This window comes from Plectropomus leopardus, chromosome 13, assembly GCF_008729295.1.
Source record: "Plectropomus leopardus isolate mb chromosome 13, YSFRI_Pleo_2.0, whole genome shotgun sequence".
NCBI classification, from domain to species: domain Eukaryota; kingdom Metazoa; phylum Chordata; class Actinopteri; order Perciformes; family Serranidae; genus Plectropomus; species Plectropomus leopardus.
Genome location: NC_056475.1, coordinates 20,696,664 through 21,267,831, shown reverse-complemented (window position 1 = coordinate 21,267,831; position 571,168 = coordinate 20,696,664). Strand labels below are relative to the sequence as shown.

The following is a 571,168-nucleotide window of genomic DNA, read 5'->3' as shown; positions in this document are numbered from 1 at the left end:
TTTGGTTGATACCCATATGCATATATGTGTAGGCTATATGGTACTAGTTGTATGGTTTGTCCTACGTGGTTTCATCTTTGTTTTGTCTTTTTTTTCTAATGTTTTATTTGCAGTTTCCTATTTCCTATTTGTAACATAACTGAATTTGTAAATGTACTTGAGCCATGGATGGAATAACTGGAAAAAATGAATAAAAAAAAACAACAGCTTGGGCCTATATCACAATTTGACATTGAATTTACCCAGCTAAGGAAGTTTTGGAACGACATATGCTAAACATATACATGTGCTTTTTGTAATTCAGATAGAGAGACAATATTTCATTTGTTCTTTCATTGTAATTATTCAAACTTATTTTGAAAAGAAATGCAAACCGTTATTAATAGTAAAATGGACACTAATGTACAGAATAATGTATTTGATGTGATGTTATGTTTTGTTTTCTATGGTATGGATCGCCTTATGGCATATTTTATTCAGCTTTTGATCATTCTTGGTAAATTCCATATCCACAAAGCGAAATGGTCTGACCGCAAACCATGTTTTCATCGATTTATTGTTGATCTCATGCAGAATGGCATCTTAAAAAATGTGGCATGTTGTTGTTTCTTTTGATATAATTGCTGTATACCTCTTTGTTATTAATAAAGTTTTGTAAAAAAAAAAAAAAAAAAAAAAAAAGAAGAAAGAAAAAAAGGCCTCGGTCATTCAGATTTAATGTTTTTTTGAATAACCCAGCAGATTATTATGAATATGATCTCCATCACTCTATGTCACAACTTTTCTGAAATATCTCATCACCATAAATGTAATTTTTTTGTAGTACATTATAATACAACGCTATGTAGATCATAGTCAGACCAGTGCAGTTCTTTTACAACAGTCCAATAATAAAACTTATCTTTGTGAGGTTCATAATGTTCAGATTTTATAGACTTATCTACTTGGCGTAAGATATTGATTTGTTACCAAAACCTTCAACATGGCTTGTTTGTAGGCCAGTCAGTGTTGTTGTTGTTTAGCATTACTGTATATCGAGAAGTGTCTCCAATATTTTATCAGTCTAATATTTGCAGGCCGACATAAGGTATATAATTACCACATCTCATCTTAACACAATGAGCCTTTATGTCATGCTACATGCAACATTTTATTTAGCTATATAAAATTATGTGGAATTGAAATACAGAATCAAAATCTGGTGATATAACCTGGTTAAAGGTTAAATGAAATATATACCTGATAATAAATGCACAATCTGTCCTGTTGGACTGAGCAACCAATTGACATTGACAGAACAAGGAGGGCATGTCACTAAATACTGATGCACATTGCCATTTACCACAGGGCTTGTGTTTTTCTCATATTAATGCTTCATTTTGTGTCTCTATTTTTTCAATTACACAAAACTGTCATTATGGAAGAAAGGTTTAAAGTAATCAGTGACCAGCAGATGTCACTACAGACCTGCATTTGAAATACTTACAAGCACCAGTGCTTTGAGATCTCTGTCACCTATTTTGTTTTTGTCTGTGGTGATTTATTAAAGGCAGCGAGAAGCCCACATCTCCACTACCACTATATATTTTCATTCGTCAAACATTTTTTGACGGACCTGGTTTCAAAAACAACTTAAGTTTTACATGTCTATGAGCAGGCATACTAGAGCATTGGGCAACAATCACATTCTCATGTTATTAGCACAAAGGAGACCTCTGAGAATTTCCCAAAAAAGATCAATTAGACCTTATTACAATTACTGAGCTTTGGAGAAAACTGTAGCCAAATGAAAAGCCAATTGAATCAAATTAGTAATTTTTTGACAAAAGGTTCAAATCTGCTGCCATAACCAAGCAGCTTCTTTCACAGTTAAAGCCTTCACTCAAGCTTGTCTTCACACAGTATATTTGATAACCACTTTACCTGGCACACACGTGCAGTATGGTCAAACATGCTACAATCCTCATTTGGTATTGCACTGTTTTATGTGAATCTGTAAAGTGTTTTTTTATTGGTAGGAGTGCAGAGATAGACCTTGAACCTCATGACTTTTTAGTCCCTGTCCTTTTGTCTCATTAAGAGTAAATGTATAACACGATTTTAACAAGCCTTGATTACATTGCTGAGTCAGGAGTTAAAGGTCAAACTAAATGTGGAAACTAGGAGGTGAGGAAACAAAAGTTATTTTATTGCAAAGATATTAACAAGAAACAGGCAGTGCTGTAGCCAATCACTCTATGAAAAGTAAAAAGTTCAAGGATGATCTCAAGATCATAATGCAAACTTCATAGATTGTCCTGCCATAATCAACAGTTAATACAATGATACATTTTGTAAAATTTTATTTTGGGAAAAACGCTTAGAGTATTTACTTTACTGCTGAGCGTTAGATGAGAAGACACTCGTGTCTGTATGGTAAACATAAAGCTACTGCCAGCAGCCAGTTAGCTTAGCACAAAGGATAGAAAAATCGGAAATAGCTTCCCTGGATTTGTCCAAAGATAACAAAATCTACCTACTAGTACCTCTAAAAAACACTGTTTAAGATATTTTATCTTGTTTGTTTAATCTGTGCAAAAACCTGCACGCTGAGCCACTTGGTGTTAATATGTGTCTTGGGTCTAAATACAAGTGTAAATTACCATCAAGAAGCATTGTGATCTGATCACTTAAACCACTTGTTACGGTGGTCTGGGAAGCATCGTTGTGTGGCCTTTCCATTGTTTTGCCCAGCTTCTGAACTCGTAAAATACCGCTGCTTTGTCAGTGCCTGTGGCGTATGATTCAGATGCCAAAAGGCACCTTTTGCATCTGCATGATACGCACCTGGCCAGCATCAGTGTAGAATGCGGCAAGACTGAACCAGTCGTGCTATTATTGCAAGTTGATGCACCTGCTGCGTCAGCCCGGTAGAGTCACGTGTGGCTGCCCCTGAGAAGGCGGGTTGCATGTATGTGATACACCACAGTGTGGCATCAGGTTGAGAAGCTGTCTGTCACGACACAATATAAGGAATGCAATGGTGCTTATAGAGCAGGCGGGAGGAGTGTGAATCAGGTCCAACAAACTGTGCCAACATGAGCCTAATCCTAACCATCCGTGACAGCATCTGCATTTGCTGACGTTCTAGAGTTGGTTGCCATGTGCTTGTGTTGTGTAAATATAACCATGTACATTACATCACAGTAGCGGCATCCTGGAATGTAAAGAGCAGACGCAGAGGGATACCTACAACGCAATATGTAGATGTGGATGTCCACTGCAAAGCAGCAATATCTGACGACTTGGGATGAGAAAGAGTTGTTTTGCCTGGAATCTACTGACAGCGATATCCAAAGTACAGACACAACGTGACTGGTGAGCAGCTAGCAAGAGTGCAGATTTAATAACTATGCTTATAACCCTGTGACTTTCTAATGCAAGTGACGTAGGTAGCAGCAAAATTCAATACACAAGTGATCAGTTGGAAACACAACTCTCAGGTGTCCACTTGTGTTTGGATCCCCAAAACACATGATAATAAACAGGCTCATTGTGTTATACAGGAGGTGTCATGCTTTAAGATAGTGCTAGGCTAGCACTAAAAGTTTTCCTTTAATTCCAGTCTTTGTCCTAAACTAAGCTAAGCTAACTAGCTTCTGGCTTTACTGTGGCTTCATACTTAACAGACAGACAGACAGACTATTGGTATGGGTCTTAAGGTATTTAAGCTATCTAAACTCTTTCCCAAAATGTCAACATTTCTTAAATAATGCCAAATATGATAAAATTGGTGAATCGATAATCACAGTCTTGTGCACACAAAACGAGTTCTTCAGGCGTCTTCCTGACTTCTCTCTTTGTTTAAGTAGACCCATTTTTTGGGCACAACCTACTTGCAGCACTGTGAAAAGACAAACTAAGTATTAGGAGGTTCAGACCGTAGCGAGTCAGGGTCAGTGTTTGTGCTGTATGTACTTGTGTTTTTTTGTATTACCTTCTTGATTTTGTCCCAACGTGAAATGACTGCCAGAAACGTTGTGAGGACAACCACAACCAACCCTGCTATCATAGGCATCAATGGGAACTTCATAGTCCTTTCTGCAGACGAAGGGGAAGAAGATAATCAACACACTTTTACCTGCTTCTTCTTATCATTTACTGATTCATCATTTAAATGTGGTAATTACACAATAAAAAATGAAATATATGATAATGAGCTGTGGCTTGAGCAAAATCGAGGAGTACTGATGGTGTGAACTGACCTGTTACTGTGACGTGGAACTGCTTGTGTTCTCCATGGCCTTGATACTCTGCTGTGCACTGATACGTGCCTTCATGCAAGCTTTTGTCCACTTTTTTGGCGATGAGCTGGCTTGTATAGCCGTCATTGGTCACAGTAAAGCCACCTGCTTGTAGATCTATTGCGCTTCCATTTCGTGTCCAAGACATGGATGAGACTGGTGGATTGGCCCTGATATCACACTGCAGGGTCAGCACTGCTTCTTGTTCAACTGTCACTTCCTCTGACCCAGAGATCTGAGGGGGATCTGAAGAAGAAGAAAAAGTTTCAATCCATGTTTAACTGGTAGCCAACAGTTTTACTGTTTCCATAGATGGTTTGTTGGTCCACCGCTTTGGTCCAGAATGAAATTCTCAATAACTCTTTGATGGATAGCCATGAAATTTTGTACAGAAATAAATCCCCAGGGGATGCACTCTGATAACTTTTCCTCTCAGCTGACATGGAAAACTGTATACCTGCTAAACATCAGCATGTTGGCTGATGTAATTTAGACTCTTAATCCTATTTTTTTTTGTTACTGAAGCTGTTGAGTCTGCAGCCACATGAGCGTCTCCGTGAGGCTGTTCCATGGATGTATGAATAGACCTGGATACAGCACTGAAGGCAGAGCCCCTTTCATACCTATGAAAGCTGTTCAGTGGCTCATGAAGCCATAAAAGCTCCACTGTGGAATAAAATGACCCCAATCCTCCAAATCATTGGGCGCATAGAGAAACCACATAAGACTTAGAGCTGCTGAGTGGTTAACTTTAGCGAGCTAAGTCAGCTAAGCTCTGTGGTTGCAGGTGTGGTTAACCGTCTGACCAAACGGTTCCTCCGCCATAAAGTTTTTAATACTTGACACTTAATTTCCTGCATTCTGGGAATTTTTTCTGCATCAATTTTTGCAATTTATGGTGTAAATGTCTTTAATTTTGTCAAATTAAAATCCTCAGCTCCTGTCATGTTTTCATCGTCCCATTGCAATCTCTGCATCCCCCAAAATGTACACCTATGCTAGTATTATTACTGACATATTTCCAACATTTATTTGGAGGGACTTACATAGGACATTCAGGGTGACTGAGGCCTTAACTGAGTCATTTTTTCTGAGGTGGCAGGTAAAAGTGGCACCATTGTCTTCAAGGACGACGGGTGTAACACACACGCTGCTGCGACCTTTCTTATTTTCTTCCATCAGACTGACGACAGCGTCATTCCTCAGCCACACCAACTCTTCGTCAGCCTGAGTTTCATGGCCGCCGTCAGGCTGACAAAGCAGAGACACACTCTTGTCCAGCTCTGTGAGAATAACACCCTCGCTGTCAAATCCTGGGACAGACTGGATCTTAACGCCTTGGAAAAAGAAAATGCATGCAAGTAGTGAGAAAAAAAATCTTTTATTGGAATGATTTCACTGAAAAGAGGCAAGTCAGTTTAAGTCTTGGTAACCAGGTTCACAAACCTGGCACACTTACCTAATGTTTGGGTTGCACAGTACAGGAGCAAATGGAAAAGAAGGGATCTGAACATCTTCATTTTACTCTTCTTTGGATAAACCTGAAGGAGAGGGAGAGATTGAAGATTGAACTGTCCTTTTGTTGAAAGCTGCTATATGAATAAACTTGCCTTGCCGGGTATTCAGTTGTTTTCCTCAAATTCAATAGACACAAACACATAATCATTTGTGTTTTTTATGCTCAGTATAAATTTCCAATTTCCTTTCTCTCATTCATACAATCAAAGTTTCTTCGCAAGCAAGAGTTTTCTCCAGTGTTCCAATAGACATGAAACCATTATTTCACAGGCTTTAAGAATAGCCTACTTGATCAAAGAATTAAAATTTTTGTGCACGGGTGATTTATCAAGATGATAATCGATTGTTCCTTAGGAGTACAAAGTCTGCAAATTGTTATGTGCGTGTGAGACAGTGTTTGTAAAAGATAAAAAGAAGAAAAATCGTATAGATTTTTCTCATGAGATAATCTGCATGCTTTAAATATAACACTCAAGCAGTTGGATACAGTTCTACTCATTACGTGTCAGAGCCCAGAATATCTGCAATTTATCATAACATGAGATCTTTATGCATTAAAGAAAGTGTAACTACTGTGTCCAGGGAAGGAGACTGATGTTGCTACATTATGTTCTCTTTAGAGTTTGCTTTACAAGACTAAATATAGAAAAACCTGCCTGTTAGATCTGATGTAGAAATCATCACTTTAAATAAAAGCCTTAAATTAATTTACTCCATTTTTCTTAAAAGGGACACTCTGTACTTGCTGGTACTTATTAACTGATATCAAAGTCATGTGTAATTTCAGTTTGCATAAAAGAATAAGAATTTCTTTCTTGGGATCAATGCAACACCAACGCAAGAAATGTGAATAACATTACACACAGCAAGCAGCTTAGTATTAATACATAAAATATGTACTTACCTAACAAAGATTATTTATTCTTATTCCTTGGCTGTTTTGTTTGTGGTGTTCCCTGTGTGTGAATATGAGGATGTGTAGAACTAGTCAGACCTTCAGTGACTCTTATATGCCTGATATGAGGACACTTTTATAACTTCCCTCACTGTTTCTGAATGCCTTTCTCATCATTCTACTTTCCTGTTCCTGCCGACACGGTCAATCCTCCCAACCCTGATTTTTGTCCTTGTTTCTGTTTTATTGTTGTGTGCTTAAAATGTGCAAACTCAAGGGCGCTTTTTATTGGCTGTAGTCATTACAATGACACTAAAACGTCTTGGGTGTGGATTTAAGGATTCAAACACATATTTTATGGGTTCTTTTTTTAAATTAGTTTTTAGTTGTTGTGAGTGTTGTGTTCTCAACGCCCATGACTCACTGATAATGCAATTTACAATTGGTCTTTGTCAGCAAGTGTTAAAGAAAACAAAAAACATTTAAGTGAAACTAAGATGTTTTTTGTTTGTTCAATTTTATTCTATCTTTATTTAACTGTATTTCCTTGCAAATTATCTGTGTTTCCTACTGTCGTCATATGAGAAGAGTGTTCAAGCTATTTCCTTGTCCCCTAATAAGATGACATGAATGTGACAGTGAAGTTTTGGGGTTATTTCCTTGTGCACTCCTCCCTCTCTTCAAGGTCATGATGATTGACCATAAGCAGAGACTAATGTACTGTGTGCATTAATATGAATAAAAAGGCACAAACAGCATCTTTTTCATGAACTGATAAAAAAAGCTGCTAAATATCTGGCATACAAGTACTTTTACATTTACACTTTAAACAGCAGTGAGCATTTCTGTCTCTTTTTCTTTATTGCGCTGAATGTGATGCATGTTGCCAGTGGTGGAAGGTGAGAATGGTACTTAAGGTAGGAGGTATCATACCTCAATCTTATGCTTGGCTACGTTACACATTTTTGTTCATTACATTTCATGGGAATATAGTATGACCTACTACATCTCTTAACATAGTAAAAAGTGGAATAGATCATGTTGTCAGATAAGAAATATCTATCAGAATGGCCTACTCCCCTGATATAATAGCTCATTCTGTCAGGTAGGAAATGTCTTCAGAATGACCTAGTAAATATAAAAATGTAGTTTAAAGAAGAGGAGGCAATTCCTTCAGGTAGGGAATATCTGCAAGAATGACCTACTACTTCTATAAATGTAGTTAAAAGTAGAGCAGCTTATCCAAATAAAGTCATTAAAAGCCCCAAAAGTAAATCTGCTGTTTAAAAAAAAAACATGGGACAGAGGTGGCTGGTGTTGAAAAGTTATGTGGAAAGGCCATTTTCCCCACTTGTGAGTGATAAGTTGGGCACTTTCACTTAAAACATATTAGTCTATTAATCTTAATTTATGTTTACTTTACATCTAATTCTAAGTTTACTTAAAATGTAGATATATCTACTTAATTTTGTGAAGATGCTGCAACTTAACAATGACAAGTTTTATTAAATTATTAAATCAATCTTTTTGGTTTACTGAAGTTTTAGCAACTTCAGTAAACCAAGTTTAGTGAGCTTTATATCTTAACCATGTCAAGAAAACAGAACTTGCAGATCTCCCAACTTAATCATCAGCAAATCCTCTTTTGTCATGATCAAGTTAAGTCAGACTAACTTGGTTTAGTGAAGTTGCTAACACTTAAAACACGTTTAAGTTGCAACAACTTCCAAAAAATTAAGTAAATACATCTCAATTTCAAGTAAACTTAACACCTGGATATAAAGTAAGTCTAAATTAAGATTTATAGTTTATTTAATTTTCCTTTTTTAAGGTCATCAGTTTCCAAGATTATTTTAGGTATGATCAACTTGTCAGATTTGACAGTGCTCTGCCTATGACCTCTTCTGGCCACAATAATACATAGCAATGTTCACTCCCTGAAACTGAGTTAAAGAGCTCTGACAGGACGATGAGTGTAAGTTTGTGTGAATGTGTGACTGTGTTTGTTTATGCGACAAGTAGGTCAACCTCTGGGGTAAAGTCAGTGGTCAAAGTACATTCAGTGGCAGATAAGATCAGCAATGCATCTGCGCACACACAAACATATACAGCATGGCTGCCTTGTAAACAATTAATTAAAGACTGCAGAGTTTATGTAGTCGGAGCTCTTTGTGTACAACGTGCAAACAGGCATTCTTCATCAGATTACTACAGAGCCCGGTAAGACCTCACACACACACACACACACACCGAAACATGTAAATGAAACACGACAAATACTTAGACACCGTACCTCCACAGCAAGAAGCATTCATCAGCCTTGCTTTGACCCTTGTATCCACACATAAAGACTTTTGTTCTTTTCCACTCCCTCTGTCACTCCCCCTGTTTTGTTTTCCTTTATTCAGTATCTCATCTGCCTCCTCCTCCAAACCCACATTAATCAATTATTTTTGAAGAAGTGCATGTGTTGTATTTCTAAACCTACAAAGACTGACTGCCCTTCTTACCTTTGCTCCCTCTTTCCCCACTCCCTCCCTCCCTCCCTTGTCCCTTAGCTTTTCTCCCTTCTCTCGTCTTTTTCTGTGTTTGAATGGAGAAGCTGGATACCCTGGATCCTGCACACCCTGTGCCGACTGCAGGGCCCGTTACTGGGGTTTCTGTTGCCAAGACGGCAGGGGCTGAGGGAGACGAGGCGGCGGTGGCAGCGGTCAGCTCCAAACTGTTTCGGTGTGCGTGTGTGAGACGTTGGGTACCACTGGTCTACAGAGAGGAACTTTACCAAGTCTTACGCCTCACAGGCCCATTGGTGAGTAGGGGAAAGTTGAAGTGTTAGTGGGGGGGCATTGGTATGTTATTCATAAAGTGCCACAACTGTTATACATTCAGGTTCTGTATGCAATTGTTGCAGAGTTACTGTTTCATGTGCCCTGTAATACAGTACAATCTAACTGTGCAATCAAGTACCATTCTGAAATATATATGAAGAACGCAAATGAAATAAAAAGGTACCTACGGTGTAACGTGGTGCAAACCTGTCTGTGATTGGTGATTTCGCAACACTGCTCTCTAACTTCAACTGCTTTACTGAGTACGGATCAGATGTCTGTAACAAATTTAAGGGATACTACTCCGATTTTCAGCCAGCTTTGTATCACAACAATGTGGGTAGTATGTGTAGATGAACTGTGGTAAACCTGCAGTGCCTAAATCTCTGCCAGATGACACAAAACCTCCCATTTGGCAGAGTTTTACTGGCTCTCAGGCTGTGGATGGATGTATTAAGAGACCTGGATACAGCATTGGCAGCGGGGCCCCACTGATTTCTATGAAAGTTGCTCAGTGGCGCATGAAGTTAAAAAAGCTCTGTTTTCACGGTATTAATGAGATGATCGGCCCCACTTCTGCATCATTCTGCCTGTTAAGCAAGTGAACTTGAATGAGGATAAAATGGTTTAATTTTGCAGCTCTTTTAGACTTTCAGCTGAATGGGTCAAATCTTGATAGTCAAACAAGTCATTTTGTGAGAGGTTTTTGACACCCAAGAATATGTATCCAATGCATTACAGATATCTCTTTAACAATGTAATACAATGCGAAAAAGTCTTTTTGGGTCCTTATAGACCTGAACAGTGTAATTCCACTTTTGGCCTCTGTGTAAAATTGGCTTCAAAGCCCAGCACTGTTCCTGGGAGCTTGGCTATTGAAACTACAGGCTGTACTTCTGTATTTTTGTATATGCCTATTTCTCACCTCAAATGTTTTTAAAAACATGTTTTAGCTTACCTTTTGTTCCATTGTTGGTTTGTTTGTTACATCACCAACTTTATTGCTGTTATTGGTCCAGTGCAGTACAGTGCATTCTGGTAGTTGTAGTTTTTCTTTCTCTTGAGCAAAAATGAAAGCCAGTCTTTTTTCTCTGTTTTCTCTAGACATGTAGCACCAATTTCAAAAGTGTTTATGTCTTTCTCTTGCATAGATAGCCCAGTTTAATGAAAAAACCATCTGTCCAACAATGAAATACTTATTTAAAAGCAATCACTTGCTGCACTGTTTTTATCTTATCTATGATGGGTCAAATCTCTCTGTTTCTACAGCTGGTGTCTCGGATTCTGAACTTCCTCATGCCATTTGTTGTCACCATATTCTGTGGTCACATCGGCAATGCAGAACTGGCTGGATATGCACTGGCCTCAGCGGTAGGCTTAGTATTTTCACTTTGTAGACTGTTGATTTAACCTGCTGCAACTAAAGTAGCGCACCTATTTGCTCTACTGACTGTACTATTTCTACTGCTGCTCCTACTAACTTTCCCTCACAATTAGAGTATCATAAGTTTTTGTGTGTGATGTCGTTCATGGTACCTTTAAACCCCAATCTGGCCAAGGGACTTAGCAATATTCTGTTATTATACTGATTGGGCTATTTTCTGATATTTCAATTTTAGAGGTCACAAAAAAACAAAAAAAAAACCCCAACAGTTTAGAATAATTACGGATTATGGATTTCATATAATGTGCAATATAATGTAGTTTTCATAGGCATATCAAATAGCAGAAATTATTGCTGAAATATGGATCTTTGGTGGTGCTTTTTGGGCACTCCAAGCACCCGTACTTAAACAGATCAGCACCAAGGGACCATTATAAAATTTGTTTAAAAACGGCACTATAGGTATCAAGGGGCAAAGGGGCATGTGCTAGAACACCCTCATCCTCCTCTCTGCACGTGTGCTGCAAAAATGGCAAAGAGCTGTTGTGCAATAAACTGCACAAACAGAAAGAACTGAGACTCAAGTCTGTACATACAGCTGAACACCACAAAAAGGAGAGGCAATGTTTAGGCAGGTGTTTAGTTGATTGAGATCTGGTTAGTCTTAAAGGGGACCTTTGATTTTCCTCATTTCCTGTCATACAGTTACAATGTCGGATGTTCATATTAATCGTGGCTTTTGAAACAAGATGACATCAGCTTGTGGTTGTCTGCTCCAAGCACGGTACTGCAAGTGTTTGCATGATGTAGCCTACACTGGTACATGCAGCTACATGCCAAGAAAACATATACTCTTTGTTGCTAATGCTGTAAATTTCTCCCCAATTTCGGATCATATTCCTGCTGGCACATGTCCCGTTGGGTTTCAAAGCTTTTATTTGGTAATTTTCCATGATAGCAAAAGCCACTTTACTCTGTTTCAGTAATTCCCTGGTTGCGATGAAGCTGCAAGATGGTGCCTCTTCTTCTGCTCGCCTGGCTCATACACCAAAAAATGTTACTAGCTTTTGGGTTTACTTTTGTGGTATGCAGCCCAACGAATATGTGGAACAGTTTTTCTCTGACTGGCCCTTCCCAAAAGTTCCCACTCTGTCAGACTTTACATTGTGATGACATCACAGATTTTTAAATTGCTACGTTTTGGCTTGAGGAAAGTTTAACAAATATGAGCCCTTGATGGATCAAACATTCATAAGAGACAGAGTCATAATTGACCATATTTACAGATCGAGGTGCCCTGTCAACAAATTTACAATGTTGGTCTATAAGGAAAATGCTTTTTGGCTGCATGGGTTTTTTTCCCTGCAGTCCTGCAAAAACTGGAAGCACGGTTGAGCTGGAAACGCTAACTATTCAGAGCAGACTTGGCTTTTTTCGGGAGGGTGGCTTAAAGACACGGAACCTATCGTTTTGAATACAGGTGCTCAACATAGACACTATGAGGTAAATAAAGTGTTTCTTGAATGTTAAAGCATGTGACGATGTTCAAGTAGAAACCCAAAATAAAATAACTGAAAAATGAGCATGATAGGTCAACTGTTGGGGAATGATTCACAGAATGTTCACAGTAGTAAACAATTAAGCAACAACTCGCGCCTCATGCCTGGGATTATTGCCATCCTAGAAGAGAGCTTTCAACCACCATCTGCATGGTAAATCATTGTCTCCTCACTGACGCAAACTCCATTTGTTTGTATTTTTCCCAACATCAAAAAAAAGTAAAAGCAGCCACCTGTGGGTTAACTTGGCCACACAGTAGAGCATGGAGGTGATATCACATGGCATCAATAAATGAGCTAGGTTTTAACTAACCTGTTTGCAAATGAACACATCCTGCAAACAAAGCAACACAGAGATCCGTTGCATAGCAGCAGAAACACATGGATCAAATAGACAGGTAATTTAGGCACACATAATTGACGCACATAGACATCATCAGTTTGGTCAGCCATTTTGGTCTTCCCAAATATCAGACTCCCTTTGGCTTGCTAAATGTTGAACTCTTTTCACCACACACTCGTCTACTTTGGCTGTCTGCCATTTGGCATGGGGAAAATAGGATAAAGTAATTTTTTGTGAGAGCATTGTATGTTTGGAGGATTCACACAGTTCATCAGAATCGTGACAACAGTTGGCACTGAACTATACGGACCTGAAAACAAAAGCTGTAATTGGCTGATGTTCCCAACAAGCTGCAGACTGGGGTGATGACTCTCGGTGGGACCGGGTGTATCTACTCGGACAAATTGGTCTGCGTGGAAAAACTTTCAGGATTCAGCCATGAAATCCTAAAAATGGCAGAAATCTTTTTACAATTAAACTTAATCTCAGGGGTGAAAGTGTTCTGTATGTTCAACCCCAACAAACAAACATTTTTATGCCTCTGCAGCGGTGATAGCCGTGGCCAAAGGCATTATGGTTGAAAGCGATATCTCAGGGACACTTTCAGGGAATTTCTTCAAATTTGACACAAATGTCCACTTGGACTGAAGAATAAACTGATTAGTGTTTGGTGAACAAAGGTCAAAGGTCAAGGTTGATGTAACCTCACAAAACCTGTTTTTGTCCTTAATTTAAAAATTCTGATGCCAAAACTTTTACACAAGTGTCTACAAGGATATTATGATGAAGCGCTGACATTTTATATCCAAAAGGTCAAGGGCCAACTTCACTGTGACATCATAATCTTCTGCAAAAAATACTTTTCTGGCTATTACTTAACATCATATCTTAGGAAAAGAAAGGGAGATATTTGGTCAGATACTGAATTGGTGACACAAATCTTGGGTGTCCACGTTGAAACTGGGCTAACTTTATAAAGCTCATGTGCTGCAGGGGGGAGGATGTGTGTGAAGTATCTACGTTTTCACATACATGCATGTAAACCATAGGAGAAACTTGACTGCCATGTGGAGGAATACAACTGCGGGCGGTAATTCTACTTTCTACCACCACAGCCTATGAATCTGCATTCGTGTCAGTTGCTGGAACAGCTGAGATTTGGGAGAGCTGGGTGTCATATTTATGTACATGTTACTCAGAGTACATAACCAAAAAAGGCAATGCATTTGAGACATTTGAACGGTAACACATAAACAAAGTCTAACTAAGTTTTTTGTTCTGTTTTTTTTTGTGTGTGTTTTTTATTCTCCACCTCTCAGACTTTTAATGTGACCACATGTTCAATAGGCCATGGCCTCGCCTTGGCTTGTGACACACTAATTTCTCAGGTGAGCAAACTACATTATCATAATACTATTGTTACTTAAACTTAATGTTATTGTGTTATCTCCAGAAATGTTTAAAATTTGAAACAATGTAACTACTATGTAAAACGATGTAATTTTGCAGACATTCGGTGGTAAGAACATGAAACGTGTGGGGGTTATTCTCCAAAGGAGCACTCTGATCCTGCTGCTGTTTTGTCTGCCCTGTTGGGGCATTCTCATCAACTCTTACCATTTGCTGATGCTCATGCATCAAGAAGATGAGGTGGCGAGGTAAATTCAGTTTAATTAATACCTTAAATGTATGTGTGTGCGTGTGTGTGTTCTGTCTATGTTTATGTGTACAAAATGCACAAAGAGTTTAGCTCCATGGTTGTTATTGTTATCAGTGGTGTAACTTTGACTGCATTTTTCCAGGTTAGAGAGTATCAGGGTATTTTACATAACTCGTGCATTATAAACCAAGTCACATTTATTGAGCTGCATGCTCAGTGTTTTCTCAAACACATGCATTTTTTCTTAAGCTGTTCTATTTAAAACACTTAATTTTTTGTATCTCTTTAAAGCTCCCATATTGTAAAAAGTCACATTTTCATGTCTATTTTTATTATACAGCAGGTATAGGTGCTATATAAACACTGTGAAAGCATCAAAACACTATCACCAGGGAAATGCATAGTCTGTATTTAGAAACTGTGCCTTAAAAAGAGCTATTAGGACTTCCATGAAGGACTATATAATCGAAAGGTAGAAACTGCTGTTACAGTGTGGTTACAGTTAATTTCCAGCTGTAGTAACAGTGTAGAGATGCCGAGAAAACGATGTGGAAGACCCACAAACACTGACCAATCAGAGCAGGCTTGACTTTTTGGGAGGGGGGCTACAGGCACTAAAATGGAGCATTTTAGACAGAGGCTAAATCCTGGTATATTTAGGCACATAATATGAGGAAAATAATGTGTTTTTTGAACTTTAAAGCGTACACATGGTAGTAGAAACAAAAAATACAAATATGAACTTGAAAATGAATACAATATGGGACCTTTAAGTTCAGTTTTATATGTACATTCATGCAGGTATTTGTTTTATGTGAATGTCATGTATGCAGCTTTAAATGCCTGGATATTTGATTTCACCTGTTTCTGGAATGTTGTACTTACCATACAGATTCTTAATTTCATTTTAAAAAACTAAAAGACATAAAGCAGAAATCTGATGCAATATAATGCTTTTTATACTGCTATGCAAAAAGGGGGACATGTCAAATCAGAAAGTGCATCACTGTCTGTGTTTGCTCTTCTAAGCTAATATCACTCTGTTTGCCTCCCTCTCAGAATTGCCCAGCTGTATGCTACAGTATTTTTACCTGCTGTTCCAGTAAGTGCACTGAACTGAAACACAGTCTGAAAAGGAGATTTTCTTCTGCCTAATTCAATACATGTTGTAATATGCCATATTCTGAGGATTTAGCTCATATAGCATGAAAATCAAGAAACTCAACTCAAGTTAGTTAGCAAAGGATGAGAAAACAAGTGATGATGATGTCTTTGCCTGCAAGCAAGAATATCACAACTCTGGTCAGCACCTGATTGAGCTTATCAAAAGATTGGATTTGTTTTCTGGTGTTGGTCAGGTAAATACCAGTTAGTTATTTACACACCATAACCTGATCACAGTAAGTGATCTGATAAACTTTTGTTTGAGTGTTTAAAGTCACCCAAATTCAAAGATAACTTGAATTTGAATGACTGTTTGATGCTTGATAGATGTGAGATAGCAAACAAGACATATCTTAAAAACCACAAAATAAATACTGAAACTTCTTTCTGTATGTTAGAAAACAATAAATGCCTACAGTAAAGACATTTTTCATGCTTGCTAACTTTAGTTTATACATGGTACAATGATTCAAATGCAAGACAAGTCATCTCTGTCCTTTGTTTTGTGCATTTAGCCTTCCTCATTAACCCATTGAAACCTGAGCACTTCTTTCAAAAACTTAGGAAAAAGTTCAAAGTAATGAGTTACAGGACATTACCTGAAATTAACACAGAAGAGGGAAAGAAAACAAGGGTTAAAAAAGGTATTATATTATTACTGTTGTACTTGTATTATATATATATATATATATATATATATATATATATATATATATATATATATATTTTTATTTTATTATAAACTCAGTCATTTTCTTGTCACCTTTTCTTAATTTCTTAACATTTACGGGACATTTCTTGTCATGTTTTTGAAAAAAAACAACAACAACAACAACAACAACAACAAAAAAACCAAACCAATTTCCTCAGGTTTCAGAGGTTTAAATGTATGTGAAAGGCGTCTGAACGTCATTCCAGGTTTAGAGTGTTTCTGTCAGTTGCAGTAACTGGAATATAGCATAGGGTCAACAAAAAGAGTAGTATTTACTGCTAAATTACATGATTTTTCAAAGATGTGTTGATTGTTTGATAATTGTGGCTGGTATTCAAAAAGTCTGACAGTTTTAGTCCCCTTTATCTCTCCCTGCTACAGGCCATGTTCCTGCACCAGCTGCAAGTTGCCTACCTTCAAAACCAAGTAAGTTTATCATAGGAAACATGTGCACTTTTGCTTCACTGAATTTGATCCGGTACTCTGTCTTAAAAATGAACTTCCGTGTATTTGTTTTTACAAAACAAATTCAGGAAAATAGTGGCACTTCAGTGATAAAAAAAAGTAGAGTCACCTTGCGTCTTTTTCATTCTTTATATTTTAGAGCGCGAATGCTTGAGTGATGACAAAAAACGTGTTTTATGAGGTTACAGACCTTTGACCACCAAATTCGAATCACTTCATCCTGGTTTGCATTAAATTTTCAGAAATTCTTCAAGGTGTTGTTGAGATATTACATTCACAAGAATGCAACAGATGAGGTCACTGTGACCGAGACCTGTAACTGCCAAATTCAAATAAGTTCATCCTTGACTCAGTGTGGACGTTTGTGCCAATTAAAAAAAAATCCCTCAAGCTGTTCTTGAGATGTTGTGTTCACGAGATTGAGGTGGACAAAGGACAGCCTGAAAACATAATATCTCCAGCCACGGCTACTGTTGGTGCAGAGGCACAAAAATTAAAAACTCTGATAACAGTATAATAAAGTTGTTGACCATAATAACACCAGTGGGGCAGATAGAAAAAGGTTCCTCTTCTGGGTCAAGCCAAGATAGCAAATATATGGAAAATGGCTATTAGTCTCATTAATGGAGTGCTGTATTTTCCTGAATTTGTTGTTTGTCTTTGTTCCTGCAGTTTGCATATTAACCCTTAATAATAACAAGAAAGTAAAACAAAACAAAACAAAAACCAAAAACAAGAAAATAACCAGGAAAAAGCACCTAAAAATGTATAACAATTCTGAAAGAAAATTTTCAATAACCTATGTAATTGTGATAATTGTAAATATGGCTTTTTCCTAGCTTTTTTCCCCCTTTTTCCCTAGACATTTTTTCCCATTTTGTTAAAAATCATTTTCTAATTCTATTGATTTTGTGCAATTTGTGGAACATTTCTTACCAAGTTGCTCATCTTTTTTCGCCTTTTTTTTTTTTTTTAAAGAAATCGCACCAATTTGCTCAGGCTATAAAGATTAAATACTTATGAAAGCAGCACAGGAAAAGTGATGCTGATTGTCTTTTTTTTTGTCTGTCAGGGGATCATTCTGCCACAGATGTACACAGCTGCAGCAGCAAACCTTTTGAACCTGGGGGCCAACTACGTCTTAATCGTCAGCCTCGAGTTAGGAGTCGTGTAAGTGTATGATGCTGCTACGCCTTGCCTTTTTATTTTTGATGGACTTTGTGTCGATAGATATGATATCAGGCCTCAAGTGTCATGACCAATAAACTGTTTATTAAAAGCAGAGAAACTCTCCCATAATGCCTTCACTGTTGTTCAAATAGGAGAGGGCCTGCAAACTCCATAGCCAGGAGTTTGGACAGAAGAGAACAGGGGGTCAGAGAGCTCATTACGCATTTTATTCTATGTCAGAAAAATGATGTTTTTTGTTTAAATAGAGCGGGTGGTACACTAATGTTTATTATTTTTGTACTTTTTTTAGAGAGTGAGGAAGGCAGTGCAGGGAAAGATGAGAGAGCTTTGACAGGAGTTGATTCTGGACCAGCTGGACAAACATTTGGTTCAACAGGCAGTCCACTTAACCAATTAGGTCCCTGTGGTCAGGTCAGGCCGGTCCCTCCCCTCTCATATCAACCACAAACTCCAGATTTTCAAGGCTTATTCTCAGACATCAAGTGTACTCAGTCTAACTTTAACTGTCTCGTCGCCGACCTTCTTTGACCCACTCAGTGTGCAGTCCTTCCCCGTTTTTGTCTAGAATGATAGGAATGGAGTCACAATTATCGTAGACATTTCTCCAAATAAAAAAGATGTTCTATCATATGTGTTTGCAGTGGATCGGCAATTGCTAGCAGCCTCTCTCAGATCAACATCTGCCTCCTGTTGTTCGGCTACATCCGATGGAAGAAGCTCCATCAGCAGACATGGGGAGGTGAGTTAATTACTTAGAAACTACAGGAATGGGGCTATGAGGCATTTAGGGTTGAAAAAAGGATAGTTATACGCACATCACATAGGTGCAAAGCTTTCAGAAAACTTGCATGAAGAAAGAAGGTAACGCTTGCACACTTACTCCATGCCACACAAGTTTAATCAAGACAACGTTTCGATCCCACTTGGATTTTCGTCATCCCAAGTGGGATCGAAATGTTGTCTTGAATAAACTTGTGTGGCATGGAGTACGTGTGCAAGCGTTACCTTCTTTCTTCATGCTATGAGGCATTTAAACACGCTAGGACATAGTCATGCTGCATATCATTTGATTCGGGCTGATCTTGACAAGCTTTCTGGCTGAACCACTTCCACCTAAACCAAACATTATTCACATCATTACAAACTTCGTAAAAGTTAGTACAAAGAAAGGCTATGTTTTGGGTTCTTCCGTGGTCTATGTCTCCATCTGCTGGTTGAATTGGTCAATTGCACCCAAAGATATGTGTCAGCTTATTGTGGCCTACTGACCCCAATTAAAGGCTCATTCAGTGCATTTATTTTGGTTTTCTATGAGGGGAAACATGTAAAGAGTTTTGATGGAAATAAAGCTAAAGCCTGATGTTTTTACATGGGTTTAATACTTCTATTGAAATCTACGTGACATCATATAATTTTTTACTGTTATCTGAGAGCCAAACATGGTGCACAAATGTACCTAAAAAATCCAATTTCAAGAGCTTGCCTAAGAATTTATTTATTTAATACTCTTTAATTTTTAATTTAATATTGTGTCCTCCTTTATTTTACAAGCATCTGTCTCTGAACAGGTGACAGTCAGATGTGGTCCCATTGTTTCCTTTAGATTTTGGTCAAATTTATCATTATTTCAAAGGCATGTTTTCTCTAACATTGGAATGTTTTGGGGTTTTTTCAGGCAAGGACAAAAATTTCCATTTATTTTGTCTTGTTCTTTCATTTAATCTGGTCCAGGACAATCTATACTGATGCTTCCAACTCTCAAGTTCATCAACCATTTGTTTAGTTTAGTTTAAGACCCAGTTTATTCATATGGGCTTTTTGGTTGCTGAGATATATATACTCTATATTTATATAAAAACAATTTTTGTATAATAGGTTAGGTGTTTTTAAATCAGTCTTCAGAAAACGTTCCCCCTCTGCAGGCCTTATTGTGTATAACTCTCCTGTGTGAAATGCTCTGCAGGCTGGTCCACTGATTGTCTGCAGGAGTGGGGCTCTTATATGAAGCTGGGTGTTCCCAGTGCATTCATGACCTGTTTTGAATGGTGGATCTGGGAGGTTGGAGGTTTCCTTGCTGGTCAGTGTTGCTTTACTTTGTTATTTTTTAAAATCCCCGTTGAGTGTAGCTTGAAAGATTGTAAGATATAGCGACAAAATTGCAAATGTGTAGCTTTTGTTCAGTATTACCAAATCAATGAACAAATTCTCGCCACAACAACATAGTGTATTAGATTATATTCACAATACTTATAATTCAACATTTAAACTTACGGTACAGAAAAAAAATCAGCACTTTAAGGTAATTTTCTCGTTTTTGCTATTATTAACATTTCCTCCTTTTTGTGGCTTGTCTTTAGGTAATTTTCTTGTAATGTTTTACAAATTTCTTGCTAATTTTTGAGCCATTTCTTGTTAAGTTGCTCATCACCTTCTTCCTGTATTTTTGGAAGAAATCAAGCCAATGTGCTCTGGTTTAAAAGGGTTAAGGGTTAAACTGGCTAACGCAACACAAGTCTCCAGGTTTAATAAATCTAAACTGATTAAAGGTACACAAGACACAAAAATTGTTTACTTTTTTAGTTCAAACATATAATGCTGCAACACTGTGTTCTGCCCATCTGCAGTCACTGTGTCACCATAAATTCACCTTATCTGACCTTTATAATGCTCATGTATTTAACATCTGTCAAAGTACTAAGCCAGCAGCAGGCTGTGTGCAGTTTACTGACTGACATAAGTTTTTTGGTGTAGTGTTTAGGCATAATGTCTTTGTAAATGTCTGAATGTGATTTGTATCATATCAGGTGCACTCGGGGAGGTGGATCTCGCTGCCCAGCATGTGTTGTTGGAAATAGGAGCCATAATATACATGGTATGTAATATCCAATGTGTTCACTGAATCACATATCTATTCACATATTATTTAACATTAATTCAGTTTTTTGGGGAATGTACTTATTCACTTGAGATGAGAAGACACCATCATCAGGTCTGTATGTTAAGGACCTTGATCCAGGAGGGCGATTAGCTTAGCTTAGCATTAAAGGCCACGGAGGTATCTATTGGCAGAAATGGAATATAGCCATATATTTCTAACCACTTTTTCATTAGTGCAGTGGCATACGTTAGCAACAACTACAAACTGTAGGCCATTATGATGGGCCCTTTGGCTCATTAGTTACGAAGCACACACACAAACACATACGCACACACTTAAATATGCACACACAGCTGGGCGTATATACTAAGTACCAACCATGTGTTGGATTTTACATTTGAAATGTGGGCTATTGTATTTGCAGAGTCCAGAGGTCAAAGAGAAAGTTATTAGAACCATGTAAAGTGCTGTGACAGCCGAACTTCTGAAACATGACAAGCACCTGAGAGCAGAGGAGATGCCACTGTGATCCTGAAAAATTACTTTTCAGGCATTTTTAGTACAACAACCTCACAACTACTGCACTCCTTGACACAAAGGCAAGAGATTAATAAATAAGAAAGAGGAGAGATGCAATACTTACGAACAAACAACACAATGTCCCGAAAACTGACCGTCTACAGCGGCACACACACAGTTTACCCTCAAAAGTACACACACAATGGCACAGGTGGCCCTCTGAAATAATCACAACAACCTTTTAAACAGGGGTGCGGCAGCCAATCAGATACCCCAAACCCCCTTGAAAAGACACTTGTACTCACCTACTTGAATGGTTCTGACTCTGGCTCTGACTGGTGATGCCTGCAACCAAAACAAAAATGTAAATACAAAGGTTATCTAATGCTAGGAACAGCCAGCATTTACTTTGCTTTAGTTAGCTTACCATAATAATTCATAGGTGGGCTATCCACCTTGTAGAGACATATGTCCTAGTGGCCCACAACTTAGTTTACATACATCTAACACAATAACTAAACATTATGATTATTTAGATCAGCGTTATCTAACTTGCTCCTAAGATTAGCCTACCTGCTGCATGTTTGTTGACACACCTCTGAGGACAGCGGCAAGGCGCTTGTCTGTGGGCTGGTGCCTGTTGGTAAAAAATCCAAAAGAATAAAATTTAGGGAGCTTCGCAAACTTCTCCTTTTCTTTTCTCTCCTGTCTTTTCTTGCAACTTCCTTTGTTTTTGAATGGCATGACTGCTCATTAGACCTTGGTGTGCTCAGATTGTCAGTCTTGACAGATTTTGCGCTTCACCTAGCCGGAGTCTTATTGTCTTGTCACATGACTGAATAGAGGCGATTGGACAACAACATACCCCACATTATCCAGCAACCGTTATTGCATCTGTACTTGACATAGTTTATTTACAGTTGTCATTATATATGTAGAATGAGCCTATAATTATATTATGGTTTGTGTAATACTGACTTTTTTCACACCATGGCAGAGATGGGTTTGTATATTTGAGGCTCTATATAGCAAGTGGTATCAAATAAGTGAATACTTTCACTAATGTCTTTACTTTTAATACACTGGTAACACAATTTTGCTAAGGGCCCATTCTCAGTGCAGCTGCACTGCCTACAATATCTTAACCACTGCAAACTAAGAGTCTTTTTTGTTGTTTTTGTTACCTTAGAATGAGCCATATCTACATTCAGAACGGTACTCATTTGCAAAGTCCGCCATGTTGTTTCTAAAGGTGGCCCAGAATAGACAAACCAAAAACATGGCTCTATATCGAGACATACGTGTTTTTGCAATCTTGGTTTGGTTTAATTTATTGCAATGCTGCAGCCAAACCACTAGATGTCACTAAACCTACATATTAGACCTCAACCTACATATCAGACCCTCAAATCACAAATTGATGTTATTACATTTTAGTTTGTATATTAGCAAATGAGACATTACTGAGTTGTGGAAATACTGGCGAGTTTATTTTTTAACTTTGAAGAGACACAGGCTAACCATTTACCCCTGTTCCTGTGCTTTATGCTAAACTAAGCTAACTGAGTCCTGACACCAGCACCATGGCGGGGAGCATTGATCTTTTCAAACTCATGAAAAGAAAGTGAATAAGCATATTTCTCAAAGCTGAAGGTAACTGACAGCAGAAAGTAACATGTGGTCCTTGCAGTTCTATCTAGGTGTCCATGCAGCTGCTTGTGTGCGTGTTGGGAATGCTCTGGGGGCTGGAAACACTTCCAGGGCCATAGTCACCTCCAAAGTGGCCCTGGTTCTTACAGGTATGAAAACACGTAATCTTGTAAACACGCACATACATAATTAATCTAATCTGAACTGTGCTGCTGAGAATCCTTGATTTTGATTAGTTGGCAGGTGTTTTTGTTTTAACTAAAAAATAAAAGGCTATAACTGGAAATATGTTTGCATGTATTTGATTTTGCATGAACAAGTCACGCATCACAATCTTAATATCTTGTTGGGTGTTATCCCTTACGTAATGTCTTTCGCTATAGCAATACTTGCTGTGCTGCAGGGTATCGTCCTCGCTGGCTGTAAGCACATCCTTGGCTACATATTTACCTCTGATGAGTGAGTTTCACACCAGCACATGTTCATTCCTGCACCATGTGAAGGCAGCTCTGTTTTTGATGATCTTCTGCTTCTGTCTGCAGAGCCATTGTGGAGACCGTCTCAAAGAATATCAGCGTCTACACATTTGTACAGTTCTTTGATGCACTTTTGGTACGGTATTATATTGTCTTGTTTTGCATTGAGCTCTTGTGTTGAAGAGTACACAGAGGTGTTTGCTTGTTTTGTTAACCTTTTGAAACCTGGGGAAAGTGGCTTGATTTATCTCAAAAACATGGGAAAAATGCAATAAGCAACAAAAGAAAAAATGAAAAAAACAATAGCAAGAAATGAGTAAATAACAGTACAAGAAAATTACCTGAAAATTTGTAAAAAAGAAAGAAAAAGAAAAAAAGAAGGAAATGACCCCCCCCCAAAGAATTCTGAATAAATATAGTTATTCCCTCCTAGCTGTTTTCTTTTTCCTTCCTTGAGACATTTTTTCTTTGCTTATTTCTTGCAATTTGTGGAATGTGTCTGACCAATTTGCTTGTTGCCTTTTTACCCATGTTTTTGAAAGAAATCAAGCCAATTTGCAAATACTTGTGAAAGGCGTCTGAAAGCAGCACAGGAAAAGTGATGTTGTTCCAGGTTTCAAAGGGTTAAATCAATGCATCTTGTTTTTCTTTCTTTGTTTCAAATGGTGTGTGTGTTTTCAGTGCGTCTGCTCAGGGATTCTTGTGGGATGTGGGATGCAGAAAATTGCCGCCTTGTCCAACCTGGTGTGCTACTACTTTATCGGCCTGCCAGTGGGAGTCGCTCTGATGTTTGCTGCCGAGCTCAGAGTATTCGGTAAAGTCTTCATCCCATTTTATCTCTATGTTTATACAAACAAGCAATGAATGAAAATGAAAACAAATACAACAAGCTGGTTATTCCTGTGATCTTACACCAAGCTTTTCCAAGTCAGAACCACAGTTTTAGGTCTGAAAATGTTCATTAACCCAAATGTTTTAAATATTTACTATTAGATTAAATAGACGGGACTTCAATGAATCCTTATGAAAGAACTTTATAGTTGACCACCACTTCTATACTACTTCTAAAGCTTAATATGTACAATAATTTGAAGTGTCAGCAGGTGCCTCAATTTTCCATTGTGTGACGCCACAGACTGAAACTTCTACTTAAATTACAAATATTTCTTATATTGTTCAATAAGCAGCACATCTTAAACAACAGACGACAGTCAGCGTATCCAGAGTTTGGAGAAGCAGACAGCAGTACCGCCACAGAAGCTAAGCAATGTACTGCTGTGGCTGTACTTCTGCCTGCTTCTACAAACTGGGGTTCTGTCGACCGTTATCTACTGTCAGTAATACACTGGCTATGGATAGGAACCTCATACAGCCTTCCCACATCCAAAGATCAAAATCCCTTTAAGTGTGCCAGCAGAACTTGGAATTGAAGTAATGTGTCTATATTTAAACCCAGGTTCATTAGTTAAACCCACAAACCCAGGAGGTCCTGCTGCAGCAGACCTTCCTTAATTTCTCTCCCTGCAGCCTGCCATTTACCCCCTGCCAGAGTGCTGCGCTTTGCTGTCCACTCAAAGTGTGCATGTATTGATAAATGAAACACAAATGCACACTCACACACAGACATAATTACAAGACAATGGGCCCCTGGGCGCAGATATGCAAAGTCCCCACCACCACTCCAATTTAGCAGCAAGACAGAAATACATTCTACTAGTTTCGCATCCCTTTGTGGTCATTTTGTGTCTCCTTGTGATTGTTTTGTGTCTTTCTGCAGGCCTTTGTGTCTCTGTTCCCTTTGGTAGTTAGGGATAGGGACTGTTCATTATTGTTGATAGGGGAAGTGATGGTGCAACATGGGTCAGGCATTTAAAAAAAAAAAAAAGCACTGAGGAGGGACTTGTGTTTTTAATTTTGGCTCAGGTAAGGGACATACAACTTGAAAAGATAGTATTTTATGTTAATTTTAAATAAAGAGTCACACTCCAGTCATCCCCCACCTCTGATAAATAAAGTGCAGTCACACAATGCCAGCACAGAGCTAGGTGATGTACTGCTTTGGATGGGAACGCAGCAAAACATATTTTAGCCACCTTGAAAAAATAAATAAATCAAAATCAGTGTAAATGTACACTATATTTAAATATTTGCCCTGTTGTACTTTATACAACAGCTGATGGGGGCAGCGGTAAACCAGTAACTCTGTGGTTCGGTGGAGTGAAATGACTGTTCTTCTCTATGGAGTCTGGTGTTTTTGATATCACGGTTTTAAATCCCCAGCAGTATGGGCTGTCTTACGGCAAGGCAAAGCGGTGAAAATATTGCAAATATAGCGTATACTTAAACTGAAAATGATTTTTTTAGGCAGCTTAAAACTAAAGACAGAGTTTGCACAGCGCTGTTTGATTATATATATGTGAGACGGTGGTCTTCTACCCTGAAGTTATTCTAAATAAACAGTTATGATTGTGATTTGGTTTATAGCATAGACAGGGTAAATAATATAGGTTTATAGCATCTAGCTGAAAGGGGGCATGTCTCCACCTACTGTGGCGGAGTCGAACATATTTCCACCAATAAATCGATTCTCCCCCATTGCTTGTATACTGGGACAAGGACAGTAGTCCAATAAGATGGTCTAATCGCGCTGTAACGGTAGCTGGACTTATCTGTGCATGTAAACGTACTGACTGTAGCTCTTTGGAAATAAGTTTGGCTTCACTCTTTTTTAGAGTGGATTTTATTAATTCAGTGTCTTCCAAGGTAGCTCAGAGGGTAATGAGGGTGGTTCTTACTAAACAGATGCATATATGCATATGTGTTGGGAGTGTAGCTTACCTGAGTAGGTAATGCCTTTAGCATCCTCTCCGCTCTTTGTAGTCATGCACATCATGTCTCTGGGGCTGGTGTTAATGACCACTGATGTGTGGTTTGCAATAAAATGGACAACTATTAGTGGACTGCCTTCAAATGTGGCAAACATAACTTGATCCTCTGACTTTCTATCTAGCACCATCATCAGGTCAAAACTTGAATTTGTCCAACAGCCACTGGCATGTCTTTATGAAAGTCTTTTTTTCATAAATACTATCATTTGTTTTTCTTGTTAACTTTTTTTTCTAGTAAGTACATATGAAGTGAATAAATTGCAGATCATTTTCTAATGTGTGTGTATTTGTGTCCCTCTGGTTAGGCTTGTGGGTGGGTCTCTTAATTTGTGTTGTCATCGAGGCGGGTTTCTTCCTCTTAATAATCTTCAGACTCAACTGGAAGAAAGTCACACACAAGGTAGGATGCTCTTATCTTTCTTTAAACCATGCATGGTATTTAAACCTTTCCAAAAAGGATTGAGGGCAGGAACGCAATTGGGATTATCAAATTAAACTTCCTATTGGGGAAATTATTTTTGTTGTATTGGAGCTTCATCTGCAGGCAGTTTCATAAAAAAAAAAATCATCCATACCAACTGAATTTTGGCAGCAATTTAAATCTTTGCCTCATTCCATTTCTTTGAACGCTTTCCTTATTATCCTTATCTCTCTAAACTCATTTACAAAAAAATGGAGATATTAGAACATTGCCCAAACACTCAAACCTGCAGAGAAATTTGAGGTTAGGTTTAATATATTTGTTTTTGAATTGTGGTTAAATTTGTGGGTGAAAATTCACTGTAATATTTATAAAGAAATAATGACTATATTGGGAAAACTACTTCATTTAAGTTGAATGTGCTTCCCCCCGTTTAGCCTTACTTTCAAAACCTACAAAATACTAATTTGGAATACTGAGTTTCTACGTAAAATAAAAATTTTTAAAAAGCGGGAAAAAAAAGGTTTCATTCTGTATAGGTACTTAACTAAAGCTGACTGTATGACTCTTGCTGTTAAGTGAAAACAAATAAAATGGAGAAAAAAAACACTGTTATATGTTTTTAGGCTCAACTACGTGCTGGGGGGAAAGTGGCAGCCATCCCAAAGACTCCTGCTCGGACAGTGCTGAATGAAGCCATGGTGTCTGAAATTGCGGACAGCCTTAACACAGTAAGTGCATATGTGCAGTATGTGGTGTGCATACATGCGGTTCTCACTTTTTTGTCCATACTTGAGCTACTCACATATTGATTAACAGCAGCATCTTTGCACCCTGAAGGCCCAGTTGGATGGCGAAGACACCCCAGACGGCTACAGTCCAGTCACCACCCAGGATCAGGAGATGAAAGCAGGTTATGAGGCTGTGAACAAGAACACAAATGCAGGAGGAGCTGAGGGGGATGCTGAGCAGAGTAAAAAGACTTCAAACACCAAAACTCAAGCACCGCTTTCTGTCACTCAGCTGATCTTGCGGCGGGGACTAACCTTATCGATTTTAGTTCTCATTTTGGGCATAGGTGTGGCTTTCCACATTGCCTACCCTGTGCCTGCGCCCTCCGCCCAGAGCAAGGCCAACTTTACCCTAAATGGGGCTAATGACTCCACTCCTACACCACTGGCTCCACTGTACCCAACCCAAAACTTCTGAGCTATCTTTGACCTCTGAATGTAGACATCTGGTGGCTCAACACAGCTCTTACAAACTGGCATTTAGATCTCCAAGGCAGAAAACATTGAATTCATAGTTTATTCATCAACCTGGGTTGTTATTTTGTAAAACTACCGCCTGGGTAACACTTTATTTTAAGGTACACCTATTCACCATTAATTAATTAATTAATTAATAAGGTGGTAGTACCCCAAGAATAGTTATTCTCCCTTAATACCACTTAATGAATATGGTCTGTTCTTACATAACAAAACACAAAACTACAAATATTAATAGTGTCAAAATAACTCTAAATTAAGTCTTTGTTACTTAGAATATGTTCCCCATACTAAAGTGACATCTTGATCATTACTAATTCACTAATAGTTGAACACTTATTAACCAACACATGTTCCCTAATCTAAAGTTGCCTCCTTTTCACAATTAGTTAATATGTTATAGCACATAACTACTGCAATAAACAAGTGATGGGTTACACCTTTGAAAAATGGATCAATCTATAGGTTCCCTCTCATTCAGTGGTAGAATAACAAAGACAGCACAAGTACAAATACCGTATTTATTAAACCACTGGTTCAGGTTTTCCCAAGGCTGACAATAAATACTGCTCGAACAGGTAATGGGGTATTCCTGAAATTTCAAACGCTGACAACTGTATCAGTGTATGTAAATATGTCATACAATATGGTATCAAATGTATAAGCAGGTCATACTGTATGATAATACAGGTACTCTACTGTTGAAAAACACTGCACAATATAAAGTGCAAAAATACAAAAAATTGAAATATAAAAAATATAAAACCTGCACAGCTCAACATGACTTGTCAAAGGTTAGAACAAATGTACTGAACTGTACAAACATTGCACTTCCACAGCCTAAACTTTAAAGCTCTATAATTACTGCATCAGTGATTTATTTCCCTGTGCACAAATACTGTATTTCACTTTTCTAATACAACAGAATTTTAACTGAACAAAGAAGGTTTTCAAGACTTTTTTATATCTGCTGATAACCTCAGCTGGCCCTTTCACTGAAAAATACATAAAACAAAAACAAAGATCACGAGAAATGAGCACAAACCACGGCTTAAGGTCAGCTGAAATTGCTCAAACTGGTCACTTCTCTTTTGATAAAAGTATGAAGCATATTCTAGGAACTGAAGAATCTGCTCATCTCCTGATATGATTTCACGCACAATATGTGGTTCATAATCCAATACAAAAATGATACTCTGTAAGATCTGTTTAGTTGGTAAGTCTTATGGTTCTGAATTATGTTTAATTCTGAGAGACAAATCTTTCTAGCAATACATTTGATGTTGGATAATAATTAGTGTGAATGCTGCAAAATAAAACGGAGCTTTATTCTGGATGAAAGCCATATTTTTGACTTTAGACATTTAATTTTTATTTATCATCAGATTCCTAGTATATTCAGAAACTAGAACTGAAGATCTGTATTTTTGCCTCATAATTACTTCAGGACATATTTATAACAGCTCTTCCAACACTTTTATTAATACTTATTTTTCATGACCACTTGGTGCTCACAGGGCAGGTGGTTCAAGTTATGCCATTCTTACCTCTTACATGAGCTTTTCCAGGCACAGCCACAGTTGCAGATGCAGGTGGCTGTGTCCGACGTTTCTTCCTTCTTTGGATGACAACATCACTGTCCGAGGACTCACTGATGTCTGGAGAAGATTGGGGAATGACGTCATCTTCATCCATGTTGCCATCATCATCCTCGTTGTCGTCCTCCAAAGTAAATACTTTAGGTTGAGCTTTGATCAAATAGAGGATAGATGAGACAAAGATCAGATTGTTATGAAAATATATCACACCGTTCATTACAATTACATTATATTTTGCAGATACAAGTTGCCCCCAAATCACTCACACGATCTCTTCTTTCCCATGATTTGCTCACGCAAGAAATTGCGCTCTTGCTCAAGATCCTTTATTATTTTTTCTTGCCATTGGATCCTGGCTTCTAGGAACTCCACTTTGGAAATTGATCCTTAAAAACAAGAGAGCAGGATACAAAAAAGATTATGATTTGACCGTATTAAATGAGTGAGACAGAGAGAGAATGACATGCATGCAACAAAGGTAGTGGACCAGATATGGTGTTTTCCTTAATTTGATTTGTAAGCACACACATGTATACTGACAAAATCTGCCAACAACTTTAATCTCAGGCGGAAAAATCACGCAAGAAATGAAACTCAGTTTAGACAACAAAGATACACTGCTAGAAAATGAGAAATCATTACCTGATCCAATGCTGCTTATGCTGCTGCAACTTGGAGCAGAGCCTTTATCTCCTTTATCTTCAGGACCTACAGAATGGCATAGGTACAACAAAATGTATACATATAACATTTGAATAGATGACTTTAAATGTTTAAACACATTTGGACAAGATAATTATTTAAGTATTACAGTTCCTTGAAAGTTAACACAGAAAAATTTACCATCCAGATCATTTTTGGTCTCCTCTGTCATCGAGTCATCTTTAAGGACTTTTAGGGACATTTTCTTCTTTGCCTTAGGCTGTAAAAATATAAATAAATTAATGTCACTATAACCGGCAAAATGTAACTTAATAATAATCTACACAAGATTCAAAAGCTCGGTACTGAGACTGGCAAGGGGAACAAAGGTCTGGTTACAAAGATCGTGTTTTAACCTGCTCCGCCTGGATGCTCAACTGGGACTACATGACACATTATAAACCGCTCACTGAGAAACCACATGGTTTCCAGAGAGAGCTTTTGATTTTTCCATTTATTCTTGTCTTGATTTACATTCTGCATTTTGACATATATATATTCTTTACTTACCTCAAATCATTCTCTCATGTTTAAACTGTAAGTGTAAGATTGACTGTAAATATGTGATGTAAAATTTACATTTTGACATGTTAATATGTAATACACGTTATATAGATATATGAGCAGGCTATGCCAACACAGTCTCACAGAAATATGTGAAATAGACAAAACCTCTTAACTATACATTATGTGGTGGTTGGCGAAAAATGTGTTAAAATAACAAGCTGACAACATGAAAACAATGACAATTCAAAGTCTATTAAGAGCAGTTGCAGTTTTGCTGTGAAATTATCACAGTTTGGTTCAGTTAGGGAAAGAAAAAGCACTTGGTTAGGCTTAAAGAACAAAAACATACCATAGTTAGATTGTTCTTTCTGTTAAAATAACTATGTATGTGACATATGTCTCATAAACGTAGGCATTTTGCGTAGTTGCATAATGTATGTTCATAAAGTAGTGTACATTGTTTGTAAAGAACCTACATCAAGTATTTTGTGTAGATATGTAAAGGTCATAAAGTATTATAAATACATTGAAATTTTTTTACACAGGACACAAACAGTAGTCTCCTGGTTTAAAGTCCAAGTTTGTTTGACCAGTTCACCACCCCTCCTGCCCTACATGGACTTTCCCCCTTCTAATGCTTATTTTGTGTGTCCACCACAACAAAAGATCCTCATTGACTTTGCATTGGCATTGTTTTCCTGTTGCTAGATTGTGTTTTTAACCCATTTCGTTGCCACCACCATGTAATGTATAGTTAAGACTTTGTGTCCATTTCACATGTTCTTACAAGACTGGGCTGGCTATATGTTACTGCATTGTCTTCTTGTATTACTGTCACTCAGCCCTGGTATTCTTCAGGACAGAAGTGATTGATAAATAATATGCTAGTAGTTGTTTTTTTTACTGTACATCTATGGCCAACATATAATATACTTTCACATGATACAGGACCCAAATCAATTGAAATGGCTTTGAAAGTGTATAACAATGAAACCAACCACAGAGAAACCAAAATGTAATATTTCCCTGAGAAATTTGTCAAAGTCTGTAATCTGAATTGCAGATTCTTCTCCTAGGCCCTTTTAAATGTGCAGTCGAAGGGAAGAAAATAAAACCATGCTGCCAAGGATTAAAAAATTAAACCACCAGTTTTTGCATCTGTTCTCATGCATTGTTCGTACCTACAAAAAGTAATGCACCAGAATTCATTTATAGCACACCTACTCAAGAGCCAGTAACTCTTGTAAAGTACATTATTATTATCTATTAACCAGCCTTGTTTAATAACATACATGATCAAACAATAATTTAGCTACTGATGCTTTGGGAAATTCATGGATTCTGCTCTTCAAAATGGTACTTGATGTTAAAATGCCAACGTGGGCAAAGTGCTTAAGACTGATTTTTTTTCACCCACGAGAAGAAGCACTGATTCGTGTCACATAACACTTTCTATCCAAGAGTAGTAGTAGATAAAACTCTAAGAAATCTAGAAGCAAGTAGTTCTGGACTGTTTAACTAAAATAATACGCACTGTAACTGCAGCCAAAATTTAACTGACCTCCAAGTATGTTATTGTGTTGTATGGTGACACAACCAAGAAGTTAATATGAGATTCGCTAAGCCGCCGCAACTCAAGTTCTAGCTTTACGATACTGACAGCAAATCTTTACACAGTCACTTGTTAATGATGCCACAGCATGTTACTGATTGCAGTCTCTGGGGGTGAGCGGGCCAAGATTACAGGCTCTGTGAGGAGCCTGTGACAATGTCTGCACTGATGAGCAAGACTGAAGCTCAGACGACGACGTAACCATGTATGAATCAAGTCTGATTTACATGTTAAATAACGATAAATTAATATGCAAGTTTTTTTATGCGACCGTTGCAAACATCAATATGTTACAAGTCCATGCTGATGTCAGTTTGGTGAGTGCAGTGGCTTTTGTGTGTGCTGGCTTTGCATGGGCCACAGTGAAGACTTTATGGGTACCTATAAGTTACCTACAGCTACTGAAATGAATCTGCCAAAGTTTGCAGTGGTTAGCCTGTGCCAAAAAAAAACCTAACAAAAAAACAACGTGTTGCCTAAATACTACGGAGGCTTCCCAAGGGTTTTTTTGCATTCATTTGCAGTATCACAACATGTTCTCACTCAAAATTTGTCCAATATGGCAGCTGGGACAGTGGCCCTTGGATATGATGCTCTAGGTAATCCTCTAGCATCAGTTTTGGACACTCAGGGACAGGGTGTCAGTTTCTGCTTGTTACACGCTTGTTGTCTCAAAATAAACTTCTTTTCACAGTAAAAAGTAGGCCATTTAAACAAAACTACTTGGTTAGGTTTAGAGAAAAGATCTTGCTTTCGTCACAGTAATAATAATCATATAATAAATTGACAGCAGAAGAACAAGAACAGGCAAGCAACAAAGGCAAATGAAGAAGAAAACCAGGAATACAGAAACACAGGGAACAAACCTGGTCAGGCAGTCCTTCTTGGCACTAGAATGACAAACTGAGAAAGGAAAAAGGGAAAGATGGGCATATATACACACAGAGAAAACTAATCACAAGAACATGACACAGCTTGGGTAGGTGGGCACAGGCAAAGGGGAGGTAAACACAGGGATTGGCGGACAAAGGGTGTGGTAGGGAACACTAGGTTGGAGCAAATGACTTATCTAAGACGGATGTGCAGGGAAGACTCTTGGAAAAGGGAAGCACTTAAAAGACTGATAAAAGGCAGGTGTGTCAGAAAACAGGCAGGAAATACAGACAAAGGGAGGAAATAACACATGGGGAGACTGACTTTCAGAATAAAATAGAAAACAAACTACAACAAAAGCTGAGATCATGACAGATTTGGTTTAAAATAAGTAATATTTTTTTGGTACATAGCTAAAGTAAGTTAACTACATCACACGTAGGACAAAAACAGCAGTGTCCTGGAGGGAAAATCCTGTGTTTGCTTTACCCATCTGACACCCCTATCTGCCTCTAAGACTTTGTCACTCTTTCTACTAAATTATTGCTGTGGATGGGTTTACAGTGGGTTAGTTAACCCTTTTAAACCTGGACCGACACTGTTTTTCATTGCTTTTGATGGATCTGTAGAGAAACACCATACATACCAAACGTATTTCTGAAAAACCCAACGTGCGTAGTTGTTTGCTGTTACCAGGGTGAATTTTTCATTTGTGAGCAGGCTATAACTGTGAAGCCTGAGCTAGCTAGTTATCTGCTCCTGCAGAGTGCACAGGTGGTTGATTTGCTCAGTTTGACATGTCTTCATCCAGCCAGCACGTTGCAGCGTGAGCTTACAGACCTTTCATTATCATCAAATTTGGCAACACAGATCAAAGGAAAGAAAAATAAACCAAAGAAAAAGAGCAGCTTCTCTGTCTTTGATGATGAAAGCACACATCTACAGATGCGCTGTAGCCTAAATATAGCATTTAATCATGCTCCTTCTAATTGTGGCATCCATTCAGACTATATACTTCATAATGAGAACATATATTTCGTCAGTGTCTTGATTGGAGCCAATCTTACACAGCATGTTTCTATATAAAGGAGACATACGTATACAATATTTTTTCAGTTCAGCTCCTCGTTGGCTGCTTCATTTCAGTCGTGTTTATTATTAGACTTTCCAAAACATGACTAATGTTAGAACTACAAAAGTAGAAAGATTCAAGCAAGAAAGAGCTGGAAAAGTCAATCAAACATTACTGCTGTAAATGCTATTGTAAAATCTATGTAACTTTTAAGACTATCACTTTGTTATAAAGTAATAAAGAAAATAAAGTCATAACTTTTTAAACTTTATAAATGTTCACAATGGTGTATTAAGAGAATGTTTTTACTTGTGTAACATATCATTGCAATGCAGCTATTTTTCCCATCATTATTGCAAATGGTCGGCATATTTGTATAACTGAGTATAGCATGGAAATTGTCATTATGGAAGCTGCCTAGACTGTGATTTTCTGTGCTTTACTGCAAAACACGAGGATGCATCTGTACTCTCAAAGGCAGACTCACTGAGCTTGGTTTCAAGCTGCACACACGAGGTCTAATAATGGTCACTCATCTAATTCGAGCAGTCTGATGAGCAGCTCGCTGATGAAGACTCCAGCAGTGAGGATGATGAACATGAGCAGCACAGCGAGGCCACGTCTCACCACCAGCTGCCTGACTGACAGAGCCACGTCATCTGAAGTCTGCTGACCTGCTCCGAGCGCCTCCAGCTTCCCCTCCGCCGGACTCAAAGAACTGGATCGACTGGTTCTTATGGGAGCCTGTTTCTCACTGGTGTCCAGGGCTGAAAGAGAGAATTTAAATACATGGTTAGTTATACAACAGTTCCCAGAAAGCAGATGTTCTATTTAGCTATAAGTATGAATAACAATAGCTTTTGCTTACCTTTTTTTTCTATCCCAAAGATCTTGTGCCTCTCCATAACATGGACTCCGGCTCTCACCAGCGCCTATTCAGAGATATTTAAAACAACTTAATCATATTTTTTTTCACATTTACAATCTTAGCAGAGGTGTGACCTAATCCTTTATTTTTCAAGTCTTAAGTTCCTGTTTTGTTGACCACTGCACAGTTTTGGGATGAGAACGAAATTATCTCATGAAAATTTTAGATTTTTTCCCCAATAGGCACACAGTAACATAATGTAAATTCTTCACGGCTCTGTCCTGCAACCTGATTGAATACTATTGTACTGATTCAAACACAATGGATCTGGGGAATTAAGTGCCGACCTGCAGGGATTGAATAGTGTTAATGATAATTAACTATAAAAAGGAAATGAGGGGAAATTAACAGATTTTTGGCACACTTTTAAAATGACATATGTCTTAATCTTTGGTCTTGGGGGAAGGTATCAAATATCTTCAAGTCAAAAGACTCAAGTCCAAGTGAAGTCACGAGTCACTGGTGTTCCAGTCAAAGTCATGCTGTCTTTTTTGATTTTGTTGAGTCAAAAAGTCATCAAATTTGTGATTTGAGTCTGACTCGAGTCTGCACCTCAGATTATTAGCATCACATGATGTCAGCAGTGGACTTACTCACCTCTTTAGTGGCTTTCTTCCAGGTAAGTTTACACAGGAAAACTAAAAAAAATGTGGACTGAATGAAAACGCAAATTAAAAACCCCATCCACAGCCCTGCAACAGAGACACAAAGAGGGATGGTTTATTAATTTTAGTAGATTGATGTGACAAGACTGTCATTTACAGTAAAAATATTTAATCTGTCCTCACCTACAATGCCCATCTTGACAGGAAACATCAAAGACACTCCAATGGGGAGCCCAATAAAGTAGTAACCCACCAAGTTGAAAACAGCCCCAATTATTTGCTTCCCTGCCCCCCTGACAATACCTCCGGTCACACTCTGTGGAAGTTAAACACAGAGGAATCTACGGCAAAAAGTCGGGTTTGTTTTGCTCAGCAGAGAGATCAAATGACTTGTGTGGTGAAGGTTCTCACTGCAAAGGCTTCAGTGATATGGATGAAAGCAAACATCTTCATGACATCGGCCACCCTCCGAATACGCATAAAGATATGACAATGAGATTCTACCAAAGACATTTAAGTGCAAAGGTATTTGAACTAAGTTTTGTTTGTGAGTTTAAATTACATAACTGCATTGACCATGTCTCAGGTAGTGACAGTGCAAAAGGTCCAAGCTTACTTTGCGTGTCCTCTGAAGTTAATACATGATGATTTACATGTTGATATTGTATGAGTTTGCTGTTTGCCTGTTAGTTATTGTTTCGGATGTAAGAAAACACACACCTATGAATATCGCGTGTCAAAATCTGTACTTACTTCTCTGTGGTGAAAATGTAGCCAACAACATCCCTAGACACACCAAGACAAGCTCCGATGATACATGCGAGTGTAGCTGGATTGGACATAAGAAACACAGCACATTGTAGGACAAGAGTGGGAAATATCTAAAAGCATTAATGTGGTTCTTTAAATGGCACATGATTTTAAAAAATGTTTGTAGATCCGAGAAGCTCTCTATAACATAAGCAGCCGTTGTCTCCCACATTGGCACACTGCAGTGGAGATTTGTCAGGGTACATATTTGATTCATACCTGCACAGATGAGGGAGACCTTGCTGGACATCTTGGCTTGCTCTGTGTTCCCAGCACCAAGAGCATTTCCAACCCGAACACTGGCAGCCACACAGAAACCCACTGTAGTGGTCAGGATAAATGCAAATATGGAAACAATCATTTCTTTACTATATACACCAAGATTGTTGTTATTTATAGTAAGAGAGAAACTCTTACTATAATGTAAAGCAGTTACCATGAAAGTTACCATGAAAGCGATAGCAGCCAGTTGATAAACTATAGAATGAGCTCCCAGCTCGACCTCGCTGATGACGCCTGCCAGTAACCCTGCGATTTCATACAGCCAACACTCCAGACAATGCATCAGCATGCTGGGGATGGCCAGGTGGAGGAAGGGACCCCACTACTGCATGCAGTCTCATGACCAGCCTAGGAGATAATAGGAGGGAAATGTACTTATACCCATTAAAACAGCCATGTTAAGGCCCTGACACACCAAACTGACATCAGAGAACTGGCGGTAATGAAAGGCGGTGTCGGGACAGCGTTATCAGCGGAAACCAGTGCAGAGCAACAGCCATTCATTTTCCAGTGTGATAAACAAAGGCAGACTCAAATGCACTAACATGCCCATTTGGCCAGACAGCCACCAAACAGAGAAGCTCAGATTATAACCCCCCTTCCCCTGTGTAGGGAGCATGACTTCATTCTCAGCTCAGGACGCCATTACTCCACTATATCTTAAGTCTACAAAGCAAATAGTTCCTGCTATATTAATGCTGCTATTATAATGTCATATTTGAGGTGACAGTGAATCAAAAGGACAGAAACAGTGCCAAATTTAAATGATGCCAAAACTGTAACCCTTCCAGGACTGAAGCCTAATTCTTAAGAGTTTTCCATTAAGTTGCCTTGAAAGAACAGTGTAATTATAGATAAAATAGAGACAGCGTCCAAGTTCTTAACATTGAGTCAATGAATTCCATTAACTGTAGGCCTAAAGCTAGTGTAGTCTTTATTTATGTCCACAGCAGGTCAGCATCTACAGATGTGAAATTTATCCACAGGCAAGTGAGCAACTCAACACACTAAAAGAGTCAAATTTATAATAATAAATACATTATTAATCTATATTTAGTTTTATGGAGCATCTTTTATATAAATGGAGCTTTTACTGCAAGAAATTCCTCTGACTAAGCTAACAAAAATGATTAATAGTCTTTGTAAAATCTTTGTTTCTATTTTTGTAATAATAATTTCCAGAATTAAAAAAAAAAAAAAAAAATCATAGGAGGGTAATGGTCAAATGAAAAGTTATCCCTTTCAATCCACTCAACGTACCATCCTATGTAGCTTTGTGCAGTCCCTGAAGCAGATGTAAACAAACAAGAAGACAGCCAAGGAATACTGTGTGATGGCGTTAGCAGCTGCAGATCCACTTCAGAGGCATCAACACAATTAGACAAAAAAAGGTAGAAAACAACGCATATAGTCATCGCTAGTCACTCATACAGAAGCCTGCAATAGACTATCAAGCATGCTGTATCCTTACTTTGACTGATATTATTCATTATATTATGAGTTATGTGGATTCTACTTACGCAACCCCCAGATCCAGACGGCTGAGGATGATGTAGTTGATTATTACATTTAAAACATTCCCCATTGCTCCAGATATCACCTGGGGCCACATGATGCCCTGTGAGCGTAAGCACGCTGTTTAAAAAAGCATGCCGCTTCAACACATCGGTGCACCTGCAGTTTATTACCACCTTACAGTGCACGCTTCTTTCTAACACACCATCTCATTACCGACAAACTTTCAGTCATTATTTTGTTTCACACCAGTGGTCTTCCAGTCATTGAACCCACCTGATTCTGAAGATAACTCCCCTGCAGCTGGTACATGAAGGCAGCCTGCAGCATGGAGGCGATGAATTGGGTTAATTGGATCAATAATGCAACACAACAGCCATTCAGTGCAGCGTATAGAGATGGAGATACAAAAAACATAATAAAAAACTGGCGCTGAATTCACTGGCAGAGCAGGCATAAAGATCTTCACATACAGCTGGGAGAGTCTTGGAGAAAATGGTAAACAAATGCAATGAATCATGCTGAATAACTTGAGTTATGGGTTTAGGTGTATAAGTAGCTTTTAATGTTGGTTTGTGTTATGTATTGCTATGATGCATTATTTCTAAGGTGAAGAGGGTTCACCTGGCGACCTCTGTGCTCTGCCTGACAGCAAGCAGAATGGGCTGAGTGTTAATGAGGATGGCCCAGCAGGGGAAACAGGCTAAGAGCAGAATCAGAACTCCCCTTTGGACTATCACTCCAACACGCTTTAGGTTACCACTCCCGTAAGTCTGCAAGAAAGGGGTCAGAATAATGAGAAAACACTGCAAGGCAAAGGGCCCAACGAACACAGGAAAACTATTCTGAAAGAGCACACTATGAGCACAGCAGCGACTGACCTGGTTTTGTAAATAAGATGAATTCAATACCTGAGATATGAGAGTATCACATGCTGAAGCCAAACCACAGCCAATGGAGATACCGGTGACATTTATTACCTATATTGAAATTAGTCCAGAAAGAGAAGAAAAACATATTCATGCTTGGATAGATAAACGTTAAATGAAATAAATTCAAAAGCTGTGAAAGAGAATGAGTTGTGAGACCCGAGAGCAGAATGCCAATAAAAACAGAAGCAAAACTCTCTCACCGCTATCGCTAACGCCACCCCCGCCAGCTCCGTTTTCCCCAGGTGACCGCAGAACACCATGCTGACGAAGCCGATCAGGAAACTCATCATCTGTGAAATCACCTGAGAAACAAAATTATGTTCCTTCGTTTTCATAACCATAAAAACATTCAATGAACTGCCCCTAACATGAACTCCACATGCAGCACATACAGTAGCTGATGGAGTTATTATTCCATACAAAAAACTTGTTTCAAAAGGCCTCGAGGTGAGAAAAAGTTCTTATTTTCTCTGGCAGCTGACATGTGTTATACTTTGGTTTTGCTGCAGCTCCTTTGTATTTCTAAACGTCTTTACTACTTCTCTTTTCTTCTTTAGAAAATAGTTCTAGTGATTGCTGGTGTAGGTTTTTGACAGCCTTTGGCATCAAAAGGTTTACACAAAAGGAAACTAAATGTCCTCATCTATCAAGTTCTGGCTTTGTGCGATGAATGGGAGTCAGTGAAAAGTGGATACGTGTTGAATTGCCAACTATTTTTCTTTCCACAAAGTTATAATTTTCTGCTCAGGAGACACTTGCAAATGCACTTTTTTTCTTATGGAATATTGAAAATACTGTTTTAAAAAATATCTCTAATATAGTCTGTCAAGTGAGTCCATGAAGTTTCAAGAGGCAGGGCCGTAATAACCTATGTAACGCGGGGCAATCCACAAATGCTGTGACCCAAGCCCCCAGGTGGATCTGGGGATATCCCCCCCCCCACAGTATCGTAGATAAGGAGTTCTCAGAGTTTTGATAACTTAGTGCTATTTTAGGGAGCCAGCAGGATTTTTTAAAACGAGTTTTTCTATGACATACTTTACTATGACTTTTTATGCTACTGCTCCAGTAACAGCTGTCAGGTTGTCCGTCTGTCCGTCCAACTCACATGAACGCCCTAAGGGAATTTCTTTAGTTTTGACACAAACGCCCACTGGGAATCAAGACTGAACTGATTGGATTTTGGTTTGAAGGTCACTGTGACCTTACAAAACAATTTTTGGACATAACTCCAGAATTCATATGCTAATTATGATAGAAACTCACACAAGTTTCTAATAGGATGAAATGATGGCATTGTATATATAAAAGAGCAAAGGTCAGCTTCACTGTGAAATCATTTTTTTGCAAAAACCCTTTTCTGGCCATTGCTCAGCATCATAACTCAGGAGCAGAAGGAGAGACATTCGGTCAGACACTAAATTGGCACCATTAATCTTGGGTGCCCACCTTGAAACTGCTGATTGTGTAAATCATCTGTACTGTCAAGTTGAAGATGTGTGTGAAGCATCCATGTTTTAGAACGTATAGTTTCTCTGCAGCAACATTCACAGACTTTTTGAAACATTTTCCACTGTCATGGATACATATGAGTGTGGACAGTCAAGGATGGAAACTGTAATGCAACTTGACTGATTTGCAGAGGTATACAACGTGATGCCGTTTTTAATGACATTTTATGACATACTAACACTTTACAAAAACTATCACAATCAACAGTGATATAGCCAATGTATCACTCATGTAGCATTTTAGTTTTCCGTTTTTTTTACACATTTGAAAGTAATGAAATGGAGACAGTATGTTGTTTGACATTGATTGTACTTACATACAGCAATCGAGCGATGGCCTCTGCTAGGGTATGGCAACACCACTGCTAAAACTGCAATACACTATAATACTGAAGCAGAAACTATTACTAACCAGGGTAATTTCTTATGTTTATTTATGATTGTTTCAGATGGTGGTATGCAGTTGCCTATTATAGAACAGCAATTTTTTCATAAATATATATTTTTGTCAGTACATTAGGGGGACATTCAAAGCATTTTTGAATAATATATGCTGTATTGTAATTAAGGCATAGGATTAAGAGGTTATTTTCTATTTAGACTGAATATAATTAGCTCAGATACAGTTTAGATAAATGTCTACAACTTCTTTTTTATCATTTGCAGGCGCTAATTGAGTACGAACAAAATATCATACTGTATCTGTCTCGTACTTGAGCTAGTGACGCCTCTACGGCATTTACTTAGGTCAGTGAGAGGGTGTAATCCATTTAAGTTAAAATGTTGCCACACTTTTATCACTAACAGGCAATTCTTTTTCTAATTAGTCCTAATGGTTTGGAGTTATTAACCTGTTAATTACTGTTATAATAAAGCAGGTGGCAAATTGAAAATACTTACTGGAACACAACAATCCTCATGTCAACAGTAAAGCAATTTTAGCCTTTTCAAATTAAAAGCAACTCAGACATATTAATGTTTATCATGGCTAGAAGTGACCTACACCGCCAACTACTGAAAATAATTGCTGGTTTTCAAAATATGCAATCCCAACAGCCTAAGTATGACATATGTTCCTGTATTGTTGTAGACTTGGTACCCTTAGCTCTGAAAATGTTTAGTCTAGAGGAGTAAAATTTGACTCGTGTGCCATCTAAACACAATATTACCACGGGTCCCGCCAGTTTTAAAAGCTGAACTGTTTCATTCTTGTAGTTCACAGGTACCCAGCGCTGGATGCTTTTCAGGCAGGATCCGCAGTGTGAGTCAACACTGTGAACAGCAGGAGGAGGGGATTCGTCTGTTCTGGACTGTCTATTTACTTCTCTACATGCACTTTTTGTCGCTAAATCTTCCATACTGAAATGAGATTTGGCAGAAAACAAAACTCAATCCCAAAGTGAATGATCGTACAGTACAGTTCCCCTAAGAAACAGACAAGAAGGCTGGGGTTAATCAATAACCAATTACCAGGATAACAATCAATAACCAAGGCAATGTCCGCCCACCTTGCTCGCTGTCTGTGAGAGTGGGCATAAACAGTATGCTGGGGCATTGCTACAATTCATATCTCTCTACCTCCGACCCACCAAGATGTGCACTCCCCTTAAAACGGTGCCAAAATGACGCTGGTTGTTTTTCTCTCAGCTGCTCTTCAGTGTCACAGAGTTTCACTCTTTCACTAAAGTTCAAAGGAACTAAATGTTTTTGGTCAAACTCAATTCATAGGCCGTGACAGACCAAACCGACATCAGCAGCAGAAAAAGTCCCCTGCGGCCTCGCCCTCACCCTGCCATGTCTCAGCCAAAAGGTGGCACAGGAACACACTAAAACGACAGCCAACACGCACGAATGTTCATGAGAGGAGATACCCTCCATACCAGCACACTGTGGTCATCAGCATTTATTATTCAAAACCGGAAACTGGAAGACCACCATGACAATAAATGAACAGTTAGCACGATAACAACACAATCTAATGTTCAAAGAACAAAGCATATTTACTGAACAACAACACAAACCATCAGGAAGCTTTTTTTTTTTTTATAAGAGCTCAATGGGTAAATAAAAACAATTTTACCTCATATAACAAGTTTGTTTCGACCACACTCACTTCTAACTTTAGCTGTTTGTTAACGTTCCTCACTTCCATTTCTCTTCTCTTGTGTTGAGCTGAACATCATAATGTGTCAGAGAAACAGCTGTTTTTTGCATATTCATGGTTTTAGATTTTAAAGGCTGTATTTGAAAATATTCATCACCAGTAAAAACTGTGCATTTCTGCTTGGAAAAAAAAAGATTTCTGATTAAAAAGCAACAAACTCTTCTGCTGCTGGCTGTCAAACAGTTTCACGACTGCAAAGATTCAGAGAGAAGTGACGATGTGTTTCTGACTCAGAGGTTTATTTTCCCCTCACTGAGGTAAATCACAGTCTGTCACTGTAAAACAACACACATGCTTGTATCCTGTCACCTCCATCATGTTATATTCTTCCTCCCATAGTAACACCTCTCAGTGAGGCATTCCTCTCCCTGGTTGTGGCCATGTGAACCTCCCATCGGGTGGTGCTGTTTACTCTTGTTGAAATTCAAACGCTCAAAAATTTCTGGCACATCAGGCTGCTTCACTGAACTTTAAACGGATTTCTAATCATTTCCTCAAATAATACAAACATTCTTTCTCTCCTTTAGCTGATTCAAGTCTTTCAACACAGTCAAGCAGCCCTGCAACATACCATTGAATACATTGTCAAACACTTAATTTTTGCAGTTTCAACTATTTTCTTTGCCTCTGGATCCATAGCGAGAGGAGTCGAGAAAGAGAAAGGGAAATTAGCGGAGGCCGATGGGAGAGGAAGGGGGTGACACCTAGTGTAGGCTCTCATTCATTTTCCTGGTTCAGTGATGCAGCAAGGCCCACCGGGTCCACCCACCCACCAAATTGTATTCCTCCGGCTCCCCCATCCCAACCACACGCACAGAATCACACACACGTAAATATGTTCCACCAACCAGCGGGGCCGGCGTCCGCCGTGACGTCACACTGCAGTTCTTCTCGGGCTCCACTGGATGACAGTGGCAAGTCACCGCTTACACACGATGAGCCGTCATTCTTAATGGCGACCGGTCAGAGTGTGTGTACGTGAGTGCATTTGTATATCTGTGTGCATGTGCGTTTGGGTGGGGTTCGCGCCTGATGGGTAGCGATGGGGTATTGAGGAGGTGGAGAGGGCTTATTGGAGGGGGTAGGTGGTTTTGATGGAGGTGTAGGAGGCGGGGGTGGGCAGTAAAATCGCAAATGAGAGGAAATTGTTTTGAGTCACAGCAGATTTGGTGGAGTGAGATAAGGGCTGATGACGGTGGTGGTGGTGTGAACGGGGGTGGGTAAGTGTGTGCGTGGAAGAAGGTTTTGGGAGGGGTGGGACTATGTACACACAGTGTCACTGTGTGTGTGTTGGGGTGTGCGTTTATCAGTGTGTGTAGGTTGTGAATTTTTTCTATGAGAGAGGGGAATTGAGGGAAAGATGAGGAGATGGGTGGTTTAGATAATGGCGGCCAGAGAGAGCAGACGAGGGCAGAGCGTGTCACACAGAAAGATAGAGTGCGATGGAATAAGAAACAGTGCGTGAGACAAAAGAAGTGAACATTTGATAAAGAGGTAAAAAAAAAAAGGGAGACAGAGGAGCAGAGGAGGGGTGCGCAGGCCGTGGATGAGAGGATGGACGAGGGGAGGGACGTTGAAAGAGTGCCAGAGTAATTTTTCGACGTGTTCTCTTCCCTCCTTTGTTGGTTACGCTATGGGTAGCTTTGGCGGCGAGAGCTTTAGGGGGTTTTGGGGGGAACAATGATGCAGAGGGACCCGTCGCGTCTGCTCCAGCTGATAATGATGATGCCTGTAAACGATAACAATAATAAGTAGCTTCTAGTGGAACCCTAAAACCGCTGGCACGTGACGCGTACGTCACACATTATCACACATGACACACTGCACTGGACACACAGACATGGCTATCTCACGTTGGCAGTGTGTGTGAGGGTGGTCGGAGAGAGAGAGAGAGAGAGAGCGAGACACAAAGACACAGACGTGGAAATAAAGAGAAAAAGGGGAGCAGGGAGGAAAAAACGGATTATGCTCGGATTCTGTCACCTGCATACACTTGACATCCGCATACAGGACGAGTGTGGGATATGTGTGCTGAAAGTCAAAAACAAAATGAACGCATTTATAGCTGCCCCTATTGTATGTGGGCAATCTTGTGTAATTTTGCTTTTATCAGTACAGACAGGAAAAAAAAATCAAAGGGAGCCACTCAGAGAAAGCTGAACCCTACTGAGAAGCATTATTTGGAAATGTGGTAAAAAACTGAATGAGATGCTGGGAGGGTGGGGTGTGTGTGCTAGTGTGTTGGGGAGTAGGCGGGCGGGGGGGTTATTTCACATATTTTAGACCACAATTTCAGTTTAAATCTACACAATGTCAAGCGCCTCATTTGAATTTCAGACCTTGTCACAAGGAACAAATAATTGAAGCGCGGACTCATCTCACCGCAAAGAAATGACAATATAGATGAGAAGTAATTCAGCCATGACTAAAGCAGAAGAGAATTTGCTGTCTGCTCTTTTGATGATGTATGAGCTTTTGAATTTCTTTGGTGAGTCATATAGAAATAACTTGAAATAGTCAAAGCGATGCAGCACTCACATTGTGTACTTGGTGCTATAAATATGGCTCCATGTTTTGAAGATTTTAACTTTTCGTGAGGAGCAGAGGGGAGCTATTCTCAAATAACAAATTACAATCCTAACATGTAACTGTCGAGTCTCTCAGGTAATTAGGTTAGATTATGCCTTAATGAATTCCTTGTCCGACCTGCTAAAACAGGCGTCATGGGAACATGTTATAATCCCTCTGTTGATTTAAACAGTGCCGTCCTAATGCAATGGACGAGCCCTCTAAAATGCCACCAACCCCAATTTGTCTTCTGTGACTCATCCAGCCTCTAAAACAATGCGGCACCGTGCTGCTCGGCCCCTCATGACACACTGTCCTTTCCATAGCACCCTTGATGAAGCTGCTGGTTTGTCCGCAGGGGTAAACACAAACAGACAGCACCAATGGGTTTCTCAGGGACCGCTCACATGGGCAAGGGTGGGAAAAAAGTGTAGAAGATCAGACGTAAAAAGCTTTTTGAGGACATCTTGTATGACTCAGTCAAAAGCCTCCTACAGTATAAAGCTCACGAGGGTTATTATCTGTGACTGCGGGTTTTTGTTGAGAACGTGATGGGGTCGGTGGGCTGTATTATATATGACAAACGAATGCTTGGAAGTGATTCTGTGCTTTGTTGACTCATAGACTGAAGAGGCTCATTGACTGTGGCAGCTGGCTGACCTTGGAGAGAAAGCAACCTGTTTCTCTCACTTTCAGTTTCACCCCTCGGGAGCTTTTTTTCCCCCTCCTCATCTGAGGAAGTGAAGCGGGAGATGTACGATCTGACGTGAAAGTCGCAGGGAGGAGAGCGGCACCTGGACTCACCTACTTAAAACATGCCAGCAGCTTGTGACGCTTTCAAAGTCTCTAAACTCTTTAAATCGATCCTCACACGCTTTGACAACTGGCTGAAAATAACTTTGCGGTATCTTGTTTTGGAAATAGATTGAAAACAAAGGAGTTATCTGCGCTGTCTAAACGCTTAGCACACACACTCGCGTCTTGACTACACACTAGAGTGAGCTCTGATTCACCCTAGTAGCCTAATCGCAGGACGTGCACTACCTTTTACCTTTCGCAATCTGACTGGAAACTTGTACACTTACAACTTACGCTTGCGTCAACACCAACAGAAAATGTTAGGAATGTTTTGCACTTGGAATTGCTCAGTATGAAAGCAAAGCTTAATGCACAGCCAACAGTCACAGCTCTCCCCTTTATGATTCATATATTGCGTCAAAGTAAGTAATATTTGATCGGTTCAGCTGTTGAGTCAAACGCATAATAAATGAAATTTAAAAAAAAAGAAAAGAAAACATGGAAAGTGAAACATGACGTCAGCAAAGTGGCATTTCCACAGCAGATTAACGTATTAGACAAGACGAGGGAGAGGAGGCAGAGGACAACAGAAACTGGCTGATCAATTGTGCCAAACAATTTGTTTTGTATGGGTTTAGTTTTTCTTAAACCGGAATTTAAACAGACTAATGGACAAAAATTGTATCAAAAAACTGAAACAAAAATGAACAAAAATAAAACCTCGGTGAAGCTTTGCAGTTCTTCCTGCCTGTAGTTTCCGCAGCTTCTTAAGATGCTCTAGACTTCTTCTGTTATCTGCAATCACATCTAAAATGGATTTTGGGATTTCATTAATTCTTAAAATATTCTTAAGAAACAGAGTCAAGACTTTTCTGGTGATCATATGACTAGTGTGTAAAACACGTTACTCATCTGAGAAGTGCAGATGCACAGACTACAGGCGTTTGCAAGTCCTTTGCGGATGCGTCCGGCAGGTTACGCCACATTTTCTCCACTGCTTCTTGGTCAAACAACTAAAGGCTTTTGATGGATGTGAAAAAATGCAGAAAATTAAACCCATTCCAAAATCCTAAATGAAAGGCAACGGTTTTAAGTGAGGTTGTGTCAATAAATGTGTTACAATTTTGCACAAATAATGAGTTGGTGTACAAAGACCTTAAAGCTGCAGATACGACTGCCTAGGGTATCCTGCATCCTGCATCTGGAGCGTCGGTTGTGAACATCCTTGGAAATTCGTGCTACGTGTCCTCAAGATGCAATATGCTATAGGGACTAGGAGAGCAGTGTAGGGGCAGTGTGTGGAAGTGACAAGGTCAGGTGTCAGAGAGCACTCCGGCAGCGACAACAATGGTAGAAAGTTTTGAAGACAAGTTAATATACCAAGTCCACAATTACCAGTATGATCTGTACGGTGTCTCATTGCTGCTGCAAAATGACAAATATACTTGTCAAATCATATCAGTACCAATACAGAAGTCGACAAGGCAACCTGCAGAAATAAATGGAAACAAGTTTAAGACCGCAAATGTGAATTGGGAAGTTTCATATGGTCTGAGTTCTCTGGTGATCCCTGAGTAGTAAATAGGCAAGTGTGTGAACAATACCGAACAGCTGTTTCTGATACATTTTTGCAGATTACATAAAATGTAAAATCTCTGTGATAAGCCAAGATGTAATCGGATCTATTAGAAAACAATCTGATTCTCTAAGAAGCCACGTAACAATAACAATCCACAATGTTTTAAACCAGTTTTTGTTGCTAAATGTCTCCTTCAGACACGACTCATTTGGACTAAATGTGAGAGTGTTGAATCTTTTTCAGCATTTAAATAATGGCGTTTGGACCGTGGCAGGATGTTTGTGGATGTTTGTTCATGTGTTACACATTGTGTTTGAACAGAGTTTGACCAAATATGTGGTCAGACTCTACAGTTAAAGGTCGCAACCACAGAGTGTGAAAAAGGTTGTGACCAGGTCATAATGTTGACGACTAACAGAGAAACCGTTTCCACTCGTCTCTCATGGCTTTCTCAACAATGCAAAGTTTCCAACTCAGTAGATGATAACGAAATATTAATGATCAATATGCCTCTTGTTGCCATGGCAACACCGTGAAAAAGCTGATAGCTACTGTGTGGTCTTTCACACCTGAATGTTTGCAGTCTCCTGAAAGTTGCATAAACCACTTAAATACAAATGTTCCCAAAATGAAATGCTCTAAAAGATGCACATGCCCATAAATAAAAGATTGCCTCGGAATCACTTGCACAAACATGTGCACAGCTGCAGACAGACTCACACAGGAGGGACTGAAGGCACGAGAGCGGGAACACACCAGTGAGGTTTCACAGTGTGAGGACATGGCCGACAAGGAGCAGCTCTCACTCAACACAGAAAATACTGTTTTGTTTTTTTTTGGTGGGGGTGGGGGGGGTTGCTGTCAGGGAACCTAAAGCAGCACAACCAGCTACTGCTAATTCAAATGGACTAAATTAATCTCATTCTTGTCCAGGGACATGAAAATGGGGAGGGGAGTGAGGTGGTGGGGCGGAGCAGGGGGAGTGTTGTGTGTTGGTGATGAGGCTTGAAAAGAGATGAAGCTGGCTGGGGGGGAGGGACGGGGGAGGACTGGAGAGTGTGAGTTAAATGCAGAGAGAATTAGAATGAATGATGACAAGACTTGCTCCTTATTTCCTTTTTTTGTGTCCCCGGGAAACAGAAACCTAATGCTTGCCTCTATGTGGGCCACACAGCCATCAGATGCACTTTGCTGCAGAGATCAATAGTCAGATTATTCATATCCAAAAATAACATGATGTGACCACCCAGTGACAGACTGACAATTTGGAAAATAGCTTATGTTCCTGATGAAAGCTCATCTGATTTTCTGCAGTATAAAGGCCTTGTTTTTGTTTTACAGTAACCTTGCGCTATCTGACAGCCTGTGACTAATGAGTCGGTTTAACATCGAGTTTTGCGAAAAAGTCCTTTGCCACTGATAGAAAGAAATATCAGAAACTGAAGCAGAAGTTTGGCAAAGATGTTTGAAATTGAATTAAATTGCACCAGCAACAATGAAATTATTTTGGTTCCTCACATAACATGTTTCTGATTGATCAAAACTAAATCTTGCCAAAATACAAAAACAAATATTTTGTGTATAATAGTTTAGTGTTGCAAGTAATTATAAATAATAGATCTTTTCAATTTTCAAAGCAATTCCACCCTGCAGAACAATATGATTGAATTGGATTTTTTTTGTATTTATTATTTTGTCTTCACAAACATCAAACGGCCATTTTAGTGTTTTTTTTATTGTACCCCCCAATAAAAATGTAACCTACATGCTTGGTTTTAGTGATTCTAATGTGATTTACAATCAGTATGATTTTCTATTTCATTGCTGCCTTTTTCTGTTTTATTCTCTCATGCTGTGAATTTATGTTGTCACAATATTGGATTTTCTTGCTTGGAATCCAACCTAGAAAAATCTATAAACATTGAGGGTATAAAATTAACTTTTTAAAAATTAAATGCTAAATATAACAAGGCCATCACCTAACAAAAAAAAAGACTTTTCTTTTTGGTTAGTAGCAGAGTACAGTAAGATGATTGTAGCAAACATCAAAAATAAGAGCAAGTAAGCAAAGCTGGTACTGATGTATCGATACTGTGAAAAGTGGGTATTAAAACTGATCGCTGTAATTTCATTTTTTTCTGTTGTCCACTGCGTTTCCATTTACTTTTGGTTTTTTGAATTGAGTTGGTGTTTGATAGCGGGAATAAAACCCTCACATCGGCTGACTTGGGATATCTTGGTTAGCAAAGAAACAAGGATGAAGTGTTTTTGTTCAAAAATGTAAAAGCTGCAACGATCGGCTTACTGAAAATGAAATATTAATTGAAAAATTTAATAGTTCCAAGTGTTCTTGGCATTGCATTATATTTGGCGGCTTTGGAAAGCTGGCTGAACAAAACAAGAGGTTCTATAATGTCACATTTTTACAGCACGAACGGTTAATTGAGAAAATGATCAACAGCTTAATGAATGAATGAAAATGATCTTAAATTGCAGCCTTGATACTTTTCTCTAGTGTCTGTATAATGTTGAATGACTAAGTCACGTCAATGACAGCATATTTGACGCAGCCTTCTCAAGCCCGACCCAACAGAGGAGCAGCAGAGGGGTATAGCAGAATGAAATAACTACACAGGATACAGACGGTTGATTTAATCCACAGATTTCATTTTAACTGATCACATGAACATCACGCTGGCTGCAAACCATCTAATGATTAATTTATGTCTTTCATTAACATTTTGTTCAACAGTTTATGTTAATCATCGCGTTTATGTCTCAAATTCGCCGGCAAGGCTTTGAAAGGTCGGATCATTCTGTGATTTCTTTTTGAGTTTTAAATTCCATCACTTTTTATTTTCACTCACACATTCAGGAGAAGATTGTGCTTCAGATATGACAATGCGACACATTTGGTGAATGCAGTTTATCAGACATTATGGCATTGTAACAACGCAGCTGTGGGCTGTGATTGCAAAGCCTGTCTCTTTAGAGTTTGTGCGTATGTGTGTGTGTGTGTGTGTGTGTGTTGCCTACAGGTGACTCATCGCACTGCAGATGACCACAATGTTTTTCTGCTGCTTGAGTGTCCATGGCTCTCTTTTTACCTTTCCCTCTCCCATGATTCTCATCTTCTCACTCCCTTTCTTTGTGTCTATTTTCCTATTTACATCCTCCCGCTATCTCTTCCCATCAGTGCTTTCTTTAGGCATTACAAGCCTATATCCCCAGATTACATAATGCCCTGCCTCGTATGATTCCGTCTGGATGCCACGGAAATGACACGCAGCAAATAAAGAGACAAAGAAACAGAACAGTTACATTTTGAGGCTCGTTTCATGCAAGTCTTTGTGTTTCTACATTGTACCTGAGAACGACCATCATCAGACCGTTCATCCAGCCCAGGTATAATGAGCCATAATGTCATGTTACGATCTGATTGGCATGGCGCGAATCACAGAGAGGGGCGGGAAAAGGGGCTGGTGACAGAAAGAAAAAAGGGGGGGGGGGTAATGATGATGATGATGAGGGGCCATGAGCCGAAACAAAGGCAGAATGACAAAAAAAAAGGTGAGGATCAATTTGTGACTGCCACCTCATTTTCTGCTTCCCCTCTCCCCCTTCCCTCTCTCTCTGTCTCTCTCTCCGAGCATCCAACTCGCATCAATCATACATCCATTTACCCCATCCTTCTCTCCCTCTCAATTAGTCTCTCCTCCATTTCTTGTCCTCTGCTTTACCGTCATCTGCATTCAGTGATTTTGAACGTTTAAATATAATTTCACATGTGAGCAGGCGCTGTTAAAATGTCCTGTTTACTTGATGACAAATCTGTTTCCTGAACAAAGAGGGAGCAGATCCTTATTTTCTACAGTAAAAAGCCCATAAGAGGAAAAAAAGAAAGCAAACACATGCACACACTGGTATGTGTACAAACTAACATGTAAGCAAGCTTTGCAATATTTTTTTTTAAATCTCCAGCCCCCCCCCAAAAAAATACCACAGAAGAATGAATTAGAAGTGTTTTGTTTTAACCTGAATTTTATTCAAAACGGTTTAGATGTGGACATAAAAAAAAAAAAAAAACAATTCTTGTTTGATTTGCTTTGATTTTTTGTTCATTCAAAATGAGCTAAATACAATATATTGCATTTTTATTCAATTATTATTTTAAATGTTTCCAGAAAATACATTTGAGAGCTTTATGTTAGAAAAAAAAGACTAGAAGTGTATAGACTTGCCCATAAAACAGGGTTACATCTGTTAATATGCAGCTAATTATTCATGTGTTTTTGGGAAAACTGCTAATAATTGGATACTCAGTGATTTTTACATCCATCATAATCACAACGTGCTTGATTATAGATTGTAGATTGGCCTAATCTTGGACAAACACAAGCAGGAACACACTCACACCCTCACCCTCACACACACACAAACGCAGCATTTACATTGTAATTACCCCTGAGCCCCTCTCCAGGTCCCTGTGGGGCCTCAGGCTGAAGATGGTCTCAGAAGAGTCCCAGTTGTCCCATTGAGGAGATCATTAGCCTGGTTAGAGTAATCCACAACAATCCGCGTGTGTTTGTGCACACACGTTCATGTGTATGTGGGGGTGTGTGTCACTTGTGTGCTCATGCGTTAAGCAGCTGTTAAATGGACTCCATGGCCTTTAGTGTCCCTGGACATTAGCTTTATTGGTGTGATCTGAAAAGTTATTTAGTGACAGCTGGGATTTCCCTCCCCAAGGACGGAGCCGCTGACAACTCATGATAGCGGGCATGAATGAAAGGGGAAATAGGCGTTAAATTGAAAGACCTGGAAAACTGCCGGAAAAATACACAGCTGAATTTATTAAAAAAAAACGATGATAATGAAAAAAACACATAAGAGAATTTCCTTAAATGACTAATAATTGCTTCATTATTTTATAAATCTACTAATATAATGAATGAAGTCTTGTTTTATTAACTTTTAATCCGAAATTAGATTATTTTATTTTGAAGGTTACTGAAATTACACTATAATAAACGAATCATTTGAACATCTTATTTTAGTAACAACAAAAAAAGCCAAATTAAAGCATTTATGAACAAGTCAGACCACATTAGCTGAGACGTGGAGACACTTTTAAGATCAGACATGAATGAAATTTAGCTTTAGTATTTGTCTGAGAAATGCAACCGCATTTTTGAGTGTGTGAATGTATGAAAAATGCAAAAGCTGTGATCTCCATCAGCCCTTTTTGTTGCAGGATCATGTCACAGGCAGCGTGGCTGTGTTTTGGGGTATTGTAGGCTTTAGAGGCTGTGTATCAGACAGGGTTTTGGAGCAGCTGTTTATTTGCCTGTCTTGGCATTAGACAGCAAACAACTGCATGCAGTGTTGCATTGTCAGATGTGCCTCTAGACTCTCTGAACTGACATGACCTAGGCCAATCAGCAGCCCCTCTCTCTTCCTTTATCTCTCTCTGATTCTCCTGTCTCCTCCCTCTGCCATTTTACTCTAACACTGTTGTTTGGAAAAATTATCCTCCCTTTGCACTCTCTGCTGGAAAAGAGAGTGGAGTAAAGGGGGCACAGAGGGGGGAGAGAGGGCAACTGATTGCTCCTATTGTTTAAGAGTGAGGCTTGCAGTCTCTTAGGGGGATAATTGGCACACAAGGAGGGTAATGTGTTTGGACAGGAAAGGGAAGTCAAAGAAAGAGAAATTAAAATAAGGTGGTGAAAGGGCTTTATGAGAGGATGCTGTGTATCGGTTAAACCTAAACATTTGAATTTGAATGTGAATGGATAAACTAGCATGCTCTGAATTAACACATTTGTATACATTGACATAATTTCATTTATTTGATATACACACAGTGTTCTTAGTATGTCCTGTACTCTCCTCTTTTATTTTTATGTTATCTTTTTACGTCAGTTCTTTGAACCCATTATGTTTCTACTCAGTAAATAAAAGCCTGAAAATTAAAGCTGATAGCGGGAGTAATATTATGCAGGATATTGAAACAAAAACAAAAACAAGATCAAAAAAATATTTTTAGACATGTGTAGGGGGATATCTGTTACTAAATTATGGCAAAAAAGCCCACAAAATAATTACTTTTACCGAATAAAACAACCTTTTCCGCAGGAAATCCAGTAAATGCATGTAGGAAAAATGCGAGTTAAATGAACAATATATTTTCTTCACACAAAATGTACAAAAATACACACATGCCAGCACCTTAAAATCCAGTAATCACACTTTCTTTTATGCCTGTTTTCAAGAGCAGGCTCTGCCACCATTTCCTGCTATTCATGATGTTGTTATTCTATTTTTTCTCTCATTTCTATCTGCATGTGTCCTTTGTTTCCCATCAAGCACTTGGGAAAATTGCAGGTGTTAAAGTGCTTTTTCAAAAAAAAACTCGACTTGACTGAAGGAGAAGTAATTCTGAAAACAGCAGAGAAACAGCAAGTTGAATGTAAAGAATATGATACCATGAGGGTAATTTTGGAACAATTTCTACAGTCTAATCACTCAGATGCGGTATTTCAAAAATCACAAGCCTTGCATGTCTTCTTCAAAACCATTCAACCATAAATGATCTACAAAACACATGGCAGGTGATGCAGAAATCCTGCTCAAACAGGGATGACCTTTAACCAGCAGGATGACTCGAACATCACGGAGTGCATATTGTGAAAACTATCAAGCGTGCAGTACTATCTTAGAGAAGAGTTTGCTTTACTGCGTCATCAAAGCGAGTCCTGCATGTCCCTCTGTATGTCTGTGTCTCTATTTCATATTCCAGTCACAAGCCATGTGGTGCAACTGCTCAAAGGGTACGATTTGGTATTTTGGAATTTTTTTGGGGTGTGTGTGTGTGTGTGTGTGGGGGCGAGGGGGTTGATAAGTTTCGTGCCTCGAGGTCTGTCTGGGATGGGATGGCTGCACGCGGAGAACGTGCATGCTCAACGCACTCGTGACCGCAATCGTTTTAGCTTGATACCCGTGATGAGGAAAAAAAAAAGAAGGAATGTAGAGAAAAGAATCATTTACATTCAGTTTGCAAGTGTGCTGAAGACGCTGCGAACATCTTTGAGTGCTCGCAGCGTGCGCCTACGTCCGTGCTTGTCTACATACTTGTGTGCATGTGTGTTACAAATTAGTGTACTTGTAAGACTATTATTTGTGATATTATTTTGTGCAAGTGTGTGTGTAGGTGCGTGTGTGTGTACAGTGTGTCTAAATTGGAAGGCTGTAATTAAATGCGTAGACCTCTCCACTATCTCCTCCTCCAGCCAGCGCCAGTGACGCACAAACCGCAGCACAGCCATGAGTCATCAGGCCCCCAGGATCACCACCCCTCCTTCTATCTCTCTATCCCTGCCTCCATCCACCTCTACACAGCTCTCTATAACCCTCTCTGCCTCTCACTACACATTCCTATGTCCCACTCTTTCTAAATTACCCAGCATCACACGCACGACGCAAGCTGCCGCCTTTTTTCCCTATACACTCCTTGAGATTCGTGCTCAATTTCCACCTCAATCCAACACGCTCCCATTTATCTCTCCACATCTGACCATCGCTCCCTCTACTACACCCCCGCCACCTTCCCTCTTCACTCGATCTGTCTTTACCCTCTTTATCTCCCCTGTTAACCTCTCCACGCCCACCCGTGAACCAGTGGGTTATTAAGTTTGCCACAGTTGCACGCAGATGGGGGAACATCGCGAAGAGGACGGAAAAGAGGGAGTTATGGGGAGACATAAGAGACGGGGCTGAGTGGGAACGGGAGGAGACAACGGCAAGTGAATGAACAGCAGTGACAGCGTGTGCAGAGCGAGGAGTAGAAAAGGCTGCAAACAAGTGAGGGGAAACAAGAGAGGGAGAAAGAGAGTGAGGGAGAGAGCATGATTTGAGGCATTTGCCACCTGGCGTCCTGAATCATTATCTGACTCATGCTAATCTCCTATCTTCTCAGCCAAACACACAAGCACACACTGCACACACACTACTAGCATTTTTTTTTTTAAAGCTAGCACAAGGGGAGTCAAAGCAGAGTGTCAGAGCGGGTAAGAGAAGAGGAGTCAGGGGAGCACCGGAGAGTAAGGATGAGAAACACTCGAAGGACATAGAGGAGAGAATCTCTCTCGACTCTCTGACGAAGTCTCCGACGTGGTTTAAAGAGGAAAAAAAAAGGGGATGTTGCATTTCCATCTCTCAGAGTGTTTATGATATGAGTAGGAAGGGAGAGCATATTAAATGTATGACTCATAAATGTGTGTGCCTCTGTGCCCCACCAACGCCCTGCAGAGAGGGTTGCATCCACTGCTGCAGGAGGGATAAAAAAAATAAATAAATAAAAAAAGAGGCAATTTCGTGCTTTACTTGGTGTGGTTATCCAATTAGTTACACAAAACATGTGGCTAAGCGGATGTATGCCAATATGCCTCTGTTCCTGATAGATGTTTTATCCCCGGGAGAGCCTTCACGAATATGTAGCAAAGCTGTCTGATGAAATATTACATTTTGAGTGCAATAGTTTTTGTATTTGGCATTAGTTGTTTCAGTTTGACGATGGGTTGGGGAGGGGGGATCATGCACTATTATCCTCTGAGCTGACAGTGATAATTCAAGGTATTCTGCTCACAGATGCTATAAGCTGTGTGTTGTTCGTTTACAAAGCCACGCGGCTCGATTGTGCGAGGGTTTCCCAAAAGTGCAAGTATTATTTATTATCTTGTTCCAACATACGCACATTCATCGTGTGTACATCCTGGACGTTCCTGATAAAGCCACAGTCCCTTTTCTACATGTGAATGGACCCAAAAATTACATGTGTAAATCTTTATTTGGAATGGCCGCTATCTGCGGAAAATACAAATGCAAAAAAGCCTCTGCTCTGACACGAATAATGTAGAAATGTGGCTCTGCAGTTTACTTCAAGAAAAGGTACAAAAGAAGTTCTGTGCCACCTCTTCGAACTTTTTCACATCAATTTCCAAGTTTGTGATTAACAGCAGGGACACCGGTTGCATACATATGCAGGAAACACAGAACACAACCCTCACTTGAGTACTGATAATTCAAAATTTGAGCCTTGCAGTGGGCGAATGACTCAATGTTATGGCACTAGATACTACTCCACTGGAGTACCCCTCATTTATTTCAAACATTTATGGCTCGATTTTGGACGTTGCCTAAAGCAGACTTTGAAGAATAACAACTTTTAATAGCCCACAAGAGTTGAGCTTACAAAAAAAAAACATTATGCCGAGCAAACATTGTCGGATGGTGATATTATCAGTGTGTGTGGGATTTAAATGATTGCCTCTAGCCTACATAGCCTAATTTCTGAATATATCTCTCTGCCTGAGTCTGCCAGAGTGGCTGCACAAACAAAGTGATATACTTCGAGTATGTGTGTGGAGAAAAAAAAAACTATTAATATTTGCAGATATGAAATGTCTCATGAGCAGATTTGAATTCCATAATAATAAGATTATCTGAAAATTTAGCCTTTCATTCCTTTCGTTGAGGATTCTGCTTGTTCTGTGGCTTTGTTAAATATCCTGGAGGATCTGAGTCATCTCAACTTTAATCTCTCACTCTCCTTCTTGGTATAACATTATGTCTATATTTGAAATGCGCTCTGTCTCCTACCGCGAAATTAAACAAAAAGATAAAGAAGTAAACTTTTAACTTCTGTGTATGGTCATACACTACTTTGCTGTATGTAATTGGATCACGATGTGGACATATGAATTGTCCGGCAGCCTATAAATGTTGCCTTTGTGTCACGATCAAGTGGAACAGGGGGAATTTGAGACATATATAAAATAAACCCAGCAATGCCTGCAGTTTGATTCCAGCTGGGAAATTTGGCTGCATGCTGTTCCCATTCCCCACAGGAAACTGCAGAAAGAAATGCTGGATTAATTCCTGCTCTTTTGTTTCATGCACACATTAACCCTTTGAAACCTGAGCAAAGTGGCATGATTTCTTACAAGAAAGAGAGCAATGGGCATTACAAGAAATGACTCAAAAAATTTGTAAGTCATTGAAAAATTTACAAGGAAATTTTATGAAAATAGCAAAAAAATAAATAAAATAAGAAAGACCAAAGCAATTACCTGACAAAAGTGCTACATATTACATGACATACTTTTCATTTTTGCTTATTCTCTTTCTAGCTTTTTTTCCCGGGTCATTTATCTTGTCACCTTTTAATAATTTCTTGCTTTTTGTGGTACAGTTCTTGCCATGTTGCTCCTTGCCCTTTTAAAAAACAAAATTAGTCCCACTTGCTTAAGGGTTTAATTTAATATGAAAGGTGTCTGAGCACAGCACGAGAAAAGTGATGTCTGTCCCGGTTTAAAAGGGTTAAGGAAGACGTACCAAAACTGCAACAAAACATCCTCAATATTACTAAAATCCAACCTATATTTACACAGCATATCCTCAAACAACAGTTCATTCGATATCATACAAAAATGCAAACACAACGGTTCATATGATATCTAACAAATTAGTGCCCCGCAAATGACCTTCCGTACTTAATGCAAGGTAATATACAGTTGGAAAAGAAACACAATGACCACCAAATTACTTAAAGTTCACTTGGTTTCACAGTTTCGATCAGCGATCTCCTGGAGAAAGTCCTGTGCTTTATGACACATCCACCACTACAAAACACCCTCTTATGGGACCACTTCCCTCTTTACCTCCATTAACACATGGGTCACGTGATTGCAGCTGCCCCAAATTCAAGGGTTATACATGAATTACTAGCTCCTGATTACTTGGTATACATATACGCGTTTGAAAATAACAGTCTTCATCATACGTATGTGAACAATGCATGAGAACAGCCTGATCTACAATACAAGATGTGCAAACCAAGACAACTTGAGATTACCAAACAGCTTGGTTCCCTCACTCTTAAAAAAACTGTTTCCTGGATTCTTAACCAAAACAATAATACTGGGCCACATAAGGTCCTTATGTCCATCCTATCCTCCCACTGGCTCCCAATTCAGGCCAGATGTGACAGTACATTGCAAAGGATTGCACCATGCTGTTTAATAGATCTCACTCCATGTATTTGACTTATCAAGTCAAAATGAAAAAAAAAAAAAATGCAGGCTGCATGACGAGTTCTTGTTGTCTTTGTGTTTGTGTGTCTACGCTGGGATTAATGAAAAAAATACTCTCCAAATGTTTTGAAATTCGGGCTCTCTGATCAGCATCAGAGAAACAGCAGATGGCAACCAGGATATAATTTTAGTGGACAAGAGCAAGATGGTAAAATTAAGTGAGGCCAGCAGTGAATACTGGCAACGCTTATAGTAGGCAGCACTGCCATTCAAAACAAAGATATTTTAACTTTTAGCCTTTACAAAGACTAAAACTGAATATTACATAGCTCCTTTACACAAGGTGAAAACACACGTGTTCTGGAAAACTACTGGACATTGCTAGAAAAATTATAAAAATAAATGAAAATCAAAATAATTGTATTTAATATATATACTTTTTCCATTCTTGGAATAATTTGTTTTTCGAATGACTCCATGTTTTGTTCACCATCCTGCCATTCTGTGGGACTGTCTGTTTTCCTCATGCTGTCCAGTGTTTTCTGACTGCTGCCTGATTCCATGTGATCACAGCATTAAAATCTGACCAGATCAGATTCCTGCTGATGGAAATGTAGCCTGTTTAACCTGGCCGTAGTGCACCTGTTCTTCACGCTGGTGCTTGTTTTAAAGTTTGTCCACTGTAATAATGCCTGTCCTACCTCTTTTCATTCCAGATCATGACTGGCCAGTGATCTGTGCCCTTTGTGGTCCTTGACTCTTCCTGCCTCCTCGCCTCTGGTGGTAGCTGCTGTTCATGGTGACTGCTGATGTTCCTGCAGGCTTTACAATCCTCTGTTGACCTTCGTGACAACAAATGACAATGTAAAGTCAGACAATGGGCCTCATACGGTAACATTCTCTTTAATGTATCTCATAATTTCTCTTAATTTTCTGGTGAATGAAAATATAAGAAAAGTCAACTCCAAATGCACCAAAAGTTCTTAAACATCCAAATCTGCTCTTACTCAGGTGTGCTCAACTATAATTTCCACTTGATCAAAGTCACCTGTTAGCATAGGTAAGTCTCCCTAAACACTACATAAGGGCAGGTTTTGTGCCAGGGACAGCACCAGGATATTTTCTCTACTGGTGCTAAGGAGGGGCCAGACCAATACGACAGGGTGCTAAGGAAATAGTTTCAGGAGGAGCAGTTAGCAACCGGCTCTAGGTCTTTGTGGTCTTGCATGCTCACGATGTTCACACTGACAGCGTTGTTGCTGCAATGCTGCTGCAGAGCTGGCTGCTGCCGCAAGTACTGTATTTCTACAATAATAGGCAAATATTCTAGTCATGCAATTGCACTATCAACAGCATGGTCCAGCAAATATTTTGTACGTTCACCCACAAAAATAATTTGTATAAATTGCACTTAACCGTGAGCTAGTAATTTGAGTGTAATGCATGTATTTGGGGACGCTACGTGGCCAATGCACCAACAGGAGTAAAGAGGGAAGCTTGTCTGTGTATGGAGGAAAGTTGAGGTAGTGGGTGGGTCGTGAAACAGAGGGCTTTTCACAGGAGACCAGTGTCCAGATCCGTGTGAATTTTGATACATTTCACAGCAGTCCATCACCACATTACTTTATTCAACCTAACCTAACATACGTAACTTTACTTGCTTAAACCTAAAGATGTCCAACCATTTGCATTTTTGTAAGAAATAACACAAACCATTGTATGAGGATACATTGCATTAAACCATATGACGAAGATGTAACGAGATATGAGACAGTCAGACATCAAAAGTTGGAGAACTATGTGAAAAATGGCATTTATGTTTGTTTTCACTCATTAATTTGAGGCTCCTTATTGTGCTGCTGTTTTTCTTCTCGTCAGTGGGGCAGAAGCCTCAGTATATCTCTAAGTCACTTGCTTCATGTGCATCCTCAGTAAGTGGCAGATTACACTAATTTACACTTTCATGATATTTTTTTATTTAACATGTTCAACACTTTTGTTTGTTGTTGTTTGATTGTTCAACAGGTTTTGCAATTTTTCCAAGTAGGTTTATGCCACTTTCATATTTATGCTCTGAGAATGGTGGTGTTTGGATTTTTTTCATTTTGTTTTCAATATTTTGTGTACTCTACAGCCTCTTCAAACTGTAACCTGTAAATAAAAGGAAATAAAAAAAGAAGCTAAATCTTGTTGCTTGCTGCAGTTCCAACAACAAATAACTAAATTGCCGCTACTTCTTATATTTTGTTTGATTATGGCCCATTCTAAACCTCTTCAACAGTATGATTATTCACACAAAAAGGTTTTAACGCTTCCACGGTGAAGAACTGCTGCTATGTGCAGGAGGCTGAGTGTTTCCAGCTTCGTGTTACAGAGTATCTGTGCATTTCCACAGTCATCAAGAGAAATTTACCAGTAAATCAGTGTGTTGTCAACAGCTGTTGTCACCAGTTGTATAAAAACACTGAAGTCCCATCTAAGGACCAACAGCAATGCACTCTGTGCAAACTCTGAAGGCAGTCCTGAGACATGCAATCAGCCTTAATCATGTTAAGATTCTGTTTTAATGTCTTTTTTTTACTGAATAAGGGGAAAATAAAATGCTGTATCCTACATCTGATTCAGACAATATGCCAAGATCACAGATTCGGTTTTTTCATGTCATGTTACAAGAGGAAAAGGACATGTATAAATAATCAAAATAATGATGGCTAAATTCCAGCTATAGTACATGCTGGGCTTCTGTCATGGCTTATTTGGGGCACAAATGTATTTTATTTATTTAGAGCATTTTTGAGGTCATTTTCTTGGTTGTTTTTATTTTGTACTTTTTTGACACTTATTGTCAGGTAACTCTCTTGTTACTTTTGACAATTTTTATGCCATTTCTTGTGAAGTCAATCTTTCTAGCCATCTTCCCAACCTTTTAAAAGAAATCAAGCCAATTTGCTCAGGTTTCAACGGGTTAACTGTGTCTGTAAGAAAATGTGGTTAGCAAGAAGTGTGCTATTTTTAGGTAACTTATATGACACAAGAACCTGGAAGGCCCCATGTCTTTGTGATCAACAAATCAGCTAAACAACCACTGATACAACCTAATATCTAAAATGATAACTGCATTTGCTGTCGTGACATTAAGCAAGCGCAACAACTTGGTGACAGTTTTCACACATAATGAAGCTGTATAAATAGCAGCAGATTTTTTTAAAAAAAGGCTTACCATTGTTGACATAAGTGGTGCTTGATTCCTCCAAAAATCTCCCAGTGCTTCTCCTGCGTCAGTTTTCCTTCACAAAACAAGCACAAACAGAAACTTACTCCCTGCAGTTTCATCCATATAACAGAAAAAAGACAGCCCCACTACTTCTGATTGGCATCTGTACGTCATAGGCCTCGATTTCAAATTGACTTCAAGTAATTCTGGGCTTGTCATTACCACGCAGCCTGATCTGGGATCAATTTGATTCATCGTCACAGTGTCTCTGAATAGCTCATCTTTGACATGTATCAGAGGACAAAAAAGCTAAAAGAGAGGTTCAGGAAATTGTGTTTACAGTGGGAGAGATCATTGCAAAATTACGACTCTGAGCACTTATTGCAATGACGAAAGCACTGACTCAATATTTTGTTATTGCTCAACTGTCTTGGTGGCTTCCTCCAGTTAAAAAATCCATCCTTTATAAATGCTTTACAAGATTTTTGGTCATGTAATCTAGTGATGCAAATGGGTACGCAAGTCACTATCCGCACAGGTCACAAAACTTTTTTTAACCAAAAAATAACACAATATGCCAAAATAAGCATATCCCAATTCCTTTCTTATACAAAGATCTTCATTCACAGAAAGTCTCACTGTCCAAAATATCTTGTGTTAAGAAGCTGGGACCGCAGTAACTAAGCAGCATCTTGCCTTTCAATATTTCTACCCTTTTTTGTAGTGACAAAAAATATAAAACATGATTGAGCTACAAACCCACTAAGACTATGCTAGACACTACGGACTTGCAAATGTTGCAACAAAACTTGGAAAAGTGTTTAAAACAGGCCACAACGCTGACAGTTAACAAGCAAGTTAACATAATGTTATCTAACGATATCACAGCTGTGGTTTTTGTTGCAGATGTATTTGCATTAACTGTTTGGTAACTTAATGTATAACAAAAACATCATATTTTATAAACTCTTGTTGTGTTTTTTTATGTAAAGATTCTTGAGTGTTCAGTTAAATGTACTGCAGTAAAAGTACAATATTTTCCTCTGAAATGTATTGGGGCAAAAGTATAAAGTGACATGAAAATAAAAAAATCAATAAAATACTCAAGCAAAGTACAAGTATTCCTTGAATTCATCCTTAAGTACAGTACTGGAGTAAATGTTCTCAGTTACACTGGGTGGATATCAAGTTTGATTGCAGTGTCATAGCTCACCTTTGGTCAAATTCAAACAAACCACAGTTCTTTTTTTCAGCGTTTCATGTCAACTTTAAGACACTCATAGTTGTGCGTTCCTGTACCAGAACACAAACAAAACAAAAACACAATTTATGCTGCAGTTTTCATGGAATACCATGGTATAGACATGAGGTCAAATTTTGAATTGTAACTGTTTTGCGTTTACATCTTAATATTACAGTTTCAGAAAGCTACCAGTGTGGCTTTACAGGCGCATCAGATTAATGATTTAATGGATCTGTCCTTCAGGGTCAATGAAAAAATCTTAAGTGTACCAGTTTTTCAGCAAGACATCTGTCCAGGTCAAGACAGGCACAAGATAAAATGTTTCAATTACAGCACAATCCGATTCCATCTCCGTATGAACAGAACACTAAATACATCACTGAGGTGCTTGAACGCGAGGATGTTACCAAGACAGCTGACCAAAGGCCTTTTTACGCCGAGTCCCACACAAATTTACAGTCCGTTAACACCCATCAACCTTTCACACCAGCATGTCTTTTTTTCTTTTGCAAAAGGATACGTGGCAGAAAAAAAGTTCTAACTATAACTTTTGAGTCATTATACTACGTCCTACGTCTTTATCATGTTGTGTCCAGGAATTCCACACTCCTCATGCATTTCTTTTCTTTTTTTTCTTTCCTGTCTGCCCAATTTTTGTATTATGTAACTCTATTTCGCCACAGTCTATTAAAAAAAACAAAGACTGGGAAATATATGTGTGCACAATGAATTTTGGAACAATGGTTTTGTCCCTGATTACAACAATGGAGTCTTCCTATTATGTTAGGCTTTGGCCGGTGGCCCTTTCCATAGTAACAAGCTCTTTGGTTTATTTATAACAGATGGAGATTCCCATTTTTTTTTGGGCTGAGCAACACACCGAGACTACAATTAAAAGTAAACTATCAAATGTGAAATAACAGTGTGAGAAAATACTGCTGGAACCAGCGGCTACATATATTATAAATGATATAAATAAAGTCTCATACGTTAGTGCTCAGGCTGTCCTCCTTTTCTTGTTTGCTTTTCGTCTTCTGTCAGTGCAGTCTCTTGTTCTTTCTCCAGCAGACACATGGAGATAAGCACGCTCATGCCTGGAAATAGAACATATAGAGGAGAGACAGAGAAGAGAGAGGAAAAAAGAAAATTACAAAAAATGCATGCAGCCATAATAAAGGAGGTGATGAGTTGAGATGATAGAGGAGACAAGAGAAGTGTTTATGACATTCAGTTACATATAGAAAACACAGCTTTGTTTCAGGCAGATCAGTGTCTGGATTAGCAGTGACAGATAAAGAAATGGGAAATTTCATTGTACGCTGCAATCTGGAAAATGGATTTCGTGAATACTGCGCTGCCTGGATATAAGCTGTTATTCAGTCTTTTACTGCCTGAATCCTTTTACATTTACCAGCTCAGGTTGTACCCACTGGCTACACTGAGGACTTTTTTTCTGTGTCACCACAGAAAAAAAATATTACAGGAGCCACAGGTTAAGCAGAACAGAAAACATTAACAAACTTCTTGTGCACTCCTTCACCTCGCTGAGCCTCATGCATGGACATCTTTGTATCTTCTAATCTTACAGTTTTTTTTCTTTCTCTGAGATTTATTAGTCTGAGTGCTTTAAGTTGGATTGAAGATCACTTGTTCATGAAAAAATATGGGTTTGTAAAATTTCAGCATTTGCATTGTAATTTCAAGTCAATTAGTTTATTTTTCCACAGTGGAAAGAGAAAGACTATCTGTATGTGACTCATACCACAGGTCTGGACCGCTCGTAAATTTTGGTCTTGCCTTGGAGAAAATTTAAACTATGAGAAAATGGGTAAAAGCCACAAATTCTCCCAAATCTGTCCCCTGAGCTACTTAAAGGAACAAAATTATGCTTTGCATATCAGTTTTTCACCCCATGTTATGCTGAATTCCTGAAGATTAATTTATTTTTCTTGCATGCCTCTGGTGAATGAGGAAGCATGAAAACAGGGAAAACAGCAATGAGAACAAAAAAGAAATGAGACAAAACTTCATATAAAGTACAAGAAAATTAGTAATAATAACAATAATAATAATTTTTTTTAAGAAAAAGAAACAGAATGACCTGGAAAAGGTGCTTAAAAATATAATAATAACATAACATAATTTTAAATATGTAATCATGATATAAATACAGTTTTTCCACAGCTTTTTTCTTGTTTTTTTTCACTGGAAAGTTTCACCTGGCTTTTTAAAAAATAATTTCTAAGTCTACGAATACCTTGCAGTTTGTGGAACATTTCTTCCCAAGCTGTTCATTGCCTTTTTCCCCATGTTTCTGAAAGAAATCAAACCAATTTTCTTTGGTCTCTGAAATTATAATGCTTGTGAAAGGAGTCTGAATGCAGCACAAGAAAAGTGATGTCGATCCAGGTGTTAAAGGGTTATTCATCAAAGCACTTGACATTTTTGGAAGTACACTATATGCTTTTTAGAGTTAGATGATAGAAAGACGATGACAGAAAGTCAGTACGCTGTAAAGCTATCGCCAGCAGCCAGTTCACTTAGCTTAGCACTTCAGACTGGGAACGGGGGTGGGGGGCAACTAGGCTGGTTCTGTCCAAATGTAACATCAAAACATTCTGGAAATGAAATATTAACACTTCACATCAGCCTTATTTAATCCATACAAAAAGTCAAGTGGAATCCACATGGTAAATTAAGTTATGTACCAGACTATTTTCTTGGCCAGAAGCAAAGTTTTTATGCAGTGCTAAGCTACGCAAACCTACTCCTGGCTCTAGCTTCATATTTAATGGACACATAACTCAGACACATAAGCAGGGATTTAGACTGAAAAGAGCCTGGCGACATATCAAGATCACGTTCCTGGCATGTTCCTCTGTAAAACCTTGTTAAAGGTATCCAACTCTGAGGAATTCATTAATATTACTGATTTAATCTGTGATTTAAAAACAACCTGAAGTGTGGGATGTGAGAATTAAGCTGCACACTTCAATGTGATTAATGTGTCAAGGAAGACATGAAATTGTTTTAAAAAAACAATTTACACAACCTCATTTTTGTGACTTTTCATGCCGAAATTGGGATTTCATGAGCTTGCTAGGTTCCATCTGGTTTTGTTTATTTAGACCTGACTCCAATATATTCATAACCTGTAAATATATGCTCATTGTAAGAAACTTGTCAGACAGAGATGTTCAACGGTTTTGCAGACATTTAATCAAATGTGTGAAAACTAAAAAGCCCTTGAAACAGCTCTTTTAGAGGCTATAATCTAATGTGACCTCAAAAGACAGAAGTTGCTCAGTTTAAAGCATATCATGCACTAGCCTACATACGTTACCTTCTCAAAACTGCTTGAGTTTGCTTTGAGTCGCTGAGTGCATTGCTCGCCACATTAAAAGAAAACTCCTATGTGTAACTCCACTGAAGGTTATTTAATAAATGTTCAGGGGAGCATTTTCCAGTGTGTGGACTTTATTTATTTTCTGGGATCTGTTTTCACCTTGCCCAGCACCTAGTCTCTACATTTCTTGGATTTTAGGACATTTCTTCAATTTCAGGACATTTCTAGGATCTTAGGACATTTCTAGAGTTTAGGATGTTTCTAGAATTTTAGGCCATTTCTCAGATTTTAGGGCATCTCGGACTTCAGGACGTATGCCGTTTTATGCATTGTGGCACAGTTCAAAAACAATTCCCAGTGTCAATTAATTAGAAAATGGTTGGGGTGTCACCCCCCCCCCCGTAAATTGAGTATCACTGCCATAGTGCATAAAAAGCGCAAAATTGAGCTCACAATACTAACTAAATACAACATTACAGTAAGGTGATTAACAAAATTAAGAAGTGTCATAAGAGGTTATAAATACAGATTTAGTCATAACATTATGTTAACAAAAATGCCAGTAACCCTCAATTACCTTACTACTTTGCGGTTTAGCTTGATGCCATCTTACCGTCTTGTACATGTAGCTTGTTGTAGGAGCTAATGTCGCTAGCCCCCACAAAAACAGGAGGACCTCGGTTTTCAGTGGCTCTAAATGTTTCTTTTTGACATTGTCTGATGGCGAGAGAGCCGCTGGTCAACCGACATTAAGAGTCGTCAACCGACGTCCAGAGTTTGAGGTTGCGTGAACGATGCGGCTAGGCTAAACTAGCTGTTAGCTATTAGCTACTAGCTAGTGAGCTTGTTGGTACTCGGAGTTGTTGAAGACATTTTTCACAGAGCAAAATAATGATGACAGGTGATTACCGTTGTTAGTTACGTAGCCTACCTGTATTAAGTTTTGATATGAGTAATGGGTAAAAAATAATTATTTACCTTCCCCACACTTTGTTTTCTTACACTGAAATGTCCCGCCCCCCTGAACGCAGAGTCGCCAATCATAGCGCAGCATCGACCTGCACCAGCAAGGGTCCGACAACTTTTTATTTCAATTTTTATTTTATTTTTTTTTAAACTTTTATTTTGTTGATTTATTTTATAATAAACAGTTTGGGGGACAGTACATCCAGTGGTCAATACAGAAAAAATAAAGATTAAAATAATGGCATCAGTAGGAACAAACCAGAAAGACAAAAATAATGTAAAATAGTTGAAGCATGAAAACACACAGGGGTTTACCAAATTAGGTATAAGATAAAGCTGTAAGATTTGCATAAATTAATAATTTTGCTTGTATCTTTTACCAAACATTTTTAAATTAGATATTGCTTAAAGATATATATCTTAATCTGATTTTTTGAAAGTGGTATATAAGGGCGATTTCTTTAGAAATTAAAATTTAGCTAAAATAATAAGCAAATAATTAGCCTATAAAGGCTACTGTTCATTCTTGGAGACGTTTGGATTTTTTTTTAGAAATACTAGTAACAAATCAGGTTCTTTAACTGCAATGTTCTTGACAAAATGTGATCCAAATGAAAATCAGTCCAAAAGATTGTCACATTTACACGCTTAAAAAACAAGTGTTTTAACTTTTTTTTTTTGTTTGTTTATTGTTACAGAAGGTGCATTTGTCATTCATATATCAGGAATGTATGTATAAATAACAGAATTTACTGGATAAGGGTCCAACATCTTCATGGCTGTGATCAATAGACACACAATATGTTTCAGTTTTTTTTCATTTTCAGGCTGGTTATGTGGATTTGTTCCACATCATGCCTGGGGCACATGCAGTAAAGATAGTCCTGAAGAGGTCTTCAAAACCCTGAAAAGTGTAGGGTTAGGTAGCTAGCTAGGTGCGGCCTACTGAATGAATAGGCTATCTGCTTCTGTCTGAATACTGTTTTTCGTTTTCAAAAAACTTGATAGTATTCCTTCTGGGAGTGCAGTTAGTTTAAGTGTGGGCTCTGCTTATTGGACTATCACAAAGGGGTGGGGCTCCACGAAGGTTCAATTGATGGTCAAATTCCATGTCGATTAAAATCGACAAAGTTAATTAAGCCACATTTCTATTTTTTTTTCATACTTTGAGTTATAGGCCCTTGTATAGCCAGGAAGACACTGTGACGGATAAACCTGATCTTAATCCTAACTCAAATCTCTACTCCAATTGGTTTTTGTCTGACATTTTGGGGAGGCAACAATCTGGCTGTTTGAGAATCGGACAATTTCTGACATGTCCGAAATTTTGGTCTGCTTCTTGGTCTGCTTTCTGACACTTCAAAAAGATCTTTATTATAATAATTATTGGAGTAGTTTTTACAAGTCACGGCTGTGCTGTGATTTAAACAATGTTTACTGCAGAACAGACAGACCATTGTTTTGAAGATATGGTTATATTGTTCGAATTAACTTTATTAATAATTATTTTTAATATCAATGTACAGTTTATGATTAGTTGCTAACTCCAGTGCTTCTTCTTTTCTTTTGCCCTGTGAATTTACAGTTTATCATCTGATGGATTGTTTTTAAAATGGATCCATGATGGAAAGTCTTGTTTAAGGTCTTTCCCAACACAAGGAAGCATGACATCTTATATTTATATATCTTGAGCCAAAATTAATCAGGGAGAGATAATGATTAAGAAGTAAAAGACTGATTACACTCCTGCCTAATCGTAACCCTGCATTAATCATGATAATTTCCCTCACCCTGACACCTCAAGTGAGTGTGCCCTATTTCGCTGCGATACCATCAGGTTGTCGTCAGAATAGTATTAACTGGACCCCAGCTTCCTGTCTGATATCAAAATGAAGGCAGTTTGTTTCGTATCTCGGCCTTCTGACATCCTTTTAAACCTGTTTTTCCATTTTATGTAACATCAATACATCTGCACAGGACATCTATCAATAGAAACATCTGTTGACTGGCTGAACAATAAAAAAGGATGTGTTCAGACACTGTAGCTCACGCGGATGTAATCACTTCAAAATGTTTTAATTATACTAATTAACAGTTTGTAAATGAAACTTGGCGCAGGAAAGAAAAAAAAAATCCCAGTGAAGCAGGAAATATTCAAATCCATGATCCATAATTACATGATTGAAGCTACATATCCTCCTATAGCTTTCTATATTTAAACCTCAAAGCCAGCTTGTTGGTCTATAACACACACACATACACACACACCGAGTTGTGCTACCCTATTCTTCCTTTAGAGGATCCGAGGTTTTGTCGCTGTAGGTGTCGGCGATGAGTCACACCGGCAAATTACCGTGTTTCAAACGGCTTTCAAATTACTTCCCTTCCAGTCGGGTGATGCGCTGATAACCGATAACAGTTTTCATTTCAACAAGGAGCTTTGGAGGACTCATCTTTCCTTCTGTTTGTCTGCCTTGGGGTATAACCTATATGTGTGCTCAGCCTGTGCCTGTTTGCATTAGGCCTACAGTGCAGTAGATGCAGCGAGAAGGCCTGCAACACACTCAGGCAAACTTAGAGGCAATAGAAAGAGCTACAGAACAGGCCGGCAAGAATTTCACAAACAACACAAGTGCTCTCTTAATTTTACTTTATATTTCAAACTTGTTGAACCTGGGGCTGCTGAAACCAAAGCGACACATGATTCCTCTACTAAAGAGACAAGCTGGAAAACATTTTAGGAGAAGCCTATCAAAGCTTTGTTCATAAAAAGGCTCATTTAAGCTGACAGATGATTACTGAAGACATAAAGGGCATCCTAATCACCTACCTTTTTCCATCATGCTAACATGACAGAAGCCTGATATGGTGAGTTAAGGAAGACCTGGAAAACACATGTAAACAGACAAAACACAAACAAATGAAGAAAACACCTTCACTTCTTAGACAACGTATACATTTCTGAAAAAGCAACATTTGTTAAAGACAAGCGCATAGGTGCTGATTTTACAACTCACTAAGATAAGAACATAAACAAAAAACACAAGCTTCAAACTTCATACCAGCAACTACAAAATGAGACAATAACCTGGTTGACCCTATTGTACTCTGCCTGCTGAGTCATTCTTGATTATTTTTCTTTCTTTCTTTCTTTATTTATTTACTAGTCAGTAAAAAAGTTCATTTAGGATAACTTACTCCTATCCACTCATGAAAAATACTACCTTATGTTGTAAAATGATACAGCAGCCCACTATATGCATGTTAGGTGTTGTTTTTGGTTCCAAAAAGCAACCAGTTTTACAGTGTACTACTGTATTTTGGAAATATGGTGCATTGCTTTTAGAATTTTCTAGTGTTTAATTAAGATATTTTCTGTATTTTTGAGGCTGTTTTTGCAGAGTCTCTTTTATAGTAGGTTGTCCTGCCATCTCTGTCCTGCGGTGTTGCTGGACACAATGTTCTCAATTATCCCAACAATGGAAATCTGCCATGATAGACTTTCAGTGAGTGTTTTTTAGTGCTGTCTGTGATTAAAAAAAAAAAAAAGCATATCCTTAGAACTTTCCTTTCCCAAATGGTATTCAAATCAGCTGTTTAAAAGAAAACATACAGAAAAGGCTGGATAGCTGAAGGCAACTTTTTATGTGTCATCACAACCATTGCATTGTCTTACTACTAATCCCATTTATGTCACTTTTTTTAGAAAATGAAGCAAGAACTGAGAAAATTAAAGAGAACTAAGAAATACAAACTCCACATTTACATCCACAATGCACAGGTTATAAAAATAAAAACATCAACTCCAAAAATGGCTTGTGGAATTTACATACATATTAAAAACACTTAAAGTCCAGATTAAAGGCCTGTGCTGCTGCTTCAGAGTCCAAAATAAAAGCTGCTATTGCAACAGCATTACGCCAGTACGATCAAACACAGTGTTTTGATGAGATAATGCGCATGGTGCACATCACATCAATTCAGAGGGATGTATTGGTTTGGAAATTTGGCTCATGTTATAGCCAAGGTCTTCAAAAGCGCTGTTTCCCTGCCATTACATCTTTAGTCCATGGCTTTGCCATCTGTGCTCTCTGGTGCAGTGATTGCAAATGATTTGGATGCAAGCTATTACTTTAATGAAGTGTAGGCCTTACTGTAGTACATTAAAGGCAGCTGGCTGCAGGCCGAGTGTCTTGTCTTGAGGCCTCCAATGTGTAGCATCGCCTCTGAAACCTTTTGTATGTGTGTGTGTTTGTTGGTGTTGGGTTCAATTCACTTTCAACAGTGCATTTGCTGATGCATGTGCCAGATGTCTACAGGGGAGAGGGGAAGAGATTGATGGTGAGCGCTGATGTCGCACGCTCTGATATGAGTCGCCTCATCAACCTCAAATTCATTGGCTGCTTCTGGCCTCCAGCACCATCCGTCACTGACGCCACCAGTTTCTCAAAGGTTGCAATGCGCATTTTACAGCTAATATTCAAGGAGGGTAAATAATTTCTGAGTGGCAGACAATGAGAGAGTGTAGGACAACAATCACCACAATGCGCACACATTATTCACACAGAATCCACTTTTCCCGAGGGGTTCATCGACTCCCACCATAACTCTTCCCACAGGCCTAATTTATGCCGTAGACGTTTGGCATTTGGCTGCTTATTCTCTCACATCATCTATATTGGATCATAGATTCAAATATTACTTTTAACACCATATTCATCAATGTGGGGGACTTAACACATTTCTTATGAGGGGATGGTGTTCATTCACAGTGCTGCACAATGGGAACAGGAAGCTTTTTGCAGTGCTGTGAGGGATTTGAGGGATCTGAGAGGACGGAGGCAGCGCGGAAAATTGGGAACATTTCAGTCTGTATGACTTTAAAGACTTTTCCTTTTCCTGTAAGCCACAAACATCTTTAAATTTTGTTGATTTATTCTGTTTTTTGTTCAATTTTTCTTCTATCTTTACATCACAGGACAGTGTTTACATGCAGCTCCCTAAAACAAAGTCAGCTTTCTGTTTACATAATAGTAATAATAATAATAATAATAATAATAATAATAATAATAATAATAATGGTTATAATAATAATAATAATATTATACATGGGATACATAGAAGGCGATACAACAGAAAGCTAAACAGTCCTACTGAACACAAGCGAGATGAAGCCATGGTAACAAGAGGACAAATATTGCAAGATTTAGGATGTAAAATGTGAATATAAAACATTACAAACAAATTGACAAAAACAAAACAAAAGCAAAAAAGAAATAAAATACATGAAACAAAATAGGTAAAATAAATAAAAAAAGAATAACCAAACAGATGACATCACATAAAAGCAAGTCTATTAAAAATTCTCTCAGCCTTATCTCCTCAGGCAAGTCATTTCAAAGCCAAGGGACCCTGATGGCAATTAGGGTCCAGTATACACAGTATATATATGGTTCAGTTTTACCTATCAAACTGTAAATAGACCAAAAGACCAAACGTTTCATATCGGCTGAAGTGTCCTCGTTGGAGAGGCTAATTCTGCATAGTCAAAACATCCGTAATCAAGACACTGACATATTGTTGGTGTCAAAGCTCCTTGTAGTTATTACAGTCCACATCACATATTCTGTTTTCCCACTTTAATATTCATTTATTTGTAATGCCACCTTGATTTATTACCATATTAAAGACAAGCATTTCAATATCATTGTTTTTTTCAATCAATGACAAAACAGGGATAGGTGTAATTTAAAGCTCCTTTTAGGTATTGAATATAATATCATGTCTATATTAAGTATGTTACTAATATCAATGAAATAAAGAAAATTAGGCATTTTTGGGATACTAATAAGACGTTAATTTTATAGACATCTCACTGCTGTCACCTTGTTTTACCACATCACTTTCCAGATGTAAACACAGCTGCTTAACGATAAAAACCCCACAATAACAGTGCAGCAAACAAGTCTCCCCGAGTAGAGCAGATGTTGTCGTGTAACAATGTGTTGCACCTTCTGACACGAACAAACATGACTCACAGAGAGCGACCTGAGAGTGAGTAAGAGAGAAACCGACCAAGCTCTGGTGCTCAGAGTGATGCATTTATTGTGTTAGGGTATCTTTTTAAGATATGACAAAGATATCCTAATCTTGTCAGCAAGATTAGGATATCATGTCCAGTACCAGTCCCAGTACCTTAAAGTGATACCAATACCAACAGAGTGTACTTCATTTGATACTCTTTTTCGACCTCCCTCAAAAACCATTTTATGAATGGAAGCTTAAAGATTGCTTAAAATGCTACCAGACACCATACACATACGAAATTTATACTTTCAAACTCCATCCAATACAATGTGCTTGACTTAAGCACACCACAGACTGTGTGAATTGTAGCTGTGTTAGTGGGCCAATGGTATGTCACATTAAATTGAAGAATGCTTGTAGTGATTGGCTGCATGCAAAATAATAAAAAATGTCATTTCAGCTTCCTAATAAGCACAGATGCCACAGGACATGACCAACTCGCTATATTTGGTTACGAACTGTTTTTGTTAGATGAACATGGGTTCTTCAGGGGTGGACTGACTTCAGGATGTTAGGAGAGCTACTGTGTGATACTGAACGGATTTGTCAGATTGTATCATTCAAATAAAATCAAAATAACCCAAAATAAAACAGGCCGTTTCAAAAACAAAGTTTAAATCAATGGGAAAGACTGTACCCTCTTCAATGTCTTCCCTATTGACTTTTTTCACACAGCTGCTTTTAAATAGAGGAGCCTGTGATGTCAGGTCAGGTGATGCATTTAAGTGATTCTCAAAAAAATGGGGTTGCTAGAAACTGCTCTAACAATAGTGATGTTTGTATAGATCTGGGAACAAAAAGGATCAAATGCAAGTGTAATTTGACTGGAGAAGTGTCGATACTCAGGTTGTTCTCATGCACTGTTTATACGTGGACCCCTGTGAAAACTGTTGAACCAGGTGTTAAAAGGTAAACTAAAGGAACTTTGAGTTATGTTATGGTATGTTGTCACCATGTTTCTTTTTCTAAACCTAACCAGAGTAACTTTATGTTAAGTAGGCCTTAATGTTGACTACATAATGTAATTCATGGAGTGCTTATTCATTACATATACAAACTGTTGTAAGTGCATTTTTCAAAGATATCAAGTTGTATGAGGATACGTTGGATACTAATTACTTACTGGTTTATTTTGTGGATCCCCAAAAAGACGTGCTGATATCCAGCCCCTCCGACACAAACATGCATATCAGAAATTTGTGTAAAGAACACAGCTTGCAGCAAATTCTAACTATTAAAAAGCACGTATGAAAAGAAAAACCCTAGATGAAACTGTAGATTATGTGGGCGCCAGGGTCCTGCACACATCATCAAGTCCCAGCTATGTATTGTGTTGTAGGAACCTTACGGTGCAATTACTTGTCCTTCCCTCCCCTGACAAAGTGGCGTGGGCGGAAAAGCTTCTGTTAATCATGAGCTCTATTTTATCACTTCCAGGTAGGGACCCTTTGCTTTGCGAGGGAGCTGCATTAGCACACTTCCCGCAAGATCCCCCAGCCTGCATTACCATAATTGTGGCCATAATGTCATAAAAAAAATCATCATTCCCTATCTCCCCTTGTTTTAAACATGTCGATTTTCAACTCCGCCTGATGACCCTGCAGCCCTCTTCAGCCCAGTACAAAAAGAGAAAGCTGACAGAACAAAAAGTCGTCCACATATGGTCATCGCCTTTTGTCTTAGCAGTTTGTAAGGGAAGCCATCAGTGACAGCCTGCCCCAGCCTCCTCCAAAGGTTCATTTGTCTGTAATGTACAGTACAGTAAGAGAGTGTGTTTGTCTCTGTGCGTGTGTGTGTGAGAGAGAGAAAGAGAGATGGAGAGCATGAGGGAGAGAGAAATGGAACTATTACTGCAAGGTATGTGTGTGTTCTCCAGTGTGTGTATTCCATTAAATGCAAGCACGGTGTACTGGTGTTAATCTATGTGAGTGGCCAAGCAGGCGGCAGAGTGTGAGTCAGTGCGGGGGTGCGGACATGGTGTGAGGGTAAGGGGCCAACTAATGCTGAGTGGCAGTTGATAATGCCAGACCGTTATATCAGCATCTGCCCTCCGGCTCCATGCTTACCTCTCGGAGCCTGCTGCTGCCATCAAGCATTTCAACAAAGACACAAACACACACACACACACACGCACACACACACACACACACACACACACACACACACACAATAACACGACTGCCTTGCAAACACTCCGCATTCTGCAGCAAACAGTCGCTTGCACAAAATCTAATCAAACAGAGGTTATGTGGCGCCTCGAGCCATCGTAACAAATTACAACTTCATTTGATGTGTGCATATCTCGCCTGCTAACACAAAACAAATATTTGCACACACAGACCAAGTTGAAACTGAACCTCAAAACAGAAACAAAGCACCATTTTAGTTTGAGAGCGAGAGTGTGTCTTTGCCTTCCACTTTGGGATTTTGCATGAGCTTTTGTATGTTCATTTTTGATCAGCTTAAACCCTTTAAAATAAGACATCAAAGGTGATATTTCTGTTCATCCACGCATTATACACATCTCTCTGATCAGATAAGAAGTATCAAGAATCTAACATTCACATCAGTGGAGCGTGACATTTGGAATCAGGCCACACAATAATGGCTTTAATAAAGTTGGCCCCAGTGAGACTCTGACGTCTGCAGCTAATATCCAATTAACCTTAGAACATCGCTGATAATATAGAATCCCTGTCTGCGGTTAACTGCACGTACAGTGCAAGTATTAACACAGCACACACAGACAAAGAAAAGCATAGACACATGCACACACCTGGAAATAAAAGCCTTGGTGCAGTAAGAAACGAAGCCGTATGAGGACTGACAGCTGAATTTAGTGGCACACAAGGCCAGAGCGGAGGCTTGGCACTGACAAATGAAGAGTATGGAAATGAGCTGGGCTTAAACACTGTGAATCAACTTGTTTCTACATTATCCAGCACACGAATGCTGGTAATGTCTTCCTTTAATGTCAGCACTACAAGAAAGCAGACTAAAAGACATAGCTGTGTACATATTTGCCCTTGAACCATAATGTACAAAATGCTCCATCACAGCAGACCTTGGGAATGACTGGTTGACAGTGGAAGTGTGCTTTTTATTATAAAATAAAAAGAGCAGGAAAAAGTTGAAGGAAAAAAAAGAACAGAGGTGAATTCACATGAGTGGGTCATGTAATCAAAGCATCCCTCTACAACCCAGAGTTGTTTACTTGAGCGAGCCTTTGATTCTTATCCTGTTGCAGGCAGGACTAGTGAGATTTAAAGCCTTAAGGCAGACTTATGTCAATTCTGCATCGCTACTTTTCAGCAAAGCTGCTGAATTTTCCTCCTTGCCTCACTATTGATAATGATCAGAATTAGAGTCAGAGAGCATACAAGCAATCATTAAGAAAAGCTTCTTTGCAATAGCAGCACATGCACTGATTTGTGGGTAACACTTTATGATAAGGGTACAAATCAGGTTGTTACTGTGCAACTAATGCATGAGTCATGATGATATAATGAATCATAAATGATTGCAGGATGCATCATGAATTCCTGTTTGACACTTTTGAGTCACAGCCCAGGCGTCAGAACAAAATGTTTGCATCATACATTTCTGCAAACCCAAAATACGTTACATTTGCATGTTACATACATAGCATATCAATATTTCAAAGTGAGGTGATATATAAGCTGACTTTTATCAGGAGATGGAGGGGATTGTGGATGCCGCGTCACTGAGGTGCCTGCCAAGCTACCTGCCAAATCACAGACCACTGTTTGAAACCAACAACATGACTTGTTTTTTGGCAGCCCTTCGTGCATTTCCACCAGTTTTCAATTGAACTTTGAAACCTGACTCAACATCAGCCTTGAATATACAGTGTATGTATATAAATATATATATATATGTTAGCTTTTGTTCTCGGGTGATTTTGGGGGCATGTCTTGTTAAGTTGCTTGTTGCTTTCTCTACATGTTAGCTATTTGCTTAAGTTTTAAAAGGTCAAACATTATAACATTTTCCAGTGGCATCTAAGCCACAGGGCCTGGGTATTTTACACCAACATATCACAGTATTTCCCAGCAGCTTTGTGCCACGTAGGCACCTGCCAAGTTGCAGACCACTGTTCAAAATCAACTGTTGTTTTTATTTTTATTTTTATGTTTATCCTTTGCAGCGTTTCCACCTGTGTTTGTGGTACCAAATCAAGGTGGTTTTCACCGCACCTGGGTGGCTTTCCCCAATCCATTGCAGCATTCTCCAGTGGCTTTTATCAAGCCTATATGCCTGCCAAGCTGCAGAACACTGTTTTCACTGATGTTTGTGGAACCGAACCTGGGTGTTTTTTTGCCGAACCTAGGTGTCTTTAGCTGCACATCCCAGCTTTTTCCAACAGTGTTTGAACCACCGAACCTGGATGTTTTTCACAAACACATTGGGCCGTTTCCCAGTGGCTTTCCTAACCACAACCATGTGACTTTTGTAACTAAACATAACCACACCTATGTACACCACAGGGCTGTTGAGAAAGTTTAAAAATTTCCATTACAAAATAATGTAGTCTACAAATGTAGTTTACCTGTAGTTTGCAAAAATGTAGAACATGTATATTTTTTTTCTGCCCATCATTAGTTGCTATTAGTTTATGTGCTTACATAACGCTTAATTTATCATTCATCAATGAATTCCAACTCAGTTCATATATGCCGCCAGATTAGTGACATATAATAGGGCATTTCAGACCCATGCATGCGATCATGCAACAGCACCAATTCTCACAGAAAAATGAATCTGTTTAATCACACTTTTAATAATCATATTACTTACATTATATACATGCGCCTACAACATAAACTGTTGACTTATATGCAAACAAACCTACCTGCCACCCCCTGCTGTGGTGTTTTCATCTGACTAACAGCATAGCATATTTTTATGAGAGCAGGTAGTGATCAGCTTTTACAGATGCTGACTGAATGCATGGGTCTGAAATGCCCTCATCTGAATCCTGGCTAGTTTTGAGGCGTATAAATGTTTGCAACTAAGCACATAAACTCACTGGGACTTCATGTCGAGCAACAAGAATTCATGATACAGCCTGCTTTGCCTTAAATCATTGTGCATCACTCAAGCATCCACACTTTATTGTAAAGTCTTACCGATTTGGACACAAATGGTTACTCACTTGTGTCTCTATGGTGTGAAAAAGAATGGTGATATGTTAAGAGCGCAATGTGCTGCCAACAGATGGAGAGCAGCCAGAAATGATGTGAGACAGCGGGTGGAAAATTGTGCAATCCCTGGAAATTGAGCAGAAATTGAGCAGCGAAGCACGACTGCTCTCGTGGCCCCGTGAGCCATGTAGCCATAGCGGATCAGGGCCACCTCAGACAAAAGCCTAACAACCGGGCTGCAAGAGAAATCGTCCCCTGGAGTGCACACCACTTTTCTGTCTGAAGCTGCAGATGCAAGTCATTGATTCTTTGGAGCACGTCACCAAATGACCCTAATTGATAGCCTGTGAACGAGGTCACTCAATTTTTTTTTCTCCCCTTCACCCCAAGCTCCTGAATCTGAAGCAGAGGAAGGAAGGAACAAGGGAGGAAGAAGCAACACACTAACCTTTAATATGTGAGAAGGAAAATGGCTGCGTACCAGCTCTATCTCTACAATTTTCTCTCTTCATTGAGGAAAAGTACTATTTCATTCATGCCATTTCCGTTCATTCATCAGCTGGGGCCAGCCTAGACTCACAGTGCCATCTCCACACCAACATTCTTATCAATGGAAGTGACGTCAGCACTGCCTGCAGCTGGGGGGTGGTGGTGGGGGCGGTCACGTGGTCCAGTGAGGGGTATATACAATAAAGTTGCGCTGACAGTGGAGCTGAAAACATTCACTCAATTGTACATTAGCACCAGGGCTGCTGCCATACAAACACACCACACTTCTAAATAAAGATCCGCCAGTTTGTTTGTTTTCTTTTTTCTTGATGTTTGTCACAGGCACAGGCTGAAGAGAGAGGCGGGAAAAAAACAAACAGAAATTCTCTCAGGTGATCCACTATTCATGAAATAATCTTGGCTTTACCCGCGCTGTGAGTTTCACCACTTCCCCACCCCCCAGTGGGACTCCAGGTAAGTGGAACGAAATCTCATTTCGTATCATTCATAAGCCATAACTAGAGAGGTCAGGACATTTTATTATGTATTTAATTGTTATTGGATCCAGATTTTTATCTTTTTTTTTTTTTAAAAAAAAGAGTGAAGCATGTTTTAGGCTTGAGGGTAGAATTTCTTTAACAATGTCAAGTTTATGAGAAGAATTCATCTGTTTGCTGCAACATGGGTGACATGTTGATTGTCTAATTGTAAAGTCGATATGCACTGCGTCTATTTCTAGGACTTTTTTTTGTAACTTCGGCCACTGAGAAATATTTTTTATAATAATCATTTTCCTGTTTTTTTTATTTAATGTTTTCATTTAAGTGATAGAATGACAAATTGATTAACAATTAATGTTTTTTATGAATGCAATCACATGTATTATGATAATAATAATAATTAATAATTATAAATGCGAAAAACAATCGAATTTGTTTTGTATTTATTTGAGGGGTGAAATTAAAGAATTAAGCCTTTATTATAAGCCTTTATTATAAAAGACAAATATATAAGGAATATTTCCACGTGCAGCTGTTGCTCAAAAGCCCATAAAAAAAAAATCGGTCGATATTTTTTAAACGTGAGTTTTAAAAAAAGTTCCATTTTGAGGCGATTTAAAAACCACAGCCAATTTTCTTTTGGTAAATTCTAATTAAATTAGAGTCTGAATCGCGTATTCCGCAGGCCAGTTTCATTAGTTTGGATCATTTAGTGGATTTATTTCGTTTTCCAACTTGCTGATCCCGTTAATAAAAATGGAAATAGTTTTTTTTTTTAAAAAAGGGCTGCACGCTGAGCTGTGCTGCCCAAATTTGTGCTCCTCTGCATTCCACCACTGCCACTGAGGAGAAACATGCCCACACCACAAAGGACAAAGCCGCGTTACTTACTGACTGCTCCCCCACCGTTCTTTGTGCACCCCCAAAAAGGCTTTATCGAATTGAACATGCGGATCGTTTACATTTTGGATGGACTACTCAGGGACCGTAGGGTTAAATAACTCATCCGTAGCCACCAGCTTTACGCATGACATCCCCGCGCGTGCCGTCTCTATACCGGTGTCCGGCTCATGATCGCTTTGACGCATGGAATACCAAAATCAAAGCTAATACAAAGGCAGAGCTCGGATCGATTACTCTTTTCCGTATTTTTTCTTATGAAATAAACATTTTTGCGCTTAAAATGGCAAGCGCGTGCGCTCCGGTTGGGTTGGCTTGGAGAAAGAGGTGAGACATTTTTCTTAAATGCCAGAAATTTAGACTGAAAATTCAGTACGCGTATACATGCCTTTATTGTACCAGTTTATTGGGTTAAAAATCACTGAGAGACAAAAAATATATGTGAGAGGATGCATCAATTCACCCACGCGGTGGAGAGATAATGACTGGGTTAACGCACGAGCACAGACAAAAAATGGCTCACGTGTAGGTTGGAGGCGCAATTCATGTATGCAAATTATTACCCTCCTCATGAAAGACATGGGCAATTAGATATCGAAAGAATCACGACTGGCTTGTTTGGTCAGATTAAACCTTTATCTCTTTGTTTCCAGATACATTAATGGGGAAAACGGACATAATAAAAAAAGAATTAAAGAACTGAATTTGATTGTGAATTTAAAAATCCATAATTAAAAAAAAAAAGACAGAAGCATGCAACTTTCTGTGTTGGATGTGGTTCATTAGACTGTATTTGGCTGTGTGCTTTCTTCTCAAAGGGTTGTTCCCATGTAAACTGCTTTTGTATGGTGGCTTCGTGGTGGATATATGAATTGTAGTGTAAATTTAAGCCTGGTAATTTATATGATATTTAACATTTCTGTCAGTCTAAGTGTCTTATCCTTAAAGTTTAAAAGGGAAGTAATTTTTACTCTGTATATTTATGGACGGCCTTTTGAAAAAAAAAACAAAAACAGCTGTATATTATTTAACTGATCCAGATATACTCATATTGCCATTAAAATTTCATGTTCAATGTCCAGGTTAATCCCCCCCCCCCAAAAAAAAATAAAACATGTGAATCATTTCTCATGTGTCTTTTGTCCTTCTCCCTCTGCCTTCTCCCTTTCTTCTTCAGGTGCTTAACCTCCCTCCTGCCAGTTCTGCATGGTCATGACCTGTCATCACGCTCCTTCCACAGCCCACCTCATCCTATTGGTCCTGCTCATTGTCACTCCACAGCTGGCTGGCACCGCCCCTGCGTGGGGTGAGGGAAGGGAGGGAGGGGTGGAGGGGCGCACCCGGACAGACCTTAAAAAGGACAACCTCGCCCCCTTTCTCTCGCCCCCACCCCAGAGTCTCTCCAGCACTGACAACTCGTCGCTAGACTGGGGTCAAGAATCAGATAAAGCGACAGACTCTGCGCAGGTTCTCGCTGTTCTTTTGGAGGCCCTGGACCACCCGGGGGAGAGTGAGATCCAGGCAAGCAGGGACAGAGACTGGGGAGAGTACCACGGGCTGCCCTCCATTGAAGGCGTGGAGGGTGGTGAGATAAAGAGATCGGGGGAGACAGAGGGGGTGGAGGAGGAGAAGGAGGGGCGAGGGGCTGATAAGGCTATTGAACAGCTAATTGTAGGCCATTTGACAGCTGCTCAGGGTGATGATTTAAAGGAAAGGGATGAGGAGGATAAAAACACAAGGTCAGAGGAGGATCACGGGTGGTCTGTGGAGGATGTGGGAGCTGATAGTGTAAATGAGGAGAAAGGGAAAGAAGAAGATGAGGGGCAGGAGGAGGGAAACGATTTAGAAAGTTTCTTACACAAGGCCAGACCAAGTTCCACCTCACAGGGAGATGATCCCTCTCTGCAGCGCAAAATAAGAGGCTACTTCCAAAACATTGACTTGGGTCTCCAAGATAACGAGATCCTGCCTCCTCTGAAGGGCTACAAGGCATACAACACTCAGCTGGCACGAGCTGGGAAGAAGCTGCACTGGGAGGAGAACCAGTCCCGCAACCAGCCTGTTAAGGGGGGCAACTTCATGGACGACTTTGAGGATGAAGGAGAGGAGCTGGAGGAGGAGGTAGAAGAGGAAGAGGAAAGCCTCTCCCACATGGAGGAGGAGGCTAGAGCGCGTGCAGAGAAGCAGGAGGTGCTCCGGCAGCAGGAGGAGGCGGAGCGAGCCAGGGAGGAGGAGCAGAGGCTGGCAGACATCGCCTCCGACATGCTGCTGCAGTACATGGGGAGAAAGCAGCAGTCGTACATGAAGCCCCGGCAGAAAAGCAGCATGGGGGCGGCGAGCAACACGGCCGAGGACAAGCGCTCGGAGGAGGTCATCCCAGACGAAGATGACCTGGACCAGCAAATGATCGACAGGCTGATTGAGATCAGCAGCAAGCTGCACCTGCCCGCTGATGATGTGATTGAGATTATTAGCGATGTGGAGGAGAAGAAGAAGAAAAGGAAAGAGCTGCAGCAGCTGCCAACCAACAGCAACCCTGTCGCACCGCGCTTCAGGCCTCTGGTACCTCCACCTCTGGCTGCTCCGCCTATCTACCACTACACAGCCTCAAAAAACCCCAAGAAAGCCCCTTATCGGTACAACAAGTCCAACAAAAAATGGCACAAGGACAAAGTCAAGTCTTATAAGCAGGACTATTGGTATAAGCCTCAGAAGCAGCTTGACTACTGGTACAAACCCCAGAAACAGTTTTTAGCCTTCCCTTCCTACCCATACTACCAGAAGCCATATCGAGCATACTACCCTGTTTATTTCCCGTATCCTAAACCACAATATTATGGCAAGCCCTCCCCCTCCAGAGACCAGCCGTTTGGCCCCCAGGAACTTGACCTCCAGGCCCCAAGGCGCAGGCACAGGGCCGGGGGTAAGAACCGTGGACAGGGCTGGAGGCAGCAGCCACCTCCACGCCTGCCTCTCACCCCTTATATCTCTAACTATATCCTCCCTCACCCACGGACCTACCAACCCCTACCTCCACCCAAACCAATAACCACGCCCAGGAGAGGCAGGCGACCCCCGTACTACTATCAACAAGTCACAGCAGGAGATGACTATGAGGAAGACGGGCTGGTGCCTCAGCTGGACAGTGAGGAGGAGCTGGAGAACTTTATTGAGAGGATCTACATGAAGCGCAGAATGTATTGAGAGACTTTTTGGACATTTTGGTCAGATCAGAGGGACTGACAAGATAGATATAGCCAGAGAAAAGAGGGGTTGAAAAAAGACTCAGAGGAGATATGTGTTTTGAGCCTGATGGGAATTTAAGAAGTAAAAAGTTAGATTTCTGTTTTAATCACTGTATCTTTTGTTGATTTTCTCTGTCAGGGAGAGGATGAAGGGGTCCCAGATGAAGCTCCCTGTAACCATGTTCAGCCTCTTGCTCAGTTTACATTTTGAAACAGAACATACCATGGTGTATGTTTGCCTCCATTCAGGTCAATCTCTGATGCTCTTGCATTATTCAGAGTTTTCTAGAGGGCACACACACAAACACACACACACACACACACACACACACACACAAACACACACAGGCATGCACATACATCAACACAACTATATACACACATTCACATGCAGATGTGCCCATTGTAAGAGAACCATGTTTACAACATCACTTTGTATCTTTTGTTTTGTAATCTGTATGTCATAAAACTAAAGTAGTTCAATGACTTCTTAGCTTCACAATTATAAAAAACTGCTATTGTCAAATGCTCAATGACGGTATATTTTTGTTGTATTTGATGTGTGTACTTGCCTTTCTTATTCCCGATTGGATCGACGTTAAACAAGTTGCAATTTGCAAAGGTGCCAAATACACACATTTCAGTTTTTTTTTTCTTAAACTCAAGATTCAGATTTTTGCCTTACAAGCATCATGGTTCTATAAGGGAAATATCATAATGCATAATATTATCATCACAGCAGGTCCCAATGTAGAAACCCTGTGGACTCCAAAAGCACAAACTTAAACACTAAACACTTCCAACCTGGTGGACGAAGGGTTTTCAATCATTTTGGGATCCAGAAGTTATTGTGTCTACATATTTATGGCCACCATAATCACCATCGCTGCCACCATACCTAAAGTACTTCTTCACCTTGTAGAGGACCTTCATGTTCTTTCTCATTGTTCATCTCATATTCTCATCTTTGCTCACCTATTTTTTCACGCGTTCTTTTGCCATTTTTCTGGGTTCATCAATTATTTTTCTTTTCTTTAAAAAAAAATTACTTGAAATCATGCTATCGGTTCAGCAGCCTTTTTAAACACAATTTCCACCAAGAGGCTACAAACATTTTGTTCATTTTCAGAAGAAATCCATTGAAAAGTTTCAGGCCGGGGAGTCAGGGATTGTGCTTAAACCGTTAAATGCACGTCTTTCTACTTGCATCTTAAAAAATGAACAAAAAAAAAAGAACAAAAAAATGAGAAAAAATAAAACAGTATGGGGAATTCAAGATGGTTGTTTTCTCTGAATAAACTGTGAACATAAAAAAAGATATCTCAAAAGGAGGAGGGCCACTGTGTCCGCAGTGAAGCCATCTGTCTTGTAAAAGGAGAGTGTTGTTGTTGATGTCACCTTTAGCATTGTAAGATGTACAGTGTGAAATAAATATGCCCGTGCAATGTGTAAATAACAGCATGATGATTACTAGTTTTGCTATATGATAAAAAATAAAAGCAATTATTTTATTAAAGTTCAGTTTTTTAATGGCTTTTTGGCGAGTGCTATGTTTTGCTCTTATATCAGCAAATATAGCAAGAATACTTGAAATTCAAACACACAAAAGACGAAGACAATCAGATGGAGCTCAGCGACGGCGCGACTCAAATATGTCACAGTTGCACCTATATGGAGGCAAAATGAGGAAAAACATATGGAGGGAGTTTATTATATTTACATACTATCACAACGAACATAAGAAAAACAACAGCAACAATGACAAAGGGGAGGAATAACTGAAGAACGAAAAAATTCAGAAGGAGGGAGGGAAATGGTAACTGCAGTGATTGATGAGTCACATGATTGGTGGATGAGTCATCCATCTGTACACTTTACTGCGCAGGACCACACACTCACACACACACACACACACACACACACACACACACACACACACACACACACACACACACACACGCATACACACACACACACACACTCTCACATGCACATTCTCTTTGAGCTGTATAGTAATTTAGCTGCTGGCATTCAAGATAAAGATTGAGTCATGTTCACTCCTGCCTCGAGCCAGCCAATCGGCCGCTGGAAAGGTGTTTGGCAGATAGGTTTTTTGCCATATCTTGTTTCCACACCTCCTCCTCACTCTAAATTCACACGGGCAGTATGCCCTTCTGCTATAATTCCTTGAAGTGCCTCTGGCTGCTGCTTGTTTGGCATCAAAACAAACCTGATGTATGCTGCCAGTGGTACAAACACTGACAGTGATTAGCTGCTGTCAATATGGTCTAATCGCATGTTATCTCGCCAGCTTGCTCACCAGTTGATTAGAATGGTACCTTTCATGGTTTTATCTTGGCTTGTTGAGTGAATCTTGGACAGCATGTTATGAATGCAGATTTTTGATGACTGCTTGTACTCTCTGGGGATATTCTCGCTGGATATTCAGTGACGGACTATAAGAAAGGGAAGGTTTATTTGTTGTGACCACAGTGATGTCATTGTTAAGACTGAGCTCTTGAAAACAGCAATACTGGCCCGAGGGTACTAGGATGAAGAAAGACATTCAACCAGTGTCAACAGGATGCAGAAAGCCACTGACACATAAGTAAGTGACCTGGTCTGTGACATTTATATGTACAGCAATACAACATGACATGTTCTGTCGTTGTAGGAGAATGCAAATGACATTTTTAGACATTTGTAGATCACAATAAGATCATAACAAGTCCTCAAACTTGTATGATCACATTGATTATTTTTAATAGAAGTCTTTTAAAACAAAAGCCCCTACCATGAGATAAACACAAAAACGGCATACATGACTGTTAACAGACACTGTTTTATACAGATGGTCAACATTTTGAAAAGGTCACAATTAGGTTAGGTTAACAAAACTGCTCTGTTAGGTTGAGGAGAAGATCATGGTTTGATTGAAGTTAGGCTAAAATTGCGATTAATTGCAGAATTTCTATAGTTAATTGCAATTAATCGCATTTTTTAATGGTAGGTTTTCAATGGCATGTTTTCAATTTAATCATTTTGCATTGCAAAACAGTTCTGAAGTCTAGATTGACAAGATAAGCCAATTCTTACCAGTTTGTCTTGATTAGGAATCAAATGAAAGCAATAAACATCACAAGTTAGCTCATGAGACTCATGAGTTCCAACAAAACCTATTTTTATTCAGATTCAGATTCTTGAGGTCAGAGGTCAAGGGACTTCTGTGACATGACCATGCTGTTTTCTATTGCCAAAATTTAACCTAACTTTGGAGTGTTACTTAGCCCCCTTCCTGAAAAGCTAACATGACATGGCAATAAACTGATGAAAAAAAAAAAAAAAAAAAACGCGCTACGGATCTTAATCACATCATAATTAACATGTTAACGCTGACAGCCCTTGTTAAAATAAGTAGCCTATGTTTGTTACCTAACTTAACATTATGTAGCCAACGTGACATTTATCAAGTACGTTACATAAGTTACAACAACTTAACACTGACCTCTGGTTTCACACAGGACACAGACAGCAGTCTCCTGGGTCAAAGTCCTTGGTTTGTTTGACTCAATCACCACCTCATACCCAGACTTTGTGGCTCTTTATTCTATGTCACTTGACTTCCTCCTTTAGTCCTGTCATTAGTGCTACAGCCACTAATGGTCACCACCCAACAATAAAGGTAAATATGTGTTACAATGAATTTATACCAAGCCCCCAGGAAGTGTGCCATGCTGTGAAGACAATTTTTGTAGTGACCGAACAATTGAATTAAAACTTCTGGGTCCGTCATGTGATGGCATTGGGCCTAAAAAAGACTTTTTCAGTGGATACATTTTTTTGAGTGTCACAATCCCAGCAAAATGACTCATTTCATGATTCATCCATTTATACATATAACATTTTGAAAATCTAGAAAAGCTGTACGTTTAAATTATTTAATCCCCATCCAAGTTAGCCGAGGGCAAAACTCAAAGTTAGGCTTGCTCTGTGGGTCCAACAATACAGAAGATCTGTGTAATTGTATACCCTCAAATTCTAATCTAAAGCTAAATTCCTACTAGTTCTCTTTATACATCCATGGCTTGTACAATCGACATGTTATTTTGGGAAAGTGTAGACTTAAAGATCAGTACCCCTCTCATGTCTAGCTAATAATCTCAGTTTAAGCATCATAAATAAACAGTGACTTATAATGAATTCTTTAACACTCTTAACATTATTTCTTTTAAAGTTTGTTTGCAGGTGTTGGGGAGAAAATCTGCATTTGTGGAAAAAAAAAAGTTATATGAAGCCTTTTGTTGCTCCAGAGGGAGCTGTGCAAAGTCTGTTAAACTTCCTCATGCAATGCCACTTGACTCAGTGTCAATTTGGGCTGCAGACTAAATGTTTGAAAGGAGGAAATATCTGGCTCTTTAGCTGCTTAATGCCCACTATAGTCACTAACTTTGTCTGCAGATAGTGTGCGATTGATTGAAAACAGCTGCCTGCTGTTTCCAAAATCATCCAATTTAAAAGACCACATATATGGAGACAGGATGTGTACTATGAGGTTAATCATCAAACTTCTCAATAAAATCTAACTCAGTGTAATTTGATAAAGGCTGTAATCTTCTCAGTGATTGTTCCATATGTTTACACTAATGTCTCAAAATTGATGGGTTGATGGTTGATGTGGGACCTTTAATGACATCTGTTAGCCTGCTGTATGGCTAATACATACTACAGAAACACCTGTTAAGTGCAATACAACATATAATGTAGGAGTTAGATCCATGGTGTTGTTCTCGCTCACCACTGAAGATGTGGCTGAGCAGGTCTGCTCTCATAATACATGAAGTCCGCACAGAGGATGCTCACACACTGCTGCTTATGAAAAGGAGCCTTTCATAAAGTCCTCCGTCACACCTTGTTGCCAAGCCGTTGACAAAAACAGCATTGTTGAGAAGCTGCTATTTACATTCTCACAATCATATTTCTCCGATATACTACACAATTGGGATTTAAAATGTTTTCCCTACACAATGGGATAATTGTGTGTCAAGCTTTAGATCACATTACGCCCTTATAGTAATCATTTATATTTTGCCTGGTGGGTGCACTATAATTAAAATGCAATTTGAATTTTTCAAAAGGCTCCAACTCTCACAGGCACAAGATTTGGTATACATCCAGCTCCTGGCACAAAAGAGTCTGACAGCAAAGCAATTCATCAGTAATGGCCCCAAGAAGCCCATGCATTTACAGAAGCAGAAACATGAGGGAAAACAACAGCCATAGTGTGAATATTGAATTAATACAGCTATAAGACCTTCAAAATCTGATTAAATAATGATCATGGATTTCTACAGCAGTGGTACTTTGGCTCAACCTTTAACTTTAAATGTCAGCATGATATTAGCCAAACAGAATCTTCTATGCATATCTATGCATAAAAACTATGGAGTTACACTAGTTCACAGAGTGGTCCCACATTTGCTACACACTATATGATGACACTGGTAAAAGTTATGGTAGTGTTGGTGCGTGAGAAGTGCAATGGACCTGTTTCATCCTTTAATACCAGGATTGACATCAGTCTTCTTGTGCTGTGTTCAGATGCCTTTCACAAGCATCGAAACCTGTGAAAAATTGTTAGATTTTGTTTTTTTTTAAATAAATGGGTAAAAATGCAGTAAACAAACAAACAAACAAATAAATAAATAAAGCAACTTGGCAAGAAAAGTCCTACAAATTGCAAACAAAAAACAAAACAAAACAAAACAGCCATAAAAAAGGCTAGGATGGGTGGGTGGGTTCATTTTCTTGTGTGTTTTTGTTTTTTAGTTTTCTTTTTTTTGGTTTATTTTATGGTTACTTTGTTGTACTTTTTTTCTTGCTATCTTCTTTTGCCATTTCTTTTTAAGTTGCTCATTGCATTCTTCCAGTGCTTTTGAGAAAACTGAAGCCAATTTGCACAGGTTTCAAAGGGTTAAACATGGCTCGAAAAGAAAAATAACATAAAATAGGACAAAATCACCATTACTGATACAAAAATGGGTCATATTATGTTGCATGGCAACAACCAGTATCTTGTTTTTGTTTTGTTGTTTTCGTTTTTGTACATCAGATACTGTATTTTTTTTTTACCCTATTTTGATGTTTTTCCTCTTTGCCTGTTCCTTTTGTTTGTGTTGGCTTTGTATTGGCTTTTGTGGCATAAATATGCTGCTATTTTGAACAGGACTTTCTCAAAAGAAAGCGATTTTGTGATGACTCTGGTCAACCTGAGATTAAATTTAGAGCAAAAAAAAAAAACAGTTGATGCTGTGCATGCTGTGTAAGGCCATCGTGCCTTTCTTGGTTATTTCTAAGGTTCCATTTTTTCCCCGTCCAATTCTGCTGTGACTGCCATATGTTGCTGATTCTGCAATGTTTCTGACTGTCACACCTGTTTGAAAAAAAAAAAGATGTTCATGTTGCTTTGAAACACTCACATTTAAATGCTGATTTCCGCACGTCTTTTGGAACAGAGAAATGCTGCTAATTGGCATTTAACCTGTAACATGACCCAACTTTGCTGCAGTGTTTGTAAGTGTGATTAATGGCCACCAAGGCATGCAGGATCCCTTTTCTGACCCAGTGAACTCTAGTCCAATATATTTCTGGCAAATCATTAGTCATCAGTGATGTTCAAGAATTTTTCAGCCTCAAAAAAAAAAAAAAAAAAAAAAAAAGGAAAACAAAGTGTGTATTAAACTTTGATACAAACTTAAAGTGTACGAATAAACTTTCAAACTGATAAATACAACATCTATTGAAGGAATATGTCACACTTTGTATATCAATAACTCACTGTTAGTTACCTTGAATTCATGAAGAATTTTTTTTTTTCCCATGCCCCCACGGTGAACAGAGAATCCAAAAACTGAGATAATGCTTCATGAATTGTAGTGATTGTTGACTGTATTAGGAAACAAAAAACTGTATCAGAATATCTGTTGATCACCTCTCAAACAACTTGTGAAGTTTAGCAGTCATCCAAGTCTTATGTATCCTGTCATTTGCCGAGTTCTTCCCAAACACATGCATTTTCACTAAAATATTACAATATTAAACACTTACACTTTACAACACTTATAAGAATCTTTTTTGCGAAAATGTATGTGTTCAGGAGACACTGAGCATTCAGCTGGATAAATGAGACTTGGATCATATTGCACAAGTTGTGAGTGAGTTGGTAGATGGATATTTTGACATAGTTTTGCTGTTGTTATTGAACGTGGTCCCCAATGACTTTGGGGCGCGTTTCACTTTTTTTCCCATTAAAAAATGTCTCAATTTTTGGAGTATCCATTCAATGTGGAGGCATGCAAGAGAAAGTTTTCTTCATGAATTCAAGGCAACAAGTGTTGAGTAATTGATAAATAAATGGTAATTTTGCAGGTTAAGTATTCCTTTAACCCCTTGAAACCTGAGCAAATTGGCTTAATCTTTTTCAAAAACATGAGACGAAGGCAATAAGCAACTTCACAAGAAATTTCCCAAAATTAGAAAGTAAAAATGGTAAAAAAAAAAAAAAAAGAGAGAAGGAAATGGCTTGAAAAAAGTGCTTAAAATGTAAATATTTGTAACTTAAAGTAAATAAATATAATTATAAAACTATTTTCAAATAATCATTTTCTATTTTTTTTCTTTTTGTCTCACTTTTTTCTGTCTTATTGTCTTTTCTTTTTTTAAATAACTAACTTTCAGTTTATTTCTTGCCAAATTGCTCATTGTCTTTTTAGCCATGTTTAAATCAAACCTATTTGTTCAGGCTGCAAAGGCTTAAATGCTTGTGATAGGCCTTCAAACGTTACACAAGAATCTGATGTTGTTCCAGGTTTCAAGGGGTTAAAGGATGTTGAATTCATGGATTTGTATCTTTTGATTTGCTTAAGCAAAGTACAGAAATATTCTAACACTCTTTGTATAGAGGTTCAGTCGCTGTTGTTTATCATTTTGAAATTTTGGACTGCTTTCCTGCACCTGCTGATAGAAAAACTACTGTTAGAGACCTAAAATTTGCTTTAAAAGTTCAGTGCTATTATCATGAAATTACTTAAGACACTAGAAACACCCCAGAGAGCCTTGCTTTGAAACATGCGCAGCAAATCTTATGTCGTGCACTGTGACATCATGTTGTTTAACAAGAAAATACTGAAACATAAATGACTATATATATTATTTTGTTAAGGAAGCTGCTCAGTCAAGATGCTTTGACTTACCTATATGATGCGGCTCCTGACCTCATACAGCTTTTCAGATTGAATCTGAACCTTCTCATTGCTGCTCTCTTTTCCTTGTGTTTGTTAAATCTGTTGTCTGTTAAACTGCCATTGTTGAACATGATCTTTGCCACATGATATGCCTCATCAACCATGCTTTCACCAGCCATTAGGACAGAGGCAGAGCTGTGAAGGCCTCTCCCTTGAAATTGCATCCTTTGTTTATGATCCCTGTAACCCTTGTCTTTTTGCTCACTCCTTTCATCTCATCTGTCCCATCCTTTATCCTGCTCCCTACACTCATTCCCATCTTCTCCCCTTTTTCCTTCAATTATCTATGCCCCGCAACCCCCCACCCCAGTCCTCCTTAATGCTCCCGAATACCCAATCTTCCTCTCCTTTTCTTCTTTACCCTCTCTCCATTTCTTGTTTTGTATGCAAGCCCCAAGGGAGAGAAATGGGTGAAAAGCACTCTCTCTGCACCGCTGTCACAAAAGACTGGTGAGTCATCACCACTTATGTTCCTGTCTCCCTCCTCCCACAAAAAACACACATATACAGGAAAAACACTCAAATTACTCCTTACCTGCCGTGCACTTACAGGAAGACACATACAGACACACACAAGCCAATATGCTCGCACACAAACACACACACACACACACACACACACACACACATATACAGACACACACACACACACACACACATATACAGACACACACACACACACACACACATACAGACACACACACACACACATTCCATAACTCTTCAAAACAACCCTAAAATGAAAACCAAGGTCACAAAATTTAGTTGATAATTGTGGTTGAAAATGTCATTCATTGATGTCTGCTGCCTGTCATATCTTACAGGATTATGAGTTTGTATGATAGACACTCATATTGATGAAGAGGTTAACCTGCGGGAATAGGCAAGCTAAATAAGAGCTCCTCATGCAAAACATGTTTTCTGGACTACAGGAGACAAAATGAAATAAGCAATGGACAACATGGACAAAAGAGAGAAAGACAGACCTTCCCTGGGTTAGTATTGTGGCTTTGGTCTTGTTTGTCCGCTGACTCTTTATTAGCCGCAAAGAAAATGCTCTACTTCCACCTGCTGGAGGAATGACTCACTTACAACGCTGTCATGTTGCTGTGTGCACAAGATGGCAGTTCTGGATGAACATAATATACAGAATGACACTCAGTGAGCTGCAGCTGAACTTCTTGATTTTGCAATTGTTTTTCTTCTATTTTTTTTCAAGGTGTATACAAATGAATACATCAATAAATAAATAAATATGAGCAGAAAATAGCCTAAATACATATGACTAAAAATACAACCATAAATAAATAGGCTTAACAAATAAATGGGGAAAAAAATGGGGGTAAATAAATAAATAGGAATCAAATATATTACATTAACATCTTTATCTATTATTTCTTTTTTTTTTTAATTAATTTCTTTATTTTTTGTCTTTTTTTTGCCCTATTTAATATTGACTAAAATGGCATTCCATAGGCTACAGGCAAAGGCTAGCTAGCTAGCTAGCTAATTAAGCTAGCTTGCAAGCTATGTTTGTGTATCTGGATCCTTTAGCCTACTTAATAGGCTACATTGTAAAAATACTTAGTCACAAGTAGCCTAAAAGTCAAAATCCTACTGAAGAAAAAGTACAAAAGTATTTGGAAAATGTGCTCATAGTATTAGGCATCAAAATGGCATCTTTCAAGTGTCAGAAGACATTTTAATGTTGTAGCCAATTAGCTGTTGAAAGTGGCGTTTTTGTGTGTGTGTGTTTTGTTTTGGTTTTTTTTTTTAAACTTAGATTACATTTAGGCTATGAGATGTTTTATGTATTAGGCTAAATCTTACTCTGTAAAGTAAAGTAGTTATCGGTAAAGTAAGTTAGGTAACTAGCTACTACCTTGCGAGCTAGCTAATTTGGCTAGCTCTCTAGCATTTACACCAGTGAATTTAGGTTTAGATAAATATATTTTTTAATTGATTTTTAACTAATCAGTCTTGGGCTGCAACTGAGGATATTTTTGTATCATAATCTTAACTAAAAATAAAGCCCAAGGTGACATGATATTTCAAAAATCATGTGAGTAATAGAAAAGCAGAGAATTCTTACAATAAACAAGCTGGTAATGTTAGTGGGAAACACAGACATTTTTCTTAGAATATTAAATACACAATTGTTAATTCGATTGACTTATTAATGAATAAACTAATTGTTTCAGCTCTAAAGCAGTCAATGATGAGAAAAAAATACAACACACGACACAGAAATTGAAAAGAATAAAGATCATTGATTGACTCATCTTAAATTTGAAGTTACATTTTAAATAACGTCATAAATATAGCTATTTTATTGTAATGTTATAAACAAGTCTGTACCAATAGCTGTGTATTCTGGGTGCTGTCGGAGCACTGTATGGTATTATCATACACATTTCTTGGGTTTTGAATTTGCAGAATTTGTATTCAGTGTTGGTTTTTGCAGGCTTGCTTATGTCAAAACACATTCCACGGCAGAGACACCAGAGCCCTCACCTGATTACTCTTTACAGAAACCTGCTTGTGAGCCATTCAGACACATCAAATATTGAAAACCTGGAGTTTCCGTTTCACACGCAGAGAGGGCGGGGAGACGGCAGAGAGGCAGACAGACACGAGGACACACAGGGCTAGAGGAAGAAAGGAAAACTTCTAAGAAAGGTGGGATTAAGAGGAAATGACACATCAAGCACCCTGGGAGGGAGACTCTTGAGGAGGGATGGAGGGAGAGAGGGAGGAACAGGGAGAAAGCACCCAGAGGTAAGGCAAGGAGAGTGTGAATGTTTATGCCAAATCAGGTGCTCGCCTTGAGTGTAACAGTAGAGTCTGCACTGGTGTAATCAGCTCGAGATTGATTGGCTGATAACCTTCTAGTCAGGCAGTTAGGAGGGCATGTTTTTTACTTCTGATGCCTCGCTCGTAAACTACAGTGGGACGACGTCTACCCAGACTGACACAGTGACTCAGAGCTGCAGGGAGGAGAACGAAGAGGCCCTAAACTTGCAGAAACCAGAGGACAGCGATGACAAGCCTGACTGTGTTGGAGAGGTCGAGCCAAGCCAGGTTAGAGTTGATGAGAAAAATAAAAACTACACCAGCATTCACGATATGTACTGTAATATTCATCCAGCATCAATTTAACTCAAAGAAAATTAAAATTAGGTTAAATTAACTCTTGTTTGAGATTTTGGTGTGTCCCTTGGTTGGTGTGATTGATGAAGGTCGGGGAGGATCTATGTATCAGTGAAGCAGAGACCTCACCACAGGAGACTCTGACAGCCACAAACACACAGGACGATGCTGACTGCCTCCCATTGTCCCACCTGCCAATGGAAGAAGAGTTGAGCCCCCCTTCAGTGTCATCTCATCCCTCCAATTTACAGAGTACGTCACACACACACTCACACACAAAAACAGACTTATATGACTGAGATGGGATCTGTGAGGCCCTAATTAGTGTCTTTGACTGGCACATGCTCGTGTGAGGCTATTTACTTAAAGGGACAGTTCACCACCAATTCAAAAATACATATTTTCCTCTTACCCGTAGTGCTGTTTATTAACCTAGATAGTTTTGGCGCGGGGTGTGAGCTGTAGTCTCTTTCCAGAAATCATGACCTGGTTACTCAATATAATCCACAATCATTTATGTAGGAACTATTCTCTTTCTGCCAAACTACACACGTCAACACTGGACAGAGGAAAATGTGCATTAACTGTTTGTTCACCTTGCACCTATGAGCTGCAGAGAATGATGTTAATTTTTACATTTTGCACTGTCACAAACACAAGCCTCTCATCCATGAGTAGATGCACGCTTCCTTCTGCACAGTGATATGGTTAGTGGGTGTAGGTTTATTGTAAAGAAAATAGTTCCCACGTGAAACTGCTCACAACAAGGTCTGTGGAATATCTTGAGTAAGCGGGTCATGATTTCTACAAAGAGACATTGCTGTTGAGTTTTTCAAATGTATTTTTTTGGCACCAGAAGTCGAGTAGTTCCACTGTATTTTGGAGAAGGCAGTCATCTCTTCGGCTGATATCTCCAACAGTCTGCAAGTCACACCAAAACAATCTAGACTGATAATAACACTATAGGTAAGAGGAAAAATATGTATTTTTGATTTGGTGATGAACTGTCCCTTTAAGGAGAGCCGCGTTACCATTAATCTTTTGTTTGTGCCCTTACAGATCGCCCGTCTGAACCCTGCTGGTATTGTCTGAGGTCTCTTGACTCAGAGTATCGTCCGGAAACCCCTCAACAGGTTTCAACATTTTCTGACGAAACACCTTAAAAACTGAGATAATAGGGTTGTCACTTCTTAGTTATGTAGGATGGGTATTACCTGGAGTTAAAATGCTTTAAAGGGATGATAAGATCAAGTAAAGTTTAGTGAGAAGAAGAGAAAGAAACTGAGCATAAAATGTACAAAGTGTACGGCACAAAGTTTATATGAAATAAATTATTCGTATTTTATGAATACATTATACATTTACATGTTATATTATATGTGGCTTAAATATATTATGTGCAAGTTCATAATTTATTAATTTAAGGTCATTTTTCCATTACGAGAGCCAAAGGGACGCAAGTGCCATGTTGGTGGTGAATATGAGTAGGAAAGCTCTCAGTGAGACCTTTTCAGTGCCAAAAGGAAACAACTGAAATGATGACCCATAGGTTGCTATTAAAAAATGAAGGGCTTGACATCAACAGTGTTTTTTTTCTGTGCCATAAGAGTGTAAGCTCACAACAGCAAAGGAGTTTTTAATAGGTTTGAGGGAAAATGAAACAGATGTTCTTGATATCAACTTAGAAACAGAAGGTAAAGAGGAAAATTTAATACTGAGAACTTGTAAAAACAAAGCAAACAAAGTATGTTGACACTTAAAGGTAAAGCAGAGGAACTATGCCTCTTGAACAAATGCACAGTGTTAGTCCCTTTTCCATCAGAAAAGAGATACAGGATCATAAGAACATTACACTGACAAGACAGGGGAACAGTTCAAAAACAAAAAAAGATCAAATATTGTATTCAGTATATGCCAACAGCAGCTGATTCAAGTTTGTTAAAATTAGTTTAGGCTCTCCTGTAAAATCTGATAAAACACACTTAAGCCACTTTATCTCCAAGCCCTTGATTAGAACGTGATGTTAAATTTGATAAGAATACTTGGGTTAATTAGCCTGCTTTGCTTAACCAGCCTCTGTGACTGTTAACCCTTTGAAACCAGAGCAAATGATGACCTGATTCCTTTCAAGAGTGCAAGAAGGCAATATGTAACTTTTCAAGAAATTACCCAAAATATTGTCAAGAAATTAGTTAAAATTATAAGATTACCTGAAAATTACACCCCCCCAAAAAATGACCTTAAAAGAGATGCAAAAAACCCTTTTTTCTACAACATAATTTTAAATACATAATTCTAATAAATGAAAAAACTTTTTAAAATTAATTTTCTAATAATTTTGTCTCTCTCTCTCTCTCTCACACTTCTTTTTGAAGTCATTTTTCTTTTCACCTTTTACTAATTTCTTGCAATTTGTGTGACATTTCTCACCAAGTTCGTATTGCTTTTTTCCCCATGTTTTCTAAGCGATGCAAACCAGTTTGCTCAGGTTTAAGGTTTGTATGATCGTGAGAGAACACAACAGAAGAAAAGTGATGTCGATCCACATTTCAAAGGGTTAAGCTATTTAATACATTTAAGAAGACAAAATTACAAGAGTAGAAATCTGACTCTTAAAGCTGTGATGCCGAGTATCAGGAGTCAAATCCATGATGACACTGAGTGACACTTTTTGGAGGTGGTCCACTATACTGAGTTATATATTATGCAGTGGCCTATATTATAGCAACGAGTCTGTGGGTTTATATAACTGCTTTATATATCAAACCTAGTTTTCTCATGCTGTCTAGAGTTCAGTATATCTGAGTAATATTAAAATTTTTCATTCAAACAGTGTCTGGAGCAGATATGCTCTGACAATGTTAGATAGGCCGTAAACTCGGAATAAAGTGAAACACTGCACACATAAGCGGGCAGAAATCTTTTCTATCCATTTGGATTGATGATTCTTGCACTATGCCAAGACTAAACTGGGAGTAGTGGTGGTCATCCTGCACAATCTCCCTGCACTGAAAATGAAAGATTCTCTGGCTGGAGTCATTTTTTGATGTCGAACCCAAACCAGTGCGTGTCTCCAAGGTCATCAGAAATATGCTGCACATTCCTGTTTCATGCTGTTTTGCAGGAAGACACTGATCCTTTGTCACCGCCGCCCTCTGGTGGTAACAAAGTGAGCTACCAGACGGACCCTCGACCTCATTTTGGTGTAGCTTGGTCCTCCCACTCCACGTGTCGCCCCCTGTGGGGCAGTGAGGGCCCCTGCTGGGGGCAAAGGAACCAGGAGGTGCCCGATCAGACACACACCTGCCCTCACTGTCATCTGGGGCTGCCCCCTGACACACTGCGCTGGCATGAGGTTGGCACAGACACACACAGACATAAATAGAAACACATAAGCTCAGTCTCCAGCAAACATACCACAGTCCTATGCCACTGTTTACCAGAGAGCCTCTGAATGTTTTCTTCCTCTCTGCACAGGCTAAGTGTCTTCTGTTTGAAGGGCTGAGGAACTCAAAGAAATAAATGGACTCATCAGACAAAAATGCTGCTTGTACTTAAAATGATGCTGTCTACCCTCTGTGCTAATGCTCTCAGGAAATTCTTTGCACCTACAGGTTATGTGCAACATACTGTTTCTGCTCGTAAACAACCATCTGTTTACACTTAATCTTAGCCATGTCCATTTCTTATTTCATTTTGTCTTTTTGTTTAATTTCTGTTACATTTTTAATGTTGTGTCAATACAAATAAGTTGCACATGCACAAAACTAGTCTGTCTTTTTTTAAAATATTAAATTAAAAAATCTTTATAACCATTGTAAGTGAAGAATGAAAGCCTCTCCTTGCAGAAACAAATACTAAATTGAGGAACACACATAGGAGGACAATACTGGCAAAACACAAGTCCTCAAAAACCCATTTAGGCCTACAGTTATAAATGATTCCACACATTTAAGCTAATGCCCTCAGAAATGTGTTTTGATAATACACCCACTCTATAAAAGCCACTTAAATGTGGTAACTAATAGCTTTATTGATAGTCAATGAGTTATTTTTAAATGTTTTATAGGTTAATGATGAGTCATTATAAAGAACACAATGGGTTGCTGGACTGTTCGGCTCTTCCAACAATGAAGAGGAGATGGCAGAGGATGTCAATAATGCAAGTCATGGGTTTAGCTTAGAGAAGCCGAGTGGCTGGGGGTCATTTCCTGATATGCGTTTGTGGCACATGTTTGGGATTCCTTCCTGAATGTGATCGCAGAAATGCAGGTCTGGACTGTCACTACCACGGCTAGATCATGTGACAATGTGATATGCAAAATGCCCAAAGTACCTCCTGAGAACAGTACAAGGCAACCAATGCTTTACAGTAACATTTCAGCTGCAAGTTTTCTTTTAGTTCCTAGAATGTTCTTTATAAATTTAGGTTAACATTCTGTATAAACATCAAAAAATGTTTTTTTATGGTTATGGTACATTTTGTGTATATATATATATATTAAATGGTCTGTAATCTCAGTCCTCAATAACATGTTCCGAATGTTGCTTTGATAATGTTCTTTCTTTGCTCTCATGTAACATCGTGGGAATGTTTTTATAACATTCTATGATCTGTCACCTCTCAACATGACCAAAACATCCTTGGAAAGTTGCAGTTATGACGTTACATCATAGTCAGTATTTAACCTTACAGGGACATTATTTGAAATGATAAATATCCTTAAAATGTTTTTGAAAACTAGATTAAAATGTTTTTTTAAAACATTATTGCAACTTGTAGTTAACATTAGCCAATGTTGTGGGAACTTTCCCTGTTAGCTGGGAATCTGCATGAATCAGGTGAACACTTGACCAAAGATAATGTTTCACCAGATATGTAATTAAAGATCTCATCAGCTGAGGACACTTTAAAAAAATGATCTGTTTGTGATTCCTGATCCTTTAACTTCTCTGAAGCTGCCACCCACCCTGGCACAATCTCAGAAGCCCCTCTACCCCCATTGCTACATCTTGTAGGCTTCTCATATACCTTGTTAGGCCTCACTGACCTGAGCCTGAGTTACTTTGCCAGGTGCTGACAAAATTCTAGCACAGACCGAGAGGATGAAGAGATGTCAGCCCCTTGTAAACATTTTCACTGCCCTGCACTTTGAATGAGCCTTGTGAACAGGTAAGCAAGAAACAAATAACACTACATAAATTGGTGTTATTTGCAGAATTCCCAAGTGGAACTCAGCCATTGGTCCACTGGACTATCCCCACTGAAAACTGCTTAACTGCTTACGTAGCTGGCTGAAGCGTGATGGCACTGACGGCTACCACTGAAAAGTCATAGACGTCAGCTCTGGAGAGCTGAGTGTTAGGACAAGTGAGGTGTTCCTCTTGGCAAAATTACAGTGTGGGTGCTATGAGATCGGTGTAAAAGTCCTGGTTGTGAGCACATGTTGAAAGAGCAAAAAGTGAAGAAAAAAAAAAATTCTACTGGTAAAAATGAAATCCCCTCATGTTTCTGTTGTTCATTTCTGCTTCATCTTTTCAATTAAGGTGGTGCATATTGATTCACTGGCAACTTTGGCATCAAGCTGCCCAGACCTAAAAGTCAAGCTTACAGCTGACCAAGTCATTAACACTGACCGGTTCGCAAGGATTACTGCGGCCTGACAGAATACACCATGACAGCTTTCTACTCTGCTGCCAAAATCCTGAGCGTCAAGCCAGTGTTCTATCACATGCTGCCACTGTGCAGACGCAGTTTTCAGGTACCATCATAACAGAGTGCATAGTGTGTTAAACTGAGCAACATATATGAGCTCGGGCTATTTTGATGTGATTTGCTGATGTTTAAGGTTAAAGGTAGTTATCCCTAAATTTCATGCAGGTGTGAGCACGAGTCAACAGAGGATAGAACCAAACACAGACAATCAAGGCAGACAGGGACAATTGAATGCTGCAGGGCTGATGAGGTAAAGTGAAAACAGGTGTGCAGGTGGGTGGGAGGGTCATGTGACTTGTGACTGGTGCAAAGTCTGAGAGCATCTGGTGGACAGGTAGAGAATGGCAGAGAATGGGTTTGGGGAAAGTGGTAAATGTGGGATGTGAATGTTTGTCTGTTTTAGTATCTGACTCTAATTGTAGCCAATCAGTGGACGAGGAGCAGCTGGAGCTGGTTAAGGTGTGTGAGCATCTGGAGCAGCTGAAAGCTTTTTTGGAAATCAGCTCTGTGCAGAGGCAGCTGCACGTCAGACTTATACAGGCAGCTTGATCAACACGATCAGAGTGATTAAAACAACACTGACTGAATCTGCACATAAGACGTAGTGTAAACACACACATTAATGCTCTTGTTGACCATTATGTCTTCCATGTGAGGATCTACTTGCTAAATAAAGACACTGAGGAGCAGGAAGACCAGCTGGATAAAATATTTTCCTCTACCTACCCCATCTCCCTCCTGAACTGGATTTGTTGGCTAAAGTGTATGATCACGCTTGCACAGGTGCTTGTAGAGAAATTGTTGCCCAAAAAAGAAACATAAAATGAAGCATAAGATCCATGTTTTTTCAAATTAATTAACCAAAAGAAGAATTCTAGGTAACTGTAGTTTGGAGTTTTTAAACTGACTGTCTTTCCCACAGTAAGTCTGTCTATGTTTTTCTCAGAGGGGTGGGGGTAGTGAGAAACACTGACCTAGTTTCATTGTGAAGGGTGATTGGGGTAGGCAGTGTGTGTGCATGTGTGTGTGTCTGTGTGTGTGTCTGCTCTGGCTTGTCAAGAGCACTATTTAAGGGAACAAGGATTAGGAGACGGCAACAATGTACCAAACTCAAATTAAACTACTAAATTGTGTTGGCCATGACACACACTATTGTACAGTTTTAGTCTTGTTCATTTGATTTCTTCTAATTATTATTATTACAATATCAAATGGCCCTCAGAGCACAAGTGTATTGTAAATCTCTGTATAAAGATACACCAGTATCTTTCTATCATTAAATACGTGTGCAGACATGATACATACCTCTGCATAGATTTAATTCCATTCTAATGGCAGTATATCCTTGACTTATTGGGCATTACAATAAGCATATACTGAGTATAAATAGTTCTAGATTTAGTGGTCTCTTTACTTAGATTTTTAAGAATTATATTATTGTGATATTTCTGTCTTTTTTACATTTTGTTTCTGACCTGCATCCTCGAACAGCCTTTTTTTTTTTTCTTCTAACACATCTTTGTCGCTGTTGCCATTGTATGAAATACCTTTAAGTCAATATTAAATATATACAAATATATATAGATTGACTGATTGATATTCAATTTTCTTGTTCTTATGTATTTATTCAATATTGACTAAAATGGCATTTCATACCATGGCAACAGCCAGTCTTGATATGTGTAACAATGTAAAATGTCCCTTAACAGACTGATATAAATCATTAGGTAACACGTCATTTAAAAAAAATATTTGATGAGAAAATGTGTAATTGCAATATATTTTTAGATCAAAATTACACGCTATTGGTTATGGTTTGTGTTAAATGTAGATTATCACAGTATTTGACAGTGAGGGTTAGACTGGATGTTAGCCACAGCACATCAACGTAACAGCATCCTGCACGTTATTGGTAGCTAAAAGTCATGCACAGTCACGTGACTGAGTAATGTCATTACACAGCACGGTGAGCCAATGGCCTCAGCCATCACCTGACCGCTATTTGAATATTGATGCTCCCTCAGCCGCCACCTCCCACTGTTGTTGTTGTCTGACATTGTCCGAGCGGGGCCATCGCCACAGTGGTGAATTTTCCACAATCGACCGAAATGTCCTCGCTGGTGAAGCCGTTTTCGGTGTGTGAAGGGCCGTGCGAGAGCTGCGGTGTGAGGAGAGGATGCCCGAGCTCAGCGCCTCATCGGCAGCCTCCATCGCAGCGTCTGGCCGCCGCTGCTGCCGCGGCGGGGCTGGGCTCTCTGCCGACCCACCAGCGGTCGTACGCGGCGAGGAGAAATCTGGCTGCTGCTGCAATCGGAGGGAGGAAAATCACGCATCCGGGAAAGGCCATCCTTGCAGGTTGATTTTGCAACTATTCATTCAGCCCCGCAGATCCCCCCACTCATAGTCGCCTTTCTGCACAGCGCAGCCTAATCTCAATCTGTCGCCCATAAAGGCTATCCATGCTGAACTGGGTCACTCAGTCAGCAGTGATGCTCCAGCAATGGCATCATGTAGTTGCATGCATTTTCTGTAATTACTGCACTCACATTTATTCACTAGAATTAATCTTCAAAAAAAAAAAAACAACAACAACGATGCTTAAAGATGTGTGCTGTATTGATTAAAAGCAGGTATACATCCAGTAGCCGTTTTATCCAACTCAGTGCAGTCTCTGCTGAGTAATCACACATTAGCATTTCATTAAAACACACAGAAACACCAGGAATGATCCAGTATTAGCACCACTCTGCAGTTTGTCCATCTCATGTTTTCAGAGTGAAATAGAAATGCATAACATTCAAGAACAATTCTGCACGGTGAGTTGACAAATCTTCACAGCAATATTTCTCTCTTTTCCCCAACTCAGGTGGCATAGCAGGAGGAATAGAGATCTGTATCACCTTCCCCACAGAGTATGTTAAGACCCAGCTGCAGCTAGATGAGACAGCCAACCCGCCGCGGTACAGAGGGATTGGTAGGTCACTGGGACATGCATGACTGCTGCCTGACTGCAGGTTTGTGTGCCAGTCTTCTGCTGGGTTACTCACTCCTGGATGCTCTGTGTGTATGTGCAGGTGACTGTGTGAAGTTGACTGTGCAGGATCACGGGCTCAGAGGGTTGTATCGAGGTCTCAGCTCCCTGCTTTATGGATCGATACCCAAGTCTGCAGTGAGGTGAAGATGCACACATGATATACAGTAGCTTTTACTTCACAGATTGTATGCACTGCTAAATAGAATAGAGCTGCAGTTTCCCTCATGCATCCTTCTGGTTTATAGCTTCACTGATCCGCAGGGTTACAACCTTGAAATTAATTTGACAGTTGGCTGATGTTAAAGCAGTGACACAGCATATCTGGTACTGAAGATAGAGACAGCAAAAAATGTGGAGGACTGCAGCTACTGATTATTTTCATTATTGATTAATCTGCAGATTATTTTCTCAAATGAATGACTAATTGTTTGGGCTGGCCATCACAATTCAGATGAATCAGACAACGTCTTTTTTTGTCCGATCACCTGTACATTACCTAATAGCTGTTTAATGAACTATAGTGTTAGGACAAGAGAAAGCAGCTAATTCTCACATTTGAGAACATGGAAACATCAAATGTTTCACTTATACTTGAAAATTTTAACCAAAAATCAACCAACTAACAAATAAATCAACTATACTACTGCTATTTATGAATTTACCAGAGTTGGTTTGCTGATGCTACCATTTTGTCAGTTGTTTGGAGCAGGAAATTCTGATTGTAGGATTTCCCACTCAACCTTAAAAAGTCTTAAAAGGCTTTGGATCCATTAATCTAAAAAAAAAAAAAAAAATAGGACTATATGAATTGTTATTTTCTGACATAAACTCTTAAAATAATTACTAACATATACTTTTTAAAAATAATTTACCAAATGCCTCTCCCATTAATGTTCTGTAGATCAGAATAGTGAAACTACTCATATTTACTTTGTGGTCATTATGCTCAGAGCAGAGGATCCACTGTCTGATAGTTAGCTATCACTGTACTGGGGACAAAATGGAGAAGTGCTAATTTAACGAAAATGGTAATTTAGTCAAGATATCGCAACATGATTGAAAGCAGTACAAAGCATTACATTCAAGCAAGACGTTTTTGAAACTCACAGTTGGAATTCAAAGTAACAAATTATTATTATTATTATTATTGTAGAGTTTCATTCCAATTGGCAGTCAAAAAAATCCTAAATCTAACTTGTCTGTAGCTGTAGGAACCTATCATTTGATAAGTGAACAAACTTATTACAGTGGAATCCATCACACAACTGTTCCTCTATTGTTGTGTATTTTGACCCGTGTTTTTTCTTGATATCACCTTCCCACCTTTCACAGGTTCGGCACGTTTGAGATGCTCAGCAACCCAATGCGAGACGCCACAGGTCGGCTAGACAACACGCGGAGCCTCTTGTGCGGTCTAGGAGCAGGTATAGCGGAGGCCATCGTGGTCGTCTGCCCGATGGAGACGCTTAAGGTCAGTGGAGCTGGATGCTGTTATGCATTTCTTCCATTGTTTAAGAAAGCTTTTTTTCAGCAATGAACCGAATGAACTGATGAGGTGGTTCTTCCATCGTCTTCCAGGTGAAGATGATCCATGACCAGTGTTCCCTCAGACCTCGATACAGAGGCTTCTTTCATGGAGTCAGTGAGATTATCAGAGAACAGGGTAAGAGAGCAGTGTGGAACAGTTTGGAGTATTTGTTACACCTTTTGCTCAGTCTGTCTAGTCAAGTGTGGTTTGTGGTCCATAAAGAATCAATCTGTTTGACTAATTTAGGTGTGAGGGGGATATATCAAGGTCTGACAGCGACTGTGCTGAAACAAGGAACCAATCAGGCCATCCGATTCTATGTGATGAATACGCTGCGCAATTGGTACAAAGGTGAGAAAGCCTACTGACCGCCAAACAAAATCTGATGTCCCTGTTTTTGTGCAGTTCTCCTTTTTTTGTGCCCAATGCATTGATGCATTTACCATGTACCCAACTTTTGGATATGGCCCCTAAGGTGACGACCCCAGACGAGACATGCACCCGATTGTCACAGCCATGTTTGGAGCGACGGCGGGAGCAGCAAGTGTTTTTGGAAATACACCTCTAGATGTGGTGAAGACTAGGATGCAGGTAAAAAAAACACACCATTTGATGATTTTATCTGTTAGCAAATTTGCCATTTTTTAACACACTCTGTTTTCTGCAGGGTTTGGAGGCCCATCGCTACAAAAACACAGTGGACTGTGCCTTCCAGATCTTGAAACATGAAGGACCACAGGCGTGAGTAAACCTTGAATCTGCTCATGATAGATGCTGCGCGCTTTTTAGCCTTGACTACTGTAGACAAACCATCTAACCTCGTATCATCTTGTCTCCAGGTTCTACAAAGGAACAGTTCCGCGGCTTGGTCGCGTCTGCTTGGACGTGGCCATAGTCTTCGTGATCTACGAGGAGGTGGTCAAACTACTCAACAACGTGTGGCACACTCAGTAGACCGGCCACACGATGACATAAGTCTGAAGGGAAGCACAGACCAGTGCCTCATGCTACGCACAACTGAACACCTCTATTCATGTTCGTATGAGCTCTCAGCATTTACCCTGAGCAGATGACATTTCATCATCAAGAGTTTCTAATCTGTTACATAGAAAAAATACAGTAAGTATACGAAAAAATGTGATAAAAAAATGTGTGAAAGAGAGTCTTTCTCTCTAGTGGTCAGAGTAAAGAATCAAGAGGGATTTTATTTTGAAGAACAGGAAAAGGCAAAATGAAGTACTGAAATGACCAAATGTGTAGACTCGCTTTTTTGAGTCTTAATAGCAGAAACATTTAAGAAGAAACACATTATTATTATTAACCAAAGGTTCACTTTAGAGGAGGGAGGGGAAAGAAGAAAAGTAGATGAAAAAAGGGATATTACTGTTTTAGCTTTCCATGATTGTTTTTATGGTACATGTTGTAGAGTGATCACTTTGTACTGAAACCATAAACGTGTCTTTTGATTCACTGGATACTTACTGTACTGAGCGAGTAACAGAGACGCTACTGGCCGCAAACAACCTCTCTGCGGTACTTTAAAATGTCTGTGCAGTACTTCAACACATCTCTGTGTTGTAATTGCTTACCTGACTGTGCTTGTGGTGTCATAGCACTAGAACATTTGCAGTATTTCCTTGCTGTGTCTTGGTGATGAACTTTGGATAATGTTCTTTGTGCATTTCACGGCTGACAGCTGCTGAGTATGGCTGCTTGAATCTCGATGTGGCATCTGTCCTTTTAACACACTGACAGTGACTCGCAGACTTGTCGAGGCTGCGCAAACTGGTCTGGAGTCAATTCCTCGCTTGCAGATTCCATAAGAGTGTTACAACCTGATAAAAGTAGTCAATACGCACATGTCGTAGGAAGCAAATCCATATGTAGCACAATCTTCACATGCAGTCTTAAGAGTAGGAGATGTGAGAAGTAATTGAGCTCATTGTTACATTTTCAGCATCAGACAGGTTACTGAGGTGTTCAGCGGGTGGCTGAGTTCTCTACAGCTGCATATGAGGGCTTTATTTGGGAATATTTGACCAGTAATGTGCTTGTTCATACCCTCAGTCAGGGTGCATTTTCCAAGCAGGCACTTATGGAAGCCTATTTCTGCCTGTGATTAAATTTTTTTTTAAAAAAAGATCCTGTCTTTAAGTTATTATTATGAGAAACTTTCTCAGAATAACGACTAAGTGTTGTTTGTCATTACTGAGATACAAAGCCATTATTTTGAAAAAGTTTCTCAATACTTTTAGATACTAAGTCATTATTTTAAGATAACATTATTCTCAGAGTTTCGCATGATCTTGAGATACTAATTAGTTTGAGAGAGTTCCTCGTTATCTTGAGACACTCTCATTATTTTGAGATACTAAATCATTTTGAGAAAGTTTCTCAGAGTTTTAGATGCAAAGTCATTTTAAAAGCTTATTTTTAAATACTGAGTTATTTTGATAACGTTTCTCATTATTTTGAGATACTAACTCATTTGGGGAAAAAAAATTACAATAAAAGATTACATTGAGAGACTAACTCATTACTTTTTTAAAAGATTTCTTTTATCAGTTTGTAATAAGTCATTATTTTGAGGAAAAATCTCATAATAAGTTACAGGACCTATTTTCAATCACACTGGCAGAAATGGGCTCCCATAGATGCTGGTGTGCAGCCTAAAATATAAAAGTGAATTCACTTCTACTTAACACGAAACAACATGTCCTAACTATATAAGCCATGTGACTTCAGTGCGCTTGAGCCTTTAGTGGTTTTTTGTGCTTATTGATTCAGTCATCCAACAGACTATCCTCTCTTCTGATATTGACACTTTATTATCCTTCGTTTACCTCAAGCTAACCTGCTTCACAAGCCTTTTGTACGCTAATGAAATAGTTAATTATCCATCTTTGAATGCACTCATTCTCATCTAATATAGTGTTTACATCTGCTGAACGACAAGGGGACAGTAGATATGTCAGAGGCTCGATAACATAAGGGACTGGTATTTAAGCAAGGCTTGGTTTTGATCGTTGCACCACGCAGCCTTGCACAGAAAGCCTTTTACTTTGCCAAACTACTTCAGTAGAACCTCCAATGTAAAAACCCTGATAGGAGCAAATATTTATTACAATTTAAACCAAGAGCGACAGAATACTGTTCAATCTTCATGTCTATTGTTTTGTTTTCACATTTTTAGTGTAGTATCTTTGTGTTTATGCTTTGCTGTTTTTCAGAAAACAGCCGACAGCATGTGTATCTCATGGCACAGCATATCAGATGTGATCAGTCACAATTCAAAAGAATATGAGATATGAAATATGTTGGAATGACATCATAAACATATTGTTAAACAACATCAGTGCTCCAAGTCTGATTTAAATGATCTGATGTGGAAACCTCTTAAGAAACATAGTTAGACATAACATGGTTTCACTGGTTTCAATAAACGTGATTTACCGGAACTGTGTGACTCTGGAAATATGTGTTTGGATTTAGAGTGGAGGGGATTTAGGATACCTTTATGTATCTGTATTGGATGCAAATAAAGATACAACTGTTACTGTGGTCAATAAAACATTTATTCAGTGATATATGACAAATTATTTTAGAGCTTGTACATAGATCTGTACAGTAAACACAGCATTGCTTTTATTTATTTTAGCATTTATTTTCTTATAGATTTAATAGAAATCTGTTATAAAAGTAATTGGAAGTAGACTACATGTCGTACAGTAATGCTTTAGAGCTCTAAAAAACGTCTGGTTGAGATAATAAGTTTTTGCTTTTTGGTTTCTTCCACCTTTCTTTTAGACCACCAGCTCAAGCATTATCAACCAGCTCTGAATTTAAAGGGCAAGTTCAATATTTAAACCTAATTTGCCAATGTTTTGTGTCCGAGTGATGGAAACATTTAAAAAAAAAAAAGAAAAAGATTCAGTTCTGAGCGTCAGCACCGTAGCCAGCAGACTAAAACAGTAACCACTAAAGGCATGTTCCCCCTTTTGTCCACTAAAAATACTTTTTTTTTTTTGGCCACTAACTTTTGAATAAAGTGTGTTTTCAGATAATAAAATTAGTTTATTTAAATTGAGTCTGGTAGGTTTGGCGGTGGCTATTTTGGGGCTATTTGTGGCTAAACAAAAAGGAACTTACTCTTTAACAAAAAGGTCTTTCTCTGCCGGAAACCTTTCCAAAATGTTGTCAGACACTTATAATATCAATCTGAGCCAAAGCAATGGAGGCAAAGTAGGAGGGATCAGCGTTCTCTAGGCAGGTGAAGCAAAGCAATATGAAGGTGCTCTTTGGTTAAACAAATGTGGAAATGGGTAAAAAAGGGGCTAAACCAACGCACCCTTTATAATGAAAAGCTTTATTATCAAGGCTAGTCAATGGTAAAATTAAGCCAACATGTCGACCACACACGGCCTTCATTACTAATGAACGTCCGCTGGTGGAGGAGCAGGCGCCAGCTGATGTTCATCTGACTAATTACAGCATAGGTTTGATAGTAATGTCGCACCTCTCTCTTTGTCATGCCCTGATGAAGGCTGTGGGGCCAAAACATGTTGGCTTCATTTTATCTGTGTCAATCTGAGCCTGTCAGTGCCAAAAATACTTTCAGTGAACATAAATCAATGGTGCAAACATGCCCCTTGTGGTTGCACTGCAGCCTGTTTCACCGCAGTCTTGCTCAACATTGAAAAATACTAAACTTACCCTTTAAAGCTGCTTCTATAGACAGTGTAGACATGTAATGTCAGATAATGTAAGTACAATTTCCCTGGTTTTGCCTCACTAAGTAAAAGCTGTTATGTAAATATTTGTTCATATCAAATATTCACAAAGCAGGTAAAATACAGAAAAAAAAACTGGTTACTCTGACTGGAAGGATGAACCTGGTTTTTCCTCAATGGGATGGAGGATCAGGGAGGTCACACCTGGTGACACTTGGCTTCACCGTAGAGCCAGAAAGAAATCAGCGGGCTGAGGCTTTGCTGAGCACAGGACAGAGGAGATTAAAGGCTGAAGGTGCAGGGTGAGTGCGGCTGGTGTTGACATCACAGAGGAAGGTATTAAACACTCCCACCTGTTGCCTCGCTGGTCCACCTGTCACCTGCAGTATATAGCTCATCTTGTAGGTTAAATCCTTTGTTTGATCTCTCAATGTGTGCCTCACGTTTCACAGGGATATATTCTGTATTCAGAAATTGAAGTTGTGTGTATGTTTTTAAATACATAATGTCTGTGGTTTCTGCATGTGTGTGGGGCACTGTAATAAGGCTTTAAACTCAGTTCTTTACATGTTGGGGCCCCCGATGTATACATTGTTGCTTCCACTTTCAATGATCTCAATGAATGTAAATTCTGATGATTATAAATTCTCCCATTTCACATTCCCACTCTGCTTAACACCTTTACAGTGTTACATCATTAATATTCCCACATGGGTTTCAAACCCGGAGAGGGCATTTGCATCATGACTACTTTACGCTCTATGAAACAATGCCGTTGTTGACAGACAGTGTAATGGAGCCAAATGGGGGATTAAGTACAGCCGAGGCACCTTTGCTCCAGCTGTCAGGCCTCTTGATAGTAGAAGATGTGAAATCCTCTGCCAAAGTTAGGAGGGGAAACAGAGGCGTGGCTATCTCCTCCATCTGGAAATACAACACAAAGCCAAAAGGGTTACACAGAGGAAACACCAGTAATAAACTTTAAAGGACAACCTCTGTATTTTTTATCCTGGACCCTAACCCATTTTTGTGTCCAAGTGACAAAGTGAAAATGGTCCAGTAATGAGTGAGAGAGCTGCAGCCAGCAGCTGCAAAACTGGCTGTAATGGGGCATGTTAGCATCGCCAATTTGTATCCTTAAAAATAGCGTATTTTTATCACTGACAGGCTCATATTATTGGTATTATTATAAGTTATATTATTATAAGTGACTGTCAGTATTATGGAAAAGATCCCCATGGAGATAGACCTTGCAGAATAAGATTCTTTTTGTTTAACCAGAAAAAAACCCTTGATTCTACATAGTTGTAGAAAAAGGCTGGCTCTGCACATGTTAAAATGTATGCTTCTTTAAATGGAGTCATTTGGCATTGGTGATTTTTGGGCCGTTTCTGGTCAGACATAAACAACAATCTGAGCCTGTCAGTGGCAAAAACAAGCACATTTAGTAGACGTATGTTGCACAAGCAGCCGGCTTCACATCTGCTGGCTACAGCACTCTCACTCAATACTGGGCCAACGTTGTAAATGTTTGTCCCTATTAGGTGCTTTGACACAAAATCAAAGTAAATAGGATCCAGGTTGAAAAATACCAGCTACCCTGTAACTAACATGGCTTCTCTGCATCTCACTCACATTCTGAGACATTTGTCTTTCCCACCACTGGCCACTCTCTGTCCATCAGGACTCCAGTCCACTGCATAAACCTACACACACAGGACACAAGGTAATTAGACAAAGAAAAATACAATCGCTACACAACGACCAGAAAGCAGCACTTTCCCTTCCTCACCTCATCAGCGTGGCCTGGCAGGTCCATATTCAGCTTCCCAGTCTTTATATCCCAGACTTTAAGTGTACTGTCACTGCTTCCACTGACCAGCAGCCTGCTGTCCGCCGACCATGCCACTTGATACACAGATCCCACATGACCACGCAGGGACATAAGGTACCTTTGGGAATGCCGTCGAGCAGGCAGACACATAATTACACAGTGACACACACACTATAATCCCACTGCCATTGTCTGTAATGCAGTAACAAACTACTGGTCCTAAATTCAGTAATCAGATTACAGTTCCTAATCAAAAATGTTATAATTTGCATTACATAATTTCTAATTATCTACATAATGGGCATTTTGAGGGACATAATATTTGTACTAGGAGGTTGCTGGGAAGGTCAACCTCTTCTAAATTGTATGATATATTCGTATAGTTTTACCTAGAGGCAGTTGTAGCGTCATCTTTATTTTTTCCTGAGCCTTGTTTAGTGCTGACATGTATGAACGTCATATTGTGAACTTGCAACTAATGTCATGACAATGCATTTCAGGCAATGTTGTGGAGTAATGCTAATGAGCCCAACACTGGTGAGACACACACACACACACACACACACACACAAATGTTATGCATACAGCACCATCACCTGGTAAATAGCAGTACAACATTTACTGGGGGTGAGCGATTTCTTACTTTCCAGTGCGTCCGTCCCAGATTTTTATGGATTTGTCAAATGAGGCAGAGGCGAGCAGCCTGGTGTCTGGGGAGAAGAGCACTTCATTGACCAGAGCGCTGTGGCCAGTCATCCTGGCTAAAGGCTTTTTGTCTTCTGCGGGGTTCCACAGGAATAAGGTGAAATCATCAGAGCCGGACACCAAACGCTCTGGAGCCGAGCCCTGCGGCATGGCAAGAGGACAACAAGAGTAAAAGCACTGATAGAAGGGACATACAGACTTGACAGACAACAAACAGTACTTACCCTAACTTTATTATATCTCTGCAAGGCTTTCTCCTTCAGCTCTTCCACTGGGAGGAAGAAAAATGCTTGTCAAAGGAAAACATCTTCACCAGAAAGCCTCCTCTTCAAAGAATAGCAAATGTTTTCACTTGCATTGTATCCAAAAATAAGTTACATTATTCTTACATGATCCAGTGAGGTCCTGGGGGTTGATTGTGGCAGTTGCAGGTTCAAAAGCTCCAGTGCGCAGGACGTAGTCTGTGCTGAGAGCCAGGGTGTTCACCCAGTGGGCGTGGCCCTGCAGAGTCCTGCACTGGACACCCTAAACCCAGAATACAAGTAGAACCACATTAAGTCCGTCTTTCTAACTCCCTCTGTCCGTGTCAATCAACACTTAAAGAAGTGTCTCACACACACACACACACACACACACACACACACACTTACATCTTTTGCTCTCCACACTTTGACCGTTCTATCCTGGGAGGAAGTGTAAAGAAGTCCATCTCCTCCCCACTTCACACAGGTGACAGACTGTGTGTGTCCAGTCAAGATCTTCTCGCAGCGTCCCAACACAGTGTCCCAGACTCGTATGGAGCCGTCTTTAGAGCTACTGGCCAAGTACCGACACTCTGGGTTACTGAAGGGGAGAGGAAGAGGCAGATCAGACCAGGCACAGCACGGAGGCTTGGGGCTGCTATAGACACGTCACAAATCTGTGTCCAGTTAAGCCAGCTCAAAAATTTTAGAGTTTTATTCTGAATTTGATCCACAGCTGTGTATTTGTCCATTTCACTTTGGCTCCCTGTATAACAGTGTTTTAGTGTAATATTTTGGTAGTTATTGTACTAGTAACTCAGTAACTACCACTTTGGACACTGAGAAGAAATAACTGAAGATCTGCACTGACTTGAGTGTGCGCAGATGCTGCTAATAACATTAACGATGACTCTTTTCCATTCAAGTGTCACGCCCGGGACCCTAAAACGAAAGCAGCCAAATTCAAGCCACTTTACTGAAAACGGCCTGCAATTATTTTATACATTCACAAATACATTTCAGTGCAGTGGCTGCATCTGAAGGGGATTTTAGGTCAGCAGTAAAATAAGCAGTAATTTACAAAAAAGACAAAGTGATTATTTGAGTGCTCACAGATGTAGAGGTTCCCAGCTGAGCCAGGTGATCCACTTGGTGTGTCCCGTCAAAGTCTTCCCCATCTGTAAACCTGTCACTGGATCCCACAGACAGATCTACAGAAACAAAAAAAATACACCATGAACAAGGGGTACATGTAAAAAATAAAAATCACACATACTGTATGTGCGCTGGAAGTTCACCTGACTGTTCTTGCACCCTGAAGCCAGTTTCTTGCCATCAGGTGACCAGGCGATGCTCAGTACCCAATGTGTGTGTCCTTAAATAAAGAGGAATACATATCAGTGGTGTCTTTAAGTAATATTAATCGTTTGTATGTGGATGTATAGCACTCTGCCTTGTGGAAGGGATTTTATACCTCTGGCAGTATGGTGGGGCGTCTCAGTCATCAAGTCCCAAAAGCGCACTGTGGTATCACCTGAACCACTCGCCAGATATCTGAAACAAACAAGGACAACTGAATTAACAGCATGTTTTGTCTTTGCGCCAATGTGTCTTTATACTGCATTTATAATTTCATCCCTCCCTTATTGCTGTTATATCATAAGCACTCTTATATGTATCAGAGTCCAAAAAGCATGATGAGCAGGAAGTTGTTTCCTCTGCATCAGAGTCACTCACTTGCCAGTGGGGCTGAAAGCAGTTGAGATGACAGCCTCTGTGTGTCCCTGCAGTGTGCTGGTACAGCGGGCCACGGCTCGAACCCTGAACACAGCCTGAGGCTGGTACACCACTGGCAGAACTTGCTCTGTTTCGACTCCAAGAGCCTGCACACACGAGCCCAGACTGGACACCACTTCGGCCTCTCCACGCACAAAAAAAGCCAGGGGCACTGGCTCCTCCTACAGGGGATATCAGCAAACAAACAAACAAAAAAAAAAAACAACAACAAAGACCAGACATTCACTGGATTTTAATTGTCAGCTCTTTAAGTCTAAGAATGCTCAAAATAGAAATTAATGTACAGCTTTTAAGGTCATTGAGAGATGATCTGTGTGTTTACAGATTTATGAAGAATGAAATATGCATTTTGCTACTTGAATACTTTATTTACATTTGGGAGTCACCATGTTATATATAGCATGGTAACAGTGACGTGTTAAATAATATGGTGAAAGATATTGCCAAATTAGTGTTATTTTTACACTGTACACAAAGTCTGGCGTAACATAGAGTAGTAAAATGCCTTCATGTGCAGACAACTACAGGCCAGTCACAATTGAAATAGTTAGCTGGTTACCTTCTGTAGCAGGGCATTGCAGACCAGCTGTAGCTTGTCTGGGGTGATATCTAGAGGCACATCAAAAGGTGAGCCCAGAACCTCCCCTTCTTCATCCTGGAACTGGATCAGCAGCCGCTCCACGTCCTCACTGGTCATCTTCAGATTTGGACCTAAACCTAAAAACGAGGTTTAGGAATGAGTAGTAAGTTCTATTTACGTTACTGGAGGTACTACATACATGCTACATACTGTAAAAAAATAGTGCCTACAGGGAACTGTTAATGATGTTCAGTGGTCCTTTCTTTAGAGTGAATACAGTTCACTTTGAGGTGTTGTCAACTTGCAATTTTGTCATGAAAGAAACATAATAGCTAACGTTAGCTTAACTACCTTCTGGATGCCCATTAAGATAACGCACTGATAAGAAAACAGGACGGTGAGTAACACACTGTAGGACCATGTTTAATATCGTTATTATACAGATGTATACCCACTCTTACCACCTGAAGTTAACTGTTTAGCAGTGCATTCTTAGCTAGTTTATGTCAACGAGTAAAGCTAACTCAGCTAGCCTGCTGTTAGCTAACATTTTGGAGTATTAATTCCTTTTAGCAGCGATCGCAGGACGGTGACATAACTGTTATTTCTCTACACAACTGTGTCTATATTTAAATGACATCGAATCGGCACGTACACTTGCTAAAACTTTACCTTTAGCGAGGTAGCGATGTGTTCAAACTCCCCACGTGTTTATCACCAAAGAGCCTTTAAAGGAAAGATACTCCATGAAGGCGGTGTTGTCATATCATTGAGTAGACTCGCGAAATGAATTGTGGGAGATCATGACTGTCGTCAGTTGTTTCCTTATTAGTTTGCGGCACTACTTTACCCATCTTCACTTTTATAATGTTTCTGTAAGTCCTCTGCTTGACGTCAACTTTTAAACAGAAGTTTCCACTATTTCTTCTTCTACCACAAAACGCAAAAGTGTTGCTAGTGTTTAATTATAACAGTTAATCAAGAATAATAATGATAATGGCCAAATACTACTACTTCTACTACTACTACTAATAATAATGATAATAGTATCTATATAAATGAAATAAGGATTATAATAAAGATAAAGACAATTTTACATTAAGCTGCCTTTGATGATGATGTTTCTCTGCAGGCCACTCAGAAGCTTAGCTCGCCCTGGTGCCCTTGTCAAAAAAAAACCTATGGGATTTTTCCATAGGAATTTTCTATCATTAAGCTCAGTGAAAAACGAACATTTATGACACTTACACATTTTGTTCAGCGAGATATTCTCCACAAATGAATACAGCTATCATGGTTTATTGCCCAAATGCAACTGCCAGAACGAAAAAGCTAATGCTACACTATAAACGAACTACACTATGGTCGGTCGCTACCGCTACAAGGTTGTAAAGCCGTTTTCGGCAATATGACTTTCTGTGGTCTCATATAGCCACTTGTTAGGGGTTAGGAACCGAAATAAAGTTATTTCCAGATTTTAGGACTCATTCCTGGGGTTCTCAAACACAGACACATGCACACCATTGCAGCCATTAAAGTGGGATCATCACACCTGCCTATCACTTTCCATATGAAACTGTCATATTTCTGGTTCCCTGTTAACAGTATTAGCTTTGCCAAGTGTGGTGGCAGAGATGGTAAGATGAAGTGGGTATTGACTTGCAAGGGGATGGTTGTGTTGTGTTGTTAGAACTAGCAGTATAGGTCCTAATTGACCCTTATGTCTGTCTTAGAAACTTCTGAATATATGTAATGCTGTGGCATGCTTCTTGCTAAAAAGAACTGACTGTGTGGTATTACTAAAAAATGAAATATAAAGTGATAGGTTACGGGCCTATAAATCAACATTACTTGGGAGTCATTATCTTGCTGATTAGTCATTAACCTTGGATGTGAAAACATATTATTTTCTTGAATACAATCACAAATGAATTGCTTCTTATGTAATACAATCTGACAACGAACTCTTGCAGTCAGCTGCTAATTTTCAGCTTTAATTAGACCTCAGACATTTTGGTGAGTTTAACATGTTTTCATCATGAAGATAAAAGAAGTCCTGCTTGCTTTTTTTTAAAAAGGAGGTACCTTGATCACAGATCAACTTGAAAGGCTTTTTTAAACCAACAACCTGTACGTCATTATCCCAATGAAACACATAATCCTCATACACACCATACAAGCTGATTGTTCTCTCTTGCTGTGATGTTGTTCACTCTATCAATCAATCAGTCAACGGAATAGAAACAATTTCATTATAACACACACGGAGAATTTCTGACATTTTGGAAGCAATCATCTTTTTTTGCATTGAAACAGAAAAGGCATCCTGCATTGCACTGATGTGAGAAACTACAGATAAGGAGGTGTGGAGCGAGACAGATAAATAATTCATTCAAAATATAATTTTATCATGATTCTGGTTTCTTCTTTAGAGTCTGTCGTAATACACATTAGACTTATATAATCTCATATACATCAAACATATTTGTTTTAAAGCAATATATGTCTCAAAACACCTCGGTGTAGAAGTCCAAATCAACATCTAACATTACATGTCCTTAGAGGAACTCAAGTGTACATTAATCTTTCTCCCATCTTTATCATTTCACCCTAGAACACCTGGGTCCAATACTCCATATCAAGAATTTAAAACTCAATTACCAGATGCATCCTTGTGCAGCAAAGATAAAGGTACAGCCTGCAGCAACACAGAATTTACTACAGAGCAACAGTTCCTATGATTGGCACATTTTTCTGAAACGTCCTCTACAGCCCTCTGCACTTTGTAATAATGCAGCCCAGAACATTTAAATACAATTTGACCAAAGACACTGCATTGACTTGCAGTGTATAACCACTACTTTTACAAACCAAACTTAACTCAGTCTTAATTTTTTGCTTTAACAGGGAAAAAAGGACCCATGGAAGGCTACTCATTATAGTGATAACCCTTTTGTGTAGAGAAATGGTTCCAGTGAGAGTGAATCTGTTTCCAAAGTTAAAACAATTTGAAGTTTCCAGTTCATGTGATAGCACAGTGTTGGGGCCTTTATTTAATGACTGAATCAGCTCGTCCAGCAGATGATAGAGTCGCTCTCTTAGGGCAATTAAAAGACTGAATCAATTCTATGTAGATTTTCAGAGGAGAGGAATAAGACGTGGCACTGCGGTGAATTTATTCTTATTAGTTGAGTCCATTCATATTTTCAGGAACGAGACCTTCCATGACAGCACGCTTTGACTCCAGGATCTGCAAGACCAAAACAAAGATGAGATCCTTAAACTGTAGTTGGTAACTTTCATATATCATATAACAAACCTTTTCATAATATTTGCTCAAACAGTCACTATATCCAGATAGTAGTACACGAGACAGACAATATGTAAGAAAAACAATTATGTTCCTTTGTCTCCTGGTATTTCTTTTAATAGCATTTGCTAGAATTTACAGTAGTTAAAAAAAACTTAATCACAGCTGCTGGTCATCATGTCAATAAAGATTGTTACTGCATTGCTTATTTCTCACCCCTTATGTTTTCAGAAACACTTTTTACCATACTGTCTATCTGTAAAATAGGAACGTTTGTAACCCAGCAGGTATGTTAAATACAGTTCAGCCAAACGTTCAAATTTTCCAAATAAACAAATATGTTTCTGAAAACATTCGAGGGGGTAAAGGCAATGCAGTAACAGATTCATATTTGATCTGACTGTTTGGCAGTGACTGATAATGATATATAATAACAGTTTGAGCAAATATGACAAAAAGTAGTTTTTTACTTGTGGACATGAATGACACAATTCTCTTCTGAGTAACAAATGATAGTAAGATACTGACATAATAATAACGTATAACTCCAGATGTGATCGTGTTACACTCACCTGGAAGCTAGCACTGAGTCCAATGATGCTTTGCATGTTTGTGCTGTAGTAACCCAAAACATATTGTCCACCCAGCAGAGGGATCTCATCCTTATCCACAGATACCTGCAACCCAAACACACACACACACACACACACACACACACACACACACACACACACACACACACACACACACACACACACACACACACATTAATAAAGCAGACAGTCATATAGTATTCATCCAAATATGAAACGTCTCTCTTGCACTTTACCTGTATGACCTCATTTGTCTCTGGTAATTCGTCCTCTCTGACCCAAACAAAGGTTTCATAATCGGACGCACTCTTGAATCCCACCTGCAGGAGAACAGCCCCAAGAGTTCAAATCTGTCTTGTATAACATTGTTTGTTTTCCCCCTTTGTCTGTCTCAGTACCTTGTACAGGCCAATCCAGTCCCATGTGGAGGACATGAAGTCCTCTTGGATGGTGTAGTTCAGAAGTGCATCATGGTCTGCGCTCCATACACCCAAAGGAGACACATGCACCAACGGCATGTCAAAGCACTTCCTCAGCTGCAGAAAAGACAGGAGGAAAAAGAAGGAGCTTTAATAATGCAGAAAAACTCTGGATTTGGTGGATGTCTCAGAAGGAAAGAAGCAGCTCTGTATTTATTGACTGATAGTCCAGAAGTGAGCCTGTTCTCACCTCCAGGCTGAAGGTTGCAATGACAGGCTTGTGGTCACTGACTCCATAGCTCATGTCACTGGTGTACTTGTCCTGAGTGACCAGGAGTGGATACTCATCGGGCCCATCATCAGTAGAAGTCGATGCCTTCTCATCAGCATCATCCTCATCCTCTGGTGGCGGCGTTTTGGGTTTGATGCGCCAGAGGATCCGATCAGTCCAGGCTGGTTTCCTCTTCTTTCCACTGAACAAAGCAAAGGCAAGTGTCAATCACACAGTTCCCAATTCGAGAATACGTTGAATTTTCTGTTTCTAATGTCTACCAGATATGTCACATTTCAATTTGTCTGTATTTGTAGTCCCTTTCACACATGCACAGCAAACCTGACATTATCTAAACGTTACTCGGAGGAGCAGTATGTGAGAATGCTAATGTCGGACATTGGTTGTACTTGACCCTGCCAGATTCTCAATGCAAACTCCATGTTATGATTGAGCCCATGTGTAGATTGAGCTGGTAATTGTCTTGAGAATTCAAAGTGAATTAGTAGGTGCATTGATGATGTTTCTATCAAGTGGCATGTGTAAAGCCAGAAGAAAAGGGGTCATTTACATAAAGACAGCTGCAAAAATTGGAAAACTGTAGAGATGACAACATTCAGAAACTTCTGTTGGTAAAAGCCAAAGCTGAAATCATCAGAAAAGTCAAGGAAGGGCAAATAGACTCTGTTGTTTATGACCAAATCACAAACAGACTATGTGACCATGGTGCAATTCGCGTCATGTCCTGCTTCCTACACGCTCGACCCAGACGCCACCTTTCACCTCATCCACATGACATGTTTCAGTAGGTGAGAACACATCTGACAAAAATGATCTCCTGTTGTGTGCCACGTGCGAAAGGGAAACTTCGGACAATTTCATATGAGAAAACCACTGATGTCAACCCTAACTAACAAAAGTTATACAAAAATTCGTAAAACAATATTGTAAAGAACACAAAACCACACACATACACATGCAATGCAGAGCTATATCTACAGTGTAGCATGCTGCGAAGAAATAATGGATGACAGGAGTAGACAAAACCCTTTGACGTGTTGTTACAGCTTGTGTATATTTATACACATTCATGTATGAGTATGATGCTAGGTGCAGGGGGAGGTTCTGTCAGGTATAATGAATTTGCAGAGCATGTCTAAAATTCATCAAGGTTATGCTTACTAAACCCCTTTTGTGTTTGTCTCCAGTAATTTTGGGATGGTATTAAAGGGTGTAACTATGGAGACACCCACCTTGGTGGGTCTAACTCCCTGTGCCAGGCCCCCAACCACACAGAGAGCAGCCCCCAGGTGAGGGAGGTGAGGAGGAAGAAGAGGGTGGTGCTGCAGCGCTGCAGGGGCCTGGGTCTGTACATGGTTAACGGCAGCGCCACAGTGCTCTTTCTGAGAGAGACACATACATGGTGCTAGGGTCAGGGATCGGGGTGAGACTCATAGGAAGAGCTACTCCCAGTATTATCTATACATCTGGGCTTACTGCTTTAAGTTCCTGTTTAGTGTCTCAGGGGTCACATGTTGTTTTAGGATGTGGTGGAAAAGCTTTGGAAAACCAGGCAGATGGTGCTGTGGCTAAGAAATAAAGGAATGTGGGCGTGCAACACAAAATAATGTAAAGTGCGTCTTACGTAAAACCGAACCATGTCTTCGGAGTGCTGTGCAAAATTCAGACATGAACACAAGTTATGTTTGAGAAATGTGTCATTTGTGCGTAATATATGTGTTTGCGGCACACATTACCTGGTATCATAGGTTTCAGAGTTACGGTCAAACTTGTAGGTGGGTTTGAAATTTAACGGCCCTTCCTCAAATTCCTGCAGGAAAGGTTCCTTCTTCTTCATCATGGTGAGCTGCAAGAAACATGAAATAAATTAGCAAGTGTGTGACATTGTGTGCGTGCATGTGTGTGTGTGCACTTTCTGGCACAGCACCTGGTCCTTGTTCCATAGCAAATTAAGGCGTCCGCTGTTGATGGACGAGCGGAGGAAGTGCAAGCCGTGGTCTGCAATACGGAAGTTCAGGTCGCCAAAGCAGAAGACCACCCTGTGTGAGAAGGATGGGTCCTCATTTAACAACCCTCTGTGCATTTTGTTTGTTGTGGTGAGTGTGAAGGTATACTGACTTGTGGTCCCGGACTTGTGGGGTGTCAGTGATGTCAAAGTCTTGTGTCTCCAGGATGTACTCAAACTCATCGACGCGCTGCAGGGCGTAGTTCATGTGAGCTGCTAGGTGGCAGTTGAGGAAGCACACCATGTGGCCGTAAAAGGAAAAACGCACAGACACTCCACCTTTATTACCCTGATGCAGATAAACATAGAGAGAGGAATATAACGTGATGTCAAAGACTCATTCAATAGGTTTAAAGAGACGGTTCACCCCCAAATTAAACATACATATTTTTTTCTATTACCTGCAATGTTATTCATCAATGTTGTTTGTTTTGGTGTGAGTTGCAAAGAGTACCCAACTACACCTGCCGACCATATCACTGAAGGAAGCCTGCATCTACTGCTAGCTCACCTAACACCACTGAGCTATCCAACGTTACACTTCAGCTGAGGAGGACGCCATCAAGTTTTACATCTCACACTGGCACAAGCACGAGCCTCTCGCCCATGAGTAGATGCATGCTTCCTTCTGCGCAGTGATATGGTTGGTTGGTGTAGTTTGGTAGAAAGAAAGTAGTTCCCACTTGAAACTGCTCACAACAAGGTCTGTGGATTATCTTGAGTAACTGGGTCAAGATTTTTGGAAAGGGACATTGTTTTGGAGTTTTTCAAATGTTTTTTTTTTTTTTGGATGCTTTGAGGACAACAAGCTGAGTACCATCTAGCTGAGAGGAGGCAGACATCTCTGCAGCCAACATCTCCATCACTCTACATCTCACACCAAAACAATCTAGACTGATTGTTATGTAGCACTATAGGTAAGAGGAAAAAATGGATTTTTGATTTGATGTGAACTGTCCTTTTTGAAGTCATATTTTTTTTATATTTTAAGAAAAATGAATGCAGATGAAACATTAGCAAAACAAATACACTAATTTTACTGCAGTATGTACAAGGAAATGAATTATACTGTAGCTTAACAAACACTTCTAAATCCCCTTTTACTATGTCTTTACTATTAAAAAAAAAAAAAAAAAATTGACCTTTTTTCAATCAGATGGTGTTTTTCCTTGAACTCGGATTAGACAGTTTGTCTTGCAAGTGTTTGCCCTGGTGTACTGCACCAGCTTTGGTGTTCTCTGTTAGTCAAAACCGTTTACATACCAGTAAACAAACACAATGGGCCTTTCATAATGTGTTTAAACTCTACAGCGTCTGATGCCAGCGGGATTCCTGGTGTGCAGAGTTTAATAGTGTTGTTGTCTACAAGGTCCAGAGCTGACCAATGCTCCCATTGTGATAACCTACCCAGTAACCAAAGATTCCAGTACGAGTGTAGGTGGTCTGGATATTTCTGATGAAGGGGAGATGAGTTTGTTTGGTAAAAACCAGCAGCAGCAAACCCTGCATCCTGACTGATGCAACCTAGACAGAGATAAAGATAGATTGTATTAATCTTTCTATATTATTTATTTTTTTCAGTCTTTTTTAGAATTTATTTTTTATTTTTGCCATATTGCCACTGTAATATATGTGAATTTGTAAACATACAGCTTCAAGAAGAAGATATTCCATTAAAGATAAAATCAAATGAAACAAAATACAAAGAGTCTTAAACTGTAAGTACACATGTGAAAAAGAAAAAGGTTTTGAGGATTTTTAAGCAGTCTCATGGTTTTATAACTTTCCAGAGACACACAGTAATCTTCAGGACACTATGATTCATATCAGCTGTTTAGATATACATGCCAACATACACACATGAATACCCAGCACCCAAATGTGTAACTCCCCTCTGTCCTCTGTCACCTTTACAAAGCCTCTGGGTGCCAGTGTGTCCATGAAGACATGACTCCAGGAGTCCTCCGCTAACAGGTCAGAGATGAACCTCACAGGCGTGGCATTCACCTCCTGCAGGCTGACACACACCAACACAAACAGATGAAAAAAACACAACATGCTGATGTGATCTTTTCCTTCTTTTCTCACCAAAGCATTAAAAGAGACACTTTTATCTTCAGTCCTATTAAGTTTTAAAGAGCCAGTGTGTAGGTTTTAGGGGGATATATTCTGGCAGTAATTTAAAATAAGTATTATTTCTTTAGTGCATAATCACCTGAAAATAAGAATCATTGTGTTTTTATGACCTTTGAATGAGCTGTTTATATCTACAAAGGGAGAAGGTCCTTGTTTATGCAAAGTTGCACAGCCATGTTTCTACAGAATAGACAAACCAAACACTTGTATTCTTTTTTTTCTTTCTTTTTCCCCTATTTGCTTTTATTTTATGATTTACTTTTTGGTCGTCTGGTTGCTTGTGGCTGTCTTCATATTTTGACTCTTTTGGAAAAAAAGAAAAAGGGCCATTGGCGCTTACATGCCGACCATTGTAGTTAGCAGCCCCTTCATAATGTACAGCATCAGAAAAGCACTGATATTTAAATGTGAAACTGAATTATTTAGTGATTTTACCAGTTTAAAACCCAAGTTTGTTTGTTCTGAACAGAAGGAACATCTGCAGTTTATTCACCTCCTAGTAAAAACCTCCTGAACAATGAACACTGACTGAATCCTAACGACAGTTTCTGCTGGTTGCAGTCTGCAGTCCTCACTGCTACATGCCACTAAATCCTACACAATGTTTTTTAAAATTCCTCTTTCCATATTGTTATTTCTCACCCAATCACATAGAGGTCTGTGGGAGGCTGAACATCTAGCTGCAGCAAAGAGGTGACGTCCTCAGGGGGCTCCGCCGTGGCCACGTTCCAGGTCACCATGTGCAGCCTGTCAGAGTGATTGATTAAGAACTGACCAAAATGATACTGGAAAAAAAATACTGACACATATCAGCAGCATTACTACATTGTTCTTGATGTAAATCCTAGCCAATATTATGAAGTTCAATTTATTTTTAATTTTATTTCTTTGTCTACTTTCATTTCACACATCACAACAGCATATACAGCATTCAACAGTTTGCCAGTGCCCTCAGACACTGGAAAAATTAAGTAAAAATACAGAAGAATATTAATAACATTTTCAGCATCTACATTTTCTTCAATCTTACAACTACAAACTGCTAATATGTTTCAAACTGTTAAGTAATCCAGACAAACTGAAACTTTTCCTTCCTGTGTATCTGTGTAAACGTGTGTGAATAAGCACATGCACATGTCGACCTGAAGGCGTCTGTGGGAACGTAGTGCCCGCAGAGCTGAAATGCTTCGTCTAGTGAGCGGGACACTTCCTCACTGGCTTCATCGTCAGAGCTCATGTCCTCTATGCAGGTCATCAGCTGAGACAAACGCTGGCGGAGCAGCACCTTGGACCTGGAACCCTGAGACGCCGAGCTGCTCATGCTGTCTGAGCGCACACGAGGACCGTCTACCAAAGGGTCCATGTTTGGACTCTGATGTTAACTTTGTTACCTGTATGTCCTAAACGGCCAGGAAGGTTATTTAAGTTGAGAAACGGAAAATTAAGGTGCTGTCCTTCTGCGGCAAACAAGCAAAATCCAGTGGAAAAAATTCCTTTGGCTTGTTTTCTCTCAGACTTCTTTGGTTGCAGCCATTTGATGCTGTTCAGGCCACTGGAAGTAACATGAAATAATTCCTAGTAAGTCAAATACTCTTCAGGCAGCTTCTGATTTATGTCCTCCAAACTGGCCAGGATGAAAAACTCGAAAGCCCAGGGTGAAGTCTGTCTACTGGTGCAGTCCTCTCTGTGCCAGACTCCCGTGTGATCACGCAGCAATGGAGCAACGACTGACAAAGCAGTGGGGTCGACTCAGGAATGTGGGCAAGAGTGAGTCCGATTTGCACGTTAATCGCAGGCAGGAGACGGGCATGTGAATATGTGTGTTTGTCTTTGAGTGTGTGTAGTCAAAGAGAGCAGCAGAGGAGGACTGGCAGCTGATCCTCCATCACAGTGAGTGGTGTTGCAAGCCTTAAGCAACCCCTCAGATCCCTAAGAGGTTTACCACCAGTGTTCTCGCTATCAGCTGAGTCCTCTCAACAATGCATATAACGCCGCAATTACAGTCATGCATTTATGAGAGGACAACAGCGCACAATAGCATTAGCTTCTTTTGGCCTCAATCCAGCCTCTCCTCATATAGGTGAAAGGTTATCTTTGTAAACCCAGAGAGAGGTGGAGGGTTAAATGCCGTTTCGCAAGCTCTGACACGGCCGTTTTTTTTTTTTATTAGAACAAAAGCTCAAATAATTCTAATTAACAAGTGTTGCAGCACAGTTAACAGTGGACAAATTGTATAACAGATTTGCGAGCACACACTTCATGAAGCAATCAGCAACTCCGAAGCATTTTGGGTAATCCGTAAATGGTTTAAAGATTTCAAAACCATGAATGCAGTGAAATATTTCAACAGTGGATAGAAAGTTTAGTTTTGGAATTAAGTAGCCAGTATTAGAAAATGTGTAAAAAAAAAAAAAAAAAAAAGAAAAAGAAAAAGAAAGAGGATTAGAAACAGTCAGATACTGTTTTACAGTTGTACATAATGGCCACAATGATTTGGAGAACTGAACTCTATATAGGCTATGACTGTTCCCTTTTGGCAGCCTTTTTTAATATATATATTCTCCTGTTCCCTTTTTTTTTTTTTTTTTTCAGAAAACCAACACATTCTCAGCTTAGGTTATTAAACACTGATGATTTTTTGTGTCTTTGGCATATCCTACTTATGCACCCTTTGAAATCTCCATCAGATGCTCAGCTATCTTATGGATAAACTGCTTGGTTTGATTCAGAAAAAAACAATGTTTTTAGTTAAAATACGCACATAATGTGATGTAAACACATCACAGGAGTGAAATCAGTATGTGATAAGTTACGTAACATTACGCTAAAACAGCACTGACTTTTGGTTTCACATGGGACACAAACAGCAAACTTCTGGATGAAATTCCCGTTATTGTTTGACTTATCCACTACCACTCCTGCCCTGCCCGTCCTGCACGGACTCTGTCACTCTTTATACTACATCAGTTAATTTCTCAAATATTGCAGCACATGGGTTTAAATTTGAATGAGTCCAAAGCCAGAGAAGGCCTTCTGCGTCTGTATTGCACACCAAGGGACATGACCATGTGTTGGTAACTGATGACCTTTGGATGGGAACTGGCTTGGCAATGGACAGATACTACAGAGACTAATTTTAGGTATATTCACCAAAATGGTTTTGTGTTCATTGTTGTCATTGAAAACAAAAAGCACTGGAAGTAAATTATTATGCATTATTTCAAGGGATTACATAACTGAATCCAATTTTGAAAGGATCTGTTTCCAAACTCCTTATGCCTACAAATACCTTTATATGAGTAAATAACAACTTTATGATTGATATCTACTTATACAAAATAATTTGTGATTGAGTCACCAGTCTGGTGGCAGAGCTCAAACAATAAATCATGGCAGATAATCAACAGATTTTTTTAAGGCCAATATGAAAGAAACAACCAGAAGAGATTGCCCCTTACAAAAAAACAAAACAAAAACATGCTAATCTTGGGTGCCCTGTTCACCCTGCCACTTCATGTTACAGTGTCACATGCAGAGACTTAGGGCAAATTCTTTAGCAAACAGAAGTGTTAAGTGGATAACCTAGAGGGGTCACCAGTCCAGTGAGAAATGATGAATGGGAGGCTATTTAAGTTTTATCACAGAGCTCTGCAAAGAACCTGCAGCCCCAAAGCTACTTATGACGGTTGGGCAATCCAGACACTGTACAGCAGGTTATATACCTTCTTTTTCTGGACTCTTTTGGTCTCTACAGCCACCCTTTTGTGCTTGAAGTCTGTGCTTTTGCTCACAATGACTTTCAAAACCATATTTTCTCTCTCCTCTTCCTACTCTTTACTCATGCAAAAAGACCATAAAGGAAAAAGATTTTGATCTTACCTGCACTTGTCTTTCGCACCACTTCGAAATCTTCCAGTACTCATTTCCTCCCCTGAGAAACACACAAACACATGTACGCTTTATCAAAGCTTCAACAAAGAGGGAACACACATGCCAATATAAACACTTGCCGCTAAGACCGCCAGTTTAGCAGGAGCACAGATCAGGGCCCACTTAAACAGACCTGACAGGGATGCCTGAAAGTCATTTCTGAAATGGCTTTGTAATCATGTCAAATCACGGTTAGCTTCACCCATGTTAACGTGGCAGGGCCCTGAAGGTCACATGCAAAAACAGAAATGCTTTACCTGGGAGCTTTTTGTAAAACTTGATCAAAGGATAACATTTATGTTTAATGTTTAGGTGAATATATGTTGACAAGATCCTTTAATGGAGTTAAGATTCGTATTGACAGTGAGCTAATAATACTACAGGAATATTTAAGAGTTCAACATAAGCATGTACTCCAGATGTGCACACAGGGAGCTTGTGGTTGACCAGTCAAGCATTGAAATCCAAAGCAAAAAAGCAGTATTCTGACATCTTTGAACTGTATATTTGTTCTTGCCATTTGTGTGTACAGTGAATTGACTTAAAGGTGAATTAGTGGTAATAAAATTTTGTCTACTTGGGGGCAGCACAATATTTCAGTGTTGAAAATGTACTGAATGATGTTCATTTGTAAGCCAACCAGGAAATTAGCATCGCCTGGTTACCTCCACAAAAAGCTGATGTGATTTTTCCATGGGATTTTGGATTATGACATAAAATAAGGTCTTTAGTAAACAAATGTTTATGATACTTACATGTTTTGTTCAGCAAGACAATATTCACAAGTGAATGCTACTTTCAGGATGTTTGAAGCATAAATGCAATTGGCAGAAGTACAAAGCTAACGCTCGGTCAAAATGAACTAAGCAATGAGTGTAATGACATTGCCATGTCATAGAAACAAAACGCAAAGTCTCTTCAGCTTGTGTTTACTACAGAACTTATTTCAGGTATGTAGACCATTAAAGAAACCCACTGACACTGGGACAAGGTAACCGGAAGTGCTACAATGATAACTCATTTTAGATTTTTGAAACTCCTTTTGGCACCTGTCTATGACTAACATGTTAGGTACATAGCTGGCTAATTGCACATGCAGCAGAGCTATGTTAGCAATTATTTAGATTTTCTGTTCACCTGAAAAATGTTTAATAGTCACTCAACTTTTAGCTTGTTATTGCTTTCCACCAACTCCAAAGGGAAATATCTTTAAATCCTAATTGCTCTGATTTGATTACCAGTTAGCTAATTTTGTTTCTCCGTTGTTTGGTGTTGAGCAGGTAGTGTAGGGTAGGGCTTCGAAGCTTGTTTGATGGAAACAGCTGCCTGCTGAGGCTAAAAATGGGGGTTGATAGAGCAGGAATAGAGAACTAAAACAGTAAAGATACAACCCTTAAAACCAGTATAACTGAAACTTGCTGAAACACTCAGAAGAACTGAGGGCGACTTCAGAGTAAAGTGATGTGATAGTTCTTAATTACAACTCATAGGCTCCGCTTGCATAGGCCTTCTGTATGTATTTGATGCATTTTAAAATATTAATGGTCAATCTGTGTGAACCTGTTTGAACAGGTCTTTGGTTTTAACAATATTATCAAAACATAGAGCTACACACATACACACTAATTAAAGCACTGGCTTTACTGTGGTAATACCACACATGCATCTGAGATTAGAAAGATCTTTACCAAAAGCCAAAGTGTTGTGAGATTTTCACAATAATGCAAGGGGCAAGCCTTTATAAACATATTGACCCTATCAAAGTACCACATCGCACTATAACAGCCAACAATACTACACTACTTGTGTCTACAACTTTCGACAACCTCAGTCCTCTACTCCAGTGTCTGTTAACTTCAGTAAAATTAACAATATCATGACTGCTCCTTGAAGGATTGTTTCTTCTGTTTTAAGTACCCCCTGAAAACAAAAATCACCATCACCCATTAAGTGCAATACCTTTCTCTGCTTGTCTTTCTTGTGCTGTCCGGAAAAAGCTGCAGACCCCGTGCGCGCAGATGACAAAGTCCTCCAAAGGGGAGTCCAGAGACTGGATCTGCTTTCTTACAGTGAGTCCCGTTATTTGACTGTTTGTTCTCTTTTTGGTTCCCTCGTTTGTTCTCAGCCGTTCCCCTTTTGGGTGCAAGCTGCCTCACAAAACCTGCTCTGGACTTAAAGCGTAACATCGGATCAAGCTATTATCCCAGGTTGGTTAACAACCCAGTGAGAAAGTATTATCTTAATTATGAATGGACATGTCTGTTTATTGAGTGTCACCATGACGCATGGTATTTGTTGCACTAAAGCCTTCTTTGTATGTTCATAAATAATCCTTTACTTTCATAACAGTGTGGAATGTGTAGGGTGCTCTCTGCTTTACGGTGAGCTATTTTAAAGAAAATTCAGTGAAACCTGAAATGTCTCCTTAAGTGCAATGACCAATGTTGGAAGCATTGGATTTCTTGGGTCAGGATTTAAAATAATTCAAACATAAAGAATTTTGACAGATATTTTTCAAAACTCAAAAAAACTGTCAAGAGCACATTGTAAGTTACTGATAGTGTGCTCGATGTTTTATAGGCCAGTTGAACCGTCATCCGTTTGTTTTTATAGTCGTTATGCTAAGATAAGCTAAATGGCTGCTAACTCTATTCAGCGTACATACATGAGTGTGGTCTCAATCTTGTCATCTAAATTCCTGCAAGAAAGCAGTTAAACATACTTTATAATTTATACACATAATGTTAAGTAATTACTTCAGGAAAAAATGACATGACAGATTAAAACCAGGACCAACTCTGTTTTTGAGTCCTGTAAGATTAGAGAGAGAGAAAGAACATTTGAATTTGAAAGATTTTTTTTTTCTTTTCTGTAAGCCAAATTATGTACATAAAGGTTTGTGATTCAAAACATGTCCTCTCAGACACCCACACACTGTGTAGAGTCTCATCAGCATCTCACAAAATGTGTAGTGGCTCTCTGTCCTCGCCCCTCCTCTGCCTCATAATCAGGATTTAAAGTAATCTTTGCCATCCAAACCTGATTAATTTTACCCTGCCGACAGTGTTTGTGCATGTGTCGCTGCTTTTTGCTGCTGGTTTTTTTTTCATTCATACATTGGGGAGGCCCAAGACAATTATTTAAATTCTACACTTTGATTTACTTTCATTCATTTCAGTTATTTACTGTTTCTTAGTTACTTTTAAATACCTCATCCAAGGAGGTTATGTTTTCTGCTTGATTTGTTGGTTTGTTTTTCTGTCTGTCAGCAAAATTACAGATAAACTACTAGCCCATTTTCATGAAAGTTGGTTTATGGGTGTAGAACTGGCCAAGGAAGAATCCATTAATCACTGGGTGGAGAAAACACGCAAAATTTTCACTTTCATTAATATTACAAGATAAGTCTTGGTGGCATCTGCACTCTCTGGGTGCCCTTCTGGTTTCAAACTTTTAATCAATGGACTGATTTATGAATTAAATGTACATGTTTTTTGTTACTTTCTAACCAATCACTCCAATCAACCTCCAATCTGTCGTCTATGGATCAATGAAGAAAACCTTTTTAAATCTTCCTCTCTAACATCCACTGAATTATTGCTTTCCAAGCACCTTTCTAGTCTTTCAAACACTCAGAGTGCAACACGTTTAATGTCTATGGAAGCGTCCTACTGTCACGCAAGAAAACCCCCCAAAACTGACCAGTATCAAGTAATAACATGAAAACTTTTTGGTTCCAACAAGATGTTTTCCATGTTTTATCAAGATATTTTCATATTATAACAAGAAACCCTCCACTTTATTACCTGATACTGGTCAGTTTCTTTCTTGCATGGCAGCAGGACACTGCTGTTATTGTTCAGTAAAAACTCGTACATTATTTTGATCCACTTAGTTGCTAAATCTCGGTTGTTTTGTATCTCAATAACTAAATCGATGAACTAAAACTACCTTTCAGGTAATATTGCCAAAGATATGAAACTGCATACTTACTCCTAAATCCACCAGTAAATTGCTTTATTATTTATCTGTTATGAACAAACTTACAGTGGGGGCTATCAATGTGGATGCGTTAATCGTGATGCGATTAAGGTCTGTACAGAATGCGTAATTTTTTTAAAATCGCGTCAATCAGCTGACCACAATTCTATCTTTCAGAAGCTGGTCTGGCTGAGTTTTAAAGCTCGAGTGATGATACCAGTATCATATTAAACTAGAAGAGCTCAGGAATTCAGTGGTAATGCTCAAAAGTTAGGTTCAATTTCGGTGATGGAAAAATGGTATGATCATTTCACAGAAGTCGGTTGACCTCTGACCTCAAGATATCGAAATAAAAATGGGATATATGGGTACCCACGATTGTCCTCTTTACAGACGGTACTCAGGTACTCAGTGTCCCCCCCCACCCTCTGTGTGTGTGTGCGTGTGTGTGTGTGTGTGTGTGTTTGTGTTTGTGTGTGTGTGTTTTGTGTGTCTGTCTCTACTGCAATCAAGCACCTGGTGAAACTTCTCACCTGCAACTCATCTCCTCATCAGCCTCCCTAAGCTTCCCAAGCTTCACCTCCACTCTTTACCACATTATTATGTCTCCTCCAAAACTGCTCAGCCTGCTCAGTCTGCCAGCCCTCTGCCATTTGTCTCTGCCTACCTGTCTAGTCTCAATCCACTCTGCCCTCTACCAGTAACCAGCCCAACAATAAAATTATTGAAGTTTTATTCTCCCTATGAATATGCTAGTCCCATGCTGTCTTTTTGGCTGTTATTTGCTTCCTAATCAAGAAAACCTGGTAATAATTGCTTTAGCCTACCTTGTCAATATGGACTTCATAACAGTTTTGTAATGCAAAATAATGGAATTGAAAATGTGATTGAAAAATGTGATTAATAGAGGTTAACAATTGAAAACCAGGTTTCCTGTGTCTGTAGGAAATTACTGCATGGGTTTTCTTACTCAAGGATCCTGTACATGTATAATTTCTGTTCTTACCCACCACATTATATTACATTACATGAAATGACAACACGAAATTTGTCAAGAAGGAAAAGCACTAGGGTATTGACGACTGCATTCCACTTAGGGGAGGCCTTGGTATTGTGCACGCTGTCTCACTGTAACAGCTTACTGCGACACTCAATGAAATGGAGTCATTGTAAATGTTACCACCACACCTGTGCTTCTCCTGCTTAATAAGTCAAAATGTCTGCTGTGAAAAAGGTCAGTGGTAATTAAGTGAGAAGATCACTGATTGCATTACAGTACATACAGAACAAAGAAAACAAAACATTTACATCCAACATACATACAGTTGCTTTGCTTCTTTTTATTCATTTCTTTACGTCTCCAATGTACAGTAGTGTTATTGGAAGATAAGATGACAAAAAGGCACAAATTCACAATAAAAGAAAGAAAAACAGGAGACAATTTAACAGGAGTGAGAGAGAGAGAGAGAGAGAGTAAGAGAGAGAAAGAGAGATTTAAAAACAGTTTGGGGATTGTGAAATCATTTGGTTTTCATATTCTGATTATAAATCGAGGAATCTAACAACAGATATCTATGAGATTGTCTCTGTTAAACCATGTTCTCTCACAAGTATGTATGATGTCTTCAGGCTCAGTTTCAAACAACCACATCTAATAGTCTTTTTTTTCTGTGAAGCTATAACTCCAACCCTGCAGCACCCAGTGCTCCTAAATTCAGAATAATTCCCCCTCGATTCTCATCACAAACCATAAAGAGGGATATCTAAATTGCACTGAGGCTCCACTTACTGTAGGGCTGACACCATCAGCTAATTATGTGGATCAATGAACTGACCCAAGCTGCCGAAATATGTTCCTTTTCCGTGAGAGAATTGAGTGTAGTTCAGAGACTGACAACAGAGGTACAACAACACTCAGAACAAAAATATATATCTATACACTGTCCTGCCAATGAGACGTGGTCCCTGTGAGGGAAGACCGTGAGAAGGAGAGAAAATTGTGAACAGGGTTTTTGCTTTTAATTTTTTTTTTTCCCCTCCAACTACAAATCACACAGCAACTCTTCACTGCTTTGCTGGAGCTTTCTAAAATCATCTAGAACAATATATGAGATTTTTCAATGTCTACAGTTAACATTATTCATCAAAAAATCTTATCAGCACTAAAGTTCAGTAACTATAACTCTACATTTCCTCACAATAATACCTCTGTCTGTGGGATGCTGAATATTTAGTGATGGATTAAGAGGATCGAGTGTCAAGGAGGGTGTGCTGTAGGTCTGGCAGGACAGTCTGATCTATATATATGTGTTCATCTACATTAATTTATTTACTATTTACAAGGTCAATACATACAGTACATCCACAAATCTCCATGATTCAGTTGGTAGCCCCACCACAGTGAGTGAGATGCTCGATGGACACAGAGACAGGTGGAAGGGTTGGACATCCAGGGCCAGGGTTGTCTTTAAAGAGGAGGCAACAGAAAATGTCTCGCAGTGACGACTTATAAGCTTAATCTGACAAACAGATATACAGTGACATGACAAAAAGTGTCACCAGATGAAGCAAGTCTAAACTTTTATGCTTAAAGAGTTGCCAATAATCCCCTGAGCAGGTTTTAAGGGCCCTTTTTATGCCTTTAGTTTCCTTATGGCCAATAAAAGAAATCTGGATTTATTGGCTTATGTGCTTGGGCTTAAGACAGATCGTATAAATCTATAAGCTCGAACAATAATTGTACAATGACACTACTCCAATATTATCCCATAAAATGATACATGAAGTTATTTAAGTCACAATACAATATTATTGAGATTGTAAACGTTTACTATATATCCTATTGCATATTGCGATACCACATATTGCAATATACTAGAGTTTATTAACTTTATTCAAAAGGCAAACTTTGTCAACAACTTTTTTATCTACTAAGATAGTTTTCAGTTTGTTCATCTCACTTCACTCATTTTTATTGCAGCAAAATGTATCTACTTAAAAGTAATTGATTATGTTATTCTAGTTGGCTACCAAAAGTTAAATTTGGCATCCGTGTATCAATACAATGTTGCTGTGCAAAATATTACAATACTACACCATACTGAATATTACTTCCATCCCTAATTACATGACAGGATGGGCAGCGGCTAGCTGCTTAGCATGCTCATTTCAGTGTATCTCTGCAACACATTACATAGACGTCTAACATAATGTCTGTTACCTCTTCATATTCTGTTCATAACATTAGTTCATCTTTAAACAAAAATTCTGACCATATCTTAAGTCTAACTGTCCTTTATGCTTAAGACTAGTCAGATCGATAAAATGATAAAACATAACTAAATAAAACTCAAAAAATAAATTTTAAAAAAGTTATTAAAAGCTGGAGTTAATAATAGTGCAAAATGCTACTTTTAACATCTTCTGTGCCAAAAATGTACTTATGGATCTGAAATTAATCATTTTCTTGCACTTTAGGTGCTTTAACAGAAGGGAAAATTATAATTATCTACTTGCTCTGAAGGCAGTTTTTTTGGTCGTGACTCTTCTATCCAAATGTTGCCTATTGCTGCAATTGATCACTATAAATCATTATAATGGTTTTGGACTTCAGCATTATCTGTTGCTTGCTCTTTAAATGTCCACACTGTTTAAATACGTGGAGGAAAAACAAATAGAAGATGGACAAGAGGATAATCAAAGTAACTAAGGACAAAGGAGGACAAAGGAGGCCAAACAGACGTCAACAGGAGGAACAAGGTACACGTGCCTGCTGTTATCACTCCTCTAGCTCCATGACTTCCTCCCCTCTTTACCCAGCCAGCATCAGATCTCTTCAAAGACACGCTACTGTACATCACTCATGTACACTCATGCAATTACCGAGAAAATCACACTATTACACGTAACAGGCTTCAGATCCAGCAGGAGAGAGATCCGCCTCATCTGAAGACAAACACAACAAAACCAGCATTTAATAAATAATTAATCAACAATGCAACAATCCTTAACTTTCAGCTTGGGCTCTGCGTTACTGAAACTGTTTTTCAGGATATCGGAACAAACAGAATAGATTTGCAATGATAAAAGGAGAGACCAACGAGTCATGGTAGTTATTGCTATCGCTGGATAAGACCATTTATCCACTGGAGGTGACAGAATGGGTGACAGGGCAAGAACTGATGCGGATCACGTGAAGTTTTACCTTCAAATACCCATTTATCTATCTACAGCGAACAGGAGCAGTTGTGTATCCATGAAGGCTGCAAAAGTTAAAAACACTGCCATGATAACAAGTTTTGCAGCTAAAAAGATGTGAAGTCCATAGAAAGGCAGACTCATTCATGGCTGATATCGTGTGCCTTTCCCTTTGCAGAATGATGCATTTTACTTCTGTCCTTATCTGTGTCTGTATGTGTGTATGACTGTTTGTTTAAATTACTGCACTTTCAAGCGGCTTGTTTGAACAGCCTGATGAAACTGAGGAGCTAGAAATGATCTGGAGAGAGAGAAAAGTGAAAAACATCTTGAGACCTTACAATGCTACAGAAACACACACACACATACACACACAAACTCGCAAAGCAGCAGAAAAGCCAATGAACGCATCAACATATTAAGGGAGGTTCTGGGAAGAAATCCAATCTTGTAGGTATAGTGGAGTATAGCAGAAACAACATAACACTCTTAGCACAATCCCAACCTTGCAGCTGCGGTTTCATAAACTCGCAAATTGATTTTTGAACAACAAAAGGAAACACTGCATAAAGCATGACACGAATAGAGAAAAGGAGATATTATGACAAATCAAAAAAAAAAAGAATAATAATCACAGGATCAAAACTCAACACTGAGCAGATACAGCTTGGTCTGGAAAAAAATAAACATCCACAGACAAACTTACGGACAAAATCCTTTTAAAAACCCTGTTTATATATATTTATATATATTTATATTTATATATATATATATTTCAATACAATTATTCAGCTCCCCGATACATGGTATACTGTATATATACACCATTGGGATATCTTAAATAGAAATAAATCCTAAATTGCAGAGATAAATGACACTATTCTCTGTAGTTTAGAACGGTTTAGAGACTGAGAGAGAGAGGACTGACTGACAAGATCTATAGTGTTGCTACTGGAGGCCTCAGAGCAGTTAATGAGATGGGGACACTGGATGGTAAACAAATAAGAGATGGATGGGACTTGAAGGAGGTGGGGTGTGGTGGAGGAGATCAGCTTAAAACTGGGAGTTTACTGGGTCCAGGTCCCTGAAAACCAGATTGTACCAGGGGAGGAGGGGGAGGGAGGGTGTTTGGACCGGCCGGTCAGATGTTGCGTCAGTTGGAATAGGAGGAGGATGTGAATCCGCTGGTGTCTGGGTAGTCTGGTCTGAAAGAGAAAAATGAAAGAGATAAGAGTATAAACAAGAGGTGCTTTCTCCTGTCTGATGTGATATTTACACTCGCGTGTACATATTTGTGGGTTTCCTCGCAAAGTCCAAATATGACGTTTACATCAACGGGTCTACTAAGCTATTCTGCTAAAGTTTGGAGTGTTTGAAGTGCTTTATACATCATAAAAAAATTAGAATAATATGTAAATTAAATCTTAAAATAATAAAACAGCATTGACTCACACGTGACTCAATCTCCAGTGTGAAAGTCCTGTGCTTGACGCACTCACCCGTCATGTCGTATTCCCTCCATTAACTGCGTCACCTGACTCTCCAATAACACATTTTTGATTTTTTTTCTTGTAAATCTCACACTTTAATCTCAGAGAAAACCGAGATTAGCTAGCACTAATCATGACCTCTTTTCCTTAATCCTGAACGCTTCCGACCTTGACGCATCAATGTGACAAGTACAAGCCATAACAGCACCCAGAGCGATCCACAATTATGCGTCATGGGGATGAGTGTAAATAGCCGAATAGCTGCAGTGTGACTATTCTCACCAAACAGGCAAGTGCAAATAGAAACTCTTTTTTCCCTCTTTTTTACACAATTTAAACAATTGGGATGTAAGAAGCACAACATAAAGATTTATTTCATGAAAATGTTATTTACTTATGCTTTATAACACGTCCCTTGTAGTGTACTTTTTTCCCCACAAAAAGTGTATTACAGTACATGTGTGTGTACAAGACAAATAATAATAAATGTCTGACTCTTCCTCAATAGTTTTCAACAAAACCTGAAATGATATGCCGGGTACCAAGAGGACTATTTAAAGGTATGTTTCTACACAGACAGACCTTCAAAAAATACATAAAGGTACAATGAAATGTCACTCCTCCGATTCTTCTCACCTGATGAGCAGCAGCATTCACGGTCCAACACAGCCTCAGTCCTCTAGAGCCACCATCCCTTTCACTGGGTCCTTCACTCTCATCTGAAGCACACAAGAAAAACAAATAATGTGCAGAAATGTTTTGGCTGAATGATAATTCACATTCTTATTCAGACATTAGAGTGTGCAGGTCAGAGCCTGTCCCCTTTCAGGAGTCTGAGACAACAGCAAAACGCTTGCTTACCTCATCTAGCTCCTTGCGTGTCTCCTCCTCCATGCGACGAATGTCCTCCATGTTCAATTCAATCCACTTGTCTATCCAGCAGAACAGCTGACGGTGGAAATTAGTGAACAAACGCTTCTCTTGCTGTAAAACGACATATGGAGGATAAAGAGAAAGTTATTGTATTCTGAAGAAAGGAAGCTGATTTTTTTACACCCAAAATGCTAAAATCAAGCTGTTTTATAATCAGAGATGTTTAATTCCATCCTGCTTTACCCTGTTTATCCACTAGAGGCTGGTGCAGCCTGTATATATGGCATCATAGTGGGTAGTATTTTTCCACTATTAGCTCACATGGCATGTCCTGTTTGCATGCACAGGGGATGAGATACTATGGCCCAGCAGTCCTTAACATATTAAACCAAGGACAAACATTTCAAGATCATGTTAAACAGTTCGTCAACAATCCCTCGTCAGCGTCTGACGTTGACCTTTGGGCTATTTGGATGTCACATTGATTATAAAGTGACAAACTGACATGTCCATTCCAAACTGTAAACAAACCTTTTGAATGAAGTTCTCCACTTTGTTTTGCAGGCCCCACCACTTGAATTTGACAGTGACCAGTTTGTAGGCACACATGTGTGGGCAGTCTGTCTTCTTAGGAAGTTCCTTCTGCAAGTGCACAAATGGGATTTTTGAATTGTTACCAAAGAATTTTTGGATTATTAAATATGCATAGGCTCAACATTTTCTCTTTATATTTAGTTTTTAATCTGTTAAAGGTTTTGAATCAATTGGCTTTTTCATATTTTCAAAATTAGTGTGCAGTTTTTTATCAAATTTAATTTCCGTAGATGATGGCTTAAAGTTCACCCAACAATTATCTTTTGTTGTTGTGAGCAGTTTCATGTATTATATTTTATTTTTATATACACATAATGGATAAGGACAATATTTTTTTCTCTACTGCCCCACCGCCAACTGTATCACCACAAAAAAGGAAGCCTGCATTTACTCATGGATGTAATTAGGTAGAAAACAAATAGCTCCTGAATAAAACTGTTCACAAGGGCTGTGGATTATCTTAAATTACCGCGCCATGATTTCTGGAAAGAAACATTGCTGTGGAGTTTTTTAAAAGTATTTTTAGTGCTTTGAGCACCACAAACCGAGTGGCATCTTATTCCATTATACTGGAGAGAAGGCAGACAACTCTACAGTCATCTCCAACACCAGCTCACACCAAAACAATCTGGATTGAGCACTACAAATAAGTAGTAAAATACAGTATGCATATTTTATTTTAGGGTGAACTGTCCCTTTAAATTGTCCTTCAAAGCATTATTCAAACTACTAACAATTACATTGCTCAGTAAACTCTAAAAACCTTCATTTATTATTATTATTATCTACTTACCTTATTGTTTGTAGGCCTAAAATAGTAAAATTTAAATAGTTTTTAAAAAATTCAAATAAAGAAAAAAGGAAAAAAAACAGAACACTAGGACAAATTCCTGAATTGCTACCAGGTTGTTAGTGTAGTTTCATTTTAGGATGTGTTAGGATGTTGCCAAACCCCACAAATTCCCAGAAAAACACGACCTCAGTGGGCTCAAAAGTCCATTTTCATCAAATGTTCGCTCTGTACCAAGTGTTTTAGCACTGACTAAACATCATAGTTGCTAAGCAACAAGTGTTGATGCGAGTGATTTTGCACATTGATAATTAACAGTAATGGTGTTGGAGTTCTGTTAATTCCTTAGCTTGAAATGTGTCTCAACTAACTGAAAAATTAAAAACAGCACGCTGTACCTTCCAGTCTGGTCCTAGAGGGCCTCGTCCTGTCTTCACTGACTTGTACCTGCAAGGGTCCTCCTCTGGCTTGTAGTCCTGAAGAGGGGCAAGAAGAACCAGAATGAAGGACATCCGTGAGGTAACACAAAAAAAGTAAGAGATGTGGTCACTGTAACCATCTCAATGTGAATTTTAAGCTAAAAGTTTTCACCTTTGGCTCCACTTGGCTTCTGTCCGCGATGTCAATATAGACTACATCCACCTTCTTCCAGGTTTCTGGATCCAAACCGTGTACCTGAAACAGAAGCACAGAGCACAGCTGGATACAGGAACAAGTCTCTGCAGACAGAGACAAAGGCACATGGCTCAGGGTAAACTGTTTTTTTTGGAAGCCCTTATGATGCAAGTCAAAAATGTACATAGGTGACACATTTCTTTGGTAATTAGCAGAGCCCTTTTTATCAGTTTTGCATGCTTACATTTTTTAAAATTTTTTTAGATCATATTCATTTACATATAGAAACACTATCCCACAGAAATGATAGGGGTTGTTCTTATGCTACGCAAGAATTCATAGAGCAATTTTAATTAGAGGACAAGTAGCAATGGGAAATGGAACTAAACAGCTAGCAGTAGGAAATGCATAATAAACAAAAAACACTCATGCAATGTGTGAAATACAGTATGATTTAAAATCATTAGTGGTGTAAAGTTAGCACTTTTTTGCCATATGCAATGCTTAAAAACATCCAAAATGCAACATTAAAACATCCTCATGCTGCTTTAACCCTTTAAAACCTGAGCAAATGTGCTTGATTTCTTCCAAACACATAGGAGGAAGGCAATGGGCAACTTAAAAAGAAATGATGCAAAGAATTAGCAAGAAAAGGAAAGTAAAAAAAACTAAAACAAATCAGGAAATTACCTGAAAAAAGTACTAATTTTTTAAAAAAAATTATATACTCTGTAACATATTTTGAATATATAATTATAATAATCAAAAATATAGTTTCTAGACATTTTATTTGGTTCATTTTCTAATATTCTTTCTCTTGCTCTCTCTATTTTTAACATTATTTTCCAGGTTGTTTTCTTGTCACCTTTTTACCAATTTCTTGCAATTTGCTTATTATCTTTTCCCCCTTGTTTCTAAAGAGAATTAAACCTTTTTAATCGGCTTTCAAAGGTAAAATATTAGTAAAAGGCATCTGAATGCAGCAAAAGAAAAAGTGATGTTGATCTAGGTTTCAAAAGGTCAACACATGCATGCACCTCCTCAGCCTATTACAGTCTTTACTAATTACATTTTCCTGGTGTCCCATGTCAGGTTTGTGCCATGTCTCGATCTTGATCAGGAAGTTTTCTTTCATATACTCATTCTGCAAAGAAGAGAGAATTAATTCTGAGTGAAGAGGGAAATCTACAAAATAAAATGTAAGTGAGTGAAAAAACTATTATATAAAATTGACAGTCTCCCACTCTCACACACATACTAACACAAACACACGGTAACGGTGTCTGACTGTTGCTGCTGCTGCTGTGTTGCTGAAATAGATCAAATTTCTTTCTCAACTTTCAGGTTAATTTGCTCCCTCTATGGGCATCAAAGTTTCTTTTGTGTCAACGTACAGGAAGTCTGCAAGTGTAAAAGAAACAAAAATACTTACAGTGATGACTGCAGAGCCACATGAGAAAAAGCGCAGGAGCAAACAGGGAGAAAGAAAAACAAATAATGCAACTGAGGAACATATTAGAAATGTAATTGCATTTACAGTATTGGAAAATGTACAGAGGTCAAGGGAAATTAGCCTGCTATATTTGTAAAAAGGTATCATTTCAGGTTGTGCCTTTGACTGACTCCTGTGTTTGTATGAAAGATGGCTGTGTGGCAGCTGCTAGTGTGTATGTGATCTTGGCCTGAAAGGCTTGAGTGATTGCATGGCTCTTCTCACTGGACATGCAGTTAATAATTTAACTACTCCTTCAAGGTGACAGAGACACACACACAGAGAGAGAGAGAGAGAGAGAGAGAGAGAGAGAGAAGTACTTGGAGAACGACAATCTCTTTGACAGATCAGCATCGGTGTGACCTCTAAGTCATTTGAATCAGTTGTATTCACACATAAAAGTGCATTCAAGTTTATGTGTATTGCGGGAGAGATCTCAGACACCAAATATATCAAAATGTGAGTTTTCAGGTATTTTGGGTGTGCTGCAGCCTTCAGATTTATTTTGAGCCACTGGAAAATAGCTAATGCCCCAAATCTGAAAGATTGGGTAAATTCAAGGGCAGATATTGCCTCCTATGAGATGATGCCCAATAGCTTAAAAGCTGTAGTTTGAAAGATAGGACATCCTCCTGAGACCTCTATCTGACCTATATATAGATCAATGATGTCCCTGTTTAGATTTGGAGCGTATCCAAATACTCCAAATCTATGGCCTGTTTTTGACACCTTTTTTTTATTATTTTATTTTACTGTGGACTGAATCTCTCACTTCTGTTTTTTAATTATTATTCTTAGCAGGCCCTTATTGTCTACAATAAACAATGACCCTTAAAGGCAGACAATGTTGAAAACAATTATTTCTTTTGGTATACAACCAAAGCCATAGCAAGAAACTGCATGCAGCCTTAAATTCAGAATCATGAGAGTTTTTAAAGACGATGCTGCATACATTTCTGTGTGCCAGCAAAGGTTTATGTGTGTGTGTGTCTGCTTGTGTGTCTGCATGCGTGCTACCTGTGCGACAGTATGGGTATGCGTTCCAGGCTTTCTCATGGATGTTGAGAGCTGAAGCTGGAGCCAACATTCTGACGAATGACGGCACTTTACTGCAGGAGAGAGGAGTGAACAGAGAGGAGACTAAGCTCAGTCTAATGTGATATTATCATTATTAATTATAAACTTTTAAATCTCTCAGACAACCGCTTACCTCTGCAAATGGTAAATTTTGTGTGTGTACTGTCCCTTCTCTCCATCTTTCTCGTAGGGCTCATTTTTTAGCACCTCCACACCTTCTCCTCCACCCGTCTCATTCTTACTGGCCTCAGCCACAGAGTACAGCTGGCCCACCTGGTACTGAAAAAAAAATAAAAATAAAACAGGTTGGACTGAGGAAGAAAATGTGTTTAAAGGGAGAATTATTGTATTTTCCTGTAGATGGCTGAGCTCTAAGTCACATGCAGATATCTTCTTTTCATGTTTATTTCCTCAGCTCATGTATTTCAGTCTTACATAGTGGATTAACTTTTTCTGATCCTTTTCCTGATCTTGACCTTCTCCTTTACTTGTCCCTGAATCCTCATAATCTCTTCCATTCACTCTTGTTTGTCTTCTTGGCCCCTCAACTTTTGTCTGTTGCACCAGGCTTGTTTCCTCTCTCACAAGCTGTACACTTCCTCCTCCTTTCATCCCTCTTTCCTCTTACTCCCCATCTTCCTGGTCCCAAGTGTGCATGCAGGTTTAAAAAAAATACACAACAATGGCTCCTTTCATTTCTTAATCACCTCTAATCCACCATATAACCTCTGTACAAAGCTGGACCAGAGCGCAGCACACTTACAACATCACAGAGATGGAACAAGTTGTAGTCAGAATTATTTCACAGTTTCACAGGAGAGAGATTACAGTTATTTTTTCTATTCTATCTAAATAAACAATCTAAAATCAAGCCATGAGAAAATTAAAGGTAACCTTTTTATACATATATAACCAAGCAACAACATAGCCAGTGAACACATGATCTTGGAACCAAAGAGGATTTGAGACTGAAAACTTTGTACTATTTAAAAGTTCACTAGTCACCCCCTCAAAATATGGAAACAGTAAGTGAGTGATGATTAATATATAAATGGTTAATATATAAAAATGAGCACAGCACTACAGAACTTACAAGACACACTAAAAAGACTTAAACAAAGATCAGACAAACAAACATGGACTTTCAACCACGAGACTGCTGTTTGTGTCCTGGGTGAAACCAAAATGATAAGTAGTTGCATGACTTCACAAACTTTTGGTATGTAAGTTGCATGTTTGTTGTATGTATGTTCTTTATGTTTGTTGGCCTACTTTGCATCATTATGTCATACATACATAAAGTATATATGTAAAGTACTTTGCGTCACTTGTATCCCATATGTAATTATCCTAACTAAAGCCATCTTTTCTTAAACTACTCCCTTAAGCATTTCCTGTGCCACAAAACCTTACCAAGTGACTTTCTTTCTCTATGCCTAACCAAACTGTCACTGTTTCACACACACAAAAAAAACCCAACTACGCTCATAATGGAATTTGCATTGTCATTGTTTTCATATTTGCATGTAATTTTTACACACTTCTTGCCTACCACCATGTAATGTGAAGGCTTAGTTAAGAGGTCATGTCTTAAAGACATTTCTGTGAGACTGTGGAGTACCTTAGGACTTTTGAATGTTAGGAATGCGACCAAAGCATCAATGGACAGAAAAGTCACTATTCAGAACCTGCTCCTTGTAACTGTTATCTTTTGACCTTTTATGTGTATTTAAAGATCACTTCCTCACAGCAACAGCCATGAAAGACACAAAGACAAAGACCAAGAGGTGCAGAACTGGTTTACATGACCTTCACATACTGTGAACAAGATTTTTTGGCTAGAAGTAATGATTGCGACCATGATTGCGACCATGATTGAATTACTAGACAAACCTGAAAAGCAACAGAGAGAATGTTCTGCTGCAGACACTGCAAACACCAACTAAATAAATGGGATGCAGGGCCAGCAAAGCCTCCTGGGTAACAGTTTTGGACAAATATAATTCAACCTTGCCCTTGTGGGGTGAGTCCATGTTCACTTGTACCAGAACTTTCTTCTTTCACAAAAAGAAAACACTGACAAAGCTTTGGGTTCAAATCAGCTCCAGGGGAGGAAGTTAACAGACAGGAAATTCGATTCAGTAAACTCTCCAGGGGTTTCAACAGCTGGAACCGCCTCATTCAACATGTTCTTCCCCAAAATAAAACCTTTGTTCAAAGAGATGAATCCATATCATCCTGAGGGAGGATACAAGTGTTGTGCTTTTTTACAGAATTAAATTTAACCAGTGAAAGAATTGAAAGAACGAAAATCAAATCAAATCGATGATGGATTGAACCACAACACCCGAAGTATGATTTGGTGGCAAATAACGGAAGGCTGCTGCTTCACAGAGTCGGGATGTGGATGGGGAGACAGAGAAGAGAGAAGATGAAGCTCTGGAGGGACGTGAGTCAAGAGCAGAGGGGGGACACGTGGTTCAAGAGACAGGGGATGTTACTCAACTGTATTCAGGCTTTGTTGCTCACATTTTAGGCTCATTCCCATTTCTCATTTTCATCCTTTTCCCTCATTTTTGAGTGCTCCTTTGACCCTTAGAACAGACCAGTTTTGAGGGGCCAGACATCAAGAGTAAGGCCTACAAGGGGTGTTGGTTGAAATCCTCCCCAAAGAAATGGGACAACCCTTCAAGACCCTGATATGTTATCAGTAGTCTGGTAGACGCGATGAGTGTTGTTTGACATTGCGAATATCCCATCTTCTGCTGTGGTGATTGCTCTTTCTTGGGCTTTACGCATTCTTTAGCCGCTTTGATGACACTTGTGATTTGTTCACAATCAGGCAGACCACCACCGGTGCCCTGTGAGCTAACATTTGCAACTCATGCTCCTTATCCATGCCAATCTGCAACAAGATTAGATGAGCAGTAACAAGTGCAGCAACTTCTCTGCCAGAGTTGAGTTGAATTTCAGATGTCATGTGCCACCAAATAGGGGATGAATGAGACATGAAAATATGCCAAAATGCGGGACTGTCATGCATAAATCAGCAATAACAATGTAACGTTAGCTACCGAGACATCGGCATACAATCAATTTCTTTTGTCATGTTTTTAATAAAGCATGAGGATAATAATACATTGAAACATATTTAAACTAGGCTACAACGTAGGGCTGCTCTTTCAAAGTTGAAGATTCTAATCAACAATCAGAGACCCTCAGTACAGTGACATTGCTGCAGATCAAGCTTTTTTTTTTTTTTCTAGTTTCGCTAGTCAGCGTGCTGTGCAGTGTACTTCTAAAGACATTGTGGTCCCCAGATTTTGCTGCGGAGTGAGTACTTTCATGTTACTCTTAGGAACAGAGAGCTGCAGATATGCAGGCAGCAGTACAGAGGAGAGAGGAGAGACCTTCTGCTTAGATGTGGTGAATTTGCAGCTCACAACAACTAAAAATGAGACAGTCTCTTGCTTTTGTTTGATATCTAAAGTTTTGTTGCACATTTATGACCTTTAGCCTGTTTACTTTATTACACAAATGCCGCTGTCACACTGAACGTTCCCCGGAGCCCCTTCAAACTTAAAAACTTTATATGAAAAACAAAATGAATCATCAAATATTTGTATTGCATAGCCAAATCCCATTCGACCGGCATCATTCTGAGTTTGGTACAACCCTAATACGACATTTATCGTAATTTTAAAATCCCAATTAACAAAGACAATACATTTGTGTGTTTCTTTTGTTGATTGTCCAGCCAACTTGACGATCATTTGTCATAACACTTGATGTGCCTCTAAAAAACCTCCCTTTGGAGGGCCACGTAGCCCTAATACCTCATCCTACCACTTATTCCAGCACAAATTGGGAAACCTTACCTCTATACATGAACATGCAAAATGGAGTGGTAAGCGCTATGTGGTAGGGGCAAATTGTGATGTAGCAAGCAGACCATCACACAATTTCTGGGCCTTCTGCTCTAGAGGAAACCTGCTTTATTATGTAGAGATACAATTAAGATAAGGGCTACAAAGACAGACAGTTAATGAGAGGCAACATGTATAGATCTAAAGCTCCTATGACCCAAAGGAAATGCAAGGGGAAGAAATCAGGGACATGTGGTTTTAAGTTGGAATGAAAAATAAAATACACAAATATACAAGAGCAGATCTGAGCAGTCACAAGAAATTTCTCAGATCTGGCATCTTGAACTCCTGTGGCTGATGTGGCATTGACGTGGCACAATGCATCAAAGGCAGTTACTGTCTCGGTTATTGTGTCTCTGAGCGCTGTGCTTTGCACTAACACTTGCAGCTGTTGTGTGTAAGTGCAGATTAAGTGCTTGTTGGCTGCAGCAGTCAATATTTATTTGTAAGTAATAAACAGCACAAGTCAAACGTCAAAAAGTATATTACGCTCATGTAAGTGAGTGCATAAATATGAGGCAGACCGTGAGGTTGCAGGGGGCGTTCAGAGGAAGTCATGGAAGTAGTTTCAGGTGACTCATTTACGATGCAGGTCTGAATAGAAGAGCAAACTGCAATGGAAATGAGGATAGGAGGGGACAGGGGGATACGCAGAGAAAAGAGGACGAGGACAGACTGTGCTGACTGTGTCGGTTCAAAGCTCTATCTGATTTGAAGCCTCTTAACAACATGATGACGAGTTCTGCTCACAAGGTGATCCCTGATGCATTTTTTTCTGTGCATAGAGTGGACATGTGATATATCACTGTTAAGAATATGAAAGGTTTTGTGTGTGCACAAGGACATAAATGTAAACACATATTAAAGTCCAAAGCCACTCCAAAAGAGCAGCTTTAGTGAAGGCAGGCACTTAACTTTGAACCAAAAAATCAGATAACAAAAGCTGAGCCTTGAGCCATTTTAGCTAACACACACACGCACGCACACACGCACGCACGCACGCACGCACACACACACACACACACTATAAAATATAATGAAATGAAACTTACCTCTTCCACAGAGATAGGAAGAATCACTCGACTGTAAGAGAAGGGAGAAGGAGTTAAGTTATTAAAAAAATTCATACAGTAGCGGAGTGATCCATAGGCAGTTTTATTTCAGTAGAAAACAAAGAGTTCCTACATGAATATGCTCACAACACTGTCTTTGGATTATCTTGAGTAACAGGATCATTACTTATGTACAGAGACATTGCTGTTGAGTTTTTCAGATGTTTTTTTTTTTTCCACTTTGAGCACCACAAGCGGATTGCCATTTAGTTCCATTATATTGGAGGGAAGGCAGACATCTCTATGGCCGATATCTCCAACACTTTGCAACTCAAACCAAAACACTCTAGACTGATAAAAAGCACAACAGGTAAGAGGACAAAGATGTATTTTTAATTTGGGGGTGAACTGTCCCTTTAAGTCTCTAGTACTGTCTGTCTATACTGACTATTCATTCAATCCATTACACCTAAGCTATTCAAAATCCCCAAATGCTGAATGAAGGGTTCCTTTCTGTACTGCCCTGCTTGAGCAAAAAGCCCAAAAAACTGTGCTACTGAGTCACGACATTCATCATGCTTTTATTTGGTAATAATGAACTTTCTCTGTGAACTGGATTAGCCTAGAGAAATCCCGTGAGTGACATGCTGACAACATGAATTGACATCTTTAGCTCAATACAGATCTGGACGCCAGTTATCTGACAAACATGCATTTTCTTTTCCATGATGAGCTGAGCTAAAGTAAACCTGCAGGGATTTGTAATAAGGAGTTCATTAGCTATATGGACATTACATGACAATGACACAGTTATGGTCATGACAAGTTACCTCTTTTGAGATGCATTTTACCTGTTAAAGAGCAAAGAGTAGACTGCCTTTGAGGTTTTCGCAAAGTAAATGACAAGGCCACTTTTGTATTCTTTAGCATGATACATCCTTTAGAAGCAATAATTAAAGGATAATAAAATCTAACATGGATTCCAAACTGAACAAAAAACAGGCCATCAAGAATGAAGTTCACGTATTTCACTTTGACGCTGTGACACTGAGTCATCAGGAGAGAATAAATGATCTATTTCTTTGTTATTCTGAGGAGAAGATGAGACTATGCTTCACTGAAGCAGGAAAACAGAGAGACAGAATGCAAAAACTGAGCTGTGAAGCCTGGTTTTCAGGCTGAGCAGTTCTGCTAAAAAGGCCCCCACTAGAGTTTATATTTTATATGAGGAGACAACAATGATTTTTAATAGGCTATCATTATTGTTATCTTCATTTCATAGAATCAAGACAGAGTGTGGGTAAGGTGCAAGATTATCATTTTTTCTTGCATCTTTTGGGAGGGGGGGGATCATGTAACCTTTTGTTACCATTAAGGAAACTTTGTAGGTTAATAAACATTACCATTATCTAAGACTACAATAGCTGCACTGCTAAGAGCAAAGGGATAAGCTTTTTGCTCTGTAAGTGCTCTTCTCTTCATGATTCTGGTTTCGTTCATGTGCAGCATGTTGGTATTTCTGCTGAAACCCAGCTTTGCGTTGATTATGCTCTCTACATTTTATGGCATTTTTCAGATTTTATAGTTTTTAATTTAATTGTTTAAAGTTTTTACAGTTGCAACAAATGATGGACTGTTTATGTTTCTGCGGGTCGGCACCTCCTAGTGGATAGAATCTGACCACTCATGTGGCTGACAGTATTTGTACTGGACATAAATAGTGTAAAGTAAAGGTATTTTCACACCTAGTCTATAGGTCATTTGCTCTGTTACATATCAGGGACCAATTTGTGACAATATTGAGTGGTGGCGCAGTGGCACACAAAGTCAAAAGTGGTTTAAGTGGCATGTGTAAAATTTTCAGATGATTGGCACTGCAGTAGAGACTTCGCCATTGGCTACTTACAGTTTAGTGCTGCGCTAACTTGAATGGGGATACAATTATTTAATCTTGTGGTTCTTATACACTTTCAAACTGTTATTGGACCAAATGGATCAAATTCTGATGGTGAAAGAAGTCATATTGCGGAGGCTGTGATGCTCAAAAGGAAGTATCCACTGATTGACAGGCATTTCTTTCATGAATTAGATCTAAAGGAAAAAGTCTTTCTGGGCCTTGTGGCATCACATGATGCACTTGGTAGTTGTAATTCCACTGTTTTGCCACTACAAAAACTGGCTTCAAAGCATGGTGCAATTCCTGGGGGCTTGTCACAAGGCAGAACTTACAAACCAAAATCTGCAATGTACGAGGAAACTGCTCAGAATCTCCAGGCGTGAAAAATCCCCGATGTAAACGAAGATTAATGAGCCACTTTCAGTTTCCCAATGGAGGGACAACTGTGTGGATTGATCTCGGCTCTAGTCGTCTTTTTTTTTTTTTTTTTTTTTTTATATTGTTGATTTATGACTTTAGGCAAACTATACAATTTGTAAATGAGGTGTGGCTCTGGCTGGAAAATAATGTCTTGATGTAGTGGAGTCACTGCTGCCATATCACAACATTTCAAGAGGGCATGCATTAATCCCTGTGAACTGTGACATGCTCATCAGTCGTAAATACTTCTGAAGATCAATCAGATATACCTGTAGTCTTCAACATAGCCAGCACCTTTTTAGCACCAATATTTGCTCTTTTATAGCCAAAGTAGCTTACACACACAATTCAGCTGGCTCTAGGTGCTGGTTTAGAAAAGAAAAGGGGGGGGGGGGGGGTGCTTCCTCCAGTTGTGCTGTATCAAGATAGGAACATACTGTTTCCACAGAGGAACCATACTGAACCAGAGGTCAATACAAGTTGCTTTGCTCCATACCCAAGCGCAGTTACTGCAGTCACACCTAGATGCTCCAGGGTTCGATTCAACCAAAATAAACAAGGCAGATGTGAAAATGCCCTAAGTCACTGCAACAGTCTGTGTGACCCCATCTGTGTTATTACAAAATCTTGCAGGGCCGCAGTTCAGTGCTCAGACCATACACCGTATATAAGTATGGACAACATGACAATTCTGTAACTTTTCAATCTTCATTGCCCCCTGGTGTCTGACTGCAATATAGGTCATTAAGCCCGCCCCTCCATGTTTGTGGATGGGACACAACCCAAACTAAAAATTCAAAGTACACGCCAAATAAATTTTTCCCAGAGATGGTTTCTGACACTGAGGGTAGTTCTTATCACCCTTATGTTTGCGCAAGTGTTTGTTTTTTTGGATAAGTTTGGTTTTAATAAGTTATGAAATTATACAAAAAAGAGATTTTCCACCATGACTGACAGCTGTGTGTGCCAATCCATGCGCTCGCATTCAATGGGGTCGCTCATGATTGGTCAGGTGGGTGTTTTAGCAGGAACTCCCCGACGCTCGTATCCCAATTGCGAAATATCGCTGTGTGCATACAAATAGCATCATGTAGTTTGTGTGCCCTGCTTTGCTGTCCTTTGCCATATTTTGTTTTGTGTCAAACATTTTTCCACTTCACCACTATATTTACAAAAGAGTGTTGGGAAAAGGAGCTGGCTAACAATTGGCCACAGAAGTCCCACACCACCAACAAAATGACATCCCTGCCAGTAGTCGTTCAGAGTGAGCCAAGAGCAAATTTGTCTTTGTGCACAGTTTGACTGGGTGGCAGCGGGCCCAGTGACACTACAGTGAAAGATATTGGTAAGAGACATACACCTAAGAGTGCTTATCTTGCATGTTGCACTACAGACAAAATGCAAATAGTAAAGTAAAAAGTAATAAAGGACTCAGTATTCAATTATAAATGCAGTGAAAACTATAATGCAAAATAAAACAAAACCCTCCTGTTATTAAATTCTCCTTAATTTACATGTATAATGTCAGAGAGCACAAGCAGTTTAGTCGCCTGTATTTTGCTACAAACTCTCAAATCTGATCTGATCAGTGTTTCATTTTTTAAAACAAGTTAACTCAAAAAAGTAGGTTAATGTGTTGATTTATGTGTAATTCCTATGTGTAATGTAATGTGTAACCTAATGTAAAGTCATGAACCTCTTCCTGCAGCTTGTTGGTATAAATTACAGGAGAATTAAAATAAATAAATATTAAAATTATTCAGCCTACTTCAGCCTGGTACAAAGGATAATGAAAAATAGCATCACAAAAACAAACATTACTGGTAAAAAGTTACTGATGGTGACAGAGAGCCCAAAATTAAAATGTTGCACATTTATGGAAATTAAGGAAATCTTTGGTTCTGTGGCCCCATTACACTTTACACATGAAAAACATAAGCATGTGTGGAAAGAATCATTTTTGTACACATGTGCACAAACACTATTTTTGGGCTATTTTGCATGCAGCATCTTAAATACACTGCACTCCGGCCCTTGTGCACGTTGTTGTACATAATGCACATGTACAGTATGCATCTTTGTTGATTGTTTTGTAACTGTGTGATGTATGCCCAAATTCAGATAATCCCGCATCCCACTCGCAGCTGAATGTAATCTGGGTCTGAGTCGCAGCCAGACATTGGATGGAAGGCCAGATGCCGCAAGGAAGGCAGAGGGAGTGGAAAACTGTCTGGAATGTCAAATGACAAATATGATTGAACTTAAGTACAGATCTCCCAAAATAACTATTTTGTGTATGTTAACCCTTTAGAATCTGGATTGACATCAGTTTTGTTGTACCATGGTCAGATGCCTTTCACAAGCATATAAACCACTGGGACCTGAGAAAATTGTTTTTATCTTTTTTTTTAAATGTAGAAAAAAGGTGACGAGCAACTTAGCAAGAATTGTCTGATGTCAAAATTGTAAGAGGTGACAAGAAAAGTACTTGAAAATTAGCTGAGGGGAGACTATAAAAAAATATTCTTTTTAATTTAATTTTTATTTTCATGCTTTTTTTCAAGTATTTTCTTTTTTTTAAATTAATTTCTTGCTATTTTTTTTGGCTGTTTTTTTTGGCCATTTCTTGTTAAGTTGCTCATTGCCTTCTTTGCATGTCTTTGAAAGAAATCAAGCCAATTTGCTTAGGTTTCAGAGGTTTAATATAAGGTTAAAGCTAAAAAAAGAAATAAATGTAAGTACTTTGTAGAATTTAAGCTTAAGTAAAACAAGGAATAAAGTCACCTCAGTTCTTTCTCTTTGTCTCTCTCTCACTCTACAAATCTCCTTGGTCTAAAGGTCTTAACAGGAAGATCAGGTGTCTGCTGCTTCAGAAAACAAACACCCCTCTTCTCTCCTGCATTGTTCCTATTCTCTGTCCTCACATCATGTCCCTTTTCCAGTCAGTCTTTACTCTTTCACTGCCTTTTCCCCGTTCTCTTCAACATGTCATGCTGTATATTTTACAGTGGCTCTTGTACCGCTGCTCACCAGCCAAAGCACGTGGAAATGGAGAAAAAGTGGACCAGGAGTGATTTAGGTCAGTGGCTCAGGTGAGCAGTTAAAAAAAAAAATCCAAACTGTCTGTACAACAGTAGTACATGGATCAGTTCACTGTCTCTTGACCCCTGGAATGGCATCTTGGTGTGTGTGCCTGTGTGTTGACAGCGTGTATAAATGCATTCAGCATTTAATCGTGACCAATTTAATTAATTTCCAGGCAGACTGCTGAGACCCAGACTCTCCCTAATCACTTCAGATCTTTAGCCATGCCATCACTCTCATTCTGGGCGTTTGGGCCATTAATTGATTGAAAACATGGGAAATCAAGACAATAATGAGTGATTAATGTATGCCCATTTAAGCCAGACTTTGATCAATATAGATTTATTTCAAGATCAGTGTTATTTTAGGCTGCTGAAAATGTGTGCCAGTTCACAGTACCAGCTCTGACCTTGTCATAGAATTGTAATGAAATGATGAAACTACAATCATCTTGAAAATACTTGCATATGTTTTACATATTTCAAAGAGAAGAGGGCAAAATCATCCTTAAACACACAAAACGTGGGAAAAAAATCAGACTTTTTTTTTTTTTTTACAGGTGGCTCCCTCGATCCTTTAGGCAAAATGAGTCTAGTGTACAGGCTGACACCAGTAAGAGCATGAAAAATGAATGAAACACCATGCTGAATGAAGCCGAGAAGAATGATTATATCAGATTATTTATTTGAAGGCCAATATCACCCCAATTCAACTGCATCCATCGGCCTATAACCACCAGCTGATTCTGAGTAGGCCTCAGTTATCCTCACAGCACACGAAGGCCTGTGTTGAAGTAACGTGTTTAAAAAATCCCCCAGATCTTTCTGTTTGCACGCACGGTCCCACTTGATGTGCCATCCCGTCCCTTCGGCCCAGCTGTCAAATTCTCACAAATGTCTGACTGGTGCGCCAAAATCTCGCCATTTTTTGCCAAAGCTTTACAATCACCTCCCCGGCACATGCACCTGCCCACTCCCACCCCACCCGGGGTCCACCTACACCTCGCCATCTCCATTCCTCCGGAGGTAAATGCCGGAATGCTCCATCAGTCGTTTCACCTTCACCGCGCGATCAATAACATGGCCACAGCGGCTTTACAGGGATGGACGCTGGCACGGCACCGCACGCCACGGCGCGGCTTACACCAGCCATTTCTCCTTCAGCACCACAACTCCTCTACAGCATCCGTCTTTTCTTTTATTATTTCTTTGCACCAGAGCAAAGGACATTTATCAACCCGCTACAGTGAAAGCCTATCATATCACTTGTGGGCTCGTGATGCAAAATGTGAAGGGCACAGCCATGCCTGCGCCGGCTGCTGATGCAACTACAGCCGCCAGCCTTATTATCTGTCGGGTTTATTCGGTGGATACTTTGGGGCTGATGGAGTCTCATATGCATGAAAAATGATGACGGACACACAGTCAAGCAGATACGGGATGTCGACATCACCCTGGCCGCACTCTTGTAATTCCACTCTGGACACAATGTCAGCGCTGCGAAACCAGACGGATAACCGCTCACACATCACCCGCTCTCTCTCTCTTTCTCTCTCTCTCTCTCTCTCTCTCTCTCTCTCTCACACACACACACACACACACACACTCACGCACACACATAGCTACTTACAATTCCTTTATGAGCATTTTTTGGCGGTGCAGTATGTCCAAGAGGGGAGCAGCTCAATAGAGGTCCAGAAACAGGGTCGATCCCTCCCTCCGTTCGTCTCTTCTTTCTCCGCTTGCTTCTCTCCCACCTCTCCCCCTCTATGTCATTCTACCTCCACAGTCGCTTATTTTCTTCAAATTCACTTCCTGATCGGGGCCGCGGCGCGGCGTTGCTGTTGCGCGCAGAGCATCGAGGCCTGTGCAGAGCAGACTACACACACAAGAAGGATGGTTCACCAGACGGTGGTTTGTGGTTGCTGTGGTGGGTCCGCATACCCTACGCATCCCTACGCTTATGATTGACGGGGACTGATTTAGACATCCAATTTTACAGAAGTTACATTGTGAAATATACTGAATGTTGCATCGATGGGGACAGTCAAACTGTAAAATCTGACAAGTTGATATAAAAATATCTAGGAAACCGGTTGCCCTGAAAATATAAGTAAATATAACTTAGTCCTGTTTTTTTAAACTTTATTATCGGTTAGCCCCTTGAGATTAACCACCTCGTGGTCCAACATAAAACACACAGTACAATACAAAATAACAGTCACAATCATAAACACATACATACAGTGAAGGCTCTAATTTACCCACCTACCTATACATTATTCCCATAAGCCCACTACAACCACATAGAGCAAGGGGAGAGATACTACAGGGCATAGTAATGATGATAATTATAACAACAATAATAGTATCTGTAATGTTCTGATTGTACTATACACACATATCTAAACAATAGCCTACTATTAACAATAATAACATAAAAATAGCAAAAGTAATAATAATATTGTCTATTGCATACTAATTATAACCTACCTGTAGGCCTACAGTTCACTCATATATGTAAATATATATACATATTTGTCCAGCTTGAGTCTTGAATTATAAAATGATTATCATTAAAAGAATAAAAAAATACTAGGTCACTTCTATTACTACTACTACTACTACTACTAATAATAATAATAATAATAATAATAACGATAATAATAGAGAAAACTGGTAGGCAAAGGCCATATAATATATTTTAGTTGTAGTTTATATCTACTTGTTAAGTTTACCTAAAATTTAGTTATATTTACATAATTTTGTGAAGTTATTGCAACCTTAAAACGACAAGATTAATTAAATTAATCTTTTCGTGGTAAAGTTTTAATGACTGTAGTAAACCAAGTTTATTGTGCCTTATATCTGTATTCTGCTGGTTTCAAACTAGTTAGTCATATATTTTTTTTCTTAAGTATGTTAACGCATGGTACTTGCAGATCTATCTGCATCATTGGCAAAATCCCATTTGTGATGGTTCATTTATTTATTCATTCATTTAATTTTGAAATTCAAACCAAAACCAGTAATTTGCATGTGGAGTATATGTGGACGTCAGCAAAAGCAAAAAGGCAAAAGTCCTATGAGGCTCAGTGTTAAAACAAAAACAAAACAAGAAAAGGATTAAATGAACATATTATTAGTTAGGTATATAGTTATAAATACAACAGTGATGATAATAATAATAATAATAATAATAATAATAATAATAATAATAATAATAATAATAATAATAATCATAACAATCATAATAATATAATGTAACAACAACAACAATAATAATAATAATAATAATAATGTTAAATATAATAATATTTTGTGTCAGATTTTTTAAAAAAATATGGCTCACTAGATAGACTAAGAGAAGGTTAATTAAGAATCACAAAACACACAAAAAATAAGAAAAAATAAAAATAAAAAAGCAAGACAACATCAGAAAAAAAAAAAACAAATAAATAAGTAAATGTACAAATGAAATAAAATAACAAGTCCTCTCTGAGCTCCTCTGAACCATTTTTCTTCAGAGTGTGCGACTCTGCGTCATCACAGTCACGGTGACGTAGAAGCGTGGTTATTCACCATCAGAGGATATATGGGCATGACACGGGGACCACCACCGCTGGCACAGACGCACGGTGCGTCAGCTCTCTAAGCCCTTTAAACAAAGTCCCCGCATCTAATGTGATTATCTGCCTCCAGAAACTCCAAACCTGCTCCTGTCCACCAGATATCTGCCACTGATGACATTATTTATTTTACATTACAATGACTTTCAAATGCATCTCTGGATGTATTAGCGTTAGAGGATGAAACCGTGGAGGTAAACGTGTACAGTCATCCTCATAAATCCACCCAGGTTGACCTGTTATTCTCCCAAGGACCCCTGGAGGTCCCCTAACCGCATTTTGATCCACCACCCACGGCTCTATAAGATTGTGTTGGCGCGTGATGCGATGACAAGGCATCACAGGTCCTTAATCCAGGCCCACAGTCCGGAGATCGCGGGATGTGAGTGCGTGTGTGAGTCTAAAATTATGTAACAGCGAACTGCTGCTGTATTTATAGCGCATCTGTATCTGTCTGCCAACATCCGCTTATCATTCCTCTGTCTTCTCATCTGTAGGACCCCGTCTACCTCCTGTGATGTGATGTACACTGTAATACAATGAAATCTATCTATCTATCCACCTATCTATCTATCTATCTATCTATCTATCTATCTATCTATCTATCTATCTATCAAGGGCGAAGGTCTTCTTTCAACATTGGGGGGGGGGCACACATATGGAATGGGGGTTGGGTTCCTCTGTCAGAGAATTTTGAGCATTGAACACTGAATCTCCTGCATTCAAAAAAAAAATATAAAAGCTCTGTTAGTTTCATATTTTTGTTGGGTGGTTATGGTGGTGATGGGGGACATGCTCTAAATATTTAGGAGGATTTCTCGCAAAAACAAAACAAACAAACAAACAAAATGAAAGGGCAAAATCCAAATGGGCACATGTTCTAAATTTAGATTTTTTTTGTTTGTTTGCTCTTGGGCACTACAGCACAATGCATCCTGGCTGTGTACAAAGAAAAAAAGAAGACAAACTTTGCACATACTAAATTGTTTGTGAATTATGTTGACTAATTGTCAACTAAATTGTTTGCACTGATTTCCCAAAAGCTCCTTCAATACAATTAATATTAAAGACAACAACAACAACAATTATAATAATGAGAAGAAGAAGAAGCAGAAAAAGAAGACGAATGGTTTCTAGGTCCAGGACTGAATGTCTGGTCATTCTGTTCAACAACTCGATGTGACTGGCCCAGTACTCGCTCTACAGTGACTTTATCAGCCAGTGGTCTCATGTTGCCTCTTTGAAGTGTGTACCCGAACAGACCACAGGGGTCGGCCAGCCAACAAACACTTGTCTCCTCACCAGCAGCAGCAGCAGCAGCAGCAGCAGGCCAGCAGAGCTCCAGGAGCCAGTGTGCCTGATGTGAGTGACGTTCTCAGATCTATTCTCAGGTGACGCAGGAGGCCGGGGTGTCAAGTGATAACCATCTGCCTGAGCGTAGTATCAGATGGCAGAGCGGAGTGCTGACAGACCTGGTATAACACCAAACATGTAGTGAGAGTGTGCAGCAACATCTGGTGGAAAAACGGTTCAGAATGACTCCTAATCTCACCAACAAGCTTCCTGAGGGACATGGAATCACGAGGAGACACCTGGCTCTTACACACCGGAGAGAAAGCAGATTAGCATTTCATATGTGGGTACTTTATAGATAAATATGACATATTTTATACATGAAAAATGTGGAGTTATGTAGAACAATGTATGTTGAAAACTGAAATCAGTCCGAGTGTTTACATGTTTGGGAAATTAGTTTCTCTTTCTTTGTCAGTTTATTTGAAATCCTGGTGTTTGTGAATTTAAAAAAAAAATCAGTAAACTGTACACTGACAATAATTCTATGGCGATTTGGCCTAAAAATTGGAACAAAAATGTGCTCTTTACTCTGCGTCCAGTGTGATGGCCCTCACAAACACACTATCAATACTGACCTCTGCTGGTTGGTTGTACAACAACCGAAAAACTCTATTGGATGTAGATTTTTTCAATGTTTAATGCATACCTTTTCTGAATCAACACAAACTTCAAATACAGGAACAAATTGTAAAACTTCACAACTGAAAAAAATCTGTAAAGGTGTTCTTCAGATTCCTGCATGGACATGTGTAGCTCTGGCTGTGACCTCAGTGTTTTCCCTTTTTGTTCCCCCCCCCCTTCTGTGTGTGTTTAGTGTGTGTGTCTCTACTGCAATCAAGCACCTGCTGAAACTTCACACCTGCAACTCATCTCCCTCTCATCAGCCTCAGCATAAAAACCCAAGCTTCTCTTCTCCTCTTTGCCACATAATTCTGTCGGCTTCAGTGGTAGCTTTTGTTGGTTGTTCTGAGCTATTTCTTTTTTGAGTGTTTTATATTTTATCTTTCAATGTCAACTCCTTCTGTTTGCACTCGCCAACAAAGAAACTGCTCAGCCTGCTCAGTCTGTCAGCCCTCTGCCATTTGCCTCAGTCTGCCTGTGAACAGTCTCAATCTACTCCGCCTTGACCATTCTGTCTTCTGCCACTAACCAGCCCAACAAAAAGTCATTGAGCTTTTTTCTGCCTTTGGGTCTGCTTTTGGGTTCTAAATTTACTACAAACTGTGATGCGAATCATGCATTCATAATAATGGTCCTGCATAAGCTACTCCTGTATTAGATAACTGCGTTAACATTTTTTTTTTTTAAAGCCACAGGTCAGAATTACACAGATACATTTACACAGAGACATATAATCTACCCTGGTGAGCAGTGAAAATAAATAAATAACTGAACATTTACAGAGATCAACTCTATTTATTCCACAAATTCTTCCATATTTAAACAGAAAACACCTGCACAAAACTCATCTACATTATCTTCAACAGTAGAAGAAGGCGCTACATGCCAACAACACAGTATGTGGTCAGACATTTGAGTCGCTGCCAGCACAGCACAATTTAAATACATGGTGAAAAGTGTTATGGAAAAGTGAGAGGAAAATGAAATAAATACACACATGAAGGTAGGAGATCAAAATGAAAATGGGACTCTTTAGAGAGGCATCAGGAGAGAAGTGCTGAAATGATGTGTGTTGTATTAAAGGGGTTTTAATAGGGTATAAAGTGCTGAACAGTATGTACATTGACTGAAACACGGAATTTAAAATAAGGCAGCTGAATGGTAATGATTTTATGGATTACACTTCATGGAGAACGTGATGTTTAGATGGTGTTACCATTTAATGCACAGACCCTTTTCACTGACACGTGTAAAATGTTCAGCAGAACATGCTTAATGAAAAAATCTTATCTTTTACTCAAAAATATATTTAAAGGCACCCCTGAAAAATTTATGGTATAAAAAAAGCAGACAATAAAATAAATACTCCAAACGTACATGAACCTTTTGTTTTTAGCAAATGTACTGCCGTTTTTTTGACGTCTTTCTTGAAATACAGCCCCCCAAAAACATTGAGATTCATCCAGTATATTCTAAGCTACAGCAATTTTATACTAATACGATATTAGCCAGAAAAAAAAATTCAGCCCCATAATTAATCATAATGAGTGTCTTTTCTACTCGCCAGAGAAACTTCAGCAGTAAGGTTCTTCTCTCCATCTTGTCGCTCATTAATGCCATTTATTCAGACCTTACACTATTTTTTTTTTAAATCCTGCTGATGAATAGCACCATGTTATGGGATTTACAACCAGGAGGATTTAAAGTCAACATATTAAAAAAAAACGTCTCAAAATAATAATGGAATCACTCACTAACAACAGTGAGGTTGTTGGTGAGGGTAGTGTTTTGCACTTTTGCCGGTTTCCCAGTTGGAAATCAGTGAAACAAACTCTCCTGTTCATTTCTGTCTGCTCACATGCGGAATATTAAAGCAGTCTTTTATGGAGTGGAGCTGCACTGATGTGCTGCTCAGAGAGGAGGGAATAAAAAGTCAGAGGATTTGGGGGAATACAGAGGGCTCCTGCCGCTCTTTCCTTTCACAGTCTTTCCTCTTATTTCATTCTTTTTCCCTCCACACTTTACTTTCCTCTTCAGCGCCTTTCTGTGACAGCCGCAGTTTACCTTGGTGGGATTTTGGAAAATTGATGTTTGCATGTGTACTCAAAGGAGAACAATTTTACAGTAGGTTGAAATGTGATATTCTAAGTAAAAATGCATGCTTTCTTCATCCTCTCTGTTTCCTTTTCTCTACACGTAGGCCTCAGGGATGTCGGAGCCGTTGATTTTGATGTAAATCTTAGCGTCGTCCTCTTTCTGCTGTTGCTGTCTGTAGAGCGTCCGTCTGTAGCAGACCAGGTAGAGAGGCAGCAAGAAGCCCAGCATACTTAGAGCCAAGAGTCCAATATTGACCTGGAGGGAAACACAGGTGTTAGCCATGCCCGAAGGTTTCATTTGTGAGAGTTTTTCAGTGAATGTGAGTGTTTGTGTTGTCATACCCAGAATGGGTCTCCCTTCAGGGGCCCCATCATAGCCAGAAAGAGGGGTTGCTGCAGCAGAGCAAACACTGCACTGACCAGAGACTGCATGCCTGTTAGACTACCAAACTGGGAGGAGGGATACCTGCAGAGATACGACGGTAAATTCAGAGTTTAGTTCGAAGTTTGACACTGCGAACACACAGAAGACGAAAGTGATGATGATGATGATGATGATGATGATGATGTGAAAGCAGCATCATATTGAGACTTACACTGCAGCATAGAGGCCGCCAACAGCAGAGTGAATGAAACCTCTTACGACAGTGTGCAAGACGAATGACACGATCTGAGGGTGGATAAAGGAGAAGAAATCAGTACAGCCATCCATTAAGTCACTTTATGAGGGTCTTAAAGGAATAGTTTGGGTCTTTCTTGATTAGATGAGGAGATAACTCCACCCAACAGCTCCTCTAAAGCGTACTTATTTATAAATTAAATCTTGTTTGTTTAATCTGTATCAATTCTATATGCTGAGCTAAATTAGCTTTCTCATGGCTGGTAATGGCAAACAGAGCCAGGCTAGCTGTTTACCAGTTTCCTTGTTCCATTAAAGGATAGCTATGTTTTTGTTACCTGGGACTTATTTTCTCATGTTTTTGTGTCAAATGTCCAGCTGCAGCGGTCTTGCTCAGTATCAATTGCAAAAGTTGTTTCCATTAATGACTTAGGTACAAAAACATGTGAAAATAGGGTCCAGGTTTAAAAAAAAAAAAAAACAGTTAACCTTTAAAAGTATGTGGGATTCATTGTAAAAATAAATAAATAAAAAGTTAACTGCGTAAAACACTATGCATGCACAAATAAGTTCATCAAATGATATGCCAGACAGTCATGTTTCCCTATGAAGCATTTAAAGGCCTGTTTGATCCACTCACCTGCAGGGGGAGATTGGGCACTAGGCAGGTGATCCCAAATCCCACCAAAAGGAGGTTTGTAAGAACAAATGCTCTCAAGGCATTGGTCACTTTCTGGGTCTTTCTGTCTCTGCGTTTTTTCTTTATTTCCCCCCTGGTGGTCAAAATCAGGAAGAATAATCACATAATTATGCACTATTATCACAACTCTATTTCACAATAAAAGCGCATTTCTTTGTTCTATTTGTCACAATGGCAAACCGACTTTGCAGTAATGTCTGGACCTATAAATGGAAAGGAGTTAGGGCGCTCTAAGGAATAAGTTGACTCACTTGCTGCAGGGCTCCTTTTCCTCCTCATCATCATCACAGTCCTTCAGCTTCCAGTCCATGATCTGACCAATCACAGGAGTGGTCATCAGGCAAAGCAGCTGCAGCATTCCGAAGATGGAGGAGTACAGACTCACTGAGAGACAGGACAGAATGAGAACAATTTTTAAGAAAATGCAATGCATAACACAGAAAAAAAAAACAAAAAAAAAGAGGGGGGGGGGGGGGGTTAAGGGTCCAGGAACTTTTTCTACCTGGTTAATGACTATAATGGTACAGTTAATCATTAGTTCTAGGTTGTGCCGACATATTGAATGAAACAACAGTGGATACGGAGAAAAAAGCTGTTCAAAAGTCGATTTGATGCCATTAAGTGAGTCATGTGAAACTGCTCATGTCATATGATGTATTTGCTGGTGCTGAGGGGCAAAGTTAGTTAATGAGTATAACAATTGGGTTCAGAATAAAGCTGAATGACAGCTGAAGGACTGGGTTATTGACGTGGACAACAGGCAAGGTCAAATGCAATAACAACACTAGCCATATGACAAAAGCCAGTCAGTAGTGGTGGTGCAAATAGTGCAGTATTGTGGTGACAGACCTGTGATGGAAAGTTAACAGCCTAATGCTTCAATAATCTACTGATACAACGATAAACTTTTAGTCTTACCAACTTCCATTCTCTCCACTGAAAATCAAATTAAAACCAAGTGAGTCCAGCTGCTTTTAAGTCATGAATCAAAGTCACAGTGACAACGATTTCAACAACTTTAACAAAATTCAGAGCCACAGACCTGTGTTGAGGTCTCCATCAGTGAGCGACTCCAACACACTGTTCATGGCCCCCATGTAGAACAACAGACGGAGTTGAGTGATGGACATGGTCACCAGACTGAGCATGAAGATAGGGGTGGTGATGGTTTTTAAGAATGATGGGGCTGTAGGAGAGGAACAGGAACAAAACAGAGGTAAACATCATGCAAATGGAGTGCAAAGCTTAAAAAACAAGGGTCTACGTGGGGACTGAATTCTTACAGTCATCTTGTGGCTTGCACTTCATTTCAAGGTCCATGGTGGACAGACAGAGCTTGTGTCCATCCTTAGTGGCCAGCTCCTTCTGCTTCAGGCTGTTGCCCACGCTGAGGCGACGGCCCACTGTAGTCACTTGGCGGTAAAACTGCTTCCCTGTGATTTTATGGTCAAAGCCAAGCCAGCTGAACTTGATCTTCACACTGAGTAGCAGAGGAGGAGAGAGGGATGAAAAAGAGGTAAAATAATGGGAGCAAAGGACAATGTGCAAGGAAAGACAGAAGAAAAAGGCCATGGAGGAATTGAAAAGTGCATGTCCAAGGCCTTCTTGAGATATTGACATTCATGAGAATGACATGAACACAAGTTCACAGTGACCTTGACCTTTGACTACCAAAATCAAATCAGTTCATCTTTCGGTCCAAGTGGATATTTTTGCCAATTTTCAAGCAATTTTATAAAGGTGTTCTTGAGATACTGAATTCGCGAGAATGCAACAGATGAGGTCACAGTGACCTTGACCTTTCACCTTTGACCAGAGATATTGTGTTCACAAAAATGAGATGGATGACCACCAAAATCAAATCAGTTCATCCTTGTTTCAGGGTGGACATTTGTGCCAAAAAATTCCTTCTAGGTGTTCATATGACATAAAGTTTACCATATTGAGACAGACAAGGTCACAGTGACCTTGACCTTGGACCTATGACCACCAAGATTTACTAACTTAATCCTTAAGTCCAACTGGACATTTGTGCCAAATATATAGAAATTCCCTCAAGACATTCTGGAAATGGACAGATGGACAGCCAGAAAACATGATCCCTCTGGTCACGGCTATCCCTGGCATGGAGGCATAAATATGTTACATACAGGAAACACGCATGTCTTGCAAGTTCTGCACAAATCAGCCGTCTGTAAAAGTTTCCTGCTGAACAAGCAGGTCATTTTAATTAGCAAGGATTTGCCACAGGGATGAGTACAGTTGAGAGCGTGATCATGAGAAGATGGACTTTAACCTGGGAGCATTACGCTGCACATTCTTGCACATATTGCATAATTATGTGTCAGACAGTGTCAGTGATGTTGATTGCTCCATATACTTTGGAACATACAAGACACTGCTGACTTTAAGCAGATTTTTGTACATACTGTAACATCGAGAATAACATCATAGTCTGCACCTCAATACAGGTATGATTATAGATAAATTGTTCTATGTCCTCTGTGCGTGACTGTGTGTGTCTGTGGTACTAACGTGTAGTCCATGTCCTCTGGTCCTGGGAAAGGCTCCAGCGGCCAGTTGAGGAAGCAGTTCAGGAAGACCAGTCCAGCGCAGGCGGCCCACACAACCAGGATAGTGATGAAAGATATGCCGACGTCATAGATCACCTGAACACCACCAATACAATTTTTTTTCAAAAACAGAGTTAGTTAACCCCTTTAAAACCCCTTTAAAACTGAGTCAGCATCACTTTTCTCATGCTGCATTCAGACGTACTTAAACCTTTGAAACCTGTGTAAATTGGTTTGGTTGGATATCAAGCCAATTTGCTCAGGTTTCAAAGGATTTAGGGTGGAAAATAAATGTGCTTGCAGAGTGCATTCAAGAGTTATGGCGGTTTGTGTTAAATATAAGGAAAAGTAGTACAGAATGACAAAAGAAAATATTTCTCTTAGTGTGGATGTGTGCAGGGTGATTCAGTGTTTGCTACCTTGACTCCTGGGAAGGTGACAGCGGAGGAGGCATAGGATCCAATCATCAGGGCGATGAAGGTAGAACGGAGGTCCCCAAACATGTTAGGGAGCTAAAGGAAGAGAAACATCGTCACAACGTGTCCTTATATTACTCTAGAATTGTACAAACTTGCACGCAAAGTGAGATATAATCCATTGTAAGTATGAACCATCTACTGCCAAGATCATGGTGAGCTCAGCTGCAGCGAAGCCGCACTAAGCTTGAGGCCGGGGACAGATTGGGGACACAGTGAGGATGGTGCCTACTGACACCGGGGTCGGAGTGGACAGTGGGGAACCAATTAGCAAGCAGACATCAGAGAAAATAAAACAGCGAAGTGACACGGAACACCAGTAAAAGACACAAACGCGACGCTGCCGAGAGGGGGTGACTGAGGTGAGGAGACGTTTTCTCTGTCTTTTTCATGCTTTCCTCCCGTTTGAGGACAAGAGAACAGAGAGCTGGGAGGGAAAACAGGAGACAGTGGGTGGCAAAACATCCAAATACAAAGGCATTCACAAGCTGTTCTGTTTTCAAGAGACTGAACAACAACAAGCACATCAAATTACATAAGACTGGGGAAGCTGAGGAAGAGGTATGTGTTTGTGTGTAATAAATGGAGACTGTATGCATGTTGAATCACCCAGTATTCCTGTCACTGTCACTGGGGATACTTAGTGGTTCCCAACTGGTGGCTCACGGTCCAAAAGTTGGTTGCGGGTCCATTCTAAATGGACCGGAAGGGACTAAGAACATGTCATTTGTAAAAAAAAAACACATTATTTTGAAGTACAGCGAATTTCCCGCATGCAGAGTGTCTTTTAACCTGCTGTGCCTTTGCAATGTCACTGGTCTTGAAGCAATGATATGCATTTTTTTAAACTTTAAACTGTTTTGTTCTGAATTTGGGTCCCCGTCCAACCTTACCAGTGACAGCTGTAGTGCTTTTATTTACCATGTTTTAAGTAAATGTACTTTATTCTTGCGATGCATTTTATTTAATCAAGTTTTATATGTACATTGTACAGAGTGCATTTTGTGAAATAAAATTGAAAATGTGGCAATTTATCTTATGTGTGGACGTTGAACCACTTAATAAGGAGAAATCTGCATCCAGTTGCTGGACCAATTGGGAACCACTGAATTAGAAAACTATTCCAATAGATTTTTAAACATTACAAATGTATTAGCAGCTGCTGGATACCTGAAGGGGAAAGGTGACCTGACATTGGCGGGGGCCCAGTGGTGTATTACCCAACAGCCCTCAGCCAGCTTAGAATGAATGCCTGTAGGTGCAGCCATCATCAAGGAGTCAATGAGCAGTGTAGAGTGTAATGATTAACCCTGCTGCGAGGCTTCCAAGTATCTCAGGTTGTGAAGGAGATGGGTGGTATATCGGGGTTTTATGTACAGACACTTGGGGCCTCCAAAAGAAAAACAAAGCCCTAAATTATGCTTTTACTGCATCGCTGACATTCAGGCCAGTGGCAGCAACTAATGAGAGTTCTAGGCAGATGCAGCAGATAACACATTCGGAGATGTACATCACAGTAACAGCCTGTGGATGTATAGAAAAGGGGCATTTATTGGGAGATTTAGTGGAATAGAGCCCCTCTCTAGTGAACAGCATCACCATGGTACAGCCCAGGACTCCTGTGTGAGTCCTGCGTGAGGCTAAACTGATGACAAGGAGGGAACAGGAAGAAGAATTCAAAGAAATGGAAAGGGGTAGACCCAGAAAATCCGAAAGAGCTTTGTTTTTCTGTCTCTGTGCATCTCTGGTTCTGTGGCTCAAATGTAAAATGTAACAACACAGATTATATACATTTAAGTCTGTTTACAGATCTTTTGAAGTACTATGTATGAGTATGTAAAAAGAAAAAGTTGCATAAAGCCTTTTGTGACTCGAAAGGAAGCTGCACAAAATCTGGGAAATCACCATTAACAGTTGGAACTAAAGACTACAAGTGTAAAAATGAAAAGAAGAAAAAACTATGACTGAGGAATAAGAAAGAAGTAAGCCTACTATACCTCTGCTGTATCTCTGCTTTAGGCTACATTAACTGCTACTGGTACAACACATCAAGATACACGATTCAACTATTGAGGGTCAAGTTTGCATTGTGGGTAATGTAGGCAGCAGGTTTTAAATAAGGAATAAAAATTAATTTTCCTGTGATTCCCTGTAAATACACATTATCCCTAGGGCAAAAAAGCCACTCTCCCCCTCTCAAAATAAAATAAAATGAAATAAACACTGATTGATGGCAGACTGATGTTTTAGATTTCTTTTTCTTATCACTTACTACACAACTTGAAAGTGCAAGTTAGAGCTGTAACTGTACTCTGCAGCTTTACTATTCTCTTAAGACAGTAATGCTGCATTGCTGGTTGTGTTTGAATACATTAGTTTGCAAATATTTGTTTAGTGTCTGTTTGTGCACACACATTACAGTGAGTACATGTTTGTGTACAGAGACAAAGACGGGGAGATGAGCAGCTCAAACACCAAACAGTCGCTGTGATGTTCTTGCTGAGACACAATTATCGATGTAGTGGAAAAGTGATAATGAACCACCAAGTGATTTGCTATCTCCCTAATAAACCCCCTACCTAGGAACACAGAGTTCAGTGTAAGAAGCCAAAAAAAAAAAATGCCATGAAGGAGGGAGAGCAGGCAGGCGAGGAGCCAGGCAGGCGAGGAGCCAGTAAAAAATTATAACAGAGCAATAAAAGAAAGACAAAGACTTATAGATAATATACATGCGGACAAGCGTTGTGGCGTTTGGTGAGAAGGCTCTGCAGCAGGAGGATTAGAGAGCAAACCCAACTGTGGTGTGCACACACTTACTGTGAGAGAGGTGAAGGTCAAGCACATGCCCCCGAAGCCATTGAAAGTCAGGGCGATGAAGATAAGGACAGAGAGTTCTGCAAATGACATGATGTCATGAGTGACAGGGTCAACAACCAAACTACTGTACATTGTTTCAAATACAGTGGAACAAGGTACACATGAGTACTCTTCAGGCAGACTTACCATTTGGATTGTAGGCTCCATAGGCAATGAGTAGACAGGATAGTCCAAAACACGTGCTGAAAATAAATTGTGACAATTTAAGTTGCAAGCTATCTCTGCCATTTTATTCTTTCTTCTTAACCATTTGAAACATGAGCAAATGGGCTTTTTTTCTTATAAAAACGTAGAAAGAACTCAATAAGCAACAAAAGATGAAATTAGGCTGATTAGTCAAAAGTACAAGAAAATTACGTGAAAATTAGTAATTAATATATATTAATGACTTGGTGAAATGTATTTAAAAACATTATATTATTCTGTGACATAATTTTAAATATCTAAATATGATAATGATAAATGTAGTTTTCCCCTAACTTTTTTCCCTACATATTTTCCCTAGCTTTTAAAAATAAATATTTTTCTAAACCCCTTTTCTTTAAAAAAGAAATCATACCAATTTAAAAACTTTTTAAAACTCGTGAAAGGCGTCTGAAAGCAGCACAGGAAGTGGTGTCGCTCCAGCTTTCAAATTAATTAAAGGACCACAATTTTGTTCACAGATTTGAAGACATAACATCATGGTTATTCCCAATAATTTCTTCTCCTCTTTGCTTACCTGCCCAGTAGACGTAGCTTGCGAGGCCCGTATTTATCCATGACGATCCCCAGTGGCAGGGTGATGGCGGACAGCAGGAAGGAGCCCACTGTGAATGCTAGGTTCAGCATCTCATCCTGTTCTTTACAAATCAGCCAGCCGTTCATCCTCAGGGGCCCATCCACAGGGACCAGAGGCCTCATCTCCACTCCATCTCCCAGACCAACCACACCGCCCACACTGTCGTAGTAGTCGGCATAGTCGTCAGGCGTTGGAGTTGTCAGGGGTTTGGACAGATTGTAGTTGGTACTGTTGACTGGAAAAAGAGAAAGTAGGTAGAAGACGAGGTGTTAGATATATTTTGGAGTTGGACAAAAAGAAGCTGAGACAGGGCATTCATGAAAATTGAAAAAAAAATCGCATGACTGTGTAAGGTTGAGTTTGGATGGCTTAACGTATAGGGAGCTGCGGCTTCTTGGCACAAAGATGGAATTTGAAGCTGGCAGTTCTGCTTATTCACAGCATCCTGATACATCTACACATAGTGGCCACATGTGCACTGAGCACGTGCAGAAAACCTGTGAGTGATGTCATATCAGGTAAAGAAGCAAAAAGGACTTGAGACAAACCAGTACACTTCAGACACACAGAGATAAAATTGTGACAAAGATCCAATTTAAATTTTATTAGCAAATTGAAATGCAAAGAGTAAAAAGTGATAAGCTGGCACTGGCAATCAGCTTTATATTATCAGCAATACCTCCACTGAAAGATAAAGGTATTAAAGTCTAAAATAAGTCCATGTGAAGCTGAAACGAAAGCTGTCTGGGAACATCTTAGGAACTTATCCCTCTATGGTACCAGTTGACGTCTTTGTAGTCACGTGGAGCCAATATGTATGTGGCATCCTTGTGTGAACCACCGTGACGCTCTTTGTAACAAAGTGCCAAAGTCTACTTCAAGAAACCAGATTGTACAAGTACATCTGCACGTGCACATAGTGTTTGGCATTATTGTGACATGTGTTGCAAGAAGATCTGATGCTGCAAAATAACAGCTTGCGCAGGCCTTGGCTTCCCTTCCATGGTGACCCATGATTGCTGACCCACCCACATAAAATAAAGCTTTAGCAATTTTGCAAATATCTTTGCTGCATGTGCATAAAAGCCTAATCTATGCTGCATCATCATTATCTTTTTTCACCCATCATCTAATTCTTTCTTCAAACCAGTCTGTGTACTTTTTGGTCTTTGAATTTTCCTTCAAGAAAAAGAAATTAAAAAGGAATTTAAAAAACATATACAACACACACACACACACACACACACAAACACACATATACGTATATATATATATATATATACATGTATATACATACACACACACACACACACACACACACATAGATATATATATATATATGCACATATTTGTTTTCCTATTTCTGTCTCTGAAAGGAAAATTCAAAGATCAAAAAGTACACTGACCCAAACTCCACCCACCAGCAGTTTGATTTCTACTGTTCATCACTTTTCTATCTTCTCCTCCCTCCCTGTCCTTTATCAGTGGACTTTAAACTTCCATATTACCAGTCATAAAATCTGTCCCTCTATCACATGTCATACGCCTGAAAAGAGCTGAGCTGGTTCTGCTGTCCTCTCCCTCTTACATTATAAGAACAAGATAAGACAACAGGAAGTCCTTAAAGTCGTGGATGCTTGATTATTGCTTCAGTGGTTAGTCTGCTCCTGCGCTGCCACATCACAGCTGAAACATTTATTCTGTGCTATAAATGTGACTGGAGTTGAGAAATTCAAGGTTTATGGCTGTGATACTAGTGATGCTGAATAAGCCTAAAGATCGAAACAAGGCAAAGTTGTGTCACAGGCAAATGAAGATTGATAGGAAACATTTCCAACATGAGTTGGAAAAACATCCTGCTACAAATCACCAGTCAGTTAATTCAATTCCCTACAACTCCCTAAAAGACAGGGAGGCTACCAGTGACAGAGACAGATTGAATCCAGTGAATAGTTTAGTGTCTGTGGGATTAGCAGTGCTCACCACAGGGGCACAACTCAGTGTCACCCAAGGTCCAAAGGATAAGTGCTGCCTGAAATTCCCTTTTGCTTACTCTCTACTGTAAGACCTGACTGGGGCCACTGTGTGCATCAGTTCCATCTTTGTACTTAAAAACACAAAGCAACCGGCCTGACTTTGCTAAAAGCGAGAGATGAGGGGGGGTTGATTCATCCGTTGTCTGATTTGTTTTTCACTTTCCTCTCAATCAATTACTTCTCTTGTGCTGCATTTGGACACCTTTCACAAGTATTTAAACCTTTGCACCCTGAGCAAATAGGTTTTATTTCCTTCAACAAAAACAACTTGGTAAGAAATGTTCCAGAAATTGCAAGAAATTAGGAGATTTAGAAAAGTAATTTGAAAAAGCTAGGGGGAAAAAATAGGGAAACTATATTTATAACATAGCATAATTAAATATCCAGAATTATGTTACAGGATTATTATAATTCTAAGAATTTCTTGCAAATTGTTTCTGTTTTATTGGTTTTTAAACTTTTCATATATTTTTCTGGTACTTTTTCTTACTAATGTTTTTGTCATTTCGTCCTTTGTTGCTCAGTGCCCTCTTCCCATGTTTTGGGGCCAATTTGTATAGGTTTCAAAGAGTTAAAGCTGTCTAAGTGGCAAGGGGAATGAGACAGATAGTCTGTCAAATGTTTATAAGACACTGGAGCCTTTTAACTTTGGACCACTTTGCCAACCTGCAGCCCTGCTCTCTGTTTAATGTAACTGATCAGGTTAAAGCCCCTGAGTCCCTAAAAAACAGCCTATGCCCCCTCAGAGAAAACACATACTCCTCCTAAAGAATGGAAGAGACAAAAAGGCAGCAGTGTTAAGTTACATGTCCTGATTAAACCCTCATTTGCCTTAACTCAAGATGACATTGACTGACTATAAAGGGCACCCTGAATCACCAGTTTGAGGAAAAAAGACTGTAATACACAGTTCTGCACCATGACCTCATGAAAGCAGATGCTCAAGGCTTTTTGCTCTTCCTAATGAGCATGAAGGCAAAGTTTGGGAAGTATGATGGGATAAATGACACATAAGTAATGTGACAGCGTTTTAACAGTTGTGACTCACCCTCCTCGTTGCAAAGGTAAGAGTAGAAGCCCTCTGACTTGAGCATAATGAGCAGTGATCCCCATCCCAGCAGCACGGCAGAAAACAGCAGATTCTCAATGATGGCAGTCACTGCCATCCACCAGCGCCTGGCGAACGCTGTGGCCAGGGTCGGAGCCATGGTTGAGGGAATTTACAAGCAGAAAAGGGCAAAGAACCAGAGGACAGAATTGAAGATAGTGTAGAGAGAGAAAGTGCAGAGAGGCTCCCTGACCGACGCTCAGGGTGAAGGATCTGTGAAGAGAAAGATACAAGGGGAAAGGGGAGGTTTTATAGTTGGCCTATCACTGTGGTAACTGAAGGTCAGGAAGGTTTTTATTAGATCACAAGATAAAAACACTTAACTTTGAACCTAGCTGATGACAGCTAGATGTAATACATGAAATAAAGTTAAAATGAACCTTTATACATGTGCTCTGTTTCACTGAAAGTCTCTCCTTTTTAGATACACTTTATGGGTAAAGGCATTTGCTCTGAAGAACTAACATATACTAACCACCCTAATGGCGAATTATTAACTCTCTTGCCAGTACAAAGATCATTACATCCCTTTGCTACAGGGACAAGGATTTTACATCACATCATAGGCACTAATAATGATGATAATAAGAAGATGCATCCATTGTGGCTTCACAGACTTTCTCCTGTTTGGTGGAAAAAAGGAAAACTGGTCCAAACTGGACTCAGAGAGAGAAAAATGGGGCTCTCAAACTCTGTGGCCCCTCTCTCTCCCTCTCTCTTTCTCTCTCACTACACAACCCCTAAAATGTCCTCTGAGGCTCATCCAACCGCAACTTTCCTCTGCAATTACTGTGGTGCATCCAAAACATAAAGGAGCTTCCAGACAAACAATAAACAAATCAGCTCACACAGCCAACCTCTCTCCCTCCGTTACACACACACACACACACACACACACACAACTGCACATGCAGCCACACACTATCTTCTGCACCAGTAAGAGGGTTGCAGAGCTGGCTCTCTGTTTCATGGAAAATAAATGTATATGGCAACACATCAGAATCAGCCTGTTTATTTTTGGTCTCATTTAACTTAATAACGTTTTTTTTACAATGTAAAGTCATTTTAAAGGTATAAAACAAGTCTGAGCAAATAAAACTTCCTTACCTCTTCAGGCTGGAAGCAGCAGCATCTGGCAGAATCAAGCAACCTTATGAGCTGAGGTTGGCTTTGAATGAGCAGTTCTCTGTGAAAAGCCACTTTATATACTCAGGAGGTCCCCACGTGGCGCCCCCTATTGACCACTGTCTGACTGATGTCTGCACCAATCAGCACCCAACAACACTGTATATAGACTTTAATATTTCCACAATAAAGGGATTTTGCACGGGAGTTCGTTTGTAAACCCACAAGCACATTTATATATATATATATTCTGATATATAAAACAAAGTTTATTTATAAGAGTGACACTCTTGTTTGATTTTATTACAATCATTGTGCAACAGGAGGTGCGAAACTCCTTTAGGTTACTGAGTGGAAGGGATTAATCATGCCCAATCAAAGTCAGGCAGAAAAACATGATGGACTTGTGCAGATAAGGATGCGTCGTGGCTATCAACAGTTGCCCGGATCAATAAAGGGTATTGATAGAGAGCAGGAGACAGCTGGAGTAACTCCCCTACTTTAGTTGATGCGTTAAGTTTTTACTCGTGTTTACTGTGTAAAGTGTGGTGTATACAGGGATTCAAGTCGCACAAACTGAAGGAGGCTGATGGCTGATCTACCACACTGCGCCCACAAATGATTGCATTAGGAAATATCTGTTATTATTTCAATGTGCTGCTCTTTCAACATCTTCCATGGTCCTTAATGCTGCAGTGAGCAGGCAACTTAAGTAGGAATTTGAGGTACTTGAGTCTATTCTTTTCATAGCACCAAATGCTTTTTTTCAGAGGAAAATGTTCTTTTAACTTCACTACATTTATCTGAAAGCTACTAGTTGCTTTACAAAATAGGATTTTTTACATTACAAAAACTCATAAGAAGAGATTATGAAATATGATGCTTGAGTTGAAATTAAACTAGCCAAGTTATCACTGAAATGATTAGTCATTTATTCCATTTGCCAATTGATTAAGAATTAAAAGGCAACTACTTTTGATCACATGCACTAATTTGGAGGGAAAGGGGGTAAAGGATCTAAAAACTTCTCCCACTGGGGTGAACACATAAAACTAGGAGATTTGGGGATCCTCTGCCACACATTTCTTCAATCTGAATTCTTTTTAATACACCAGTTTGTGCATTTTCTCCATTAGTTCATGTTGTAATTATTTTTTAATGTTGTTGAAATGCATGTTCGAAATGTTGAGGAGGACGTGTCCCCTGTATGCACCCTGAAATCTACACTTATGTTTGCAGTGCACTATCCTGAAACTCCAATCAACATGCAAATCAGTCCCTGAGTGACCAACAGTGACCTTATCTAAATAAACACTGATATGGTAATTTGTGCTGTTACAGTGATCAATATCTCAGGTTTGAAATTCAAAATCTCTTAATCTGCCAGACATTTGTGTTGATGGGGCATCAGCCTCATCTACAGCCATTATCCGATCAATAGCTCTCACACTGTTAGCGATGCCACAAGTGGATGTGTCTCCCCTGATTTAGCATTTACAACACACTCATTACAAAACACACACATCAACTAATCACTGTTGCTTTGTTTATTTCCTGCTCCTTATCAAAGGCATGTATTAATCTGATCAAGAGCTTTACATCATAAAGGAACGACACTGATTTTTAATACAGGACACAAATGCCTGAGATGTAAATGAAATATAACAACATGTCACTGTAAAAAACTAAACTTTTAAATTCCTTATTAGTCTCTGTTGTGACACTTAAAATGAAGGGTTAACTGTCATAAAAGCTACAAAAATGTTAAACAGTGATACACAAAGCAGCAAATGAGTTATTAACATGTCATTATGGTCACTATTTGTAGGTTGCCTCTGTTTTTAAATTCCACATAAAATAAGAAAAGAAAAGGAGTGATCATTGATCTGTTCCCTGGGCAAAAGGTTTGTGAAAAAATAAAAAAAAATAAAAAATAAAAAAAATTAATGCCACCTTGTGGTTGTAGGTGATGCTTGCACCCAAAAGAAAAAAATCACTAATACGCAAATGTCATAACACAGTGGAATAAATGTCTTTATTGCACATTCATCACAGAAATCAAATTTTTGGTACAGCAATGCTTTGCAAAACTAACAGCATTAAACACAGTGCAACATGCCAGAAAATGGCAACATAGAAACAATACATCAGTATAAAAGGCTTATTTAGTACTAAAAATAAAATAACCCTCAAATTTATACATAAGTGTACATCCCTTGATATAGTTTGCCTGCTATGATCAGTATTTGATATTTACATACATAAGCCCCACCAAACACACAAAGCAACAGTGATTTTGTCCCTGGATATTTTAAGTGCATTACTGACCACAGTTGTGTTTATACACAGTGTTAGAGTCCCTTCATCAGTTCAGTCCACCTACAACCACGAGACCAAGTGCAAGCAAGACCAGCAGCGTCTTTATGGAACCTTCAGTTCTTGGCGCTGCAGCAGGAAAGACAAGGAATTGAGAGAGTGGGACAGGAAATAAGAGGCATGAGGGACATGATAAGTACATGATAAAATGATGTCCAATTTGGTTACATTGAGTTTTACTACAAAATCTGCAAAATGCACAGCCTGAGTCAAAACATAACCTGTGTGTCTTTATTATTATTATTTTTTAATTAACATGCACTGCCTTTAGACACTAGCACGATCACAAAGAACGTATCAGCTGCGCTACATCTTACAACAGCGTCACAGCTCTAAAGGAATGCCTGAAGCAGACAATGTTTTTTTATTCTTCTTCCAATACTCAATAGTAACTAAACAAACATAGATAACATTTGGCATAACATTCCACATCCATTACATCACAGCAGAGTCGAGGAAAGTCCAAACCCTACTTCCCTTTGGCCTGTGCTGAACTAGACAAGAAAAAAATGAAAGGTATGCCAGAATAGATCAAAATATCAATCGTCTAAAAGGACCATTACAGTGTTTATGCATGTTTTAGCCAGAGCAAATAATTCTATGTCTAGTCATGCTGCCATACTAAAAATTTAGATGTACTTTATTTTGTCTGCTTTTATTCATTTCTATGTGAAATGTATTATCACACTCTTAAACAATGCTTGAGTTACTTTGAATCTGTTATGTGTTTGCATGATATTTGTTTCATACAGTTACTGCTGTTGTCATTTTAACAATTAAAGCCACTTTGTGTAGAATTCTAAGCATCTTTCTAAATTTTCCTGGTGATTTAAGCTTTCGATTAGGTTGGGTTAAAAGTATGCTGAATTGAATTGGCTTTGTAATGGATCTACATTTAATATTGTGTAATCACAATGGAGTACTGATGGTGATACTTTTAATGTGCCTGCTGACTGCTATCTGGTTTTGTGGATGAGGGCGACATGTGATAATGAAGTTAATTTTTTGTTTTTGTTTTTATTTTTTTAAATTGTGCCCCATCTTTGACAATCTCAACTCATCATTGCCTTCTTTAGATCTGGAAGTGAGTTTACATTGTGTACGTTTGTTGTGGTTATCACACCTGTCAAAAGCTGGTTACCAGGTTGCCCATTTGAAGTTAACTATCCTGAAACTGCAATCAGTATTAGCAAATCAATGATTGAGTGATCAACAGTGACCCTAAATACTATGGAAATAAACACTGATATGGTAATGTGTGCTGATACAGTGATTTTAGATTAAAGGTTTGAAATTCAAATTCACTTTTAATCTGTCAGCCTGTAAAACCTTTCATTGGATCTATCAACAGCCATTAACTCAGCAATTGATCACACTTTGCCAGAAATACCCCAATGGGGTGTGTCCTGATTTCATTTTTAACCCTGTGCACTGTGAAGTCTTCCAATAACTCGTGCATCATTTGGTCAAGAAAACAGATGCATATCCTTACCATGTGAGGGTTTTTCTGGAACTGAAAAAGACAAAAAACAAGAACTTAGGCAAACACTCTCAAACAGAACAACAATAGTTAACTTCACTAAAAACTACAACATGGTATGCCTGGAATAAAAATGAAACAAGACTTTAGAAAAAAAAACCTAATTGAAACGATATTGTGTGCTTTCAAAACTGACTATAATGAAAGAAAAACATACAGGAAATGTTTTTGTCTTTGTCAATTTGGTCAAATGTATCAACACAAAAGCATGAGGAGGCATTGGTGTATGTTTATTGAGAAAGGGATGTCGACATGACTGTTAGACAACTGCTTTGGTAAGGTGAAGTGTTTATATCGAAACACCTACACATACTCCTTGAATCTTACCCGTGACATATACCCCTGTATTATGATGAAAAAAAAAAGAGACTAAAATTGATACCGAGGTTAATAAAAACTAAAGTAAAACTAAAGATGTTTGAACAAACAAAAAAAAAAAACGAAAGCGAAACATGCAAATCCACTCTGAAACTTAAACAAAAGTAAACTGAATAGAAAAAAAATGAAAAATACAAAACTATAGTGACTCTGGTGCATACACACCTTCAATGGTGAAAGTGGTCTCCATGCCAGCATGGATGTGGTCAGTCACGTGGCAGTGGAGCAACCAAGTCCCTGGGTTCCCGGCAACCATCTCTACAGTCTGGAAAGTCCCAGGGAAGAGATCAAAGACATCTGCACGGTGCACACGGTCGGTCTACACACACACACAGCACAAACATCACAGCAAAGAGGAACATAAAAAAGGAAATGAACACTGAGTGAAGAAACTTTTCCTCTGTACATGTAGTGGTGCTCATGACAATGAAGACAACGCCTCATTTCACAAATTCAATCTCTGACTTAATGCAAACAGACCAGGTCTCGCTGTGTCAGTATGAAAGGATGGGACATTTGTTTGTATATAAATAATTTGCCTGGTAATTATGTATAATAATAGGCTCTTGTTGTGGTGGTTAGGGTTACCTTGTAGGTAAAAGTCTCAGCATGGAAGTGAACGGTGTGCATGTCCACTTCGTTGCCCATGCCCAGTAGATACCAGTCAACCTTTTGGCCCCGGAACATCACCAAACCATGGAGGTTACCGTACAGCTTACCATTGATCCCTTCAACAGACACATTCACACCATCACACCATGGAATCAGACAAAGGCATGCAGACAGAAGTGTGACAGGAAAACCATAATTCAGACTTCCTCTTAGAACATAAAACCATAAAAAAGGAGCATGCTCTGCTGATTTGACTTCATGGTATTTTGTGTTCTGAGCAAAATGCAGCCTCTTAATTTGGGGATGAACTGTCCCTTTAAATTATACAAGTAATTGTCAGTTCTACTCTACCTATGTTTGCATCTTCGTTTTGTTTTTTTTGTCCAATTCCATGCAGCTCTTCCTGCTGGGATGACCCCAGTTTTCTCATCATTATAAATCTCAGCTTCATGAAAAGGACAGTTTGACTATTAGTGCCTCCCTCTCTTCTAATCTCTTACCGTGCATCATGTTACTCTCCGCAAACTCTTCGTCAGGCACGAAGGTATTGGGATTGACACCGAGGTATTTTCTGATGTTGTCTTTCAAGTACCAGGACTGGTTTTCGTCATGCACCATAAAGAGTAGCGCAAACTCCTTCTCTACATCGCCCCTCTGTCTGTCGGGCCCCTCGCCGTGCTGCAGAGTCCCAGGCCTGCATATCACCAGAGGCCCAAGAAGACCACTGTACAGATCCTGAAAACAAACAAATAAAGTAACACTGTCACAAACATCTACAATTCAACTTCTACCCATTTAAAACACTTTCTCTTGCTCTCATTACTCCCCTGGCAAGACATTTGATCCTTCTAAATTTGAAGCAGTGTACTCCTCCGTCCTTTTTTCACTGAATAAAGGATGTTATGTATTTCTTAAAGCTAGAAAAAATCAAATATTAAAAAATATGTTTATTTATTTATTCTCTTCCTTTGTTCAAAAGACAATTTTCCCCTCTCTTTCTACTTTTTTTTAGAGTAATTAATACAATTATTTAATGATGTTATGTTTTCCCACCTTCACCCGAATGTATTTTGTAACCTATAATTCTGTGGGTGGGTGGGCAGGGTGGTAGGGAGGGAATGGTTGGGGGATGAATGGATGAAATGAAGACAAATATACATGTCTCAGACCCTTTTTTGTGGAATAAAGACTCTGAAAATCAATACAACATATTTACAAAGCAAAAACAACAACAAAAAAAACCACTTTCTTTTTACAGCAACACTGTGATTCGCATGCTTGTTAAAGAAGAATTTTGTACCTTAATGAAATCAACATTGGAGTAGTAGGCATAAGAGATACAGTTAGGATCTGAGACCCCTGGACCAGACCTTTCAGGAACATCCCACGTCAGCTCGATTATGTGACCTGACAGAAAGAGAAAAAACACATATAAACCCTACTGCCTCTGAGGCTAGGTTTTCTAGGATTTTTAGTGTGCACCTTTTAATAGAAAGCAACAGCATATATTTTGTCTTTTCAAATTTGATTCTCACCAGGTTTGACAGGAATGTGAGCCCCGCTGGCCTTCACTCCATGGGCGCTAATTGAGTATGGCCGACTGGCTTTGTTCTTGAATGTGATCACAATCTGCTCTCCTACCTCTGCTTTGATTACTGGACCTACAGAGAAAAAGTAAAAGTCTTCTTCTGCCTTTTCTTGGTTTAAAAAATCAAAAACAGCATAAAGAGCAGCTGAGCTTACCCATAATTCCCAAATGTTCTTGGTTGGGCTGCCTTTTCTTCTGAACTTTGAAGGTCTCGTCGGTGTATTCTCTGTACACCACCTTCTTATAGCGCGGGCCGATTCTGTTTTTCCCTTTCCCCACAAATATAGTCCCTGGACTGGGAGACGTACCAATTTGCTTCCATTAACAAACAGTAATAAGTTACGCCACTAATCACAGGCTCTAACACTGAAAAACATCATCCTACTATTATCTTACTCACACACCTGTCCTCGAATGTGGCATGGTGTTTCTCCAGCTCCCATTGTCTCGAAGGTGAATAGTCCCACTCTATTTCTTCAGCACTGATAAAATACTGCACAATCTTGGTTGGCCCTCCTGTGTGTGTGAGCTTCAGTTTGTGTTGCGGGCAGAGATTCACTTTGTACTGCTGCCTCATGCCAGCTGAGAAGTGGTCTGTTACTCTGCAGCTCACCTCATACACACCTGACAGAGGGATGAAAAGAGGTTAAGGGTTAGGACACATGATGACTCTGGATATGTTTGTGGCTTGACCACAGATGCTGACATTTACAGCTGAAACATACGAATACCAAAGCATTTGTACTGCAGCTCTATGAGTACACTTTAGTGGATTATCTGGGATGGTTGTACTTTCAGTTTCTCACAACATCAAACTCTTCGTTCCTGGTATCTTTTAATGCACATTTTGTATGGGCAAAAGCAAAATTAAATCTAATGTAATTTCTTGTGATGATGCTTCGACTAGCAAAAGTGTCATTGACTCGAACTTGAAACAAACAAACAACGAAAAAATTGTGTTTTTTCTTTTTTTCTTTTTCTTGCAAAGCTTGGCTTTTTTTTGGCTAGAAAATAACACACTTTTTTTCTCCCTGTGTGCTGACTTGTGGTTTTCAGTTCGTTGCAAATATTTGCATGTTTGGTAAGATTGAAACGTCCTCCTGCACATACAAAAAAAGTGTTTTGCTTTTTGTTACTTCATGTGGATGATGGAGCTTCATTGTACAGAGTGGCCTAAGTCCAGAGATTAAAATTTCACATCTGCATATTTATGGATTCTGGACTCTTTAAGCGTGGATGGAATTTTAAATCAATAAAAAGTTTATTGAACCTTTTTGTGGGAAAAACAGACACAAATTATTATTTATAGCAGATTATTCTTCTATGTCTTAAAACATGTCTGGAGATGATTATAAACCGTTACTTTAAAGGAACAGTTCACCCCCGAATCAAAAATACATAACCACAGTCAGATTTATACACTATTCCCTGTCCCCTCTTGTATTAAACTGTATTCACAATATTTTATCCTGATGTTGAAAACTACTGCTTCTTGTATTTGAAGTACATGATTTTGTGGAACAGTATTTTCTTTTCTATACCTAAAAACTAAAAAAAAAAAAACAAACAAAAACAGGTTGTAATGCCATGTCGTGGTCTAGATTTGCAGATTTTTGTGGAATTTTCCTCTATCTAAGCTGGGAAATGAAGCCCTTCAACAGATCTCAGGATACTGTAAATAATACAAATACTGCATGTAGTTTTGACATTTCCTGTTTGTACTGTAGTTACTGATGTTTCCTGTTGGTAATGGTGTACACGTCACCGGAAAACATTCACACAAGGCTATCTAAATATGTTTATAAAGAACAAAACTGTCTGTCAAACAAAACCTGAATAGCGGATGAACGCTGACAATGTGTGCAAGGAAAGGGATGTGGTTTCAGCCCAATGAGTGTTTGTGACTGTGTGAGATTAACCTGGAGCGTTTGGCTGCATGTCGGCAGTAGCAGTGGTGTGAGGGAACAGGCTGATAGTGTCACGTGTTGTGCTCTGCTTCTTGAAGGTGTTCCCCTCGAAATAAACACCATGGATGTCCACCTCTGTACCCAGCCCAAAGGTGTACCACCGAACCCTGTCCCCGGCACACATCTCCAGTCCGCGAAGGTTCCCATACATTAGTCCGTTTACAGCTGTAATACAATGGAACATTTAAATGGAAAACAAGAAATGGAACTAAAAAAGCTGGTAATAATGGTATGTGAGCTAAAGTATCCATTTAAATAATATTTAATATAAAATACACAGTGAGGTAAAACACTCTTTGCTTACCATGCATCAAATTGCTCTCCTCAAAGTCCTCGTCTTCTTTGTTTGTCTCATTGGTGCCAAAAGAATCAATATTTTCCTTCAAATACCAGCTCATGTTTTCATCCATGACAGAAAACATTAGGAAGAACTCCTTATCCAGACCCTCCTGTGGGCACACACAGTAACAACAAGATATGTAGGGGTCGCAAATTACACTTAACAGTATAAAAACTCAAAATGTATTACACTGCTTTAAATGCCAATGCCTGACTGTTAAAGATCTAAATTGTTTTGTTGCTACATTTAATTGTTATATTTACTGTTTAAAGCCTTTTAAATGTAATTATTTCCTGCATTTCTGAAAGTGTGTGTGAGTGGATAATAAAGCAGCACCTGGGTTCCGTTATCCCTAAGCGTTCCCTTCTTGCACACAAGCAGAGGTCCCACCAATCCAGCGTTGGTGTCCTTGGCGGGATCAGTGGCAGAGTAGTACAGGTAGGGGATACAGGGAGAATCAGATGAAGAAGGACCCTCTAGTACCTGCCAGGTGTAGGTAAAGTTCTCCCCTGGACTGACGTGAGAGCCTGGCTTGTCAACACCTGCAGTGTTGCACACAAAGTAACTGTTTAGAAATAGGCTCTTGAAGTCGAAACTCAATGCCTATATATGGAGCTGTTTTTCTTTTTTAATTTGAGGCATTCTGAAATTCAAACACATTCTACACAGTCCGTGCGTGACTTATTTTTTAGTTGATTTGATCAATTAAGTCATGCTTTTTGGAGTTGTAAAGATATGTTCATCCCTTCCTGCTAAATCTTTCAGGAAGAATTCATACAGATAAGGAAAAGGCACAGACAGGAATATTTTCTTTAGTCTGTAAGCAATAGACATGCAAATGTATGCCTCTGTCAATCTGAGTTGTTAACAATCCGCTGTTAGGGGTGCAGCTCTGAAACTGGCTACTTCCTCACCGTCCTCATAGCTGCTTCCCTGAAATTGTTTCTCATAGTGCAGGCCATGAGGCTGGATACTGTAGTTTCTGTCAGCTTTATTTAGGAATGTCACTCTGAGTGTGTCTCCTTCCTCTGCCCTCAGGACTGGACCTGGATAAATACAGAAGAACATTAAACATTGTGACAAGACAAGAGGTGTTGAGAGAAAATTAGTGGACACCAGTTTCCAGTAAAAATAAAGATACAAAACAGGGAGATGTTTTGCCAAATCTAAAAATTAGAGGCCTTACCCAACATCCCTAAGTGTGTAGATTCAGGTGTTTGCGGCTTTAGGGTGGTGAAGGTACTGTCCATGTACTCTTTGTACACTACTTTCATGTAATTTCCTCCGAGCCTTCCACCATCAGTCCCAAAAAACGTCTCTGATGCACTATGAGAGCAGAGGAAGGGATGTGGGTGTGGTAGGAAGGAACTGAAGCATTTGTCACTATAAGCTGATGGCGGCAGAGAAGGAGTTACATGGATTGCAATGAATGTACAGCCTGGATAAAGAGGTGGTGTGTAATTTCTTACTGAAGAAAAGTGAACAGAGCAAACAGCTATGCCTGACAGAGGACTTTCAGTGTGTGAGGTTAGGGAACAATAACAAAGACACAATAACAACTGAGTCACTGCATCACTATCCACACCGTTTACTCTAAACACCACAAAACTGCCTCACCACAGGAGCATGTATAATCGTGAGTGTGTATAATCAGCCATGTCCAGAGGCCACAGACAGGCAACTCTCTTCAGAGGTCTTTCAAACCTTAGGAATAGTCCACCTCTTAATCAAATAATGATCATCTACAGAGTCTGTAGGCTCCCATTATTATTTCTCCAAAACTACTCTGGTTGTACTTTATCAGTGCAAATACTACACAGGGAATATCCCATGTTATGTGTCTGGAGACATTTGATGGATATTTTAACTTCTTCTTACAAAGATTTGGGCTTGGGTGGTATGATGGTAATAAAAAAAAAATACCACAAAGCAAAGAGAGATTTGGTCTAGTTGTAATTACCTTGTTCTAACAAAAAATTAAGACATAGTTTCAGTTAGTTAAAAAATGTCAATTTTAGGATCCTTGGAATTATTAAAAGATGACTTCAGGATGACCGTCCTTACGTTTTACAAAAGCTGTCAACCTTTCAACAGCTCTGACCATATTAGGCACAGACATAAGCTAAATGGAGCTGACCCCAGATAACTTAAATAGCTAAAAAGCTGATATGCAACTACACGGGCCTCCTGTTACCACTGATTAGGTTGGAAGTAGCAGTATGTCACACTGAATTTGAGTAAGTGCCTGCCCACCTGCCGGCTTTAATGAGGGGCACATCATTGATCAGATCCTTTCCTGATGGACCATAATTCCACAAAACTTTCACTGCTGCCAGGTAGTAGTTCCTCACAACACCACCCATCAACGTGGAGCCGGCCTCACTGTCACATGCGTGCACTTCATAGAAAGCCTGCATCCCAGCTGGAAAAGATCAAAAAAGAGACATGCACAAACATTACACAGACCATAATTCACATGTACAAAAACCTTTAGAGCATCAGAAAAATCAACAATTCAAAAGGGCCAGATTTAATGGTCTATAAAATAATTAATATTCCGGGGTTCAGTTAACACTTTCAACTTCCTTATCTGTTGCTTTAGTATGCCAAACCCTGTAAGGTCACAGAACATGTAAAACTACCAAAGGTGTGATTTTGTAAATATGCTGTATTTGTATATGTTTCTTTAAAGCCACAGAGATACAAAAAGGCTATTATGGAAAGCTGTGGTATGATACAAAGGTAAGGTACTTCACAAGTGTAAGTAAAATTAATAATATGCTAAACAAGTCTCATGCAGTTCTACAGTAAGTTCAGTGGACTTTGGACAGCCTTAAATTACAAGTCCTGGCATGTTTAGAAGTACAAGCTCTGCTGCAGGAAGACAGATAACATCATGCTTTGACAAAATAACAGAGGTGTACTTCATAATAAAATGCATTCCTCAGTCTCAGAGCATCGAGGTCAAAGGTCACACAGAGGTTAAAGTTCAGGTGCCCTACCCTGTAGGTGGTCATTAACCTGGCAGGTCAGCAACCACTTTCCTGTTGCTTTCGGGACCATCTCAGCTGTGGCAAACGTGGCCGGGAACAGGCTGAGGACGTCGGTGCGGTGGCCACGGTCCAGCAGTGTATTCCCATGGAAGAAGGCAGAATGGATGTCCACCTCGTTTCCCATGCCAAACAAATGCCAGGCTACTGCACGGTGCTGGCATAACTTGATTCCGGGCAGGTTACCAAACATGAAGCCATTAATAGCTGTCACACAGAGAGAAGTCCAGACAGAGGTTAGAGGAAAGGACAAAGAGAACAAACTTCACTGAGCCTCATGCTTGTGACAGTTCACCCCAAAATCAAAAAATACATATTTTTCATCTTAGTTATAGTGCTATTTCTCAGTCTGGATTGTTTTTTGTGTGAGTTGCTAAGTGTTGGAGCTATTGGCCGTAAAAATGTCTCTTAAATATTGTGAAATTTGATGGCCCTCGGCTTAAAGTGTTCAAGAGGGCAAAAAAAACATAAATAAATAAATACAATTAAAAACTCAGTAGGAATGTGTGTTTCCAGATATCATGACCTAGTAACTCGAGATTTTCCACAGACCTCGTTTCATGTAGGAACTAATTTCTCTCCGCTAAACTGCATCCGTCAACCTTGTCACCACGCAAAAGGAAGTGTGCATCTACTACTAGTTCACCTAACACCATTCCACTAGCTAACATTACAGCTAAGCTGAGGAGGACACCATTGATGTTTACATCACAAGCATGAGGCTCTCATCCATGAGTAGATAGATGCATGCTCTCTTCTTCGTGGTGACACAGTTGACGGATGCAGTTAAGTAGAAAGAAAATAGTTCCTACATGTAACTGCTCACAACAAGGTCTGTTGATTATCTTGGGTAACTGGGGCATGATTTCTGAAAAGAGACGTTGCTGTTCATTTTTTAAAATCTATTTTCTGACACTTTGAGCACCACAAGCCAAGTGCCATCTAGTTTTATTTAATTGGAGAGAAGGCAGACATCTCTAGGGCCAATATCTTCAGTACTCGGCAACTCACACAACAACAACCTAGACTGATAAACCGCACTACAGGTAAAAGGAAAAAATAAAATATTTGATTTTAGGGTGAACAGGCCTTTTAAATCTTGTTTGATACACTTAAGTGATGAGTAACTCACATAGAAAAATGAAACAATGTAAGGGCTACGGGATGCAGGGGAGGTGATAGAAAATGAGATTAACATTTAGAAATTTTGTGAAAAACCTCATTTAACAATAAATAATATTCTTGTTGTCAATCAGTTTACAATCTCTCTCTCACCATGCATCAGATTTGACTCCTCAAAGTCTGGGTCTTCTTCATCAACTCCAGCTGGATCAGAGCAGATCTTAATGTTGTCCTCAAGGTACCAGCTCAGGTTTTCATCCACCACACTGAACATTAGGAAGACATCCTGGTCCACATCATTTCGGGCTGACTCTATGACCGACCCGGGCTTTCTCTGACCCTGGACTAGATCGTTAGTCTCCTTCAAGATTCCTGCGCTCACAGAGAAAGATGACACATAGAAAAACATGCAGGACGGAGGTTAAAAATGTAACACATCCATGTACTTAAGCAAAGATAAAGGAGAATTTAATCTTTGTTTTTCCACCATGTCAGCATTTCTTCATTTCAGCATGTCAGTCGTTCTCACACATTCCCAGCATATTTGTTTTTCTCATGCAGCGTTTTGTCATTGACAGTTTTCATTGCAGTCATTAAGGGCTTAGGCTAGGGAGTGTTGCTGTATTTCATTTTTTTAAGCATCGGAGTGAGGAAGCCCTTGGCAGTTGTGATTATTACCGAACAAGGTAAAAAATTCATTCAAAGAAACATGTTCCTAGAATGTAATCAAATGTCTACAGACCTTTTTTGCATGTGAGCAGAGCCCCGATGAGGCCTGAGGCGATGTCCTTGGGGGCATCCACATGGGAGTGGTAGACCCAGGTCAGACAGTTGGCATCGTCACCCGTGGGGGCAAATTCTGGCCTGACCTCCCAGCGGTAGGTGTAGCTGCCTCCTGGAGGAACAGAGTCGTCCTCCTTCAGCTTGTTTGATGTCCCATCTGGATAGAGCGCCCCTGGTAGACAAATACAAGTTGTTTATGCTGAGATTTTTCTGATTCCTCTGAAGTTTAAAGAGAACTTGAGCCCTGGCGCTTTCACTTTTGGTCAGCAGAAAATAACACCATGATCTCACAATTCTTGGCCTTAACTGATTCATTAAATAAGTATAATAAGCACATTCTTCAATGGAGGTTTCAATACAGTTCAATAGTTTAGTGTCATTGTTATAAGAAAACAACAGTAACATTAGAGCAATCCCAGATATGTCATTGATTCTTCAAAAAAACACAGCATCCCAAATCGAGGTCATATCCATTTCCTCCATGGGTCTTATCTCTGTTAAGCTTTCAGCCTCCACGTGTGTAAGTGATCTATAACCTCATAAATGATCTCAGTCTTAGTAATAGATGTAACGGGTACACTGACCTCTGTACCAATATGTGCTCATCACATGATGTGTTTTCACACAGAATTGGCAGATTTGACCAAATTTATGTCTCCATGTGTTGACACCCTTCCCCTCCCTCTTCCATTTTTGACATTTTTGAGGTTTAATCTGACTCATAGATCAGTGCAAATCCCCTGTTAAAGAAGGGGATCAGCAGGCATAATCTGTTTACAGAGGAAAAAATAAATTTTAGTTTCAGTTTCAGTATGCCTCTGGAAATTCCAGAGGTAGGATGCCTCTCCCCCAGATGAGGGGGCCCCCTCCCCCCTCATGTATAAGAAAGACCAGCAAAGTTCATAATACTCAGGAACCAAAACCTCCATAAAAGTGAAAATGTGCTGTGTGTCATTTTTTGTACTCACACAGTCCAAACTGGACTATTTTAGTCAGTGTCACATTTGCTAGTCCTTTTGTCATTTTAGCCTGTTAGTTTCTGGTTGTACTTATCCACAGAAAGTATATTACACACAGTAGATGTCAGTCTGCCCCCAGTTTGAAAGAGCAGGCTGTGGAGTCCTACGTGGATACTACGCAATGTACCGCTGTGGAGGGGGCAGCAAGAAAACATATTTAGAGTTATCAGAATCAGCATGCGCTATATTTAGAATATTTCCACGGCTTTCCCTTAACGCCAGACAGTGACTTCCAGTGATGATTTAACATTGCTTTAAATAGGATCTACTGATTCATTACTGCCTCTCTCATTTAGCTTGCTTGTGTTTTTGCATGACTTTGGCATTTAAAGGATTAGTTCGGGATCATAAAAAGTCACACAATAACACTAACTAACTAACTGACTGAAAGAGCAGTAGACCAGCAGCTCCTGTGTTCAGCAAGCTAAAATGATTGTTTTTCTCAATGGAATTAGGTGACTTTGATGAAAGCATAGATAGACAACTGAAGCTGTTAACAGCTCTCCCATCTTAACAGGCAATCTGACCAAACGGTAAAGCGGTAAAAATACTCTCAATATATATAGCATATATATATATATATATATAACATACACTTAAATGGATATTAAATTTTTAATTGGCTAAAATACTTTTTGCTGCTGGCCCCCATCCACATCAGTGCATTGCTTAGTTTCTGAGGATGCGCTGACTGATATCTACTGACTATGAATAAGTACCCTACACAAATCCATTTAAAAAAAAATCCAAACTATCCCTTTAAAAGTTGTTTTAGCAGAATAGTGTCACTTGTTGAATAAAGCAGAGCCTTTGTGAACAATCAGACTCACTCTTCGGGTATCTGTATCCACATTACTGTCATTCCTGTAACTTAATATATTGTTTTTGTAACTTCTATCAGTGCACCACCTGCCAATCTATTCAGTCAGGGCTGTGGAAAGAGAGAGTTGAGAGTCCTTAATCTCTTTCTGTATCACTGCATTCAGTATATCATTCAGCATTTATTATTTATAAATTATTTGCAGTCCACTTATTATTACAGCAACTACTAGGTATCATTTTGTATGAGCAGGTGTCCCATTCTGTCTGAGGGGTGTCATAATGGATTTTTCATGTTGTTCTGTGTGTGAACACAGTGCGTGTGTCTCTACGTGCACATGTATGTATTATGTAGCACTATACCCTCTGCGTTCTTCTCATAAAAAACTCCATGAGGATGCATAGAGTAGTTCCTGGACGCAAAGTTCTTCAGGTGGACCACAATGATGTCATCAACCTCAGCTCGCAGTATGGGCCCCAGGAAGCCTAGCCAGGTGGGTCGGGGTGCCAGGTGGCTGAACGTAGCATCTGTGTACTGTCGGAACATAGCCTTCTTATAAACACTGCCGATACGGTGGGGACCTCTTTCCAGGAACACAGACGCGTGCCTGAGATAGAAGTGGAGACAGAGAAGAGTGACAGCAATGACAGCAGTGGCAGCTGGCTAATTATTGTCAAGATACAGACCTAAGCTTACTATACTATTGTATTTAATAAATTAAAACAAACAAACAGAGGTATTACAATAAGAGGTAGCAATGGAAATAAATGGGATGCATGCTCAGTAAGATTTCCCAAGCTCTCCGATTGATCTTAGATATTATTTAACTTTTCACTGGCAGACTGTACTAAATATCTGTATAAGACATGAACTATGAGATGAATCCTTTAGCTTCAAATGTAGTGCCGCAGAACAAATTGCACGTGGTCGCAGCTCTCTAACAATTAGACTTGTCATTACTGTGATTACACGTTTCTCTGGGCTAATAACGTGTTACCAGAGCTGTGGTGAATGCAGTTTTGCTTCTGTATATTCAGCCCATAACCAAAGCAACAGGGAGGATGAAAACCATTACGCTTACTTGATTCACAGATGGGTTGTATTGACAACCTTGCTGACAGTCTGATGAATGGGGTTTTCACCGAGCACATGCGCCTATTTTCTAGGTGTGCTTATTTCTGCTTAAACATTAAATAGCAAAATACAAAGAATGAATAGATAATGTAACATTTGGAAAAAAATATAGGTTGTTGCTTTGACTACAGCCAATGTTGCATGAATAAAACTGTATGTGCTTGTGAGTATTTGGTATCATCAGTTACTGACTGTTGGGTAAGTTTCCTGGCTGATAGAGCAGGTCAGGATTTTCCAACATTGTGCAATAGTGCAACAACTGTGGTATGCTTCAGAGTTGTTAAGATATCATTAATGAGGAGATCAAATAAAGTACCTGTCAGGTATTTGGCTAACTTAGAAGAAGAGATAAAGTCAGGTGTCATATATTTGTAGCAGGGCCGTAATGACCAATTTTACATTGGAAGGACCATTTTCAATATATGCGACTCCCTTGGGGTAGCAGTGTCCAGACTCTTTTGAATGGGGGCCAGATTAAATAATGTGAAAATTCCTGGGGGCCAGCTGCTTCTCGCAACATATGAGTTATTAAAAAAAAACACATAAGAATTACACGAACGCAACTGTTTTATCATTAATTGAAAAAATATTCAACTTTCCACCACTACTGAAAGCAACAGCCCTCGTCAATTTTTGCTTCTTTGCCATGGTCATGTCTGCTACCCAACAGGAAATATCTGACAATAGATAACAATGACTTTGCTTACTTACCATCTGTTTATGGAAACAAATTAGTTTTGCCTACGCAGTTTCTCCTTGGTGCATATCCAAATGTATGATTGTCTGACCATGTGAGGTGACAGAAAATAAATGCAAAGTGATCTTGCTGGATTAACCAATATTATGGTTTTCATAAAGTATATTTTAAAAGACAAGCTGAGGGCCGGTTAAATTTGGTCTGAGGGCCATGTATGTATATATATATATGTGTGTATATATATATATATATATATTACGACACAGCAACTTTGACATCAATGTAATATCACAATATTGTTAGTGTGGTGCAGATTATGCTCTGGCATCTGCGTTTTCTGACTTTATTTCCGCCACTGTAACACATAGCAAAGGCAGCCTCCAATCTCATGACATAAAACAGTCATTCATTGTTAGTGACTCAAGTACTATCATTTTACCTGTGCATCTGCCAGACAGACTGCCAGCAAAGCACACATCACTACCTTCAGAGGTCTAGACACCATCTGTCACACCCTGCCAAGATGACGGACTGTGCAACTTTTTGTTTCGTTATATCTGTATTTAGATTGAGGAACTTGAGTTTTTGTTCCACACTGTTTCTTATAAAAAGTTTACATGTTAGTAATCTCAGCACCCCATGTGTGAACTTCACTGATATGTAATCACATTAATATGATTGCCATCACCATCTGTATACTTGACTATCACAACTCACTCGTCATTTGCGACGTCTTGACCGTTAAGCAGGTTTTTTCCACTTGGTGCGTAATCCCACGAATCCTCAATGATCCCCACATAGTAAACTCTCTCCCTGCCGCGCTTCGCTTCCGCACCGGAGGAGAGAAAGAACAACAAACAACTCGCAAACAGCCTCAAAGTCCGTGCCATGTTCTGCTGATCGCTCCGTGAGATGCCGGGCTGCGTATTTAGCGGGTTTTGGTTCAAGAGGAACAAGTGGAAACCTCCGTAGATCCTCCCATGCGAGTGCGTATCAACAGTCTGCAGTTGGGGCTGCGGCACTTATGAAACTCTGCAAAGGAAAACAGTTGACTTATTCAGCCAGAGAGAGAGACCGCAGTGTTACCGCCTCCTGCGGAGGTATCAGAGTACACGGATAATAACCACTCGGTGTTCTCGCGTTAATTATTGTAAAATGTTATTGAAATCGCCTTCTGGGAAATTAAGATAATTGATCCACTTATGGTAAAATGCACACTCACGCACCATGGGACGTCTGAATTGGCTGTGACCTTAGCATAGAGTGATGAATGAACAGGACAGCCAGCTGGTGTCTGTGACTTTTAAAACTCAGGTTGCTTTGTTTTAATTCACAAATCAACGTTGTGGCACCACTTTTCGATAAGACACCCTAAATAAATTTCTGTGGCTTTATTGGTGGGTAATAAGGAACTGTTCTGTCTTTATCAGACCAAGAGGGTGGGGTGTGACTTTGATTTTGTCTTTTTGTTTGTCATGTCATGTCCCCGGAGATACAAATATTTTTCCTTGAGCCTCTCTGAATGAAGGGGGCAAAATGCATGCCCTCCTTCCTCCACAAATAACCACATTTCACAGTTTCTTGTTATGAATAATTATGTGATTTTAGAGTTTTTTTTTTCAAACAACATGCCTTCCAAACCCACTTGCAGGGTTTAGGGTTCTGATGTTATGTAAAATAAATACAAAATACAACCATTTAAATTTGAATATAGATATTAAAAAAATTAAGTATCTCTCCCGCTTGCACCACTCCATCTCCTCTCATAAGTGATTAACAGTCCCTAAATTATTTTCAAATGGATTTTTGATCAGTTATAGGCCATTTATGAGAACAATTTTGTGAAAAAATCCCTCTGTCCTGTCTTCTCTATTTGGAGTCAATGAATTAATAATAGTTTATTATCCATGAATCAGGAATAACTTGTAGGTTTCATGACAACAAGTTAAGTTGATACATTTATTTTGGTCCACATTCTTTAGTTTTTGGCAGAGTTCAAGTGTCCTACTGGAGGATAAAGTAGCTGCCAGAGTTCTTATGACTTATACCTGATCTATTAGCATTATGAAATGATTTATCAACCATTAATAAAGTTACTAGTAGTTAACACACCTTTTATGAGTGGTATTCTTCTTTGACTGTAATACCTGAGTCAGTTTATCCTGATAATGAGTAGTTAGCAGCTACATCCCTGCATATTTCAATCCAAAATCTTTGTGTCACTTTACATTAAAGAAAGGAGGCTGACACCTGCTGACCAATACTGAGTAGTACAGCTGTACCACAGATCAGGGTGGGCCTGTCTGATGGCAGCCTCTGCAGAGTAAATACAGGAAATACTGATAATATACAAACATATTCTAGTCACTCTGCTTTTCTTTCTGGTCACTCCCCTCATTCAGTTAGTTAAGTATGATCCCTGAGCCTTCTATTTCTGACAATCCCTACGAATCTCTGAGTACGATTTGCACCGCAAACACAGCAGTGATGTAGTGTAAAAACGTCAGAAAAAGTGTCCTGTGGTCTTTCATTTTTATTTTCTGTTATATGCTCATAGGTCACCAGGGTCAAGTCTTTCTCAGGAGTCAGTTATGTTTACTTTTTTCTTTTATTGTTGTCTTGCAGCAAAATTTGACCCCACTGCCCCTTACAATCGAGTCCATCAAAAGAGCACATTGTTCCACAAAATCACCAGTAATTTACTCTCAGTCAGGCCCCAGCACAGCCCTTTTCTGTGGGATGGAAACCTCTGGAAATTCAATTTGATGCCTGCTGGCTAATTTCTATATTCTAGAAATTTAATTAGAGTAATGATTAGCACCCCAGCTGAATCTAAACATTTAGATCCCCATGCCATTTTCAAGATTGTTTGTGGCTCTGTAATGTTTATCGCTTTTATTTTATATTGCAGTCAAACAAAAGAGACAAAAGACACTACGCTACACTCTACACACAGCAATAAATGAGAAAACCATCCTAATGTCACAAGCCTCCACTTGAGTACCAACAGCGTCACTTTTTTTGTACAGCAATGGTTAACATCTTGTGTCAGATTAAGGGTGGCCTAATCTGATTCCAGATTTAGGCATTTAGTTGAAGATTTAGGCAGATTTACATAGCCTGTTTAGCTAAAGCTCTATTCACAGTGAGCAGGTGGGGAATTGAACCTGTGATGTCTGTAGCATTGCGGTAAAGAACCTCTAACATCTTTTCGCACATTTGTATGTGGGGCCCATGTGGGTAGTAAATGGGCCCTCTATGGGACTGTACATGGGTTTCATAATGCCCCCCTTTACCAATGGCCGACATTGATGGGTTTACCCAGGTGGGTCCCAGATAACATGCCCATTTTGGGCCGATAGGCAATTGGTACCTAGTTAGCCCAAGAACAACCCACGTGTAGCTCATGTAGTAAACTAGTACTGAAAAGCACTTTTAAGGCTGAATCTTGTTTCCAGATCAATGTTTTTGAATTAATTTAAGTAATGATTAGTGATCATTTAATTCATGGTTACACTAAGCTGTAAGGCCATTCTACATTCATTCATGAATTTGTTGCCATGAATTTAAATTATAAATTTACCAGTTGTCCTTTTCATTTGTCCCCATTTTAGGATATATGATAGGCTACTGATGATTAGGTCAGTAACAAATGAATATCTTACCCTTTAAAACCTGCATCAATATCAGTTTTCTTGTGCTGTGTTCAGTTGACTTTCACAAATTTTTGAAACGTTAGTAAACTGGTTTCTTTCCAAAACATGGGAAAAAGGCAATCAGCAACTTGACATTAAATGTCTGACAAATTAAAAAAAAATAGCAAAAGGTGACAAGAGAGAAAATCATTAGAAAAGTATCAAATAACTTGAGAAAAAAAAAAGACAAGGTCATTTGTGCAAAAAACCCCAATATAATTATAACTCTATTACAATTAGGTTACTTTTAAAAAATATTTATATTTATCATATTTATTATAATTCAGCTTTTTTTACACGTCATTTTTTGTCATTTCAGTTAATTTTCTTGTATTTTTATTTCGAATCAATGTCCTGTTTCAGTTTCATGTTTCTGAAAGAAATCAAACCAGTTTGCTCAGGTTCTAAAGGGCTAAATCAGTATTTATTCACAGAGAACCAATAAAGAAAATATTTGTATTTTACGAGGGGCTCACTGTTAAGCAGTGGATACGGATTATAACTCGATGATCTTCAATAAACCATTGACTCATGATATATAATATTTGAGTTCCAGTGCCGACAGCGCTGTGCACGTTCACATCTCTTTTGCGTGGCCTCGCTCCCCTCACAGTGAACGCGCACGTCAGCGCGTACCCGCTGCTGGCTGTCAGTGCACAGACCGTACACTGTATGGTTCAGATATGGCGGCTTTCAGTAAAATACCGCACAGCTGCTACGAAATCGGTCATACGTGGGACCCTTCGTGTGTGCAGTCTGCTGTGGATGTAGCCAGGGGGGCTCTGGAGGTCTCCTTTAAAATATACGCCCCTCTGTACCTGGTGAGTTGTACTGTTTGACCTACAATGTGTGGACTTGTAGACTCTGAAGCTAAAGTTAGCTAGCTAACCAAGTAAGGCTAACTAGTTCTGAGATAAAGTCTTTAAGATTAACTTGACACGTCGCTAGCTTACTTTCGGTGACTAAGTCCAGGTTCTTGCACGTCTATTAACTCTAAATAAAGGCTAAAATCAATGCAGGCGCTACATTGCCCCTTAAAATCACATCATGATTCTCTCACGATTATCTCTGCTAATCATCATAAATGTTAGTCAAGTGAAAATTACCTCATAGGATAGGCTAATGCTGTCCGACAAATTCCAGAATCAACTCGTTTGGCCAGTTTTTGGTGCCTTGTACGCATACTTTGCTTATCAGACCATTATCCGTTCAAACGTGGAAGTTTTATTCAAGTGCACAATTGTTAAGTTTACTAAACTGTCATGGCACGCTTAGGCAACCATACATGAACATCTACACTTATGACTGCCACTGAACTGTATGTTTCGCAGATAGCAGCAGTTCTAAGGAGAAGGAAGAAGGATTACTATCTAAAAAGACTTCTCCCAGAGATCCTGTGGTCTACCTCTTTCCTCACTGCCAATGGAGGTCTCTACATTGTTTTCTTTTGCATTCTCAGGTTAGTGGGCTCAATCAATGTCACACATATACAAGTGCTGTCAATTACAAAGCTCAGTTGAAATAAAGATGCAAGAGATGCAATGGTATCAAATGCTACACTGATGCATTTAGGGGTCAATGTAATGTTAGTTCTTGTTAGTGTGTGCTGTGTATGCTAAGTCTGTTGTTTCCCCAGTTTTCAGAGTTGCTTAAATGTGCCCTTTTGAGTTGTCTTGTAATAATGAGATAAGATAAGCCTTTATTGATCAACAGATGGAGGGAACTCAGGTTTTGCTGTTGCACAAAACAAGCAAAAGTGATCATATTTATCAGCTGCGACAATGTCGCAAGGGCTTGTGTTGTGTTCACCTTGTGAGTCTGTGCGTGTGAGTCATATTCGAGTTGGACCTGAATATTCAGCTATTTGATTAATCATTATTTGGGTAGGTTTAAGGTTTTCAAAATGGGAATGTGCATATTAGGTTTCTTTGCCTTAAGGTTTTTGCAGAGGACTTATGTTATATTATTATTTTGTTGTTAGTGACTAAAGCACAAACATCTTAAATCTTAGATTAGTTGGAGTTAGTAAAGTCTGCTTCTGATTCGTAGGGCTTTGTCAGGTTATTATGAGTAGTTTGTAGGTCTATAAAACATGTCCATGATAATACAAATTGTTACAAGTTGTGTAATGTCACAAAAAGTGCATAGAAAGGTCACAACTCACCCTGAGTTGAGTCCTTTCCTTCAGCACAAAGCAGCCAAATTTTAGTAGTGAGGACACTTATGATTGCAAATGCACAAGCAAATTTAACAGACCATAACAGATCACTGGATACAGATAATTGTATCGAGTTACTGTTGGAACTTTTTAACTTTGCAAACTATAGAGTAGTCACAATCGCTGTCAAGCTGTCAGAGGCATACCGGGCTCTCCCTCTTCTGACGGTGTTCTGGGGTTGATTATTCGCTGTTAATTAATGCAGAAGCTCTGGAGCCCAGAAAATGGTATTTGGGATAGCCTTTGTCATCATGGCATATTGTAGTCTTAGAGAATCCTGTGGGAGCTGAAACCATGGCATAGGCAGCTTTGAGAACTTTTTCAGGTGTTTATATGTCTGTCTATCTGTCTTTGGAGAGTTTTTTTCAATGCTATAGCATCACAACTGTGCAAGTTTCAGTCGCAACACTTTACCTTGTGCATATTCCTGAACTCCACAGGTTACATTTAAGCTCAAAGTGCTGCACATATTGTTAAATTATTACATTTTAACCAAAGTCATACAAGAAATTGACAAAATGCCATTTAGATCACATTTTCCTTTTTGGATTAAAAACAAAAAGGACAAGAAAGATCCAACCAAAACATAGCTTCCTTCAGGAAAAATAGTCGGTGTGATTGACTCATATTCCAGTTGAAACAAAGAAAAAAGACAGAGAAAAATCTCTGTATATTTCTAACTTTAGGAAACTGCTTGGAGGGTTCTACTCCTGGTCTGCCGGGTTCGGCTCGGCACTGCCTGCGTCCTATATGGCCATCCTGCTGGAGCGCAAGAGCAGGTGAGTTTCCTGTGTGTTTTTGTCAAGATTTTTCTAAGTTTTTTGTCTCTCTGAAAGTCTTTTCCTGTTTTGAATTAATTGGACACCACTGCACAAAAATTACACTTAGTTTTTGGGACTTAAGTTGTCGGAGACATCTCAATAATCAGACTTGGCCTTGTGAATATTGATTCTGTGTTTATTGAGCATCTATGTGTCTCCCTTTCTACCCCCCATCAGGAGAGGGCTGCTGACAATATACATGACAAATCTTGTAAGAGCTCCCCTGTCCATTCAAACTTTATCTGTTATACATTGAGATTAATGTCTGCTTTTGCCTCACAATGTAAATGTGACATGTATTCTTGTTGTCAGGCCACTGAGACTTTGTTCCGCATGGCAGTGACACGAGGCATCATCAAACCCATCAAACACGGTGAGGTAAGATGAAAAGGAGGTTTGGATGAGCTGACAGTAAAGGAAGCTAAAGAATGGGGCCTCCAGGGCTCAATAAATATAACATACATTCACGTGCTTCTTGGATAGTCCCATTCCCTGAGTTGTGAAATTGTTTTTCCAACTACGGTGTGTTCATGGGCTTTTAAGTCATAATGTAAACATGGAAGCTACAAAGAAGATGTGTTGTATCACTTAAACAACAAGATGACAACTGTTTCAAGTATTTGTGTGACGATGAAGAACAAGCAAAATTCTAGTTTTACCTGATTTGTTATCAGGGTTAATGCTAGAGATGTCCCCATCACGTTATTTTGCCCCTGATTTGAGTCATTTAATGCTGAGTATCTGGCAATACAGAGTCTCGATCTGATATTTGTATTCTTAGATAATACAGCTGCACAGTGCACACTTTAAGTTGGTTTCTTTTAGGTTACTTTTTAAAAATACCTGCATCCAAGCTGTTCGTTGGTGTTTTTTTTTAATCTACTAACCTATCATAGTTATTTATTTATTTTACCAAAAAAAAGTATAAAATGACAAACCCTTCCTTTAATCTTGTTGGCCTCCTGGCTGTCCTGAGGGAATGTCTTTTTGTCCCTTTAAGATTCCAGTTTTTGTAGTAACTATTCAGTTACATGAATGATCTCTACTCTGTTGAGTGTTTATTTTCATCATCTGCACATCTATTGGGCAGATTACAATTCCTCGATAAATAAACCATGTTGGCTTTTTGCTCGCGGGGCTTTTGTTTCACTTTGGAGTGGCGAGTGTGGCTGTAGTGACCTGTGCATTGGTCTCCTCTGCTCTCTATGAGCAGGGTGGAAAATGACTATGTGTTACAGGCGAAAGCAAAACACTAGACTCTCACACTGAGTTGAAATTAAACAAGTGCTCATAACTTAGGTCAATAACATGAATAAACAGTTTCATTCTGTGTTTTTATTTATGGCGCATGGTGTTTCCTGCTAGGCGGGTTCCCGCTAGTTCAGCAGAGAGAAGAGACAGAGAGCTTTGTGGAGCAGAAGTTATGAAGGCTGCGCTCAGAGTTGCTCTGCATTAAGTAAAAGTGCAACAGCTGAAATAAAACAAAGGACCGGATGCTCTTTAAATATTCCTGATCCCAATCAGTCAAAAATGGCTTGATGAGCTCCTGATCTGATGTTTGTGATCTGATCGGGATATCCCTAGTTCCCTCAGAGTGAGTTGTCAGATGTTTATTTAAATTGATTGATTTAAATAAATTGATTTTATTGATTTAAAAAACAACATAGTGCTCTCCGCATTCTCAAAGACATCTCTAATTTAAATAATACAATAAAATAATAATAGACTATAATAAAAATAGGGAAAATAAAGGGGAAAACAAACAAACAAAAAATGCACCATCCATATCAAAAAAGGCAGATACGTGATGAAAAGTGATCGACTTGTGCTGTTAGTCTTTCTATGGGTAAGACAGTACAAGTTTTGCAACGCCACTGCTTGCTAGTCACATAGTTGAAGCCAGATTTTCTCAGGGACAGTGTTTTAGATGGCAAGCTCAGTATGAAGAGGCCTGGATCTGGGGTTATTTTCAGTTATTTATTTTTTTTTGCTCAATTCCTGTGCAATATTGCACTAGAATTTCGAGGTCTTTAGGCATGCCAGATGTTTATTAATAAACTTGATAGAAGTTGTGTCAATTGATGATTAAATGTATATCATCATATCTGTAGGCGTTTTAAACCAATAGCAAATGTTGAACATAGCTCCAGTGTCTGGAGTCCCATGGCCAGATACTTATGTGTCATCTGTTGTCCTGATGCCCTCTTTCTGTGTCTGCTTCCCAATAGGTGCTCTTGTTCTGCACAACTGCATCACTCTTCATGTTCTTCTTCAGGTCAGCTTCTTACAGCAGAATTTGAAACATTGATCACTTGATTGAGACTGAATGTTTAGAGTTTGAGTTTAACTTTGTGTTTAATGCTGCAGGAGTAAAGATGGTCTCAAAGGCTTTGCATTCTCCGCATTAAAGTAAGTTGTCCCTGTTCCCTGTGATGCCTTTATTTAGATTGACTGATGGTGTTTCCGTAAAGCTCACAGATGTGGTGTGTGTGTCCTGTCACAGGTTCATCATCGGGAAAGAAGAGATTCCTACACACTCTGTTTTGGCAGAGCAGGTCTACATAAGGCCTCCTGAGAGGACAGCTGCTATAGAGACGGAGGACTCACAGGCGTCAGCAGAAAGGCCGAGCTCCAGGGGCAAAACTCTGATAGCCTACACCAGGGAACTGATAGAATCCTTGTGAGGGAGTACACACATTTACACTGACACAAAGAATTGTACAGAATGCCCTGTATTTATTTTTTTATTTATTTTTTTAATTAATCCAGATGCAAAAAGGGGCCAAGGCACAGATGTTGTAAACATTACGAAGACAACTGCATTTCCTACTGTGTGAAAGTAAGACATTCCTGTTATGATTCTGGAATTATAATACTCAAGTTCTGTATAATTATCTACTAATAACGCAATATTAAATGTTGTTTTTTTTTCATTTTCTTTCATTGTCCAGGGTTTTGTCAGGATGTTCAGTGTTGGCTACCTGATACAGTGTTGTCTTAAAGTGCCTTCAGCGTTTAGGCACATGTTTACTAAACCATCACGACTCGCCTCCCTCTTCTACAACAAGGAGAACTTCCAGCTTGGGGCCTTTCTAGGATCTTTCGTCAGTATCTACAAGGTACTTTTCATCCTTGCTGTTTTTTTCCCTTGTGACATCTCTATTGTTTTTCTTCTTTCTTCTGGTGGTTTTAGATAGGCAAAAATATTCACAAACAATTGTGTCAAAGTGTTGTATACCAGCTGTGCAGCAACATTTCTGTCTCCCGACAGACACATTGATTTGTCATCTCTGATTTCTTGAATTTTCCTCACATAATTGGTTTTATGTTCACTAACATTTCCCATCTTTGTCCTATCTTAGACCCTCTCATGTTGTCATGTGAGTGTATTTAAATTTTTGAAATGTGTTTCTCTTTCACTCAGGGAACAAGCTGCTTGCTGCGCTGGCTGCGTAACATTGATGATGAACTCCATGCACTGATAGCTGGTGAGACAGATTTATGTAAACTGTCAAACAAAATCCTCGTAGAGCAATCCTCCTCCTGTCTCAGCTGATGTCATGTCATGTCTCAGCTGATTGCATCTGTTCAACAATTGTCTCTTTGTCTTCCTCCTCGTCTTTCAAGGCTTCTTGGCTGGCATGTCGATGTTCTTCTACAAAAGCACAACGATATCCATGTATCTCTTCTCTAAGCTGGTGGAGGTAAAAGAAAATCTCTGAAACAAGTGATGGTAATCGGTTGAAAGAAAATTACATTGTAAAGAAAATACACACACCCACATTGATCTGTCATCTCAGGCATTGACAGTGTTTACTGTACATCATAAAAACAGAATCCACTTTTCAAATTAAAAATAAACAAACACTAATATGTAAAACATGTCAATGTAAGGGTTTGCTGATAAATACCACATTTTTGCCATAATCAAAACACATCTCCAGGCATGTACAAGTATGTTTCATGCATCCAAGAGATCAGGTTACTGGGGAATTCCGAAAATCCTTTAACATGCTCTGTAACCTGGTCACTGTAAATCTGGTTTTGCATGCTGCAGGTCATAATCAGTATTATTCAACTGGTGATGTGACTACTTTTATTCACACTAGAGCCTTGCAGAAATGTTATGGACATGGCAGAAGTTCCTAAATTAGCATATTGCCGGAAAATACAGATAATAGATTTAGATTGGGCTGGTGTTTAAATTATCAAAGTGGTTTGATATTAGGACATACACTTGAACAGGCTGGGATACCAAATTGTACCTCTAGGTGTCACGTTTGACTTAGAAGCTGTCTCTGAATGGATAATTAGTGAGAGAGATCTTAAATTAGAGTGCAGCATCTCCCATGACTCTTCCTGCAGTGTTTACATTGCCTCATCTATGTTTTTTGGCTCACCTCTTTTGTCAGCCTCAAATCCAAAATGTTGCCATATCTGCGTACTATTAAAGACTTGAAATTGGCTTCAAATGTAAATAAATGTATCAGGTCAGAGTTACTCTCATTTGATGCAGCTGAGAGGCGAGCCAGCACGGAGCCCCCTACAGGAAGCTGCATACATTAAAAAAAGAGCTGTTGATCTGTTGAGATGAACGTTAAAAAAATGCACCTGATGCACTTGCAGTTTAGACACAGGGTCTGCCATGTCTCGTCTTTTTACCCTTAAAAGAGATACAAACTCTTTATCAAAGAAACACAATGTGCACATTTCTTAGCCTCTCCTACCTTTACTGAAATGTGATGGTCTGCATGTTACCGGCCTTGGCTTGGCAGTAAATTGCACACAGCTTGTCAAGCACTAGTGGCTCTGTCACTCTGTATATAAACATAATATTATGTTAATCACATTGACATTGCTTATTACTAATGCAATACATGTTAGATTTAGTGCTGTGACTCAGTCAGAACAGATTAATGATGTACCTTCTCTCAAATCACACCAGTTTTAAGCTCTTACAGAGAACCAGCAAAACTAGAAATCAACTTAACTCAAAGGACTTGCACTTTAGTGACATGTTACTGTACGTCTTCTTGTATTGGACAGTTTATCGTTAACGGCACATGTAATAATCTCTGTCCTTAGACCATGTACTTCAAAGGCATTGAGGCCGGACGGTTCCCTTACTTTCCTCATGCAGACACGGTCATATATGCCATCTCCACTGCTATCTGCTTCCAAGCTGTAAGTCATAAAATACACAAACATGCATGTCTACCCACATGAATATTCTTCACACTTTATTTGTTTTTGCTGAGTAAGGATATAATGTGTGACTCATTACTGTTACACAGGCTGTGATGGAAGTGCAGAACCTCAGGCCTTCATACTGGAAGTTCCTGCTGCGTCTAACAAAGGGCAGGTATGTACATGTGGTGTTTATGCTGTCAGCTTGTCAAACAGTGTTTCAACAATTTAATATAATTCTGTGTTTTTAGATTGTCAATAATTGCACTGTTTCTGTCCATGTTAGTTAAAATTGTAATTTTCATAATACAGAGATTATTTTCTGTCTCCCGTCCTAGGTTTGCTCTGATGAACCGACAGTTGCTAGATGTGTTTGGGACTCAGGCCTCCAGGGACTTTAAAGGCTTTGTGCCCAAACTGGACCCTCGTTTCATGACAGTGCTTCCACCCGGAGCAGACATCCAACTGGGTTGACTTGGGATCAGGCTCTGAGAGGGGCTTTCAGGGTTACCTCATCATGAAATGGACAGTTCGGCTGCTCTTTCTGAGTAATTCAAGGATTTTTTTTTTAAAGGTGTTATAACACCTCACAAGTGGTGGTGATGTGTTATAAGAGTGGATAAGCTTTGGGGGATGTAAAAGCCTGAGATCTGTCCAAAGCAGGGCGCCATGAGAGTCAAGTGTCGTGCTGCACAAGCATATTCACTTGCTGGGATTGCATTAATACAGGTAACTGGTAAAATTAATGAAATGTACTAATACAACTATTTTGAAGTCCTAATGAAATCCTTAACAATACTAGATTAATACTACTAATAAGAACACCATCTAAATGATTTATTTATATTTTGTCAAGTTGTGGATTTGCATTTTACAAGGTGACACTTACTTGTTCAACAAGATATGGATGGTGGTAGTACAGTAGATAACCTTTGAATAAACTCTAAAATTAAATTATTGGGGGAAAAAAAGATTTCACTTTGGCTGCGACAACATTGTTTTTATCCTTCAGTCGTGACGTTTCTTCATTTTGCAAGTTACCTGTAGATTTGTTCTGGCTGAACTTGGTTTGGTTATTTCACAACAGAGGGTAAAAACTCGCTAATCTTATTGAAACAGGCACAGTGATACCTGATTTTCTAAATGAAGAGGAGAAAGAACTTGTGAACATGACTCCCTGGTCATTTCTGAATGTGTACTCTACCAGTGGGATCTGATGACATATTTGATAATGTAGCCTTATTAATGAGAGATGTATTCAGATTGTTGTCTGTGATGTAAAAGAAAGATGTTGAAAGCCACCATTTTAACCAGTTAATTAAATTTGATTTTTTTTCATGTCATTGAGTTTTTTACATGCATTTGAGGTTTTTTTTTCCCACTCCAAATCTCATAAAAGAATGCTTAAAATTTGACAGTAATGACTGCCAGGGAGTTAATAACCTTTATAGTTATTGTGGTAAAGGAAGAAGCAAGGATGAGGGCGTAGGTTTTGATTTGTTATTGGAGTGAGACACATAAAGCAAGGGTCCTCCCCCAGGGAAATCTGAACTTTGAACACTTTAATTATCTGCATTCTGGTGAATTATTAGGCACCAATTTGTGCCTTTTCTGTATTAGTTTCTGGTGGAAATGTCTATTGTTAACAAAAAATTGAGGCACCATGTGGCAGTTCCCAATATAAGTGAGTATAATGCAGTAAGTCTGTCAGGCACTTTGTCAGGCTTTCAAATATTTATTTTCCTGTAGATCAACTTTTCTTATTTATAGCAGGATTTACTCTTTCCTCCACTTTAATGTCTTTAGTATGAGGAAGTAACTCCATAAATGTACATGTGTTACATACATCAATAATACATCACTTGATTTGAATTGATTCATAAACCTAATTTACAGCAAGATTTCTGCTCATGTTCAAAACATATCTGTGGTCTCTGAGATTTCTAGATTAAAGTTGTAATATTTTCAGAAAAAAAAGTCATTATTATAACAATAATTTCATAATTCCCCAGTCCTCAAGGTCTGGCACATGTCTGCAATCAGATCATTGGTGTCTCTTCAATCTCTAGTTTACAGTAAATGTGCACTCTGTTTAATACAAAGACTGTTCAAATGTCATAAGAAAGAGTTGGGTCAGAGAACAGTCCTCTGTGTTTAAATACAGCCTTTAATTTACAAATGGAGACCCAAGTATTTGTAATGTGATTATTTGCAATGCAAGGGAGCCTTAATTTGCAGATCCATACAATGTAATTCATCGTCTAATTTTAATAACCACTGGAGATTAGTCAAAGTTCTGAACCACAAGATGAATTGTCCACACAAATTTCAAGAAGTTATTGTGACTTTAAAGGTGATGCATTATTTTATTCCAATCTTTGGAAGTGTTTGGGTTACAAATGATATAAGAATGAATTTTTAATGTTCACTAATACAGGCCAAACCCGGTTCAAAGTAAATATTTGGTTGCTTCCCATGAGCTCATAAAATATAAAAAATATTGGCTGCTTGCATTTTAATTAATATTCACTGTCAAGGTGAATTCCATTGCTTAAAATCCACATTGATTGAAACATAGTTTACTGAGGACTTTGGTGTTGCATCACAGTGTTTGCCTGAAGGCCAGAAGTCTGTGAATAAAAAGCACAAAGCTCCATCTGCTTTTCTTTTTGTTTGTTGCTGAGAGATGAGGATATCTGCCAAAACTGTGTTTTTCATTTTTAAATACTTTATGTTTTCTGAAAAGTATGCAATACATGTTTCACTGTGTGATAAATAGTCCCAGTGGTTGTGCAGTTAATGAAATAATGGGAACAGTTCATACATCTGTGATTCATGAAGGATTTCTGTGCTCATGGCAAAATACACTATTGCATTGCACACCATTCGTTATGATCAACTTCATTCCAGATGTGAAAGACTTGCATATAATTGTGCTGTAAAATTGACATCTTTTTGTGCACATCTAATATTTTTGGTAGTTATTTAAACTGCCAGTTCGTTTACTTCGGATTTTGCATTCAGTTCTCCAACCCAACCCAGCTTTAGACACTGCTGACCTCCATAACAGAAGCCATGATTATACAAAATAGTGCACAGTTCATGTTTGGACCAAAGTAGAGATGTTATGTGAACTAAATATATTGTGCAGAATTATAATACAACTCTCTGCAAGTGTTTTTTCATGTAGGCAAAAACATATACATTAAAATATTTTTTAATACCAAGTCCATGGTCTGTTTGTTTTTCTGTGCACAGTCATTTCTTACCTGATAACATTTTTCAACATGAAGAATGCATGGCTGCATATCTCAAAGGCTTTGAAATTAGATATAGCTGCAGCAATAGATACAGATGATTCTCAGCAGTAAGAAATGATCAGATATTACTCATGTATGTTGCCACTGTTTCTGCTCCTTCAGAGTTACAGGTAAATATACTGTGTCCATGTCTTGTCTTCTCCTCAGCCATGCCTCCTAACAGTGCAAAATTATTTGGGGAAAGATATTTTCAGTGTCATGCTGCATGGTAAGAGTAAAAAACAGAAATGATATAACTAAAATTGACAACATGTATCACTGGATTTCAACTTTTTATCTCTAAATCCACCAGCATGGCAGGCCTACAGATGCTGGGACATGTTGGAGGTTGAGTAGTGTGATGCTCTATTGAGGTAATACGTTCTTGTTATTCACAGGGCTGCAGTATCTGCACTATATTCATGGAGGGCAGCGATGAGCTCACAATTCTTTTGGTTTATTCCAACTGAAGAAGAAGAAGAACTCCATGCCGGAAGTAAGTATATCTGTGTCATAATACATCCATGATCTGTGTTAAGTTGACTTTTATACGCACTTTGTGGCTTCATATTCAAAGTAAAAAAAAACCAAAACATCAGAATACCCACGGAAGCTATTGTATGTATTTATTGTGAAATAATAGTAAAGAACAGATAACCAATATGGCATTATGGTGCATATCTTCTCTTGGCTAAGGTCTGTACAAACAGGCATGGTTGATTCATTAATGGGATAGCCCCTTCAATTATCTTGGAAAACCTGGGTTCTAAGAAAGTCTCAAATATCAAAACATTTGACTCAGAGGTATTTTATTTTACAGTGCAATTCAAAATCCCACTAAGCCAACACTAGGGGTCACCATCAGTTTCCTCTTGGCTGTTTCAGACATTTCCCTGCCTGAATCATTGTGTTTCAAATCACTTGTTTATGGAAGACCATGACAGTCATGGAAATAATTTAGAAATATTTTAAGCTCTATTTTGGAATAGATTTTTAAAATTTCATTATTATTTATTAATTGATTTATGTATTATATGTATTTAAATGATGTACTTAATCATAGCTTTATGTTCTTTAGTAAATCACTTTTTAAATGAATCTATCATTAATGAATTCATATTTTTATTTGTATATTTGTATAATTCCTCTTTTTATTGCCCATTAAAATGTCATACAATAAACTATGTTGTATTTTATATTAATTTACATAGATTAATACAGTAATTTACAAATGTATTCATGCCCATTTTAGAGTCTATGATTTTAATAATGCAATTAGTTATTAATTAAATGCCTTGTTGCAATTTCCGTGACACTTGTGGTCCTCCATATACAGAGCTGGTTTCCATTTGTTAAGTGCTATGACCATGGATGGATTCATTGACTTGGAGGGAAAGAGGATGGCGCCTTATTTTGAAAGGTGTAGACCGGAAGTCAGCAGTTACGTCACACGAGTGTGCTCAGTGGCTTCCGCGTTGTGCTATCAAACACTATCGAGGCTAGCAGCCACCAACTTTTCATAGAAAACGGATACTTTTAAGGTTAATGTGTAACCATGGGGGGTAAGAACAAACAGCGAACTAAAGGAAATGTTCGGGTAAGTACCATTTTCTGTTACTAGCAAAGTTGCTAGCCGGTGTTAGCTACAAACACGAGTACAAGCTAATGTAAACTTCAACAGCTAACAGTGTCGTGTGGCTGTGCTGTCCCAGCTGTTTCGTAACCACGACCTTTTCATTTGAAGAATATTTCTACTTTTGTGGGATTTGTCTTGCATAAAGAAACCTTTATTTTCTGATATCAGCCGTCTAGTAGCGGCCGGGCTGCTGAGGTATTGGCCCGGGAGGGAGGTGTCATCCCGGGGTTTGTGGGCTTCGACACGACGGTCACTTCGGAGCTGAGTTATGTCCCCGCTGTCCACGGTGCAGAGGAGATAGACAATCTGGTAGATGCAGATTTCCGCCTGGTGCTTAGGAAACTATCGAAGAGGGATGTTGTAACCAGATTGAAAGTGAGTTTAAACTTTTAACCACCTTTTGTACATAGGCAACCTAATGTAAGACACAGCCTGCCATTTTAAATAACACTCACTGCAGTGTACATGAAACATGTGAAGCAGTCTCTTGTTTGGGATGGAGAAGTCACTCCAGATGTTGTGTCCTGATGCTGTGTCCTCTTTACAGGCTGTGCAGGACTTTGGGTCCATGTGTCAGGAGCGGGATGCTGAAGAGGTGAAAGGGGTCCTGCCATACTGGCCAAGGATTTACTGCAAAATATCAGTGGTGAGCTGGCCACACATTCATGATTATGAAATGCTTTTTTTGTATCAGTGTCACTTAAAAGTTTTGGACACAGTGCATTTTAAACATATACAACTATTACTATGCATTTCTGTCTGTCCCATCAGAATTTAATTGTAAAATTGAGAGAATTAATTTAAAATAATAATTACAAGAATTACAGCCAGACTAAATAAATGTTTTCAGCTGTCGTTAAGTGATGTTCAATGAGCGGACTTCTCTTATAGTTTTTGGCAGTGTACTCCATAATTTTGGAGCATAGCTAAAGAATAGCTAAGAGCAAAAACTACACTGCCTATCTTCTTGTGCGTATAATTGTGTGCATTTAAAAACCCGGCAGCAGAAGATCTGAGAGCTCAGGAAGGATTATAGAATGACAGTGAATCTGCAAGATCCTCAGAGTCTTCTGAAAGATACTTGGAGCCAGTGGAGTGTAGCTAAACATGGGGTAATATGCTCTCTCTTATTTGTTTTGGTTAGAAATCTAGCAAAGAAGAGGATGGGGAATATATCTGAACAAAAGCTCGGCTGGGACTACACTTAAATTAAGGATGACATTTAAATGGGACTTTAATGTGTTTAAGTGTTTGAGATTTGTCTGCATTAGGAGAATTATATTCTTCGTCATTATGCCTATTAGGACCATGACCGCCGGATCAGGGAGGCCACCCAGCAGGCCTTCGAGCAGCTGGTGCTTAAAGTGCGTCGCAGCTTGGCTCCCTTTCTGAAGAGCTTGATGGGCCACTGGATTCTGTCCCAGTGTGACACTTACACACCTGCAGCCTCTGCTGCGTGCCAGGCCTTCCAGGCTGCTTTCTCACCCACCAAACAGCCTGAGGCTCTCAGCTTCTGCAAGGATGAGATCCTTAATGTGAGTAGTAGCGGCTTTAGTGCGGACAAGGGAATTTGCTCCGTAATTTAATGAGCTATATTCAACATTAAATTGTTGTTATTCTTACATTACAGGTACTTCAAGATATTTTGTTAAAGGAAACAGCAGACACACTGAGCGATCCACAGTAAGTTTAGCTCATTGTATTTTCTGTGTCCATCCCTCTGGCTGTGTGGGCACAACAATAATGCATTCTGTCAGATACTTTGCTGAGTCACTGGTTCCCCCTGCTCTCTAGAAGTGTAACAGAGGAGGAGAGAGAAGGCAAGTACGTGCGCATGCTGACCAGTTCTCTGTTGGGGGTAAAGAGACTGCTCTCCCTGCTGCTCCAGAGTGACAGGGCGGCGTTGGAGGAAAGACTAGCCCATCTTCTTAACTCTGGGAAGTTCTGGAAGTACAGCAAACACAAGACACCACAGGTACTGGCAATAAGTAGGACTAATGAACTCACTCACCTGATGTATGCACATTATGTAATGTTACTCAACTTAAATAAGGTCTGTTTGTGTGTTTTTCATTTTAATACAAGTTTGTAGTTTACAAATATTGTACTGGATAATTGTGATATTCCAATATCCATGCATACGGCATTATCCCACTGTTTTAAAAAACAAACAAACAAACGATTGGGTTTTCTTTAATTTCAAATTCTCTGAGTAATTTTTTTGACTGAAGTTTGATCATCAGAATAATTTTTTGGTTTTATTTTAGATGCTTGTGTAACTGTATTACATTATTTACAAGTAAAAGCAAAATATTAAGGCCAAAATGTCCCTCTAGGTTACACACAGATTATAGAAAGGTTTTACCCTACAGAGTGGACTAAGTTTCTGCAGTTTATATTCTGTTAACCTTCTGTTAATATACATGCAATTATCTGTTTTTTTTAAGAAGATATTTCCTCATTTAGCACTATGTGTTGTTCCACAGGTGCGAGGGGCATTTTTTGAGATGGTGTGTGCTCTGTGTGAGTTCACTCCAGCATTGGTCCAGGCTGAAGCAGCACGACTCTGCCCTGCTGTTCTCCTCAGCGTTGACGACACAGATCCTGTAGTGCTGCCTCCAGTGTGGGAGGCTGTTCTTCATGTCGTGTCGACAATCCCTGTAAGCTTTTGTTTTAAGGACTTTGCATGTATAGCAATGCTAATGCCATTATTTTGTCAGGTGTTCTGTAAAGTTACCCTTCCTCTATGTTATTAGAGGGGATTGACAGGTAGTGCATGGAGTTATATTGAAGGTGCAATGTGTGATGTGTGTCCAAATGCTCCTAACTTATGGGGGGCAGCATTTCACCTCTAAGCAAACTAGTACAAGCTCTCTTAGCTTTTTTTTAATTCAAATGAATAAACAAAGTGAATTCACAAAATGTCAAGAAAACACATATTCTTAGACCCTTTTCTTAAACAAATCTTAAAAATACAACTGTACACATTCTCAATCGAGGTTTCTCTATTTCACCAAAGACTTTGTTTTGCCAATTTATTGTTACGTTGCATCTAATCTTAGGTTTTCCTGCCTCTGTTTCAGGATTGCTGGGCTCATGTGAATGCGAAGAAGGGCTTCTTACCTAAACTGTGGGCTCTACTAAAAGAGGGTGGCAAAGGCATGGCTAAAGCACTCCACCCTAATCTAATGCCACTCCTCAGCAAACTGCCCCAACAGGTCACTGAGCCAAGCTTGGACTTCTACACCACCTTCTTCTCTTCAGTCATACAAGGGTAATTATTATTATTTTTTTTTAACATGTGCTGGTATTTATGCTTGGGCTAATTCAGTATTATTTTTATTATTGAATTTCAAAAAAAAATCTCTCGGTCAAATCAATGATTTTGTGCAGATTTAGATTATTATCTCATAAAATCACTTGAATTGAATTCTCTACATTTGAGTACTTTTTCGATGTATTGCATTACAGTTGAGCACAGGTTATTGCACTGATTAGTGATATTATTATTTGGTATGTGATTTTGCAAAAAATGCTATTATTCTCATATATATGATTTAAAAACAACACTTTCAATGTCATTGTTATAAGTTATGAATCAGTCCTGTGTCAGACTATAACCTTTACTATCTGTATGTTGGTCTCAGGCTGTCCAGTGAGCGTGCAGCCACAAGCCCATCGGAAAGTGCAGTAATAGTGACTTCTGTTGTTGAGTGCTTGAGGTACTGCGTACTCCACAATACAGAGGGGGAGGACGAACAGAGAAAAATTCGAATCATGCTTATTTCACAGCAGGTGGGATCACACAGTTGCAAATACTTTTCCTACAATGTCAGATCTTCTCAAGTCCCTACCTTTCTTACAAAGTTTTATTTGTCTCTTTGTAGCTTCTGCCACTACTAGAAAAGGCTCTTGGTAGTCCCTCCCTTCAAAATGGCCCTCTTTTCCTTTTGGTCACTGAAATGCTTGTTTCCTGGGAGAAAAAGGCAAGCCTACATAGCGAGGATGGAGCAGGTGACAGCAGTGATGTCTTTCAACGGCTTTTGGCAGACTTCTGGGAGGGACTCTGTCTTTTGTTTGTGCGTTACACCGACAATGAGGATGCAGATGCACAGGCTTTGGAAGGGGTAGCCATTTTGCTGCAGGTGAGTTTGGTTTTGGGGAATCTCTAGCTCAGACAAATAAGGATACAGCAGATCAATATGGCTGTCAGAGCCATTTATGTCTTTAAAAGTGGCTGAGGTAAAACAGCAAACACAATGCCTAAATAAATCTATTCTCACTTTCCTCTCATGTCTTCAGGTAATGCGCTACCCTGAGAGAGTAAAAAGAAAGCACGTCCAGAAGAAGAAATCTGTCAAGATCTGTTTCTCTAAGCCAGAGGACAATGAGAAAACTGGAGTCGAGGGGGATGCTGTCGAGAAGCCTGTTCAGACGGTGTCAGAGCTGGTGAATGAGAAGGCATCTGGGTCCCTACAGACGCAGCATTTTGAGGACGTAGTGTGCCAACTGGCACAGCTGTGCCTGGTGCATGTGAATGAGAAAAACTCAGAGAAACACCTTGTTTTCCTCTCCCTTCTCCTGCAGTCTTTCCACACACCAAGGGTCTTCAGTGTAAGTCATGTTTGACCATTACAGTCAACAGTGTATTTCAGTGTCAGTCCTTTTTACACAGAGATCCCGCTTTACTGATGAAACCATTAACTTTCATTACACCCGCTTTGCTTTTTCAAATACTGTCATAATGCTACTTAAGTGTGTGAATTTAGATAGCATGCTGGTGTTCCAGAAGCAAAAGAGCCATGACGGCATGACGTGTAAAACAACAGCATCAGCCTCTAATGTGACATTTACAGTACATGTTGGGCAGTGCTTTCTAAACAATAACAATGGCATAAACATGGCAGAAACAGTCATCCGCCGCCTCTACTCTGACTTTTTAGTTATATTCTTATGGCATTTCATACTACTGTGAAGCTTATATTTTGGTAAGGGGTCTAAATGGGACAGGCTTTTATTTCCTTTCAAACAAACTGTTGCTCAACAAAGATGGAAAATACAATTCATTCATTCATTCACTGTCAGAAACCGCTTCTCCTCGTAAGGGTCGTGGGGAGGTCGAGAGGCGGGGTACACCCTGAACAGGTCGCCACACTGTCGCAGGGGGAAATACAATCAGATGTTTAATTTAGCCTAGTTTTTGCATCTCTCTTGTTTATTGTGCCGGTATTACCGTCTTCTCGGAGCTCATTAGTTAGTAAAATTAACTAAATGACTAAATTGTAGAGGATCTTACCACACTGACCATGCGTGTAGCATGTACATATTGACAAAAGTTAAAACATTTATATTCGCATGTGTGATTTAAGCAGCTAACTAACATTAGCTCCAGCAGGTAGCCAACAACCCAGTGTTACACGTCCAAAGAACACCTATAAAACTGAACTTTATGTCAACCAGACCGGGCCTCTAATTGAAAAAGGCGTTTATTTATCAAAATATGTAGCCACACTGGGCTTGTAACAGGGATTTGGCGTTAAATTGGGACTAGGCTTATATGTGTGTTTTCTATAGGACTTTTTAAAATTTTTTAAATTTTTATACTATGATGTTTTATGACTTTTTTTATAGAATACCATACTACAACATTTTTGCTATTTTTTATAACATACTATTCTGTGGCTTTTTTATGCTCTTTTATGGAATACTATACTGTGAGTTTTTTATTAGTTTTCTAGGAATACTGCACAATGACATTTGTATGTCTACGTGATAGCCAAAGTCGGTGGGGTGCACACTAACACGTGAAAACATCACACGAGTTCTGTTGGCTCACACTTTTTTCAAAGACGTTGATTTAGTTCTGTTACTATCTCCGCCGCGGGCTTAAAGTGGGAACAGCTTTGTCCCCTTATTCAGTGTCTGTACTTCATTATACTGAATGAAAAAGGGTAGTAACGGTGCAACACAGCCTTAAATGGGCAGTGTTTACAGGGCTGATGTCAGTTTGAGCTATCACTTTGTCTTTGTAATGTCGAAAGGGATCAGAGAAAAAACTTGTCACACACTTAACAATTGTTGGCAGTAGTTTTGAGTATTTGCAATTTTTAATTAATGTGCGTAAACACTGGTATGGATTCGTATTTTTAACAGCTCTTAAAACTCTATGATGTAAATGATCCTTTCCCTAAACTGTGCTTGTCTTAGACATTGGTTGAACTGGATGACAAAATAACGGACGGTGAGCAGAGTGCCGAGGTGACAATGAAGAATCCAGCAATGCAGTTCCTACTGGAGCGGGTGGTGGTGTGGCTGGCTGAGAAAAGCCGCAAAGACACAGAGCACGTGGTGGAGATGGTCTTCAGCTCACTCTACTGCTGCAGCCAGCAGGAGACCACCCGCATCCTCAATCACATCACCACGGTAACAGAAGATGCAGATGTTTTAACATGACCTGATGTGTTGCTGTTGTGTCGTTGCTGACATCAGTGCTCTTCTCTCTGGTTTCTAGATGGATTTACAGTGGAGAATTATCCTGCAAATTATACAGAGGGTATGTGTGTCTTCTTTTTACACAGATCAAAGTGTGTTATCTAACAGTACATCAGATTTACACGGTTATAAAAATCTGTGGTACTATCTGCCCTGTCAGGCATGTACAGATCCTGAGGCTCTTAAGAGCTGCCATGACTGGCTGAAAGGTTCAGTTCTGGGTGAGCAACTCATGGGATTGACTGAGGAGCTGTGCAAGGTGGGAAGCAGCTCTCCCAGTTCTACTTCTTCTACCAGCAACCACAGTTGGACCCTTATTAGCCTGGTCCTCTCTCAGCACCACAACAATGGTAAACACAGACACACACCTGCAAATTGTTTCTTGTCAGTGGAAAAGTACTTTATATAATTATGCTTTTGATCTGTTTTACTTGAACAGAGCCTCTGATAGGGGAGGTGTACCTGGAGAAGATCTTAGAGAGGCTCCATGCCACTCTGTCTGAGACCAAGAGTCTGTCAGACGCAGGCAACATGGAGCCACTCATCTGCTTCATCTGTGATGTGGCCTCCACATTCTTCTCTTCTGTACAAGACTGTCTGCTACTTCTCTCTGCTGAGGAACTCCTGCTCACCGTCTTCCAGCTCACAGCCCAAGATCAAAGACACACTCACCTGTCTGGTAGGTACTTACACAAAGCACACAAAAATAGACTTCTCAGTCGAGCAAAAAAAAAAAACTTACATTTGTTGATTTTGTTTTCAAAGACTCACTTTTAGATAAGCTGAGGAAAGTGTGTGTTGCTGGGGTCCAGTCGTTGGTCCAACACTCTGAATGTGAGGTCAAGAAAGGTGGTTTCCTGTACAGTGCAGCCCTTTGGGTGACAAACCAGCTACTCACCAATTCTCTGGATATTAAAAGGTAACAAATACACCTTCTGTAGTTTTTTTTTTTTTAAAAAAAAAACAACCCCACAATGTCCTTAAATTTTTGCATGTTGAGTGTCTGAATTGATACAAGCTTATCTGAAGAATCTGTCCCAAGGCTTTGTTGTGGTTCTAGCTAACCCATCTTGGTGTTATGTTATAGTTTGCAGATTTTAATTCTGGCCGTACAGAACCTGGTGGAGACAATCATCTCTGTTTGTGATCAAGATTCCCCCATCCTCGCCCAGTTCTTTACAACACTTACGCCCAGCCAGACAGAATGGACAAGGATCAGACAAGCCTTACCTCCTCAGGTTAGCCACCCATCCATCATCCTTACTAGAGTAAAACAACTAATTCAAGCACTATCTTCCATAAGCTTTAATTAGATTATTCACACAAAGCACTCTTTTTTTTCGTCCCCTCCAGTGGATAAAAAAACCCTTACTGTCCAGCCGTCACCGAGGAGTTTGTGAAAAACCCTCCATGGACATCTGGAAGTTGAGAGTGTCAACGAGGCCACCAGCTCACCTTTGTACCTGTGCCCTGTTGGGGAGGGTGGCTTGGACTGTTGCATCCATAACTCATGACAAAAAGGAGGAAGAATGTCCTTCGCACTTTCCAAACTTCAAGTACACAGGTACACACACACACAGAAAATTTAATCTTTTTTTTTTGACGTTTTTCCATATCAATCTATGATGCTGTTTTCTGCATTGTATATAAGGGTTTTGTATTGGCAGGGATCTGGCAATACAATATGTCATGATCATGATACAGGGGTTACAATTAAATATATTGTGATAATCTATGCAAGGTAATATATCATGATTTTTTTTAAAATTTTTCTAATTTTAGGAAAACTTATAGTATTAAGAACTCACCAGTAAATTTCAATCTCGTTTCTTATTTCATCTGTCTTCTTCTAATATGTTTTTGCCTCATATCTCTTGTTTAATTCTACCTTCAATTTTGTCTGGCCTTAGTTCGGCATTATTGTTTGGCTCTTATAGTTATGTTGCCTCTGCAAGAAACCTTTCTTGCCTTGTTTGTCAAAGCACTTTGTGAACTGTGCTTCTATATGTGCTATATAAATAAAGTTATTATAATTATTATTTAAAAATAATTTCATGCAATCACAGCAATTAGATCTGTATTTGAATTTATCACAGTACCTGTAACATCCAACATGTGCAATCTGAATACAATACATTTGTCATATTAGTGATAAGAAAACATGATAATAAAAAGTGCTTGCAGGATTGTTAAAATAACATAATAAGAAAATGGAAAATGGTAATAAACTAATAATTGATACAGTGTCAACAAACATAATGTCCTGATACTCGTTTATTTCTCTCTCTCTCTCTCTCTCACTCTCTATATATATATAAAATATTCTATACATATTTGTTTTTTCTTTGGCAGTTTCAGAGCTGCTGTATGCACTGCAGTGGTGTAAGGAGGTAGACTACATCCCTGCATATCACAGCCTGCTAACTGACGGAGGTCTGTTGGAGAGACTCCAGAACCACGTTACTATGAAAGATCTGCTGCAGACACTCTACTCAAGGTGAGCTACACACAAGACCCACTGCATGTAATAACTTAATACATAAAAAAGAGCTTCCATAGAGCCTTATCAAAAGATATTTTTCATGCAGTCAATGAAAAAGCTGTTTACGAAATCTAACTTGAAAGAAATGAAAACAGATTTTTAAGAACATTTGTTTTCGCAGGCAATTATTTGAAACAATATTCACAGCATGTATGTGTATGGTATTGTTGTACTGTAGGTCAGTGGAGGATGGAGGTCTATGGTCTCTGACTCTAGAAAACTACATCCACACCAACAACTTGCCATCCACTCACAGTACAACATTGAGGAAGCTTCATGGCAGTGCAGACAGGTAAATAGTTTGTTTATTAATGGTATTTGAAATGCTTTTCATTTCACACTGAAGCCTGGTATATGACCATTTCCACCACTGTTTTTATTGAAAATTGTCTCTGTTTGGTCAGTTTATTCCCGGTGTCTCAAAGCAAATTGAGCACGCTCCAGGTGCTCTGCCCCACCATGACCAAAGAAGACAGAGAGACTCTTGTTGCTCTAGCAACGGCTGGAATAATCAACTGGCAAGAGAATGATGGTGGGAATAAACACATAAACACATACAAAATGGCAAGCATGGACAATATTCTGGACTTGACCCAAGCAAATAACAATTTTGGGATATGTGTCACAGATGTGTATGGATGTTTGGCGGTGCTGCTGTGCTGTCTCAACGCCAACACACAAACAGAGGAGGAGGTTGTGCAGGCTATCCTGGCCACCCTGATGGAGTGGAGGAACAGTAAGGAAGACTGGTTCCTCTTTAGCAGGTAACGGAATCACAAAAACCATGCAACAATTTGTATGTTGTGATTTTTATATTGTATCTCTTTAAACACTATACTGTGATTTTTTTTTCTTCAGTGTTATTGACATCCTATACTATGACTTTTCCGTCATCTTATACAATGACTATGCTATGATTTTTTTTTTTGACATACTATGACTTTTTGACAAACTATGTCATGCTGTTGACATGACTTTTTAAACTTACTACACAGAGAAATGTTTTGGTTTTTTGTTTAGACATGCCATACTATAACCTTTTTTATATATAACTATATTGTTACACAACATAACTGTACTTTTCTTTTTTTTCTATATATTAAACCATGACTTTTTCAACATACTATACTATGACAATTTTCTGACATACTAACATACTATACTATGATTTTTTTTTCTTCTTTTTACCATGACCATTTAAAAGAAAATCTTGACTATGCTTTTTTATGTTTATATCTATCTTTTTTATACTATCAGCTTTTCAGCATGCTATACTCTGACTTTTTCCAACATGCTGTACAAGTTTATACAGTTTCCAATGATATATCTACATTTGTCACATCTTGATATTTCAGTGACCTGTCTAAAGCTACCGCAGAACAGTTGAACCTTGCTGTGGAGATGATGCGTTTCCTGTCCTGGCTGGTGACTCACTGTCCCACAGTTCTTGGGAGCAGCCAGTGGGACTTCTTGCTCTGCTCTATGTTAGCCTGGTTGGAGGTGAGACATAGATCACACATATATTGTGCTGCTTTGTGTTTTTTGAGGTAGTGAGTAGTGCTACAGGGTCATGGGTCGTGGGCTTCCTGTCATGGGTTGAACTCTTGACCTCAAGTGTTTGAAATGTTACAGTACTCTCTGCTGCCCCTAAATATATGATATTTTTTGTGTGTATCTGCTGTCCCACACTTAAACCTTCTAATTGTTTGCTTCCAATTTCAGACCGCAAGTGAGAATGTGAGCAGTCTGTGGAACCCATGGGTGCAGCTGTTTGTGTGTGAGGACACTGCTTTGATAGTGAAGCTGAACCAGTTCTTCACATCATCTTCACCGGATGTACTGGAGAAGCTGCCGTCTGAATTGACTGGTGAATGGAGAGACTTCTTCGTGGAAGGAATCTACAACCTGCTGTTTCCTCTGCCAGTCCATATCACAGGTGCGTGTGTGGATTTTAATTTCAGATTTTTACAGTCTCTGGGAACACAAGCCCACTATACAAAAGTATATACTCAGTGTATATATATATATATATATATATATATATATATATATATATATATATATATATATACACACACACACACACATACAAAAGTATATACAATATACATTAATTGAATATATTCACTGGAGTTTAAAGAAATGTTGTCCCTTATAAATTAAGCAGTACCACTTAAATGTGAGGGAAATTACTTTATTCTTACTGGAAAAAAAATGTGACAATGATTAAATATCAGTCAGGACAACTCAGACTTTATAAAGACTAAAAATACATAAATTTTACTCTATAAATTGGAGGATTGCCAAAATTTGTGCACCTTGAAAATGTCACATTTCTTAATACTTAAAGTGCTGTAAAACAACATTGACAACAGGACATATTTGAGTTCAGGACATCTCTGACCACATACAGACTCAAAAGCAAGCATTTTTTCAGAAACACTTTTCTCATATGTACCTTGAAGTGGCTACATTTCTTAAAACAGCTATGTTCCCAGCTAACACCAGCAAATTCCAGGCTTTTTGTAAGCAAGTGTGAATTTTTTTTTAGCTGGCAGGACACACGTGACAAAAAAAGTAATTGTTTGACTTTGTGATAGTTGCTTTTCATCAAGCATATTGATAAGTAATGTGGTTATAGTTGTTAAATAGAGAATGTATATGATTGGTAGTGCAATATACAAACAGTTGAAGCAAACTTCTGTTTGTCTGATGTCTGGGTGCAGATGCCTTCACTGAACCGGATGACCCTGTGTTCCCAATGGCGGTACTGCAGTCAGTCGGCGTGGCTCTGACATATGTGCCCGTGCAGCAGCTACAACAGAACTCCCTGCCACCACGGTTCATAGCAGACCAGATGACAAACCTGCCAGAGCCCATCCAGACGCTCCTCAACACTTTCTGCCCTCTGTTGCTGTTTAAGGCCAGACCTCTGCAGATCACCATCTACCACCTGTTAGAAAAGTAAGGGTTTTGTTTGAGAGTTTGTATCAGTGCACTAACATGGCTACATTTTCCTCAAAGTAACAGGAAAAAAATCTTTGCAGGAGGTTGGGAATGATACCTCATGCTTACCACAAGATATTAAAGACAAATGAACATACTTGCTTATTGTTGATACAGGGTCATGCCTGGGCTGCCCGAGTGTGATGGAGAAGGAGACAACAACAAGTCTGATGATGACAGAGATGAGCCGAGTCTGTAAGTAATTGGAAGAAATTATATTACTGTAAGTTCCACATAAATTTGAAAGTAACTGGATTATTGGTATTATCATGTGCATTCTTAAGGTGTGTTCCGACCAAATAAAAAGCACATTTTTGCCTTGGATTACCTGTGTGAATGTGGCCGAATTGCTAGCTGTGCTTGCGATTGTGCTAACTTGGTTTGTAGTGAAGTTTGACCAATAGCTGGAATCAAGTAACAAATTTTCAGAAACTGCCATGTAGTCCTGAGGCTTCACTCACTATGGCCCTCCTCCTTTTTGTTCTGTCTCTGTACAGCACTGATGTTGAGTTGTAGAGCGCTGGTACCCACAGACAGTGACAATAAGTTTGTCCTGCATTTCTGATTCAGGAAATCTCAACACCGATAACACAGTGTTACATAATTTTGAACCATTTCAGCTACCAGGGATGCATATTTGACTCTTTGCTTTGATTTTTTTTAACAATAGTGCATGAAAAAAATTGCTTTGCTCTTAGTCTGTACAAACCTTTACTGTACCAGACGAAAATATGTTTGGACTTGATAGAATTTTAAAAAAAATGTATTCGTAGAGTTCTTTTTTTTGTGTTCAGTTCTCCTCCAGCATCTCTGATGTCCATCCTGTCGACCTGTGAGGAACTGTGTGATAGTATCCTGGCAGGTGTTCAAGTCGGAGAGTTTGCAGTGGTCCAGCCTCTGAGTGTGGAGTACTCCTGCATCCTGGGGTACTTGCTGGCCTGGAAGCTGCTCCTCACTTTTTTTAAATCTTCACCCTCCCATGTGAGTCATGATAAACACTCCCTGTTTTTGGCATGTGAGTTGAGTGTATACATGCAAAAAGATTTCAATGTTTCACAAAGAAAGTATGCTTTAACCTTTTCAACCCTGAGCAAATTGGTTTGTTTTCTTTCAAAAACATGGGAAGAAGGCAGTAAGCAACTAATCAACACAGGGGCCAAAAATAGCAAGAAATTAGTGAAAAGTTGGAGGAAAATTTGAAAATAAGCAAATAAATAGGTAAATAAATACATTGTTTAAAAATGAAAAAAAAAACCAACAACAAACAAAACAAAAAACCAAACAGGAAAATTACCCCCCCAAAAGTATAGAAAATTACTAAATATATGTTTTCTTTCCCCATGTAACATAAAATTAATGATATGATTCTAATAATTATAAATATAGTTTTTTTTTTCATTTTTGGATAGCTTCTGGATTTTTAAAAATTAATTTTCGGGTCATTTCCTTCGTCACCTCTGACTACTTTCGTGCAAATTTTGAACATTTATTTGAAAGAAATCAAACCAATTTGCAGAGGTTTCAAAGGGTTAAAGAGCTTGTGAAAGGCATTCGAAGGCGGCACAAGAAAACTGATGTCCAACCAGGTTTTAAAGGGTTAAAGTTTCCTCACAGTGCTGACCGATCCTCTGATTTATCTCTAGCTGCGAGCCCATTATGCCCAGTATTTGAAGAGAAGCTGCTCCCTTAACAAGCTCCTCCTCCACCTCTTCAAACTGATGCCTGAGAACCCCACCTACCCAGGCCAGGGGACAGAGACAAAGGAGACCAGAACCTTTTTTACGGAGAGCCAGTCTCTGGCTGTTGACAGTAAGCAGCACACATGTATGCAACATGTGTAAATGGCTTTGAAATGTAAACAAACTTAGATTTCCTTACCTTTATTTTGTTTGCCCTTTAGACAGTGAGAATGTCGAGTGGGAGCTCCCCCATCTGGCGTGCAGTGTGTACTACAGCACAGTGCAGGACCTGCCTGCCATGGTGCGACTGTGGTGGAACGGCCAGGAGAAGAGAGTGAGCGCAGCTGTGGAGAAATTCACAATTAAATATGTCAGTCCTGTTCTCTCAGCCCAGGAGATCTCATCTGTCCACTCCAGCACTCAAATGTTTGACAGCATGACTGTAAGTTAGCAAACACATTGCTCTGTGTGTATCTGCAACAGCAACTGTTACTAGTTTTGGGTTATTTACTCTGATATAGATATAGATATAGATATAGACCCCTGATGGCAAAGGCAAACAGTGTATATATTTCATTGCTCCAGGTGAAGGCCCGCTCAGCAGCACGGGAGGTGATTGCTACCTATTCAGTGGATGACATCTTCATCGAGTTGGTGATTCAGCTACCACAGAACTACCCTCTTGGCTCTATCACTGTAGAGAGTGGAAAGCGTGTGGGAGTTGCCGTACAGCAGTGGAGGAACTGGATGCTGCAGCTGAGCACCTACCTCACACATCAGGTAGAAGCATAACACACAATGGACATAAATGCAAGACGCTGCTGTATTAAGCAGTGTCTCCTGCAGTATGATTATTTCCCTGCCACAGAAGTATTCTCGAACAATTCTGGCCAAGGGGGCTGTGAAGATGTATTTATTTTAGGGTTGAACAAAGAAAGAAAAGGATGAAAAAAAACAATGTAAAAATGTGTTTGTCTTACCAGAATGGCAGTATAATGGAGGGCCTGGCTCTGTGGAAGAACAACGTGGATAAGCGTTTCGAGGGAATAGAGGATTGTATGATTTGCTTCTCTGTTATCCACGGCTCCAACTACTCCCTGCCCAAGAAAGGTTGCCGCACCTGCAAAAAGAAATTCCACTCAGCGTGTTTGGTGAGATATTTGTCAAGTTATATTACATACGCATATTACATTCAATGGTGGTCTGTCAAGATCTTCCGTGCCTTCACTGAAGATGTTAAAAAGAACAATCTACACTGATTAATTTTGAGCTTATTATTTAATATATGATCAGTCAAGTGCTGTGCCCAACTCAGAATTATACCAGTCGAATTTGATTTAGCTGTTCAATGCAAATATCTGACAAATTGTTGAGTGTAACAGCGGCATTCGTGATAGTAAACAAGTTAATAGTGCTAACGGCCGGTCGTACATGTGCAACACCATTTTTTGCAGACACTAGATATCAAACAAAAGCCAGAGACTGTATTCTGTTAAGATGCTGTGAGCTGTTAATAACTTCTAAGCAGAAGCTCTCTGTTCTCTCCTCCTCTGTGCTGCTGCCTGCATTTCCGTAGGAACTTGCTCCAAAGAATAGCATAAAAGTCAAGAGCACTCACTCCGTAGCAGAATCCCTTCTGGTCGCCAGAAGTACACTGCCCAGCACACTGACTAAAAAAAACAAAAGAAAAACACTTCTTGACTTCTTGACTTGAAATAATCTTAGTCCACTGAGGACTAAGGAGATAACAGAGAGAGAACAATAGCACAGGCAACAAACTGTAGTTATTCTGTGTATACATAATTCTGTACAAACATAGGGTTGGGTGTTTGTTTTTTTTTCCATTATCTGTTTAGGAGCTGTTGAGAATGTTACTACAGTGAGATTAAGTGATCCTCCCTGAGTGAGTGTGGTCTGGTTGTGGCATGATGCCACCAATGTTTGGTTCTGCATAAAACTGCATAGGTGGTACAAAGAAGAACCTTCGTAGTGCCCCTTTTGCGTGATCTCTTTGTAAAGAAGGCTTCTCTGTCTGTCTCTATCTATCTCTCTTACTCACTCTATCGATTCCACTTGCGTGCTGGCCCCCGCTATCTTTCGCTCGCTAGCCATCTCACTGAAACAAGGCACAGAAATCAGTCGTACGGGATAGTTTTTTGTACCCAACCCTATACAGTGACTCTACATGTCTTCTTTTACTCATAAATCACAAAACCACAGCCCACTACTGGCTGTGTCACTAAATACCACATACAAGATAAAGCATGACAAAATCTAATATAGAGTGAACGTACTTAACCCTTAACCCTTTTTTGTTGTCTTTTACACTGATAGATTTTTTTTGTCCTTCTTTTACAGTACAAATGGTTCACATCCAGCAACAAGTCCACCTGTCCACTGTGCAGAGAAACCTTCTTCTAACACAGTCTTTTGACAAGGAGGTTATGGTTGATAACTCTCCAGTCACATGGGACTGGATCAATTATGATTCCATAAAGACATTCATTAAGGTCCAATTTATTAGATCAGATAATGGGCTGAAAGGCTCTCTCTTACTGAAATGGCTGGCATTATTTAGTTCTGAAAATCTTGTTTCATTTGCTCAGTGAAAGTCCGAACTGAGGTACAGTAAAATCGGGTGATAGTTATGTTTTTCAAATTTTTTGTCCACATTCAGTAAAGCAGAGTGTTTAGATGTCAACAGTTAATACCAGTGCATTATTGTGCAGTGTATGTGCTGAATCAGAAGCTGATGTTTTTCTGTTAGAGTTTTTTCAAATCTTTTTTTGCGGATTAAATTTTCTACCTTTTGAAATGTATAGGAGTGTTAGAAGAAGCTAAATGACAATGTTGGGAAAACCAAAGCTAGCCAGGGGCTTTAATCATGTAAAGCACCTATCGAATATGTAATTTTAAGTAATTTAAACTTTGCAATGCCCAAGACAGTTTTTGCAAATATTTCCTAATATTTAGGAGTGTAAAGAGCTAATGTCTGATTTCTGACATGCCTTATGATGTGGTGAGATCACCCATGTAAAGCAGGAAAAGGCAACTTCTTTAGTGAGGTTTTTATTTCTAAATACCAGTGCTCACAAATATCAAAACCTAATGTCTTCCCCTGTGCCTGCATAAAGCTGTAAATGATGCTGGAAAGTAAATAAAATACAATCGGATAATAACACTATTAAGAGATCCAATTTGTCTTTGACTGTACACACAGAACCGGGGTCAAACAAAGCATGCACCCTGTGACACAGAAAAAGAGTAAGCCAAAGTCCAAAAAGAAACTGATAAAAAAAAAAATAAATAAATAGAATGACAGCAACTCTGTTGTATGGCTCCACATACCAGTCAAGTCCAAGTTTCCAATCCAAGTTTGTGAAAACATGGACACAGAAAATCTATATAATAAGCACATGGTAGACACCCAAGGGAGGGTAGTGTCCCCATCCTGACGTATGACATTAAGTAATGGCCAAAGAAGTGTTTTTGCATAACATTATGATGCCAGAGTTGACCCGTGACCTCTTGGATATAAAATGTCAGTACTTCATCATTATATCAAGTTAGACATTTGAGTTAAATTTAAGTGTATGGATTTTCCATTTATGGCCAAAAAATGTTTTATGAGGTCACCATGACCCTTACCCACCAAACTCTAATCAGGTAATCGTTGAGTTAAAGTTAATGTTATTGCCAAATTTGAAGAAATTCCCTCACAATGTACTTGACATATAACTTTAACAAGAATGAGATGATGCAAGGTCACTGTGACTTTTGACCACCAAACTCTAATCTGTTCATCCTTAAGTCGACTCAAACATTTGTGTCAAATTCGAAAAAATTCCCTTAAGGTGTTCTTGACAAATTGTGCCATGTTAAACTACATAAAATGGCCTTCCAAGACACGCCATAGCATAGACAATTGCGAAAATGGCCAAAAACACCATCATTTGGCATGTGGAAAAAATGACAGAAAATGCAAGGCAATAGTATGGCAAAAAAAAGCCTCAAGATATTATAAAACAGCATATTTGGACATGCCGTAGCATTTAAATTTGCAAAAACAGCCAAAAACACCATAATATAGAATGTTGAAAAAATGACAGAAAAGGCAAGGCTATAGTATGGAAAAAAATGTCAAAATTGACATGTCCCAAAAACAGCCAAAAACACCTCAAAACAGCATAAAACAGCGCATTGAAACACGCCATAGCATTTAAAGTTGCAAAAATGGCCAAAACACCATGATATTGAATGTTGAAAAAATGACCGAAAAGGCAAGGCTATAGAATGGAAAAAATGTCAAAATTGACATGTCCCAAAAACAACTGAAAACACCTCAAAACAGCATAAAACAGCGTACTGAAACACACTATAGCATTTAAAGTTGCAAAAATGGCCAAAACACCATGATATTGAATGTTGAAAAAATGACCGAAAAGGCAAGGCTATAGTATGGAAAAAATGTCAAAATTGACATGTCCCAAAAACAGCTGAAAACACCTCAAAACAGCATAAAACAGCTTACTGAAACACACTATAGCATTTAAAGTTGCAAAAATGGCCAAAAAACCATGATATTGAATGTTGAAAAAATGACTGAAAAGGCAAGGCTATAGTATGGAAAAAATGTCAAAATTGACATGTCCCAAAAACAGCTGAAAACACCTCTAATCAGCATAAAACAGCGTATTGAAACACGCCATAGCATTTAAAGTTGCAAAAACGGCCCAAAACACCATGATATTGAATGTTGAAAAAATGACCGAAAAGGCAAGGCTATAGTATGGAAAAAATGTCAAAATTGACATGTCCCAAAAACAGCTGAAAACACCTCTAATCAGCATAAAACAGTGTATTGAAACACGCCATAGCATTTAAAGTTGCAAAAACGGCCCAAAACACCATGATATTGAATGTTGAAAAAATGACCGAAAAGGCAAGGCTATAGTATGGAAAAAATGTCAAAATTGACATGTCCCAAAAACAGCTGAAAACACCTCTAATCAGCATAAAACAGTGTATTGAAACACGCCATAGCATTTAAAGTTGCAAAAACGGCCCAAAACACCATGATATTGAATGTTGAAAAAATGACCGAAAAGGCAAGGCTATAGTATGGAAAAAATGTCAAAATTGACATGTCCCAAAAACAGCTGAAAACACCTCTAATCAGCATAAAACAGTGTATTGAAACACGCCATAGCATTTAAAGTTGCAAAAACGGCCCAAAACACCATGATATTGAATGTTGAAAAAATGACCGAAAAGGCAAGGCTATAGTATGGAAAAAATGTCAAAATTGACATGTCCCAAAAACAGCTGAAAACACCTCTAATCAGCATAAAACAGCGTATTGAAACACGCCATAGCATTTAAAGTTGCAAAAACGGCCCAAAACACCATGATATTGAATGTTGAAAAAATGACCGAAAAGGCAAGGCTATAGTATGGAAAAAATGTCAAAATTGACATGTCAAAAAAACAGCTGAAAACACCTCTAATCAGCATAAAACAGCGTATTGAAACACGCCATAGCATTTAAAGTTGCAAAAACGGCCCAAAACACCATGATATTGAATGTTGAAAAAATGACCGAAAAGGCAAGGCTATAGTATGGAAAAAATGTCAAAATTGACATGTCAAAAAAACAGCTGAAAACACCTCTAATCAGCATAAAACAGCGTATTGAAACACGCCATAGCATTTAAAGTTGCAAAAACGGCCAAAAACACCATGATATTGAATGTTGAAAAAATGACCGAAAAGGCAAGGCTATAGTATGGAAAAAATGTCAAAATTGACATGTCCCAAAAACAGCTGAAAACACCTCTAATCAGCATAAAACAGTGTATTGAAACACGCCATAGCATTTAAAGTTGCAAAAACGGCCCAAAACACCATGATATTGAATGTTGAAAAAATGACCGAAAAGGCAAGGCTATAGTATGGAAAAAATGTCAAAATTGACATGTCAAAAAAACAGCTGAAAACACCTCTAATCAGCATAAAATAGCGTACTGAAACATGCCATAGCATTTAAAGTTGCAAAAACGGCCCAAAACACCATGATATTGAATGTTGAAAAAATGACCGAAAAGGCAAGGCTATAGTTTGGAAAAAATGTCAAAATTGACATGTACCAAAAACAGCTGAAAACACCTCAGAACAGCATAAAACAGCGTACTGAAACATGCCATAGCATTTGAAGTTGCAAAAACAGCCAAAAACACCATGATATTGAATGCTGAAAAAATGACCGAAAAGGCAAGGCTATAGTATGGAAAAAAATTCAAAATTGACATTTTAAAAAAACAGCATAAAACACCTCTAAACAGCATAAAAAAGCGTACTGAAACACGCCATAGCATTTAAAGTTGCAAAAACGGCCCAAAACACCATGATATTGAATGTTGAAAAAATGACCAAAAAGGCAAGGCTATAGTATGGAAAAAATGTCAAAATTGACATGTGCCAAAAACAGCTGAAAACACCTCTAAACAGCATAAAATAGCGTGTCGAAACACGCCATAGCATGGAAAGTGTTTAAAATGGCCCAAAAAATCAAAATACAGAACGATCAAAAAATGGCCGAAAAGGCAAGGCTATAGTATGGAAAAAAGTTAAAATTGACATGTCCCAAAACCAGACGAAAACATCTCTAAACAGCATTAAACAGCGTGCTGCAACACACCATACAATTTAAAGTTGCAAAAACAGCCAAAAATACCATGATATTGAATGTTGAAAAAATGGCCGAAACGGCAAGTCTATAGTTTGGAAAACATGTCAAAATTGACATGTCAAAAAAACAGCTGAAAACACCTCTAATCAGCATAAAACAGCGTATTGAAACACGCCGTGGCATTTAAAGTTGCAAAAACGGTCAAAAACACGATGGTATTGACCCAAAACAGCTAAAAACTCAATTAAAGTACTGAAAATAGCCTTCCAAGACACAGCATATAATAGAAAGTTGCAAAATGGGCCCAAAACAACATAATTTGGCATGTCGAAAAAATGACAGAAAATGCAAGGCTATAGTATGGCAAAAATGTCAAAAAATTAAATGTCCCCAAAACAGCTCAAAACCACATTCAACTACATAAACTGGCCTTCCAAGACACGAAAATGTTGAAAAAAGACACGAAAATGACACGAAAATGTTGAAAAAAGGGATAGATGTTGAAAAAAGGGCCAAAAACACCATAATTTGGCATGTGGAAAAAATGACAATGAAAGGCTATAGTATGTTAAAAATGTCAAATTTTTGGCATCATAGTACTGTATTTTCTCTAAAAATCATGATAAATGTAATGGTATTGTATGTTGTCCAAAGATTTTGAAAAAAAGTCATGCTAGAGCTTCTGGTATCAAAGATTAAAAGTTTAGTTTAAAAATAATATAAAAATTGACATAGTATAGTAGGTCATTCAAAAACTTCCGTATGTCATAGTATATTATGTCATCAAAAAAGTCATGAAAGGAGCCAAAATAGCATTTAAAAATCATACAGTATGGTATGTCATCCAAAAATCCTGAAAAACATCTTAGTATATTGTGTTGTCCAAAGATCATGACAAACATCATAGTATAGTATGTCAAGAACAAACCATAAAAAACCCTCATTGTATAGAATGTCGTGTAAAAATCATGAAAAACGTCCCAATATAGTAGTAAATGATATAGCGTAGTATTTGGTCCAAACATAATGAAAAACCTCATAGTATAGCATGTCATCCAAAAATCATGAGAGTCAATATATCATCAAAGATGACATAATATAGTATTTAGCCCAAAAATCATTAAAAAAAAACATCATAGTAAAGTATGTCTTCAAAAAATCCAAAAGTCATGAATAACGTCATAATATCATATGACAACTTAAAATCATGAAAAATGTCATTGTATAGTATGTCTACTAAAAATCATGAAAAATGGCATATTACGTCATATGCCGTCCAAAAATCCTGAAAATCGTCATAGTATAGTTTGTCGTCAAAAATCATAAAAAACATAATTCAAATTTCATTTAAAAAGCCAAAATATCATTGAAACTGACATAGTATCATATGTCGTCCAAAAACTTGAAAAAAGCAAAAATGTCATAAAAAATTAGTACAGTCTGTTGTTCAAAAATCATGAAAAACATCATAGTGCGGTATGTCATCCGAAACACATGAAAAGAGACAAAATATCATTTAAAATGACATAGCATAGTATGTCATCCAAAAAATCATGAAAAATATCAAAGTATAGTATGTCATCAAAAAATAACTAAAAAAGACGAAATATCATAAAAAATACATATTATAGGTCATCGTCCAGAAATCACGAAAAAACGTCATAGCATAGTATGTACTCCAAAATCTAATATAATGAAAAAAGCCAAAAATCATAAAAAACAATAAAGAACAGTATATTATCTAAAATTCATGAGTAACCTCATGGCATCCAAACATCATGAAACACGTCATAGTATAGTATGGTGTCCAAAAATCATAAAAGAAGCTAAAATAATACAGAACAATACATATGATCTATAACTCTGGCACAAAGACCTCTCATGCATATTTTTACTTGGTGCATACAAAGACTTTTGCTCTTGAGTCCACAATGTTTTATACATCTGATGAGTGTTGTCATGCTCATGATCAATTGAATACCTTCGCCAAAGTAAGTCTCTGATAAGTTAATGATGTTAATGATCATTATCTAGGATACTGCAGTTTCTGTGGCTTAATTCTGTAAGTATAAAGATTTAATGATCATAAAAGAAACTAATGAACGAATGCACAGCTTAAAAGAATATACCTATCGAGACTGAGCGCATGGTTAGATTTTATTCTCTGCCGCTCTGCTACAAATGAAATGGCTATATAAAAGGATATAGGTCAACAGATGTGACATTTATGATATGCTTTCACTTCATCTTCCATAACTTTATTCAAAGTCAACCATAATGGAGCCCAAGTGCCTCCATGAACTGTTATGTTAACCTGAGCCTCCAATTACAGTTCTATGGTATTTCCATACAACCATTACTGTAAGTTAACCTGTGCTAGTTTCCAAGAAAAGACTGTAATTAGCCTCAGCCTGTGACTGCTGGCACCAGTCTGCCATGCTCATTTATCTTTGGTCCACCTCCTCCTCATGTTGAATAAATTATCTGTTTAATGGAGGCTTGCTCTCATCACAGTTGTTCCTATGGAATTAATTATGACAGATTAAGCATGATCAATGAATTAATCCCCATCATTTGCTCTGCCATCTATGTGTGTGTGTGCATTTGTAATTCATTATTGCGGTCAAAATATATCAATACATACAGCCAGCATCCATCATCATCTGCCCTTGACCTTTTTAATGGCCATTGATCTGTTTGCCAGGCATAAATATTTATATCGAAATCCCCTTCCCTCACAAGTTCTGAAACACACACACACACACACACACACACACACACACACACACACACAGACAGCCTCAAGTCGTATTGCTCATTATCTGCTTGATTAAGCAGTGGTGCAAATGTTATGAACTACAATACATTCCTGTGTGCAGCCTATACTTTATTTTATAATTTAGATCAACCCTCACCAGAAGATGGCAGCATGAGCACAAGACACAGCTATGAGGAATAAAACCACTATATAAGGAGATGTGTACATATTAACCTGAGGGGAAAAAAAGGGATTATTTTTCTGGACTATCTAGGGAGATTAAATTACCTTCAAAGATTACATTTTTATTGTTACATTTTTCCGTCTCATTGCTTTTCAGACAAATAATTTTTGCAGTTCATCCAAATAATTAATGGGAAATTATAAAAGAGAATTAATAAGTGGCCCCACAGGGATTATTAATGTGCCATCTTTAATTACTCAAATGAACTTGATGAATAAATTCAGTCACAATGCTGGAGCCTATCCGCTCTGACAGTTGGAGACCCAGGTTAAATGTTGCTAACATACTCGACTATGAAGATATAAATAGTATTCTAAGGGTGGGGGCTAGTCAACATGGAAATCAGTGCCTTTAACCTTTCTGAAAATAGCTGAAAACAAATTAACACTGAAATGTCACTGTCTCTTAACAGAGACTCAACTAACTAGCTTGCTATCATAAAAACCCAAATTTGTTGAATCATTTCTGATAAATAATTATCAAAAATCAAGGTGTGATTGATGCATTTTGCAGCACTGGTGTTGAGCAGGTAATGCAAATTAAATTTCTTGCGGTGAAAGAGACAAAGAGTGCAGATCAGATACTACACGTCTCCTTCCTTAATACTATAAGTGCTTAAGATGCCATCCATCCATTAGCTTTCTCCCTACACTGACCCACTTGCATGAAACTGTTACACCAGTACAAGCTAATAAGCAGTGAACCTGTATACAACCAGTCAGTTCAATGGCCTTTTTGGCCTTCTAACCTGATTGGTGGAGCCTTGCTTACTTCATAATTAGCCGGGCCTGGTTAGCTCTCATTTAGCTCTCCCTGACCCATTTGTGAGCCTATTAGCATTCTGAGCCGTTTGTAGGAGGCTGGTCCCATCCCAGTCACGCCACTCCTCAACACTGCAGGCAACTGCTCAGCTCTGGAAATGGCTTTGAATTAGTCTGCATGTGTGTGTGTGTGTGTGTGTGTGTGTGTGTGTGTGGGTGTGGGTGGGTGGGGGTGTGTGTGTGTGTGTGTGTGTGTGTGTGTGTGTGTGTGTGTGTGTGTACGTGTGTGCATGTGTGTGTGTTTTGTGCATGTACACGTGCATGTGCCTATCAGTATGACTCTGCAGATATTAGTTCTATTGAAATGAATCCCCACACAGTCATTTTATTTGCCTCTGTGTAGCCAGTCTCCCTCACCTCCAGTACCTCCCTCTCTCTCTCTCTCTCTCTCTCGGAGCCTCACTCCCATGTTCCCCATCATATAGCACGCTATGAAATTGCACTCAGCATACGATCAATATCTGAATTTGTTGAATGTAATCCTGGGAATTTATCAGGGTTCATTTGTCCTAAACCAAAGCAGGGAACTTTACAGTTCTATTGGGGCTATTCTCTAAACTGCACTCAGAAGCTAAATGATCAGTTTTATTAACATTTGCCATTTTCACATAATGAAGGTAATAAACAATGATTATTGACCTCAATCTATTGGCTCCAAGACATGCATTTGTATTAGTCATTAAAGTCGGAAAAGGCCGCCTGGTCTGCCACAGTTTAAATCTACTGTTATTACTCTGTCATCACATACAGGCCTTTTATGGTTTTCTATTACCACTGCCATGTTATAGCAGCAGTGGAGGACACCAAGACCAGGTGGCTGAGTGTGCTGTTTTCAAAAGACTCTGGCTGTGATTCAGAAACACAGTGAGTAGATTTAAAGAGAAGATTCTATATTTTAAGACTAGAAATGAAAAAGAGCAAGTCAGTAAAGATAAGGATTTTAATGCAATACCATTTTGTTAAAGAGAATGTAGTAGCTGCAAAAATAAGAATTATAGCGCCTTGTATAATTTTATTTAGGCATGTTTGCATATGCTGTTGGTATGGCAGTTTGAACAGAACTGCAGAATAACTGCAAAGAGGCTAATCCACCCAATATCTTAGAATCACAGTTTTAAAAAGTGCATCTTAAGCTCAATCGAACTAACTCTCCCATGATGAAACCTATCAGCCAAAGGGGCAATGCATGGCAAAGGGCTATTTAAGTATTCTGCAGGGCTGCCTAAGTTCACAGTCAGGCACCAGCAGCACAAGTCTGCCTACAAATAACACTGGCGGTGTACTTTTTGTCCTACCAGAAAACCCTCTGCATGTAGCTCCAGTCAAGCGACCCCAAAGTGGGGCCCTAGTCTACATGGAAATAACAGCACATAAGAAGTGTAAAAGGAATCTGAGCATGACCAAATCCTTTTAGATGCAGCTAGGACAAACAGACATGAGTGCTACCTTCTGAATATTTTAAGTTGTGTGTGTGTGTGTGTGTGTGTTAAACTCCTGCATGTGAGCTAAATAGGGAATAGGAGCAGTAAGGTTTCACACTTCTGGCAACAGCTAACTGAGTTCATTCTGCAGTGTCATATAAAGCAGCAGATCTAATGTGCACTCTTTATGACTGGCAGTGCAGAGGTAGCAATTAGGTACCAAGAGTTCACATACAGACCTCCATCACACCCTATTCCCTGAATTTAGAGAAACCCACAGGCATGCCCATATATTGTACTACTGCTCTATATATTGTGATGGAGGCTAAGAAAATAGACTTCTATTCCCTGCAGCAAAATTTGATTTACTGTTCTATTTAAATGGCCACACTGTTTCAGAGAGGTGGGTGTTTCCATAGCTGAGCCTAAGGGTGTTTAGATACATCATGCTGTAAAGTAAGAGGACATTTAAAGCACACTGAGTAGAGGCAAACAATGCAATTAGCTCAACAAAATCATACTCTGCATTTCAAGCCAACATCTTGGTCCTGATTTGATCTCTTTTTTTTCTCTATAAGGAAGATACGTCACACACCATTTTACCCAAATGTATGCAACAGTTGTTTATAAGTGAGCAAACTGCAAACTTATAGCTATATTTTTAGCCAGACCAGCAGCATAGCTCTACAGAATAGCAAAGTTGGTCAGTTGGTCAGCCTAACACTTTGGTCTAGATACAGACTGATTGCTAAGTAGCAAATGTTAGCATACTCACATGCTTAACTATGTCAGTGAACCAAGTAACCTAACCACTATCTCCTAAGTATCAGCTTTTTAAAATTGGCATTGTAAGCATGTTAGTATACTGACATTAGCATTCTGCTCATAGCACCATGGCTGCAGCCAACGCAAAAGTGCCAAAAACATTTCCTTGAATGGCCGCTAGAGGCTGGCTCCAAAGGTAAGTTACTTCCCCACAGACCCCAATCTTAAAATGTCCAACTTTTCAACAAAAATAAAAATGTTTACATCCTGGTACAAAAAACGTTTTGGTCTCTATAACTAATTTCAACATTTCTGACAACTGCACGGGCTTGGATTTTTATATAACTCAACCACTTACATTTTATCAAGGCTTAGAGACGCATTTTTAGGGGCAGGGCCACTTGAGACACAGGTTGTCTACCAGACGTCACTACTGTCTGTGTCACTCCTCCACAGCTCTGCCCCCTTGTCCAAATTTGGTCACTTCTGGCTCCAAAGAACTAACATGATGACGGCTGAATTGCTGAACTCAAGGCTTTATTATTTATCTTTCACTCAAAGCTACATTGTAAAAATACTTTGTTACACGTAATGGCTCTGCATTAAAATTCTTACTAAGTAAAAGTACAAAAGATTATCATCAACATATTTAAAGTTCAAAAGGTAAAAGTATTTTTGATGCAAAATGTCCCTATAATGTCCATATATTATAATTCTTGATGCACTGATGTGCACTGATAAATCACTTTAATGTTGCAGCTGGTAAAGGTGGGCTAATTTTGATAACTTTATATATTGTTTGGAAGTTTGATTTATAAAATAAAGTTCATTCATCAATGGTTGATTTATATCTTATAGATCTAAATTTGGAAAGTAACTAAAGTTGTCAGATAAATATAGTGGGGTAAAAAGTACAATAGTTGTCCCCAAAATGTGGTGGAGAAGAAGTAGTCAGTCAGTCATTTTCTGTAACCTCATAAGGGTTGTGGGGGGGGGGGGGGGGGCTGAGAAGCCAACCCCAGCTGTCTGAGGAAGCTGAGGAAGCCAGAGACCCCAGAGAGAACCCACACAGATGCAGGGAGAACATGCTCCGCCTGGACTGAACCCAGTTCCAACTGGGATTTGAACCAGGGACCCTCTCGCTGTGAGGCAACAGTGCTAACCACAAAGCCATAACATAACATAACACTGTAACAGTTGTAGACTTGTTTCTTTTTTTTTTAGTATCACTCTTAAAAAAAGATGTAACGCTCAAACAAAACATGTCATTTTCTCACCTTGACATCGAGGTTGTCCTATCTTTGCAGATATCATTCAGAGAGATAGAAACACTGTTTTTTTTTTTTACTTGCTGGACTACCTGTCCCTCTCTGCTTCAGCTGTAGTATTTACTGTGGTGAGTATATCAAAATGTGATCCGGGCTGGTTCTGCCTGTCCGCATCAATCATCAGAATGGCTCAGCTGATAAACAAGTATAAAGCGTGATATGGCCTTGGTGCAGTGCCACAAAATAAGTGAGAAAGCATCAGATCCTTGAAGTTTTTACACAATTAGCTAAATCCTAATTGCCAATTACTTTGATTTGTAATCCTAAAGGTATTTAATGAGCTCATTTAATGGTGCCATGGAGCATGATAGAGTATGGTAATTGGTTTTTATAAGAAGTGTAAAAATCAAGGTGTGCTTGTGAGGTGGGTGGTGCCACTTATGCGCCGAGCCATTATGACGCATTATGGGAAAAGTTTTCCACAAAGGAAGTTTGTAGAAAGAATCTTGAAACCTCAGCTGTGGTCCTTGGGATAAAAATAGACACGAATGGAGTTTTCAAGTGAGATGTTTTGGTGCTGGCAGCTCTCTTCTTAATGATCATCCCCTGATGATGATGTGTTTATGTACATCCATCTTCAAGGGTAAAACTAAAAGGTAAAAAAAAGAGGCATGCAACCGCCCTTGCAGCTTTTTTGCAGGTGCAAAAGTGGATGTCTCACTCTCCGGTTCTAACAAGGTCGGAGCTGTCAGGAAAGAGTGAGGCCGGGGAGCTAATATACTCAGGCCAGGAGGAAGAGTCATCCCTCATACACACAGCAGACGGAGGACTTGGGGAGAGAGAGGAGAGCAGGAACAGTGTGAGACCGAGAAAAGAATGGAGATGAGTGAGCAGAAGGGGGAGAAGGGGAGATTAGGACAAGTCAGATGGGGAAGACGAAGAGAGGAGGCAATGAGATAAAGGAGAAGTGGAGCAGGGAGTAGGGGGTGAAGAACGAAGAGGAAAAGAGAGAAGCTGGCTGCCCTACCCTAAAGCGGTGTTGATATGACAGTTGTCTGAGGCCAAATCTGAGGCCAACTCATTCCGCTGATAAATGCCTCTGGCTTTACCAACCTTCACACTGAAGGATGCATGCACACTGCTTTCTCTCTTTTTCTCTATCCGAGAGAGAAAATGTCTTTCACAACACTTCCGTTTTTAGATAAGTTATATCGAATCTATCATTATAAATTCCCCCACAAAAGGAGGCCATTATTGGCTGATCTGAAACATAATTCATTCCCATGCTGTGTTCTTACACAGCCTTTATCTTTGTGACATTAGCGCAACTCAGCCGTGCTGGCACCAGTTAGCGGCAGCACTCATGTACACTCAAATGCCCTGCTTATCATTTTTGTGTCGGACTGGATGTATTCAGCTAATGGCCAATAAATAAAACTAATTAAGCTTATGATAATGGAATGATAATTCGACATCAATTACTCACTCACTGCACAACTAGGACACTTTGGTATTTCACTGAGTCAAGAGCCGAGAGTGAGGAGGAGAGAGATACCTGAAACCAATGCTGCCAGTGGGCTAATACTCACATTATGTCTACATTATCTCACTGTGCAATGGAGCCATATCAAGGCTAGCAAAATAACAAGGTAATCAATTAAGTTAACCATGCAATTAAGTTAATTAATTGCTTGTATGCCCAGGAGTTTCCTGGGGCTTGTGCCGTGGACCGCATTACTACACTGGCCAGTGATTAGATTACAGAGTTAGTAATACCATTTGAGGCTCAAGTGTATGAGCTGCAAAGTGGAGTCCCAGTGGTTGCCTCTATATCAGCAGGAACAGCATTATGTATCTGACTGTATCAGCAACATAAATGTGAAAGTTGTTTGTAGGGACACAAGTTCCAATGGATTGAGACACTCTTCAAGCCAATGAAGTACAGACCTGAAACTCTTGATAGAATCTTCATAAAAACAAAGATTATATTACAGCAGTGTGCTTTTGTTTACTGAGGAGAAAGTAAAGAAAAGCTGCCTCAGCATGTAACAGTTGAACAAATTAGATACTTTGCTTATTGTGCATGGATAAACAGCTGATGGAAACCACACAGCAGGACTTGGAAATCCTAGACACCCAAGAAGACACATTGATGTTGAAATGGAGTTTTTGTCAGATACAGTTCCCTTTTGTGAGTTTTTATGTGAATTCTTAGCCAGACTTAAAAGACAATATTCACTCTGTGATAACATGGGGAACTCCCTTACATACACTGATCAGCCAAAACATTATCATAATAATTCATTCATTCATAATTATGCAATGTTCTGTAAGGATACCTTGGGTCCTGGCATTTATGTGGATGCCACTTGATGCACTCCATCTAAACACCATACCAGAACACCCTCATGGCAACGGAATTCAACAACCCAACAGTAGGACAATGCATCATGTCAGATTGCAAAAACTCTTCAGAAATGGCCCGAGGAATGTGACAAAATGTCAACCTCGCCTTAATATTCTCCAGATTCCAATCTGATCAAGCATCTGTCGGACATTATGGTATCCCCTCTCACTAACCACAGGACTCAAAGGATCCTCTGCCCAGGTGCCAGACACCACAGGACAGCCCTAAGAGGTCCTATGTCCATGCCTTGACAGGTCAGAGCCAAGTCCAACCCAGGGAAGCCCCACTGTGTATTGGGGGTATCCTCTACAAATACCTGATCAGATTGTGATCTGGGATCTGCCGGGACCAAAGGTTTCCCAGCAGAACATTGCATTGTAACAAGATTATCAGTGTTATTCACTACTCCAGGCCAGTGCTTTTAATGTTTTGGTTGATCAGTGTGTATTGCCAGCATTCTGATACTCAGGGGTAAGAAAATATTCTTTAAAATAGCCAAAAATCTGCACTCAAAAAGTGTACAGCAATAACAACAAAGGAAGAAAACACCACTTAGGGCTCAGTTTCACATCAGACACAGCATGCAATTACACGTTCTTGCAGCCTGATCCTGTGAAATAGCCATGGTCAGCCAAACTGCATCTTTAATTGTTTTTCGTTTTGGCTTTGTCACATATTCCATTTATATTTCATGTTTTTAGCAAGGTTGGAAACACAACTACCAAGTACTGAACAAAACAGTTTGATGCCACATATACATGGGCTTTTAGGAACAAGAGAAACATGGCAAATTTGGATGAAGAGCATATTGTTTACATAATTTGCACTGACATCACATATTCCACATTTTACAATTAGCATGTATTTCATGGTTTATACTGGTTATTGTTTGTCGTGTTTGCTCTTTTGTTCAATCACATAGACACTCTGTAAGCATTCATCTTAATGATATTGCTAAATATGCAAATCAGAACTTAATTGGTGTTACATGATTGCTAAAACCCAAGTAAACAATCATTCCAAATCCCTCATCTCTTTGTCAAATCATCTCACTGCCATTTTAATTGATCACAGTTAAGTTGAGGAAAGGTGTAGAAAGCAGCACTTTAGAATGGAACAAACATAACATAACACATATATAAACATAACAACATAAAAAGACAGATTCACTGAAACACTGATGATACGTTTTTGCATCACACTTTTACATAGCAGCAACCTCTGTTGCTAAAAAATGAAACCAACATGGAAGTGCAGTTCCTCTAATGGCCACTTGAGACTGGCTCCAAAAGTGAGTCACTCGCAATAGACCCCCATGTTAATGTGCCCAACTTTAGAAATTAAAATGGTCACAGCCTGGTCCAAAAATCAGTTTTGGTCTCTACACCGAATTTTTAACGTTGATGACAACTTTATTGAGGCTAAAGTTGTGCATATTTAAGGGCAGGGCTGCTTGAGTGACAGGCTGTCTACCAGGCATTGCTACTGTCTGTGTCACTCCTCCACAGCTCTGCCACCTTGTCCAAATTTGGTCACTTATAGCTCTAAGACACCAAGATGGTGATGGCTGTAATGCTGTACTCAAGGCTTTAATTCAGGTCCATAAAACAACTCACGATATCACAGTAATTATGTTTATTATTTTATGCAATCTATGAGTTTTACAAAAAAAATAGGTTGTGCAAATTATGTTTGGCTTAACTTGCTAAACACAAAAGAAACCTTCAAAGAACATCTTTTTGTTTGCACATTATCCAGAGTGGATGTTTTCTGTAAAGTGTTTTTTTTTAAACTTCAGACACACACACACACACAAACACTCACAAAATAAATTGATTCATAGTCATTCTGACTTGTCCCGCTCTGTTTGTCTGCCAGAAATCTTGTGCTGTTTCTCTATGTTATATTGAAGATAAGAGGCCCTGTCATTACTGTAATGTGCTGTGGTTGAGCACCGTGCTACTACACCAGACATCTTGGTTGGATTTTACCATAACAGAATGTGTCCCTGTCCCTCTGTCCCATTTTCCCCTTGTATTATAATGAACATGCTGACAGTCGAATTAGCACGGTGTCACTGTGTTCGCATGCTTCAGCGACACGGCAGCACAGCTGTCCCACTGTGATAGCACAGCACACACACTGTTAAAGGATCATAGAACAGCCAATGAAACACGTAGGAGGATGTGTAGTTGCATACATTGAATGTACCTTATTTTGATTCCACAATTGTTCTTTTTTAGTAATTTTATGATTTTTTGAGAGCCTTTTTAAAAAAAAATAAAAGTATGACAATGCCTATTTTCAGACACTTCTTTGACAGGAATATGAACACACAGATTGCGCCTGGTGCAGACAATGTACAGGGATATCTACAGTGATGACGACTACAGTTAAATTGTCCCAAAGAGATACGATGTAAAGCTACATGGTGGGTGGATTTCTCACAATCAATAACACATTTTATACCCAGGAATGTAAGCTGTTTGAGAGAACCATGTTCAATCCCTTTCTGGATATCTGCACACACATATTTGCGCGCGCGCGCGCGCACACACACACACACACACACACACACACACACACACACACACACACACACACACAGAGCATGCTTGTGGCCTGCACCTGAGTCCATCTACCGCAGGTGAGGGAAGTACAAAAAAATGAAAAAAATGAAAAAAAATTAATTGAGTCCCCCTGAGTAAGCTGGGGAAGTTGACCCATCACGCTAACACACTAACACTGCTATTTTTAAACTCACACACATACACATACACAAACATACACATACACACACACACACACACACACACACACACACACACACACACTAGAGAGACCTTGTCTTTAATAGGCTCCCTTGGGTTATATTGTTATTGTTGATTTCCATGCCGAAGACACAAAGATGTACATAATCAAATTCACGTGTAAGGACAAACTGACACTTTCTGCACACATGCATGAATGCATGAACACTGGCAGAAGCAAAATCAGATACTCCTCGCTCATGCCTTTGTCTCTCTTTCACTCGTGCGCACACACACACACTACCGTATCCAGACTTCCAACAGCATTCTGTCAAATTATTTCCATAAACCTGAATATGAGCCAAAGTCTGGTACAATGTGAATTTTATTGCACTAAGTAAGAGTCTGTTCAGGGAAAGCTCATAGGGAGAGTATTTAAACGGAGACTGTATAAATCTCTTCTTTCTGTTTTGTCAGAGTTAAATCAGTTAATAGAGCGCTTTAATGCAAGCAGTCCCAAATTTTCTCCTTTTTAGGCACTTTATCTTGTCCAGTCAGCACGCACTTAGTGAGGCACTAAAAAGCAAGTTTGTTGTTAGTGTCGTCTTCCTCCCCATCTGATTTATAACAAGAGATATTTTTATGGAGGAAAAGCGCATCTGTGTGGGTAAAAGTTGAATAAGGACACCCACACAGCATTGTTTTATGAGCTTAAAAAGAGACACTTATATTGTTGATTGCATATTAAACCTTTAACATTTTTTAGTGATATTGTCCACCTTCTGTATACAGCATAACAGCTATTTTTCTTTGCAATGTCATTTAAGCCAAGTGTCATGGTAACCTTGTCTGTGACCTAATGTCAATCACATTAAGTCCCAAAGAATGATTGAGAGTGTTTCTGACACAAACCCTGGCACAGTGTGCACTGCGCATTCCTTGCCTACATATGTATTTCATATTAAGTCAGGAAGATTGACTTTGAGCTTTTTTGACACCAAACCTGCTGCAAAAGATCTAAAAAATGGACCAGTGGGAAACTAAAATATTGTGCGATCTTAAAGGAATTTGAAATATATGATTTTAACAACTCAAAAAAATAAATGAAATGCAATCCAATCACCAGAATAATCTTGGCATTTTACATTCCTGCAAACCACAGATACATTAAATATGCAAATTATTATGCAACAGAAACATTTACATTTTACATTTCAAAAATGCTGTGGTTAATGAGTGGTTAAGTTTAGGCAGAAAAACCACTTGGTTATGGTTAGTAAATAATCATGTTTTGGCTTAAAACTCCCAGTTTGGGGACACACTCCTCACTGGAAAAATAGCTACAGGTTAAAAGAAAAACACTGGAAAAACACCAACAGGTTGCTTAAAAACACCCACACTTCGTGCCAAAAAAGTCACTGGAAACACAACAATCACACACATAAAACAACAAGTTTCGTTGGATGTTAGTCTCAAACAGTGGTCTGCAGCTTGGCAGGCATCTCTTGACGACAAAGTCAGCTAAAATACCACATCAAAAATGGCTCTACTAACCTTCTAAGATTGAAAGGTGGCTAACTGCTAGGGAGAATAGAAAAGTGGTTTATTTTAAAGAACTGCACTTGGATTATTTTTATCTGCGCTACTCTACAAAAGTCACTTTAAAGGTTAGTACACAGAAAGAAAATGTGGGTTAGAGTTTTAGTGTCAATTGGTGTTACTTTTGTCTTTGAGTGTAACTTTTTTCAGTTTTAAATTAAGTACACAAAGATATAACTCTCCTCTTGCTCCCTGATATTTTGTGCCAAAAGAGAAAGTCCAAATGCATGGTTTTCAAAATACATTAGTGTTTCTTTTATTATCGTTTAACCTGTTTATTTCCATTGTGTCCTCTTGTAAAAGGAGAGGTACTCCATTGACCACGTTTTTCTCTAAGTTTACAATCAAACAAGTTAAGGGCATGTTGTCTATTTCCAGCTGTGTTCCCTGCACTAGGAAGTATGTCTGTTTATATGCTCGTGTTCAGTGCCCTTGATGGTTTACAGTGCACAATACGGTACATTTCTTCGCACTATTAGGACTAAGTTTTGGGAAATGTTCTCTCTATGAGTAAAACTAGGTTGCTAATATAACGTGTTCATGTGACTAGCAGCTTTTTAGTGTGAGTAACCGAACAGCACAATTATAGACATCAGCAATAGAAAATAGCAAATATAAACCACCAGTCTTTGTGTCTCTCTCTAAGGTTCTGTAATGTCAAACCCAGTATCTCACGCTATCTTTATATCAATTTTAAATCCAGCCACTGGTATAATTGGTACACCATCATTTCCCCAATGACTGCAGATTTTACTCATAATGCTTAAAGCTCTGTGTCGTGTGAAGTGAAACCATGTGCAAAGTGTGTAGGAAAACTACAGTGGAGACAATGGAAACAGATAGGGCCCTCTAAAGCCAGTGTTTGGTTTGTCCGCTCTGGGCTACTATAGAAATATGGCAGACTCCATAAAAGAGGACCCCCTCCACATGTAAATATCAACTGCTTATTTTAAGGTACAAAAACACAATGGTATTTAATTTCAGTTAATTATAAACTAAAGAAAACATAGTTATGAGTATTAGTAACTACTTCTGCTAGTAGATGCCCCGAAATCCTACGCGCTGGACCTTTAACATCAATTTTAGAGCCCACAGTTTGCCCTTTATGTACAGACTTAAAGATGAATAATGTCTATGTTGGCTGTGATCCTTCACCAAACTTCAGGCTGTACTCAAACAATTAGCTTCAGGTGTTTTTATAGAGACGAGGAGGTCACAGTTTCTTTCACCTCATTATCGTACAATATTTTTGACCCCCTCCCATGACCCTCCGTTGACCCACTCTAATTTGCATGTCCCTCAGACAGATGGATAGATGAGGTAATCATTTTTCTCCTCAACTTCTTTTACAGGCGTCGGGAGGGCTATAAAATACATCCCAGACTTGCCTGCAGTCTTGTCATTAGTATTCATCTAACTGAAAGATTGAAAGAAGTTTGGACTAGACAATTAAATTACTTTTCAGACATTTATTTTTCATTTTTTTAACAGACAGTGCCTTGTAGGCAGGGGTTAGCAACACCTGCTCTGGAGCGTGATCCACTGGGGGTAGTCATGAACAGGTGAGCTCCTCTAAGAGCAGCACTTCAATGTGATTTCAGATTAAACAGATTTTGTGAGAAAAGAAGCAGTACATTTTAATATCAACATGTCTAAGACCAAGGAAATGAATTATTACATTAACGACTGCCTTTTCAAGTGGAGCAAACTCAGGCAAGTATGATTTGCTTTTTGCAAAAGTACATCATAAACAAATTAATTTGATCTATTAATTACAATAATTAATGTGACCATGTTAAAGATGCTTGGCAATGTTCCAATAGGAGTGGTATTATTATCATTACCAGTATTTCTTAAATTTGCCATGGACTTAAATGTCTGAAGTGATTTTTCACTTGTTCTACTATCTGCCACTTTAGGAAACTCTGCTTCATTTTGTGAAAATAATTTCCTTTGGCATAGTCAGTCATGCCCTAAAGAAGTTTGTGGCTATCAAATTGGAGTTCAGGTTTGGTTGTACCGCTTTCTACAGTGTAAGTTTAAAAATGTAATGAAAGGTCAGTGTTTTTCCAGAGGGGAAACTTGTAGCTCACAGACATAACAGACCTTTGACATCCTCACATTTTGTATTCAGTTGCTTTATGTCCTCTCTAGAGATGATTCCACCAATAGTGTAATATAGAGGCAACCTACATGTTGCACTGTGTACTAAGTGTACTTGAAAGTTAAAACATTTGTTGTGAAGTTGTAGCTTTTTTGTGTGCTGATTTAGGAGAACTTGTTGGTAAGATATACATTTTTAATTTAAAGTTGCTGCACTGGCCACATTTCCTCTCTGCTTAAAAGGTAAGTTTGCTATTTTCGACCTGGGCGCTAGTTTCCCATGATCTTGTATCTAAGTGACTAATGGTGACAACATTTTTTGGAAAATTGGTTCAGTATTCCAGTGTAACTACACAGGGCATGTTTGTTCCAGCAATTTACATCCACCTAAAGTGCTTGTTTTGGGGTACACCTGGTGGCTCAGTTGGTAGAGCCCGTGCCCTATAATCAGAGGCCGTGTGTCCTTGTTGCAGCCGCACCGGGTTCGAGTCTTACTGGCAGCCCTTTGCTGCATGTCATCCCTGACTCTCTCTCATCCCCATTTCCTGTCATCTCTCGAGCTATTCTATCAAATAAAGGCCATAAAAACCGAAAAAAAATAATAAAAAATCCCCCAAAAACTTAAAAGTAGAAGTGCTTGTTTTGCCACTAACAGACTTGCATTGTTATTGTAAGTGTCGGAAAACTGAAAATAAAAAGGATCCCTGCAGAAAAAATACCTTTTTGTAAAGAATGAGGTCTTTTACCCTTGAAATATTTAGCGGAAATCCGCAAAATCCATTTCAATAAACAGTAATTTTAGCATGTATAGAGCCATTATATTTTCACATGTAACTGGGTTAAATAAGGGTTTATTTCCACCAGCAGTTTTTGTGAGTGTGTTATTTTTTTCCTGTTAACTTTCAATGAAGTGTGTTTCACGGTGATAAAACTACAGATTATCTGAATGGAGTTAGGTGGGTTTGGCTATAGTGATTTCAGGGCTGTTACTTGTTGAATGAAAATAATCCTAGTCTTTCACAAAATTTCAAATCACTGTACGGTTCGTTCCATAAGTTTTCAGACACTTGAAATAAAAATCAGAGTCAGTGGCAAAAACAAGCACTTAAGTGGATATAAACTGGTGGTGCAAACATGCCACAAGTGGTTACGCTGCAGCCTGTCTCACTCAATGCTGAGCCAGTTCCAAAGTGTTGAACCTGTGGGTCACTGAGACACAGAAAATTGGGGAAAAGGGTCCAGGCTGAAAAAAAAGTTACCCCTAAATGCCAATATTTTTTTTCATGGTAACTGTGAGATTTATTGAGGAAACTTGTTGTTCATACACACAGTGCCCATTCCACTCTTTTAATAGTGTAAATCATGTTTGCAACACTAATTAAAACCTATTCACGTATTTAATACAATATGATGATGTCTATCCCAAAAACTGACAGAATGAGAGTTGCCAATGTGTTGATTAGGTAATTACTAGATTGCTCAGAAAATCAAGCTCACTTTGATACATTTCACTCATTTGTTGATACAATGCCAGCTTTCCAGAAGAACACAGAGCCAAACTCTATGCTAATTTAACCATATGGCAGTTCAGAACTCATGCATCCCAATCACACAGCTAAACAAGCTCAAGTTGTAGAGAATATAGGGCATGTTGCAGGTCTTTATATGTATATTTTGTACTCGCTTAGTCAAACTGAAATGTGTCTGATGCTTTGCTCTTGTGATCTCTATTGATTTTGAGTAATGCTCCATGCTTTCTGATGTACATTCAATTTAAAACGAGTTGTACTGACACATGTGCATTTCGATACCTCTCCTGCACTGTGCAGAGGAGATATCAAAATATGTGTTATGTGTGTTGATGAGTGGATTATACAAAAATCATGTGCCTGCTACTTCGACACCCCATTTGCACTTTGAACTTTTATTTAAAAAGTAGAAACCCTCATGTCAGTGTGACTGCAGCTGCTGTAAATTTATTTTTTTTATACTTCACCTCATGTTCCCTCAGTGTGGACATGAAAGTATATTTTACTAAAATAAATATCATTTTTAAAATAGTCTATGTGAGCTAAGCAAAGCGGAAAATTGCAGCTAATAAGCACATCCTGGGTGTACACATACACAAAAGCATAGACAAAGGTGCGAAGGCACAGCAACATATATACACACACACACACACACACACGTGCACACTCTTACGCTTTGGTGGCTGAGCTAAACTGGGCCAGGCAAGGCCTTGGAGGGAGAGCGAAGCAGGACAGAAAGTACAGCAGCCAAATGGAGAGGTGGAGGGGCCAGAGGGCTGGTGTGACTGGGGAAAAGGGAAGAAATAGGAATAAGGTGAGTTATAGGAAAGAGACGTGAGAGGGGAGAGAAGGAGGACAAAGTTTATGTGGTCTTTTCTGCCTTAAAAAGACAGACATTAAAAGTTTCGTTCTCGTGTCACTCATTTCAAATGAATGAATTCATAGTATTCTCCAGCAAAATAGCCAGCTACACTCTCTGACATTGTGACAGTTTTGTCTAAATGTTAAGGTGATAGTTAGTCAAACATTTCACCTCTGCATTAAATTACAATGGTCTAATTAGGGATGAGTGATAAGGGCAAAAGTTAAATATCAGTATCAGTATTTTTTTTACCAAATACCTGGACTTTAATATTGTAGGGTTGGCTTTTGATGTTTTCACACACTATTTACACAATCAGATTTTTGATAAATAATCATCAGTTATGTGGATAAAATGACAAGGTGGGTAAAGGCAAATAACAGAACAGCTTGGACAGTCTAGTAAATTCAGAAAATTACACTATTTTCCTGTAATCCAGCCTTTAAAACCAGAAAAAGACAACACAATATTACACTATCAAAAATCTATGATGATAACTAGTGTCATATCATAATATTGATATAATACCGAAATATTGCCCAGCTCCAAGTTTATTTCCTGTTAGAACTGTTATGTGCCTGTTATGTGTCCCAACACTGTCTGGCCTATAGGGTTACTCAAATTTAATCTCAAAATTTGGAACAAGGCATTATTTCAAGATATATATCCCGTTCGCATTTCCAAAGTCAGTTTTTGATGTTCATACATTAGCACCTCTGTTCCCAAACTATTACAAGAGACGCACATCACTGTAAACCCTCTGTAAGTCCACATAATTGCACTGAATGTCACCTTGAATATGAATAAAACCCCTCAACCATGGCTTTCTTTCCAGTGAACTGTAAACTGCAGCTGTAATTTGTTCCCTTCATGTCCTTAATCACCAATTTACCCTACTCATGTCATGTAAACAGCTTATCTCAGTATTCAACCAGGGAAGCAAAGTGTGTCTAAACTTTTTGTTTTTCTTTTCTTACCTCTAAATCTTACATTGTTTTGTCTTCTCACATGGCTTTGAGTTTGAATTGCTAAATCAAAGTCCTGACTAGACTTATGGATGCAAAGGGGCACAAATGTCTTGGCGCCTTATGATGCTGGAGCATGTCTGCTCTCTTACAGCATTTGCAGTTCAGCTTCTAAACCAGAAGTGTATTACAGAAGTCAAACAAAAGGTGTTTGCTTGCGGCCTAGCACTGGGCCCTTTTTGGCCCATCTTAATAGCACATCTTTAATAAATATTTATAGGGGGCACAGGGGGATATTAAAAAACATGACATGCTAAGATGGCTTTATTCCCATAGAGATAGAGATCTATGTTCGGTTAGAGAAAGGAGAGAGGTGAGAGAATGAAGGCAGTCGTTTGTTTGGTGATGGCAGGACAACAGATGACTTTGGCAAGGACATGTTTGATAGTTGTCTGTTACACAGTCTATGTAAGCAATGATGCAACGACCTTAAGGGCAATACAAGGGCTGTTTCTTATGGAGGAACACCGTTCAAGAACACATCCAAGGGTGTTTACCTCTAATAAAGACTTCTTTATATGTACTTAAGTGCATGCATTAATGATATTCAACTAATGGATTAAGTAAAAGGGCCAAGAGCAAGCTTGAATAAAGTTTATGGTATGAAATACTTGAAACATAAAAACATAAATAACCTTTTCTAATAACCTTTTGAAGGGAAACAATAATACTGAGCCCCTGAAGTCCAAAAAGGTGATTTCTTTATTTTTTTTAATTTTGTGCGCACACGTACAAGATAAAAACTTCTACATCATTATCTTGCACGCACAAGTTGTTCTTTTGTTTGCAGAAATGATCTTTTTTGCACAATATAGGCCTAACTATCTTGTGCAAAAAAGATAATAACTTGTTCTCACAAGATAACAGGCTGATTTGAGCCAATAACAGACAACAAAAAATTATATTGCATCCCTCGACTCAACATCTTACATTAAATTTTATATTAAAAAGACATTGATTACTGCCATCATTTAATTGCAACAAAACTAAAAAGATAAATAAATAAAAGAGAAAAAAGTGCTTTACATTTTAAATTATGTTTTTGCTTGATAAGATATCCCATCAGTAAAACAACAGTTATGCAGAGAAATGTTTTCATTAGGTCTTAAAATCAGAACCCAATTTCCATTTTAAATTATTTACATATAAAGTCTTTTAAAAGATCACACAGACAGCTAAACATATTAAGAGTTCAGTTACATACTTGTGCTCTTCTTTTCCTTTATTCTCTTATACACAAAATCAATCAGACAAAGAGAATGGAGAGATAAATTCTGCAGTTGCACATTTTATTCTATACATATTGTTGGAAAAGGAATAGCATTATAGTCAGTCCTATTGTGATAATGCGTGTGTCTTTCCTTTGTGAGGTTCTGGGGGCAAAACTTAGTTCAGTTACCTTACTACAACTCAACTCATATTTGGTCCCCACAAGGTAAACTCTGAAATTGTTTCAGGTAACAGTTACAGCATGTTACGGTTAAGTCTCCAGGGAATCTATGTAAGGCAATGCAATGTCCTCCTAAGTGACAAAAACTGATCCCTGTATGTGTGTGTGTACCTGTGTGTGACTAAACTACTTCTACAGAATGAGGTGAGGTAAAAACAGGGAACTGTAACTCTTAAAAAAATGTTCAGTTTTCAGGAATAGTTTGGGCTTTTTTATTTGAAAGCATCCATCGGACACTGTGTCTGCTGACGGTGGTATGGACTTCAGTGCCAGGCTTCTACAAACAAACAAAAACTTTGTTGACGCTGCAGCTTTCCTATGTACACGATCACAACTGCAGTAACACACCAAACCCGATGTCAAACCACACCTTTAATGAGACACTAAATGTGCAGAGCTTGGCAGAGTGTAACTTTAATGATGTGCATGATTCAGAGTTTTCCCTGTGTGCCTGTCTTCCATCAGCAGCCTCGACTCAGGACACTGTGCTCTTTTTAGGGGAAAAAAGATTGTACTGCACTCTTTATGTTGTACTCTTTGCACAAATGTGGCCTCTGTACTAGCTAGGAATAGACTGGCATTCAGCTGTGTTATTAATCTTTTTTTTTAAGACTTGAAATTCATATAATGTAGGCTAAAACACGAGTTGCACATTGTCACAAGAGGAGAATGTAAGGAGAATTTTTTTTCTATTGTAGAAACATGAAGTGATTCTAGGGTTTGAGAAAAAGAAGCACAGCACTTTTCTTGGATATATTCCTGTATATTTATGGATTCAAGAAAGAGTCAATTTAATCATCTAGGTATAGTCATGATATAAGGGCAGTGATACTTAACTTATAGCCCCTCCATCCATTTTCTAATGGACAATAAAAATAACATGATTAACAAGGCGCCCAGTAGCTCAGTTGGGAGAGTAGGTGGCCTGTGTTCAGAGACTGTGTCCTCACTTCAGCGACCGCAGGTTCAATTCCAGCCTTGGCCCTTTGCTGCATGTAATCCCCTCTCTCTCTCTCTCCCTTTCATGCTTGTGCTGCCCTATCCATTAAAGGCTAAAATCCCAGAACAATAACCTTTAAAAAAGTGGTTCACACTTGGAATTGTTTTTGTACTTTTATTATAGGCTACATAAGATGCCACAGTACGTAAAAAAGCATCAGAATAGCACCCAGCACCCCTCAACTATGCCCCCAATGTCCTAAAACCCTAAACATCCTTAAATCCTTGAAACGTCCGAAAATCCTTAAAATGTCTTAAAATGTTAGGATCATGTGTAGGGCTGCTGTGCCTGGCCCCTGGCCCTAGTCATTTTGCAAAAATGGCCCCCAAGCATCCCTGTATTAAGGGTGGGGAACAAGGACTTAGGACTTTTGGGGTCAGGGGGACTGTGATTTCAGCCAGCTGAAAGGTTAAAATAAAACGTCTTTTCTCCCGCAGTATAACAATCCAGACACGGTGCTCATTTGTTTCATGCGCTCCATATTGTCACATTATCTAAACCAGCTATTGCCTTGGTTTTCTATGCTTTGCTGTGCCGTGTGGTATTTAATGGCACTCATTATGACCCTGCAGGATTCATTAAAATTAAGATTCAGCTCTGATTATGTTTAACACCTGCTTCATAATATAAGATGCGCTCACAGGTCATAAACCCCTTGGGATATTCTCTCCCGAGATGCTTAGAAGACATTTGACCATTAGTGATTGATTAATTAAGTCTTAGCTTCACAACACCCCGGCTTAAAAAAACCCTAATTTTCATAATTGAGGATTTTAATATCCTGTCTACAGTTTTGTGCTGACAGGTGATGCATGCTTGTTCAGGTTTAGAGTCTCAAGGCTCTCCCCCCAGAGTTGTCCTATATCTCCGCTATTATTTCCCTTATCTCTAGAGCCCATTACCAAAGCAGTTGGTAGGAGTCTGTGGGCCACCAGCCAATCACCATTTAGGATACTTCCTATTTTGCCCCTTTTTGCTGATGGCGTCTCAATTTTATGGAAGCCCTCAGAGGCAAGTGAGAAAGAAAGAAAAAAGTTGTGGTGTTCCATTTTTGAAGTCTGGTCTAAATGTTTTTCTCTCCTGTGTTAATGACTTAAGAACAAGTGAAATAAAAGGCGTTGCCTCTTTCCAAATTTCTTAAAAAAAAAACATTCTTCATTCGTAAAACAAGCGGGGTTGAAAAAAACAAAACAAAACAAAACAAACATTTTTCTAAGTTAGTTTTTTTCATCTCTGAAAACAGGTTGAAAAAAACTAATTTTTCAGTGTTGTTGTGATACTCATTTTGGCCACAGGAGGCTGAACCACATTTTCTAGGTAAAATTAAGAGCATTTATGTTTTCTTCAGGTGATGTAAAATTTCTCCATGCTTTTTTAAACAAGACATATATTGTATGTTATGTCTACTTTTGGCTATAAATTTATTTTAATCTATATTGCTCTGGCTTTTTTTAAAAAACCTAATTTGTATAAGGTGAAGTGTTCCCAGTAACATGATACATGTTAAGAGTAAACTAATGTTAGCTATGCAGTGGACATTTCCTAGGTTCCTATGATTTTCTGTTAGCGGCTAGAAAGGTAACAGCCAACAGCAGTATAGCTGCAAATAATTGCTGATTGAAATTCATTTCTAGCCAAAACACAGACAGGAAAGTAATGTTACACAATTTGCAAATACACAATATGAGTAAGGTGTGATTAGAGTGCATGGAAAAATTAAAACTCACCTAAAACGTCTATTTAGTACATGGAGTAGTGTCATATTTCAGCCTCTTCAGACACAATGATCCTGACAGTAGCGCCATCAAAATGATAATAATTTGCCAAAACATTTTTTTTTAACCACCTGTTTTCAGAGGTGGAAAAAAAACTTAAAAAAAGATTCTTGCAAAACTTTTTTTTCATCTATTTTACAGATGGAATCATTTTTTATAAGGAATTTAGAAACATTATCCTCGCAAAACATTTGTAATTCAGTTCTCAAGTCATAAACAAGGGAGAAACGTATTTAAAACTAACCAGATTTTTTTTTCTCACTACCCTCTAGGGCTTCATTTTCATCCCTGAAAACATATTGTGTAATTTCCACTAAGGGATATACTGTGTATAGCGTAATCGTTGGATTGCACATAAATCTACTCAGTATTCTTTGACGTGTATAAGGGGGCTGACTGACAGAACCAGCCATTTAGTATTTTATCGGAGATCTTCTGAGGAGAATTTCTCTCCCCAACAGATTCCCTTCTTGTAGTGGACGTCTCAGCTTGGTCATTAATCAAGTCATATCAGTGAAATGTCTCAAAAGTTTGCTGAAGCTAAATGCAACTCATCCATCACATTACTGAAAGGCTTCATATGTAAGCGATGTAGACATTTTTCTTCTCTATCCCTTGTCAACTGTGGATATGATCTATATGCAAAGTCAGGTTCTCCCCACACTTGATTAGTTTGTGAGGTCCTCCACAAAGAGAGTAGTGGATGAAAGACAGAGGGTGGGAAAATCAGTGAAAGGTACAAGTGGAATAAAGAGGGCGGGACTAGGTGGAAACAGGGAAAGAGAAAGGGGGAGAGAGACATAGAAAGAAAGACAGATGGAGGGCTAAGAGGGAGATTGGGTTACTTGCAGATAACATCACTGCGTGACAGATTCATGTGGTGACTAAATTTGGCTTGTGGGCTGAGAGGGAATCAGTCTAAGTCCTGAGTGACAGGTAAGGAGAGCGCTTATCAATGACTAGTGAAGGGAAATTGGACACCTCCTGAATGGCCTCATGATAAAGCTGCTCATTTGTGTGTGTTTCTTGAACAGTACACAGCGCTGTAATCAATAATTCTTTGACATCAATTCAAAAAGCACTATTTTATTCTTTGTCTAATCTTTTGTTAGACTGACATAGATATTAGTCTGACCATTATAGCTGCACTTTAAAAAATGAACAGCAGCCCCTTATAGATCCATGGAGCCTCGGGGTATAATACTTTTACCTTGAGATTGAGCACAAGATTTTTAGTAGGACATCATAACTAAGACTTTCCAAACCTTGGCAATCATAAAGAGAGGTCAAGTTAAAGGAATAGTTCAACATTTTGGTTTTTCTCTTTTTTCATTTCCGGCATGAATTATGAGAAGATTAGAACTACATAAAAAAGCATAGTGGTTGTGCACATCAAGAAACTGAAACAGAAAGGCAGTTGCTGGACCAATCAAAGAAAACAATGAACAGCATGAAAAGAGATCTGCGCACTGTATCATTCTTATATGCAATTTATAAGCACATCCACAAGTGATGTTTTGAGCTGAAATTACTATATTGTCTGTTCTGTAAATATCAAGCTAAGGCTAGCAGCTGGTTTGCTTAGTCTAGCATCTGCAAAAACAAAAAAAGAAGAGTAAAACTGACATGTCACAGTTTAATGGGGAACTCTTGGCCAGACTATTTATTGGCCGGGCACATCAACGTCTTGTAATCACCGTGAAGTTGCCAAGCAACCAGTAGCAACTCCAGGGTGTTACTGAGCCTGCACACAAATAATATTGTTACAATACAGTTTAGTATGGCTTAAACACACAAGATTTAACAGGTTAATTTGTGAGCGTTTTGCAGTTCTGTGAATGCAGCACAGATGGAGCTCATTGGGGTTTTTTTTTCCCTCAGTAGCAGTTTGTGAATTGCAATTGGATATGATCTGTCAATTAATTCAGAGCTGATCAGATGAGATCGATGGATAAGAGGAGCAGCTGCCACAAGTGAAATCAAATGTTTAGACCTAGTAGAGTGAGCGGCTACTTATAGTCATGGATTTTCAGGCCGTTGTTACAATTTTGCTTGGGATCTTAGCATCGGAGGCTATTTAAAAATGTCACAGAATAATCAATGAATGTTGACTCTTAAGATGACTCTTAAGCCCATCTGAAATCACAGCAACCACGGTTGGGTGTGCTTTGACCAGACTCCAGTAGTGGTCCATCTCAGATGAGACTGCACAACTTGTGCGTGTTAAAACTGGTAAAGGCATGGTTTGACTCAACGCAGCCCAAAGGGCCAATGGAAAAGCTTCAGTGATTACCATAAGACAGAGTCATGCTTCCCCTGTTTTCCAGTCTTGGTGCTAAATTAAGCTACCCAGCTGTTGGCTCTAGCTACACATTTCCTGACATGAGGGTGGTATCGATTTTCTCATCTAACTCTTGGTAGGAAAGTGAATAAGCACATTTCGCTAAATGTCGAACTGTCCTTTTAATAAGGTGTGCTGATGTTAATGACAACCAGAAAGTGGCTATTCTTCTTTTGTGTCTCTGTTGAGTTAGTGCACTTGTCCCCATTTTCACCTTGTTCCCCCTCTCTGTCTCTTTCTGTCTGTGCTCACTGTCCCACTAAACTGGCTTTAAAAGCCCAGACCAGATGGCTCAAGAAAACGAATGGCTGTGCCTGTATATGTGGAGGTGTGTGTGTGTGTGTGTGTGTGTGTGTGTGTGTGTGTGTGTGTGTGTGTGTGTGTGTGTGTGTGTGTGTGTGTGTGTGCGTGTGTGTGCATGTGTGGGTGTGTGTTCTCGCAGCGACACATTCAGGGTTAAGAGGGACATTAGTGAAAAGTGATTTTGACACCCCATCAGGGAAAGAAATTTCTTAGTCCTTCACCTCCTTCATTCATCTCCATCTCTATGTCTCTCCTTCACTTATTCAGTCTTGCCTTTGCTCTCTATATTTTGCATGAGCGTCTCTTTAGTTCTCAAACAGGGTTATTTTAGAGTGCTGTCTGGCATGTCTCAATGCTGTGAAGTGAAATCAGTGCTAGGGAGAACATAAAGGACATAAACACCTTTTTTCAGGCTGAAAGAGGGAAAAATGTGCCACTTTCATTTTGAGAAAAAGGGATTTGTTAATTCTTTCAATAAGAAAAAAATGAAAGTGAAAAAATATTTAATTTGCAAACAAAGTACTTTTAAGGTCATATTTTATTTAGTTATTTATTGTTACAAATGCTGCGCATATATATTTTAAAATGTGACATTAGTTTTAGTGAATCATGCTTTAAGTATTTCTGATGAGAAGCACATATTGGAAAAAAGACAGTAATTTTGACAAGCTGTGTAATCTTTTTCTAAATATGAGGCATAATTAAACAAATTGTGATTTTTTTTTAGATTCTTGCTTTCCGTAAATCATCATCATCCACCATCTGAGCCATAAGTCAGAGGCATAAGACAGCCAACTCTCTAAAGAAAGTTATTGCTTTGACTGGAGGGAAAATGCAAATTTACTATCTTACTTTCACAAAGCTCCACAAATGTTGCTTAACAGTGAAAACCTGCCCTTGTTTCTCACTTGCAAATGTCTTTAGTAAAGGAAGTGCGTATTGAAACGTTAACGATCATATCTGCGTACCTGTATATGTGCCCTCTGTGGGTTAATGTAAAAGCCATGCATAGTGAACAAAGTAGAGCTTGCTGTTACTAGAAGTATAATGGAAATTGATTTATCATGCTAGGCAAATATACAGCATAGATAAATGATAAGAAGGATTCATAGTGCATAGTTTTTCCAGAGGAAATTCTCTTCTCTTCTATGTCACAGACATATTAATCACCTCCGGGAGCAAGAGTGACAGCATGATAGTTTCATGAATTAATAAAGCCCTTGCTATACAACAAAGCCTTCCGGTTAATCCAAATAAGGTCATAACTCAGTTGCATTTGTTTGCAAGAAGTCACACGTGTACTGCACGCCCCACACACACATGCACAAAAAGCGGCTACCACCGCTCTATTGAAGCATTTTTCATTGAGGAGATAGCACACTGTTAATACTTATTATTCAGAAACAGTGGGGAGGTGTCAAGCTCAGCAGTCTGCCCATTTTTTAATAAACAGCACACTGCTGGGCTAAATCATATCATAGCAACTGCGTGTGTATGTCTATCAGTGCATGAAAGAAACACACTTACACACAGCAAAACAAGCTAAGTGAGAACAAAGGAATTTGTGTTTTTTACTATTTAAAGGAAAACAATTAAATTGCATGATTGGGTTCATGTCAAAGAATTTAGCACATCTTTAATTTTTGCAGGCACTTCATTTGCAATTGTTCCCCCACAGACAGATGCACTGAGTGGCGTACTGCAAGGTAGGTGGAGAAATACTAAACTAAAAATAGTAAAGAACAGATTAATAGTAATAAGTAAGGGCAAATGAATATGTGAGAATGTGACAGTGAATGAAACCATCATCCATAATTTGACTCAATTTTCCCAATTAAATAAATGTAGCACCTACATATTTTTGTGTATTACAAAATGATTAATTAATTAAAGACCTCAGTCCCAGGAGACAGAAGTCTAGTGTTTATTCAAGGAGAAATTAAGGACCCCTTCACTGCTAAACTAGGGATGTCAACGGTTAACCATTAATCAGTAAACCACTGAGAATATTTTGAACAGGTTACGCATGTCGGTTTATAGGAAGATTTTGCTACTTCTCAGTTTAAAGCAAATTAGTGGCGCCGCTCATTCAGCGATTACTAATAGTAACATTGTTCTGACTCAAAAGTGTGGCAACATTGTGCCTACTCTTCAGTCTCCACCCAGGTCGCCCCCGTGAGTAACGTAGACTCAGTGTATTACGGACACTTGCTGCCTTAATACATGCACACACAGGCTGGATTTCTCACCTTGTCTCTGGGGGAGGGTCTTATGACTCAAAACAAGTTTAAGGTTTGGGGATGGATCATTCGAGAGAAATCATGGAAAAACTACAGAGAGACACAGCATCGAGACTACAGCGAAAATTCAACGCATTCCAGACATGAGCCATTTTCAACTCACGGTGTCCCAGACAGCATGCTATTAAAGCATTTTTTTTAATCAAATGTCACTGAATACAGTGTAATTGATATTGTACAACACTTACATAATTATTCTCCAATCAGTCATGTCTGACAGTGTAACATTACCTCTACACTTGTAAAGTTTCTAACTTAAACTATAAAAACTTAATAAAAGGTTGACTTGCAAAATCATATGACCATTTAAGACTTTTTTTTTTATTGGGTTAGGGTTAGAGTTCATTTAGTGAGGTTGATCTTGACTAAAATCTCACTGAAAGTACTATTTTGACAGCGCAGGTTCTCCTCACAGGACCTTCCAGTCACAAACCACTAGCTCCAAACTAACCAAAGTTGTATGCCGCACAAAGGCCAGGGCTAACATTATAGCCAACCAGTGGAGGCTGGAGGAATGGCAGTGGGCACTGTGTTTCCACATTTTAATGCAGACTGTCTATAAACAAAAACCAACAGAAAATAAAAAACAAGACATTTATATCATAAACATTACAATTTCACAATCTGAGAGGGGATAGTGATTTAAAATGCAGTGCTAAAGCTCACTGAGTCAATGGACAGGCCCCTTGTATTTTACAGCATTTCACTTTTTTCCCCCCAAAAAATTAAGCCGTTAGGTACCAGTTAATGGGTGTCAGGCTATTAACACCAAAATTAACTTAAACTAATATATCTAATCTGAACTAAGCCTCTGAAATAAAACCCCCACTGTTTTGCTTGTGAAATAGAAATCTCCAGAAATGCAAGACAGGCAATCCTATCATGGGAAGGCAAACACGAAATAGTAAAAGGCATTCTGCAGTCAGGCACAAACTGTAGGGTCTTAAGTTACAGATGAAAAGTCAAAATGTTGTGAGCTGTTTGTAGTTTTTCTAATAAGTAAGTCTGTGTTTCCATTTCTTCAGCAGATCTGCCTCCACACAAGTCAAACACAATGTTTTGCAGGGTTGGCTTCTTGCTTCTACAGTGAGAAATAAAGTGATAACAAACTTCTTCAGAACATATATTTATGTTGCCTCGGGCAGTCAAACAGATCATCAGTGTGCTGTCACTCTTTGAAAAGCATATATTATGTATATAAAATAATTACTGCTTTTTTTACTTGATAAGATTACACGATTTTAACATTCAGTGTGGAAATGCATTCCCTGATGAATAAGCAAACATTAATAAGAAAAACATGGACATTTCCAAATAACACAAATGGACGAATCAATCTCTACATACAGTTTGTTATTTAGCAAAATTATTTCTATAACTTCATACTGCATGTTTTTAAGTTGTGGTGATCTCTCTCAGAGGAATATGAAGTGACAGACTGGTTGACAGTGGCTGAATGACATGACCGCTGAGAGTCAAGATGGGTCCATTCAGGGCTCGACAGCATCCTCTCACAATATACTAACATTAGCAATGATTTCATTACAACGCCATGGCAACAGTGTAAAAAGCCGGAGTCCCGCTATCACGCTCACAAGCAGGGGGTCTCTTGACAGAGACGGCGGCATTTAGTCAACTCAAAGAGGATGTGACATGCTAATCCCTTCTGGTCTGCAGCATCTGCTTAATACTGACCCATGTCCCGACGCACTGGCAGCAGCCCCTGCCATAACATCTGTTTAAAGGTGACCCTGACCCCTGTGTAGTACCGTGGTGTAAAGTCATACCTTTCTCTCGACATAGATCATTACCTCTGGCCAAACCGCAGGGGGCAGCGTGTGTGGATTAAGAAGCATGCGGAGCCAGAGCTCAGTGAAAAACATCTGGTTTATTGTGACCCTTTTGCCCCCGACCTCTGACAGAGCTACAACTTTTTCAACCCCTTTTTTTCCATTCTTACAGTTGGGTGATGTCCGCCAGCTCACTCTCAATGCAAGGTGAAATTATTGTTTCAATATAATGACTTTCGGGGAAATGTAGAGTGACTTTAACATGTTCTGCGTCTGGGGAGTTTTTAAACTAGGTCAGATTTTAAAATCATATTACATGAGGTCACATAACTGTGACTAAAATGTCTGTATTGCTGCTGTTGTGTGATTCTGTGAAAACATTAGCTTTTCTGCTACAATGCAAACAAACACACTGCCCATGTTGAATATATGATAGCAAAATAGGGAAAGGCCAGATCTTAAGCCTTAGACAGCCCTTCCAGTTCACCGCTCCATACAACAATTAAGGGTCCGTGTCAGTCTGGCTCTCCACACATGCTCATTTCATGATGCACACTCAGTTCCAGTGTCCCAGCTGCCTTTGTATTCCTTTTATGATGAATAATAAAAATGTGGGTAACAATGGATCTCCTTGCACAACCTCTTTTCAAAACAAGCATCAAACATGTAATAATAATACACAATAATAAAGTGTATTTATATAGCACTTTTTAAAACCAACGTTACAAAGTGCTGTACACTTAAAAATCACAAAAACACAGAAAGAATTGTTAGAAAAAAAAGAAATACAGCACAGAATAAAATTAAGAATCAGTGGTTGAGAAACAAAATCAAAACAATGCAATACAAGACTCGGGTACCATATAATAATAAATCGATCTATTTTAAAGAGATTATAAGAATGCCTTTTGATAAAAATACATTTTTAAAAGTGATTTAAAGGAAGATAGTGATGTAGCAAGATGGAGATCTTCAGGCAGATCATTCCACAGCTGAGAAGCCCTAACTGCAAACGCTCAGTCGCCTGCAGTCCTTAAGCATGATGCATTCTCTTCTTCTTCTTCTTGGCAAACCAGCTAGAGGTGCATACTAGGGGTCGACAGATTATTGGCCTGGCCAATTATTGGAGCCCATATTTGACATTTTGCAGATTATCTGAATCGGTATTTTATTTTAATGATTGCTGATCAAATTAATTAATTAAAAAGTGAAAAGAAAGTGTCAGCATAGTAGTGAAAGTGTCAGCATCAATTTTCATTAAACATCAACACTATTGTTTATTTATTTAGTTATCGATGTACAGCACTTTAATGAACTGTTGTTTTTAAATGTGCTTTATAAATGAATTGGGAATGAATTTAGATTGGATTTGCTAAAGGCATTTAAAGTTAGTTTAAGTTTAAAGTTTTGTGTTGGAGTTTGTTAAATTCCAAATTTTAAATACTGACAGAAAGATTTTCATTTCTATCATAAATGCATATCAGATCCAAATATTGGTTATCGGTCTCATTTACTACTAATGATCGGTATCGGCCCTAAAAAAACAATATCGGTCGAACCCTAGTACGAACTCAACCAGCTGGCCTGGAGGGTGGAACAAGAAACCATTGCCCTTTCTTGGACCACCCCCTTCACCCTCTGCCTATCAAGTGTTGTATACTCTATATTTACAGCAACTGATGCAAACATCGAGCAGCTTATAAGTATAGGGGTGAAAAACGAGAAGATGTTTACAAAAAATGCCACCAAAGAAGCTTAGGAGTTAGTTTCATTTCCACTTATAGATAACTATTTATTTATTTACTTACTTATTCATCATAAAATGAGAGTAAGTTTTATCTTTCTTAATGTTTAAGAAAAATTTAGAACAACTCTTTCCATCACAGACAGGGAAGTTTGTCCCCAAGTGTGGGAGTGGGTGTAAGTAGGGTCCAGTCTGGAAGAACCCCCATATTTTGTAACGTAAGCATTCTCAGTCAGCGCTCTTATATATGCACACAGTCTACATGACAAATCACAAATTTGGGCAGAAATATGCATGGTCCACAGGCATCTTTGTGAAAACAGACCAAAGTGGACCCTTGCAAAACTATCAATTGGCCTTTATGTGTGATCACATGGTAAAAGATAAAGTTAGAGATTCTTTTGGTTAACAGTTAATTAAAAGGTATTGATAATTTAGGTTTACTGTTGTAATTTCATGATATAGAAAACAGTTTGATATGGCTTTAATAAATAAAAAGTTTACTTTAACATTTTACCAGTAAAGAGTTAAAGTAGATTTTCAGTTGCACAGTGAAGCTTTGAAGTATGAATGTGGGCATCTGTATGAGCCATGGTTTAGATCAGACCACAAAGATATGGCCTCGCTTCCAACAGAGTGATAATAGCGCTTTATTCAAGTCATTATTCATCAAAATCTATTCTGAAATAAAATTCAAAATGCAAAGTTCAGTGAGTATGGCTTGTCCATGATCTCATACAGAGAGGAACAAAGAGCCACAACAGTAATAGGAATAATTGCTTCTGACAAACAAAAGATTTGAGTTTTTACTTGCTACAATTACATAACACAAGCAGTCAGATCTGATAATAAGTGGTGTGTTTATCTGTACAGTATGTCGGCATGAAATAGAGACAAAAATGCAAAGAGAGCATTATCTGTGCTAATAAACTATCAAAACTCTTCAGCGATTTAATGAGGCGCCACCATTCAGACCACCCGAGCACACACACACACACACACACACACACACACACACACACACACACCCACACCCTAACTGCCACAAAACTCTCATTTAAGACTGTCCTTTCTCATCATTTGGAGCTGTGCCCTTTAAACGCACAGCCTGAAATGGACAAACCTGAGGCCTTTTATATCCTCCATTAGTTGTGCAGCAGATATAAATTAGCAGTATCACTGAAACCATAGCAGCATCCAACCAAACGCCGACTAATGCTTTGCAATCCTCCATAAAACTCACATTCCACCATGATATACTCCTACTACATGGGTGTCTAACATAAAATGAGCTTCATAGGCATTTGGACAGACATACAGTGATGTTTTGGATCTGTGATGTTATTACTTTAGATGTGAAGCAGCACAGCTGCTATTAGTTTCATGTCCAGACTGTCAGCTTTAATGGATGTGTTCTCCCACATGAAATGAGCAGTGGGAAAACTTCTGCCACATTTTTCAACTTTACACAGTACCAGTGCTCTAAAAGCTGTGCAGATTATCATGATAAAATTATCAGATGATAGAATTAAAGACAAAGAATGATGATCAACCTGTTTTCAAATGCATATATTAACAGCAGACTTAATTCCTATGCTTTAATCTTTTACAGCCTTTCTCAGATGTTTTTAATAATACTTTTTAAGTATTTGCAACAAATGCTCTCTGCTTCAGTCCGACTGGGAAAATCATGGTTTCATGGTCTTCAACCACGAAACAGCAGAATGTCCCTTTGCTCAGATCTGTCTTTAATTTTTAAGGATATGTGGGGAAAAATGACTTAACTAAGACTCAACTGCAATTTGCTTAAAATTAACATACACTGTCCCTCATCACAGTAGGATCTTATTAATGTAAAATATATATATATATATATATATATATATATATTTCATTTATAAAGATTTGTGTTCTCAGTGTTAGGTTCATTAAACACAATTATCTTCCAGCAACACACTGTGCTTCACACTCACACCCAGTCAGCAAGCTGCCCTTTACGACAACAATCTTTTCTGTTTGCAACTGAGGAGCCCGAAAATAAAGTTACTTTAAAAGTACTGTAATGAAAAAATGATTGAGCATGAAACTATTTTAATAACATCATGTATAATAGGTACTGCATGAATGTATGACTCATTCATTCTCATGGTTTAGGTACTTTAGGAGGCTTCAAAGTCACTGTCTGCATGCAGGTATGTGAGGAAGCTCCACAGTATCTGAAGGTTAAGACACAGTAAGATAATAGATGGTCAGACTCCAATGTTAAGACACTTTAGTATGACATGCAATATACATTACATAAGGCTAAATTTGTACTGTTAGAAAGGTTTGTGTATATGCCATTGATCATGCACGTGTTATACCAAGTGCATCTCCAATCTAATTTGTGTTCAAGTAGACAGACTGTGGCTCATCGAGTTCATTTCATTATTCATCAAAATGAGGAACATCAAGAACTATTACTTTATATTGAACATGTCATTTTAATTTTATTTGAGTTAAACTGTTTTAAAATAACAATACAACAATTTGGGTAAATTTATTTGAAATTACAGTACTTTTACTTAAGTAAAATGTCTTTACAGTGATTGAAATTTCACTTAAGCAACATTTTTATGAATTAGGTGCTTTCACTTGAGTAAAATTACTTTAAAGCAATTTGAAATTTCTCAAAAGTAAGATTTTGAGAAATTTCCCCTTACATAATATTACTTTAAAGTAATATTACTCAAGTGAAAGCACTTTTAATTCATTAAAATGTTGCTTACGTGAAATTTCAATCACTTTAAAGACATTTTACTTAAGTAAAAGTACTGTAATTTCAAATGAATTTTACTCAAATACTTGTACTGTTATTTTAAAGCAATTTAACTCAAATAAAATTAAAATTACATGTTCAATATGTACTTAGATATGAGTAAAAAGTCAGGTCAGGTAAAATGTGCTGAGTAAATGTTATGGCATTAAATTTACAAAAATGTATATATGACACTACTGTTAAAAATAAACCTAAGACTACAAAATAAATGCATTAGATACTAATGTTCACACTAATGCACCAACATCACAGAGCCCTGAAATCCAAACCAATGACAAATTCCACTTCTATACACACGTTGTAGCCTGTACATACAACTCATTATCGATCATAAATATACAACCGCTCCTCTCTGTATGGGATTATTAGAGTTAACCAACAAGAAGACAAAATAACTTCAATAATCACACAAAAATAGCCAACAACAAACAAAAGCAACTATGCAGGCCAAGTGATGGCTGCAACAAGTCTTCAATCCATCTAGCAGGCTGCCTGCCATTTCTTATACAGTCAACAAAACCAAAGTACATAACAGAAAAGCGACTGTAGTCCACAACCACGCGTTGTTTTGACACTCTCTTGTTTACACTGAGTTACAGTAATGTGTTTGTTGTTGTACTCACCTGCGTGGATGTCATTCTAGTAGTCTCGTGCACCACAAAGTCCTCCTTAATCTGCCCCACCTTCAACTTCTGCTCGTCCATAAAACATCACGGTTGGTTCTCAAAGCATAGCCAGCTCCAGTCCTTCTGCTCCACTGCGCTGCTCAGCGTTTTAAAACAGCTGATCCAAATGAGAACAGGTAGAATCACGCCATGAGCGTCGTGGTGCGTAGCACGCTAACCAGAAGCAGCACGAAGGTGCTGAGTGTGTTTGATTTGGGTCACTTGCGCAGTAATGTCCTAGGTATGTCAACGTATAACAATTTTAACTATAACCAAAATGTATAAGTAAATTGTAATGCATGTTTGTACTGTTCATGGGGAGCTACTGGTAAGGTGCGCCCTCTCCATGCGCATTGTATCTCTTCCGGTGTGTCAGTGAATGTAACCTGGCTGTGGTAGAAAAGTTCAAATAATGTCCTTTCCTAACCACTTTTCCTAACATCCAGAGAAAACGTCATGAGGTCAAGGAAAGATGTGAAGGAGAATTCATGAGGATTTAAAGAGACGATCGTGGTGTTTAGAGACACTTCTATTCAGCTCTGTGATGATGCGACGGCGAATGTTATTGACGTGAGTCTGCTGTGATGAAACTACAATGTTCACATGATGGACTACAAAAAGCACATCCTCACTGGATTGGTTTTTATGCATCAAAAATGTTTTTTGCGTAAGTGTTTTATTTGCATTTTCTTTTAAAAACTTTATTTTCTGCCTTCCTCAAGCCCTTTGTAATGTGGATCTTAAAAAGTGCGCCATAAACTCTGGGTAGTCTATTAATATAATGATCATGACCATACTTATTATTATGATTAATATTATTATTGTTATCCTTACTATGGTTATGGTTAATGCGCGTTATAGAGGCTAAATGAGGACAACCCGGTAAAAAATATTACAGCATTATCAAAGTGAGAATTAAAATAAAGAGGGATATAGGCTGCCAGTCACAGAAATGAAAGGTGATGTTGACCCTCCTTTTCCCTCATATTTATCGTCATGAATCCTTATTCATATATGAGTTCGTGAAAATAGCCTAATAAATATGACAATATATACGACGTGTGAGATCCACTGTTGTACATATGATCAGTCTTACGTTTCAAACGTGATGAATTGAAAACATCAGTTGTCTTAAAACATCCCCTCATGTTCTGGTTAATGTGCTGATTCTGATCTTATAGGTCACAGATGTTTATTGTCACTATATTTTTCACTAGAAGCTCTATTAGAGAGTAAATATTAAATACACATAAAACATGATCAAAAAACAAAAATCAAAATGAGAATATATGAAGCAATCACAAATATGTTTTTTGATAAATAACGGCCTATAGCTTAAATTCTGGGCAAAGATGTGATTATAAACCTGTGTATATAAACCCTTAAGAAGCAGCTCAGCTGAACAGCTCCATGTTGACGTGATAGTGCTTTAAAGTTGTTTTGGCTCATACAGACTGTGCATCTGTGATGTGATGAAACAGCTGATTCCCCAAATAGTGGCAGATGTGGCGCATCACTTTGGTAGCGTTCTCTAGTCTTTCTGGCTTTTGGGTAACAACATGTTAACTTGAGCCTGTTACATTAACACCTGTCCCCCAATAGTTCACTTTGTTACTTGAAAAGGAACAATTACTGTATCTAATAAATTAACAATGAAAGTCCAGAATGATAATAATAATAATAAAATAATTTGGAATTATTGATTCCAAAAATATTTATCTTTGTGCAGAACTCTGTAACACATACATTTTGTATGGTGACTTAAGAAACTAAAATAACCCAAAAATATAATTTGTACAATAACTAAAGTTACAGTTTGAAGGCCAAAACCAAAGTTGGAAAAAGTACACCTGACAGTCTGTATGTGTTCATGCTTGATCTTGTTTGTGTATTCGCTAACTCATACATCAAATCATTGTGTTCCGGAAGTTAAATGCCCCCAAATTGTGCATTTTTCCTTTTAGCCCAACCATTTGAGGCACAATAACATGTGACATCACACCTGCTTTGAGAGTTGAGGCACTTAACCTCTAAACTACTGTTTCTGGATTGTATTTTGTCTTCACAACACATGAAAGCTGTCTGTATTCACCGCATGGCACCCTGACACGGGGTGACTGTGCATGTAAAAAACGTCTCAACCGTAGGTCACCTGCCTGATCACCTCTGGTCTTTGGCCTTAACTTCAGAAAAGCCAAAGAAGTGTTGTTTGAGGATCTCAGTGTGTTTGTGGGCTCACGTGGTGAAAATTCCTTCAAAGTAAAGCTTGTAGACATCAAAGTCTTTTTCTGCACAAATTCCCTCTGATGGCATCTTGAAACACAGCAAACAGGTCATATTGTGTGTGTGTGTGTGTGTGTTTGTGTGTGTGTGTGTGTGTGTGTGTGTGTGTGTGTGTGTGTGTCTGGGGTATGTGTAGTTGTGGCTACACATGGTCAGCACAATTACAGAACATCAAAGGATACTAACACCTCTGCTGTCATCCCTCATGGATCCCTCCAAAGTGAATCGTCCTGCAGAGTGAGACGGAGATCTGGCAACACAGGATACTGCAGAGGAGGGATGAAGAGGGGAAATGAAGATGAGTTATGGGCCCTGTGTGGAGGGCAGGTGATATAATGGAGGAAAGCGATTAAGGGAGAGATTGGGATTGATGGAGGGATGGAACCGGGTGGCTCTGATTGACGGTCTGAAAGGAGGCGACCAGAGATGTGGGCAAGTGAATCCACATCATAAAGAAGAGGAAGGTATTTGCATATGGAGTGGCTGATACCTTCGAGACAGCTGCAGCTCTCACAGCTGGCAGACTGACAGCACTGGGCAGGTGTGAGGCTCGGCACATTCAGAAAGTGACACTTAACGAGAGTTTTGTGTGTGTATGTGTGTATGCGGAGGGGGCACCATTCATCTTAAACAGCCCTTTGTGCAGCAGCCTTCAAAAATAGAGACATACTGTATCAGTTCTCTCTCTTTTCGCCAGCACATTCATCTGCGTCCTTCTTTCTAATTGCCGTTCCCTTCTCTACAATTTTCTTTTCTTTCTCTCCCAAAGTTAAACCAAGGGGCAGGAAAGTGCTTTATCGACTGAACAGTGAACATTGATGTCATTACATTATATGAAAACCTTCGGTACATGTCTGCACTGATGACTGATTTTAGGGCTTATTTCATTATCTTTGGATCTCAGCTTTGTATCAAAATGTCCTGCTTGAACATGTTTAACTTGTCACTTTGTTGCTTGGCCAAGAGGTGGGCTATTCTTCATTCTGAAACAGTCTTGCGCTGACAAACCTAAATGAATGCATCAATCAATACTCCCCCTTGCTTCCTATCCTGCTTTATTCCCTTGTCATTTCACTGGTGGTGACAAAGCAGCACATTTTAAACAGGCAGCACAAATCGGCAAGTTAAGGGCAATATATTTTGTTGTCTTTCTTCAATTTAACATAAGATTTTTATATCCGAGACTGTCTGAATGACGGTCAAATTTACCTTATCGGTACATCACTTTGTGCTATAAATTTGAGGTCATTGATTATATATTTTAGAGTTGAGGTAAAATCACCAGTAGTTTCCGCTTGTGAAAAGAATATAGAATAATGGCTCAGAAAGTTAGGCATCCAGTGAAACCACACCGTCCTCTTTTCAAAAAAGAAACTTATTGACAAATCCAATATTTAGCGCAGGAAGTAAAATAACCCAGAGCAAGAAAAGAAGAAATACGTCCAGAAAGCTTGAGTTTGGAGGAGGTCTAGCTGTAAGGCTTTTGGGTCTCTCAATAATGGGTTTGAGGTTTTTGAGAATTTTGCAATTTTTTTATTTTTAAAACTTTTCTTTTGGGGATGATATGGGTAACAAATACATTAACTCAAGTGCTGTACAATTTTAATGTACTTGTTAGTGGTCTGTCTTAATTCAAATACCTTTAGTTACTTTTTACTTTGCAGATTTAATAATACACAATCAAAATATCGGTATTGCAATGTATTATTACGGATGAAGACAATACCTAATTGATTCATGAGCGACCTGGCAATATAGCCTGTAGTAAGTATTAAGGCTCACATTTACCAGCTGCAACATTAAAGGGACCATTCAGCTCAAAATCAATAGTACATATTTTGCCTCTTATCTGTAGTCAGTCTAGATTGTTTTGGTGTGAGTTGCCAAGTGCTGGAGAAATCGGCAGTATAGATGTTTGCCTTCTCTCCAATTTAATGGAACTAGATGGCACTCAGCTTGTGGTGCTCCAAACGCCAACAATAAACAAATAAAATACATTTGGAACAAACACAACAGCAATGTCTCTTTCCAGAAAGTTACATTTTGAATACAAGACTTTCACATGTATCAGAATAGTTCTTCAATGTGGTATTGTTACTTTTACTTCAGTTAAAGTACTTCTTCTGCAACTGATTACTGTAAAATTCACTTTAGCATTACATTTAAGGTGTGATTGGCCATGAAGCATTGTACTGACACAGTATTGAATATAGGCATACGAAAATACAGAGGTGGGTTTGGGTTTTGTGACAGCTCAGTGGACTGTGTTGCATGCTATCTTCACTGCATGGCTTCAAACCTATTGTTGCCTGTCATCCCACCTGTCTCCTCCATCTGTCCTGTTATTCTTCCGCACCATCTAACGAAACCCAAATACTACAAACACAAAACTTTCAGCTAATTTGGGAAAGTTGGAACTCTGTTTTCCTCGGGGAATGCAAAACATAGTTGGCGACAAAATGTGCTCAACAATAAGAAGGCATGAGACAAATCATTGATGCAAAACAACATTTCACATGAAAAGCTATTTCTGTCTGGTCTTCCTTGACCTCCCTGCCCCAGTTCACAAAACTGCTCTGACTGATTGAGCGGTAATTGAGTTTTTCACTGACCCCTCACTTTTCATCAGGAGAGGAATCACACCTCCGCTGCAGAAATGCAACACTCTCCTGACTGCAGTTTTTCCTGACAGGTGGGCTGATTGCAGCTGCTTTCTTCACTCTAACATGACGTCTTATTGCCATTACTTAATTCCCCCCCTCAGTCATCATCTCCTGACTCACTGAAAAAGCCAAATACCTCTCCCTCCTGTCTATCTGGCTCATTTCCAACGTCTCGCAGTCTCCATATTCAAATTCTTATATCCTCTTTATGCGCTCCATCTTTCCTTACATTTATGCATTTTCCACTCTCCTGATGCTGCTGGAGCAGAAATGATGGAAGTCACATGGTCAAGATTAAAGGATTTTCACTTTACCACCACCAGGCATAGCTATATCCTGAGCCAATACTCTCAAACTGACCACAAATACTGTAGGCTTTTACAAGTGAATGCATATAGGTCCTTAATGCAATTTAATACAATGCATGCTCAAGTGTTTCAGTTTCAGGAATTTACTGTGATACATTTTAAAATTTAAAAGGGACCCATTATGCTTTTTTTCAGGTTCATTTTTGTGTTTTGGCTTTCTACCAGAACACGTTTACATGATTTAATGTTCATAAAGCACTTTATTTTCCTCATGCTGTCTGTGCTGGATCAAGAGTATTCAGCGGCTGTCTACAATGCTTTGTTTTTTGTTTTTATTTGCTCCTGTCTCTTTAAACCCCCTCACAAAAAACCCGGTTTGTTCTGATTAGTCATTGTTTCTGGGTCCTCCATATTTACAATCTCAGTGTCTGTACCCTTGTTACAGCCAGCAAAATGACTGTAAAATTGAACAGTGGTACTTCCGTCCGTCAAATATCACTAATAAAATTTAACAAATATGACCACACATGTTTCTGCAGGAACTTAGTTTAAAACCAGGGAGAAATTAATGACACTGGCAACTAAGATCACATGTTTCCCTGACACTAGTATGTAGCTTCATTTAGCAGTGTGCTTATAGTTGCACTTTCTCCTGTTAAAAGTCACAAATAAAAGCTTCTAAACACAACTGGGCAGTTCCAGCAGGACTATGATGCCAAATCGGAAAGAAATTACAACATCAGCATTCAACCAGCATGTTTTTCTGATGTTAGCATGTAGCTTCATGCAACAGTGTACTTGTAGCCCGGGGATGTTTGTGCATCAATGTGCTTCAATAAAAGCTTCTAAACATAACCAGACATGTTCTGGCTGTATTCTGGCAACATTATTGTGGTGTATTATTTTCCTTTACATAGTCTTTTTGGGATTGGTTCATAGATAATTATGGATAATAGTGACAGTTCATTTATGAAGTAACCCATTATTGATTTTTTTTTCCACAGCAACAAGGACTTAAGTGTAAAAATGAATCCCACAATTTCCTCATTTTCTTCAATTACTATCCCTGCATTATTCTGTCCTGATTTACTGGGAGTCATTTTTTAAGTTTTAATAGTGTATATTACAGGTAGAGCTGCTTTTTGCAGGAGTATTTCAGTCCCCTCCAGACTATTGATTAAAATGGGTTGTGCTGCTCAGACAGCTGAAAGACTCCACACGAGAGACTGAATAGCATCATTGCAGCACCGCCACCACCACAGCGTGCAGATAGGGGAGCTAAAACACAATTATTCTTGTTAATAAAAATTCATGAACATGTGTCTGTGCATGTGTTCGCCAGTGTTTTTGTGAGTATGTGCTTGAAACAAATTTCTAAAGCAGTATTTATAGTGTATTATCATCAGTGCCTATCTCTACAGTTCAAAAATAGTGAAGTAAAAAGCTTCCAGAAGGGAAACGATGATTAAAAAACATAGAATCAGGCTTATACAGATGTTTTGGCAACTATTTATTCAACAATTTTCATTTCATACATGAGAACGAACCTCTAAATTAAATATAATAAATCTCACAGACAATGGGAGAAAAACACCTCCATTACGGTGCTATATATCGAATCAAGCCCTCTCAGTACAGCATGATATGAAACCCCTTTATTTCACCAAGGTACATCAGAAGCTGAACTAATGGGTCTAGCTCTAATCCTGACCTTTACTGTGGATACTTTTGTTTTTTGTGAGTGATAGTGTGTTACAACTCCTTCCCACTAACGACTGATATACATAAATGTGTGTTGCTACAAGAAAAACATTATGATAGAGGACAAAGGCATTGAACTGCTTACATACCATAAGCTAAAATCAGACGACATCGTGTATAAACACAACTCCTACCATTGTTGAAACTCGTGATTATTTGCAGCATATTTCTAAATGTCAGTATTTCAAGTCAGTGATCATATCAAAAAAGTCTAATATCTCAATGAGAGCAAGATGACAGAATTACTGAAGAATCACTGAATAATTTTTATTAACATTGCGGTAATCTTAAACTCAACAAATACATGGTGTCAGCATTCAGGGACTCGCAGAGTGAGAGGAGCTCACAAGTCCCCGAGTTTAAGACAAACAAACAAAAAAAATCTCTAAATGAAATATATTCCTGAGATGCAAAACAAAAGAGATATATTTAAAAAAGAAAGAAAAACAAAACATCTCTACATGCGATCATGTGTCACATGTTGTTTTCATCTTTGTGACAATATGGAGATTGGGCTGATTGATTCTAGTGTCAATATTGCAGAGGAACCAAGAAATGCGCTGAAGCCAAACTGTACAGCAAGACATATCAAGGGTCAGGGGAGTAGAGCACTGGACCGGGCCATGTCATGCTATCATCACTGCTATGGAGAACAAAACTATTAAAAGCATGAGTAATGTAAACCAAAACAGTTAAAACATTTTTTTAGACATAGTATGACTCAAACTGGACTTTCTTGTTCATCCCATTTCAACAGGGGATTCAGAGTTGGTATTTTTAGTAGATATGGGCCTCTAATTTCCTGAAACTGGGGACAATTTCTTGCGCAAACTCGGGCAAAAATGCACGTGTGTGTGTGTGTGTGTGTGTGCGTGTGCTTGACTGACTCCAATACTTTGTGACCAATGGTGCTCTCATGGGGCAGTGCAGTGTGGTGAAAAGGCTGTAGCAGGATGAATACATAATGCAGTATCAGCAGGTGGAGTTTGGACAAGCTTCAATGATCACCAATCACATCAGCTCGTCTCATCCCTCTATAAAAGAAGCAGATAGGCAGGAGGAGGAGGAGGAGAGAGCACAGAGTCGCGAGGCACAAAAACAAATAAGCATCCAAGGATATTTTGGTGTCCCATTTTAAAGTTGGATTTACACTAAGGATGCACTGAAATCTGGTGATATGTTGTTATTTTGCAACACAATGACATCAGTGCATCTAGTCAACATCGACAGTAAGTTGTAGTATAATAAAAGGTGTTCCTTTTATTATTGTTTGTTGCCTATTACAGGAAGAACACACATATGAATGCCAACATGAAAATTGCTCACAAAATTGTGTACAATTTCACGCCCAAATCACCGCCAATATTACAATACCTGATCTGCATAAATAAGCAACCTCAGCTGCAATGATCACACCTTCAGTCGAAGAAAGTGGGTTTCTTTGCAGCAAGGAAATTCACCAAACAGAGGCTATAGAGTGCATAAGTGCCCAATCATGTCAGTGCTATTACTGTCTTGCCGCCAGGATGAAATTAGAGGCCCATGATGGGGAGGATATTAACCGAACCGATATATGTTGAAAAGCAAGGAGGCAATGAGTTTAAAGCTTAGTTTCAACCGACAACATATAAAGAAACAGAACTAATAACTGACTTAAAAAATGTAACACAGCTACAGGTGATTCTATCATAGCAAAATAGTGCATGATGGTATGTGCCAGCCTGTTAGAATAACAAATTTAAAAAATAATCAGGTTTGGTCTAACTAAAATAAAAAGCCATTTGCAACAACTTAGCTCATTACTGTCATTTCAAAACAAATATTTACACATGTATTCAGAAAGGGAAAAAACAAAACACATTTCACCATTTACTAAGAAATATCCATCAAATTAGTCAGAGTGCATAATTCAGTAAATGGCACCTGTTTCATCTCTAAACACCGACTCATCACTGCAGACCTGGTCATTTGTGAGTGTTCATTTAATATAAAACAGCCTGTTTTGCAGACTTCAGAATCAACAAATCTATTTCCACCACTTTCCACTTTCCTTTTTCTAGGATGGACAAAGAGGCATAAAGCAAACAAAATTTGATAGACACCATCATTGATTTAAGACACAATAAAAAGAGCTACATAGAAAAGTAAAAAAAAAAACCCAAAAACAACAACCAAAAAATCAAGAAAAACATTGTGAAAAATGTAACTATAGACAAATGTGATACAGAAGACTTGCCTGGTTCTACTGGTGAGGTTGAAGTCAAACCTGTTATTAGTGGTTTATTGGGCACTACTATGATAAAAAGCTGCGGCAAAGCTTCTGCATTTTCAAAAACAAGTCATTTAAAGCCTAATATGCAACCTAAATTCTACATCAGTGGCGACATTTTAATGGTTCCCAACTTGTGATTCACTCCAGCAGTGCTTGAGTTATAGCACATAGAAAAAGACCTTACTCGCTGACCTTATTTGCATAATGTTGTAAATTGGCCACTGAATTGGAGACAGCTGGGCCCACTATTTTATTGCCCTTGGTAATAATTTGCTCCCTCTTAGTAGATTAGTGCCTTGCCTTTAAGTCTTTAGTTCCAGAGGCCACAGTATTTATCGCTCTTTCACAGGAGAGTAAATCAGCCACATTCCTGCAAACTGATGAAAGATGAACAGCGGGGATGTATGAAAAGAAACAGAAGTTGCTTACAAGGATGTTAAGTTTGCCTTGGTGTGTGTGTGAAACTTTCACTTCCTTCGACATGAAGGTAATGTTTATTTTGATGGATTTCAATTTGTATTTTAAGAATTTGGTGAAGACAGACGCACATTTTCTTCTCTTCAATTTTGGATTTTTTTCCCCCCATTTGTTAATCATATTTTACACCAAATCTTTCCGATCTGTAGCACCCAAAAGCACGCCACAAACACAAGAAGCCATATTTCTCCAAAATTAAGTTACATATATACTTTGATTGTGGTTCTCTCTTTAGTTTAAATAAATTAAAATATGAAAAAGAACCAAGCAAAAACATGCTAATGTGTATTCCCAAAGTTTAGTTCTCACACATTATATACATGCCTTGTGCCAAAATGAAATTACATTTGTTTAAAACTTTTCCCAATGCAATGAAAAATGTAAAAAGTAAATAGATATGGTGGCTAATATACAAATTTGAAGGAATATGGGAATTCAGAATTTAACAGCAAATTTCACAATCAACCACATTTTAGCAGACACAATACACAGCAGGGAGCTTAGAACCATTAAACCAAAAATATTAAAAACTTTTTGTCTTATAAAAACATGATTTAGCTTACATTTTCAAAAAGATGCACTGTATTTATTCTCCCCCCAGAATTGAATCAAAGACAGCCTTGTCATCTTTCCACTTCCCATTTGAATAGAAGAACCATTCCCAAGGCAATCTTGTTGGCAAAGGAAAGCATTCAGACATGTTTGTGCTTCTCTATTTGTCTTCAGTTTTTAGTTTTTGGAAAGGAGGCCCCTGCAGATCTCTGATCCAGCACTCACACACTTTTTCCTTTTTTTTTTTTTTACTTCTTTTTTTTTTCGCTTGAAGACCCCATGAAATGGAAATCAGAGTTCAGTTCATGGAGAGCAACTCGGACAAAAATGGAAATAAGAAGAGCAGTTATGCAATCTGACAGGTGGTGATATATACATTTTAACTAAATTGTTAGAAAATCGTTAAACGAAAATTCAGAGGTGGCGATATAATCAAAAAAAAAATTGGTTCCAGTCAAACTGATGTTATCACTATTTGTATAAATTATAATATGATTTGATGCGTATCTATGAGCCAGTAAATGTGGATACAAACCACTGTGGAGAGCTGCCTGGACCTCAAACTTACAAGAGGTAACAATGAAAATTACATTACTGAAAGGAAAATTAATTCAACACTAAATTTCCTATTCATACTGCAACCGTATACTTGTTTTTATTAACTCCTGAGAGTTAATTGTACATTTCACGGGGTCCTTAAGCCTTAAATTATTCCAATGTGACAGAAACGTAAACAAAAAATAATTCAAAGTGAAAACTCATTACAGTACAATTTATACAGCTTGTAGAGATTCATTCTTTCTGTACACCTGAAGCCTTTATGTGAATCACAAACTACGTTAAGCTGTCAAGAGGACACTGAAATGTGTTGGTGTTTCACCAAACTGCAGCCTGGACAGTGCAGGAATATACAGACAAAGGTACATAGGGACAGCAGTTTTTAGCAAAATGGTTTTATATACTTGACTGAATTTATTCGATGGAATGCTTCGCCTAGCATCTGCGTGTATTCGCTGCTCTAAACAATACCACACTACCCTTTATTACCCTTACCCTAATAATGAAAATCATATAATACACTTATCTGACAAACCTTGCTACAGTGTTACACAAAACCTTCTTCTTATCTTACAAGGGTCAACTGTTTAATTACAAGTCTATTTAGAGGAGGGGGTGGGGTTGGGGGGAGGTGGATCTAAAAGTACCATATTCAGTGTGATAGACATGTATAAGGCGTAAACAGCAAAGATCTTTGTTAAAATAATAATAAAAAAGAAAAGACGCATAATCAAAAGCTGTGAGCTAAGCAATGAAATGATGGTCCAGTTAACCCATCTACAAAGCATTTACATTGCTACTGACAGACGATACATGAAGGCATTGACAGAAGTTCAATGGCGTCTGTATTTTTAGGCACCGTGTTGACGTGAGATATGATATGTGTTTTGTGGATGTGTGTGAACAAAGGGCGGGGGATATAGTGTGTGTTTGGGTGTCTGCTTAGACGGCAAACAGGCGAGGAGATGAAGAAGGGCTCATGTAAGAAGCAGTCATGGTAGATATACAGACTTCCAGGCATTCATGTCAAAGATGAGGAAAAAATACGAGAAAGGAGACAACTTCAGGGCAGCAATGGCAAGCTGCCTGTGGAAACTGGCTGCCAAAAAAAGAAAAAGAAAGAAAGGACAAGATGTAAATGATAGACAAAAGGCAATAATAGGAAAACACTTGGGGGACTTCTCTGTCTGTGGACTGCCTGCAAATTCCTCATTGCCACGACGGGGGCAGTGGTCAGAGGTGGAGAAGAAAAGGGGGAGACAGAGAGAGAGAGAAAGAGAGAGAAAAAGAGATATAGGGACTGAACGAGGGACAGGGGAAGGAGAGAGCTGCACAGCTCCCTCTGCAGTCTAAATGAAGTATTCTTTCTTTTCTTCTGCGTGCGCATGGTTGCCCTCAGCGTTGATGATGGCTGTGTCGGCGTCAGGCGCATCGTCCGCCCCTTTGGCCTCGTTTGTCAAGTACGTTCCTGTGGAAGCGAGAAACAAACCTATATCAAGGAAAACAAATACTGAGCAGCCCTGCGTGGTGTTTGCTGCCTGAGGCAAAAAACACACCTGAAGACAACATCAGTATTGCTACATAATTCATATACAGAACAATGAGAGGCTAGGATAGTACAAGATATGCAAATACAGCACTGAGTTAGTGTGTGCACACCTCATTGTTCTCAATGAAGGCAGTTGACCGGGCATGCCATATGTTATTTTAAAAATAAGTTGGACTACTTAAAAAAGTCATTAGTTTTGCATGTGAGTTGCACTATACATGTTTTAGGACTTTTTTAAAATTCTGTTTTTTTTTAATTTAAAAAAAAAAAAAAAGTTTTATGCAATTTAGAGGTGTTTGAGTTTTTTGGCTGCTTGTCCACATGTTGGGCACATATCTGCATATGAATGGATAGAGGAGAGTGTCAATAGACAGTCTGAGCCTTAGTACAGTCAAAATAATATAATTGTGTATATTAATGTATTTGACATTCTTGTTGTTTTTCTTTGTCAGTGTTTGACTGACATGTCCCTTTTATCTAGTTAAAAATAACTGAAAGACAAAAGTTGCTTATGAAGATAAAGCAAGTTAGATTTACTTGAATTAAGTCTGCTTAATCTTACCTAGAAAGCACTAGATAAGCAATTTATACTAGAAATTTTACAATCTGAACATAAGATTATTACATTTGGTTAGATCTGCAGTTTCTGCAGTGTATTTGGGGAAAACAAATGCTTTAGGTTTTGCAACAACTGTTCCTTTGTTGGATGTAAACAGGAAGTTTAATGTTGCCATAAATTTACTGAGTACCTCTGTGAGCTCTACTTGAGCTGTGTTCCATTAAAACTTTGATTCGTTTATATTTTGGTAAATTGGTTTCATCAAAAGCATGCCCAACTGGCTACTATATTAGCCAGTTTTGTACATAATGTGCACATGGATACACAGGAAACTAGAAAAATTGCTGTGATACTTGAGGGGACAGTTTGGATCTTCTGAAGTAGTGTTGTATGACCGTATTAACTACAGTAGATTGCAGTCTGCATGCCCAGAGTTTAGAGAAGCAGAAGCAGCAGCAAATTCTATTTTAGCAACTTTAAAAATAAATAATGCTATATTTAGAACAGCTTCACTGCTTTAACTATAGACAACCCTTTCTGATTCTTATGCTCTCTTCAAAGTGACCAGACTCAGAGAAATTCACTGTAATTTTACCTTGCTGAACACATGAGTTGCAGATCTACCACTGCCTTGACTGATTACTTTATTTGTGTTATTGTGTGACTTAGCTCTTAAAGTCATACAACAGAAACAAAGTTTATGTCAAAGCAGTTAGGTATCTCTGAAGAGAGCATTGACAGATATAAAGGCTTCAGCTCCCCATTGGGTCAAAAAGGATTGTCTGACAACTAGTAAAGCGGTGGAAATATTCTAAATATTGCATGCACTTTAAGTGCTACTAATTTTTTTACGTGGCTAACATACATTTTGCTGCTGCCTCTGTCCACAACAGAACATTGTTTAGCTTTCTGTGGTGGTCTCCTGTCTGCTTCTCTAAACTGGGGGCATAAGTAATACACTGACTATGAATAAGTACCTCATGCAACCACACTTTAACTTAACTAACCTTTATCCCCTAAAAATGTGAAAATTTTCAGGCAGGTTCTGAAGTTATACAGAGCGCTCTTTTATATGGAAATCAGAGGTGATATCCTCAGAAAGTGACTCAGATTTGACTGAGTTATGCCTCTGAGAACATGGAGTGCAACTTTTGACACAAAATGAGACCGTCAGTGGGAAGAGGTTAAAGTAATGTTATGTCATAACCCTCTCTCTCTCTCTCTCTCTCTCCCCTTAACATAATATTGATGTTCAAAATAAATACAATGACATTTGGATTGCTTTTTGGATAATACAATAAAAACAACCCAGTGAGTCCCATATATGCACTGGAGGCATCACTCTGTTCTTTTTCCTCCACTGCAGGTATGTCAAACTCTTGTAACTGGGGAATTGGGGAGGGACTCTGATGTCTAATGGGACGAGTAGGACACGCTCCACAAGTTCCACGAGCCCTGAGAGACTTGGCTCTGGTCCATTGCCGGTTTTACCTTTATGCCTGGCCAGGTATCTTCCCAGAACAATGATTAAACACAAGGTGACAAAGACCACTACAGCCACCACTCCTCCGATCAAGGCATGGTCAGTGCCGTGCTGCCCCAGAGCGTTTGGATCTGAGGAGAGACAGACAGAGAAACAAAGAGAGCAGATAAAGGCGCCGCTTGGTGAGGTGAGAGAGCGAGGGCAGATGAGGAACAGCGAAAGACAGACAATACAAAACAGAGCAAGGAGGAAAAAGGAGATTATTTCCAGCTCGTTCCTGCTCTAATGAGCTGCTGTCATTCCTCTCTCCTTTCACATCATGCAGTCAGAGCTGAGCTGCCTAGCTCTCTGAGAATAATAAAATGCAGAGAGAGAGAGAGACAGAGAGAGAGAGAGAGAGAGAGGAATACGAGAGATGGACACCACATTGACACAAAGAGCAGCTACAGGCAGACACACATTCGCTCTGCAAAATGAAGGAAAAAGAGAATGAAAGGGGGACTCGGAAAAAAGAAGTGAATAATTCAGGATCAGCCCCACGGTGCCGCAGGAGTCCCCGACATGCAAACCAGGGCGGCAGTGGAAGAGTAGTACACAGTAAATAAATCATCACACAGAAAATAAAAAGGAAAGATCAATCTTTTTCTGTTTCTTGGCGAGGAAGGATTGTTGTTAGGAAAATGAATTGGGTGTTAGAGAGTTGCTACAGGTCCCCAGCTGTTGGGAAAGCAGTGGAAATGATAGGCGAGTCATGAAAGAGTGAAGATGAGCCTGTTCACGCCTCATGCAAAAACCCATCAAAGGTTTTTCTTGATTAAAAAAAAAAAAGCTCCTTTATTCGCTTTCTTTCTCCACAAAGTCTGGCTCCCAGGTTATTTAAGTTGAGAGTAAAGGACGTGACACTGACGGCGTCCACTGTAGGTGAATCAAAAAAAGTTGACAGTGACAGCAGTGGGGGAGATGGGTAATGGAATAGCCTGTATTATTCATATCAGTCCATGACACCTGAGAAATTAGCACTCATCTCATTATCCTCCTCCGAGTGCCAGGGCATGCCATATACCACCCTGTCACTCTGTGTGTGTATGTGGGCTCATGATAGCGAGAATATGGCAATGTCAGAGCAGGGTAAGCGGTGATAGAAGAGTGGGTTTAGACACACAGCACACGTCGTATATTGACACCGTTTCTCTTCAGTATTCTCCTTTTCTTTCTGTGTCCGCCCATGTGGCCAAATTGAACAGCTGGCTTGCTCTCGCTCCATAACTCTCCATGGTCTGAGTGACCAGGCCGTCACACTTCACCGCCTCCCAGTGGACAAACACACACTCGTTCGGACACACGCGCTCATACACACAGACGTGCTGTGGCATGGTTTCACTGTGCGGCGGTTCTGCTTGGTCAGTGGAGCAGAGAGTAGAGGAATGTTCCCCTGGCACGGCCCAGCAGGGCGAGGACTCGGGCGTTTAGTTACACACATGGCTGTGTCTCTTCACCTCTATCTGTCAGGACGGTGTGTGTTTTTTTTTGTTTTTTTTTACCATCATACACACTCACTATCCTACTGCGGCGCCTCAGTCTGGCTGTTACAATCCAGCGCAGACACAAACAAGCCGTGACAGCCATACATATGTCTGCCTATAGAGTACCAAACGGTTTAGCTGTGCAATATGTTGATGTCATGTCCAAGAGGTTGGGCTGTAAGTCAAACCGCTGGACACTTCTAGAACATGTTGCCTGATCCGACTGCTACTGCAGTACATTCTTTAGGGAAAACACCAACGAAAACCTGCCTTCTGAATAGAATTTAAAGGCAAAGATTCCAGACTATACAGTTCGTTTCTCAACAAAACTGCTAGATACTAACAATATATTTCATCACCTCCTCATAACTCCAAAGCTCTGCCAGAAGTAACATATTTAGTTATTTGCTGGCAAAGTGAAAGTTGTTTGTCACATAGGCTACTGTGCATATGGATCAATAACTGGGAGGCAGTTACTCTGCAGCAGTGGTTTGAAAACTTTCCTTGCATGTTTTAATTCTTTTTTGGTTGACACTTTATAGCTACTTCTGATTCCAGCTTGTTAAATCTGACTTTTTTCTGGTTTCTTTACTTCTCTTTGATGAAATGAGGATATAATCTACGGCTTTGGAAAACATTGATTGACATTTTTTTTTTTTTTTACCATTTTCTAATATTTCATAGGCTAAGCAACCAATAGTTGAATTGAGAAAATTATCAATTATCAGATTAATCGACACTGAAAATAAATGTTAGTCCATAACTAGCTTCACAATTGAAACCACTGATTTTATACACCTCTAGCCTGATTTATGGCTGGGTGCTACACATCTTTGATGAGTCTCACTCAACAGAAATTAGATATTTTCCACGGAAAAAATGGTAATGCTGCATACACTGTCATATTTTGTTGTACAATGAGATTTGGTTATGCTACTAACATTTTCATGTTGTTTTCAATTCACATTGACTCTGATGTGCAACCAGCATCTCTGTCCACAGAAGCCGCCATCTGTCAGCAGCAGCTCCTGGGGAGCAGAGGGAACAGTGGACGGCCAAACTGCCTTCACTAGGCTGAATGACAGCAGATATTTACTGAACCAAAATAGTTTTCATGCAAGTTCCACAGGAAGAAATCAACAGTGTTTCTATTGATTGATTCACTGATTCACTATAGCGAGTGCGGGGAATCTGCCACTCACAGACAGACTAGGAGCAGATCAATCAATAGGATTGAAAGTCAAAAACACATATACATTGGAATATTTTTGCAATTTAAATAGCTGTCTTTGCCGATCACACTTCCAAATATGTGACAGAAATGCCGTCAGAGCACAAACAAAACACTATAAAACAAATGCAAGAGGTTTCTGGTTACCATGGCCAGAACTTTAAACTTTTTACTGAAGCATAAACTGAGAACGACTTGCAAGTGTTTCATTTCTGTTGAGCAACACTCATCAAACGCTAGACTAGTAGACAGATTCGCTGTTACAAGTATAACAACCCGAATCTCCGACTTAACTGCCAGCTGTCAATTTGCATTATGGTTAATGTAGAAAATATGTTTTGACAAGAAAGAAGAATGTAGGCGATAAAAAAACAAAAAAAGAGACAAAAATGGAAGCTTTTTATTCTGCTGCATTAATTTTGATCTTATTTTTAAACTGTCCAACATGAGTCATGTTTGAAGAGTACAATGCTAAATCGATTAAGGTATCTTTCAAGCCTGAGTATTTGATACTTGAGATTAAATTTTCAGTGAAGTATTACATTAACTTGATACTCACGAAGCTACAGAGGCTGTTGGCATAAATTCATCACAACTTGTAAATACTTTCCATGCCAATGCTGTCAAAACATGGTTCATCTATTGCAATGTTATGTATTCTGTTCTAGTCCACTGCTGCTCACGGAAGGATAAAAATACAGCGAGGGTGTATGAAGACACAGAGAGAAAGGAAATGAAAAAACTTGAGATTGATGGACAGGAAAAGGCTGAAATTTTGGTTGGAGCAAGACGGAAAGGGAAAGAAGACAAGGAGAAGAGGGATCTAGAGGGGAGGGTTATACATTTTTATGGCTCCAGAACACATTATCTTTTAATAAGGGCACATACATACTTCTCTGTGCAATTTAATATGAGAGTGCGGCCGAGCAAACTCCTCTTTTAATATTTATAACACTCTCCTTGTCGCCTAGCCTTGTGAGTTGGGCTTGTTTAATAAATTAAAGGGGTTCAGGGCTTCTGTGAGCCAGTGCCTGGCCAGACTGAACCAAAAGTGTTGCTCTTAAACGGCCCCACTAACTCCTCATCTGATCTGTTCCACTGATAGTGGCTCCTTATGGGGTTACCACGAAAAGAAATGTAGTAGTAATAGTGTGTGGGCTCTCCAGAGGATGTGTGAAGGTTGGAAATGGAAACAATATGATTTAGAGTCATATTATGTTATCATACTGAATGACATATAATTATATTTCTGAAAGGAATGTGGAGCATGCTGCACATCAAAATAAAAGCATGTGCGCTCTTACTTCAAACTTTCAGAACAATTGTTCGTCCTAGATTGGCTGGTTGGTAAGAGGTAGTATACAGATGTGAATTATGTGCAAAGGCCCATTATTATTTTAAGTGAAAGCTCAAATATCCCATCAAGGACTGAAAAGACCTACAAGAAAAGCCTCCCGACCATTCCATTTTACCAGCCCGATCTCACCTTACCAAAATCATACATCAAGTGTGATTCCTTCATCCCTGCACATAAATGTGAATAGGAAATTGATTAAATATCTAAAAGGGGAAGCTGACCAAAGTGGCCAAAAGGTTTAACTTGGTTATTTTAATTAGCTGCAGATGATATAAAGAAAAAAGAAGCACATATGTCAGATTTTCGGAATCCTAGTCCTCATGGACAAGGGTATTTTTGTAAATATTACTTTTTTAAAAATGTGTTTTAGTCTTTTGTCACAGAAGTGGATTAAAGCAAACTAACCAAACCAAAACTCTCTTCAGGTTGAAGATTTTCAGAAACTCTGTTTTCAGTGTTGACATGTGGACAGAACAACAGAGTTTTTGGCTTGAGACGTCAGAGTGTGCATTGTTAACTTCTTTGTGAAGAATCAAAAATTAAGCTGTATTTCGTACAAAGGTGGGCATGGCCAAAATAATGCAAGTTCTAACCTTGCTTACAGGACTTTTTATGTGTGTACACATAAATGTACAGTTACTCTTCGGCTATATTAAGGAACAGAGACAAATAAACAGCTTCTTATAATCAGAATTACGAGATTACAAAATGATGACATTAAACATTTTTGTTTCCTAACAACTACTGCAGTACTTCTGCTACAATGTATCAGGTTTAGCAAAGTCTACACAACTTTTAACACTAAAACTGGCGGGTGCAGTATGTATCCAGCACTAAGCCAGTTTAAACTTATTTAGAGTGCAACTATTGCTTTGCCAAATCAACAGATAACAAACAGGCCAGAGTTTGCTTGTTAAACTGGCAACTTTCTGTATGTCTATATGTAACATGTGTCCTCGTCTCATTCTTCAAACACCATATTCGCTGTGAATGTCTGCAGAACTTCACAGGAGATGTTTGCCATTCTATAAAGTATTGTTACAGCATCTCTGGGGCCTGCCACTGCCTTTCATCTAAAGTCATCTTTTAAATTAACAATCTCAACTGATCAGACACAGCGTCCTTGAATCATATCAGCATGCAACTCAATGGCCTTTGCATATTGTAGCTTAACATACAACTCTCTCTCTCTCTCGTTCCCCCCTTGGTATTAAATTTGTTAATATTAAAATTCATCCCCTACAGGCATCTCTTTTTCCTTCTTCCTTTGAATTACACTTTTTCGTCTCTCTATCTTAGCGAGATATAGCTCTGTGAAGCAATGGTTTCAGTTGCTCAGATCAATAAAGAAGCAGCTGGCTTAAGCATGGGCTTATAGAGCTGCAGTGTCCTTGTGTCTGTGGTGTGGGTCAGGGAATCTTTGAGTGTGTGTGTGTGTGTGTGTGTGTGTGTGTGTGTGTGTGTGAGCACATCCTTCTTATTTTGTAGCGCTTTGCAATTAATATGACATTTCTTTACCAGATAGTGACTCCTACATATGATGCAGCCTGATTACCAATGATCAAAAATAAGAAGCCAAATAAATAAAACTTTAACGCCTCGCATCAAATGGCTGCACATTACATCATTAAATGTGAAACATGAAGAGACACACATTACTCCACATCAATTCTGCTGCAGTGATGGTTAAAGTTAGAGACACAGAAGAAAGAGTGCCTGCAAGCAGAGAGAAAGTAAAGGGGAGAAAGTGGTGAAAAGTGCCTGCAGACATCACTTGTTCGATGAGTCAATTATGCCCAACTTTTTCAGCTGAAGCTAGAAATTCACCAATCTGCATCTAATGCTGGCTCTACTGCCAAGATGAAAGAGTCCCTGGAGGCTGTAGTGGAGGGCCGAAAGACACATGTGCACACACTTCTGAATGCATGCACCCATGCATGAGAAAGAGAGAGAGTGTCGGAAAGACAGAAAAGAGCAGACGTTATCGAGACGTGTGTGTGTGTGTGTGTTTGTGTGTGCTGCACATTATTGCTTGCTGGGTCAGAGTGGATTAATTAGATTCTGAAAACAAATTACTTCTGCTAATCATTCAATAAAGCCCACACGTGGACTTGGACACTATCTTGAATATTCAACAACCTCCTTCTCTCTTCTCAGAATAAAAAGAAATTGTGGTCAGCAGGGTAACAGCATGAAGTTATAAGCAAAGCAAGATAATTAATCATGTGAATTCATTAAGCTGCATGCAATAATCAATCCATCAAAGCAGCGCTATGTTCATCAATATCCATAACCTCAAAACAGCCATTAAACACAACAAAGAAAGAGGCAATGAGAAGATATCAATGTAACAACTGGGTTAACTTAAAGGGTATAGTATAATATTATAAGTATAATATTTTTCAATCCTTTCCCATGTTTTTGTGTCTAATTGAGTAACGGGTTGAGAGAGGGTAGTTTTTTGGGTTTTTTTTAAAGATAATGTTATTGGGATTTTCCCTTTTTTTAAAAAGAACAGATGTGGGCAAGAGAGGGGGAATGACATGCAGCAAAGGGCCACTGCAAAGGCCTCAGCATATGGGGTGTACACTTTAGCAGGTGATCTCGGGGCCGCCTCTGAAAGAGAGTAGTTATACACACTTCCCATAGGTGCAGTGCTATCAAAAAACAGTGTATATGAGGAAAAGGGTACCTTCTGCACACTTACTACATGCCACAAGTTTATTGAAGACAACATTTCGATCCTACTTGGATTTTTGTCAGGTCAAATGTTTAAAAACATTCAGGCCTGACGAAGATCCACATAGGATCGAAACATTGTCTTCAATAAAATTGTGGCATGCGCAGGCATTACGTTTTACCCAAGTCAGTAACAAGAACATTTTTAAAAAATTTGTCCAGCAAAGGCAAAACAGGCTACAGTGTAACCACTTGGGGCATGTTCGCACATTAATTTACATCCACTAAATGTGCTTATTTTTGCCACTGACAGATACAAATTATTATTCTAAGTGTCTCACAATTTATGGAAAGGACTTTTTTGGTAACGAGTAGCAACCTTTTTGTTTAACCAGAAACAGATCCAAAAGATCGCCAATTCAAACAGACGCCATTTTAATAAAAAGTAATTAAAGTATGTATTGAGCCAGCATTTTTTTTACATGATAAAATAACAGTTTATTTACATGGAGTCGGGTAGGTTTTGCAGTAGCAATTTTGGGGCTGTTTCTGTTAAGCAAAAGGATCCTAATCTTTAACAAATATGTCTGTCTCTCCAATGATGTTTTCCATAATATTGTCAGATCATTAGAAAAGTTATTTGAAAATGTCAGTGCCAAAAAAGCACTTTTAATGGGTGTAAATTTATGGAGCATACATGCCCTGAATGGTTACATTGTAGCCTGTTACGAGGCTTTTGTTAGCAGTGCTCTCACTCACTATTGAACCAAAAAATGTTGTTCCCATTAGTTACTTAGACATAAAAATGTGGCGTTAAAAAATACTGAACTTACCCTTTAATCATGAATATATTGCTTCTGCTTTTCAGATACATAAACATTATATAGCTGGTTAGTTTGGAAGGATTAAATCATGTACTACAACAAGACCAGCAGAAACAGTGGCCCGCACAGAAATGAGTGATATTTGAGAAAGCAAGTTGCCACCATGCGCCCAACACCCAAAGGAGACAAGCAGAGAAAAATGAATAAAGGACCAAATAAAACTTCATGTCAACAAATGAAAATTAGACTACCTCAACTGTGTGTGTGCATGCATGTGTGTGTGCATGTGAGTGCCTCTTGAAGATTGCTGAAAGTGTCCCCTGCCATTGAGATTTAATGAATAGAAGGGCTATTACATGTAATTCATAACACTAGCCCCCGGATCTAATGATTTCTCTTTTTCCTTTCTACACTTTGTTCCAAATTGTTGCCATAATTCTTCCCCAAAGCGAGTTAATGTGACAGACCATCAATAATAATTGCCCAGCAATAAGTGGAAAGACCTTTGCATTATGTTTTAATTTCTCCCATGCTCCTCAGCTTTATGGTGGAAAGGGTGGAGAGTGGAAGAGAAAATGGAGAGAAGATGATCAGTACTGTTCAATATTTAACCATTTAACCCCCTCAGGGATGCTGCAACCCCAACCTCACCTTTCTGGTTTAAACACATGAACCAACCAGCTGACCTGAACACTTGCCCTCAAGAATATATGTCTTCTGCTCATCATATGGTCTAACCTGTTCCCTCCATTTGAAACAAGATCAATAGCAGTGGAATAAAGCAGTTACGGATCCCTCCAAGGAATGAAAACTGTCCCCTTCTTAATTGAATCTTCACAAAAGGTTTGTCCTCAGTCTGAAGCAGCTCGGATAGGTGAAAGTGGGGTTAAAGACATAAAACATCACCTGTGGAGTGCAACCTGCCCTTTCAATACACCAATCATTTGTAACAGTGAAAATACAGGAGTCGCTGAAATTTCAACAGTCTATCTAAAATTGAAAAGCGTGTTATTAAAGCAGTTTGAGTAATCTGTTTCATCACCTTTACTTAATTTGTTCTGTGCTGCTAGTTTTCTTATGAGCTACAGATTTCTATTCCCCCCCCCCCCCTTTATTAAATGTGTATGTGTTTTGTAGCATCTTCTGTTCCTATCTGACCTGAATGAGAACTAAAAACACATTCTGACTCAGCCTCATCTCCTAAAAAATTTGCTCATATGCAACTTATGTGAGACAGCAAATGTATTTTGAAGGTAACATAATGCAGAACAAATTTCATTTTCTATAAGCATAATGAGGAAATGTTGCTAATGAATATACCTGGCAAGCTGCTAAAATGGGGCTACTGAAAATATTAGCAAAATGTTCACTGACAACAAATTTCAGTTGTCAGTGAACATTTATTTCCCCGTATACAGGCATCTTGCAATACAGTATCCATTTGTAGTGACTGTAGCCTAACTCTTAACCTCTAACCCTAACTCTTTTAAACTACCTAAAATCACTATCTTATCACAAAGTGTTTTTTCGCTAAATCTATGATAGAGGTCCGGGGTCATATTCACAGAACCTCCTAGTACAAAGAGTTGCCCCTAGTGACAGCATTTTAAGAAAATTCTTATAATTCTGATGTTTTCTAAGAATTTATCCTAAAAGTCAAGAAAATGTCCTGGTAAAAATAAAAGTTATTCAAAAAGCAGTCACATCCCCCACTCAAGGCAATAATGGTATAATGCAGAAACAAAATGATCACAACACTAAAATATTTGCAACTGGAAAAATGGAAAAATACAACAGTGCCGCAGAATGATAACACAAAAAAGTGCTTTCATAGTCTCATATTGTGTTGCACTTTATATCATTTCTGTTGGGTGTCCACACTAAAGGCTCACTAAAGGGCATGTCTGTGAAAACAAATCACATCTGTCAAAAGAATGTGTCATACCTTGCAACAGGGTCATCCACACCTCCTCACTCAGGTCAAACTCTCTGTCCCTTCCTTGCTCAGAGTTGCTCTGAGAATTTTCCCAAATCTTTCCTAAACTAGAAAGCCTTCACAGACATTTTTAGGCTAAGTTAAGAGCTGGGAATATTCTTAGAATGTTTGTGAATATGGCACAAACACCCGCTATCTCCCGCAACCATCTCCTTGCAAAGCCTACTAGGTACTTGAGCCAATAGGTTGTTACCTAAAAGAAACATTGTCTCTGAACATAATCCAAGCAGCAATTACATTGCCACAACAACGTATTACAGAAGCAGTTTACTAACACACAGATGTAATTACTAGGAGACTTGTAGGGTTGTCTGACCAAATAAAGAGCTAAACAAATGCTTTGTTTAGCACAAAAATGCACAAAAGTTTTTGATATGTATGCTAATCTCCTAAAAGTATTTGAAGAAATGGATTAAGTGCATTATTAATGTTGATTTTTAGAAATTAGATGATTTACCACAGCAATCAAGCACTCTGGATCAGAAACACTTAAATAAATAATTGCCAACAGTTTCCTCCACTTCAACTTATTTAGAAAGCACCTCTGCCTGAGACAAATAAACAGTTTAAAGATATTTATTTTACTTTGGTAATAGAAATGCTTCTGTACAAAATCACATTACACAAAGGACATGTGTTTCCCTACCACTTCTTTGAACTCTTAAATGAAAATATCTTCAGAGGTCAAATGATTTTGCATGATTATGGCAGAAGTTTGATTTTCAAAAATATAGAAAAGAAAATCTTCCTGTGAAGTTATTCCTGTTGCCTAAAACAGGCAGCTAATGGAAGATTAGTAGGTTGCTGTTTGAGCAGTCTCAGCATAGATGGCTCAGGAATCACACTGGGTAAGAGTGGTCCTGTTTTAATGTCTTACTATTCATATGTGGCTTTTTAGCCAGCGCTCACTTGAAAAGTAAGAAATCTTAAACTAATCCTGACTTTTGAACCTTGACCAATACCTTGCCTCTGCTCTTGAATTCTCCTCTAGTATGTGTTATTTCAGGACAGAAAAGATCCTTTGTATTTTGCTTCAGAGTACCAACCATAAAAACTCGGATGGTTACAGATTATCATGGTAACCTCCACTGTAAGCTGAAAACCTCACGTTTCTGGTATCAATTTAAGACAATTAAGCAATATCTTCCATGTTATGGTATACACTTTGATAAAGAGTCTCAAGGTTGTTGGTGCATTTCTTTGCTTCCTTCCCCTGTTCCTCTTGGAGAACAACTAATGAAGCAAAGAAAAGAGAACTTTTACTCTGCAAGGAGGTAGATGGGTATTATTTTAGTTTCTCTGTCCTCTCCACAGGCAGAGACACTAGGCATGAATAATTGCTGTCTTCTCTGCAGTGGGCCCTTTTGCTGCGGCAATATCAGGCTACAGGGGCTGGGGTTGGCCACACGAATGCTGATTATGAGAAGTGAATAGTAAATATTTTAAACACCAAAGAAACCCTTGTGCAGGATTCAACCTTTCAGCTTCGCAAGGTCAAAGCTAATTTGCAAGCCATGAAAAAGCATTTGGCAAATTTTACAGAACTCAGTGGTGGTGAGGGCAGAGAACGTGTATGTGTGTGGAAGGGGGTGGGGGGGGATTTGATGACATTGCATAGACCTCTGATACTTAGCGAAAGAGTTATTATAGCCATTAAGGCTGGCTGGGCCATTGAAGCAGTGTGTGTGTGTTGGGCATACCTGCCAGCACTTCATTAATAAAGTGAAACACGGACTGCAGTTATGCATCAGTCCTGGCATTATACAGTCCGGATGAAAAACAGAGGAATCTCTTGCATACCTTTACACCAGCTACGCTCCAAAGGTCGACAACAGTTAGAACTAAATGCATGGGTTACTGTCAAATTTACATTTCCCATTAGAGCCACTGAGTCTACAGTATGAAATATTTATTCACTAATATTCCTGCAAGGGTGAATAAATGCTTCAATTAACTAGTACATTATTGTATTGGCCACTAAAACTCATACTGTCACTAAGTCAGCAAAAGTAGACATAAAAAAGCTGTTATTATAAAACCACACAGGTCACATTTCATATCTTAGAAACACGTTTTGTAAAAAAATTTTAGATCCTATTTCTATATAATACAGGGGGAAGAACAACTCATTGCTATGTACAAAGAGAAAAGTCATTTTCAGTCATGCAAACACAGTTTCTGTCTCACTTTTGGAATGTGTGGGCTGATATCTTGTTCGTGATTTAAAGGTTATTTTTGGCATATCTGAAAATGTGTGAAAGGCAGGAGCAACCAGCGCTTATTGCAACTGGGCCTCAATGTTTTGTAGAATCAGACAGGTTCTTTATGGATAAAAAAGATAAGATTAAGATTACTTTATTCTGAAGTCATTTAACATTCAATTTGTTAAAACTCTTTTTTCCCCCCGGGACCCAACAATAGGGTCTGATGTTTCTATTGTAGAGAATATGTAGTCCAGCAACATCACTTTGCTTTCCCATTGGCCTGTGGTTGCCGTGGTCCCAGACAGGGCTTATTAAGATCAAAGCCGAAAAGACCTCACTACTTAGAATATTAATTAAATAAGACTCACACATGATTCACTGTATTCCCAACTGATTTAGTGTAATGATGGCAAAGAAATATTCGTCATGATTTAAATACCCCAAATGAATTCAACTAAAGGTTCCAGTTACTTAAGCTGTTTATGTAAGGTAGTGGAGGAAATCACTCAGGTGGCTGCAACCACACAAAACACGTACTGTAAATTAATTACACCATTAAAATCATTCAGTTGACTCTGTTTGTACACTGACATGGGGAATTTGTCATACTGTAATCTAAAATTGCCTATACTAATGGCTGCCATAGTAACAGGGATATTTTTTAGGTCACACACTGCAATTGGATTACTATGAACACAAAGCAACACTCATTATGCGACTTCTGCTACATGTTACAAGTCCGATATGTACAAGCCATTTTGGTTTTCCAAAATACCATGATTACTTTCCAGATTTTTGTTTATTCATTTATTTTGATTCGATTAATAATTATAGGGAGTTGATGGGGCTCCATTGGAAAATGGCGATTTTTAGGCTGTTCATCAATCATCATCATACTAATTCACTGGGCATATAGAAAACACTTCTGACAGGATTCTGTAGGTATGCTTTTTGATTTTATCTTTTTAATTAATTAATCACTTAAATTCACCACCAACAGCTTCTCTGTCCAAACATTTTTTTGCGGAAGAAGCCTCACCCTTATTTATGGTACTCTTGTGCTCTCTGGAAAAAATCCAATGTGCTGACGAGGCCAAGAGAGAAAAGATAAGACTGGTATAAGAAAAATGGCAGAACAGAGAAAGGTGCAACTGAGCCTATCAGTTATATAACATGCTAATATCTGCATTAAGGCTGTAGTGCTGAACCTAAAGTGTGTGTTTCATCTCCACACGAAGACAACTTTATTAAAAAGACAAAACATCATGGAGCTGGTACAGCTCCACAGTTGTTTGCTTTCATCCAGGGCCCGTGAAAAGACCTGGTAATAAATCAAGTAGACACATGAAAGCAGATAGTGTAGTATCCTGTGACTGGGGACGCAGTGAAGGAGTCTGATATTTAGATTCCCTGAAGATACACTAAGAGGCTCAGCTTCTCTTGTGTCTCCGCACTACACAAACAGACAGCAGAGAAGAATTGAGACATGCTGATGAGGAATATCCAACAACGTGTGGAAGCCTGTTATCTAAAAGGGTCTTCAGAGAGATGTGAGGGTAGAAGAGAAGCAGCGGGTGAGAGAAGAGTGAAACAAAAGCTGCGATATAAAGCAAAGCAGCGGAGGAAAGGTAGAGGGGGGAGTCAAGAATCCTGAAGGACTTTAAAGATGGTAATTTAGAGAAAGCAGCGGTGATGAAGGGAAATTATTCTGAGTGAATGTGACTGTGGAGCACCATGAAATTGAGAGGGAGCAAAAAAGCAGAGACAAGACAGAAGGTAAACTCTGTTACATCGACAGAAAATGGTCAATAAATGAAAATGAATTCAGCTGTGCGAGAGCACTGTAGAGAAAAAGACATAAAGTAATCACTTTATGTGCTAAATTTGACACAATAATCTTGTCACATACTTATAACAACTTTTAGAAAACATGATTAAAATGATATATGATTGAGCAAGCTCTTTTGCATACAGCGTAACACAGCACATTATTTTTAAATTGACATGTCACTCAAAAATTTTGACTGACATATCACTCTACTATAGCAGACATGGTGCCATGTCAGCGTTACTGCTGATAGGTTGCAGTGTGCAATGAGACAGAATCATCAGACGAACTGCAATTCGACTAAGTTTTAACTTTTTTTTATTAGATTTTCGCCCAGCTGTAAAACCTTTGTGTATGTATTACTTGGTCCACTATAGTTGCTCTCAATAATGGTTGGTATGTTTTCCTTGGAAAAATGAATGCATCCAATGTACTTTTGACATCATTTGTACTTTGAAGGATTGTGTTACCAAAGCACTGATGGGAGTTAACAGGGAAGTGAGCCCAAGCAATGGGGAGGCAGGTTAGATTGGTGAATCGATCTCAAATCACCAGACTTTCACCCAGGGATCGCATGTTCGGAACTATAAGTGCACTTTGAGTGAGATATGTACTCACCATGCTTTTTTTCTCTAAACCTATACAAAGTGACTACTTGCCTAAACCCAAAGACACTCAACCATGTTTCTATTTTTTGCCTAAATGTAACCTCTGTAACTGTAGGTTAACTACAGAACTGTACTTTAAGGATGTAATGTCATTAGTGGGGTGCTAATTTGTATAATATCATATGAACTGTTGTGGGTGCATTCTATATGATATACGAATTGTTCTATGGGAATTCGTGACTTGGTCACATGAGTGCTTGAATAGAGAATCTGCAGGCAGAGTGTCGAAGATTTTGGTATTGCAGCATTCTGGTTTTCGTTTGTAGTCCCATTAGTTTTGAACTAATTTCAGCGGGTTTTGGTGGCATGCAGGTAAACAGTCCATGTGGAGAGCAAAAGAATTGGAACACACTGTACTAAATTTTTATTTTTATTTTTTTAAGGACAATACAATTTTATATAATTAGAAGTGCTGATTAGCTGAAATGTTGCCTGGACCTAACTCTTTGTCTCACTGTGTGTCAGGTTGCTAACTGAAGTTAAAACAATGACCGACACAGAGAGGAGGACATCTTGGCTTGGATATCCAATGCCAAAGTATTCACTGGCTCCATTGGAACCCCTTAAACATTTGACATTGCCTCCAAACGCTAAGTTGTAATACTTAAAGCTGATGGGTTCAAAGATTTTAAATGTAGTGAAAATAATCTGGATATTTTTCTCTAAAAAAAAGTTAAAATTGAGTCAAACATAGAAAACCTAACTCTGTTGACTCTGGATTATGAAGGTAAACCTGAAGATGAAAGATGTAAGATCACATGATCTGTACATTTACCCTGAATTTTTTTTGTATTATACAGAAATCCTTTGGAGATTAAGGTTAATACACTAGAGGAACTATGTCTTCCCAGTGTCTTTTGATATCCACTTCATCTTGTCTGGGTCACAGTGATACCAAACCAGCCCTTTCCCCAACAATGTCCTCCAGCCCTACCTAAAGGATCCTCAGGCTCTCACCAGCCAGGTGTGATATGTAACCCCTTCGGCACGTTCTGCTGCCCCAAGGTCTCCTCCTAGTTGGATGTGCTAGAAAGCCTCCATAGAGTGCATTCCTGTGGCCATATTGGTCAGATGCCCAAACCATCTGAAATGGCTCCTTTAAATGCAGAGCCAGCTCAGTTGGCTCAGAGGGTCACGTCTTGATCAGCTTATCGATTGAATGAACTCAGCTGACTCTTTTTAATGCGAACATACACTCTGCAAAGGGGAATCATGTCAGCCATTTGACCACTCAAATTAGTTATTATGAAGGATGGTTTGAACCAAGACAGACTACTAAATCGAAAGCAGCATAAAAATAGGACAACAGAGCAGCATTATTGGCATTAGCCACAGATGGTACTCCAACTACAAGACTAGAGTACTTGTAGCAAAGGCCGAAGCACTCACTGTATATTCCAATGGTACCAGCCCACAATCACCAACAAAGGAGAAATGGTCATAAGACTTATAGAAGCCTATGTGTGTCCATACATGATGTACAACCTCCCATGGACTCTTCAGAGTCCTTGCAAAGAGCTAATTTATTGGTCAACAACCACAATAAAATCTGCATTGCTCCTCCTGAATCTGGGTCTTCTTTCTTGCACACTGTCACAATCTTCACTGGGACTGCAAGCAGTGTATACCCCAGAACACTTGTCCTGTTTTTAAAAGAATGGGACCTACTAACTTCACCCATCTGTTAGTCCATAGGCTATGGCCCAAACTTCCATGCAACATTGAAAGGACATTTCACTGAAGACAGCAAAACAGTATTCAAATATTTCCTCACCTCAGGGTAAATTTTATCCATCTGGCACTTCATCACTTCGGGGATTTTTGACCACCTCAGTGACCTATACCAGAAGGACGGGTCTTTCAACTCTGCCTCCACTGTGTCAATAGCACTCTCTAGTTCCTCAAATAGTTCATTTATTACTCAGGTTAGCAAGATTTTTCCCCTGGTGAGCACATCTTTACAGAGATTACCAGTGGGTTCTTGGGTTTCTGCCGTGACAGACACTAGTGACCTTCCGGCTACAACCGGGAGCAGTCGCCTGCACAATGGCCCACTCAAATACCATGTACCCAACCTTGCCCAAGATGTGGGAAATATTCCTCCAGAGGTAAATTGTGTGATGCTGGTAAATCCTCCATGTTCCACATATTCAACCACAGAACCAACATCCTCATTTGCCTCCAATCTGTTTGCCAGCACACCAGCCCACCACACCACATTGTTTGCCCATGTTGTCAGGTTTGTCGGCTAAGAAATCCGACAAGATTTGGTGTGACATTAACGCTATTATGGGAGTTTTGACGTCCAAAAATGCTTTGTGTGGCTGGCATTAGTGCTGCAGGATGGAGATTATATAATATATACTGCACATTAGTGATGATAAGTTTAAATCCATAACCATAACTTTCTGCATGCTGTCAGCCTCCGCAGGAATGATGCTTGAAATTTGTGAAAACCTCAGCATTAATGCCTCCCCAGCATTTCTTGATGACATCTATTTATTCATACTTTATAATATAATGCCTCAAGGTTGATATAAACAGCATTCCTGCTCTTTAGAAATAGATTCTCCTCGAACACCGACTGGCAGTAAGATGTCCAAGTGGTGGCTATTGTGTTAACTCTCTGAAAAAGAGCTCTTCAAGTCAGAATTCTCTGAGCTTCAACACAGCATTAGGAGTCATGATGAGACATCTCCAGTGGCCAGACATTTTCAGTTGGACATGACATTTGCTTCTTTGAGGTTTCAGGGCACAGAAGTACTGAAGTCTTTGAAATGCCAGGGGGATAGTGGATGGGGTATTTGAAGAGCTGGACTCTTTTTGAATACAATGACTAGGGGTGTCTTCAAAACTTAAAAAATCTGAATAATGTCTGTAATGTAAAAATACAAAACAGATACCTTTCAATGGACAAGCTAGTCACTGTCTATCAAAACAAGACTTAGTTTTTGTTTACAGTCCTAAAGGGGTAAAAAAAGAAGGGTGGATAGGAAAGAATATGTCCCAGGAAGCACGTCTATCATCAGATATTTTCCAATTCTCAGTGTCTCCATGTCACAGTGTGTCCAAGTGAGGCAGAAACACTGACACCTGAGATGGTAAAATAGCTGAGAGAGACGTAATAGGCAGAGGAGACATGAAAGTAAGAGAGCAGTGGGAATATATAGCAGCATGCTGAGGGGGCTGTGGAGATGTATGGGGTGGTACTGTACCTCTGTTGCCAGTGACTGTGGGGTCTGAGACGTGGGTGCCTAATAGAGCGGTAGGATCTGGAGGGATGGGATGTAGGGGGGGAGTGGTGGATGGAGGCAGGGTTGTGGGGACGTCTGGTAAAGGGCACAGACAAACACATATACAAAAACAATACAACAACAACAACAACAACAACAACAAATGAATTCACATGGGGACAGTTAGATACTATAAAATGCACAACACAAACCCTGTCAAAAAATTATATAGTGATGGGAAACATAAAAAGGCAAAATTATGACAACTCAAAATAAGATTGTTGTAATCACACACCAGTGACTTACTGTTGTGTGTAAGTGATGCACAACACAATTTGCAACAATTCAATTGCCAATCCTTTTTTGTGGCCTTTTTTGACTTAAAGGGGCTCCAAAATTGAAAATGTTTTTTTTCCCTTCTTACCTGTAGTTCTATCTATCAATACTTATTTTTGGTGTGAGTTGCCAGTTGTTGACCATAAAGATGTCTGCTCTTTCTCTAATAGAATGGAACTAGAAGGACCTCAGCTTATGGTGCTAAAAGTGCAAACAATAAAACAAACAAACAAAAAAATATAACATTTGGAAAACTCAACAGCAGTGTCTCTTTCCAGTATCAATCATACAACAGTTTGTATGATAATTTACAAAAACGCACATACAACAGTTGTGTGTAATCTAATAATTTGTGTCCAACGAACAATGTTACATACTTACTTAAAGTTATGTTGGTTAGGTTCACCATGCAGAAGGAAGCATGCATCTACTGCTAGTTAACATTACAGCTCAGCTAAGGAGGACACCATTAAGAATTACATCTTGCGCTGTTATGGGCACAAGCATCTTGTTCATGAGTAGATGAATGCTTCCATTTCATAGTGATATTGTTGGTGGTTATAGAATTAAAGTAGTTCCTATATGGAACTGCCCAAAATAAGGTCTGTGGATTCTCTCGAGTAACTGATCAAGATTTCTGGAAAGGGACATTGTTGTAGAGTTTTTCAATTTTTCAATTTTTTAATTTTTTTTGGAGGTGGGGCATTTTGAGCACCATAAGCAGAGGGCCATCCAGTTCCATTATATTTGAGAGAATGCAGACAACTCTGTGGCCAATATCTCCAACACCTGGCAACTTACACCAAAACAATCTAGACTGATAAATAGCATTACAGGTAAAAGGAAAAATATGTATTGTCCCTTTAAAATTATTCACAAATACATAGTTAAGTAGCTGAACATCTCATATGTATTTTTCTACTATTTAACATGTGCTATATTAAGAAAAATACAGAAGTAGATTCTGGCTATATTCAGATTTTTACACATTACGTTTAAGTCCCAATTCTATATATTTTCCTCGTTGTTATGATTTGCGCTGTCTTTAAATGTGAGGGTCATTTCTGTAGCAAGAGAACAGCATTAACCTTTAATCTGCCATTGTTTGAAAATGTCTGTAATGGTAGACCCAACACTGAAAATCTCTCTACACCAAAAGACGAAAGAAATTTGACAAATGATCTGTGCCAATTATCCATGTTTGCATGGATGATTTCAGGAAAGGGTGGCCGAGCCATCATCACCACTCTGTTTTCGACCACTCACTTCAGGATCATGGTAAAGGTACTTCATCCAAGGCCGTATTTCTCACATGTTGAAGCAACAGGAAAAAAAAGGCTGAAACATTGTGTGACAAAGTTAATGAGGTTACACTACCACCTTGGCTTTTATGTCTGTGCCACTCTGCTTTTTATGGTGAGCTTGAGGCTTTTAATTGGCTGTGGTACTCCTTCTCAGGGCCAACTGTCCTACGTGTCTCAGTGACATTTCAGCCTTACCGTGAATCACTGAGCAGCTAAGTGCATGTCTTCAGGAAAGAGGGTAGAGAGAGAACGTCTCCTTGTTGGAGGGGAACCATTAAAAGGGTATTTTCAAAGAATTATGGCGGCAATTGTGAAAGGCTAAAAGGTGTGCTAATTACTAATGAAGGGTAGGAACAGACTGGGTGCCATTTCAAAAGAACAGGTAATGAATAGCACTCTTTGACCCTCCCATACCCAACTGCCTTTTTCTGTGGTGTAGAATTTGTCAGTTTAATAACATCACTGTCATTAAGTGCATTGGTTATTCTTGTTGCTACACTCAGCTGGCATTTGAAGGAACTGCTAGGTGCACATAGACACCATGGCATGCGGGACACTCATTAAACCTCCCCAAACTATTCACTGCAATTAGGTAAGGGGTTAGTGGGGGCGTGAAGAGGAAGTGCAAAATGAAACTTTTAAGGTTTAAGTAATAAAAGACTGTGATATGCCTATTTGGGGGCACTGATAAATTATGAAAAGAGATAATAACATTATTTTTCTTTCACCTTGGATGATCCTTATCAATATGCTGCTAAATGTCCTTTTATAAACTCTGGTAATCAGATTCAGACATGGGCAGGCAGCCTGCTTACCTGTATGTGAATTCTGCTTGTGTACTACACATCTCTCTCTGCTTTACTGCAGCATTCACACAAGATTTGAATTTGAAGGAAAAAGTATCAGAAATATCAGATGACATGCATCACTCATCAGTGCTGACCTGTGTTGTGGCTTTGAATGCAAATGTGGCACTTGTGACATAAATTATTTAACCCAGTACCTTGGTAATGTAACAGTAAATAATGTCAAAGGTCCAGTGTGTAGGATAAATTGGCAGAAATGGAATATATTATTCATTACTATGTTTTAATTAGTGTATAATCAGCTGAAACTAAGAATCAGTGTGTTTTTGTTCAGTAGCCCAAGAATGTTTCATAGGGGTCTGAAGCCATAACTGAATTTCAGGAATTCACTTATGCTGTTGTAGTATACAGGTTAATTGAAACCTTTGTCAATATGAGATTTAAGGAATGACATACGGATATATCATAATGCTCCTATAATGCTACATTTGAATGGTTTTGAAAGGATCTTCACACTGTATATAAAAACAATTGAGGCAAATTTATATACTTACATTTGTAGCTTTTGTGTATGAGTATAAAATCAAAATTTTGGTGTGAAGACATCGTACTAAATAGGAAAAGTAATGTTTGTGTTGTAAAATTTGGGGATTTTACCTTGTCCTTACCTTGAATTTGCCCACTTTAATTTCACTCAGCAGAAATTAAAAAGCACCGCCAGCCAAATATCAAGCTGTAAGCCAATTAAATGCCTTTCATTTACAAGATGACAGCATATTTATATGACATTTATAACCTTATTTTTGTACACGGATCTAATAAAGCACTTGTCTGTCCATGTTTATCTTTATTGTTATTAATCATTGTCCCTTTTCTATTATCCCTGAATCAAGGTTTTCATGTGTTCCTGTGGCCTTGGCTACGACCAGCAGAAAGCACTTCATGAACTATTGACGGTAACCTTGGTTACATCCTTCATCAGCTCCAGATCTAGTTATTACTGTACATCTGCCAAGGACAGTCAAGAGCATGCAAGAAATCACTCTAGCTCTGGCAAAGCATAGCTATCGGCTATGGTTTATTCTTTCATGTTCATCAGATTAAAACAGCTTTTAAAGAGGAGAGCAAATGAAACACCCCCCTAGGTGCATGTAATGATAATAATGTAATATTTTATTGATCCACTTAGGGAGATTCTCTTTAGCCTCCAGTCCTATGGTTTCGCTGTCCAAAAAACCACCTGCCTTTTTTGTCCCTTATCACACATACTACCAAAGTTCCTAAAACAGAGCTAGAAAATAGATGTGTCACTGCTCAGCTTCTTTTTTAGCATTTTTACTTAATGACAAGAGACAAATGGCGGTGGAGAAATGGAAGCAAGGATGAGCTATCTGTTTTCCCTCACACTGAGTCCCTTTATCCCCCACCTCCTCTGGCGTTACTAGGAATTACTTATCCTTCCTGGTGATATTCCTGACAACGCAGCACTAAATTCTGCCTCCCTCACACATTTCCCCTCCTGGTGTGTGTGAGTATATGTGTATGTGTGTGTGTGTGTGTGTGTGTGTGTGTGTGTGTGTGCAGAGGATCTGGGACACAGGTTTATTTAAGGAAAGGCGTTGGTGGCATTTGTGTTACCTGAGGCCCTTATTGTCCCTGTGAGAAATGGCGCCACTAATCACTCTTAGCACTGATACAGTATGCAGATCAGGATGTATTACAATCCTGGTTTTTGCTGTGGAGTATGGTGCTTGTGCCTGTGATGTTCATAGTTTACCTTTTTTATACAGTATATATTATTGGAGTCCAAGGCATTATCACATTGTTTTCTTTTTCCTTTTAAAAGTCCTTTGTCTGAAAGTGTGTCAAATAAGAAACACAATTACTCACATAACAATCATTCCTTTAAACTCACCATAGACATAGAGTGTATATTCAGCACTGCTGGTCCCTAGGTGGTTTCCGGCTTCGCAGCGGTAGGTGCCATTGTCCGTCTTGTTGAGTGAAGTAAAGGTGAGCTCCCTCCCCTCTACAATCATCCTGTCCAGGTCAGGAAGTTCACCCCCGTCCTTTGTCCACATCACCGGGTCTGGTCTAATAGGTTAGATGATGTGAAAGAGAAACAAGGCACGCTTCATGTCCCTGTCTGAAGCATTATATAAAAGGCTGACTTCAACTAAGACTGAATTTGAGTGACTTACGAAGGGTTTCCTTTGGACACACACTCCAGCTTTAAGTACTGGCCCTCCTGAGGGACTGCGAGGGAGTGGATGATCTCCACACGAGGAGCATCTGGGACAGACAAAGAAGTAAGGGTGAAGATAATGAATACATTTAACTGTTCCATGGTTATCTGAGCCAAAAAAAGGTTAATCCAAATGAGTATTCCGAAAACAAAATCCTATAATTTTCAAAGTACAGTTATTTAAGATGTCACCCTGTGGCAGTATTTGATAAAATATTACATGAAAAACAACTGTGATTTATGATATGTCCTTGCAATAACATTGTTATGATTCAATCAGTGCATGGAGATTTTCATGGACAATAAATTACATTTTCTTTTCCAGTTAACAGGATTCTGGAGCCATAAGAGCATCCTTATATACTTCTTCTTTTGTGTATTTTTCTTTTTTCACTTCAGTCCTTGTCGACACTCCATGTGTGTGTTTGAGTGTGTGCTTGTCTCAGTGTGTACACTCACAGTGGACCTCCAGGACTTCAGTGGCCTGCTGTGGTGTCTGTGCGAGTGCCACATGGTCCACTCTGCAGGTGTAGGCCACTCCATCATCATTTCTGTCCACGTGCAGCTGCAGAGAGCTCCGTACTGTAAATGTCTTCCCACTTGCATTCACCTCTTTGGCACCTTTAAAGAAAGTTGCATACTGTCAAAGATGCAGCACATTTATCTTGCAAGGAGACAGGGCCGGACATCAATGTGATGGCCCTGTGTTCAACTGTTTAGTAAAGGTCTGCTTTACAATCAGTCTCCACATGGGGCTATCATGCGATGCAACAAGAACCTAAATGGAAATTTCACATCTTCATACATTTTTTTTGACCATTTTAGTGCATCCAAATTATATGGTTATAGTCTGGTTCCGATTTTTTAAGTATCCTGTTTAAGTGTTTAAGCATACCATATCCCAATCAGGCTTGGATGGTATTATGGTGTGACAATATAACAGATAATTTAGGAATCCCAAAGGTATGTTTTTCAGTACCGTCATAAATACAGGCACTCCTCTTTCGATTAGTCTCATTGTATCTAGTGTACAGCATGCACCACCAGAGCTCAGTCTCCAGTCTTTACTGATGGAACAGACAGCTAAGCTGAAAGACACTGCGACACCTTGTGGTGGAGGGATAAGTTACAGGACTGCAAACAGTCGGAGGCCACACGGCATGTTTTTTACATCTAACTTGGTGAATACGTTACCATGTTGAAATCTCAGGAAGGTATGAAGGTTTGAAATATTACATACTGCCTAGAAACCATAGAAACTCAAATAAAGTTTATGAGATACCTGAAATTACTAGCTGGAAAATTTCAAAGGAAACCGTCAAACTACTGCATGTATGCACCTCATCACAGTTGCTGACATAACAGAAACACAAACAAAGGTGGCAGCGAAGCGTCTCACTTTTGAAGCAATGAAGAAATAGACTTTCATTATTTGGTAATGAAAGAGGCTGCATACTGTCATCCAAGGCCCCCCCATGTTCTGAGCAATGGTAGTAACAGGTATTGGTCAAAGTGGAGGACAGTGCTTTAAGGGGTGCGTAGCTCTTTTCGAGAAAAGCTAAATGTATAGTATGTGGTAGAGAGAGAAAGAGAGAGAGGGAGACAGTGGATGTGGTCGGAGCTGATAAGCGTTGGCAATTGGGGCAGAGAAGAAATTAGCAGTAAAGCTGTCAAGTGGTAGTAAATGTACAATAATGCAGGTTTCAGCTTGTCGTTGTAAACATCACAAGTAAATGTGCAACTAGAATGCATCAGTTGGTAACTAGGATACAGGAATATGAATAACCTGACTTCTCTGCATTGTTTGTAAACATCATATTGCAAACATGATCAAAACTGGAATAAGCCTCATAACTGACACTCATGTCCATGTAATGTACTGCATGATTCCTGTAAGAACTCTGCACAGAAAAGACCTTTGCACAAAAGACTGAATAATGAAATAAATGAATTATCAAATGAGAAAAAAGTCCCATCATCAGATCATCCCTCTGGATGCTGCGTTGGCATCTCAGCAGCACACGTCTAACTCTTGTCAGTACACTAACAAAATGCACCTGCCTTGGCTCCAGGTTGGGGATGTGTATATTTACATTGTAGGCCAGGGGTTCTCAAAGTTTTGAAGGCAAGTTTCAATTTAGGGAGCCAGCGTATGACCATGGGCAGCACTAGAAAAGTATATACATGACACAAACTATAATTTCCATCTCACTTCCATAATGAAGTGCTGTCTACTGTCCTTCGAAATCGCCAATGGCAAACATGAAATTAGCTAATAGCACAAGCATTAATGACAGAACATAATTTGTGTGACACTTGTGAGATGCAATTGCCATTCCTAACTTGACAGTGAAGGAGATGAGGTTTGATGCAGTAGCTGAGTAGTATATTAACTGTAGGCTACTGAAAGTGAAAGTACTAAAATGGGCTGTGGATGACAAAATATATCATATGCATTTCATGTAACAACCAGGGGCCACATAAAATGTTTCTAAGGGCCATCATTGGCTCACAGGCTGCACGTTGAGAAACTATAACCATCTGTGGCAACACTTTACATCTCCGACTTTGGCTTCCTGGGCTTCACTGCTCCCACACAATGTCAAAATCTCTTCAGACACTTTGCTTCTACCTCTCCTCACAGTCCCTCTACCTGACAACTTTTTCCAGCTTCATGGGGACAAAAACACTCCCAGAGCCAATCAGATGTTTGGCAATAACTTCAATCAGCCTTTTTGCAAACTATCATGATGCACAGTCCTCTCCATCTGTACAACCTGCTCTCAAAACTATCCCTGCAACACCTGCCTTGTTATACCAACCAAACAGCTGATCCACCTCTCTCTGCCCATCCACATCCCAGTCATTGCCAAGGCATTGGAGAACACCTCCAACCCAGCTTCCTCAAATTACCTACACGATGTCCTGAAATTTGGCCTGCTCCTTGATCACATTATTATTGCTTCATTTGCCTCCCCAATGATATCAGCCCTAGACAGGCCAAACGTGTCTGATAAAGATGATCTGATCTTTGACCACCGCATTAGTGTCCTTGAAATCTTATTGACTCATAATAAATTATCATGCCTGAAAGCAGTAATGCCTGGTAAACGAATACCATTACAAAGTGAATGCAGACTCAAAAAGACCGCAGAGAAATAAAATGACCACAAATGGACACAGAGATGTATAACGACTGGGAAGATTTGCAAACAACCACAGACAACAACTAAAAGACCAAAACAATTACTTAAGACACAAAACAACTACAAAGACACATAAAATGACCAATAAGAGACACAAAACATTTATGAAGAAACTCAAAAAGACTTAAAAAAAAGATATAAAATGGCTGTGAAGGGACACAAAACCACAGGGAGATGTGAAATGAATACAAGACACAAAAAAACACAAGAGGCTAAACAAATACAAAACCTGTGTCTTGAATGTCTGTGGCCAAGGGCCCATCTCGTCTCATAATCCACCCATGGGTGGAGAGGCCATTTCAACAAGAAGGCTGCAGAGGTGACTCTTGCACCGCTGAATCCTGCACCGCTGACTTCCTCTGTCCCCATCAAACTGTCCTTGAGCTCGACACCCTGTACCTGGTCAGGGAGACCTGTGCACGGTCCAGATGACCAGATTTTCAACGCCATACAGAATGACAGTCCAGTATTAAACTGAGATGCGTTCTGCATCCCTACCAACACCTCATTAATTCTTGCTTTTTTACAAGTTCCTAGTTTTTTTGTGTTTAAAAAAAAGCCTGGAAATATAAAGTCAAAGAATTACCCTCTGGATTTGGGGAATGCCAATGTAGTGATTCTGTAAAAATACATACCTTAATCATTTCAGAACTGTGGCTGTGTTCAGGTACTGTACCAGACGACACTTGTTGATGCCAATTTTTTGATGAGGCCTCAGCCTACGCACATGACATGAATGTTCTTCAAAATTTAGACTGTTAAGTATGTGTTACGTAATACAAATGACCATCCTCCTCCAGACTACACACTTGAGCCAACATTCACAACTCACCACTACTAAGATCTGCTTTTACTAGTTGTAACTTAAATGCTTATATGTATCCACCTCCAAGCAGGTATTTTTAACACATTTTTCTTTTCAATCACATCTGTTCAACCAGTCTGTTGGGGGCGGTTGGTCTGCTCACATCATGCCTGCCAGCAGCCAGTGTTTTAAATCATATCAAACCTGCTCATCCACACTCCTACAAGGTTTTCTTCATAAGATTAAGAAAAAAAATATAATACTGTGTTCAGCTGTCCAGGCTTATCTCTGCATTCAGGTGTCACCCTGCTTTGTGAAATCATGTCCCTTTTTCTCTTCTCATCATAGCAAATTCAAGAGAGCATCAGTGTATGTACAGTGTCTCTCTCTCCCTCTCATGCTGGCCGCCTTTGTTTGTATGTCCTAAAGAGACTGTTTACGCTCCATATCCTTCTCTCCTCTGCGCTCATCTGCTCCACTTTCTAAGCATTCCACCCCACTGTCTCCTCTCCCTCTCGATTCTGCCAATCAACTATTCCGCTCAGTCACTTCCCCCCAACTGAGGCAATGAGCCCGCCTCCCCTAGAGATGAATGACTGACAGGTCTGCAGTGTTAGCAACATCCACCCAGACAACAAGAGAGAGGGGAAAATGGCTGGGTTTCTTCTAAAAAGAAAGAAACTGCAGGGAGACAAAGGAGAGTGAGAAAGAGAGGAGGGAGAGAGAGGACATCAAATTTTTTATATCGTGGCATGCTTTAGCAGCTGCAAACATTCTCAGATTTCTATTAGTTATTCCACGTCCTCATAGACTGCTTCGCTCTGCCTCTTTGTCTCTCCATCAGTTCAGCTTGTCTTTCTCCTTCTTCTGCAGGGATACTTTTTCAAAGTCACCCTACCCTTCTTTTTGTCTTTTTTTCCCAATTCTCTAGTTATTGTATAGAGATGCAAATCCCTACTGCGCTGGGCTGATGTGCTAAGTAAACCATGGCAGCGCATGTGTATAAAAAAGTTGTAATTCAAATATTAACCAAAGCTCTAGCCAGTCAGGAAGACTATACTTCTGTATGCTTAGGCCTGTATTTTATTTCTCATTCCATCTGCTGTTCACTCCTTGCATGCATGCTTACTCAAAATTTCTTGCTGTCATTGTCAAGAGCTGTCAATTGAAATATCAGCTGATTGAACAGCAAACAAATTTGTCAAATCTGTCTATTTAAATATGCTTCTCTTTCTGCCTTTAGTACGTTTATGCTGCAGTAGTGCACAATATCCACCTCCCCATCACCGCCTAGTATTTGTAGTGTCAGCCTTAGCAGTCACCAGCCAACACCACCACCACCACCACAGTTTCTAAACTGCATGTTGGGATTTATCTTGCTGCTGCTCAGGGAAAAGGTCCTACGATAACAAAGTCTCCCTTTGAAGCATAACAAGTCTTTTTGTCAAATCTTAATAATCACATGTCATCTGTTAATCTGTACATATGCAAGTTGTATTAAAGAATTATCTTTCATCCACCCTTCTGTCCTGATTGAACTCATGATGTGCTTGTCTTGAGTCAGTGACACTCAAAAGCAGTGCCCTCTTTAAAGCTGTTTACTACTGCAAATTGCAACGGTCGTTTGTAGCCAGCCACTTCTCATCATGGATTTTCAGGCCATTGTTACAATTTTACTTGGCAACTAGTCTCAGTTGAAACTGATGAAATATTTGCTATGTCTAGCAATAGCAACAAAGGCTATCTAAACATATTAACATGAATTGTCACTGAATGTTGATGAAGCACATCTGACTTCAGTGCAACCCACTTAGCGGCACTTTGACCCAACTTGGTAGATGGTTCATCTTGGGAATGACTTGGCATGATTCAAAGGGTTTAAACTGGTATTGCAAACTAAATCAGTGCAGTATGGTTTGACTCAGTGTGGCCAAAAGTGCCATTTCAAAAGGCCTATATGTATTGTTGAGGTTAGTATTGGGGTTAATGAGGAGATGGTCAGTTCTAATGTTCTTATGTGTCTTGTTCTGTATGTTTAACTTGTTGGTACTTGATTTTTTTTTCATGCCCTGTAAGGTGACATTTGGTGTTTTGAAAGGCACCTAGTAAATAAAATGCATTATTATTATTATTATTATTATGGTTTAAATGACTTCCACCACAGAAGGGTGCATTATACATGGCCTTATCTATAAAGTAAAATCAATTTCAAAAAGGCTATGCTACATTTTAACTATAGTTTACATCAATGTTTTTGTCTTAGCACAAAATTGAAAAGTAGATTGTTATGTACAGTGTTTTCATTTTTCAAAAGTATATCAATTCAAAAGACTTTGTCTGAACAAACTCAGTGTATCATCTCAAATTGTGCGGTTTGATTGTCCTCATATGTTGTTCAAGACCAAAATTTATGTACTTCAATCAATGTGATGGGCACTCAGCGATGCCCCTGTTGCAAATAACCTAATGTTCTGTCTGGAGCTTAACCTCCTCTGCTTATTATTGTAGGCTGGCTTTCAACAAACATACATAAGATTACTTCTGAAGGTTAGTTCATAATATTTCTGTTTAAGAGATTTCTCATTGTAAATGTAAAGGAGCATTATCAAAGAGATCAAGAAACCCATTTAGATTCTTGTCTCATGGCGATTTGAATAGACTCTGATTGCCTCTGTGTGATTCAGGCTAAAAGTACTGCAAAATGTGCTTGCACAAAGTTTGAGTTCATTAATATCAATATTTGGTCCAAAGGCTTCTTAGATCCACTTTGAGAACATAATAACAGTTGTCTAAACGCAAGCAATACCTCATCTTTAGAGTGCATCAGCCTGCATGCACTTGCGGCTTCTGAGCTGTTATGTGCGCGTGTACAAGCGTGTGTGTGTGCACGAGTGTGGGTGAGAGAAGGCATAATTGGTCTATAAATATCTTATTACATTTTAAGTGTGGCTGAAAGAAGCAGGTGACATGGAGCTACCATTAAAGCTCAGGGCTGTCAATCAAAAAAGTCATCTGGCTAGTCATGCCACTTGTAGTTTGTCTAATCTAGAGTTTTTTTTTTTATATAGCAGCAGCTAATGTTAAGTTTCTAACAGTTCTTATACAATTACATGGGGACATTTTTTTTTCTTTTGCAGTCCTTGATGTGATTTTAAATAAATAATAAATATTCAACTACTTCAGGATAAAGGCCACATCACTGTATAGCACATTTACAAGGATTAATTGTTGAAGTTTCTACAGTGTAAACGAGATAAAACCTAGCTTGAATCCCCTTTATATTTACATTTTAACTGGAAAGCAAATTAAAAATGCATCTACTTTAAGCTCTTGAGTCTGTCATCATGAATATGTATTAATTCCAAGTGCAGCTAGCAGCAGCCCCATGTGTATTGTCTTAAACTGCCCTCTAACCTTGTGTTGTTATTACATCTCTTAGCTCTCTTACAGCTCTCTTCGTTTTTACACAATCTACACAATTTACTTAAAGTGTGGAAATTTAACATCTACATTTTAAATTTCTTGTGTACAGAAAAAATGTACACCATCCCACAATATACACCTGTGGAACCTCTCCATAACAAAAATCCTGGCAGTGTTTGGCTGTGACTGCGGCACACTGTTCTGTGGGTGGGTGCTCAGAGCTCTGCATCATTGGCATAAGCCAAGACAGAGCTTCGGGGGATTAGAAATGGAAACGACAGGCGTAAAAGTGCGAGAATGTGACCCTTTAATGCCATTTCACAGGAGAGAGGGGCGACCCAAGAGGCGAAGATGGAGGGACAGACAGGAGAGACAGGAGGGCTGCTTGGGTGGGTAAGGAATCAACAACAACAGCGAGAGAGCTGACTAATCCTGGCAGCAGGGGTCCAAGGGCTGACTCAACATACCCTGAACTACATCCCATCTGAGATTTAAAACAATTTGCATGTAAAGCCGCCTGTGGGTGAGGATAATCAAAATATATAACACTGCAAATAACTCATTTAGATCCTATAAAATTCACAATGCAAACAAAATTTGTTGCCAGATAACTGCTTGTCTGCTTTCTTTTGGCTGTAAGATGAGCTGCACAGCAGTAGGTATGACTAAACTTTAAAATAAGAGCACTAATACACAGCAGGCTCCAGCTCTGGTGAGGTGTGGAGATGATATATTGCGCCGTCTACAGTTCTCACATTTTCTGGCTACCGTGCAGCGTTCAGGGATCTGGTCCTGTTGGCAGCCAGTAAGCACCCTCCCCTGTCCAACCTGTCTTACCAGCTCGCTTAACTGACGGGTGACTACGACCAGGGAGCGCTGTTAAGTTTCTATCAGTGCCTGGCAGGCCCGTCATGATGTCCTTTCTGACATGAAACTCCCTGAGCACTCACAGCTAAGAAATGTCTGCTATGGATTCATAAAGTTTTTCACGGGCACTCAAAAGAAGAGGTCTGGTCAGTCTCTGTGCCTTGGCATTTAAAACTGGACAGGTGCTCCACCTCCAGGATGTTGCTCTTAATGGCCATAGACAGTGGGTGTAGCAATCTGATGTCCTCTTCTTTCGCCACAGTGCTCAAGTCCAAGTCTGTTAACCTGATCACACACTCTTATGATACCAGAGACAGAGGTTACGCTCAATACACCTCTACCTGGGCATATTTAATCAAGGTGATACAAGTTTAAAGAAAGAAAGAAAGCAGAGATGGTGCTTGAGATATTCGAGCTAAAGATATTTCTGCCTAAATTCAAACTAACTTGAAGAGTCTGAGAAAAACTATTAAACTTAAAGGTCCAGGGGATTATATATATAGTCAGAATTAGAATATAATGTAATAAATATGTTTCTTTAAGTGTATTATCCCCGAAAACTAAGCGTTGTTATGGTTTTGTTACCTTAGAATGAGCTCTTTATATCTATAGTCCACTATGTTGCAGTGTCATATTTCAACAGTAGACCAGAACGGACAGGGAGGGCCCTAGAGAGGGCTATTTGCGTTTTTGAGTCTGCCATTGTGGTTAGCAACCCTTTAGGGATGAGCCAAGCAGCATTGGAAAAACACTGATTTTTAACACAAAACTGCTTCATTCTGTGTTTTTACTGTTTAAAATCACCTGGTCTGTTTGTTTTGAAGAGGAAGAGACCCCTGAGGTTAAGTCAGCTCCTGCTAAAAACCTTGTGAAGACTTGAATGTAAAGTTATCAAAGAAATAAGGTGAACACACATTAGGAGGCGCTTCTAGGAGGCCCATCTGCAAAGATGCAGCGTAGAAACAGCATAGAATAACACCGATTTTTGACTTGTTTGTTGTTTTTTTTAACTGGTTAAAACACCTGGTCTATTTGTTTTGAATAGGAAGAGGCCTCTGCGGATAATTTTGCCCCCGATATATACCTCCTGAACATCTATATCTTAACTTATCAGAGAAAAAAGGTTAGCACACATTAGCAGGGACTGGGCTAGTGGCCTGTCTGTGATAATTTAAACAGGGTTGGAGAAACACTGATTTGAGCATGAGATTGCTGTATGCATTGTTTTTACAAGTTTAAATCACCAAGTCTCTTTGTTTTGGAGAGAATGATACATCTGTGGATAATTTGGCACATATGAAAAGTTTCAGCAGCAATCCTCTCCGCTAGTTGCCACTAAAAGCATACACCTGCGTCCTTTAAAGTTGTGATGCTACAAAGAAATGTAAAACAACATAAAACCAAAGAACCTTACCTCATGTAAACCTTGATGCTAATTAATAAACCAATTAAGTAGATTTCAGAGCTTATTTAAGACATACATGCATGTACTTTTTTTGCTTGTGCTTACAGAGAGTGAATATGCGTTTTCGTCTGTGTCCGACTTAGACATCTTTTATTCATGCCACTGTGACTTGCAGGAGCCATCTTGAAATTACATCTTTAATGGTCATTGATCCACTCCACCCCAGGGAGCCGGGTAGCATAAATGTAGTCCCAACACAGACTTTTTAAGTAGTGTGCAAGGTTGTCAAACACTGCCGGAATGACTGAAAATGTATTTTTCCTTTAACTAGAAAACTTCTTTAAATTCTTGAACTTAATTCTTATTTTAGTGTTCACAATGTCATTCACAGTCTCATCAACTTCAACATCATCCACTCTCAAATACGCTCCAGGAGCTACTCTCCTCAATAGCTTCTTCCAGAGCAAACCTTGGAATAATGATGGCCACCTCATTCTGTTCTCCCTCACAGTAGTCAAGGACAATTACCCATAAATGAAGAAATAGCCAACACTATTTGAAAAGGTTGTTCAGTCACTGTTTGACTCTTCAGCAAACGGGCAGACTTGAATGATAGCGCACTGGAAAGTCAGCAGACAACGACCTAAAATAGTGCACGGTGTGTCCGCGGTAATAGTTCCTTGTCCTTGACTAACAAGTTTGACAACAGAATAGGGATGTGACCGCGAACGAATTTGAATCAAATCTTTGTGTTTTCTTCCTTAAGCCCCCTTGGAATAGAGTTATCGCGTAACATGATGAAGCAATAACCTCTACAGTTTAGGTCAGAGAGTATGATAATACCACTCCGATAGCGAAACATCCCCACCCTTATTTGAAATAAATATTCATTTCATCTCCTGCCTTGCCTTGGTCTCCACACAGCTCCCTCTGGTTCAGCGGTGTGTAAACAAGCGCTACATGTGGTGATATTGGCAGAGGTCTCTCTGGGTTACGGTGTGTAACTGAGATAGAAATATATCATTACTGGGTGGGGACTGAGGGGATCTGAGGGACAAAGAGACTGAGAAATAAGAATATTGGATTCCGTTCCACACACACAAGCTTATGTCCTTACATGCGGGGCTGTCTGCTCCATCTGTCTGTTTTGCTCGCACACACATATACGCAGATACACAGACACTTAGCATAGGGTGTCCGTTAACTGCATGCGAATGGGTGATGGACCGCTCCAGTGGCTCTGCCGGTAATATAATCTTCTCCATTCCCCCAGATCCCACACCAATATGTCACAATTGTCATTTATTCCCAGCATGGTCGCCCACAATCAGATGGCTTTTCACATTGAACACACCCTGATCCTGTCAGGATGATGAACACTTCAAGTGCTCTCACATACACCTACACGCGCATGCATACATTGTGTATTAACATGCCCTTTGTGTTTGCTTGCTCTCATGTTTATTTATTTTGTCCATTTGAATACGGAAAAAAGACAGCCAGAGTGGCATGCACGTAAACTCTCCAGTAGCGAGTTCCATACAGTACATAACAAGTCACACGGACTGTCAATTTAATAATTCACACCTTCTTATTAATACACCAAAGAGGACGAATTAGTGGCAGAAATGCATTATTGCTTTCACAAAGAACTAAATGTGTAAATGTGTCAATCATCATCTTGAGAGCCAACTCTTTCCTGCGCTGGACACATCCTCAATACGTCTGACAAATGCATCACACTGAGCAACGAACTACTAATTAAAAACAGACACCTACTTGTCAGGAAAGACAGGGTATTAATCAAGGAATCAATGCGTCCTTCACCTTTGAAACCAACAGGCACTTTCTATATAATTTCTATGGGTGTAGAAATAAAAAACCAATGGTGACAAGATCATAGAGGAAAAAAAATGTAGAAGGTCATTGATCTGATTTGATTAGAGGTGACCTTTTGGACTTTGTCTTCACTGTTTCAAGAATCGGTGGGGAATTATACATTTTTTTCTTCAGATGTTCTGAGAAGATCTAAATAAACATGATGACACAGATTCAATATTATCTCCCAACTCCAGTTAATGAAATGGAAAGGTACCATGTTATCTGCTTAAAACTGTGTGCAAAACCAGCATTGATTCAGACTTATCTGCTTGCTTATCTGAACCCTGGGAAACCCTAATGCCAGATAGACGGTTGATCTGTCTGGGCTTAAGTCGGGGTAGAAAGGGAGTAATGACAGATACTAAGAGAGCTTTTTAGTGAATTTAGAGGAGGCCAAAAACATCACATCCCATTGAAATTCTTGATGAGTCCAATAGCAGATCTGATAAGAATCTCCTAATCCGACATTTGTATAAAGTCTCGAAGTTTGGCTTTAGGGAAAATGTTTAAAAAATTTCTTCTACAAAGAGAGAAATGACTACATAATGCTAAGGGGTCTTGTCCATTTTGAAATTTCCCACTTTTTCAGACTTTGTAAATTTTCAGACCATTTTTGACATTTGCATACAAATAGCCAGCCTTCAGAAAGCTTACATTTATCCATCACTATCACAGCTGTCGAGTCCATTCTGCTACGCAGACATTTGAATGACTTTCCTCCGTTACACATCTCTGCTCAAAAAGGAAGTTAACCAACAGATGCTACCTATGCTTATATTATTATTTGTTAACATACTGATTGAATAATGTTACATTTTTGTTACACCCATATTTTTAGTTCCTTTTATAAATAACAAAAGGAAAATGAGCTGAAACAGCTATGTAATTTGATTTTTATTATGTCTGTGTAGCCTTGTTTATGCACTGTGTCTATAGAAACAATGTGAAACGCAGCCTTAAAGCTATGGTTTTGTTATGCAGAGAAGATAGTCACTTTACTTTTCTGATAAATACATCACTGAAAACTTAGACAAGCTCAAAGGGGAACTGTGCTCATTTTCAAAATTCATACCTATTATTCCTATGGTGTAGAACAATACAAAAACATCAGTAAACATGAATAACTCTCCCAAATCAAAAACTGAAGTGCTAGGTGCTCAAACTTGTAATGTTATGAGGTATAAAGCCTGGAGTAGCTCAATAGATAAGGAATTGGGAAATATGTGACAGATGACACTGAGACGACCCAGAGGAATACTCTGAGTATTTGGGTACATTTTCTGTTTCATAACTAAGAACACAACCATAATAATACATTTAATTTGTGTATAAAAATAAAACAAACAATCACAGAATCAGGCTCCCATTCATTGTCTTTGGAGCAGCTCCAGACTTAATACTTGATGACATCACAACTTCCTTCTCTGGTTACTGGCTTTGAGAGAAAGTGGCTCACATTCACAAATAATGATTGAGCTTTCCTCGGCCATGGGAATAACATATTGGAATTCTTAATTAAGTTGGTGTTCCCCTTTAATATTTGGTAATTTGTGATGATTTGTTTATATGAAATTCAAAGTTACTGCCACATTTCCTTTCAAACTAATTTGGTTGCGGATGTCTGGATTTGGTTCAGTTATAAGGCTCTTGGGACAGAGCTGTTTTGAAGGCTGTAAAGCACAGGCGTAGAAGAGGAAGCTCTGCAGAAAAGTGTGTGTTCAGGCTGTAATTCTTTCCTTGCTCTTGAGAATATCAAAGTTGCTAATTTTATATTTTACAAAACAGAATATTTTCCATACTGTCTTTTCTTTTATTCATACTTATCCAAGCCTAGAAATGATCAAAAACAAATTCCATACATTTCTATACTGCATATATATACACACAGTATATATATATATATTATATATATATAATATATATATATATATATATATATATATATATATATATATATATATATATATATATATATATTTATTTAATGAGAAGGCGGTTATATATATATACATATAGACTACCTCCTATATTATTAGTTTCGACAACTGTTGTATGAAATATGCAGCACAAATTACATTTACAGGTTTTACCCTGAACACACTACTCATGTCCTTTCTGGGCAAAGAGCTACAACCTTGTCAGTGTGAATAATACACTGATGTAAAATTGTACAAGACCCAAATTACTGGCAGTAGTGTGCCAAGATGAAGGGAGAGAATTATAGCATCTGACCTTAATGAGAAGGCGTATCCTCTCGAGACTACCTTCACTTCAAACCACCAAGGATATCTCTGACTACCTGTTAACTTCCCGTGGTAAATTAAAAGAGCGTTATGTCCTGACTACGTTTCCATTGCCTTACAGGGAACTCTTCACTCAGCAGTGGGCCTCTGGGAGAAGCAATAATCACCCGCAGAGACACAATAAGCCTGTAAGGAAAAATCTTCACACTGCTAATTAGTGTATATTCTACCTCTATAAGCTTCATATTGCTCAGAAGGGCGATATGAGGAAATATAAAGTGGAGTGACAAACATTTAATGAGTAAAAGATTGATAGGATTACTGTTTATAAAAGTGTAACAATGGCAAGAAAGTGTTCTGTTTCATATTAATGAATGATAAAAGTAAAAAATGTTGGAGGTTTTGTCAGTGTAAGTGCACATTAGGATAGGAAGACTATTAGCAGATAGCATGCTGATTTACTCAGTGAATCTGCCCTGAAAACACAATCACCAAACCCATCTGTCCATCCATTTAAATAACTGTAATTTTATTTTAGCCTTTACAGAGACAGTGCATTTATACAGTTACAATGCAGATTGCAGTGTGACTATTCATGGCATATGTCCCCTCAAAGTACATCTACTAAAACTTCATGTTTTTTGCCCTTGATAGACTTAGATTATTATCCTCTGTCTGACAATCTTAAGGAAAGGATCCCTACAGAGACAGACCTTTTGTTTTGTTAAAGAGTAAGATCCTTTTTGTTTTACCAGAAACAGCCCCAAAATCGCTAAAGCCACCAGACTCTATTTAAATAAAACAGTCATTTTAGCATTATAGTGAACCCCAGTAATGAGCCTGAAAACCCAGAAAACTGTTAGCATTTCAGCACCTCTGGATCCCTTGTCTCAAAGTCATTGGGTTTTTGCATGGGGTTCTGGTTAGAAGCCTTAAATAAGATCTGTGGTTCACACAAGCTTCAGAGACTTTCACGCTTTGTTCTACAACATAAAATACATCTGTAAATACCCCACACCCAAACTTTGAAGCTTTAATGTGTCTTAAAAAAGATGGTTGCTAACAAGTGGCTAAATGAGACTTAATGTCATCACCCCAAAGCGCACTGAACACGGTGTTGCAGCCTCGTAGTGGTGGTGACGGGACCGTAGTATTTTCTATAGCCTAAAATTAGCTCTTTACTTCTCCTGATTACATTTAAACTTCAAAAATCATTCAATCATCATCATTAATGAAGATTGTATTGCTAAATAAAACATGTGAGTCTCATGAATGTTTGTTACCGCAGAACTTATTTTCTGCAACAAAACGTCATCCCTGGGGTACTCAATAGAGCTAGCATACAGTATTTTCTTATCTAACTGGCTGACTTAGGGGTTTATTTTAACCAAAGCAGAGTTGGTGATTGTTGGAAGAAGAACCAATATGGTTTATGTGAGTTGACTTTGAATGAAGAGTTTTCTATGATGATATAACTGATATCTGAGTCTGGTGGCTTTGGAAACAGTGATTTCAGGGCCTTTCTAGTTAAACAAAAAGTATTCTATTTTACAACGTATAACAAAAAGTCTGTCTCTAAATGGATCCTTTCTATTATGTTATCAGATGCGTCTTTGAGTTACTTTTAAAAGTGCTTTATAAATAAAATGTGCACATAAAGATATTGTAAAACACATCATACACCAATTTAACACGACCTAGTCAGTATTGTTGGTGATAGCAGAGAAGCCAACCCCCACCCTAAAAAAAAACCAACTAAAACTAATAGCAGAGAGAGAATATGCAAAGTTGATGAGCAAAAATGTTGCATGCTTTGGCAAAAAAGCGGTTTATTAATCCTTTGTATGAGCAGGGAAATAAACTCTGTGAAGTCTGTGTGTGTGTTTTGCATCCCAAATAGGATTTGACTTTAAATTTTTCTACATCTAATTGGGCGTTTAAGATGTGCAACACCTGGCTGCTTGTTATTCTCACAACTGAGTTTCAGTGATCTGTTGGGTTACACAAAGTATTTGACAGAGTCTTTCCAAACCTGCATTGTTTCTTTGGCAGTTCTAATATAAATAAACTCGTGATTCTCAATCGTCTCAATCTCTTTGTTTCCACATGCATTCATTTAAATTAGAAAAGGGTGATTTGCATTTTGTTATCTGCCTTTAATCTACTTTGTGAAACAGCATAGAAGCCTTCGTAAAAAGTTCAGCAACGGTGCGGATGATCTGTGACAGTGTGTCCCAGTGGGTTGTTCATTTTATTTGATACAGAACCGCATCTATTTCTCTCTTCCTTGTTTCATCATTTCATGTCCCCAGCTCTCTTTTCTTCAATATTCTCTCTCATTTTCTCTCTCTCTCTCTCTCTTGCTCTCCCGTTCAAACAATTACAAAGCGGATGGTTCATCAAGTAGAACAGAGCAGGAGCAGGGTGGAAATGAGGTGTGTAGTCCAGTCAGTGTGATTTAGAACAGCCCTCTGATAACAAGGAAGGTTAATGTATCGGTCTCAGGCCAGAGGACACATGCTGAATCTGCTCTATTAGAAACAAGTTGTTCGGAACAAAAATACACCATCGAGACATCCGCTGCAGCAGTTTTATGGTGCTGGTTTTATGAAAAAGACTTTCTGCCCATTTTTAAAGTATTGTAAAATGCAAATTCATTTTTTCTGGCATATTTGTGTTCTGTTTGTTTGTTACAAAGTGTGGACTGAGCCATGCTGAAATGTGATAATCAATCATTTTGAGTGTCTAACAACACAGTGGACATGGGGACGACTCCAGACAACATTTAAAACTGTGGGCTTAATAGAGTAGTAAAAGGTAAATTTTGTAGTGGATATATCTGAATCAGCAACATCACTAGTAACACAAAATGATTAAACTGATCTTTTAAAGACTATTCTAAGCAAATACATTACTTCACTGAGAAAATGCTAAGCATAACAAATATGTTGTCTAATTAAACAGGAACAGGTTTAATTTTGTTTCTAAAAATTAAAATGCCATGTTTTAAAATAGCAAAGATGAAACCATAGACATGCTGTCTGTATGACCAAAGCAGCCCCCTCCGGCACTGAAGAATGTGGAAGGGCCAGAAACTGCAGGATCTAAACAGGTCTATGCATTACTCACACTGTGTTTGTATACCAATAGCAGTGATGCAGATGTGAATAGAGATACAGACGTTACACACCTTTGACCTCCTTCTCATTCCTGAACCAACGCAGGTCGGCGGCGGGCTTGCTGCCCTGAGTCATGCAGGTCAGAGTGATGTGGTCTCCCTCCATGGCGGGCTTCGTCAGGCCATCAATCTCTGGTTTCTCCGGCACACCTGAAAGACAGAATAGGAAATCACAGCAATGGAACTACTTCACACACAGCAGTGTGTCATTATGCAACAATAATATTGTCATGCCTTATTGGAAATTCGCCTCCAGTGTGCGCTCCTGCAGGGAGATTAGAGAGCAGACTACAGAGCAGCATGCCCGAGCAGTGTCCTGCTTGAGAACCGATCAGGGAGGATTCATACTGACACAGCGGTGGATTGTCTTTATTACCGGTGGACTGTCCTCGTCTTAAAGGGTCAGTTCACCCAAATTACAGAGAAACACATTTTCTCACATACATCTAGGGGCATCTTGCCATGCAGATAGTTTGAATGTTTTCTGGCCTAGGTTGTGAGATATCTGTCTGAAAAAACTCAAATACAATAGAGGTGAGTAGAGTCATTTTCACTGGAATGGTTTCTATTTATCTTCATGGTTAAGAGCAAAAAGTGTAAGTTAAAAAATATGTTTTTGTGTGTGTGACTGTGGGTAAGCAAAGGCCTGTGACCACAGAGGAGACCACAAGGTGGTATAGCAAATGCTAATTATTAGCCTTTCCTATAATGAGTGTTTTAAGTGTGCAGATTCTGCCATTCTAATGTCAATGAGCAATAAGTCTGCCTCAGGCTGAGTGACTGAAAGGTCTGTCAGTCAATACCATTGACTGACTATGGCCTCGTCTGTCTCCCCACCTCCTGTAAGGTTTATTACCCAGACTCAAAGATCCTCCCTTTTTCTGTTTAAAACCTTTTAAAGGAACAGACTTCACACACAGTCCTAACAATGGCTGCTGCTTGGCAGATACAGTATGCATTGAGATCTATCCCTACTCATCTAGCTTTACATTTTCCTATGCGAATTTGTTCAGTGCTTTTCAAGTGTCACTATATCTAACTACACAGTATGGTTTGTGTGCAAGTATGTGAGTGAGCAACTGTGGCTTGACTCAGAGAAGTATTTGATTCTTTTTCTCCGAAACTGAAAGAGAACAGATCAAATACAATGTTCATCTTAAACAGTCACGTTCCCCTCGGGTGGCTGGCGGCTGCTAATCCTTCTCTTTTCATTTGTGTGTGTGCATGTGTGTGTGAGTGCGGAGCATTGTGGGTGTGCACGTTTCTCTGCTCATTTGTGCGCCATGGATTTGAACGTGCAGTGTGCATATTTGTGTGTGTGTGCACAACTGTTATAGCACGACAAACACCGTTTTCAAGACATGAAAAAGAAATGAGAGCTTTATATCTGATGGAAAAAAAGAAAAGAAAAATGGATTTTCCTAATAATTATTTTGGTCAGAATTTATCACACTCCTATATTTCTCTCCATATTTAGAGAGATCATTTCTATTCAAAGTGATTTAAAACCAAAATCAAAGTCAATGACTCTTGTACTAATAACAACAACTAAATGCGGAGCCTGTCATGTTGTGCATTTTTAGCCAAGCTGGTGGCATTTCTCTGGGGTTGGCAATGTCGATTTGTCATTCGATAAACTGCTTTGATCCAGACTGAATTATCCATTGGCTAGATTGCCATGGAATATTTTACAAGCATTCATGACCCACAGTGGATGAATTCCAATGGCTTTGGTGATCAGCTGACTTAAAATCTCTTGGACACATTCAGCTGTTTTTCAGGGTGAACTGTAATAATTTTGGGGACTCCTTAAATTTTACATGTAGTGCCACATCAGGTCAAATTTTTTTGTCCAGTAATTTGTTTTATCAGGTGAATAACTAAAAAATATCCTCAACTTGTCTTAAAAAATTAAGGCAGCCCAGACACTAATGTTTTAAGTTGAAACAAATAGCTTATTTTGACAGTGTGCTTAATAAAGGTGGTGAATGGGGTAAATATTATAACTGCTATTCTTTATGTTGTTGGTGTAGTCACTGAGAGCATGTTGGCATCCTGACATTAGTATTAAGCTCATGGCACCGCTCTGCTGGCACACAAAGTAAGTCTTGTTGATGTTTATGAGAGGCGTAACAAAATATCAATGCACTTGTTGTGATAATGTATTAATTCTTAAAAACACTATAAATTTTTAAAGGTCCAGTGTAAAGGATTACAGGCATCTAGTGGTGAGGTTGTAGATTGCAGCCAACTGAAATGTCTTCTGAGAGATTTGTCCGTTCTGTACATGGCGGTCTCCTTAAAACACAACCCTCTCCCAACATAGATATAAACATTTAACTCTGAGGTAACAAAAACACAGTGATTCTTGTTTTCAGGTGAATATATACCACTTAAAACATGTTTAATATTATAAAATATGTCCGGCGTTAGATGCATCTGACTCCTTTACACTGGAATTTTAATCAATAATTTCCACGCAAAGGTTCATGGCGGTGGTTTACTTTACTTTGTGTTTAAAACCCCTGATCACTAGATTGCAGTGCTGTATTCTATCTTTAGCCATTTGACTATTTCACTCCAACATAACAACATATCGCTAGCATAAACACTGCCTATGAAAGAGGCGAAGTCATAAAGGGCGCACTGCTAGCATTGACAGTTTTTTTTTAAAATATTCTTTTTAAATTGCAATATATTGCAATATATTGAATAGTAAACTCTGTATCACGATACGTATTGTATCGGCAGATTCTTACCTTCAAATATGACCTTAGAGTTCATATTTGAATAATTTTAGTGATTTATGTATAACTGTATTTACATTGTTTTAAACGTTCTGTTTGTGGTAACAAATAAGCACATTTGTATTTATTCACCACAATATTGTTGAGAAGATCTGAAAAAGAAGCTAATTTTGTTGCATATTTATTTAACAGCTTTTTTTTCTCCAAATCATTGTTAATGTTTTGTTGTTTTCATTCCCAGCACTCTGTCCCTGAAACAATGGCAGACAAACCAGGCCATTCCCAGACCATTTGGTATGTTTATTAAATCTCCCTCTCTGCTTCCTGGCTTGCACCATTAACTATTGTTCAGTATTGCAAAAATAATTTTCTCCATATCCTTATTGAGCAGTAGCCTTTAATGTCTCTAATTCTCTGAATGCTTGTTAACACAGAGAGCCAGCTAATGGTCCTGGAGTGCACTAGGACATCTATTAACATTAGCAAAAACTAATTGGCAAGATAATAAGCCCAGTGGCAGGAAATGAGACAATGTTTGTGTGGGGCGATGATCACACAGCACAAACATTACTAGAGGGCCAAACACTATGTTTTTATTTGTCTGCAGATGCTGGCATTAACAACACGCTATTTATAACCAAAGTCTATTTGTTCATTTATGTTTGTCTTGAAGGAAAAAAACAAAACAAAACCATAAATTGTTTAAACTGAACCATCAAACAAAAAAACACAACTGGAAAGCACACAAAGCTTAACCTCCACCAAGGTTGCACAATTATCTAGAGGTGTTATTGTCGTAATAATGTTTTGAAATTAACACATGCAGAAAATGGAATACACATGATGATAAAATCATTGCATATAAGTGCCAAAGTTGTTGCTTTTTGCAAGTGATGCATTGTTAAAACACCTTTGAAATAATCTGGAAACTGCACAAATAAACTACCCAGTTTTCCCCTGGCCCCTTGCCTAATGTTCCACCTAATTCTAGTGAAACCTTTTAAGATTTTTTGGCCAACTACCGCTATTGGCAACATACTATAACTCACATAGTTGGGTCCATCTTATATTTGGTGATGAATTATTGTTTTAAGGTCTAAAACATTTTGGCTTGAACGGTCATTATTAAGTAAATGCTGATTGCACAATGTAATGGCTATAGCAATGACACCATTGGCTTTTAGATTGGTTTTCTGCAAGCCTTGCTTTCACTATGCAATTCTGTCTGCAACCGAGTACGATCTCCTGGGAAAATGAAGGCTCGACTCACAGCACAAAGGAAGAACAACCATTTCTTATGCCAAAACAGGAAGAGGATAGTGCATTTGTTTTTTCCAGTGGCTTTTGGTAACTATCTGTTACTAAAAAGTATCAGTCTCTACAGTAACTATACCTAGTAGTAGCAATGGCGGATGGTGGAACAACTGGAGCAACTGTGGAAAATCTACCATGCAAAAGAAAAAGCACACCATTGCTATAACCTCTAAGGAAAACCAAAAGCAATCTGGTTGTCTTTGCAACAGCAGCGCCGTTGATAACAGCACTTGAAAATGCCAGGTCGGTAAAAGTTGAAAAGTTGTCTGTTTCCACTTGTGAAAGAAGTGTCCACAAGAGTCCACAAGTGTCACGATAAGCTATTACAGTGACCAAGCATGCACAATAACTGGGCCTCTACTATGAGTGGAATACAGCTATCATTAATGTTGTTAAATACATTTGCGCTTTTCAACTGTGATGTGAAAAATGTCCACTTTAAAAAAAAGCTTCTCTTTGACAGCATTCTGCATGATTGACAGTCCTATGGGGAGAGGTAAGTATGTTTAATAAAACCATTTTTTGAACCACAAACACCAGCCTACATAGACCATAAGACACTGCATTCATAACAAATGTGAGTCCAACTCTTTTTTTTTGCTGTTTTCTTCTCACCAAGCTACAGCTTTTGCTTTCTCTAGGACCTGTTGTTCAAAGTAATATTCAGGAATGTACAATTAAAAAAAACAACTAAAGTACAGATATGTACAGAATAATCTTACATAACAGGGTACTCACAAATTAACATTTTCTTTTAACCCTTTAATGTCAAACTAAGTTTTAAAGGGGTTACGCATTAAATACTTGACTTAATATGAAAAATGGACTTACCTAAAACAGTCAGGTAGGCTTTGGCTGTTCTGACAGGCATGGTGAAGAGAGAACAGGTGTACATGCCTTCATCCATCAGCGTGACATCACTGATGCTGATGGTCAACTCCGACCATGACGCACGCACCAGCTCAATCCTGTTGTCCCTTAAAGCTGGGCAGAGAGACAGACAGAGACAGTCAGAGAGTTAGTGATGACACACTAAAAACTGTTTGTTGCTTGATGTCCATTCTCTATATTTATTATTATTATTATTAAGATACACTTTGCATGCACACAGTCACATAGAAAGAGGGAGAGTAGGACAGAAAAAGTCGAGGAGGCACACTGAGAGACATCAACAAATGCAAGATGGCAACAGCAGGGAACTGCAAATGGAAAGGAGAGATCAGTGCTATGTTAATCTTTGTTGTCCCCCTATAGCTTTATGCTAAACATATTCATATTATTGACAAAACCAAACAAGAAACAAAACAAAAAGCAACACAAAAAAACAGTGCCATCTTAACTAAGTGGTTGTATGGTCATTGCCATTGCCAAAATGTGTGAGGCTCATTTTTTTTCCTACTTTGAAATAAAAACAGTAATTGAGCCATTCAAACCAAGCTGTGAAGCGTTAGTAATGTATTTATGAATAGATTTAAATGCATGCACACTCAAAAATTGTATTAAAATGTGACCTCAAAACGCAACATTCTGTTGCATCTGAAAATCGCAAAAGTATACCAGTACAGTGACCCATACTCGTCTTCTCAAGTGGAAACCCTCGTAGACATTTTACTTATATGAAAATGTAATCTTCCAAAAGACATAACGGGAATGGAAATCAATACTGCAATAACAGGCTGAGAAAAAAAGGCCTAATGAGAATTTGGCAAGATGTGAGAGTTGAAATGGATTTGCTGAAATTGGATGGCTCTTTGAAAGATACTCCAAGGTCTTCAAAGTAGACTTCATATCTGTGATACCGCTGGGCAAGATTTCAGAATGTGGTGACGCCTTAAAAATGACGTGATCCATTCCAAAGGGGTACATTGTGATATACAAAACAAAACTGGCACAAAAGACTGTTTTTTACATTTAAAGAAGAGGATTGTTGAGTGCGATAAAAAGTTAATTCACTGTGTTTCTGTGGCCTTGGCTGCTTGAGAGATTTATGCAAGCCTTCATTTTGCAAGTACAACACCTTTCTACAAACCTTATATAATATGAGCACACAAGGCTACTTTACTTTCACTCTCCATCAAAGTGACTCGGAGAACACCTTGTTCAAGTGCTGTGTGTGTATGTATGTGTGTTTGTGCATGTGACTGTTTGGCTTCGAGAAAAGGAGGCATGATTATTTGTGTACAGGCATTTATATGTTCTTTCATGTGAGGCCACATGAAAGAACACCCTTATCTTATGGTAATTTGGGAGAAATCATATAAAAAGTAGAACACCCTGGTTTTTGTAACCTCCCTACAAAGATTTGAAAATAAAGGCCATTAGACGGTCGGTTTATAGAGTACTTAAAAGAGTGAGTGGCTGGCTGAATGGAAAGAAACGATACAAGAGTTATCCAAAGAACTGAAACTGTGTTTGAACATCATAAAGCTTTAAAACAGCATTAAAAGTAATTTTTCTTTCTTAAATTTCTTCCATAACCCACAACACTCGTGAAACTTTTTCTCAAACTACAATGCAATTTCTAGTTTACACTGTACATCCAGCACTTGATCAACTAAAAATCTACAAAATAAGTTGAGATGCACTGATTGTGATCTTTTTGGCTGATACCAAGTGTTTAAAACATCAATATGGCCGATAACAGATAAAGATGTTTTTTGGTTTTGTTTATTTTGGTTTTGTTGTTAATAATTTTTCTTTTTGTGCCAGAAAAAAATCTTCAACTAAGCCGTTTTAGAGTCATTCAGTCCATTACACTACCTAGGAATAGGTACAAATTCAGTGGTACACATCTTATTAAAAAACTTTAAAAATAAACTTCTTTTACAAAAAAAACATCTTTTAAAAATTGCTTCAAAATCCTTGTTAGTATTCTACTATTACAGTATTATATATCATAGTTCCCTCTCTACTATCCATTTTGATACTATACATTTGAACACATCATGGTAACGTTATGAATTACTTCACCCAATACTCATTTTTATTAGTCTTTAAATGCATCACGATGTAAGTCATGCAACCTCTGTGAGCTGTTAATTCTGACCACAGATTGTTTACAGCTAATGTTAACTAGCTTTCCTTCTGCCAATTTCAAGTTGGATTTGTTCACAAATCGAGTGTATCCCTTGACGCGTCAGTAATGGTTTTTCTAAGTCCCTTCATCCCAAAGGCATTCCGGGGAAGATCTCTGTTCATCTCAAACATGTTTTCTATTATCCCTGGGACAAAAGGACGCTGTCAGTGTTGTGTGTCTGTCTAGCATGTCAAAATTGATGTGACGCAACAGAAAAATTTTGGCTACTGCCATTGGTGAATGTCATCTTATTTGCCAATAGCAGTAAACAAGGTCAACATCAGCCAATACCGATGTAAAGCCAATAAATCTCTAGGTGTTGTTGCATCCCTACAAAAAAGTATAACAAAAAAGTGTGTTGTTTATCAAAGATGTCAATTGTAGTTACAGTTAATTAACTTTGAAAAGAGCTTTTTAGTAACTTGTAATTGCAACAAGTCTGAGTCTTACATTTGACTGATTGAATCAATGCCGACTGCAACGGTATCTGTGTTTTTACCCACTTATGGTTGTAATTTGTCAGTCAGTGCTAAATGTCTATAGCCCCTGAGGTGACAGGAGGTGAAAGGAGGTGTTTGGCACATAAGCTCCATTCTTTTTACAGCATCAGTATGCATTGCTGAAATGATCACAGAGCTGACAAATGCAGGAAAATGTCAGCACTATCTCTTGTCATTCGGTCTGCCAAGGGATGGATAGCTTTGCTTTGCCGGTTCCACGCCAAACACCTACAGTAAATGGCAGTAGAGTTGTAATCAGTTTGGCTAAACGACAGCTGCTTGCTTTAATTTATTATTGCATTTGTTCTGTCCCTTGCAACACTGGTTTATCTCTACATGCTGTGAACTGAGCCTGTGCAGGCGTGACACGTTGATATGAGCACATGACATATCTTTAGGCTTGGCACTGGTGACAGGACATTCCTATTTCTATGTGTGTATGAGTACACATCACTATCAATGCGAGACCACCGAATTAGGTCTCACGCACTGGCAATTCAGTTCAGACCTGTCCTGAAAACATCTGTCATGCAATATGTATACACACAAATGTATACATCTTGTAAAAAAAAAAAGAAAAGAAACTAAGACAAAGATCAGATTATTTAGACTAATTCTATACAAAGAACAGATTCTCTTTGCCTCTGTATTTCTCTCTGTCAGTTTCTCTCCTTCCTCCTACCCTCACAGACCTCATTCTGTCGACTCAGGCAGCTCCACTAACCTGTGAATGTGTACAAGTTAAACAATGCCTCTTTTCAACTGTTGTCTTATTTGCTTTGGGCAAGGAAGAATGAGCAGGCAAATGTCAGAAAACACATTTACTGTTGCTGGCTTGCTGGCTGTTGCAATGCAGCTCTGCTTTCTTCCTTCCCCGTCCTCAACAGAAGTTGTTTGCGTGAGACTGAGGGACGTGAATGGATAGATGGTTCTTTGACTTCAAAAGCTGTGATGACATTGTATCCACTTTCATAATGAGAGGGCCTCATGAAGACACGACTGAAGCAACTCAATGAATAATGGTAATGATCAAAACTTGTCAGTCATTACCTGCACGATACAGCACTGAGCACAGGTAATAATGAAAATTTTCCAGTTTTATTGAATCTGAAGACTGATAAGAATCTGGGTTTTGTAATCCAATCATGCTTTAAGTGTTGTTTCTGCATTTGTTCTGTGGTTACAGGCAGAGCTTAAGATAGTTTTGATGCCAAAAGGCTTGATCATCCTGATTCGCCTGGAGGGGTAGTTTAAGAAGAAAACAAAAAACATTTAAGGTGTTGTTCGTAACCATGAAATCATTATATTGCTGGTAATTATGCTATTAGTACAGTTAAAATACTGGAAAACAACCAAACACAATTTTGTTCATTTAATTCATTAAACTTGATTTATTCAAACATATAAAAACCAAGATTCTGTCATTTGTGCACTTGGAAGACTTTGCAAATGTCCACCTTACAGCCAATGCTGGAGATCCTAAAGACTATGCAGTACTAAGAATGGAGTGAACACACGGACATATGCATACATTCACATTATTTAAAGCATTTTTCTATTACCCTAAAAGTTCAATTAATTGCAGGGTTTTATTTTCTTCAATAACTGAAATCCAGCAGTGTGTATTTGGGATAGATATATGGGACAGGCCTCTAATTCCTTTTGCACAAACTCCTGCTGAGCATAGATGGGAAATACTGTCAAATTGTTTATTTAAATCACATGGATATTGTATACAAAAAATAGGCTATGAAATAACCTATCAGTTACAAATCAGGCATTTGATGTATCTCTGAGACAGAACATTTTCTTCACCAAGAGAGAATGACAGAACCCCAGTTAAAGTGCAGTCTTCGATTGATGAACAAAGTTGGCATACAGTGAGTGATGGACTTCACAAGACAATAACCACAACTTTGATGATTTTTTTTTATGAAAAATTGTTTTGATTCTTATGACTGGTAGACCCTTAAGCACTAAAGTATAGAAAAAGTAATTGAGGAATGGACATATATTTGGACATGTATGGCTGCTTCAGAGATAAGGAGACGCCCCTTTATTGGTCTACCATGCCAGTAAATCTGAACATATTATACTTCAGTGCTCATGATTTTGTTAAAATGAGATTGAAGATTAAATTGTGAAGAATCTTACAGAGCAAACAATGTGTAGCATATCCATATTGACAAAAGTTTAAACATTTATATTTGTTTGTACAATCTAAGCAGCCAACTAATGTAAGCCAAAGTGGGTAGCCGAGGACGTGGTGGCCTTTAAAAAGTTTAATACATCCAAGGAAATTCAAACTGAACTGCTTTGCAGTGTCAATTGCACCCAGAATTGGCGTGTAATTGAGACCTGCATTCATTTTCTTCGAGAAAGGATGAAGCCATACCCGGCAGGTATAAGGAACTCTGCATTTAATTGTGGCTAGGATATAAATTGAAATTTTACGGTAAATTAGGGCTGTGCATTATATTGAGATTTGAGACATGATACCATATCAGATTTGGATATCGTGATATAAGTAAGTGTTGTCATTTCCAGGTGTTAAAGGTTGCATTACAGTAATGTCATTTTTTTGAATTTACCAGACTGTTTTATCGATTGCTTTTTCTAACTGAATCATTATATCCACATTACTGATGATTATTCATCATAAATCTCATTGTGTAATTATTTTGTGAAAGCAAAAACAGTCAACCCTACAATATTGTCCCAATATCAATTTCAAAGTATTGCCCAAAAATATTGTGAAATTGGATTTTCTCCATATAGTACAGCTCGACATTAAATGTACAACAAAGACCTTCACATTTGTCACCCTTCTTCCTAGCAATGTAACCACACGTCTCTCATCCGACGTCCAGTGAAAGGTTGGATATCGACAGAGAGAGCAGCAGGGAGAAATATATCCTTTGCTTTTTGTCTGCGATGGTGCTGCAGCTGCCTGCCATCCATTAGAGACCATTAGTGTCGTCAGTCCGAAATGTGTTCATGAAGGACGACATCAGCGACAACATCAAAGAGTAGCGGATTTGTATTCCACAACAACTACTTACCAAATGCACAACCATATTTTTTGCTCATTTAGCCCTTATCTGCGTCTCTCCGTGTACATACAAAAAGAGACAGACAGCAAAGCTGCACTTGTCAGCATCAAAGTTTGATTTGTTTCTGCAACAAATGGTCAATACACTTCTGTCTATTTTGCTGCTTAAGCACACAGAGCTTAGTTTGTGTGTGCGTGAGGAAGAGAAACAGAAAGAGTTGTCTTTCAACTTCTGACTGCCTTAATCTCAGCAGAACTAACACGGAGTACCTTGAGACGTGACGATTTTATGAGTTTGCCAAAGCAGATACAGTTAGATATTCAGAAACCCCAGAGGGGGTGGAAGGATTCCTCTTCTTATTACAAGGGCTGATGACCGTCGGCTCAGAGGCCGTGTTGAGGTTCCCTTGAATGCAGCCATGACCGATCAGATAACAAGAGTAAATGGCATATAACACCAAAGCCACAAGGTTCTCCTTTCCCAAACAGTATATTCAAAACGTAACAGAGCACAGAAGGGAAAAGTCAGCTATATCTTTAAAGAAAAAAATCTGCAAAGGATGAGAAGAAAGGCACAACTTTGAAAAGGAAAAGAGAGAGAGAGAAGCAGCACAGAGAGAAGGTCAAAGATGTCTTGTTTCTTTTAAATTAAAAGTGACATTTTTATTCTGAGGGAAAACGTTCAGTCAGCCGGTGAAACAGTATTATTGAAATTATGATTACATTCAATCATAATCTTTGACCCATTAATGAGTAACAGGTTAATAAAATAAAAAAGTGTGCTCCTTCAAATAATTTCCTTTAATTTCTCTTCTTTCAGGGCAACATTTCACCTGTCCGGATTCAGCAACAACAACTATTTTCTTCCATGAAAGATGGCTTGCACTTTATATAATCTTTTTCGTAACAGTATGCTAATTTTATTTCCACATTTGCAAAACACACAGCATTGTATCTTGTAAATCTACGGCTATTTGACAACCCATGAATACCCCACAAGCAGAGTCACAAAAACATGACAACCATTTTCACCTGCTCCAAACACAAAGTACCATTTATGGGGTCGACTTTGACACTGTCAGAAAAATGGCGAATGCTATTAATACCTGTTTCATTTTGATCACTATTTCCCTGTGATGTGAGGACAACACAGGGCCCCAAAACTATCCCCAAAATTTGTCAACTTTGTCATGCATCATTTGGTTTGTGTAGCCCTCAACAACTAAAAGGAAATGACCCCCCCCCCAAGTTTCAACAGGGAACCAAACTACAGGTGACAAAGTAAGTCCAAAAAGCATTTTCCAGCTCAACATGACGGAACCTACGTCTATTATCACACACAGCTGATGGTTTTGTAATTCATCAGTCTTTGCCAGAGACTCAATAAAATTGCAGCACATCACCGTGCAGCTACATGTGTTATGGGGTGCTGTGTAGGCATTCAGCTCACACCCACATATCTAAATTGGCTGCATATCGAGCAGCTTTCCATAGCTACTCTCCATCATTAAAAGCAGCAGGTAAGGAAGGTGCAGACATGTGCAAGTATAAAAGGTAATTACATTTGTACAATAAGGGTGTCCTTATTGTTCAGTCATAGAGGATGCATGCAGAAGCAAATAGTTGTGACTCCAGACTCACTCACCTTAATCCCATCATGTTTGCACTTTTCACGTAGTCCCTTTATTGTCAACAGTCTAAAAATATTGCAATACCACTACCCTGACAGTGACAGCGACAGCGACATCAATAGAGTACTTCATTTGAAATAATCCTTCCACATTTTATATATTTATTTTCATCAGATACCACAGAGGTGTAGGGCAGCCGTACTTTTGAACATTTTGCTCGTATCTTGGCAAGCTGAACTGCCAACTCTTTCAAATACATCATGCCCGACTTCACCACACCTCAGGTTGTACAGGTTGTAGTTGCCGCAGCAGTGGGCCAATCACACATCTCATTAAATTGAAAAATGCTTACAGTTATGGGCTGCAAGCAAAACCATACAAATAATATTTTTTTCTCCAAATACAATTTTTTTTTACATAAATCAATGGGTACGAGCACAGTTAAAAAATGACCTAGATGCAGGCAAGCAAAACTGATTTCTTTTCTGAAAAAAATGACACATTAAAATGAGTGTGTGCATACTTTAAATGTTAAAATAATTAATATTATCAAGCATCAGTTGACAGGATTTTTTAAAATTGTGAAAGCCTATGGCACAAACTGTGCTCCTCATCCTGGCAACAAACACAGCCAGTGGAAAAGTTTTCCATGGCTGAAAGTGGGATTCAAGAAAGAAACTCAGCTTAAACCAGAGACTGTGATGATATTCTTTTTCTGCACAGCAACCTTGTCATAGTGAGTAGCAACACAGTTGGTGATTGATTCTATCAAACAGGCTACAGTTAATTATGATTTGTATGTTATGTTCAAATTCCGCAAAAAAAGTTGTCAAACTGTAACACTTAAAAGTGAGTGACTATGTGGCCTGAGTGTTTAATTAAGTTGGCTCACAGGACTTACATCCATCCATCCATCCATCCATTACATCACATGGAGGGACTGAAGCCCATGCCAGCTAACATTGGGCGAAAGTTCAAGACAGGTACTGTGGACACACTATCACAGGACTGAGACATAGGATGGGCAACATTCATGCTCACACTTACACCAACCAGCAATTTAAAGTCACCAATTAACCTAACCTGCATGTCTTTGGACTATGGGAGGGAGCCGGAGACTCAAAAGAAAATCCAGAACATGCCATTTTCACATAAAAGGGCCCCAGTTGGCAACGGTGTTCGAAACGGAACCCTCTTGCTGTGAGGCAACAATGCACCACCGCACTGCCAGACTGACTTGGATATGATTGAATTGGTTCTCTGTACTGATCTTTGCAGGTGCAGGTTTGCAAAACAGGATCATGCAGGACTCTAGTGTTGTTGCATATATTACTTTGTGTCTGGTTATTTCAGTCAATACCAAAAATGTACCAAGTACCGATACCCAACCTAATTATTTCTGTTTCCCTCCTGCCCTTTCCTCCTTCAGCCTTTCCATGCCCCCCCCCCTTCCTATCCCTTCTCCCTGTCCCCTCAACTATCCAGGGATAGTATGTATTAGTATAGAACCTTGGCAGGCGTTTGCTCATTCAAGTGACACACTTTTATAATGAGAAAAGTGCAAATTTCTGAATATACATTCAGCTTTCTGTGTCTGGATGTGACTGTTCTCTTTTCCCTGTCAACAACCCATCTGGAGTCTTGAGCTTGTCTGTGTGTGTGTGTGTGTGTGTGTGTGTGTGTGTGTGTGTGCATGCGTGTGCAAGCGATGGGGGGAGAAAGGAAGAGAGAGAGAGAGAGAGAGAGAAAAGCAAAAGAATGCTATGTTTATTGAATAGCTTAATGTATATTCTGTATCTGAGCCATTCCTCAACCTCCATTACCTGTTATACCTTTCCGAAGGTACGCTGGCTTTTTAAAATGTAAAATGTGCCACTCTCTATACAGTAATTGGCTTGTGGAGATTTTTCTCCAGTGACAAGAATGATTTCCTTTCATCAGTTTCTACCTGCCATGCCGAGTTCAGTGGGACACCTCCACCAGCCCTACTTCATTAAGTCCTTGTGAGAAGCGGGTCAGCATGGAGACAGCTCTTGCCTATAAACCCTGTTTTGCAGAGGGATACATTTTACCCCTCCAGCTCCAGAGTAGAACAAGTACCTCGGTCTATAAGGAGTATCATATTTTTCTAGGATACCTGCTACAGCTATCCTTCAAAAAATGACTTTGAAAAGCGTTTTAAAAAAAAAAAGTGGACATTGCTTTAGAGCCATCATTTCCAATATCATTTTGATATTGCGAAAAAAAGAAATCCTCAATTCTATTATAAAATATGGCTCCCCAACTCTATGCTCCAGAACTTTCTCCCGGAAGAGAGAAAGAATAAGCCTGCCACTATGTGTGAACTAATTATTCCTATTTGCCTCAGGTATTTTTCTCTACACCTCGCAGATGATAAGTGGCTCTACTAATAAAGGCAGTAATAACTGGATCTGTTGCTTCATTTGACAATGTAGTCTTTTCTCGTCCCAACCCGCTTTACAGCAGAAGAAACAAAGCTGACACTTATCTGACACCAGTTTCTCTGATCCACAGCAGCACGCACACACTCAGTGACAACTCTGCTTTTAATTATTGTACCTGTCTGCAACCTCTAAATACAATGCAAAGCAACTAGAAAAAGATTTTTTTAATCAAAAGCTGAATGTTGCACTCAAACAAAGATGTGTGCGAAGTGAGGTGGCAAAGAAAGAAGATGCAGAATGCTCAAGGTCAAAGAAAAGTTTGCCTGTGTCTTTCAGAGGTGATAACTGCGTCTGAAAGCTCACATAAAATGCCTCCTTAATTCCTCTCCTTTATCCCACCAAGGCCTACATTCCATCTCCTTTTTCCTCTTTTTCTTCCACTCATGTTTTATGGTGCTTGTCTTGGGGAGAGGGGACTTGTTAGGGATCTTTGGAGATTTACAGTCAAGTTTTTTTCTATCAGAGAGAACACCGTACCAATCTTCAGGCCGATATGAAAGGATGTTTCATGGAGGCACTCTTCCAGGAAATAAAAAAAAAAGACAGCTGTCTCAAAAGTTTAACTTTCCTGCTAAGATTAAGTTTTGAGAGAAAGTTCTGCTATCTGTTTAATAAAAAGTCTGTCAGGCATTTCTTATTTTGTTATTTACTTTGGAAAACTTTTAAAAGCCTATCCCCTAAATTGCTCAGGCACAGATACTCTGAATGCATCAAAGCTTTCATGGTTGCATACTGGGGAGGTGGAATGCTTGACATTTCACACGCACACACACGTATATGTGCACTTACACAAACATGCGCTCACACAGCCACAAAACAGGCAGCAAATTGATTCAGACAGCTGAATATTTGACATCTGAGGACCCGAATAGCTTCATATTTAGCAGCTCGGGGGGCTAAAAAATGAGCAGTTGGCCCTTAGCTGTTCACCCAGAACACTAATCTTAATGTTTAAACAGATTCAATCAATCTGCAGATGGCACAGCGTAGGCAGAGATGTCCACCACAGGCAATTTTGCAAACAACTTCAACATATTACCGCTCATACATCAAAAAGCTGCATATACTCTGTGGTGGAATGTAAATCATTATACTCAAGTACTGCACTTGAGTATGATTTTGAGGTACTTTTACTTTACTCGAGTATTTCTATTTTGTGCTACTTCATACTTCTATTGCCATACATTTATTTGACATCTTTAGTCACTAATTACATTAGACTATTAATCCAAAATATAAATTAACCAATAGATTATGATATATTCCAATAGGTTCAGCAACCCAGCAGTATATAAAGTAATTTAAATTAGCTCTACCAGCTTTACCAGCTTCAACATTACAGGGATGAACACAATAGTTGGAATGCACGATTATATCAACACGTCATTGATACCGATACCGATATCAATATTGGCTTTAAAAAATGCCAACATGCTTTTTCCTCTATTCACTCGATGGATGAATATTACATACATTGAAAAGCATTGTATTATATGTGTCCATCTGGTGGTGGGCCATCACCATATCAATATATAGATATTGGTCTTGGTTATTGGCCAAATAAGTTGTTATATATCAGGATATTGTATATTTCCAATATCCTGCATCCCAACACAATAACATTAATCCAATAACATAACATATATAAATCTGAAAGGGCCATTTTGCATAATAAGTACTTTAACATTTGGTACTTCAAATTTTATACTACTACTTCTGTACTTTTACTTCAAGGTCCAGTGTGTGGGATTTAGTAGCATCTGTAGCGAGGTTGTAAAACTGACACGTACTGACACTGTACTGCTGTACTGCACTGTAAACATGGCAACAGAGGACCCTGTCTATTTGTTAATATAAACAGCTTATTCTAAGGTAATGAAAACACAGTGATTCAAATTTCAAATATGTTTTAACTATTGATAACATGGTTATGCACATTATATTCTATTGCTACCAATAGATGCCTCTAAATCCTACACACTAGACCTTTACTTTTTTTGAATGCAGGACATTTCCAGAATACTTTTACACTGTGGTATTGCTAATTTTTCCTTAAGTAAAAGATGATAATAATTCTTCCACCACTGCAGATGGTAATTATGGTCCAAAGCATGTGCATGGTGCCTCAGGAAGTTCAGACTGAGGGTAAATTCAACATGTCATTGCGACCTTTTCATGGTAAGTTTGTCCTTTCCATAAAACAGCATGAGCCAAATCCAATCTAACTCAAGACCAAAAATGTATCCACAAATTTTGCATTGTTAGTGGAAATAGACATTTTTTGCTTAATTTATCCTTATGACGTTAATGTCGATTGCACAATGTAATGGCTGCAGAAGAATGACTATTGGCCTCGCTTTCACTAATTAATTCTGGCTGCCAGCAGGTAAAAAAAAGGCTTAATTTACTGAACGAAGGATGTGCATCAACAATTAGCCAAACCAACAACTATCGGTAAATATCCATTACCAAAGAGTATCAGTGTATGTCAGAGAGCCCATATTGTCATGTAGTAAGTTTGTTTGTCTATTGCACGTGTTTTGTTTGCTTCATTCTGATAGTAATTTACTTTGTCTCACCTAAGTGATGTCATCAGAGCTGCCGTGTTAAAAAGCCGGTCATCTATATAAACAGATGTCTGCATTTGAATACAGAACATGCAGGCTACAGGAAAAGACTTCAGTATTGGAAGTGTTCTGATTTCTGTTTGTAGTCTTAGTAGCACTGACCGATCATATTTTGAGCAAGCTTTGGTTGTATGCAGGTAAACAGTCCATTGGGACAGCAAAAGAGGTGAAACACATTGACCTCAGTACAACCTCTGCATTCACTGGCTATCATCTGATGATGATTTAGCTTATTATTGGCTTTCAGATTTATCTGTATTCATAGAGAGATAGAGATTAACGCATTTGTTGTGTGTAACTGTTTTAAGTTGCTAATCAAACTGTAAACAATGAGCAGCGCACAGAGGAGGAAGTCTTTGCCCCAATGTCCACTGGCAACACTGGAACCCAGAAATATTGGCCATTACCCCGAGAGGCCATATCTTTGTCAGGACAAAGCGCATGGGATGTGCAATCAATGGGTCGGCGTTATGAGGTTTAGTTTTATGTTTGTTTGAGGTGATTCATGTTTTTCTCCACAATCTCAAACAGCCTTAGTTTACTGCTGTGCATAAATGCTTAAATGTGAGCATGATGGTTTTTATAATTGAAACCTAGATATTAGTGTAATTATTTGCTTGGCTCTGAAGAAAAATTAAAGTGATTTGGTTGTCTTCCCAGAAGCACTGCCAACAATAAAACCACTAATGCTAGGGGGGGAAAGTTTAAAAAATTGTCTGTTTCCACTTTTATATAAAAGCTGTTGGCTTTAAGTGGCCATCTGTTGACTTAAACATATATTTTGTTATAAAAATATATTTTTCTACTGACTGAATCGAAATGCAGTCAAACAAAATACAAACCAGGTCAGTCTGGATCAAGTTTTTGTGCCCCGAACCTGATCTGAGTGATTTGATATTGAGTGTCAGCCATTACCGAGTCTCGATCCGCTACTTTTATTTACCTGGATAATACAGCTGTGCACTTCAAGTACTTTAAAGTCATTGAAATTAATCTAGTGCTTGACAGTTTAATAGCTCTGCAGTGCACTACAAGAAAAAATGTCTGCATCCAAACAGTTCCCTTAAGGGTTTTTTTTAATTTATTTTTTTTAAATAACAAAGTAAAGAAACTGAAAATATTTTTATATATCTCTATTTGAAAAATAAAAAAAAATTGTCCCAAAAAAACAAACCAAACTAAAATGTGTCTTAAGAAAATTAATAACACTATACATATAATTACAAATCCACTTCACACTAGCGTTACAGCTTAACTTTAAGATTCCCAGTCAACCAATAGAAATCGGTCACACTTTAGCTTATAACAGCATTATAGTAAAGCTAGTTCACAAGAATTAACTACAAAAATTGAAATTCCACTTAAAGTTGTGTTGCAAATTAAGTTGAACATGAAAAAAATCAGTTTCATCTTATTGGAATAGCAGCATTACAGTAATACCTGAATTTCTGCTGGATCACGCAGGGCGCATGCTCAAAATAATCACAATCATTCAAACAATGTGCTGATTGGGCTTGATACCGATCCCACTGATCTGATTAGGGACACCCCTAATATAAACCAAAGAACTCTGAAATATGACCTTGAAAAGAGAACAACACCACTAACATGACGCAAGTTGTGCTGCTGCTCTATCCTGCAGAGCACCCAGATTCTCTCTGCTGACAAAATCACACGCTCCCCAGTAAAGACCAACACCCCACAGTCTGAGAAATATGTGCAGCATCTTTTGTTTCCATACATCTGAAAAATACATTTGCTGACTGCATAAGCCACATTTTGGACAAAGCTTCAATACATTGAGGTCCACTAAATGTGTGCTGTAGGCAAATATATTATGATGCTTTATGACTAGTAAACCCCGATCCTGTGGCAGACTCCAGCAGGCAGAGGTGGACAGATAATTAAAGCAGAGGGATCAAGGGAGCACTGTAGGTTGAAAATGAAAATACAGATGTGGGTGTTGGATAAGAAATGGGATGAAAAAGGGCGAGCAAATTGCAGTAACTGTGTTGAATAAATGATTTCAATGTCATACCTTAGCCAGTGCTCACAGACGAGGAGTCCACCAAATAGGCCTGCAAATTTAGCCTGGAAAGTAATTATACAATGGTTCTTTCTAGTGCGGGAATAACGAATAAATTGTAATTATGCCTCATTGCAAAATTTCTCCATCCAGGAAATAAAGCTATTATCATGTCTTGAATTACACGAAACCAAAAGAGCAATTTGTAAAGAGATATTAGCCTCTTTTGAATCTTATAAAAGAGACAATCCCTCTTGCCCAGTGCTCATCTGTCTCTCGCTGTCGAAGCTTAAGTCCCTCAGTGGTAAGTGATGGAAAGGACAAAATTGGCTACTTTCGGAACAATGACTTATTTGAAATTCAAACAACTCTTCACAGCCATCGGAGCACCTTTGAGAGGACGGAAGACAAGAGGAGTCTCTTTCATCCGACTAAACGCCTTGGAGGTGAGCCTCAGCCCTGACATTAAACAACAATAGCACGAAAACCAGTACCACTCAAAACACTGTAACGGAGTCAGTTGCCACGTTTGTCTTTGAAAAAACAATATGTTTATGCTAATGCTCCGTGGCTGACGTTAATAGAGGATGTAAGTGACACTCTTTGAGATGCAACACATGCACATGCAGGGACACTTGGTTGCATATATAGAGGTCCTTAAAATGAATCTATTTTATATGATATAAGAGTAAAATGCATGTTTTCTACATACCATTTTTTTCAATAGACTGCAAGGAATAAGTCACACAGTGGTATTCTTTTCTAATACAATAGAAAATTTCAGCATTGACTTCCTAAGAAAACTTATACAGAAAAAAAACATTTACAATTTAATAATTTAAAGTTCCCCTCCAGACACATTTTAAAGTAGGCTATGTGAAAGTACTCTGCTATGATTAATATTTTGTTTAACATGGTTTTCCCGCATCAAAAGTAAAAAATAAATGAATAAAAGCCAGCACATCTACTCTTTCCCTCTACAAGACCAGATCCAGAATTTCTCAATGAACAGTGCGATCAAGATGGCTAGCGTTTGTAAAGTCTCTTATATATTGTTTGTTAGCTTGTTAGTATGTAACCGGCAGTAGCTGACATAGAGATACATCTGACTGAGTTATTTATTCATTTTTTATTACATGTAATAAGCCAACTCTGTACTGGAGGTCTCAGGTTTCTTTGCTGGCATTTTGTTGGAAGTCTGTTCCCTCGTCAGTATGTGTTTCTTGTATTAGAAAATGATTGGCTTTTGTATTAGTGATGTACCTTATCAAACCTGCCACAAATATATGAATCTCACCTCTTCAGTACAGTTAAAAAAAAACTCTAGTGACAAATTTTGTCAGTAAGGTCCAGGTCAGACACCCGAGGCTGCTGCAGCAAGGACACTGTCTTTATTCATGGGGCGCCTGCTTTATCCACTCAGCCACTGATGCCCCAGAGTGGAGGGGATTTTTAAGAACTTGTATTGAGTTTACATATGCGGGGTCAACTAGTAAGGTAGATATTTAACTTCATGAAAAAAAAATGTTTGTATATTACTATAAAGAACTAACTGATATTTTTCAACACACTGTGCCAGAGCAAAGTATGCAAAAAGTTGCCGAGTTGAGGTTGTGTTTTTCAGCAACTGTGTGCTTGCCCTAATCCCCATCTTCTTCTTCCCAACAGGCAGCAAGGAAAATTAATCTGAAACCTACTGTGCTCAAAGGCGTTTGCAGCTGAGACATCTTTCCTTTCTCACACTGCCAGTGGCACTTTGGAAACACTCACCATCTCAGTGCTCCCATCAGCATGTGCATCTGAATTTGCCACATTCAGCAAGACAACTCCCTGAGCAAACACACACAGACACAGACACAGACACAGACACACAGACACACACACACAGACACACAGACACACAGACACACACACACACACACACAGATCCAAAACAGGAACGCAATTCTGGGGCCTCAGTAGTATCCCTTTGCTTTTCTGATAATAAGAGAGTCCTTGGCTGCTTTTTCATTTCCAATCTCAGAGCTCTGCACTGGAAATGCCATGAAATAGACCCCCAAGACCGACCCCTGGTGTGATATGGAATAACCTGCAGAGAACATCAACTGTTGAATTTGATGTTCAATGCAGCTTTTTACTGCTGCTCTCTCTGGTAACTGAAAATGTGAATGGTTGAAAATTGAAATGTTTTGCATGCATTCACTCACTGTATGCAAAATAAATAAATAAATACATGAATAAATAAATAACTACATACAAACACAGTCACCCATGTGCACACAAACACACACACGTACAGCGCATACAGTGCACAAATGCATGGCAGCCCAGTGGGCAAACGGATAATGGAAGAAGACTGAGTAAATCCCATATGTGCTTAATCCAGACACTTACAAGAGAGTGTGATTCATACTCTATTACACTCGACTAATACAGCTGAGAGACGCACAGGGCACAATCATTTCAGCTGGCATGAACCAACAAAATAACACCCATGAATCCTCTTTATGGGGACTTTACTGAAGAGGGTGTGAAAGGTCAGGAGTAAAGCCTTTGTACTTATTAGCCATTAAAACATTGGTGGCTCTGTGCCACACCCACAATTTCTCTCTGTGTGTGTGTGTGTGTGTGTGTGTGTGTGTGTGTGTGTGTGTGTGTGTGTATACACTGCTGTGTCTATGAATGTGAGCAAAGATAACACGGGTTTGCATTCGTTTAATGGAAGGAATTTCTCTGTAGCAGCGTGCAGGTCTCCAGTATATAAAGTGTTTATAATACCCAGCTTCTTTTGTGCAGATCATATTATTCTCAGGCCATTTTCTCTCAAGAAGTGGGGTGTAAAGTTGATGAGGTTTTTAAAGTCCTATATTACAAAACTTTTGTCTTCAGTTTATATTATATAAATAGTTCAATGAAGTGAATATTGAAGTTACAGTAATTTTCTTGCCTGATATCAGACAGAATTGTCAAGTTGTTACACTCCATCTTCAGACTGACATTACAGATTTCCATGAGCGATGGGAATGTCATTTTCCCTAACCAGTTTCTAGAAATGAATCCCAATCTTATGTCATTTTAAGCCCACGCTCATGTTTAGCCATGCCAACACACCTGCTTTGCTGGGGTTTTATTAGCAGTGTGGAGCATAACAAACTATAACAGTATAACGAAGTATAACAAACTGCGATGTTGGTCAACTATAAGAAACATGTTGATCTAGAACAGCCTCAATAGCATCATCTATCTTGTCTATAGCACTTTCCATTGTTGTTATTATTCCTTGTTGGCTCCTCTGCATTGTTATTTCCATCTGTATTGCTCATTGGCTGATTAAGTCCACCTCCGGTGCTCACTGGTTGTTTTTTAATTTAAAACTGCTCTTTCATGACATGATGCTAGACAGGTCCATTCAATGCTCTGGATCCAGGCAGGTAATGTTTTTCATAATTCATGTTTTATTTTTAATATTGCCGAATGTACAGGTTTGACCTTACTGTTTGAGGAAACATGTTTTATAAAGTAAATTCTGTGATTTGCTCTATTTTTGAAACATCAGTGAAACCCATTGGACACGACATGCCTACAGTGGTGAACTGGGATATCTCCTCTCATCATTTTTACACAATTTCAAGTTAAGTCAGTGTGATTTACCTCTATTGTGGCTATTCTATATAAATCTAACCTTCATGGTTGCTATTTTACCATAGTTGTGCTGAAAAAGTGTCATTGTCCTACAGTAGTATATTGTTATTTTTGTATGTAACCCATCGTAATAGAGTGGTGCAGTCCTAACACCCAGAAATGACTTTGCATCTTTGGACTTCTCAGTGGATTTTTTTTTTTGAATGGGTCCTTGGCTAGATGCCTGAAATAAGTTCTGTGGGTCACACAAGCTTGAGGGACTTTCACGTTTTCTCCTACAACATAAAATACATTAGTAAATACTCCTCTCTTGATTTTTTTTGTTTTACCTGCCTGCACACCTAAAAGGTGTGTTAACAAGTGACTAAATGAGACTACAGAGCATCATTGTGGTGGTGACGATGAAGTCATGTGACTGTGGTGTAGTTTGTTCATAGCATAACATTAGCTTTTTAGCTCTGGTGATTGCATTTAGGCTTCACTTGTGAAGATTATCTTTCTGAACAAAATGTGTAAGTATCGTGAATGTTTGTCTGCCACAGAGTTTATTTTCTGCAATAATCTAATATCTAATGGGGAAATCCCCAAGGCTTTTTGGTGGGCTACAGAAAAAAAACATCCCTGCACTACTCTACACCTTGAAAAAATGACACCAATAACACCAATTGCTTATTGTCTGCAAAGCACTGCCACTCACTGGTCATGCTGTACCACAAAATGGTAACTTTTATGTAAGCAATTTAATGCTCTCACACCATCAATTACACACAAGGCCACAATGCTGCACCATACAAAGCTAAGGTGATTGGGTTTGTTTTTTAGTTGAAATTTAATTCATACAGCACTGTATGTGCTGGAGGCAGTGTGAGCTAAGTACTACAGGGTTGCAGTGAAGGGCACTTGCACAGCAGGGGTGAACGGTTGACTTTGAGAGTGTGTGGGTTGTTTCTGATGTTCTAACTTGATTTGAACAACAGCATGAAAACTTTTGAGTGTGCGTCTTTTGATTCAGATAGAGGAAAGTATAGAAAAACAAAAACAAATTATATCCACCACTTTCTTTCCATGAGACAGTAAATCTGCTTGAGGTTTTGACTGATCATGACATGGATATAACTCAACAACAGCAATCACCAAAGCCATAACAACTAGGTGTCACTACTCAATAGAGGTGGTAATGACCAGAGGACCCCTGATATGATATTATCACAATACAATATTATTAAAATACTCCAGTTATGATACAATGTTACTGATTAATTATGCTGATACTGATTATTATTTTTAATGTTTTGCAGTATACTAAGAAATCTATTTAAGCTAATCAGATAAAGTTTATCTCACTTCAATCATTTTTTACGACAGCTAAATAGTTGAATGAAAAAACAATACATTTTATTATTCTAGTGAGCTACCAAAAGCATAATTCGTATCAATATTAATAATTCATGTAATAAAAAACTGATACTTGGCGTTCGTCTGTCAGGATAGCAACACAAAGTAACACAATAGTCTAATGTATTGATTTTGTCCCACCTTTACTACACAAAGATGAAAACATTGTTAGCCTCACTATGTAGTTCATAAAGCTTAAGCATAAGCTTAAAATATTATGCACTATGGTTTTATAAGCTTTTCCAAGTTAAGAGAGAGTAATTATACACACGCACGGGTGCAAGACTATTAAAAAAACAACATACACAATGAAAAAAATAAAAAGATTTTTTTTTTGTGACCTGATGAAAATCCAAGTGCAATCAAAATGTTGTCCATATTAAACTTGTGTGGCACTGAGTAATTGAGCAAGTGTTACTCTTTTATTTAAGATTTAAGACTTCCTTAAGACGTCCTCATTTTTATAATGCCTATGCTTTATATCTATTATATAACATGGCATGTACAATATTTTACATGTTTTTAAATTTTTTGTTGTATGCTATTTATTATTATTTCTTAGTTGACTTACACATTTGTTTTAAAATGATTGCAGCTGTGTGTAGCACTATCGCCTGAGCAAAGGTATTCCTCTGGGACAATACAACAAATGTTATCTTATATACAGCGGCATGCTCCTTGTATCCCTGCTGATCTCTAAATCCAACCAAACTGCACCATTGTTTATCCATTTCTACTTTCCAACTTTCAAATATAAACAATAAACACTTGTGACACTTACGTAAGATGGGCTGCACATAAACAAATAAACAAGCAGCAACAGTCAAGGCTGTTCTAGGCAAAACAAGTCAAAAAGAGAGCTGGCCACATCTGTTCTCCAGTGTTCTCCTTAACAGATGTTTGTTTATGTGTGTGTTTGAGGTTGATGTATTAAGTGAAAAAATAATAATAGCCACATGCTATCCATCCCAAGAGGAAAGGTGTGTATCTTTCTCTATGCACAGTGAATTCTCTTGCTGTGAAAACAGAGCACCAACAGGAAAACACAGACACATAAAATGTGGGACAGATGCTATGACACAACAAAGACAGCAGCTTATTCAAGTGACAAACACACAGGAACACGGGGGGGATTTTTCAGGTTGCTCTCCAGCCTTTAAGAAAAAAAATCCTGTTTTTGTGTGTTTTGTGCATTTCTCAACCACCACAAACCTAACACAGGGAATACTTTGTAAGACTGAATCTGTCGTGCTGCTGCTGCTGCCTGTCAATCTCCCAAAACTTACCTTTCTTGTCCCCAAAAAAAAGGGTTTGCTGTGCTGGGTTTGACCACTGGAGGGAGGTGTTGTCATTATACTCCACACGGCAGGTCATGTTTGCCGTCCCACCCTCTGTCACCGTCACATTCTGAACCAGAGGGTACTGACCGCTGATGCCTGCAACATGACACATAAAGAAAAAACATGTAAGAGGAGATGTGGATGCATCAGGAGGGAGAGAGAGAGAGAAAGATACAGGCATAGAGAGAGTGAAACATATGGTACATTTTTGATTGCTAGATTTGCAAAGTTGCTTTGTTAATTCAATTTTAAATAAATTTAACATTATCATATAACATTTAAACAATGGAGGTAGCACAGAAAGTAATGTGATTTTTATCCACTCGGCTCACGACGATGCACATAAAATAAAGAAAATTCTTTTTCTGTTGCTAGAGGAGCAAATCACCTCCTCACGCTGCAGGACAAAGGGAGGAAATCTGGTTTAAGTCTTTGAAAAAAAAAAGAGCTTAACACCCTAATTAAAAAGCAAATGTTCAGCCAGGATGGCCACTCACCACTGTGTGCTAAATTGGACCCTAACACAGAACACACAGGGGGCATTTAGCCTGCGGTACCAACCCTGAAACCTCAGCTACACAGGGAAGACCAATTAAAAACCGTTCTCAGCGGACTTGTGAGTGCATGTGTGGATGCTTGTGTGTGCGACGGCTGCAACTGATGAAAGAAACAGAAAGATAAACAGTTATATAATTCTGTGTGACCTCTGAGTCTGAGGAGAGCTGGTTTTCAGCACCATGGACAGGTCGCCTTTGCAATTGGTCCTCAATAGCTGCCTGCCAGTTTTCAGAACTATGGACAGCTAACTGATGTGTGCGTGTACTGTGTGTGTGTGTGCGTGTACTGTGTGTGTGTGTGTGTGTGTGTGTGTGTGAGGGAAGCTGTGAGCAAGTAAATAATAATAACCATAAATCTATCCCTGTCCCTATTCCCAGAGGACAGGTTTTAAAGACTGTGTGAATAAAGGCTTAGGTAAGACAGATTATTTATCCCCAGCTAACTCTCCCGTCTTAAACCAGCAGCCCCCCAGGAAAGGATCATAAAATGTGAAAAAAGAAAAAAAAAACATATATAAGGAAAGAAAGAAATAAAACATATTTAGAAATGAGGGGTTTTTAAAATCCATCCCTGTGTGATACTGCTTGATACCTCTCCATTCCAACGCTGTTAATGTATTAGATCTCATTCGGCAGGCAATTTTGCGTTCCCCTTACTTCAGCTAATGACTGCACAGGTAAGATAAACAAACCCTCAAATAGCGCTCATCTGCAGGGTTAGCAGGTGAGGCAAACCCCATCACTGACAGACCCTGCGGAGAAGGACGTGTTGAGAGCAGAGAGGGTGAGGTGAAGGAGGCGAGGAGAGGTAGAGGGAGGTAAGTCAAGGAGCACGGGTCATTTCCAGTGTTGATTAAGGCCTCCCGAGGTTAATCATGCGTGTGAGAGATAGAGTGGGAAGAGCAGGGGAACGGAGGAAAAATGAATCTGAGCTATGGGAGGCTAGGAGTATGTTTTATTCATGAAAGTTTTGCATGAGGCATGATCTGCCAACGATTTACCGTTCTCCCGCGCCTGCCCTCGCTCTCTTTATTACTTCCTCTCTTTAAATCACTTACTTTCCCCCCATTTTTCTCACTCACGCACTTGGGTGACATACAGCACAGTGTGATACATTTTATTTCCTTTGAACTAGTCACAAAAGAGAGTTAATGGTTAACCCCCAAACTGAATGGTGGCAATGATTTTTCTTTTTGTGTGTGTGTGTGTGTGTGTTTGTCTGAGAGAGAGAGAGATTCTGCACAATATGATGTCGTGTGTGATTTTAGTTCATTTCTGCAGTGGATGTTTCTCTGCAAAAAAATATAATTAAAGATGGAGACGCTCTAGGGATATGCTTGCTTGTGGTATTGTCAACCCTGTGCTTATTCCAAAATATAATCTGCCTGTTTGTCTTCCAAATGATCTCCTTTTGACAAATATGAAAACATGAGATTTGAGTGACTTAATGTTACAGCAAAGTGCTTAACATGCCCCTTGGGAAAATGGGTGCCTCCAAAATGTTCTATCTATTCAGATTTTCAATGAAGACAATTTAAATCATACTTCAAGAGATAAATATGTGGAAAGATAGATACATTTTGCACGGTTTAAAGAAATATTTTACTCCCCAAATGACCATTTGTGTATCAGTTACTCACCCTGTGTTGCACTGAATTCATGAAGAAAATGCTGTTTTTCTCACCTGCCTCCAAGGTGAACAAAGAATCCTAAAAAGGCGGACATTCCCAATGAACTGAGGTCATAGGGGTCTGCATTTAACAATAGACAAACTATATCGAAACATCAATTTACAAACATTCACACAACTTGTTCAGTATAATCCATTTCTTATTTATCCACTTGTACCCAGTTAAAGCCAGACTCCATTGACAAAAACAGTTATTTTACAAATCTAAAAAAAGGAGCTGCTGGTCTATAGCTGTCTCAGTTGATAGTCTGGTTGTGTCATTGTTCGACTTTCGTGAATCCAAATGAACCTTTTCAACCACCAAGGTCAAACAACAACAAACTAACTTACTAATCGAGGCAGTGGTAGACCAGCAGCTCCTGAGTGCAGTGAGGTAAAATTATTATTATTTCAATGGAGTTTGAAAAGAGCTCGGATAAATTTAGATAAACTTTAATTTCAGTACCGCTTTGGAAAGGGCTATCTGACTGGTTATCTGAGTGTATGGCTAGGTAAATGATGCTTGGATCATACCACAGGATTTGTAAGAGAGTTTGCAAACACATATTTTGATATAGTTTGGCTGTTGTCAAATGTAGCCTCCCTGTAGTTAAATCATTGAGAAATGAATATAAGTTTTTGGATATTTGTTCACCGGATGCCTGCGGGACAAAGTTTTTTTCAGGAATATAACGTAACATAAGATGGGTATTCACACAAATATTAATTTGGGGTTGAAGTATTCCTTTAAGGTGTGGGATAAGAAGATTTTTTAAAGATATTTTGGGGGGCTTTTTGGCTTTATTGTGATTGTACAGCTGAAGTTTGAAAGGGGGAGAGAGGGAAACAGAGAGAGAGAGGCTGATGTGCAGCAATGGGCTGCAGATGGGAGTCGAACCCGCGGCCGCTGTGGCAGGGACCCAGCCATTGTAAATGGCACTCAACAGGCAAGTTCATTTATATAGTACATTTCAACTCTAGGGCAAATAAAAGTGTTTTATAATAGTATAAACATACAAAACAGAAAAAGACTATTCATAAAAGAGAAAAAAAGATTCAAGGGTTTTAAGAACTCCTTGATTTTAAAGGTCAAAGGGTTAGAGCAGTTTATTCCACATCTGCAGTACATATAATTTGTGCAATAAATGTACTTATCAGGACAGAAACTACAAATTATAGTATATTTTAGTTTCTTTTTACCATTCTTTCCCTTTTTACTTCTGGCACTAGTGCCAATACAAAGTTACAATAGTCCGGGGATCCCTCTGCCTAAGCCCTGCGTCGGTGTCTAGTGAAACACGTCCGGTGGGACTGAAAGGGCCGAAGGGGCCACAATGATGGTTATATTAGAACAGTGCAGTGCTCTGTGTGCCTAATTGGCCGGTGGAGTAGGTTCTTCTATTCTCCCCTCTGGCCACCCAGACCTGATTTAAATGTATCTCCTGAGGGAAAGAGGCAGCTGTTCTCTCCTGATTTCCATGTCTAAATTTAGGTCCTTCCCTCACTTCACCTCCATGCTTTCTCCTACTTTCAGTTTCTCGCGCTCTCTTTTTCAGTTCACATCCATTCCACTCAATTCCCTTCTCTCTATTCCTCTCTCTCTCTCTGTGTCACGTTTCCTCCTCTAGTTGATCCCTGAAGGGTGGCATTTCCACTTTCTTTGTCTCTCATTTTCATATTCTCTCTGTCTCCCGGTGCTCCCCCCACTCTTTCAAATTTATCTTGATCCTACCTCCTTTCTTGTGCTCAATTGGGGCTCTATCTCTCATGGAGAGTGGGGTCAGTTTAATTGCCCTCCACTTTGACTGACATGCCAAGGCTAAGCCAGGTCAACAACACCCTCATGTGCATGACATTATCAAGTAATGACATAATGAAATTAGCTTTGCTTTATTTAGCTTGAATTAGATAATATATTTGTCACCTTAAATGGCATATAGACAGTGACGGAATGTAACTAAGTACACTTACTTAAGTACTGTACTTAAGTATGAATTCAAGGTGCTTGTACTTTACTTGAGTAGTTTATTTTTGTGCTGCTTTATGCTTTACTCCACTACATTTCAGAGGCAAGCATTGTACTTTTTACTTCACGACATTCATCTGAGAGCTTTAGTTACTTTCAAAATTGAGATTTTTGATTAAAAACCATGACAAGGCTTTCGAAAATATGATGTTAGATATAAATTAATTTACTATAATAATAATAATAATAATAATATAGTTTTCAATTTTGTTTATAGTCTTGAGTTTCGGGCTGTTTATTCTTTTTTAAATAATTTAGATTTTTTTCTGCACCCTTACTTTTCCTGATAATACTTACTTTTACTTAAGTCTCCTTTTCAATGCAGGATTTTTACTTCTAACAGAGTATTTTCACAGCCTGGTACTAGTACTTTTTTCTATAGTAAAGGATCTGAATATTTCTTCCACCAATGCATATAGAGCAACACAGCACTTGATTAATTTAAGATGGTGACTATCGCAATGCGGGTTTACAGCTGCCTCTGAACGAATAGCAAATGATTATTTCCTCTAGATTCTCACACTTTACCCTTCACACAGCTGTTTGTCTAGATGAGCTGAATCTTAAGAATTAAAGGGACCACTCAGTACTCTCCAGTACCCAGTGTATGCACTGGCTAATAATCAAGCCTAGCGGCAAAGCTTCCCCACAGTCATTTGAACCTCTGCTTCCCAACACACAAAGTACAGCATCCAATTTTTCTCAAAAGACCGAACTACTACTTATGCCAAAAGTGAATGCCTGTGTGGCCAGCAGAGATATTTACAGGACACATTCAGACAGACATAACCTGTTGCCAAAGCAAACTATCAGACAAATAATACTGATAAGAGTATCCCGGATGCTTCCTGTCTGCTCTCCGACATGACCTTTTAAGCAAGAGCAGCTGAGTCTACTAACCTTTCTTATTTAGGCATTCAAGAAGCAGAGAAAAAGAGAGAGATGCAGGGAGACAGACGGACAGCCTGGAGCTACTGACCTTTATACCAGGACTGGAGCTCAACTGAGCTGCAGAGCTGTGATGTATGGGCTGGGAATACAGGATTACAAAATGGATAGAGGCAGTCCACAGTTTTGATTAGCCAATTCACCTTTTCAGCCTGTTGAACATAATACTTTATAAATGCAGACTCGGGATTGCATTACTGTGAATTTAAATTCAAATGATTAGGGTTGTTTTTACAGTGTGATCATTTTGGTTATGAAAAAAGCAATTTAGGAGATCTGGGAACATGGGGAGGTCGCTACAATGAAGCAAGAAACAGAATGCTAAGACAATCAAGAAGGCTGTAAACAAGTCAATACTAGGTAATTCTAAAAGTTAGTGTGATGTTGGTAATACATCGTCATTCCAACTGTGAACATGCAATGTGTCAAGCAGAAGAGATGGTCAAAGCTGAATTAAAAAAGATGGTTCAGTATGCAACCTGTGATAGATGTTTACAAAGGACACTTTGGGTCAAAAATTGATTAAAAAATTGATTATTAATCACATTCCTGTTTCCTCTAAATACTCACACTTGGTGAAAATCATTATTGAACTTAATCTCTGTTTACTTAATATTATTAATTATTGTTTGTTTTTTTTAAAGGTAAAAAGTGTTCTTTTTATCATAATAATCAAAAAACAGCTTCACTGTTCAACATGCATCCCAGTCAGAAATATCATGAATGAGATACAGAGGATTACACAGGACATGACAGCTTTGCTGGGACCAGTTAGTGTCTATAAGGTTACACAGGTGGCTACACAGCTGGATACACAAGCTTCTCAGACTGAGTGATTCTCAGAGTGTCGGGCAGCAGGGTGGCCCAGTGATTGCAGAGACCGTACAAGGTCGAGAGTTTGATCAGCTCAAGGGCTGGTGTGAATTCATCAACCAGACATGTATCCTGCCACAGCGTCCTTGAGCAAGTAGAAGTATCCCCAATCTCCTCACTGGTTTAGAGCTTCAGCTAAACATTGAAAATACAAATGGACTGGAACTTTCAGGCAGGGATTTAAAAAATATATATATTGGCAAGAACCAATTTTAGCTGATAATATGGAACAAAATGTTGTTAGGAACTTCCTGGAATAGAAGCAAACATATTAGACAAGTGCATCATCATTCCTTGCCCTCGCTCTGGGACTCTCCCTCCCAAGTGTGACAATTTTCACACAAACTCCTTCTTTTTTCTCAGGAACATGTCATACACAGTCTTGCTTCTTTCTATTTCGCTATGACCTTTTTCACGCCTTCTATCAACATTCGTTCCGAATCCACGTTGCATCTCAAATGTGATTTATCAACATTTCATAACACTATTACACCTGAGAAAAGAGCCCCCAGTATTCACATTAAAATTAAATAGCACAAAAAATAGTCTGCAAGTCAGAATATTTTTGTGCTGAAGGACTAAAAACACAATTTTAAACATGTAGAGTGGCCTTCTTTGGAATGGGGACACACTCATATTTATATTGCCGTCGCTGCTAAGTGAAAAAACTCAGACAATGAGAAAACTCCCAATTTCTCTTCCATAAATCTAGGGATATATGCATTTACCCAGGGAATAAAATAATCTTTATTGAGATACTATCAGAATATAAATTCATATAAAGCACATGCTGCAAATAACTAACAATCATTTATACAAATGATTTGCAATATATTCCATTTATAGACACCAAGTTGGAAAAAAATGGGAATAATGTGCTATGAATTTTTTTAAAGTTCAGTGACCTTTAATAAACTGAACTCTATGAGTTAAAAATATTTATACAAATCACATTATTATTATGCAAATAGCCATAAACTGGGTTATGTAGGTTTTTGGTTCTTATAACTGAAGTGATGAAACATTCCATTTCTCTGCTTTGTTCTGTTTGTGTTTCTGACTGAACTGTGTGTTAATTTCTGTGTGTGTGTGTTTGTTTGTGTGTGTGCGTGTGTGTGTGTGTGTGTGTGTGTGTTTGTGTGTGCGTGCACATTTCCAATCTAAACGTGCTCTTTTGACAGTGATAAGATTCCTGCTGTGAGCAAATTGAATGCAACCCCTGCAGAGGGTGGAGCTACCTTTGTATTCAGCGCTGGTGTACAACCACCTCAGGACAGTCATTTCTGATCTGCAGATATGAAATTAATTATCCGGCACCAGAGGGGCTGGCTATGGCAGTGCTGTTGTCATTTACATACAGTAATTAGACTGGGCAGCTGTTGGTGCTGCCATCATAAAGTTGATGTCCAACTACAACAACTGAAGTCAGATCAACAAAATATTACCTACTTCTCCACTGAGATGTTAGGTGTTGTTTAAGCGGGGCGTGGAGTGACAGAGAGAAGACAGTTCGGTAGCAATCATGAGCTGTCAGAGGGGAGAGTGACATCTTTTTGGCTTGTTTTTGAGATTGGGGGAGGATGTTTCCAGTCGCATCTGGGGTGTGAAAAGCATTAACAGACGTTGATATGGTGATGACAAAAAAAAAAAAAAACATTCAGGAAGAATTTCTCCTATGATAGCGCCTTCTTGTGTCTACAAAGCACTAGAGGAAACAAACATGCTGGAGCACACAGCAGTTTCTTTCTTTTTGTTTCTGAGGAAAAACTGTAAATAGCACGTTCACCATATAAATATAGCGTACTAACTATTTGTCATTTGAAACTAGAATTACCATCCCAAGGTTGTATGCCTCTGCACAGCAGTCATGTTGCACTGCAGTTCAGGTGCATGTTCATAAAAACAAGGATGCTCAACACACATCTTTCCTGCTACAGGAAAGAAGATCTGCATAATCAGCACTGTTTCAAGATCGGCACCCAAGATTAGTGTTACCAGTACAGTATCTAACCAAATGTCTCCCATTCTGTTCCTGAGTTATGGCATTGAGTAATAGTCAGAAAAATGTTCTCTGAGAACATTCTATAACATTACACCACTGTAAAGTAGACCTTTGACCTTTTGGTTATGAAATTTAATCACTTCATCATTAAATTCTATAAGATATTTGTCTGAAATTTTGTCATAATCAGCACATGAATTCTTGAGTTATGGCCAAAAACATGTTTTGTGAGGTCAAAGTGCCCTTGACCTTTGATCACTGAATTCTAATAAGTTTATTTTTGAGTCCAAGTGGATGTTTGTACCAAATTTGAGAAAAATCCCTTAAGGCTATCTTGAGATATTACGTTAACGAGAATGAGACAGACGCAAGGTCACAGTGACCTTGACTTTTGACCTTCCGCCACCAATTTCTAATCAGTTTGAGTCCAAATAAATACTTGTGCCAAATTTGAAAAAAATATACTTTTTTAAATTGTGTTCATACTAAGGGAACAGACAGGGTCCCGGTGACCTTAACCTTTGACCTATGACCACAAAAAATCTGATTAAATCATCCTTGAGTACAAGTTTATGCTAAATTTAAAGAGATTCCATCAAGTTGTTACTGAGATATCGCGTTATCAAGAATGGGATGTACATACAAAAATGATACCCCGAAAACATAATGCCACCGGCAATGGCTAATGCCTGTGCGGATGCATAAAACATATCTCAAATTGGTGACCAGACACGCTTCCAGACATAATTTGCCCCGTATACCTGCCCTTGATTCCCCCACATCAATTTAAAGGGCAGAGATATAAACCTCCTCTCTGCGTGTAAGCTGCCTGAGTTCAAGCTCGCTCAGTCCAGAATGGCCAGGGATCTCACTATCCTTCCTGAGCCAAGGGCAGACATCTCATGGTTTTATGACAGAGGTAAACCTGGCCTTCATAAATACTTCATACACTTTTTTCTTCCAGCTAGCAAAAGCAAGCAGGAGAAGCTGAGAGCAAAAGCGAATTGGGGGTAAGGACAAAAGTACATATTTTGACAGATAAGTGAAAGCAAGCAAGGAAGGAGGTACCGGAGTAAACAACTGAGGCAAAAATGAACAATATCATCAACGCCTCCTTCTTGCAGAAGAGGACCTGCTTCTCACACTCTCTGAGATGCTAAGCAGACATGCAAGAAACAGGCATTTAAATTATGTTGCCCTGATTTATGCATAGAACGTAAGCAGGTATAAGTGCATTTCTCCCTGTGCTTGTGTGCCTCTTTGTACAAAATCACCTGTGAATGTAAGCGTGGAAAGTGTCTGTGGGTTGTGTGTTACCGATGAGAATTGCTGGCTGAAAGTGAGCAGTGTAATATACACTAAATGTCATTTTCAGTTCATCCCTTTTCGCAAAATCCAAGTCTTGTCTTTTTTCAGTGCTACAAGGACACAGAAGGCAAAGCTTTGGCTACATACGGTAAGCTCAAATATTCCACTCTATTTCTTATTTAAATATAAGGCCAAGCAGTGGCAAAGGAATATTAGCAGTCACACACACACTTGCTGGCTTAGTAGTTTTTTGTAAATTAAATGTCATAGCAGCATAAGGTCAGGGAAATCAGATTGATTTTGGCTAAGGACATTCTAAAAATTTCTCAAACTGATGTGGAGGAGAAATGTGCTCTCCTTCCTTTTATCACAAGAAGCAATTCATTTTTTATGCTTTCATATGGGGTAAGGGCAGAATGATCGCAGACTAGGGTGGCATTCATGAGGGAAATCAGACTAATCATTGCTGCCACCAAAAAACTCCCAAACTCCCCAAATCAACATGCCGCAGTGTGATTTTCTAATGTCTGTTGATGTGTTGACAGATTCTGTTCATTTAAGAGTGATCTGGGGAAACGCTTCTTGCCCCAAAGGGAGATCTGCGAGATGCAGTGAACAGAAAGTGCTAGTTTAAGAACAGCTTTTATCATTTGGTTTGTGTGTCAGTCTGCAATGCTCTTTTACCATAACTTCCAGGCAGGACAGGGCTGACAGTGAAGATCTCGTCTGAAAGCAAAGCTCAGACTGGTCTAACCCAGCAGGAATACATGTGACTGCATAATTGGAGGTAACTCTTAAGACTATCAGAATATCTTCGATGTCCAGTAATAATGGTGATAAATACATGAAGAATCATGCCATGGTCTGGGTGGATACTCAACTGATTGGCTGCAGGGTGACTCAAAAGATGACGATGGACACCTACTAGGTAGTTCTGATGACACTATTTGTTCTCTGTTCTAAGTATAATGTGCTAGCTACAAAATAGCATCAGCTTGTAATAAAGGGACGCTGTCAAAGCCACTGTTTACAATTTATTTACAACACTTTCTTTCATTTCACATCCCCCTCACTATTCAACTCGCCACCAGGCTTCAGCTAACGGTAACATTACATGTGACATTTCATTTGTTCTAGAAAATCTTGATATTGATTTAAGGACAATGACATGGCTCGACAGCTGGCTTGTCTCGTTGTTAAACATTCTGTGAAATTATATTTACTGTTTGTCAACCACACACAATGTTATTGACTCTGTATCTTGCTAGCATAAGTTAAGCTTAAGTATCTCCCATTGTTAAGCCATATCTAAGGTTTGTCCTATTTAGTGGAGTAGTGAATGACGTTTCCATTGCCTAGGAACCTAATGATCCAGCAATGATTGTTCCAGGTGTCAGGCAGACCCTCAGGTGTTACCAGAGAAACCAACTTATGGCTTGTGAAAAAAGATTTTGATTGTAAAGAGCATAACAATATGAATGAATATACTTATTTTGTCTTTGGAAAGTGACTGTGGTATAAGCCGTATAATGCCCTTGGACGTGTCGATAATCAGAAATGAATAGTTGTCCTTTAGGCACCCGTCTGACATGCATGAGCACGTCAGACGGGTGCCTAAAGGCCATAAGCCTGACAATAGACACCTTGCTGGGTATTATCCCTTAATGAAAAAGAATTTGTCTGAGAATCATCACCTTGATAAAATGTAAACAGAAAACGCTAAAAGTGTCTCAAGAGCAGTACAACCGTTTCTATAACCCAAAGCATTGTGGGAATTGTAGTGCCAAAACTAAGTGCATAATCAAGAAGAAGACAAAGAAAAAGACTTATGACAATATCATTATTTTCACTGAAAAAGGGAGATACTGGTTGCTCTGTAGACAATAATCAAATGTAGGTCAAAAACTCATGTCTGATGCTCATGGAAAATGGGAACCAACAGGAAAAATAGGAAGGAAATCCAGGTACTCCAAAAGTGTGAAAAATTTGAAAAAGGAGGACGAATTATATTAAAATAGCCTTTACTGTACTACTGTACCACTACCAGTTTTCATCAGGGCTTTCTCTCTCTCTCTTTGACTAATGAAGAAACAGCTTGTGTCAAGCTCTACTAAAATGCTGAGTCTAACCATAGCGTCCTGATGTGCTTTAGCCCACCTAATCTTACTTTTCTCTAAATGGTCAACAACAGATTGTGCAACACAACCCTCACTCTAAGTAAGAAAAGTATTACATAGTATTTATTGAACTATAAACATTATGCATAGATTCAGGTTCAAGATATAGTCACCCAGAAACTGTTCATTCTGTACAAACACATAGACACACACCCTGTATAGGTGCCATTAATTTACATGTTGTGTTTAATGAGGTTCTGTTTTTCATGCTCATTTGCACCTTTCACAGAGATGCCATTAGGTTGTCACATTTTCTTAAAATAGCCCTGATTCAATCTTCCACCAATAAAAAAGCAAAGTGCCAGCTTAAATTAATCTTTGGTGCAGTATACAGTAATTGGCTGTACCACACACACACACACACACACACACACACACACACACACACACATATATACACATACACACACACACACACACACATATATATACACATTAACAGAAGAATATACAGTATTGGGAAAAAACATCTTTGACTCTCATCCCTCCAGTCACATACAGATCTGTCTCTCAGGCTAACACTCTGATGAACTGTTGCTTTGAGGTGAACTGAGCCTCTATCTGCCCACTGATCAGCATGAATCTTATCTGGCTTGTTATGTTTTCCGACCAATAGCCTCATTATAACGGCGAGAGAAGCAGGAGGGGAGGCATGTGCTTGACTCTGATCTACACATTCTCTGTTCCCCTATTAAGAGTGCAATAGATTTCCTATACTGTCGCAGTGAGATAGAAAAGGATGATAGCCAGGTGAGGGTGGCCTTTAAAGAGAGGAGGGTCAACAGTCAATGAGACAGAGAGCTTTCAGTCAAAAACATGTGGCTGGATGTTGCCGGGAGAGAGATAGTTTAAAGTAATTATGCATTCAGACACATCAGGAAAATGCAGGAATCCTGCAAGTTAAGCTTTAGATGAAATGTGTGATGTTGATGCTGCTACTGAGGATGATGATGTGGAGGTGGAAAAGGGAGACAGTGCTGTAAGGATGTTGACATGAGCAATATTTCAAATCTATCACTTCACAATAGGTAAACTTTTGAAAACGAATATCCTTGTTTAAGCAGCATAATTGATTTACTGTTATTTGTACAAAAGCAGTACTTCTATCAGAGCACAGCACTGTAGTTGTTAAACAAAAGGCCAGCTACCCACTATGATTCACAATCGCCCTGGTAAACACCATTTTTTTTAAAAATATGGAGTCCTCTGGGAAAGATGCGCCACATGGGAAAGTGTTGGAGAGTGTTCATGAAAGACAAACAATGGAAGAGGGAGAGATGCGTCTTCGCAGGGGAACACTTTGAACTCCGCCGGATGAGTATGTGCAGAAAGTATAGATTTTCTGAACACAGAAAGTAATTGGAAAGAGCATTTACACAACTTTTTTTGTCAACTGAATTTTGTTTTTTTTCCTTCTGGATGGCACATTTGATTACAATCAAAATGTTAACACGCACAGTATGTTTTTTGTTTTGTTTTGTTTTTTTTAACCCAGACTGATTATTCTGATTATTTACATTAACACATTCACATTTGGGGACATAAACTGTCATATCTGTCTATCTTAGGACTATACAGAATGTCACTGTTTTTTATAAAGTTTTGAGTGTGTGTTGTCATATTTTTTTGACATCATCACCCTGAAAAAATATAAAATGATTAATCTGATTTATGAGTTAGTCTTTTATTTTATTATTAAATAAATTGATTGAATATAATGGTGCTGCTGGATTGCTGCCAGACTGTTTTTGTGAGTGTTTTTGCAGTGAACATGTTGATTCTGAACACCAAAAACACATCAAGCAGCAGCGAACTGCAACCTGTAACAAGCTTCACGGCTACACTGAAAGTTGGGGATAGTCCTGTGACTCCTGTGACATGTTGACCTATGCTGCAAAGAATTTCTTCCCGACTGATACACACGAATGCCTCCTGACCACAGAAAAATGTAATTATTGCTACAAACTGCTCTTCACCGCTACTTGGCATGTTTTCGGCATTGACGCCAAGAAATGCTGTCATACTAATGATATTAGTTAGGGATGCACAATATTATCAGAAAATTATCAGTATCTGCATATAAAGACTTTAAAATGAAGTGAAAACAGCCTCAGCGTGAAGTTAAAATTCAAGCTGTAATGAAAAGCCGCTAAAATGATGCTTTAATTATGTGGTGGAAAAGGGTCACATTTGCCCTGGTTGTGGCTGTTGTCAAGATTGTCTCAGGGACAGCATCATCCAGTCCAGATAAAGTAGCTTTTGATATTTTTGTTTGAAAATATTACATTAAAATAAATATGGCATGTTTTTTCATATAAACTTAGTTTTGCCAGTAAATGTGTACATTTTGAAAAGCTTTGTATTTTATGTCTGCATCTTCCAGTGTGCAATTAAGATAAGAATAAGCATACAAATATGTTAATTTAACTACAAGCGATACTTGATGTTCACAGCATTAAGGTGGAAAAAATATATGCATAGATCGGTGTGTGCCAAAATGAATTGGAAATTATCAGCCATCCCTAATATAAGTTGTAGGCTTCGGCAGTATTTCGGTATTAGGGTATGCCAGGGTATTTCAAAATCCCAAAAGTATGATTTTCAATACCACCATAAATACAGGCACTATTCTTTCTGTTAATATGATTGTATGTAGTGCACAGCACAAACCACCAGAGATGTAGTGCCTCACAATATACAGTGGTGAAATTTCATATGAAGATATGAAATATTACGTACCGCCCATGCCTAAATAATGAAGCCTAACCTTTTTTTCTGAAACTGTGCAGAATTACCTGTTTAAAACAAAATGAATATACATGGTGAAAAAAAGCCTTGTTGATTTAGAATTTGAAAGTATTAGTCTATCTTTATTTTCACATTTACCTTAGATTCTGCTGGTCTAAGAAAAGCACTTACTAACACATACCTAGAATCAGTTTACCACCCCCACACATAAAAATGCTTCATTTCACCAATTACCGTATTTGATAATGTAATTTGATGTGTACACACAGAAGATTGTTAGGTATGCGTCTCTGAGCTGATGCATGTCCTTTCATCTGACTTGCCATTGCACCTCTGCTCAGGAATGTGACGGTATTCAAGACCTGTGCTTCCATAATCATTAGCCAAAGATGGTAACTAAACAGAATGAGATTATAGTCATGGTTGACTAAATTCTTAGTTTTGAAAGGCATATTTACCAAAGCACACATCTGAATGAAATCAGGTTATCTCCTCTCAATAAATACTCTCCCTCTCTCCTCTCCGACTCGCTCTGATCTTTAATCCGTTCTTGCTGCTGTCTTGCAGACACAGGGAAAGATAGAAAAGATTTTAATCATTGTAATTTACTGCCACTTCTCCAGTGCCAGGCAATGGTAAAGGGCAATATTGCACAATTAAATACTTGATTATTAATCTCATGACCTTAGACTGTGCTCTGAAGAGTTTATGAGCTTAAATAATTTACAGGCAAATGTGCAAAAACAAAACTATATGAATATAAGATGAGCTTTATGGTGTAGTGGTGCTATCATTAAAAAACACATTCTGATTTCAAGGAAATCATTTTGTAAAAGTTGTGTTTTCCACTTTCTTGGTCGCAAACAACGTGTAGTCTAATCTTAAAAACTTCCCTACATCAAAAGATAGGACATTTCAGGAAATAAGCAAAAAACAAAACCCAAGAGATTAAAAGCAAGCAAACAAACAAATACTTCAGTCAAATCTAATTTTTTTAAAGTAAAAAAGAGTAAATTCTGTTTCACTTTTCTGCCGCTAGTTTCGTAAAGCTGAGATAGAGGCACAGCAGGGAAACACAGCCACGACTCACCTCGAGCTTTGCCTTTTGAAGCCATCACTGGAGTCCCCAAGCAGACAAGAGGGGTCAGATGGACAGCAAGAGAAGGCAGACGCCAGAAAACAGAGGGGGGAAAAAAAGAACAAAGACAGAAGACAGAGCAGCTGATTAGATAACTGTAGGGAAGAACAGTGTGCCTGTATCTGTCTCGAACATGCAGAAACAGCATCGTCTTTATCTTGAACGTCAATCACGAGTGCTGAAACTCTCGGATCGTTCAACCCTGAAAGAGAATGTCCCGATTTAGCTAATCAGCAAATTGAGACCTTACAGTGTGCCACCTTTTAATTAGTCGCGTCACATCATCTGGATCATGCAAGGAGGCTTGTTGCTTTCTAATGAGCTTGTACGGCCCATAAGGATACGGGCATACTGTAGATATCATGTTGTTGATGAGTGAACGCTGCGCTGCGTTTGATTTCTTGTGGAAATTACATATTTTACATACAGGAAGTAATTTTCTGTCTGTGTGTTCAAGCAGGGGCATCGTTTCAGCAAAAGCCAAGCTATATATGCAATATAACATGAAATTACGGACCTACTATGCTGTTGAAATCTGTTTTAACAGACATATAGTTCAGTCTTACATTCCCAATGCCTAATATTGCATGTAATGTTTGCGTGCATATTTCAGCACCACCGGCAGAGAGCACAGGTCTAATGATCATTAGTCTTCACAGAAAATGAATAAAAGCATTTAATTACTTGCTAAGTTGGTGCTACTCCCACCTCTTCAAATATTGATGCTTTTTTCGGCGGCCCTTGGCGTCAACAACAATGCACGGCAAGGCATTCTTTAGCAGCAGTAAGAGATGCACAAGGCAGTGGCATTTTTTGACACTCCAGGCAAATGTAAAGGTCAAGAAAGTCCACATATGGTGGGCAGAGGGGGTGGTAGATGGGTCAAGCACACTCCAGACTTTCATCTGGGAAGCTGCTGTTTGTGTCCTGTGTGTCACCAGAGTTGTTTTAATAACTAAACCTGAGGAAGTAAGCTTAAAAACATTTTTTTGTTTTGTTGTGGTTTTTTTTCCTACATCTAACTATATTTTAAAATGCAGTCATTATGCATTGAATGACCAGAAACTGCATATTTTCTGTGAAAATGGAAGTTTATTTTGAAAAGTCACAATGCATGTAGAAAGTAAAAATTGACATGAAATCCCTATGCATCTAACACTGACACTGGTGGGGGGCCTTGTGTTATAGTTTGCCTTGTAGGGCCACTGACCAAGCGGTCGTATTTTATAAGAATGTGTTGAAACAAGTGGTGATTAAAACAAGGCAAAATGAAAAAGACAAATTTAGCAATAAAGTAAGGCTTGTCCACACGGGCTGATTTCAGTCTTCAATAACATTTAATCAATACATGAAACAACATCTACAGTCACAGCATTTGTACAAGCTGTTGGGCAATTACTGAAAGCAGCTGTGCAAAATGATTCCATGCCATTCTGTCAAAAACCATGGAGGAATGATTTGTCTTCCTGATGATGCTGATAAGTTAAGCTAAGCAATACAATATTACACATTATACATAGGGTTTGGTACCAAACTCCGTACTTTTAGGGGTACCAACCAAATTGCATTGGTACTATTGCCACAGTGCAAATATGCCACATTAATTTTGCCGTCTGTACTATTTTCTTTTCAATATAATATTAGTAATAGCATGGTATCACTGCTAGACAAGCACACACACACATACACGTACACACACACACACACACACACACACACACACATACACAAATTAGCAGACAGACAGAAACAGATGATCAGCTTTATGTGTAATTAGAAAAGAGCAGAGGAGCAGAATTGCTTTTTAATTTATCAAGTCACCCCTGCAGCTTGTTCAAAAAATTAATTTTTGTTATTGCAGACCAAGTAAAGTAAGAAAGAAGGTACTGTTGAGTACCAATGCCAAAATCCTGGTACTGCAACCAGTACTGCTTCAAATGCACATATGCAAACACTTAAAACATGCAATATCAGTAAGCTACATAAATGCATTTACTCTGAGAAATTTTGCTTAGCACCAATAATCAAGTTTAGGGCAACACAATCGGAAATTCTGTCTAATTTATATCTTATTTAAAAACAAACAAACAAAAATATCTAATTCCACCAACACACAATTGATGCCTTTGTTCTCAGGACAGACCTACAGTCATCCATGCACATACTGCTGCACCATCATATTAGGTTGTGATTGACAGCACTGTAATCAAAGCGGAGAAGCACAGACAGGCTTGTCGTCTAGCAGAGAAATTGCCATGATATGGGAGGGTTCAACGATCAGCATGGTGAAAACCATAAAGGCCGATATATAACTGTGTACTAACACAAAGGGAACCACAACACAGACGACCGAACCGGCAACAAGAGCGTCACCTCTGAGACTTCCTGCCGGTAAAAACACAGAAGTGAGCCAAATAAACAACATAGATTGTCTATTAGCCCGTGTGTGTGTGTGTGTCTGTCTGCGTATTTGCGTGTGTATCCCGAGGGAATGACTCTTATGCTTCACACACACTGCTTTGCCAAATTGATGGATCTATTGGAATGCCTCCAGTGAGCCTGAAAACCTGCGCAGCTCTAAGAGACAGCGCCTGAAAAAGAATGAGAGACGAAGAACAAAGAGAATATAACCGCAGGTGCCTGAGTCTGCATGTTATAAAAAAATACTGTGCTTTCTTTTCGATTACAGATTAATAAATCAATCTCTCCCTGTAGACAAGAAATATAGAATTTTCAATTTTGACTGATAAACATACTGTAAATAGGTTGAAATTCATTTTCAGGGAGGGAGCAAAAAGTAATCGTGAAAGCACGCCTAGAGATACAGCTGCTGGACAGTCTCTCAACTCACATATTGTTTTGTTTTTATTTGAGAGCCATCAAATCTTGATAGCCAATTTTCAGTGGCTGATTGAGGTGATTATGTTTTGTTAGTGCTATTTCACTGCTTGCCAAGGTGCAAGATAGATAGAGTGAGGAGGTGAAAGAGAGAGACTGATAATTTCCTGTGATCTTTTTGTGAATTTTCTTTACTTGATTTGAACACATTTTCTGGTCTTGAGCATCACACTATATTCACCGGACAAATTAGAGAACAACAAAATGCTATAAAACACATAAAAAAAGCTACACTATTCCTATCTTAGACACAAATGCACACACACACACACACACACACACACACACACACACACACACACATCTGGTAAAAATTTCTCACCTTGCTGCTGTATCACTGGTCAAGAGGGAGAGGGGCTGACAGAGAAACGGGGCAGTCGGTGTCACATCTCTACCAACACTCCTTTCTACATGAGACTGATGGCTTTGTGAAATATTCCCTCAGCAAAGTCTGACCTCGCTCTATTCCTGCCTTTCATCCCTGCTGTCAAGGTATGAGTTCCCTGTCACAACTGTGGCTCTGTGATCTTTCCCAGTCAATACCCAGGAAGAAAAAAAATAGACAGGTCCTGAAGACGAAACACGGAATATATGGTTTTACACCTATTCACTCATGACAACAGCTGAAAATACAGCATATCCAGCTATAGGTAGAAAGAGGGAAAGAAAGAGAGAACACAGGCAGGGGGAAAAAAGAGAAAAATGGTGGGAGTCTTATTCACTACACTGTGCACTTGTATATCCGAGTATTACAGTTACCAGGCAACCAACACAACAGTTCGGTAAGTCCTGGCAAGCTGAAATTGAATAAAACACTTTTCATTCCACTCTCTCATTCCCCCATTTTACCATGCCATGAGCAGAGTATTCCTACTTGATTACACAATGGCCACCTCTCACATGCTCACAATACTCCTGATTGGACAGAATACACGAAGATACATGAGAAACAGGCACAAAATGGGATCAAATTTGACAATTTTCCTATATAGTGTGTTCTTTTAACCTTTATCACACTTTCATGTCCAGGAAAGAGTCAGTTTAAAAGAAAATTAAGGAAAGTCACAAGAAGAACTTCAGTATTGCAAGTTTTAAGCGCTGTTACCATTTTTTTCTATGATGAAAAAGCTATGCTTTTCTTTTGGAAAATTGTCATTCAAGGCAATAATGGCACATTTTTTAAATGCATTTAAAGGGTACCTATTAAGCTCATTTTCAGGTTTATACTTGTGTTTTGATTTTCTACTACATGTTTTCATGCTTTAATTTTCCAATCATATTAATTTAATTTTCCTATCATACAGTCAGTGCTGTAACACATGTATTCACCCTCTGTCTGCAATGCTCCGTTTTAGTGCCTGTCTCTTTAAGCTCCCCTCCCAAAAAAGCCCAGTCTGCGCTTATTGGTCAGTATTTCCGGTTCTTCCTTGCCTGCAATCTATAAACTTTCTACCATAAAAAAAAATCACCAGTAAAAGCTTCTTAACCAAAATCTTCACAACCAGAGATATTTAAGCAGGAATATGATTTGAAATTGTAGCTTATGTAGCTATATGTAGCAGTGTAATTGGAGAATGGCATATAGTGTATAGTGGCACTTTTCTACACTGAAAAAAACATCAATTAAATCTAAACTAAAGGTTAACATGACGCTACATAATGTAAACACATGCAGTAGTGTGCCTGGAGAAAATGACCATTTAAGACATCAATTCAGAGCTGATGTCAGCTGACTCAAAAGTTTAAAAAAAAAAAAAAAAATTAAAAAAATGTTGGAAACATTTTTCAAAATGGTCTGAAACCTGAGGTTTTTGCTCACAGGAATTGCTTTTATATACATAAACCTAATTGTTTGAAACTTTGGCCACATTAAATACAAATATCCAACATTGTAACACTATATATATATATGACAGAAAATAAGGAAAAGCATGATAGCCCCCCCTTAAAGAGAAGTTACTGCTGAACCTACAAAGAATCAACACAGCACTGTATTTTTCTTTAATCTTTTGGTTCATTGGACCGTTGTTCCAATAACTGTAGTTGGTGGACCAAACTGGGGCTACAACAGCAGCAATATTGGATTTGAAGTGGTGGTATCAGGTGGTGAATGTTGCCCTGTTTCTTTTGACTCTGTCACTGGGCAATTGTTTAGTAGCTATAGCTATAAGAAAAATGACAATGTGAGTGTATTAAGGCTTAATTTTCTGCCCCCTAGTGGTCAATAACATGTTTCATTTCATGGAATCTTGAGTGTGCAAATAATAGTGTCGGGTAAATGTAACATAGTGCCTTGACTTTAGGAAACCTGTGATGTGGAGATGAAAGCCCACTGACTTACAAAACAGTGTCTGCTGAAGGAACTTTGATCTGTCCTGGAAAGCACTCTCATTTCTTTTTATACATTTTATATAATTGATCATTGCAAATTATTGATGAGTAATACCTTACATTTTAGATTTTTTTTTGCAGAGGAATAAATATAATATGGATATGCAGTTATACCACTTTTACTGATTTACTATTTATATAAACTAGGCTTGAAGTATAAGTATGTGTGGGTTAATAAAGGGTTGGGTTATATATTCATATTATATCTGTATCTTGATATGACATGAGGTTTTGTCTTAAATTTTGGATATCAAAATATCATAAGAGTATTTTCCTGTTTCTAGGGGCTAAATTAGTAAAATGGTGTTTTTTTGTACTTACAACCAGACTGTTCTGTTAATGATGATTAATCATCAGATATCTCACTGTGTAAGTATTCTGTGAAGGCACCAATAGTCAATCCTACATCACTATATCCCGTATGCTTGGGTTGGGTGGTTGTCTTTAAAATTATGTTATTTATAAAGATATTCTTGGCCTACTCTTATCTTATTTACGTGTGTACATTAAGCAAAAAAAAAAACTGAAAATGGCAATGCTCTAAGTTCACAGAACATGTTCTTATTGTCCATACCTAGGGTACGTTTGGAGTTTGGCAAAAGGGTCTTTATGCTTTATAGGTTCCAATTAAGTCGAATCAGTCCTGAAAAAGAGATTTTAAATATCAGGAGGTTTTTATGGTTTGATAAGGTTTGATAAAATTAATTGTCTTTATTTCTATATGGGGTACTTGGTCAAAAATACTGTAATATTTGATTTTCTCCAGATCACCCTGTGCTAGATAAACATACTATTTTTCCCAGAGAATGAACAGTGAGTGACTGGATGGTGGTGGCACAGAAAAGCTAAGTTGTAAGCAGGTTGTTCTCAGTCTCTGTAACCATCAGCAGGGAGCCGTCATAAATAAACTGTGTGATAGTTCATACAGACACCACCTACTGTGACACACACACACACACGCACACACACAAGCACACATTAAAACACACGCACATACACACACGCACATACACACACTGCAGTGATCATAGTATTCCCGTAGGGTATAAGTCTCGTGGGGGACTGTGTTCAATTCCAACATCCTTCCTGTTTTCCTCTTTTTTTCTGTCTGTGTTCTTCTCCCTTCAACTTCTGCTCATTCAGGAGTTTGTCTCACCTGCCTTTTCACATTCACTCTGCCTCCCTTTTAACCCTTTCCTTACCCTGTATCCTTCTCTACCCCTCTGTACTTCCTTCCTCCCTCGGGCTACCTTTGTCACAGTGGCAGATATATTCAGAGTCTGACACGCAGTGAAAAGCCTATGGAGATCGATGTGTGCAGCGTGGCTCTCTGAGCTGTCACATGGCATGATGGAGAGTTTAGCTTATCTTTCCTACAGAAGCAGCTGTTTTGCCATATGTTTCAAGGCCCCTGGAATCTAACCAATAGTCCACCGGTGAGCAGATTGCTGTAAAACCTTAACACACTCTTTGTCACCTTATGACTTGGCTGTACACAGTGCCATCGACCCACTCATACACAAGAGCATAAAAACACTGAGGAATATATACATTGTGACACATATGTGTTTTTTTATTTCAAGAGAATCTTCAGCTTAGAAAAACAAATGAACACAAGCAAATGCATTTAAATCTTATTTGATTTAGCACAGCTTTTGCTAAGGGCCACAATTCATCTCAGGGTAATAAAGGAGATGGTAAACAGTGTTAATAGATGGAATCAAGCTTACTTAATTCAGCTTATTGCCGCTATACTGCCTGCTTTATTAGATCTGTCTACCTCATCCTTGTTTTCTCACATTACAGAGAGACACACATCTGTTTGTTTTGTCATTTAATCTAGCATATTTGATTTCCACTCCTTAACACAATTACGCACACACACCCTGTCCACGGTAGAATCATCTGCTCATAAGCCGAATGCCCATAAAACACACACGTGTGCACATGCACAGAGAAACACGTGCTGGTAACTCACACTTCATAGCATTTGTTTCATCCATGCTAAAGATGGTGCACAGCAGTCTTTATGGTTTCAGAGTGAAGGCCTTCCAGATTTTTTTCCACGATGAAAATAACAAAATCTGGTGAATCACCATGATCAGACCATGTGCGAATGGATCATGGCAATCTGGGCCCCTGATCTTATTTTTAGTTTTCTATTTTCTGTAAGCAACCCGGTGACCAACTGTCATTTGTACAGTGCAGGGCCTATATCAGTAATTGGAAAAATAGTCATTCTGTCAAATACTATTAACAGCAAATCCACACTGCAAGACAGTGGCTTGGCTTAAAAACAAACAAACAAATATCTAATTCAATCATAAGAATATTAAATGAAGATAGATTTTCAGATTTTTTTAACCTCTTTGTACACCTGTGTAATGTTGCTGTGATAATGTGATAATGTGGGCATGGACTTGTGGAAAAAAGCGAATATAATGACTTGAGGGATTCGCAGTTGATTGCTGATTTTCAGTTAAAAACACAATGAACATATAAGGGGCACCACACCTGATGGAGCACCACCACTGTGGGACATGTTTTTTGTTGCTGTAAATCAAATTAAGTGAAGATGATTCAGCGAAATGGCAACTTATTTGTTATAAGTGTATTTTTATGCAAACTTTCATTTTTTTTCTATTTAAAACACGTGCGTGTTGTATCATTTTATGTACCCTCTCTAAACCTGGAGATTTTTGCGGCTTTGTGACCGCAGAGCAGGGGAAACTCTCCATGAGTTCTTTTTTTACTCAGCAAAGTTTTGCAACTTGTGAGGTGGGTAATTGATCTGTTGATTCGTTCAGAGCTGATCAGATCAGATCGATGGATGAGAAGAACAGCTGCTGCAAGTGAATGAAAACTTTACAACCCAGAAGAAGGAACTGTTAAGTTTCATTTTCAATGTGCTTGACTGCTCTGTCTGTGCCCAGAGTACGCTTTATGTGATTTCAACATACAGCACTCCTAATGACCAATCCAGCTCCAAAAATAGAAAATGTATTTGTGGTTGCAGATGTTTTAATTGTGGCGGACTGCCACAAATCAGTGAATGTGTGGGAAAGCCTGCATCGAAAAAGGATGAAGGCGCTCATTCAAAGATATTAGTGATGCTCTGGACATGCGAAAACTTTCCCTTCCATTTCTCATCAACAGCAATACTACTCTTACAACCGATCTGCCATCTGCTGGTTTAACCAGGTCTAATTAAAAGTTTCCAGTTTTCAGCAGCTTTAAACTGTGGATGCTAAGATGGACCAAATAATATTGGTTGCAGCAGACACCTCCATTGTTCATAGAGTTTAAGCGTAAAGTAGTCAATATACCAAACAATACTTATAAAAAGTGAACAAACCAATAGTCCATCGTTGTTGTTATTGTTTCTGGCACATGCTCATTACATAAAAAAACAACGTGCATGTAGACCAGATGCCAACATGTGGAGGAAAATATCAGTGTTCCAAAATATCTGCACACATGTAGAAAAGGCCTTTATCAAACCACCTTTTGTGTTTTTTCCAGCTTTAGTTTGTGATGTGCATCAATACATAAACAACTCATAAATACAGCAGATCCAGTGATTTAAATATAAATATATTTCTTTACTAAAACATCTTCTCTTTGCCCTCTGGCAATCAAGGACTCCCTGTGAATGTAACCGATTTGTATTGAAGTCAGGGCAACATCGTGCACACCATGTTATACAATTGCAAGGCTATCTTATTATTCGTCTTATTTTCCTGCTTTGTTTTGTTCCGTCTCCTTTCGGATTAGAATTTATATACACAGTTTGATTTCCTTTTGAACTTATGGAGTATGATGATTTCTATTATTTTATGTTTCCTTAAATGAAAAGTGCTAAAATAAATTAAAAAAACTACCCGATGTTTCTTCCACAGGAGATGCAATTGAGAATGGAATATGGTACTGACGCTCTTCTCTGGCCATTTAAGTGATAATGTTTTTTCTAATACTCTGACATTTCTGACCCAAAAGTGATGATGATGAACAGTCAGTGTGATTAACAATGATGCATCCAGTATATGAAAGGCAACACATAACCTCTTAACCAAGGGATAAAAAAACAGAGTTATAAAGTTTAACCACTGGCATGTGCACTGTTAAAGTCTGAGTAAAGCAAAAAAATAAATATGTGTAATAAGTCTGTGACACCACAGAAAAAATGTGTCATTAACCACAGCCAAATTTGAATTATTTAAACAGCTGTCAAGTTTATAATATTTGAATTTAAAATCATGGAAAAATGAGCAGTACTCTCTGCTCTGACATGCTGAGGTGTGTTTACTGAAAGAGAAACCACTTCATGGTTTTGACATTAGAGCGTGTTGCTTTATATTATATATCAGTGCCATTCTGTTCTCTCCTGTGTGTGTGCAGTAAATTTGCTACGTTATACAACGTTATACTATTTGCTCTTTCAGTCAATAAATACATGGATAAACAATACATGCCACATGTATATACAGCTACCCAGATCCCCGTCAGTTAATGCTCAATGTTTTGGGTTTTGTCTTAATGTTGGCTGTGATTAGCTGCTGAACAAAAGTCTGTCACCATACAAGGGCTCTAAAATTCCTCAGCCCAGGATGTGTATGTTACCGTGCTACTGGTTAAGCTGCTAACAAGAGTCTGTAGCTATGCGGCCGCTCACTCTTCGGTTCAGGGGTCGTGTGTGCTTAGTGCCACTGAGTAATCTGCTAATGAGAGTCTGTTGCTTTGCAGCAGTTTGTTCTTCAGGTTTTTTTAGAGTAGGGGAGGAATTATGTTGAGGATTGTTCCACTACATCATCGAGCATGCTAAGTCCACCAGAAAAATTCCTGGACCCAGAAGTGGAGACAAACAGTTCAACACCACAATGCAGTACTACACACTTCCCTGTCGGTTCACATTTTCAGCAAGTATTTTCTCAGATTTGTCATGTAGGCTATTTAGCAAGAAATCACTGATTTTAGTTAACCCGCACTTTAAGATCATTGTTGCTATGGTTATTTGCAATCTCACATCTGCTAACCAACCATGAGTATTTAAAGCGGTAATTCAACTGTTTGGTAAGAAATGTGTTTCAACTGAATGGGCGTCTGCCACACAATTAGAAACAACTTTGTTCTGTGGCATGTTATAACAGATGTTCTTATTCATTAGTAAACCAATACTGATTTACAGCATGTTTTGGGGCAAAAGCTAAAACACTTCAACTGCAGATTGATAATAATCTGTGTTCACCTTTAACTGGTATTGGCTCTGGTTCCCAAGTTGAGAGAAGAACAGTTATTACAGAACTGTCTCCTGTTCGACAAAAAAGTGCATGCACTTGGGTCTAAACGCAACCCGCAAATATAACATTAGGAAGAGGGCTCAGTGACAGTGGCCTGGTGGTTTTAATGTCAGGACATTTTGGTTTACAGCGCTTCTGTAACTTGACTTCACAGCTGTTCTATAAGAAAGGTCACAGCATGCACAGCAACACAAAAACACATGTGCACAGTGCACACTGCAGCTACACTTACTCTTGGAAATTCACACTCACACACTGCAAATAAAAAGACATGTAATTTAACCAAACAGTATACCTCACAGGTTTTCAAACAATGCACACCCACGCCTCCGTACATCACACCCTCCCACGCACACAGCAGCAGACCTTATCAGGAACATGTGGCACTGTGTACTCCACAGAGATCCTATACTGATCTTATCCCCATGGTTAGACTAGGTTCATATATCATGTTAATTAACAGAGACTCCTGCTAGACAAATGGTGAGGTGGGAACTGTCAGGTTTTAAATGGATGGAGCACAATTCTGAGATATTAAACATCAAAGGTTTGACACCCCTATGGCAAAAAAATTAAATTAAAAAAAAATCTTAATTAGTTCAAGGCAAAATGAGTAGAATTTTTTTTTTTAAAAAGACCATGTATAGACTCCTACAATAATAATCCCTCTCTATCATCACTTATGACCTACATGAAGTGTGTTGGCCGTGTTTGTACCTGTAGAAATCCTGCCCTCTGCCTTTGCTGTGTTCAAAATGTTTCAGGCCGTCAACCTTTGGTGGTGTGTAGCCCCCAGCCAATGACGTTGTGCAGGGTCTGAGGGTCAACTCTGAATGTTGGGTTTGAAAGTAGGGCTGGGCCATATGAAGAAAATTAAATATCATAATACTTTTGACCAAATACCTCAATATAGATACTGAGACAAAATTGTAGGGTTTACTATTGCTTTCACATGATAATTACACAATGAGATTTTTGATGAATATCCTTAATAAATGTTGATATAATGACTTAGTGGTTCAAGACAAATTATATGACAGCTCGAATACTCTGGAAAGTTCAGAAAATTATATCACTTTACTGTAATGCAACCTTTAAAGGTCCAGTTTAGGATTTGGCACCATGTAGCGGTGAGGTCTTCCCCTGTGTGTCATGTGTGTCATGTAAACATGAATGATCATCTTTAGCCAGACAGTTAATTTGTCCGTCTTGGGCTACTGGAGAGACAATGTGGCGTACTCCATGGAAGAGGATCTGCTTTTTATGTAGATATAAACGGCTCATAGAGGTAACAAAAACACAAAAATTCTTATTTGATTATACACTAATAAAAACATAGTAATTAATATTATATACCACTTTGCCAATAGACCTTTAAAACAGGAGAAGACAACAACTATGATATTGCAATATCCAAAATTTAAAACGATATCTAGTCTCATATCACAATATTGATATAATATCAATATATGGTCCAGACCTCCTTACATGCCCCAACCAACAAATCTGACAATTGTCTTTAACATGTGTGCACCTTGTTTTTAAAAACTCAGACTTCAAAGCACAGCTAAAACCTAAGAGCTATATGTTTACTAAACTTAATTTAGTATATTTTTTATACTATGCTTTTTGAAAAAAAAAAAAGAAAAAAGTATGTTTTGCAAACCTTGTCAGTGATTCTTGTGATGCCTGTTGATGAGGAATACACATTATTATGACCTTGAAGTTACTTACAGAGGGATCTGTAATCTTCTCTCCTTTTTTACTTCCTCCCACATATGTAAATGTCTCCAAAGCAAAAACAACTTCAGCAGGTGACTGTAAGTACAGTCTCTGTCTGTATAATGTGGGAATTAGCCTTTCTTAAAAATGTAAAAATGTAGCATGCATACAGTAAAAAAGGCCTCAGTCGCTTTTAAGGATAATCACAATGTATAGCTAGCTCAGTCGTTGCCCACTCCACATGTTTTTAAGATGGAAAAAAAACAACAAATCCATGTTGAAATCGGCAGGTGAGAGCTAATTAACGTTACTTACAAGCAACTGGTGACTGCAATGAACAGCTCACAAAGGCTGCATTGAGTTACACTGTGATGTGTTCAAACTCTATTCAGTAAAAATGAGCATTGGGCAAAGGTCATCTGTACTGTTCTCGTGACGTGTTCTATGATATCTCGTAAAATGTAGTTTTTGGTGAGATTTTGTCAGGGGAGAGACTTGCCTTGGGCACCAAATGTGCTAGAACCGCCACTGATGATAACATGATGAAGCTTAGTTTGTAAGCCGGGCTGCTCAATGGATGAACAACACAGAGCTGTAACAAACACAAGCCTGACAAACAACCAAACCATTCCTACAGAGAATACATAAAGAGGAGACTCAACATGAATTATGACCCTCGAGACTAAGAGGCTAAACTTAATTATTAGCTAATATTTAATATTTTACTTCTCCATTCTGCACTTGATCAATTCTTGATGAGTATGTTCTTAAAAACTGACAAGACAGGAGCACCAAACTCATCTCATTAATCCCTCTGAGGCACCCTCTGGACTGTAACTATGGCAGCGCCCTATCACAGAAATCTTCAATCCACTCTTATCATGTTACTGTGGGTAATATAGTATGCACAGTTTTTATCCATCACAGTGCAGTGGATGTTGTAAAAGAGAGAAGCGACGAGGAATGAGGATCAGACAACAGGAGAGAAGATACAGGACAAGTTTGACTGTGGTTATCTCATAAAAACCACCCTTTGACCGGAAAAAACAAATACTGGCATGGACATGTGCATACACCCACACACACAGAGAGATTTTGCCATTTAAAGCCTTAAAGAAATCCCCCCAGGGCTCCAGAGACACATTTCAATTTCCACAAAACACATTGGGATATCGAAATCATGAATCTCCCCAACAAGAAAAGTCAAACAGGAATTGCTATAGGATGATGGACACACACGGAAGCATACACATACACACAGAGCGCACACTGTCAAACAGGTACTGCCATTAGATGATGGACAGTCAGGGTACAGCCTATAACTCAGCAGATGCTTTTTGTTTCCACTGCTTCTTCAAATGAATAGTTTAGGAGGTGAAGTTATATTGTGATAGATGCCTCAGGGGTAACAAATGGCTTCCTCCAGACAAAGCTTTGAAGTGGATGTGTATACCTGGTCACCAACCTGTAATCTCTGGCCATTCGTCACAGGGGGAAGGGACAGGAGATTTCCAAGGAAAACTTCCAAATAAAGCAAGCAAGCATTTTTCACCCTGTGCAGAGGTCAAATCCCTACAGAATAAGGAAATGCATAGCAGTAATGCTTGATTCACCATCGGGTGCTCTTTTAATCCAAACGTATATGAATTTCCTATAATTCCGAGGGATTTTCTATCCCAAGATTGTGTTGAGGAGGGAAGCTTTTATCCTCTGTGGAGAGGAACACATAGCGTCTGGAAAATGCCTCCTCCCCTTGATAGTGAGACTTTGATCAAAAATGTGTCATAGCATTTTGCTCGAGCTGAATTATTCAAAGGTCAGTGAACAAAGGCATGTTTGTGCTGTGTTGCATTACAAAGGCTCGAATGATGGTAAATTGGCAAAGTGTTCACTGTGTCTCTGTGGGGAGCTGACCGGTGAGCCTCGCCCTCAAGGGACCATTTGGCATCAAACAGCTCAAGCTCCCTGTGATTGTTACTGCTTCAGTCATCGCCAGGCTGTTACCTCGTATTTTCAAACCATCACCTTTATATCCCATTCTATTTGGGGCATTGTGTTTCTGTGGATATCCAGCAGGTCGAGGAGAGAATAGACTTCCAGGGAGAAGGGACTGAAAGCTTGGGACTTGTGGGGCCCTAATGAATGTTGCATGTACGTGCATGTGTTAAAGGCTTAAATGGAAAATAGTATAAGTGTATATTTGTTTATTGTACTATTACCTGAGAATAAAAATTGTTATTCTAATGTAATTACATAGCAATTCTTATTTTCAAGTAATAGTACAATTACATTACAATGTAAATACATTACATTAGAATAAGCCATTTTTATAACACAGGGAGAAGGTCCTTGACCACGCGGTCTGGCATGTTTCTACAGTAGCCCCGAGCAGACAATCCAAACACTGGCTGTAGATAAGGCTATTCACATTTTTGTGTCAGCCACTGTATTTAGCAGCCTCTCTGCAATGAGCAATGTTAGAAAAACACATATTTTTTTAAATGTAAAACAGCATTTTTCTGTGTTTTTTCCACTTTAATTCACAAGGATTGTTTGTTTTGGAGAGGAAAAGACCTCAGCGGATAATTCGGTTCCATTTAAAACCCCCAAAACATCTGGAGCTTTAAGTTATCAGTGAAAAAAGATGAGCACACATTAGCAGGTGCTGGGCTGGTGGCCTTTCTGCAATGAACCAAACAGGGTTGGAGAAACACTGATTTGTTTCGAAACTACTTATTATGTGTTTTTACCTGTTTAAATTGCAGGCTATATTAGTTTTGGGGAGGAAGAGACCACTGCAGATAATATGGCTCCTGGTAGAAACTTCCTGAGCAAGAAAATCTAGTTTCATCATGGCTGCAATCTTCAATCCTCACAGCTAGTACGGATGTCACAATGCATCAGTCTGGACTGATATATTCATTGAATGATCAATGATGCAATTTGACTGATGCAAAGTGAAAACATCAGTCCATATCGTCATCTTTAGTATAGGCCTTTATTTTGAAATTATTTGTCATTGTCAAACAGCGCCTAAGGATAGGGACAAGCAGCAATGAGAAAGACAAGGATAACACTACTTATTTGGGGATAAATTGGCAGCGTGGCAATATTTTGGATTTGGGAGGATAAAAACGGTAAACAGAGCATGTCATACATAGTATCATATTAGCAGCTAGGCTAATTTAAGCAATGTAAAAGTTTTTAAGCTAATATTATGTTACTAGTGGACAACAGCTGTTTTGTCAATGAAGCTCGACACTTATTATTATTTTCATGGCTGTTGGGAGGAGTCTGCCATTAGGGCTTTGAGACAGGTAGCCCTGAGATTTCAGGAAAAAGATCATGGTTTGGTTAAAAAGAAATGATTTCTACCAGGAGGAGCTTTCTGACAGAGCCTTGAAGGATAACTCATCAAATGTGCTGTTATACGTGTGTTAGTGAAGTTCATTTCAAGTAAACTTTACTGCACTTAACCAAGTACAGTTATTAACATTATTTATGAATTGTTTGAGCAAAAAAAAAAAAAAAGAAGAAGGAAGGGGTGGCAGCTTCTTCTATAACAGATTGTCTTAACTGGACATCTGGACATATGGTATTATTACATATCAATGACAGGCCCCTGAATCAAAATCAAAGTCACGTGACATCTTGGTAGACTGTGATATCGGCAAATATTGTATAGTTGTCCCACTAATCAATATAATATCCCCATAATGATACACACTGTTACTGTGTGTGTGTGTGTGTGTGTGTGTGTGTGTGTGTGTGTGTGTGTGTGTGCGCGCGCGTGTGTGTGTGTTGTCTGCTGCAGTGCACATGGTCTTTTGTAATCGTGGCAACAGGAAATCTCCAGGGCATCAGGGACGCAGCTTGTCTCAGTGGGCAGCGGCTCACTGGAGACCGCAGCTATGAAGAATAAAGGGAAGAAGAAAGGCCTCAAAGACACATGTGGATTCATCTTCCTCTCATGTCCATGCTTGCTCTCTTTTGTCTCACATTCTCCTGCTTTTTATCCCTGCAACCGCAGCTTTCGACTGTAATGGAGTTTTAGTGGGTTTCTTTTCTTTCTTCTTAAAAAAAACAATACACCATGTGCTCTTCTATCCATGGGCAGGCCACTGGTGAAGATGAGAGTAAATAGAAGAGTAGAGCCAAAAAGACAAGGTGGAGAAGAGCAGTGGTAGAAGAAAATGGCCTTGCGTGTTTGTCTAAGGCCTGTGTATGTGTTAAAGCTTTCATTCTACTTCAATAGCTTGCATTATTCATACAGTGTTCCTTAAGAAAACTCAGGCAAAGTGAGTGTGGGTGATGTGGATGCACATAAATAAAAGACAAAAAATACAAAAAGTATACCAACACACACACAAATGAGGGAAGGAAGTGCAGTCAAGTTTCTAATGAAGCTGCTCTGGTGAGGTGAGCAGTGCTGCAACACAGGTCTCCCATGGGAGTTAAACCAGCTCCAGCTAACCAGGTCAGCCAGGCCTGCTGCAAGGATCCTCGGCTCTGACGTCTTCTGCTTCTCCAGTATGTACAAATCCTCAATAATAACTTCAAAGATATTTCATTTACTGCAATGTTGTTTATAACCCCCCCCCTTCTCCTCTAAATTACCTCTCAAAAGAGGAAACAATTTTTACCCACCCATCAATCTGGCCTTGGTAAATGTGCTCAGAGTACAGCCTCTTTACATAGATCACTACAGGATATTCTCATGCCACATTGCCATGCTATTTTTGAAGTGTTATACTGCAGGAAAAGCTGCCACTTACAGTAATTATATTCACCAGGGATTCAGCTAATGTGTGGGAGAGCAGCTGTGAGCCTAAAAAGGTGGCAGTTCACTTCCCCCTATGGAGTAGGTGAAGTAGCAATGCACACAACTAACTAATTTAGGTACAAGCACTTTATTACATGTAGTTTTTGATCCATTCAAACTCAAAGTGGTAAGTACACTGATATCACCATTTCTGCATATTTACTCATTTTATTGCTTTTACCTGTCCATTAATTTACATTGCTGCTGTTAGTCTGTTTGTAATGTGTGCTTTTTCCTCTCCTCCTCCCACTCCATCTGTTTTGTCCTTCATATCTTGTGTGATCTTGTGTGGGTGTTCTTGCCTCCTGCCGGGTTGGCCTGGCAAGTGTCCTGCAAGGTTGTCCTTGTAATAGAAATTTGTTTGCAAGTGACCTGCCTGGTTAAATTTTGCCTTTGTTTTAAATTACCTCACCAATCGTAATAATCGTAATAACCAATCGTGTTTATTACCTTATCAACTTATCAAGGTTAGCAAAAGTAGTCGAGGTCATTGACATAAATCTTAGGAAATGACCTTTGTGTTTATATACGTGTTTGTTTACTAGGAATGTCACCAATTTTAGCCAACACAATACCAGAATAAACAGCAGGGTTTTCCTGCCATTATAAGCCATGGGCATAGCGCTTAAGTGTGCACAAACTAGGGCTGCAAAAAAATTTAATTTTTTAAAAAATAATTGTTGATTAATCTGTCTCTGTCTACTTTTTTTCAGTTAACCAATTAGTTTTTGGGTGCATAAAGTCTTAGAAAATGGTAAAAAAAAATGTGGATCACTGTTTACCAAATCCAAATGTCTTTATTAATGCTTTATGTATTAAAGATAGTTTAATACTTTTTTTCACATATCAGTTCCAATGTCTGAATACTCTCAAGTATTGAAAGTGCATACTTGAATTATTATTCCACTCTGTTATTATTATATAAGTGGCATAAAATGGTCTTAAATTGAAAAAAAAAATGTTTATTGAAATTATCTCTGGGACAATGTATCGTCCAAAAGAAGTTATTCTAACAGGCCCTCATATGTTTTTTTTTAAAAAATATATTAGAAAACACTGCATTTTGATTAAGCCTCTTTGTATCCTCCTTGCTTTATCTTCTGACACAGTCTTATTTCTTTTTGTATGTGCATTAATCTGATAAGAGGCCTTTTTTCTTCATTAAAAGCAGTCTGCTAAGACTTTCAATGTTAGAAAATGTTGATTAATCTCAGTGGGAATAAAAAATGTTTTCACTGTCAGATTTATTAAGTCTTGAATGCAAATATGCTGAAACAGGTCGTCATCAAAGATATGATTAACGTAACAAGGATCATGTGATACTAAAAATATTACATGTTGGCAGAATAAAGATCAATATACTTGTGTTGTCAAAACAGATAAAAAAATATATATATTCAGGCACTGACACACCTCACCTTACCTGCTACCTTTCAGCAAAGGCTGGGAGACATGAATAAATTCTATTTCATGCCTCAGCTTATATTTACAGAAGAACAAAAGAGAAACCGTGTCCAATTACCAAAGACAAATTTGAACTCATCTGGGTCATTTTGAACAAATTGAACTGGAACTAATTCCTTCCGAGTGTTACAATTGAACTAAATAAATAAATAAAGTGGTGACTTGTTTGCTTTTTTTCCCCATCAAATTAAAGTTGACCTCAACATGCTCCTATTAAAGCTACCCACAGGCACGAGCCCATGGGAGCTGTGTAAAGACGGAGGGGGAGGGGAAGGTGGACACAGCGGTGCATAACTGTGATGCAGTTTCTCCAGGCGAAAGCACATAACATAGCTCCCTATATAAAAAAAACATCCATATTCCCCCTACACTGTTTCCTGTCAATCCTAGCTTTCATTTCAACTCTCTCTCTCTCTCCTGTTTCTCTCTTCCTGTCTTTCTCACCCATTAAAGGTGTAAATTGGACACAGATAATTGAACATTACTATCCTGGGAGGTAGCTTGCACCATCTGTTAAATGTCCGCCCCCAACATCACAGTGCACCACACAATGCACCCAAACATCCCAGTACACCATGCTGCACATTTGTGTGGGCATGCACGTGTTGCTGTGTGTTTGGGTAGAGACATCCCTTTCCCCTTCAATTCATCAAACCCCAAAATACACTAAGTACAGATGCTGCATTTGTGTCACAAATGTGTTCTGGCCTCTCATGTGGCTGTGTAGGAAGATCTTTTGTAAATCATGAGGTCAAGAAACATTAAATGCAGAAGATTTGTAGTAGCTTGTATGAGAAGAATATTACTGTAAATTACTACAATTAAGTATCACAGAGGTGGAAACCCCCCACACACTAACAGGTGCAACGGTACAACAAAAGGGCAAGTTCTGTGCATCTTAGCACACTGCGACTGACTTAGTTAAGGTTAATCACTGCAGGAAAGATGGTACTTTCATAAAACTAGGTTTTCTATGCAGAAAAAATTGGCAAAAAACGGTACATGTCCAGAAAAATATAGAAAAAAGGCAGCGACAACCACAGAATGTACTGTGCATTATCGGACCAATAAATTCTTCCACTGGTGGGAGATGTAATGTGAGCTTGTCCATTTTGATACAGGAAACAATATGGCAGCCAGCTAGTAACACAATCCTGACTTACAGTTAAACAATAAGCTAAAATATGTTTCTGAAAACATCTGAGGTGAGAAACAGGCAACACATTGACAGAATATTGGATCATGTTTGATCAGCACTGCTCAGTTTTTGTTTAATGTTTTTTTCAGACTCAGTTTCTACAATACAGGAAACAATGTGGTGCCCACTTAATGTTCCCAAATTCTTATACTAATAGTTTACTTAAATATGTTTCTGAAGAAATTTAAGCAAGAAATAGGCAATACAATGAGGGAATCTTGGACTATATTCAATCAGCACTGCCTAGTTTTGCCATTTTACTAGAGTTTGAGAGAGTGGGAGACTCTCAATTTGCTTCCACGCCTTTTGTGTCCACAGTGCGGGCGTACAGAAATGCAACATGCCTAGAGCCAGCAAAAAAATGAGCTGAAAGATGAGCAGGGAGATCTGGGCACTGGGAAGAAGTGTACCACAGTGCAATTAAACATACACCACATTGTTATGATTCAAAGCTGGTTTTATTTAACTTCAAGTGATAAAAAAATATATAATACTAAGATATCAAATTTGTCATTTCATCTCAGTTTAGCGCCACATGATAAAAGTACTAAAAGTGTAGAGACTTAGAGTTTTAGATAAGAAAAAAATAGGGCAATGGTTTAATTTACACACAAATCAACTTTCTTTGTAGTTGTACCTTTGGCTGGAACTTGCTGTCACCAGTTACCCACTAATTGTGCTCCACTTATTGTCTACTGGCTGGTAACGTTCACTGCTCGGTGAAGGTTTACATAAATACTGAGCATCCACTGCTTTCCATAAGATTCCCAACAAAAGCCCAATTATTGGCCGGGGCTGGATTATGATAGGTTATCCACACAAATAATGAGGAAGGTTGTCTATGTGAATTTCTGAAAAGCCTTAATGATTCTCTCTCTCTCTCTCTCTCTCTCTCTCTCTCTCGCTCTCTCTCTCTCTCTCTAACACACATGGCTGATTAGCAGTTGGCATTTTGTCTTGGCTATGCGCTAAATGAGAGCGGCAACATTACCATCTCAAAGATGCTCTCCTCGCCCAGTTAATGGTCAGGACACAATGGCTGCTCAAACACTTGATGGATCATTGAAGGATTATGCCATTTGGCTCCATGCCTTTGTGCTCACTTCATGCACGCGTGTGCGTGCAAATGTGTGTGGGTGTGTGAAACAGACAGACAGAGACATCCTGTATCCTGTAGGTGTGGACTCCTACGGACCTCTCAATGGGAGCAATAATGTCAAGGAGCTGCAATGTCATATCCATCAGAGAGGACTTTCTGTCAGGGCCAAACAAAGGTGTTGACACCTCAACACCACACAGTGAGTGAGGAGGCCATTCAAATGTCAGTTACCTGACACGTAGCCATGCTCTCATAGATGGGTGGTAACCGGTGATTGTCAGTTGGTAACTCAGGAAAAAGGCCACTGCATATATAATGCTCAAGAGGAGCAATCCGCTGAGATTTAATGAATGAATATGTTTTCATCCTCTGAGGCAAGTATTGAGCTGGTACAATCACACCTGTCAACTCCCGCAAATCAGCACTTATGGAAATGAGGCGGCTATCGCTAAAGCACCCCGGTCATCAAGAGACACATTCAGATTGCTCATTCAGGTGTGAGACTGTCAGACTTCACCACTGTTTGGAGTATCTAATAAAAGTTATACTTCAGCTAGATTGTTGGGAGAATTTAAGTACGAAACTTCGCACCTTACCTGCAAAGTTTCACACAGCTCCCACAAATCCTCTTTGCAGGATCAAAAAAGAACAATAGTGCATTTCACCACCACAGATACATCACAGGGACTGTATAGCACTTGTTAACAATTTATGGAAAATTAAGAGAAGATCTACCAAATGGCTGGTTAAAATGGACAAAAAGCACACCATCATGCTATTGATGCCAGGCTCACAGAAGCTATATGTGGACTGTTCAATGAGAGAGAGAGAGAGAGAGAGAGAAGGAGAGCAAAAGAGCAAAAGAGACAATGAAAAATGATGAAAAGGGGGTTTATTTTTCCATCAGTCGGGGTTTGGTATCTGGGAACATCTTTGGAACCTTTCAATTACCTAAAGACAAATAAACTGAGTTGTTCTGGGCAAACTGGCAGGAACACCAGAGAGCACAGACAAGATGACCTCTGATACTCACTTATCTTTGAAAAAGAAAAGGACAGTTTATACAGTAGAGCTCTTTCCTCGAGGAACTTAAAGGATTTGCTCAAAACGTTCAATTTAAAGTAATTTGTGCTTCTTTACTTGGCTAGCAGAACCACAAAAACAACAGTTTCCTACCTATATTTGTACTGACTTCAGTACCAACCAGAAACTGCTGCAAGTGTCTTAGTTCCTTGGTCATTGTTGTCATTGTTGTCTCTACAACAGGGTTCAGAGGGTGGTAGAGGGTGGACTGAAGTAAATCACTGAACCGACTGCTGAAACAATTTACTTCTGACTGACAGCCTGAAAGAATAACATATCACTTTAAAGTATCATTCTTCACCACATATATAAGCTGCACAATAGCACTCCCACAGCCTACCTGATATCAAGCAACAGGAAGAAAGTGACATCCCTGTAACGTTTTTAAATATTTGTCAAAATCCTGTGTTCTACCCAATGGCCAGATAAAAATGTTGGTATTGTGTGTTTCTGCACACACAGACATGTTACATAATACACAGAATCTACTTGGAACCCATTGGAAACACAGAAATGTGTTGTTATATTTTGTGGCACCCATGTGTAGAGTTTAAAAATTCACTAGAAACAAAGTGATGACTCACTAAATCACAACTGGTTTTGTTGTTTTTTGGTTTCAATAAGTGATCTGCAGCTTGGTAGGTGTCTCTCCTGGGTGACACACCATCCATCATCCCCTCACCATCCCGATGACAAAGTCATCTTCTGCCTCATTTTAGAAAGTTAATATGGTAAGTACAAAACGTGCAAATGTAATGTATATGTGGTTTGCAGAAACGAATGATGCCATCATTTTCCTCTGGCGACTACGCTTGTGTGTTGAAGGCATAGGAGGCTCAAAATGTATTTGCGAATTTTTTCAATTTGTTGCTCGAGACATGTTGATATGGAGGACACATATTTCTAAATCAAGATTTCTGTAATTTTGAAGCATAATCCGTCAGGCATTAGGACTAAAATATTGCTGTCAGTCACTATAGCACATCTCTCAACATGATCTGCTCATTCTCCTACACTGCTCTACTGCCTTTGAAACTGCCAGCCTCCACTGGCCTTTACTGGCCTGGACATTACTTAAGCCTGCTGACTCCTCTGCCTGCATTGAGGAAGGACAGGCTATCTAAATATCCCAGGATTGTTGTAAATTGAAATAGTAATTCAAATGTAGTTGTAAAGTATTGTGGAACATGAGCCTCTCTTGACTAACCCCTGTGAGGTTCCTCAGGCCTCTGTCCTGGGCCCCATCATATTTTGTGTCCACATGAAACTAATTGGCTGCATCACCTCTTCTCAAAAGCCTCTCCCTCTGCTGTTCCAGCAACACTAAATTCTCCATTTTCTGGCACTCAGGTTGAGATTTTGGCTTGTCTAACTGACATCTATTTGACATATCTGGCACCCACCTCACGCTCAACTTTAACAAGACCGCACTGCACCTTTCTGCTGCCAAATACAATGCAGTCGCTGTTGACATTACAGTGACTCCAAACCAAACTTCCACAAATCATGGAGACTCAACAAACAACTTTTGCTGTGCTTTCTGTGACTTACACTGACACACATAGGGACACTGCCTGCCCAGGTCTTATTTGTCTTCCATCTAATAGTGCAGCTACCTTCATTCTAGGCTCTTGAAGTAATTTCTTCAGCTCCAACAGTGCCTCCAAGGCAATTCCTGTCTTTCATCGTAAAATAAAATGAATGTCTCCAAGAAATATGTTATCCTTCCCCCACTTGAATTATGTTCTCCAATATATTATTTCTCTGGTTCCTCATATTCTTTGATTTACTTCAACCTCCAAAGTTTTTTCATGTATTCATATCTTCTTTATTGGGTCTTTTTTTTATTTTATAGTTACGTCTCCATGATTTTTGAACATCAACACATTAAACACATTTATTCTGATGTTTTAAGATTACCTTATTTACCCCTGCAGTTGCTTTATGACTCTCATATTGCTTGAAAATTGACAAGTTGACTTCAAAGTTGCCATTTTAGCCATTAGGTTTTGGTAACCCTAATATGAAATAAGCAAATGCAGTGTGCTGTATTGTTTATAGTGCCATAGTGTTTATGGTTATTTTCTCACAGGAAAAGTTCTATTCAGAATCCATACAAAGCTCATCAATTAAAATATATCAACTAATAAGCTGCAGAAAACTGAATAAACATATGCAGATATAATTAAATAGTCACAAAGGAAAATATTGCAATTCTCTCTATGTCTCTACAATAAAAACAGAAAAAAGTTATTTTTGCTATCTTTAGCATATGGCCACAATAACAACACCTCTGTGACAATTATGATTTTTACTTTTACTTTTTATTCTTTAACAGTCTTGGCACTAAGTGACTCTCCTGCTAACACTGCCCAAGTACACAAACACAATCTTGCTCCAGTTTTTCATTTTTCCACTTTGTTCTTTTTTTAGCTGACTATTTTTAGTTCCCATCATTTCAGGTCAATAACAATGATTACTCCTTGCAGGCTTTTCTCCTAACTTAGTGGAACTTTTAGGGACCTTCTTAATGTCCTAATACTATCAGATAATAATGTTCTCCCTGCTTAGGCAGAAACATCATCCCCTTCCTTCCAGTTTTATTAACCTGAAACAATATAAAGAGGTAAGAATACTTAATAAGATATTCTTTCTTAATACTTTGACTAAGTGCAGAAAAGTGAATCAGTGTTGGATCTGAAAGGGCACATGCTGATATGACAAGGCTTTAAACAGGCTGATAAAGACACATACGTAAAGGTGTGTCTGAGTGTGTGATAAAATGAACGAGTCCTAGAGGATACAGCATGATCGTGCAAATATGTTTTGATACCTTATGATGTGTGTGGTGTCAAATAAAATAAAGAGCAATTGGGAGGAAAACTCTAATTTCCGTTATAAACAATGGAGGTCTGTTTTAGTTATCAGTGATGTAGATCTGACACAACCAGACGTAGATATGTACTTTCATACACAAATGCAGTCAACTACCAATATCACTTTTTTCCCTCTTCAGTTTCTCACACATGCATATACATACATGGTTGCTGTGAATCTTCTTAACATAATCACAACATTCCAGGCTTTGTGTGAGAATGTGTAATATCACATTTTCGTTTCAAGCAAAACAAAAGCAGACATGATAATTATTATTTACACCAGCAGCTGTTGAGACCTATGTTAAAGATTCAGAACTGTTCAGAGCAGAAATCAATTCCTTTCATATCTGCCACATGAACACTTGTGAATACTTTATATTGTCTTGACTGACTAACCAAGATGGGGAGAGGAGACTTATGGTACAGAATTTACGAGGATCTGTCCAAGCTTAAAAAATGTGCATGAAAATAACCTGAAATGTCTATTTTTCATTTTATTTTTATTGCATCATATCATGCCCTCACTTCTTCAGGGAGAGAGTTGAATTTGGGACTGTTTCCCTGTGAACATGAAGTGATGTTTTGAAGGAAAAAAGGCAGAATATCATGTATTTAATGTTGTTAAATGTTTGATTATTGTTGACATTTTCCTGCACCTACCTAAAGTGTCTTGAAAATAGTCCAAATTACTCTATAATACCAAGGAAACAAAGGGCAGGGCAAATTGTGTACGTGGTCAATCTTGGACTAAATGAGCTGTAAAATGGAAACATGACAAAAGTTTTGACATTTCTTTCATGGTGCAAAACATGAAGAGCAAGAACTAAAACTGAGAATATTAAGTAGAAAAAGACTAATATTTTCAGTATGATTTCAATGAATAATGATGCACAGTATTATTTGAAGATTGACTGATAAAAAAAAATGCATTTACGAGTATTTTGCAGTAAATATTTAAGCATCTGATTGCAGTAAATTTACATCCATGTAGTTAAACGGCTCAAACAGCATCTTAAATAAGGCAAATAAATATGTAGACACATATAATTACAACCTGTTAGCATAAAGAAAACTGCTATTTTGATATTTTGGCATTGCAGAATTTTTAACATCTTTGTTTTTTGAGACTAAGATTTAATCAAGTCTGATGTGAGGGACATTAAAGGGTTTTTAAGGATCTTCCAGGGATATGCATTAGTCAAATCAATCACCACTTTGGTGTTTTAAAGGGTTAAGGGAAATTCACCAAAGTCACACAATAACACAAACAAACCATCAATAGAGGCAGTGGTAAACCAGCAGATCCTGTGTTTAACAAGGTAAAATTCCTGTTTTTGTCAATGGAGTCTGGCTTTGAAGAGAGAATTGATAAGTTTAACTTTAACTTCACCTTCCTGATAGAATGGGCTGGCTGTTTGGAAAGTACTGAACATATGACTGTGTAAATGACACTTAGACTATACTGCAGTTGTGTGAGAGTTTGTAAACGGATGTTTTGATATAGTTTTGCTGTTGTTAAAGGCAGCCCTCGTTTAGTTCAATTCAGAATTTTGTCCATTTTTGGATTCTTTGTTTACTGGGGAGGCATGAGAGAAAAAAACAATGGTTTCTTCAAGAATTCACGGCAACATAAGATGATATACAAATGGACGTTTGGGGGTGAACTACTCCTTTAACCCTGTCAGACTGTTGAGACCCAGTTTAAAACATGAAACCTCCAGATCACTGCTGGCTTCCACTCTGGTTTTATCTTTAAATCCTAGAGCAAATGAAAAAACTTAAATTTAAGTAACATAAGAAGTACTTACATGCCGGTACCAATCTGTTATTGAATTCAGATACATTTTGCCAGCAGCTGACAATTAGATTTAACAATTAAGTGATGGAGTAATATTTCCCCTCTAAGAGTATAAACTTGAAAAAAGTAAACTAGAGAAATCAATTACACACAGTAAATGTCTTCTGTTTGCCTTTCTACTTTCGCAGTCTTCCTCACTTAGCCTTCACCCTGTGGGATAGGTCAATTTTAACAGATTGACACCAAAATGAAATATCTAGAGCTAGCCAGTAGCTGCAGCTCAGTTTAGTTTTGCTCCCTTAACTATAAGAAGGTGAACATTAACCATAACTAACAGCTGTCACTTTTCTTGGATTTATGGAAAGTATTCATACTGTGTTGTCTTGTTTAATATGGTTTTCACATATTTCAGGGAGAACAAAAGTCATCAGAAGTCTTATGGTTCTCCAACACTGCACAGACAAATAGGCTACCTGTTGAGAGCCAAACACTAACTGTCCGCACAGACATTGATAGGGCTTTTGTCCTGGAAGAAGGACAACTGGAGGCCATGATCAAATATCTTCCTGTTTTAATGGGATGTAGTAACGTCCTACATCAGCACACTTCCACTTAGACCCATCAGCACACTTTCACTTAGACCCGCCTGTTAGTCTCACTTGGCTGCTCTTCCCTCCGCTAGGAGAAACTCCGTAAAAGAAAAGACATTTATGTTGTGAAATACACGTGTGCATGTGCATCCATGCATGCCAAAGGCACACACATGCACACGAGTGTGGACAGGCATTTATACAAGGGGAGACTCACAATCATATAACCTATTTCCATCTGTCTCTGCCAACTGACATTGTTTGGTGTGTAATGTCAGATCCTTGTGAAATAATATTTGATATGTATGCTCTGCAGTGGCACATGAAAGGTAGATATGGGTAAGCTTTGCCATCTAGATGGTTAGGATTTGTCAGAATAACCACTTTTTGCAAAAACATTTAATGCATCACAGTCAAGAAAATGCAAAGAAACAAACAGCTCACAGAGTTTAAATTGTGTTCTCTGACTGATGGTTTGCTGCACTGGTTAGGAACAAGTTAGGATCCCTGAAATAAAGACCTCATGAGACTACACAAAAGAAGGTCCTCACAAACAACCATTTCAGTCTTTTTTTTGTATCTGTTGCACAAAATGTTCTCCTCTGAGTTGTATTGATTCCAGTACTCCAGTCCACTGTGTGTATGCACCGGTGTGTGTTTGTGTGGAAATGTGATTGTTTATATTGTTGTGAGTATGTGTGTGTGCCCTTTGCATCGATCCCCCACTTTGTTCCAATTATCAGCAGGGGTATGGGGCTTAATGCTGCTATTCACACAAGCGTTAGAGCAACAGAGGCAACAACATCTAAGAATGGAGGCTTACTGTAGGAGAGTAGGAGGAAGTGAGAGGAGGAAGAGGCACAAGATGCAAAGCCGAAGTATAGAGGCAAGCAAGAACACAATATGATGCAATAAATAAAGAGATGTTTCAGTTTTTTCCTGTGTCTTTTACATTCTTTTTTTTTTTACATTGGAGTAGGCATGGGCAGTATTACACTATACCAGGGTATTTAGAAATCCCACCTGTGTGATTTTAAATAGCATCAAAAATATCAACCCTCATCTTCCTATTAACCTCATACTGGAGAAGCTGTATTGAGGATGTTTTGCATGCATTAAGCATCACTTGCCCACTGCCTACTGTTATAACTACTGTATTACCACAATTAAAAGCACATACTCCAGTTATTTATAAAGCCGTGCAAGGTAATGCATGCATGCATTGTCAAAAACGCAGTCCTTCAAATGTTTCACGGTAAAACGTCTTGTGTCAACAACCAAAGAGATTCTGTCAACAGAAACATTTTCAGAGTTCATATTTTGAAACATGAAGAAGAAAGGTTAAGTAATACAGATACATTTGTATTTCTTCATTTCTGTGACAGATAAAGAAATTGAAACTGCAGTAATTGGTGGTATAGAGTCAATATAATTAGGACAACTTTCACTGTCTATTTTTGCTGAGAACCATGCATATCATGTAGGGCTGAAACGATTCCTCGAATAATTCGAGTAACTCGATTACAAAAAATGATCGAGGAATTTTCTCTGCCTCGAGGAATCGTTTAATTTTGCCAGCTCAAAGCATGGTATTTCGCCCGGACTACTTTTAATGCGGCACAACGCGCTGACGTCACGCACGTAAAGGAATAAAAAAGAGGCGGCGGATATGTTTGGTTTGAACCACGGATGTAGAGGTAACGACGAAGAAGGCGACGAAAGCGAAAGGCACAAAGAAAAGGCAGAAAATGTCAAAAGTGTGGGAGCATTTCAAGCTGGACACCAAGGCGAACACTGCTGCGTGTATTCACTGTAAGACAGCGCTTGCATACCACAACAGTACGTCTTCAATGCTGCAGCATCTCCACCGAAGGCCCCCTGTTTACTCCGAGAGCGGAGGACCGTCACCGGAGACAAGGCAAAATTAAGTTAACGTAGCGCTAATTAATGAGATTAACGTTACTGTACTTTGCTAACATAACGTTAGCCCTGCGGAGGGCTAGGTTTCTATTAATTATGACTACTGTCGATGCGTGGCTAACGTGCCTTTCATACAGGCTTTATTTAATCTGTAAAAACACAGCGCTGCAGAGTGATGAGGGTGGAAAATAAAAACATAATAAAGCTAACTGGGTAGTTAAAAAAGGAAACCAATGGTTCATTGTTAGGTGAAATGTCTTATTGTCTCATGTATATTTATAATTGCTCTTTCACTAAACAAAAATATGTTTTATCCGATTACTCGATTAATCGATGGAATTTTCAGTAGAATACTCGATTACTAAAATATTCGATAGCTGCAGCCCTAATATCATGTCTAAAAAATCGGCGAGATTCCATTTATCTAAATGTGCTGCAGCAGTGCTCAAACCCTTCAGTGGCTCTAACCTTATAAAATGGGTGCAAAAAAACCCCAGCAGGTTTGTGGAAGTCTTAGTTTTGGTAAAAGAGAATAAGGAAAATGTTACGTGCTGTCGACATTAATGAATGTATTGTGTATTGAGTAGACTGAAAATGGTAGGACAGCCTGCAGAACGCAGCGAACTGGACAGTCAGTGGTACAGACACATACTGCACAAGCCTTCATTGGAGGACAGATCCCTAACCATAATCCTAACCCTTTGTTTATTTCCAAAGCATTCAGCCATTGTGTAAAAATTTTTTTCCTAATAGGTGAATAAAAGCAAATCCTAGCAATTTATATAGAGATACAAATCCCTCCAGTCCATTGTAAATGTCTTAAAGCTGGCCGGTGACTTCAGTATATTATCATCAGGTCAATGGCTACAGCAAAACGACATGACATTAATAAAAGGCTGGGGTTATGACTGCATGATGATATTTGTAATTGCAGTTAGAGACAGTGGCATTCACAGTTCTTATTTGGAAAAACCCTGTGTTTTGAGGTTACAGTTATTAGCTGTGGGAGAATTTAGAGGGAGAGACTCTGCCTGTACTTTCCAAAGAGGAACACCAATTATTTATAATGTGACACAGCAGAGATTTTCTTACAGTCACTTCTGTATTCACGCCACAAGACATTCGTTATTAATGCTTCTGTGCATGTACGCATGCTGACTGGCCTTTTCTCCGGGTTGCAAATGGACACCCACAGTGTGGATTAAAAGATTTAGTGCCGTTACAGATTGATTTTCTTATTCTCACTCTACACACACTCCTGTCTGTGTGTTTGTGAGTGTACACAAGTGCCATACGGCTTCTAGGTAATCAATCGTAACCCATAAACCCTGGGTTGGAGGTCATCATCGAGGACATACAGAACAGCTATTGATCGCCTCCCCAGTTATCTTAACAGTTTAGGACAACATGCAGGGATATGGAGACTCAGTGAGAATCTTAAATTGAATCATTATTGCAGGCTATCACTTGGTGGCCATTATCAAGTATTATGCAACCAATAAAGGAAGGGGTGTGGGAGAATAAAAAGGGAAGAAAATTGGAAGAAACGTAATGCTACGAGAAGGGAAAATGAGGTGCATTTGTGTCAATTTGTGAGTGTGTGTTTGTGTGTTTGCTAGTGCGGATGAAGATCTCTCTTGCGGTTTGAGCCACATTGTTTGATTCCACTGATTCCACAGTAAGAGTCGCCGGGGGCTTGTTGCCAAGGTTCAGCCAATTGAATTAGGGATTTGCAGTTCCCTCCTCAGTCCAACCCTCCTGACCATTTCCTGTTTCTAGGGATCCCAGAGGACCCTTCCTCTCCATTCAGCTGTGGACTGTAATTGTATTTAGGATGCCTGTGTAGAGCCCGATGGAATACACTACGAGGACAGAGAGACAAGGAGAGATAGAAAAAGAATTGAAAGGAGGAATAAAGATGATGGTGGAAATAAAAAAAAAGGAGAAAAAAAAGAATGAAGAAAGGATGAAATTCCTAAAGATGGATGTCTGTAGAGAGTAGTGGGTGGGGGTGCAGAGATAGACAGACTATTCACCCATCCAAATGGAACACAAGGTCATTGTTCTCATTAGGTTTCCAAGCCTGAATAACCTAGGCTGGTTGGAGACAGTTTGGTGTAAGTACTGCAGTACCCATGCTATAAAACAGGAATCTAATAGGCTATTATATCCAAAGACATTAGGGTGGTAGCAAAATGATTTTCCTTCACCCTCCACCCAATTTAGAAGCAGCCATGGTATTATATCTCATGGTAACTATTATATTTCAAGTCTACAGCATTAAAAATAGCCCTCAGTGTGCCATTAGGACACATGCATTTTTAGATACATGTATTACATTACTATCAAACCAGCCATTTAAATATCAATAGACTGATTTGTCCTAATTCATAGACGACCTGTCTCCTGCCTGTCTGGAAGTTTGCGTAATATCACGCTGGCAATAAATGCAAGTGTGAATTCCTTCACAACATGGGTACAATTATCAATATAAATTTAAATGAGAATGCATTCCTGATATTAACATAACAGCAGGTGTACTACATGCTGAGCCCTCTGACAAAAAGAGTTCCTTTACATTGATGTATCCCGTTTAGTGAAATATCACCTCACCTGCCGAAGACCTTTTACTCAGGGCCCCCTGAAGGTATTTCTCCCATTACCACCCACTGGTGGCCCCTCTGAATACAGAAGCTGGACACAATATGGTGAACACCTGAGCAATTTAAATGCAAGTCATTTCAATAGAACTTGAGGTACCTTTGTCAACTGCATGGTATTGTAAGCCATTCATAGTGTTGCATTGTAATGCCATTCAATACACAACACCACAACCACCTTATAACTGAGGCATAGAAATCTGCTTTTTTTTCTTTCAGCAGAAGCCAAAAGGAAACAAACACAACAGGAACCAGGAGTTTACTGTATCTTACAAAGTGAGGGATGGATCTGACTGAGAAGCCAAGGACACTATCTGTCAAATTGCTACAATTTAAAGTAAAAATGAAATTGGTGGCAGCTTTATCTCTAACAAATTGTGTTAAAGAATCATATGATATTGTCTCATATTGATTGCAGGCCCCTGCACTGAATCCAATCCAAAATTGTATTGAGGCAGACTTTGCGATATAAGCAAAAATTGTATGTTTATCCAAAGAATTTATATGACATGGTGATGTTATTAAACTAGTAATTCACACCCCTACTAGACTATGCACTGTTGAATTGTTATAGGCCTATACATTTCTGCATACATTCTCATTATTTTAAGCTTATAGGCTGTAGATGTGACTCTCTCATTTTGGCAATGCTAGTACAATAGTATTTTGCTTTAAACAGACATAATTTAAAATTGGCTGGTCAAGAGATGACCGACATCACTCTCCCTCACAACAAAGACCCTTCCTTCACCCAATCAGAAAAAAGCAAACACTTGTTTTTACGAAAATGTCTTGATTTATTTCACGTGAGTACAAATAATTAAAGTTGTAGCTGCCAGCATCTGGGAAAATTACTGATAGATCGATATCTGTCCTAGCTCAAAATATTTTGTGGGAGTCGATTCATTCATTCAAGTACGAAGACTATTCAGGCAATTTGAAACTTATAAAATGTCTTCTCAAAAGTAAAAAAATAAATAAATAAATACATTTTAAAAAAGTGAAAACAACTGCCACTCAGTTTGAGCGTCAATAATCATGCTCCCATGTTGTTGTACATCAGATAATTCTGAACGCTTAGCAACTTAATGCTGCTGCCTGCTCATGTTTGAGTGACATATCTGCCAGACAGTGAAGCTAAGTGCATTCGCAGTGGAGCACATTGTTCAGCACTGACTAAGACTGTCACCTTCCAGCTACAGCTGGACAGGCAAAAACACACAGAAGTTCACACTTGCAGAAAACGATTTATTCAAAACTATGTAAGTATGTAAGTAGCTCCCAACACAATGATGCATTGTATCACTATCACACATTTTATTACACACTTTGTTCACACCATGAGATCTGTGACTATTTCAATTCAATAATTGCGGCTGTGTTTCTGTCAACACTTTCATTTTTGTGAATGTGTATGTGTGAGTGTTTCTCTCTCACTGTGGTTTCACCCCCTGGCCCACATCCAATGGGACCATAAAGCTATCTTTGGTGGTGCCCAACAGTTTTGTCTGACATGTGTTGGTCAGGGTCTGTCCTTCTGTTGCGCCGCTTGGATCAAAGGGGGACGCTACTCCACCCATCTGTGTCACATTTAATTTATCGCAGACACGACAGGCCTTGCTAGCCTTGATGGTGAGGGCGTGACACAGATACACATGTCTGCCCACCAGCGATCACACACATGGCAGGAAGAAAGGAGATGCACAATATGGCAGGGCATGATAGAAAGCTGATTCAGGTAAATTGATGATTAGCGAAGAGAAGAATCAAGCATCATCATGGAACTGCAACAATCAAAGGTGAAAGCATATGGCATGAGTGCCCTTCCACTCCTTCCTCCATTGCTCTAATTCTCCCTCTCTCCACTAAAGATGAGAGCCCTCCTTGGACTTGCTTTGATGACCAGGTGCTGGGCAGGTGGTGTGGAGTGACAGGAGGTAGCTCTGCATGTGTGTGCATGTGTGTGTGCATGTTTGTTTGTGTGATTGTAAGTGTGTGTGTGTGGGTGCGATAGAGGAAAATCCATCCCCACAGTAATGAGAGAGGTGCCAACTGCTCTTCCATCTGGCATTGAGAAAACTTTCTCTTTCTCCCTTACCTCATTCCTTTCTCACCCCCTACACTTTTCATCATCTGTTCATTTGCTTCTACTTCGGTATCATCCGTTTTGACATTTTCAGATGATGTAAACACTCGACTACCCACACACACTTCATCCTAGCCCAACACATTAGACCTGAGAAATTCAAGCTACACCTCCCACTGAATTTGAAATTGGTACACCGGCTACTTACAAATGGAGCCAATTGGCAAAAACATCTGGTTACGAAATATCTGTGGCTTAAATGTACTGTACTGTTGTTGTGTTTGGGAATTGGCTTTTCATGCCTCTTCCCTGAATATTCCTGACAAAATTCAAGAACAGAACATGAATATCTGCTTAGCTTTTTGTAGGTGCAACCTCTCATACCCACACAACCAAACTATGGAAAAACTTTTTCTGGTGAGGCAAACTTGCTGAACTGATAACTGCTACAATAGCAAACCCAAATGCAATGGAAGAAATGTTGTGATATTACAGAACTTCAACAAGCTTTCCAGTAGAAAGATCCAGATTAACATAAAAATACAAGTTCAATGTGATAGAGAGAAAATGCCAATAGTTAATGGGTCATTCTTCCCAGCAGCTGAACCAAGACAATTTCTCGGCAATAAGAAGGCTTCTCCTTTCAGACTCATTGACTCACTATAGCCAACTGAAGCAAACCAATTTGACAAAAGCATTGCTATGCATGTGGATGCACAGGGAGTACAGGAAATTTGTTAAAATCTTGCATGAACAAAATCAAGCGGGTAGAAGACAAAACGGTCAAACTTCGTGCTAAATGTACTGTTAGAATTAAGGATTCTGCCAGTTTAAACAATACAAACCTAAAGAGAGATTATTATTATATACATATATTTGAATGCAATTGATGAAAAAATAAATTATTCAAAAAATGCGCTTTGATTGCTCTGATGCTGCCACCTCTCTGTCTGCAGTCACCACTCTGCGGCCTTGCTCGATGTCCTGCCACAGCACATCTGATTGGTTACAAGTTGCAAATAAAAGCCTATCAACACTGAAGGCTGCCATGCCATAGTCAGGCCAGGACATTTTATATACCAGACATATATAAGGCAGACCTTCTGATGCACATTTAACCTTCAGTATATTAGACCTGTTTATGAGTCAGCTTAAATACTTCATCGTGCACTCGCATAAATGTGACCTCTTGAATTTTTAATTTTTAAAATTTTTTAAATCATCTAATATGCAGCCTGGGTTACAGTCTGGATTCCTGATGAATAAATGCCTGAAGACTAATCTAAACTCCTTTTAAGTTCAAAAATAGATGCATCCATTTCAAATGTTATCAAAGTCACTGCCCTCAGACTTCAATGTGTCCTTTATGATGACATAGATGCAGCCAATAGATGGCCCTAAAGAGCAGAGTCAAAACTTTCAGACAACAACAAACACAGCGATGGTGGAGGAGGTTGTAATATTGTAGCTTTTAAAGGAGGCAGAATTGTAGACAGTGGTGGTCTGTGTGGACAGAGAAGAAAACAGATCACAGTTGTATCTCAATTAAACAGTGCTACACTACCCCTATTATCTCCAGTGGTACTGTTTGGTTGTGTCCACATCTGTAAGCTGTCAGAAAACGTGCACAAACATGGACAAAATGAATGCAGAAAACAGACAGGAGGCTCCGTCCGTCTCTGCATACGTCTCTAATGTTAGCATAAATGAGACCTCAGAACCACAACCTAATTGTCTTACAAAATAAGATGCATTTTGAGGATATGCATTGTGGAATTGGTTTGGTAATACCTCATATTGGAGCATTAGGAAACAAGTTCTCTTTTTAGAAAAACTTTCTTTGGAAAGTCATGTAAACAGTATATTATGAGAAACTGTCAGTTTATGCAGTCATGAATGGCTTAATCATATTCTCTGACTGGCACAGCTGTTTGACAGGTCAGAGACACATAATATGACTGGCTGAAAGGATGATGATCATATTCCTCTTCACCTAAACCTGTCCCACATTGTGTGCTACGCATTTATGAAAGGCAGCAGCGAATGTGCTTGTAAAGGTTGTCCTTGTGCACATAAACCATCTCTCAGCTTTGGTCATAAATCAGGGACCTCAGTGTATCATCAGGAAATGGCTCAAAAGACAGAAGTCCTTCACCTTCATACAGACAATTCAAAGAGATGCTATTTGCTCAATACGTACCTGGCCTCTTGCTTTATCTCTCTCTGTCTCACACACACACACACACACACGCAAGGAGGAGAGACAGGTAGACAGACAGACATGCTTGCGTACAACACACATTAATTGACTTTCCAGCTTCTTCCCAGGCATTTTGAGTGACAGGGGCCGCCAGGGGAGATGGGTAATGATGAGGCAGCTGGCAAATGGGCTGATGGGTAATGAGGGACCCGGTGCTGGCAGCCGATGGTTAGATGCTGAATTAAACAGCATCTACTGTTTGCTAACCATGCTATATACACTCAATATGCTACCCTCTAAATGTGACAATGTCAATATAGTGAAACCTGGAACATCAAACTTCAGCTGTCACTTGTCATAGAGTTGTTTATATGAATGGTTAATCATCCTATCTATCTATCTATCTAATCTATCCTCGAACAGATTTTATTTTTACGCTGCTTGTTTCTTTGCAGCATATTCTGATAGCCATAGGCCGATCACACAAAACTGGATCTGTACAATAAGCTTCAAAAAATTTGTGATTGTGCAAATGACTTCGAAAACAGCAGCTGCACTGATGCAAATAATAATGGTTGCCTGGTTTTCCACAAATTAATCCAACAAAAAAAAAATCATTGGAGTTTTAAAAGCCATAATTTCCCAAGTTGGTGTTCAGTGCCATTACTATTTACTCTACAATATGTAGACTATGTCAGCTCCACTTTTGCAGTTTGCAAGCAGCACTTGTTCAACACAGTCATACATGAACACACATACACAACTTTTTATCCTGACAAATCCAACATGACCCTCTGTTTCACCATCTGTTCAATATCAGCAATTATTTTCATTGTTTTAATGCTCAAGAATGGCATCATTTTAGAGTAACTTTCTTCCTTTGAGCTACAAAATACAAAAAACTTTTTTTTCCCATAAACTACTTTTTACAATAAGACAGCACTGGATTTTTTTCCACATAGCTGTCATAGCTTTAAAACTTTAATAACTATGTTACATTAAGAGCACATTTTTACATGTACACCTTCAGTGGTGCGGCAGGTTTTTGCCGGCGTAGCAGTATGGCCTTACACAAAGCCTTTTAAGCTTAAACATCTCCCATGGGTATGGGGAATTCTCTTTTAGCTGACTGGACTGCTACTGTGGATGTTCGCTATCCTCAATGGGGCACTCAGATACACAGAAGTCAAGTACAACGAACATTACCATTTGGCAGTGTGTGCACCGGGATTTTCGGAGTGCAGTACATATCATATATGAGTAGACAGTGGATATCAACATTATTGACTGTGGGCCTAAACTCTACACTACGACAAACAGCTCTGTGTGACTCACTCTGCATTGCATGTGTGTGCACTCTAATAAACCCAATACTGAAGAATCTCATCTAAGCTTACTGTCAATCTAGGGTCAGCGCAAAAAACTAAGACTAGAACATTAAAATGTTTTTGTATTATTCATTGTTATTACTGACTTTATTTCATTTATATAGCACAGACATAAAGTTATGCAGACTCCCTTGAACATATAATGGTTTTGAATCCATGCCTACATTGGTGGTTCAAGTGCAGGTGGAACGAAAATTTACTGCTTAGCTCTTCACACTCTGGTCCCATCCAACACTAAAGCAAGCCAGTTAAACTGGCAGCACAGGACTAATATTAGGCCTTTTCATTGGAGTGGATTTTATTGTGGTGGATGGTAAGATCTTATGAGGTACAACAAGGTGTATTTCTCGAGGCCTTGGGTAGTTAAAGAGATAAAGGGGTGACGGCTGTTCTTGCCTTAGGTGCTTAGAGACAGTGGCAGACATTGTCCATTTGGGATGCCATTAGAATGATGTAGCATCAAGCTTTCTGCTGACAAAAGCAGGGACCTTATATGTTCTCTGTTTATTATTGGCCATTACAGATATTTACTGCAGCCACCATCAGTGGCTTGACCCCTGAAAGCTTCCCACTAACCTCTAACTCCTAACTAACTAGGGCCCTGTCTCGGCAGAACACCTCTTTTTAAGATACCACTGTCAAGCAGATGCTCGCGTTGCTGCTGCTTTGGGCTTCTGCTTTTCCTTTAAGTCTAGTCACACAGCACTCGGAGAATGACACCTTTTGCTTAAAGGTCTACAGTGTTAATTGCTTGTGCTTGATACTCTGAGCATACTCACAGGCTTAGTTTTCAGCACTATCAAACATTCAGCAGCGATTTGTTTCTCTGCTTATTTTCATGCCTGTGGGTGCAACCTATTGGCACTTGCATACAGCTTAAATAGCTTAAATAGGCAGGATATAATGAGCAAACAGATTTGTGTTTATTTAAATTCAGAACTATTGGGTTAAAAAGAAATACAGTCCTAATTCCCTGTTACGTGTTAGGAAAAATAAAATCTGTCACATTTTGGTGTATTTAATTAAAATATGATGCCATGTTTGTTTGTGTATTGCTCCTCAAGAACACGCTGGTACATGTCAATGGGTTTACTGGAATACACATGAATGGCTGATTGACAGTTTCTCAATATCAAAGGACAAGTCAGTAAAATGTTTCTCATCTCAAACTGATATCTTTCTATCTTGTTAATATTTTCTGATTTTGTGTTTATAGATGAATTAGTGACCTAGAGTTCCTACAGATTCATTTATTTGTGGTGGCCTGATATCAGCATTCACTGCCAATTTTCTACTTGGAGCTGGACGGTTCATTAGTGCTGTTAGAAATATAATGTTTCATTATTCAAAGCACCACACTCTTGAAGTGCAAAGCGTAGCCTACTCTAGGCACAGAAGGAACAGTAGGCTGCACAGTGTAAGTGAAACCATTTGTTAACTCATGAATAAATAGAATGGTCTATTTTATAGAACAACACTGTTTATTTTTGTAATCCTCCATTGTTTTTCCAATCTACTTTTGAGGGAAACAGCTGTATTCCCATGGAAAGGGCACACCCTGCAGTCCAGTGCTGTGTCTATAAATTTACTTTCTCTCACCTCTGCAGCAGCTGCTTCTCTTATCTGATCCATCGATCAGATCAGCTCTGATTAATTGAACCACAAACTCATCCACTGATTACTTTTCCATCCCATGACTAAAACTAAAAAAGGGAAAAATTAAAGTAAAGTGACACACATAAACAGAAAGAAATAAAAAGTTTACTGAATACCATCGTCAGTTACTGCCACAGATAAGAGTCCAATTCTTTGGGAAACACTGAGTGACCCAATATTGTTCATTGTCTGAACAATGATCAATATTGATCAATAGTGACAACTGAAAAGACATGCTGCCAATAGGTCAGCTTAGGAAAGTTAAACTTAACATACACAATGTTCTGGGAAAAAGTTAGGTAAGTCCTGCAATGCTGTATAGCTTGGTCTGTCCAAGCCTGTCCATAACAGGGTCAACAGGCAATGCCAGAGTTTGGCAGCTCATTATTCTGCTGCTAAAATAATAGTTTGTGTATGTTGAATGTCAGTATAGCACCGGTCAGTATTGTGCTGCTCAGCTCTGGATACTGACGTCATGATTGTATGGAAATCCAGTTAAGGGAAAATGAGAGATTAATGACAGAAGAGATGAAGCTTTTAGATTGAATTAGTAAAAATGGGTGCAGGATTTTTTAGGGTGGTTGCCAGCCACCTACAGTATGACACCCCATTTAAATTCTGTTGGTAATTCTTACCATTGAAAATGTGGCAATAAAAGAAGAAGAAAAAGAAGGAAGGGATGCAAAGATTGATTGACCACTATCACTTTATCTGAGTATAATAAAAACCTTATAGGAAAAGACATATTCAGTCACTGAACAGAAAGAGGCAGAGAGAGATAGGGGAGATATCTACATATAAATGTCACAATGGATGCAAAAAACTTCGGATAGAAAGTGAAATGGGACTTCTCCATCACAAATCCAATTTCTTTGATATACAGTGAGAAAAATATAATTTTGGCCTCAATTTTCACTTCTGAGGACTGAATGTAATATTAGCAGCATCACTAATTCTAGTTACCTGCCAGGCAAAAATGCTTTGATCAAGTATGGGGGCAAATGGATGTGTTCAAGGGGAGTGCAACCAAGTCAGATAACAGACTTTTGTCAGAGGACAGGAAATTGTGCGCTTACCTGTTGATGGAACAACAGCGGTCGGGGAACAGCAAGGCCAGCAGGGAAAGGAAATGAAAGATAAAAAGAGAAGAAATGAGGATTACTGTTCACAAAACATGCCAAGTGTGATACAATTTAATGTTTTGCTAATTTAAGAGACCATTGCAACAAGGCAACAATGTTTACAATAACATATTTATTTTTGTTGTAAAGCTGTTGTTAAAGAGGTTATCTTCATCTAGATGTGTGTGTGTGTGTGTGTGTGTGTGTGTGTGTGTGTGTGTGAGAGAGAGAGAGAGAGAGAGAGAGAGAGAGAAAGAGAGTGTGTGTTTCTTGGCTCTGCAACAAATTAGTCATGAAGGTAACAACGGATACACCTATGCCTGCACTCAGTGAGAGACCTGGCTCTTTAGGGGCAAGCCTGGTGTGTGTTTATATGTGTATGTGTGTGTTCAAAGAAATACAGTATGGAAATCTTTGCTGCCATTAAGTGAAGCTCAGGTGAGCAGCCCGGTAAGAAGAAGAGGAATAGAAAAGCACACACATTATTCTTCCCGGGGCACAGAGGGGGAAAAGCTTAAATGCTGGGACACCAAATTGCAGTGACACCCCGGCCTTGATTGGTTGCTTTCACTGACTGGAGTGTGTCATAAGCCGACAACAGCTGTTGTGTTTAAGTCCATTAGTTTTTGGGGAATATTACATTTTAAATGAATTATGTTGTGTAAATGACTCGCTGATCTCCGCCGGATTCAAGAGGAGAGGGAAGATAATCCACTCCGCCTCTCCCTTTCTTCACTCTCTCTCCCTTTGTTTACACTAAGCTGTGCCCCCGGAGGAAGGATAAGAGGGTTTAGTGAGGGGTTGCTGTGTGTGATGTCACATACACACGCACGGGCCTGGAAACACACACACATTCATGGAAGAAAATGAATGATTACATTGGTATAATTAAAGAGTAAAGGAAACAAATGAGTTTTCTGAAAATATAGTTTTGCAGGCATTTTCACTACAGGTGACGCCAATTAACAAATGTGTACATCTTGTTAACAACGAAACTTCCAAGTAATTTTATCTGAGCTGATTAGTCTGCCACCAACAACCCTCTTGGCGGTGCACCTAAACTCTATTTCTGCTAGTGAGGTAATGTCATTTTTTCGTGTGTGGCTTTTAAACCAGCGTTAGTGGCAAGGTGTGAGGTGGTATTTTTGTGTGTGTTCCGAGTGCAGCATATGCAGGTGACAGGTACGGTCAGTCAATACAGCAGCTGTCATGACCAGCTGACAGGAAAGAGGACCGATGGACTATCGACCAGGCCAGGCTAATGAAATGAGGCCGGACATTACTTCCAAAACAACAGAAGCTCACAGGAACAGTGGACACAAAACTTTAGATTGGAACCTTTTCTGGCAGTGTGCGCTTTTAGTGCCATATGCCTGTCTCTCTGTTTGCCTGCTTCCTCAGACGGGAAAAAGCCAAAAAAAACAGCTCTCATTAGGGGCCCTATGCTGGGCGGACCCCAGGGGCAGGAACCGATTACTTGTTGTCGATAAAATACCTAAAAATGTGAGTCAGAAAAATAAGTCAGTCAGTCCAAGATGACCATCCCAAATAGGTAGTTTTGTCCACGTTCCAAAAATATTTAGTTACACAGAGTTAAGCAACATGAAAATATTCATATTTAGGAATCTCAAATTACTTGACTCAATTAATCGATTATCAGATTAGTCTGCAAATAATTTAATAGTTGACAACTTATCGCTTAATTGTAGCAGCTCTAGTTGCAACTAACAAACATTTTCATTATTGTTTAATCTGTTAATCATTTTTTTCACTAAAAATGTTATGTTTATATTATAAACCATTGAGAAATATTGCCAATAATGGGGATTAAAATTTCTGAAGATGGTGTCTTCAAATGAATTTTCTCCAGCCAGCAGTTCAAACTCAACAGATATTCAATATATCCTCATACAACAATTTTAATGGTATCTAATGAATGAGATCCCCATGAATGACGTTAAGTACTCAAAGTTATGTAATAAATATAAAGTAAGGATTAGTTTAGGCAAAAAAACACAGCGATGATATATCTTAAAATAGCTGAAAGTTACAAGGTTCCAAACACGTGTCTCCTAGGAAAAAATCCTGTGTTTGTTTGATCCATCCACCAACCCAACCTGCCTCCTTACACAGACTTATCCTCTTTATACTACTTCCTTCTTTACTCTGTCAGCTCATTGACCCCGTGATTGCAGCATTTTGATGATGTGGTTATGCATAAATTACTGGCCGATTACAAGAATATACACCAATTATGCTATCAATAACATATCAAATCATGTATAGTACAAAAAGTAGAAAAATACTCATTTGATTCACATTTAAAAAATTTAAAAAAAAATGGCATTTTTTTTCTCATAATATACTAATTCAGTAATTTATAAACTACAAAAGTTGCTATCTATTGACTCATTGGTTAACTGAGAGACAACATCAGCTGATGACTTTACTCCCAGTGGATTAAACGGCAGATTTTGAGCAGAAAATTGGGCACATTTCAAATGTTCTATTTAGATGCTATATGGAAAAGCTAAATCTCAAACTGCTGGTTTTAAAACTGCAATATTGGTCTCAAATGGTGGTGGTGCCTGCAGCTCATTAATATTGGAAAGTGTTGGTACTTGTGTTTTGAAATAGGGTACTAAAACTAAGTGAAAATATGGCATTCATTAAATAAGACTCCCATATTGATGTTTTCTAACATCTGTTGTGTTTGCTCATCAGGCCTAAAATGGAAGTTTGGTATTGAATGTAATCAATAGCTTTCTAATTAGAAATCAACCAGGGGACAGCTGTTAGTCACTTAAAAGGCTAATACAATATAACTACCAGATGCTTTACTGTGTGTGTGTGTTTGTGTGAGCATCTGTGTACGCATTGTGGGCAATGCAATTTCTTGGTTTTGTTTGTTGGTGTTGATGTTTTGATTTTCCACAAGTAATTTTGCCGGTGTCTAAACTGCAGGAAGAACTTATCACCGGTAATAAACAGGCTGCACAATCCAGAGGCAAATGCTGTCACAGGTTCATTGTTTTAGAAGTTTAGTTGTTTAGCAGGTGAGGAAATAAAAAAACAAAGTAAATATTGCCACAAATTGTTTTGCTGCTCACTTGCTCAGCAGGGTCAGTGCAGTCATAAAGAACAACTCTTCACATAATTACATGTGCTTTTTACTGATGTGAATCACTGAGTCACTTCCAAGTGATGAATTACAATCATACACAGAGCACTTTGCCACCCGAGATTAGAGGTGTAAAGTACAGGACTGAGTCTTACTCATTCAGGGGTGATGTATAAGGTTTCAAAGTGAGAAAGTCAGCTGCCTCTAACTGCCTCTCTGCGCACAAGTGGTAAACAATAACTTAGAATTTGGCTGATTATTAGTTGATATTCTTCAGACGTCACTGTACCAGAACAAAAACAACTTGCCAGATTGCAAGATTGCCAGAAGAGTAACACAGAGGTAATAACAGCTCCGGAAATAAAAACAAATTAAAAATCATCAAGTCCAGATGCCTCTGCTCAATGACATTAGCTATTTTATATAAATGTGTTTGCTTTTGCACAAACACAGATGCGCACATATATACATAAAACAGACACATGCAGTATTCACATTTATACAAACACACAAAGAGTGATTAACATTGTCACCTAACCATTAACGTATTGTTTTGTCCAAGACAGGCGAAAAATATGAGGAATGTCGTGCAAGGGATATCTAGAGAAGCAGCAAAATACTGAATGTTACAGCAATTGTTTGTTTATAATTAAGGTGGTGGTCATGAAAAACTGAAGCTGAACGCAAGGATGTTTATCTAGTATCTACTTATTTTCACCAATAATAGCCAATTTAATAATTCTATTACATTGGACAAGAATCAGCCAGTAATTATGAATAACACAGTGACAGGGCTGCATGTGTCTGAAACCACAACAAATGTAGCATGACAGCAGAAGCTGTAAATTTTCTACATAAATCAACCAATTAATCTTTACATAACATGAGCACAGCGAGTCTTGAAGGCAATCTCTTAATATGATGAAGACTGATTTTGTATATCTGGGTAAAATGCAACTTCAGTGTACGGGGTGCTGTATCGGTGGGCAAAATGTGTACCAACAAAGATTTCATGAGCACTTTTTCTTCTTGGACTTGAGCTGGGTGTACAGATGGCTGGCCTGTTGGAATTCTCATTCATACTTGCAGTGATTTTCAAGAGAGAAATCTGCCAATATGTAAGCTAAGCTAAAGAGAATCAATTAAATAGAAGATTTGTTGTTCTACATTTAGAATGTGGTGAGTCAAATGGCACATTATATATTCCAGTTTCCTCCAAAGGAAGTCTGTGTGGAATACCAAGTTTCGCAACACTCAAACTGACAAACACACATAGCAGTTTTTGAGATCTTAAAGATGATGAAATCAGTTTAAATTCTAACAGCGCTTTCCTTTTGTTCAGCCTGCGGCTGTATCCGTTGATTCTCCTCAGTTAACTACTCCTAATGGTTAATGGCTTGAATGAGTCCATTAATCCTCTGATTCATGTCCGTCTGTCTGGCAGCATCAAATCCAGCATCATTACCTCCCATTACAGCCGATGCTGACATAAGTAGCTGCTATACAGCAGCTTTCTAATCACATTAAGAGTTTATGTAACTACAATCCTAAAAGACTTGATGTGATGGAGGTGAGGGGAAACGAGGTGAAGGGAAATGATTTTGCAATGTTGAGAATGTAACTGTAACTTTCAAAGTCATTCATGAAATACGCAGAACAACTGATATTTGTAAATACATAAAGGTTGGTGCTTAGGGGTACCATAGGACTTACTATCTTAATATATGCTGCTCGTCTTCCAACAAAATCTTTGAGAAACAAGAAATGAATCAAACCTTGAGAGGCATAACAAAATGCAACCAATTTTGCTACAGGCCATATTCTCAGTGAGCCTTGACCACTTATTAAAATGTTTCTAGTCTGTTAGAGAAAAACGGCAAAAAATCCATTTGACCGGCCAGCAGGTCAAATTGTTTTACTTTTTTAAAGATTCTTAATTATTGATTTCCACTGGTGAAAATGTTTTACAGTAGCTCTTTGACTTGGGTTGTTCACTAGACTCCTTCTCATTTCTCTCTGATGTCAAGCCCTGTTACAGTGTTGCCTATGATACTTTTACTAAATATCAGACGTAATATGAAAGACAATACTATTAAGATCTTTTTGCACTTTTCCATTTTTCACTATTGTCATTTATATTGTCCTGCTTTGTTGAATGTTGAACTGTTTGTAAGATGTAATAATATAAAGGGAAAAAATGTAACAGACTCATATTTAACTTACATTGCTGCAAGTATCAACTGCACACCATGTACCAGCCAGTCAAGTTGTAGTTAGGTAAAATCCATGTGCGTCCACTCATATGTTGCCATGACATTTAATAATGCTTAAAATAAAGATGTTGCTGCAAAGAAGCTCTTAAGTGTGGGTGCATTGATTACTTAAATGCCAATCATTTTAATAATTGGTTGAGTTTTTATTCTCTGGTTTGCTGGTTCAACAGATTTGAGACTTCCGCCACCCTATTTATAGTAAGGGCTTGACTTCTTACCAGATGGAAACCATCCATGGCTCTGGAACAACATTTAATGCTGAACATCAGCTGCTAAATGCTTGTTCTGCCATTTGCTTTTGACAGCTTCTTTCACTTTGATCAGTGTGGAATGTTGTACATGGTCACACAGAGACCTGCCTGTAGGCTGGTGGTAGTAACTATACTGCAATGTCGATTTTTCCAGTACATGACCTTTATTTATCACAGCAGGTAGCTCAGCATTCAGATGCACTTTCCTCTGAAGATAGAACTGACATGTGCCTTCGTACAGAAACGTGCTTATGCTCACACACATACACACACACACACACAAGACTATTTACTTATTTTCTTCCTTTCACTTCCATTGTGTCGGCACAAAATCCTGACTGACTGACAACTTAAAAATACCTCAGACGTAGAGAGACGGAATGTTTTACCATACCCATTTGCGCCATACAAATGCCAATCAAAATAATGGAGCCATTTGATTTAAGGTTTGTTATAGGTGCTAGTTTCCTTTGTGATTCAAAGCTGAAAAGTAGTAATTAGTGTCTGTGGTTCTGTCGTGGTACACAGGAAGGGGTTGGCAAAATTACATATTTAGACACAGCGGGGAACCCCACCACATTACGTCCTCTCCTTTTTGTGAACATTTTTTTTTTCTTTTTTAACTTTGTTTCTGACCGTGTACATAGAGCAGGTATATTTATGTCACACTTGTTACAGCTGTAGATGTTCATACAGCACAAAGCTTTGTTGCAAAATATGAGATGTTTTACTTGTTTTTAAAAGTTTTCTATAGCAGTGCAAGGCCACAGTATAGTGTCTCATATTGCACAAAGTAGGTAATACACAAAAATTGCATATATAGACACAGTGGGGAACCCCACCACATTACATTCTCTCCTGTTTGACATTTTTTAGTGAGGGACGGGGTGTTTTTGGAGAGCTGATTGGATGTTTTATACAAAAAACTGTATGCAGAAGCAAGGTTTAGGGGGGAAAGAAACATTGTCCTTTCTCTGTTATTTACTTTTTATGTTCTCATTTTGATTTAATCCTTTCTTGTCAGATCTAAAATTGAGAAGGAAATTTTATGAAATGTCCAGAGGAATTTTGATAATCCATAGGGCAAAAGAAGAAAAAAGACATCATCATCCACTTCCTTCTCTAACAAGCACATTTCATGAACATGAAATACATCACCATACAAGCAAGCAACTAGAAGCACCCTGTGTATATAGCACGCATAACAGCCTTCCCTTTTCTTTTGCATGTGCTAAAGAGAGAACGAGGGCTGTGTTGTGCTTTGCTGCTACTGCAGGATCCTAGGCATGTGGTAGTGCTGATGTGACAGTGGGTTTGAGATCGTGTGAGGCTGTGTGCAGCTTCTGGAAAGTGACTCAGCAAGAGCTTAATGAATGAACAAAGAAGAGACCAATACACATCTCAAGCTGAAAAGCCACCACAACCTGCATTCACCTCTGTACTCGTGCACGAATTGTTGAGTGGGGGAGACAAAAAGGGAAAAAGAAACAGGAAGATGGAGCAGCCCTGCCTGCAGTCCATTATCAGTTCCATTTCCTTCCCATCTTTCTTGTCTTTTAGTACCATTTCTTCCAACTGGATTCTCTGTGGGGATGTGCTTTCACCCATATCCTCACTCTGTTTCACCCTTACCATAGTGCTTTTTCCTCTCCATTTTCTGCATCCCCAACCCCTCTGGCTCTAAGCCCCCACCCCACCCCCACTTCAGACAAGACAAGCATCTCAGTGCCTTGTCTGTTCAATATTTTATCACTGGTGGGAGGATGTTTTATTTACCGTGCCTGGGACACCTGCAGTGACTCACTCACAACAGAGAGGCCCTGAACAATACAGTAGCTGGGGAGCGGAGGTCAGGGGGTTACAGCTGGGAGATCCAAAGTAAGAAAGGAAAACCGCTGGGATGCCAGGGGTGCTGTGTGTACAGTATGTGTGTCTGTGTGTGCATGAGTCACAGTGGTCGTACAGAGAGGTCAAAGCAAAACAACATCGCAATTAGTTGAACTGGGACGGCTTCACAGTCAGATGGGAGCATGAGACATGAAAGCCAGATTATTGATGTGTTGTGAGCTCAGAAACGCAACACCACCCCCATTCCAAACAGAGAAGCTTCCAATACTATCAATTCTCACTGCGTTGTTCTCCAATCTCCTGTCTATAAACTTGGTATCCATTGCAGAGGGATATCAGTTCATGTGGAGCTGCGGTGTTTGTTATATTTACAGTAATTGGCAGTATGTACAGTAAAAGGCACCTCTCCGACAAAGGAAGAGTTACTTTATTATTATTCTGTGAAATCACCACGTTCGTTACTATAGTAACAGTAGCACAATGAGCACTAACCCCGGAGGCTATGGAAAGTGGCTGTTTGCAATGCACATGGACTGACACAAACACAAAGTTTATCAAAACAATACAGGAGGCAGCAAATCAAATGTGATAAATCACATTTTCAATGTTTGCATTAAGACTGAAACAGCATAACGCAGGATTGTAGAGCTGGAGGATTGAAAACCTTTTGTATCTGACTCAACAGATTACTTTGAATAGGTAAAGAGAGGATGGAGAGCAGGTAGATGGAAGAAAATACACAGCAGGAGAGACTGATGGAGAATGGATGACCCCAATGTCTAAAGGGTTGTTTGTATAAGTGGACTCCTTTAGATTCAGTTGTTAACAAAAGAACAAATTCATCATTAATAAGTGTGTTTAGAGGGGCATGCATAACCAGTTTCTGATTGGGTTTTTGGAGCATCTTTTTTTAATGTTTGAGAATATAAACATCACATCCTGTTTTTAGACACCTTAATAAGCCATTAAGCCCTTCATGAGGAACCCAAATATGCTACTATTAATAACTGTTAGTAAGAAAGACATTAGCAAGATTAAATTATTGAGAAATGAACAGTTCTGTTGCAAGGGGTAGTAGATGTGTAGTGCAGGGCTAAGCGATATGGCTTAAAATAATTTTGCAATATCTTTTAGCTTTATCGTGATACACAATATATTTCTTGATATTTTGAAATCTCCTCTAAACTAATGTAAACTACTAAAACACAAAATTGTTAAATGAACTACAGTTAACAATAAAATTAAATGACATGGCTATTGAAACACCTGGAATAAGTTTTCTTTTTTTGTTTGTTTGTTTGTGACATATATCCCCTGTGTATTTAAACTGTGCACTGCAAATACATAAATTACCAAAAAATCCCATCATGCACTATTTGAAAGAGAAAACTTGAACTTAACAAAGTTTTCTCCAGACATCAGGCTGCTATTGGAAGTAATCTGAAACCAACTGATCATCCACATGAATGTCTAAGTGGCTTTTATTCCATGCTGTACACAAATTTACAATACTAAAAAAAGATGCATATTGTGTATTATTCTCTTCTTGGAAAACAGTTAACAAAGCATCATGATTTGTCACACAGCATGATAAGAATCATTACTGTTTCCATTTTAAAACAGTAATAGAAATACATTTAAATACAAATTCTTTGAAATGAGTATATCTAATATCCCTGTGTTATGGAATGATTGAACTAAACAGTCTGCATGAGTGAACTCCTATTTTAAGCAGTTTCTCTATCTCAGACTGAACAGACAGGCCAGAATTATACAGAAAGCCCATGAAACAGAATGCACTGATGCTTACAATGATCTTTTCATAACTTCGAAGTCGAGAGACCCTCTTATCTCTCCTTCAGATACTTGACGTACTGGAAAATTATGAAAAATCTAAGTTTTATCATGGGTCGATCTGGGTGAGACCTCTCAGATAAGTTCATGGTATGTCACCTAGCCAACGTTACGGAGAAGACATCATTTATTGTTGAGAACCCAACAAGAAAATTTTCATGGTCACGTCTGGGTATCAAGGCGTCTGTGCTTTTCCCCTGCCCAGACACACTCAAGCTAATTACAGAACCTATTGAGCTGAACGAGAGGGAAGAACAAAACCTGTCTTGTCTAACTAAAGACATTTACAAGCCACCGACGCTCAGCACACCAACGCTAATATGTGGGCCAAAATTGCACAGCAGGTATGCAGCTTATCACTGATTGGAAAAGTTTGTAAAGTGCAGAGCACTTCAGAGGGACCCACAATGTTTTTCACATTAGCTAGAGAGTCACTAAAGTGATGCATTATTTTAGACATCAACTCATGGTATTCAAATGAAGTATGTTAGCACTTGATGACATGATCTTTGGATGGCGATAGTGGTGGTGTATAAATAAAGTCATTGAAGCTATGCAAACTTTAAAAAGTCCACCTGTTGATACCATCATGCTCTAGTTGTGCAGGGCTATTTTACAGCTAGAATTCATGCGTTGCATTTGGGCGCACACCACAGTGCTTCCTGATACATGGATCTTAATTCCCCAACCAAGGGCTGGCTCCTGTTTGTGACTTCCACTGTACCAGCAGGAATTAAAGTTCACACTGTACTAGAGAAACTTCACATACCTGTTTGTAGCTGCTGTTTATGAGGCCCTGTCTACACTTATACAGATATATTTATATATAAATTATATATATGTATATATATTTTTTTATATTCTGATATTCTCAACTGAACTCAAACGAGGTGTAAGGTCATTAAAACTAAGACTGATTTTTCAAAACTGTTGTTACGGTTTATCCGTGTGGACATGTAAAACAGAGTGTTTGGGAAACAATGCTGTCATCTTGTCAATTTGTGCATACCCATTGCTGCTTTATGTAATAAGCATATGCAAGAAATAACCAAACAATAATGAACTACTAGTTTTGTCATGTTTTGTGAGCACTGCTTCTAATTTGTCCAATGGCAACTTCACACTTAAACTAAGTATTGCTGTACCACTAACAGATATACAGAGACATCTGCTACACCCAACATTTTTGCTCTGCTTCAGCGTATGCTGTTAAAAGTGGGCCAGAAATGACACTTTTGGAACAGGATCAGTCTAACCAGCAGATGATGGAACAATTTTGAGAGTGGGATTGTTGTCGATGAGGAGTGGAAGTAAAAATTTTGCATGTCCAGAGCATCACTTGTGGTTTTGAGTGAGCCCCCTTATCCTTAAATTAAAAGGGAATCAACAATGATGAGATCTCAAGTGTTTTAACCTGTTCAGATCCCCCGCACATTCAAATGAAAATAACTTTTCTAGTATCGATTGATATGAGTTAATTATTCATAAAAAATAAATGTCACGTTTTTGTCGAAAGAAAGTTTGTTTAGGCAATTCATTGTCATTTTCACTTTTAGGCGATATTTGCGTTTCTTTGTCCACTGGAATGGACAATAAGAAATATACATAAAAAGTATCGTACTATTTTTTTTTTTTTTTTTGCCAATGAGTTTGAGTGCATTTAGAGTAGAAATCCATTATTACAGCATTTCTTTTGTGTGTTTGGAACATAAAAGGGTTAAAAAGCTAATAGTAGTACTTAGTCACTTTACCATATTTGTGACAAAGTAGACTGCTAAAGACAGCAAAGGTAGAGTGAGCGTTTAGGGTCATTTTTGCGTTCTGGTGTGGAAAGAGATTTTTTGTATAAACAACGCTGTTTTGATAGAATTGTTTGTCGAAACAGGGGGAAAAACATCAGTTTTCAAAAATATCTGTATAGCTGTAGACAGTGCCTGAAACCCGTGCTTTCTGCAGATATTTCACAGTAAAAGCCCTCCATGCAAGGGACATGAAAATGCAAGTGAGCTTGCATTAAAAGCAAGCAGCAGCAACAGTTATTAAATGAAGAAAAGGGGAGCAGAGAATAAAACAAGGGGGCTTGTTACTAAATACAACACTCTCATAATAACGGGAAAGATCACAAATTAAGTCATGTCTTTTAAAATAGCCTGTTTCTGTTGAAGACCTCTTCAGTTCAGATAAATAGCATTCATGATCACTGTGTTGAAATTTACATTATTATTATAATTATCACTGGTACACAAAATGAAAGAGAGATCAGTGGCTCAGCATCCTCTCCTCTTACATGACCTCTTTAGAGCTGATAAACAGTGAGTCCAGCGCCACTGTGCAACTAAGCAAAGTGGAACAAAGGCAACTAAAGAGATCAAAGTGGAGAGCTGTTTCCTCCCAGCTTGATTCATTCATGACACCCAACAGCCTATGTGTGATATCATTTCAAAGAGCTACCCACATGTCACAAATTAGCTGGTGACATGCCTCAAATTAGCCTTTGTTCTGCACTGAACCACACTGACTCTGAGTAATTGGGAGACTATGATGCAGGACGAGGGAAGTGATGAGCGGAGGCTAATACTGTACGTGCGAGACAGAGACAGAAATAGAGAGAAGGAATTTACATTCTTGGTCTAAATCACTGTGTAAAAAAATAATTCAAAGTTTCACAGAGACAAGTTCGGTGCAAAAGCACACATTAAAAACGAATTAAGCTGGAAATTAAAGAAAAAAAAATCGCCGACAATTTTATGTAATTCACACTTAAGAAATGCAATTAGTTCTTCCCTCACCTTAATGTACAATAAAGGAGGGAGAAGGGCAGAGATGGAGAGGAGAGTGTGAAGCAATAGGTAATTATTGAGCATTGTGCTTACGGCTATGAAGTGATATGAACTGTGATATTATACAGGAGAAAGTGTGACTAAAAGCTATTCCCATATGCAATTATTACAACAGAATACAGTCATATGGTAGAAAACCTATATTCTAAATATAGGGATATGAGCCAAATGGAAAAGATTAGCTAAATGCATGTCCTGATCAAGATTTTTTGGGGGGCATTATTCCAATCTTTATGTGTGTCTTCTGATACCAAGTCTAATCCAATACTTATATTTGCCTAAATGCATTAAGTATCTGGCACACTGAAATGCCAGCTGTACAATTACCTTCGGCATTTAACTCACCATTTTTTTCTCACAAGCCACTTAATCAAAATACTAATGGTATGAATTCAAAACTATAAGGTTAAATCATTTATGTTATGAATAAAAGTTTAACTTGGAGAATGCAACCCTTGAAAAGACATGAAGTGATAGACTAGTGATATATAATTCTGATAATGTTGTGAGAAGTACAGGAATGCTCACAATTTATGTTTGGCCTACCATCATCTTACTCCCAGAATTAATGAGCAACAGCAAAAGCCTTTTCAAGCAATTGTCAGCGCCAACTGAGATAAGATTTGCACACTGCTCTTTGCTAATATGAGAAGACATAACAGCTTTGTTACCATCACTTTTTAGCAGGTCTGTGTATTTTGCCAACGTGGTTGCTGAACAGCATAAATCAGTCTTTTATTCACATTCACACATTCCAGTTTTCAAAATGCTCACACCATTGAACTGGCTTTGCTAAAGGCGAGCAGTGTGCTGCAACACAAGCAGGTCGAGGTGCAGGGTTGTAGTACTCTAGTCCAGTCTTGAAACTGGAAGTCTTATCTTGCATTTGTCTTGGTCTACGGCTTGGCTGTTGACAACTGCTCAAGTTGTTTCTTGCTGCTGATTCAGGATCAGTTGTGCAGAATGTTGTCTGATTCAACCAACAGGATGATGCCTTTTCTCCTCTGACATTGCACCAATTTTGCAAGCAACACTGGGTCTGAGCTTAGCACTTGCCGCCAAAGTCCACTAACAGGAAAATCACTTCCAGCACGTCACTAGCTACCTATCTCAGCAAACGTTAGAAGGCAAAATGTTTGCAAATTCCACCATTGTCAAATCTGTTTTTTTGAACAGCATTAGTTTTGCTCTGGACTTGGTGTCTACTGCCTTTGGACTTGTCTTGACCATGACTTGAACCTGACCTTGGACCGGACCTTGGACTTGGGTAAAGTGGTCTACAGCCCTGCCAAGGTGGCCAAACCCCTGTAGATTTCCGTAAAGAAAGCTCCCATTCTTAGACATGTCTCGGGACATCCTTAGCTAAATACAAAGAGAAAGCACACACATTCAGCATTTCAAGATTCACTGGCAATCCCACAGTGCATATGTTTATTACAAGACTCAAAGCAGTGTCTTTATTTCTCTGTTGTCTTTTCTTTGTCACTTTGCCTTGTCTTCAATAACACTGCTTCTCAGTTGTGTTCCTGCTGCAAAAACAACAGTGGAAAGCAAAACAAAAACCTGGAGGTATTCTACTTTAAAAAGATTTGTGCACCACCACGTGAAAACACAGTACAGGCCAACTCTGCATAAGCCACTCTTGGAAAAAGAGGCATCTGCCAAAATTCAAACAGCACACACAAACAACATGCGCATTCAGATATGCAGGCAGGATTCAAAGGATGCGACAAAATTGCATTTCGCTCCAAGCACAAAAAACAAACAAAAGATTTGACCACACAGTGACTTCAATGGGCTCCTTTAGAGTTAAAAATGTTGCATGAACCATTTGACAGGCATCAGTCCAAATGCGTTGTGGGGAGTTTCCCATCCTTTACCTAAGCTGTTTGAGAACTGCTAAGATAAAGATGTGACCCCCCCAACCCCCCAGCTCAAAGCTGTGTTTGTAGTCCGGCAGGTGTGTTAACTATTGACCTGAGGGGTCTGGGCTTCTATGCTGCGTCATGCATTTCGGATCTGTTTACTGACACTGAAGTACAAGTTGTTGCACTCCTCACTTCATGTAACAAAATAGACAATGTTAGTCCATTTATGCTTTGGTATGGGGTCATCTGGTTAAACCAGGCGCCGTCTCAGCACTCCTTTATATCATATCAAAAAGAGAGAAGATGTGGATAACAAACTGACCTTTTGGAACTCTGCTCTAAAAGAACAAGATAAACCAGACATCAAGCTGTACAGGAAACAAATGCAAACGAGCGCAACCTTTCTGGCTTGCACCATCCACTGGAACATAAACAGAGTAATCCCAGACCTTCCACCACCAGGTGGACGTGTCTATAAAAAGAGCCTGACGACAGGGAACACAGTCACATCAAACCGGCTTTGGAATCCTGCTGTTATCCTGACTGGGCTTTTATCAAAACAACAACAATACCCCAAACGAATAGCCGGCCAACAGGGAAAATGGATCACAACATGAGACGTGGCTATTTTATCATCCTTTATAGCAGGGAAGTTACAGTCGACTATTGCCATCCACAGTTCCCCCACTGTAGAAAACATTAACAGATAAAACGTATTGTGCTGTTTACTGCTTTTGCAGTAATGTGAATAAGCCTCAATTTCAAGTTGCGGATTTAACATACAAAGTCCCTGTAGGCCTTCAAGTGACATTGAAAAGCCCCTTAAATACAGTATGTGTACAGTATAGAATAATGAATGATCAGGGATGGGAATCACCAGAGGATCCACAATATAATATTATTTCAATTTTAAACCTTTTGTGATATGCTGGGTGTTGCGATAACATATATTACAATATATTGTGACTTATCACCTTTATTTTAACTACAAATTATTCAATTATATATCAAAATATTGATTCTTGGTGTCTGTGTTTCAATACAGTACTTGCGATACTTTGCTGTATTGATTTTTTTTCTCCCACCCCTCAAAATGATGGACTCAAAGAGCTTTCACCTCAGAAAAAGACAGGCCCCCAGCATTTTGCATCTACATGCATGATGAATATTATACAGAATATAAAACATATTCACATTTCCTCTTATCTCAGTATTGTAAACTCAACAAATAAAAAGGTGTAATGTACTTACATTAACTAAACAACAGTAAACATCAGGATTTAAAGTCAAGTCTTGAAAGTCAAATTGCAAGGTGGCCTGTATCATTATATTATATTGACGTGCTGCTTTGCTTTGCTTTAACATTTACACAGGGATACATTTGACCTGGAGGATTCGGAGATTAAAATATTTTAACTGAAAGCCTCTGACATCAAATAATTCAATACTGCCACAAGATCTCTTGCTACTTCCTACTAAAGAATCGCAGTCTCCTGCTATTACTGCACAATCATCTTGATTGTTGCTGGTGCGCTGAATGCAACAAAAAGGCATTAGCAGAATAATATCTGACATACATAAGAAATTTCTGTGGCCCTGTATTTATTATATAAGGGTAGTAAAACTAGCTCAAGAACTGCAAAGAAATTTTGGTAATTCTTTACATGTTGACTCAATCCAGGTGAAAACTTACAGGTGAACTCTGCTTGATGTAAAAGCTAAAAGGCTATGTTTGTATTCAGAAGCATAAATAACATAATCCTTCACTTACAAACACAAATCTGAATTCATAAGAAATAAAAGGAACCCTTGGTTCAGTACAGTCAGGAGTTTTAGAGCTATGGACTCTCTTCGTCTGATATGACAAGCAAAGTGACTAATGTAAGCAAATCTTTGCTAGATATTGCTGTAAAGGATATTGGTGAGTCTTTTTTTGACTTCTTGACTTTTCTTCACTTTAGCTACTTTTACACAAAGTTTTAGCATTTATTATTGACTTGTAATTACAACCCAGGACCTCAGTAGATGCTGTCCTGCAAAAGTTGCACTAAATCACTTAAAGAAAAGTATGACAAATGCTCATCCCCCATTCAGTAGTTGGCTGTCAAATGTGTTTATCAGTTAACAATATCCATTCAAATGAACCATGACATTTGTTTGATTTAATTTGAGCTTTCGTGATTGCTGTCTTTCAGTCCAATACCTGAAGTTACATCAAATGAAATTCAAACAAAAACATGATTGCCTGCCAATTCCTCTGCTCACTGTCAGCAACATATTGGCTCACTTGTGCTGCATTTGCTAAGTTGAACTGAGCTATTGAGAGGAAATTTCCAACTAAATGCGCACTCATTCATTCGTGACTGCATTCCATTGCTGCGACAGAGGTGGAGTGAGCCGGGGTCGCTGGTTCTGAGAGGGATTCAGCAGGGCTGCAGGCAGGAGAGAGATGCTGTGAGAGGACTGATGGGGGCACAGAGCCCCTAATGCACTTCCTTTTAAATATGAAGCTGCACATTAAGCTTTCATAGGCTTCCCACCGCTCCTCTTATCTGGCAAACTGGTGAGCCAAGCTGCACGCACACACTTGTGACTAGAGACAAACACACTTACACACCCAAATACACATATACACACACACGAGGTGCATGGGCATATTTTTGTGGTTTTATAAACAATAAAAAGTGCACAGTCTAGACAGAGCAGCATAACAACTAATGCAAATGCATTTGCAGTTAGATCCTGAAAATGGTCCATACAAATTCTTTTAAGGCTGGTTTGTTTTCTTCAAAATCAAAAACAATAAACTATATATCTTAAAACAGCATAGATATATCTGTGCTTTCAGAATGGCACATTCTGGCCCTCAATTGCCAGAAACAATGTGAGGCTAAGATGATTGTAAAACCTATCTTCAAAACTTTCTTAAAGGTATACTATGCAGGAATGTCAGTTACTGTTTGTAGACATGCTCGCCAGCAGAAGTGAAAGTAAAAGCCAATTTAGGATTCATTCCCATTATGTATTTCACCTAACTGTACTGCATTTTTTTGGAGCTGTGTCTCTTGGAATCCAGCTGATTTTCACTTGCTTGTTGCTCAAACTACACTTGGAACCGGAAACTTGTATTACGTCCTCCTCCATCACGATTATTTATTGTCCGGTGCCGTACAGTGCATTCTGGTAGTTGTAGGTGCTCTATCTCTTGAGCAAAAGCAAATGCCGCAGCCCTTTTTCTCTGTTTTCTATGGTCTTGTAGCACCAATTCCAAACATATTTGTGTATTTCTAAAGCACAGACAACCCAGTTTTATTAAAAGACCATCCTTGCAGCAGTGAAATACTTCTTTAATAAGTTTTGTTGGATGGATTTTACAATCAGCCTTATGATGCTTTTGGGAAACAGGGCTAGAATGTGTGAATACACCAACTTATTTTGGTTACATGTTTGTCTGTGTTGAGTAAAAGAAAAATAAATTAGTTTAGTTAGTCATTATTTCATGAATCAACCCGTGAAAGTTTTTCTCAGCTAGGGACCCGCTATGCCACTCACTATGCATCCTTTAAAAAGGCTGACACTTTATTTTTTTTACTTTTCACCATCAGTCATGCTTTCAGAAAAGGTGTCCCTTTTCTTACCAAATAGTGGATATCTCATTTTGGAATGAGGCTCTACTTTCAGACCTTCAGAGAATTGAGGTCGTTCAGGGGAATCAAATATTAAAAGCACTGAGAGGATTGCATTTCTTCACGTTCTGCATTCCATTTGTTTACAGAGACCGAAATAACACAGTGGCAGCATTCATTTCTTTTCAGTGGACGATTTTCAGGGTCAAAGGTTCAGTCAGCTGAGTCTTCAGAATTCATAACTGCTTCACTAGCAGGGCAAAGAAACCCTGGAGATTTTGAGGTATTGATTTGGAGACCGGTTAAAAGAGTAAGTAGATAGACACACACACAAGTACACACACACAGTTTCAGTCTACTGATGTCAATATTTTTAAGGGGGGGGTGGCACAGAATTGAATTTCTTATACATCTACAAATAAAGACTGTGTCGCTATTTACAGAAAAGATGGACTTTCTGTTTTAAATGCAATAATACAGTATTACATAAATCATTTAAATCTGAAGATAGTGTGACCACATCATAACTAAAATGACCACATCCTGTTATTTTTTTATCAATTGAATGAGGAAAAATAACGAAACATAACTCTTGCACTAAATAAACTATGTATTTTTTTGCAGTTTGGAAGAGCTTGCATAACTGTGATATTTTGGTGTGTGTGCTCATGGGTGTATGTACATGTGTGTCCAAGTTTGTATAGACAGGTTAGCAAAAGACTGTGTATTCCCAGAGCTGACAGCGTCCAAGCTAATCCTGTAAGTCCAGACACGGAGATTGTGGCACGAACACACTGCCACTGCTGCAGTGAGATCTGCCAGTACACCCCACGTCTCTCACTGCCTCTCACTAAGTCTCTGCACTCCTGTTTTATTCATGCTCCTTCTGGAAAGCAGAAACACAAGATCAGGTGTCTGTGTGTATATTTGTGAGCCTATGTGTGTGTGAGATATGTGTGTGTTCATGCTCATGTGCCTTTTTCTGAAGAAAACCTCACCAGAGGAATACATCTTTCGAAAATGTACCAAATAATCAATGTTCAAAAGCTTTGATGGAAAAAACATGGATTCTGCAAAAGGTTTACCTTTCAGTATACCAAACCAAAATATAAACCCCTGCAAAACATCGACATAGCTGCTGCCACAGAAACACCTTCACACAGCACAATCCAAGTCATCTGCAACAAATGACATTGTCTTAAGTAAAACTTGTTCTGAGCAACCCAGAAGACCCTTTTTAAAGTCCTACAGCGCCAGTTTCCTGTGGTGCTGGGTGATTTGCTCTGGTGTAAAGCTTAAGTGTTGCTACATCAGTTTGAAGGAGAAAAACAGAAAGACCATGGTACCATGGACAGAACGGGACTAAACCAGGGAGACAGAAAGACAGAGAAAGAAGCAGAAATGAACAAAGACAGAAAAAAGACGCAGAGGAAGAGAAAGGGGAGTTAGAGAGAGAGAGGCTGGTAGAGAATGAGCAAGCGAGCGTGCGAAGGGAGAGAGGTCCCTACTGAGCAGTGGCTGTTGAGTGAATTTATTTGAGCTGTGGCCTCTCAAGTGAATCCCCTGAATGGGAGTAAATAGACAGCAGGCACTACAAGGCGGCCTTGCCTCACATCAGCTGGTGAATGTTAGAGAGGAGGAGGATGGCAACAATACAAGCGAGCTAACAGGTTCACAGGCAGTGGAGACTTAACAACACAACACAAAAACAATATGGCAGAACACTGGATAAAGAAAACACTTACTTTGTCCTGATTAAAGCAGTAAAAACAAAACAAGGACTGTGCAAGATAATCATTAAATAGCACATTTACAGAGTGGACAATTGGACCAAACGTGTTTTAAATATCCTGTCTCATTTACTTTTACAACAGATACAAGAATAGTAAGCTTATTGAGTACATGGACTCAGGAAATAGTTAGCCATTGGGGCTAAGTCTGTTGTCTGTCTTTACAAACACCAAACATGACTCTTTCTTTATCCACAGGACATTCTTGTTGTTATACAAAAATATGTATTATTTTTATTGTATAGCAGTACATCTTACTTGGGAGAATTTGTGTTAGCTTTCAACACAACACAAGTCGTTGTATACCATTAATTTCAAAATGAATCTACTACAGCCAGAAACTGGGCAGTTGGGTAGAGCATTCGATTTAAAGATGGCAGTAGGCTTTTGCCAGAGGCTCTGCTTTCCAGATGAGATCACACCAACCAAGACCAGACCTTACACTATGTCGGCCTCACTCCATCTTGCTTACATTATGGAGCTTCTAATGCCTTGGGAAGATGCAAAGAAAGTGCAAAAAATTGAGGTATGCTGAGCTTGCAGCTGACGTTCAAAAATGTGGCTGAAAAATAATGTCTGTCCAGTTGAGGTAGGTTACAAAAAGGTTAATACCCACATCAACATCAAGGCTACCATGGGAAATGGGAGTTCAAGGCCACCAGCAAGTGGTCAAAAACCTCTCCAGATGTGTTGAAAATAGTAGTCAACAGTTCTGCATGAGAAGAAAGGACACCACCTGGGCCCCCAGGTGAAAGATGGCATCTATGGAGCAAATCTGGGACCCCAAGGTTCATGTTGAACCCTCTGGGGGTATAATGGGCCTTTGTGTGAAACACCAGAGAAATAGGGTGTCCACTTGATAATCCAAAAGATGACATTGCTTAGAGCAAGTTGTCCACTAACTGTGGATCCCCAGGTCCTCCAGCCTGCTTGTCTGGATGTCCTGAGATTAGATTAGATCCTGATGGGCGCCTTGTGTGGCAGCTTCTGTCATTAGTGTGTGTGTGTGTCTGTGTGTGTGTGCGGTGCTTTGAGTGGTTGGGGAACTGGAGTGGCGTGATGTTCATTTACCAGTTGACCACCCTACTGAGCTAAGGCAGCATGGCTTAGATTTGCAATTCAAGAGATACCAACAACTGGTAATAGAGAACAAATCTTATGCAAGCTTATCAGTATTCTACAGCCACTTTTTCAACGTTCACTCAAGTGCTGCTGGAAGTGATCTGCTGTACATTTTTATGAAGTTACAGAAATGTTTTGATTTGGCTTCACAGACTATTGTATGAGACCGGTGTACTAACAGTAATGTTTACTACAAATCTGCTACAGTAAGAATTTCCAGGCACAACAGCCAGTCAGGTTAGCATCTTAAATATGGAGTTCCAAAGCAATAAAGATATGCAATGGTTATTATGTCTCTCAATCAAGGAAGAGTAACTGACCTTATCATATAAAATGCAGTGGTGAGCATTGTTATTATCTACAGTAATGAACCTGAGAGCTGAATGGTAAACACAATCTAAGGCCCTAACAAGCAGCGTATTTATAAATGAAATCATAACAATCTGCTTGATATGTCTCAGAGGCAAGCTGGCTCTGTTATTGTCTAAAAGTAAAGGCACAGTTTACTAACAGGTTTTTATGTGATATAGTCTACACCTGGAATCACTATAGAAACTGTGTCAAACAATGATGCCGAGGCAACAGCAGAGTTTCACCATGCCAACCATCCACACCACAAGGGAGTGATTTGAGATGGGAGCGCCATCCACCTTGTTACCAAAATAAACAAAATGCGTCCCCCTTGCTAACTTGCCATCCCTCTCCATCCCTCAGGTCTAGACCCAGATGCTTCCCTATCCAGACCATGACCCGTAACTAATAAATTGTTGAGAATTATTACATTTTGATGGAGATTTTATTATTTTTACAACATTTGTAACTCAGGTTAATTGGACCAGGAAACTCAAATTCCAATTGCATGCCTAAAATCATCTCATGAGATGCTACTTAATAAATCAAATCTGTGCATTCTGATTAGCACTGTGTCTTGAGTGATTAGGACACACACAGATTGACAAGAGTCTGAGAAATAAGAGAGTCAGAGAAAAGTAATTTCACATGGCGTGTACTAAAGAGAAAAGTAGACAGTGAAAGAGAGCTTTAAATCAAGACTGGACAGACTCTTACATGTTCATTCTTCCCACGGGCAGTTCAAAACCGGTATGTCTCATCAGATGTACTGACTGTGAAGCGCCACTATGAGGTGAAGCATAGAGCATCTTTGATCACTGAATCAGAACGCAAGTCAGACATGAGACGAGTGGTAGACTTTTTCAAGTCGCTGCATGTTGATTTTCATACTCCAGTGGCATGAATGGCTGACTGAATCAAAAGTCTTACGGTATGCTTTGGAAAATGGTCAGCAGATATGAAAAACTATACACCATTTGAAATTAAAAATGTATATCATTTGTAGTTAATGAGGCTATATTTGCAAATATGTAACATTAGAGGTTTTAATCATAGACCTGTCATGATAACTACTTTTTTTGGATGATATTTTGTCTCAGAAAAAATAGCCAACAACTTCCAACAACTCAAATTGCTTTTACATTACCTGCCTCATTTACCAATTCACACACTACTGGCCAAGGCTACTGTTCAAGGTGCCACCTGCTACTCAAACACCAATGGCAAAGCCGTCAGGAGCAATTTGGGGCTCACTACCTTGCCCACTAGGAGGAGGAGCCAGGGACTGAATCGCCAGTTTTCTGATTAGTGGATGACCCACTCTCCCTCCTGAGCCACAGCCACCCGGGAATAATATAAAGCATAATAATGCAAGTACGCTCTTCCAAATAGCTATTTTGATTTTTAAGAATATCCAGACATTGGGATTAGAATATGACAATACATTTTTTACAGAGTTGCCAAAAGTTCTACATTTGAAACTTAATACAAATTTGGCCAAGAAAACCAAAACCAAGTGATGCCAGTCATCTCCATAATTGGGCCAGTGTGGGGTGGCTGGGTCACGGGTATGGGCGGCCTGAGAGCTGGGCGGTTTGCTAGTAGATTTACAGAGTGGAAGATGAAGTACTTACAGGTTAAAACTACACAACAGACAACAACGGCAGACTTTTTGGCACATTACCAGGGGTTGGTAAGCTAACAATAATCAGGTCTTTGCCTCTTCCACTCTAGAAGTGCAGCTGCAGCCTACAAGTAAGACATGCTGTCTTGTCTTGGAAGTGTTGTTTAATTTTCCTTTGGATATGCCAGGATTGGGGAGAAATAAAAAGGGAGAATAGCTGGGTCCAAGTATTAAAATGGTCAGGAAAACCGTGCTGTTTATTCTGGCATCATGTTGACTAAAATGTTGTTGGCATTCTTATGAAAACAAGTTGAGTCCGTCAATATATTTTGTACGATTAGTCTATATTAAGATCTTAATTATTGTCACAAACTCTTAATGTGAAGTAAACACTGAAGAGTATGTTCAAAAGATTTCTGTAACCACTTGTGGGCTTTAGCTCTTTCATCATACATACATACAGATACATAAACATACTCAGTTGGAGCATTTCACTATAGTTATGTTGCTGGGTAGCAACTCGCTCTCTATCAAAAGAAGATGTCAAGATGCTTAGGGGCTCTATTAGAGTGTCAATTGTGTCATGTTTGAAGTGGTCTATTTCTTCTTGCTTTTATGTATATTTGCTAAACCAATGTGACTTTTATCTGTGAAGTAGTGTAAGACTTACTTTCGAGGGACTTGTTTTAATAAATGTTCAAAAAAAACAAACCAAACAAACAAAAAAATAAACATACTCAGTAATAATGTTAGAAAACAGGAAAAGCCCAGCCTTTCTAGAAGCCTATCCTAGCTTTCTTTTTTCTCAGAGCAGTGAAATTTTTCATGCCAGAGTGTTTGCTTCTGTAAATTTTGCTCTGATGGTATTTTTTTAGAGCTGCCATGTGTTTTGCTCTCTAACCCACTGTCTCTGTGCCAGTTTCACCCTCACCGTGCCTCTCTGTCCTCGTCTTCCCTCTCTATAAACGCACTCGGTACAAGGTGGCTGTCCACGCCTCTGTGACTAAGTGACTGGCAGTGACAAGCGACAGCTCCTCTCACTTTCAGTGTGTTTGTGTGTGTGCGTGTGAGTGTTGCGGAGGAAGAACTATGTGTGTGAGTACTTTTGGCCTTAGTCTCACTTTTGCTCTCTCTGTCTCTATTTCTGCCTCCTTTTATCTGTCTACCTGTCAAGCAACATTTCAACATCCCTAAAAAAAAATATATAAATAAATAAATAAAACAAAAAACCCTAAAGCTGATATGGTGGAGACAAATAAGATACGCCCACAAGTCCTCATTCTTTCACTCTTCATAACTGCCTCTTTCTAACAACAACAAAAAAAAGAAAAATACATAAATTGTATGGTATTAGCTTGCATGCCATTGGTAAATCTGTGTGATCTGTGTTCCTGTGTGTGTGTATTACTGTCTGAGTAATGACCGCTGGGTGACACCGTAGTTGACAAAGAAAAGATGAAAAAATCCAATGAATATGTTATCTGTCAGAAAATATAGTTAGGCAAGCTCAGTGTGCGTGTGCGTGTGTGTTTGTGTAAACACACTGTTTATGTCAGCGAGAGTCTGGTCCTGTGTCAGCTGGCACAGACAAGCATGGCATTAGGATTTACAGATTTAGCTAATCTCAGAGCAGCCATTCATTCGAGTTGCCAGTTCAGCAATACAGCGACACAGTGGAGCTCCGGAGCTACCTTCTGAGATACACGGCATTTCTAATGCATGTAAAAGACAGTTACGCTGTAAATAAGACAAGACTAAAAAAGCAGCGGCATAATAAGTGTGTATTTGTGTGTGTGTGTGTGTGTGTGTGTGTGTGTGTGTGTGTGTTTGTGTGTTTGTATTTTTCTCCTTTAGGCAATATGTACCTCAGCTAGTGGACAGTGCCTTGTGCAGCCATCTCATCCATCTTCGTCAGAGTCATTGTCTCAGACAGCTGCTTCACAGCCCAACACTCACAGAAGACTCCGCTCACCCACCTGCTCTCCCGACACATGCACACACAAATACACACACACACACACACACACACACACACACACACACACAGAACAGCTATTTGTTCTACAGTACCAATACCAGACCCGCTGAGCCAACAGACCTCTTGACCTCGTTCTAGCTCTCCCAATGTGCAAGCATCAGCGTGCTGCAGCATGTTGATCCAAAAGCCCTCTCGCTTATATCGCTGCCATCGCATAAGAACAAAGTTGATGTTTATTTATAAATGCTTTACACTCGCTCACATTTCATAACCTTGTCTTAAAAACTTATGCATTGGTGTCAAAAGTTAGCTTTACTTCCTAAGAAATATTATGGAGCACTACTCATTTAAAGTTGCCATCCACTCCCACACAAACACATCCCAAGTCCTTAGGAAATACAGTTATAAAATCTGTGGATACAACCTGGAGCCTCTGTTTCCTCCACATTTATCTTGTACATGCTTTGCTTTGTGTTGTGCTGTTGCCACAAATAGATTATTTAAGGCGATGTAATATGAGAAAATTAATGTACAAAAAAATTGAAAAGAGGTAAATGTCTGAACGTTTTTGGAGAATAAGTAAGTGAGAGTTAAGATAGACAGACCAGTGTGTAACATTTGTTGGATAAAGATTAGTGTGGGTCTCTAAGTGTTGAATAAAGAGATTGAATAAAGAATAAAGAGAGTCAGTGGATTAAGGCCCAGCAGCCAGACGGGCAAACTGCGATTAGCCCACACTTAAAGGTCGCTCAGCTTTACAGGAAAGAGGGAGAATTCCTGTGAGGAAAGAATAACTCGACACTGGGAACATAATCCATGACATTTTTCTCTTGTTGGTACTTCTGTATGTGAATGTCATTATGGAAACATATTTAAAACATGACATATTCTTATTTTATCCCCAGCGAGGCTTATCTGACACTGTTGTTGGTAGTTGAGGTTAGATAGAGGTGAGTGACATCTCATTTTCTTTCTTTCTTTTGCTGTCCTCCCAATACACTTACACTATAGTTGTGCAGTAATGCCTCTTTATCTGGGCTATCTTGAGTCAGATTATACAATTCTGTGAGGGCAGAAAAGTATGCACACACAAGTGCTTTTCACTCATACAGAAAACTGCCAGATTAACTTTTCGCTCGCATACTGTAGGTAGAAGATTTGGCCTGCTCAAACAACTAATGACTGCTCCATCGGATAGACTGCTTGAGTTGGTAATACGGACAGCTGAGTCTGTCATTTTGTAATGCTGGTCATTTATTTTTAAAATAAATCTCTACAGCAAGGGAATTCAGTTTGCTAATTATCTAGGATTTTCCTCCATGTGCTGCTTTTTTAATAACTGCATCTTTAACCATCCCTGACAGCTGCCGACAAATTTCCTACCATGCCTGGCTGCTCAGATTTCTTGGTTTGCCATCATTTCCATGTGGTATATATATTTTTATTGTCCAATCAACGCATTAATTTACATACTCAAGTTATACAAGAAAATTCTGATTATGTAAGGGTATTGAAGACTTTCATATGGAACGTCATTAACAAAATGATGCCTTAAAATTACAGCCTCAAATGTGAGCATGTGTCAAAGGTTTACAGACAAACAGACAAACAACAGTCAAAACTGCAGTAGAGGTCAACTGGTATCAACAGAATCCCTCATAGTGTTGTTAAGTTGCTCAAACTGTGAAGTTTATTTCAATCCGATTTTGAGTTTAAAATGTAAGATATCTGGTCTAAGTTATTTTTTTTGAGAGCATCACTGCATTCACTCAGGAAGCATTCTCTTTTAAATAATAGACATGAGATGATAAAAAAAAAAAAAAACATCCTACATGCCGCTGAGCCTCTTTCACTCGTTGCAAACGTTGACTTTTTTTTTTAAAGAAAACCTAAGCACGTTGCTTTCACTCATGTTGACAACATTTTTGCAATCACCTGTTTCCCTGCAGGTTATAAGAAAATTTCAACGAGATCACTTGTAAATCTAAGCATCTAACACTCTCCTCAAAGTGCTGTCTCATGGAGAGAATTATGGTTTGATGTGCCTCATGTGGCAAAAGCAACCACTTTGTGTGTCTTCTCAACAAAAGTAAATCAATCCAATAACCCACAAATGGAGGCTGTTTTTGAACCACATGAATGCCTAAATAAATAGGAATATGAAATACATGAAATGAATGGGAACAAAAAAAATCTTTGAATTTGTTTCATATGGACTCCGCTCGGTGGATAAATAATGAATACAGCAACATCAGAGACAAAAAGAACGGCATCTAATGACTTGAGAGTATTACTCACAAATACATCTGTTCATGGGTGTTTTGCCGCTGATAACGCGCTTCAGATAGCTGTTTTAATGGCACACTGAATAAGAGGAATATTTTTAGAACATGTTGAAATGATGAATGGGACGAGAAACAAATATTTTGTCCTTCCTGTGGGACTGTGTCCTTCAACCTCCACGTGACTGCTAAGTAATCTGCGGTGTCCATTAGTGTGTGTACATTTACAGTGTGTGTGGCTCACTGTCTGTGCTCTGATTATTGGAATGTATCACAATAAAAATCCCAAGACAGCTTGTGGGATGTCTGAGCGAAGAACCATTAGATTAAATCTAATGACTGATTATCTCATTGGTGACTGCTGGTGATGGTCGGGTGGTGTAACTAACTAGAGTGTAATATTTTTTCAAGCAATCTGGTATAATAAACAACCTTGGGCATTTGACTTGTCTCGTTTTTGCACAAAAAAAAAAAAACCCACTAAGCAGACATAAATGAATTCACAATAAGCTTCAGTTGTTTTTTACTACTAATGTATATACTCCTACTTTTAAGTGGTTCTACTTTTTCCTATATAACCAGTGTTAGACAGTTTAATCTTTGCTCTGTTTTGCACAAGTACTTCAAAATTCTAGCAGACATGCGCTTCAAATCAGCACAACGAAAGGTTGTGGCATTCGGTCATATGCCCACTCAACGTTGTCTCTCACACACTTTCACTATAAACTTTAAATGCCTCTGAGAAGAAAGAAGGCTGGAGAGAGAAGCACCATGCACACATGTTGGCCCCTGAAGAACACAACATCTGTAAAGGAATCTAAAAAATCTGGATAACACAAAATCACAGGATGGCCAGCAATTATGCAGCTAAACATGCAAGTGTAGGCTAACTATTTTTGCACATCAGAATGAAGGCAAACCAATCAGAACATTTAAGAACTGTCTCAATTACAACACTTCCCCCTTCCATCGAGCTGTCTTTATCCCTCAGTGGTAGAAATGGTCCCAATGTTCTCCCTAGAAGTCTGTTTTACCAAGACTGCGCAAGGATGGACAAAGACACAGAAATGTCTTAATAAAGAAGTTGCAAGAAACTGAATACAGCACTCACAAGATCCAAGCAAAGAAGTTCCTGTATAATGCCTGTGCATTGACCTATTGCATGGGCATGTACTAGATAGAATATCTGATATTCTTCAGAACAAAGGATGGGTTTGGTCAAAGAGCAATGCTGCTGCAGTCTCTGTGAATCAGCAAGCTGTTAGGGTGGAATAATAAAGCACATAAGTGACATAACCCAAAGTCAGCCTCAGCAACAAAGCTAAATTTATAGACGTGAACAGCGTTGACTGTGAGGCGATTGGTTGTTATTGCTTTTAGTTGCTGTAAGAAAGTGAATGTTGCTTGTGTATGAATGCCAATTTTACATCTAGTACATGTTGGCATTTGTATATTCATAGTGACTGGGTGAAACAGAATAGTGTATGCAATTTTCAGTGTGTCGCAGCAGTGACTTAACAAGCCTACAGAGCCTGTTAGAAGGCGAAATCTGTGTGAAGCATTTTCACTGTGCTAAACCTCTATATTGCAGTTTCCCCCCTAATCTCCTCCTGAGGTCCGCTGTTTCCCTTATGTATGTGAAAATTAGAGTACCGATTTTACACTAAAAGGTGCTAACCACCACAGGTGATGTAGAGTAGTGTTTTGATGAGCAGGTGCCCATTGTGTCAATTTGCAATTACAGTTTACATTCATGTCTGTTCAGACCCATATGTAGCCATGACAGCAGCTTCAGCTATGTATGTTACTGCAAAGAAGCACAAATTCTAGAGTACTGATGCTTCACAAACATCTTCAACCCAGCAGCACAGAAGATCCGTAAAAACAGCAATGTTTCAAGGTGGGCAACCAGGTGTCACCAATTCTCTATCTGACCAAATTTTACCCCATCTTCTCATGAGATATGATGTTAAAAAACATCCAGAAAAGTATTTTTTTTGCAGAACATTATATTTCACAGTGAAGTTGACAATTTACCTTTGGGATATAAAATGTCATCACTCCATCATTTTAGTAATAGACATTTATGTGAAATTTTGTCATAATTAGTGTATGAATTCTTAAGTTATGGCCAAAAAAGTGTTTTGTGAGGTCACAGTGACCTTTGACCAGACTCAAACAGTTATTTGTTAGGTCCAAGTGGACATTTGTGCCAAATCTGAAGTAATTCCCTTAGGGCGTTCTTGAGATATCAGGTTCATGAGAATGGGGAGGACAACCCATAAACATCATGCCTCCAGTTACAGAAGTCGCTGGCGCAGAGGCATAAAAACTTATTCAAATGTTTTAGGAGACAGAAAATATTCACTGCTGGGTAGACATATCTAACAGACATATCACAGACTGATTTCTCTAAGTGAGAAACAAAACACAACTTTGCTGTTTTTTTTGGTGGAATGTGCCTTCATATCTACCCTGTTATGATAATCAGTAAAATTTTAACAGTAGTGGTAAGGATGGTGAGCATGTATCAATCAGACCATGGCTTTAATTAGGGCCTTTCAGATTTAGAAAAGTTGACCTCCATCTAGTCAATTACTGCACATCTTTTAATGTCACAGTGCTTGAATCCATCATCCTCTCAGGTCTCATTAAAGTTAGTCAAGTGACATCATGTCACGTTTGACAGACAGACAGACAGACAGACAGACAGACAGACAGACAGACAGACAGACACAATGCCCCGTTCTTCCTAGTAAAAAATTGTACGGCAAAGCAACAAACTATCACTTTTGTTTCAATCTCATTTGCATTCTGCAGATTTCAAAGAAAATCATGAAACACTATTGTTAAAGTCCAGACATGAACAACATTTTAAGCAATGCTGAACGTTTACCTGGATCATCATAACTGGTGCAACAATTAGGATGTAATTGAAAGTCATGTTTGTACTACATGCAAGATTTAATAAAAGTTGACATTTTGAGTGAGGTTGCTTGTTGCATTTTACATTAATGTTCTATAATTCTGTTCTTATACTGCGACAGTTATACATTGAATTAGGAAGCATTCGCTTAATTCACATCACAGGTGATGCAAAAAAAGGGTGTAGGGGGGCTGAGAGAGTGGGAGATCGAAAGACAGAGAGTGAGAAAGAGAGAATTATGCCTCACAAGAGATGAGAGGAACACATTTTGTGCCCCGAGGACAGATGGGAAAGAGGATAGAGGAGAATAAGACTGAAAATCGGTTGAAGTGCAGCACTTTGAGGAGTGCTGAGCATAGATAATTATACATTATGTATGCTAACATAAAGAGTATTGAGTATGTACTTAGATGGCTATTGAAGAGTGTGAGAAAAGGACATTAAAAGCTTACATATTGGATAGAGAGAGAGAGTCATTCATGTAAAGAGGACATTTTTCACAGACCATAGCATGAATTTTTTGCAGGCTTTGTGCTTGGTAATGCATTGCAATTAGTGGATGAGGCATATGATGGACAAACTATATGCCTGTGACAAAATTGTTCTTTTTGCCCATTGCGTGACAACATATTGTCTCACACACACACTCACACACACGCATGCAAGCTAATACACACAGATACACACAGTGGGAAGCCCCCTGGTGGATCTAATTGAAGAGATTAGATGTTATCCTGTTATATCCCAGCCAATTTCAGCCCATAGCCAAACGTAATGCCTGAGAATTCAGGGGTTACAGCAACCTCCACACGCAGCATAGCTGTTCCCTTGGAAACAACAGCAAGACAGTCTCTAACAACCTGCCTAATAAACTCTTCTTCTTTTACCAACTCTCTCTTTTATTTTTTAAAATCTTTTCTCTGTCAGTTTCTTCTGTCTGTTTTTTTTTCCCATTTAATCATTTTATGCTGCTTTTATCTTTCTGCCTTCAGAAAAAAAGTTCTTTGCTCAATACTCTACTTCTAGATATGCCATAATCAAAAAGGCTAGAACTTTACCATAAAAGCATCCATAGTTAAAGAAAGAAGATAAGTTGGACTTGGGGTTTGATTCCCAGTGAACTCATAAACAAAACAAACATGTTCAGACTCTTTGAAAATCCTGAAATAAAAGAATATGAAACTAAAGAATACTTTAGTTTATATCTGTAGCATACACTGCATCTTATTTTCAGAACAAGGGTGAGGCAGGAAAAAAGAAAAAACAAGTAGAGATAAAAATAATTATAAAGAGCACTCAAGTCACGTATCTCACTCATCGAGTGCTGTGTGACACGCTGTGCTCTCTCCACAGGACTGACGTTTAATTAGAGTCTAAAAGCATGTCCACTAGTAATGATTACCTCGTGTTTATCTCTAATGACTCCACTAAGGTAATCACGGTGTGTGTCTGTGCATGTCTGTTTTGTGTGCTGTGCTGAATGCGCGGTACTGTACACACTGTATATACCCATGACCTCTGCGGGAGCAGGCAGAAAAACTAGTGTAAAGCAGACAGGGAATAAAAGTAAGACTGAACTGGTGTGTGTGGATTTCCACTGTATATGAGATATATTTACACCATATGTGTTTATAAGAGTATACGCTCCATATGCGTGGGCGCTTGCACACCCACTCAGCCAGGATGAGCTAAGTATTGTCCCATGTGCTTTATAGCAGGTTAAATTTAATCTGTGCACATAACCTCGAAAAAAAACAAAAAAAAAAAACAAAAGCAAATGAACAATTAGGGTAATGTTTGCACCCTAATGCTCTTATTTGCGTTCCGTGGTAACAAAGGTTACAATACCCTTGATACCACATACACACCCATACAGACCCTCCTGTGCTGCAGGGTTGTGTTTGTTTACCCAACAGTTTAGCTTAACCTTCACATTCCCATTTCCACTGTTCCGTGACCTTGTAAAGGTCTCAGTGCACCCTCCCTCCTCCTTTCCCCCACATTCTCCCATGCCCAATACCATTTTCACAGCACACAGAGCCAATTAGTTGAAAATAGATGCATTTAAATATTATACAATGTTACAATGTTGCATGTTACATTAAACATGGCCAATGTTTCAAATAATGAGGTAAGCACACAGAAAAAGTATTCCCTGTTAAAACCTCAGGCTTCAGACTGTTCTTCCCAGACAAGCCAATGTCAGCTTGTGACAGATATCTTTATATAGCCTTTTGCTCCAGCCTCATTACTGCAAGTGTTTACATTATGTAGCCTACACTGCTACATGTAGCTACCTACTGTCAGGGAAAAATATAATCTTGGCAGTTTATTTCTTAATTCCTCACAAATTTCTGATTATATTCCTACTGGAACATGTCCGGTTTGGAAGATTTTGGTTTAGAAGCTTTAATTGGTGATTTTTAACAGTAGAAAGTACTAATATACCAGACTAAAAGTACACTGCTACATGTAGCTACATGCTAACGACAAGGACACATATAATCTTGGTTGCCAATGTTATCAATGTTTACCTTATTTAAGATCATATTCCTGCTGGAACATGTCCACTTGTAAAGTCTGGGATACAGAAGACTTAGAAATGCTGACCAATCAGAGCAGACTGGCTTTCTCGGGAGGAGGTCTTAAAGAGACAAGTGCTACCAACAAAGCATCTCAGACAGAAAGTGAATTCAGATGTTGCAGCACAGACAGTTTGCTCTATGAACATTTAAGTATGTAAACATGTTCTAGTGGAATCCCAAAATACAGTTATGAACCTGAAAAAGAGCACAATAGGTCCCCTTTGAAATTGCATATATCAGTATACTCCACAAAATGTGTTAAACATACTGTTGATGAGCAAAACACATCAATTTTATATGAGGATTACATAGAGTCAATATTGCATTTTCCTTTGTAGTAGTTTTAAAGGTTGTATATTTGTAGTTTTTTTTAGTCAGATCATAATAAAGACCTGCACGCCACAAAAGAAAAATGACCTTTCTCCCTTTACTACTTAACAGGCTCGCTTGTAAGGTTTCACTGGCATTCAGTCGAGGAAGGTAATCAAGTCTGAAAAAAATATAAAAAATCTTATTTTACAGTGTCAGTTAAAAATAAAATTATCCACTTGCCTGTATTTTTTTAGGTTAAGACATTTGGTCATTCACCCAAACAGCATCCTTTGGTGTAACTGCCCTCAGCATTTATCTAAAAGGGATGTTTGTGTACACGACGACATATAAACGACATATTACACTGCTTTTAAAGAAATATGGCAAGTTTACTTCAGCCAAACTGTTACTGAATGTACTGAAATATCAGCCCAACACCATCACTGTAGGAGTGTTGAAATTATTTATTTATTTATATATTTTTTTTTTGCTATTAGAGCTTCAGAGGCAAATTTGGATTGAAGGGCCTGTTGACAGTAAAACAGCCTACACAGTTTGCATGAATTTAAGACTTTATTTGTAGCTGAGGAGAGGCCGACAGTAAAGTGCAATGCACTACAGACATAAAGCCAAGTTACTTGAATAATAGCACAAAGTCTATTTTCATTTATTTACAAGCATGGAGGCTAAACTTGAAACTTAGTGCCCTTAATGGAGGAATAATTTCCATCCTCATAAACTGAGTTCAGGTGAGTTATCAGCTGCCATGTCAATGAGTTAAATAATGAGTTCTAGTAAAATAATAGTAAATAAATATAAACTATGTGAACTAGAAGAAAAAAAACTATTGTTTCAGAGGAGTTATACTCAAGAACAATGAAAATTGTACTAAATATAGTGATGTTACTATTTGTAAGTTTAGCTAAATAAATATGGGTTTAGCTAAGTTATCAGACTGGTCTGTAATGAGGGCAAAAAGGCATAAAAATCCATCACCGTCATGGCAAATTCTATGATTACTATTGAGGCTGCTCATCAGGGATCTCATTGCCTTGCTGAGAATGATTGGTTCTGTCTGGCAGGGAGTTCTATGTATGTGGCATTAGCCTCCTGTTAGATAGTGTGTGTGTGTGTGTGTGTGTGTGTGTGTGTGTGTGTGTATGCGTGGGTGGGTGGGTGTGCGCGTTTGTGCGCGTGTGTGCGTGTATGTGGGAGGTGATGGGAGTGGGGAGTGTTGGTGAGGTTGTCTTGTGATTAATACTCCTATTTGCTACTGCCTCTCCCTCCTTAGCCCTTTCTTGGCCCAAGGTTAGTTGGAAATATTTTGTGCAATTTCCATAAGAATATTGAAACCATAATACACCATGGCACAATACTTAAAAATACAGCCATAAGCTCATGGATTTTTAAGTGCCCACACAGTAGATTTTAAAGCTCTTTGCAAGGTTAAGTGATAGCAGTCAATTTAAAGAGGAACCCTAAAACCTTGATACAGGACATTTATTACCTAAATCTGCACATTGCACACACAACATTAATGAACGTCGTTGCGACTAAATCACAACCCAGATTTCGGTGCGTCCTCTGGTGCCAGATTGTGTGTTGCGAGTGTGTGGTGGTAAAAAGAGAGAGTGAGACAGAGAGAGAGAGGGGTGTGTGTGTGTGTGTGAGAGAGAGAGAGAGAGAGAGAGAGACGGCGACAAAGAGGCTGTGGCAACAAGAACCAAGACAAGCTCCTGTGCCCCAGACTTAGTTAAGGAGCACTGTTAAGGTGGACCTGCTATTTACAATTTAGTGACAATCTCAGCCACTCCTGACCAGATAATAGAGAAATGTTTGGCTGCCTAGTCTCTCCTGAGTTAGGGAGACAATTATTGATCCAAATTCAAAATGTATTTTGAGTTGGATTTGTGTTATTAGCACTGTAACTGTTATTTACTGTTAAATTGTTAGAGTTAGGTTAGGTTTTATTATTAGGTGAATTTCTTAACGCCGTAAGGTTTCCCAATCATTCATTTATTTCTGGCAGCTGCCACGATCAAAACATCTGCCACCACATATTGATTTTATATTTCTGGAGCTAGAAAATAATTATGAGTGCTACTGGAATGTATGCATCTTTCTGCTGTGCAATGCATCACACTCTTGGAGCGTACTCTGGGAGTGTAGCAGCTGCACGGAGGAGCAGAACACCAGGTCAGTATAAGTGAAACTATCCTTAATAGAGCTGGGTCTAAAAATCTGAATTCATTCGCCTCTGCAGTAGCTACTACTCTTATCAATTGATCGAATCTGATCAGCTCTGACCAGATCAACACATCAATTATTCACCTCACGACTCAAACTTCTAAACTGCTGCTGAGAAACAAAAACCCATGATGAATTCACCTGTACTGCATTCACTGATCCACAAAAACATCCAAATTTAGGGAGGGGGACACAAAAAGATGAAAAAGGGACACAAACGCAAGATGAAGCAAAAGCAAAAAAAAAAAAAATTAACTAACAACAACAAATGGGGAGGTTGCTCATACTGTGCTACACTGGTATTGTTTCATCCAATCCTAGTTGTGACACCTCATTGCTGATTAACCGTATGATCATATTCTCACATTTCAAAAAGCTTCAGTTTCAAGATCAGATTGACTTCAACTTAAAATAAGACTTTAATAATAACATCTCAAAATGCATTTATAAGTTTGTAATGCAGACATACAAGCAGACACACCACACTCAATATTACGCACACACCATCCTTTGACATAATAGGCTCTATATAACCCATTTGACCTATACTGTCGTGTACAAACGTTTCAAGGTTAATTGCCATAGCATGTGTCAGTTCCAGACACATTAAATGGGGCTAATACACACATGGGAAGAAATAATATAGAATAACTAATTGCAGATGTTTGACAAAAGTAAGGCTTTAGTTAGACTTTTTTCAGACTTCATAATATTAAGCGCTTGTTGCCTGTTTTATTGCACCAGACTCAGACTGCTGACATGTTCTCAAGGATCTGTTTGTTTTCAGCATTCAGAAGTAAATAAACCTCATATGATGAGCCAGACATTGTTAATGACAGTGCAAGCATTGGATCAATGCAAGGCTGTCACTATAGTTTCATATCAAAAGTTCAGAATCAGAAGAGAAATCACAATATAAACCAAAACACAAATTATCATCCTAAAATATAATCTGGAGTTTAATCTTGGCAAAAGAAGTCTAACTGCAATATCCGACAAAATGCTGCTGCACGCATTAATTACCCGGCAATTAAGTTGCCTATCATCATCCGTCATCTGTCACACGGGGTTGTATTTTTTCCGCCACATTATGATGTAAATTAACGACTCCTCAATCAATTAACACACTGATCCTTCTCAGTTGGTGCTTTAGATAATCAGAGATAATAAGAATTATTAAAAAGCACAATGCACAACTGTTGTCTTTGGCAGCGGGGACATTTAAATGTTCTCTCCCAGCTGATTTTAAAGCTTTTGTCAATATTATCAAATATGAATTTCTTCTCAAACTATCCCTCTGACTATCTGCCTGTAATCATTATGTACACATATCCTTAAAACGTATTCTTAGCTTAATGACCCCCCTCCACACACACACACACACACACACACACACACACACACACACACACACACACACACACACACACACACACACACACACACACACACACACACACACAGCGCAAATACTTTTTTGTTTGTCAGTCTGTTACTGACAGGCTCCATGCAGTGTCACACTCAGTTACTGAGTGGAGAAAAACTGAAGAGAAATATAAATACAAAAAAAATTCCCTGAGGTTTCAACTGTTTATCTCTCTTTTTCACTTTCCCTTTCAACCCTTTCTACCCCACACCCACCCTATCTCTACATTTCTGCCTGATGACAGCTTGATTATGCATTAAAAAAAACTGTAGGGAAGACGAGAGGTTGGGAATAAATTGATATTAATAACTGTGATTTGGCTGGCAGCATCTTGCCCAGCTATTTTCACATTTTGTTTATATTTCTGACGTTATTCAGAAAAATGAACACTTGCTGACTTGGAGAGAAAAGGGGATTCAAGGATAAAATTGCAGTTGCGCATGATAATCAGGGCTAATTTTCGCTGCAGTTCACATCCGAACAATAATTTAAATTAATACGTACCACTGGGGGATTGACTTGAAATGGATTCACTGACATGCCAAGCATTCAGACAGGCGCACAAAGGAAGCCAACTGAAGGAGGCCTGACTCTTGATCCCTGTTAAAATGAACAATTACACGGTAGGGCAGTGTCCCTCAACTAGGCTATAGTTTACTGGCTTTTGAACCAGATGAGTGATCTGGCTGGTGTGTGGATCAGAGGGGAGGAGAGGAAGGAAGTTGCAACATAAATATTAAATAAAGCAAGCATGACCGGCTTAACATGATGCATCATTATTTGTCACTGAGCTGTAGCACTAAAAATCCCCCCTGTAAACTATTCTCAATGATACAAAAAACATACACGAAGGCAGCTTCAAAACGCACACATTGTCACAGGACGGGCGACTAATGGCGTCGACAGAGTGACAGATTTCACATATAAACACACATGTCAAGCTGTATGAAATAAAAAGACTAATGATGAAACATGAAATCATACCAACAAAAGCCAAATCAAAGCCTCACCAGGCAGGGCCCTCAACGTCAAGGCAAACAGGAGCTTTGCCGCACAACAGGTAATTAAGAAAACCAATGAATTTCGCAGCATGCTCTTTTTTCAAGGCATTTCACTTCATTTTAGCGAGTAAGGTCTTAAGTAGGAATCACAAACGCAAAAGGAACCCAGAGGATAAGCGTATCACTGTGGCTGCTGCACACACTCCCAAACAGCGGTGTACAGTATACGCACAGCAGAATGTAAATGAGCAGATAAGATGATAAATACTGGGAGAACAGAGGCATCATTAATCTTTGCAGAGATGAGGTGTAGTAATTAAGGTTGCTGACACATGGCAGACTCCCATAGGGAGGCTGTGACAGAGTTAGACAGGGGAACAGCAAGCCTCTCTACCCGTGCCCAACACCCTCTTAGTGGGGTGCTGAGGTGAACCTTCGCTGTCTGGCAGCACGGATGATGCGTCGCCTCTGCACGGCTCTCCTCGCCCTTCCATGCTCATAATGAGTATTTGAATTTCCGCAACCCTTTTCCATAACCTATTTTGCCACATCCTCTTCACTCCTGTGAACTTTCAAGTTCTTCAGAAACAACAACAGCTTAACACAGAGATGGGAAATCTTTAAATATGCAGCACAACACTCCTTCTATGCTAGGAGGCACTAATGTAGCACACGGGGCAAAAAAACAACCAGTGACACATGACAGATGACATTATATTGATATAAAAATGGTTCAACAGACCAGCCCCACAGCAATATATAGTAGGGCAATACTATATGTATTGTAGCTGGAAGAATTGACATTCTGTTGCATTATCCATACTGTAGCTCTCCACTTTCTTCCACCATGAATATTCATATAATGAGAATTAGCTATGACACTGCACAAAGAGAACAAACTGATGAAGAGAAAGCTTACATGTAGATACTTGTCCTTGCCACTCTGTCTCTTTCCAAACTAGACTACATGTGTATAAATCTGCCAAAGCATAGATAAATGTTAAATGATTTTTGGATTTCTTTATCTCTTTGCATCTTTGAAAAGTATTTCTTGTTCTCACACAGACACACTGACATTGCACAGTACTCCTTTGCCTTGCTTGCTATGAATAAAGATTTGTGTGTCACAACCTCTGAAGTGACAATTTTCTGGAAGCTGGAAGTTCACGAGTTGTTAATGTATTTGTGCCATTCTACACATTTTCCTGTCTTTATATAATATAATATAATATAATATAATATAATATATTATTATATTTGATCTTTAGGACAAGCAATCTGGCTGAATTTTAAAATTATGTAAAATAAGTAAAATTAAAAGTAAAATTCTAACAATATATTATTAGAATTACAAAAAAATTCATCAGCCAATTAGAGGTCAGAAGGCCTCAAGTAATTCTGGGCTACCACTGTCCATAATAATTGCCACACAGCAGTGCAAATTAACATACTGAAAACAGATTTGAGCACTGAATGTTGCTTTCACTGAGTGCTTATGACTGACATATGAAATTTGATTTGCACTTCTTATAAATTAAACAAGTGTGACTTGCTTGTTATTCACTGGATAAATGCACACAGTGCCAACACAGCATCAAAAGTGTCTGCTGGAGTCCACTCAAACAGAGGAAATAATCTGCATGTTTTTACTGGCGCTACTGTGTGTTGATTGGCAAATGCTTTGCTTGAGTTATTCAGTGATGTTTGCTTGTCAGCATAGGAAATGTTGCAGTTTTTTGTTGTATCATCAAACTCGACACAACAAAAACAGTCTGGCTTTGTGGAGGTGCACTGCTGCAGAAAATTTCAAATTCCCCACAGCTTGGGCTACGCTTCCACTTCATATCACACTAGCATTGAGGTTTATGAATTCATTGTAATGGAACATTTACGTCCTAAATAGGGTAAAGCATTCGTTTTGGTTATATTCCACCTGGGTCTTGTTTCAGAATTTTTTCAATTGATTGTTTTCACTATAACCTTGTGATCTGGAGACAGTTATTAAACACCAATATTTCCTCTTCCTTACACTACTGTTACACCTTATTTGTTAATATTAGTCAGTCTTAGGCATCACGTCTGCAGCTTGCTTAACATGCGGCTGCACTCTTGTACTGGCATCTCTTCACTGGCTTCTACTGTGGAAACAGAGCTGATTTTAACATCTTATTGTTTGTTTAAACGGCACTTATTAAGATGCCATCATACATGTTTAGGGCTGTTTCCAACTCAGAATTATGTCAGTCAAATCAGATTTGGCTGTTTAATACGAATATTGGACTATTTTACTACTTGGCTTAAACTGAAAGCTAGGAGCAGCACGGAGCAGCGAGGAGTCCTACTAAATCTGAGGACCAAAATGAAAAAAGTCAACTGCTCAACCTGAAGAAATTCAGTCGACTGAGGGATCTCCAACTGATGATCTGAATCTTCATCTCTCAGGGGGCAGCTTTATACATCTCAGATCTCACAACCCCTCAAGTCTCCTCAGGAGATCTCAGGTTGTCTGACCTACAGCTTTTGGCCGTTCCACTGCCTGAACCATTACACAAGGGGGATCATGCCTTTGCTGTTTTGTCATCCATAGACTATGGAATAGCCTTCCTTTCGAGGCAGGAGTGACCCCATGGTTGAAACTCTGAAGACCACCTCAAAGCTCTTTTGGAGCTTCACAGGCACCTTTTTGTTCACTTGTAGTGCTGCATTTCAGAACAAACAAACCCTATGATGAGTTCTAAAACATGCCACAATTGTACACATTTGGTTTTTTTTTTCATCTACAGCTTGTATGGCATGAGTTTCTTTCTGCCACATGCCTAAATTCTCTGACATCTCCAAGCTATTGATGTCAAATATATACAGGATGTTATGACAGTAATAAAGTATGTATATTTTAAGCATTTTTCACATTAAAGCTACATTTCCTCAATGTTTCTTGTTTTTTTAACATGCATTGTCCTGAGGCCACAATACCTTAAACCAATCCACCCTGAGGTAACCACTGACAAACCACAAGTACACACCATGCTTTGCAAATGTTGTAAAATGCTATACTTATTTCCTGAGGCGCAGTATGACTTGTAACTATAAACAGAGGCTGCTGAATTGAGTGAATACAAGCAAATCACTCACAGCTTTCTAAATTTAAAAGCACAATAGAAGCTCTGCTTTTCTTCCTGTTTGAAGGGTCTCACACCTCATTCACACCCGTCCGGGACTGTGAAACTTGATATCGCATTTGGTTAATTTATCAGGAAGTTAATGAACAACCTTGTGAACCTTGTACATGTGTATTTATACCTCATCTGTTGTTAATAGCATCAAATTACAGACAGGCCCTGTTACTGATTGCAGCCCTCCTCTTTGGACTGCGGTATCCAAATAATTCAGAGATACAACATTTATCTAAATTCTCTGTTGCCTGACATTAATATCTATTCAAGGTTTCTCTAAACTCATAGGGATACACACATTTCCTAAACAGTTGAATTAACACTTGACTTAGTGATCCCTATGTTTCTCTTTTTTTATCTAATTGAAAATAGTTTTATAAAATATAAATGTCTGGAGAAACTAGAGCAACTGTGGTGTACTATTATTCAGGCGTTCCATCTGCGTCTATCATCTGCTAACCCATTAGAAGAACAAGGCCCGCCTTTTCTAGGAAGTGCAAATGGCATATATTTATCTCCATAAAAGATGCAATCCTATGCAGCCATAAGCCATGGGAATGCACAGAATGGAGAGCTGAACTGAATGAATGCTCCACTCGTACTAAAAGTGACAAGATGCTAATCACACGCACACACACACACACACACACACACACATACTCGCACACAAAGCCTGGGATATGTGAGATATAATATATATGGAAAGACGAAGTCAAGAAAAGACCCAGTGAATGCAGATTACCTTGTTACCTTGACTACAGCCACATTTCTTTTCTAAACTGAAAAACAAAATAAGTTTCTTTCCACCATATGGAATGAACACACAAAAAAATAAATTATGTACAGGAGTGGTTCTCAACCAGGGGTCCAGGGACCCCTAGGGGTCCTTAAGGATGTTCCAGTTTGTCCCCAGAAAAATGGGTAGTAGTTTATTTTCACTATATAATTCATTGTATAAGTACACTGTACAAGTGACCCCAGTGCGAGTACACGTTTTTCATATGCTTCCTTGAATCCTCTCTCCTCCTGTGACCCAGAAATTGTTTCTTGCCCGCCAACATGTAGGATCTTTCAGTTCCTTAAATGAACCGCTAGGAGACAAGGAGAGAAGAGGCTTCTGGAGGAGCTCAGAGTGAGGGAACTCAGATGTATCCTCCTCCTTGCATCTCACTCACATCCTCACTGGGAGGAGCTAAGATGCATTAGCATAATATAAAGCACCCTACGAGAGTGACCATTCTGATCATAGGTTTCATTTACTTCATGGCTGTCTCCTCAACTGTAGTTGATATTAGAATTCAAGGTGTTAAGGCTCATTTATTCTGCTTTTATGAACAACAGATACATCCACTTTAAACGTAGAAACGTCTCTGCCCTCATACCTCCATGGGTCCTTTATGAAGGCATAGACACAGCCAATAGATGGCTCCAGAGGGTAAAGTCAGGAGGAGGTTGTAATAATGTCCCTTGTAACGGAGGCATCGCCGTAGATGGCGGTGGACTTCACTATATTATTGATTCGTCCCCTTCCGCCATTTCTTAAGTGGCACCATCTGAACAGTAAAAATAGAACCTTAAATGAGTCACCACTTCCCTTACAGGATGTTGTTTTGTGTCTCTATATTAAATAGATGGAGAGGAAACTATCCAGATGATGCATGAATGATCTGAACGTCAGATGTAGGAAAGCCCACTGAGCTACAGACATTCTGGAAACAAGAACGCGCCGAAACGCTGTCTAATAAGAGCAGCCCCGACGTCCCACTAAACATGTCACAATCCCCCTGCCCTACGTCACAAGTTTCATGCTCAGAGAAATCCAATCTATCATAATTACATGGATGTCTACCTATATTGATCACATGTTAGTCAGGCAAGACTGACAGTGAGCGGCAGAATTAAAATAGATGTGCGAGTACCAGGCATGAGCTGAGGGACTTCCACTCCACTTTGGCTGAGCAGCACATGAGTCTACGAGCCTATAAGTGTCATTTTGATAGATCTCTTTCCTTCTCTCACTCTTTCACACACACACACACACACACACACACACACACACACACACACACACAGACTCAATGGTATGTGTAACCTGGCGTACACTACAGCTGTAGTACATGGGAGATATGTACAAATGTGATTTTTTTCCCCTTTTTTTGTATCAAACTTCAGTGCAGTACAGTATCGCCACTGTGTGCATAAAGCTGCCAGAGATGGATAAAATGGTTGGGCAGCCAAGTCATGAATTATATGTTACAATATACCCATAAAGATGTATAGGGAGTGACGGCCACTTCACCCACCCACACACACCAACAGAGTATCACTATCTGAGATGATAGTGTGTATCTTTCACCCTTACGCTGTCTGGTCCTTTACCATGATTAACAATAACACAAGCATGTGTGTCATCATCATAATTTCTCACATTGTCACACAGTTTTCATCCTTTTCTTAATCACCCAATTAATCATCATCATCATCATCATCAATCTGAAATCATGTCTCCAATGTTTGCCACACTCTCATGCATCTTTTTAGTGGGTCTCAGCAATAGCCAGAATAGATTCTGATATATTTTTATTTTCATATTTTTAATTCACTTGCTTTCTTCATTTTCATCTGATATTTGCTCTCTTCCATCATACCTCCCACCTAATTTCTTCACTGAAGGTGTCAGAGTGACTCCATCATTCTCTGCGGAACAGCTGAAACCTTAATGGTCTCTAATGATAGGCTCAAAAAGGACGGGAGGGGGGGGGCTGTAGGGTGACGGCAGAGAGATGAGTGAGGAGAGTAGGAAATAGATGGGGTTGTGAAGAGGAGGTGAGAAAACACATTGGAGGGAAAGAACGGCTGGAAAGAATGTGTTGATGGGATTAAAGTGAATGTGAAGGAGGGGATGAGATGGAAGTAGGAAAGGGGAGGGTGGGGCGGAGTGAGGAAAGGGATCGGTATAAACTTGGGTGAATGGTACTGTTATTAGTGCAGAAAAGACAAACTGAAGCAGACAAGGTGATTGAGAGAGGGTGACAATGAGATACTGTTCTGATCCCAAGAAATAACTGGCCTACAATGTGACCAATAAAAGGCTGTAAGAATTGAGCCTTTAACATGTTGAACAGAGCCAAGTTGAGCTACACTGCACCTTTGATGCCTGTAAAAAATATCAATACGCTATGTTCTGTGATACTGTATCAATTCTCAAAAACCCTGTATTGATTTTTATTAACAATTTACTGGCAGAGATTTGTGGCAGGGAGTTATTACGTGTTACTGCTAGATAGCAGTGTGTCATCTATCTTTAGCCACTTCACTCCTCCACTCCAATGTAACAACATATCAGTAGCGTAAACACAAAGGCTACACACAGGCAAAGTCATAGAGAGTACACAGCTAGCTCATTAAGTAAGGTAAAATAGTTACAATATTTTGCCTTGCTTACAGTACTGTGACATATCGTAATATATTAAGTGGTAACCTCTGTATCTTATCATCAGATTCTTACCACTACACAGCTCTAGCATCTACACTCAGTCAGAGTACTTCCCCTTCCATTGTCCCCCATTTCCAAAGTCAATGTGACATCTCGAGGTTACTGCCATCTTTGTTTTAGGGATAGGTGGTGTCTGTTCTGTGGTATGTACACTGCAAAATTTTGAGTGAAATTCAGTTTTTCATCCTTCCTGGTTAATTTCATAGCCTTGAGTTAAATTTTGATTGAAGAAGTTTGAGGCCATCATGGCATACAATTATTTTTAAGCCCTTTGTGGTGATCGAAGGCAAGATGTGGGAGAAAACATGCCCTGATTTTCCTCGATTCATGCTTCAGGCTGTCTGTGATACCACAACCCTAACGCTAGCTTAAAAATGATTAAAGTACAATATGAGTAAAGTACTTTTAACTAGCCATGTCTGGGCTTATAATGAGTTTGTCCGTCGTACAGCTAGTCACCCTGCAGCTCTCTGGCATGCTGCCACGTTGATGCCACAAAGAAAATTATTTTATTTTGCTGCTTTTCTGAGCAGCTCTCTGCGCTGCTACGAAGAGTATCGGAATCTTTCACCCCAAGGTGACTTAGTGACCTTAATACATTTGGTGATCAGCGGCAAGAGATAAATCATTTTTCAGTCTCATTTGAATTGTGCCATGAATTACACATGAATTCTATCCAAAGATAATTTCACAAGTCAACAAAGTAGCAGTTTGTCATTGTGCCATTTAGATTTTGTATCAAAATGCCCAGTGAACTACATTTTTTTTTGCACAATATTGCCATCACCAGTAAGCTAGATCACAAGGAAACTTTGCTAATTTCCCCACACAAATCTAACGTTATCTGATGTGTTTTATCCAGCAACTCCTTGTTTTTATATTAGTTGGTAAGAAAAAGAACAAGCAAGACCTGTTGCTCATGTAAGTACATCCCAGTTTGGCACAAACAGGCATTATAGCGTCAGCAAGAGAGAAAGCTAAGACGTCACTTTTGCGAGTTGTGTAGTCTCTCTATATTTATGTATTTTCTCAGTTCAACAGTTTTACAACAAACTACAACTTTCTTGACATTAAAAACATCTTTTAAATTGACAAACATTATATGTACATTTCATGGCACAATTCAAACTGAGACAACATTTTTTTTTGTCTTTTGCCATTGACTACCTTACTTCTTTTTTTTTCTGTAATAAGGTCTCACTGTGGTCCACTGAAGGGGGAGGGACTTTGCCTCTCTAAAGCAGGCAGCACAGAGGAACCTGAGACGTCTATGTTGTTTCCCAAGTGGTAATGTGCTGCCATCCAAACAGGCAGATAGGCAACAGCCAGCTGGCCGGCCATGACAGGATCATCACACCCAGCTTTCACCTCAGCAGCATATTGATGGCTGAGAGAGACAAACAAAGTGTAAATGCACCAGGTGTATGCGTGATCACACATTGCATGCTGGCCAAAGCACGCACAAACACGCAGGCACACCCCGTTCGTGTACACACCCACACACACACACACACACACACAAATGAGACAAATCACAGTCAACATTAATAAATTTGTGTTTTCAACATCTGTCAGATTACAGCTCAGTGGGGAAGACAGCAGGAGATAGAGTGAAAAACAGAAAGAGAGACAAGAGACGGAGGGAGGGAATAAGCAAGTGGGGTACGACTTGTTTCTGTCCATCTTTCATCTCCCTGTTCGCAGTGGACAGGGGCTCATCTGGTATGGGAATCACGAATAGTCCGGGAAGGTACAGGGAGAAAGAATAAGGGCCTATTTTTTGAAATTGCTACTTGGTAGGGGTAAGTGTTCTACATCAGTGTAGTAAAACTACATAAGATTGTGGAATTCGATACTGGAAAAAATAGAAGGGGTTTGAAAATGAGAAAAATAAAGAGAACTGGAGCAGGGACTTCACAAAGTTAAAGAACGAAGAGTGGATAAGAAAAGAAAAGGCTGCGGATTCAGCACTCAGTCTTTTCTCTCTAGATAAAGCTGACATGATCTGGGTCGATACAAGGTCATTTAAATACAAAACGGTTTGTTCAAAAGGTCCGCGCATATGCTCTCATGTTCCGACGCAAGGAGAATAACACAAATGTGTTGAGATGGTGTAAAAACTAGACAGCTTAGTCACACACCTTTAGACGCACAGTGGAAAAGGTGAGAGAGTGAATAAAAAAAAGCACAAGCAGAAAAAAAGGCCTCTGACAAATTCAATTTGCAAGGGCTAGAGCCAGTGGATGCAGACAGGCCTATATTAGTATTACTCATATGATAGAGTAGTCCATCCATCACAGACACATACAAGGGAGAGGAGAGGATAGGAAGGCAGACAAGAAAAAAGGTGAGAACAAAGCTTCTAAATAGCATCTACCAATAACTGAACAGTGACTTTATGCCTGTTACTGTTCTTCTAAAGCCAGTTTTCTTTAATCTGTGGTCTCATCGAACAGTGCTTGTATGCAAATATGTTAGTTTGGATCCATGTGACACAGTGTGTTGTTACCACCGACCTCAGGGGGAAAGCAAGATTATTAAAGCTATTGTTTTGTGAAGGACAAAACCGAAGGTTGCAATCCAGTCTGTCTCTACCTTCCTATCCCTTCTGGGGATGACGGTGACGTAACAAGCAGGGATGGATGCAGTCTCAAATGCATTTTACTGTATATTGCCATGTAGGTCACAGTTTCCTAGCCAAGCTTTCCTTTCTATTTCTCCCTCTCTCCTTCAACCAATATGGCTCACCCATAACTCCAGTTACAAAATGTGTGAAAAATGTGCTTCGATTAAAACAACTGCAGCTGCAGACCTCAAAACAGAATGTCGGGGAATTGTAAAGCCAAGCATACACCACAGCTGGCTTGTGCAGGCTAAAGTCTGTGTGCAGTACAAAGGCAGTGCTAGAAAAGTTTACAGTGGTGTATATTATTTATGTCGAAATTCATACAGCAAATACACAACATACACAACAGTCAATAAAAGTCCACACTCCCTTTACAGGCCTTCCACATAAAAGGACACTTCACAAATTTTCAGGTTTGCCTTAAAACAATACTTAGATACCCATATGACAACTGAACCATGTTTTGGAGTTTGTAATTGTTCACATTGGCCCCTAAAAGAATCCCTACAAAAGTGAGTGAGTATAAATCAACAGTTCTCTTTCTGCCAAAAAATGCTGCAAAGTTTATCTGACGTTAACAACAGGCTCCAGCTGTCCAAATTAGTTAAATCAAAGTCTTTTCTCTCCACTTAAACTCAACATTGAAATACTACCCATGAAAACACAAAGGGGGAACTTTATATTGAGGAGACATACGTTTGGGAGCCAGGACTGCATGGACTCAGAATTTTGCCAGTTGAAATGGATTTTGCTGTTAAAAAAATATTCAACTACTCTTTCTGCTTTTTTTATGTTTTTTGTTTAAGCTATAAACCTTCAAGCGACACCTAACTGAAGAGCCAGATTTTTGAATAGAGTTCACTGGGACATTCAAGGTGAGAACACTGCTAGCGATGCTGACGAAGCAAATGTGTACTAACTATGCAAAGCGCAGACTGGAAAAGTTGAACAACATGTTTTGGTGACATTAGATATTAAACAAAGACCAGAAACTGTATCGTATGAAGTTGCTGTGTGGTGTAAATGTACCACTTCTAAGCAGAGAGCAGATGCTCCCGTTATTTCAGACCACAACCAGGCAGCACCTCTCCTCTGCTGGGCAGCTTCCTCCGACTCACTCAGCCTTAACCTGGATCCAGTTCTGTAGCCGGTACCCATTGCAAACATCGAACAGAAGGGACGACTTGAAATAGTGACAAGATTTTACCACAGAGATCTGTGTGAAAGCAAGGTGCACCAACTCTGCAGCTACTGCAAAACCTATTTCAACATTCGTATAGCACCTGACTATGCAGCAGTTTTAAGACCTAAAAAACTTGAGAAGTTGTGAACCTATCCTTCAAAGCCTATTGGGAGGGATAATGCCCTAATGCAGTTAATGAAAAGACCATTCATCTTCCTTAATGTATCATTACAACAATAAAGAGCAAATTCAAACATGAGAGATATGCCTCATAAATATAATACAATATAAAACAGGAAAAAATAGGAATAAAGGAATGCCTAAGGCCAGGTTTTCTCTGCAGTTGAGGTAAATAAACATGGTATGTTTTGTTTCATTTTTTTCCTGCACATCCTTTGTTCTCTCACTCCCACTCCCATGATGTACGTTATCGTCATGGCTACCTACGCTCTACTTCACAGCGAGCACAGAGCAAAAAGCTTGTCATGTGTGAGCCCCCAGGCATGTGCATGCGTGCATTTGTGTGTGCAGTCATGTGTGTATCAATTTGTGTGTGAGCGAATGTTTTCTTGACCCCTATCCTAGTTTTTGATCTAGTTCTCCTCCTCATGTGTCCTTAAACTCCCCCACTCATGCATCTCTTCAGACTGCACAGCTTTATAATCTGTTTGCCAGATGAAATCTTAAAAAGATTTAAAAAAAAAAACATTTGCCAAAATCTGACGCACCATTTGAACTCCCTTTCGCACATAATTAATTAATAAATGTTGCAATCAGGGAGAGAGAGAGAGAAAGAAGCAGAGAAAAATAAAGCTGTACTCTGTGTGCTATTCTTTACTGTATGCTATTGTGGATTTACTGCAGCCAGCACACACACACACACACACACACACACACACACACACACACACACACACATATATATACAAACATACATCCCAGTGGGTGAGATTGCTTGGACACCCAAATGTCAAGGTCACCATCTGAGTTCAAAAACCATCACTTTGTTTCTAAACCAGTCTTCAAATGAATCCTGATAGAAGTCACTAATGCAATCAACCTTTTAGCCTCAATCCCAAACCTCCATTCTCCATGTGGGGCGATGTGGACTCTGATGGGGCAGAGGACAGTAACACCCCCCCCCTTAACGATTCATGAGACCACACAAAGATAAAAATCAATAGAAAAACCATGTACGAGCCCACAAACCCCTGTCCCTTCATAGTAGAGGACAATTGTTCAACTTTCGATCATTCTTTCCACCTATGACACTTTCCTTAACCTCAGCCATTATTTTACATCAAAGCCTGGTAAATGGTGCTCACAAGTGCCAATTTCTGGGTTCTCTGATCTTGAAGTGTCACAGGATACTTTGGACCCAAAGAGATGGAGCTGGTGCAGCTTGGGGGCCACACACACACACACACACGTGCGTGCACATACACAAATATCCGCCTGTTCCGTGTCATCGCTCTGTTTGAATGGAGTGTTTATTGGCTCTCGCTCGGCCCACACTAAATCCTCCCAAGAGAGTCCCTGCCCCCTTCAGGTCAAACTCATATCAGCGCTGTGTTTGATCTTAGGTCTGTACAAAAGAAACTGGGAGACAGCACCGCTTGTGATATTGATATCAGGACACTTCACAGGTATGTTTGTGATGTTTGAAACAAAAATCCTCCAGAGCTGGGGCGTAAGTGTTGTGTCAGAGGAGGTAATTAAAACCAAACTTGGATGGCTCAGTCTGAGTTTTATAGGACATCAGAACATCAGGGAGTCATAGAAGAGGCAGACTAATAAGATGCCACACTAAATTTCTACTGTGAAACAAACACCACATGAAAACATCAAGTGAAGCCAGATGAAGCTAGATCTACTCCTGCAAAGCAACAAGGCTCAGCCAATTCTCTCTTGTTCAATGCATTGTGAGATCTTCAATCTTTAAAGAGTTTCAAAGCCTCTACTTAATGTATGTGTGTGTTAGACAGAAAGAGGGAAAGCAAAACAATCTACAATATAGTGTGTACATAACAGTGTGTTTCTCATTAATGTGTTTTTGTGCCAGTGGGCCCCAGAATGATCTAATAGAGAGGCTAGGCCCTCAATTTGTGGTGTTTCTCAAGCCTATATTTAACAGCAACAAAGCCAAGACCCCAGACCACAGTTCCCTCCTACTCAATCCAACTCCATTTTACATCCACCAAAAGGCTCTACTTTCATCTCTAGCAATTCATCTGGGACACACATGAGGACCTTTTCTGGAAAATAAACGAGTGGAGAAATAGGCTCTGAAGCCCCCCCCCCCACTTCAGCAATGATTATATATCCGAAGATATAAAATCATAACAATTTTATATCCAGAGAAATGAAACAGCCAAGCTTTTTTTTTTTTCATAACAACCTGCAGGATAAATATAGCCAAACCGACCTCAAACCACACAGTACTGTGTTCCTATGTAAGATAAACTGAAATGCACTGTAATAAAATAGAAAACATATGAGCTGGCAACTTCTCTTAGAGTCTAACTGGACATTTTTTATGTTACTATACAACACAGCTCTTTTGTTCAACTCTTTATCAAAAAGGCTCAGATGTGTCATGGTGAAGTAATGACGCACGAGCGCTGTCATTTAAAATCTTTGACCAGGGTTAAATAAGCTATTAGTTCATTGTGTTGCACAGTTGTTTGTCCGTGTCCCTGGGTTTTATCGCTGGGAAATAAAGGTTGCAATTAAAAAATTGAAATTTTCATGATTTCTTCCTGATGTTTTAAAATAGTTTACTGAAACACTAAATACGATGTAATTGGGACATAATCATACAACAGAAGCTGGCAAGGACGGGAAGAGTGTGTGTATATGTGTGAGTACTTGTACTTGCTACATAGTGACCAAAACATGTTTTTAACCAAGAGACTGAGGACATTTTTGCAAAATGAGGACACTTTGGCTGATCCTCATGTCTTCAACGGCCTGTTTGAGTGTTAAGACTTGATTTTAAGGTTCAGGTTATAATTGGGGTAATGGGGCAGCTTTAGAGTGAAAGGTGGGGAGAGAGGGTATGACATGCAGCTAAGGGCTGAGGGTGGAAATCTAACCTGCAGCTGCTGTGGCGAGGACACAGCCTTTGGACACGGGGCGGCTGCTCAGTCAGGTGAGCTACTGGGTACCCCAAGTTGTGATGGTTAGGGTTGGGTAAGGGGCTAGGGAATGCATTATGTCAATGGTCCTCACAAAGAGAGAAATACAAGAAAAGTGTGTGTTACTGAAAGGTTTCAGTTTAATTTGTGCAACATAAAATATTATTTGAATTTTTCCTCTACTTTTATATCCTCATGATGGACATGTAAAGCAAATGCTGTGCAAAAATGCTACTGTAATGCTTAAATGTCACTAGTTTGTCTTCGTTTATAACAATCAAGCATAGGTGACTAGTTAAACTGAGAGAGTCAAGGTGGAGGGTTTGGTGAGTAGGCAGGGAGCCGCAGTGTGTGTGTGTGTGTGTGTGTGTGTATGGCTGACTGCTGAGGGGTTCAGATCTATGACCTTTCACAGACAGGTCAGTCACTCTGACAGCTATTCCATCCTGCAAGTGTCATGACTCAAACATGTGCTCTATAGTGCTCCCAGGAACCGGTAATGCCCACGTTTGTGTTGGCGATCAGAGCAGTAAACACTGTACTGTGGGTTACTCAGCTCTGTTATTGCTGGCTCCTTCCTGCAGCTTGAGGTTAACCTCAGAGATACAGTAACAGAAACGTGGCCATGTACATACACACTACACACATATTTTCTTGTCCTCTGCCTTGCAATCTCTCTTTTCTTAAGCCATATCTCCCTTAGTTAGCTACACGGAAACACACAAACACAGAGCCTCCCTATCTAACCTCACACCATACCATGCACAGTCAGAACACTGCAGCTACATATATATCTGAGGAAAGTGCAATTCAATCACATTGTGTGCGTGCTTCCAGAAGCATGAACAAGAAAGAGTAAGACTGCACAGTGTGTGTTCATGAAATGTGTGTAAGTATCACAATCCCCCTTGATTTACATACTGATTTCAGCATAGCCCACTACACTTAATGAGCTGATTTTAATTTGCACATTGACATATGAGCTTACTCAACTATTAAGTAAAATTTACATTTCATTAAAACTGAGTGAATTTGAGTCACTTTTAAGTTTGGACCACATGTCTTGAACTTTTTCCAACATTTCTGAAACAGTAAAGGCCAAATTACGAGAGTTATTTAAAACAGTTTTTGTTTTAGTGCAACTGCCGCCTTTGTGTTTGCCTACCCAGTCCCAGATTTGGGTCTATTTGATGTGTTTTTGGTGCTTTGGTAGAGCCTAGACGAGCCAACTGCTCCATGGGCTTCGGTCTTTCCAATAACCTGCGGGTTGTGCGGGTTTGTGATGTGTTTGCCTGTTTTTATGTGTTTGTGTTCCCGATCTGATGTGGCATCTAACAGAATGCGACAGCTCCTGGTGTCTGCAAAGAGATGCTAGGTTAGTCCTGAGCCAGTTTGGAGGTTGTTTACACCCCTGAAATGTGATACATTGCACAAAAAAGGAAGGAAGGAAGGAAGAGGAACTGGCACAGAGGGTGATGAGATTTGACAGCTTTCAAGTGTGTTCATTGTGTGATTATCTCTTTTCTTCATGAAAAACCAAAGAAATGTTTAACTCTATGTTAAGTCTTCCATTGACTTTTGAGCACAGTATTAGTTCAGTGGCCTGTATAAACCAGGACAGCCTAGGTTATCCATAAATGCAAAAAAGCAGAGCCAATGCAGTAAAGAAATTGCTCTCTCATTAGCCAGAAATTATGGGCTGAGGAAGAAGCAGCACAGCTGCCCACACACAATTGCCACATACGTCTATTCAAGCATTTAAATCAAATCATATGACTATCAAGCAAGAGCACTGGCCTTTAAGTCGCACATCATAAAATCTCAAAGACAGAGCAGTCTCCCTGATCCAACAAGCAAACATAAACAATCTAGGAAATTAAAATAACACTGACCAATTTGGACATGCTCTGTTAATTCATTCATTTTCCTTTCATTCTTTTTTATTTTATGACGAGCCAAACCAGTAGTTCATGACTCCAGTAACCACTTAAAGAGAGAGAAAACAGAAGGGTGGTCTCCATCGCAGGGACAGACAGATGAGTAATGTTGCGCTAATGCAAACCAGATGTATGTGTTTTGCTACAGCATGGTTTCACTGCAGCAGCACAGCCTCTTTTTGTTGGATTGTGGGTTTGCCTGCTGTAAGATCCAATCAAAGCACGGATTGGGACAACAGTTTCACTTTTGCTGAGGGTTCATTTGTTACTATTTCTGTAGTCGGGCTTACTCTGCATGATCAAATGTCTGGGTGCTCAATGTTTTACCAGAGACAGCTGGGAGGGTGTCTGAGCATGTGTCTGCTCGATTGTGTGTGCGTGCAAGCGAAATGTTCCCCATTCGTAGGAGTGCTTGTGGGCTTACACGTCTGCATAAAAAAAAAGACAGAAGACAGGAGACAGACGACAATGGGAGTGGCTGCACTGTTGATGTCCTGGTGTAGGACTGAGGGGTAGAATGAGGTTACGGAGAGTTAGCTGAGTTCAGGCTAGCAGCTTCATTAAAGTGGTTTTAGGGAGGAGAGGGGATGATGAGAAGAGAAGCAGATACAGAGTGCAAGCAGAAGTGCAAAAAAGGAAAAATACACGAGTATATGAACTGCATATCCATTTGTGTGTATTTGTATGCAGAAGTGTGCATGGCAGAGTCAGTTATAGGGAAGTGCCAATACAGTAAGTGAAAGCCCTGATCAAGTTTATCTTGATATTATTCCAATTACCTCAATCTTGCAGAGAAGACATTGGGAAACATTTGTTAAGCTGCTGCTTTTAACTTTTTTACTCATTAGTTTTTAATACTTCTTTTTTCCAATTTTCTTCACTCTGCAAGTTTTAGTGATTCGGATTAATTCAGGAATAAATGAGCTTGAAGGAATAAAGCTCCAAGACGTGCTCCAGCATCGAGGGCATGCAACAAGCCAACAATTCAGTTCAAGATTTGCTCCTCGTTAACAAGCAGGATGTAACTAAGAAAAAGTTAAATTCAGTTAATGTTAAAGGGGAATTGCACCCTTTTTTTCAAAATTCATATCGTTATTCCCATTGGCTGGGACAGTTTTAAAAAAAAGTATGCATGAACAACTCTTAAACTAGAGTGCTAACAGAGTGTGACACGATCAAGTAAAAGGTTTGGAGCTTCTCCATAGACAGTGAATTTAAAAAGATGTTACAGATGACAGCGACAACACCCAGGGAAATGTTTGGGTACATTTGGGTGTAAAAAATAAATAAAGTTAACATTCTGTGGATCCACAAAATCAGGCTCCCATTCACTGTCTATGGAGCAGCTCCAGACTTTATTCCCTATGACATAAGAAGTTGAGACTGGCTTTTCTGGTTTTTGGCTTTGAGAGAAAGTAGCTCATGTCCACAAATATCAATCAAACTCTCCGAGGCCATGGCAATAACATACTAGAATTCTAAATTGAGGTAGTGTTCCCCTTTAAAACAATCTGTAATCTGCCGCTTTCAGGATGTCGGGAATATCAAAGTTGTCCATGTAATGTTGCTTCAAATATCCACAGAAAGTGAATAAATACAGCGAATATGAGCTCTGAGGGACATAGAGCCATTACTGTTGGGTGAGGAGGACAGCCAAGCAGAGATGTAAATTTGCTCACCTCACACCTCAATAATGTAACAGACAGTGCCAACCACGTCCTTGTTCTATCTCACCGACCAAAGCACAGTAATCAGCATCTGTGATGTTGACAATTCCCTGATGCAGTTACTGTAAAGCTAGCCAGGAAACAACACCGCTTTCAGCTGCCGACATTATAGAAAAACGAGCAGTGTAATACTGCTTGCAATTCGGGTTAATTCAAATGAGTTACCCGTTGGTCAGAAGGAAGAGGTTTGAGCGACATAGAAAGCCAAAATAATTTTCAGATTTTTTGTTAGTCCAATGCCAAAATTCCTTTCAAGAGATGGTAATGTGTCAGTGAAAAGTTATTCACAGTCTGGGTCAGAGTTTATCTGAGGCACTGAGTTAGTCTTAAAAAGAGGGTCAGTTTGGGTTGAGGATTATAAACTTGTACTATCTACACTGGATAAGTGGTCTCAAATGTGTTCACCGTTGGGTTTGGTGCAGAATCAGTTGGGAGAAGTCATGTCAGTGCTCTATGTCATCATATAATTGTTGTTATTCTGATACTGAAAAAGCCCATAAGGACTTGTGTTTTTTTAATGCAATTTAAAAATCAGAGGCATTTCCTCTGTGTCAAAGTTTCCTGGCCACCTGTAATCAGATTGGACATGATTTGAAAGGTTGGTGGCAAACAAGGTTAAAATTCATACAATTACATTTTTAAAACTGCTCAAAACCCAAGTGGTGTAAAACTCCCAAGGTGTCACTGAGTTTATTCAACCATAGAAAAATGCAACGGCTCAGGCCGGTGCCAGGTAATTTTGCTGAGATTCATGTGTGGTTGGTCTAAAGGTAAAAAATTTGTTAAGAGTTAGGCTAAGGGTCGAAGTAGAAGGAGATAGCTAATAACAAACTGGTTATTCACACTTCATTGAATAGTTAAACTTTGGACAGCATTTGATTATCTAAATAATATGTCACCAAAGTTGTATTTGTTGGGGGATTTTTTGCTTCCATGTGAATATGTGAGTGTTGGACAAAGATGACAAAAACGGCCATTGGTTGCAAGGCTAATAAATGGAGCTGCACTTGTATAGTGCTTTTTTCTGGTCATTCAACCGCTCAAAGTGCTTTCACACTACGAGTCACACACCCATTTACACAAAAATTCATACAGTGGTGGCTGAGGCTACCATACAAGGTGCCACCTTTTACTCATTTTTTTCAAACATTCATACACATTCACAGTGATTGAACAGCCAACGGGATCAGTTTTGGGTTCAGCATCTTGGCCATGGATACTTTTACATGTTGACTGGAGGAGCTGGGACTAAACCACCAACTTTTCAATTAGAGGATGACTCGCTCTACCACCTGAGCCACACCAGACCAAATATGGACTCCATACCGACAACAGCATACTTTAAAAATCTCAGTTAGCCATCTACACCAGTAAAAGGTTGGGTTCATCTTCACATGGTGATACTGGGATAACAAACTATTTCAATGTTGAAAGGTAAAGAGGGCTCAGTATTTCAGAAGAGGAAGTGAAGCAGACTGAGGAAGTCAGACAGTTCTTTTCTTGTGGGTGTTACGTCATCTGCATTTAAGAAAAGAAAACACAACAAAGAACCAGAAGTCCAATACGAGAATGAGAAACTGGGGAAATAGATTTGTTTGGAACGCTGATGCATAAATTCTCCTGAGTAATGAAAAATGCCGGGGACCGAGCAGAGCTGACAGATCCCCAGAGTGAGAAAGATTCGCATGGCTCCATGTGGAGTTTTAAGATGCCAGGCCTTATTTACTTAGGAGACACAATAATAACTTCTGTTTGCAATGACTTAATAGGTGGAAATTTATGTAGTTTAGCACCTAATTTATTAAGTTTATGCAAATTAAGTCAGAAGCAATTTTCCCATTTAAATACCTGAGGCACAACCAACAGTCTCAAAGCAACAGAGAGCAAAGGGGAGAGGGTAAAGTGTGATTCCCAGTTGTACCAGCCAGCACCCAGCATGCTACAAGAGGCCACAGAGGAAAACTGATAATTAAGACTCATTTCTAAAATAAATTAACATTAAAATTGGTTTACATGCTAACAACAAATATTTTCTGTGATCATTGCAACTGTGCTGTGAGTTAAGAGCAACAAACATGCTAAAAGTTGTGCTTGTGTGCTCAAGTTAGCAGATGGCACTCTTTACAAATGTAACTGCATTAGTGCTGCCGAGTTTGTGTCTCTGATTACATCATTGTCCTGATTCAAAGTTTAATGAGTTTTCACATGACGCCTCCAGCAAAAACTTTGGGGAAAAAAAGATGAAAAATCTGAATAGCACTAAAATGGTTGTGAGAAAAAGAAGAGCTGATAATAGAAAATAGATGGCAAAGATGTATAATGGAGTACAACATGTACTAAGACATAGAAGATGGCCTGAAAAAAACATGAAAAAATGAATACCTTGGGCAATACCCAAGTGCTACTAAATGTAGGTGAGCACACAAAGCTTCTTAAGCTGATATCAGTTTCATCCACTATGACCCGCAGTAATCTCAGCCATCATTACTGTCTTTCCAGGCTAAATTGAAGATACTGGTATTATATGAAACCAGAGGTTCTCAGGAATCTAATGGCACAAACCATGTCATGCTAGCTTTTGGGAAGGGGTCTAAATAATAATCCAAATTTAGACTACATATTGACAAGGGAAACACTGGCATGGCCATTTTTACTGGAGCCCCCCTAACTCTCGCTCCAGGATAACTGAACGAAAATGGGTTCTAGGAGTACTCAAGTCTTTTAACAGACATACCCACTTTATGTTAGCCCTATGTAGTTTTGGGCGGACATCATTCTGCTTTTTGCATGCAGAATGGATGTGTTATTTTCACCTATTGTATTTAAATATTTCTACAAAGTGGAGTCCCTAAACAATCTTGAAATTGCATAAATTGGGTATGACTGGCAATCTGAGATGGACCTCACTGTACAAAAATGACCTATTGTAACCTCCAGGATAATGACAACCTTATGAAACTTTACGAACACAAATTAGACTTCACTCATTCAGACGATGGATTGCTTTCATACATGTATTGAGATTATGGGGATCACCAAAAATTCAGTTTTTACAGAAATCTACTAAACCAAAGCCAACATTTTTTATACCAAATTACAGCATGGATTTTTCTGTGGTGTTCCTCAAGATCTTGGTGTTTTAATGTAATTTTTGGAGGGACAATTTTGTAAATTCTCGGTTGGTAAAACATGTTTAAATTTAGCACATAATCTGACAAATAAAACCAACCCAAAAAGTGCTGCAACAATTTATGAAACATAACTGAGCATGGGAATGACCATCATATACTTCCATCATTACATTCTAAGCCATTATGCTCTCTAAACGTCTGAAGTTTCAATAGGTGCCTAACCAAAAAAAAAAAAATAAACAATGTCTATTAAAAAATTATGATTAGAGAAACATTTCACACAGTGAGCTGCATCTCAATTTAATCTTCAGGTTTACATCTTTCAGATGATGTACACCACTTCTATGTTGCTTAAAAAGACAAAAAAAACGAGTCTCAGAGGGTTAACCTATGGACCCCATGAACACAGTAAAGAAAAGGAAGTCTGTGTTGCGTAGTACCAAAAACTGCTAAGAAATGTATTTTGGCATAAATTGTTAATCTCTTTTAATTATTTAGGTTAATTTCTGAACCGGAAAGATAAGAACTGCTCTGGAGCTCACACAGTAGCTGCCACCTAGTGTGCAGCACAGTTTTAAACCACTGTTACCTTACAACCATGGATTATTATATCAAAAATTAAAATGCAGCTTCGGTTGGAGCAACTAAAAAACCTCTGGACATCTTTCACAAGTGCATCTTGAACCGAGTGATTTTGATTTGCACCATATCATCCATGGCAAGAGCCCGTACAGTAGAAGTTTAGCTGCAGGAGCAAGCAAATGGATTCTTGGAAACACAAGAAAGAGGAAGGGAATGCTGCACTGCTTATTCCTAGCTTTGGGGCAAGTAACATTGGCAGTAAGAGAAATACAGGAAGGGCCTCTTAGGGTTTACAAGGGTTTATTTGCTGCTGAGATGTCAAACTGTGTGCTGTAAAATATTGCTTGGTGATCTCCCCTGGTTAACCCATGTTCAAAGAACTGAAATGGACTCTTGCATTTCTTGTGAAAATGTATCTGCGATGGCTCTGGGCTGGAAAACCTGCCAGAACTGCTTAAAAAAATTTACTGGCAGAGATGGGTTTGAAATTTTTCATGGGAGCTGAGAAAAGATGAACTACTGCTTGGCTTTACATTTTTTTGCCAGCATGAATTAATTTGAGGCACTTGAAAAAAGTTGAGATTTAATGGCGTACTCTGAAAAGTTTCTGAAACAGTCTCAGTGTAACGTGGACCTGTCATTACTGCACAAATGAGCGGTGTATGTGTTTTCTGTCACTCACAAATCCATAATGCTTCAGAGAAGAGAGTTTCACCACAAATTATTGACTCACCTACAGAAAGAGAGATAGAGAGAAAAGCAAAAAGAATGGGGAAAAAACAGAAAAACAAAAGTTATTACCTCAATGCAAAAAATTTCAGATAGTTCAATGCAATGAATTTCCTCTTTGGAAACACTTAAATTCCTCTTTTCAATTACTGTATGTTCGCATTTACATTCACACACAGCAGTAAGGTCTTCGCGCCTGCATGATGGTGAGTAAACAGTGAAGGAGGATCAGAGGAGACACTATTAGTCCTTTCCTGCTGAGTGACTGATGGAGATTAGAGAGGGGGTGGAGAGTGTGTTTAGTAGAAAAGAAAGGATACATGTATGTATATTTCTGTATATGCCTTTCCAAGGACGTGCGAGAGTGGGTGGACAAGATCTTGGCATTTTGTGAAATGTTGAGCGATGTGGTTCAGTGTCAGTTCTCATTGGCAGCTCTAGATTATGAAGGGGGCTCTTTTTTGTGCTTTTTAAAAAAATCTAATTGTATGCGACTGTATTTGCAGCTATGATAACAGATTGTAAGGCGTATAAATGACAAGTCTAATAAATTCTTTAATGACATTTCTTGAAAGCCTGGTTCCACTTGCTATTAAATGGTTTATGTGTATGAGGGAGCAGCCCATTCACCAGAAGAAAATGTTGGCATTGTGTGTTTCTGCACACCAGTGATACGTTACATTAGTCCATCAATCATATAATGTTGACATTTCTTAAGTGACATACTTCAGTTTACATGTGTAGGAGCTGACTTTGTCATTAGGAGGTGGAGGGTGGTGGTGGATAGTGTGACACCTAGGCAAACAGATGCCGAACTGCTGACATTGCCTCAGACCAACATCAAAACTGGTCATTTTTTCTTTGGTTTTATTTGTGAGACAACGGCGGCAGTCTCAGCAGTGATTGTGCCTTCAAATGTGGTCGTTTTATGCAAGACATTGGTGGCATTTCCAGGAGAAATTGTGCGAATAACACTGGTTGTTGTAAAGTAGGACATTGTCTGCATTTCCAGCAGCACCAAACACCAAAATCTGATCTTTTATGCAAGACACCAGTGACATTTTTAGCTGGAATTGTGCCACCAAAATGGGTGTTTTTTTTAACAAGACAATGGCTGCATGTCAAGCGGTTATTGTGCCACCAAAGTCATTTGTCTTTTAGCAAAACACTGGCAGCGGCAACCATGCCACCAACACAGGTTGTTTTCTGCAAGACATCATTGACTTTTCCACGGTAATTGTGCGAACAAAACTGGTTGACATTGGCAGCATTTCCAGTGGGGATTGTGCCTCCAATATCAGATGTTTTTTTTGTGACAACATTTCTAGCAGCAATTGTGCTAGAAAATCTTGGTGTTTTTTGTGAGCCATTTCCGAGACTTCAAGTGGTAATTGTGCCTCCAAAAGTTTGTGTTTTGAGCAAAAATATGATCTTTCCCTAATCATAATCAAGTGGTTTTTGTGCCTAAACACAAGATGTTAACCAAAGAGTTGTGGAAATGTAAAGGAATGTAAAGTTTCAATATATCTGCTACATAATGACATACAAATGCTACATATTCTTGCAGAAAAATACAATGCCAATATTTATTCTGGGGAAGGGATTGGAGGGAGAAAGAGATGGAAAGAACAAGGTTAGCTTGGACAGAGAGTGAGAGCAGAGGGGGTAATGAGCCCTAGTCTGAAGTCAAAAGCAAAGTAGAGGCTCATCTGCTCCAATCAGACGATGGCAAAACTAATGAGGCACAAAGAGGGAGCCTTAAGATACCTCACTATAGCTTTTGTGCCAACCGGGAGCTTGCACATTAGTTCGGGTCATTGGCATAAAACCTAACATTAGGCAGTCAAACTCACCTCAGTGAACAAAGTGATCTTTAGCAGGGGGGAAATAGTGACTTTTCTTCAGTAAACACATTACTGCCTCTGTGAATTGACTTCACGTCATCATGACCAAACACCAAGACACAACTCGCTCTGCTGCTGCTGCTGCTGCTGCTGCTGCGCAACAAGCTCAGCTCTACGTGCTGCAGGAAGCTGAGCAGTATGTACGGAGGAGCACATCCTGAGGTGTGCAGCTGCACTGACATGCATAAAGATGTGTTAATGGATGCTTTGCCCATCAAGACGCATCTGGAGCAAGTGCTGACAAGGTGAAAGCTAGTGTGAGTCTGTGTGTGTGTGTGTGTGTGTGTGTGTGTGTGTGTGTGTGTGTGTGTGTGTGCGAGTTCAGGTACACCCAGCTCCAGTGTCTCAACACATGTGCACATCAGTGAGTGAAAATCTCTGCTACTGGAGCAGCATGAAATGTGCAGATCAGTTTTAGGTTCCATAAATCTTGAATATTAAAAGTAGGATCATATCAGCATTATGATCCACGTTCATTCAAGTAAAGTAAATGACATGCTAAGTATTATTTTACAGAACATAATACACATCCATACACAAAAACAAAACTCAGACTGTCCATGTTAGCCCCGCAGTAAATCCCTGGTTGTGTGTATTTACACTGCGAAGCTATTGCTGTCACTAATTACACAGCTTCGGGACGTAGTCTGTATCTTCCTCTGTTTTGTGAAAACTTGACGATGAATCTTTGGACAGGACACGAAACTCAGACAACCAAGTACATCGCTGTTGTCAAACACACTCACAGCTTCATCGGCTCAAGGAAGACCAAAATATCTGAAGTCATGTTTTTGTCTGAGCACAACCTCAGAGCAGCCTTGCGACTGCTTGTAAATCCCCAAGATGATTATGGCGCACAGCGTAGAGACAGAGGAAGAAAAGTGTGTGTGTGTGTGTGGGTGAGAGAGATAAATGAGAGGAGAAAGAAAAACTGCTACCAAAAATGCTTTTGTTTTATTGTTTTTTAACAGCTCATGTATTATCACCAGGACTACTTATGGTCATGAGTTTGCACCTCCCCCCCCCCCCCTTATTCTTTTTAGACCTTTCAAAACCTCAAACTTGTACTTATGATGCTACCCACAAGGGAAGAAGTAAAAACCAATGACAGCACAGAGCCTGACTGTCAAGTCAAGTGTATAAACAGTTCATGATGAAGTGTGAGTGAAAGAGAGGACTGTCAGTCTTGCATTGTATAACCTATTTCAAATGACTACGCTACTTGAAATTAATCTTACCAGATGACAATGAAATTTTAAAATTGTGTGCCAGGCTATTTTTCTCACTCCCTTCCTCCCATGAGAAGCTGTTAAAAGCAGAGTGGAAATGAAAGTGCTAAAAGAGATGGCAAAGTACCCAAGGGACACAACACACTGCAAAAGGACTTGTTAGAGGAATAAAACTTTTTCCTGGGAGCTTTTTTGGTGGGCCATCAGTCTGGGATGCCACCTGGTATGAGTCCAGTGGATTGAGTCTGGCCAGGGATCTTAATCGCACATAATTCCCTTCTCTCCCTTTCCCCATATTTCCTGTCACTCGGCTGTGCCAAGCTGGTCAATGAATGCAAAATGCAAAAAAGTAACTGAGTGTGAAGTCTCTTTAGTGAACAGTCAACTACCAATTTTGCATCTTAAGTTAGATTTAACAGTCGAAATGCTTCCTGTAAAAATAGAAAGTGTTATCATTGACAGAAGATGAAAAAAACGTATGCTGTTACTTTATTCAAAAGAAACATAGTAATATAGAAGTCTGATGGATGGCCATACCACCGGTTTTAATGTAACAATATTGCTATGTTATTTTTCTTTATTTTGAATGACCATATTTATCAGTAGGAAGTGTATACAAACTAGTATTGGTTGTATCTAAAGTTTGTGCCTATCTGAGCTCTGATGTGATTATTGCATAATTTGATACAATACATCTGTTGGCACAGGTGATTGTGCATATTAATGTATTCTTTTTAAGAGTACATTGATTTAAAACACTGGCAATTACAACACCATGGTGTCAAACAATTCCAAAAGTGTTTTGTGCAGCTGTTGGGATTCTTTTTTCCTGGGTATTTGCAATGCATATGTGTGTTATTTTTAAAGGCTCTATTAGTCATATGTTGGAAAGAGTGTTTCTGGCATTTAGCTGTGCTCCATTTTAGCAATCTAAACAGAAGGTCTACAGAGGGAGTCTCAGGCATTCGTCAATTTACATTTATTCATTTGGCAATTTCTGCTTTATTTTTTTCATGTTGCATTTGGTAATGCTACATTTAAAGTACCTACTTTACAGTGAAAGACTGGAGGGTTGACATGGCTCATACCTCAAATGGGTCCTTAGAAACATACATGTTTTTCTAACTTAGTAGAAGAAAGAATGTCTGATGATAATTGCGTACCAGGTTTAGAAAAAGAAATAGCAATTAACCCAAATTGTTGACAGAATAATGTAATACCAGGCTAAAAAGCATGGATGAAGAGAGACATGTGGGCCATTGCACCTGCAACAACACGTAATAGTAATGTCACTGAGTCCTGGAGTACACTTGTACGTTACTATATCAAGGAGGAGAAGTTAAAGCATGCAAGGTCAGCAAAAATATGATTTTTCTGAGTGGGCGTTTAGTTACTCTTTAATGAAGAAACCTTTAAAAAGAAGAATTACATGATTCTCTAATACTGTGATTTGTTGAGACTCCTGCATGTTCCAGACTTGATAAGATATCATCAGCTCTGCCAAAATATTTTTTTCTCTGAAAAATGAGAAAAAAAATGTTTAATGTGCTTAATGCTTAATGTGGTCTGGCAAGACTCAACAAGCATTTTCTTGGTTCTGGTGCCTTATAAAGTAGGCTGTGTGATGGATTCATTCAGTTCACAGTTTTTTTGAAAGTTTTGGGAATCATGCCAAAAACATTCTGCCAGAATCTCCAAACGCAAAGAGTAAAGGTCTCCCACCCTCAGACTTGTGACCTGGCATTACAGGACATCATATTATGTCTCCAAAGACCCATGTTGATAAGACTGGTGTGTTTTTAGAGTAGAAAGGTGTTCAATAATCATTAAGCTGTACATAAGCGAGGCAAAATGTATCATAAAAAACTTTTTTTCTATTTTGAATTGAGGTCAAAACGCCAGTAATGCCAGTAGTAGTCGGCACTTTTTTAAAATTGTTGAGTCATTGCTATTACCCCTGGTAAATTAAATTAAATATACTGATTTTTAATTGCCAATCTCAATAATGGGGCATATTTCTTATACACATTAAGGGTAATGTTCAGCTTTTTTATAATAACTTAATTACTAATGGATGTTAAATGTTCTTGGCTGTGTTATTGGTAGTAATTTAAGAGACAATCTTTCGAAAAAAAAAACATAATTCTGGACATGGAGTGAAAAAAAATCAAAACATCTAATTACAGAGCAGAGATTAAAGATTTTTCTGACCATTAGAGTTTGTTCAATATCAGAAAAAGTCAATATATAACCTGCATATTTTCAAACTCATATTACAATAGTTTCCCCTGAAGCCATCCAGCATCCTGTGTTAAATGTCATGTTGTCTAGTCGGTTTGTTTTGAGCAAAACTGATAAAGTAATGGAGTACACAATTACAAAGTCAACATTCAGTATTATATGCGTGCCATTTGTTATCAAAATGAACACAAACTTGAATCTCGTCATTAATCTCATGGACATTGACACATGGTTTTTTCTTTTGTATATATGTTTTCTCACAGCAGATCTTGAGCTTAACAGACCCGATTGTGAGTGTTTTCCATAAATGTTCTGCTGTGTGTAACTCTAAAGAGAGGGTAAAGAGCCCAGAAATATGTTGCAATGTGTCTAAAAGCCTCGGTTAATTTAGATCTCACTGTCTGTGTAAGCAGCCTGAAAACCTTGGCTCCACTCCAATTAACTCTGTCAGCAGCCAAAGACTAAACTCTGTCAATTTCCACACTTTGTAGTTCACTGAGTGTTTCTCTGCTCCTCACCACAAAAGCTTCATCCCTTTTGCCCTGACACACAAAACACTGCAAAATAACTGAAACCTTGTTTGAAGTCAGACAGGAAAAATGGGACAGCAGAGCAAATGTTTGGATTTCTTTCAGTTCGTTTTTTCTCGTTAAACGTTCTGCTAATAACAGCAAAGAGACCTGCCGCATGTGTTAATACAACACGCTGAAAAAAACCACAGCTTTGAGTGACACAAAGATACAGTCAATCAAAAAAGTTTCCCTCACTTTACTTTCTTGTCTCTTCGTTGGTTGAACTAAAATGTTTATTCACATTATATTCCAGCATATTCTATCAGACTTGAGAGGATATGAAAAAATTAAGGTAAAAGGAAATTTAAAATGGTAAACATATTCATACAGCAATACATTTCTTTTCCCCATGTGGGCTGAATTTATTTATTGGCTTCTGGTTTGGGCTGTAGTTAGAGGTTTTAAACAGTATTTTCTGATGCCGATGGGATTTGTTTCTTATTATTATGCTTTGTGTGCAAAGAAAAACAGGAAGTGACACACTGATATATCATGGGAATTCTGAAGTCATGCTGAGGAGATGGAACCTCAAATGCCACATGCAAGGGTCGGATTAAGGATAAAACCCTCAGAAGAATGCGCAACCCCACTTACTCTCCCATGCATCTTCAAATCGGCCTTTCTAAATCCTCATTAAGGCAACTGTTGTTTGCTTTGTTTAGTATATTTAAGAGCATATGCTTATATAACAAACCAGAAGACACTGTCAGAATCTGAGCTAAACTGGGAATTAAAAAGCACTTGCAGCTTAAGAAAAAAATCTGCGGTGACTTGGAAACTCTGGAGCAACAAAAGGATTTACACCAAAGCGCACTTGTGAAGGAATCAGCCAGTTCACATTTATACAAAATGTATGGGAGTGATGAAGTCTAACAGGCATGGAGGAGGATCACAGAATCCCTTTGGAGTCAGAATCTGTCCTATAAATTTGAATTTTTCTTGCCTCCAAAAGAGATGAAATACCCTCCACCTGTTTTGATACCTCTGTGAGAAAGTATTTTCCTCTGTGACCTCACTAAAAATATCTCATATGGCTTCAGCTTGAGAATGAGCTCAAGTCTCACTTGAAAGAAGCGCTGCTGACATCCTCAACCCAGGCAGCACAGCCACACACACACATAAGGCCGATAATCCACCATCACTGTGTGATCTGCTTTTGCTTACATCTCAATGTCCCGAGGCTTCTATCAACATATCGTGAAAAGGAATTTACTGAACTGCAGTATCACTAGATGAGTTCAGTGACTTTTGCCACTCTTCCTGAAGTGTTTTTTTTTTTGTGTTTGATAATTCATGATAAAGGTGCTTAAGCAATCATACAAAAAAAGTCAATACAATTTGCCTCAAGGTTGACATTTGCAGTCAAGTTGAAATCTTGAGTTTTGTTTAATAGTCCTGAGTTATTATCACACATAATTATTATCAGAAAAGTTTCAAGACACTTCTCACACACACACGCACACACACGCACACACACAGGTGCCTGAGAGGCACTTTGTACCAAAAATAAATCTCAGGTCTGAAAGTCAACGCATTCAATGTCTGCATTAAATCACTGCTGCGCTGAATTAACTCAGCTCCAATTAAACACACACACACACACACACGCACGTGTGTGCGCACAAACACACACAGCTATAGACATTTCAACAGGGAGTGTTGGGTTACTGATAACAGCTCTAATATATTTCTAATGAGGCACCTGCCAGGCTGTAGAGCTGCTAATTCACTAGTAGATTCAGCTGAACAGCTAGACTCTCTTCAGCTCAGCGGGGGACACGGACACATACAGAGCACCAGAGAAAATTTATGGATTTTTTTTTTTTTACCTGTCAGATAGTAACACAGATAATAAAACAATAATTAGGTCTAATAAAAAAACAGAAATTAGTTGTACTAAAGTGTACTGCAGCAACATGACCAGCATTACCTGCCACAGAGCGCTACAGGATACAAACAAAATGTTCACTCAACCAACATGTTCAGCAACACGCAAACACTGAGCTACGTTTTCATCTGATATTGAAATACAATCTGAATGCCGACATTCCACCTGGATCATAAAATATTCCATCATAGTCCTTGCATTTACACACAGCTTTTATTCATACCCTTTTCTACCAAGTGATGTCATTTTTCTATGTGAACCATGCAAAGCAGCATAGCAGGTGTGTAGGTGGCTCAGTCAATAAAAACATATGGCAGGTGCAGCTTATATTTACTTTTCAGCTGAAATGAAAGAAAAAACATCATCTTTATTGGCTGGTTGTTACTGTAAGACACATCAGATGCCACAACAGGTTGGTTCTGCTGCAAGTGTTTCTAGCCTTTTACAGCTGTACAAGGACATCTTCACTATGAATGCAGTGGAAAGACAGGTGGGAGGAGACCACATGTCATTTCTTTAAGTAAATTTGTGTAGAAGGTTACATGCCTATGTCATAATGTTTCAGCTTTGTGAGAGCTGGTACTTTTCACAACTGTGATCATACTGTGCAGGCTGCATTTGCACCTGGATGACTGGCCGGGATCCAATCGCAATTTAAGGCATCCAGAGGTGATCTGGCTGACACGATCACATTCACATTACAGTGCACATTGTGAGCACTTACAGTATACCTTGCATTAATGTGCATTTTCTTCGCCCAGGTAAGATAACCAAACACAGATCATTTTACTAGGAGTAAACCTTTCACTTTGACCTGCTATGGTTACACTAAACGACTTTTCAGCCTTGAGGCAGACTGTTGATGCTGCTTAGTTTATGCAACCCCAATGCTTTTCAGCTCTTTACTTAAATACATTTTCCACTTGCAGTAATTGCAGGTAAACTTCTGCTCCTAAAAGTCCAAATGAAATCAAATGTCTTTTTTTGTCTGCTACAGCATACTTATAGATCTGCAAATCTGTTGTCCTGTGCTTTCCTTTGAGAAATAAATCAGGAGCCAAAAGTGATGAATTCATATTTCATATGTTTTGGTCTCATGATGTGAGAGATTGAGACCTTATTTTGATACAGCCATCAAAGTATTATCATCTGCGTTCTATCAGAGGCAGAGTAGGCGGTGACACTGAGCCAGACAGCAGTGTCTGCTGCACAACACAAGAGTCACAGACTTTGAATAACAACCCACATTAGCTTCCCTGCTAAAGTCCCCTTCTTATCTGACTTAAAAACATGAACACACGTCCGGTCTAGGGCTTCACTTTGTGAAACAAGCAACCAAACAAACATTCAGTGGGGGAAAATGCACTGCTAGCATCAGCTTTCAGGCTAGATAGCTAACTAGCTACTCAGCTGTAGCACATTAAACAGTATGTAGAATTATTAGGGGTTCAGAATATGGCCCTAAAATAATATCACAATATTTCAGGGTATATTTGCGACAATACTCTCAATGATATAAGAAAATACTAAAAAGGACATTTCATTATTAAGTGCAAGAGTATGCAATTGCAACAAAACAACTGTTATAATTTTAAATAAAATGCTACAAATGTTATGAATCAACATAAATGTAACAGTCCGCCATATACTTCAGATATACTGTAAAAAATAAATAAATAAATAAAAAAAAAACCACAAATTATCTGTCATTTCTTTAGTTTGTACAGAACAAGAGTAACTGGCAGCAAAGTTGCTCTTAGCCATGCTTGTTGTTGCCATGCATAACAGTATGAGGTCATTATGGGAACAAGTTGGAATATCTCCTATATGATTTTTTTCCATTATATTTAAAATTAAACCAGTATTATTGTGAATGATATGAACGACACACTCCTAAAGAGTATACTGCCACTTTGATCTTGAGCGATGCTGGTGTGGACCTTACACTGCAATACCAACACACTGTCTGCCCAGGACATGTAGGCTGCGGTGCAGGTTTGTTTACTGTGTCTCTCAGTCCCCTGCTGGAGCTCAGTCTGCCAGCTGCTGTCAATCAACAAAAAGGTGTTTTCATTATTTCAGACTACAAAATGGAACAACTAAAGGTGATTTCAGGAGGACTTAGAGTTTGCATATACTTGACCTTCCTAAACACAATTACACTTTGTCACTGTTCTCACTTGTTTGTAGTACACAGTCACAGTATATATATATTTTGAGTCTCTTCTTCTGGTCCTCCATTTCCCTGTGAAACTGGGATGATTGTATATGGCCTTTTCAATATGGCACAGATGTGAAAGAAACTTTATTTGTCTAGAAGTCACCCTACTATATAGGTTTGTGTGAGTGTGAGCATGAGAGAGCAAGAGAGAGAGAGAGAGAGAGTGCAAATGCAAAAAAAAGCAAAGGTAGGAAATATGTTGCTGTACCAGAAGAGTGAGGTGACAGCAGGTTGCTAAAGAATTGATGAGTAGAGAGGGGACATGTTTCACCTAAGACATTTCCCGCTGTGATACATGTCCTCCATGATGACTTCCTGTCATCAATATCATTACATCCTGCTGAGGTGAGTTGACAAAGGTATCTGGTCTGTATCCGTACTGTGCCAAGACTCAGTGTGCATGGATCTGAAAGAGGGCAGTGTTTGTTTGTGTGTTTGTGAAGGGCATGAGAGGATTTTATGAGGATGGTGCAGTGAATTATTCATTCCGAAATGGGCTTCTCCGTGTTTATAATCCAATTGTAAATGCTTTGCTTGTATCTCGGCTCGACTCTCCTGTTGTTTATGCCATCAACTGAGAGTCCATAAGTCCATTTGTTATTTTAAAATGTGCCCTTTGAACAAAATAAGCTTGAGATGACTTGATAAGTTCATCTTCCTTGACTACCCACTTGAGGATAACAACTCTTCGTAATAAAACCAGACAAAACAAAGATAGCTGGAACAAACATTACATTTGCATGAAATAAATATATGAGTCACAACACATCACACCACAGACAATCAATAGAAAAATATGACACAACACTATAATTGCTGAAGCTTGTGTAGGAAGGTTTTTTTTGTGTGTGTTTGATGTAATTGGGAAAAAAATCATGACAACTCATAAGCATTGTAATTCAAGTGGACTGAGACAACATTAGACTTCTGCACATCTTCTTTGCTCTTTTTCCAGTCTTTAGAAAATCTAGTCTGTGTCAGGAGACTTTGGCCAATCTCTGGTCATTTCAGAGAAACGCCGTTCTATTGGTTCTACAAATGCAGATACATGTGCACATCCCAGCTGGTGAAAGCCTGATTCAGTGGCGGAGAATTGTGCAGAAGCCCTGTGATAGTCTGGCGACCTGTCCAGGGTGTACCCCGCCTTCTGCCCGATGACAGCTGGGATTGGCTCCAGCCCTCCGCGACCCTTACGAGGACAAGCGGTTACAGAAAATGACTGATGACTGACTGACAGAATTGTGCAGAAAAGTTGCCATTTCAGCATTGGCACTAACTGCCTACTCTGAAAAGCAACCCAAAAAAGGAAGAGGGACTTATCGAAAAGAGTCTAAAAGAGATTCTGATGATTAACGGAATACTGTTGGAGTGTTTCAGGGATGGAAAGAAAATGTTGCTAATAGCTTAGCCTTTTGCTAACCATAGCCAAAGGCTCATGGCTGTTGGTAATTCAAGCTCATCTTTATGTAGTGCCTAAAATCCAAGTGGGCTTTACAGGCTGAGACCTTCAGTCAGCAGCTGCAGCAACTCACATTAAGCAGCTCCCCCCCAGCTCCCCGCCAGATCAGCAAACTCTCTGTTAAAGTCACGAGGGTCAAGAGTCAAAAACTTTACTGTCATTATGCCAAAGCATTAGGGAAATGCCTCTACACAGGTTAGAACCCATGCTGCTGCTGGCCACCCCCGACCCCAGGGTTTGGGCCGGCTGAATTCGTGTTGCTACAGCTGCTAACTTTAGATCCATTTTCCAGAGATGCTGTCCACACTCCACACAGCAAAGCAGTCCACAGCAAGGGGTGGGCAAGGCGAAGGAACGCAGGACACTAGCTAGATAATTATCCCATTATTTGGTCAGATAGAGAGCGGAGCAAGGATGAGATTATACGAATCAATGTGTGGAAAACAGGGGGCTACTGTATGAAGCATGCGCATATGCTTATGCTCATCTGGTAGTGGGGGCCTAGGACAGACAGGAGAGCTGAAAGTATAATTTCACATTTTGCCTTTTTTTTTTCTTTTTCCACAAAACTACATACTGCAGCTTTAATTCAAAAAAGACAACATAAAAACATGGAAAAAGTAAAACCACTTGCAAGTGGTGTACTTCTTGGCCACCTCTAAGGGAAAGCAACTGTTGTATAAACCTCCCTACAATCTGTCAAATATCATATCAGCAGGTGCTCTGTGATGGAGCAAATCATATTTCAGCGTCTGAGTGAAGGAGAGATATTCCAATACCACACCACTGTCCTGTCAAATCGCGGGATACTCGCCAATAACAAGAACCTTCTGGCTGAAAACCAATGAATCAATCTCAGATCTAATAGTTCAGACACAAACTTAATCACAGTTAAAGAAAAAAGCCTACTGAGGATCCTCAGTGGCTATGGCATGTGTAAGGAATTGTTATTTGTGCCAGGGGTTTAGACAGCAAGACTCGCACCTTATAATAACGACAGCTGTGGAAGAAGGGATAGAATTAAGAAATAAAAAGGGTGTCATTTGAAGACGTGAGGAAAGAGGATTTGACATTATACCAGAGTGAGAGGGAGATGGTACTTGATGGAAACAGAGACAATATTAGGGGGGTAAATAGGCTGCTCAAGACTGAAAATAAATACAAAAATCGGTAAAGGCCATTTGGTCATGAGTCAGTTATAACAGTTAATAAACTGTTTTCCATTATAAGAAAAGTTTGTTTTGTTTTAGTCTAGTGACTTAAAATTATAATTTTTCCATAACTTTTGATGCACTTTTCTTACAGCACAATCCATTGAATAGAAAAAAAAAACTCACACACTGTGTACATTTTGATGTAGCTACAATACTAGCCTGCACATTTATGCAAATTGTGTCTATTGTTTGCAGTAGTTGTTGCGCTGCCAGCTTGTGAGCGCCCTGTAAACACAAAGTGGCCACACTAATCTGATATATTGCTGAGGTGCTTGTAGAAGAAACCCTTTTTATTATGACACACCAAACAACCAAGCTGAACAAAAAGCAGGGTAAAGAGACAGTCAGGCCTGGTTTTCTTGTCACTCTCATTTGCACTCTGTTCTTGTTGTGACAATGAAAATGCATTAGAAACAGCAGCCCATGTCCACCTTACCAGGACACTTAAGATCATTTAAATGGAGGACAATTCTGTTAAGGTTTTTAAGCCCAGTGAGTCCAAACAGTAGAGACACTCAAAGTGTATTATTCAACTTCTACCTGCCTCTTACAGTCTTCAGTAACCATGGAAACAGAGAGATTTGAAAGAAGAAAGGTGGCTGAACGAGGAGGACCAAACTCTTACACAGTGCAGATGGATGAATGGACACATGGATCAATTTATTAAAATGCAGAACTCACACAGTATGTATTTAACTATCACAAAGAATCCTTAAAGTCATCACTCGGGAAATGTTCATGAGTCAAACTTTTCATAAGCTAAAGGGTGCTACAGCTACAGCAGGAACTCTAAAATGTCAACTACTGATTCACTTCTTCAGGGCAGATAAACAGCTTAAAAGATAAAATAATAATACATAGATTTGATAGCAGCAGGCTTATGGCTTGGCCTTTAAAATACCATCTTTCAAAGCATTTTCCATTAAGAATAAACAGTTAGCAGTTATTCGATAACTTCTTCACACATGAAGAAGCAGGTCCCAAGTATACTTGAAATTTTGGACATGAAACTTAATATACAGTGTTATACGATGTAAGACTGTGCCTAGGTATTATTTAAAGTGACTTATTAAGCTCATTTTTAGGTTTATACTCTTATTTTGTGTTTCTACTTGAACATGTTTACATGCTTTCATGTAAAAACAAACCCTTTATTTCCTCTAAATGTCTGTGCTGGAACACTTATTCATTCTCTGTTTAGAAACACTTCTCTTTTGCGCCTGTCTTTTTAAGCCCCCCTCTCAAAAAAGCCCAGTCTGCAGTGATTGGTCAGAGTTTGTAGGTCTTCCTTTTTTTGACCTTTGGATATGTTTCAACAGAAATACAATCAAGGGAAAAAATTAACAACATTAGCAACGAAGATTATGTTTTACTGATTTTAGCATGTAGCATATGTAGCAGTGTAATTGCAGCCAAGAAATGCCTGTATCTGAGTATAGCAGCCCATTTTACCATTAGGAAAAACATTTTAAAAAAACTCTGAACCAAACCATTTACAACCAGACATTTACCAGCGGAATACAATTCAAAACCGGTGAAATAAAAGACAACATTTGCAACCAAAATAACATCTTTCTTCTGACCTGCATGTACCTCCATGTAGCAGTGTCGGCTATGTAAACTGGTACAGTAGCCTGCCTGGAGCAGATGACAGTATAAAGAAATATTCACAGGGATTTCTTTTACATATGTTTACCTCATTATTTGAAACTTTGACCAAAATTAATATGAAAATCTGACACTGAAACACTAAATGACAATAAGGAAAAGCATAACAGGTCCCCTTTAAATTTGAGAGCATTTGTTCTCTCAACTCATTTAATAGTCCAACAACATAGACTGTGTGGACAGATGGGCTGAAATGATGCTCTGCATTAATCTCTGTTTATGCGTCTATCGTTATCTAAAAAACAGCCTTTGGTGTACTTTTATTTTTCCTACTAATTTTTTGCATTAGTGGCATGATAAGTTAGGATAGCTCATCAGAAATGTTTATTCCTGATCATCTGAAATAACTCATCCAGCCAACTTTCCTCATAAATGTTGTATTTGTTTGTCAGAGGCAAGGATGCCTCCATTTACATTTTAGTTATTTTGCTGGTGTTCTCATCCAAAACAATTAAAATGAGTGCATTGGTATTTACCGATTAACAGGATGTAATGTAACAATCTTTTGTGCCATACTCTGTGGTGAGTTTCCAATCAGAAACCTCATTTGGATGTTGAAAACGATGATGTACCATCTTACAAATGATTACTGATGAGAACACGAAGCTACACATCATCAGGTACATCAGCAACCAGCTACCTGAACGAAACTGAAGTGCCAGCGTGTGACAATAAGAAAGGATAGGGTTTGGTGTCTTATTCAATGAGGCTTTTTATGAGTGTCTGATCTCCCAGATAGAGAAAATGATTTCAACCTGCCCAGCTGCCCTACTGCCTAGAATCAACATTGCTTTGCTTACAAGCATCAAATGATATGATGCAGTGGTTTTCAATCTCTTTAAGCTGTGAACATGAAAATGCCAGCTCATAGAGCATGCATAAATGAAAAGTGAACAATTCTACTGAGGGAAGAAAACAGGTTAACAAAACAGCTAACAGTTCATTCGTGAGCAAGGAATATATGTTCCCCAACAACCTACGTCTAAGGCCTGAACCACATGGTATTAACCCCACTGCTAACAGTTGAATGATTTAAGCTGGTATTGATACGGGTATTGATTGAATTGACATGTCCTTTTCTGCAGTCTACAGGCAGCGTCAATTATCTTCCCTCAGTTATTTGTGGCATTTCCACCACTCCCATGGACACTTCTTTTAAATAATGAAAGGCCAACAATCAGGCCATTTACTGAGAACACAACCAAAGATAGCAGCTGTAAATGTTCACACCTCAAGGCTAGCTGGGCAGTGTTTGCTTCTGTGAGTCATCCATTACTGTTTAGATTATTGGAAGAGGAGCGGTCGATTTGTAATTGCTGTTTACTTTCCCACACAACCATAGATCTAATTGGGATGGGAAAAATATGATTTTACTGTGTACCATGATGAGTGAATGAATGAGTGAATGAATTAATGAATAAATGAATGAATGAATGAATGAATGAACCTCTATCGAGATAATCATGAATAGCGTGTGCAGTTGCAACCAATGAAAAGGCTAGGTAAGCAACAATAAAAGAGACTGCAAACATCAAAACATAAAAAAAACGCAAAAGATCTTAATCACGCATACTAGGGATGCACGATATTGGATTTTGATGATGTCTGGTATACCGATATAAAAACAACCCATTTCGCCAATAACAAATACCGACATATCCACTTTTGTCCCCATCTAATTTTAGTGATCATCAAGTCTCTTCTGTAATAAAATCAACATCATATTACACACACTCTTATCCTGATGGCCCACCGGCAGATGAAGACATAAAAACAATGCTTTTCAATATATGTAATATTCATTCATTGAGCAAAATAAGTAAAATATGTAAACTTAGGGTTGATGTTTTGTACATGCATATTTTCATCATGGTTTAAACACGTGTAATGGCACATCACTTTGGTTTGCAATCACTGGATTTACGAACTAATAATTAGTGTGCTCGTAAAATCAGAGACATAATTCAGTGCAATTTCACAGTAAATTGTAGGCCTGTGTTGATGCTATTCATTATAACAAAAAAAGAGCAAGTGAATAAAATGACAGAAAGGACAAGAACTCAACCATGTTTTCAAACTTGGTTGTGTCCTCTTAGGGAAAGAGTTAATACATACCGGTTTAAAAAAATATTACCTGACATGATGGTCCAATTGCAGCCCTCACTGTGACAACAACCATCTTACATCCATCATGTTTTTATTCTCTAACATGTCCACTCTAACACCTGCAACCACTGTAATTACTCAAGGTCATTCGCTGGTGAGAGAAATGTACAAAAACACACTGCAAGGTCAGAGAAGGTCTGTGGTTTGGGGACAATAATGAAAGGACAAGAATCCTCAAGTTTCATCATAATGCTGAGAGCTTCGAAAGCATAATCTACTCCGTATCCTCTCTCTAAGTGTATAATAGTAATATGAGGGCTTCAGCTTTTCACTAAATGTTTCCTCAAAATTCAACATTTTTTATGCACTATTATTATAAGTACAATTCTAGTAATTCGCCAACTAAAAAAGGGTATTAAGGAGTACACTGAATTTAGTGTCTTAGTGGGGTAACTTATGTAGCACAAAACTGCTCTTGTATCAGAGACTGACAGACAATTGACCTGGAAAACAGATCTGAATATATCAGATTACTACTTCAACCCTGCAACCTATTTCTCTATTACAGGAATATACTGTAAGCAGTGTAAGTGCGTGTGCGTGCATATATATGTGTGTGCGTGTGTGTGAAGAGGCCAAATTCCATTTCAGAGTTGTGCCTTCCAAACAGTTTGCTGATTAAGGCATTTAAAGAAAATTAGCCCCACAGCCACCATAAATCTCTCTGCTTTTCTTTAATGAATGCCGCAAATCTTGCCGTTCATTTCTCATTTGCATATGAAAAGCATCACCTTCACTTTCGCTGTCCCCACGCTGCACAAACTGAATTGCGATCCGGTAAACGAGGAAGAGAAAACATTTAAGGAATGATATGTGGCGCAGTTTGTGTCAACATCCTGCATATCAATTTGTATCCAAAACTCGACTCGGGAGTCTGAAGTGGACCGGCTCATTCAAACCTTGGCGAACCATACCTCTGATTACAAAGTTATTATGCATCGGCAGGCGACAGATAGTTATGGCGCTCTATCATCTCAAATGATCCCTATGAACTTAGCTCAATCATTCATCACCTCGGTGGCTAACAAAATATGATGCTAAATGAGAATCGGAAAGCATTGTCAACTGAAGACATAGCTGGTGTTTCAGTTTGATGAATATTTGGCTTTTTGGGGAGTAAACAATCATGCCTCAGATGCCTGCTGAGGCAGAGGGGAGGAATAGAGCAACTTCTGTATGGCATTCACAAAGGGCCCAACTTAATGGAAGTTTGAATTACCATTTAAATAGGATTTCTTTTGGGGGAAGGGTAGGCGTCATAGAGAAAGATAAATTACATTGTAAACAATGTCAAAACAGTTTAATGACACATATGAAATGAAAGTACACACCCCGTGCTTTCTTGGCTACTTAGTGTTATAAAGAGTGGATTGAATAAACAACGAGGCAGCCCGAGGAGAAAAAAAGCGACTATGCAGACTTGTTTGGTCTCTAGCTGGGCCTGCACTTTTAATTGACTTGAATAAAAAACTCAATTACAGCATTCTGGCCACCGGAGGGAGAGAGAGCAAGCGACCGAGAGAGAGAGTGAGAGGAGGATGAGAGGGAGGGAAGGAGGCAGAGAGAGGAGTGAATGAAGCATGAATGGAATGAAGGAGTTATTGGGTCAGAATGGCACCTCAGGGGGGAATCAGGACAGCAGACACACTTTTATACAGGCCAGTCTGTCTATGGGAATTACACCTCGCTGAGAGGTGGAAGAAAGGAGACGGAAAAAGAAAGGGGAAGAAGGTAAAGTGCTTTGTCAGTACCTTCTAAGGTTTTTTATGCATTTTTTGTCATCTATCCTGTGTTATTCCACTGAGGCCAACTGAGATACTGATTGAAGGTGAGGGGCATTGAATCAAGTGAAATCAGTAAGCAGTCCCACTCAGCTGAGGCACTGATTTAGCTTCCACAGAAGACGACAGGCCTCGTTCTAGGGGAGTATTAAAGTGAAGAACATGAATAGATAAGAAGGCAACAGAACAAATGGTGAGTGTGATGCAAGGAGAAAGAAACTGAAGATTCTTTGTAAAAAAAGAAACATCCTCAGCACCACACAGTGATACTGTCAGGCTGATAAAGCGTGACTGATTGTGGGTCTATTGGCAGATTGGGGTATGTGTGTGTGAGCACATGCATTTTTTACATTCTTTATGTGAAGGTATGGTGTAGCTATGGGTGTGGGAGTAGTATGGAAGTATTAGTCTTCCAGATATCCTAAAATCAGAAAACAACAGATTCTTTGTTAGCCTACAGCAGTCAATGTATTGTTTGTGGACAGTGAGCCAATATTTCCGCCGTGTGTGTATGTGTGTGTGTGTGTGTGTGTGTGTGTGTGTGTGTGTGTGTGTGTGGACAGCAAGCTGTTGTTCCCATGGTTGTGTGTTATTGATTAGTCATCTCTGTGGGCAATAGGAGCTGTTATCAGGCCTGACATGGAGACAGGCGGGGGTGGATGATGCATGGGACGGGAAAACTGTTCAGACGCAAAGATAATGGAGCTACACACACACATACACGCCAACACACACACACATGCTGCAAAGATGGACAAGGAAACACTGGCACATGCTCCCACAGATTCTTGCACACACAATAGACCTGTTACACAACTGAGCACAAACGTATTGGCAGCGATAGATTTGTTTTCAGCACCACGGACAGCACTCTAAATCTTGAGCAATGCCAGTACACAGTGCATATGGCTAATGATTATCTATTGTAGCGCCCACAACTATAATCAGCTATTACTCATGGAAGTTAAGTGTAGATGCCCTCAAGAATTGCAGTAAATTTACCAAGTGAGTCTACAAAGCAGAGAAAAAACTGAATGTAAAACAAGCGACTTCCAACCTTTACAGCTTCTCACAACCATGACGCATACACCCAGGATGCAGGAACTCACCTAGGAGAGAATGAGAAAAGAGGGAGAAAAAACAAAGAAGGTGGGAGTCAAATAAATAAACTGTACATAATAAAGTACAACTGAGAAAGTCAGTATTTTGAGCACAACGGTGTGAAATGTTTTTGTAAATGCAGTGCTGCTTCCTGTGAAGACAGTACATTTCAACAAAAGCCAGACGGACAGACACACGCACACATACACAAACACTTGTCAACACATTTATATTTCTAGATTTTTTGCTTGTAAAAACACATGCACACACAAATTAAGACATGTGCAAGTAGAAAGTTAATTCTCGACTGCTTACAGCTTTGCTAAATTAAGCTGAAAAAAGGAGCAGCAACTGTAATGAATGCTGGATGTAATATCTGGGGCTGAACTAAAATTGGTTCATCAGTATGTTATTTGTAGCTAATGTAACAACAATGTCTGCATATGAAAAACCACATGGAGCTAAGTCTGTAGTATCTGTTGCTAGTCCTTGTTACAACAGAAGTACATCACACAATCACACTAAGGAGCAGATTTGCAATAGGAATCTTTGTACGTGCTAATGTTGGGTAAAAGATGGACTGATTTTTGCCTTACAAAGGCTCGTCGCAGGAGCTCCGCCAAGAGTTAAACAGAGAAAAACGGCTTCAAAGTTTTTTGGCTGTCAAGCCAAATGTGTCATAGGTAGAGAAGTGGTAATGCACTCATTAAATTGGTATACAAAAAGTAATTTTTATGCCTGTGCCTCCAATCTGCCTTTTTTATTACTTTAAACTGCTATGCTGGTAATGCAAAGGCACGGTGCAGTAATTGTAGCAGTAGTAGTAGTACAATTTTAGTGTCTTCTCTCTTTCAGTATGAGGAAACTGTTTTTATTTGTATTTTTTTAATTTACAGATGTCTGTTTTTAAAGTACTAATGGAGACAATTTTAAGCAAACCTTAAGTATCATTGTGTTATTATAATTACATTGCTGTGAACTTCTGGTTGGTTAATCAATTGGTATCTAAATATGCTCTTGTCTGTTTGAATTGTCATTGGTTAGACAATTGCTGGTGTTCCTTTAATAAGGTCGTTTGTCAACCAGAGCATTTCTTTTCCCAGCAGGAAACTAGTTTTTGTTGTTCAGCACTTGCATTAGTCCTCTATGATGGCTGGTCTTTGTGGTATTTGTCCCTCGTGTTCTCTGATTGGACTGCTGGTAAAAATGATGAGCGTTTTTACATTTTTGAACATTTTTCAACTCTCGTTTTTTAATCCGTAAACAGATTAATATAATATAATAGGACAATCAGTGTTGTATTTATCACTATGGATTTATTTTACTAAGTCTCCAAAAAGACGCTACAGGTCAAGACTGGATTTCAAACTTCTGAAAGGGATATGATCACACCAGAGCCCTTGCTAGAACGGCACAATGGTTAACAATGGTTAGTCCCTCTCTTGCATGCAGCACTTAAGAGATATTTAATGTTGGTAAGATTATGTTGTATATGACATTATCAAGCCTAGAGTTAACCTCTATGGAGGCTAGTTTGTCAGATTTTTGTCATCAGTCCTGTTAAACTTCTAGTGGTAAGATGGAATTGTGCATGCAGCTCAGGTAGAGAAGCGTTTTTGTTCGTTTGTTTTGATAATATTAGTTTGGAGGTCATGTTTATCTTTCACTTGAAGCATTCCACTTGCCTGAACACAGATTGTACTTGTCGAAATGTTGAGCACCGTGGCAGGAAAAAAATTATTTGGTGGAAACACAATGCTAACATGTAGAATGCACTCAGTGACTTGTGGCGATTTAGTTAATCTTTTGATAACTGCTGCTGATTTTTTTCCTACATCGACCAATCAATTTGTTAAAGAAAAGGTGTAATTTCAGGCAACCAAAATTGTCTGTGGTTGATTACAGCCCTAGCTTGCATCATTGTTATTTTCACTTTCACCATTAGCTGTAATATGACTGTGATCTTCCTTGACTTGATAGGATTCTAATCTCCATGAACCAAAAGTAGAGTGCTGTAACTACATTTATTCAGCCTTGGGTTTTCTTGGCATTTGAAGTTATTTAATTTTTTTTCTCTAGAAAAGAACATGATTGAACCAGGAAATTTTGCCACAAGATAGAAAAGATTCCCAAAGGTTGAATTTCAGTCATAAGTCAATTTTGAACAAAACAGTAGTTACTGTGGTAAGCCTTTGTAGGGCAGTTAAGATGTCAGTTAATGCAAGTCTTACTTTTTATCAGTCTTTTTGAGAGCTGAGTAAGTTGTGCGTAAATGTCAGCGGCGGAGTTGGCTGTCCACGAGAGGCCAACCATGAGCACACAGGGACCAGATTGTCATGGCAATGCACTCTACAATCCTCTCCTACTCCACAGGGACAGGTAGACTCAGGTTTTTTCCAGTCAACCATGAAAATACACAGAGGTCAAGCTTCCCACCATGTCCTCCACTCTCTCTGATGAGATGGACAGGGGAAGTTAAGGCCACAGACCAGTTACAGAGAAAGTGATCCATGAAAAGGAATTTCCATGGCAACTTCCAGCACAAAGTGGTGGAAACTGGGTGTTGACATTTTGTAAAGGGTCAGCAATTCACCGGTGTTACATGGGGGAGAGTAAAATTTTATTCTATGTATTCAAAGCATGGCTGTAGATTTTTTTTTCCCCCAAAATGTAAGAAAAGTTCCAAATTATGTCATATTTTACCCCAAAGTCCTGTTTTTTGAAAGTTGTCAACACACTGATATAAATTACAAAGACAAACAACAAAACATTTAGGCTAATATTAAATAAATATATTAATTATCCGGTCAAAATTCTCAACATTATTACTTGGCCTTTTGCACTTGATATTCACAATATTTTGTACAGTAACAGCTCAGGAAAACAGGTCAGTGCTCACAAAAAACTAACAAAAACATGTTCACTAGCAATTAAACCGAGAGGCCATGTCAACTTATTGTGTCAAAACAAAACTGGCCAATTGTCTAGTGTTGAGGAATAAGTGTGAATGACTTGTGAACTCAGTGAAAGCCCCAGTAAAAAAAAGAAGGATAGCTGAATGCATTCTTCTGGCTAGCACAACTTTCCACATCCCTTAAGAGGGAGCCTCTGCAGTAATCAATGCATTCTGATAGAAAAGCTTGCTAATAATACAAGGTTGAATAAAAGGCTTACCCCATTTAAAAAAAACTCAAAACTAATAAAACATCTTGCCCTATGGTAAAAAACAAGCTTTATTTAATATATTCTTGAGGAAAAGAACACAGCCAATGCAAATGTGAAACTCATTACTGAATATTACTAATGTTATTAGTAATAGTTAGTTTGCTGACATGGCAAATCATTATTTTAATGATAGAAAATAAAATTAATTGCAGCTGGCAGCTGCTGAATATATGGAAGCACTGAAAGGCAAGTGAGAAAAAAAAATCTAGGGATCCATTTTGATCTAAATAGTTTTCTCCTCTCTCTTAATGACTTAAGACCAGGTAAAAGAAAAGCTTACCAGGCTAGTTTTCTATTGGCTCTTTTTGTTTTTACATCTGTGAAACTTCTTTATCTTTGTTGATAAAAATACATTCCTAACCAAAAGAAAGATATGACCTGTAATGTTTAGAGTGTGTGGAGAAATTTGCTTAAAGTCCAATTTAGAACATGTGGCATTGGTAAGTAAGGCCTCTAATGGCCAAAATAAGTATGAAAACAGGAAATACTTTAAAAAATGATCCTGCGAAATAAAAAAAAATAAATAAAAAATAACAAAATGAAAAATTCACAGTTTATAATTCCCATGCCAAGACTTTTTTTCCCTTCCTTTTTTCATAGATAAAAAAAAAAAATAATAACTTGATCCTGGACTCACCTAGCAACATCTAGCAAAAACATTAGGAACAAAGACAGATTATTTGGGCAAAACCATACCCTTTTCATTGTTGTCATAAACACCAGAGGTAGAATAATTTAGCTCAGACTTAGAAAATGAATCACCAAAACTTTTTTTTTTTTATTACTTGCCTCTCAGGGCTTCTGTATAAACATCAAAGAATCTCACAATTGAAACATCCCAAAGACATCCAATATCTTCTACTACAACCACAATCACAATAGTATCACATTATGATGGGGAAAAAAATAGATTTTGGAAGCTATGTCTATAGCTCCAGTTGTCAGCCTGTTAGCCGGTGCCTGTGACATCTACAGCATACCCATGGAGCTCCTCATTTTTCTCTAACTGGCCTAATGAACACATACAGCTGGCTTTCTGAGAAGACATTATGGTGAGCCTTGTCCTCGACTACAGCAAAATGAATATAGACATCAAGTGAACATTGTCCTTATTTGACTGTCAGTGTACTTGCACAAGAAAATGCAGAAACGCTGTTCATCTTTACTCTGTATACATTTTTTTTTTACCTCTTGTCTCAATACTGTTGAGTGTCTGAATCTGATACCTCAAAATGCTGTCACTGGGATAGAGCTTGCAGTCACAGCAGTCCCTCTCCTATATCTTAAAAAAACTCCCCTCCTTCCTCTTTTGTGTCTCCTTATTTTAACAGGGATTGACAACTATCTGATTTGAGGCTGACTGAATGCAGGACGGATCATTGGAACAACGAAGGTGTTTTTCTCTCCTCAGCTACGAGTTTAAGTCAATTTGCATTGCATTGTCTTCCAAACCGTACAGTTGAAATCTCTCTGAATTTCATTTAACAGTAAGATAGTTTAAGAGTTAGAAAAATAAATGACATGCAAAGGTTTTTTACAATTGTCAAAATACCAAAGTGAACTTTGGAAGTACAGTTACAATAGCTGTCACAGTCATAGAAGTGGCCAAATACTGTACTTGGTCTCACAATGTTACTAAACTGTATTTTCTCCATCACTGTAAATTATTTCTGCTAGTCCAATATGTAATCAATAGAACAACAGAGGACCTGATGTGATCTGCTGTCTATTGAACTCCTATTTGCTTATTTATTTATCGGTGTCTCTCTGCAAATGCCAATTAGGGGAGAAGGCTGGAAAGTGACAGTGCTGTAACCTTTCCCTTTTTAGCAGGCGAGACAGTACTGCGAGGGGACACAAAGACAGAGCATGCACACATACAAACACACGCACACTCACACACACACACACACACACACACACACACACACACACACACACACACATACACATACACACACTCAGACACGCTGAGAGAAACAGACAGACAGCAGAAAGGACAAGGAAACAAAGAAGAAAAGACTGGCTGTTTATGTTTAGGCACATATACAAAGACACAAATGGTGGCTGCTTAAAAATTCATCACGGACTGACACCAGACTGACCCCAGTGTCTTCTCTTATTAAAGGAAAGAAGAAACAAAAGCTCCAGAATCAAAAAATAAAGAGAACGAAATGAGGACAACAGCAAAAAGCATTATTGTTACAAAACAATGAGACAGAGAATTATGTAAGCATCTCATTGTATTTTTTTTCTTAATGGAAACATTATTGAAATAGATAACAGTCCAAATCCCCATCTGTCTAATAATAAATATATCTGGCAGACAGAGCACATGAATTCATCTGATTACATAAGCATGTCCATGTGCACAGACACATACCACATTTTGTTGATGGCTAAATTAAGAGAATAATTAGTTATAATGGTGATGAAGATGGAGCAAGATGTTGCATAACCTTGTTTTGAATCAAGCCAGCAAATCAATAGGGAGTCTGTTCTTGTTGCTTAGTTTGCACCATCCTTCCCTAGAAATGACTCAGTCATGTTTTTCACCAGGATAAGGTACCACTCACTGCAGGGATGTGTGTGTGTGTGTGTGTGTGTGTGTGTGTGTCTCTGATGAAATAAGGCAAAAATGCTGAAATGAGTTGACAGGGAAAACCTTGGCCATTGTATTCCTCTGTGAGATGTCTCTTGTTTTGCCATCTTTCATCCCATGTTTATTCTCACTACTCATCCCTAACCAGGCATGAAGCAAACCTATGAGAGGTGATGAAAGGGTTTGAGTGACGGCGGAGGTCGGACGCATAAAGCAACAAAGAGCCAGTCTATGGGGAGGACCCAGGTGCGGCAGGTCGTGGGCTAAGTCACTGCTGTGGACAGTAAACACGATGGCTGTGCCGCCCGCTAACAATAACCCTGAACCCAGACCATTACAACATACGGTGGGTGACCCCATGGCCTTTAACAGCATGGATGCTAATGGGACAGACTGTGTTAGTCAAAACACATTAGCAGGGGCATCAAGGTCAAAAAGTCACTTGGTGAAAGAAGTTGTTTTGTGTCTCATCTTTCCTTTCACAGGTAGTGACACCCAAGTGTTTAGAGACCTCAGAGTGAAGTGCTGCTGTTATTGTATAGAGGTAAATGGCTGCTTTGTAAGTAGAGCCCATCCATAAAACATACACCTTATTTTGTGTGTGTTTATGTGCACCTGTGTGCATGTGGGTGTATTGATTTTCCTTTCCACCTCTTTTCTCATCTTTACTTTGCCGGCATACCTGTATTTTTCTATTTGTTTGTGGACATTTTCTCAGAGTTCACTCTGATGGAAAATGCGATCTTGTCCCATCCCCTAACTTTCTTGCTTTTTCCATTCTTTTTTTCCATCTGACTAATAGAAATTCTGTTAGTATGTTTGTATGGGATGAGAGATGAAAATGATTCTGAGGATAGGAAGAAAGATGGCAATGGAAGGGAAGGAGTGGGCGATAAAAAAAATGGCAGAGGATAGAAAATCGATGAAAGATGAAATATATCAGAAGTCCTGGAGCAAGGTCAAGAGGATATGATCTCTCACGACACACAGTTGTGCCTCACTGAGCCGGAGGGAGAGAGCGAGATGGAGAGAGAGGAGGGAGACAAAGAGGGGGAGGATGAGGGAGAGAAGGAGTCGCTAAGAAAGACAAACGAGGGCGGGGGCCAAGACAGACATACAACTTTTCTTGAGAGAGAGAGCCACTGTCCATTTATCAAAAACAGCATCCTACTCAAAGCCTGTGTTTGTCCATAAGGGCAAGAGTTCTGTTACCACAGGCAGCAGACGTACAATTTGCTGATGTTGGCACAATAGGGTCTGGTACAAAATGTGGGAATTAATCTTCCTTCAGTCAACTTTCTTCCCACGCTAACTAATTCAGCAGCTAAGTAGCTAAAGGGTCCGGATCAGCAGGCTGTGTCTCCACCCTGGGTCCTAGTTCTGGTTCCATATGCACAGACCATTAGAGCCCCACTCTCACCTCCTACAGAGAGCAGGGCCAGATAACATCTGTCTGCAGCTACCTCCCTGCAAACACTCAACCAATTAAAGAGCCATTAGCACTCAGGCTTGGCAGGTGGTGTGTGGGTCAGTATGCTGTTTGTGTTTATGCTTATTCTCTAGGTTAATGCAATTTTTCTATGGCGCATAAACTGCAGTGTGTTATTTACGCATTTATCCACAAACGCACAAAAATAAAGAAATAAAAAAAATAAATAAACACATTTATTTCAGTGCAACCTTTGTTTGCCCTCCCCACCCACTTGGCCCCACCCCCACCATGTATCATTCATTAGCTGCCCCAGTCTTCATCATACAATTTTAATTCATAATAGGGACAGAAGTAGGTCATTTGACAAACATGTCACATCTGCTCCAATCAAGGCTGCACCTCCTTTTAGCATCAATGTTTCATCCCGGCTTAACACGAGAGCACAGGCTCGAGGTAGGGTTGGAACCGCACCTGAAATAAAGGGAGCTGCCGTTTGTGTCGACACACCGTCGGCTTCTCACAGCTTCAACCCTGCTGAGAATGCTATCATTAAAGACAGAACTGTCTTGTACTCGAGGCCTATTTCATGAGTTGAAGCATATGCTTAGTTACAGCAGATGCAAGCGCAATTCTCACAGTTTTGTAACAGAAAATTATTATCACCGCGTAATAGCAGCGACAGCAGCATCGTCATGACACAAGTCTTTAAAGGTCAAAGACAATATGGAGAATAGACCCTATGTAGAGCATGTGCTTAAATGTACATTAGATGCAAATATTACTCAGTGTTCGTTTAAAAAACATGAATGCTTACTGAGAGAGCACAGCTCACATTCCACAGTGGCAGCATCTTCCCTGAGCTTGTTGAAACATCCTTGGTTTTTCTTTGAAAATTCCTATTCAGTTTCTTTGGCATTTGCAATTATTTGCATTCATTACCCAGTCTGCTTCTGAGGAGTTTTTCCCACTTTTGCATGTAAATACAAACAAGGAAGCTGCGAATTTCAAAGAATCTGCAACAAAACATTGTATACCAAAGCACCAATAGTATTTCCACTGTAAAATCTGACAAGTTGATGTTACTTAAAATAATCTTGGAGACTGATTGCCTTGAAAAAGTAAAGCATATAACTATTAATCTTAATTTATGTTTACTATGTATCTAATTGTTAAGTTTACTCAAAATTTAGCTGTTTTTACATAATTTTGTGAAGTTGCAATTTCAAAACTAAAATTATTTTGCTCTTTCTAGTGCTGGAAACTTTAGTAAACCAGGTTGGTCTGACTTGATCATGACAAAGAAGATTTTACAAAAAATGAAGTTAGGAGATCGGTAACTTCTGTTTTATCAACATGTTTAAAGAATATACAAATATAATTGAGTAGTATGCAACCAGCAGAATACAGATATATATAACAGTAAACTTGGTTTACATTTTCCAAGGCAATCTGCTTCCTATATTTGTCAAAGTACAATCAACTTGTCGTATTTTACAGTGTAGGACTTAGAAAGTGAAACAAAGAGGCCAAATGAGGTACAGACTCTTTCAGTGACCCAGGTGTCAGCTGGTTCCTTGTGGCGTCCTCTGTCCCTCATCACTGACCCAGGGGAGGCAAAAGTGTCTGCTGTCCCCAGAGTGCCCTACACGCCAGTCTGCTGCCCTGCACGCCAGTCTGTCTGTCCACCAACTGCTAAAAACAATGACGATGCACACACACACACACACACACACACACACACACAAATGCACAAAATCTCTCCAAAATGATGCTACACAACATTGCACAGTTTAACAATTAAACAGTTGACTTCATAGTTGGTGGTTTATATATTTGTCCACAGCCTGTGATGTATTAGATATGTATATGAAATATGCTTCTTTAAAACACTATGTACAATGCAGGGGATTTACATGACCATTACAGCATGAAGAAAAACTCCCTCTGGGCCTTTCTTCATGGGGGTCTAGATACTGTCCTCTGTGTAACCATTAAGACTTTTATAATTTAGTATAGCGAGGGAATTTGTGTATATTACGCTGTGTGATATATTTGTATTCAAAGATATTTAGTAGTGTATTTCAGTGTGTTTCTCTCCTCCAAAGTTCCCCGTGGAGAGATAAAGCCTGTAGCCACTGAGCTTTGAACGCATCCAGCACTGGAGACAACATGCTGGCTTTCAAATCCCCATGTCCAACAAGAGACTCGCTCTGCTTCCACACTGCTCACAGCCATTAATTTGTAGCTATAGCCTTAACACAGTACAGTGACTTCAGCGTGGCTATATGCACTGAGTTTTAAATTGTCAAAGGAATTATCAATGCGCTGTGTTTGCTCCACAACAAGGAGCTTGTGAAATCGGCAATGAAACTGTCACCAACGCTGTGGTGGCTGGGGAAGCTGACAACCAGCGGAGCAGCTACTGATGCGATTGAATATTCTAGAGTCTGAGTGTGCAGAAGAAGGGGGGAGGAGGGGTTGGGACTAGTTCAGTGTCACAGCTCAGGGCTAATAGTCTCCCACATGGACACTAGCTTTAATAACAACCATATCAGCAAATAGCAGTAAGACACACTATATAGAGGATATAATAGAAAAGGTATGCAAGTGCAGATTGCATTAAATGAGCAGTTGAAATTAGAAATAAAAAGCAAAAATGAAGGAATCTCCAGTCCAATTGCATTTCTGCTATGGAAACTCATTTGTCTGCCACAAGTTTGTGACCTGACAGTTTTCAAGAAAAAGAAAACAGCTCTTTCCCTGCAGACTCTTAACAGCACTTCTGCAAACTGCAAATCTTGATCCAGACTGTGAGCAGGAGAGGAGACAAGAGGAGAGGAGAGGTACACTCAGACAACCTCTGTCTCTTCCACTTATTGTTACAAGAAGAATATTTATCCATGCCTCAGTGCCCAACAAGAAAACATTTGAAGTCATTCCCTTTCTCTCCTCTCTCTGACATGTGCATGCTCGCAAGTAAGTTATGTAAAAAAAAAGGGGGCTGTCCACTTAAGCAAAACAAAGTAAACAAGCTACTGCCCCTGCGTGCCACCGCATTTCACATGTTCCTCTAAGATAGTGAACACACGCCTGTGTTAATTGAGAAGTAAGTGTTTTTGAAAGGGGCCCGATTACGTTTCCTGTCTTGTAAAAATCTTTCTTATCAACAGCCTTGAATGCAAAATAAAAAAATAACACCAAAACAAAAAAAAAAACAAACCAATTACTGCTTCACTTGATGACAGCAACTATGATTATGAGTGCTAATGAGCACAATCAACAACATTTGAAGCGTCTGCGTGTGTTTGTGCACGTGGCCGCAATTTCATGTTTAAATATAGAAATGAGGCTTTGGCAGGGATGCACTGATTTATCAGCTGATATTTGCATTATTGACTGCCATCAGCCTATTGGCAAATAAGATGACATTCACCAATGGCAGTGGCCGATGTTGTTCTGTTGTGTATAAGTTGTGTGTAATGTTATTAATGATCAGGTATAAATGGACTCCGTAATCTCACTGTTGTGTGGCGAGAAGGCTAGTGGCTACTGGTGTCCAATCCTCCTGGGTAAACACTTTTGGGATGAGCAGAGATCTTTACTGGTACCAAAGGACACAGTAAACTCACTATTGTTGTGACAGGTCACACACCCTATTGTTTACCTGGTAATGCTACTTTGTGAACAATGAATCCATGTTAAAACCAGCAGGAGGGGAGCTAGTCGAGGTTAGCTCTAAAGAAGCTGGTAGCTGGAACTAACTGCTGATGGAAGTCGCATTGACTTACATTAAAAGTGTGTTTACAGCAGCCCTTTGCCATTGTATCTGTGTATAGGAGATGTACAGTAGTCCATCACATTATGTTATGGTCATGTCGGCTACACTCTCACTGTGTTGTCAAACACCATTGCAGATGTCAGTTTCATTTGAGAGGGACAAAGTGTTGATGCAGTTGCGTCTGTGCCTGAATTAGCATCTATGTCTGTCTGCTTTAAAGGACATGGGACAGGCCATCACTGAGACTGCGTTCTTCGCACTCCCATTAGCCACTGAGAATATTCAGGAGTTGATTATCTGGAGGTAAGGAAATGTTGAACAAGTGCACGTTTTGATGAGCCAGCCAACTTCCTGCTGCACCTTGAGCATAAACCCATGTTCAGGATGTTACACAACAACCTTGGTAGCAACATACTAACAACACATTTCTCCTCCAAACAAGAACAATTAAATCCCTTAGCTGCTCTCGTCTTTGTTCCCCTTTTAGTAGTGACAAGCCCAGACGGCGGAGGGAGGTGGTTAGAGGAAGGGGAGCCTGCCTGTGTCCTATTTGTAGCGGTTGCCAGACTCTATAAAATCCCCCTCTAGTTGTGGAGAATATGTCGCCCACCCACTGACAGCCTCCTCAGCTTGACACACTCTGCATTGCCAGTGGGAGATAGTGGGAAGAGATATGCAACCCAGCTGGGTTAATCCTGTTACACAGTTATTGCACAGACCACAATCTCACCTAAAGAACACATACATGTATAAATCAAACAGCACAACCTAAAATAGAAGAGCAGGCTTCCACATTTTAAACCCAAGCTATTTTACCTCTTCAAACCAGTCTTAAAATTGTAGCATTGGTGCAACATTAGTTTCCCACAGCTAATATTTCTAGAAAGGCAACGTTTGTTCTTCATTACTAAGATTAGTTGCAATGTTGAGTTGTTACTTCAAAACAGAGGATGTTTTGTGTGAGCCCACATTACTACATTTATCGCTGACAATGGCCAATTCTGATGCAAATGCATCAATCTCTGTGCAATGACGTCTGCTTTATTACTAATAATGCCAAATAAATTTCAGGAACAGCCTTCTTCAAAACTGTGATGTATTCAGCCTCTAAAAATCGGCTGCATGTTTGACATTAATATTCTTCCAGCACATGTTTTTATATTGAAAAAGAATTAAGTCTATTTAGAAAAGCAAGTGAGTTGGAAACAAAAATTAATGGGGAGAAAGTGACCATACACATACAATGAATTTCAATTACCTCCCTTTGCTGTCTAAGCTCACACACTCAAACCCATTGCACAAGGATGAACACACACTGATGGACTGCGGAAACCAAGAAAATGAACAATTTCACTGCCAAATTATATTTACAGAGGAAGCTTAAAAAAAACACAAGTCAAAGTGTGATGAAGAATCAAATGGTGTCATTATATACCCAGAACTCTCATAATCACATTAAACTTACAGTTTATTATTAAGTATAGCAAGAAGCATGATAAGCTGATTTAAAATTCTGCATACAGCACAATTTGCTCCATTTTACAGACAGAAGTATGTTTCTGAAACTTTTATCTCAGGTGACTGAATGCATTATTTATGTGTCAGTCACCAAGGCCAGCTCTGTGACACCTGTCATCAACAGCACTGTAAAATACTTGATGCTTCTCACTTCTTTACAACAGTGTAAAATGCACAGCAGGCACAGAGCTGCAGCCTTTCCCCCCTTCTGTGTATGTTCTGTTCTTGTTCCGTGATTCACTGTTGCTGTTGTGTGTGACCCGACACAAAGAACTTCTCCTTGTTGTTTACAGCAGACACAATGCGCTGCTGCTGCTGCTGCACATTCCCGACAGCACCAAGAGCTTAACATGTGATAGGGCTCATGGTGCCAGGAGTAGGAAAGACATTCAAAGTTTTAGCTAGCAAAAGGGAAGTGCACTTCAAACGTGTTTCCATTAGTCACATAGCAACAGCAGCCAGCATCGCCTGTGATACCAAAAAGCATTTGTTAAAAAAGGGGGGCTACTGTGGTGGAAGGACAAAACCTCTCTGCCTTTGTCTGGGACAGCTGTTTTGCTTTCACTTGACAGTTTCTTACCATTTGCAACAGCTCTGGCCTAAACCCTTTAAGATCCTTTACATTTTAGAGATTCAACGAATGACTCTTATCAAGCCCAAACTTGTGTCCAATAGCTCAATCATTAGTTGAACACGTGCAACGACACAAGTGAAACGACTTAAAAGCCACGCTTCCTTGATATCTTATCTTACTCCTTTAACCAGCAGTGGAGGTGCACAGTGTCAGCTCCTTGTCACTCTGTCAGCTACCCTAGTGTCCCACTCCATGTTAACATGCAAGTCCCTATCCAGTCGGCATTAACATGCAGGGCCAGCAGCCGCTAGGTGGGCCTGAGCAGAGCCCAAGGCAGGTGGCAGATAGTCAATGTGCATGCTCCTAAATCATTCATGTAGCTGGGTGGAGGAGACTGTGTTTGTGTGTGTGTGTGTGTGTGTGTGTGTGTGCGTGCGTGCGTGTGTGCGTGCGTGCATGTGTGTGTTCGTGAGAAGTGAAAGCAGAGAGCCTCTATTGATGTTACAATATAAGAATAGAACAAGCGAGAGGGAGCGCTGGATGAAACAGTATTTCATAGCCTTTGTGGGATTCCACGAGTGGATATAATTTATTTGTATATTCCTTATTACCACATGGGTCCCCTGGATGGAGCAAGGAAAAAAAAAGATAAAATGTGGGAAAGTAAAAGGAGGAGAGGAAGCTGGGTGTGGCGGGAGGGGAGTAGGGGCTGGTGGGATTGGAAAGATGAGAGGAAAGAGGGAAGGTGAAACTGACATTTTTGAGAAGGGCCAGGCCATGTGGGTGAGGTTTTGTTAATGAATTAGTATGCATGGCTGGTAACACACAATGACCTCGAGCAAGGAGCTGACACGCCATAGACACTAGACTGAAACTAACTCTAACACCACAAATTATTACCTTTTCATTATGGAAATTAGCCCTTCCTTCTCATTCCTCCCACTCTGTCTCTGTCTCAGACTCTGTCTGCTTCTCTCACCTGCTCTTTTTCTATTCCTCACATCTCGGCGCTCGCTCTGGTATATTGGAGGAAGAATGGTGTTGACTCTGAAAAGCAATTACCTGTCATTTACCTGTCTCTCTCTCCCTCTGATAATGAATTTCAAGTGAAAGGTGAAATAATTATCTTTTCTCGCACAAAACCAAAGCTGTGGGCGGGGACAGTCGCTGTCACAATATGTGGCATGCCGTATGGGATTAAAGGATTCTCAGTAACGCATACTCCCACGTACTGTACAGACACACACATACAGTACAAAGTTGTTCTTTGAACTGCATTTGCATGAAGAACACCTCAGCCTTAGCCAAGACCATGACAGCAAATTATCCTTGTGCTACCTGAAAGCCTGTGTGATCTTAAAGTTTAGTTTGAGATCCATGGCTAAACTCATCTGGAAGTAGATTTACTGTAGCTGTGATGAATAGATTGCCTTGTTTTGCAATCAGCATAAGAACAACAAGGTGACCGTTATAAATTGTTTTGACAACACTGGACCAGTTCACACATTGGAAAGTCACAAAGTTTTCACAGAGTCTTGAGAAGTTTTCAAGTCAATGGTTTGTATGATATCTAACAAATGAGCACTCCATGAATGGCGTTGTAATGCTACGTAGTAATGATTAGGGAAAGAAATATGGCTTGTCATCAAACAGTTAAATAGGTTAGGTTAAGGCAAGTAAAGTTACGTAGGTTAGGTTTAGGAAAAGAAATGTTGTTGGAGTCAAAAAGTTTAACAGGTTAGGTTGAGATAAGTAAAGTTATGTAGGTTAGTCTTAGCAAAAAGGAACACGATTGGGTGTCAAGAAGTGAAGTAGCTTAGTTTTAGGAACAGAAACATGGTTGGGTGTCAAAAAGTTCAGTAGGTAAAGTGTAGGCAAGTAAAGTTACGTGGTTTAGATTAAGGGAAGCGGATTTTTGTAGGTTAGTTTTAAAATAAAAACATGATCGGGTGTCAAAAAGTTACATAGGTTAGCTTAAGGCAAGTAAAGTTCATTAGGCTAGGTTTAAGCAACTTAAGTAACATAGGTTAAGTTTAGGAATAAAAACCTGGTGACGATGTACCTTAACATAATGCAAAGTTCACTGGGTTTCACAAGTTCCTGAACACTTGTCTCCTGGGGGAAAGTCCTGAGTTATCTGACCATCCACCACCCCAACCTGCCTCTCAACGCAGATTTTCACTTCATATTCCACTTCCTTCTTTACTCTTGGGAGATTGGTCACACGATCGAAGCCTTCCTGATTACATGGGTTATATACAAATTGTGGTGCATTACTTTTCTTAGGTATACGTACAAACAGTCTATGACAACAGCCTGTTTAAGTAAGTCCAAGAACTAAAGAGCTGCTATTTATAGGGAATTCTGCAGCATGCATCAAAAAGGGCTTTAAAATGAAAGTGTAGCAGATAGACTGTACTGAATGTATTGCCTCCTCCTTAGGCTTACAAGCTTAACAACCTGTGCTTGACACATATAGAGATCCAAATGCAGCATCTTCTCCAAATATAGAACACAACAATTTAAGGGGAAAGTTCTTTAAAACCACTGAGCCACTACTGAATATTTTAAAAATTGACTGATTAGGAAAAAAGCAAACCTAAACAGGAGATGAATGGAGAAACAGGAGACACCATGTAGTTTAAACAACTAGCATCCAATTTTGTGTTTGTGGGTGCAAACACAGGTTTTCAGGGAAATCGATGGGGATGCTATAAGTTTCCATCAGGGAAATCAGAGCAGGCCAAAACAAACAACAATCACTACAAAGAGTTGACACAAGGAAAATTTAAAAATTGTAACTATTGTATAGTGTGGGTATAGGTTTGCTGTGGGGTTGATTTATAACGGATGATGAATGGAAAGAGTGGCAGCTCTCAAAACATAACTAACGACAAGCCTTTTTTCAACTTGATCCAACGTATCTTTTAGGGCTGTGCCATTAATCAAATTTCAGTTTGGATTACAATTTTGGCTTCCCTCGATCCAGTGTTAAAAAATAAGCCCCAGAGCTAATGTTTAATAACTGCATGATGTTCTTAAGGCCAATGAGCCATCATGTTAAAATAACCGTTAAATAATTGTGATTTCAGCATCAATCAAAATAATCGTGATTATTATTTTTGCCATAATTGAGCAGCCCTAGTATCTTTACAGTCCCCTGTTTTTAACTTGACTTAACTAATTAAAACGGCAGGGACCCCATACTGCTTAGGGGTGGGTTTTGTGGAGCTAAAATGTTATTACGATATTTCAGGGTATTTTTGCGATAACGGTATTCGAAATGACATGAAAAAAAACTGAAAAATATTTTGTTTTCAATTTCAAGATCATATAACTGCAACAAAATAAATGTTACAGTTCTATGTGGCAACATTAACATAACTTGCGTTTGCAGTAAAAACTAAACATGTATCTCTCAGTTCTTTATTAAGTAAACAACAGTCACTTGTTGACATTCAGATTATGATAAGATTGACAATGTAAACACACACACACACACACACACACACACACAAAATCAACCACAAATACATAAAATAACTCAAAAGGTGATTTCCTTCTCTTGTAATTCTGTCAACAAGTCTGAATATTGCCATTATCACAATATGATTATTTTTGATCATATTAAAAACTATACCAGTATTATTATAAATGATAAAATATAACATCCCTAATATGGCTTACCCATAAAAAACTTCAATTTGCACCTCAAAAAAAGTACTTAAGCTCCTGAGAAGATATGTTCTTAAATACATAGAAGGCCTTCACTGAAGCCTTCTTTTTATCAAAACAGTTCTTACTTGAGGTCGGACACACTCAAAAGAAAATCTAAAGACAGAATCATATAGAAGCAGAGTACATAAACACTCTCAAGAGAAATTACCCTACTTCTTCCACAACCTGATTTTTTGTTTCTAGCTAATCAAATATCTAGCCAGGTGTCAAGTGATGCCACAAAACAATGAAAAAGATGTTAACACTAGACCGCCAGATGTATCACAGAGAACAGTCAGTTTGCAGACGTCGCTGTGTGTGCTTTCTAGCTGTGTGCGTGTGTGTGTGTGTGTGTGTGTGTGTGTGTGTGTGTGTGTGTGTGTGTGTGTGTGTGTGTGTGTATGTGTGTGTAGCAGGGGACGTTGCATAAGCTTTCACAGCAGGCACTTGTGCAATAAAATAGGGAGACAGGGAGGAGAACCGCAAAAGACGAGGAGGGCGCAGATGAGGAGAGGCAGAGGAAGCAGCGGGAAGACAATGAAATGGGAGTTGAGAAGTGGGCGAGTGCGGGGAAAAGATGGTTCTCGCTTGTTGCAGGTTCCATCCTGTGGCACCTTCAGGGGAACAGCTTTAAGCAGCAGGTTACAAAAAAAGGCCTTTTAAATGAAAACTGTTGCAGTGAGTGAGTGAGTGAGTGAGTGAAAGGAAACAGGAGAGTAAGGAGAAAAAAAGGACAAAGACAACAAAATACAAATAAATGAAAGATCATTTGAACTGAATTTTGCAAAACCTATCCTTCCTTCTCTGCACAGCTATGTGCATCTAATGATCTATAAATATCCTAACATCCATTATCTATTTTCTTTGCAGGTGTGTGTTTGTGTGCATATGCGCATGTGTGAATGTGAAGTCTACTTATGGCCCAGAGCATGATGCCTCTGCCGATATCTAATCACTGTGAAAAACTATACTCTGTGAAGTAAAAGCGAACCCCAGGGAGCATCAAGACATTTATCTATGCCTAACAGGCTTTCCCAGAAGCTTGTGCGCGCATACGCGCGCGCACGCGCGCGCACACGCGCGCGCACACACACACAGAAATAGTTAAAAATCTGTTTGTATTTCAAACAATTAAGAGTTTTGCACATTTGAAATTCACAATAGACTATTATAGTAAAAAATGAGGTGGGGCTGGGCAATTAATCGCTTTTATTTTTGATAACGATTTTGGCTTCCTTCGATGGTCAAAACAAGATAATCGCGATAAAATGATTTTGTGGGGCATGACGAGTCTACCGATGTTGCTCCAGTTTTGTTTTTTATTTTGTAAATCAAGCACACCATTTCCTAGCAGATTTCCTCAGCTCATGCTTCCAAAGTCTAAACAAAAGTTTCAGTTAAAAACAGCGAGTCACAACACACCACCTCTGTGGTTGTTTTGAAACTTCGGTGTCTCATTTTGGTTCCAAATAGCATTCACAGTGAGAGAGAGTGCAAGCAACAACGAGCGCAAGCAAGGAGAGCAAACGTGTGTGTGTGCTGGCGATGGTGAAAGTGAGGCAGCAGTAGAGTATTAAGTTAAAGCCATCCAGACTTAATGTTCAATAAATACATGATGCCAAAGACTAATTATGTTAAATAATCAATCAATAAATAGTGATTTCTACCCAAAGAAAGAATTTTCCAAATAAATCTATTGTTTCATTTAATAAATCTCACGACCAGATAACTCACGAAAGCACAGAAAAAAGAGAAACTAAGGAGCGAGAGAAGAACATGTTTATCTGACATTACATTTTGTTTTCAGCTGCACTGTCCATTTCGCCCCCACACAGCAGCAGCGACAAAAAGCAGGCAGCAATAGTGCAGCATACACAGAGGAAAAATTGATAGAGCAACATAGACAGAGAGTGCAATCTGAGATAAAGAGAAAGGTGTATGCTGGAATCTCAGCACCTGATCCACAAGCAAGCTAGTTAGAGAGGTAGGCTCTTTGATCCCTGGAGAACGGCTGGGTTTATGGAAAGCTGATTGGAGACAAATCTGTGTTGTACACAACACACTCGAGCACAAACACACACGTGAAAGACATACTGTATGATATTTCATTTGTCATCTAACAATGTGTTTTGACACTGAAAATATAAAGTGTTTTGTCTTTTTCTTTTTTGCACATCATGTCAATCACAGCAGCGTGTCTCAACCTCATTAACACAGAGAGCAATCTCAGCCCTGCTACAGACCACACACAGATACATTTCTTTTGTAGGAGTTACTGTTTATCTAACAATGTGTGGCTTAACGGAAAAGCTGCCTTTTACTCCTGATAAATATATTTTCTTCAAGTGTTTTCACTTCACTTTCACTTTCTTTCTTTCTTTCTTTCTTTCTTTCTTTCTTCCCATCCTCTCTCTCATGTCCTACTTTTCCAACGGCAAAAGTTGATATTATGCAAATGCTCACTAATGCTAATGTTTGAAGGCTGGCACAGTCCTCATTTGCATATGGCAGCACACTCAGCCAGTGAAACAGTGTGACATGCTGACCCTGGTCAGGTTGCCAGGGGAACAAACCCCCCCTACACACACACCTCACTCCCACACACAAAGTGAGAGCCACAATTGCACACACTTTTACTACAACAATGACTACAACGATGACGGTCAGTTGTGATGCACCGCACTAATTCCCAATTAAGGGTTCACAACTTTATCTAGCGTACCATGCAAAGTTTGCCCCTTGACTACACAGACGTCCCATGGTGAGCATGGTCCTGTGATCCAACAGGCACAAAATGACAAGTGATAATGGGCTGCTTTTGTGTCCATCGCAGCCACTTCGCTCAGCTTTTGAAATGGAAATAGTTGGATTACTGACAACAACAGGCTCAGTCCTCTCTTGGTTAATTTTACAATAGGATGACGAAGAACTATGTTAAGCTTCCCTTCCTCTTGCCACCATCTAAATAAAGACATACTTCCATGTTCAGAGCTGCTATTCTTCTCCTAGTGACACTTAGACACACACCCATAAACACACATTTGCAGCTCAGTGTGCGCCAAACAAAGATACATGAAAGCACGGACGGGTGGGCAGCGTCATTTATAAGTATGTGCCATGCTTTCGGGCAAACTTACACACACACACACGCGCGCGCGCGCACACACACACACTACTACACTATCCGTTTTCCTGAACAGAACAATGGCTGACAGGGATGGATGTTCTGGATTCTAGCTGCTTAAGGATTATGTGAATGGGTCTTCTCAGCACACGATAAGCCAATAAGACCTTTTCTTGGACAGCAAATTTGGGCTGCTGGGATGAGACTTTCAGGAATCCTCTTCCCAGTCAGAGCATCTATGCCATGCATCAAAAATGACACTTGCACAGATTTGTTGAGAGAATAAAGAGAGAGAGAGACAGAGACAGAGAGAGAAAACAAGCAAGAGAGAAGGAGGAAGGGAGGAGTTGAATGGGTGGATGTGATTTACTGTCAGGCTGGCTGCACGTGTTATTGTATGACTGCTCCGATTCAAAAGCCTCAACGGCAGGTGCTACAGCTTCAATCTGTTTATCTGTTTTTCCTAAGCCAACACAAACACTTTTCGTGACAGGCTGACATCTCTCTACAGTATGATATTTTCTCCCCTATTTTATCTGAACCCATGTCAGACAGTCATACAAGCCTTCCCTATCTTTTCACTTTAACATCCTTTCTGTTTTTCTTCCATTACCTGGCGTAATCTTTTCCTCCATTATGCTTCTCTTATAGAAAAGAGTCCGTTCAATGGCTGCATCTACATTGAGACAGATTTGACCTAACTTGACACTGGGAGGCTTGAAATTGATGTAATGATAGGTCTGATAGTTATCCCCCGTATGGAAGAACTGTATTAATATAAAGTCTGTTTGATGGTGTTCTGGTGTAAAAATGTATGTTTATATTCATTTTATTTAACATGAATAGCTACTTGGTAGCATCAATGCAATTCTGTCAGAACCCTAAACAGTAACAAGTTGGATACTCAACCCGAATTACAAATTACTTAAGTGATGGTCCTGTGCTTACCGTATCAACAAAGATGACAATAAAAGATGTGGAGATTTAAATAAAGAATTACATGGGGTTCAGCTCTGTTGTAGCTCTGCTGAGCTACCTGGCAGGGGTACTGCCTATCTATACATAACATGTTGCAATGTCATTAAAGTGTGAGTGATTATGCTCAGCACACAAGAATTTGATTCAGATCAACTGCTTTTTTTCCTCAGACCATTTCATCCAACTGTGCAACACCCAAAATCAATAGTGGAAACCAGATGAAAAAACGGGGCTGCAGTTCAAGGCCAGATGGGGCTGTGACATTGGCAGGTATAGCGTCAATCTCCTGGTGTTAAGCGTTGTTTTTACACAAATAGTTGAAAAATTGCTGCAAGGGAGGGGGAAACTGTTGGAATTTGAAGGGAAAACAAGCCTAAAACACAAATTTTGAGCGTGTAGTGGAATCTTATGGTTATAGTAATAAAAAAAAGTTAAGATTTTATGTAAGAATATTTAATGCATCTCTGCCCCTAAGATATTAGCCTATTGCATTAGAAACTGGTAGTTGTATAGAGGACTTTATTAATACATAATCATTTGGGTAGTTTAGTGTGATCAGTCCTAAATATTTGAAATGGTTTCAATACTCATTTTCTGCAATATCAATTCACTGTTTTTCTCATTGTTATGTTATAGCCTTTTTATATTTATTGCCTTTTTATATTTATCGCCTTATACAAAATTTGAATTTTATGCCATCGATTTACCCTGTGGTATCAAAATGGTATCACAGATATTTTTGATGGTATTGTATCAAGGTTAAAAATTCCAATATTATTTCAGAATAGTGAGTTCAACTAAAATCATGGGTAACCTTCCTCCAAGATAATGCAAAAGTGTATGTAAACATGTTAAAAATCAAGTTTGACATTAGACTGGACATTTCTTAGGGCATTAAATCAAAGATTCATCAAGGATTGAAGCTCTGAACAGGATATTCATTCATGAGGGCATCTTAAAAAGAGCCAAACAGCAGGATAAGCTTTCATTATTGCACCTCTACATGTAACTAGAATAAATAACTCAATTAAGAAACACAGTGACACAGTGTTCCTGAGAGAGAAGTGAGGAAAAGGAAGTGCCACAATAAGAGATAATGAAAGACACAAGGGAAAAATAACAGGAACCCAACACATTTGCACATATCTACAAAAAAGTGAAAAATCTCTACAAAAATACTATAATTCTATTAGTGTGGGATATGAGGGTATGTGTAATGACACTGTATTGGTTCTCGATAAATGCTTGCAAAGGTATACATTTGGGGGAGTTTCCATGATTCAATGAAAGTAGCAGAGGACTTTTGTTTTGACAAAATTAAAGACATGAACACCACAATTTAATGCATAGAAATTTAGCAGAATGAGAATAAGTGTTTGATGCTCAAAATTTTCTGGCAGATAAAATAGGATTTATATTCAGCCTTTTCCATCTCCTTTTAGTAAACTTGTAATAGGTTTATTTCTTGGATTTCCAAATCACAAGTCATGCTTGCTATTGAAGAATGACCAAGCTGGGGATGGATGTGTCTCCTTTAAGCTGTGTTACAAGCAGGGAGACTCAGCCAGCTATCTTTGTATTCTACACACACGTGTCCATAGCCCCACACACACACACCACACGCACACACGCACACGCACACGCACACACACACACACACACACACACACACCTTTTGTTTGAGAGTGAGTGACTGGCATTTTTACCCCTAAGCAGCCTTTTTGCAGTCCTCTCTTGTAACACCTGTTCACACCATTCCGAGTTGGCTTGTTTGAAGCCTCATGGTTATACATTTAATTGTATATATTATAATATGCATGAATAATACTTATTAATATTGTAAAACTGATGGTTGATTTTTCTTATATGTTTTGAAAATTGAGGTGAAGGGCCTAGTTTTAGGAGGTACAGTGGTCAAGTGCAGCCCATGGGCCTTAGTTGCCCTTCTAATTGTGGATGCCCTTAAGTCCTCCTCTTACGGCCCATGTAAATGAATTTCACAGATTCATTAGACCTGGTGACCAAGGTTAATCAGCTCATCATTAGGTAAAGAAAAATCTTTCCAACGATGACTTTACTTCCCCCTTAGATGCTTGAGAAAGCAGAGAAAATATTGAATAGTTTAAAACTTTCAAACGCACATTAAAAACCATTTGGAAGCCGTTTCCTGAGCCCCTAAATCTAGACTGCAAGATGTTGATGGCAGCTTTAATTTAGTTATCTGATTAGGCTCTAGGGAACACGCTAAGTTACAATTATAGTGGGTATGGCTGGAGGCACAGAGTATGACTTTGTTTTGCCACACACTCAGTGTTTCTGTGCTGAATAGAGCATCCATTTATTTGTCGCACGTCTAATTCAAGACTGCAGTATGTGCACTTTTTCCATTCTTTTACTCCTTTTTCTTGTTTATGAGTTTTCTTTCATTAGAGTGGCTTTTTAATTACTGTTCCCTCTCTTTTTATGGCCTTGTTTTTTTTCCTTCTCTTTTTTATCAAAGTACTTCTTTGATAGTTTTATAAGTTGCACCAGTGGCTGTGTGGTAAGCAGATTAATAGGAGAGTAATGTCATTAAAATGGTAATGTGTAGACTTGGGCGAGATGCTGAAAACAATAATACTCCACTTGATTAATGACACTCTAAAGCATGAGCATGCACAATAATTGTACACACACGGACACACACAAACTACTTTAGTCATTTTACTTTTAGAAAACAACTTTAAGTAATTCTGTGCACTTCTTTTTTTGTGTGTGTATACATACAATGCAATATAGTTTTTACTAGCATAATATTTCATGGTTATGTTTCATTTCCCATATTTTTTCAATAAATTAGATGGTAAATAGACTGCATTTCTATAAGGTTTTCATCTAAAGCAATTTACATTTCACAGTTATGCACACAATTATACCCCCTTTCCACTAAATTAGCTCTGGTTCTTAAAATGGTTCCATTCAGGATTCTTGGAACCTTGGTGCTATCAACTGAACCAGCCCACATTTTCATCAGTTGCGCTGCGCGGAACGATGGCAATCAAGGAAGTGTCATTAATGGAGGACGTTTCACAATTCACAATGGAAATAAATAGGGGTAGCAAAGTGGCAGATCACACTGATTAACTACAAGCTTTTGTTGTGTATTACAGATGTTGGTTTCATCGAAAAAATAAGCATGGCCCAACTATAAATGAGACCACTGCACGCCCCCCCCCCCCAACGATTTCTCACTTTACCATTGCTGACTTTGTCATTGTTGAAAATTACACTCCCAATGACGTTGTCATGGCTCACACTTTAGAATAAGAGCTGCAGCTGCAGGGGCATGTTTACGGAGTGGCCTATGGTAGCCACCCCTGAAATTTGACTGGCCACCCCAAGTACCACTCCATGATGGTTGTCCAGTCAGTTTAAACTACAGACTGTATATAAAGATGGACGACGTACCCCCACCTACCCCTGCAATGCTTAAGTAAAGCTAAAATATCCAGGATACTGCCGCTGCCATCTTGTGCTGCTGAAGTCATTTGGAGCCAGAGTCTGTGTCGTCGCGTTATCATAAAAACAATTGCTTGAACAATCAGGATTAGCAAGAACCTTCAGTGACAGAGACCATCTTTGGGAAAAATTTATTTGGTGTATACTTTGAGTTTTTAGTTTTATGTCTCATTCAGTAACATGGAGGGGCAGGCTCTGTGACCTATACTGCCGCCAGACACCAGAGGGCGATCGAGATTAAATAGTTGCACTCTGGGTGAACTGTCATGTGTCCATCTTTATATACAGTCTATGGTTTGAAGTGTTTAATGAGTATATTTAATTTTCTTTTTCTGGTGTAATTCAGTCTTAAACCAGAGAGGCAGTAATGTGCCAGGGTAGTGTCTAGCCCAACAAATTTTACATACAAATAAATTAATACAACTGTTAATAAGTTTGTTCCAACAGGCTTATTTAATTTACATTTTTTCCCTTTAATTTTGTTAGCACTTTACACTTGCTATTGTACGACTTACTTTTGGAGAAACAATGTCTTTAATAAAGTATAGAAGCTTTATTTTACATATGTGTGGTGTCACTCTTGTGTTTTGATTGGTAGGTCTATTTATCTTTTAAACTAAAATATAAACAAGAATGTAAGACACCGCAATGTTAGTAATTGAAATAGGTATGGGTAGTGGAGACAAAAATGGTAAATACTCAGTAATATACTCAATAATCAAAATGTATAGGGGTCTTTCTATAATGCAAGCTCACCTGAAAAAAACTGAAAATGAAGGCAAAGTATGCCAACACGTGTGCCTGCAGCAGCACTCGCATAAGTCAGCAACCCACTTGGGTCACACCAGAAAAAAACATGTCTGGACATGCCACTGTCAACTTTTCAAGTTCCAAACCAAATTATTTTTGGTTGAAATGCTCTGAGTGGTTTAAAACAGCATGCAGGAACAATAATGGAACTTGTTCCATACTCGAGAAGGGTATCACTAATGGCAACAAACTACCAACCGTACTAAGCGTTTGCCTAACCATCTGGAGCAATTTTGGGCTCTGCTTGTTGCCCAAGGACACATTGACATGTGGATGGAAGGCGTCAGGAACCAAACCACCGACCGTGCAATAAGCAGATGACCCGCTCTACCTTCTAAACTACAGGAGGCAGGAGAAAACATGCTGTCAGTTAAGATGTGGATATTCTTAAAATCCACATTTACTTTGAAAAGCAAGTAAATAAGTTATTAAAAATACTCAATCAGTGCATGGAGACAGAGTGGGAGAGATAAAATCCATGTAGACACACACACAGTGATACAAACCAACACAATGGGCCTGGAGATGGCATTATGCAGTGTTATTGTGGATGGTTTTTTAATGAAATCTGGAGCTGTCTGTCTGCCATATGCAACTCATGGTTTCCAACCACAAAGACACAGAGTGGGTGAAAACAAAACAAAACAAAGACAGAAAGGGAGTAGAGAATAAGGAGTTGGGAGAGGTTTCGATGAATAAATAAAAGAAAATTACTGGCTTCTGGCCTCTTTTGGTTTTTTCCACACCATGACACCATCACAGCTTTAAGTAACAAATCTAGCAAGGTAGCCATAGTTGAGTAAACCCTTACGTTGGTTCCTGGGTAAAAACTCTGAAAGCTTTGGAAACATTGATAAATAGGCTGGGGATGAATTAGACTTGTTGTTCAGAGAACTTCTTGCAGAAATCCTGAACCACAGAAATCCCCTCCTGTGATGTTTTACAGATGTGGCAATGTGCTTGCTTGATCAATCATGATCCACAATACTCCTGGTCACACCTCGAAGTTCCTGGAAATCAGGTTCAGTATCTCCTCCTGAGCATAGCCAAACATGTTTGCATCAATTGCATTCAGAACCATGTAGTCACTCACAGAAACACCTGAACTTAAGAGCTCAGCACAGTATGGTATGTTTAGAGATCGCCTCCACTCAAAATGTGTTTGTCTTTTGTTTATGCCTCCTGAAATGTCTGACCTTGAATAAACTGACTTGTATCTCAGTAAAAATTGTCACCAGAGAGGTGTTTTCACATTTTTGTACTGAAGGGGGCGATGTCTGTGCACCTCTCTTAAATTTGAGATTCAAATGTATGCTCGGCAGACTAGATTAGGTAACAAATTCAAAAAGCGAATCACTGTCTGGAAAAGTACAGAGAGGAGAGTAAGCATTAGCAAAGTGAAAGCTTTGACAGCGAATATGTTAGTATGCAGTTTTTGGATGTAAACCGGACCAATGTGAACACACTGAACCTTTAGAGAGGATACTGGATGTTTTGCAAGCACTATTACTGTGTAAGCCACTACCACTTAGACCTCAAGCTACACAACAGGTCCCTTGAAACACCACTTAGCCATGCCTCCAATTTTTCTCAGTGGCCACTTGCGGTATTTCAGCAAAAAATTCCTGCAGCCTAAAATGCATTTTCCACATAGGCCAGCATTGTAAAAGACACATCTGTAAAACTGTTGACATGACACCTAAAACAACAAACAAGGTCTACTATGACCTTCTTAATGGGAATCTTGGAGGTTTTATAATTGTTAAACTTTCCTCAAGCTGAAACAGGCGATTTAAAATGTCTAAGGTCATCACATCACATCACATCACATCAAAGTTTTTGAGATGTGCGAGAACTCTCAGGCGGCACCAGCAGAAGAAGAAAGAACATCAGAAGTGAAACTGGAAGCTGGAAACTTTTTGTTCCAGGTGAGAAATTCCCTTTGACTTAATAGGCGCCATCTTGGGGTCTGGTATCTAGTTATTATCGCACATCTATCTGCATATTAGTACTTAAACATGTCTAAAAGGGGACTGAATGTTCGGTCAATAACAATGGCTGTAGAGAACAGTAAATAAGGAGCTGTATGAAACAAACAATGCTGCTTCATGCAATATACCAAGGGCTGGCTCGAAGTAGCAGCCACCATATGTGTGTAAGCGTCTTTATGATTGTGTCTGTGTATCTATGCCTTCAAAGTTGCCTGTGGGAAGCTTTTGGCAAATGGTCAAATAATTACCAAAGGTGACAGAAACAGAGTATTTGAGGGTTTGAATTCATTTTTTCTCTCAACTGTCAAGCATGCAAACAAATTCACACAACCGTGCTTGCTTGAAATGGTTCTGTAAGAATAAATCTAGCTCCTGGGCTACTGCACTAGATACAGCACAACACCCTGTGGGCTAAGCCCACACACACACACACACACACACACACTCTGATGTGTCAGCTCTACCCGCTTCTCACTAACACACATTTACGATGATAATGCATGGATGATCATGCTTATATTAATTTTTACTCAATAATTAAAATGTATAGGGGTCTTTATATGCAAGCTCATTTGAAAACAACTGAAAATGAAGGCAAATATGCTCAAATATACATTTTTCATGCATGCATGCACATAAACACACACCTCTGGGCCGGCCTCCAGGAGGGAGTTGAGGCCTCTCAGCCAGAGCGGCGTCAGGGGATCGTAGTCTCTGATCATTTAATAGGCCTGGCCCCTAACAGACAGCGCTTGCTTCGTCAGCCTGTCAGGGGGCCAAAGCTGACCCTGCAGAGCCATTTTGGCTCTGGCTGGCAGCATGCTGAGAGGCTGAAAAAAACAGCAAATCCAGAGCCTCAAAGCCTCTGTCTCTGTCACTACTGGTCATTATTTAACCATTCACTAGCAGTTTTCACATCATCAAAACACACAAGCTAACCCTCGTGCAAACACTCGTCACTGCAAAAAACAGAGACAGGCAGACAGAGGAGCAAAGATAAATCCATTAGATTTCTGCTGCTACTGAATCATTTATTTACACATCTTGTGTAACAGTGGGTTTTCATTGATTGGAGACACAGACACGTAAACAAACATAAACAAAGACATAACACAAATCCTGTGCGCTGGCATTCTGTTACTTTGCACTATACTGTGCTGTGGGCTAAAAGTCATGCTGCATTTGAGCACAACAAAAATAGAATGTGACTAAAAGAAAGCCAAACAATACAAGCCTCCAAACCACAACAGTGCCTGTAGCGAGGCAAAATGACAGCATGTCTGAGGGCTTACACACATTAACACTATGCATGCACACATGCATGTGCCCCATACCCTCACACACGAAACTGTGACACCAGAGGCTGAGCATTTAGGGAGGGGGTGGGGCATAAGAGTGCAACGCAACATCTCTAAATACACCTTAGCATGCCCAACTAGTTACACATGACCTTGGCTAAAGGCGTGTGTGTGTGTGTGTGTGTGTGTGTGTGTGTGTGTGTGTGTGTGTGCATGTGTGTGTGTGAGAGAGAGAGAAATGAATGCATCTGTTTTTTATCCAATGAATTGCTGTTGATTTGTATATCATTAATGATTTTTTTAAAAATATATTTTTTCTTGTATTTATTTATATCACCATTTAATTGTATCTGAGGCTTTGGCAATAATATTCTACAAACATTCATGCCAGTAAAGCAAACTGAATTGAAACTGAATTGAGAGAGAGAGAGAGAGAGAGAGAGAGAGAGAGACTGATTACATCTGACCTGCATGTGACTGAGACACTGACATGGGTGGAGATTAGAGAGACACCAGTAGCTTACAGTGCATGTGGACTGTTTCTGTGTTGGGGGGTGTGAGTTTGTGGTGCATGAGAAATCACAAATGTATGTCAAGATCTTCGCTGATTGGTAACTCTATATCATATTCACTCTTAAGTTTAGGGCTACATGATTAGTTCATTAATTGCTTATTTGAGCAACTATTTTGATAATGAATCAGTCTTTTAAAAAACTTTTTCAAGCAAAAATGCCCCAAATGTGTCATTTCCACGATCTCAAATGTGAGAATTTGCTGTTTTCCTTAGTCTTACTTTAAAGTAACTTTAATATTTGTTTGGAAATGTTGGTAAGGCAAAACAAATTGGCTCCAAGATATGAAGAAAATTAAAAATGCAATGACATTGTAGAACATCGCAGAAACAATCCTTTTTTTACTTGCAATAAACAGATATTAATGTGTTCTGCTACTTTCAGTATACTGTTAAAATACAACAAATTGCTTGTTCAATTAAAAACATGAGGAAAAAAACATTTTTAATTAACAAATTGAACACTGAACTGAACACAAAAGGCACCAATTAAAAAAAGAATTAAAAAATGATAGTTACATTTTAAAGTGGAGTTTTTGACTGATACTTTCTTTTATCTAATAAAAAATCCCAGATTGCAATTTCGTTGTCTTTTCCAATGTGTTTATTGCACAAGTTGACAATGCAATGATGATTAAAATAACTATATATTGTACAACCCTACAAAACAAAACAGATCAGGTCACTTGTCACAAGTCTTCTCACTGTTTCTTTAATGTTTGTAGACCACACAATTAATTGCAAAAACAATCTACAGATTAATCTGTGATGAACAAAATCGTTAGTTTCTGCCCTACTTAAGACTCAAATCATTCAAATCAAGAAATGACTCAAATCAACAAACTTTAAAGCCCAGTTCAGACCAAAGATTCCCGACGAGATGAGTTGAAATTCAGGTGTTCATTGCTCTAAACCTGCGTGTTAACTCAGATGCGACTAGAGGAGATGATGTATCATCTTCATAGGAATGACTCTGTATTTCTGTTCTAACTTTTGGCCATTCACGCTTATTTTCCTGAATCTAATGTCACAGGCCACACCATTATTTCGATTGAGTTGAGCTAAGACAGGTAAGTTCATATTAATGGAACTTTTCTCTGCAACTTTAAAAACCAGTTTCAAATTGTTGGTCTGTACTGGTCATAATGATCCACCTCTATTTAAATGCCTATTATGTGACAAGCTGCTGTCAGCACCAATAAGCAACATGTACATGGCTAAAGCCAGGTCACCTCAGAGTCAAATGTAACATGTGTCCTCTTGTTGTGCTGCTTCAATTTCTGCTAAAGTTATCGGTTATGACATTGTTGTATGTCTGCACCATGTCACTGTGAGGAGAAGGGGTCACTAGGGGAGAAGGCAGATACTGGGAGGAAGCGGGTTTAATATTTCTGCTTTTTCTCTAGAATAGAACAGGATGCTAAATTGGAAACAAAAATTATTCTAAGACTATATCACAGTTAAACCCTTCAAATGCCCATCCTGCTGCTATGGCTTGAAAAACGTATCAAACTGATAATCTGATACAAGGGCTGACAATGCGTAACTGTAAATGACAAGCCTGTTTTGGGAAATGTCCCTGAAGTAACACTAACATATTAATAAAATACATATTTTATTTCTGCAGAAACGCTGCAGGAAGTGTTATTATTTCTAGCTCCTGCAGAGTGCCTATAAATATCCCATTAAATATACATGGACACATTAATTAAGAGCTATAAAATAGATCTATATGGCTGAATCAGGAATTGGCAGCGCATGCCTCCGCTGATGACAGTTGTCTGCACTGGCATGCATGATGTATCAAAAAGCAAACACGGTACAGCTTTCGAAAGCTTCGCCAAGACACACTGGACCAAAGCAGACGTGATAAAAAAGACCAAACCCATCCAAATGACGATCGGACATACGGGCTGTTCATCTCCTGCTTTGCTAGATCAACACAGATTGGACTAATGTATCACCATAATCCTCACAACACTGAATCTGAACTGCTGCCTCGTCCAACAGCAAAATGATCTCTCTCACCGGCGTGTGGGAAATTGTCTCACTTTGATTTTCACAAACTGAGTCAGGTTTATCTTGGCTTGGCTCAGTCTGTCCACAGTAAAAGAAGCTCACGGCAACCATCATACTCAGTGAGTTTTACTGTTAATGCTTCGCTGCTGCAGATGGTTTATGTGGGGATATGCAGGCGGGTGGTGGTGGTGGGGAGGGTTGCTGAAGGATGGCGTGGGTGTATTCATTACAGTGAACTGCAGAAGCAAGTTTCTAATGAATGCTGATGTGTGTTTTTTGTGTGTATGCTGATGTGTACGTAGGTGTGAGTGTGCATGTGCGATAACTGCAGAGCAGAGGGCCACTTAGGGCCACTGCATAATAACTAGGTTTCTATGGGGCAGAAAAGTAGAAAACACACACACACACACACACACACACACACACACACACACACACTCAGAGAGGCCCCTCGTTACTCATGCATGACCAGTCCATAATGCACTTCTGCGCTTTCACTCACCGTTGGCAGGACAACAGAATTACTGAGAAAAGGATTTGGGAAGGCAGGATTTGCCAAGACTGTGGGAACAGCCAGATTCCTTCTTATACCACAAAAGATGGAGAAAGAGCAGCTCAACTCTCCCATTCCCTAATACATACATTCAGAGCAGTGAAAGTATTATCCTTGATGATATCACCTTCTGTCTTGGAGCCTTATGCAGCAGTGAAACTATTTTTTCCACTTGGATTGCATGCAAAAAAATGCACATAAAAGAAATGGTGGTTGAAACAAAACATGAGGGAAAGATGATGCTGTATTTTCATTACGGAACGAGAAGAAGATGCAAAAAGAGTGCACCTGCAAGTCATAAATGTTGAGTTTTGTATAAATGTGTGTGTGAGTGTGTGTGTGTGTGTGTGTGTGTGTGTGTGTGTTTCTGTGTGCACGCACCCGGGTATCCAACTTTGGCTGAGCATTGATCGGTCTGGCTCCCTACAAAGAAGATGTGAGCAGACAACTAATGGAAGAGCTAGCCTCAATTAGCCCACTGACTGATGGGAAATGTGATTTCATTTAGTTGTCGCTACAGACACTGTAAACAAGTCATGTTTCCCCTCCAGGAAACAGAGCAGAAAGAAACACACACACACACACACACACACACACACACACGGGGAAAGTCGGATGGATGTGTGATTTCTTGCAGCTGTTCAGTAGCTTACAATATGCACATCGGTGTCTGTTGTGAAACTTTTATGCAGTCTCATTATGTTAAATGTGTCTACGTCACCTGTGGCACAAAGTCCAATGAGGCACACAATAGCACACTAAATGCCACTGTGTAAAATTAATGGCATCATTTTCATCCAAATACAATTGAAAGTGGAAAATAGAGAGACCTCTTTTTTTGTTCATCTAAAACTTTTGTTCTCGCTAACACATTCTGTAGAGTAAATTAACACCAGCAGGAAAAAAACCTCCCAAAAACCTATGACCAAGCCTTGTTAAAATTAAAATTAAAATGGCTATTAGGAGTTGGATCATTTTGCATCCTATGCAGTGTCTTTCCTGTATAATGTGCTTTGTACCATTACAGTAAGTGGCCTTTACAGTGTAATGCCGAGGGATGGGTATTATTTTTATGTTTTCTATAACAGTCAAAAGCCGAAATGAGCCTTGATTATTGGTGCACATACAAAAATGAAAGTATTTCCAATACTTATTTGTAGAAATGTTAAAAAAAAAAACAAAAAACAAAATTAAGCCAAACTTATCAAATGTATGTTTTTGTCCCAATAAATCATATAATGTCCATTTTTGATATTAAGTAATATAGACACGTGTCAGTTGATACTTAACAAACCATGCCATTCCACACTAAGCCCCAATTTTGCTATGTTATATGTTTTTGTTTATCAGCTAAAGTTTCTAAAGTGACACAGTTTATGAGCTGACTTTGTTATCAGGAGGGGGAGGGGATGGGGGATGGTGTGTCGTCTATATTACGTCACTATATGCCACAAAAAGCAGTTGTTTATTACCAAGACAATGCTCTTTTTCCAGCAGGGATTGTGCCCCCAAAAAAGGGTATTTTAAGATGAAACATGATTTTAAAATAGTAAATGTAACATATCAGCGGTTTGGAAAATGTCAAACAGAAACATTTTTTTTTCTGGTGACTGGGTTGCTTTTGACCATGACCAGTATTGTAATTACAAAAACCAAGCACGTTTGTGCCGAAGTTTGAACATTTTATTGACTGAATAAACTGCCTTTTCTGGCTTTTGAAATAAATTTGTAGAATTTTTTGCCACTATAAAGTTTAATTGATAATATGGGTAGATTTTCAATGGAGGTTAGCAAAAGTTCAAACACAAAGACTGTAATCATAGATTTTCCACACTGTCAGCTGCTTTTGGTGTTCCAACTACTTAGACTCAACCAGTTAGATTTCTCCACACCTGCTCTTAACCAATTATCTTCCTGCTGTAGCCATGTGGACACCAGACTGGGATACAAGTCCATGGTGCGTTCAACAGCTCCTCAGGAAATCCTATTCCAAGTTAAATCCAGCTACAGTAAGAGGATGCATCCAACAGTTACATCCACATTTCTTTCACCACCATCGATGTCTTGACATCATTGGGGGATATATTTGCTATATGCTAAACATTATACAAGACAAAGACATGCTTAGTTTAGACGTGATCTCTGACAGACTCAGCATACTGGCTGTCATTTTATGCACATAATCTATATACTGCTGAATTGCCCTGGCATTGATATGAAGCTCAAGTCTCACTTCATCCAGAGATAGACAGACAGGGCGGGAGACAAAGTGTAAAGGACTGAAGGAATGAAACAAAAAGAACATAGCTTGCTGGTGTAACAGATTCATCAGTACAGCCTGGGTGCATTCTGGTGGAAACAGAGCACTGTACGTATCGTTCTGAAGAGAGGAAATTATATGTCATGGTCTATAAAGCAGGCACTTTATATATTTTCAGGGACAGTATCCTTGTGGCTTAGATCACTGTACAGCGGATGTAGAAGCCTCAGTTATGATGACATAGCCTGCTTTTAAGACATTTTCTTTCTCTGCTGCAGCTGACTGCAGAGGAACTAGAGGAGCTACTTTAAGGATAGAGTTTCCTCAAATTCCACTCACACATTTTGACCAGGACAGACGCCAAAATAGAACTGAGCAACATAATGACACAGCAGACCTTTACACCCGTCAATGCCATTTTTGTCTCACTCGTGTCTATATGATATTTTGAAGCCTTGCATTACTGTTTAAAGGTGGGGGAAGAGGAGCAGTAAGGGCTACTCAGTAATGATAGTAACAAAGCTCACTGGGATTACAATGGTCAGTATACACCATGGCATCGTATATTTAAAAAAAATCTGTTGCACAGTATTTTTTATCAGAGCTGGACTCTAATATTCAATTAAGAGGATAATTGTTTGGTAAGTATTTGATTTTCAGTTTTGTGATTTGGATATTTGTTGTTTTGTTTTTGTTTTTTCCCAGTTCAAGCAACCACTTCAAAGAATTAGGATCTATGTGTGGCAATAGCTGAGGAGTTTGAGCTACGGGGTGGGTAATTTATGTGCTGATCCCATCAGAGGTGATCGGATCTATGGATGAGAGGAGAAGCTATACCTAAGATGGTGAATGCAAACATTTAGACCAAGCTTAATAAACAAATTAACATTAATTTTCACTTAGATGTTCTGGTGCTCCCTCTGTGAGCACTCTCCATGCTCAGACAGTGTGGCGCAATGCAAAACCAAATAGTATGTATATTCCAGTAGCGCTCCTTATGATGGTCCACCTCCAAAAAACTATAAAATCAATGTGTGGCAGCAGATGTTTTAATCATGCCACAAATGAGGGAATGTGTGGGGAAACCCTGGTAGGAACAACAGAACTTGAAAATAACAACATTTTTAATTATACCAAAAGACACCACCCATCCCCGCCGCCAACTGGCTGAGTCCTTCCCAAGTCATGTTCTGCTGTCCCAGGCCAAAGCTTTGAATATTCCCAGCTGATGCTCTGGAGTCCCCCGAAAAGTGTATTCAGGACAGCCCTGCTGTATGTGGGCCCTTTTTGCAGGTTAAAAGATCAAAAGCATATTTGCAAATTTTAAAGCACTGTCTACAGCCTCACAGGTTCTTAGAGCTGCGGATTTGTTAGTTAATGTGAAAATGTGATAAGGAACAAAAAGGACATTATCAGGAGTTGTAACCAAGTGGAATATACAAGTAGCCAATTTGACTGGACAAGCCGGAAGAAAAATTTCATGACCATGTCACCTCCAGTCTGCTAGCTTTGCATAACTTACAAAGAAGTTCTGTTACATGTACTGCGTGAATACATCCATGCTTTTTTTGGCGCAAGCCTTAAGTATTGCTAAATAGGTGCATTTTTAACACAGTCATCCATCCCTCTCATTTCATTCTAGTGTATTTTTCTTCCTTCCTTTTCCCTCTCCTGAGTCAAAAATCTCTTTCAACACTTCCTTTTTAAAACCCCAACAATTATAGACCCATTTATACAGTATATCCACATGTAGCCATGCATCTATCAAAAAGAAAAACTTCTGGAAGTGATCTCACAGCAAACTCTTAATTTACATGTTTACATCATTGCTTGTTGTTTCTGTCCAGATGTTGCATCTAACAGCTATTTATTTGATGGATAAATGGCTACTGTGCCTCACTCTCTTGCTCAGAATATATACATACATACATACATACATACATACATACATATATACAGTATGCGCTTTAGTATCTGAATATCAATTGGATGTTATTGTTGTGTCAGCCAAGATTAAGTGGAGATATATTTGACCAAACTGAATGCAAGATAACCAAATTTAAAAAAAAAAAAAAATGCTACTGAATCCGACTCAGTCAACTTCAACTGATGTCTAAGTCCAAATCCACCATGAATATCCGCTAAGCAAAGCAAAGCAAACTTTACTTACTTGCTAGCTTGGGGCTGCTGCAGTGAAACTTTTTTTTATGTCTGACAAGGACATCAACATAACTGTCTTCCAAACTTCAGTGATTCTTTAATTTGGTCGCAGAATCTGCATTGCCATTGGTATGCAGTTTCCGCTGCACCGCAAAACTCAGCGGTGCTTGTTAAAACACTTTTCATATCTATGCAAGTGCAATGAATGGTGTCTGACAAGGGCGCTTGTCTGCCAATTGGAGTATTCTCATAAAGGAAGCACCCTGCCAAGATGAAAGCCCCGGGTGACGCTGGTGAGTGAGGTGTCGGGGGTGAGAGAGAAATGAAACATCCAGATAGGAAGAGTGGAGGAGAGACATAAAGAGAAAAAACACGTGAGCCAGCCACATTTATTGCATTCATTGTGATGCTCCTCAAAGAGCAAATGAAATGGACCTTATAAAACATACCTCTTTATTGTTACTCTTGATCTCTGTGATTGTGCTTACATACATAATAAATGGTCCCAACTCTTGCTTGCGTACACTACTCACATTTGCGAGATAATGTGAATGAGTTTATGTGTTTGAGCACAAGATTGAAGCTGTGTCAAGGCTCATTTCCTGAATATCTCATGCATGGATGCTGATCTTTTTTTGGCCCATGTTTTTTTTTTTTTACTCTGCTGCACTGTCTTTCATTTATTATTATTTTTTTCATATTCTCTAGGGTTAATCTGTGTCTGCTCCATATTCCTGTCGTTATACAGTGGAGGAGCAGATGTGATATAGGAATACCTCTATTCTCCCCCATCCATGCTGTTACCCCCACATCTCTCTACTTCTCTCATCCCCCCTAACCCTCAACCCATTTATGATGCACGTACACACACCCAGCGCTTTGCTGTTACCCTCATCCCCTGTCTCATCTCATCTTATCACAGCGAGGCTTTAAGAGAGCACTGGCACAGCAGTAGCCAGTAATATGTTGCTCAGATTCCCAGCCAAGCCACAACATACAATTGCGTAACATCTGAAAACATCCCATCACATTCCTCTGGTGCTTTTTATGCTTTCTCTTCCTGTTATCTCCTCTATCAAAGGTGGTCTCCTTTGAATGGCAAGTACCCACTGGATACCATACTGAGACTACAGCGATTATGCAATTCATTTTTCTAACCAAGCTGGAAAGGGGTGAAAGCACTGCAAGCAGTTCAAGCAGTACTTCTGTTTGCTATAGCATCATACTTTAAAAGACCTAATTTGATACAAATTAGCAAATAAATGTCTACTTAGTTGCTTCACAAGTTCGTTCAGCAGTACTTCTTAATTTATTCTTAATATACAGTAAATGATATTTCAATGGCAACTCGCTGTGTGGGACGTAATGCACCATAATGTCAGCGATTTTGCTTAATTTAAAGTGGAAAAGTGTCATTGATTTAAATGTCATAATTTCCGCCTATGGGAGGGACCGGCCTATATATGCAGCGATATCTTTGTAAGTATAATGAACCCAAAAAGTGTGTGAATGAGGGTTGGAATCAACACTTTCAACCACTCCAAAAGCATGACAGAACCATGTGCTTATGAGAAAGCAGGGCAAGACTGCAATTAATCAATTTCATGATTATCTTTGACTGATCAATTTAATTTTTTCAAGTAGAGCTGCATTGTGTGGGATACAAGAAGAAATCAAGGCTCGTGTGGGCCTTGATGTCATGAAAGTATATCAAAACCACAGCTTTACATTTAAGATCTTAGATAAGAAAAACACATTTGTCATTTAGATATGAGTATGTAGTTAAAATGGTGTACATTTACTGCTGACTTAAGATTTGATATTATTTCATATTACGGTCAAATTATCTCTTGCTGCCATGTGCAATATGGTACCGAGCCCCGCACTCCATATTGCACACTGCGATAGTGTGTGAATATGGAAATGATCTATATCATCTCTGGATTCTGTGGTTTACACACAGCACGTTTCTTTGGATTTAATTAAGTTTTCTTTTTAATAAAAGCCATCAGAATTATCAGAAACTCTGGCCTCAGTTCTGTGATCATAATGCCTATGGGGGTAAAAGGTGGCTCCGGGATTATGTCACATGAAGGTCACCTCCTCTCAAACAGGCTGGGCAAGCACCAGCTGTATTGGGGGAATACTACAGTCTAAAGATATGGCTCCTTTCTGTCTCACTTTTAATAAGGTCAGGATTAGGGTGACCAGTGCATTACAACAAGGGCTTAGGATCAGCGCTTAGTCCTGGAGCGTAGGCTACCATTTACCAGCTCAGTGCAACTGTGGTTAACACTGTCTCATTACTACTTCCGTGCCGGGAGATTTTTGGGCCCAACTCTGCACTATATAACTGGTGTCTGCAGCTGTATGCACGTGTGTGCGTGCGTGTGTGTGTGTGTGTGTGTGTGTGTGTGTGTGTGTGTGAGCGTGTGTGTGTGTGTGTGTGTGTGTGTAGCGGGCGTTGGAAGGTGACCACTGATGTGAGGATTTGTGCATGTCAGCTGTTATGATTTAATATTTGCTATGCTGATATCTCCATTCACCATTTTGTTGTCCCCTCTCCTCCACTATCCGTCTCAACTACAGAGTGGCATGATAATGTTGCTCTGAGGGTGCTTCTCAGAGGATTAGCAGAGATTAGCATTAGCTGGTCCATTTGAACTGGATACACATACAGGACGCATTAGCATGTTGGCAAGCTAGTCTGGGATTGTAGCCATAGCATGAATTTGCAAAGGGAGATAAGGAAGGAGTGAGACAGAGAAAAATATGAAGTTGCACAATTTCAAAATGTCAAAAAAGACCTTTACTGCCCCATAAATCAAGAAAATCTAAAAAATAAAACTCAAAAGGAAGCTGCATAAATTGGTTTAATAGCGATGCAAAAACGTTGTCTTTTACTTACAACTCATATTTCTAAAAGTTTGACCTCTGTATTCTACATTTGACATAGTCCAGTTTCTGCAAAGAAAATCTTTTACTCCTCTTATTATATCTGCCAAGTTGATTATCTTCTCAGTTTGGATTTTTAATTTGTAAATTTGTAAAAATATTGTCCTGATTTTCATGGAACTTGGTGGATGGGTGTAGCATGGGTCAAGGAAGAACTCATTTAAGGTAAACTATGAAAGAATTGTCAATAACAGTTTATAAACACTATCACTGACAGCAGTATAAGTGAAAGCCAACCCAAGATTGACTACGCTTGGCACTTTGCCTTGCAATATTTATGTTTTGGGTTTTTTTCAGAGCTGTGTCCATACTTTTTGTAGCTTCTGCTTAAATGTCAGGTACTGTCTGACACCTGGTCACTACCTTTTTATTAAGTCTCAACCTCACCTGCTCTTTGCCCAGGAACATCCCAAACACAGCAAAATATATTACAATATCTCTTAATATTGGAGCAGATCCTTATCAAGGGGTGCTCCCATTAATTATTTTCCATTCTCATTAACACTGAGAGATGGGGCATTTGGTCTTGGTGAAGGTCAGTACTCTCCAAGTGTCCTTTTGGTTTTGGATATGAAATGGCCAGATGATAAGAGCCATTTCAAGAAAAGCTACTAGGAGCAATAACAAATTAAAAAATACATGTTGGCAAATTCTCTAGAGACAAAAGGCTTGCATTACTGAAATGTCAAACAATCTAAAAAAAAAAAAAAGACTGCTGCCAAAAGCTGAAATACACAGGCAAGGTTACAACTGAAATCCAATCCATAAAAACTAATCTAGCTGTGCTACATGCACTTCTCAGGTGGGCTATGGATCAACATTTAAAATTGTAAAACATCAAAGCAGTGCAGCTCTGACTAACGCTGTAATGCCTATGCAAGTATAGAAATGTAACACCAGGCTAACTAACAGAGCTATACAAACATTGTTTCAAAGAATAAAAGCAGGGCTGTGAACCATACATCATGAATTGAAAATGTTTATGTTAAGCGCATGAATGTACAATATTGGCGTCAGTCACTACTCACTAATGAGTCTCACTGGATTCCAACTCCATGAGAATTCTGACTCACTTCAGCCAGTGGAGGCTTTTGACTTGTGGGTAAAGGAGAGTGATGGACTGAGTAATTGAGTGTACTGTGAGACAAACACTAATGAGGAAGATAAAGGAGGAATTGAGTTAACTGTGTTTCCCATTTCTAATGATAAGAGATGAGGAGAGACAGGCAGAGAGGGAGTGCAAAGACAGGCAGGCCATTCTGCTTTCCAAAAGAATGCATCTGCTGTATGTCTATCTTGTCTTGTCGTTGTTTTTGCAAAGCACAATGCTTGCTCTACCCAGCCGGAGCAAAGTGAGAGAAAAGCAAATAGCTTTAAGATAGGCAGTGAAATTACCCGTAATTGGAGACCATTTAAAAACATAATAACTTCTTTGTTTCCTCAGCGGGAGGTTCAGAGCTGGGGAAGCTTTTTGATTAGAAGTGGAGATGAGTTAGCTATAAAACTACTGAGCCAAACCGTAGCCAGATTCATGCAGTGTGCGTGTGTGCATGCGTTAAATCCATCTGCCAAAATGCTAAAATTAATAATTCTGGAGGTGGCATGATTATTAAAGTCCGGTGACAGTTCGACAATTGAAAAAAATCACACAAATCCCCACATGAAGCAGCAGGAACAAGCAAACAGGCTTGTAAAATCTCAGAGCATCAATGCTAAACACCAGTTTACAAAAAAAATGCAAATGGAGCATGAAAATATGTATTAAAATCCAGCTGGAAACATGCCACAGCATCTTTAACAAAGATGCGTATGTGGTGGCAAATTGTCACCGTTCCACTGAGTAGGATAGTGGAAGTAAGCTCAGGGGTGTGTGCCACTTAGGATGGGGGGAATAATGTTGTGTAGCATATAATGGATTTGCAATGTGGCAAACAGAGACAGATGGTGGAGGGCGCTGTGTGTTTCTGTGTGCTATGTGTTTGCTAGCTTGGACACACACACACAGCACAATGTGTGTGGAGAAGAAATCCCTAAGGCACATTATGTATGCTGCCGCTCGCTCACCCAAGCCAAGGGTCTCAGTTCATTTGGTTTTTAACTGTTATAAATTGTCTCACTTGACTCCATCTTCCCTCCCCTCTACAACAGGCCTGGAGCAATCTCTACACAGAAAAGCGGCCAGACTCCAAACTTAGAACCAATATAGGATTTTGGAATTCTTCTTAGAAACAGGATCCATAGTGGCAGAAAAAAATATAAACAACACTAAGCATAACTGAATGGAAGAGATCATGCAGTATGACAGCAGAGCCACAAAGAGAGGAACATTTGGCCACTATACAGGGTTAGGGAAAAAATAGATTCTTAGATGCACTGCAGTTCTCTCTTTAAAAAGATTAAGTCTCTATGTAGAAAATTTAGTTATAAAAATTTAAAACCAAATTCTCAACATTATGATTGCCTCTATTAATTTTATAAGACACCAATTAAATGGTAGAATATAACGGATGTAAACATGCATTGTGTTTACATTTTATTGTGTTTACATTTTAATCCAGACTACTTTATGCCACTGATATAATGATAATAAGATAGCATAATAATGCAGGCACTATGGTGCCTGAACTGATACTTTTGAAAAATAAAATACAACATTAAAGTCATTTACATAAAATTGCAATGGCAATTTTAAACTTGAACACACACTCACTCATGCTCACTCCCACTCTTTCTCTCTTGATACTCACACAATCTGGCACCAAACTGAGGCACAGAAATCTGAGTTTTGATTTGGTCTGGTAAGTACTGGTCGTATAGCAACTGATGCTATATTTGTTTCGGGTTTAGGTAATCAACTCTAGCAGGTTCACCCTTTCAAAGAGCAATTCACTTTTAATTTGACCTGAAATTAAAGGAAATTGTTTCTTAAAATATGTTGGGGTTTTTTTCTGTTCATAATGTGTGTAAAAGAACATTTAGGCACAGGAAAAACCCTGCTGTTTATACTGGCATCATGTTGGCTGAAATTTTGTAACAATCTTATATAACCAACACAAATGTAAACACAAGTGCACTATCATGCAAAATGTGGACATGACATCAATCATTTTTACTGAGTCTGTAACATAATTATCGTGACAGGCTTATATAGAAAAACAAATTCAAATGTATCAAAATGCATCAGTTATCTTTTATATTACAGTAATATTATAATATTTGTAATAATAATAATTGTAATATTTATAATATTGTACTAATTATAATCCTACCTTTGGAAAATCCTGGCTCCCCCTGCTTGGATGTACTAGTGTTGGTTGCATATGTGGGCATAATTATTTACACATGTGAAATTTTCTTTGTGTTATTGTCAAGGTACACACTGAAGAAGGGCATCTGACCCAAAACGTCTGTGTGGCAATAATAAAAAAACGCTATATCGGGGTGCTGTCCCTTGACCTCTGACCTCAAGATATCTGCATGAAAATAGGTTCTATAAATACCCATGAGTCTCCTTTTACAGACACAGCAACTTTATGTTCCATGCATTTTTTTTGTTGTCATTTGATTCCTAATCAAGACAATATTGCAAGAATTGCTTCACCTTGGCAATATGGACTTCAAACCTGCTTTGAAATGGGGGGCCCAGTTGCTCAGTTGGTAGAGCGGGAGCTCCCATGTACATGTAGAGCATATGTAGGTTTGATTCCAACCTCCTCTCAACTGTCCTCTCAAATAAATGCTTCCCCTCCCCAACAAAATAACCTGCAATGATATGCAAAATAATGGAATTGAAAACATGTTATTAAGAAAATATGATTAATCATGATTAACTACTGAAATTCTGCAATTAATCGTGATTTTAAAAAAAATTATTGTTTGACAGCCATACTTATATTTGTAATATAAAATCACGTGCATTAATACAATAGTGCCATGCTAAAATTATGCTGCATTGGTTTTTTTTTCCCACTATATATACGTGAACATGTAAATGTACTTATATGCCTTCATTTACACAGATCAAGAAGGAAAAGTGACCAGCACACAACTCAGTCTGCATCTCTATGGTTATGGTCAAAGCTTTAACTGTATTAAACAGGTTTTAATGTTAATGGTTCAATTCTACTTGTCAACCAGGTGAAATTTCACACCTGGAGTTTTAATAACAGGCTTTAAACATGAAATGTGTTCTGTCTACTTTCACAAGGAAATGCACACCGAAACCAGTGAAAACACGCACACTCACACACACTGCACATTTCTCCAATCTAAATCCCTATTGTTCTGCACATACTGCACCACTTATCTGAGATATAAGAACTGAAGCAACACAGTGGTAAAAAAATCTGCTTTGATTTACGGTGTGCACCAACCACAATGGAAGGACCTGCTCAATTTGAGTTTAAGACAACATCAGTGGATTCTAACTGCATAATTCCGCTACATTAGATGCGTTTAGAAATGGTGCTCATGCAAAAGAGTGTCTAATAGCTTTCAAACACTGAATTAAGATGTGTGGGGACCCTCAAGCTGGTGATTAGACAAGGGACTAGAAAGTGACTTCTGGCGATAATATGAATACAAAAACATACACGCATACACACTCAAATGCACACACACACAAACACAGACCCACACAGAAAGTCAATTAACATGAACATGTGTCTTTGGGGAATTATATTTCAATTAGCTTTAGCTACTTCTAGGCTTCCTTTGAGACTGTGATGCTAAAACAAGTGCATAGATCTGTATTTGTGGATGCAGTAAATCCTGCTTTTCAATTAGTATCATGACATAATTCCATAGTGTTATTGTTTAAGAACAAGTTAAGCAATTAAACACTAAAGCAATTCTTTGCACAATATTAAAGAACCATAATATGAAAATGAAGCATACACATGGAATGACTTATACACATTTTGAAGCCAATTTAAAACAAAATTAAAGCAACGAGAAAATAACAAGTATGAATGTCCATTAGAAATGTGTAAAAGCCATCAGAAGGGAATGAGCTCTGTCATTAAAGAGGGATGCAGCTCATTTAAGGGATTACTTCATGGAATCACAGTGGTGATTTGTAAAAATATGAATGACCAGGGGACCACCTGTGGGAGTTTTGTGGATGTCGGTTCATTTCCTGTTATTAACTGACTGGAGTTTTCCTTTAATCAACCTTTGGCTATATAGACAATGATGTTTTTTTTGCAGGGTGAGAAAAGAGTTGTTGCTTTGTTCCTATCTCAACCCCAAATCATAGGGCCTGGAGATAGCAGTTATATCTTTCTACTCCAATTCTTCCCCACTCTGCTTTTGCTCTATCTCCAACCTCTCTCAACACATTCTCTGTGAATTTACCCTTCCTGTCAACCCTGATTTGAATGAGAAATACTATGTCTGTATGTGTGAACAGAGAAAGTTAACTCTGAATCCGGGTCATGAAAACAGCTTGTCTGGGTCCAGACCTTAAAATTCGCCCACTCCACTGAGTTGACTGATTCCTCTGGCATTGTAGCATCAAACTAGGGTTGTAACAATACATCAACCTGAATCAAAAAATCGATTCAACGCTCAACAATTCACTATTATTGATGTAAGGTGAAAACATCGAAACATATCCTCATCTTTAAGATACAACTTTATTTTGAAATCCCCTTGATTCCTCTGTATCACAATTTCTGCCCAAGCCCACCTCATTCTTAAACATTCAAATAATTACTAGTGGCCTATCGCCAGGCAGACAATGGAAGGCAACGAAGAAAAATATAATGAGTATATGTCCTGATATTGTCTCATATCAATCACAGGCCTCTGAATTAAATCAAATCAAAAATCGTACTGTGGCAGACTTTGTGTCATCAGCAAATACTGTATCACTGTCCCAAGAATCACTATAGTATTGTACCATGATGAAACTTGTGATTTACACTCCTACAAGAAACTGCTGTTCTCGGTTGAAAAGCAATCGATCCGATGAGCATCTTGAATGGGACTACCAATTAGCTAGTCTGCGCCACGGCATTTTCAAGCTGTGGAAGCGATGAGGAGTAATAACAATAAGGACAACAGCTAGGCTTGGGCAGTATCTATTTTTTCATACCTTGCTGACGTCACAGACTATATGGTTTGAAACAGTATTTATAGAAAAGAAAACACAAAATAAGCAAACAAAGTCTAACTAAATTGGCTTAAGTCATCATAAAGCACATGTCATTCAAACTCAGAGAAACAAAATAAAACTCTGCATCTTGGTATGTATTTTTTCACTGTTCCAACAATCACCACCTCTGGTTTGGTTGAAACAAATCCTAAATTTAACAAGTGAGTTGTGAAAATATGCTGGGCCTACACATTATTCTGACCTGCTTTCCTGCTGTTCCTGTCTGGCTTCCTGTAACGTTATCCCCACCACTGATCTGATCCACCAGTAGAGACTGAAATTTGGTGGTGTATGCTGTGCACTGCAATACTTCACCTCAATACAGCATCTCAGAATCAGTTTAATAGAAAGGGCAGTGTCTGTATTTTTGATGATATACCTTAGCATATCTTAAGACTGAGATACCGCTCAAGCCTAGCAACTGTTATAGAAAACATAGTTGCCGATTTTGAGGCTGTTCTGAATCCACATTTTGTCAATTTTACCTGACATCATAGTATGTTTTTACTTTGCTCTGCTTAAAACACCAACAAAAACAGTATATTTGCATTGCTGTGCATCAGTGTTGGTCAGAATTGGTCAGAGTGGACACAATTTCAGTCTGATGATGGAAAAGGAGTGTAACAAGTTGACAAATTTCTCTGATATCAGGCCAATAATGGCAGCGATAAAAATGCCACAATTTTTTTTTCTTTATACTATGTTTACTCCAGCAAATGCAGTCCCTGAAAACAAAATTGTCTGCTGTTTCCTCACTGCTGCTCCTTTACACTGCTGAGTTTTTTGTGTGCATAAGCGTGTATATGTGTGTGTGTGTGTGTGTGTGTGTGTGTGTGTGTGTGTGTGTGTGTGTGTGTGCGTGTACGTGCGTGCATGTTTTGTGTACACATACAGTTCTGTGTGTAAGAACGTTACTGTACACAATATGGGCCGACTTTGCTTTGGCTGAATTCATTTCTGTCAAAACCCGACACAGAGTCCCCAAACAATATCAGAGTTGGGGCAGAAGAGCTGAGGGAGTAGGCAGAGTCACGGCTGTCCATATCTTTATCTGTGTTGAAGAAAATGATTACTGTAACATGTACTACCAAGTCTCCAGACTCTGGCCTGCAGGGAATTATATGAAAAGAAGCTGTCAGATGAAAGGGCGCACAACATAAAAAGAACATTATCTAGGCTAAGAGTTGTTAAGAGAGGGGACAATATATGAACTTGAAGAGTACATTAGGTTCAACTGCAAGCAAACATAAAATAATATGTTTGCTTATCTGCAAGTATACATAGAGCTGGGTGAGGTGTCTATAAATGTTATTGCAATAAAAATGTTCACATTGACTGATATCGATAATTATCAAACAAAAAAAATCAAACCATTATTTCTAAGTTTAAAGGTTGATTTACGCTTCCAATGTAAAAGTTGAAGAAACCATAAAGTTAATTGTAGTTTAAACTATTATTTATTGTCAGAGTATAATAATATTTGCTAAACAGCAGAACATTTCACAAATTGGAGATAGATTATAAACAATTAAATCAAAATAATTTCAATAAATAAAACAATAAATAGGAAGGAAATAAATAGGAAATCTTAATTATGGTCAGGAGCATGTCTTTTTTTGTGTTTTAGCAGTACAGACAGTGTAAACAAAATAATTAAACCAAACAAAAATCTAAACTGTCATCTGTATTTTCTGTGCAAGTTTTACACCTACAGTCGTGTTGTGTAATTTCTCCCATTTACCAATCAAAACAATAACAAAAGACAGACTTTGGTGATTTCCTGAGGTAGCGATGAAAGTCTATCTGATGTGACTGAGGCAGAAATCATGTTTACAAACCAGAAGTGTGAAAGTTTTACTCATGTTAAATGTAGTCACTTTATGTCATATCACTATATGAAATAGTCAATTAGTCAGTCGTGTTAACCTGCTAACTTAGCTTTAGATGAGTCTGCTATACAACGACTGTAGCTAACTTTAAGAGTCAAGATTCAATCATAGTAAGTGTTTAACATTGTAACATTACTGTATGCAATAGTGGTCAGTGAAAGACGGTCAGTCCTGTTTTCTTCCTCTACCTTTCCTTCTTTTTCACTCATTAATGGTGTGTGGTAACTGCTGTTTAAGGTGCATTACCATCCCCCTCTGTGACTGTGTTGGTTATTTAATTAATGATGGATTTATCAAATATTTATTACACCTATATCGAGGAAAATTATATTGCAACAATTGTTGATCGCCCATCCCTAAGTATGCATATTTCAGAGAAAAACACAGAAAGGAATTATCCCTGGCGTTTTTTTTCCTATTTTTCTTCAGATTGAACCTTCTTTTGACATTTTCCTGGTTTGAATGAAAGATTATGATTAGAACATCCTCTGTTTGGAGAGTTTTAATCCAAAAGGTGATTGTGTTTGTGTCTCTTTATTCCAGAGTGTTTGAGATTAGTGACACATGGCTTGTCAAAGACTGGAGACTTCAGATTAGCCACTCGCTAATCCTTTGGAATTCAATGCTAATACAGACATCACATATGCATACACGCTTACACACAGACCAATGCACTCGCACCAGTAACACAGTCTCTGTCTCTCCTGATGTATGTGTGTTATTTGTATCAGAAGATTATATCTGAACACTGAAGACTGACTCAAACAAAAGAAACAAAACGTCCCAGAAGCTTGCTTGTCAATCAAAGAGTATCACATAAGCTGACCAAAACATAAGAAGATGCTCCATGAGAATGAACCATCATATCAAAGCATTGCCGAGCCAGCTCTTATGTCATCTCCAGCATCCTTTTCTAACTGTAATGGTGTTTAATATCACCATCACTCAAGTCTCCCGCCAATTAAATGTACATTAGTTCATATTCTGTAAACTTTGAAGAAAAGCCCCATCAGCTGATATGTTAGCTGAGCTTGCATACTTTTTTCACCAACTGGGAGGTCTATTTAGGGTGCAAACTCACTGTCTGCTGCTGCTGCTGCTGCTGCTGCTGTTGCAGCCAAATCCACCTGTGGGCTCACAGTCTCCCCATTCTCCATGGGAGGCTGTATTTCATCTCCCCCTTCTCTCACTCTGGCTGGCTTTAAATTCCACTCTGCCTAAGAAATATGAAACACAGCCTTGATGCCAGGACAAAAATCTACATTTACTCTGCATTGATTCCCTACAAAAAAATTGTTAATTTGTGGATTAGAAACGTAGTTGACACATTCTGTATTTGTAACCAGGAAGATACTGGCTTGCAGCATCCACATGTGATTCTATTAGATAATCAGTAAAATAATATACGATTTATTTAAATTTCTATCTGTTCTTGAATTTCAGCCTGACAATGTAATTCTAGATATTTTTTGATTTGCATGCTTGAAATGTGCAGTGATTAACAACCCCTGATAGTGTGCCATTGCTATCACACAGACAATTACCCTGTGAAGTATTTATTCTATTTTCAGAAGATTATTGCCAGGATCAGCACTGTACTGCAGCACTCGGTTAACTGACTGAGTGACTGCTTTAAAGCTAAGGTGTTGTGTATGTGTGCCCACACAATGAGGAGAACTGGAAGTTATGTCTGAAACCTCAGCTCCCTGACATGCTGTAAGGTCAGATTCTCTGGAGACAGAGCCTTCATATCAGTTTGTTCACACATACAAGCAGGCTGAATCCTACCTCTTGCTGAATCTGTAGCTTGGGGGGATATTTATCAGTGAGCACATACAGTAATTTCTACATTCAGACTGGGCAATTGTTTTTCTGAGGTTACCATCGTGAAAAAAAAGAGTACACCTGTGGTATTAGATTACTGGTTACTGGATTCCTGGACAAACAGCACCTGTATTGGAATTGATGTATTGTTAATTCATTTTTAACAAAGCTGGCATTTTCAAATGCCTGACCATCCCCTAATGATGACAAAGCTGCTGGCATCAGGTGATTACGTGTGACGTTGCATAACTGCTTGTTTACATTCTCTGCTCTCCAGTCATGGCTGACAGAGCTTTATTATCTATTTTTGTTTGCTTCTGAGAAGCTCAAGGTAATTTTGTAATATTGTTTGTCTTTAGCTTCTGGTAGTAAAGCAGCATAAAGGTACATCACCTCTAGAAATTTGTTGACCAGAGATTGGTAAAAATTGCTTCTTCTTTATTATATATACTGCAAACTCTGGAAACAATTTAAATTGTTATCTCTGCAAATAATAATAATAATAATAATAATAATAATAATAATAACTGTTGAATCTTTTTAAAAACCTCTAAACCATTTGGTGCCAAATATCCGTAACTAAAAGTGCGCCTGGCAGTGAATGCTGGATTCAGACAGGAGGCGGAAGTAGTGGAAAGCGCCCCGAAGCCGGAAGTTGGCTGTAGTGCTATGTTGGCTTCGAAGCAAGCCGAAATTATCACTGCAGTGTCGATAGTTTCAGTGAATCTGGTCATTTTTCTATTTTATTTAAAAAATAGTCTACTCTCACTGCAGTTTGTGACTGCATTCTTATTTTAAATAGAGAAAAACTAATAAAAAAAATTATTTATATACATATATATATATATATATATATATATATATATTAATTAAAATAGCAAAGCAACAGAATTGCTGGTTAAGTTCAGCTTGTTCAAAAATTACATTCCTATAAAAATCTAGTAAAGGAACAAAAAAAGGTGCTGTTGGGCAAATTCCAGGTACTGGCACCAGCAACGGTCTTGGTTCAAATGTTAATGGTATCTAACTCTGGTGCATATCCTATTCTGCAGACTCATAAAAACCAAGGAGATTTCTACAAGTTAGTTCCGGAGCTGCTGTGCACATCGGAGTACATTTGCATTCTTACAACTTTTCACTTCCATGGTGTCTTGCTCAGTTCCGTTATTGCCACTTCTGAATCTCATCTGCTACTACATGTATTAAGCTTAAAAATGACTGGCCTCCTACCTCTTCCTCCCTCATTTTATTCCTACATCTAAACACACTGTAAGGCTATCTGCATTTAACTTGTAATGGCTGCACATTCCCCCCAAAAAAAGAACCTGCCCCAAATGACTCTTACGAGAAAGAGGTGGAACAGGTGGCAGGTTCACTGGCAGTGTTTCTGGAGCAGTTCTGGAGAGGCACATTTCTGCTCTGCCATGAAGAGCTTGTAAGCTCTGAATCCTACCATGTTCCCCTGCAGCCTCCTCCTCCTTTCTGTTTTAACTTTTTTTTTAACACCTGGACTAACAAAAGACTGGCTTTGATCATGGGAAATCCCTTGGCAGAGTAGCAATGAATCCACAGTGGAGCTCCGTTTGTGTGTGTGTGTGTGTGTGTGTGTGTGTGTGTGTGTGTGTGTGTGATGCACATGGAGCCAGCGCTGCTCTACTGAGGATTCTCTGCATTGAAGCTTCATGGCATCACTATAAGGTACAGAGCACCTCACATGTTCCACCCGTCAAAGCGTGTCCATGAAAATGAACATGCTCACATACACACAGAAGTGGGAGGGTGAGTGCAAGCGAGCAAGAAAAGAGAGAACATCTCGTTTCTCCCGTGTAATCAGTGGCTCCACAAACACACACACACAAGGCCGCTTGTTATCAGACGCTTTCCCACACTGCTGTGGTACAAAGCTCCACACCAGGATGGGAGGATGAAGCGAGGGAGGAATGGACGGAAGTACAGAGGGATGGAGGGTCAGCCTTCAGCGGCTTAGACTCACTGCGGGAATAAACACATCCCTCAGCAGGGGGGTTTGTATTTAGGCTAGCAAGATCAGAGTTCACAACAGACAGACTACCAGGAAACAGACAGAGCAGCGGAGATAAACAGCCATCCAAATGGCAAACAACCACCACTGCACATATCGCACACTTTAGCTGAGGAGATTGCAAATTCCTCCTCCACACCTCTCCTCCCACATCACTCCAACTCCTCTATTCCAGAACATCTCCCTCTTTCTCTGTCGCTCTCTTGCCTCTATCTCCCCTCGCCTGCCGCTCAGCCCTGAGCTCTTACGTAAGAGGTCCATTTGCATAACAGGCTGTTTTCTCTGGCTCCGGCATTGGGCACATGAGACACACTGGGTAATATGTTAACAACTCGGGCTGTTGGTAAACAACAACCTCCATCACAACACTTCACGTTCACACTATATACGGCGCAGGTCTGGCCTGTGACAGAGATTCAGTGTGTCTGGATCTCTTGATGCCAGCTGGCACCGGGCCAGAGGGGCTGAAACAGCTGTCATTTACAGAGCGCGCGGATATGGCTTGGGCTAGATAGACTTCATTCAGGAGGAGGCTGACCTGCCCGCTGTGTGGAACCTATACAATAATAGGTCTTGCACCGCGAGATGACTGTTCAAATCAAGCAGCCTAGCATTATCCTCTTCAGGGTTAGAGAGAGAGAGGAAGAGAGAGAAAGAGACTGATGTGAGGGTGCGTGGTGGGGAGCCACACATGAAATGAGCCCCGACGTGCGCACTCTGCTGGACCCAGCACGTTTATGTCTTTGCTTAGGCCTCTCCTCTGACACAAGCTTTACAAACATGGCACACATTTGAAGGGATATATGCAAACACACACACACGCTGGTAATGAGTGTGCCTTAGAAGGATAACGAAGAAGAAGAAAGATCCCTGGAACGTCAATAAATGCTGCAGTGCGAGCTGTCAGATACACCAGATACCCTCATTACATACCAATTCATTAAGTCAAGAATGGCGTTAATCATGTCTGGTTATTAAGGAAGGACTGCCCTCACTCGCTCTGTCTCATATGCACACACACTTCAAAGAGACAACAACAAACCACCAAGGGAATCAAGCACAAATCATCCCTAATTTGGGATTTTTCATGTGGAAACGGTGGTTAAATTCAAGACTTTCATGTTGTTAAATCTGTAATGAAATGCCTTAAATACATCTTGATATGATTTGAGTGGGATAAAGTGGACTTTAAATCACAAAACCAAAGCTCAGCGTGGCATATGCAGGCCTGCTGTTAGACTGACAGTTGTTTCAGAGGAAACCCACTGCCCTCCTGCCACTGTTGGACACAGCGTGAACGTACCAGTCCAGAAACTCAAGTAGATGTGTTCCCTCTTTAACTTCTCACAGAAGTGGGGATATTGTTAAATATTCATGATTGACTGTTTAAAACTCGAATGCCATCCAGGCCTCAACCTTGTTTCGACAGTGTTTAAGTGTACTGAGAAATTACTAGCGACTTTAATATGATTTGTTAAAAGCTGAGTATTTTGAAAGAAAAATGATTCACCATTGCACAAATTGTGGTATGCAATCATCAAAATATGAGCCTGATGTGAAAAAGGTTTTTTATGATAGTCAAATTAGAGGTATAGTTGTATTCATTGTTCATATAACCATCAAATGAGTGTAACTCCCACTGCAACAATAAACAATTATTTTAAGTTAAAAAGGTTAGAGTTCAGGCTTCCTTAGAATTCTAGGCTTCTTGACTAATCCAACATGTCTTCTCAAATTCAGTCAACTTAAAATACCAAGACAGCCTGGACACTAGCCATTTTAAAGTTAAAGCAAATAGTTTATTTTCATAGTGCAGATGTCTTGTCCATAATATACTGGCCCAAATCCTCGACTCTGTTGTTGCTTACACATTTATCTATTCGAGACACCTATAGGTTAGAAATTTAAGCATAAAAATGATAAAACTCTTAATATGGTGGCACTGCTTAAGCACAAGCTTTTTGACTTGTTTTAAATTTATGTTATTGTTTTGTAGATCTGCATTTATGCATGTCTTACAAGGACCAGCACCTGCATGGCAGCTCTGCAACCATCGGTGTGTGACTGTGTTTGTGAAAAATACATGACAGAAAAATTATAAAGGAAGACAGAGGCCATATAAAAGCAGTGCCTTTACCATTTATCATTGACAAACAGGCCTGCGCAATTCCCTGTGACCTTGACCTCCAACGTCACCTTCTTGTCTTTACACTTTGGTTATCTGTCTGTGAACACAACTTCCAGCTGTTTATCCTGTAATTATCACAAACAGTATTGAGAACAGAATATTTTTTTCAGCTTATTTGAGTTCAGCCAAAGTGATTTCCATCTTAAAAGTACATAACTGGTAGTGCCCGAGGATCATCTATTATTCCACAAAATCAACTTCTGAGAATTTAATGCCAAACCCTGTCACCCTAATCAGGCCCGCACCTGATCCTGCATCTCTTCTGAGGTTATTCACAACAGCCGCGTGCGGGCACACAACACAACGGAGCTGAATGTACGCGCTAGCCACAGACACCACACCTGGGCAGAAGAAACACGAAAGCGTAAAAGAAAACAAAACATAAGCAGATTTTCTGGAATGAAAATGCTCTGCATGACTGTGAGCCTCTCACGCTGCCGTAATCAGCAGCATCATGCGTGCGTAAAACGCTGCCAATGTCTCCGTGACTCATCCAAGTGCTGCAAGTCAGAAACAACCGCGAGGTTGGTTACTTCATGTTGAGGTGTGTCTTCCTCGCGGGCTCGTTTTTATATTCATTGCCACTCACGCACAGGGCATAACACATCGCGGACGCAGGGGACGCACCAGTCTGTACAGCTCCACAGTCGGGGCTCAGGTCGTGTCCTGAGCACGCAGTTTAAAAAATAGGATCCTACTCATTCCTGAACATTAACATCTAAGAGATCCCGAATGGTACGGGACAAGCCCCCTCTATCTACCTTTCCTTTAGCTGTCTTACATCACGCACGGTTGCATACGCACGTACATTCAATGCACGTACAAACGCGCGCAAGCACAGACACACACTGCACTTAAGAACGGGAGACCCTGTGAGAGACAGAGCTCCGCATCTTTCTGCCAAGACCCGCGTTGTGCCCCTTTAGCCTGCCCTGCTGTTGGCCTGTAACACGCACGCGCACCCACACACATAAAGCACGTACACGAAAACACACGTACGCACCACTCGTCCCGGACTCACCTTTCAGAAGAATCCCATAAATAGTGTAGAGGGTGAAAATCAAATGACTCTTGAGATTCATCCTGCCTTTTGTGTTTCTTCGCTCTTTTGCCTTCCGCGCTAACTTCTCCTCACCGTCTCTCCCCACTGGAGCTCGAAGCACACCGGACGGCTTTGTCAGCTGCTATCCAGGTGGACTTGGGAGTGCGTCTTTTGTGCGTCTCGGGGAAAAGGGGGGTTGACACAACCGACTTCACGACCCGAAGACTGTGTTGCTTTTGATAAAAATGTTCTCACTCCTCAAAAAATAAAAAATACAAAGAATTTCAGGATGCACCAGCGATAGAGGTGCAGGCTCAGTTTGTGGGACTCTGAAGAACAGCAGTAAGCCTCAGCGACTGAGAGCAATCGTCCTCCGGTCACAGAGTGGATGCAGCCGCTCCTGTACTACTGTCTGCCCCGCTCTTGGTCTGCTGTGGCGCACAATCCACAGTGCAGGGAGCACGAGTGGATTGTTTGAGTCCCGCCCACACAGCGTTGACGGACGTAACGGGTGAACCAATGACGAGACGAGGTGGGGGGGGGCAAGGAGAGGGGTAAACGTTTTTCGACACACTGCAAAAAGTATTACTTTTAACTAGTTTTTTTTAGTTAAAATACTAGGAAGATTCCCAACAGAAAAAGGCTTGTAGGATGAGTGTATCTCCCTTTTCCATGAAAAATGATAAAAGTTTGATCAATGCGATGACACTGGATAATTCCTAAATTGAACTGTTTTAGGGAAATGGGAAAATTTAATAATAATTCCTAAATTGAACTGTTTTGGGAAAATGGGACAATTTAATAATATTTTACACTTGCATATTTTATATTTGCACTCTTTCCTACTTTGTACTACAACTGCTGCACAACAATTACCTTTAGTATGAAATAAGTTTTACTGTATTGCATCCTATTGTATTGTATCATATCCTGTATTGCATCATATCGTATCGTACCATATCGTACAGTATCATATTATGTTGTATTGTAACAAATCTACATATTATTTTTCCTTTCATATATACTTTGTTGTTTTTGGTCTTTTTATTTGTATTCATATATGACGACATTTTGCATTTATTGTCCTCTGGGCTTAACTTTATCCTAACTCTACATATTGTCTCCTTTTTCATCGGTAGGACTGTTTGGCTTTCTGTTGTTATATTGCCTTTTGAGTATCCTGATTTTGCTTTTGCTTGTCAAAGCACTCTGTAAACTTTGTTTGTAAATGTGTTATATGAATGAAGTTATTATTATCATTGTACAATATTTCTCCTCAGTAGAAAAACTGTAAATATACAGCTACATACACAGACGCTAACTACTAGTTATACACAGGTTGAAAGTTGAAAGGTATTGTACAAATACCTCTTCTAAAAACTAAAAGCAAAATGAATAACTTTCATCATGACTAACAGAGTTCAAGTATTATACCTGAAATCTCTACAGCACACAGAGGTGTAGAAAAGATGAGCGAGGTGTGGAGGGTTACGTGGGACCCTGCTGTCTCTTTTCTAAGTCAGCACTGCAAAATCTCTGGACTGGAATGCCTTAGCTATCTGAGTGTCATTCATGACTTCAGTGCATGAAATGAATGCTGTGAAATAAATTGCTTCCTGCAGGGGCATAGGTTTTGCCTTAAACATTCTGGGCGACTCATATAAAACAGAGGGGTTGGGGGATTTATTCTCTGCTGGGTAATTTTCAGTTTCAAACACTTGATTTCCTGCATTGTGGTGAATATTTGTGCATGAATTTATGCATTATCTGTATCATTTTATGGCAGTATTATTTTAATTTTATCAAAATAAAATTAGTCTGCTAAATTAATGTTTTCATTGGCGGTGAAAAATGGCACATGTTCAAAATACTGAGGGGGATGTGTCCTCTGCATCTTGCCTTAAAATTTAGAACCTCAGATGTACTAGATTACTGTCAACCACACTAGTGTAAAACCTGCGAGAAAAGCTGATCATTTTTTACAGTGTACAAGTAGAATGGGCTCAGAATTCAAAACAGAGAAAGAGCATGCAAACGTGCTTCAGGGTGGGAGCTGTCCTTCCACATGAACTTATACGTTTCATCGCTTGCTGCTCTGTTGATAGTGATGATCCAGGTTAGAGGGCTGTGAAGTATTAAGGTTGACAACTGCCTGAGCTTTGAAGATTGTCTTGCAGAGGACAATCAGAGGGGTGGAGAGGTGAGGTGGGATGTGATGGGACAGGGCGGTGTATAGGCGCAGGGGACAGGGGTGGGGGGTCTACAGCGCTTTGGAAAAAGCTGTTACGACTAAAATAGAGACAGAACAGGTGAGACAGCAGTGTGGGCAGAAAGGTGTACAGTCTGTGGCTGAGAAGTGTGATGTTTGCCTCATTTACTTGGATGTCTATTCTGTCTGCAGCTGCCCTGTGTGTTCAGACACTGAGAACAGGGGGCTGAGGATATTTCACATTGATGACAGTGCCTTGTGACCAACTGCTAACAATAGTTTCTGTAGCAACAAGCCCAGAAATAAATTAGAATTGCTTATCACAAAAACATTCAGTCACATATATGGAAATGATTTGTAGTTAAAAGAACAGTCACCCCAAATCCAAAACACATTTTTCCTCTTACCTGTAGTGCCATTTGCTAGTCTTGATTGTTTTGGTGTGAGTTGCCATGTGCTGGAGACATTAGCCACAGAGATGTTTGCCTTCTCTTGAATATAAGGGAACTAGATGGTACTCAACTTGTAGTGCTCAAAGCAGAAAAAATACATTTTAAAAAAGTCAACAGAAATGTATCTTTTCAGAAATCATGACCTGGTTACTCAAGAAGATCCACAGACCTTGTTGTGAGTAGACTGACAGGGGAACTATTTTCTCTCTAGCAAACTACATCCACCAACCATATCACAGTGCAGAGGGAAGCGTGCATCTACTCATGGATGAGAGGCTCATGCTCGTGACAGCCTGAGACGTAAACATTAATGGTGTCCTCCTCAGCTAGCTCAGTGGCACTAGGTGAGCTAGCAGTAGATGCATGCTTCCTTCTGCCCACTGACACAGTTGGTGGGTGTAGTTTGGTGTTAAAATACTAGTTCCTACACGCAATTGGTCATTATAAGGTCTGGATTATCTTAACAAGCGAGTTTTTCTTTTTTGTAACTGACATTTATTGTCATTTAACATTAAACATACACTGCATGTTTACATCAGACTCTCACCTGTCACAGATCCTAGACTATTCTTTTCAGAGGTGCACACATAGAGAGTAAAAAAGAGAAAGCTATAAACCGTTAGGGAGTCATCTTTTCTTTACTATAAAATCAATGGTTTGTGAAAATAAAATCAGGTCTATGGGGTGTTACATAGTTAATCCATTTTTCCCAGCGTGAAGCAAATTGTTCTGATTTATGGTTGACAAATGCTGTCATCTCCTTCATTTTGTAAATGTCCATTGTAATGTCTATCTATATATTTAAAGTTGGGCTCTCCTGTGTTAGCCATTTCTTGGTCTTTTTTCCAGCCACCAGCAGTATATTCATCAACCATTTGTCTCTTTTCAGCCATTCTTGAGGTATGCATCCAAAAAATATAAACGTACTTTGCAGTGGTATAGCACATTTAAAAATATTCTGTAGGACGTTGTGTATCCCTCTCCAATAGTTCTTAATAACAACTGCAAAGGTTTCAAATTTCCGCGTGTCTGAGCACCAAAAGCTGAGTGCCATCTAGTTCTCTTATATCAGAGAGAAGGTAGACATCTCTATGGCTGATTTCTCCAACACTCTGCAACTCACACCAAAACAATCTATATCAATAAATAGCATCACGGGTGCAAGAAAAATACATATTTTTGATTTTGGGGTGAGCTGTTCCTAACTAGAGGAATTATGGATGAGAGAAGGGGCTACAAACTGCTTTGTGATGCTTCATGAACATAAGAAGAAGACTTTAATGAGCATATATGAGAATATAATCAAAAAGCATATAGTAGAAGCACCCACCAAACTGCTTTGAAATATGTAATTACTGTACATATAAATGGAGGTCAGGCATCAAAAGACTAATCTCAGGAGGGACATCAGAAGCTCTGCGATCACAGGTTTTATGAATTAATAAGGTGTTGTTTGTAAATTGTTGGCAAAGTGTGATTGAAAAGTGGAATCAGTTAAGGATTAATCAAATGCTTTATGTGATTAAATGTATTTGGCAATCACATACTGTATCACAGTATGTGAAATCTTCCATGTCATATTTCTGGGACAAAGGCGCAGGGTCTCTCTCTCTTAGACTGCATCTTTAGCGTGATTATAAGATGGCTTCTAAAATCATCCTATGCATTATTTATAAAATTAACACTGCTTATTTGAAGTTGCCTTCCTATGCTAATGACAACCCAATGTCAATTCAATCAAACGAGTAAAGTGGCTTAGCGGGGGGGTGTCCTCCCACCAGACAAAGAAAATATATGGCAAGTAACTTTTTTAGTTCTTTTAAAGACTATAAGAGTACAAGTTTGAGTCACACTGATTTACAATTAATGATGTGGTCTAAAATTCATGTTTAGAACTAGATTATTTTATTCAGCATTACTCATAACCTGTGCAGTTTTTCAGATGTCATTCATCTTCTTCTGCAGGCTGCTATCTTTCAGAAACTGAGATCCTGCTTTTTTATGCAAACACACTGCCCTAAGCACACGTGCACACACAAACACACACACACGCACAGCTGTTACGTAGTCCCTTGTTTTCCGTAAAAGATTTTAATCTCTTCGTGGACAACATTCTATAAATAAACTTGACTTGGCCTGCTGATCTCATTTTGGGTCAATCCACTTTAAGAGGTGGGTGCTGGACACCTTGTAATGGCTCATTTCACACTCTCAGAATTGGTGTGTGCCATCACTGGAGGCATAGCAAGGAAACACGGGGTCTTTTCTGAAAAAGTGTTTGGATCCAGGAGAGAGGGCCAGTCAGTGAACTGACAGAAACAGCACATTCAAGTTTCCGCCTCACCTGGGATTGTCCCGGTGCTCCAGATGGCAGATAGACTAGGCTCTCTCTTTCTGTCTCTCTCTCACACACACACACACACAAACAGAGCCACTAATGCACACCCTCCTCTCAGAGTTTCAAGTAACCACCACCTGCTCCTGGCTGAGACCATTGTTCACTGGTCCACCTAATGTAGGCTGACACACGTTGCCAAGCTGAGGGGCCGAGCACTTTGGCTTGGCTGGAACAAGGCGGGGCACGACATAAATCACCTCAGCTTTTATATTGAGATTTCCTTTCATCCATGCCTGTCTGTGTGTATTCAACTGCTTGACCCATTACGTAAATCTTTAAAAAGCAATTCACAATAACAAATGTAAAAAGATAAGAAGTAATTACATTTTAAAAGATAAAAAAAAAAAAAAAAAATTGAATCGGGGATCACACAGGCCTATCACAAATGCGTCTTTTAAATGAGTATTTCACACTTGCTTCAGAAAAGGAGAATTATGTTATTTATCTGGAAGGAAAAACAAAGGAAACAAAACGTATCTGTCCAGTGTATCTGTTTAAAAAAATATGGAGATGCACCTGACTCATAAAACTGGTAAGAAAAAGCAGATTTTAATATTACACATAATGTCTCTTTCACACTTTCTCTTGGACTCATGACATCTGTTAATAATATACAGTTTAGAAGTTTGTGGTGTGACATCTGGAAGCGTGTGGGTGTAGTTGCCAGGATTTCGGGGGGTTTTGGAGCACTCGTTTTTCTGCAGCACTCTCCTGCCATCCATTTTTCATTTTCCTGTTGCCTGCTTTTGACTTTCTACTTTGAGCAAAAAGGCATCTCCTGGTAGATGAGTTAACAGTGATCTGGAACAACTTACAAGCATGAAATGACTAACTGATTTTAAATCACAGCTATTTAAGGACTGCTGGAGCTCATCACGTTAAGTGTGGTAGCATTGCTTTTAGCTAAGTTTATCCACGTGTGGTGCAGTTCGGCGCTGTCAACACATATACCGTGTAGTCACTGTGCATGCCAAAAGCTGTAAAAATAGATACATTCAGTCCAGACAGAGAGGGAAAAACATATTGATGAGTTGTACTCCTGCACAGGTGGCAGAGGAAGGACATGGTATAGCTAATCCAACGCACCAGTAACTGAAAAGTCTTAACAGTCCAGTAGCCGCTATCCAGAGTGGATGTATAACTTCAGTATGACATAGGGAGCTTCTCTTGCAAGCACCTGGGTGTTTTTCTCCCACTGTGTCTGCAGTATAAATGACCTTTCCTTCAGATTTTGGCAACCATGAAGTGCCATTGCCAGGCTGCCACACCACAAGGGAAGACTGTCTGCCAAAACCAGCCACATCCAAAACTCAGCGGCAGTGTTCAGATTAGAGTGGCACACCAATTGTTTCAGTACCACTCACACGGAAAGTGTTTTCTAGACCAAACTCTGAATACAAAGATGGTGGGGACTGCCCTCCTATTAATGAGAATGGCAGCATTCCACATCCATTCAGAAGTGTAAAAAACTTCAGACGCACCTTCTGGTTTACATTCATTCATACACTTAAAAAAAAAAATATATATATATATATATATATGTTTTGTATGCGTTTTTGAGAGCATCACTGTTCAATTTGTAGCAAGTACCAAGAATTAAGCAGATAATGAAGCAAGTGTTGGTCGTGTTGCTTGGTAACTAAGGTCAAGTTCATCTCCGGGCATATTCAGGAACAGAACATTTACTGTTAGTGGCTCCAAGGCTGGGCACTATTTGGCAGCAGGCTTAAGCATACTGGTGGTTTTGTATTTTTTAGCCCATTAACTGGGAATTGTGGATACTTCACCTTTGGTTACTCACTGTATTAACTCAGTGTCAGCTCCTTTCGGACTGTTAAGCAAAAAATCAGTGGTTGTTGGAAAGCCTGCTTGTGTGGTGGATGTGGTAAATGGTCTTTATGTTTTTCAGTGAGTAACTACAAAAACTACAACACCGGTATGAAATGGCATTTACATCTTATTCACTCACAGAATCAGAATCATACACACAGTGCCCCACTTTACTCTTCCAAACACACTTCTATATCCTCACAATTATACTCTTGCATCACTCATACACTACTATTCTCTCTAACACAAACCACCATAGTTGTACTCATATAATACTCTCAAGTGTAGGAAAAAGAGATTGACATTGAGTGTGATTGAGAATATAAGTGAGTGAGTCAAACAGAATAATGGCTTATGTGAAGAAAATGACATCAAGTTTGACTGAAATTAACATAATATGAAAATAATTTTATGCTTTAATTTCATCATTGGCTGACAGCCTCAAACATTATGAGTACTGGTTTATAATGGTGCTCCGATGACAGTTGCTCACTAGGTGCATAAAGTGCAAAGATTTATTCAGGCTTTGTAATGCATGCCAATTTTTGGACCATAGCATATACACATTGGAGTTCTGATCAAGCTAAACCGGCTGACTCTCTGTACTCAAAAATGGCATTTTAATTATGTCTCGATACTCTGCAGGACTTTTTAACTTTTTGGAACTAATGTCTCGGATTTGAAAATGCAGAAAATCATTTTAATAAGCATTTTTGATGGCTATTTTTCATTTGCTGTTAGGTGTAGTAAAAAGACTTAACTCTAAAGATATTTCTACTGTTAAAATAAGGTTGTCATCTGCGTAACAGGGAACCCACCTGAAACGGATGGAAAATAGAATAGAATAAATCACATTCTTCTACTGCTAACTTTTCTGGAGGATCAGAATAACCTAACCCAATCACCAGAATAAATGTTGACATTGGTAGTTTCTGTAAACATAACAACAGATATGTAACATTTGTACATTTCATATGTAGCAGATAAGTTGAAATATTATGTTTCTTTACATTTCAATTTCATGTTTTGACAATGCTGTTTTAATGTGGTTATGTTAAAAAAAAAAACAACAACACTTGGTTATGGTAATTAAAACATCATGTTTTTGACTAAAATACCTGCTTCTGTCAGAAAAAAAAACATGGCTGAAAATGTCTCGGTCTGATTAAAAACCAGCTTTTGTTACAGTGGTCTGCTGCTTGGCAGCCATTTCACCTGGGTATCATCATCATCATCATCATCATCATCATCATCATCATCCACCATCCACTCCACTTCCTGATGAGAAACTCAGCTCATATACGTGTATTCTGAACTACATGTTTTGCAGAAACATATGTGAACATTTTATTCTGGCACCTGGACTGAATAATGACCATGTAAGTGTAACCTGTGTGAAAGCCAGAAAGATGTGATATGTGCATGTGTGTGTGTGTGTGTGCGTGTGTGTGAGAGAGCGTGTGGATATCAATTTGATTCATAAATTTGAACTTCAAAAGGTCAGAATGCTCTTCCTGTATGTTTTGTTGCCTGTGAAATGTCACATTATGTCTTGCTGGTAGTTCAACACAGCTTGTGTGCCACAGTAATTTCAGAGACAACACCTGTCCCAACATCACACTTTTTTGTTTTGTTTTGTTTTTTCACACCAACATTTGCATATTCTAACTGGATTGCAGAGAGGTTTAAAGGAGAATGTTTGAATTTTGATGGTGACTTGCTACAAGCGATGACAAATGCCAACACAACAGACCAGATTCAGCTTGTTGTTACTAACTTACACTGTGAAATGTTACCAGGCTGCCCTCAGTTATAACTAAAGACAGTGCATCACTGTGCTCTTTCATATTAATATTACTGAACATGGAAACTGGAAGACCTTTCGCAACATCCTTGTTCCTTTCCTGTGAGCACAGGGTTTCATATGTTTACACAGAATGAGCAATGAAGGGCAAAGTCTGACATGTCCATTAGAAAATACTGGAGTCTAGTCTGGCCCGTAGTCTTGCTTTTTTTTTTTCCTGCCTCTGTCTGTCTTTTTATGTGTTATGTTTCTGTCTGCCTGTATGCCTGTCTATGTGCTTGGAGACAATACATCATTTGATTCAGTCAGATCCAGCACTGGTCTGGAGGGAAGCAGCCAGAGCTGAATACACCAACTGTTTCCTGGCAGTCAGGGATAAATTATTAGCCAGTCCATTTAAGTTACATTTCCGTGTTTGATTGCCATATTCAGCTAAGCAGTGCCAGTGATGCCAAATCAGTGGGAGTAAAACTAAGATCAAGTGCTAAAAAAGAGGCTCCTGATGCTTCAATTTTCCCACCACTGTGTGATGACAGAAAAAAAAACTGATTAAGGTGACTGAAAGAGAAAATTCTGAGTGTAATACAATGAATAGTTATTAGTATTTATATTAAATAAATTAATAGAAATAGCTCTTTGATGCATTATCAATGGAGAGAAAAAGAGAGGACAATTAACTAAATAGACACTTGCAGAATTTAAGAGCAATTTATGCATTCATTCATATGGTATCACTGCATGACAGGGTGTATAGGAATCCCAAGGGTATGATTTTCAATACCATCAAAAACAGAGACACTTATCTTCTGTTAAACTCATAGAGGTGCTGTATTGAGGATGTATTGTATGTTGTGCTTGGCATGCACCACCAGTGGTGAGTCTCTACTGGTGGAGCAGGAAGCTGAGTTGACAAACATGGCGACTGTGAGTGGTTGCGATAACATTACAGGACTGTAAACAACAAATGATGGCTAGTATAAAGTGAAAGCACATTATGGATTATTAACTAAGCTTTTCAAGACTTTGCTTACATTTGTAATAAACTTAAAAAAACAAATTAAGCATACATTTGTGCAATATCAATCAGATAATTCAAAATAACGTATAGAAAAGGAGTTATTGGTGTTTAAAGATTTTGCTTTTTGAGGCCTATGTTTTTACATCAGTGACCAACAAACACACACAGACACACACACACACACACACACACACACACACACAGACTAACACAGACACACACACACAGACTCACACTGAGTAATATGCTCGATCATTTGTCATTTATATGTAATATGAGTGTGACTGTCCACAGCTGAGGTATCTAGTTGGGCCAGAGACCTCTCACTCATGCAGAACCACACAAATGCCATGTATACGCAAACATGCACACGGGCACTATACACACAAGAACATACACTGAGCCCAAGTGTAGACTAAAACCCAACAGACCAGAACTTGCACAGATTTTGGGATGATTCAGTGGAGAAGCAGACCCTCAGCACACACATGAACACACACACATGCACACTCTTTCTCTCGCTCACTAGTTCTAGCCTCTAGGTAAGGGAAGGCTCACGAAATTGAGTTCACGGTGGTCGCTTAGCAATGTTGAGCAGAGGGTGTGCTATCAGGCCAAATTGTTCCGGTTCCTCTTGGCTCCCCTCAATTCCGTTTGAGTGTTCAGAGGTGGAACGACGGCACAGTGATCTGGCGGCGCTGACATTTAGAAAGGAGGAAGGGGAAAATAAAAGGCCGAAAGTGAGAATTTATCAGCTCCTCACATAAAAGAAGCTGTAACATGGGCAAAGGGGGTAAAATAGCAGATCTTTCCTCTTTATAGACAATTGGAATTAGTTTTATTTAGCAATTACAATTTTCACCATCTTTTCAGGAATAATTTTCATAAAAATGAACTTTGAACAGCACTTTTCACAACAAAGTTATAAAGTGCTTTACTTATAAAACAGTATCAAAAAGAAGCAGTGAAAGCCCCTTAACGAACAGACGTTTTATGTTATAATGTATCTTCAGTCTAAAACTTTAAAGTGGAACCAAGAACCCAAATGTAGCCACATATGGATGCACACTTGCATGCAAATGCTCACAACACTTAAAAGCCCAAGGGTCTATGTGGCTAATTAGCAGATACCATTTTCCAAACCTCACTCTCAGCACTTTTCGAACATTTTCTTGTTTTAATTCATTTGATCTCACGGCTACAGAGGTAAGTGTATGAAAATGGGTAATTTGGCAGCTCATCTATTCCTGCTTCATCTCATAGTAAAGGACAAAAATTACAGGCACAGTTTGATTTTGCAGCTTGTGGGGGCAAAACTGGGAGCACAATCTGCTAAACTCTTGGCTAAATGTACAGTCTTGTCTAAATTACCTCTCACTCCCGAATGTCACCTTCATACACGCTGCCAAAAGGAAGTTCTATGTGAAGAGCAATTCAATTGGGAGCTGATACAGATACACATATGTGTGTGTATGTGTTTTTATCACTCCTAGAGGCTGCAAGAAAACCTGGCTATTACTGATCCAGATGTTTCGCTCCACTTGTACCGATTAGACTGCCTCCCTCAACAGAGAGTACTCTGTCCATGCAGCCATGTAGTAGAAAACAGGCAGACCTTTGTAACTATTGAGTATTGACAAGTTCAATGTCTAGAAAATACAGAGAGCCTTGCTTGAACTGTGTTCACATCCTCAAATGTCATTGCTAGAGAAAACAGTTTTTGTTTATTAATAATTGGTTATTGATTCTTATCAAAAGAGATTATGTTGCATTTCCCCTTTTTTGCTTTTTGGAAATGCATAGGTAATAATTCCCACAGTAACTGCTGTGATTCCAACTGACTGTTAATCTCCCTTAAAAAAAACCCTCCTCAGCTACTGAGTTTATCTACCTTTACATACTTTTTCAGGACCTGTAGACCAGTAAGTGTTGATAAGACATTGCACGCACTTATGGATGAATTTTCTCTCTGTATTGGCCTTTTACTTACACTAAGCTAGTGTTTTCGACCACAATAAATTGAGCTTTTTGATATTGCGCTCCCTGATGGATACCTTTGGAACATGCACTGTGGTACTGTAGTGTTGATGGAGGAATATACTGTAAGTTGTTTTTTTTTTCTTTTGTTTTAATGCTGATGCTTTTGTCAACCTTTTACAAACATGCCCAAGGTACTGCTTTTTGCGGCAGTGTAACTTTCTGTCACTTTTTTAGTGATCACATTCACTGAGTAACCCGGCTCATTGGTGAAGCCTGTCAGTGAGCTTGCTATCAATAACAATAGTAGTCACTGATACATTAATTATCACTGATTGCCAACAGCCAATCTGGCATCAAAATTTACTGCCAGGGAAGTCACCCGGCAACATCATAGTGAAACCAGTCTTTCAATGAACTCCAATATAAACTAGAGTTGGGTCAATTTCCAGTTTTGCCAGTCCAGTCTGGTGCATGAGCTTAAACTGGTTTGATATTATGCAAACTAACAGAACCAGAATTTGTCATTCTGGCAAATTAAAAAGCAGCCTGCATCAGCAAACTGTGCAAATTGCATCACAGCATTAAATCCAACTTGTATTGAATTAGTGATAAGCAATTTAACAATGTGATTATCATAATGCTATGTTTGTTTATAAACAGACTAATGGAGCGTCTGACAGGCAATCCACAATTTACTGTCAAGCTGAGCACTCGCAACATGAAGATCAAATTTAAGTGAGTTGGGAAAAGTGGCATACATTTTGTTTGTTTACCAGAAAGTTTGTGTGTCAAGGTGAGGCATTGCAGATTTAGTCACTAAAGAAAACTAATACTGTGCGAACATGGCAACATTTTGTATTAGGAGCTTATGAAGGAAGTGTCCTTACTAGCTGCAAGTGACACGGTGCACCATTGTGAGTGGACCTTTTGTTGGACGCCCTGCTTTTATTTATTCCTGCCTCTCACTGATATTAATAAGTTGTAATGAGGAATTATCTATCCGATTCCTCTTTATTTTTCTAGGAAAACCTAAACAACGTGGCAGCTGGCTGGAGTGACAACGCCAGGGAGTTTCAAGTAAATGACCATTGCTTAAAATAACAAACTAATTGCTGTTTGCTTGGCTATTGTGTGCCATATCTAAATATAAAGTGTGTGTTCTGTTAAAAAGTTACATCACAAACATAGAAGGAAAGTAAACAGGCTACACACCCATCTTTTTGTTGGGTACATCTCCTGTGTGATCTAGAGTGCACAGCTGATAGCTCTGTGGTTAAATGAATAAATGGATAGATGATTATTTTTATTTCGAACATGTAAACAAAACGTAACAGGGGAAAAGAAAAAGTTGGTTTGTTTACATGATGTAATAGCATATTAATCAATCAATCATTGATTAATCAATCAATGCATATGTAAGGGATTCAGATTGGATAGAGAGTTCCAATGTTACGTGATGCAATGCAATAGTCAAAGGCTTGTTTACTGTTGGGACACAATGTCATTAAGTTCCAACCAGGTGCAGCTGCTGAGTGAAATGCAACACCTTGTGGTAAAATTTGTTATAATGATCTGGTCCAGTCTTTGGTTTAAAATCAAAATGGTTTGAACATTTTTTACATCAGCCCAACCCTAATGTAAACTTATCTGCATCATCATTAGATGAGAGAAAGTCAACTTAGGGCGGGTGGGAGGTAAGGTGGATGGGTCCAACAAGCACAGGACTTTGATCTAAGAGACCAGTGTTCATGTCCCGTGTGAAACTAAAAGTCACTTTTGAGATATTATGTCATGTTAGTTGTTAGTCAATCAATAGTCAAGTGAGTCAACCACAATCTTTTCTTAACCCTAAACAAGTGGTTTTGTTACATAACCTTACCAACGATTGTGTCTCAGTCATGTAATTCCCATCACGTGACTACTATGCACTTCTGCATCAAGATACAAAAAAACTTGGAGGTTTCTGCTTCTGATTCGAAATAGGACAAGTAAGGAGATCGTGTTGCAGAAGCAATATTTTTAACTGAAAACATATAGGTGAAGGCAGGTGTTTTTAGTTTGCAATGCCTGACACTGCTGACCTATGAACAGAGGTTAGTGGCAGCAATGAAAAGCAGCGATGGTTGCAATAAGCTCGAACAGGTGTTAAAGTAGAATATTCTCTTATGTGTCTGTGTGTGTAGGTGTGGATTGGTTGAACTGGTTTGCACTGTGAAAATCTTTCAACAAGTAAACAACATTTTCAACCAATGCACAACAACATGGACATTGCCTGACTCTCTGTTTCTTGTAAAGTATGTTTGCCACATGAGGATATGTTTGGCACATCAATGTGGAATGTGAGCAAGGGTTTGTGGACTGGTTCCTTCCCTTTTATATTAAAGCCAATAATGAAAAGATAGTGACTGTCTGTTCAGTGTTGAGGGAATTTGGGTTGGACAAGGAAAAAACATGACTTTAACTTTGCCGCCTGCAGAATATGGCAGAAATTATAGATTGGATTCTTAAACTGAAGAGAGTAATAATAATACAATGGTGCTACGAATTCAGAGACCTGGCATTGTAGGGACCCATATAGATCCAAGGGCTCTGATGGTCAATTTTGGGCCATCGCTGAGTGTCTGTTGCCCTGATTGCTGAGGTGTGCCCTGCTCTGTTGTAAGTCTTTGGCCCTTGTTGGCTTTTTCGTAAGACGGTGAAGCCCACTGGCAAATGTAATCACTCTGATGGGCAGTTAAGTCCAGTGCAAAAAAAGAGAAATGGAAGTGAGGACAGAAAAAAAGGCTAATATAACTTTATAAGTACTATTATATACAGTGAGAAATGATTTTTTTCAGCCATTGAGCTCTGTAGCAGAAATGGTTCATAATTGTTTATGTTATTGTTTGCTAGTGCATGGTAAATATCCTTTGTTCTTTTAACATCAGGTTGTGCTGTTAATGTGCTGACTGGCTAACTATCCTATTGAAGCCATCCTGTTGGTTTTCCAATTCCTTTTTTACTAACAAATATAGACAACCGCCATCCTCAGGTATGGAGAGTTATTTCCTCTTACACTGGCAAAGAACATATGCGTTAGTTTGTCGTTGGCTATAGTCCCTGTGATTGTCTTCAGTGCAACTTTTTGGGCAAAGCACAGGGAATAAGAGGCAACACAACAGTCAGCCTTGGTCGCCACTAGTTCTTTGATGTTGGTTTGGTGTTTCTGTGCCTTAAAAAGATTTGGATACTGCAGTTGATGAGACTTGCTAAACTTGCAGTAGAAAGTGTTTCAGTGTTATCTTTATTTAAATCATCTGTTGCAGAAGGAAGCTCTATGATGCAGAACTAGAATGGACTTCCACTGAGGATCTAGCTGTTATTTCACTCTTAAATCTATCTGCCATTCATCAAGCAGCAAACTTGTGTCGATGTCACAATGAAAGATGATAACTGAAATATGGGGTCACCATATCTGTATGTTATCTAATATGATGGCATGTGACATTGGCTTGCCAGTTATTGTTTTGAGTTACTCAGAAATGAAAGACATCAAAGTCAAGTTTTAAAAGAAGAGACAAATGTGAGGTTCTTGATAGTATAGAGGTATGCCAACAGGGACAATGAATGTCAACAATTCAGGAAATAAAGTACCCTGTCATGTTTAATAAACTAAGTGAGAATATGTCAGTGAGTCGGGAAACAAAGTGACAAAGTTTGGCCTCCAGTTTGATATCATGTTCATAAAAAAAAGAGAGAGAAATAATGTGATGGAGCGAAGAGGTAGTTGTGTGGTCCTGGGAAGTTGACAGCTAGTTGGCATCCAACTGTGGATAACCTGGGGCAGACGGGGGAGTTGAATGCTGCAGCCATGAGATAGAGCACAAATGTTGGAGTTAATGCAGCTAAAACTTTTTTTTTTAAATAATGCACCACCTAAACAAAAGCATAACACACAACATAACACTCGAAGCAAAATGCAAATTAAGCATATACCAGAATAAGACAAAAAAGTTGGATTATTTCCTGTTGGCATTGATACAAATGGACATGAAGATCATATTGTAGCTAAGGCAGCATTCTGAGGTCACCAGCAACCCAACCCAAAAAGCAAAACTTAAGAGAAAATCCCTAATGGGCAATTGTATATCATGTAGTATATCTGTTTAATTGAAACTGTGTTACAAAATATGTGTTCATGTCTTCTTATATCTGGCCTTTCATCCCTTTTTGGCTTCAGGAAATGTGCTGTCATCAGTTGGAAAGTGATCATTTGTAGCAACAGAATTACGGTCCATTCATCTTCAGATCAATCAGGATTTGGACTTCTAAAGGCTGACAGATTTCCTCACAGCACTCCTACCTCTCTGTTGTGTTTCTCTACAAACCCATACAGCTGGTAATGCCAACATACCTGCCTTTGCAAGCCACTATTTTTAATTCACCCTTCCTTCTGCTTGCTAATTCATTAAAACTGCTCTGTTGCTATTGATTGGGATTTTAGCAGAACCAGGCTCAGTTCATATGTGTGAACTACAGCCAGCTGGTCGGCACCAATCTGGCTGCCTACACAGACTGTTCAAGGAGCCAGGTTTACCCAAAACTGATCCAACGACCTTTCTTCAGACCAGCAAACGCTAAAACTGACAGCATAAGCTGTTACTTGAAGATGCTAGTGTGATTCTGTGTGGGCGCTATCACCCCATTACAGCGAACACACCGCTGATCTATGCCCTGCTATGCTCTAGAACTCATCTTCCTCAACAAAAGCAGCATTAATAATACTGTTTGATAACAGTGAAGTGATTGCTTAGTAAAATCCAGCCTTTCAGCCATTCAGACACAAATATCATCTTCCTACAAGACTGCATTTGCATCTCTCATTGTTCCCAGTGCAGCTTGTGGGGCCAGATCATTAATAAACACACCCATTTGTCACTGCTTGTTTGGTGATCAAAAACTCATATTATTACAGCTATTGTAAAATGTAATGATGCATGTACATTATAGTAAATTAACTGCATAATTAATTGCTTGATTAATTACAATCAAATAGTTCCACATAATTATAATCCCTGTGTCTGCTGTAGTTTTTCAGTATGTCCTCCCTGTCTTTTCCAAAAAGCCATCTTTTAAATAGCTGTTAAAAGGTTTAGGTCTGTTCAAATGTTAGTCATTTTTAAAATCAGTCCTCAAGGAGAGGCTTGTCATCAGCTGGACTAGATGAATTATCTTCTTTATTCATTTTTTGCCATGATTAATTTAGTCTATGATTTTTTTTTTCAAGTGGTGATGTCCAGTAAATAATCTTTTTCATCATCCTCCTCTACTTCAAGGGAAACTCAATCTGACTTTGAACCTATTGCTTGGAGAAAAAAAAAGGGGGCTACTTCAAACTACAGCTTTGTCAGTTCCAGCAGATGGAGAAAGGAACTGATGGAAACCTAACGGCTATCCAAGCTAAGCAAGTTAGCCTCACTGGCTGTGAGTGTTGGTGCCATAAATTCTCATGTGAGCAAGCTAAAGTCAGCAGTTAAGTGTAATTCCAGTACTTAAGGCAACCTGAAGTCAATTCTGCAATCAATCCAACTCAGGATGGTGAAGCTAGAGAGGAAAGACAGGAAATGTTGTAGTCAACTCTGTGTGTTCAAGTTGCCCAAGGAAGACAATGTTTACTTCAACTCAGCAATGGCAGCACAAGGAAGGACATTAGTGGGCTGATGACAAAAATAAAGGAACACTTTACCCACAAATTGACCACTTGTATATCATGCACTCATTCTGTGTGGCCTTGAAGAAAACTTCATTTCATTTCTTCATTTTCTTGCATGCCTAAACAGTCAATAAAGAATCCAAAAAAGGCAAACATATCTGATGAACTGAAGGATATGGGGTCCGCATTTAACAGCAGCAAAACGATATCAAAACATCTGTTAACAAACTCCCACACCACCTGTGCTGTATAATCAATGTCTCAAAAGAAAGAGGAGCACCTTCATTTATGTTGATATTGGAAAAACAGGATTCAGGATTTCTAAACATTCTGGTATACCTTAATACTGTGATACCATCCGAGCCTAGTGAGTAATATCTGCAGGGGACAGTAACTTGCAGTATGTCTAGAAATTACTAATGAGTTACATGAGGCAGTGTAAAATCAAATGAAAGGAAAAGGCTCATGAATGGCTGCATTTTAGTGACAAAAAGTTGTTAGTAAGGAGATACAGCTGAGGTTTTAGGACTTGAACTGATCAGCTGTTTGAGGCTGCTGAAAAAAGGAAGATAATAGGATAGTGTGTAAATAAAAAGTGGGAACAGTTGTGGTTGATTGGGTATTGGGACATGTGAGCTGGCTGGTAAAGGCCCACGAAGTCCTGATACAAGAAGAAAAATATGCTTTGTCAGGGTAACTCACAGAGCTCCATGCCTATGCTTGCCTGCTGAGGCCAAACATACTGTCAGCGCATTTTTTTAGGCACTGTGCCATCAGCTAACCAATATTGAAGTGGGAATTTGAGCCACAATGAATGGGGAAGGGGCAGAAACGCCAGATAAAAAAGACAACTACTGTTTTTAGTTACATGACTTGTAACAACTTGGTCATCCACAATCCCCAACCTCTCTCACTGCATAGGGGCACAATGCCTCTCAGATTCGTACTGAACATTGGCATTCAATCATCTGCTGCAGAATAGTCCAAAATGATTCCTTGAGATGTCGAGCTGGGTAGGACATTGTGACAATGTGTGAGATGAAACAGATTCGCTAGTTTGTTGAAAGTAACTTCTTGGAGACATCCCTTTATATTTTATAGTTGGATCAAACAGATTTTTCACTGTATAAAACCTGAGAAAATGAGATCCTCTCCCAAAGTCTCTCCAAAATCTTTCAGGTAAGACTTCAAGATCCCTCTCTGACTAAACCTGGTCTTTGCAACCTTAAAACAATGAAGTCTCTTTTGTCCTTTCAACTTCAAGTCCTTATTAAATGTGTCTTTTTTATATTGCCTTGTGTTTCTTTTCTCAATGCCTGCATGTCTCATGTCAATCATTTTGAATTGTCTTGTCGTTGAAAGGTGGTATACAAATAAACATGCCTTGCCTTATGGTTGGGAGTAGCTATGATGGGTGTGGGCGGATAAGTGGCTTCATAGGGGCCTTAGGTAAAACAAAGGATACCATAATGCTGGCCTTATTTAATATGTTCTGGAAGATGCAATTAAACTGATATGTTATGATTAATTTTTAATTGTGCATATAAATTAATTATACATTAATGAGGTATAGGTTAAAAGTCATTTTACATGTTAGGTTTTTTTTTGTTGCTATCAAACGCTACATAAATGAAGAATGTCTGGCAATTCTTGGTCTCACTCCATTGTAAAACCTTTTTCCATCACTCTTTTATTCCTGGTATCTATGTTTCCTGGTGTCTCTTTCAGCTTAGGATACATGTGTCAGCATGTATGCGTGTGTGCAACTGAGAAAAAAAATGACATCAATGAGAGTATATGTCTCAACTCGAATGTGAGAAGGTGAAAAGAAAAGGACATGAAGTGCTAAATCTTACTCACTGCTCTCTGGTCTCTGGTGGGAAGAAAAAAATGAAATTACCTCTTCCTGCAATATCACCAATCTGACTCAGCACCAACTTATTGTTCTTTTCTCTTCATTCCTATTGCTCTCCAGTCGCCTTTTAGTATTATCTTTTACCTCCCCTTCTGCCGCAGTACAGCGCATGGCCAAGGAATTCAACATAAGGTCCCGCGTTTATCTGCTATTTTCTACTCCCCTGGTTGCTCCCCCCGCACTCCATCTCTTATGTTTTCTCCCCACGTGTTTTGTGGTGTTGATGGGCCACAGAGAAGTCATTAATTCCCAGCACAGTGTGAGCGAGAGCGCACACCAGAGGAGAGCAGGACTGAAGCATTCACAGCTCCGCATCCTTCTGATCCCTCAGCCAAAAGAAAAATATCCCCATGGGCCACAGCTCTCGCATGTGTGTGTATGTGTGTGTAAGAGACAGAGAGGCCGTTCAGGAGAAAGACAGAGAGAGAGAGAGAGAGAGAGAGAGAGAGAGGAAGAGTGAGAAGGGAAGAGAGAGAGAGAAAGTAATGGCTAGCCTAAATCACAGGCATTGTTCCAAAGTTAGCTCCTTTGGGGAAAACTGACAGCTACCTCATCACACTTGATAAGAGTGATACCTGGGATTTTCACATGTCTGAAGGTGTCATAGACCCTGAAAATCCTGAAAAAGCCTGTCCTCATCAGAGACCAACTTTGTTATTGTCTGTGCGATCAGGCACAATGAAAGAAGGCATGATACAGTGTTTGACCCGCTCCTTGAGTGATCAAGCTCGGGCACATCATCTGATAAACTGAACTTAAAAACACCATGAGTTCTATGAGAACTAAAGGATTGGATTTAGGTAATGGGCTCACACATTTTCCTGTGAAAAAATACATGTTGGGGATGTGTGTTTGAATACATGAATCAGTAATTTCTAATTTATCATATTGAACCTTTTTCCAATCTAATCTTCTTATTAATAAATGTTTAATTGATTTTGCTGTATGAACAAAGACAAAAATAATTACAATTGACTGAATCATAATGTTTGCTAACAATATATACTGCATGTAAAATGAAACAGAGCTGAGCAAACACTAACTCGGTTAGTTTTTAGCCACCTAAAAAAAAAAAAAAAAAGGTTAATGTACAATATATTTTCAACGCTTCCTTGCTGTCATACAGCCTTTTTCCAACAGGTAACTGAAGCAGTTATTTCAAAGCCACCAGACTCCATTGACAAAAACATTTTAGAAGACGGGAGTTGCTGGTCTGCCACCGCCTCAGTCAGTGTGTATAGTCAGTGTGTGTGTAAAGTAAAGCAGTGAGAATATTCCAAATTTAGTCAGCACTTAAACTGATGTTGATTTTTGTCAGTGGTTTCTTTTTAAGGTTGCTAAAATATGTTCATTGTGTTCCTTGTCCAAAGCAGTACATGCTTCAAATAAGCTGTAAAGGTGCTTTAAAGATGCTAGCAAAGCAACACAGTAAGTAAAATATACACAGCAGAAATTTCAGAAAGGTTGGATCACTGTGATTAACTATACATATATATATATACATATAAAAGTTACAGTTACAGCTCAAAATAACAATGCAATCAGCAAGTTTGCCGGTTTTATTTATCCCTGAAGATTAAAGTAAAAAAACCTACCCCAACAATCATATCTACAGTATATACACAGCTGTATGCACATTTGCATGCATGCATCTACACGTATCTTCATTCATACAGATGTGGACATCAACATGCATACACATATAAAAACACATGCACATGCATACCCACATTCACAACATTTAATGTCTTGTTTTGCATAGATTTGTCTCTTCCAATATTACATAGCCTACAAATTTCCAATATATTCTAAACAGTTTATTTGCCTTATGTTCTATTTTGTTGCAGTAACACTTCAACTCACGGTGCTAATGTACTCCGAAAAGACTACTCAATTTGGTCACATAATTATCAGCCATGTATCTCTTTCTGAGTGAGATTTTTCTTAACGAGGCAACCTTGATGAACTGAATAATCCATTCATGACAAGATTGTTTTGGTGGAGTCTTCCAGTCCCTTCACAAAAACCTGCCTCCTCACCATTATGCTGGTCTGAATCATATCTGAAGCCCTACTGTACTGTATAATTACTAGGTCATTTGATACATACAGAGAAATCACAAAAACATACAAAATAAAAGGCATTTCCAAAACATATGTATACAAAGCATTCTGGATGTGGTCAAATAAAAACAATTTAGTACTTTTAAAGAACCCAGAAGATACCCTACACTAAATATCCCTTAACATATTGTTTTATTAAGAAAAATATGCATGTCATCTGTCTTCATCTCCTGTATTTACACAGTCCAGACCAGTCCAGTGTTTAGTCCTCAGTGTTTTTTCTCTGTTGTTCCGTTAGACAGAAAACGTTTTAATAGTCATTGTATGTCATCCAAATGCTGGAAACAAATTGGGATGCTGGCCGTGTCTCTGAAGCTATCTGTTAGAAGAAAGTGTCTAAAGTTGCTTTAGAGGAGAGAACTAAAGGTAAACTAATCCAGTGCCAGCAGGTATTGTAGACACCACAAAAAGGCCAACAAAGACAAAAACAAACACAGACACATCAAACTTTCACCATAATGCTGTAGAATCTCAAACTGACTCCATTCACTTCCCAAACTTCAACCAATCCTAATCTAAAATGGTAATATACTTAAAGCTGGGGCAGGCAGTTTTATTTTGGCATCTTTGAGAAAAAAATCTGTGATAAACTTTGAGCATATTGCTATTTAAGTGGAAAACTAGAGAACTAGATTTAGATACGAAAGAAAATTATTTTGAGAAAAACCTTCTCTTGGCTGGAGGCAGAGCATCATGGCTGTGGCCTCAAGTTTGTGTTTATGTATGTGTAACATAGGCTGCAGTATTGAATCGCAGCATGTCCTCTACCTCACTCACTGTGGTTGCAAACCATCTCACAGGGAGGTGATCAGGCAGCAGCTCCAGAGACGTACCCCGAGTTGCCTTGACTCACCGCCTGATCAGCAAACTTTCTGTCACTGCAGATGCACAGCTTAGACCCTCTGCTGCAGATGGCCACCAGCCCGATGCGACACCGGGCACTCTTATATATGTGGTTTGCCTCATATAGATAAAGTATACTTCAACATTCAAGTGAGACGAAACCCAACCCAACAAGTAAGAACAGTTGTTTGTAGGCAGCACAACCTCTTCTCTCTGACTAAAAAGTCTAAGATTGATCTCCTGTCAACAAAAGGTAATCACCTGGCAAGGCCAGACACTGCATCCATTCAGTTGTGCCACATCACATTGCAACAATGTTTAGATCTGAGGTCATTATTTGTGCAATAGCCTTGCTCCACGGGATCCCCCAGTGGCACTGTTTTTTAAAGAACTTAAACACAAAGAAAAGACAAATTCCTGAGCTGCATTCATGACTGAATTTAGAGGCAACAGCTTTGAACTTTTGGGGGTGCTGCAGGGGTGTTATGACAGTTCTTGCCAATGTTTAAACATGGCAAGCACTTGCCCGAGGCTGCCCTTGGATCATTTATAGATCTGATGATAATAAAATACATGACTTCATTTTCAGCAACTTTCAGCTCACTGTGGGTGACTTCATACACTTATTCTGAAATGTCCAAGCCTAAAATTTACTGTGGTTATTTCCTTATCTTTCAATAGTCTAATGAGCTTATACAGTATAAACAGCATTTTTCATTGTTTTTCTTTGGGTGTTGCTGCTGCTTCTTTGCCAGCTATTTATAATAGTTGATACTGTGTGAGTAAGACCGACATCATTAAAATGTTCATAATATATCTCAAAGTATATCTTCTTTACTTAATAACCTGCCAATGACTGCCTTCGCTAACTTGCTATATTTTATATAGGTCATGTCACACATTATTTCATTGCTTAATTGTGATTATACAGTATGCAATGTCTTAAGACAGAAACAACAATCTGAACTACATTAACATTACAGGAGGCTGACAGTGTGTGTAACTATTAGACCTGATCCAACTAGTATGTGGTAGATATGGGTTTTTTTGTATGTGATTGCTGTCGAAATACAACACACCATTATCCGTGATTGGAGATACACTTTGCATCTTTCACTGAATTAATGAGAAGAAACAAATATAACAAATATGGTGCTTACATGCCGTAGCGCATCCTCCACTGTTTTTTTTCTGCCTCCTGCCAGCGCTGCTAAGTGCTTACAGAAGGGTGAATTCATTGTTTCTCTCAGTTGACTATTTTACGATAATGCTCATGTGACATTTTACTGCAAAAAAGACAACAACTGTCGGCCACACACAACACAGCTTGCACTGTTTTTCAGCCCTGACCACAAACATGACTCTAATGCAGATCCAAAATCAGCCCTGTTAAGCCCATTTAAGACTCACTGGATACAATGAAAAAATGCATGTGGTTATGTTTCTCTAAGTTTTTTGGATATTTTGAGGTTTCCATTGGACAATGAGCAGTTTCAGAAAGGTTAGGGGATGTTTGTGAGATGGTTGTTGGAAAACATAGCTTCTAGCAGATTTTTCATTAATGTTTTTGTGTATCCTCTGCTCAGTAGACTACTACACACTTTTAAGGCTGCAACCTTTGCTGTGCAAGTAATCTCCTTGCTGGATCCTTCAGCTTTACTGTCTCATCAAATGGCTTCTATTATTTCTTTTAAGACTGAGGTGTCGGTGGGCATGTCTAGACCCAAATATACAATAAACCTTGGGTTTATGATGGAGGTCCAGATGATGACAGGCTTGAAGGGTTTCCGGGTGCTGACAAACTTTCTGGTCATCAGGCTCACTGAGTTTACTGGCCCTCCCTGTACTATTAACACACACAAACACACATTTGTGCACACACCGCAGAGATGGAAAAACACCAAAATTTGTTTAGTGAGGACCAGCTGCTGCCTTAACACAGCACAAAAATAAAATAGACTTTTCTGGTAGCTTTGCCGCAGTGCACACAAAAAGCTTTGGAAAAGATTAAGTGCACTCCAAACTTTACCACCAAACACAAATCAGAGCTTAGGTGAAAGGACAAAACCATGCGTCAATAAGATGCTGAGAAATCTTTTATATGGTCAAATTAGCTATTATTAAGTGTCATGCATCATGGCATGTGGTAGGATCACTTTGGATGCTGCCACAAGCAGTTGACAAAGTCATGAATTTTCCAATCAACACCTCAGAACTTCATCAACGTATGAAAACCCGCTGCCTTGATTATTATTGCTCAGTCATTAGCCTTCCTTTGGAGTGCCATTATTAGTGAGGTTTGCCATGTTTGACCCAGCAGGCAAAGGCAAATCAAGCCATGGGTCATTACGAATCAGCATGAAATTAGAGGTTGCTGTACCTTCACTCCTCTGCTGGGAAGTGTTTCATAGCTGGAATGCCTCTGATTCTAAATCTAGCGTCTCACTTTGTAAAAAACTGCTGTCTTGTTATGCTCATTTACCTCCAAATGCCTAACAGTAATTGCAAAGAAATGTGTGGCCTATTAATATCCTAGCATACTGCAAGCAGGTGGAATACCATCTATTTTTGACTGTTCTTTTGCTCACCCAAATATGATGTCTTGATCACAGAAAGCTTTGACAATACGTTCTGCTGTGATTCATCTTTATTATGACAAGTTTAGGTCTATTTAAAATACCAACTTTTAAGGGGATAATTACAGTATATTGTGATAGACTAGGGAATGGCATCAGGGCTTCTTCAAACAGAGGTTTTCTACACTGTGTATTTCAAATGGATTGCAAAAGTCCGACAGAGCAGGGCTGCAGTGAGACTCCATTACTGTTTTTATTTCTATTTAAAAAGAAAGTTTTAAATAGATGATGCAGACGATACAGTGTGGACCACCTGTTTAACTGCCAAATTTCTGTCATGGGGTCTAGGAAAACCTATCTGGTTCCTGTCGTTTTCATTGCAGTCACTCACATCTCAGTAACTGCAACCCTTATAACAGTGATGTCAAGGAACATGTCACACAGCTGAACTTGTGAGTCATTTCAGCTACCACTTGCAGTGTTTGTTTGAGTACCTGTGGTTGGAAGATCGTTTGGGTGATGGGACTTTTGTTCTGCTGGTTAGAGAGTGAAATTGTATACAATTGTCTGAGGGGGAGGTAATAAGTACACATCTTCTTCTCCTGGCATAGGCTGCCTTACAGTAGCCTACTGTTAAATCAAATAAAGATTTTCTTGTAGGCTTCAGTAGCATCCAAAATTCTCTTATCAGCTCACCAATGGCATGAATCTCAGCTGTGAACAGAGCTGAGTTTCATAATGTCAACAGTGAGCTAGGAGGAAGATGTGGCATTTGCTATTACAAAGTCACTACGCATCTTTGAGTAAAGAGGAAATATGCTCCCACTATGATGACAGCCATTATCCAAAATTAATTATGTTTTTGGTTAAAAGGGATTTTTTTGGATGCAGAGGCTATGGTAGAACACTTTCAACTAATCCAAATATTTTGAATGAAAAGACGAGACAGGATAATTCAGTTAACTAGAGTGATGGTTTCATGTGTGTAGGAACCAAATTTATAGCCAGATATTGGATAGTTCTACAAAATCCTGAATTATGTCTTTCTGCAACAATGTTAAAGATAAGTTTAGGGGAATATAGTGGTTATGGAAAATAAATCATGATTGAGATGTGATTGGGGTTAGGCAACTAAAACACTTGATTCAAATTCAGGTTAGAGTTGAAAGTGAAGGGATCTCTGGCACAACTTAATCTGCTTCCAAGGTCCATAAAAAAACTTCAGCAGAAAGAATTACTTTATTGGGAGACAAGTATATTTCTGCTCGTGGTGTTCATCAGGACATGGTTTGTTTAACAACTTGAGCCTTGAGTCCACTGCCTGTTACCTACACAGCTAAACTGAACTCACTTGAGCCACAATTTTTCCCACTAGCAAAAGTTGGGAATAGTACATGGTACCTGATACTTTTATTCTGGCTCCAAGCAAGCTGAGCCAATTCTAGGAGGTGGACTTAAAATACTACAGACCATTCATTGAAGAGACAGAATCATCTTTGGTGTGACAAGGGGCATCCTACACAAACCAACTACTTTTATATAGCCAGAAGCCACTGTCAATAGCATTTTTTTTTCTATTTACTTCACCCAGATTTAGCAAAACCATGGCATGGTCAATTGACAATGTGCAGACATCCCTTTATTTCATTGCCAATGGAAGGATCCGGCAAGAGCAAGAATGGAGTAATGCATGTTGCATCGCATTTTATACAGTGTTACTATGATGGTCAGCTAAGAGTTTTGTCTACATTGAGTGGGTAGTATCTGTAGTGGAAAATGAAATTGAGAAAAGCACCTGGCACCAACAGTGAGCCGAGGAGAGTCAAGTTGAATCCAACCATGAAGTGGAATCGAATCACTGGTTAACGTTAGGTAGACAAAGCCGTAGCGGTACATAAAAAAAAAAAACAAACAAACTTTGATTTCAGGTGTGGTGCAACTCGAGTATGAAAGCTGAACACATTACAGCGCATGTCCTTAAATCCCAGCCTCCACACCCTTGTTTTCCACCTCGCTATATACAGAACATGCCATTCTCCCTATGACACTAAATGGTGGCACTGGATTTGAATTATGAAGTGTGAAACTTGTCCTGTAGGGACGCAGTTCAAATTAGGTTGGGAGGAACCTATCACCTAAACCCTGTCCAAGAGAATGGCATTTAACAACCACAGCATTTGTAGAGCTCAATGTTTTCAAAGGCAAGGGACTGAAAATTACAGGCTTCCCAACATGTTCCAGTTACACATGTGAAGACCTTTGAATTGGCATTTGACATCATTGCATAACTTAAATACTTCCTTCATCTTCCTTGTTTACCACCATGAGTCCTAGAGGACTGTTTTGCTTAAGGCAGGCTGTGGGGAAATATGCCATCTATCTGATAAAAGAAGGGTCTCATAACTCCTCTACAGCTGTGACTTCTTGCTAAAGGCTGTGGGTTTTGCTATGGTGTGTCTTCTTAACTTTTTAGCCACTCTTAATAGCAGCAAACCAAAGAAAACAAAAATGTGAGCACTTATTGACAATTTGCACAGAATGTGTGCACTTTTCACTCCTCCTACGACCAGTACTGCACTCCTTGTGTGTGCACTTTTCACTCCTCCTACGACCAGTACTGCACTTACAGCTGCTACTGCTACCAAACCTATGGCCACCAACTCACCAACTGTTTCAAGGTCTGTACAGCCACCACTCTTCCTACACTCTTCCTACTCCTCCTCTAATACAACTAATGTAACCTACATGTAAAACAAAACACTGCATACACAGCTAATACAACTACTGTTGAACCTACTGCTTTTTATGTTATTTTTTAGTTTACTCTGAGCCATACACCTACAGAGGATTTATTCCCATTTCAAAATTCATATATGTTATTCCAATGGTCTAAAACAGTCCAAGAAATATTAGTAAACATGCACAACTCTTTCCCAAATCCAAAAGCTAGAGTGCTACAACTCAAATTTGTGATATCATAGGGTATAAAGTCTGGAGCTGCTCCATAAACAATGATTTGGTAAAGATGTTCTAGACGACACTAAGAGAACCCAGGAGAATGTTGAAGTATCTTGGAAGACTTTATGTTTTGAAAGAGAGAAATCCACAACAAAATAAAGCTTATTTGGGTATAAATCACTGTCAATGGTGAAGCTTCTCACTTTATACCCTGTGACATCACAGGTTTGACACTTAATCCCTGGTTTCAGGCTTTGGGAGAGAGTAGATCATGTTCACAAATGTTGATTAAACTTTCTTTGGCCATGGAATAAATATATCAGAATTCTTCACTTAGGTGGTAATACCGTCTAACACATTTTAAATTGCTATGAAACCAAAAAACAAAACAAACAAAAACACAGGAGCATTAGAGAAATGTATACAAGAAAAAATAACGTAGAGAACACCCTTTGCAGCTTGGTGGTTTTCAGATATTGAAGAAAACAGTGTTTCTGATTCAAGTAAAAGTACACATGTTTTGTGTGACCATGTGTATTTTTTCATCTGTATTGGTTATTACATGGATGGGTCAAATAACAGTATTTGCACAACAAGACAAGGTTATGCTGTATGTGCTGTAAAATAACAGCAGAGGTCCAAAACATACAGTGTGCTGTTTTTTGTTACATGGTCCAGCTTTGGGGACTGGGATCCAGAAATAGATGAGATCATCATGCCCCAGGATGGATGAAAGAAACAAAGAAATGCGATTCAAAGAGAATAATGAGGTGGTAGAGAGGTTTGGAATGGAGAGCAAAAAAAAGTGCAGAGACTGGAGGAGTATGTTATATAAAGCAATGCCTGCTGCAGTGCTTAATGGCACAGTGGACGGAGATGTAATTGATTACTGTTATCAGTGGACAGGCAGTTACTATAACACAGATAATGGCAGCCATAATACACTGCCCTGCAATATACTGTTAGACTGATGGAAACAGACTGATAGAAAACTCAGGAGTGAGGGAGTAGAAAAGAGAGAAAGGAATAGGAGATAATAGTCTAAAATGAGTATTGAGACAAAGGAGAGGAGACAGAGACAAAGGAGAGCGATGAAGAGGTTCTAATAATATAATGGTGTATTCATATATCAGTGTTGTCCTTTGGAGGGTGGTTTGATCTTTTCCCCACATGCCTTCAGTCCACTCTGTTATCCATATTTTCTTCCCCAGCACACTTTCATCTTATGCAGTTTATTATCAATATCCACCCATATGACACCCATTCATCTCTCCTCACCTATTCTTACCCTCTTCGCCCCATTTCACTCGCTGGCTCTCAGCGATCACCTGTCCCCACCCCTCCTAAATCAAGCCTCCCTCATCTATCAACCCAGCCCTCACTTTCTTCACCCCTTTTTTCCCTCTGTCATCCATTGTCCCCTATGCCGCTAAGCATCTCTGTCTTGGAGAGATCAGAACAACACTGTCGCTGCTATGGTCACTGGCTAATAATAAGGGGCTGAGAAAAAAACCAAAAGGTGAAGGTAAAGGACAAAAGAAAGGAAATTATTCCTATTAATATGCACACACATTTACAGACTCAAATGGGCACTTGTGCAGGTGTACAAACAGGAGAAAGTATGCATGCACCCACACGTACAAAGTCAGACAAACCCAGACATAGGCACGCGCATAGAAGAGATATTGCAATATTTAATGTTCCTGTGTGACTCATGTCTTCTGAAAGCCCATGCCTCGGCTGTAAATCTTTAGACTTTTGCAGCTCTCTGTTTTGTTTAGTGGTCATCTGGGAGCAAACGCATGCACACCAGTGCACGCACACACACACACACACACACACACACACACGCTCACATTGCCTCATAAAGCTTTACAGATATTATGATGGAAATCACACAGACAGGTGGAGTGAAGGCAGCGGAGGAATTTGGGTCTGTATTGTTTAGACTTTAACATGCATCTGCTTTGTCTGCACTGTACTGTTGACAATGACTCCCCCAATCGGACTAGGAACACTGGATACATGGATATGTGAAGTCAATAAAACACAATTACAAACATGATAAAATGGCCAATAGAACACAATTTACTCCTATCGACTACTATGAATCTTAATGAAAAAGTCATGACCTAAAGCTTACTTTATCAAAGGCAAACTTGGACCTGTGAATTCTTACTTTAGAGTTCCCCTATTATAATGTTAATGCATACCACAAGGATACAATAGATATAAATCCAAGGTTTGTGCCAGAAATGGTTTTGGCTTGATGCTTTGTGTAATAAGATCTCAGACTACTGGAAGTCTTCTTTTTTTTTTGCTTCAAAAATGTGCATGTTACATAAAATCAAACTAACTGGTGACCAAAGGTTGGTTTAGACATTTTTTCATAAAAATTTGATCTTGATATATTACCAGTCATTTCATTTTTTTAAAAAGGAAAATAAGACATATTTATTAGCATTTTGTTTTATTCATTCATTTTCAGTTTTTAATTAGTAATTTACAAAAAAAAAAAAGCTTATGGATTTGCAACGGTGAAGTGCTTTTTTTTAAAGCCACATTATGTAGCAATTTGGTTCCATGCGTTATAGCGCCCACCAAAGGTCTTTTGGTGCATTACCACTATCGGAAAACACGTAAAGCACTGTTACGCCTCCCCCTCATAGACAATATGCATTTGTTGACAAGCTGAGCAATGTGGAGCTGGCAAAGACTGTGAGAGGCTAAAGACCAATATCGACAGAATTATTACCCGATTTTACCCAAATCCCACCCTAACATTTACAACCTATTGTTTGCAAACTTTGCATGTGGAGTATGTGTGTATTTAACAAAACTGTTGCCATGATGTCCATAGGCTATGGCTAAATGGCTACATTTGAGAGTGTAATTTATTAAATTCTAGTTAAGATAGGTATGTGAGGTTCCAAACTTTTAAGGCTTACTTGAAGATCCACTAAGACAGAGGCAACTTTTTGGTTAGATAGATAGATTTTTTATTAATTTGTATGTAAGCCCGAGACATAATATGGGTTAGATGACTTCTGGCACCTGGGTAAACTGCTAAACATGAGACAACGATAACAATGATAGCGATGTCGCCTATGTTGCAATTGGTTATGAATAATATCTGCAGGGATATTAGTGCAGTAAAGCCGTAGATGCTTTTCTTGAGAGAACCGTGGCCCACTGACCAAGCTACATAGTGCTGAAAGCAGGCAACTTGGGCGCTTTGTGAAAATGGGATGGACACCATTCTCCCCAGTCTGATGTGTGCACATATGTGCATGTGCATGGTTATGTTGTGGCTTGTCTCAAAAGTTATGTAACCGCTGTTCCTATGGTGGTAAGTTTACTGACATTCATCATCCATAAAATGCAAGGATTTTTTGCTGCCTTTTCATCTTCGCTAATTGAAATTTCGCTAGCGATATTTTTGTCGTTTTTCTGATGCACTCTAGCAACACCACATGCCATCGAGAAAAAATATTTCCCATTGGGAAAGCCAGCTAAACAAGGTCATGCATGTGAGATCAAAGACAAGACAATAGCTAATTAATATGCACATGCACCCAACTGGAAAGGATGTGAATAGCAGCACTTAAAGTTGAAACAGATCACACAGAGTGTTCTAATGTGTAAAAATGACAGATGGCCTTCATGACTAAAAAAAAAAAAAAAATCAGCCAATAATGAAAATCTTTGGTTAATGCAATCTCTGCTGGTGATATCTGCAGCAATAACAGCAGCTTGCATATAGGAAACACAGATGTTATAATATTCAACTTATAAATTAGGGATTGGTTAATACACTTGAATCAATGGCACATACCCTCCAAATTACACAACAGTGGCGCCAAAGTGGCATGACCTCACATTGTAAGGCAGTACTACAGGATGGCATCTCTGCCTCTGTAACGCCATACATACAATCCATGTTGAAGTGTGACACTGAACCCATTTTCAACAGGCTTTTGATCCAGTTTTCTGCCATGTGTTTGGTTCCTGTATTCATGCAAAAGCCAGGTCTGCAATGACAAACCATATAATTCTATCTGACCTTGTAGAAATACTATTAGCTTCACTGTGGTGTCAGCCTTTGCAGACCAATTTCAAAAAAAACATCCACACTCATGTTCAAATATCTGAGACTTAAAAGACCATATTATACATGAAGATTAAGGGAGCACAAGTCAAAATCACTATCTGCAAAAAGCATAAAGCATTAAACTCTGTTATAACTAGCAATCCTACAGTAACAGTGTCAACTCTTTCATATTAAGTAAGCTGTTGTCAAACCTGGAGAGATAATGGTCTTAAATTTGGATGTCAATCCTGCATCAATATTTACATATAGCTTAATATCAGGCATAGTCCAAATGAGGTTTTACAGAACTCAGGCAGTTTGCAGGTGATGTTGTTACCCATTAATCGAAGCTCCCACATGCCATGAATAAAGCAATAAACAGAATCTTCCAGCCCACTTGTGGTGAGCCACCCACAGATCAAGCAGTCCGTCAGCAGAAAAGTCTGCATGAAAGTCTGTAAAATGCAAACATCCACTGTGGGGTTTGGCTGAGCAGTAGTTTACTTTTAATTTAGGAGAAAGAAATGATGATGATGATGATGAGGGTAAAAATTATGCCAAGTACTTCTAATTGACTGTTGTTGACATACAGTATGTTGCAAAACAAGTTGTAGTTGTAGTGAATGGAGGCAACATGGGGACATACTACAGTAACTGAGTAAGTTACACATTGTGAGTTTTCAGATACATAATTATGAGTTTAAAGGGACAGTTTACCCTAAAAGTCACAGTTCATCCCAACTGTATCACAGCAGGGGAATGTGTACCTTCCAAGCTGGCTAAAAAATGAAGACAATGCAGGAGTGCTAAAAACTGTAGCACATCAAATGACCACTTGAGACTGACTCCAAAACAGAGTAAATCCCCCAAAAGCTAAACTTTATTGCAGATAACAATTTTTACACCCTGGTACAAAAAACAATTTTGGTCTCTTAAGTTAATTTCAACATTCACGACAAAATAAGATGGTGACTGCTGAAATGCTGAGCTCAAGTTTTTGAAATAGCGATCCAAAAAGCAATGGGTAACATCACTGTAGATATGTCCATGATTTATACAATGTATAGTATAAGTCTGTTAAATTAGCTAGTTCATTGGTTCTCTGCTCGGTGATTCTGTTGACAGATGTAGTTTGGTTGGAAGAAAATAGTTCCTACATGAACCTGCTCACAACAAGGTCTGTGGATTATCTTAACGGGGGTCATAATTTCTGGAAAGAGACAGTGCTGTTGAGTTTTTCAAATGTATTCTTTGGTGCTTTAAGCAACACAACTCGAGTGCCATCTAGTTTAATTCTATTGGAGAGAAGGCAGACGACTCTAATTCTGATATCTCCAAAACTCTGCAACTCAACACGCAACAATAAAATATAGAATAATAGCATAACAGCTAAGGGGAAAATTATGTATTTTTGATTTGGGGATGAACCTTTACATTGATTAGAACTAATGTAAAACTAACACTTGTATAGCTAAACTAACAAGAGAAATCTCTGCTGGGCTCCACCATGGCAGCTCCATGGATGGCGCACACGTAAACAAAGAAGAATATGGAACTCAAATGGAAGGAGGAGTCACCAGAGCCCTGGCTGGCAGCTCATCACTTCACACACCTGGCTGCCATCCCAGCCTGTTAGAGGCACTACCAAAGACCCGCCACAATGAAATTACTAGGAACACACGGCAAGGTAACACAATCAGTCCCCCAGTGACTTCTAAACCGTGTTTTCTGGAGATTCTAGCTGAGACAGGCCTCCACCCCCACTGCTGCACAGCCTGTGACAGAAGCTGAGCTGAACCCTCTTTTTTGTTACCATCCTCACTACTAGCCTTTTTTTTTTCAATTTGCACACATTGGAACCGTTCAGATAATCCAATGATTTAGTGAATCAAAATTATAGACATTTATTAGGATGACTGTCTTGTTGAGTTTTTTAAAAATGTTTTTAATCTACCTTTAATATAAGCTTCCTCACCAGACAGTGGTGTTAGTAAGACTAAATGCCAAATAGAACAATAATCGAACCAGAAATATTAATATTGAGACAAACTAATTTAGAAATTAATATATCATGTACAACCCTGTGGGCCATGTTGCTAAGTACAAAGGTTGAGCTGAAGATGAGAATATATTTGTAGTAGCAGAGCTCTTTTCAGTAGACTGATAAGCATGCCAGTGGACACAAGCATGTACTCTATTTCCAGTCAGAACCCCCCACCCACCCACCACCACCACATTTCATTTTCCCAAAACACCACAGTGTTAGAATAATAATTGCACTCATTAAATAAAATACTCTTAATTTTCAGGAGAATCTGTAAATAAGTGACAACTCAGTTTAATTAAAAACATAACCCCACTACGTTCCAGAGCATACCTGCATGTGCAAATTACATGTGTGTCATTTATACACATACAACTTGCACATAAAGACTTGGCTTGTGCAAAAGGACCTAATTAGGTGAAACAAGAAAAAACAGGAAACCCAGTAATCACTTGCACAGATTGTTTTCCAGACATCTTAAGGGTAATGGTACGAATTTTAATTAGATACCTTAATGATAAGGTAAGGATTAAGGTTCAGGATGTAATGGTGAGGCACGATAATTACCAGCGTGTCTATAAAATTAATGTATGCCAATACAGTGCCTGGACAAGTTTTAAAAAATTGAGTGTTTAAAAACGGTATGAATGTGTGGATGTGTCTATGTGTGTGCGTTTGTGTGTGGACTGAATTGCATTTTGTAATTTACAGCACCAGCCCAGCCTTGCTATATTGAGTGTGCTGAGCTTGTGTGTGTGTGTTTGTATGCGTGTGTGTGTGTGTGTGTGTGTGTGTGTGTGTGTGTGCACGCACAGCAGCTGTCTTTTTGTGCAGGATTGACTCCATTGTGTGGTACTTTCCCGGCCATGCTTGAGGTAGCCTGAGCTAAGCTGGCTCGGTGTAAATTGATAGGAGAGCGGAAGAGAGGTTTACTAAATTTGTACAAGTAAACACTGCAATAATTTTCATGTATCACTTCAAACCAAAATGAACTGGGACTGCTGAAGATCATTAGGCTCTGCTCAATCGTAGCTCGTGGATTCTGACAGCACATTCAACAAAACAAGCAGCGCGGTGATTGGTAAATACACAACCCAATGCTCCTGAGCACAGGATATCAAACCTATTTGGCTCAGAGTTTGAGGCTTTTTAATCGGCTTTCAGAACTTTGCTACCCTACCTCCTCTTGGCTGAAAAATTCTTACCCCAAATTGCTTTTTTGGCTATGCCAGTGGTTGCTTGTTGACATGCAAAAATATTTTAATGTTAAGGGAGCAAAAGAAGACTGGAAATGCTGCAGTATTTGGGGCATGATTCGGTATAGTTTGGGGAGCTGTCTCTTTTTAATAGTTTATGTGCCTGAAGTGATGTTAATGCTGCAGATTTATCCTGCATGTGCACTTTGTCAACATTAAGTATTACACTTGAATATTCCTAAATGTCAATTTAACCGACCTTAAAATATAGGTAAACACTGAAGCAATTTTCAAAGAACCAAAAGGAATTTTTCATTTGAATCAAATTCAGTTGACTGAGGCAGTAGTGGGCTCCACCAGGACTTACAGCAGGTCAAAGATCCAGCTCGTGCTCACTCAAATTCCACCACTTTATCACTCATGTCAGCGCCAGGCACAAACGCAAACAGTCGCCTTTTAAGGCGGTCAAATACGCACCAGGTCAAATTGTCAAGTTGTCACACTGCCGGCAACTATCATAATGTAAAGAGTGAGAAACGGAGGGTGGAAGGGTGGAAGCAATCTTTTAGGGTAACCTGAGGGACTGTTACTTTCCCATATGAGTTTTAGGTCAAACCATGATCTTTTTTTATAACCCTAAATCTGTGCTTTTGTCGCCTAAACCTAACTTCTTTTGCCGCAACCCATGGAAATAAACATCAAAACAAAAGTGTTTTAACTACATTTTAGGTTTATTTTGAAAAAGACTGTAGGGTTGTAACGGGCAGAAACTGTACATTTGTAAAAAACGAAGTGTGTTTTGATAAGACGCAATGCATGTGACAAGCATAAACTGACACACCATGCTAGAATGTCCAAAGCAGACACATAAGGAGAACCTGGCCTGTCATATTTAGATGTGTAGGTCCACTGACGAAGAGGCAGTATTTAACAAGCTGTGATGAGAATGTGATGAATTACAGCTTTTGGACTTAAACCCAGAGAATAAGCTCATTAAATACACTGACAGACTTAATTCTAAACTTAATTTCTGAGCCAACATTGCAGAAAAAAAAAACAAAAAAAAAACAACAGCTGTTTGCAGAAAATGGGAAGTTGTTGCAAAGGGCCTACTGATTCCACACAAAAATAAAAGTGATTAGCACAAGGGCACACTTAAAGGACCATGTGTAGGATTTAGTAGCACCAACTAAATACCCCTCAATTCTGTCTTTCCAAGTGTCTGGACAACCTAAAATAGCTTTCAGGTCATGCAAAAACACAAAAGGCCCAATCTAGAGCCAGTGTTTGCTTTGCCTGCTCTGGTCTACTGTAGAAACATTGCAGTGCAAAATGTCAGACTCCATGAAAGAGGACCCACTCCATATGCAGATATAAACATATCATTCAAAGGAAACGAAAACACAATGATTCTTAGTTATAGTTGATTATACACTAACGAAAACATTATGAATATTATATTCAACTTCAGCTAAAAGATACCACTAAATCCCACACACTGTACCTTTAAACACTTTGGATGCATGTAAAGAAATGTTTAAAAAAAGAGTATGCAATTGCTACACTTCTGCAGAAACAACCCCTTAAGCTAAAATGCAATAAAATGCTTAGCAGAATTAAAATGCTCACCAATCAAAAGCACAAAAGCAGCACAGCTAAAAACAAGGCAGTACTCAAGTAAACAAAGTCTAATTGAGTGAGTGTGCTAACAAGGCAAAGCAAAGCAGCGGTAATCTCAATCCTAAAGGGAAATAAGAACTTGTTACATTTGTCACAAGAAATCTAGCAAATATAAAGACATGCAGAGAGGAATTGTATGTAAAACTGCAAGACCTGAATGAACAAATGAAGCAGCAGTGTCTTACTACAACTCACGCCACAAACCCCGACCAGGGAATGAGCAGGGACACGGCAGCAGCCGTGGCAAAGAAAGATCAGAGCTTCCCTGAGGCATCTATTTCCTGTCTTGACATGCCGATTAATTAAATTGGCCACATTACGCACGTGAGGCACTGAGGGCTTGTGTATTTAACCCGCTGGTTACACATTGTATTCAAATGAATTCAAATAAATTCAATTCACTATAATTCAAAACTTTATAGTCTTGTAATTGAGATTACACACCAATGTAATGTTGAATAATACGACACACAAACAACCCATGAGGTGAATATAATTTGTATCACTTAACACAACCTCTATACAAATTTATTTACAATATCTCTCTCTCTCTTTCTCTCTCTCACTGACATTCACAAATCTAAGCACACGCATCCATAGATGCCAAAAGCGATATATCAGCAGATGAGCTCAGAGAGAGCCTCAGGAAGTATTTTATCTGACCGGGGCAATTATGGCTCATCATCCAGTCTTGACTCCTCTGATCAACCTAGACGAGAACTAGACTCTATCTGCCAGCACAGTCTATTAATAGCAGTGAACAGGTTTTAATTATAGTGAGGATGCAACGTCTGTGATTACAGTAATAAAGGGTCATCCCAATGTTCTCAGGGTACTTAATGTAAGTGATTGGTAAGGGTTATCTGGGGAGTTCAAATTGCAGAACGACAGGAGATGGATATTTGAAATGCAGTTTGAATAGGGGAAATCTGTTGAGCCGCTGTGAAGATATCAATGTCTGGAGTCAACAAAACTGCCATAGGCATAGGTCTCAAGGAGTATAACATCAGTACACTATAAAGAGGCGTATACTAAACATTTGATTGTTAGGGATTAAAGCTGAGGGCAAAAAACCCTTTGAAAAGTCTCTTAAATTAAGAAGTTATAGAGCCAAGAAACACTGGACCCTCGCAACAGAGATTCACTCTCGAGTAATTCTAGCCGTAGTCCCTTACACATTCAAGGAGTTATATAGATCACATTTTTCTTGAAGGAAACATAAATTTGCAGTCTGTGCTATTCTAATTCACACTAAGAAGAGTGCAAGGTTACAGTGTTCAATAGGTACTTTCAGTTCTCTTAAAATGAAATCTGTCCCTGAAAAAGCATCTGAGTTTGAAAAGATAGAGGAAGAAAAGTAAGGCCAGAAAGACTTTTTAACCCCTCATCGTACCTGAGAGCTCTTGTTTCATAATTAATGATAACATGGAAATTTTCTCTTAGGATGAGTATTGTTAGTCTGACACTCATCCTAAATTAGCATTGCACTGTGCTTCATTATTCAGTGTGAAACGTTTGTAATGATGCCAAAGCGGAGGGCATTGTGTTCAAATTGAATTCAGCCCAGACTGGATTGTCCGTACCCAATTACAGATTCGTAGCCACTAGACAGTCCTGAAAAGCCCCGGGTGTACCCACGTGGGTTTATTCAGCCTGTCACTGATTAAAATCAAGATTTCTAATCCCCGGTATGATTGATTATTACGTCTGTGCAATGTTGAGGACTTTGCGGAGGAACATCCAACTGAAAAAAAATATATAATAAAATCATTAAATCATTAAAAACTAAACCATCCAGACATGCTGCTTTG

At 39.0% G+C, this 571,168-nt stretch overlaps 12 protein-coding genes, 1 long non-coding RNA gene and 2 pseudogenes across 19 annotated transcripts; 6 read left to right on the top strand and 9 right to left on the bottom strand.

Annotated features, from left to right (window-relative positions):
* Nucleotides 1-2,174: 2,174 nt before the first annotated feature.
* tmigd1 (transmembrane and immunoglobulin domain containing 1) lies at nucleotides 2,175-9,052 on the bottom strand. 2 transcript variants are annotated; one of them, XM_042499202.1, is made up of 6 exons: nucleotides 8,990-9,052; nucleotides 5,743-5,824; nucleotides 5,330-5,620; nucleotides 4,245-4,529; nucleotides 3,977-4,080; nucleotides 2,175-3,883 (listed from the first exon to the last, which is right to left on the bottom strand). In XM_042499202.1, the coding sequence occupies exons 1-6, from the start codon at nucleotides 9,005-9,007 to the stop codon at nucleotides 3,872-3,874; spliced, it is 792 nt and encodes a 263-aa protein (XP_042355136.1). In that variant the 5' UTR covers nucleotides 9,008-9,052; the 3' UTR covers nucleotides 2,175-3,871. The 2 variants fall into 2 exon arrangements, with proteins under 2 accessions (XP_042355136.1, XP_042355137.1); XM_042499203.1 differs by lacking the exon at nucleotides 8,990-9,052 and adding an exon at nucleotides 6,706-6,786.
* slc47a1 (solute carrier family 47 member 1) lies at nucleotides 8,779-28,554 on the top strand. 2 transcript variants are annotated; one of them, XM_042499200.1, is made up of 18 exons: nucleotides 8,779-8,916; nucleotides 9,255-9,505; nucleotides 10,794-10,895; nucleotides 14,130-14,198; nucleotides 14,320-14,468; nucleotides 15,530-15,572; nucleotides 16,728-16,772; nucleotides 17,884-17,981; nucleotides 18,644-18,741; nucleotides 19,966-20,079; nucleotides 20,807-20,874; nucleotides 23,090-23,198; nucleotides 23,433-23,508; nucleotides 23,592-23,661; nucleotides 24,207-24,339; nucleotides 26,719-26,813; nucleotides 27,461-27,565; nucleotides 27,675-28,554. In XM_042499200.1, the coding sequence occupies exons 2-18, from the start codon at nucleotides 9,290-9,292 to the stop codon at nucleotides 28,041-28,043; spliced, it is 1,959 nt and encodes a 652-aa protein (XP_042355134.1). In that variant the 5' UTR covers nucleotides 8,779-8,916; nucleotides 9,255-9,289; the 3' UTR covers nucleotides 28,044-28,554. The 2 variants fall into 2 exon arrangements, with proteins under 2 accessions (XP_042355134.1, XP_042355135.1); XM_042499201.1 differs by lacking the exon at nucleotides 10,794-10,895.
* A 301-nt stretch (nucleotides 28,555-28,855) lies between these two features.
* On the bottom strand, nucleotides 28,856-30,802 carry LOC121952485. The gene is made up of 2 exons (XR_006106448.1): nucleotides 30,343-30,802; nucleotides 28,856-30,086 (listed from the first exon to the last, which is right to left on the bottom strand). It is a non-coding gene; the product is annotated as an uncharacterized LOC121952485 (long non-coding RNA).
* Nucleotides 30,803-34,994: 4,192 nt separating this feature from the next.
* On the bottom strand, nucleotides 34,995-42,431 carry LOC121952932 (annotated as a pseudogene).
* A 37,574-nt stretch (nucleotides 42,432-80,005) lies between these two features.
* si:dkey-175g6.2 (protein Ycf2) lies at nucleotides 80,006-84,388 on the top strand. The gene is made up of 2 exons (XM_042499919.1): nucleotides 80,006-80,232; nucleotides 82,336-84,388. Exon 2 carries the CDS (start codon nucleotides 82,365-82,367, stop codon nucleotides 84,360-84,362), a length of 1,998 nt encoding a protein of 665 aa, XP_042355853.1. The 5' UTR covers nucleotides 80,006-80,232; nucleotides 82,336-82,364; the 3' UTR covers nucleotides 84,363-84,388.
* A 15,606-nt stretch (nucleotides 84,389-99,994) lies between these two features.
* On the top strand, nucleotides 99,995-103,605 carry LOC121952767 (annotated as a pseudogene).
* slc25a1a (solute carrier family 25 member 1a) lies at nucleotides 103,566-108,217 on the top strand. The gene is made up of 9 exons (XM_042499503.1): nucleotides 103,566-103,924; nucleotides 104,436-104,543; nucleotides 104,644-104,743; nucleotides 105,936-106,074; nucleotides 106,182-106,266; nucleotides 106,378-106,482; nucleotides 106,607-106,722; nucleotides 106,799-106,872; nucleotides 106,971-108,217. The coding sequence occupies exons 1-9, from the start codon at nucleotides 103,678-103,680 to the stop codon at nucleotides 107,083-107,085; spliced, it is 1,089 nt and encodes a 362-aa protein (XP_042355437.1). The 5' UTR covers nucleotides 103,566-103,677; the 3' UTR covers nucleotides 107,086-108,217.
* A 2,361-nt stretch (nucleotides 108,218-110,578) lies between these two features.
* Nucleotides 110,579-116,735, bottom strand: nle1 (notchless homolog 1 (Drosophila)). 3 transcript variants are annotated; one of them, XM_042499842.1, is made up of 13 exons: nucleotides 116,692-116,735; nucleotides 115,999-116,156; nucleotides 115,380-115,600; nucleotides 115,117-115,196; nucleotides 114,941-115,017; nucleotides 114,756-114,853; nucleotides 114,051-114,243; nucleotides 113,790-113,925; nucleotides 113,625-113,671; nucleotides 113,339-113,541; nucleotides 112,654-112,813; nucleotides 112,497-112,567; nucleotides 110,579-111,785 (listed from the first exon to the last, which is right to left on the bottom strand). In XM_042499842.1, exons 2-13 carry the CDS (start codon nucleotides 116,134-116,136, stop codon nucleotides 111,773-111,775), a joined length of 1,437 nt encoding a protein of 478 aa, XP_042355776.1. In that variant the 5' UTR covers nucleotides 116,137-116,156; nucleotides 116,692-116,735; the 3' UTR covers nucleotides 110,579-111,772. The 3 variants fall into 3 exon arrangements, with proteins under 3 accessions (XP_042355776.1, XP_042355777.1, XP_042355778.1); XM_042499843.1 differs by having other exon boundaries at nucleotides 116,675-116,713; XM_042499844.1 differs by lacking the exon at nucleotides 116,692-116,735 and adding an exon at nucleotides 116,481-116,500.
* Nucleotides 116,736-119,203: 2,468 nt separating this feature from the next.
* inpp5kb (inositol polyphosphate-5-phosphatase Kb) lies at nucleotides 119,204-126,137 on the bottom strand. The gene is made up of 12 exons (XM_042499924.1): nucleotides 125,917-126,137; nucleotides 125,417-125,521; nucleotides 124,547-124,655; nucleotides 124,046-124,162; nucleotides 122,752-122,927; nucleotides 122,561-122,672; nucleotides 122,370-122,479; nucleotides 120,592-120,814; nucleotides 120,321-120,458; nucleotides 120,159-120,242; nucleotides 119,902-120,006; nucleotides 119,204-119,269 (listed from the first exon to the last, which is right to left on the bottom strand). The coding sequence occupies exons 1-12, from the start codon at nucleotides 126,135-126,137 to the stop codon at nucleotides 119,204-119,206; spliced, it is 1,566 nt and encodes a 521-aa protein (XP_042355858.1).
* Nucleotides 126,138-136,072: 9,935 nt separating this feature from the next.
* Nucleotides 136,073-156,032, bottom strand: pitpnab (phosphatidylinositol transfer protein, alpha b). The gene is made up of 12 exons (XM_042499026.1): nucleotides 155,822-156,032; nucleotides 148,792-148,822; nucleotides 143,947-144,092; nucleotides 143,754-143,845; nucleotides 142,677-142,684; nucleotides 142,314-142,388; nucleotides 141,221-141,304; nucleotides 141,028-141,105; nucleotides 139,777-139,887; nucleotides 139,234-139,356; nucleotides 139,009-139,091; nucleotides 136,073-138,087 (listed from the first exon to the last, which is right to left on the bottom strand). The coding sequence occupies exons 1-11, from the start codon at nucleotides 155,836-155,838 to the stop codon at nucleotides 139,044-139,046; spliced, it is 813 nt and encodes a 270-aa protein (XP_042354960.1). The 5' UTR covers nucleotides 155,839-156,032; the 3' UTR covers nucleotides 136,073-138,087; nucleotides 139,009-139,043.
* Nucleotides 156,033-160,572: 4,540 nt separating this feature from the next.
* slc43a2b (solute carrier family 43 member 2b) lies at nucleotides 160,573-176,114 on the bottom strand. The gene is made up of 14 exons (XM_042499372.1): nucleotides 174,171-176,114; nucleotides 173,004-173,276; nucleotides 169,860-170,154; nucleotides 169,265-169,320; nucleotides 169,079-169,155; nucleotides 166,205-166,297; nucleotides 165,748-165,881; nucleotides 164,496-164,692; nucleotides 164,255-164,398; nucleotides 163,464-163,596; nucleotides 163,153-163,285; nucleotides 162,490-162,563; nucleotides 162,236-162,359; nucleotides 160,573-162,149 (listed from the first exon to the last, which is right to left on the bottom strand). Exons 2-14 carry the CDS (start codon nucleotides 173,161-173,163, stop codon nucleotides 161,988-161,990), a joined length of 1,782 nt encoding a protein of 593 aa, XP_042355306.1. The 5' UTR covers nucleotides 173,164-173,276; nucleotides 174,171-176,114; the 3' UTR covers nucleotides 160,573-161,987.
* Nucleotides 176,115-176,198: 84 nt separating this feature from the next.
* Nucleotides 176,199-192,657, bottom strand: LOC121952598 (ferroxidase HEPHL1). The gene is made up of 20 exons (XM_042499371.1): nucleotides 192,332-192,657; nucleotides 190,146-190,390; nucleotides 187,904-188,116; nucleotides 187,315-187,533; nucleotides 185,992-186,246; nucleotides 185,243-185,411; nucleotides 184,176-184,315; nucleotides 183,904-184,035; nucleotides 183,326-183,531; nucleotides 182,954-183,098; nucleotides 182,602-182,814; nucleotides 181,087-181,306; nucleotides 180,838-180,977; nucleotides 180,630-180,755; nucleotides 180,395-180,501; nucleotides 179,595-179,829; nucleotides 179,071-179,210; nucleotides 178,648-178,801; nucleotides 178,057-178,077; nucleotides 176,199-176,633 (listed from the first exon to the last, which is right to left on the bottom strand). The coding sequence occupies exons 1-20, from the start codon at nucleotides 192,502-192,504 to the stop codon at nucleotides 176,554-176,556; spliced, it is 3,333 nt and encodes a 1,110-aa protein (XP_042355305.1). The 5' UTR covers nucleotides 192,505-192,657; the 3' UTR covers nucleotides 176,199-176,553.
* A 3,306-nt stretch (nucleotides 192,658-195,963) lies between these two features.
* tmem135 (transmembrane protein 135) lies at nucleotides 195,964-204,879 on the top strand. The gene is made up of 15 exons (XM_042499757.1): nucleotides 195,964-196,130; nucleotides 196,641-196,768; nucleotides 198,214-198,306; nucleotides 198,526-198,559; nucleotides 198,661-198,726; nucleotides 200,577-200,623; nucleotides 200,716-200,757; nucleotides 200,852-201,028; nucleotides 201,118-201,187; nucleotides 201,300-201,467; nucleotides 201,773-201,836; nucleotides 201,976-202,052; nucleotides 203,434-203,532; nucleotides 203,643-203,710; nucleotides 203,874-204,879. Exons 1-15 carry the CDS (start codon nucleotides 195,993-195,995, stop codon nucleotides 204,007-204,009), a joined length of 1,407 nt encoding a protein of 468 aa, XP_042355691.1. The 5' UTR covers nucleotides 195,964-195,992; the 3' UTR covers nucleotides 204,010-204,879.
* A 3,420-nt stretch (nucleotides 204,880-208,299) lies between these two features.
* Nucleotides 208,300-225,373, top strand: ltn1 (listerin E3 ubiquitin protein ligase 1). The gene is made up of 32 exons (XM_042499189.1): nucleotides 208,300-208,431; nucleotides 208,639-208,845; nucleotides 209,018-209,116; nucleotides 209,775-210,005; nucleotides 210,101-210,153; nucleotides 210,265-210,445; nucleotides 210,957-211,130; nucleotides 211,554-211,744; nucleotides 212,118-212,265; nucleotides 212,358-212,615; nucleotides 212,773-213,084; nucleotides 214,678-214,893; nucleotides 214,982-215,023; nucleotides 215,123-215,312; nucleotides 215,402-215,641; nucleotides 215,728-215,881; nucleotides 216,050-216,200; nucleotides 216,316-216,526; nucleotides 217,315-217,459; nucleotides 217,683-217,796; nucleotides 217,909-218,036; nucleotides 218,133-218,268; nucleotides 218,860-219,004; nucleotides 219,227-219,440; nucleotides 220,231-220,468; nucleotides 220,628-220,705; nucleotides 221,305-221,491; nucleotides 222,154-222,319; nucleotides 222,411-222,631; nucleotides 222,775-222,969; nucleotides 223,173-223,340; nucleotides 224,548-225,373. The coding sequence occupies exons 1-32, from the start codon at nucleotides 208,390-208,392 to the stop codon at nucleotides 224,608-224,610; spliced, it is 5,298 nt and encodes a 1,765-aa protein (XP_042355123.1). The 5' UTR covers nucleotides 208,300-208,389; the 3' UTR covers nucleotides 224,611-225,373.
* A 46,499-nt stretch (nucleotides 225,374-271,872) lies between these two features.
* On the bottom strand, nucleotides 271,873-532,965 carry cadm2a (cell adhesion molecule 2a). Of its 3 annotated transcripts, XM_042498955.1 has the most exons (11): nucleotides 532,529-532,965; nucleotides 359,536-359,562; nucleotides 344,084-344,233; nucleotides 323,215-323,367; nucleotides 318,335-318,472; nucleotides 301,774-301,935; nucleotides 301,271-301,361; nucleotides 300,985-301,163; nucleotides 296,606-296,719; nucleotides 279,089-279,211; nucleotides 271,873-276,957 (listed from the first exon to the last, which is right to left on the bottom strand). In XM_042498955.1, the coding sequence occupies exons 1-11, from the start codon at nucleotides 532,587-532,589 to the stop codon at nucleotides 276,839-276,841; spliced, it is 1,317 nt and encodes a 438-aa protein (XP_042354889.1). In that variant the 5' UTR covers nucleotides 532,590-532,965; the 3' UTR covers nucleotides 271,873-276,838. The 3 variants fall into 3 exon arrangements, with proteins under 3 accessions (XP_042354889.1, XP_042354891.1, XP_042354890.1); XM_042498957.1 differs by lacking the exon at nucleotides 279,089-279,211; XM_042498956.1 differs by lacking the exon at nucleotides 359,536-359,562.
* Nucleotides 532,966-571,168: the final 38,203 nt, after the last annotated feature.

What these genes read in the sequence shown, in the direction of transcription:
- slc25a1a (XM_042499503.1), top strand. Translation starts at nt 103,678, where the DNA reads ATGTCCTCGCTGGTGAAGCCGTTTTCGGTGTGTGAAGGGCCGTGCGAG. An exon ending in TGAGATTATCAGAGAACAGG is followed by an intron (nt 106,267 to 106,377) that starts GTAAGAGAGCAG and finishes TGACTAATTTAG; the next exon opens with GTGTGAGGGGGATATATCAA. An exon ending in AAACATGAAGGACCACAGGC is followed by an intron (nt 106,873 to 106,970) that starts GTGAGTAAACCT and finishes TCTTGTCTCCAG; the next exon opens with GTTCTACAAAGGAACAGTTC.
- tmigd1 (XM_042499202.1), bottom strand. An exon ending in CTGTGCAACCCAAACATTAG is followed by an intron (nt 5,621 to 5,742) that starts GTAAGTGTGCCA and finishes TCTTTTTCCAAG; the next exon opens with GCGTTAAGATCCAGTCTGTC. An exon ending in GTTCCACGTCACAGTAACAG is followed by an intron (nt 4,081 to 4,244) that starts GTCAGTTCACAC and finishes CTTCGTCTGCAG; the next exon opens with AAAGGACTATGAAGTTCCCA.
- nle1 (XM_042499842.1), bottom strand. Translation starts at nt 116,136, where the DNA reads ATGACCAGTGAGGACGTGGAGCGGCTGCTGATCCAGTTCCAGGATGAA. An exon ending in AGCTGGGAACCTCTACATCT is followed by an intron (nt 114,244 to 114,755) that starts GTGAGCACTCAA and finishes TCTCCCCTTCAG; the next exon opens with TAACCCAGAGTGTCGGTACT. An exon ending in AAGTGTGGAGAGCAAAAGAT is followed by an intron (nt 113,926 to 114,050) that starts GTAAGTGTGTGT and finishes TTCTGGGTTTAG; the next exon opens with GGTGTCCAGTGCAGGACTCT.
- pitpnab (XM_042499026.1), bottom strand. An exon ending in TTCCTATCTCTGTGGAAGAG is followed by an intron (nt 144,093 to 148,791) that starts GTAAGTTTCATT and finishes TTTTTTTTTCAG; the next exon opens with TACCAGGTGGGCCAGCTGTA. An exon ending in GAAGCCAAGTGGAGCCAAAG is followed by an intron (nt 141,106 to 141,220) that starts GTGAAAACTTTT and finishes GCCCCTCTTCAG; the next exon opens with GACTACAAGCCAGAGGAGGA.
- slc43a2b (XM_042499372.1), bottom strand. Translation starts at nt 173,163, where the DNA reads ATGGCTCCGACCCTGGCCACAGCGTTCGCCAGGCGCTGGTGGATGGCA. An exon ending in TCACCTTCCCAGGAGTCAAG is followed by an intron (nt 165,882 to 166,204) that starts GTAGCAAACACT and finishes GGTGGTGTTCAG; the next exon opens with GTGATCTATGACGTCGGCAT. An exon ending in GAAAAGGAGCCCTGCAGCAA is followed by an intron (nt 163,286 to 163,463) that starts GTGAGTCAACTT and finishes TTTGACCACCAG; the next exon opens with GGGGGAAATAAAGAAAAAAC.
- cadm2a (XM_042498955.1), bottom strand. Translation starts at nt 532,589, where the DNA reads ATGAATCTCAAGAGTCATTTGATTTTCACCCTCTACACTATTTATGGG. An exon ending in AGCCTACCTGACTGTTTTAG is followed by an intron (nt 318,473 to 323,214) that starts GTAAGTCCATTT and finishes TCTGTCTTTCAG; the next exon opens with GTGTGCCGGAGAAACCAGAG. An exon ending in GAATGAGAAGGAGGTCAAAG is followed by an intron (nt 301,936 to 318,334) that starts GTGTGTAACGTC and finishes CTTTCTTTAAAG; the next exon opens with GTGCCAAAGAGGTGAATGCA.
- slc47a1 (XM_042499200.1), top strand. Translation starts at nt 9,290, where the DNA reads ATGGAGAAGCTGGATACCCTGGATCCTGCACACCCTGTGCCGACTGCA. An exon ending in TTGCCTACCTTCAAAACCAA is followed by an intron (nt 16,773 to 17,883) that starts GTAAGTTTATCA and finishes TTTGTCTGTCAG; the next exon opens with GGGATCATTCTGCCACAGAT. An exon ending in TACATATTTACCTCTGATGA is followed by an intron (nt 23,509 to 23,591) that starts GTGAGTTTCACA and finishes TTCTGTCTGCAG; the next exon opens with AGCCATTGTGGAGACCGTCT.
- ltn1 (XM_042499189.1), top strand. Translation starts at nt 208,390, where the DNA reads ATGGGGGGTAAGAACAAACAGCGAACTAAAGGAAATGTTCGG. An exon ending in ATGTCGTGTCGACAATCCCT is followed by an intron (nt 211,131 to 211,553) that starts GTAAGCTTTTGT and finishes CCTCTGTTTCAG; the next exon opens with GATTGCTGGGCTCATGTGAA. An exon ending in CTCTCAGCACCACAACAATG is followed by an intron (nt 215,313 to 215,401) that starts GTAAACACAGAC and finishes TTACTTGAACAG; the next exon opens with AGCCTCTGATAGGGGAGGTG.
- inpp5kb (XM_042499924.1), bottom strand. Translation starts at nt 126,137, where the DNA reads ATGGACCCTTTGGTAGACGGTCCTCGTGTGCGCTCAGACAGCATGAGC. An exon ending in GTTCCCACAGACGCCTTCAG is followed by an intron (nt 125,522 to 125,916) that starts GTCGACATGTGC and finishes TCACTCTGACAG; the next exon opens with GCTGCACATGGTGACCTGGA. An exon ending in AGACAAATGAGGTCATACAG is followed by an intron (nt 120,007 to 120,158) that starts GTAAAGTGCAAG and finishes TTTGGGTTGCAG; the next exon opens with GTATCTGTGGATAAGGATGA.
- si:dkey-175g6.2 (XM_042499919.1), top strand. Translation starts at nt 82,365, where the DNA reads ATGGTCATGACCTGTCATCACGCTCCTTCCACAGCCCACCTCATCCTA.
- LOC121952598 (XM_042499371.1), bottom strand. Translation starts at nt 192,504, where the DNA reads ATGGCACGGACTTTGAGGCTGTTTGCGAGTTGTTTGTTGTTCTTTCTC. An exon ending in TACACACTTAGGGATGTTGG is followed by an intron (nt 184,036 to 184,175) that starts GTAAGGCCTCTA and finishes GTATTTATCCAG; the next exon opens with GTCCAGTCCTGAGGGCAGAG. An exon ending in CTGAGACTTTTACCTACAAG is followed by an intron (nt 178,802 to 179,070) that starts GTAACCCTAACC and finishes GTGTGTGTGTAG; the next exon opens with ACCGACCGTGTGCACCGTGC.
- tmem135 (XM_042499757.1), top strand. Translation starts at nt 195,993, where the DNA reads ATGGCGGCTTTCAGTAAAATACCGCACAGCTGCTACGAAATCGGTCAT. An exon ending in AGGGAACTGATAGAATCCTT is followed by an intron (nt 201,029 to 201,117) that starts GTGAGGGAGTAC and finishes TAATTAATCCAG; the next exon opens with ATGCAAAAAGGGGCCAAGGC. An exon ending in CTGCGTCTAACAAAGGGCAG is followed by an intron (nt 203,711 to 203,873) that starts GTATGTACATGT and finishes CTCCCGTCCTAG; the next exon opens with GTTTGCTCTGATGAACCGAC.